Consider the following 440,811-nt stretch of genomic DNA (forward strand, 5'->3'; position numbering starts at 1 on the left):
TGCATGATCTATATTGAAACAAAACAACCTTTACTGCATTTGGATGATACTAAAAAGTGCAAATGAGATATAGTTCATTGAATGTTACTTTCAACAGTAACGATAGTTATCATTATTTCATGGAATTTTTTAGCATTAACTGCACTTCAGTATAATAAACTGTCTACCCTACTGTTCTCTACTTATTTTTGTTTTTTGTCTATAAGATAATTTGATATGACTATCAATTCTTTCTCTGCTCTGCTCTGTTCTGTTGTATTAGGATGACATCTAGAAATTAGTGAAATCTTACTTTTTTTTGTGTTTTACAATATACACTGGTGTTCAAAGAAAGTGCATCACCCCTTAAAATTGTAATTGTCATCCGAATAACGTAAGTATATGGCAATATTTCTTGCAGATTGCAAAATAAGATTGACACGCATAGGTGATGACGTAATATTGCATCAGCTGTTACTTTCAGCTATATAAGCACACTCTGCAAGAGTTGCAGTCATTCCTTGATCGTGTCAGGGCGAGTTATGTGCAGTAGATGCCACGAAGAAAGAGTGCTATTGTTGCTTTACGTGAGGAAGGATGTTCTTCCCGTCATACTGCTTATAGAATGTCTTGTAATCAGTCAACAGTGAGTAGATTTCTTTCCAAACTCAAGAATACTGGTTCTGCTGATAGGAAAAAAGGAATTGGACACAAACGAGTCTCTATGCCAAAACAGGACTGCGTTTTGAAGCGCTTATGCCTTAAAAACGGCACAGATTCTTTGTCTGAACTGAAAAGAGAATTGGAAGAACGTAGAGGGGTTGGTAGCAAGTGCAATAAGTCAGCAGATGCCTCTTCAAAAATGGACTTGTAGCCCGTCGCCCTAAGAAGCCTCTACTCACACAAAAAATGAAAAAGGCCTGATTAATTTGGTGTAAGGAGCATGTCAAATGGACCCCTGAGTAGTGGAAGTCGGTTATTTTCTCGAATGAGAAGAAATTCAACCTGCATGGCTCTGATGGGAGACAAACGATTTGCCATAGACGTGATGAATACTATCCAGACTATGGTGTCTACAGTGAAATTCCCTAACAGCTGAATGATATGGGGGTGCATTTTGTATCACCTGCAGTTTATAAAAGGTTCCGTAAATGCCAATGGATACCTGGCTATATTGGAAGGCAAATTGCTGCCGACCATTAAGAGACCATTTCAACCTGCCAAGTAACTGCATCTCTCAGGATGACTGCTCCATGTCACCTGGCAAAAAGTCTAAGTAGGCACTTCTGTAGTTACTTTAGCTTCATTTCTGAATTAGAGGTTTGACAGTAATGTAGTTACAGATGAAAAAAAGGAAAGCAAAAAAGTTTTTGTTTTCCTTTGTATTGTAAAAATGTGAGAATTTGATATGCTGTTAATTGTTAGTAATCTCTATCTATAACCTTTAGATTTTTCTTCCCCAATTCAGGTGCCCTTAATATAAAATACTGTTTAAAAAGGATATAGATAAAACACTTGTCAGTGGCTTTTATCTGCTAGTCAATTAAATAACCAAAAACGAAAAGATAACAGTACCACATGCCTTAATTATGTCACAAGGAGGTGGTAGCATACATGCACAGTCAGACTATATGTACCGACAACAGTTCCCGGATAAATTATACAAGGAAGTTTTTAGGAAAGGGGCTCAATGCAAGACAACCCATGGTTTGAGGCAAGTGCAGTGTAAGAATGCACCAACTGCCAATTTACACCTCTCGCATTAGTGATATTACCTATATTTGTACAAATCCCATGGAAAAAGCTTGGGGAACCTGAAGCATATCTTGACAGCTCTGAGCTTGATTTGGCATTAAGGCCTTAGCAAGATTCTATAATATTGTGAGCTGGCTCCAGATTTTTGCAGTTGAGAAGACAGAGTCCTCTGAGTGCATTGGTAACTTCCCTGTAAACTCTGAGACTCCTAGTCTTGTTATTAAATGCATAAAGTATCAAAATTGTTGTGTGATTGGTAACTTCCCTGTAAACCCTATGAGACTCCTAGTCTTGTTATTAAATGCATAAAGTATCAAAATTGTTGATAACAGCTCTCCCTTAAAATCACTAAAGGGCTAAAAAGCAGTCTAGATACTTGTTTATATCAAAATGTTCAAAAATTCTCCAAGAACTGAAGGTATGTTATATGACTGACATATACTATGTAAATGGCTGAAGTATAAACTCCTCATCAACAATTAACAAAATTGTAAGGTTTAAAATAAATGTATTAAAATCAGTTGTTTACACATTTTTTTTTTTTTTTCATTTTTGTATATTCACAACAATATACAAAAATTAACCACTTGATTCTTTAAACAGCAATACAGATTGTACTTAAAATGAAAATTATCAGGTTCAAATAGGGTTTATAGAGAAACAAATTTATAGAATAGCATATAAGCAGGCTGCAAGAACCACAAAGCTACTTTTCAAACCTCACACATGTACTATTCTTGAAAAAATATAAAAAAAAGTCATGTGGTTTTACAGTGCCATTACTGCTAATTTAATATTGTGCTAGTCCCTTTTGGTCATTGGTATGCTTCACCTTCTTGGATAGGCTTTCCATCAACAAATGATAGACCACAAAATTGGGGAAAAACTCATTCCTGCAGACGAGTGATCAGTTGAGCTATCAGTGTGGTTCGTGTTGGTCTGGCCATCGCCCAACATTCCAATTAAACACTGTCAGTTATTTGTTCTTATTGCATCTGTGTTAAAATGTCACACACAGCCTGTTAAAACATGCCAATAGAGTAATCATGAACACTTTTCAGTGTTCATGGTACTCTATTGGCATGTCATTTATCACTTTCATCATTCATACTCATGGGTGCCATTATTGTAGGCACCACAAACACTAGTGCCAGCCTTGTGTGTATTCTCTTGATTTGCTAGATGAAAAATCCTTGTTTCGTGGGAGGGGACCTTTCTATCTACGCACAAGACCAACTATCTCTGTCACAGCTTGAAAAAAAAAAAAAAAAAAATCTAACCCGGGCCTTTTCTACCCAGTGTGGGGTGGATAGTGATATTACTGTAATACTGTGCAGAGAGCAAAGTCAAGTTTGCCTGACAATACTAGCAGTGTTGCAAGCAGACTATGGACTCAGTATCAAAACACTACCTCTGAGAGATCCATTCGAGGCTGCTGCTGTGTGATCCCAACACAAGATGACCGTTATCTGGCCGTAGAGTAGGGCTTGCATTCTCAAATACCATCTATTGAAAGCTTGTATTGAAATGAAATTCTCAGATGAAAATTAAATAACTTTTAATGCATATTCAAAGTTAGATAATCATTTAGACCTTCAAATACTGTATAAATTCCATTACTTCATATAATTGAAGTAATGGAATCGTACAGTGCTGGTGGGTAGTTTAAGGCATGTGAACCTGCAAATAACCAGAAGAAAGCTTATAATATATATACCTGCACTCATGCATAAATAATAGACAGATAATGCTGTAAGAAAAAAAAAACCCTGCATATTTTAACAACCATCCATTCTTTCTGGTTTTTAACTGGTTAGTTTAGCCACTTTGTTCAACTTTTCCCATGTGAGGGGTATTTTGTACCCTAGGCATTACCATTTCCTCAAATAATGTGAGAACTTGCATAATTTTTTCTGCACTTTCCAGTTGTGTTGTGTGTAGCAGGTGCATCGGTTACAGCACCCTTGTCCTAGCTTTCTTGAAATTAAAGCAATCTTCTTTTTTAAAAATGTCCAAATGTACAATACAAAAACAGCATTCAAGTTAATTTGCATCTCCATTCAGAAATCAAATTTTAGGGGACAGCAGAAGTCTGTCTAATACTCATCAGGAATTATATGATGCTATGTAAGTGGAAGGAAGCTAGAACAGAAATTGTTGCAGCTTAGAGAGCATGACACTGGATTGATTGAATCTATTCAATTATGTTAAAAGCACCAGCAAAGAGGTAATTAAACCTTTGACAATAATAGTAGTAAAATTTGGATTTATTGGAAGTCCCAACAAATTGGATATGTGTATGTGCAAACTAGAAGTGCTGAATTCTGTCTGCAAACAAGTGAGTGAAATGAACAATTAAAAAAAAAATTGACTTCATGTAAGAGCAAAATAAATTAGAAATCAGGCCTTGCTACTGGTGTGGGATGGCAGGGATTATAATCATTGCTGCATTCTGGAGACTGACTAACAGCCACAGAATGAATAAAGCCCATCGAGGTTCCTCACATCATTGACGGGATTCGAACAGTCCAGTATGTGGAACGGTCGAAGTAAAGAATTTGCCATGACAGCTGGCCTTGGAGGATAAGGACAGGATTGGTGGACACTAGAAGCACGCACGTATGGTATTGAAGAGTAGAGGAAAAGCTTGCTTTTAATGAGCAAACAGACCATGGAGTTGAACAGGTCTCTTTTTCCGGGCTCCATAGATAAAGAATACAGGTGTAGAGTTTAGGTCCATGAGTGACTTTGCCCATATTGCTCCATATTTATTATGTCTGTAAATTGTGTGTTTTCTGTGATTGATATGCTGGGTGCAGAACACAAAAACTGTGATTCTGCGAGAAAAAAAAAAAAACAATACTACCTGAGACTAACTCAGCCACATTGTGAAAAAAAGGCCCATAAAAATTCCTCGCATCATTGACAGGATTGGAATTCAGGTCTTTTCCATTAGTGCGAAGAGGATGGTGATTATACCAATTGTACTACCCACGAGGGCCAGTGAGAACATCAATTGTAGTAAATGCTATGCTAGTTATGAGGGGTTATAACAACCTGTTCAGCTGGAAGGTTATTGCATTTTATGAACAAATACAATATATGAACATTTGCAAGTTTTGTTTGAAGGTGCTGTTTGTTTGTTTGGTTTTTAGGAGCATTAGCAACTGAGGCCATATTGCTCCGGGATATGCGGTGGTCATTCCCTGACCTTGCTGCATCCTCCGTATTTGGTGGTGACGGGCTCGAACCCCGGTCTAATCAAGAAGCGTGTGCTACGCACTGCTGCTCCTTCCCACCTGGCTACAGAGGCGCCTCTTTGAAGGTGCACAAGTAGTGGAAGAGACAAGGTAGTCTCAGCAAGTATAGATTGGTGTTTTCTGTAATTCATTTAAAAAGTTGAGGTTTTGGGGGGGGGTCCCCCCCTAATACTTCAATTTCCTGAACAGGACCCCCTTCTGTTCAGGTGTGTAAGAGGAGAGTAGATTCAAGCCTGTATGCTGCACACTGTAAAATACTTGTTACACTAAATTCCGTGTGTATATGCAATAGCTAAGAATATGTAAACTTTTCTGTAACACCAGAAAAATCCTGATAGTGCTAGATGTACACTGTGCTACAAACAATGTCTGAACCTTTCTCATAGCTTTTGCCTTTATGTGGAACACTCCACCAGTTTTCTACCATCCAGCCTTCCAAGAAGTGACCAGTTCATCTGATTTTTGGGCAATCGTTCATCCCAAAGGCTCTCATAGGATTGAAGCCGAGGCTCACCAGTCCAACTTTTCTATATTTATATCCTTGAACTAGCCCGTTGCAACACAAGGAGTATGACATGAAGCATTGTCCTGCTTACCTTGATGTGCTTCTACAATGCAGGTAACACGTTGTCCAGAAATTCTAGATTATGGTTTTGTCCAAAATAACCAGTGGTCTCAGCTGAAACCATGAAAAACGCCCCCAGACACATTACCTCCACCTACCGTGGATGTGGTAGCATCTACTACATCCACGCACACCCATCTGACTAGTAGACTGTATACCACGACTCTTCACTCCAAAGAACACCTTACCATTAGTTTACAAAAAAAAATGGCAGACCTTATAGTAAACGATTTTGTTCAATGCTTAATATGCATATTTGAATCTTGGTTTGTTACATTTGCGTGTTTAACATATGAGAAAGTGGCTATTACATACTTTTTATTTCTTTACCTTCTGTTTCTCTGACCATGTGGTCATCCTGGAGTATACACAGAAAATTTATTTTTATTTGTTATGGTGCTTTACAATTTGTAAATGAAATCGAATTCTCCTGGGTACCTTTACGCAACAATATTCTCTAACTGGTTATAATGAATTACGACATTAACTCTGTGTGGCATTTAACAGATGCCAGGTTAGCAAAATCATCTTGCTTCTAGGCAACTCCCATTCCCATGTGGCCTCTGCGAGGCAACAAGTGTCTAATCTTGCCACAGAGCTTTGGTTTCATCAGTTATACTAAATTCCATAATTAATAAACCATTTAATACAGTAAAGAAAAGCTAAACATTTTTTTATAATTAAAATAGATACCATGCAAGTATCTTTGTTAAATTAAAGGCACGCATGGCAGCAGGTTAAGTTTGAGCTCTACTATTTGCTTTGGCTTGCATAGTGACATCCATTGGCACTTTGCAAAATCCCTACTAATTGAATTATTTGGTCTTAGTGAATTGTTCCCTGGAGGACTCAACTGGACTTTCAGGGTAAGTCCACAGATTGATGTTACTTTGTTTCTACTCTTAAGGTGTGGTTATTACATAAAAAGACCATGCACAGTTGCTATACACCAAGCACTACCTGTGAAACAGAGGCACAGTAGTTGACTGTTTCCGTAGTTGTCTGCCAAGTTACATTCCAACATACACTTTGCAGTCAGACAGTATACATTACCTTGTATTCCTGCAGTTTTCTTGAAAAATGACAGACGAAAGAATCAAACAATGAACCAACAAAATTTTAAACAAAACTAAAGAAAAATAACCTGAAGGTTATAAGTTGCTGCACTGAGCATACTATGTCAAAAGCTCATGTGTTTGAATGGCATGCTTTTCAGAAGGATGAGAGAAATGTGGGAGACAATGAATGACCAGGCTGTCCAGTATCACTGAAAACTGATAAAATGCTGACTGGGTAAGGACATTGATTAGAAATGATCATCGTTCAAGCATTAGAATAGTTGCACCAGAACTCAATATGGACATAGAAAGTTTGACAAATTTTAATTTAGACACATACAAATAGTGTATGTGCCAAGATGGTGCCAAAAATTTTGAATGAAGATCAGAGAATGATTTCAAGTTTGTGAAGATGTTTTGAAAAAAACTGAAGATCCACACTTTGAGTATTGTAATTACTTGTGATGAAAGTTGGCTGTTCCGATACAACCCAGAAACTAAAAAACAGTCAATGCAATGGAAAGCAAAATGAAAACCATGCTTGTTTTTTTTGAAACTAAAGGAATTACTATGGCTGAATATCAGATTGTCAATCAAACATACTGCATTGACATTCTGAGAAGGCTGTGAAAAAATTCAAAGGATGGCTGGATGCTCCATCAAGACTCTGTGTTCATCAGTTTCTGGCCAAAAAACAAATTCCTGTGCATCATATACTCATCAGACCCCTTTGTGACTTTTTTCTCTACCCTAAACTGAAAAGTGTACTTAAAGGAAACTATTTTCAATCCATTGAAAGCATTCAGAAAAAAGTGACCGAAATGTTGAAAGCGCTCACAGAAAAGTTTTTGTGCTTGGAAGAAATGTATATGGAACAGTGTGTGTGAGGCTCAAAACAATTATTTTGAAGGGGGATAACTTGTAAGGTATGAAATATTTCAATTTATTTTACTGCAAGTCCATTTCATCTTCTTTTGATCAAGTTATAAAATTCATGTTTAGGAACTGGATGAGCTACTGATCTCTATATGCAACTTGAGACTACTGCCGAAGCTGCATTTATTTTTTTTTTCTTCTCTGCTAGTAACATCAGTTTGGGCTCTGACAGTACATTATTATCACTATTCTTTTATTTATTATTTGACTGTAACCTGCCATGCTATTTTTATTGCTTTAATCTGACTGTCATACCTTTTATCCCCCCCCTAATGTTGCAGGACTTTCTTGATTCCCAGTCTTCACTTTGTTTCTCATGGGAATGAGTATGTGCACTTCTTACTTGCCACCTGTGGACAGTATATGCATAATTGTGGCCTGCCATCTCAGGGCAAGGATGGGTACTGGGCAGCAGTGCTCACCTCTGATTTCTGCTTCCTAGTAGCAAAGTGGCTAGAAACTAAAACAGCACTATAGTCATTCCTGATAATTTTACCAAGTTCAATATCAACACAGAGTAACAAAGTGGAGCTGACCTGGGATTTGGATTTTATCCTACAGAAGCTACACGACCATGCCTATTTTCTTGGACAGCAGTAAATGATTGAAATACAACCCTTTTCAGAGTTTGCAAGCAATAACCATTTCCATTAAAGAGGTAGTTTTTGTGGGTAATTAATTTAAAAGAGAAACTTTCAGCAGTATTTTTTTGTGAAAGGAGTCCTTTTCAAAAGATGCTTCAGCCTAAATTGTATACACCGATGAGCCAAAACATTATGACCACCTACCTAATGTGATGTTGTTCCTCCACGTGCAGCCAAAACAGCTTGTACCTGGTGAGGCATGGACGCTGCAAGATTTCTAAATCTGTCTTGTGGTATCTGGTACCAACACATAACCAGCAGATCCTTTAACTCCTGTAAGGTCGGTGGTTGAGACAGCACATTCAAGTTGCTGTTCCAACACAAACCACAGATGATTGATGTCTGGGGAATTTGGAGGCTAGGGCAATACCTGGAAGTGTTCCGTGAACCAGTCTCGAACAATCCGGGCGGTGTGGCATGGCGCATTATCCTGCTGAAAGACAGCACCGCGAGAGGGGAAGACCAGGTACACCCTTTCATGGCAATGAAAGGGTGTACCTGGTCAGCAATGTTTAGGTGGGTGGCAGACGTCAGAGTGCCTGGCTCATGCATGACTGGACCCAGAGTATCCCAGCAGAACATCACCCAAAGCATGACACCGCTGCCACTGGTTGTTTTCATCCAGAGGTACATTCAGGCGCCATCACTTCCTCAGGTAAACGACGCATATGTACCAGACTGCCCACATGGCGCAACAGGAAACATGATTCATTGGACCAGACCACCTTCCAATCACTCAAGGTACAATTTCGATGCTTGCATGTCGCCGGTGAACTGTGGTTAGCATGGGCACATGGAACACCTGCAGCTACGCAGCTCCATTTTCAGCAGGGTTTGATGTACTGTGCGTTTTGTCACATTACTCCCGTCACCAGCTAGTTGCACCACAGCTGCCCTTCTGCTGTCACGTACCATCTGGGAGAGCCTTCGCGCACCTCGAGCTGTGGTCGTCCAACACCTCGCCAGTGGTTCATGGGTTTTCTCTCCTTGGACCACTTTCGGTAGGTACTAACCATGGCTGACCGTGAGCATCCCACCAGCCGTGCAGTTTCGGATATGTTCTGACCCAATCATGTGGCCATTAAAGTTTGGCCTTTGTCAAACTCGCTTAAGTCCACTGCCTGTCCCATCTGAAGAACAAGAGTAACACTGATTAACAGAGCTCAGTATCAGGTGTATTTTATACCGGTTGATCCGTGCCGTAGTTTACCTGCAGTTGCTTCGATTTGCTGGTCATGTTTTGGCTCATTGGTGTATATGAATTGAGGAAAAATTAAAGACAAGGTAAGTATAAATGAATATCACATTATTACTGACTGCAGTGAAAGGTATGTTCACTGCACATCTGTATGACTTTCCCATAACTATGATTACTGGGAAATTCCGTGTGCAGTGTGGTGGTTTTTATTGATATCTGCAAACCAGTCTATGGCATGTAAAATATCTTAATCTGTTTCCAAAATGCCAACAATCAAGAGATTCTTTCATTCAAGGGAACAGGATGAAGTTGCAGAACCTGAGGGAGTAGTAAATGTCCAATTGAATCCTGAGTGATTACTGGTTCCAGCAATTCAAAAGTTATTTAAAAGGTGTCATTTCAAGGTACCCATTGTCTTGCATGGCACTTCAATTGCCATGCAAGACACAATGGGTAAAATAAAAGTGATGTATCACCTTCACGTTGCTTGGCACTAAGTTTTTTAGTTGGAGATTCTTGTTGGTGCTACCTGCTGCAGGCTCAAGCCTGTATAATATAATGTCACATAAAATGTAAGAATGCATGCCATCACTGTGATAAGTCTAAGTGTGCCTGAACAGTGCCACTTTTGTTCTTTAAGTGGCAAAGAAACCAGCATGCTGTGATCCTGCAGATGTGCAGAATATCCTTTAAAATATGCAATAGTGAGTTCTCATCTAACAGAACTTCCAGACAAGCTGATTACTTTCCCATTATTCGTGAGCTTCCAGTATGGAGGCAATTATATTATGGGGTCAAATACATTGTAGCTTCAATGATGGGCTAACCCAGTGGTTTTCAATTTTTTTTAATAATGGCACCCCTAAGTAATTTATTTTATATTGCAGCACCCCTACTCAATTTTCTGCCTGTTAGATCTGATTCTCTGTGTGTGTGTGTGTATATATATATATATATATATATATATATATACACATAATATTAAAAAATATGTTATATATTTATTATAATAATATAATTATAAAAATTAAATTTCATAATACAAATTATATATATATATATATATACAGTATATAATTTTATTCTTTATATAGAGGCACTAAGTAAACATCAATTATAGATCACCACAAAATATAAAAAGATACTGTACACAGTTTTATAATGAAATAAACATATAAATTAAAAAATAATAAGTTTAAGTAACTTAAACCCAAATTACGTGGCACCCCGGTTGAAAACCACTGGACTAACCCTATGACTCATCATGACAGGATCAGAAGTTTTAAAAATTTCACCATCTAATATGACTGCTGCATATTTTCCAACACTTGCACCATCCTGTCAGCATCACTGGAGATACACAGCTATGCTGCCACTACCTACTTTCCCCTTAACTATTGTATTTTCAATATCACATGCATCACTGTTTTGTATTGAAATCGGGCAGTCTTCAGAGAACATGCTGTCTCAGTACTAGGCAAGATGCATACTGAAGACATGCATATGTTCTTAGTGAAATGATTTTGCCAAATTGTTAATATTCAAGTTCAGCATGAATTTCAAGTGTAGGAAAGCCCCAAGCAGATTTATAACATGCGGACTACTCAAGTTTGAAATGAATGGGATATGGTAAATAATAAAAAGGGTATTATTGCTATAATGAGGGCAGTCGCAATAGTAGAAACACTGCATGTACTCAGCAAACACTGCTGTGAGATACCACAAAATTTGTGAAACTGCTTTCTCAAACCTGAACTAGGAGAATCATCAATGTATAGGATTGTTTTAAAAGTTGAGAAGCTGCTTGCAGATAAAGCTCAAGTGCAGTATTCTCTGTTTGGCAGGTTTAAAAATGGGAGAACTGACGTATATGGTCCATTTCTACATTTTTGGAGAACAGTCCTGCTCTGCTAACAAGCTTATGGTTTACGGACAAAATCTGTTTTCACCTGAAAAATAATGAACCCTCAAGCACTCTCACATAAGGAACATTGTGTGTAAATTTTTTTCATTTTACCTTAAAGTACCATTATTTTTGTCCTTTCGCTCTAATAATCTCTCTAATCATTAAGTAACAATTATTTTGCTTAATTAATTAAAATACTCAAATTCAGCTCTTAGAGATCACTTCCTTGGGACTGTTAAGAAGAAATAGTTGCAATTAAAATATTAATATTGACAACCAAACCATAAAGAAAACTGTTTTACAAAATATAGAGCAGTAAATCATCACTGCCATACACTTTCTCATGGGTAGTAGTGTGTTATAAAAATAGTGTTGGCTGTTTGAGAAAGTAGCCTTCAAAATGCAGTCAGGAACTGGAACAATTAAACAAGAATTAATGATAATGAAATGTAGTGTTAAATAGTGCTTGCTGTCCTTTACATGAATTTGGGTTTCAAAACTAAGCAATAAAATAATAGACAAACCTTATATGCAACTTAATACATTTTCCTTTTAAGAAATGCACCTGTTAGAAAGGATTCAACAGATGTTACAGGCTTTCTGACTAACACTGTGTGTGAGTGAGCAAGCACGCAAATGGGAAATTAATGAGATCATAATGTATTTACACTTCACATGTTTAAGAAGAAAATAGCAATCTAGTTAAAAATTTATAAAATTACAGTAAACTCTCGCTAATCTGGTTACAGTTAATCCGGCTCGAAACACAAATTCCCTTCACACTGAGTACTGTACTTTGAAAGATAGGATTTAGGAAGGCAGATGAGTCACTCTGCATACATCTCATTGTTGACTCTGAGTCAGACAGGTGTGATTGCTTATATCACTTCATTTGCATACTTTATACATATATATGTACACAAGTTAACATATTTTGTATATTATGAGTTTATGTAATTGTTGGCTAAACCAACAATTATATAAAACTTGTATGCAGACAGTTTCATCATTTTTCTGATAGTCATGCCTTTAATGCTATTAGATGTGTCTGCAAAATCTAATAGCCTCCCTTTATTTTTTACGATGTCACATATGGTTTGGTTACCAATGTTATAGTGGTTCATTAAAGATTTAACGGATGCACCGTTTTTAAACATTTGAATAATTTCATGTTTTTGTTCAATTGAAAGCACAACTCTTGCATTTACCCACCATTTTTGTGATTTCTAAAAAAAAAAAATAAAAAAAAATAAATAAAAAAAATTGACTCCTGACAAATAACAAAACAAGTTGTCTTTTTTGCAGTGTGATGCACTGAAACAAGCCCAACATTTGTTCTTTCCATTGTTTTTTTTTGCAGGATAATAGGTACATTCATCTGTTATCACAACTTATAATGCTACTTCTTGTTTACGACTTGCAAAACATCTGTTTATATTTATTACTTGATTTTATGATTTCCGGTGGATTTTTTTTAAACTTTGGAGTCTTGAAGTGTCCCGGTTAATCAAGAGTCTGCTGTACAGCTTCTGAGTCTTCTACCGATGGATAAATGCATTGTATTTTTATAGTTTTTAAATAAAGGCTCTACAATGATATTTCTTTAAATTTATCTTCATCGACACTACCTGTATCATTAAATTTTCTATTTACAGTAGACCCCGTTAATCGGGACTGGAGTTTCAGTCTGGGGAAAAATTCTATCAAAAAAAAAAATATATATATATATGGAAGGAATTATAAAAATAACTGACTTATGAGTGGTTTTATGCTCTGCAAATTGTATGATATATTTACAAGTGTAAGCTCACCTAGCTAAATTTATATTAATATTATAAACAAGAAGAGCAGCAATAAAAGGACTACAACTAGTCCATGCATGTCACTGCCCACTGGATAACAGCGAATATGGTGTGCCATGGCACGTGCTCAGTGATGGGGAGATGAATCGTGCATTCTTGGAAATGACTCAAATCAGTTGCTCAGCTATTGTATTCAGTTGACAGCTGCTGCTAGCATTGTCCATGCATACACCTTACCTCAGTTCTTTACCTGCTGTATTGCTTTGTTTTTACTGTTTTTTTTTTTTATTTATTTATTTATTATTTTTTTTTGTGGTTTTGGGTTAACAGAAGACGGCAACAAAAATTGGTACCATGTCGATGGAGCAAAAATAACATCACCCTCTATATAGGGGTGGCAAAACAAACTGTTTCTGATTGGAAAAAAAATAGGAAAGCAATTGAAAACTCTTGTGTAAAAATGGTGGCCAAAGGCAGCTTAGGAAATAGAGTTACCACCAAGCAGGCAAAAAATGAAAATTTGGACAAGGTCTTTATACATTTGGTTTCGTCAAGAACGAGAGAAAGGGGTTCCTCTTTCACAGACCCAATCCTTCAATCAAGGGCTCTTAGCCTTAACAAAAAGTTAGGAGGTGACCCATCTTTTACTGAGTTTGGGGTGGTTATCAAGGTGGAAGGAGTGTCATAGAACCCAACAGCTTTGAAAGCCTTTCCAGTGATTGTGTTGCAAGAGAAGGATTTAAAGTACAGTTTATTAGTGAAGAAAGTTTAGTTCTATACCAAATTTTTAATGCTGACAAAGACTGGTTTACATCACAAAATCAGCTTGGATAACCTCAGATCTTTTTAAAGGTTGGTTTTTCATCTCATTCGTTCCATTAGTCAAAAAATATTTAAGGGATCAAGGACTGGAAGAAAAAGCAGTTTTATTCATTGATAATATTCCAACCCACCCAGCCGAATAACAACTGAGATCTGGCAACATCTTTAAAAGTTTTGCTATCTAATGTTACTGCACTGTTACAGCCTATGGATCAAGGAGTTATAGAGGCAGTGAAGCGATGGTACAGAAAGAAGTTGATAATCTCACTGTTAGAACAACAAGAGGCACTTAAAGAAAAATCAAACTTTATGAACCTTGCTACTGATTTATTTCAAGACAGGGTGACATCAGCTGGTGAGCTTGTGACCTTGAAGCATCTGAGATCATGTGGCCCAAAAACAAGTTTCAAAATTAAAAGGGGGGGGGGGGAACCCTCATTGAGGATTATTTCAAGAAATTTCTCGAAAATAGTTAATTTTGTAATATATATCTATATTAAAACTTTATTGCTTTGTACAGTATTTTGTTTACTTACCATTTTCTTTTACTTTTTATAATTTTTACTTTAAAATATTGTTTTATTAATTTAATATAAAAACCAGTTTAGTTAAAATTTTGTTATTAACTTGAAAAAATAAAAACTGGTGCGTTAAAGATAGCTTCCGGTTAATCTGGACTGAGTGCGGCCCTGTCAAGTCTGGATTGTACTGTATTTGTGTTCTAAGTTCTTTTTGTCTTTTAGAGCAATCTTTTGTTTACTAATCCAGATTATTGCTTAATCTGGATGACCTCTCCCCCAATTAATACAGATTAACAAGGGTCTACTGTATGTGTATATGATTTGAAAAGGTGAGAAGCAAGTTGAGTTGGCCTGTGGACCCTTAAGATAGGTCAACTGAAACTGAATCCAAATTTTGGATTCCATCACTGGAAAATTCTCTGTTTGTATAAACTGTGAGATTGTTAAACAGCTAAAATACAGGAACCTTCATAAAAGATACTCCAGTTTTAATTATATTTACAAAAATACATGGTATATCTCTGAAACTCAAAACATTCGATATATGCACAGTTGGCATCTAAAATATTCTGCTAATCATTTTTTGGAAATATTTTTTTTCATTACTCCCTTCAGCATTTCTTTATTAATTATGTGTACTTAATTATGTATACAGCTGTAAAATTTTTTGTGTTGGTTGTTTGTTTTTATTTATAGACTTTCTGTAAACGGGAGCCTTAAGAAAATGACTATCACATAACCAAGACCTCCAGAAAAGCAATCAGGAAAAATTCTCACATTCACTTTGAGAATTCACCACAAGATTTTCTGTATGCAACAAAAAGCCCTAACCTGTTGAAAAAAATGTTTGCTCAAAATTGACTCCCATACTTTGTTAGGAATGAGATAAACTGTTCTTCAGAGAGATGTAGATAACAGTCAGCAGTTGCAATATCATCAAGAATAATTTGTGATATAGCAACCGCTGACAATGTTTCCAATGATACCATGAGCCAAAGCAGCACACCACAGTGCACTGTTTTGGTAAGTGGCACTTCTGGTACCACCAATCAGGCACTGTTCCAAATTTGGTCAAATAATAAAAGTTAAATCAGACACATAAGAATAAAATCAAACATGTAAAGGAATCTAAATGTTTTTACATCATGTATGTAGCATATTCTCTTCGATTATTGTCATGAATTTCCAGCAGTGAAGCTGCATTTTCTATTGCTGAGAATAGTTGTATTGTCACCTACAGATTTAGATTTAGATTTTTGACACAAAAAATAATTCCAATATCAGATAGTACTTTTTTTTGGCAATTTTCACATTCACTGCTAGTGATATTCATTAATAGAATTTTACATCATAAAAGGAAATAACATTATGATTTGAACTGATTAATTACAAGTGAGCTTACCAACCAATAAAATCATTTAGGAAAATGATAGTCATGGGCAGTTCTAGGTCAATTAAAGCATGCCTACTGCAAAGTTTTCTGTGGGCACATGCCTAAACTTACGTGGAACTGACTATTTCCCCATGTAAGTTTAGATTTTCTAAAAGATTGAGCACTAGACCCGTGATGGGAGAAATATAATCAAAGCAGACCCATGAGTAGGCAAAGCAACTGCCCATAATTAGGGATGTTTCACAAGTATTTCTTAAGATAAATTTTCTAAAGGAATGTCATAAATGAATTTTAACATATATAACTATACCATATGCTAATTAAATCTCAGATTTTTAAATGCAACAAGATATATTTTCTTAATAACACTGTTTATTACTGATGTTCACTGAGTATTAAATTAATATTTCATCAACACTATGTAACAAAATTTCAGAAAGGATCTATTTATCTGCATTTCTTGGTGTTTATTTATGAATTTGGGTATGCCGAATCCGAATATGACCTTAATTTTTGCATAGCATCAATAGTTTGCCCAGAAATGAAAGAAAAGTAAATATATAATTAAATTTTCCTCAGGTTAATAAAAAAATGTCCTTAAAAATGTTTGAATGTGTATTTTGTGGTCAGTGTGAACATCCCAAACCAACAATTCCCATCCTTATACCTCTTCTCCATTGATCATATGTCCTGGAGGAAATTCACTAACATCACTCAGATGATTTGGTATAATAAAAATCTAGATGAGAGTGCAAGTAATGGAGTTTGATTGACATTCTGCATTCCATTTTTCCACAATTTTCGATCAGCGTGTAAACAAGTTCCTTTTATAATTCTCACTCTTAATAATGTTACCATGAAAGCCATTTACTGCAAGGGGGAGCAACCAGGAATTTTGCTCAGCATCAGTCATTTTGTCTTCCAGTTCTAGAGAAGCCCACATCTGTTTAGCTTGTGGACATACATATACTACCTTTCACTTTTGAATCAGATAATTTTTTAAAAAATAGACTGTATATGCTTGCAGGTGTCACCTTGAAGATCCAATATTTTAACATATTTCTTTACCAGTCTCAGCTTGATAGGGAGTGGTGGAAGCAAGATTGTTCCTTAAAGACTGGAAATGTGAATAGAGTTTGCAACAGGAATTGACTGGTTATGTATTTCCACTGTGAAGTAACATGGTTTTGAAAGTTTTAACTTTTATTTGTTACTGTTTGCAAGATTCCTCATCCAATTCTGAAGACTTCTATTGGCTTGAGAATTGGCAAGTCTTCTTCATGTGGCACTGGAGTAATACAGGATCACATGCTGAGATACACCATAGCTTTTCAATCTGCAACCTTTAAACACTGATATAACCACCATAAAAAGGTAGCAGTTGTTCGTAATGGTTTTTGGGCTCTCTTCATATTCGAAGTAACCACTCAAAACCAAGCTATTCCTCTAATGTCAACCTACATAGCAAACATAAGGTGGCAACAACACTTGCCTTGATCAATCATACGCATTCCAAAAACTGATATATCATGTGCACTGAAGAACTTGGTACCACTAGCATCTACTTCATATCTATATATCTACAAGCATAACAGAATGAGACATCTTCATTTCATTTGGCAGCCATAATGCAAAAAAAAAAAACATTATTACAAGGATATTACAGGCTCATATATCAAAGAACTGATATTCATTTGTGTAATATACATAAATGTTGAAAAACATAAAATTCAGTTGCCACCAAAATATTGACATTATTAGAGAAAAACTGACACCATCGGATTCAGCACACAAAATACATATAGAAAACAGTTCAGTATAAATAAACATTTTTTGTTACATAGTGCAGTGCAATAAATAAAAACATAAAGCCAACAATTGCATGATTACTCTACGAACAACATAAACCAGAAAAATATTTTAAATGATTTACATAAAAAGTTTGCACAAATTAAACACCTTCACAAACTATTCAAAAGAATAGTTTAAAAGGCATATTTTCATTTGCCTAAGCAATCCACACCTATAATCTGATTTCGAGCAAGACTGAAAGATAATGAATATTAGAATTATTTTAGTGTTTTGTGTGACAGCAGAAAATAATCCTGCACTGTGCTTCCTTAAACTTCTGATATAATCAACTTTAAGCATGCTATTCATGTTTTGTATATGTTAACAATATGGTAATGTTAAATTATGAGAGCTTAAAAAATAATTTAGTCACAGAAATTTCAAAGTTGTATACAAAACAATCCATGAGCTATACAAGGTAAGAATAAATATAAAGACTGGTAGACTTTATTTCACACAACAGTAGTCAGGTGACATTAGACAACAACAAAAATTCGTGTATGTGTTCAGCTAAACAGTGATACGAGAAAACTACCTTTGTATATCTCTAGCAAATTCCCACATCTTCCGGCACTTGTATTACCACTTTCTATACTGAGTCAAAAATATAATCTGAAAAAAGGATTCATTTAAAAATGATGAGAATTTATAACTCATATTTTGCTTCATTTACTTCAACCTCTTTGTCATTAACAAAAAAAAAAAGTATGAAAGGAAAATACTTTTGTAAACTGCACTGAGTAGCTGATGCTGATGGGAAAAAATGCATATGGATGTTTCTCAGAGTCAAGTAAAAATATCCTCTTATGGTCATGTTTTGTTTACAGTACACATATGATAATCTGTTGTAATAAACAAACAGTTTCAAGAAGAGGAGCGTGAGCTGCGTGATCGTGAAACAGACCTTTTTGAGCTAACACTGCTGGAAGATGAACTACTCCTATTAGGCAAAATTTTTTTATCCTTTTTATTGGTATTTCGACCACGGTTACTGCTACTGCTAGTGCCACTGCTACTACTGTCAGAACTAGAGCTACTTCTGCTACTGCTTTTCCTGGTTCTTTTTCTTCTAACTGATCGAGATCTGGATCTGGAATGTGAATGACGATAACCACCACGCCAAGCACGACCAATTCTACCACGACTACCTCTGCTCTGACTTCTCCGTGAAAGTCTTGAGGGAGGCGGAACTCTTTCTCGGCTTCTACTATGAGGCCTTGAATAATGGCGAGATCTAATGGACCTACTACGACTACGAGTTCGTGAGTGAGAACGGCGCCTTTTCTCTGGAGATCTATTACTCCACTTTCGAACATGGTCACGGCTCCTGCTATGTGAACGAGATCGTGTCCTATGCCGTGCAGGGGACCTAGTATGACGATAGGCTGGTGATCGCTTTCGATAATTTCTTGTAGTACTTCGCTTCCTGCTTCTACTCCGGCTTCTGGATTTCCGTGGCTCTGAACAAGATCGTGATCTTGATGGATTCCTCTCATGTTTATAAACTTTGGAGGTTTTCTCTGCACTTCTGCTTCTTGAATGGCTTCTATATTTTATGTCACTTCCAATATTCTGCAATTTGTTTTCACTGTTATTCATTTCTTGAGGAGTGCAGGTTCCTTTTCTGCTAGGAAAAATAAGAATAACAAAGATTATTATATAAAAATAACAAAAATATTTGTAAAAACAAATTAAATTCTCTCTTAAGAACTTTCAGATAAATAAATCAATAAATAACTTGATAGTTCACAGACTAACAGTTACTTAGATATACTATATTTTGATTGGACCTAAACTATATTTGTTAGGATAATAACGACAAAACAATGATAAAACAGCTCTGCAATTAATTTGTGGCATCCGTGAGTATGAATAAAAGTAAATAGCCTGACAGAGCTATGGAGAAAAAGGGGAGGGTCAATTCTTTCCATAACCCATGGAATTCTGCGAGAAGTTTTTACAACAAAAATATCAAACTGCCTGAATTTTATAAATGACAACTTAATTAGGATATACCAGATTTTCAACAATTGTTAGGCTGGTAGGTTTTGATTTGTACAAAAGGACACAATTATTATTTTTTAAAATTTATTAAAACCTATATTTACAACAGAGAATATAATTACCATGAAACAATTATTGTTCATAATTAGAAACACAAATACAAACATTGGCCAAAAAATATGAACCTTTATTCAGTTCTGAATCAGGCAGCCTTTGTTTCAAATAACAGTAAGTGTGCAGTGCAGCATTTAAGATGTTTTAGTGCGTTTTGGTCTAATTTTCCCAGGAAAATATCGCACAGCTGCAACAAAGTTGAAGGAAGAGGACTTCACTGCTGAATAGCTCTCTCCAGCATATCCCACACATTCTCAACAGGATTGGGATCAGGTGAATGTGGGGGCCAGGGAAGATGATGGAAATCAGTGTCATGTTCTCCCAACTATTCTTACATCATGCACTGTTGTACTATCATCCATAAAGTGGCCATCACCTTCGGGATAAAAGTGTAACACTGCAGGGTGCAGTAGATCTGACACAAAATTCAGGTACTCCCTGGATGACATTCATGTTTCCACAGGTATCAACCGACTCAGTCCATGCCAACAAAACATTCTCCAGATCATATCATCTCCAGATTCTGGTTTTGTCCTGGCAAGGCAAGCAGGGTCCATCACTTTGTAAGGTTCTCACCACACTCTGCCTGCTATCAGTGCAAAACAAAGTGTATCATGATTTGGCTGACCACATGACCTTCTTCCATCATTCCACTATCTAATGATGACATTCTCTGCACCATTGCAAGTGGATTTTTCTGCTTTTCTCTGAAACAAGTTGCCTCCAAATAGGCAGGCAACTGCCAATACACAATTCAATTCCCTGTGCACAGTACAGGTTGAAATAGGGCAATTCTGGGCTTGGTTGAATTCAGATGTTATTTGGTGCACATTGGATGTTCTATTTTCCAGTCCTCCTCAGAGTATGACAGTCTCACTCTTGAAGTAGTTTTTCTGCCATATTTACACCCTTGAGATGTGGAAGAACCATGCTTCCCAGTCATTAAAAACCTTTGAGGTGGATGCTTTTGAGAAACCAGTCATGTCTTTTGTTTCTTGAACTGGGGCTCCTGCTAAATTTCTTGTCGTGCATCCATGACAAGACCTTTGTCAAAGTCTGATAGATCATGCATTTTCCCCATTCTGGCCGCAGATTACTGCAGTTGAACAGCCTGTGCAAATTTTATACTCAACATGTCATCAACCCATGTAAGTTTTCTTTGCATTTATTTGCATTTATTCACATTTAGTTGTATTTATTCTGTCTGCGACTGTCTTAACACAGAGGTTTTCATTTTTTGGCTAGTATATGTGTATAAATAATAAAAGAAACAATTACAATAAAAATATTACAAGAAATATAATTACAGCAAAATGCATTTTGAAAAAACTAAATTAGCAGTCTACACATGGCATTTTATTAGAGGAAACAAATGAAATATAATAAACAATAACTGGTTGCAATTAAACAACAAACAGTATAGTATTTTATTTATTTTTTTATACTGCATTGATTTTGAAAGAATATTTCGAAAATAACCAGTGAAAACATGTTTGACGAGTCTTATCATCTCTCTCTCTCTCTCTCTCTCTCTCACCAGTTACTTAAAAAAAACCCAAACAAACATATACAGTAAACTCCCATTACACAGCTATCTAACTTTTAGCATTCTTTTTAGTTATGAATTAAAAAATCCAATCAATTTTTAATGTCTATGGTGCTTCTACTTTGTCACTTGTGTGTGTGTGTGTGTGTGTGTGTGTGTGTGTGTGTGTGTGTGTGTGTGTGTGTGTGTGTGTGTGTGTGTGTGTGTATTTTTTTTTTTTAGGGAGAAATAAACCCAGATATAACTCTCTTTTTTCCTCTCGATATTTCAGGTTTTGGGAAAGGGATGACAGACTAAATTCTAGGAATCATTAATCATGGATGGGGTTTTTTTTTTTTTTTTTTTTTCACTTCACAGAATTCATTCCTGGGACAGGTGATACTTAATTCATATTTAACTCAAACTGCTAAAAGTAGATAGACCACTCTTTACAACTCAGCATCTACTGCTATTTATCATTGCATTCGCACATGGTCTTCAACTCTTTTTTTAAATTCAATATTATTTGTCCACTTCCCTTGCTGGTACAGTAATTAGCATATTTTGTATGCACATGCAACATCTTCTCCCAGTCTCAGTTCCCTGAGGAGCTGTTGTGGCCATCAACAAATTCCCCCAACTGCATCGATTATGTGCTATACGAGTGGCATCGCAAAAATGTCACACCCAAAAGTTCACTGATCCCATCCTTTCACCTAGTTGCAGGTCTTCCTTTAACAGCAGTTTTTGGAGTTGGTTTTGTTATGGTTTCTGTGGCATCGGATAATGTGGTGGTATGCCATTGCCTACCACATGGCATAAATAAATTTCATTACTGACATCATGTGAAGATTATGCAAATAAACCAACTTTTCTAAGTATAAATGTATACAAAGTTAAAAGGGATGGGGAATTTATATAAAAGTGCAAATGTCTCCCAAACAAATTATAAACAGTATGTGACTGTGCTTTCGATGGCAAATAACAATAGAACAATAAATTTATGAATTTGAAATTAACCTCACTCTAAAATAAACAAGAACTAAAACTAAATAAAATATACCAAGCAAGATTAATTAACATAACAATGTTTTTAACTTATAAACAAACTATATGTATTATTTGCTGACCAATGGAACAATATTGCTGGGGACACTTAAGTTTTTTATTATTATTTATTTTTTTTTTTTTTCTTTTAAACTTTGTCCATTTTATTAGTTATCCCAACAGTTTATATTTATGTGCCCTGGTTTTTATGCCCTATTTCAATGCAAAAATTCCAGTCAATTGATTTGTTCTCCCCCAATCAAGATGCTGCATTTCCAAGCTTTAATCCAGATCTTTGTAATTTCTTTTTATACGGAGGGATGCCTATTACTAGATGGGTTGCCCACATTTGAAACCTTTCAAGAAGTTCAAAGATCTATGATCTTCTCCATAAATGCAAGCATATAGTATGTTATTGATAACACACCATGAACCTTCCTGGCTACCTGCTTACACTGTATGCTAACATTCATGTCTGACTGTCAAAACACTGAAGTCTCTTTCCTCATTTACTTTCCTGAGCTGTACCCTACTTAGTATATCAGCTATCCTTGAATTAGCTGAAATCAAATAAAATTTGTATACTATATATACTGAGTCTGCTTTTCAATTATGAAGATCATTCTGCTCCCCTAAAGGCTCATACCTAGTACTTAGCATTAGGGCTTACATTCCAACTTAAAAATAAATAGTTATTCGTGATTCTGCCAAAGTTTCTAATGTCTTTTTAAACTGAATGGCATCACTCAAACAGGTGAATCCTTCATACGTTTAAAAAACAGGGATATTATCCAGATATTTGTTTCAAGCAATTAATCACAGAAGCTACTAGGCTTTTCATTATAACAAAAAAATATTCTTCAAAGTAAAGGCCAAAATGGATGTCAGATGAACTGATGAAACCCATGGCAGAGAAGAAAAAAACAGGAATTGAACTAGTCCAAAAATTTAAAGTGAATCAAACCCTTGTAATGCCTCATTGGTACAATTATGTAGAGCAGTGATTCCTTCAGGGAGGCTCTGCCGAGAGGTGCAGCCAGATAATATATGTGAAGCATCTTCTACAGTTCCACAAGCACAGAGGGGAGAATCTCTGATGTTTGTTTGTTTGGTTTGGTTTTATTGGCGCATTAGCTGCTAAGGCTATAATGCGCCAAGACCATGTCATTAATAAAAATTTAAACTTTCAGTGACCTAACTAGTTAGGTCACCATGTCAAAATAAATAATAACAAAAGTATAAAAGATAAATCAATGGAAAAGAACAATAAAATGTAAATATTATATGGCAGTAAAAATGTTTATTGATTTTAAAAAGCTAAAAACAGCAGACACATGGTCATTGTCAGATAAAATCTGACTGAGTGTATAAGGCTCAGCCAGATGACTAAAAACGGTAAAGTATAAATCACGTTCGTGTCTAAAACGTGGACATACGGTTAAAATGTGATTAATAGATAAAATGGTGTCGCATTGCTCGCACATAGGACAGTCATCTGCCCTCAGCAGAAAAGAATGTGTAAGATGACTGTGTCCGATGCGGAGACGAGCTAGAACAACTTCCTCCTTACGGTTCCTGCACAGACAAGACTGCCACGGTTCAATTACAGGCTTTATACAATATAATTTATTCGCAGTCTGTCTATTCCACGAGTCCTGCCATTGGGAATGTATGTTTTGATGTATTATTTGCCTGTAGTCTGTATAAGGGACTAACAGGCATCGGTTATTATTGGGAATTGCTGATTTGGCTGCGGCGTCAGCCAAATCATTTCCCCTAATCCCAATGTGGCTCGGAATCCAGCAGAAGCGGATGTCATATTCACGATCATGGAGAATGTGAATCTTCTGCTGAATGCTAGACAGAACTGGATGGGGATTATACCTCACAGATATTACAGCCTGTAACATGCTAAGAGAGTCGGAATATAAAATGAACCGTTGGTATTGGCATTTACTAATATGATCCAAGGCTAACTCTACAGCGTGCAGCTCTGCAGTAAATATGCTGCATTCAGAGGGAATCTGCTCTGAGATAGTGCTGTCTGTGAAGACAGCAGCAGATCCCACATATGATTCTGACTTCGAACCGTCTGTGTAGACTGGCGCGAAGTCGGAATATTCAGTTTGGTGTGCTGAATGGAGCTGCAGGTAGACGCATGATGGAGTGTCCGATTTTCCCCAGTTTCTAAACAACAAGTCGCATGCCGGGAAACGAGCATGCCAGGGTGGAAAGGGTTGCTTGGATGTTTGGGCAACCTTGTCTACCTTGATATTGAGTTCGTTGAGTAGCTCTTGGACACGAATACCAAAAGGACGATTGGCAGTCTTACGGGTATTGTACAAGTTTTCCCATCGTGGCTCAAAAACGAAGGGCCACGTAGGATGGTCTGGCAGGGATTTCAGTTTTAAAGCGTACTTTAAAGACAACTGCTTACGTCGAAACGATAACGGTGGTTCGTTTGCTTCGACGTATAAACTCTGGACAGGAGATGTTCGAAATGCTCCAGTAGCAATATGTATAGCCTGATGATGGACAGGATCCAGCCATCGAAGTACACTGTCCCTGGCTGAAGAATATACTTGGGACCCATAATCTAATTTGGATCGCACAAGTGCACGGTAAAGCCGTAAAAGGGTGCATCGGTCTGCACCCCAGGATAAGGAGGACAGCGAGCGTAGCATATTAAGGGCTCTTGTGCACTTTGTGCGGAGTTGGCGAATGTGATCCAAAAAGGTCAATTTTTTATCGAATATGAGTCCCAAGAATTTTGTGTTCGCTGCTACTGGAATAGCATTTTGTCCGAGCCTTAATTCAGGTTCAGGATGATTACGCTTGCGACAAAAGTGTACGCAAACGGTCTTCTCCGGCGAGAACCTGAAGACATTAGCAAGTGCCCAGGAATTCAGACTATTGATGGCTTTCTGCAGTTGTCTTTCAATAACCCTCATGTTGCATGACTGGCAAAAAATGCTAAAGTCATCAACATAGAGGGCACTGTTTACAGTTGGAGGAAGTTGTTCTGTGATGGAATTTATTTTGATGGCAAAAAGCGTGACACTTAATACTGATCCTTGTGGTACTCCCTCCTCTTGGTTAAAGGAGCGAGAGAGTGAGGATCCCACACGAACTTGGAACGATCGTTTGGCGAGAAAGTTTTGAATAAAAAAGGGGAGATGCCCTCTAAGGCCTAGGTTATGTAAATCTTTTAAAATGCCAAATCTCCAAGTTGTGTCATACGCTTTTTCCAAGTCAAAGAACACCGACACCAAGTGTTCGCGTTTTAGGAAAGCATCCCGGATGGATGCTTCCATTCTAATAAGATGGTCCAAAGTGGACCGGTTCCTTCGGAAGCCGCACTGGATGTTGGAGAGAAGGTTGTTTGATTCAAGATACCAAATTAAACGAGAATTAACCATTCTCTCCAGGATTTTGCACAGACAGCTAGTCAGAGCAATAGGACGATAATTGGTGGTGACGTTTGGATCCTTTCCTGGCTTAGGAAAGGCAAGAACGATAGCCTTTCGCCAGGAGTCCGGAAACTGCCCTTCAGTAAAGATTCTGTTATACAGAAGGAGCAGACAATCCATAGATTTTGATGAAAGATGTTTAATCATTTCATAATGGATGCCATCTGGTCCAACGGCACTTGCTTTGGAAAGAGCGAGGGCCCTTTTCAGTTCCAAAATAGTGAAATCCCCGTTGTAGGGATAAATACTCTTAGATTTAAAGCTAAGTGCCTGTTTTTCGATTTTATATTTCAGGACCAGAAACTCTGGGGAATACGAAGATGTTGCAGAGATCTTGGAGAATGTTTCCCCAAGAGAATTAGCTATTGCAGTTGGATCTGCAATAGCGCATCCATTTTAATCTAGGATTGAAGAAGGGTGGGATGTATATTTTCCCTTCATTTTCCGGATTTTATCCCAGACTACCTTAGAGTTGGTAGACTGGTTAACAGATGATGTAAAACGGATCCACGATTCCTTTTGACTCTGACGACGGATGTAACGTGCTTTGGCTCGTGCACGTTTGAAGGCTATAAGGTTGTTCGTGGTAGGATATCGGCGAAATATCCCCCACGCTTTGTTTTGAGCCTTTTTTGCTGCTGTGCATTGTGAATTCCACCAAGGTTTAGGAAATGGTGGAAACCGGGCTGATGTTTTTGGGACAGCATTAGCAGCTGCTTGGACAATATTTTCTGTGATGTACTTAACTGCATCATTGATAGGCTCTTGACTGACTGTACTAAGATCAAAATTTGCCTGGTGTTGGAAGGCAGTCCAGTCAGCCTGATCAATCTTCCACCGTGGTAACCTAAAAGGAAGACATGGTCTCCCACTGTGTAACAAGGCTATCACAGGGAAGTGATCACTACCGTATGGATTCTCCTCCACTTCCCACGTGAGTGAAGGGAGTAGAGTAGGGGAGCAGATAGAGAGATCAATGGCAGAAAAAGTACGGGTAGGCATGTGGAAAAAGGTGTTTGTTCCAGTATTTAGAAGGGAAAGGTCATTGTCATTGAGCATATGCTCTATGACTCGTCCCCTTCGATTGATGTTAGCACTACCCCACAGGGTGTTATGTCCATTAAAATCCCCAAGAAGTAAGAAAGGGGGAGGCAGCTGCGTTAGAAGATCATCAAGGTCTGCCTGGGAGATGTCAGTCCCAGGTGGCAAATATATAGAGCATACAGTTAATAAGAATCCCACTGAAAGGCGAATTGCTACAGCCTCTATGCTGGTTGTAATTAGCAAGGGCTGCACTGGGGTATGGTTACCCACAAGGATAGCCACTCCCCCATGTACAGAGCCATCCGCAATTCTATCCTTTCGGAAAACTGTGATGTTGTGCATGGTGGGATCATCATTTGCCTTTAGATATGTCTCCTGCAAGCAAAAGCAAACTGGCTCGTGCTTTTGCAGGAGGGCCTTGATGTCATCTATATTTCGCCTGAATCCACGACAATTCCATTGTAGGAATTTAGCCATTATTTTGGCTTGGTGGGTCCATCAGGCGGCTTCCGAGGTGCTGAGGGCTTACTTTTATCAGTCTTGGATTTGTCTTTTTTGGGGAAGAATGGACGCTGTCCCGTGTCCATTTCTTCCTCCGCAAAGAGTTCCAAGACTGATTCTTCGGGTACCTCCTTTTGCTCGACATCCATTTTTTCTTGGGTACTAGGGGGGACTTCCCCTTTCTTATTCTTTTCTTTCGTAATTACCTTTGTTAATTGTGGAGCATTAGGAGGTACCGATATAGGAGTGGCAGCTGATTGGTCCTTCTGTGTAGGTTTTTGCGAACTTAAGAGATACCGCGCGATAGGAGTGAAAGACTCCTTGGGAGGAATGGTCATGTCCGTCTGAGTTCCGACGGAACATCTCCCTGCTACCTTCTGGGCGTAGGTAGGTCTGTTGATATTCAGGGGTTTGACCGATTTCCTTGCCTCCTGGTATGATATATTTAGCTCTGCCTTCAGCCGTTGAATTTCTTTTTCTTCTTTCCACCTCTGGCATGCTCGTGAGTAGGCCGGATGTTCGCCCTCACAGTTAATACAGGTGGGTTTTGCGGCTGAACATGCTGTTGTTTCGTGGTCCTTTGCACCGCATCGTGCGCATGCAAGGACTCCACGGCAGGCCATTTGAGAGTGTCCATACTTCTGGCATTTAAAACACCGTAAAGGGTTCGGAACGTATGGACGCACTGAACAGTTGATATATCCAGCTTTGATCTCATCAGGAGGTTTAGGAGAGTTAAAAGTCAGGATAACGCTCCTGGTTTTAACTATTTTTCCATCCCTTCGCGCAGTGATTCTCTTGACGGCAATGACTCCCTGTGGTTTTAATTCGGAGCAGATTTCCTCCTCGGTGACGTCGAGAAGGTCCCACTCCGAAATGACACCTCTCGATGAATTGAGTGTTCTGTGTGGTGTCACCGTTATAGGGATTCCTCCGATTGATGTTACTCGGAGTAGATGTTCGGATTGCCTGTCATTTTTAGTTTCAATTAAGAGGTCACCAGAGCGGAGCCTCTTAACTGATTTGGGTGAACCTACTAACCCATCTAACCCTTTTTGGATAAAAAAGGGCGACATTTTACCAATCGGTTTTTCACCGGTTGAGTGCATAATCAGGAACCTTGGAACAGGCCCTGATGTTACTTCTGTTCGCTGCCTCTTTGTACTAATAGTACTATCTGGATCGTCGTCGATGTTTGCAGATAGGGACCGGGTTGGGGCCCCTGAAGAAATGAGTTTATCAGGATTCATAGAGTTTATTTAATTGTTCAGTGCCCGGGCTCCCCACCCACCACGGAGCCCAAAGGGACGCCCACTACCCGGCATGCAATAAATGCGCTCGGGAGTGGGACGCCAGGGCTACCCAGACACTATACCCGCACCGCCGCCAGCCTGAATCCTGTCCCTCGGACCATGAGGGTAGGGGCGTGGCATTGACACGGTTGACCCTCGCAGGCGAACCTACTAGCCGATTGATCCTAGCCGGGCCTTCCAGGACCACCCGTCTTGTCGAAGCAGGGGCCAAAGTGGTGTATTGAAGCTGGGCCCCTCAACCACCAGGATCCCCCTTTCCGAATTTCCACGGGTCGCAGCGCACGGCAAACACGCCGGATTCCATTGATGTAAGCCCGGAACCTAGGCTGTGGGCGTTGGATCCCAGTGATGCTAGTCTGGAAGTCCAGCAGCGTCACTGGGAGGTCCCCTCACCACGTACAGGTGCCCACGTCGAGGGGGAGAATCTCTGAAGCCCCATCTATGTTCTGATTTGGCACACGTAACACAATCACTCCTAAAGCGGTTTATTTTCTTTCATAAATCTCCGGGAAGGTCAAATCCTGCTACAGGTTTGTCCACTCTGTCAATAAGATGGGAGTTGGGGATCTGATTAGAATTAAGATCCCATTCTTCCTGCCGAGCAACACGGGTTGGGGTATCCTGTTCAAATAATGAAGGATCACCCAATTCGGGTGCCTGCTGTTCAGTCGTTGTGGAGGTGCATGCAGAGGTAGCTCTGTCCTGGTTTGGATATGCCGCAGCTGTTTTAACTGTCTTCAGAGATGGGGAGGGGCGATGTTTGCAAGGACTGGCAACCACTCAATTTTGGTAGGCATCATTGTGCCAGTGATGTTTCTGATAGTTTGATTTAGTTGGGTGTCAATGAGATTTGTGTGGGCAGAATTTTGTGTGGACAAATGTAGCCAGTTATAGGAGTTTAAACCCCTATAACTGGCTACAATTGTCTTTAAGGTTTTTTTTTTGTTGTTGTTTTGTGTTTTTGCCAGTAGTAATAGTTTCAGAAAAACGATGATATGTGCAGGACATTTAATATCGGTGATTTTCTATCCAACTAGATGAAAAACACCCGACTATGAATCATTTTATTCTGATTTTCTGTAAAAAAACAAACTGGATATTTGTGTCAAGCAACCTTTTCCAGAGACTGACTAATTCAGCCATAGTGAGAAGAAAGCTCAAAAATATCTCTGCCCAACCAATCCAGAGCAACTCAAACGCACGTTTGTTGAATTCGGTGCTGTTAAGATCAAAGTTCATGGGTGGCTGCAAATGTGTTGACCTGAAAAAACAGGTTAAACTGGAACAAATCACCAACAATTATAAACATTACAGCAGTCATCAATATAACCTGGATTTTTTTTTTTTTTTTTTTAAACATTAAAGTATTCAAAATGTTTTCAAGAGGCAAAATGTCATATGTAGGTAATGGATTGCAACACTCATTTTTAATAACTATATATAACAAAAATTAACCACAATATTGATAACCACTTACTTTTCTGAATCTACATGCTTTTGTTTAACTCCAGGCAACATTTCTTTCTGTAAAACATATTATTAGTTATGAAAAACCTTTTTTTTCTCCTGCTTCAAACTTGCATCAATATTAAATAAATTAAATTCCAATGGTTAAAGGGATAATGTGAACTATCTCCTACTACTGTCCTTCATACTGAAGGTTTGGTTGAGATTCACATTAACTGAATTTAAAATTAATAGAATATGTATTCAATTACTCCTCTGTCACACCTCTTTAGAAAGGAATGTGTAGCTGTCTATGAGCTCTTCCTTATTTTAAGTTCAGAATGAATTTATGTAGGTTGCTATATCTAACTCGCTTGCTCACAATACACTGAGTGATCATTGAATTATGACCATCTACCTAATACTTCATAGGTCCTCCTTTTGCCCTCAGTACAGCAGCTATCCGACGTGGCATTAATTCAACAAGATGTTGGAAGCGTTCGGGACGTATGGCCAACCAAGCTGTGTGTAATGCAGCTAGCAATGCAGGTATGGAGGCGATTGGAGTATCCAGATGCCTGATATGCCTTTCCGTAGTGTCCCACAAGTGCTCTATGGGATTGATATCGGGGGAGTACGGAGGCCAATCGATATGCTGGAAGTCAGAACTGTGTTCCTCAAACCATTCCTGCACATCAAGTGCCTGATGGCTTGGAGCATTGTCATCTTGGGAGACACCATCACCATTTGGAAAAAAGTGTAACATAGCGGGGTGTACACAGTCAGCAAGCGGTTGACAATAGCAGAGACCAGTGAAACATGTCCCACACTATACAACCGCCTCCACCGGCCTGCAACTTTGATACCATGCATGATGGATCAAGAGCCTCATGTTGTTGACGCCAAATCCATACACGACCATCCATGGCGTGGAGTAAATAACATGACTCATATGACCAGCACACCTTCTTCCAGTCTTCTAATGTCCAACGTGCATGCTCTTTGCACCAGGCGAGTCTTTTACGCCGATGAATCTTGGTTAGGAAAGGATGCCGTAGGGGTCGTCTGCTGATATAGCCCATGCATGCGATGCATGGTCATGCCAGATATTGTTACGGGTTGGCCCATGTTGTATTGGGTAGTCAACTCTTCAACAGTGCTGTGCCTGTTCACCTGTACGAGTCGGACCCGGTGCTCATCTCTAACAGGTCGCATTCAGTTTTCATAGGGGTGGTCATAATTCAGTGATCACTCAGTGTATAATGTAGGTATAAGAAAATTTCTTTCAGTGTGCTAAACATCACATTTAATAAAAATAATAATTAACATGAACAAAAATAATCTCTAACAAATTAAAACATACTACTGCATGAACTAAGGCATTGTTTTAAACCCAGTTTATTATTAATCTGCTACATTTCTAAAAGCTGGAATGGCAACTGTAAGCGGGAAGAAAGTAAGAGTTTTTAAAAGCTTGTTTTTCACTTGGCTGGATATAATCTCACACTTAAAATTTCTATGAAGAACTGTTAAAATGCCAAGTTCTTTACCTTGAGGGGTACATTTATTTGTCTTTTTTTTTTTCCTTTTTTTTTTTTGAAACTTCTTTTGGATCGTGAACTGGATTTGGACATCAGTCAGTGCTGTTCACTGGTGACTGCTTGTATTTTTCCCTAGTACTCCAAAATGATGTCAATAGCATTGATGTTAAAGTTCTTCCAAAATTCAAGAACACTTTCCTTATTGTCTGTCCCTCTCAGTAGCTGCAATCAACTTCTTAAATGTGCACCTTTAGTAACACCGAACAACAAATTTTGGGTCATATCTTGTTACAGGCATGAAAGATAAGTTTACTTTATAGATTTTGGGGTGCTAAACACAGAAATCATACTTAAAATGACAGATTGGCTCTTGTTTTTGAAAAAAAAGTAGTTTTTTACAATAATTGGCTAACATGGCACCACTCCATTTGCTTTTGTATCTTTGTTCCATCACTGCGATGTCTTGATGGAAGCACTCACCATGTTTATCCTTGAGGCTACAACAGTAGCCTTGATGCCAAAAGCTCTGCCTTATTTTTTGACAGTTCAAGATCCCTGATGAAGTCACACTTTCTGTGATCTTATGTGGTTCAGAAGGATAAAGGTCTGGACAAAATGGTGGATTCCTTGATGTAGACGGCTGCTGTACTTCTTCATGTATATCAAGTTGATGTTCGTCAGTGTATTCATCCTCAGCAGAGTGTACAGAAAAACAGTTGGGTGGTTCAAGAAGAGGTAGTACCTCACCGTGAGGAATGGGATGAATTGCAGATGGTATATTTGGGTACATCACTATCTATTTTTCCTTCACTGTCATCCCTTTTCTGATAGGAGGCACCATACAGAAGTAACAGTCTGTGATGTGATTTGTTGGCTCCCTCCACATCATGGACACTGCAAAAGGCATAAAACATCCCTTTCGATTCACCCACACATTAAGTTTTGATGAACAGGTAGGGCAGCATATGTGTGGAGCCCAGTTCTTGTCCTGGTCGCCTACTTTACACCCAAAGTAGGCCTTTTTATGGCTCAAGTTAAGGGACGCTTTCTTGAAACTAACGCAACTTCTCCACATACGTAACAGAAGCCATCCAGACTATTCACACAATTATCGGGCAATTAATCTCACATGACACAAATAGTAGGAATCACACGGAGAACAACAACCGCTAACTGAGAACAAATCACCCGGTACCTAGCCATATTCGAGGATTACTGCATTAGGGTTGAAGAAGCATTTGGGGCGACAACTTATCATGTGATGCAGAGCGGGGCGATAGTTGCCAATCACATGATAAGAGTGTGGTGGTACTGAAACTGCATTGCTGCTATGCGTTTTGCCGAGAGTCGTAGTTGATAACATAGAGTAACTCGCTAATATGAGATCCCAACTGTAATTCAAAAACAAGCACCAATTGACAGATTTTAATGTGATTTTCATATTCAGCAGCATAAAATTAGTCAAGATTTTTTCATTTTCGTAACATTTTATGTGTTGACCAGTGTTATAACAGTAAGCTTTACGTGAAATGGTGTAAGGAGTTTGGGTTAAATACACTTCAGTTTAGAAGGACCAAACTAGATCTTATATTTCTAAATGAACCAGTAAATGATGCTGTCACTAATAGTATACTTTTAATTTTAATGCCCCAATCAGAAGTGTGAGAAAGCCTAAACTAGTAATACCTAAATATGTTAGAACTAATTTTGGCAATTTCAAATATTTTACCAAAAACACTAGATCAAACAATAGCCTGGATATTTATGTATCTGAGGAATCTTAAAAAGAAAGTGAAATCACTGAAATCATAATAACAATGATAAAAAAAAATCATATCCAGCTTATTCCAAAAAAAAAAGCTTTCAAGTAAGAAATATTTCAACACTTGCAGATTGTTATATTGCCTATTAGATGGGACGGACAGATATGTGGATAATTTTTTTTGTCTGATGCTGTTTAAGTTTTCTTCTTTGTATCATCTACTACTACTAATACTATAACAAAAAATATTTATCTGTTGCTTATCTAGTAAAACTAATATTTGTAATGGGTTATTTTCCATTTAATAACAAATTATCAGTGATAATTCATTATTAAATGGAAAATCTTAAAAAATATTAAATCATCTGTTTTAGTGTTTGTAGTGTTCATTTACAGTTGAGAAGACTCACCTCTAAGATGATTTCATATTATTACCTATCATATTTTATTATATTTAAACATAAACTATGACATTTAACTCTTTACTTACTTATACAGGTATATGGAATAGCATATACATTCAGTGATCAATGAATTGTGACTACCCCATTCATAAAGGACTTTGCCACATAGCTTGCAGTATAAAAAGCCAAACAGCTTTGTATGTTAGAGCAGTGGCAACCTGCATCTGGTTGTGCAAGTCAAAATGATAAGTAGCAGTTATGAGATGTAGTAAAGATACCAGAATTTCAAAAGGATGATTGTGAGAGCTCTTGCGATGGGTACTTCCATATTGGAAATTTATGCACATCTTGTCAGTTGCCCACTGTAGTTAAGATGTACAAAGAATGATATTATTATTATTATTAGCTATGTGGTGTAAGGAAGCCTGAGGCTTATGCTGCAACAAAAAAAAAAATAAAATTCCCTAGTGAGAGAGAGAAGAATGATGATATCCAGCTTAGGACCCTGGGTGTGCCAAGCCCATACTCATCAGATGTGAGACCCCAGGGTTTGAATGGGTCAAACCACCTCCTGCCAACAGAACTGTAACAGATTGCACAAGGTGAATATTTGTGGTGAGCCAAGGGTGCATTACATTATAGAAGCTCAATGGCAGGTTACTATGCAACAGCTGACATTGCAATACAATATGGGGAATGCAAGAATAATATCCAAAATGACGATGAGCTCACACTCTGACATATGGGGTTCCACAACAGATGATTCAAGAGGCACTCTCCCCTCACTGCTGAATATTGATGATGACATATGCCATTGATGATATTTAGCAGTGAGGAGTGGGTGTCAACACAAGCTGGTTGGACATTGGAGGAAATGAGTGTGCTAGTCAGAGGAGTCCAAATACCTGGTGCAACACACCAGGTATTTGGTGCAATGGATCCATCATGCACGGTGCCCACTATCCAAGGCAGGTGGCGGTGGTTGCTTAATGTGGGGCATGTTTTGCTGGCAAGAGCTAGTTCCCCTGGTGAGGTTTACTGGCAGCTCTTGGGCGTGCATCCTGCCATGTTGCATTTTTTCCTGGACAGAAATGGGACCTTCCAAAATGATAATGCACCTTGTCATCAGGCCCGCACTGCACAAGTTCAAGGAACACAGTGAAAATATAACCATCTTGATTAGTCTCCAAATTCACCAGACTTCAATCCAATTGAACACCTCTGAGGATGTTTTGGAACGGGAAGTGATGCATATGGGCATGCAGCCATCATCTGTCCCAACACTGTGGAAAGCTTTACAGGCAGCATGGCTGCAGATCCCTACAGCAATCTTCAGATGTCTAGTGAAATCAATAAGCGAATAGCAGCTGTTATCCGTGTGAACAGTAGCCCAACATGGTATTAGGTAAGTGGTCACAATTCAGTGATCACTGAGTGTATATGAATATATACTATTTCCATGTTTCCTTTGGATAATTGGATGCTGGTTTGTGATACATCAATAATTATCTAAAAAACCAAATCTAGAGATTTATAATATAACTGTTACCAGGGGCACATTAACATGAAATTTGAAATGGACACACAAAAGGCACTACTGTCAAATTTTTTGACAGAAGGACACAAAACAGCCTGAAATACAGGCTGTTCCTGTTGTATCATCACTCACAGGTTTTGCAATGTTTGTCATACCCTTTATCTTTTAGGTCTTCCGCACAAAAAAGTATAGTAACGATTGGAGACCTTATAAGATATTCAAAAGCATCCCCCACAACACTCCCAGATCTATCTATTGTTCAGGAAATTCACTATTCAGATAGGAATAGACAGTGAAATTTTGGAGGTGTATTATCCTGCTTCTCAGCACACCACTGTATCGAGAAATGTTTATTTTTGAGGGGAAATGCATTACTCATTAATAAATCAAAACAATTCTTTAATCAAAACAAACATTAATATTTCAAAACAAAACAAAACAATAAATCAAAACGAGAGAGAGAGAGAGAGAGAGGTGAGAATTTTTGCCAGCCCAGTAAACACAGTTTTAATGATTCAAATGAACATTTGATTTTAGCATCATTTTTCAGGTTATGCATTTCACAAAAGTGAATGGCAAGAATTTTTTTGGCTAGCTAATTGACAGCCATTGAGAGTAGGAATCTGTATTGCTTATTGACTGCAATCTGGAGTTTTCCTTCAGGTGGTAATGTATTAAGGTCATTTACAGAGACAGATCTCAACAGCATTTGGTATGATTTGCATTAATTGTTAATTCTGACTTCAAAAGCATGTTATCGAGAACTAACTCTTTTCCACTTCATTGCATCATTTGGACATAATACTATGAATATGTGACCGATACATTTTGTAGCAAACACAATTTTCTTCTGGTTGTATACAGTCACTCCCCGACGTATGTAAGGGTTGCGTTCTGTGGAACTTTATATGGAAGTCGAATTTTATAAGTTGGAATTTCCCTAAATGCTCATGCAGCACTCGCAACTATGCGTGCTGAATTTCAATGAAGCAAAAAAGAAATGTTCGACGAACATGTAAATAGAATTATTTATTCAATTTTTTTATCTCATGTGCAGGAAAAATTACAAAAAAAGAGGGGCCAAACATAGTGTCAGCAAGTTTTACCTATTGAGCATTGTTGCCAGAATCAATGTCTCCAGCTGATAAGTAGGCTGTTGCAGAGGTTAAGGGCTGGGGCCCCCTCAGCCTCACGAAAGAATATATTTATGGATAACTGGACGGTGGCTTTTTTCTTTTCTTTGTAGCAAGCAATCGTATTATTATAGCCCCTCTGTTAACTTATATTATGTTATATTATTATAACCCCTCTTAACTTTTAAGAATTGTTCACTGTCAGGATTCATCTTCTCAAACCTCGCCGATGCAATTTCACAAAATGCCATTGCCATCTCTCTGGTGATGAAGCGTCACATCTCATTTGGTTCATCTTGAGTCTCTTCAGCATTTTCTTCTCTCACTATTGCTACTTGCAAGTTAATAAGTTCTTCGCTAGATAATTCCTTCTCTTCTTCCTCTATTAACTCCTCCACATCGTTGGCATCAACCTCCAACTGAAGTAGCTCTGCAAGATTTACAATCTTATCTGTAACCTCTTCACATGATTCGTCTTTTTCAAATCCTTCGAAGCCTTTCACATGCCATGGGCATATTTTCTTCCATACGCCATTTAAACAACTTTTAATAATGTCTACACAGGCTTTATTAATGTTTAAGGTTGGTAAATATTGTATGGTTTCCAAAAGTCTCTTAACATAAAATTTTTCTCACCATCTACTGCAGACAATGCCTGAGCAAATGTTGTGTGTAAATAGTATGCTTTTAAATTCAAAATAACACCCTGATCCATAGGTTGGATGAGTGAGGTCATGTTTGGTGGTGGAAATATGACTCTCACGTTCGAATTGAAATCATCTAGATGTGTAGGATGTCCAGGAGCATTATCTAATAGAAGCAAAAAATTTTAAAAGGAATGTCGTTGTCTTTACAATATTTTTCAACCTCGGGAATGAAGCAGCATTTAAACCAATCCTCGAAGAGAGATATTGTTATCCATCCTCTCTGGTTCAATCAGAAATGCACAGGTAGGGTGACTTTATTGATGCCCTTAAATGCAAGAGGGTTTACAGAATGATACAGAAGCAGTGGTTTCAATCTGTAATCTCCCGCTGCATTAGCCCCAAGCAAGAGCAATGTCCTATCTTTTGAAACCTGGAATCGTCTTTTCCTCTTTGGCAATGTATGTGCGATCTGGCATTTTTTTCCAATACAGAGCAGTCAAAGTTAAAAATTTGCTGAATTGAATAGCCATCTTCATCAATAATTTTTTCGAATACATCATAAAATTTCTCTGCAGCTGTAGAATTGGAACTGGCTACTACACTGCATACTTTAACGTCGTTGAAACCAGTGCGATGCTTGAACCTATTAAACCACCCATTGCTTGCCACAAATTTGGCTTGGGGTTTGCTTTACTTATTTTTAATATCTTCGTAAATACTTCTTACTTTTGCTTGAATGGCCATTAGAATCAGGGGCACTCGCTTCTGAATCTGATTTTCTGAATCCATGTTATTAATAGCGTTTCCATCTCTGATATAGCACATGGATGTTGTTTTGTGATCACTATTGAAGCAGCAAAACCTAATTCCCATGCAATAGATGACAAACTCTGTCCTGCTTCATACTTCTTAATCATTTTCATCTTCATTTCTAAAACAATTTTGTTTTGCTTCCTAACACTGCCACCACTTGCACTTTCCTCTGGTCATTTTCCCTTCATCATTGTAATAACATGCGATAAAAAGAACACTGACGATGACTGACATGGAGTTAAAAAAAGAAAAGGACACTGATGGCACAACTGCAGGTCTTCAATTCAAAACAGTAGTAAAGTAAGCATTCATTCAACTACAGTGGACCACCGCTTTATGATCAAATCACTTTGTGATGGACTTTCCATAAAAAATACCGTTCACTATATGATACGTAGTAAGTGCCGGTCATTGAGGGTGCTCTAGTCACGGAACAGGGTGGATTTTTGGCTGCTGTAAAGGGATAAGTATTTTTCATTTTAACCATTTTTTTTGTTAATTAACATACTACATTGTGTTTTACAGAGATATTAAATAGGTTTAGTAGCATTTGTTAGCTTCTTATTTTGAATTTAACTAGTAATTTCTGGAAGTTACGACTCCCGGTGTTGGCGCCAATATTGTAGTCGATAAGAAATAGCGTAATGTACAAAGGGTACTAGGAAAGTTTTGCAATACAGCTTTGTTTATTTAATTTTTTCAAAGTAATTTCCTCTACATTCAATACACCTCTCCATCCTCCGAAACCAATCTTTAAACCAGTTCTGCCAAGTTTCACTAGGGAGTAAAGCACACTCGTTGTCCGAAGCCCGTAGAAGGTCCTCATCACTGGAAAACCGCCTCCCTTTTAGCTTCATTTTCACATGCGGGAACAGTGCAAAGTCGCAGGGAGCAAGGTCTGGCCTGTAGGGAGGGTGCTCGAGAAGTTTCAGTCCTGTCGTGGTCAAATATTCGGTGCAGGCTTTGGCGCGGTGAGCTGGAGCATTTTCGTGATGGAGGTACCAGGTGTCCATTCTTGACTTTGGCCGCAGGTTCTTCATAGATCCAATAACTTTAGGCAGGCATTGTTCAGTATACCACTTAGCTGTGACTGTCTTCTGCGTGTCCAAAACAACACGTTCCACAATTCCACTCGATTTGAAAAATACAGCTATCATTTTCTTCTTTACAGATCGGGATTTTCTGACAATTACGGGTGTGTCGTCATCATCAAAGACCCAAACTTTGTTTTGAGCCTTGGTCGGCAGATCGTAATAGTACAGCCAAGTCTCGTCACCTGTCACGATGTTGTTCACATACCGAGATTGTCCCTTATCAAACTTTTTTAACATCTCCCGGCACCAAGTCACACGTCGTGTCATCTGCTCTTCATTCAGTTGATGCGGCACCCAGAGAGAACAAAGTTTCTTCACGTGCAAATGATCTTGCAGAATCGAACGAATTGCTGGTGCATTTAGGCCCAAAGTATCCTCTATCTGTTGGTAGGTCACTCGCCTGTTTTCGTCAAGCATTTTCCTCACAGCAGTAACGTTTTCCTCCGTAACTGACGTTCGTGGCCTTCCCGGCCTCTCAGAATCCTCCAGAGTGAAATTTCTCCCTTGGAATTCTCTATACCACCTGAATATCGTTGTACGATGTGGACAATCATTATCTAGTGCAAGAGTAATTTCTTCTAAGCACTGGTCTATGGTTAAACCACGCACGAAATTATACCGCAAAACTGTCCTTATCTCATTTCGTGACCACGATGCCATCGCAAGCACTTTACACTCTCACTACTAATGAATAACTGAGCCCATCGACTTGGCGCGGCGGCTACTATGCACGTATGAACGTGTCTCAACATGCAGCAACAAGCAGCTTCCTGTGATTCATTGTTGCGTCATATTGCAAAACTTTCCTAGTACCCTTTGTATATATATCTCGAACTGATAGCACAAAGTAACAAGTAAAAACTAGATAGCGTAATACGAAGTACTCAATTAGTAATCTTTTAGCTTATTATAGTATCATCAATTAGGTTAATCAAAAAATATTATTAATATTATTAAATTTCATTGTTAATTATATTGTATTTAAATGGAAATCACGACTCAGACTAGAGATGAAAAGCAAAGATCACAGACTAGAGAGAGTGCTGTGACTCGGGGAAGAAATCAAGGGGGCGATTCTCCAACGCATCACGGTCTCAAAAAATGTGCGAAATGTGAAATGTTTTCCGACCTTTCTAAAACAGGACATGATCTAGCCACGGAGGATGCCTTTGTGTGTGCTACGTGTCTACAGTGTCAAGAAATTAGGCACCAACTCAGTGTTCTGATGGGCATTTATGAGAGCTTGAGGTATAGGGTACATGCCCTTGAAGAAATTAATATGAGGGGCCCATCAAGCTCTCAGCTGCCCAGCTCAATGGCAAAGCTCACTCCTGTGCATCAGGCATCACAGAGGCGATCTTCAAGGCAGGATGTGCTGGTCCCAAAGGAACTAGTTATTGTTGGTGACTCTGTTGTCAGGGAGATGGGGAATATACTATGCAAGAAGGATAGGTGGAAGAGGACCAGGGTATGTCTGTCAGAGGGAAACAGTTGATGAATGTTGTAGAGCAGATATCATCTTTTAAGGGCACGTTGGAACTAATGACATTAAGTAAGAGATCTGCAGATTTACTCAACAAGTACAGGCCAATATTGAAAAAATGTCACGAGTTGGGGTTGAATGTGAAAGTGTCTGCAATCCTGCTCAGACACAATAGAAAGGAATATATGATGAGAGCCTTGTCGATCAATTCGGCCCTGGAGAGATTGTGCAAGGCTCAAGGGGTAGAATTTTTATCCACCTGGTCTGTGCTTGTTGACAGGAGAGACTGCTTCTACAGGGATGGGGTACACTTAAATAGAAAGGGTGCAAGAATATTTGCTGATGCTATCGAGGCAGTGTTAGATGGGTCGGAAAACTGCTAGCTTAGGGGGGGGGGGGTACACAGACTAAAAGTTAACAGTGGCCACAGGCAGAGTCAAAAGTGATTCTTGCACTGCTTCTATTAGAATGAGCAGCAGTTGGAAAAGCAAGACAATGGAGATTTCCAGGACTGCTGAGAGTCATAGTGGAACAAATAAATACTTGGGTTGTGTTAGGGTTACTAAGAGTAGAAACAGGTGCATGTATACTTGCTTGTACACCAATGCTAGGAGTATAGTTTGTCTTATAATGGGGGATTTTAACTTTCCAGGTATTGACTGGAACTTGTGGATTGGTCACTCACACACTAGCAAGACTTTTGTGGATTTATTGTATGACTGTTTTCTACAACAACATGTTTGAGAGGCAAACAGAGGGAGCAATACTCTTGATCAGATTATCAGCAGTGATTATTAATGCATTAAGATTTTCCAGATAAAGGAACCACTGGGTGACAGTGATCACAATGTACTGATGTGGGAATTACTTAAAGATGTAACTACCATCCAGGCTAAAGAGAAGGGCTTTTCTAAAGGTAACTACAGGGGTCTCAGAGAGTTTTTAAATTCTGTACAGTGGGAAGCCTTCAGGGACAATTTTGGAGGGTAGTATGATTTTCATTCCAACAAAGAAATACTATTCAAGGTTTAGGTCTAAATGGATGTCAGATGAATTAACGAGGCTCGTGGCAGAGAAGAAAAAATGTATGGGATGCATATAAAGCATCAGGTGACACAGAAGCCTATGGCAGATATTAGCATTAGTAGAGGCATATTATGCAAGAAAGCAAGCTTATGCAGCCAAAAAAAAAAAAACCACTCCCATTTCACCCTTCCGTTCGTTTGAAATACCTGTCTAGCTGAGCCAAAAATTTATTTAGGCTATCAACTTCCACAACAAAGGATGGAAGTCTATTCCACCAACCAACCACCCGCTGGCTAACGGCAAACTTCTGCACATCTATCCTACATCTGTCTTTCCTCAATTTGAATTTATGCCCTCTCAAATGATTATTCTGAACAAGAGGAAGAATTTCATCAGCATTGAGCATGCTCAAACCATTCAAGGCTTTATACACCTCAATCAGATCACCTCGCAGGTGTCTAAGTCTCCAGACACTGTAATTTGCAAAATTTAAGCCTTTCTTCATAAGAGCAACCCTTTGTTCCATTCACTAATCTTGTTGCCCTTCTCTATACTCATTCCAACAGCTCTACATCCTTCTTAAAATGAGGCCTCCAGACCTGTATACAGTACTGAAGGTGTGGTGTGACCATTGCCTTATATAAGGGGATAATCACCTCCTTATCCCTGCTAGAAAAATTCCTGTATATCACTGACAAGACACTATGAGCCACTCTTGCAGACCATCTCTGCACTGCTCAGAAAACTTCATATCTGCCTGCACAATTACCCCCAGGTCCTTTTCGTTCTCTACCACTGTCTGTATAGTACCACACACAGTTGATATGTCACTCTGGGGTTGCTGCTTCCCATATGTAGTACTTTACATTTGTCAATGTTAAACTTCATTTGCCACCTCTCAGCCCATCTGATCAACTTTTCTAGATCCTGGTGCAGCAACGTACTTTCATTAGTGTCCTTAACAATCCTGCCAACCTTCATATCGTCTGCAAACTTGGACATTAAGCTTGATATACCATCATCAATATCATTTTTAAATACAGACAACAATGGACCCAATACTGAAGCCTAAGGGACTCCACTAATAACATTAGTCCATGATGAGCAGTGTCCACTGATTACCACTCTGTCTTCTCCCACTCAACCATCCCTTTATCCATAGCAGCAATTTGCCTCCAATGCCACACTGCTCCAATTTATGCAGCAATCTTCCATGTGCAACAGTATCAAAATCCTTTCTAAGATCCAAATATATGATAAAGTTATTCCCTGCATCCAGTTCCTTTGTGACCACATCATAGTATCCAATCAAATTGGTCAGACCAGACTTTCCCTTAACAAAACCTTGCTGTGTTCGAGCTATAACTGAAATCTTGTCTAGATGATCCTGCAGTGCTTCTTTAACCAGTGCCTCCATTACATTTCCTGGAACAGAAGCTAAACTAACAGGTCTATGATTACTTGTGTTGCCCTTTGATCCTCCTTTGTGAATTGGGGTCACATTTGCACATCTGCAGTCCATGGGTACCTCCCCTGAGTCCAAAGAAGCTCTCATAATTATGGCCAAGGGTTTGCTTACTTCCTTTGCTGCCTCCTTTAATATAACTAGATAGATCCCGTCCACCCCGGGTGCCTTTTTTATGTTTATCTTCAACAATTTCTCCTCCACTTTCCTCTCAGTTATTATAAAATCATCCAACTCACTGCCAGAGTTTAACTCACCTCTGGCATTCCCCTTCCTGAATAACTCCTCACGGGGTGAATGTAGATGCAAAATACTCATTTAGTTTGTTAGGCACCTGAGCAGGATCATCAACAGTTGAACCATCAATGTCCAGTGGACCAATCTGATTCATCCCTTTCCTTCTAGAGTTTACATAGGTAAAGAACTCTTTGTTGTTTTTCTTTGCATCCTTTGTCAAGGACTTCTCATAATCTGCCTTTGCCTGCCTAATCTTCTTTGTGACTTGGTTACAGACCAGCTTATATCTATCATAGGCTTCCATGTCACTCATTAATTTATATGTATCCCATGCATTTTTCTTCTCTGCCACATGTCTCATTAGTTCATCTGACATCCATTTAGGCCTAAACCTTGAACAATATTTCTTAGTTGGTATCTAGAGCCTAGTAGCTTCCAAGATAAATTCTTTGAATGCTTCCCATTTTGAATTTGCTGTTGGTAGCATCATCAGTTGGTCCCACCTTATAGAATTTAAATACTGTCTCAGACCACCGTAGTCACCTTTATGAAAGCAAAAACCCTTCCCTTTACCCGTGATGGCAGTTACCTCTTTGAGCAAATCCCGCTTCAGCACACTGTGATCACTGTCACCTAGTGGTTCCTTTATCTGCAGATTCTTAATGCATGAAGAATCACTACTGATAATCAGATCAAGAGTATTACTCCCGAACATGCTGATGTAGAAAACAATCATCCAATAAATCCACAAAAGCCTTGCTAGTGTGTGAGTGACCAACCCACAAATTCCAGTCAATATCTGGGAAATCAAAATCCCCCATTATAAGACTCTCTGATTTACTGGCCCACTCTATTTCCCTGTACAGTTCCTTATTATACTCGTCAGAGTCATTAGGCCTATAACACATTCTCAATTTTGATCTCCCAATACTTATGTCACACCAAACTGACTCGACATTGCACTGTCCAGCGATGTCGACTGGCTTCACTTCCTTGGATTTTATGTGTTTCTTAACTAATAGTATAACCCCTCCTCCCTTCCTATCTTGTCTATCCTTCCTGTACACATTGTACTCCCCAAATTCCAGTGCTGCATTCCTTATATCTGTGTGACACCACGTCTCTGATATCCCAACAATATCTGCCTTTGATGTTCTGAGCAATACCTCAAATTCATCAAATTTATTTACTAAACTCCTAGCATTGGGGTACTTACAAGTATACATGCACCAGTTCCTATTCTTAGCTATCCTAACAGAACCCATGTGTTTACATGTACCACAATGACTCCCAGCAGTCTCTGAAATACCCTGCATCTTGTTTTCCAGGCTGCTGCTCATTCCAATAGAAGCAGTGCAAGAATCACTTTCACCACTGCCAGTGGCTACTGTTAATCTATTAGTCCTTGTATCCCCCCAAGCTAGCAGTTTTCCGACCCACCTAACACTGCCTTGATAGCATCAGCAAATATTCTTGCACCCTTTTCTATTTAAGTGTATCCCATCCCTGTAGAAGCAGTCTCTCCTGTTAACAAGTACAGACCAGGCTGAAAAAAATTCTACCCCTTGAGCCTTGCACAATCTTTCCAGGCCGAAATTGATCGACAAGGCTCTCATCATATACTCCCTCCTATCGTGTCTGGACAGGATTGCAGACACTCTCAAATTCAACCCTAATTCACGGCTTTTTTTCAACAGTGACCTGTACTTGTCAAGTAATTCTGCTGGTCTCCTACCCTTAATATCATTAGTGCCAAAGTGTACAACAACACCCTTTGTGCCCTTAAAAGATGACATCTGCTCTACAACGTCATCAACCTTTGCCCCCTGGCAGACATACCCTGTTCCTGTTCCACCTATCCTTTTTACATAGCATGTTCCCCGTTTCCCTGACAATAGAGTCACCAACAACTACTAGTTCCTGTTGGACCAATGCATTCTGCCTTGGGGTTGCTGCTGTGTTGCGTGATGAAGTGCAAGCTCTGGCGTTGCTGTGGGCAGCTGAGAGCTTGATGGGCCCCTCAATTTAGATCCTTCGAGGGCATCCACACTGTCCTTCAAGCTCTCATATAGGCCCATAACAACGCTGAGTTGTCGCCTCATTTCCTTACACTCCTTACATCGCGCACACACACAAAGATATCCCTCCTTGGCAATATCATGTCCCATACCTGATTGCTCCACAAACATCAAGCAAGCAGTGCATTTTAAAAGGCTGTGATTTAGAGGGCAACTGCACCCCCCCTCAGTTCTCCCCTGAGCCACAGCACTCCATTTAGATTGAACCTTTTGCTTTGCTGCTCTGGTCTGAGTCATGATTCCGATTCAATTTCAATAAAATTTCAATTTCAGTACAAAATTTTAACCCTAAACTTATATTCCAATGCAGTTGTAATACTATATACCTATATATATTTTTTAAGTGTCAAGTATTATCTTCGAGTTTCTTTATACAGGTTCCCTATCAAGCTATGTATTAATTAATTATGTTATGTTCGTAAAATCGAAATCGTTATATGTATTTAATTAAAAGTACAATTTAATTGACAATGAAGATTAATAAATTTACTGATTAATTGATAATATTATATAATATACTATACTATGCTATCTAGTTCAGGATATAACCTTGTATCGTATAACAATGGCGGCAAGTTACGAACAGTAAATCTACGGACACTTAAATATTAATTAACTTCCAAAATCTCGCTGTCTCAATTCAGGATAAATCAAGGATCTTGCCTAGGTCTATAAGCTATTTACAGAATGAATTTAATACAACAATTGGTCAATAAAGCAGCTAACTATAGCTAAAAACCTCCGGTTTGCCAGCTCTGCAAAATTTGTAAAACACGTGGATTGGATACCCTTACCGATACTAAGTAATAACTTACAAAATCTCTATCTACGTTAAAATTTAAACTAAGTATCGTAACTAGGAATATAGAGCTACTCTAGAAAATAAGTTAATATGCCAATCCAAGCCAATTTAAGTTAATAATAAAACAGAAAAAACTTCTCTATGTTCCTCAGCCGTAAAAACTTCGCCTGCACAAGGCTGCTCTCGGCTACATATAAACTAGTCCAAAACCAAGTCACAAAGGAGGTTAGGCAGATCATGAGAAATCTTTGGCAAAGGATGCAAAGAAACGCAGCAAAAAGAGTTCTTTACTTATTTAAAATCTAGAAGGAAAAGGATAAATCAGATTGGACCACTTAACATAGATGGGTTAACTACTGATGATCATGCTCAGGTAGCTGATAAACTGAATGAGTATTTTGCATCTACATTCACACATGAGGATGAAGGTATTCAATGAGGGGAGTGCCAGAAGTTTATCAAACTCTAATAGGGAGCTAAGTGATTTTGTAATAACTGAGAGCAAAGTGGAGAAGAAATTGTTGAAGTTAAACATAAAAAAGGCACCTGGTGTAGATGGGATCTATCCAGTTATATTAAAGGAGGCAGCAAAGGAAGTAAGTAAACCCTTAGCCATAATTATGAGAGCTTCTTTGGACTCAGAGGAGGTCTCCATGCACTGGAGGTGTGCAAATGTATCACCTATTCACAAAGGGAGTTCAAAAGGTGACACAAGTAACTATACACCTGTTAGTTTAACTTGTGTTCTGGGGAAAATAATGGAATTACTTGTATAAGTCTAGTGCGAAAGCATCAATAATACATAGCCAAATCTGAATGAACAGAATATTAGCAAAGCGGCATCATTTTAAGTTATATCTCATATTGTGAATACCTTCACGAGTTGCCATGATATTGCACTACTTCGAATAAGTAAAGCTTTACCTGAGGAGAAGACTAATGTTACTTATTCTCAGATGGATACCACCACCCAGACGGCACCGTTTCAGGGCTATTTGGCCCTTCTTCGGTGGGTGGGTAGGTACCCGAGTGATGCAATGATGGCAAAACAGTTATAGAGTATAACTCCACAATATGAGAGATGCCTGATGGTGTATGATGTAGGTACTTGGGTACCTACCCACCCACCGAAGAAGGGCCAAATAGCCCAGAAACAGTGCCGTCTGGGTTGTAGTATCTATCTGAGAATAAGTAACATTAGTCTTCTCCTCAGGTGAAGCGTTACTTATTCGAAGTAGTGCAATATCATGGCAACTCATTGTGAAGGTATTCACAATATGAGATATAACTTAAAACGATGCCGCTTTGCTAATATATTCCGTTCATTCAGATTTGGCTATGTATTATTGATGCTTTTGCACTATACTTATACATAGTCTAGATTTTTCCATAGCTTGAGGCTTACGCCCTAAATGCTTTATATATTATATGGAATCTGGTTAAAGAAGCATTGAGGATCATCTAGACCAGTGTTTCTCAATCTTTTTACTCTCGTGGCACATTTTCCAAAGAAGAAAAATTTCGCGGCACACCTACGTAGTCATAGAAGAAGAAATTTCTAAATTAAATAAATAGAACGAAAAATAATATTAACAATTTTTTTCTTTATACTTATATTATATCTGTGTTATGCAAACAATTCTTACAACCAAAATAAAATATTCGGACAATGATATTAAAATAAAAACGACGCTAGTTTTTTTTTTAAGATTTCGCGGCACACTTCGAAAATTTTGCGGCACACTAATGTGACGCGGCACACCCTTTGAGAAACACTGATCTAGACAAGACTGCAGTAATAGATAAGACACAGCATGGGTTTGTTAAAGGGGGGGTCTTGTCTGACCAATTTGATTGGATATATGATGTGGTCACAATGGAACTGAATGCCAAAAATAATTTTGATATCATATACTTGGATTTCAGGAAAGCTTTTGATACTGTTGCATGGAAGACTGCTGTACAAATCGGAGAGGTATGGCATTAAGCGTAAGTTGCTGCAATGGATAAAGACATGGTTGAGTGGGAGACGACAGAGCGGTAATCAATGGACACCGCTCTTCGTGAACAAATGTTATTAGTGGATTCCACAGGGTTCAGTGTTGGGCCCGTTGTTGTTTTGTATATTTATCAATGATATTGATGAAGGTATATCAGGTTTAATGTCCAAGTTTGCAGATGATACAAAGGTTGACAGGATTGTTAAGTACAGTAAAGACAGTATGCTACTCCAATTGGATCTAGATAAGTTGGGCAAATGGGCTGAGATGTTGCAACTGAAGTTTAACATTGGCAAATGTTAAGTACTACACTCAGGGAAGTGGAAAGTGAAAAAGACCTGGGGTAATTGTGCAGTCAAATATGAAGTTCGCTGAGCAGTGTAGATGGGCTGCCAGGGTCATGGAGTCTTGTCAATGATATATAGGAATTTTGCTAGCAGGGACAGGGGGGTGATTATCCCCTTATACAAGGCAATGGTCAGGCCACACCTAGAGTACTGTGTACAGGTCTGGAGGCCTCATTTCAGGAAGGATGTACAGTTGTTAGAATGAGTACAAAGAAGGGCAACAAGATTGGTGAGGGGAACAAAGGGGTGCTCTTACCAAGAAAGGCTTAAGTTCTGCAAATTGCAGCACCCGTAGAGTAGGCACCTGTGAGGTGATCTGATTGAGGTGTATAAGGCCTTGAATGGGCTGGGAAAGCTGATGCTGATGGGATTCTTCCTCTTGTTCATATTAAGAACCCGAGGGGGCACAGATTCAAATTGAGGAAAGACAGTTGTAGAATAGATGTGCGGAAATTTGCCTTTAGCTGGCAGGTAGTTGATTGGTGAAACAGATTTCCATCCTTTGTTGTGGAAGTTGATAGCCTACATAAATTTAAGGCTGCGCTGGACAGGAATTTGGAATGAATGGAGGGGGTGAAATGGGAGGGTGTTTTTTTTTTGCTGCATAAGATTACTTTCTTGCATTATATGCCTTTACTAATTCTAATTGTGATCATGTTTGTGAATTGAATTTTAATTCTATTAAACAGCAATTCTAATAAGCGAAAATAGGAAGAATATTGTCCATAGATGATAAAACTAAAGGTAAAAAAGCACAAATTTACATTTTATTAAATTACCAATTAACAACATTAAATGATAAAGTGAAAATCGGAAGAATATGTTCCTTGAGTTCCTTTATGCTTACACGCACAGCCTAATTAATACTAATTGATATTTCTGTTCACTTATTTTTTTTTCCTGTAAAATTTAAAACAGTAAACTAAGCAATCAGTAACAAAGAACACAGCATGCACAAATTGCAACCAACATGATACGCACAAGTGAAATGCAGAGTAAGTTTACGAAGCTTAAAAAACAGGAATGAAGAGAAGATTCTGAAATTTTAATTATTTTTGTTTTTTATACGACTGAAAGTTTCAGTGAAGGGGAAACACATTTCACCACAATAACATAAAAACTCACACAATCCCGGCTATCTGTATTATTGCAAATACAATAAGATCGAGTTTACGAACCGTTTATAATAGATTGCATTAACAGAAAAGCTCAGTAAAACAGAAACTGCCAATTATTTTGCCAATTATTGACCTCCAGAAATGCACATTAGAAAAATATCACAAAGGCATTCAAAATTAATTCCTATAGCTGAACATATGATAGCAATGAAAGAGAAGTGCATTAAGCTTGCACCAGTTAGAAAAATTTACGTAAAGTCGAATTTACATAAGTCGGGGAGTGGTTGTATATAGGTGAGATTTTTGCTGATTCATGCAGATTAATGATAAAGAAGGCCAACTTAAAGGCTGTTTTAAATTACTTAAATGTTATCATTAACAATTATCCAGATAGTATTTGTAAAACAGGATTGCCTTCCCACCTCCCACAAATGTGGCTATTGTTGCTAATGGGATTAACAATACAAGGGCTACTGAAGCCAAATTGTGTCTCTTCAGAATTTATTAGCATAACCATATCATTATAGTTGTAAAATTATATGCTCCTGTATAGACCAATACATTTTATATAGATTAAAAGTTGTTCTATATTTGCTTTATTTCCTAAGTAATGAGATAAATCATGTGAGATGTTTAATATGAAAGTGACCGAAAAATGTTTGACTGTATGGTTGGATGTAAAGGACAGTCAACCATTAAATGACAGACTAAGTCTACTGTGATAGGATGAACACTGAGTTGGGTTTTCTCCCAATAATAGGAAGAGATGAATAAGTTGAGTGTGTCCAATTCTATCTTGCCAATACTACTACTTCTCATCTGTTTCATTGAAAAGCCAGAGAGCCACAGCTTTGAATCTTCTTCTATATGGTAAAGTTAATTGTTGGTGTTACTTTTCCAGATCTGTGACCATTTATTATAGCATGCATTGTGAATGATAGACTTACAGTCAGCATAAGGGACCTTAGGATGTTGTAAGAGAGCGGGGAGGATGTTTAGCGGCAAGGTCAGCACTTTCATTTTCCGGAATGCCAGAATGGCCAGGGATCCAGCAAAATCTGATTGGACATGCCAATAATAAATTTTTCAAGATAGGACAAGAAGATGAGATATTCTTCCTTATGGCAGAGACATCATGGAGGAGTTGGTGTAAATTATAGCAGGTGAAATGGAACGCTCAATAATCTTATTAAGTGCTAAATTAATGGCATATAATCAGCTGTGAAGATGCTGCATGCTAGCAGTAGTGTGTCTGAAATTGTACATGAAGGAAAAACTGCCACAGCACCTATCATACTGTCAGTTTTGGAACCATCGGTATATATTTTACAGGCATGGGAGTTCATAGTAGCATGAGCTGAGTGTAACTGTCTGATATTACAGGGAGGTACAGTATTCTTACCCCACTGGAGAAAGTGTGTATTGAGAGAGGCAGAAACATAGGTCCGAGGCGCAACAGGTGCAGTTGTGGCCTGAAAAATATCGCTCAAATTGACATTCCAAGTCTGAGCAAACTCTTTCATCCTTTCAGTGAGACAGATCGATCTTCATTTGGCTTACACTCATAGAAGGAATCCCACCGAGTGTTATAAAGATTCTCCCAACTGGGGTGTGATGGAAGACTGAATCTTAGCAGCATAGTGGAGCAGTAGTGTTTTTCTACGAAGATGTAATGGAGGATCATGCGCTTCAATATAAATACTTTGGATCAGAGAAGTCCTGAAAGCTACCAGCACAGTCTTCAGAGCACTGTGTTGGATCACACTTAGCCATTTTAAAGTAGTTCTCCTGGAGAGACATATTTTTTGGTAGTTGTTGGCGCATCGGATTCTGTGGCCATAATGCACCTCCCAAGGTTTTTTCAGTACTTTGATCCAAGCCCGAGGTGGGATTCGAACCCGCGACCTTTGGGTTGCCAGGCAGGCACTTTACCCACCCGGCTAGCCTGATCGGCAAGAGACATATACTGGACAACCATAATCTAGGCGTGAATGGATTAAAGTTCTATAAAGATGCAGTAAAAAATACCTATCAGCTCCCCATGACACGAACGAGACAAATCAAAGTATATTCAATGCTTTTGACAAGTAGTTCTTAAACGAGTGATGTGAGCTTGGAAATTTAGTTTGCTGTCTAATATCAGTCCAAGAAATCTAACAGTATTAACAAGCGGGATTGGAGTATTATTTATTTATAGTTCAGGATTCGGATGGAGAGCTCATTGCTTGCAAATGAGTGGCAGTGCATTTCTTTTTTGATAGTCAGTAACCATTCCGTGAAGTCCAGATTATATTTTGGTTATGACAAGCTGGAGCTGCCATTTGATGGTATTCATACTTTGAGACTGAAAGGAAATGGTAAGGTCATCTGCATACTTATAGGTTTCAACGGTTTTTGGGATATCTCATGTCGTGCTGCTAACTCAGATTGCAAATAGTGTTGGACTAAGCATCGATCTCTGCTGGACTCTTTGAATGTGAGGGGCAAAGAGTGTTTTTATAACGGACCTGAAAAGAATGCAATTGCAGGAAATTTTTGTTTCCAGCAAATAGCCCTTAAACCCCAGATGGCAAAGGTCCATAATAATACCATGATGCCATGTAGTATCAAATGCCTTTTCAAGATCTAGGTTGACCACAACTAGACGTTGTTTCATGACAAAGGCATTACGAATATGAGATTCGTGCTTTGATAAGACATCTAGCATTTATCTATTCTTCCGAAAGATATACTGATGATCAGGAAGGAAATTCTGTGATTCCAGGATGTAAGTGAGCCTTATGTGAACCATCCTTTCGAAAATTTTACCCATGCAGCTCATAAGAGATATTGGCTTGTAATCTTTTCCTGGTTTTGGTAAGGTGATAATAAAAAAAATGGTGCCAGGTAGAAGGATAGGCATTTTCAGAGAAGATCTGATTATAAAAAAATTAACAGGCTACTCATCAAGTAAATGCTTCAGCATAACGTAATGAACACCATCTGGGCCTGCAGCACTATTGGAAGATCTGTTTAATGATTCTTGAAGTTCTATTAATGTAAAGGGTTCGTTGTACAGGAATGAGCGGTGTGTGAAGAAGTTGATTTTATACCATTCTGCACTTGCTTTGATGTTCTGGAAGGTGAATGCATAGGAAGCAGAAGCAGAGATAGTAGCAAATGATTATGCTAAATGCATTAGCAACTTCTTCAGCTGTAGACAAGTCTTTCCCTTTCCAATGCAGTATTGGAGAGGGCAGTTGAATGAACTCTCCATTTAGTGCCTGTATTCTTCCAGATGATCTGTGTGTCGGTGTCTTTGGTGACAGTTGAGGCAAAAGCAATTCATGAATCTCGTTTTGCTTTCCGCCTAACTTGTCTTGCTTTTACTTTAAGTCTTTTATAAGCAATTAGGTTACTAGTGGTGGGATACTTCCAGAAATTATTCCAAGCACAGTTTTTTTTCCTGTTTTGCATTACAGCAATCTATCTGTATTCTGCCAGTGATTTCAGTGATTGTGATGTAAGTAGTTATATCATCAATAGGTTTCTGTTGAACAAAGTCTGTCTAAAAGTATTTGGGCAGAATAGTCATCCCAGTTCGCCTTTTTAAAATTCCAAGTGAATCATTGATTAAAATTTGGAGTTATTCCTGTTTGTCGTAAGCAACAAATAATTGGGAATTGATCACTTCCCAATTATTTGCTTACTACAAAATCAAAAGGATTGGTTAATACTGACCACATCATGATTGGAAAGATGGATGATGAACAAATTGACAAGTCAACTGCAGAAGCAGATCCTTTGGGTAGGTGGATGTAGGTAGTAGATCCAGAGTTTAATAAATTAATATCATTATTCATAAATTCCTCAATCAATTTGCATCTTCTATCCATTGTAGCAGACGCACACAATGGATGTGTCCATCAAAGTCACCAAAAGGACAAATTGAAGTTGGGAGTTGTGTAATCAGGTTGTTAAGTTTTGAATGCAGAAGTGGTGTAATATAAATGGAAACAATGGTAACTGAAATACCAACTGCAATACAAGTTGTCACAGCTTCTAGAGTGGTCCTCAATTGGATCGGCTTGGATGGAACATTAGAGTTAACAAGAATAGCTACTCTGCAACAGGCAAGAGTCTGAACTCCTATCTCGTCTGTACATCACATAATTTGAGAATTTTTGGCGATCTCGTAGTGACAAGAATGTTTCCTGCATGCATACACCTATGGGACTGAAGTGAGCTAGTAAATCCCTTAAGTTATCAGAATGACTGCTTAGTCCTCTGCAGTTCCATTGTATGTTATGCATTATTTAGACTTAGCTGAGGATGATTCATCCGACTGTTTTTTGTATGCAGAGCAATTTTTCCGGGAATGTGGGGGTGTCCAGTATCCATAGTGTCATTGTCATGGAGTTCTAGGATGGGTTACTCATAATCTGAGTGTACATCCACTTCCATACTGTTTGTGGATGATTTGGTTTTCTTAGTCTCTAATGGTTTTCAAATTTTCAGTGACATTCGAGACTGTTAGAGTATCAGTTGGGATATTAATGGAGTGTTGGTGGTGTCGCTGATTTTAGTTTTAGAAGTATCTTTTCCGGTTGATAAAGTTGCTTTAACCCAGTTAGCTAGTGAGGTATTGGGCAGTATTGATACATCTGTTTGGACTGCAGTTGAAAGAAAGCTTTGGGTGTGAGACACATACGATCAACTGGGCAAGGTAAACATAATGTCTGTATGAATCAGGATATGAGACTTTATGGTTCAATTTTGTACTGTTAGATTTTTTTCCAGTTTTCCACATTTCACAAGATTCAGAGAAGACAGGGTGGCTTTCTTTACAGTTGGGGCATGTGGGAGTTGAGGCTGAACAATATAGTGTATGATGTTTTGATCCACAAATAGGACAGATGGCATCAGCTCTGCATGCTTGTTGAGAATGGCCATATTTCTGGCATTTAAAACAATGAAGAGGATTTGGAATGTAGGGTCAGATTCGGCAGTTTAAATAGCCAGCTTTTACAGCGGACGGAAAATCAGGAGTGTTGAAAGTTAAAATGATGGGTCGAGTTGGTATGAGATTTCCATCTTTTTAGTCATTATCCATCTCGCACTGATTACCTTTTGTTTCCTAAGTTCCTGAACTAATTCATCCTCAGAAACTGTAAGAAGGTCCCATTCTGTGATGGATCGAGTTGCCTTTCGATGAATTTAATGTATTGTGGGGTGTAACAGATACTGGCAATCCACCAAATGTCATTGTCTTTAATAGCCAATCAGAATATTTGGGGGTGGCTGTTTGGCTCTGGATTGTAGTCTGTTTGCCATTTTTGGTGAACCAGCAATAGATTCCAGATATTTTTGGTTCATAAATGGCAATAATTTGTCCACAGGCTGAGTGAACAGAGAGTGTATAACCAGAAAGTTAGGCATGTCAGGACACTGCTTCTCTTTGAAGCCTTTTAGGTTGACTGAAGTCGTTATCATGAGGGGATTTTGGTCTTGAGCTTGAAGGCTCTAAAGTGTAGAAAATTATTTGGATCCATGATGGTTCCTTTTAGCCCTGGGGGTTTATCTTTACCACCCAGGTTACCGGACCCGCCATGGGGAGGCAGGAGCAGTGCCACAAGGTGACCAAGCGGCTGTTAGTTGTTAGTGATACTAGAAAAAGAAACAGAAAGGTGTCTTTCCTTTCTGGGCATTTGCCTACTTCCTGTAGAGCAAAAGAGCTACTGCAATAGGAAATGAGGAAAATGGTATTCACAACAAAACCGTATCTGTAATGGCAAAAGCTCTTTGGAAAGTTTGCTTTGTTAAACTCACTCAGTTCGCTTGGCAACCGGGGCCCCACAAGTGTGGAGTAACTGGTGCAAAAAGTACAAAATGCTAAACTTAAAAGGGCCCCACCCTTAAAATCATAATCACAATTTTAAAGTGAAGATATATAGGGATACCTAAGAGTTTCAGCAGGTGCATTAGGAGAAAAAGGATAGCAATCCCTGTGCTAGAAATAATTCTACTACATTCTACTCTATTTATTGCTAATGCTGCATGATTATACATACAGGGTGATTCAAGTCTCCATACATAGGTAATAATGTTTCTTTTTTTCTGTTTTTAGGTACCCATCCTTCTAAAATGCCTTTGTCTAAAGAAGAGTGTATAAACATTATTCTCGTGGCCAAATCAGGAAGCTGTCACAAGGTTGCGATGGAATTTAGCAGGAGATATGGCAAGCACTTCACACATGACACTATTACCAAACTTATTGAGAAGTGGTCACCTATGAACATCCATCAATGAAGGCACAATCGACATGGTGCTGGCAGCATTTGCAGAGTCCCCAAAAAAGCACATGATGGTTGTCTGCAGAAAGCAGTGAGCCAATCGAGTATCATCCCCATCATGAAAAAAGCACAAATGGCATCCATGCAAAATGCAAATGTTGCAGCATCTTAGTGAAGGTGGCCCGGATAGGCGGATGGTGTGAATGGGCAGTAAACAAATTGGACGGTGACGCAAATTTCTCACCAGGGAGCTTGTTTACTGATGAAACCAATTTTCACGTTAATGGAGAAGTTAATTGCCAAAACCTATGTTACTAGAGTGATACCAACCCACACTGGATGAATCCCTCAAAGATGCAAGGTGCGGGAAAACTGATAGTGTGGTGCGGGATATGGGGAAAAAAAATTGTTGGACCTGTTTTCTTTGACACAAATCTGAATGCTGAAATGTACCTAAACATGCTGCAAGACACAATCATGCCGTCCCTGCTAGAGGATGGAGAATTTCCAGCAAGACTGGGCACCACCCCATTATCGTATCTGAGTGCGCCAATGGTTGGATCAGCAGTTTCTGGGTTCCTGGATTGATCGCCATGGTCCCGTGGAGTGGCCTCCAAGGTCCCCAGACCTCAACTCACTCGATTTTTACTTGTGGGGGCACTTGAAGGCCATGGTGTACCAGGAAAAGATATGAAACATAAATCACCTAGAGGAACTCATTCAAAATTCAATTAAGAGCATAACACCAGATGTGTTAACACAAGTTCAAAATGAGTGGGAAAGATACATCTGTATGTGTTTTCAAAGGAATGGCAACCATTTTCCCTATGTATGGAGACTTTTGAATCACCCCATAGATTAAAAAAAAAAAAAAAAAGTGGGTTCTTTAAAAAATTAGGTTATTATTGTTCAACACTTCAATTCTATTCATTTCCATGATGTAATTTTTGAATTTTCTCAGTGAAAAAGAAGAGTATATGGAAAAGTAGCACTGCACAGCATGTAACTTAAGCTGTTTGGCTTGCTAGATCTGTTTCGATTTTTACTTTATGTAATAAGTACTGTATCCTTATTTTTATTTATTAAAAAAATAAATCCCGTTCAACTTTCTAGTGAAACCTAATGCTACTGTGTAGCTGGCTACACAATTTATCACATTTTGATAATATACTATCAAAATGTGTTTGGACAAAGTGCAGATAGGCCTGACGTAGCCAAGTGGTCAGGAGTATGAGTGCAATAGCACACTCTTTGAGTGGACCGAGGTTCAAGCCTGTGACTGCTAAATACAATTAGCATTTGTATTGACTGATTTATTGTAAACTCTACTGACGTGGTGGTTGTGCTGTAGTATAAACAAGAACATGTTATGTGCACAGATAGCTGGATAGACCAGAGCAAATAGTTAAGTCAATGCTATGAACTACATCTAAAAATATTATTTCAGATATGAATAAATATGGTGATACACTAGTTCACATTACTGTTATCTTAGTTTTTAAGACTTACTTCTTTATCTTCACCTTTATCTTTTGGAGATTTTTTAGAAACAGGAGAAGAGGGACCATCAGTTGCATTATTTTCTTTGCCAGTATTAATTTCTGGAGATTGAATCTTATTAGTATCAGCTGACAATGTCATTACATCTTTATCATCAACCACATTTGAAGAATTTGATATCTGTTTATCAACTGTTAATACAGTATTATTTTTTATATCACTTACATTAGTTTTAGGTTCTTCAGGTAAAGGAATTCCTTCAGGTGAAGAAAAGTGAATTAATGATGCCTGTTGCTCTTCCACATAATCTTTGGATTCTATAATGTGTAATTTGTTGAAATTATTCTGAGAAACAGGTGAATCCCTTGAACTTTCACTGATAACTACTGGAGAGGTCTCACATTTTCCATCATTTTCTGCCACTTTAGAGTCATCAACAGTGGTTTTAACATCTACACTTTTTTCTAATGGCAATGAGGATTTGGAAGTTTTGTCAGATGGTATTCTGTTACAAGTATCTTCAGAATGTTTTGGTGAAGATGGAGAATATGGAGAATCTGTTTTTGTGGAATTTCCATTATTCATTGGGGATTGTTTAGTGTGTTCATTTTGGCTGGATTCATGTAATGGAGAAGCAGAATGAGAAATGTCTGTAGCTACTAATTCTGGATTTTGAGTATCTGTTTTAAGGCTCTTATCATTTTCTGATGATTCAGATTTCAACTTTGTAGATTCCTCTTCTAATGCACCATTACTGGGAAGTGGCACTACTTGTGCATTTTCACCTGTTCCATCAGGTTTTGGATCAGAATGAAGTGGTGAACTAACAGCAATTTTTACTTGTTCTTCTAATTTTTCAGGTTCTAATCTTTCATTAGTTTGGCTATCACTAGCACTTTCAGGACTATCTGAAGGTGAAGACCGGGTATAGCGAACCTTTGAAGATGTATTTTTTTCAGACACTTTCTTATCTTTTGATTTTTTAAGTGCATCAAGCTGTTCTTCATCTGAAACAGTCACTTTTTTATGTTCCTTATCTGAGCTGGTTAGAGTAACTGACTGGCTTAACGTCTCCAATTCATGCCTCCTTTTCTTGCTTGATTTTTGTTTAACTGTTTCACCTTTTGAATGTCGTTCAGATAATGATCCTGTTCTTTTGCTGGATGAAGATAAGTTTTCTCTATGGCGTTTATCTTTTACATCATCAGCAGTGCTTTTACTATAAGATTTTTTACTACTACTTCTGACAACTTTGCTGCGTAGGGGAGATGAGCGAGATTTCTCTCTTCTGTCTCTGGATCTACTGCGGCGTCTTCTGTCTTTTGACGAATGACTGTCTTTGTTTTCTTCTCCATGAGACCATTTCCGCGAAGAATATTCAGGTGATGTCTGAAATCTTCTGTGCTTCTCTTGCTGTCTTCTATCTTGCCTTGACACTTCTGGACTACTAAAGAAAAAGAGAGAGAAAGCATGAGAGATAATTATAGCAGATTACACACTTACCAATAAGTATACTTTAGGTGTCTTTTTTACATTAAAAAATATATAATTCTGCTTACTCAAAAGCAGCCTTTAAAGTAATGTTTTCTGCAAATGTTTAAAAAAAAAACCAAGAAATTCAGGGGATCCAATGACAATGGAAATATATATTACTGTAAATATGTGAACAGTAAACTTATAAAATAGGTAGGGGCAATAATTTGTTTAAGCTTAAGGGTTCTTAACCTAGCAATAAACATACTGTATTATTATTATTATATATATATTTTTTTTTTTCGTGTGAGTAGCTGCACAGCATGTCAGTGAGACACCAAAATAGTTTTATAATAAAGCCATTATAATACTATTACCCCAAAAGTAAAGAATATTGAACATGTATGAGCAGGTACGGCTAATGCCATATCGTTGACTGCTGAGTTGTCAGCTGTGTGTATGTGTGGGGGGCTACCCCTCTATGAGACCATCATTCTGCAAGTTTTCATTGTTGTGTAAACTATTTGTAAATTAAAAAGTTTCAAAAATAGAGCAAGAAGATTTGTCTGCTTGGATAACATGAGATCAGTGGTCATATCTGACCAAAACGTTTTAAGACTATTTATTACAAAAGAATTACAAAAGGTAGAGGTTTAAGATGATGATTAAGTATAGAGAAGGGATCACTGCATTAATAATATGAATCACTTCCCATTCCACTAAAACAGTAACAAACAGCATGTGATGAAATTTAGACATATTTTATGGCATGTCACAGTCATAATGGATACAAAATGGAACAACAGGTGTGTATCAAGTTTTGTGTGAAGAACAGGAAAAACAACAAAAATCCTCAAAAATGTTAAGTACATTTGGTGATGTTTTAAGTAAAGTCACCACCAGATGGTTCCAAAATAACCAGCATTCATTTTGATCTTCCCCAACTTCAAGCAGTGGTGAAATAGAGTGCGTGAAAAGTAGGTTCTGATCAACAATTAAATATGGAAATTGACCGAAACTCTTGACATGGGTTGGATACCAGAAAATTTCTTCCAAAAATGTTGAATTATAATCAGAAGGTTCACCATCAAGAACTATGCAAGGTACCAAAAAGAAAGTTGGAAATGGATTATAATTTCATCAACTGCATTGTAACTGGTAATGAAACATGGGTGTACAATTATGACTCCAAAACATAATTGCAGGTGTCCCCCAGTGAACAATACCAAACTCATCCCATCCAAGAAAAGTAGGACAGGTTCAGTCAAATTTAAAAACAATGTTATTCCTTATTTCGACATTTAGGATATACCTTCATTATGAATTTCTTCAGAATGGTCAGATAGTAAACCAAATGACAAGAAGTTCTGATTCTACTGAGGGAAAAAGTTAGGAGGAAATGGAATTGGCAGTTCCAACATTGTGGACAGTTTTTCCATTATGACAATGCTCCTTCACACACTGGAGTTATCATTCAAGAATTTTTGGCACAAAAACATTCCTAGTATCTCACCTTCTATGTTCACCTGATCTTTCCCTATGTAATTTTTTCCCTCTTCCCCAAATGATTCATCAGAAACTTCACTGAAAGGCAGACATAGCATAACAACCATCAAAGACTTAAGCATTGCTTCCAGAAGTGGCAGAAACATTGTAAAACTTGCATATCAAAGAGGAACTACTTTGGAAGGTTACTAAAATGTATAAAAAATGTTTATGAAATGTTATATGTACCCTAATTTTTTTGGAACTTTTTGATCAAACCTCGTACGGTAACACTGAAGTTATTATAATTCTAAAGAAATCAGTGTCTTGTAAGTGCATTTAATCTTTTTTTCTAAATGATTTTGCGGAAGATATTTTCAGAACTGAGGAGATGTCAAAGTGACCCAAGGCATTTCACATCTCAACAAGAGCTATTGGCTGGCCTACTAGAAAGAAGGGCTACTGAGTTGCCCAGAGGCAATTTTTGTGAAGGCAGGGCATTATATTAAAGGCAGAACTAACTGGTGCTGCCTGGGGGATTAGTTAGATTACATTGATTTTTATGGAGCCCAAATGCATAAAAGAAAGAAACCATCAGAGAAAGAGAAACTTCATTTTTTTAATTCAGGTTTATTTCACTTATTTTTAATTTCAGGTATAGAGCTATTTGAATAAACAATTTTTGGCTCAAAACAAATGCAAAACTTAGTCCCATAGTCATAAATATAAAAATTCTTTCTTTTTATACTTTTATACATGCAACATAAAATTGAAGTAAGGGAGGTTTGCACTGTAATTTACAATCAAAAATATCATGGCAACCCAGAGGCAGATCACACCAATGAATGTTTATAGTAGTAGTGGCATGTGATGCAAGAAAGCAAATGTATGAGCTTATGCAGCATCAGCAAAAAAAAACCACACCATTCCCTCCAAATGCCTGTCCAGTTCCTCCTTAAATTTCTTTAACCTATCAACTTCCACAACGACAGACGGAAGTTTGTTCCAGCAATTAACCACCCGCTGGCTACAGGCAAATTTCCGCACATCTATTCTACATCTGTCTTTTCTTAATTTGAATTTATGCCCCCTTAGGTTCGTAATCTGAATAAGTGGAAGGATCCCATCAGAATTCAGCGTGCTCAACCCATTCAAGGCCTTATACACCTCAATCAGATCACCACGCAGGTGCCTAGTCTCCAGCCACTGCAATTTGCAGAACTTAAGCCTCTCTTGGTAAGAGGTTCCCTTCATTCCCCTCACCAATCTTGTTGCCCTTCTCTGTACACGCTCAAGCAAATCTACATCCTTCCTAAAATGAGGCCTCCAGACCTGTATGCAGTACTCAAGGCGTGGCCTGACCATTGCCTTATACAGAGGGACAATCACCTCCTTTTCCCTGATAGCAAAACCCCATGACCTGCCCTGGCAGCCTGTCTGCATTGCTCAGAAAACTTCATATCTGACTGCACAATTACTCCCAGGTCTTTTTCATTTTCTACCACCTTAAGTGTAGTACACACAGTTGGTATGTTTCTCTGGGGTTACTTTTACACATATGCAGTACTTTGCATTTGTCAAATTTAAACTTTAGTTGCCACTTCTTAGCCCATCTGCCCAAATTATCTAGATCCTGTTGCAGTAGCACACTGCCATTACTGTCATTAACAACCCTGCCAACCTTTGTATCATCTGCAAACTTTGACACTAAGCCTGATATACCTTCATCAATATCATTGATAAATATACAAAACAACAGAGGACCCAACACTGAACCCTAATAACATTAGTCCACAAAGAGCAGCACCCATTAATTACCGCCCTCTGTCTTCTCCCACTCAACCATCCTTTTATCCATTGTAGCAACTTACCCATAATACCATTCTGCTCCAATTTGTACAATAGTCTTCCATGCGCAACAGTGTCAAAAGCTTTCCTGAAATCCAAATATATGATATCAAACTTATTTTTTGAATCCAGTTCCTTTGTAACCACATCATAATATCCTATCAAATTTGTCAGACAAGACTTTCCCTTAACAAACCCATGCTGTGTCTGAATTATTGCTGCAGTCTTGTTTAGATGATCCTGCAATGCATCTTTATGAACTGCTTTCTAAAAAAACTTCATGAAATGAACCTCGCCTATATTTAAGACTACTAAAAATGTAAATACAAATATTTAGAAAATGAATCAACTAACAGCATCAACTACTAATAATCCAGCATCAACTACTGATAATCCAGCAATGGGATGATCAAATAAAGTACCCAAGGGGCTCAAAAACTCTGATATTGTACTGAAGTGATTACATAGTACTCATAATTATGTAATAAGTAGCCATGAAGTGATGTCTGGCAGTACTTTTTTTTTTAATGAAAACCCCAAACACGAGAGGTATTAGAACCTATAGTACTTAGTACCATGCTTGGGTTCGAGGTTGAGAAGACGAAAGAAGATATTTGTTGGCATTAGACTTGAACTTCTGTAGACCGTAATTTTCAGGAAATTTGTTCCAGGAAATGGCAGTTGAATGAATAAACGAGGAAGATGAAAAGTTGGTTCTGTGAGTTTTGAGTTGGACAGTAAATGGATGTTGGCTTGTGGTGGCATGTGTTCGGACTGTTTTGAAAGAAAGAGCAGGAATTATAGAAGCCAATTCAGAAAAACAGTGCCCATAGAAGTATCTGTAGAAAAGGCATGTAGCAGAAACAGTACGTCTAAGAGACAGCGAGTGGAGGGACTCTGTTAGAGATAAATCATTAATTATCCCAACTGCCCTCTTCTGAATGGAATCAAGAAGCCTGATAGAGGTTTTGGGGGCACCACTTTACTCTGTGAAAACAGATTAACCTAACAACATAAAATTTGGTACAAAGGTTCCTAATAATATTTTAAACAAGTTATGGAATTCTGAAAAGGACTGGAGCTGTCATTCCAAATTTAAAACAATATTGGGAAATGGGGAAAAGCTGCTGTGAAATTGGGTGTAAATCACTCCAAAGATCCAAACAAGATACACTGAAAAATTTGATCTGAACTTCCTTCTTGATTGATGCTTGAACACATGAAGCATACATTCTCTCTCCCCTCTTTCTTCCATTTATTTATTTATTTTTTTTTTTTATATGAAAACTCCAACACAAAGGTATTAGAACCTTAGTACCAAAATAAGCATCACTGAACCCATCAATTGAGAACCACTGATATAGCTGAGCAGCTAAATGTACCCAGGCTTCCAAGATTAATTGACATCAGGCATTTAATGACTATGGTAAAAATTTTCACAGGAGTGATAAACGCCCCAAACATCTGGGATTTCTGTCAGTGGCACAACCCTCCACCATCCTTGAAGTCTTACCCCACCACACTAATCCTCAAATACAACTGTCTGAAACTTTGTAATCATTTCCTCCCTGCCCAGGCACTCCCTAAAATTCAGGCACTGCTATGTCTTGGAATTAACCTCCAGAAAATGGATACCGATTACAAATACCATTGCATTCTCCTAATGTATCACATCTGTTCAATCGGAATAACTCCTTCCGAGCTTGTGGCTTAAACTGTGCCAGATTACTAAACATTGACACAAGCCATTCACCTCTCCAAGGTTTGATTTTGATTCAACTTCCCTACCATTGTTTTTAATTGTTCTAGATTTGTTTGTGCTACAATATACAGGAATTCCCTGACTTACGTAATACTCGACTTGAACAAATTTGACTTTAAAAGTTTTTACCGGCCAGTGCAAAGTGAAAAAAAATATGGAAATGTATTTTGCATCTGTAGGGATAAATGGAGATATTGTGAAAATATCGTAATGTAAACCCAATAACACAGTTTTTTTTGTAATTCATTCCAAGGACTTGGAAGTTGAAAATTTTGCTTTATTACTAAGTATTTATCTCTCTAAAAGGCCACATTTATAATGGAAATTGCAATATGCTTTCATTGTTATCACATGTTCCCATTTTTTATTTTTTTATTTTTTTTTATTATTTGGTTTTTAGGAGCATTAGCAACTAAAGCCATATTGCTTTGGGGATATGTGGTGGTCATTCCCTGACCTTTTCGCATCCTCCGTATTTGGTGGTCATAGGCTCGAACCCCGGTCTAATCAAGAAGCATGTGCAACACACTGCTGCTCCTGCCCACCTGGCTACGGAGGCGCAGAGAGAGAGAGAGAGAGAGAGAGAGAGAGAGAGAGAGAGAGAGAGAGAGAGAGAGAGAACATGAACAGACTTTGTACAAGATTGAGGATAACATGCCTAGAATTATCAGCTTGCTTGGCCTGTTTAAGATTGCTTTCACCAGAAGTTCTTTTTGATCATGCAGTGGGTGAGAACACATGTAAGTGCCACTCACTAGAGATCAATTGTTGTACGTTTCAATTTAATAACTGAAAAGTGCTCATGTACACTTTCTCACCACTTCTAACCTTTTCTTTGAATAGACTTATCAAAAGTTGCCACTGTTCTATCAATCTAGTTACATAGTTAACCAAAAACAATCAAAGTGCACATAAATATGCTTCAAAACGTTTTTTACTTCAACAGTATACATCAGTTAAAACTGTTTAAATCTATCTTTACTTTTAGAACTTCTTTCTATATAGCAGTAAATTTCTGCAAGGTATTCATCCACTTTCACAGGAGATCCCTTTTCAGTAGATATTAATATAATAAGAATATGATAAGACATAAGATTAGAATATGACAATACAGAAATTACACACTATACTGAACAATTGCAAAAGTCCTTTCCTCATTCGCAACACAAATAAATGACCTAATAGTATACAACATTTCTTGCAGTGATTGTGACTCATCTTATCAGGGTTTTACGTGGTTTCCTCTGAATTTTTGTGTTAATGAACATTCGGCCTCAGTTTCGTGTTTGTCATTCAGCAGCGTCAGAATTATCCTTTCATGCCGTTAATGAAAAACACATTTTTTTTATTTAATAAGGCCAGAATACTTAGTGTCCAATGTAATTATACAAGACTATTAATTGCAGAAACCGTAGAAATTAAATTACATGACAATTCTGTTAATGTTCGCCGGCCATATCTAATCTCCGATTCATGGTCTTTTATGTGCATGTGCAAAGACAAACAATCCTTATTTAAGTTCCATGCTCGCCCCTATTTGGCAATTTTCATTCCTGTGATCACGATATACAATTGAAAAGTATTGTCAGCTTCAGGAAGGAAAATCGCTTTGCGATTTTTTCGTTAAAAAATTTTTTACTTAATTTTTAATTGTGTTCATTTGATTTTTAATTTTTTCTTCTTTTTTTCTTACTGTAATGTAAGATTCTCGAATTTTAAATTGTTTTCATCTTAATTTGTGGAGAGTATCATATTGAGGTAAACTTCCCTTACTCTTTTACAATTATAGATTGTAAAAATCGCGTCTTTTCTGACGTGAAATTTTGAATAAAGTCTCTCTCTATCAGGACATGATATTAAACTCATTACTGTTTTATTTACATTTCTCTTTGTATTATACAACATTCCTGCCAGGAAGTGGATGGGAATCCTTCGATATAATCTGCAAGGCCTCAGAGGAGTCTTTTCGACACCCTTGTTATTCCTTAACAAAGCAAATCTTTAAGCCTGCATTAAATATTTTTGTATCACAACTTTCTCCACTCGATGTTACCAAGCTCCAGAAGCGTAAGTGACTATGGGCACAAATAAACATTCATACATTAGACTTACTGCTCTACCTTTAATACCGCAATCATTCCTTACTATCCTCTGGAGCTTGGAGTACAGAGTTCTAATTTTATTCTTCAAAAATCTCACATGCTCTGTAAAAAAGAGCCGTTCTTCCAAAAGTACCCCTAAATATTTTGTAGTCTTAACATATCGGACAGTATCACCCTCAAGCCCGGTTCATACTTAACTTTTTTTTGTTGGTTCTGCGAGTTTGAAGTTGGACAGTAAATGAATGTTGGCTGCACATGTTCGGACTGTTTTGAAAGAGAGAGCGGGAATTATAGAAGACAATTCAGAAGAACTGTGCCCATGGAAGTATCTGTAGAAGAGGCATGCAGCAGAAACAGTATGTCTATGAGACAGTGAGTGGAGAGACTCTGTTCGAGATGAATCATTAATTAACCTAACTACCCTCTTCTGAATGGAATCAAGAAGCCTGAGAGAGGTTTTGGGGGCACCACCCCAGATGTGGGAACAATATTCCATGGTAGGGCAGATTTGCAATTTATACAGAGTGAGCAGCTGTTTGGAAGAAAAGTAAAGGCAAGAGCAAAAGAGAAAACCAAGTTTTTTAGATGCAGAGGAAGCAATATTTGTAATGTGCTTGTGCCAAGAGAGATTAGAAGTCAGGGTAATCCCCAAAAGAGATATATCATTTTGCCTAGAAATCAGAGTGTCACCAAAGATAAGCATAGGAGCAGAAGAATTCTCTTTGCGAGATATAAGACAAGAACGAGTTTTAGAAGGATTGAAATCAACTAAGTTGTCTTTGCCCCACTGGAGAATTACCTGGAATCGGCATTTAAAGGACTGGTAGCAGATTTTCGAGAAGTTGAAGCTGATTGAGCAGGGCAAGGTTTGTCAAAATGGAAAGTGGAATGCAATGTACTATCATTGGCAAAACTATGGATAAGATTTCCAGTCAATGGAAGAAGGTCATTAATATACAAGAGGAAAAGAGTGGAGAAAGAACTGAACCTTGGGGAACACCAGCATTAGTGGAGAAATTAGAAGACAGAGGGCCATCTACCATCAACCCTCAGTGAGCGATCAGAGAGAAAACGGGATAACCAATTACAAAAAACAGTTGGCAAACCATAAGATGGAAGCTTGTTTAGAAGACCTTTATGCCAAACACGATCGAAAGCCTTTGAGATGTCAAGATCAACTACATGTGTTTCACCAAACCTTTCCATTGAATTAGTCCATAAATGGGTAACATAAGCCAGAATATCACCAGTGGATCGATACTGACGAAATCCATACTGGTGATCATTGATCAGACGGAAGGTTTCTAGGTAGTTTAAAAGTTGGCGGTTAATTGATTTCTCCATTACTTTAGAAAGAGTACAAGTATTTGCAATGGGTCAATAATTAGATGGGAGGGATTTGTCAACCTTTTTAGGAAACTGGCTGGATATGAGCAAATTTCCAAGCAGAAGGAAAAACACCTTTGGAATAAGAAAGTGAAAAAAGGCGGCAAAGAATAGGAGTAAGTTCAAGAGCACAGGTTTTGAGAACAAGTGGAGAAATACCATCGGGACCTGGAGCTTTCTTAGCATCAAGATTTTTCAAAATCTTTCCGACATCCTTTTGACCACAGGAGGCATTGAATGGAGCGTGTTGGGAATGGTGGGAGGTGTTTTACCAAGATCATTCATACATGAGTTGGAAGAAAAATGGGATGCTAGCAGGTTAGCTTTATTCTTGGCTGAAGTGACAACAGAACCATCTGGTTTGGACAGATGTGGGAGCAGAGAGACAGCCAATAGCTTTGGCAAGAGACCAGAATGCTTGGCTACCATTAGGGCAAGAAGCAAGTTTTCTACTCTTAGCCTGTTCAAACTCTAGTTTGGACTGATTAATAACTGCTTTACAATTGTTGCGAGCTTTGGTGTAGGCAGAAAATGAAACTGAAGAATTAGAAACAAGCCAATTACGATATACAACATTCTTCTCTTGAACAGCCTTAGCATATTTATTGGAAAACCAAGGTTTAGATAAAGGACGAGATTTTAAAGTGGAGTGTGGGACAAAGGATTCCATTCCTGCAAGAATAATTTCGCTGACACGATCTGAGCAAACATTGACATCAGAAGTTTTGAAACAGTAATCCGACCAAGGAAAAGAAATCTCGCAGGTCATCCCATTTTGCATTCTTGTATGGCCAAACAACACGAGGTTGGGAATAGCCATGAGATAAAGGCTCCATTGGAGAAGAGACAACCACCAAGTTGTAATCTGAAGTGCCTAAAGGACCTCTCACTTTGACCGTGTATCTAGAAGGGTTGTTTGTGAGAAAATGATCAAGCATGTTGGCTGTATGGTTAGGATTGTCTGGTATTCCTCTAGTGAGGAGAGATCTCAGTTACCAATCTCCTACTTTTCTTCTTCTTCTTCAAGAGGAGTGTTTCCATTTACAATGGGTTTCCTCAGCCTACAAGTTATTTTTTGGTAGGAATTTTTTAACACTTTGTGCAAGGTCATTAGTAATTGCAAAAGCCTCAGCATCTCAATCAGCTGGAGTTGTGAACATTAAAATCACCAAGGAAAATTACCTCACTGTTAGGAAAGTTGGACTGGAGAAAGTCAAGTTGCAAGGAGAGGAAGTCAAAGAGCTCCAAGTGATTAGTGGAGTTGGGAGAACGGTAGAGGCAACAGATGAATTTGACACAATGAGGTAGAGAGATTTTAAGAAAGAGAAGATCAAAGAAAGGAGATTCCAAACTGCCAACTCTCTGACAGGGAATATCAGAACGGACATATGCACAAGTACCACCTTTGGGGCGAAAGGAATCATACAGCGAATAATTTGGACATCTGAGATGAGCAGTAGCTGAAACTGATAACTGAGATTCTGTCAGAAAAAAGTACATGGGGTTTGGCAGACTGCAAGTGGAAATGGACATCATTGAGATTAGAATTGAGACCACGTATATTTGTGAAATGAATTAGGAAGTGTTTTGGAGGTTTTGATCTTTTCGCAGATAAGCTTGCTCTATTAGTTTGACAATTCATGGTGTATTCAATAGTAAGAAAAAGTGTGTGGGACATGTTGTATGAAGTAATGAAATTTTTGGATATGGCGTACACATGGTAAGAATATACCCAGATTCTTGACTCAACGTGGCCTCGACAATGCTCCCCGCATACACAGTTTCGGACTCCCTCCAGTCACTATCTGGCAGAGTAGAGGTAGCACGATTATACACTAGCTGATCCGAAAGCCTCCTAGAGAGTTACCAATAGGTTCGGTGTACTAAGTAGCGGCCGGCCTGCGAACACCATTTTAGAGCTGTAACCTCGAAATGTAAGGAATATTGGATCTCGCCACGATGTTCATCATAACCTCAAAAGTCATCAATCATACTACATGATGGAAGAGATAGGGAAGGGTTGACCGGAACTTAGCTCTAGAGACTAAACATGGGTTCCACCACTCCAAGCCTCCAATAAGCAAAGTGGTGGTATTACACCGGTTGATGAGAGTCATTTACCACCTAGTACTGCCTGGAACATAGAGGGGCAGCATTCCTCCATGTGGTGTGGGTGCCACACCTCAACCCCTGCTTACGTTGGTTCACACCTGGGTGGTCACCCACCATGTACTTGTGCATGGAGGTTATACCCAGGATTACTAACAGTCCCACCATTGTGAAGGTGCAAGCAGAGGATTTGGCTGTCACAGACCGTCCGGACTTTGCCAAAATTGGGTCCACTTGACTTGAATGTCACCTGAATATCAGTTCCATCAGCATTTTAGACTCCCAGGTAGCAAGTACAGCTTGTCCGGCATATCTGAGAGAATGTCTCTGACAACCTCAAGGACCCAAGGACTTACCACTGAGTAACAAGTCTTATCCTTAGAAATTTCTAATTTATATATTTTTAGCCATTCCTCCAAAACTTTTAATGTCTCCTCAGCTTTTTTTCTCAATCTAAGGTCTAGCATTTCCTTTTAAAACCAATGCTAAATCATCAGTATACGCTATAATTTCGACTTCAGGTATAGAGAGATTTAAAACCCATCAAATACCATATTCCGTGCGAAGGGACCAATTACCGAGCCTTGCGGACATCCACAATATACTTTCTTAGTTATCTTAGTATATTTAGTTTAAACCATTACTTCTCTATCAGAGAAATAATTCTTATATACACTAAACAACTTATTTGAATATCCAGTTCTAATTCTGGCAAGGATACCTTCCCACCATAAATGATCACATGCTCCTTTGAAATCTACAAATATCCCTAAAGCATATCAATAACCACTCTGTTCCACTGTTTGAACCAACTTATATATCGCATCCTCAGCTGAATAACCTTACTTAAACCCGTATTGGTTTACTGAGGACATCTGTTTGTTTTCATACAAAATCATCAATTGGTTTACACATAACCGTTCATATACCGTTTCTAAGACTGGGTGCAGAGCAATTGGCCGATATGCTCCAGTTTCATTTATCAATCGATCTAAACTTTTAATTTGAGCTTCTTTCCAGCAAGACGAGAAGACACCTTCCTCCATACATTTAGTGTACAATTCCACACATAATTCAGGTTTTAACTTAAAAGACTTTTTCATAACAATAACTTCTACTTTGTCAAGGCCCGGTGACTTATCCCCATTCGCATGGTCCATGGCTTCTTTTACCTCATTTAAGGTAAATTTTTCTTCCAGTCTTCTTAATCATACTGGGCCTTCTCCCATACCATCTGCATCTGTTGCTCTGTACGTGGATCTATTCCAACCAGAAAGAGATCATCTAAGATTTTACTCACAGACTCGGTCGAAGTAAGTGCCTGGCTACTAGCAGCACCAATAGTGCAAGTTATATCCATTAAACTATGCTTGTTAGTTATAATTTTAAAAAGAATTCCATGGATCTCGGGTATGTCCTATCCTTAACCTGGAAAGGGTTACCACTTCTTTTCGGACCTGTTTTTCACTAGTTTTCCACTGTTTTAAAACTGGTTTAATTTGAAAAAGTTTATTATAGGCTTGTTCATTCCATATTTTTTGCCACTGTTCCTTGCTATTCACTTTGATGCAACGTCTATAGTCTGTAAATGGTACTTTGGTGGTTGATGGTATGATGCCTGGTGCCGTTTCTGCTGCATGGTTAGCTTGTTCATTTCCTTTAATTCCTGTATGTCCAGGAATCCAACAAAAGGTAATGTTTTGTTTTATTTTAATCAGTTTGCTTAGGGTGACTTGAATTTGTCTCAAAATCGGATGGAAATTCTTTGAGTCACACTGTATTGCTTGCATTACACTAAGGGAGTCCGTAAAGATCGGACTATGGAATAATCTTTGGTGCCATATTCGGTCCATTGCTAACTTCACAGCTTGTAATTCAGCTGTAAAGATGCTACATTCTGTTGGGAGAACTTGGGTTATTGTAGTATCAGAGAAAACTGCTACCATGCCTACTTTTACATCAGTTTTCGTTCCATCCGTATATATTTGTGTATAGTGTGGATATTTCTCTAGATAGGCAGCATGTAGTTGTTGAAAGCTGTTTCCTGGTAGGGAAAGTCTTCCCCAGTTATGGAAGTAGGTATCACAGACTGGTGATATTGTATCCCAAGGAGGTCTTGGTGCGTTTTGTATGACAGCTAATTTGTTGAAATCAAGAGAACAAATTGGAAGTAGCTCCTTGATGCGTATGCTTGCTGTATCCTGTACATATTTTCCCATATTGGCGCATATAATGTTTTGTACACAGGATGATTTGGAATACACTTTATTTTAGCTGCATAAGATAAAAGTAGTACTTGTCTTCTGAGGTGGAGTGGTGGTTCATAGGCTTCAGCATAGAGACTTTGGACCAGAGAAGTATGATACACTCCTAGGGCTATATGTAGTGCATTATGGTGCACTGCGTATGCACCATAATGCACTGGGTCTTGCAGAGATGTAAACTGATGCTGCATAATCGAGTGTGGACCTTATCAAAGTTCTATACAGATGTAACAAAGTGCACCTGTCTGCCCCCCACGTCCTTGCAGATATGACTCAGGATATTCAATTTCTTTAGACAGTTTGCCTCCATTCCAGTAATAGTGAGCAAATCTTCAAGCATCATACCTCTATCATCAGAAGTCTTGCTACCTCACAATGGGGAATTAGCATTAGAATCCATTGCCACCACTACTCCAAAGGAGCCCAATGTCCATAGACTTCTTCCAAGTATTCCACATAAGGTTCTATACTTCCTGATGGCTGACAATAAATTGTTACGAAATATACTCTACCAAAGCCACCCATTAATCTACAACAAATTCACATCGTGTTTTCTCCACATAAAGATAAACCTTTAGTGGCAACTAACTCTAATTACAATGGCAGTAATTGGTATTGCTCCTACTGATATAATTTTATACCTCTGCGGTTAATCATGTACCTGGCCTTGAGCCACATAAGGCTCCTGAAGGAGAGTGACAGCAATATCATCCTGCTCCGTTACATAAACTTATTTGTGATGCTACCACTTTTGCTTTATTGGCATTTAACTGCAAGATTTTAATTCTCCTATCCATAATTTACCTTTTTTTTATATGCCTCCAGAGCCTTAGCATATTCTGGACATTTCTTATCAATGGCAACATGGGCAGCCTCACCATCCCTTTTCTTGCAATTTCAGCAAACTGGTTGTTTACTACGTTTCTGGCAATCCTTAAAAGAGTGACCTTCTTTTGAACAATGTCCACAGAGCATCTCCCACTTACAAAACTTTGCGACATGTCCATACATTAGGCATTTATAACGTTGAGTAACTGGGAAGACTTCTTAAACTTACAGGCAGTCCATCTTATATAAAGTCTTGTTTTATCACTAACAATTTGCCAAAATTTTGGTGACAACTGCAACAGCCAATTATTCATTTCAGTGGACTTATTCCTATTCTTAAACAGTACCTCAATACCATCCAAGAACTTTTTCTCACTAATTGAAAAATCCTTAAAATTCTTTTGCCATATCTGCTTAAGTAATTCCTCCTCCTCTATATCCTGGTCAACATCAAAGAGCACTAATTTAGGATACACAGGTCTAGATATGGTGTATTTCAGACCAATGCCTTGTATCCTAGAAAAAGCCTTCAATTTAGCAATGTTGTCATCAGTCTCCACCTCCACAATGACACCTCTGTCCCTTATGGGTCTTATTTTTACAGTAGAAAGCATTGGTCTTATTTCTTTTAAAATAAACCTTCACTTCTTCACTAGTACGATGTTTATCAGTAAGTGATTATCATCACTTTTGGAGCACTTTCCACAGTTTTTATATTCTTCTTAACCACTGTTGCATAACTCTTGGAACCATGCTTTTCATCTTTTATTTGTAATCTGTCCTTTAATAAAACATTTTCCATATGAACATCATACATTTTGTTCTCCAATTGGTCCCACAAGTCTTGTACTGTTCTTATCACAGCCACTGGTACTTTATGTTAATTTCCTACAAAAAACCTTTTAACACTTTCCGCAACTCTTGTATATGTTGAAAGCCTTCATATTCACTTTTCTCAACTTGTGAGAAGAAAACTTTTCTTTATTTAGAATCTTAATTCTAAATAAAGAAAAGTTTAAAATCTGAATTTACTTCAGCACCTGTTCCTTTTGATCTTGCTTTATTTTCCTTTGAGTCTTCCAGCTGTGTCCCTTGCAAAGGAATGGACAGTGGCAATGACCTGCCTTTAACAGGTGTTCTATGGCTACTTCTGCCCCAAAACACCTCTATTTCTGTCAGTTCCTGGACTTGCAATAATATCTGCTCATCTATCTCCTCACGTTGGTCTTCAGTAATTTTGCCAGTAGCAGACAGCAGCTCCTCTTCATTTATTTCTACCACACTAGAGGAAGACAGTTAGTTATGCATAACATAAAAAGTCAAATATTTACAACTTAAAAACCGAATATCAAACACAACAATTGGTCAACTATTTACAAAATATACAACTCAATGTGGAGGAACAAGGTACCTTCGATCACTCCAAACCTTAACTTAAATGGAATTTTAAAACACCAAAGAACTGTTTTCAGTGATCTAAAAACTTCCACCACCCAATTAAATGGGTGGTGGTCCCAGGGGGCTAATGCCACAAGGGGACAGAAATGCAGACCACCGAGATCAACCCCTTCTCACTGTGTTAGTTTGCCCTTTCACCAAGCAGGGATCTCCCTGCCTGCCCACCCCAGACTGAGTGGAAGTAAGGCTGGCAATGTACAGGCAATAAATGAAATATAATTAGCAATATATATATATAGTCAAATAGCAAGTGGCAGTCAGCTCAAGTAATTGCTTATCTCAACACAGATTTTGCCCCAAAAAGCTCCTGGGGTAGTATTAGTGGACAAGTAGAATACAGCACCATCTACTACCACCTGTGATGAGCATTCAGAGAGCAAACTGGATAACCAATTGAAAAAAATATTCAGTAGGCCACAAGATGGAAGCTTGTTTAAAAATCTTTTAGCCAAGCATGATCAAAAGTCTTAGAAATTTTAAGAACAACTGTTTTACTTTCAACAACTTTTTCCATCGAATTTGCCAAATATGAGTAACATAATCCAATATATCAATGGTAGATCAACTGATCCATACTGGCAGCCATTAATCAGATGAAGGTTTCAAGATAGTCAGATTGACGGATTTCTCCACCAATTTGGAAAGGGTGGACGTAAATGCAATAGGGTGATAATTTGATGGGAGGGATTTATATCAGTAAACTACCAAGCAAGAGGGAAAAATCAATAAAACAGGGACAAGCTCATTAGCACAGATTTTGAAAACAAGTGGAAAAATGGCACAAGCATCTGGAGATTTCCTGGCATCAAAGATGTTCAGAATTCTTCTATCATCCTTCTGTCAGAAGACCATTGATGTGCTGGGTGGAGAGTATTGGGAATGGTAGGAGAGGTAGTTTACCAAGGTCTTCAACACAAAAGTTAGAAGAAAAGTCAGCTGGTAGTAAATTGGCTATATCTTTAGCTGAGTAGGCAATAGCACCATTAGTTTTTAAGAGAGGTGGGAGTATAGATGGAGAATAGTTGCAAACTACTAATGGCAAGAAAACACAAGAAATACACTGCTTGGAAAATTAACAGAACAAGATGTTTTTCATGAATATTTTATTGTGAACAGTGTTGCTGAAGGTGAATATTTCATGTAATAGGCATCCTGACCTGCAAATTCCGAGTATCCAATAGAAATCAATCTACCACCTTACAGAGCAGCACACAAATTTACACACACCGCAGAAAGCAGTCAGAGAAAACTAGATACTCAATTGCAAAAAAACATATGGCAATCCATAAGACAAGAGCAATAGTAAAACCAAGAACTTGAGTTTCACTAAACTTTTCCATTGAATTTGTCCATAGATGGGTAATACACTGCTCGACAAAATTAACAGAACAAAATGTTCTTTGTGAACAATGTCGCGTTGCCGAAGGTGATATTTGATATACCAAGCATCCCGGCATGCAAATTCCAAGTATCCAATAGAAACAGGTATCAGGTATATCAGGTTTAATGTCTAGGTTTGCAGGGTTGTTAACAACAGTAATGACAGTATGCTACTCCAACTGGATCTAGATAAGTTGGGAAAATGGTCTGAGAAGTGGCAACTAGAGTTTAACATTGACAAATGCAAAGTACTGCATATGGGTAGCAATAACCAAAGAGAAATGTACCAACTGGGTGGTAATACACTCGGGGAAGTGGAAAGTGAAAAAGACTTGGGGATAATGGTGCAGCCAAATATGAAGTTCGCTGACCAGTGCAGATGGGCTTCCAGGGCAGGTCATGGAGTCTTGTCAATGATAATCCTGTTATACAAAGCAATGGTCAGGTAACACCTACAGTACTGTGTACAGGTCTGGAGGCCTCATTTTAGGAAAGATGTAGAGTTGCTAGAACGAGCACAAAGAAGAGCAACAAGATTGGTGAGGGGAACAAAGGGGTACTCTTACCAAGAAAGGCTTAAGTTCTGCAAATTGCAGTGCCCGGAGAGTAGGCATCTGCGAGGTGATCTGAATTTAGGTTTATAAGGCCTTGAATGGGTTGAGAAAGCTGAATGCTGATGGGATTCTTCGTCTTGCTCAGACTAAGAACCTGAGAGTGCACAGTTTCAAATTGAGGAAAGATAGTTATAGAATAGATGTGCGGAAATTTGCCTTTAGCTAGCGGGTAGTTGATTGGTGGAACAGGCTTCCATCCTTTGTTGTGGAAGCAAAAAGCCTAAATAAATTTAAGGCTGAGCTGAACAACAGGCATTTGGAACGAATGGAGGGATGAAATGGGAGGGTTTTTTTTTTTTTTTTTTTGCCTGATGCTGCATAAGCTTGCTTTCTTGCATCGTATGCCTCTACTAATGCTAATGCTAAAGTTCCAGCCTTAGGGTGCTGGAACAAGTAGGCACTGCTTTTTAGTAAATGGATTTCATTTGTCATAAATCATCACTCCAAGTAACACCAACTTTTGTTGTTTGCAGCATTCTAACATCAAAAGATTCATTTGAACGAGATTCAGCATCTGCATCACTTGAATAGAATTGTATTTCAGTATCAGATGATGTATTATATAGAACTGATTCAATGTCATCAGCTTCAACATACTGTCCATCCCTGATGTCCCTGGCTGTGGATCCCTTATAACAACTCTTTAGGGTAAAATTTTATAGGAAAACAATTTTTGCACAAAATTTTATCAGTAGGCACATACTAAGGATAATGTTTTGTTTTTCACAAACTAAAGAATTAAAATTCACCAAGCATAATATTAAAAAAATTTTTACCTTTTCTTCTTGTAGAAAATACAAAACTAGATAATATAACTCCAACATAAGCAAAGAACATATGAAAGTGTGAACTCAGTATACAGCTTTTTATAGTGCTCTCTAGAGCAGCATTTCCCAAAACTTTTTAAGTCACGGAACACTGATGAAACACAAGTTTAGCGGAAGCCAAAGAACTGTTCACTAATATTACATACAATGTACTGTGCATCAGGAGCATCTTTATTTACAACACATGTAAAGCCGAAATTCAAATAACTGTCATTATACTTTCATTTTGGTTGTTGTTTGTTTATTATTTAGGAGCATTAGAAACTAAGGCCATATTGCTCCGGGGATATGCGGTGTTCATTCCCTGACCTTTCCGCATCCTCCATATTTGATGGTCATGGGCTCGAACCCCGATCTAATCAAGAAGCATGTGCTATGCAATGCTGCTCCTGCCCACCTGGCTACAGAGGCACCTTCATTTTGGTCTTTTATTAGATCGTTCTTGTTTTTTCACTTCAGATTTTTGGGGAACAAAAGGCTGTGATTGTACATCCTCACTTTGAAGTGTGACAATACTGTGTTCGTTTTCATCGACCACAGTTGCACTAATAGAAGTACTTTGCTTCTCGTTTTAAAGTTCCTTTTTTCAACCACAAATCCATGGTCACATATTTTAATAATAATAATATTTCAAAATACAGTCGATTCCAGTTATTTGGGACACATGGGGAGTAGTGCATTTTGGCCCAATTATCCGAAGTTTCACATAAATAGTTAAAATAGTAATCCCCCCTTTACAATTAGTTCATTGTACAATCAAATCACGTTACGACGAACTCACCATAGTAAAGTACCCTTCACTATACGATGTGTGGTAAGCGCCGGTCATTGTGATCACGTTTGTGAATTGAATTTTAATTCTATTAAACAGCGATTCTAATTAGAGAAAATAGGAGGAATATTATCCACAGCCTATAAAAGTAAAGATATATTAAGCACAAATTTACCCTTTATTACCTTACCAATTAAAAAATTAAATGATACGTGAAAATCGGAAGAATATGCGTGATAATCAGAATAATTAATACATACTGTAATATGTATATACTAACTAGTTGACATTTCTGTTCACTGACATTTGTGGGTGTGGGTTAAAATTTAAAACAGTAAAAAGATAAGCAATCAATAACAAAGAACATGGCACACACAAATTGCAAGTAACATGATATGCGCAAGTGAGAACGGAGTAACAAGTTACGAAGCTTTAAAAATTTGGAATGAAGAGAAGATTCTGAAAATTAATTTTTTATATGATTGAAGATTTTGTGGAAGTGTAAACACATTTCACCATAATAACCCGCAGAATTCCAGCTGTCTGTATTATCGCAAATTCAATAATATCGACTTTACTATCCATTTATGATAGATTGCACTAACAGAAAAGCCCAATAAACAGGTAACTGCTAATTGTTTTTATTATTTTATGGTTGTGACCTCCAGAAATCTGACTAAGCCACGTGGTACAGTCGGAGACAATTGTAAGGGTGATCTCCAGTGCTGCGGTCTCCTGGCCCGATTAAACAGCATGTTGTCCCAATTAAGCAAAGTAAACCCTGGCTATTTTCTCGACTGGGTTTTGTTTTTTATGATTTGTCCCAAATAAACAGCTTCCCCGATTAACCGGTTGCCAAAGTAACCAGAATCAACTGTACTAATAATCATAAAAAAAAAATAAATAAAATTATACAAGGAAGTGAGTTTAGTTATGATATTGGTTCACTTCCTCCCCCCCCCCTTCAACCCATGTGTACTTCAGGCTAAATTGCATACAAATGGCATTTAAGATCACTACATTGCTATTTTTTTGTAGATGTTATTACCTCTAAGCATACTTCTCTATGCAAAGGCCGGCCAAAATAAAGTGTTCCACAGTCTATTTCATTATTAGTCTATGCCAATATATTAATAACCGGAAAAAAAAAATGTTAAAAATTATAATGATACAAAGTGGTGTACGCTACAAATATGAAAAATTTATTTATTTTATTTTTTAAATTATTAATTACGATTTTTCACAGAACACAGAAATTTTTCACAAAGATTTTTCACAGAAAGGTCAGAGAATGACCACCGCATACCCCCGGAGCAATATGGCCTTAGTTGCTAATGCTCCTAAAAACCAAATAACAACATCTAGAGAGTGCAATTGATGCTAAGCAAAATCCTGGCCATAATGCAACAGCCAATACTTCAATCAGTGTGGTGATATCACAAAGTTGTTCATTTCATGTGCCTTTCCTTTTACAGTGCTCATTTAATTATTGCAATTGAATGGACACATATTTGTGTTATGGCATAAAAATTGCAGTTCGTTTTAATGCAAGTTTGCATTCCAGCATGTATGTTAAATAAATATGTTAAGCAAAGTGTACACAGATCTTTAAAATCTTTTTTTACTTCATTGGAATACAGTTAAAATTATTTAAACCTATCATTTATTTTAGCACTTCTTTCTAGATAGCAGTAAATTTCCACCAAGTATTCATCCATTTCACAGGAAAGCATTAAGATGGCATCCACATTCTATTATTACGAAATGCTCAATCTCCTCTTTTAATACTCTTGCTACTGAAGTTTTTAGGCTGGCTAAGAAATTATTAACATTAAATGATAGACAGACGTTTTGAAAAATTCTACATGCTTTCATGCTGTTCAGAAGAAGATGCCTAATGTTACACCCTGTAGAATCACCTTTTAGTGCTGGTTCACATTGATTATTGGCAACTCTAGATTTTTAAGAGGAACATTTTTCAGAGCCATCACTACCTCTTTACTGTTAATGAAATTTCACTAACAATGACAGTTGTTTTTGCTCTTCCACAACCTCCCCCCCCATTTCACTATTATGAAATATATTTCTCAACAACATATCTGCATTATCAGAACAACTGAAAGGACAATTACGTTCTATGACAAAATATCCATTATAACAACTCTAACATTCAGTATGTACGTATGAGACATGGCAATAAAGTTCCTGGTCTGGTGCAACCAAAAGAACACAAAATGAAGGAGTTCAAAAACGGTTTTATTTTTATTCAAAGAAATTACACTTGAATGAATGCACTTATTACGTTCTAAAAGTTTTTGAAAAGAGCCAGTGAAGGTGTTCAAGGAGATCATGTTTTTCTTTATGTCCTCAACAACCTGAAATCTCTTTCCTTTGAGGGCAGTTTTCACTTTAGGAAAGAGGTCAAAGTCCACTGTTAACAGATCGGGAGGGCAGGGGGATGGTGGATCTGTACAATGCCGTGTTTCGTCAAAAATGACTTCACAACAAGTGTTGAATAGGCAGGGGCATTGTTATGCAATAAGGACCAGCTACTTTTTTCTCATAATTGAGGCCTCACCTGGGAAATGTGCTTCAATAGTCTTCAAAGCACCTGTACACAGAATGCAGCATTGACTCTTCCCCTTCAGGTAAAACTTCTTTGTGAATCACATGTTTTTCAATAAGCACAATCAGTATCATCTTGATCCTGGACTTCTGTAAACAAAATGTTCTGTGCCTTGGTGATGATTTTGAAGTGCACTGCATACCCTGATTCTTTGTCTCTGGGTTATACTAAAAATTCCAACGCAATCAAGGAAAATAGGATTGTCTTGACAAGTCTGAATGAAATCCTTACATGAAAACACTCATCGTTGCTTCTGCTCACCCATGAGACTATTTGTCACAAATTTTGCACAGACTTTGTTCTTCCCTAAAATTTCATGCAGAATTTGACAAATTATCTCCTTATTCATATCCAACTCATCAGCCATCATACTGAGGATCAAACAATAATTTCTTGTCACAATTTCTAGATCTTTTGCAACTCTGTCCTCATTTCAAGAAGTCAATGAATGCCCAATTCTTGGGTGAGCAAACATTTTCATGTCTGTCTTTGAACTGCTTATAACTTTCAAATACACCGGTTTCACTTTAGTTGGCACACATATCGTGGGTATAGATATCATCTAAATTCTAGGATCAAAAAAATATGGATGGAAGCATCTTAACCTTATCAAACAGTGTACTCTTAACCTTATTACTTGGTGTACTTTGGTGTTCCAAAGTACACCAAGCTATAAATGGTAACTAAATTATTTTTTTATAACAGAGAAGACAGTGGAAGAGATATTGCTGAAGCTAAGTAAATAAAGCACGTGATGGGATCTATCCAGTTATATTAAATATTAAAAAAATTAAATAAAGCACATGATGGGATTTATCCAGTTATATTAAGAGCAGCAGTAAGAGATGTAAGCCATAATTATGAGAGCATCCTTGGATTTAGGGGAGGTGTGCAAATGACTCTGTAAGCTTGACTTCTGTTCCAGAGAAAATAATGGAGTCATTGGTTATTGAGGTATTGCAGGATCATCTTAATAGGAATGGGTCTGATTCGGTATTATTGGCATATTAACAAATAAGGCTATGTTTTGGTTTTGGTACAACTATGCACCAAAACCAGGTCACATAAAACAAAACAGTTAAGCTTTTAGTGACCAACAAATTTGGTTGCTATGTCAGGATATATAACGATACAGGAATGAAAAGGTATAAAATATACAACTATAAAGAAATACCAATAAAAAGTAAACATTAAATGCAAGTAAAAAGGTTTATTGATTTTAAATAGCTAAAAACAGCAGATACATTGCTGTTGTCAGATATTTGACTGAGTGTATAAGGCTTAACCAGATGACTAAAAGTGGTAAAGTATAAAACACGTTCCTGTCTAAAACGAAAGTGAAGTTGATGTACATCAACCCCCTAAAAACTAAACCGCCCAGCAATAATGGACAAGAAATTGAAGACCATTGTCAAATTTACTAAAATATTTTTAGACTAAACTTCTTAATAAGGGACAATTATTTTGGGATGGTCCATGCTCACGAGAAGTAAAGTGAAACTTAACAATCTCCACTCTCTTTTATACTAATAATAAGGTTCAATTTAGTGTACCGTGAACGAGATTATTTTTATTAACCAATGTAAATGATGTTATTTACACATGCACATAAAGGTCCACTAGTCCGAAATTGTGTATGGTCTACATACATTTATAGCATTAAGGTTTAACTTCATTTCAGCTATCAAGTGTTTCGGCTATCAAGAGTTTTGTATATTCATATTGTGTATTAATTATTCTTGCCTCATTAAAAAGAAACATATGGTTCTCATGGATGGCATAAAAGGAAAGTTCAAATGCACCTGCCCCTTTTGCCTTTACAGATGCCTGGTGTTGTTATATTTGCATTGAAGATAATTTTGGCCAGAACCAATATAAAAAGAGTTACACTCCCCACACGGAATGTTGCAGACTATGTTGGTACGTTCCATATTAACAACTGTAGTATTCTTCCTCATCTTCGGTACTATCTGGATTTTACTTATGGGTTGCGCAACAATTTTAAGTTCCGTGTTTTTCAAAATAGTAATGAATTGTTTATACCATTGTTGTACATTGGGAACTTTAATAAAATATTTTTATGTGATGCTTTTATTATTAAGTGAAATCGTTTCTGATTTTTGTTTTGCCTGTTGTTGAATATTCTCTATTGTACCTAATGTATATCCCCTGTTCAAAAATCTTGTAGAGAGTTCTTTAAGTTCATTATTAAGAGATTCCTGTGTAGAACTATATTTGTAAACATAGAATTGGTTAAAAATGATACTTCTTTTATAAGTAAAAGGGTGATAACTTGAATTATGTAAAAATTTTCCTGTGTTTGTTGGTTTGCAGTATATTTTAAAATGTATGCTATCATTGACCCTAGTTAACATAAAATTAAGAAAATTTATAGATTTCTCTCCCGGTTTTTCACCTTCTAAAGTGAACCTAAGTCTCGTATGAATCTTGTTAAATGAATCCATGACATTAATTACAATATCTTTATGAGAAATGACCAGGATATCGTCACGGTACTTGTTCAATATTGTTAAGGTAAATTTCCGTGACAAGGCCAGTAAGGCTTAATCCCATCGGGAGTCCAAAAATTTGTCTATAGATATTCGATTGAAATTCAATGTAATTGGCTTGAATGAGAAATCCGATTAAATAAAATATTTCAATTTTTGGTAATTTGGTTTTATTCAATATTATGGAATTGCTGTTAATCAAATCCCATAATGTATCAAGCAAATAATTAACATTTACATTAGTGTATAATGAGACAATGTCTAGGGAAAACAATTTATCATCTTTATCTAACTTTTTGTCTTTTAATTTATTGAAAAGTGAATCTGAATTTTTTATACTGAATTTTAAAATAAGACATAAAAGTTTTATAATATCATAATTACCTATAAATGTACGTAGACCATACACAATTTCAGACTAGTGGACCTTTATGTGCATGTGTAAATAACATCATTTACATTGGTTAATAAAAATAATCTCGTTCACGGTACACTAAACTGAACCTTATTATTAGTATAAAAGAAGAGTGGAGACTGTTAAGTGTCACTTTACTTCTCGTGAGCACGGACCATCCTGAAATAACTTTGTCCCTTATTAAGAAGTTTAGTCTAAAAATATTTTAGTAAATTTGACAATGGTCCTCAATTTCCTGTCCATTATTGCTGGATGGTTTAGTTTTTAGTGGGCTGATGTACATCGACCTCGCTTTGCTCTTCCTTTTGGCATTGAGTAGATTATGGAAATTGAATACAGGATTATTTTTAAGAAACCCGTATATATTAACAATTTTAAACCATAATATTGTGTCATAAACTTAGTTTGATATAATGTATTAATTGGATTAATTTGATGTGAGTGTCAGGCTGAAGAACTTCCTATAAAAAGGCATGAATTAAATCTCTTATATTTTTAAATATTATCAAAGTAGGAATGATTGAGTTAAATTGCTCTTATATATTTTGAAATTTAAAGAGTCAGTATACATCATACTTTGGTACTTGTGGGTTTTAATGTAGTCCAAGGCTAGTTCACTACAGCATACAAGTCAGCTGTATATATGCTGCACTCATGAGAAAGCTTCCCAGATATAGTTTTATCTGAGAAGATAGCAGCAGATCCAATAGATGACTCTGATTTTGAGCCATCGGTCAAGACAGGCAAGAAGTCATAGTATTTGGCTTGGTGTGCAGCATAGAGTTGTTCGTAGACAGAAGATGGGTGATGGCCTTACCCCAATTTTTAATGGAGTAATCGCACGATGGTGCGTGAATATACCAGGGTGGAAGTATTTGCCTTGGTGAATGGACAACATTGTCTAGCATGATACAGTAATCCCTCGATTAGTGCACTTAATGCGTCTCACAAAAGTGTCACACTAATCGAACTTAATAACCTATGGAAAATAATGTAATTGGTTCCGTGACTTTATTTTTTAATTTATTCTCGAAAATATACAGCACTGTATTTTTTAAATTTTTTTTCAACAAATTATAATTACAAAGCACAATAAAAATTAAACAAAATTAAAAGTTAAATAAAGCAAAATTATTCTACTTTTTTTAAAAAAAAAAATTTAGTAAGTGTAGTTTGATGTGTATTCTCCTTCTTCCTCTTATAGTACATCTGTTGATAAGGAATTAAAGCTTCCACTTTTCAATAAATTTGACTGCTGCATTTTACATCATGATCAGCAGCTAATCCAGAGTTTCCCAAACTGTGTTCTGCAGAACACTAGTGTTCCATGAAAAATTGAAATTAATAATTAAAAAAAAAAATAATAATAAAATAAATAAATTTTGCATATTTGTAGGGTTCACCACTTTTGAATCATTATAATTTTTAACATTATTTTTTTTAATCAAATAGACCGCGGAACACTTCACTTTATGCGTAGAGGTAATGACATCTGCGAAAAAGTAGTGATCTAATATGCCATTCATATGCGATTTAGCCTGGAGTACAAGTGGTTGAAGGAGAGGAAGAAGCAAATCAACATCATAACTAAATCACTTCCTTGTATAAAAAAATAATTATCAGTATTTCGAAATATTATTATTAAAATAAATGACCATAGATTTGTGGTTGAACAATCCCCAAAAAATCCGAAGTGAAAAAAACAGGAACTAACTAATAAAAGACCAAAACAAAAGTATGATGACAGTTATTTGAATTTTGGCTTTACATGTGTTGTAAATAATGATGCTCCTGATGCACAGTGCATCGTATGTAATAAAATATTAGCAAACAGTTCTTCGGCTCCCGCTAAATTGTGTTTTGCAAGTGTTCTATAAATACATTGAGATGAAAGTGTTCCATGACTAAAAAGTTTGGGAAACGCTGATCTAAGCATTGCTGCTTAAAAACTTCGATAGTGCGAAAAATCTCAAACTCCTTTCGAGTGATCTCTTTCTTGTGGGTAGGAGTTGCATCACCTTGACAATCATCGGCAGCTTCATATGCTCGTTGGTTATCTACATTTAGAAGAATACCACTGCTAAGTTCTTCAGAATGGGATTCAATTAATTCTTTAACATTTTGGTTGTCTAACTCATTAAAACCAAGGTCCTTTGCAATGTGAGTTATTTCTTCATCAATGCCTTTCATTTCTTTTGGAAACCCTTTAAATTCATTTGCACAGTGAGGAAGAAGATGCTTCCACACGGCTCTCATATTGCTTGATGTAAGTTCAAGCCATGACTGATGAATGTTTTCAATGACATCTTTGATGCTATACTTTTTCCAAAATTCTATCAATGAAATTGCATTCTCTCCAAACGTTGAATTGCCTGTTTAAAGTCCTTCTCAGGTAATAAGCTTTAAAAGTTGCGATAGGCTTTTGATCCATCGACTGCAGCAAGGAAGTTGTATTAGGTGGTAAAAATATCACTTTGATATTTTGACAATAGGAATCAAGAGCAATGGGATGACCAGAAGCACTGACCAACATTAATAAAGCTTTAAAGTCAAGATTATTTTTTCTGCAATAATTTCAACTGTTGGACAAAAATAACCTGTGAACCATTCTTTGAATAGAGCTTTAATTATCCATGCTTTCTTGTTAGATTGCCAAATTACGGGGAGTGATCCTTGATTTAACCTTTTAAGAGCTCTAGGATTCTGTGTGCAATAAACGAGCATGGGCTTTAATTTTAAATCTCCCTCAGCATTCCTCCCTAATAAAAGTGTAACCCAATCTTTGCCGACTTTATAACTAGGTTGTGATTTTTCTGTTTTAGCCAAGAAAGTCTTAGAAAGCATTCACTTCCAGAACAATCTGGTTTCATCAATGTTAAATATTTGTTGATCACTATAACTTCCTTCTTTCACAATTTCCTTCAAAGTGTCTGGATATTTTTAAGCTGCCTCTTTATCTGCGCTTGCAGCTTCACCTGTGATTCAAACATTATGCAGGCTGGTTCTTTTTATAAACCTCTCAAACCATCCAGAATAAACACCGAATTCTTCACTGTACCCTTTTTCATCTTCTGTGCCTTTTCTTTCAAAGACGAGAAGAGACGATGCATTTAAGTCCCTCTAAGTTACTTAGAGGGATTCGTTTTTGTTACAATCTTCAATCCAAATAGACAACAGTCACTCCATTTCAATCATTGCAAGGCTTCTATTTCGAGTTGTGTGCATACATTTGGAACTTGGTGCAACCATACCCTTTTCTTTGTACTCATCCATTTTGCTCAAAATTGTTCGTATTGTTGATTCACCCATCCCATGGTCCTGTCTCATTTTTACTCTACTATCACAGCGTTCATGCTTTTTTCTCTTATTTCTAGTTTTTTTTTTCTAAGGAAATAACTTTGACTCTTCTTTATACAATTGCTTTTCACTTCACTATTTCTTTTGCTCATAGCTGAGGGTAAATTACGTATTAGTAAAACTTTTAAGAAAAAAAACAAAAAAAAAAAAAATATGTACATGTACTGTTAACAGTTGATATGGTTGTCTGGAATTTGCTAAATTAATTCAGCAGACAACCATACATAAGAAAACTCGCAGTTTACAAAGAAAATATTATCTTTCAGATTTCAGTTATATGAAATTAAAGCAGTGACTAAATTAACACTTTAAAAAAACAGACAGAAATTAAAGCGGTGACTAAATTAACGCTTTAAAAAAACAGACAGAAACTAAAGCGGTGACTAAATAAACACTCGAAAAATATGGACTTGCATTATAGCTACCGCATTAATTGAATTTTTGTACCACACTAACTGATTTTTGGTATAAAAAAAATTTAGTGCATCAATCGAGGGATTACCGTATTAAGCTCTCTGAACAGTCTGATGGGTGTTATAAAGAGTTTCCCCATAGTGGCTCAAAACCTTGTCCAAGTAGGGTTGTCTGGCAGGGATTTCAGTTAAAAAGTATATTTTAATGACAATTGCAATAGTGGTGGTTCGCTTGCTTCAATGTATAAACTCTGGTGTTTGAAATGCTCCAGTAATGATGCGGACGGCTTGATGGTGAACTGGGTCTAGTCATCATAATATGATGACTCTTGCTGATGCGTACACTTGGAACCCAACACATAGCCTATTAAATTGGACAGGTGCACGATAGAGGTGGAGTAAAGTGCAGCAGTCTGCTCCCCACTTATTTGACACAATAGCATGTAGGTGATTCAGTCCCCTGGTGGGCCTTTTCCAGAGTTGATGGATACATGGAAGGAATGTCAACTTATTATCAAATATAAGATCTAAGAATTTTCTCAGGAGTGCTACTGGAATGATGTTTAGTCGTTTTGTCCAAGTTTGAGTTAAGGGTGAAGGTTCGGTTTGCGACAAAGTGTATGCAGACAGTATTCTGAGGAGAGAACCTGAAACCATTAGCCACTGCACAAGAGCTGACATGGTCAATGGCATGTTGCAATTGCCTTTCAATGACCCCCACATTACATGACTGTGAGAAGATGGTAAAGTCATCAATGAAGAGGGCACTGTTTATAGTTAGAGGAAGTTGTTCAGTAACAGAATTAACTTTGATAGCAAAAGCATAATACTCAAAATGCATCCTTGTGGAATTCCCTCTTCTTGGCAAAAAGGGTGAGAGAGAATGGCTCCAACATGAACTTGGAAGGAGCAGTTTAATAAAGAGGGCTAGATGACCCCTAAGGACAAGATTACAGATATCTTTTAATTCCAAATCTTCAAGCCATGTCATATGCTTTTTCCACATCAAAGAAAACTGACATCTGGTGCTTGTGTTTCAGGAAAGCATCTCAAATAGATGTTTCCAATCTTATTAGATGGTCGAGTGTTGACCTGTTCCTTTGGAAGCCACATTGTACTTTGGAAAGGAGGTTATTTTCTTCTAAATACCATGAACCACGCATTGACCATCCTCTACAGGATCTTGTACAAGCAGCTTGTCAGAGCAATGGAACGGCAGTTGTTCAGAATGTTAGGATCCTATCCTGGCTTACAGAAGGAAAGAACGATTGCCTTATGCCAGGAGTACAGAAACTGATCTTCAAGATATATTCTGTTGTACAGACAGAGCAACCAATCCAGTTGCAAGATATTTAACCATTTCATAATGGATGTTATCTGGCCCAATGCAGACACTTTGGCAAATGTCTCTCCTAGAGTGTTCGCAATTGCACATCCATTATGTTCTAGGATCGATGTATTGTACGTGTATGTGCCCTTTATTTTCCGGACTTTATCTTGGACAAGCCTAGGTGACGTTTGGGAGATAGAAGAAATGAAGCGGATCCAAGATTCCTTCTGACTCTGACGTCTAACATAATGTGCTTTGACACGTGGACGTTTGAGTGGGGTAACAATGAAATATTCCCCATGCTTTGTTTTGAGCCCTTCTTGCTGCTGTGCAATCTCCATTTCACTATGGTTTTGGAAATCGCAGAAACCGAGTTGAAGTCTTCGGAATTGCAATTGCCACTGCTTTGATGTACACAACTGCATCATTAATTGGCTCTTGGCTAACTGTGATCGTATAAAATGTTGCTAGATGTCTGAAGGCAATCCAGTCAGTATTATTGAGCTTTGACCATGGTATCCTAGACGGGTGAAATAATCTCCCATTGGAAAGCATAGATAATACAGGGAAGTGATCACTATCGTAAAGGTTATCATCCACCTCACATATCCAAAGAGGAATGAGAGATGGGAGCATATAGAGAGATCTATCGCAGTAAATGTATGGGTAGACATATGGAAGGTGTTTGAACCCATATTTAGGAGCCCCAGATCATTGTCTTCAAGCTTATGCTTGATAATCTGACCCCCCTTCTTGGTGTCAGCACGACCCCCACAGAGTATTACATCCACTGAAATTCCCTAATAATAGAAAAGGGGGTGGCAATTGCTTAACGAGATCATCAACGCGGCCTATATGTCATTCTCAGGTGGCAAATATATGGAACAAACAGTTAGGAGAAATCCAACTGTAAGGCAAACTTCTACGGCCTCTAAGGTGATGGTTACCTTAGAGGCATAGACTGGAAGGGGGTTATGGTTATTTGATCCATCTGGTGACTTCCCAAGGCTTGAGGGCTTTGTTTTCTTAGTACTGGATTTATATCTCTTTAGGAAGAATGGGTGTTGGTGTGTGTGTCCATTTCTTCTTTGTCTTCTGCAAAGAGTTCTAGGACAGATTTGTCCTGTACCTCCTTAACTTACATTATTTCTTGCATTACAAGTGGCTTAACAGGATTTTTTTATATTTTTTTTTATTTCTTTGCCACTTTGTTTTGGAGGTAGTGGAGTACTAGGAGGTACAGATATTGGAGCGGCAGCTGATTGATCCTTCTGTGCAGGTTTTTGCTAGCTTAACAGGATGACCGTGCAATGGGAGTGAATGACTCTTTTTGTGGTATAGTCATTTCTGTTTGGGTTCCAATGGAACATCTCCATGCTACCTTCTGGGCATAGATGGGTTTGTTTATACAACAGACTCTCGATTTACCAGGACTGGTTTAACCAAGAAGTGGATTAACCAGGACAGTTAAAGACTCCAAATTAAAAAAAAAAAAAAAACACCCAGAAATCATAAAATTCAAGTAATAAACTAGAACAGGTATAAACAGATGTTTTGCAAGTCATAAATAAGCGACAAGAAGTGGCATTATAAGTCACCACTGGAAGATTAGTGTACCTATTATCTTGCTACCCCCCCCACTGTCTTCACACCTGTCGCTACTGCTGCTGTTTGGTTTTCAGGAGCATTAGCAACTAAGGCCATATTGCTCCGGGAATATGTGGTGGTCATTCCCTGACCTTTCCGCATCCTCTGTATTTGGTGGTGACGGGCTCGAACCCCGGTCTAATCAAGAAGCGTGTGCTATGCACTGCAAGACCTGTCGCTATTAAAAATTTAAAAAAAATAAAAAAGAGAGAGAGAGAGAGAGAGAAAACAAATGTTTAGTTTGTTTTAGTGCATTGCATTGATTGTTGCGTTCCGTTGCACCGCAAAAAGACAAATTTTGTTTTGTTATTTATGTCAGGGATGTCAAGATTTTTTTTTAATAGTAAATATATATTTTTTTGTTTCGAAATTGCAAAAATGATGGGTGAACGCAAAAGAATTGCACTTTCAGTTAAATAAAAACTTGAAATTATTCAAAAGTTTGAAAATGGTTCATCCGTTAAATCTATAAAGAACCATTATAATGTTGGTGACCAAACCCTACGCAACATCGTAAAAAATAAAGGGAAGCTATTAGATTTAAAATGGACATCATAAAAAAATAAAGGGAAGCATTGTATTGGAGATGTGAGTAGTGCATGGTAAGTTTTTTTTCTTTTTTTATTTATCGGCATATTTTTTACATAGATTTCTGAACATTTTTCTATACAGTAAGTCCCCAACTTATGCAACTTTGGACTTACATAAATTTTTTTTCAGTCAAATATATATATATATATATATATATTTTTTTTTTTAGGATTGTAAAATTTAAAACAAACAAACAAACAAAAAAAATAATAATAAGCAATCAATAACAATGATCACAGCACACACAAATTGCACAAGTAAGATACGGAGTAACAAGGGAAAAAAATAGGAAAGAAGAGAAGATTCTTAAAATTTATTTATGCTTTTTTTGAAGGTTTCAGTGAAGGGGAACACATTTCACCACAATAACGTAAAAACCCACAGAATTCCAGTATCAGTATTATCACAAATGCAATAAGATCGAGTTTACTATCTGTTTATAACTGCTTGCACTAACAGAAAAGCCCAACAAACCGAAAAGTGCAAATTGTTTTTATGATAGTGACCTCCAGAAATGTGCTTTAGTAAAACGTGAGCTCGTGTGGAGTGATAACAGTGAGTTTTCACTTCAACTCTGTGAAGTTCTTTTCAGAAAATTTCATTTTGACCATTATCATGGTGCCGACTAAGAGAATAAGTGACAGTGGTACTAGTAAATGTACCAAGAAAAGGAAAGCACTCGATTTGGATCAGAAAATTAAAATAATAAGGATGTCGTCATCGTCATTGTTTGGTTTTTAGGAGCATTAGCAACTAAAGCCACATTGCTCCGGGGATATGTGGTGGTCATTCCCTGACCTTTCCACATCCTCCGTATTTGGTGGTCACGGGCTCGAACCCTGGTCTAATCAAGAAGCGTGTGCTACGCACTGTTGCTCCTGCCCACCTGGCTACGGAGGCGCAGAGAGAGAGAGAGAGAGAGAGAGAGAGAGAGAGAGAACATGAACAGACTTTGTACAAGATTGAGGATAACATGCCTAGAATTATATCAGCTTGCTTGGCCTGTTTAAGATTGCTTTCACCAGAAGTTCTTTTTGATCATGCAGTGGGTGAGAACACATGTAAGTGCCACTCACTAGCGATCAATTGTTGATACTTATTTATTAAGCTTATACACTAATAATCAAGTATATAGTATCGGTGTAAATACACCATAATTAACCCATAAATTTGAACTACATAAGTAGTGTAGAAGGCATCGTTTTAATTGTATCTCATATTGTGGTTGCCTTCACAACGAGACAGCGGTATTGCACTACTTCAAATAAACAACGCTTCTCTAGCAGAGAAGACTACTGTTATTTATTTTCAGGGGATACCACCACCCAGACGATCGTTTCGAAGCTATCAGGCTTCATCATCAGTGGGCGGGCAGGTACCCTGGTAATACAACATGCCATCACGGTTGCGAAGTTATATCCACAATATGAGAGATGCCAAAGGGTGTTGGTAAAATGAAATGCACAAGGCATAATTCTTATGGGGTTTGGTAATTAACTATATAATATCAGTGTAAATACACCATAGTTAACCCATAAATTTGAACTACATAAGTAGTGTAGAAGGCATCGTTTTAATTGTATCTCATATTGTGGTTGCCTTGGTGTATTTACACCGATACTATATAGTTACAACTATGGTGTATTTACACCGATACTATATAGTTACAACTATGGTGTATTTACACCGATACTATATAGTTAATTACCAAAACCCATAAGAATTATGTCTTGTGCATTTCATTTTCAAATTACTAATACTCAAGATATGTTTAGTTTAATAAAACCTTTAAAAAAAATTTTTTTTTTTCCTTTTTAAGAGGAGACAAAAAAAAATTGAAGGCGCCAAAAAAGCATGTGTAATTAAGTATATGAGCAGGTTTGCAAAGTACATATAAACCATTGCAGGAAAGCTAACTCACAATGCTATCTGCCAAATACTGATGAAAAGTAGCCTCCAGATGGAATGGGAGAGGTCCTAATTATAATGCTTTCCTGCTTATACTGCTCTTTGGAGCTGGTCCCTTCAAAAGTACTATAACAGGAATTTACTATATTTATAGAAAAACATTAAGTACCTGGAATCTCTTCTTCGTGAATTTTCTTTCCAGGAAAATTTTCCATTTGTTTTAGCAGAATCTTCATTCTGTTCTTCTGTATAGCTAGAACCAAATTTGGTGGGTTACTAATATGTCATCATATAAAAGGATTGGTGGTGGGGGGGGGGGGGGGAGAAACATGAAGAGTACCACATTTTTAGTTTAGAAATTACTCTTAAGACCTGCGCTTCGAGTGCTAATGCTTTAGCTCTTATATGAGCTAATTATATGACTATAGGAAACCACATTGTAGTTCCTGATGGATGTCTTATATTTGCTTTTAATTGACTAATGGCTACTGTAATTCAAACTGAATGTCACATAAGCCTGGAAAGTGAGCCCCCCCCCACCCATGATAATGGAGATGTCAATATCAACTCAATGCTTATTGCTCAACTCGGGAAACTTTCTTCATTATTGCCAAAGCAGCAACTAAAGAAGTTCCCTGCTGTCATAATGTTAGGATATAACAGGAATTCTGCATTGAGCCATGTAATGTTCCTGCCTTCAATGTAATTAAACATGATGAGGAATAATAGGAGGATTTCAAATTGTTAAGGGCGTACTTTTAGCTATTGTGAAGCAGCTAAACTCTGAATTTTCTTACTGATTAATTTCAGGAATTCAGCACAATCAAACTAAAAATATCTATTATTTTAAAAAATGTGTGACCATAACATATTCATATAATTATAATATAGCATAACTAGGCTATTCTTCTGTAAATGGGCAAGTTCAGTTAATATAATTACTATAATATGAAGGCAGACTGAAAAAAATGCCTGTACTGTTATTTAAAGGTTAGAGGTTTTCCTAGCCTTGAAATTAGTTTCATTTTCAAAACAGCATCCTCAACAATCTATAATAGCAGTTGAAGCATTTTTTTTCCTTCCATAAAAAACAAATTTTCAAGTTTGGAAAAGTTCAAAAATCACAGAAGTGAGGTCTGGGCTAGGGGTGGAGCCATGTCAATCAATTCAGACCTGGAGAGACTGTGCAAAGCTCATGGGTAGTATTTTCAAAGCACGGTCTGTGCTTACTAAAGGGATGGAATACATCTAAATACAAGAGGTGGAAGAATACTTGTTAATGCTATTGAGAAAGTATCAGCTGGATCAAAACTGCTAGTTTGTGTGTGTGGTGGGGGACACACAGACAAATAGTTTAATGGCAGCTGCATGCAAAGGTGAAAGTGATTCTTGTACTGCTAAAGGGACTGTTTTTATAGGAATGGGATACACTTAAACTGAACAGGCACAAAAGTACTTGCTGATGCTGTCAAGGCAGTATTAGGTGGGTCTAAAAAGTGATAGTTTGGGGAGGGATACACAGACTAATAGTTTAACAGTAGCTGTAAGCATAGGTGAAACTAATTCTTGTGTTGCTTCTACTGGGACATAAAACTGCCTGAAAAACAAGGTGTGGGGGTATTACAGGGCTTGCTGGGAGATCCTCATGGAACAAGCAAATACATCAGCTGTGTTATGGTTACTAAGAGCAAAAATAAGCAACTTATATTTTGCCAGAAGTATAGTTTGTTTGTTTGTTATTTGGTTTTTAGGAGCATTAGCAACTAAGGCCATATTGCTCCGGGATATGCGGTGGTCATTCCCTGACCTTTCCGTATCCTCCATATTTGGTGGTGACGGGCTCGAACCCCGGTCTAATCAAGAAGCATGTGCTATGCACTGCTGCTCCTTCCCACCTGGCTACGGAGGCGCCGCAGAAGTATAGTAAATGAACTTGAGGAATTTGACATATTGGTTAAGTCATGAAATGCGGATATTGTAGAGAACGACAGGATAGCAGGGGTGGAGAGGAGTTATACTCTTAGTTAAGAAGTCCACAGAATCTAAGGAAGTGTACCCAATTCAAGTGGGAGGCCAGTGTAATGTTGAGTCAGTTTGGTGTGACGAGCACTAGGAAAACAAAAATGAGAACAGGCCAATAAATAAGTGTCTTATTATAATGGGGGATTCTAACTTTACAACTATTGAATAGAATTTGTGGGCTGTTCACTCAGAGAGTAATAGACATTTTCTGGATTTATTGTTGGATGACTGTTTTCTTTTCAGCATGTTAGAGAGACAACAAGAGAAAGCAATAATTTTTATCTGATTATACTAGTGAAAGATTTAAACATTTTTTAAAACCACTTTTGCCCACTCATTTCAAATACATTTTCTCTCTCTCTTTCTTTTTTTTAAATTGTAGTTTTCGCAATATGACACAATTAACTTGTACTGATAATATCAGTACAATTTAATTATGACAATTTCACTAAAAAAGATGAGACTGGTTACAATTACCTTATCACTTTTACATTTTAAACTCCAATAAACTTTATAAATATAGTTAAAATAATAAAGTACATTATTGTAAAAAAAAAGGTATGTACAATTTAAAAATGTAATACAACATCCGGCATTAGTCTGCCAATATATTCATTCCAAAAACCTTGGTGGTAATTTTCCACTGACTTAATATCTCGATGGAATCTTCCCTCTGCTTGTCACTCACTGTGCCAAAGTTTTCAAAAAAAAAGTTTAAACATGAATGCAAGAAATAAAGTTTTGATGACATGATATCCCATTTCTTTGTATAAATTAAGCAGTTTCTGAACATCATCTTTGTATGTGGGAGACCTATGGTTACCCAAAAAGTTTCCACAAAGTCATTTGAAAAGTGACTGACATTGTGGTATTTTTTCAAAGCTTTCATGCTGCAGAAGCTCTCTGATTTGAGGATCTGACCTGAAAGATCACCTCTTTCACATTCACTGCACTGATCTTTGGAAATTTTTCATTTAAGTAAGGAAATTCTCTGAAGTTCATCTCAATGTAACTTTGTTGAGGTCTATATCTTTAATGAGGTCATCAAACTCATCCTGGGTAAACATTTCCGGCTCCCACACCTCTTTGTTAGGCATGTACTTGGGACTGGCTGAAGTTCTCAGGTTATCAATCACACCACTTAATTTCACGTGGTCTTGTAAAGAATCTAGTCCATGCTGTAGTGGTACCAAAACTGGCATACCATCATCATGAAGGATTGGTCTCATTATTCACATTAAAAAAGTAAATCACCATCACAGTCTTTTGGGTCCCTCTGTATCATAAGTACGACAAATGGCATTGGTTTTTTTCCTTTTGTTCAACAATGTGATCCATTCAAACAAGAAATAGAAGTAGCATGTGGTGCCTACACTTTATTCTGGCTAACTAGATTATCTGGATAACTGGTTATAACTGATTATCTGGTAAATTCTGCCATGTGTGTGCAGAATTTCAAGGTAGCCAGAATCAAGAGGGTCACTTGTCTGGCATGCATGATCATTGCTCAAGTCACCTTCAACTTTAAAAAATCAATGATTTGCATTCTTCATCTGATCAGGAGTGATTGACATTCAACTATCTGCAAAATGTCTAGTGAAACTGGCATTTGTTGTGGGACATGTCAATCAGTTTTAACACAAGATTTGGGAATGCAATGTATTTCAGCCAAGTCCGTGTGCCCTACATTCTCACTGATCACTGAGTTCCCAAGTAAATGTGCTGCAGCTGATCAACACTGTTTTTCATCATTACTAGTGATGATGTAGTACGAATCATGGGTGTATGACTATTACTTGGATATGAAGGCCCAGTGTTCTCTATTGAAAATTATGTTTATTTATTATATTTTTTGACTCATCGGGCATTGTTCATTATAAATTTCTCCTGCATGATCTAGAAATACTAAAAAATAGTTGGACAGCGACTGTGCAATGCTGTTTGCAGAAAATACCCAGGAAAGATTTCAGGGAATTGGCACTTGCATCATGACAATGGCCTGCAAAATTTGTGCTTTCTATTCAAGAATTACTTGCAAAACACTCCATCACCGTGGTCCCCCATTTACCCTATTCACTGGACCTGTGTATGTGTGCATTTTTTTTAATACTTCCCAAGCTTAAAGGCCTACTTGAAAGGTCACAAGCTTACAAAGACTAAGGATATAATTCAGAACACAACACAGGAACTATTAAAAATTCTGAAAGAAGCCTATTAGGAATAGTTCCATAAGTTGCAAGAAACGCTAGAATCAGTATATATACAATGGATCTCCTTTGAAGATTACTTCAAAGGAGACCCATTTGAATAGCTAATAAATTTCATCATATAATTTATAGGTCTCTTCTGTAGTTGCTTGTACAGCCACTGACTGCTGTAGATGGTAGCCAATGTTACATTCAATGTATTCAGTTAGGTGGAACATTTATTCTGTGACTGCAGTTATTTCACTGTTATAATTACACATTTGGAACTATCTGTTCATGCCTGCCTAATGTTTCTCGGAACAAAACTTTCATACTAGATAACGGTACCAGAGTACATACAGCAGCTGGCAACTCCAGTACACAAAACTGCCATCATGCATAATTTTGATACATCCATTCCAGTATTTCTTAATGATTCATTTTTTTGCCAATTTCAATTAACTTTCGTTATCATTATCTCTTATCGCTGGTTTTCTAAAATGGTAAATATCCATTCAAAAAATTTTCAGTGAGAGAGTTGAATAGAGGAGCCATTTATTACTGTGAAATGCTTTGCCATAGCTTCTCGAAACAGCCAGTATGTCAAAGTCAGTCGAGCTCAAGTTACAATATCACTGGACGGTCCATTAACAAACTCAGTATTGTATGTATCACACTGGTCTCATGAAAAGTGTCCGTTACATCACATAATCTTTCAAAGTGAGCAATTTTTAACTTGAGGGTTAGAATGTGATACTAGTAATCTTTTTAGTAACTTCTGTGTGGGCATTTCTTGACTAGGGCCTTTCTGTTTCCAACTTTTGATGAACTGCCGAAGACAGACCCAAATACAGGCACAGACATTAATCATGTAAACAAATTTAAAGGCCTTTTGATTTCTGCTCCTAAATGCAGTCGTCCCCTTAGACCACTGTTCGCATTTGCATTCTCTTACATCATGGCATGAGTTTGAAATCAGGAAATATACTGAACTATAGAAGTTATAGCACACTTTACTGTAAGAATAAGTGGCACCTTTTAGACAACTCTTGAATAACTTTAATAATACTGTGGAGATGAACGGTGTGATATCACATTAGTCCCATCTTCTCTATCATCAAGTATAGGTTATTATGTTCTTTGAGATTATGATAGGCATCACAATGAGGTCCAATACTATGATGCAATAATAAAGGAAATGGATGTGCACTGTTGTGCAACAAGAACCGGCTGCCTTTCTCTCAAAATTGTGGCCTCACCCAGGAAATGTGCTTCAATAGTCTTTGAAGTACTTGTATGTGGAACACAGCATTAACTTTCTCCCCTTCAGGTATGAATTCCTTGTGAATCATGCTCTGTTTGTCAAAAAACATGACCGGCATTGTCCTGATTCTGGACTTCTGTAAACAAAATGTTCTGGGACTTGGTGATGATTTTAAGTTCACAGCATGCCCTCATTCTTTGGGGAGTACAAAAACTTCCAACACTCAATTCCAGAGACAATACAGTCAAGGACAACAGGATTGCTTGAAAAGTCTGGATGAAGTCCTTCTATGATGACACTAGTCATTGCTTCTACTCACACGAGGCAACGGGGCACAAATTTTGCACAGACCTTGCTTTTCCCTAAATCTTCATGCAAAATTTTACAATCACCTTATTCATATCTGAGGATCAAACAACAATCCCTTGCCACGATTTCCCAAACTTTTGCAACTTTGTCGAGAGATTGATGGATGCCCACTTCTCAGGGCGCCTCCGTAGCCAGGTGGGCAGGAGCAGCAGTGCGTAGCACATGCTTCTTGATTAGACCGGGGTTCGAGCCCATGACCACTGAATATCCCAGGAGCAATATGGCTTTAGTTGTTAATGCTCCTAAAAACCAAATAACAAACCACTTCTCAGGTCATCGCAAACATCTTAATGTCTGTCTTTGAACTGCTTATACCATTCAAGAACACTGGCATGGCTTAAATTTTCATCACCACACACAGTTTTTAACGCTTCATATGTTTCTGTTGCAGATTTTTCCAAGTTAAACAAAATATGATATTTGTTCATCGCTCTATTGCAAAATTATGACAAGAAATGTTAATGCTATTAATGAAACTGGTTGTTACTTGCAACCTATTAGCCTACTTGCCAATCTCTGTACCACCATCTGTTGCAGGCAGTTTGAACTACAACATACCACCACTTCTGCTTATTTTCACACTCACTGCAAAAAACTGCACCAGTCCAGGAACTTTATTGACACACCTCGTGTAGTGCAGCATTAGAGTCAAGTTATGACTAGGGATAAAGAGATGAGTCAGTGGGGGAGATAGGGAGTGGTTATCAACGGGGACCATTGTTCTTGGACTAAATTTATTAGTGGATCCTCCAGAATTAGCATCAGCCAAAACAATAAAAAACCGCTCCCATTTCACCCCTCCGTTCATTCCAAGTACATGTCCAGCTCAGCCTTAAATTTATTTAGGCTATCAACTTCCACAACAAAGGATGGAAGTCTGTTCCACCAACCTACCACCCGCTGGTTAAAGGCAAACTTCCACACATCTATCCTACATCTCTCTTTCCTCAATTTGAATTTATGCCCTCTCAAATGATTATTCTGAGCAAGAGGAAAAATTCCATCAGCACTGAGCATGCTTAAACCATTCAAGGCTTTATACACCTCAATCAGATCACCTCACAGTTGCCTAGTCTCCAGACAATGTAATTTGCAAAATTTAAGCCTTTCTTTGTAACAACAACCCTTTGTTCCATTCACTAATCTCGTCCTTCTCTGTACTCATTCCAACAGCTCTACATCCTTCTTAAAATGAGGCCTCCAGACCTGTATACAGTACTCAAGGTGTGGCCTGACCCATTGCCTTATATAAGGGGATAATCACCTCCTTCCTGCTAGAAAAATTCCTGTATATCATTGACAAGACACTATGAGCTACTCTTGCAGACCATCTGCACTGCTCAGAAAATTTCATATCTGCCTGCACAATTACCCCCAGGTCCTTTTCGTTTTCTAACACTGTCAGTGTAGTACCACAGAGTTTATACGTCACTCTGGGGTTGCTGCTTCCCATATGTAGTACTTTACATTTGTCAATGTTAAACTTCATTTGCCACCTCTCAGCCCATCTGCTCAACTTTTCTGGTTCCTGTTGCATCAGCGTACTGTCATTAGTGTCCTTAACAGCCCTGCCAACCTTCGTATCATCTGCAAACTTGGACATTAAGCTTGATATGCCATCATCAATATCATCTATAAATACAGAAAACAACAATGGACCCAATACTGAATCCTGAGGGACTCCACTAATAACATTAGTCCACGATGAGCAGTGTCCATTGATTACCACTCTCTGTCTTCTCCCCCTCACCCACCCCTTTATCCATAGCAGCAATTTTCCTTCAATGCCTTACTGCCCCAATTTGTGCAGCAGTCTTCCATGTGCAACAGTATCAAAAGCCTTTCTAAGATCCAAGTATATAATATCAAAGTTATTCCCTGCATCCAGTTCATATGTGACTGCATCATAGTATCCAATCAAATTGGTCAGGCAAGACTTCCCCTTAACAAAACCATGCTGTGTCCGAGCTATAACTGAAGTCTTGTCTAGATGATCCTGCAGTGCTTCTTTAACCAGTGCCCCCATTAATTTTCCTGGAATAGAAGTTAAACTAAAAGGTCTATAATTACTTGTGTTGCCCTTTGATCCTCCTTTGTGAATTGGTGTCACATTTGCACATCTCCAGTCCATGGGTACCTCCACTGAGTCCAAAGAAGCTCTCATAATTATGGCTAAGGGTTTGCTTACTTCCTTGCTGCCTCCTTTAATATAACTGAATAGATCCTATCCACCCCAGGTGCCTTTTTTATGTTTATCTTCAACAATTTCTCCTCCACTTTCCTCTCAGTTATTACAAAATCATCCAGCTCACTTCCAGAGTTTAACTCACCTCTGGCATTCCCCTCCCTGAATAACTCCTCATGGGTGAATGTAGATGCAAAATACTCATTTAGTTTGTTAGCCATCTGAGCAGGATCATCAACAGTTGAACCATCAATATCCAGTGGACCAATCTAATTCATCCCTTTCCTTCTAGTGTTTACATAGGTAAAGAACTCTGTTGTTTTTCTTTGCATCATTTGCCAAGAATTTCTCATAATCTGCCTTTGCCAGCCTAATCTCCTTTGTGACTTGGTTACAGACCAGCTTATATCTATCATAGGCTTCCATGTCACTCATTAATTTATATGTATCCCATGCATTTTTCATCTCTGCCACATGTCTCATTAGTTCATCTGACATCCATTTAGGCCTAAACCTTGAACAATATTTCTTAGTTGGTATGTAAAGCCTAGTAGCTTCCAAGATAAATCCTTTGAATGCTTCCCATTTTGAATTTGCTGTTGGTAACATCATCAGTTGGTCCCACCGTATAGAATTTAAATACTGTCTCAGACCACCATAGTCACCTTTCTGAAAGCAAAAACCCTTCCCTTTACTCCTGGTGGTAGTTAACTCTTTGAGTAAATCTCACTTCAGCATACTGTGATCACTGCCACCTAGTGGTTCCTCTATCTGCAAATTCTTAATGTATGAAGAATCACTGCTGATAATCAAATCAAGAGTATTACTCCCTCTAGTTGCCTCCCGAACATGCTGATGTAGAAAACAATCATCCAATAAATCCACAAAAGCTTTGCTAGTGTGTGAGTGACCAACCCACAAATTCCAGTCAATATCTGGGAAATTAAAATCCCCCATTATAAGACTCTCTGATTTACTGGCCCACTCTATTTCCCTGTACAGTTCCTTATTATACTCATCAGAGTCATTAGGCCTATAACACACTCCTACTCTCAATTTTGATCTCCCAATGCTTATGTCACACCAAACTGACTCGACACTGCACTGTCCAGCAATGCCAACTGGCTTCACTCCCTTGGATTTTATGTGTTTCCTAACTAGTAGTATAACCCCTCCTCCCTTCCTATCTTGTGTATTGTACACATTGTACTCCCCAAATTTCAGTTCTGCATTCCTTATTTCTGTGTGACACCACGTCTCTGATATCCCAACAATATCTGCCTTTGATGTTCTAAGCAATACCTCAAATTCATCAAATTTATTTACTAAACTCCTAGCATTGGTGTACTTGCAAGTATACATGCACCTGTTCCTATTCTTAGCTACCCTAACACAACCCATGTGTTTAATTGTACCACAATGACTCCCAGCAGTCTCTGAAATACCCTGCATCTTGTTTTCCAGGCTGCTGCTCATTCCAATAGAAGCAGTGCAAGAATCACTTTCACCTCTGCCAGTGACTACTTTTAATCTATTAGTCCTTGTATCCCCCCAAGCTAGCAGTTTTCCGACCCACCTAACACTGCCTCGATAGCATCAGCAAATATTCTTGCACCCTTTCTATTTAAATGTATCCCATCCCTGTAGAAGCAGTCTCTCCTGTTAACAAGTAGAGACCAGGCTGAAAAAAATTCTACCCCTTGAGGCTTGCACAATCTTTCCAGGGCCGAATTGATCGACAAGGCTCTCATCATATACTTCCTCCTATCGTGTCTGGGCAGAACTGCAGACACTTTCAAATTCAACCCTAATTCACGACTTTTTTCAATATTTATTATTTATTAATGATACTGATGACGGCATATCAAGATTAATGTCTAAGTTTGCAGATAAGTCAAAGGTTGGCATAGTGGCTAATGACAGTAATCAAGATATGCTACTGCAACAAATCTAGAAAATTTAGGAACAAGGGCTGGTAAGTGGCAACTGATGTTTAAAATTGACAAATGTAATATACTTCCCTTTGGTAGTAATTACAACTACTACCCAAAGGAAGTACCTTACATCCCAGAGTAACACACCAACTGTGTGGTACAATGAGGGTAGTGAAGAACAAAAAAATGAGGTAATTGTGTAGTCAGGCTGCTTGGACAGTTTATGGCATTTTGTACCTGATATACAGGAATTTGTCAGTAGGGATAGGATGATTATCTTGTCTCTATTGGATAAGGCAATGGTTAGGACGCATCTTGAGTTCTGAATACTGGTTTGGAAGAATCACTTAAAGATGCAAATCTCTTAAAATAGGAGCAAAGAAGAGCAACCAGATTAGTCAAGAAGAGAATGGGATACTCTTACCATGAAAGACTTTTTAATTCTGCACATTTCAACTTCTGGAAACTAGGCACTTGTGAGGAGATCAGATGGCATCCTTCCTCTTGTTCAAGCAACATACAAAGGGGCATAAATTTAAATTGAGGAGAGATGGTTGCAGAATAGCTGTGTGGAAATTTGTCACTGGCCAGTAAGTAGTTGACTCAGAACAAACTTCCATCTGGTGTTGTGCAAGTGGATAGTTTGAATAAATTTAAGGAAGAACTAGAAAAATTATTAGAGGTTGGACAAATGATGTGGCGGGAAGTGTTTATTTATTTTTTTTTTTTTTTTTGCTAAGACTGTATTAGCTTGATTTCTCCTATCATTTGCCATTATTAATATTCCTCTTACAATTTGAGGGCACAGCTTTAAAAGTTTTCAAAAGCCAACTGTGCTACATATTCCATTTATATTTGTAGTGTTTTAGAAAGCATCCAAATTCATATAGGGTATAATCTTGCTGTCTCCACTCTGCCAACTGTGACTGGATGGAGTCTAGCCATATGTATGGAGGGGGGGGGGGACCCTGACAAGGCCATGCTAGGTTGTCTTGTGTATAAATATATACAAAAATTTCATTAATCCCTTCAGCCTGTTTACTTCCCAACTTTCATCTCATATACTTTAATGCACCATATCAAGTCTACCAGAGTGAACCTATTAGTAACTCTCCAGAAGGATTGCAGATAACCCCAGGAACTCACATCTGGTGAGTATGGGCTTGGCACACCCAGGATCCTGAGCTGGATACTGGATATCATCATTCTTCTCTTTCTTGGTGATTACCTTCTACTCCTGACTCTGTCTCTCTCTCTCTCAGGGTAACTCAAATTTTTTTGGCTGGTGTAGCATAAGCCTCAGGCTTCCTTCCACCATATAATCTTGCTGCCTAGGCTTCCTTCCAGCTAGTATATAATCTTGCTGCCTCTACCCTGCCAGATAGTGACTGGAGGGAGTCGGAGTAGTGTGTATGGGGGTGGGCACATTGTCGAGGCCACGTTATGTCAACGAGCTGGGTATATTCTTACCATGTGTACACCATCCAAAAATTTTATTACTTCATATAGCATGCCTTTGCCACCCTTTCTTACTTCTGAATACACATGAATTGTCAAACTAGTAGAACTTAACCGCAAAAAGATCTAAACTTCCCACACACTTCCTCATTCATTTCACAAAATACTAGTCTCAGTTCTAATGACGACCATTTCCAAATTAGTCTACAAAACCCCATGTACTTTTTCTGACAGAATCTCAGTTATCGGTTGATTCAACCACTACTCATCTCAGTTGTCTGAATTACCTACTGTATGATTCCTTTCACTTCAAAGGTGGTACACTTGCATATGTTAATTCAGATATTTGCTTTCAGACACAGTAATTTGGAATCTCCACTTTTCGATCTTATCTGGCTTAAAATCTCTCTCTCTAGCACATTCTGTCAAATTCATCTGTTGCCACTATTGTTCTCCCAATGCCACTAATCACTTGGAACTCTTTCACTTCCTCTCTTTGAAACTTGACTTCTCCAGTCCAACTTTCCTAACAGTGAAGTAAGTTTCCTTGGTGATTTTAATGTTCACAACTCCAGCTGGCTTCCGTTTTCTAGTCACAAGGACCCAGCTGGTCCAGATGCTGAGGCTTTTGCAATTACTAATGATCTTGCACAGATTGATCATTTACGTACCAGAATACCAGACAATCCTAACAATGCAGCTAACATGCTTGATCTTTTTTTCACAAACAACCTTTCTAAGTACACAGTCAAGGTGAGTGGTCCTCTAGACACCTCAGATCACAACTTGGTGATGGCCTCTTCTCTAATGGAGCCTTTCTCTCGTGTCCATGTTGTTTGGAAAAATGCCAAATAGGATGATTGCAAGCCTTCTAATCTTCTTTTCCTTGGTTGTATTACTGTTCTAAATCTTCTGGTGTCAATGTTTGCTCAGATCATGTCAGTGAAATTATTCTTGTAGATATGGAATCCTTTGTTCCACACTCCACCTTAAAATCTTGTCCTTTATCTAAACCTTGGTTTTTCAATAAATGTTCTAAGGCTGTTCAAGAGAAGAACGTTGCATATCGTAATTGGCTTGTTTCTAATTCTTCAGTTTCATTTTCTGCCTACACCAAAGCCTGCAACAATTGTAAAGCAGTTATTAATCAGTCCAAACTAGAGTTTGAACAAGCTAAGAGTAGAAAACTTGCTTCTTGCCCTAATGGTAGCCAAGCATTCTGGTCTCTTGCCAAAGCTATTGGCTGCAACTTTTGTCAATCTCTGTTAAAACCAGATGGTTCTATTGCCACTTCAGCCAAAAAAATAAGCCAGCATCCTATTTTTATTTCAGCTTGTGTATTGATGATCTTGATAAACCACCTCCCACCATTTCTAGTGGGAGGTGGTTTATTAAGATCATCAATATCCATTCAATGCTTCCTGCTGTCTTCCGTAAAAAGGATGTCAGAAGGATTTTGATGAATCTTGATGCTAAGAAAGCTCCAGGTCCTGATGGTATTTCTCCACTTGTTCTTAAAACCTGTGCTACTGAGCTTACCGCCATTCTATGTCGTTTTATTCAATCATATCCAGCCAGTTCCTAAAAAAACGACAAATTCCTTCCATCCAATTATCATCCCATTGCACTTACTTCTACTCATTCTAAAGTAATGGAGAAATTTATTAACCACCAACTCAAACTATCTAGAAACTTTCAAACTGATCATTAATCGCCATTACGGATTCCTTCAGTGTTAATCCACTGGCTCAACACTGACAGAAAACTGTCTTATGTTACCCATCTATTGACAAATTTAGTGGAAAAGTTTAGCAAAACTCCAGCAGTTGCTCTTGACATTTCAAAGGCTTTTGATTGTGTTTGGCACAAAGGTCATCTAAATAAGCTTTTATCTTATGGATTGTCAACTGTTTTTTGTTATTGTTTATCCAGTTTTCTCTCTGACTGCTCACTTCACCACTAATTCAGGTGTTCCCAAGGTTCATTTCTTTCTCCCACTCTCTTCCTCTTGTTTATTAATGATCTTCTCTGAATGACCATTCAGAGAAGATCATTAATAAACAAGAGGAAGATCATTAATAAACTGGAATTCCTATCCATAGTTTTGCTGATTGCATCTATCTTCCAGTTTGAGAAATCATATCCTGTACAAAGAGCTTCACCATCTTGAATATCCACTACGTCTCCCCTAAATTTTTATCTCCAGGTAATTCTCCTATGGGGCAAAGCTAACATTAGTTGATTTCAATCCTTTTAAAACTTCCTGTCTTATATCTCGCAAAAAAGTTTCTTCTGCTCCTATGCTTATCTTCATTGATGCTCAGATTTCTAGGCAACATCACGTTTCTTTATTAAAGATCATCTGGTATAAGCACAAATATTCCTTCCTCTGCATCTAAAACACTGAGTTTTCTCTTTCACTCTTGGTGTTACTTTTCTTCCAAACATCTGATCACTCTGTACAATTGCAAATCCATCCCACCATGAAATACTGTTCCAACATCTGGGGGCGGTGTCCCTAAAACCTCTTTCAGGCTTCTAGATTCCATCTCTAATGACCCATCTCTAACAAAGTCTCCTCACTCTCTGTCTCACTGATGTTCTGTTGCATGCCTTTTCTGTAGATACTTCCATGGACACTTTTCTTCTGAATTGGCTTTTATAATTTCTACACTCTCTCTCTCTCTCTTCCAAACCAGTCCAAACACTTTCCGTAACCAGTAAGCATCCTTTTACTGCCCAACTTAAAACTCACAGAACAAACTTTCTTTCTTCCACTTCCATTTTTCAGAAAAACCTCCCTTTATATATATTTTCTGAAAATTACAATCTATAGAAATTCAAGGCTACAGTCAACTACGTGTCTTCTTTCATCTTCTTTACCTTCAACTCACGCACAATATTAAGTACTATATATCTTCATTGACACTCAGATTTCTAGGCAAGTTCACCTTTCTCTATTAAGGATCATTTGGCATAAGCACAACACAAATATTTCTTCCTCTGCATATATATCCTATCAAGTTCTCAGCCACCTAGCTCAATGGCAGAGCTCACTCCTGTGCATCAGGCAACACAGAGGCAATCTCCAAGGCAGGATGTGCTGGTCCCAAAGGAACTAGTTATTGTTGGTGACTCTATTGTCAGGGAGACGGGGAATATACTATGCAATGCAAGAAGGATAGGTGGAACAGCACCAGGGTATGTCAGCCAGGGGCAAAAGTTGATGACATTGTAGAGCAGATATATTTTAAGGGCACAAAAAGGTGATATTGTTATACACGTTGGAATTAATGACATTAAGCGTAAGAGATCTGCAGATTTACTCAACAAGTACAGTTCAATGTTGAAAAAACGTTCGCTAGTTAGGTTTGAATGTGAAAGTGTCTGCAATTCTGCCCAGACACGATAGGAGGGAGTATATGGTGAGAGCCTTGTCGATCAATTCAGCCCTGGAGGGATTATGCAAGGCTCAAGGGGTAGAATTTTTTTCAGCCTGGTCTGTGTTGCCGACAGGAGAGTTGTTTGTTTGTTTGTTATTTGGTTTTTAGGAGCATTACCAACTAAGGCCATATTGCTCTGACCGACGGGAGAGACTGCTTCTACAGGGATAAGGTACACTTAAATAGAAAGGGCACAAGAATATTTACTGATGCTATCGAAGCAGTGTTAGGTGGGTCGGAAAACTGCTAGCTTGGGGGGGATACACAGACTAAAAGGTTAACAGTGGTCGCAGGCAGAGGCAAAAGTGATTCTTGCACTGCTATCAGAATGAGCAGCAGTTGGGAAAGCAAGACAATGGAGATTTCCAGGACTGCTGAGAGTCATAGTGGAGCAAATAAATACATGGGCTGTGTTAGTGTAATTAAGAGTAGAAACAGATGCTTGTATACAGGTAGTCGTCGACTTACGACCTATGCGCTTTACAACTGATCGACTTACGACTGCATCTTGCACCACGTTTCAGTCTGAACTGAGCATACATACAAGATTGTATGTATACAACTCCACTCATTCAGCCTATGGACCAGGGGGCGATTGCCGCATTTAAGGCACACTATCTTCGAACCACTTTTGCCCAAGCTATAGCCGCAACAGATGCCGACTCAGGACTTTCTTTGTGAGAGTTTTGGAAACAGTACGATTTTTATAAATGCATCAAAAATATTGCGGCCACGTGGGAGGCTGTGACAAAGAAATGCATGAATGGAATCTGGAAAAACTGTGTCCAGCATTTTGTTAATACTATTGATGAATTTGATAGTGAACATGAACTTGAAATGGTTAAGGAAAATATTGTAACACTGGCAAATGGACTTCCTTTAGAGATTGAAGTGGAAGATGTTGAGGAGCTGCTAGAGCAAGAATCTGGAGAACTTACGAATGAAGAACTTATCACTTTGGAAGAAGAAGAAAGGATGAAGAAGAGAAAAATGAAGATGAGGAAGAACCAGAAAGAAAATTCACCACTAGAGGGTTATCTGAAGGTTTTTCTCTACTAAATAAACTTCTTACACATTTTGAGGAAATGGACCCAAACATCGAACGATTTGCAGGGATTGAACGAATGGTACAAGATGCTTTTCAGCAATACCGTGAAATTTACGAGCAGAAAAGGAAACAAACAATACAAACAAAAATCAACATGTTAATGAGAAAAACAACTCCCACTACATCAAGTGGCGGCACTGATGACCTGCAGCCAAGCACGAGTGGTCAGTAAAATATTTCTTATCTATTTTCTACATATGTTTTGTTTAGTTCTTTAAGATAAAATATTTTTTATATTTTATACAGTATATGATATCCTTTTCATAATATTTTTTATTTTTGTAAATAATAAACCAATTGTGTTGTACACAGTGTCTGATTTACCTAAACTGGTATGATTTACATCCAGATCGCTTTACGAACGCTAAGTCGGAACCTAACATGATCGCAAGTTGACGACTACCCGTACTTGCATGTACAACAATGCTAGGAGTATAGTTAATAAATTTGATGAGCTTTAAGTGCTAGACAAGACATCAAAGGCAGATATTGTTGGAATATCAGAGACATGGTGTCACACAGACATAAGCAGTGCAGAATAGGAATTTGGAGAGTACAATGTGTACAGAAAGGATAGAGAGGACAGGAAGGGGGGAAGGAGGAGGAGTAGTAGTAGTAGTAGTGGCATGTGATGAAAGAAAGCAAGTGTATGCAGCATCAGCCAAAAAAAAAAAAAAATCACACAACCATTCCCTCTAAATCTTTGTCCAGTTCCTCCTTAAATTTATTTAACCTATCAACTTCCACAACGAAAGATGGAAGTTTGTTCCACCAATTAACCACCCACTGGCTAAAGGTAAATTTCAGCACATCTATTCTACATCTGTCTTTACTTAATTTGAATCTATGCCCCCTTAGGTTCGTAATCTGAACAAGTGGAAGAATCCCATCAGAATTCAGCGTGCTCAACCCATTCAAGGCCTTATACACCTCAATCAGATCACCGTGCAGGTGACTAGTCTCCAATCACTGCAATTTGCAGAACTTAAGCCTCTCTTGGTAAGAGAATCCCTTCATTCCCCTCACCAATCTTGTTGCCCTTCTCTGTACACGCTCAAGCAAATCTAAAATAAGGCCTCCAGACCTGTACGCAGTACTTAAGGCATAGCCTGACCATTGCCTTATACAGAGAGACAATCACCTCCTTTTCCCTGCTAGCAAAATTCCTATATATCATTGACAAAACCTCATGACCTGCCCTGGCAGCTTGTCTGCATTTCTCGGAAAATTTCATATCTGACTGCACTATTACTCCCAGGTCTTTTTCATTTTCTACCACCTTAAGTGTAGTACCTCACAGTTGGTACGTTTCTCTGGGGTTACTTCTGCCCATATGCAGTACTTTGCATTTGTCAAGGTTAAACTTCAGTTGCCATTTCTCAGCCCATCTGCCTAAATTTTCTAGATCCTGTTGCAGTAGCACACTGCCATTAACAACCATGCCAACCTTTGTATCATCTGCAAACTTCGACACTAAGCCTGATATACCTTCATCAATATCATTGATAAATATACAAAACAACAGTGGACCCAACACCGAACCCTGTGGAACTCCACTAATAACATTAGTCCACGAAGAGCAGCACCCATTGATTACCACCCCTGTCTTCTCCCACTCAACCATCCTTTTATCCATTGTAGCAACTTACCCTTAATACCATTCTGCTCCAATTTGTACAGTAGTCTTCCATGTGCAACAGTGTCAAAAGCTTTCCTGAAATCCAAGTATATGATATTAAAATTACTTTTTTGCATCCAGTTCCTTTGTAACCACATCCAATATCCAATCAAATTTGTCAGAAAACACTTTCCATTAACAAACCCATGCTGTGTCTGAATTATTGCTGCAGCCTTATCTAGATGATCCTGCAAGGCATCTTTAACCAGTGGCTTATTATTTTACCCGGAACAGAAGTTAAACTAACTGGTCTGTAATTACTCGTGTCACCCTTCGATCCTCCTTTGTGAAATGGGAATACATTTGCATATCTCCAGTTCGTGGGGACTTCCTCTGAGTCCAAGGATGCTCTCATAATTATGGCTAAATGTTTGCTGACTTCCTTTGCCGCCTCTTTAATATAACTGAATAGATCCCATCTGCCCCAGGTGCCTTTCTTATGTGTAACTTCAACAATTTCTCCTCCACTTTGCTCTCAGTTATTACAAAATCATTAAGCACCCTGCTACAATTTGATAACCTTCTGCCATTTTCAAAGCTTAATAACTCCTCATGTGCGAATGTAGATGCAAAATACTCATTCAGTTTGTTTGCTATCTGAGCAGGATCATCAACAGTCGAACCATCGATATCAAGTGAACCAATCAGATTTATCCCCTTCCTTTCAGAGTTTATATAATATAAGTAAAGAAATCCTTGCTGTTTTTCTTAGCATCCTTTGCCAAAGATTTCTCGTAATCTGCCTTCGCCTGCCTAACCTCCTTTGTGACTTGATTACAGACTAGCTTATATCTGCCATAGGCTTCTGTGTTGCCTGATAATTTATATGCATCCCATGCATTTTTCTTCTCTGTCACGAGTCTCATTAGTTCATTCGATAATCATTTAGACCTAAACCTTGAACAATATTTCTTAATAGGTATGAAACTTTTAGTAGCTTCCACGATTAATTCATTGAATGCTTCTCACTTAGAATTTGCTGTTGGTAACGTCATCAGTTGATCCCACTGTATAGAATTTAAAAACTGTCTGAGACCATTGTACTCACCTTTATGAAAGCAAAAACCCTGTCCTTTACCCCTGATGGTAATTATATCTTTGAGTAAATCCCACATCAGTACACTGTGATCACTGCCACCTAGTGGTTCCTTTATCTGAAAATTCTTAATACACGAATGATCATTGCTGATAACCAGATCAAGAGTATTATTCTCTCTGGTTGCCTCTCGACCATGCTGCTGCAGAAAACAATCATCCAATAAATCCACTAAAGTCTTACTAGTGTGCGAGTGACCAATCCACAAGTTCCAGTCAACATCTGGCAAGTTAAAATCCCCCATTATAAGACATTCTGATTTACTAGCCCACTCTATTTCTCTGTACAATTGTTCATTGTACTCAATGATCAATTCAGAAGGAATAAAACATATTCCTCCTATCTTTTAAAGTGGGAAGGTTAAAAATTTTACACTAATCTTTATATTTATGCATAAAAAAGTCTAAATCTGATTTGTAAACTAAAAACCTGATGAGAGATTTTTGTACCCTTTCTAACATATTAATATTGTTTTTTTCCCAAAAGGGTTCCACACTTGCATGGCATATTTGAGAATTGGACAAACAAATGATGTTTAAGCCAGTTTTGGGATATCAGGGCCAACAAAATCAAAACAAGCTCTATTGATAAAACCAAGTATTTTAGATGATCTTACAGTTATTTTAATAATATGAGATGTATAAGAGCCATTACCTGTTCTTAAAATCCCTAAATCCTGAATTTCACGTATTATTTTAATATGCACTGATTCTAAAGTGTAATTATAACAGATAACTAATTGTTCATAGGGATCAGTTATGGAAATGGCATTACATTTATTAATTTAGATTTAGTCCATGGCCTTTAATCCAGTTGTAAATCAATTGAATACCTTTTTGTAGCTCCTCACAATCCAAAGACTGGTTAATTTCTTTTGTACCCTTTCTAACTTTTGTACCCTTTCTTTTTAAGGGCACAAAAGGTGATATAGTTGTACACGTTGGCACTAATGATATTAAGAGTAGGAGACCAGTGGAATTACTTAACAAGTACAGGTCACTGTTGAAAAAAAGCCGTGAATTAGGGTTGAATTTGAAAGTGTCTGCAATTCTGCCCAGACACGATAGGAGGGAGTATATGATGAGAGCCTTGTCGATCAATTCGGCCCTGGAGGGATTGTGCAAGGCTCAAGGGGTAGAATTTTTTTCACCCTGGACTGTACTTGTTAACAGGAGAGATTGCTTCTACAGGGATGGGATGCACTTAAATAGAAAGGGTGCAAGAATTTTTGCTGATGCTGTCGAGGCAGTGTTAGGTGGGTCGGAAAACTGCTAGTTGGGGGGATACAAGGACTAATAGATTAACAGTAGCCACTGGCAGAGGTGGAAGTGATTCTTGCACTGCTTCTATTGAAATGAGCAGAAGCCTGAAAAACAAGATGCAGGATATTTCAGAGACTGCTGGGAGTCATTGCGGTACAAGTAAACACATGGGTTGTGTTAGGGTAGCCAAGAATAGAAACAGGTGCATGTATACCTGCGTGTACAGCAATGCTAGGAGTTTGGTAAATAAATTTGATGAATTTGAGGTATTGCTCAAAACATCAAAGGCAGATATTGTTGGGATATCAGAGACGTGGTGTCACACAGATATAAGGAATGCGGAACTGGAATTTGGGGAATACAATGTGTATAGAAAGGATAGACAGGACAGGAGGGGAGGAGGGGTTATGCTATTAGTTAAGAAACACATAAAGTCCAAGGAAGTGAAGCCAGTCGACATCGATGGACAGGGCAGTGTCGAGTCAGTTTGGTGTGACATAAGCATAGGGAAATCAAAATTGAGAGTAGAAGTGTGCTATAGGCCTAATGACTCTGATGAGTATAAGAAGATATTGTACAGGGAAACAGAGTGGGCCAGTAAATCAGAGAGTCTTATAATGGGGGATTTTAATTTCCCAGATATTGACTGGAATTTGTGAGTTGGTCACTCGCACACTAGCAAGGCTTTTGTGGATTTATTGGATGATTGTTTTCTACATCAGCATGTTCGTGAGGCAACAAGAGGGAGCAATACTCTTGATCTGATTATCAGTAGTGATTCTTCATGCATTAAGAATCTGCAGATAAATGAACCACTAGGTGGCAGTGATCACAGTGTGTTGAAGTGGGATTTACTCAAGGAGGTAACTACCATCAGAGGTAAAGGGAAGGGTTTTTGTTTTCGTAAAGGCGACTATGATGGTCTGAGACAGTATTTAAATTCTGTACAGTGGGACCAACTGATGATGTTACCAACAGCAAACTCAAAATGGGAAGCATTCAAGGAACTAATCTTGGAGGCTACCAGGCTTTACATACCAACTAAGAAATATTGTTCAAGGTTTAGGCCTAAATGGTTGTCAGATGAACTAATGAGACATGTGGCAGAGAAGAAAAATGCATGGGATACATACAAGCCTATGATAGATATAAGTTGGTCTGTAACCAAGTCACAAAGGAGATTAGGCAGGCAAAGGCAGATTATGAGAAATCCTTGGCAAAGGATGCAAAGAAAAACAGAAAAGAGTTCTTTACCTATTTAAACTCAAGAAGGAAAGGGATGAATCGGATTGGTCCACTGGATATTGATGGTTCAACAGTTGAGGATCCTGCTCAGGTGGCTAAAAATCTAAACGAGTATTTTGCATCTACATTCACGCATGAGGAGTTATTCAGGAAGGAGAATGATGTAGGTAAAGTAAACATTGGCAGTGAGCTGGATGATTTTGTAATAACTGAGAGGAAAGTGGAGGAGAGATTGTTGAGGATAAACATAAAAAAGGCACCTGGGGTGGATGGGATCTATCCAGTTATATTAAAGGAGGCAGCAAAGGAAGTAAGCAAACCTCTAGCCATAATTATAAGAGCTTCTTTGGACTCAGGGGAGGTACCCATAGACTGGAGATGTGCAAATGTAACCCCAATTCACAAAGGAGGATCAAAGGCTGACACAAGTAATTATAGACCTGTTAGTTTAACTTCTGTTCCAGGTAAATTAATGGAGGCACTGGTTAAAGAAGCACTGCAGGATCATCTAGACAAGAATTCAGTTACAGCTCAGATGCAGCATGGTTTTGTTAAGGGCAGGTCTTGCCTGACCAATTTGATTGGATACTATGATGTGGTCACAGAGGAACTGGATGCAGGGAATAACTTTGATATCGTATATTTGGGTCTTAGAAATGCTTTTGATACTGTTGCACATGGAAGACTTTTGCACAAATTGGAGGCGTGTGGCATTGGAGGCAAATTACTGCTATGGATAAGGGGATGGTTGAGTGGCAGAAGACAGAGAGTGGTAATCAATGGACACTGCTCAACGTGGACTAATGTTATTAGTGGAGTTCCTCAGGGTTCAGTGTTGGGTCCGTTGTTGTTTTCGGTGTTTATGAATGATATTGATGATGGGATATCAAGTTTAATGTCCAAGTTTGCAGATGATACAAAGGTTGGCAGGGTTGTTAAGGACACTACTGACGCTATGCTGCTGCAACAGGATCTGGAAAGGTTGAACAGATGGGCTGAGAGGTGGCAAATGAAGTTTAACATTGACAAATGTAAAGTACTACATATGGGAAACAGCAACCCCAGAGCAACGTATCAACTCTGTGGTACTACACTGACAGTGGTAGAGAATGAAAAGGACCTGGGGGTAATTGTGCAGGCAGATATGAAGTTCTCTGAGCAGTGCAGACGAGCTGCAAGAGTAGCTCATGGTGTCTTGTCAATGATACACAGGAATTTTTCTAGCAGGGATAAGGAGGTGATTATTCCCTTGTATAAGGCAATGGTTAGGCCACATCTTGAGTGCTGTATACAGGTCTGGAGGCCTCATTTCAAGAAGGATGTAGAGCTGCTGGAACGGGTACAGAGAAGGGCAACAAGATTAGTGAATGGAACAAAGGGTTGCTCTTACGAAGAAAGGCTTAAGTTTTGCAAATTACAGAGTTACAGAGTCTGGAGACTAGGCACCGGCGAGGTGATCTGATAGAGGTGTATAAGGCTTTGAATGGTTTGAGCATGCTCAATGCCAATGGGATTCTTCATCTTGCTCAAAATAATCACCTCAGAGGGCATAAATTCAAATTGAGGAAGGACGGATGTCGGATAGATGTGCGGAAATTTGCCTTTGGCCAGCGGGTGGTTGGTTGGTGGAACCGACTTCCATCACTTGTTGTTGAAGTTGATAGCCTAAACAAATTTAAGGCTCAACTGGACAGGTATTTCGAACGAACGGAGGGGTGAAATGGGAGTGGTGTGTTTTTTTTTTTTTTTTTTTTGGCTGATGCTGAATAAGCTTGCTTTCTTGCATCATATGCCTCTACTAATGCTAATGCTAACATCATTATAGCAAATTATACTTTTTCTATTATGAAAACAGTCCTGAAACCATGTTAGAGCTAGTCCTATTACACCCAGTTCAGCAAGTTTATTACATTATATTTTATTTAAAAATAACTAAATGCACAAGGCATAATACTTTAAGAGTTAAGAGTTTAATATCTATATAATATCGTTGTGTGGGAGGCATTATTTGCTCTGTGTCTCATATTGTGCTCTTCCTTCACAACTAGTTGCCATGGTATTGCACTACCTCGAATAAGTAACGCTTCACCAATAGAGAAGACTAATGTTACTTATTCTCAGGTACCACCACCCAGACGGCACCATTTCAAAGCTATTGGCCTATCATCGGTGGGTGGGCAGGTACCCTGGTATTGCAGACATGACAACCCAGTTATGAAGATAATCACACAATATGAGAGATGCACAAGGCATAATACTTTGAGAGTTAAGAGTTTAATATCTAAATAATATCGGTGTAGATATACCATAGATAACTCTTAAGAAACTACGATGGTAGTTAGTGTGGGGGGCATTATTTACTCTGTATCTCGTATTGTGCCCTTCCTTCACAACAAGTTGCCACGGTATTGTACTACCTCGAATAATTAATGCTTATTCAAGGTAGTGGAAACTGACCGATGATAGGCCAATAGCTTTGAAACGGTGCCGTCTGGGTGGTGGTACTCACCGAGAATAAGTAACAATAGTCTTCTCTATTAGTGAAGCGTTACTAATTCACAGTAGTGCAATACCGTGGAAACTCGTTGTGAAGGAAGAGTACAATATGAGATACAGAGCAAATAATGCCTCCCAAACTAACTACCATCGTAGTTTCTTAAGAGTTATCTATGGTATACCTACACTGATATTATATAGATATTATATTTTATGGGAAACTGAATCAAAAGCTTTTTGAAGATCTATATAAATTATGTCCAGCTGTCTGTTGTTGGCAAGTGCTTTCCTAATGTCGTCTTCCATTGTCAGTAAATTTGTAACCATCAACCTTCCTTCAATAAAACCATGATGAGAGTGATGTAATTTATTATGGAAAAAGGCAGTTATTTGTCTATAAAATGTATGTTCCACAATTTTAGTCAATGAGCTAGATTTGTGGATTGGTCTAAAAGAGGCAGGATTATTCTTATCACCTTTCTTATATAATGGACTAATAGTAGTGACCTTGAGATTAATGGGTAAATACCCAGTTTTGAAAATAATGATTATAAAGTGTAACAGTTGTCTACTTAACACAATATAACAATTTTTCCAAAAGCCCATTGGCATACTATCCAATGTTCATAGAAAATTTACTAATAGTTGCAACTAATAAATAGAAAATTACTGATATGATCATGTGAAACAGGATGACCTGCATGATTTTTATTCTTTTGTTTGGTTGGACTATTCATTTAAATCTTCTAATCTTGATCATGTCAGTGAAATTACTATAGGGATGAAATCCTTTAATTCCTCATTCCAGCCTAAAATTTAGCACTTTAACTAAACATCAGCTTTCAAAATAAATATGTTAATTTTGTTCAAGACAAGGACACAGTTTATTACAATTTGCTAGTATCTAAATCTCCAGCTTCATTTATGTCTACAATTAAGCATGAAATAGTTGTATGTAAGTGATAATGAAATTACAGATGTTTAACAGAAAAAAAATCTGTCCCAAAGGCAATAAAGACCCCTAGGGTTGATGGTATATACTCAATAATTCTGAGGGAGGGGGCAGAAAGACAGTGTACTAAACCATTAATATAAATTATGAGGGCATCATTGAGGAAAGATTCCTTTGGATTAGGAGGTGCCAGTGTATAGCCAATTCATAAAGGTGGTTACAGGAGCAAACTGACTGGTAAGTCTGATTTCAGTGGTATGAAAAATCATGGAAGCAATGATAAGAATGCAATACAGGGGCACCTAGATTGAATGGTATACTGAAACACAGCACAGTCTTGAAAAAGGAAAAATCCTGTTTAACTAACTTGGTTAGCTATTTTTAATTATTTATTTGGATTTTGGCAAACCATTTGACTGTCCTGCACAAGAGGTCACTATATAAGCTAGAACAAGTTTGTATGGCAGTAAGAACTTTAGACAGTCCACGGCATGGGCAGAGAGTTACGATTACTATGAAGATTGTACTAGAGTCAAAAGTGAGATCCCTCAAGAAATGACAAGGACCAGTGTTGTTTCTGATTTTCTTAAATGACACTAACAAAGGAATATAAGGTATGATGTAAAAATTTACAGATGATAACAAGATTTGCAGAGTAGTTAATGGAAAGTTCTAAACAGCACTCTTCAAAATGACTTGGATAATATTCAGAGATGGTGAGAAAAGTGGTAGCTATGTTTTATTGCTGCAAAATTCAAGGTGTTACACTTGGGAAATAAGACCCCAAAAATAACTTATATAACAGGAGAATCTGAATTAAAGACAACAGATGCTCAGAAAAGCTAAGCATGTTATTAATTATCCAATCCACTACATTTACAAATTATTGTTCTATGTTATTTTTAAAATCAAAACAATGTTTGTCAATAATGAATGAATGAAGATGGAAGAGATTTAGTATCAGTAGTGACAAATGATGCAAAAAAAAAAAAAAAGCGTATATAGCACACACAAAAAAGAGGAAACACTTCCTATCTCTGCTAAGAATTTGTCTATTTCTTCCTTAAAATTATTTCACACTAACTACTTTCACAATAACACATGGAAGTCTGTTCCACAATCAACTACCAACTAGCCGAAGGCAAATTTCTGTGCATCTTCTTGCAACCATCCTTCCTCAATTTAAATTTATGTCACCCCATGTGTTCTGTGAGCAAGAGGAAAAAGGATATCATCAGCATTTAGGTGCCAGGTTTTCGAAATGTTTGCAGAAATTTGCATAATTTAAGTCTTCCTTGGTAGCAATAACTTTCTTTTTCCCTCATCTCAGTGACCTTCTCTGCATTGATTCCAACAGATCCATATCCATCCAAAATGAGGCTTCCCAACCTGTATTTAGCAGTCAAGATGTGACCTAACCTTTGCCTTATGCAATGATATAATCACTTCCTTATCCCTGCTGGCAAAATTACTGTAAATCAGTGACAAAACCCAATGCGCTATCAGCCTGTCTGCAGAATTAACCACAGGTCTTCACCCCCCCCCCAAGTGTGGTACTATACAGTTGGTATTTCGTGGTTAAACCCTGCTGAATGTATAGTTTAATTTTATTATTTATGTAAATGATGTGTCATGTTTTGAATAATAAACACGATATACACCATTAAAAAAACCTTTAAAAGAAAAACTAACATAACAAAAGATTCATGAAACAAAAAAAAAAAATAAAATAAATAAATAAATAAACAGTACAGCCAAAAATAGCCTGAAGCTGCACTGAAATGAAACTACAGGTGGGCCCCAATTTACGCAGGAGTTACATTCCACCTCCTCAGGGTTGTTAGCTGAAATGGTGTAAATTGAGAAAGTATTATAATGTATTTAAACGAGATAGGTTCCTTCACTACAAAAATTGAGCCATAAGAGTTAATATAAGTGTTTTTATATTAAATATTTGTAGTTATTTTATAAATATGAGATATAAATAATATTTATAGATAAAATATAAGTAATTAAATAAAAATTTAACCTAGTACTTCGTTCCTGTAGAGCCATCTTCGGAGTATGTAGTTATGCCCCCCCCCCCCACTGATGTTCTTTGACAGCGGTGTTAATGGGATGGGCCTGATGGAAGGTCAACAGGTTCTGCAGGTTCTTTGGCCTTAGAAAAGAACTCAGCAATGACATCTGGTGAATCTTTCTCTCTTCTACATATTGTAGTAGGACTTCAATATGTTAGTAACAGCTCTTTGGATGGAAAAGCTGCATTCTCAGTCTGGATCATTATCACATAGAGTTTCACAGCCTGTTTGTATTTGTGCCAAATCTGATCAAAGTGTCTTTGTGGTGAGGGTCCTAATTGGCACAATCTCCTGCTCTTCCTCTTCAGAATTCTGTTTAGCCAGTTCCTCTAAGCCTATGAAAGAGGCTCACCATGGCATTGCAGCAACTCACTGACACCATCAATGTCAACCTTGTCAAGGCCAACGTTCTCAGCCATCCGAGTGGCATCTTCAGCCACTGCTGAAACTGGCTCAAACTCAAGAAAATCAGACACTGCATCAGGCCACAATTTACTCCAAACACCATTCATCCATGATTGTGACACTTTTTTCCAGGCTGCAGCAATGTTACTTATGGCCTTAAGGATGTTGTAGGACCTCCAGTAGTCCCTCACAGTCACTAAGTTAGATGCTTGCACTGCCTCAACAATTCCTTTGAAGGTCATACATAAATAGTATGACCTTGAAGGTCGCAATAACACCCTGATCGATTGGCTGCAACAGTGAGGTAGTGTTGGGTGACAAATAAACAACCTTCATATTCAGAACATCGTTAGGGATATCTTCAAGGTTGGCCAGATGTCCTGAAGCACTGTCGAGGATAAACACATTTTTGGGCAATTTGTTTACTGCACAAAACTGGGCCACCTCTGGACAAAAGTGTGATGTATCTGGGTCACTCAAACCTTCTTATTAGAGCACCAGAAAACAGGACGTCGAGTCTTCACAATGCCCATCAAAACACACAGATTCTCTGAATGGTACACCAATATCAGCTTTAACTTAAAAGTGCCTGATGTAATACCACCCAGAGGTAATCTAAGCCAATCTTTTTCAGCCTTAAAACCAGGGGCAGACCTCTCTTTACAATGTACATCCTACCAGGCATTTTCTTCCAGTACAGTCCCGTTTCATCATCATTAAAGATCAAGTCTGGGGTGTAGCAGCCTTCATCCATTAACTTTTGGAATATGGGAGAATATTCCTTGACACCTGCAGTGTCGGTGCTAGTCGCCTCACCAGTAAGTTTTACATTGTGAATTCTGATCCAGTTTTTGAACCAGGAAAACCAGCCACTGTTAGCCGAAAATGATTCAGTCCCTTCCAATTCCTCATTAATTTCACAGAACAAGCTCCTAGTCTTGTCCATAACCACTGCATGTGTTACAGGAATGTTATTTTGGTTCTTATCGTCTATCCACAACACTAATAACTTCTCCGTTATCTCACTCCTTGAATAAGTTGTTCTAGGAATGCATACATTAACAATTCCTGTATGTGATTGCTTGATCTTCTCAGCATTTATTTATAATGGTTGTAACAGTAGAAGGTGCTAAGTTTAAGGTCTTGCACACCTCCGAAAGGCACTCACCAGATTTCATACAACAAATAATGTCCATTTTCACTTCAATTGTTAGAGATTTGGAGTTTTTTTAACATCTGCAGGCAGATTCACTACTATGCTTAGAAGACATGATTGCACGATTTATTTAAAATAATACGGCACTAATGAACACAGGAAATTATTAAAGTTGAAGACACAGCTCACAACACATGCACACTGGCCGACGAGGAGAAAGCAACTGACAATGACACTAGTGCCATCTAGGTACCCACTGCCTGTGCTGTGTTTACGCTTGAATTTTCAAATTTTCTTTATATCTATATATATATATATTATTTTAAAAGAGTGTTAATGTGAAATGCCGTAAACTGAAACACCGTAAAATGTAGCCTACCTGTACTTCAATTGTAGCACAGTTATCAATAGACCAAACATTTTGTTGATGGCTTATTGAGATTAGTAGTATTTTGATACTACTTACTTTTGCTTTTTATGAGCAGCTTTCTTTTCCTCATCTGTCTGGCCTTTTTCTATCTGATTCCATTCACCATCAGATGGTGACCTGAATAAAAAAAGCAAGAGGGGAAAAAGAAAAAAAAACATTACTAATAAACAGAAATTTATATGCTCTAAAAAAACTGCAGTATCCCTGATATCCAATTTAAGTTTGGACAAACATTCTCTAGTTTGAAATTAATGGTAAACAGTACAGTAAAGTACTTCCAAAAAATAATTCTGAAATGATGTAACATTACTTATATACTGTATATAAATATAAATGTTATGGAGAATTGAAGCATTGAGAAAGGTACACTTTCCTCTTTGCAATTTAAATTTTAACTAGTTTTAATGTCTAAACCCCTTTAATCGATCTCATCCATTAATACAATACATAAGCAGTTGGGAGGTAAGTTTTGGTATTTTAGGTTTCCAATCTTTTTAGATCGAAAACCTAATATATAAATTTATATACAGTATATAATGCATTATTATTTGATATAAATCAACATATTGATTCTCAGATATGTTTTGTTTGGAATCATTCTAAGACAGATAGGGGGCAAATATCTGTATTATATATGGTTGTCGATTTTTACTAGCAATTTATCCATTCTAAAACATGATCATAAGAACATTAACACAATTTTATATTCACAATGTCAAGAGTTGACATTTTCTGTAAAACAAAAAAAAAAATTATTATTATTTATTTATTTTTTTTTTTAATTTTAAAAAGATTTAAAAATTTTATGAAAAATAACTACTATAGGTGTCCCAAGATTCAACAGAGATGCATTCCTGCAAATACATTTCATTTGAATCTTGTACAGCTGAATGTCAAATGATCTTTTCCCACTAACTTACATGTTATAACTGTAGATACGTTCAAGTGGCTCAGAAAATATATTAAATTCCCTCTCATGTTATTAGAAAAATAATAAAGCATTTATTTTAATTGAACAAATGTGATATGTCTACAAGACTATCACTACCTGTACTCTAAGACACCTGAATATTCAAATAAAATAAAAAATAAATAAACCAGAGCAGCATGTACTCTCAATACTGCAAATGTACAACTCCCCATCCAAGGAAAAACATCCCTACAGCCACCAAAGCATGAAAGCCACTTACCTAAAAAATAAAAACCAAAGACAGGGAATACACAATCACCACCTTTTCAAGGGACATCAGCATTTGTGAACCTCAAAGAGGATTGAATTTCACTCTCATTGACAGCTATCCAGCCAAATGTTAACGGATGTTCCCATACAGTCCTTCATCTTTCATAAAATGCCTTAAAATTAAGTTCATAATTGAGTTATTATACCCTTTTATCTTGTGCTGTCACATCACTACTGTACTGTACAATTCATACATTCAGGAAGACCAAAAGTAGAACATAGTGATGATAATGCGTCGAAGTGACGTGACTGGAAAAGCATTTTGGATGCGCCAAAACCACGTGATGTAAAAGATAAAAGTTTAAAGATATCCATTAGTTCACGAAGAGCAGTACCCATTGATTACCACCCTCTGTCTTCTCCCACTCAACCATCCTTTTATCCATTGTAGCAACTTACCCTTAATACCATTCTGCTCCAATTTGTACAGTAGTCTTCCATGCGCAACAGTGTCTAAAGCTTTCCTGAAATCCAAGTATATGATATCAAAATTACTTTTTTGCATCCAGTTCCTTTGTAACCACATCATAATAGCCAATCAAATATGTCAGACAAGACTTTCCCTTAACAAACCCAAGCTGTGTCTGAATTATTGCTGCAGCCTTATCTAGATGATCCTGCTGGGCATCTTTAACCAGTGGCTCCATTATTTTACCCGGAACAGAAGTTAAACTAACTGGTCTGTAATTACTCGTGTCACTCTTCGATCCCCCTTTGTGAATTGGGGATATATTTGCACATCTCCAGTCCATGGGGAACTCCCCTGAGTCCAAGGATGCTCTCATAATTATGGCTAAGGGTTTGCTTACTTCCTTTGCCGCCTCCTTTAATATAACTGGATAGAACCCATCCACCCCAGGTGCCTTTCTTATGTTTAACTTCAACAATTTCTCCTCCACTTTGCTCTGTTATTACAAAATCATTAAGCACCCTGCTACAATTTGATTACCTTCTGGCATTTTCAAACCTTAATAACTCCTCGTGTGTGAATATAGATGCAAAATACTCATTCAGATTGTTTGCTATCTGAGCAGGATCATCAACAGTCGAACCATCGATATCAAGTGGACCAATCAAATTCATCCCCTTCCTTTTAAAGTTTATTTAAGTAAAGAAATCCTTGCTGTTTTTCTTAGCATCTTTTACCAAAGATTTCTCGTAATCTGCCTAACCTCCTTTGTGACTTGATTACAGATTAGCTTATATCTGCCATAGGCTTCTGTGTTGCCTGATAATTTATATGCATCCCATGCATTTTTCTTCTCTGTCACGAATCTCATTAGTTCATTTGATAACCATTTAGGCCTAAACCTTGAACAATATTTCTTAATAGGTATGAAACTTTTAGTAGCCTCCATGATTAATTCCTTGAATGCTTCCCACTTAGAATTTGCTGTTGGTAACGTCATCAGTTGATCCCACTGTATAGAATTTAAAAACTGTCTGAGACCATTGTACTCACCTTTATGAAAGCAAAAACCCTTTCCTTTACCCCTGATGGTAATTATATCTTTAAGTAAATCCCACATCAGTACATTGTGATCACTGCCACCTAGTGGTTCCTTTATCTGCAAATTCTTAATACACGAATGATCACTGCTGATAACCAGATCAAGAGTATTACCCTCTCTGGTTGCCTCTCGAACATGCTGCTGCAGAAAACAATCATCCAAAAAATCCACAAAAGTGTGCGAGTGACCAACCCACAAGTTCCAGTCAATATATGGGAAGTTAAAATCCCCCATTATAAGACATTCTGATTTACTAGCCCACTCTATTTCTCTGTACAATTGTTCATTGTACTCATTCGAGTCATTAGGCCTATAACACACTCCTACTCCTATTATTTGCTTTCACAGTGCTTATGTCACACCAAACTGACTCAACAGTGCAGTGTTCATCTATATCAACTAGATGCACTTCTTTTGATTTCATGTTTTTCTTAATTAACAGAATAACACCACCTCCCTTCCTATCCTGTCTATCCTTTCTGTATACATTGTACTCCCCAAATTCCAATTCTGCATTCCTAATATCTGTGTTACACCATGTCTCTGATATCCCAACAATATCCACCTTTGATGTCTTGACCAACACTTGAAATTCCTCAAATTTATTTACTATACTTCTAGAATTGGTATACATGCACCTATTCTTATTCTTAGTTACAAGATGACTGCCATCAGTCCCTGAAACCCCCAGCACCCCTCGCTCAAGGCCACTGCTTATTCTAATAGAAGTAATGCAAGAATCACCTTCACCTCTGCCTGCGGCTACTTTTAACCTTTTATTCTGTGAATCCCCACCAATCTAACAGTTTTCTGACCCACCTAACACTGCCTCGATAGCATCAGCAAATATTCTTGCACCCTTTTTATTTAAGTGTATTCCATCCCTGTAGAAGCAGTCTCTCCTGTTAACAAGCACAGACTACACTGGAAAAAATTCTACCCCTTGAGCCCTGCACATTCCCTCCAGGGCTGAATTGATTGAATGTCTGAACTATAGATAGGGGATGTTCTAAATGCTCCAGTAGCAATGCAGATGGCTTGATAGTGAACTGGGTCTAGCCATCAGAGTACTGTTTCCAGCAGATGCATACACTTGGGATCCATGATCTAATTTAGTTTGGACAAGTGCACAATAGAAACAGAGTAAATTGTAGAGGTGTGCTTCCCAATTGTTAGATGAGATGGCACTTAGGACATTGTCTCTTTGTGTACTTCATCTGCAGTTTACGGATATATGGTAGGAATGTCAACTTATCAAAAACAAGCCTCAAGAATTTTGTCCCAGATGCTATAGGAATGATGTATTACCCACACTTTAGTTCTGATTAACTTTGATAGTAAAGATAGAAATCCCTTCGAACTGACCCTTGGTGAACTCCCTCCTCTTGATAAAGAGGTTGTGTGTGTGTGTGTGTGTGTGTGTGTGTGTGTGTGTGTGTGTGTGTGTGTGTGTGTGTGTGTGTGTGTGAGAGAGAGAGAGAGAGAGAGAGAGAGAGAGTGGAACTCTCATTAACTTGGAATGAGTGTTTGACAAAACATTTTTAATAAAAAATGCAAGATGACCCCAAGACCAAGATTATGCATATCCTTTAAAATTACAAATCTCCAAGTTGTCTCTTATACTTTTTCCATATCAAAGAAAATCGTTGATATGGAAAAAAACACTTTTCTCAAACACAGTTGCTTGTGTTTGAGGAAAGCATCTCAAATAGATGTTTACAGTCTTGTTAAATAGTCAAGTGGTAACCTGTGACTTCAAAATCCACATTATATTCTGTAAAAGAGACCATTTTCTTTTAAATACTATATGAGGCGGGCAGTGACCATCCTTTCCAGGTTTAGGGAAGACAAGCACAATTGTTTTTATGCCATAAGTCTGGAAATTGGTCTTCAATATAGATTCTGTTGTACAGACAGAATAGCTAATCCTTAGATTCAAATGAAAGATGTTTTATCATCTCATAATGGATGTCATCTTGCTGAACAGCACTTGCCTGGGATAGAGATAGTGTTGTTTTCATTTTCCATTCTGTGAAAGGGTAGTTATATGGCTCGCAATTATTTGAAGACAATTTCAAATGCTGCTTTTCAGCTTTTTGTGTGAGGGCCAAAAAATGTGGGGGGGGGGAAGTTCTGGAAGATACTTTAGCAAATGTCTTCCCTACAGCATTTGAGTCTGCAATTGATTTAATTTTTGATATGTAAAAAATTATCAAAAAGGCTCTATTTATCTACATTTCCTTGCATTTCTTTATGAATTTGGGCATGCTGATTCTGAATATGATCTTAGTGTTTGCTTAATATCAATAGTTTGCCCAGAAATGAAAGAACAGTAAATATGCAGTACTACTACATAGATTTATTAGCAGTGTTTAAGTTCTGCACAGAATAGAGTATTAATCTAAATACTATTGTATTTAGATTAGTTATTGTAGTCACAAGTAAACAAGCTAAAAAAAATTACAAAATTAAAAAATAGAAACCCTCTTTGGGTTAATCAGAAAATTTCCTTAAAACTTATTTGAAGGGTTTCTTTTGTAGTGAGTGTGATCATTCTGAACCAAAAACCAGATACAGTTGGCCACCATAAGTTCATTCCACCGTTCTGCTAATTCCAGCTGTATTGGTTTTATTGGCTGGCTGAATTCTATTTGTATTGGCAGTTCAGGGAGCTGCCAATTCAGGGCAGCTCCCTGAACTGCAAAATAGAGAGGGCGCTGACTCTATTTAAAAGTTACAGCTGACAGTTACAGGCTCCGCAAAAACGATAAGTGTTTGCCTTTTATTTACATGATTGTTGTTTTATATTGTACTTAATATGTAGTCATATAGTTATAGTTACGCTGGTTATTTTTTATTTTAATTTAGATAAAGAGTTTTTGTGGATTTTACTTACGATAGGTAAAACCGTTATTTTTGTTCGATTTTTGTAGCCATTGTTTTTGTATATAGGGAATTCAAAGTTTTTGTAGGGAATTCAAATTTTTTAATTGCGGTAGCTCTAACGCATAATTATATAGTAATACGCTTCACTGTTTCTATTTCATAGTTTCTATTCAAATACTACTGACATTTAATTTATTGATTTTATTAATTTAAACTACCATGCCCCGAACTAGAGCAGCAAAGCAACGGGCACAAAGTGGCAGGAGTGTTGTGACTCGGGGGAGAACTGAGGGGGGCAATTCTCCAACGCGTCACAGCCTAAAAAAATGTGCAATTTGTGAAATGTTTGCCGAACTCTCTGGAACGGAACATGATATTGCCATGGGGGATGTCTTTGTGTGTGCGCGATGTAAGGAGTGTAAGGAAATCAGGCGACAACTCAGCGTTGTTATGGGCCTATATGAGAGTTTGAAGGACAGGGTGGATGCCCTCGAAGGAAATAAATTGAGGGGCCCATCAAGCTCTCAGCTGCCCACATCAACGCCAGAGCTTGCACTTGGTCATCACGCAACACAGCGGCAACCCCCAAGGCAGAATGCGCTGGTCCCACAGGAACTATTAGTTGTTGGTGACTCTATTGTCAGGGAAACGGGGAACATGCTATGTAAAAAGGATAGGTGGAACAGGATCAGGGTATGTCTGCCAGGGGCAAAGGTTGATGACGTTGTAGAGCGGATATCATCTTTCAAGGGCACAAAAGGTGATATAGTTGTACACGTTGGCACTAATGATATTAAGAGTAGGAGACCGGCAGAATTACTCAACAAGTACAGGTCACTGTTGAAAAAAAGCCGAGAATTAGGGTTGAATTTAAAAGTGTCTGCAATTCTGCCCAGACACGATAGGAGGGAGTATATGATGAGAGCCTTGTCGATCAATTCGGCCCTGGAAAGATTGTGCAAGGCTCAAGGGGTAGAATTTTTTTCAGCCTGGGATACACTTAATTGGGATACACTTAAATAGAAAGGGTGCAAGAATATTTGCTGATGCTATCGAGGCAGTGTTAGGTGGGTCGGAAAACTGCTAGCTTGGGGGGATACAAAGACTAATAGTTTAACAGTAACCGCAGGCAGAGGTGAAGGTGATTCTTGCACAACTTCTATTAGAATAAGAAGCGACCTGGAGCGAGGGGTGTTGGGGGTTTCAGGGACGGATGGCAGTCATCCTGGAATAGTTGGGTATATGGGATGTGTTAGGGTAATAAGGAATAGGCATAGGAGCATGTATGCTTGCATGTATACCAATGCTAGAAGTATAGTAAATAAATTTGATGAATTTGAAGTGTTGGTCAAGACATCAAAGGCGGATATTGTTGGGATAGCAGAGACGTGGTGTCACAAAGATATAAGGAATGCAGAACTGGAATTTGGGGAGTACAATGTGTACAGAAAGGATAGACAGGACAGAAAGGGAGGAGGTGTTATGCTGTTAATTAAGAAAAACATAAAATCAAAAGAAGTGCATCCAGTTGATATAGATGGACAGTGCACTGTTGAGTCAGTTTGGTGTGACATAAGCACTGCAAAAGCAAAAATAAGAGTAGGAGTGTGTTGTAGGCCTAATGACTCGAATGAGTACAATGAACAATTGTACAGAGAAATAGAGTGGGCCAGTAAATCAGAATGTCTTATAATGGGGGATTTTAACTTCCCAGATATTGACTGGAACTTGTGGGTTGGTCACTCACACACTAGTCAGACTTTTGTGGATTTATTGGATGATTGTTTTCTGCAGCAGCATGTTCGAGAGGCAACCAGAGAAAGTAATACTCTTGATCTGGTTATCAGCAGTGATCATTCGTGTATTAAGAATTTGCAGATAAAGGAACCACTAGGTGGCAGTGATCACAGTGTGCTGAAGTGGGATTTACTCAAAGAGGTAACTACCGTCAGGGGTAAAGGAAAGGGTTTTTGCTTCCGTAAAGGGGAGTACAGTGGTCTCAGACAGTTTTTAAATTCTGTACAGTGGGATCGACTGACGATGTTACAAACAGTAAATTCTAAGTGGGAAGCATTCAAGGAATTAATCGTGGAAGCTACTAGACTTTTCATACCGATGAAGAAATATTGTTCAAGGTTTAGGCCTAAATGGTTATCAAATGAACTAATGAGACTCGTGACAGAGAAGAAAAATGCATGGGATGCATATAAATTATCAGGCGACGCAGAAACCTGTAGCAGATATAAGCTAGTCTGTAATCAGGTCACAAAGGAGGTTCGGCAGACAAAGGCGGATTACGAGAAATCTTTGGCAAAAGATGCTAAGAAAAACAGCAAGGATTTCTTTACTTATATAAACTCTAAAAGGAAGGGGCTGAATATGATTGGTCCACTTGACATCGATGGTTCGACTGTCGATGATCCTGCTCAGATAGCAAACAAACTGAATGAGTATTTTGCATCTACATTCACACGTGAGGAATCATTACAGTTTGAAAATGGAAGAAGGTTATCAAATTGTAGCAGTGTGCTTAATGATTTTGTAATAACTGAGAGCAAAGTGGAGGAGAAATTGTTGAAGTTAAACATAAGAAAGGCACCTGGGGCGGATGGGATCTATCCAGTTATATTAAAGGAGGCGGCAAAGCAACTAAGCAAACCCTTAGCCATAATTATGAGAGCATCCTTGGATTCAGGGGAGGTTCCCACGGACTGGAGATGTGCAAATGTATCCCCAATTCACAAAGGAGGTTCGAAGGGTGACACGAATAATTACAGACCAGTTAGTTTAACTTCTGTTCCGGGTAAAATAATGGAGTCACTGGTTAAAGATGCATTGCAGGATCATCTAGACAAGACTGCAGCAATAATTCAGACACAGCATGGGTTTGTTAAGGGAAAGTCTTGTCTGACAAATTTGATTGGTTATTATGATGTGGTCACAAAGGAACTGGATGCAAAAAATAATTTTGATATCATATACTTGGATTTCAGGAAAGCTTTTGACACTGTTGCGCATGGAAGACTACTGTACAAATTGGAGCAGAATGGTATTAAGGGTAAGTTGCTACAATGGATAAAAGGATGGTTAAGTGGGAGAAGACAGAGGGTGGTAATCAATGGGTGCTGCTCTTCGTGGACTAATGTTCATTAGTGGAGTCCCACAGGGTTCGGTGTTGGGGCCACTGTTGTTTTGTATATTTATCAATGATATTGATGAAGGTATATCAGGCTTAATGTCGAAGTTTGCAGATGACACGAAGGTTGGCGGGGTTGTTAATGACAGTAATGGCAGTGTGCTACTGCAACAGGATCTAGATAATTTGGGCAGATGGGCTAAGAAGTGGCAACTGAAGTTTAACCTTGACAAATGCAAAGTACTGCATATGGGTAGAAGTAACCCCAGAGAAACGTACCAACTGTGTGGTACTACACTTAAGGTGGTAGAAAATGAAAAAGACCTGGGAGTAATTGTGCAGTCAGATATGAAGTTTTCTGAGCAATGTAGACAGGCTGCTAGGGCAGGTCATGGGGTTTTGTCAATGATATATAGGAATTTTGCTAGCAGGGAAAAGGAGGTGATTGTCCCTCTGTATAAGGCAATGGTCAGGCCACGCCTTGAGTACTGCGTACAGGTCTGGAGGCCTCATTTTAGGAAGGATGTAGATTTGCTTGAGCGTGTACAGAGAAGAGCAACACGATTGGTGAGGGGAATGAAGGGATCCTCTTACCAAGAGAGGCTTAAGTTCTGCAAATTGCAGTGGCTGGAGACTAGGCACCTGCGCGGTGATCTGATTGAGGTCTATAAGGCCTTGAATGGGTTGAGCACGCTGAATTCTGATGGGATCCTCCCACTTGTTCAGAATACGAACCTACAGGGACATAAGTTCAAATTAAGAAAGGATAGATGTAGAATAGATGTGCGGAAATTTGCCTTTAGCCAGCGGGTGGTTAATTGCTGGAACAAACTTCCATCTGTCGTTGTGGAAGTTGATAGGTTAAATAAATTTAAGGAGGAACTGGACAGGCAATTGGAGGGTATGGTGTGATTTTTTTTTTTTTTTTTTTTTTTTGGCTGATGCTGCATAAGCTCCTACACTGCTTTCTTGCATCAAGTGCCACTACTACTACTACTACTACTACTACTATAGAATTCAGGGAGCTGCCAATACAGAGATTTAAGATTCCAGGTTGGTGGTTCCAATTTGCTGTTTGGTTCCTGGTGCTATGGTGATATTTGGAAAACTAGAAGAATGATTACTACAGCATGCCACAACTATTCTAAATAATTGCAATCGACAGGGATTTTCTGATCAAAATACTATCGTTATGGATTTTCCAATCAAAATTATAATTATATGTTCAGGATGTACTAGTTTGAATTGATTGGTAGGAGGCCTCCCCTGGCAACCACATGGTGAACATAACAGCAGGTTGCTCAGTGCCCAAACATAGGAAGCCACAAAGACTCCACTTTGCATTTCAGTTTGTGGTTGGATGATCAACTGTTGGTTCCTGCTTCAAGGAGCTTCTGCCTAGTTAGGAGAATAATTGGGGATCCAGTGTGAGGAGTAGACCACCATGCAGGCTTGCCTGCCTGCCAAATGCTTGTGGCTGGATCCCATTGCTTATGTCCCTTGTGACTGTTTGTGAATATGTGCCTGTTAATATCTAGGGTGGAACGTGGACTAAATTTTGCATGTATTGATAATGACTATTACATTTTTATTGGCTTGGATACTGAAATTGACACTTGACAATTCAGCACACATTAATAATACATTTGAATTAAGACTTATTGCCATCACAGCAGCAAAAGAACTTCGAAGTTCATTTGGAATGCTAGATATTAGATCCCTGGTCCGGCTCCATGCGCCACAGATGATGTATTTGTATGGTATTGTAAATAGGTGGTGTGATTTGCCAGAATATTAGCTGAAACTGCCTAGTTAAAAAAAAAGCAGCAACTGCTAATCAATAAATTATTTGTAATTCATACTAATGTAATTCATTAAAGACAATGTTCTGTCTTTCATACTTAGCAAGTCCGATCAAATAAAAACAGTTAACAAAGGAATTCAGCAATAGTGTACAAACAAGCATAAATGACATGTCATCATGTGAGTCTTACAGCTGCAATCCAGTAGATTCCACTCTTTAAAATAATGTCAGGAGATCTACATTGGATTTGGTTAGACCTAAATCCTTCACTAAGTCATCAAATTCTTGCTGATTAGGAAAATGTGGTGCTTGCCTGAACAGGCTTCTGAAGAGTAATCCCAATTATCCTGTTCACTAGGTCCATCATTCAATTCTGAAGACTGTTCTTTAAAAGGATTTGGAATTCACAGATTTTTCACTGACACCAGAGAAATTGAGAATGATATGTTTAGACACACTATAGCTTTTGAATCTGCAGACTTTTTAAATGTTGTTATATCTACCAGATAAAAGCTGTCATTATCATGAAAAATTTTGACTACTATTTTAATGGTAGTCAGACCATCCCTCTAATGTTCACCTGCAACTCTTGATCAACCACAGCCATTCCAAAATAAGTTTCATACACATTGCAATACTTGATGCTATCAACAATGTCATGCATCACACTTACATAATATCCACAAACATAGCAGAATGGGTCCGGAGATAACTTACAACTTCACCTAATAGCCATAAAGGTAAAAAGGTAAACTGCAGCCATTATCAACCCACTGCAGGATGGAAGCATCCTCGACAATTCATGTCGAGGGAAATGGACCGTAATCTGCCATGCTGGTCCAGGGCGGATTGGCAGATCAACAGTATTCAGCAGTCAGGGGCTTGAACCCCGGTCCACTTAAAGTGGGTGTAGTACAGCATTCCCACTCCTGACCACTTGGCTATCCAAATAAAAAAAAAAAAATAAAACAACAACCTTATTATACAAATAACAATAGGCTCTTATATAGCACAGAATTATTATACACTTAACGTAATACACAAAAATGCTACAAGAACACATAAAACCTTCAATTGCTAACAAAATACCCACATTAGAGAAAAACAACATCATTGAATTCAACACAAAAAATGCATATTTAATTTGCTAAAAATTACAATCTATAGAAATTCAAATCTAATGTGAACAAGTATCTTCTGCCTTGTTTGAATATAAAGTACTTAAAACATACACTGGTATTATTATGTTTATTTCCGAATTAGAAATATGTACATAATGGATAAAATGTACTGCAGTATTTCCTTACCATTATTTCAGTGACAGTTGTCTTTGCAATATCACCATCACAAAGGATCACTTCAGTGGGTGACAAGAACTTGCATGTAATTAAGAATCTTAATTGTACTGTGGCCTGGTGATTTTACCTACATATCATGCTGCTCAAGGAATACCACAAATAATCCTATAGAAAGAGCATCATCCAACTTCTTAATAGGCATGAAAAAATCATCAGACAACTCAGCAAGGCCACGGAATAGTTAAGATTCTTAATTACCTGCAAAAATAAAAGTTCTTGTATTTCTGAAATGATCTTTTGTGACACTGATATTGCAAAGACAGATGTCACTGAAGAAGTGGTAAGAAAATACCAAGAACCATTTGACCCCATCAAGTACATATTTCCAATTTGGAAATAAACATTAGCATTAGATGCAAGAAAGAAAGCTTATACAGCATCAACCAAAAAAAAACCCCCCTTCTCATTTCACCCATCCGGTCACTCCAAATGTTTCTCTAGATCAGCCTTAAATTTATTTAAGCTATCAACTTCCACAACAACAGACAGAAGTCTATTCTCGCAATCAACTACCCACTGACTAAAGGAAAACGTCCGCACATCTATTCTACAACTGTCTTTCCTCAATTTGAATCTATGCCCCATTCAGTGCATAATCTGAACAAGAGGAAGAATTCCATCAGCATTCAGCTTGCTCAAACCATTCAAGGCCTTATACACCTCACAGGTGCGTCTCCAAATGCTGCAATTTGCAGAACTTAAGCCTTTCTTGTTAAGAGCACCCCTTTCTTCTCCTTGCTGAACTTATTGCCCCTCTCTGTACTTGTTCCAGCAGCTCTAGATCCTTCCTAAAATGAGGCTTCCAGACTTGTATGCAGTACTCAAGGTGTGGCATAACCATTGCCGTATACAAAGGGATAATCACCTCCTAATCCCTGCCAGCAAAGTTCCTCTATATCAATGACAGGACCCCATGAGTTGCTTTGGCAGCATGTCTGCACTGCTCTGAAAACTTCATATCTGACTGGACAATTATCCCCAGGTCTTTTTCATTCTCCACTACTCTTAGTGTAGTACCAAACAGTTGGTATGTTTCTCTGGGGTTACTTCTACCTGTACGCAGTACTTTGCATTTGTTGATGTTAAAACTCCAACTGCCATTTCTCAGCCCATCTGCCTAACTTTTCTAGATCCTGTTGCAGTAGCATACTGTCTTTACTGTTATTAACAACCCTGCTAACCTTTGTATCATCTGCAAACTTGGACATATGCCAAGCAAACTTGGACACAAACTTGGAAACAACAATTGGCCCAGCACCGAACTCTTGGGGATTCGGTACTCGGCCAACATTAGTTCACGAAGAGCAGTGTCCATTTATTACCACTTTCTGTCGACTCCCACTCAACCATCCCTTTATCCATTGTAGCAACTTACCCTTAATGCCATACCACTCCAATTTGTACAGCAGTCTTCCATGTGCAACACTATCAAAAGCTTTACTGAAATACAAGTATATCATATCAAAATTATTTTTTGCATCCAGTTCCTTTGTGACCACATCATAGTATCCAATCGAATTGGTCAGACAAGGCCTCCCCTTAACAAACCCATGCTGTTAAAATTGAAATAGGCCTCTGTTCTCAGGATTATTCATTATAATAATAAATTTAGCTTGCTGAGAAAAAGTGGATAACATAGGTTTTAGGTCAAAAGCATAGGTTAAAATAACATAAAAATAAAGTAAACAAATCTCCAAAGCTTTCAGATAGAGGTTGTCCTTCCTCAGTGGGAAAAGCATTATTACAGAAAGGTTTAATACAAAAAATATAAAGAATGCCCAGCCGTAATGGTCATAAACCCATGCTGTGTCTTAACTATTACTGCAGTCTTGTCTAGATGATCCTGCAACACTTCTTCAACCAGTGACTCCATTATTTTCAACAGAATAGAAGTTAAACTAAAAGGTCTATAATTATTTGTGTCACCCTTTGAACCCCCTTTGTGAATTGGGGATAAATTTGCACATCTCCAGTCCATGGGGGACCTCCCCCGAATCTAAGGATGCTCTCATAATTATGGCTAAGGGTTTGCTTACATCCCTTGCTGCCTCCTTCAACATAACTGGATAGATTCCATCCACCTCAGGTGCCTTTTATATGTTTAACTTCAAAATTTCTCCTCCACTTTGCCTCTTTGTTATTACAAAATCATTTAGCTCCCTGTTAGAGTTTAGTATACTTCTGTCCCCCCCTTCCTTACAGAATTCCTCATGTGCAAATGAAGAAGCAAAATACTCATTCAGTTTGTCAACTATCTGAGCAGGATCATCAACAGTCGAACCATCAGCATCAAGTGGATCAATCTGATTCATCCCCTTCCTTCTAGAGTTTACATAAGTAAAGAAGTCTGTTGTTTTTCTTTGCATTCTTTGCCAAGGATTTCTCATAATCAGCCTTCACTTGCCTAACCTCCTTTGTGACTTGTTTACAGACTAGCTTATATCTGCCATAGTCTTCTGTGTCACCTGATAATTTATATGTATCCCATGCATTTTTCTTCTCTGCCACATAATACCAATGTAGGTTTTTGAGTGCTTTATTATCTTCAAACAATATAGTTTACGTATGCATCATGCCGCTCTAGGAATACTTTAGATCATCTGCCTTTTCAGTCTTCAGTGCATACATGGTGCAGGTTCTAATACCTTTCGTGTTTGGGGTTTTCACAAAAAAAATAAAATAAATAAAATAATAATAATAAAAAGAAAATAAAAATAACACATTTTTGTTACTTAGTGTTTTGATTATTTTGTTTAAATACGGCAGCATCACTCAGACACTTACAATATTGAACAGTAACGTGCATACTGCATCTGTACCAACAGCTTTTGAAAATAAGTTTTGGTCATAACTTTCTTATACATTGGCAATGACTTGTACTAACCTAGATTTCCTTTGTTTTTGATAATCCTCCTTTTCTTTAGCAGACATAACTTCTTTCAGTAATCGCACCCGTGACTGAGCTTGTCTCCAATGAGGTGGTGTTTCACTCCCTGATCGACTTCCAGAGGGTGATGGTGTGCGATAACGCTAAAATTATTCAGAGTTAAACTTATGATATTATACTCACTAATAAATATCTTTGGATAAGTCAACTAAAAGTAAAACTTACTACTCAATTTAAATAAAGTTTTCAAAAAATTTAAAACTGATCACTTAATAATTATTGGTAATATTAACAGTTAATAACCTCCATATGGAATATGACAAAAGAGCAAAGTTAATCATGATTTAACAAGGTTTTTGTAAAATATAACACATACATATATGTAGTACATTCATATAGTTCCTGGAATCACACACTGGTATTTAAGTGGTTTGTACTACGGCTGCAAGGTTTTGTGAGGTGTTGATGTCGACCTTGGTGCATACACATGCTAAGTGAGAACTGGCTTAATCACTTCACTCTTGAATTACAGCTGGTTGATTGTGGAATGTCACAGTTTGAACAGAATGCTAACATCAAGTTCTTCTTTAAACTTGTGAAAAGTGCTACAGAGATGCAGCAAGCATTACACAAAGTTTATGGAGATGATGCTTTGAAGAAGAAAGCAATTTATGAGTGGTTTAATTGGTTTAAAAATGGACAAGAAACAATGGAAGATGTAGATGCCCTTCGATATCACGAAACAATGAAACTGTCACGAAAGTGTAGGAACTTGTGCAAAACGTGAGGAGAATGACTGTTGTTGAGATTACTCATAAAATTGGACCAACTGTAGGCTCAGTACAGTAAGTCAGTTTGTACAGTACAATAACATGCGTTTTTTATGATGGGTTTCAGAATGGTCCAATTCTGAAACCCAGAATCCTGAGGGTTCAGATTTTATTTGAAGGAGCTTGTTCTGCAGTTGAGTATGCCATAGAAGTGTCCACTGTTCCTTACATACATATCTTATATAGGATCTGTAGTCAATATATGGAACATAGCAATCTGACGATGCTATGTTGGATGATTGTTTTGCTGCGTAATCCGCTTTTTCATTCCCTGATATCCCAGTGTGGCCTGGGATCCAACAAAAGATGACTACTTGCTGGTGTCCGTGAATATGCATCAGTTGAGTTTTTATTACAGGATGTGTTGGTGAGGAGGAATTTTACAAGGCTAAAAGTGCACTCTGTGAGTCTGTATATATTACACTTTTTTGGATGGACAGAGGGAGAATATGTTCTAAGGCAAGCTTGATGGCACATAATTCTGTTGTATAACTGCTGCATTCGGTGGGCAGGGAAACCGAGATGGTGTTATAGGGCAAGACAGCTGCAGCTCAGACTCCACTTTCAGACTTTGATCCATCAGTGTATACTTTTGTGAAATGTGGATAATTTTGTGTGTGAGCAGTATGGAGTTGTTGTATATTGATATTTTTAAGCGAATGTTTTCCCCAGTTTAGAAAATAGCTGTCACAGGATGGTTTAATAAAAGACCATGGAGGATCTGCACTGTTTGAATCTTGGAGGACTTTGTCAAGATGCATATTCCAGGTTTGTGATAATGCCTGCAATCTGATGCCAGTAGGTTGAACTGCTCTAGGTTTATTTCTGTAGTGCCTTGAGAACTGTGGATCATTACGTTTTGGGCTAATGGGGTAAGCAGTTAGACTTTGAATTTTGGCCCCATAATTCAAGAGTAACATCTTTCTCCTGAGGCTGAGCAGAGGTTCATGCGCTTCGATATAAAGTCTTTGTACTGGCGTGTTCTATAAGCACCTACAGCAATCCCGAGGGCAGAATGTTGAATAGGGGCAAGCTATGCTAGCACACTTTCTCTAGCAGAATCATATACCGGGGCACCATAATCAAGGTGAGATCTGATCAGGGCTCTATTACAAGTGAAGTAAGGTGTAACGATCTGCACCCTGTTCTCATAAAAATTAGCCCTGAAATGGTGCCATCTGGGTGGTGGTAACTGCTGAGAATAAGTAACAACAGTCTTCTTCTTTGGTGAAGCGTTACTTATTCGAAGTAGTGCAATATCATGGCAACTCGTTGTGAAGGTATTCACAATATGAGATATAACTTAAAGGATGCTGCCTTTGCATATTCTTGCTAATTCAGAGTTTAGCTGTGTACTAATATGATGCATTTGAACTAACCTGTACGTTGTCTTATGTCTGAAGTTACTTAACTTGGGCTTACGTAAGTTGGGGACTTATTGTACACACAATCCTGATACAAGATTTAGGGATGTGTTTCATGTGTGCAAAGTTTTTTTCCACACTTGCTGTCAGACAATCAAATAGACTGCAGGAAAGTCATGCACACAGGTGATGAGTTCAAAAAATGTACACAGGATCTGAGATTCTAAGAAAACTGGTCACTAGGAGCGATCAGAGTTAGGTGTGTTCTTACAAGTCTAAGACCAAGGTGGAATCATCAGAATGGCACACAAAAATGTCCTCCAATCCAAGAAGTCTTATGCAAAAAATTCAATGTCAAAGGGCACTACAAATTTGTGATTTGGGGGAATGGGGAGCATTACTGCTGCTTATTATGTTGAGGTTTTGACATGTTTGCATGAGAATGTGAGGCAAAGGCAACCTCAAAAATGGAAGGATGGCTGGATTTTGTACCATGACAATGTGCCCAGTTACATGGTGACTGAAGTTCAACAGTTCTTGGCTGAAAAAAATAATTACAGTCGTGCAGCAGCCTCCCTACTCTCCTGACCATGTATTACCTGTTTCTTGAACTTAAAATGCGAAACAGCTAAAAAACACAACTTTAAAGCCCGGAGAGACCGACGAAGCAAATGTGTGCGTGCACGCATGCACACGCATGCGTGCACACACACACACACACACACACACACACACACACACACACACACACACACACACACACACACACACACACACACACACACACAGGTGCTTTGAAGGTGATTAGGTGAGTAAGCTCAACTGTTCAGTCAATAAACTTTTATAATAAAATTAAATTTCAGGAACTTTTTGAATGTACATAGTATATTTTCATGGTATCAGCAAAACATCTAATTTATAAACAAGCTGAATAAGTAACTACACAAATTATTGATTCTATTCAAATTCTCTAAAATAATCGAAAGAGGTGAGTATTCTTGGTAATAATAGTCACTTCTCCAATACTAAGTCTATTTTGAACTTGGAATATTGGATTTCGATGCGATTGTATGGCAAACTGAGTCTACTGGTTGTTCTTTCAAGATCCATAATGCTCCATAATTTGGGCATTCCCACGGGAAGAGGCTTATAGGACTTGCTGGGTGTGAAAGTGGTACTTAAACTTCCAGCCTTGTTGATGATTATATGAATCTCTGGAATTATGTTCAATGGAAATTCTTGGTAAATTTCTGCATAAGAATCCTGTGCTTTGCTCATTGTTATCTAAGAACAAGAAACATTTTCAGATAAGGTTAATAGTGTACTTGGGCTGTTCACTGATTGAGATTCTGATATATATGGTCTAGATCAGGTCTGGAAAGTGCTGCTCATGCAACAAGCATCTCAAGAAGAAAATGGCTTAACTTCACGATGTGTGGATCTGATGAGAATGTGCGGGCCAGATGAAGTGTTGAAGCATGCCTAGGTGAATACAAAATACTGTCCCCCCCACCAACAATCTTCTGTTTCTTACATTTGTCATATGCTTGTGTGATATGCAATTTTATTTGTAAACCCCTCTATTCAACGCTGGGATAGCATGTAGTTTAATTTAATTCTATATTCTTTTCTTTTCTTTTTTTTGTGCAATAAAATGAATTTATATGCAATTAAGCCTTCTTTTTTTCATTATTCTATATATCCTGAAATATAGAACAACAAAGAAATTTCTGATTTAAAAAAAAAATCACTCAGTTTACCCTTATTTTATCACATACCCAATCTCTAAAATCATCTATCTTAGAATTTGAAAATTATCGTCTTTTGTACTTTTTCTGATTTTCAAACAATATATCATAGTCCAATCAAGCATAAATTTAGCATATATAAAAAATTCATACAGCCTGATAAAAGAAGCACAAATACATTCTTTGTAAGTAATGACATAAGTAGAAAATATCTGTGATTGTTAAATATACTTTTGCTACATTATAGAAGACTGATAAGGAAACCAAGATATTCAATAAGGTCTGATTATCCAATGGTCTGCTTTCTGACTATTTGTACATTTGACCTAGTGATCCAATTACTCGACACTTTATATATTAAAAAGTACTCTTAATTGTATTGGAATTTGAAATAAGTTATCTAACATAATTTCAACATGACATCACACTAATGAATTACTATATGGTACCATGAAATCCAAATTTAGGTGGCTAGCACATGTAGAATGTGGTACAGTACTTTATAAACAGGGTGACTCAAAAATATTGGTACAAACTTTTAAGGGAGGTAGGTAGGTAACATCTAAAGGAATGTGATTCGCACAGGAACCCATAACCGGAAACGTCATGGGAAAGTAGCAGCAGAGGCACAAGAAGCAAAAATGACACAAGACAGTAATTAGTGGCAAACATTTATTTGACATAATATTAACGATGGAGTACGAGATGGATGCATTTCATGATGTTACAACAGATGCTCGAAGGTTCAACCATGAGACGTGATGCATACGTGACACCGACGCAGCATGGATTGGCGGACACGGTCGAACACACCTGAAGTTTCTTTGACAGTAGCAGCAGCGCAGACGAGTCTCGCCACGAGATCCATTTCCATCTCCACAGGCGATTCATACATGATAGATTTCAGGGGCCCCCACAGAAAGAAATCAAGGCTCGATAAATCAGGTGAGCGTGGGGGCCGGGCCAGGCAACTGGTCCACCACGGCCAATCCACCAACGCCCAAAACGCCTGTTCAAATGATCACAAACACACCTTCCATGATGGGCAGGCGCCCCGGCATGTTGAAACCAAATGTTGCATCTCACATTTGCTGGAACATCGTCAAGTAACCCTGGTAGAACCTGTTCAAGAAAGATCTGATATTTAGTGGAGTTCATGCGGGATGGTAACAGGTATGGGCCGACTAAGCAGTCACCGACCATACCTCCCTGCACATTTATTGCGAAGCGATGTTGTGCCGCATGGGGGCGCACACCGTGTGGGTTGTCGTGAGCCCACACATGAGCATTGTGCTGATTGAATAAGCCTTCCCAAGTGAAATAAGCCTCATCCGTGAGCAAAACATAGGCTGGAAAATTCAAGTCTTGAACACTTTCTTGGAGAAACCACTGCACAAAAGCCACACGTGCAGGATGATCTTGGGGGAGCAGTAACTGAACTCTTTGGAGATGAAAGGGGTGTAAGGAATCGTTGTGCCAGACACGCTGTACACTGCAACGAGACACTCTTAAGGCAGAGGTAACGGCACATGTGCTGGTAGTAGGATTATTCTGGACAGCACTCAGCACAATTTCTTCCATGGTGGGAGTTCGCGTCGAAGGTGATCTGCCCTCACTACTCCTGTTACCTCTAAATGACCCATAATCGCACAAATTTTGATGCACACTCGCAAACAAACGGTGGTCTGGTACATGTCCGTCTGGGAAGCGTTCTCCATAAATTCGTTGAGCGGCTCGTCCATTGCCCTCTGCTAATCCATACACTAGGTGCATGTCTGCCAGCTCACAGTTCGTATATCGATGCATGCTCTTCATGCGGCAACTACTGCTTGAATGAGTAAACCAGAAATTTTCCCTCTCGCGAACTGATGAACAGCGCCGTGTACCGACTTACGGTGACGTTTCCGGTTATGGGTTCCTATGCAATTCACATTCCTTTAGATGTTACCTACCTCCCCTAAACGTTTGTACCAATATTTTTGAGACACCCTGTATATATATATATATGGTCTAGATGAGCATTTTCCAAACTTTTTTAGTCACGGAACATTTTTTATCTCGCAATATATTTATGGAACATAAGTTTAATGGGAGGCAAAGAACTGTTTGCTAATATTTTATTACATACGACTCACTGTGCATCAGGAGCATCTTTATTTCCAACACATGTAAAGCCGAAATTAAAATAACTGTCATCAACCTTTCATTTTGGTCTTTTATTAGTTGGTTCCTATTTTTTTACTTCCGATTTTTGGGGAAAAAAAGGCTGCAACTGTTCATCCTGACTTTGAAGTATGACAATATTGTGTGCGTTTTCATCGACCACAGTTGCACTACAAGTACTTGCTTCTCGTTTTAAAGTTCCTTTTTTCAAACACAAATCCATGGTCATTTATTTTGATAATAAGATTTCAAAATACTGATTATTATCAAAAAAATATTTATACAAGGAAGAGAGTTTAGTTATGCTTACTAGTTTTCCACACTACTACAGACCTAATCCCGTACTTGTGAAGACAGTCTGCACTGCACCACCAGCACTGTGTAAACATGCAAGAATGTGTCAGCAAAAGGCTATTTTGTTTACTCCACCCAAATGATGCATGATATCGGCTCACTTCTCCCTCAATCCATCTACTCCAAGCTAAATTGCATATTAGGTCACTACACTGCTACTTTTCGTAGCTGTCATTACATCTACACATACTTTTCTATGCAAAGCCTACCAAAATAAAGTGTTCTGCGGTCTATTTGATTAGTTGATGCCAGTACAGTATATTAATAACTGGGGGAGGGGGAGGGGAAGGTTAAAATTAGAATGATACAAAAGTGGTGTATGCTACAAATATGCAAAATTTTATTTTATTTTTTAAATTATTAATTAGGATTTTTCACGGAACACAGTTTGGGAAACACTGGTCTAGATCCATAAGTAACAATTCTCAATTTCAGTATAGTACATTAGCATATTTTCTGCATGAACTGAAATTCTACTTCTATTTTAAATACACATAACAGATTCTAGAAACTGCTTTAGAACAGAGGCAGGCAATCTTTTCAATACATGAGCTACTTTAAAAATAAATAAGGCCTTAAGAATGACCTAGCAAAAATTTTTTACAAATATATCTTAAGTGAAATAAACTAGGTTTGCCACAGACCATTTCTCAAGTATGACCTGCTAGAGCTTGCTACCATTAGCAAGCTCTAGCAGGTCATACATGGGAGTCTAAAATCTCATGGAACCAATATTCAGGTGACACCTCAGTGAAGCAGACTGGATTTAAAATCCTCTGCTTGCATCTTAGAGTGGGGCTGGTGGGACTGTTGGTAGCCCTGGGTATAACCCCTGTGTGCAAGTTCTGAAATGTTGTTGTTATTTGGTTTTTAGGAGCATTAGCAACTAAGGCCATATTGCTCAGGGGATATGCGGTGGTCATTCTCTGACCTTTCCACATCCTGCGTATTTGGTGGTCACGGTCTCGAACCCCAGTCTAATCAAGAAGCATGTGCTACGCACTGATGCTCCTGCCCACCTGGCTACGGAGGCGCCGTGTTCTGAAATATGGCACCCAGTATACTGGAGGTGGCCACCCCTCTGTTACCAGGTAATACTAGGTAATAGATGAATCTCATCAACAATTACAATACATGGACTTTGCGTATTGGAGGCTTGAAGTGGTGAAACCATTGTTGTCTCCAGAGCAAGCAAAGGTCTGGTAACCCCCACCTCATCTCTTCCTTACATTTCGAGGGTACAGCTCTATGGAAGGCATCCAGAGTAGCTAGTGTATAATCGTGCTTCCTTTACTCTGCCAGACAGTGACCGGAGGGAGTTCGAGTGGTGTGCATGCAGAGGGCATTACTGTGGCCATTATGTCAAGGAGCTCGCTATATTCATGATGTGTGTGTATAGCCATATCCAAAAAATTTTATTACTTCATACAACATGTCCACCCCCTCACATTTTCTTTACTACCGAATACACCGTAAATAGTCAAACTTATCAGTAAAAGATCTAAACCTCCCAAAGATTTCCTCCTACATTTCACAAATATAAGCGGTCTCAGTTCCAATCTCAATGACACCCATTTTGACTTACAGTTGGCCGAGTCCCACTTACTTCTGACAAAATCCCAATTATCAGTTGCTTTAACCACTATTCCTCTCAGTTGTTATAATTATTCACTGCACCATCTGTTCACTTCAAAGGCAGTACTTGTATACATGTCTGCTCTGATTTTATTTTTTTTTTTTTTAAGGAGCATTAGCAACTAGGGCCATATTACTCCGGGGATATGCGGTGGTCATTCCCTGATCTTTCTGCATCCTCCGTATTTGGTGGCTCACGGGCTCGAACCCCAGTCTAACCAGGAAGCATGTGCTACGCACTGCTGCTCTTGCCCAACTGGCTATGGAGGCGCCATCTGCTCTGATATTTCCTGTCAGAGATTTACTAATTTGGAACTCCTCTTTTTCATCTTCTCTGACTTAAAATCTCTATACCCCATTCTGTCAAATTCATCTGTTGCCTCTATTGATCTCCCAATTAAACTAATCACTTGGAACTCTTTGATCTCCTTTCTTTGAAGATCAACTTTCTCCAGTCCAACTTTCATAACAGTGAGGTATTTGTTGGGGATTTTAATGTTCACAACTCCAGCTGATTTCAGTTTTTGAGATGCTGAGGCTTTTGCACAGATTGTTCATTTACATCCTTACAAACCAGACTGTCAATAAAATGTACCACACTCAAATTCTGAAAAGGCTGCATGAAAAAATATTAAGTGACCTGAATTGTGGAAGGATGGAGCACTGTCGAAGAACCTTATTTTCATTCCATTGGCTATATTCATGCTGTGTGTATAGCCATATCCAAAAAATTTTATTACTTCATTACTTTAACACTGCCCCCTGGGGGGGAGGCAGTGTTAAAGTAATGATTGCTTTCTCTGTTGTATCAAAGGAAGTAATGATTGCTTCCTTTGTTGCCTCCTTTAATATAACTGGATAGATCCCATCTATCCAGTTATATTAAAGAATTCAATGTTTACTTACTGGTAAATAAAACATTGAAAATAAACATTCAATGTTTACTTACTGATAAAAGAAGTAATGCAGGATCATCTAGACAAGGCTGCAACTGATCGGTTACTAAGATATGGTCACAAACCAGAATAGTATTATTTTCTCAAACTATTTAAATATGGTCCTCCACAATATAATAAAATCCTGGGTTCAAAAGATCTACCTGCCAGCAAATGCTTTTCACATCAGATGAAAGATAAGAAATTTTGGCAATTTCTCTTTCTGCAAATGCTAAAGCAAATTTATGGGAAATGAAACACACAAGTTGTTGCTATATGTTGCATGTTTCTGTAGTAGTAATATACTTTTAACTTAGATAAGCTCTACCACTTCTTCCAAGACCTTTGGTAAATTAAAATGTTCCAAGGTATCTTGTCTTTTTTTCACATCTAATGTTTTCAGGTGGTGTTTGTCACTTTTGTTTTTGGTTTTTCCAATATCAAAATTGTTTTACAATAGGACTGACTTTAATTTTTTAATATCATTATAAATACTGACTAGTTGTATATTTATTCCAGGTCTGTTGAACTACTGACAAATGTTTTGTTTGGCACCACCACAGTTAAAAAGTTTATCCCCCGCTGGTGTGAAGTGTAACTTTTTTTTTCTCTATAAGGATTGAGCTGAAACTTTTTTTTTGTTGTTGTTATTGTTGTTTACAAACTTAACCTTACAATTTTTTTTTACTAATAGTTTGCCATTTATCAAACATAGTAGTAAAAAAAAAACCAAAAAAACAGGGAGTTGTAAATATATCTAGTGGCTCAAAGTAAAATCAAAATAAAATAAGATTGCAATTCTAAAAAAAAAAATAAAATAAATAAATAAATAAAAAATAATAAAGAATTCCTACCATAAACCCACGACCTTTTATCTTTCTTCCAGACCTGGACATTGTGGGCCTTCTCTGATAAGTAAAAGATTCTGTCCTAAAATTAAAAAAAAAAAGTTATAAGAATAACAGAGAGGCTAAAAATTTAATAATATTATTTATATTCCCCATTATTCATATTTACAATTTAAAATTTCCTGGTACAATTGAAACCTGCTTAAAATGTTTCCGATGGATCACATATTTCTGAATTTCTTTTGAAAAAATCTCTTAAAACAGTACACTGCCTTTTCTCTTAAACAAGGAAGCCCCTTTTTTTTATTATCAAACTCTTCAATGATCTTTCGATCAACAGGAAACGGAGCAAATTTCAACAACCTATATTTCAACATTTTCAAAACAACAACAATAGAAAAGGAAACAAAGAAATGGTTTCGTTCCATAATAAATGCCATGTAAATACCACCAACACTTCAAGAAGAACAAGTAAGCAGAACAGAAGACAGGGGCAGGATCATCAGGGATCATCCAAGTATCTGGAACTCCAACAGAAATCTTCGCTCAAGAGTTTAGCCTGGAATCAGCTTACCGGTAATCTGATCTTCGCCATAAGGCTTCCATTTAACCCAGGAAAATTTTTGTAGTTTCGTATTGCAGTGCATGTAGTTAGAAGATTGGTTCTGCCAGAGTGTATGTACATATTATTGCCATGTTTATGTTTAATATTCATAGAGTTTCAACTTCATTATCAGTTTAATAAAACCTATTTGTTAAGGGTTTTCACATGGTATAATAGTGTTTTTTTACTATATATAATAATATATATATACAGGGTACCCCAAAAGTCACTGCATATTTTGGTGAAACTGTAATTTTCAAATTAATTTCATTACAACAAGTATACGTATTCTTTTTTACATAAAACATAAGTATTTGTAATGTGTTAGAGATATTATTATAATTTTTATTAATTTTTTAATGATTTATTTTCAGACGCATAGTTCATGATGAATGTTCAAGAGCGAATTTTTGTTGTAGCATCCCGCATCAAAGGAATGAAGTTTCGTGAAATTGGGGAAACATTTAAGGAGATTTCATAGTCTTGGACCTACTGACAATGCGATTTGTACACTGGTGAATAATTTTAAAAGAACTGATGAGGAGAGGTGTGGATGCCCAAGGACAGCATGTGAAAGCATTGAATAAATTTGAGAAATGGTAGAAGAGGACCCATAATTATCAGTTAGGGAGAGGATCTCGAAAACTGAACATACCCAAGACATCAGTTCACAGAGTTTTGTGTTCAACACTGATGAGAAAGCCCTACCACATCCAACTGCTGCATGACCTGCACGAAGAAGATTTTCCACATCTAGCAGCAACATGTGCAGAACTTGTCGATCAAATCCAAAATAATAGCTTAATGGATCACACTATGAAATCTCCTTGAAAATCTTTCCCTAATCTCAGAAAACTTCATTCCTTTGATGCAGGATGTAACAACAAAAATTCACTCTTGAACATCCATCATGAATTATGGGTCTGAAAAAAAAACATTAAAAAATTAATAAAAATTACGTTTTTTACAGTGTTAGAGATGTTATAACTAACATCTCTAACACATTACAAATACAGTCGATTCTGGTTATTTGGGACACATCGGGACTAGTGCATTTTGGCCCGATTAAGCTTTGTTTGTTTGCATTGAGGTTTAATGGTGCATGGACTACGTGGGTCATAATGCGCCAGTTCGTATGGTGTGATGTGTTTCAGGGGGTGTTTACTTTGGATTTAAATTGTTCCTTTTAACCTGATTTATACGTCCTTGTGTTAGTCTGTTGCTTATATTCATTTCCTTAGAGGAGGTGGTATAAATTAATAGCTTTAAGTAAGTTGAAAACATCTGTGAAGTTATGTTTATTTTTCAAGAGGTCTGTTAGTGTAATGGCGTCATGTGTCCCATAAATATCTTTGAAGGCTTGTTTGCATTCATTTCCATATGTAGGACAGTCTATTAATATGTGTTGAACTGATTGGGCCCGATTAAGCAGCTGCCCCAATTATCCAAAGTTTCATGTAAATAGTTAAAAATACAATGGACCACCGCTTTACAATTGGTTCACTGTACAATCAAATCACGTTACGATGGACTCACCATAGTAAAGTACCGTTCACTATATGATGTGTAGTAAGCGCTGGTCATTGTGATCATGTTTGTGAATTGAATTTTAATTCTATTAAACAGCGCTTCTAATTAGCGAAAATAGGAAAAATATTATCCACAGGCTATAAAAGTAAAGATATATTAAGCACAAGTTTACCCTTTGTTACCTAACCAATTAAAAAATTAAATGATACATGAAAATCGGAAGAATATACGTGATAATCGGAATAATTAATACGCACTGTAATATGTACAAACTTAACTAGTTGACATTTCTGTTCGCTGACATTTGTGGGTGGGGGTTAAAATTTAAAACAGTAAAAAGATAAGCAATCAATAACAAAGAACACAGCACACACAAATTGCAAGTAACATGATAGGCGCAAGTGAGAATGGAGTAACAAGTTACGAAGCTTTAAAAATAGGAATGAAGAGAAGATTCTGAAAATAAATTTTTTTATATGATAGAAGATTTCACGGAAGTGTAAACACATTTCGCCATAATAACCCACAGAATTCCAGCTGTCGGTATTATCGCAAATTCAATAAGATCGAGTTTACTATCCATTTTTGATAGATTGCACTAACAGAAAAGCCCAATAAACAGGTGACTGCTAATTGTTTTATTGTTTTATGGTTGTGACCTCCAGAAATCCAACCGAACCACGTGGTACAGTCGGAGACGATCGTAGGGTAATCTCCAGTGCTGCGGTCTCTTGCCCCAATTAAACGGCATGTTGTCCCAATTAAGTGAAGTAAACCGTGGGTATTTTCTCAATTGGATTCTGTTTTTAAGATTTGCCCCAAATAAACGGCTGCCCCGATTAACCGGTTGCCCAAATAACCGGAATCCACTGTACTTATGTTTTATGTAAAAAAGAATAAATATACTTGTCATAATGAAATTTATTTGAAAATCACACTGTTTCACCAAAATATGCAGTGACTTTTGGGGACACCCAATAGTATACACTTTACTTTATAGTAAAGTTTATACTACAGATGCAAGTGTTTTGAAAATTGAAACTGTGTTTGAGTGAACTACCCATTATTGTGAGAGACACTTTAAAATAGAAAGGTATTGAAAATAACTGATAATAATTAATTTGTTTTGCCTCAAAGATGAAAAAAAATGTTACTTCTCTAAAGTGAGAAAAGAGATAGTTATTTTTTTTTTACATAGTGAGAAGTTGCTTTGGAAATCAAGTATCAGGACTTGCAAAGAGTCCTGTATTTTAAATACTAACAAAGGATTTTCAAATGTTTCTACAGTTTAAGGTACAAACATAGGAATAAACAGAAATTCATATTCTTTTGAACAAATGGATTCAGAAACCCAGCACACTGGATTCAGGATTGCTAGCACACTCAAATTCTCAGTTAGGAAACTTTTCATTAATCTTACAAAGCATCTGAGTAATCCAAAGTTCTGAAGAACAAACTTACAACACAGAAACTGAAAGTTCAAGAATGTCGTGTAGAGGTGGTTATTGATTGATGGATTTTCGATCTGACAATCAACAGATGTAAGGGCACCAGAAAGTTTAATGCTTGACATTACCAAACAGAAGTTTTGTAGTTATTTATTTTATTACACTTTTATGTATGTATATATCCTGTTTTGCAAGATACTCTAGAACAGTGTTTCCCAAACTTTTATGCTTGCAGACCCATTTTGGCTTCGAAAAATAACCACGGATCCTCGCATTCTTGCTCATGTAAATATAGGGTGTCCGTATGACAGGTATCCAAAATTAAAAATTTATATCTCAGAACAGATTTATTATGTGTTTGAAATCTACCTTTTTCAGCTTGATGCAAAAAATAACTGAATAATAAACTGTTTGAGTATACATTCAATCATACCTCATAGGCTATGGAGTCTGAAGAATGGTGTTTCTTCACCTCACAAAGTCCTTTAAAGTTGGGAGTGATTGTAGACAACTGAATTCTCATGTTGGGTGGGTGCAACATCCAGTCTGTAACAATATTTAGATTTTGTTGCCGCATACCTTGAAAATACAGCTTTGCACAGATAAGTTGTGAAAAAAAGAAAAGTTTGAGCACTGCATATTTAGATACTTGCTGATATTCTTGAAGACTGCACCAGAATTTAACCAGAGGAAGCTCACTGAATTTCTGTTTCAAGCTAGTATCAGATGTAATATCTATCAAACACTCAAAATTTTGCACACACACATGCCATCCAATTTCTCTGAAACACAAAATGGATTTCAGATCCAGGTAGAATCACTGATAAAAGATGGGAGGTATTTCTGAAATGCCTGTTGCAAACCATTTAAATGTTGGATGATTCTACCATAAATAGTTTCTTCCAGGCTAGATTCTGTCTCTATCAAAGTCATTCAGAGATGGAAAGCATTTATACTGCCTTTATACAGGTGTGTATATACTGCATTAATACACACCTCTTCCAAAATTCAAGTTTACGTTGAAAAGACTTAATTCTGCCCCATGTTGTGACATGCCCTTTTCTTAACATGAGAGATTTAGTTCATTAATTCTTTTAAAAATGTCTGCTAAGTATGCTAATTTCTGCAGCCAAGATGTATTTACAAAACAATTGGAAAGGTAAAAGGGTGATCAATAAAAAAAAAAAAAAAGAAAAAAAAAAAAGAAAGAAAAAATTTCCGAACAAAGTTCAAAAACTTTAACAATAACTTTTTCCCAAAAAGCCAACTTATTTCTGATGAAGCAGCAGTGTTGTGTCTCTACTGCTCATTTATTTGCTAAGTAACTTAAACACTCTGCTCAACCTTTTTGATAAGGAAGTGGAAGAAATGAAAAACCAGTAAAAGAAAATAATCGAGACATCTGGAAGAGTGGCCCATATACAATCCCCTACACACCCCCCAGAACCAGCCTGCACACTGATATACAGAGTATGAGAACAAAGGTCACCCCAGATTTCCACCACGCAAGAACCACTGGACCCAGGATAGAAAACTTGGCACCATTCAATTGGCTAATGGACTTAATCCCTCACCTATAAATTAACTGCTGGCAGCATCAGCAAGTAGGAGTCTGTAAGAATTTTAATCTTTGTGTATTTGGATTTACTTAAATTAATGTTTTGTATTGTAATGATAATTCACATTTAATACTTTAGACTTAAAACTCACAATTAATTAATAACTTTGTATTTGCAATAATTGTAATTGTTATTGTAATACAGACAGATTTGTAACTTTACTGTTCTGTCTCCCAACAGCATGGTCTGATGTTCTGTCTCCCAACAGCAAGGTGCCTGAAATATCACATTAATGTACAGCGATTTAGGCAATTGCTTAATACACTATATTATCAATTTCACGTGGTATATGAGTGATATTGAATATAGTAATAATCTTAATGGAAAACAACCACGTAACGTCCATCCCTAAATATATTAAATGTCTAATTCATCATTTCCTACTGCTTGCAATTGAAAAATACCATCTACATATGGTACCCAAGGCAAATGTGTTACCATGTTCAGGTGTTACTGTACATGTGCCCCTGGCAGGTAGCACAGCATATATATAATCACCATTCTTTTCACACTGGGTGGAAAAGGCCTATAGACAAGGAATTTTTATGGGCTTTTTTTCACAGTTGGCCTTAAAATGCATGCAATTTACAGACATGATATAGAGGGTGTTTATAAATTATTCACCTGATTACGAATGGATGTTTTTTATATTTTTCTGGCGCATTAGCAGCAGTGGCTATTATGCACCCCTGATTATGAAGTCCGATTAAACCTTTATTGTAATAGGTAGCTTAAAATGGTTTTCTGCAGTAATCAAAGCAACTCAGTAAGTTTTTCTCATGAGGTTGGCAGCCTTGATCCCAGCAAGCATTGTGACAGTACAGCATTAAGATGGTAACAATGCAGGAGAAAGAAGTGTGCACGTTGTGGCTGTGGGATAACAAATCACCAGTGACTGGAGATTTGTTAATACAAATCTCCAGTGAACAGGAATTCCAGAAAGATCCACTTGTGGAACAATAAATGAGGCAATGGTTGAAACAGTTTCAAGAAATAGCATGCTGCAGATAAAGTTTCAGAAATTCTGAAAGTGTTTACCCGAAGTCCTACAAAATCCATCTGCCCGGGCAAGCCTGCAGCTGCATATATTGTGAGCATGTTGCACAGGGTGGTTCACAAGAGAAAAACTTTATGCTTATGCAAAGTGCAAATGATCCAGGAAATTAAGCTCCACAACAAACCACAATGAGAGGAATTGCTGTTCACATTCTTGATCATATAGACAAAGATGAGAACTTTCTGGAAAATGTCAGTTTCAGTGATGAAGCAACATTCCACCTGTCAGGTAAAATTAACAGACAAACTGTCGCATATGTGGATCTGAAAATCACCACTCAGTCTGTGAAAACTGAGTATGATAGTCACATGTTTACCTTGGGACTAGCATGAACACGAGAGTCCCAAGATAAAACGTGTGGTGTGCACTGTCTTTCAGCCAAGTGATTGGACCATTTTTTCCTTCCATGAAAACGCAATTAATCTCTAATTTACCTAGATATGCAGCCACATATTCTATCAGCAAGAATAGACACCACCAACATTTCCTCAATTGAAAATTTCCTAACTGATGGATCAGCTGGGATATATCCATTCCATAGCCTCCTCATTCCCTGGATATCAACACCTATGGATTTCTTGGTATGGGGCTATGTAAAGAACAAGGCATAAGTAAAAAAAGTTAGCAATATCACAGAGTTAAGAGATCAAGGGATGCTTCAAAATACTTGGAATGAAAACGGCCACTGCCTTGAAATTCTATGTGCTACCAAAAGTGCCCGTGTGGAGGTTTACTGAAGTGCAGTTGTGTGGTAAGAAATTGCAAGAAATTCTTTGATTTGCTTTATTAGGTGCAGCAAACCATTTTACAATACTTACAATAAAATTTTAACTGAGCTTCATAATCAGATGAATAATTTATAGACACCCTGTACTAATGCCTCAATGCCTTAGTTGCTTTGCCATTTGATTAATCATGGTCAATGGTCTGAAATACTCCCTCACAGCCTCTTTTAATGACTGGGTAAATAAATACCATCAGCACCTGTGGCATAACCTACTTTCAAGCTAGTCATGTTTACTTTACCTAGCAGGATGAATGTCCTCAGTCACATGTTGATTAATTCCACTAAGCATAAAATCTAACTAAAAGTACAGTCAAATTTTTATGATAAAAGTAAGTGTTACTTCTGATAAAAACACATTTTACTCATAATAGGTCATTAATAATTTCTAACTAGTTTAAAACCTAAATCTGAAAATAACAAGCCAGAATTTTATTCTTGCCTCCGATTTGATTCTCCTACCGGTGGTGGTGGTGGTGTTCTTCTTAAAAGAAAGCTGTTTGTGGGTATTTCAGGAATTTCTTCTGGCCTAATACTGCATTCTGCATCTATGCTGTTTTTGTGATGAGATTCCACGCTAAAGTCAAAAGAAGTCAAACATGCAATGTAAATACAAAACATATTACAAAGGAACTTTTAAAATTATTTTTTTTTTTTTTTTACTATTTAAAAAGTAAAATGAATTTACTTTTGAAATCAGGAATGAAAGGAATTTCCAACTAGATTTTCCATATAACTAATAGTTTCTGGATAGTACCTGCTCAGTCACAATTCTGGGTGGTTGTTTATTTATAAGTTACACTGTTTTAAATGGAATCATCTTTGAACACACAGTTCAAGATACTTTCATAAATCACACCCATAATGTATTGTATACTATCTCTAATTTTGGTTTCTTTAAAGTGGAGCAAAAACTAAACTACTGCTGTGATACAAACTAAGTGAAAAATCTTTCTAGTTCCCCCCACCTAATCTTTTACAGGCGTCTCAACCACATCTAACTCGACAGCAATTTTTTTAGACTCACCTTTATCGTGATTTTCTAAGGCATCCAACTTAGATTTCCATGGAAACAACAACTCTTTCTTTTTTCACCTATACTTCATTAATTTAAATAATATTTAAATTACTGTAATTACAATAGCAAATACTTTTACTGATGAAAACATGGTTTGGAACAAACACACAACTGACCATACAACCGGTGGGCACAGTAGGCTACACTCTGCTTATTAGCTGCAAGCATACTGGAGTAGTGCCCACAGCACACGGCCTTGAGCATAAGTTAATCCAGTGAGTTAGTTTATGTGGATGTCAGTTAAAAAGGCTTCTACTATACAATGAAAGTCTTGGATATTGAATATAAAGCATGAGCCAACATATGCAAGGATCAAGATGTGATGTCCATTGATACACAAAGGACAGCCAAGCTTCTATGACACTATACAATACTGTGTAGTAGAAAATTTGTACATAAATGGGTAACATAAGCCAGAATATCACCAGTGGATCGACAACTGATGGAATCAATACTGGCGATCGTTAATCAGACGGAAGATTTCTAGGTATAAGTGTTGGAGGTTAATTGATTTCTCCATTACTTTAGAAAGAGTAGAAGTAACTGTAATGGGACGATAATTAAATGGCAGGGATTTGTCACCCTTTTTAGGAACTGGCTGGATATGAGAAAATTTCCAAGCAGAAGGAAAAACACCTTTGGAATAAGAAAGTGAAAAAAGGTGGCAAAGAACAGGAGAAGTTGGCAAAATAGTTTGCTTTTTTTTTTTTTTTTTAGGAGCATTAGCAACTAAGGCCATATTTCTCCGGGGATATGCGGTGGTCATTCCCTGATCTTTCCGCATCCTCCGTATTTGGTGGTCATGGGCCCAAACCATGGTCTAATCAAGAAGCGTGTGCTACGCACTGCTGCTCCTGCCCACCTGGCTATGGAGGCGCTGGCAAAATAGTTTGCAGTGGCATATTTAAAATCTTAATTTCATATTACATGCCACCCCAACTTTCATCTCATCTACTTGAATGCACCATTACTAGCCATATGAATGGAAATTACTAGCCATACTTCATATGGCTAGTAATATTCATATTACTAGCCATATGAAGAGATCTAAACCTCCAATAAATTTCTTAATTCGTTTCACAAATATGCATGATCTTCTAAGTACAATATGTCTATTTCCATGTACAAGCTAGTAATATCCTTCTTACTTTGTGCATATCTCCACTGTGTATTTTCAGAGACTTCCTTACCTTGAATTTTCTCAGTTTTAACTCCTTTGGCTCAAAATCTCCTTACGTCATGTGGTCAAATTCATTTCCAGTTTCTTTCATTCTCCCAACTAAAAAAAAAAATCTGTAGATATCTGACTTTCTTCAATCTAGCTTTCCTAAGACTAAAATAATTTTATTTGGAGATCTTAACATTCATAATTCAAACTGGCTCCAATTTTCTAGTTGTACAGGCCCTTCTTGTAATAGATAATTTTGACTTTGTAATGAACACAACTTGTTCATTTTCCTACTACATGTTTGATAGTCTCTTCATTGCTATTAACATAGCTAATTACTCAGTTACAATAAATTCTATGCCGATTCCTAGAATGAAGGCAGCAAGTTTCACGGTACTATTCCCAGCAGAGCATTTACTACTAAAAAAAAATTGAAAACTGGAAGCTGGGGCTTTTATTGCCTTGACTTTTCTTTCAACAATGAACCTTGATAAACTAATTTAAGAAATTATGCTCCTTTTAGCAGGAAATGCAAAATCTACAACTGCACCTGAGCACTATCCTGTTATTCACTGTTTGTTGTTTGTTTGGTTTTTAGGAGCATTAGCAACTAAGGCCATATTGCTCCGGGATATGCGGTGATCATTCCCTGATCTTTCCGCATTCTCCGTATTTGGTGGTGACGCCAATTTTCTAGTTGTACAGGCCCTTCTTGTAATAGATAATTTTGACTTTGTAATGAACACAACTTGTTCATTTTCCTACTACATGTTTGATAGTCTCTTCATTGCTATTAACATAGCTAATTACTCAGTTACAATAAATTCTATGCTGATTCCTAGAATGAAGGCAGCAAGTTTCACGGTACTATTCCCAGCAGAGCATTTACTACTAAAAAAAAATTGAAAACTGGAAGCTGGGGCTTTTATTGCCTTGACTTTTCTTTCAACAATGAACCTTGATAAACTAATTTAAGAAATTATGCTCCTTTTAGCAGGAAATGCAAAATCTACAACTGCACCTGAGCACTATCCTGTTATTCACTGTTTGTTGTTTGTTTGGTTTTTAGGAGCATTAGCAACTAAGGCCATATTGCTCCGGGATATGCGGTGATCATTCCCTGATCTTTCCGCATTCTCCGTATTTGGTGGTGACGGGCTCGAACCCCGGTCTAATCAAGAAGCGTGTGCTACGCACTGCTGCTCCTTCCCACCTGGCCACGGAGGCGCCTTGTTATTCACTGAAAGGTTTCACATCTTTCCATCATAAATTTTGCTTTTGAATTTTCATCCCGACTCTATATGTCACTTAATTTCGCTACATGCTTTATTTCATATCCCTTTAATAAAATTATTTAAGACCAGTTACTTTATCATTATAATGATGCAAAAGGCAATGTGAGTGCATAATTTTCATCAGCAACTTACAACTTTTTTCTTCTTGACTTTAGTCACAGTATATTTGTACTACTAAACTTAAGGAATGAAGGGGTATGTATAATTCTTGGGTAAAATACATTAGCATTAGTAGAGGCATATGACGAAAGAAAGCAAGCTTATGCAGCATCAGCCAGGAAAAAAAACAAAAAAAAAACCTTCCACTTCAACCCTCTGTTCGTTCGAAATACCTGTCCAGCTGAGCCTTCAATTTATTTAGGCTATCAACTTCCACAACAAGGGATGGAAGTCTGTTCCACAAACCAACTACCCGCAGGCTAAAGGCAAATTTCCGCACATCTATTCTACATCTGTCTTTCCTCAATTTGAATTTATGCCTTCTCAGGCGATTCTTCTGAGCAAGAGGAAGAATCCCATCATCTCATCAGCATTCAGCATGCTCAAACCATTCAAGGCTTTATACACCTCTATCAGATCACCTCGCCGGAGCCTAGTCTCCAGACACTGTAATTTGCAAAACTTAAGCCTTTCTTCATAAGAGCAACCCTTTGTTCCATTCACTTTGTTCCAACACTTTGTTGCCATTCTCTGTACTCATTCCAGCATCTCTACATCCTTCTTGAAATGAGGCCTCCAGACCTGTATACAGTACTCAAGGTGTGGCCTGACCATTGCCTTATACAAGGGAATAATTACCTCCTTATCCCTGCTATAAAAATTCCTGTATATCATTGATAAGGCACCACGAGCTACTCTTGCAGCCTGTCTGCACTGTCAGAGAACTTCATATCTGCCTGCACAATTACCGCCAGGTCCTTTTCATTCTCTACCACTGTCAGTGTAGTACCACAGAGTTGGTACGCTGCTCTGGGGTTGCAGTTTCCCATATGTAGTACTTTACATTTGTCAATGTTAAACTTCATTTGCCACCTTTCAGCCCATCTGCTCAACCTTTCCAGATCCTGTTGCAGCAGCATAGCATCAGTAGTGTCCTTAACAACCCTGCCAACCTTTGTATCGTCTGCAAACTTGGACATTAAGCTTGATATACCATCATCAATATTATTTATAAATAAAGAAAACAATAATGGACCCAGCACTGAACCCTGAGGGGCTCCACTAATAACATTAGTCCACGATGAGCAGTGTCCACTGATTACCACTCTCTGCCTTCTCCCCCTCAACCACCCCTTTATCCATAGCAGCAATTTGCCTCCAATGCCACACTGCTCCAATTTGTGCAGCAGTCTTCCATGTACAACAGTATCAAAAGCCTTTCTAAGATCCAAGTATATAATATCAAAGTTATTCCCTGCATCCAGTTCTTTTGTGACTGGATCATAGTATCCAATCAAATTGGTCAGGCAAGACTTCCCCTTAACAAAACCATGCTGTGTCCGAGCTATAACTGGTCTTGTCTAGATGATCTGCAGTGCTTCTTTAACCAGTGCCTCCATTAATTTTCCTGGAGCAGAAGTTAAACTCACAGGTCTATAATTACTTGTGTCAGACTTTGGTCCTGCTTTGTGAATTGGGGTCACATCTCCAGTCTATGGGTACCTCCCCTGAGTCCAAGGAACCTCTCATAATCATGGCTAAGGGTTTGCTTCCTTCCTTTGCTGCCTCCTTTAATATAACTGGATAGATCCCATCCACCCCAGGTGCCTTTCTTGTGTTTATCTTCAACAATTTCTCCTCCACTTTACTCTCAGTTATTACAAGATTATCTAGCTTACTGCCAGAGTTGAATACACCTCTGGCATTCCCTCGCTGAATAACTCCTCATGTGTGAATGTTGATGGAAAATATTCATTTAGTTTGTTAGCTACCTGAGCGGGATCATCAACAGCTGAACCATCGATATCGAGTGGACCAATCTGATTCATCCCCTTCCTTCTAGAGTTTACATAAGTAAAGAACTCTTTGCTGTTTTTCTTTGCATCCTTTGCCAAAGATTTCTCATAATCTGCCTTCGCCTGCCTAACCTCTTTTGTAACTTGGTTACAGATCAACTTATATCTATCATAGGCTTCAGTGTCATGTGTTAATTTATACGTATTCCATGCATTTTTCTTCTCTGCCATGTGTCTCATTAGTTCATCTGACATCCATTTAGGCCTAAACCTTGAACAATATTTCTTAGTTGGTATGTAAAGCCTAGTAGCTTCCAAGATAAGTTTTTTGAATTTGCTGTTGGTAACATCATGAGTTTGTCCCACTGTATAGAATTTAAATACTGTCTCAGATCATCGTAGTCGCCTTTACGAAAGCAATAACCCTTTCCTTTACCCCTGATGGTAGTTACCTCTTTGAGTAAATTCCACTTCAGCACACTGTGATCACTGCCACCTAGTGGTTCCTCTATCTGCAGATTCTTAATGTATGAAGAATCACTACTGATAATCAAATCAAGAGTATTACTCCCTCTAGTTGCCTCCCGAACATGCTGATGTAGAAAACAATCATCCAATAAATCCACAAAAGCCTTGCTAGTGTGTGAGTGACCAACATACAAATTCCAGTCAATATCTGGGAAATTAAAATCCCCCATTATAAGAGTCTCTGATTTACTGGCCCACTCGATTTCCCTGTACAGTTTCTTATTATACTCATCAGAGTCATTAGGCCCATAGCACACTCCTACTCTCAATTTTGATCTCCCAATGCTTATGTCACACCAAACTGACTCGACACTGCACTGTCCAGCGATGTCGACTGGCTTCACTTCCTTGGATTTTATGTGTTTCTTAACTAATAGCATAACCCCTCTTCCCTTCCTATCCTTTCTGTAGACGTACTCCCCAAATTCCAGTTCTGCATTCCTTATATCTGTGTGAAACCACATCTCTGATATCCCAACAATATCCGCCTTTGATGCTTTGAGCAATACCTCAAATTCATCAAATTTATTTACCAAACTCCTAGCATTGGTGTACACGCAAGTATACATGCACCTGTTCTTTTTCTTAGCTACCCTAACACATGGGCAAGTAATGTGCATATTTCAAGATTGAGTCCATATGCAGCTACAAAAAATGCACAGGCCTTTGTTTACTGCCTACTGGTATACTGGCTGCAAGTGTACCTTCCCCAACTGTTTCATCACTGTCCATGTATGTTAAACAAGAACCACTGTGATCTGCCATTGAATTACACATATGGACAACAATGCACACCCTGCAAGATCAAGCCCATATGATGCTACAAAAAGTGCATGGTCTTTTGTTAACTGTTAACTGGAATACTGGCTGCAATAGGGATCATCTCTTATTTTCCATCTCTATCAATGGCTTTGATTAATTTCTTAAAGATCTTTGAATTCAAGTAGTCATCTGGGCAGATGAAGTAAAAGAATGCTATCTCTTTGGTTGAATAGTCGATATCTAACAGATTGAGCATTAATGTTCAAAAACATAAGACATCACGTTTGCTGATCCCAGAAAGGGGTGGGGGAGAATTGAATTTTGTTATCTAATCAATCAAACACTGATTGTGAAAGTAAAATAAAAGTCAGACAAAAGATCTGAACAGTATGTGCTCTGGTTCGTGCAACTTTAATAAGCACACTAAAAATCTGATTATCCTAATTTATAGAAAGTCCAGATTTCTTAAAAGAAATGCTTACAGGTGCTGGGACCCTAAATTTGAAGTTCTGTTGTTTTTAGCCCTTTTTCGAGCATGTATGTATGTAATAGTAGTAATAATAATACAGGCATGTGATGCAAGAAAGCAAGCATTATGAGCTTATGTAGCATCAGCCAAAAAAAAACAATTTCACAGAGCCATTCCCTCTAAATGTTTGTCCAGTTCCTCTTTGAATTTATTTAAGCTATCAAGTCAGATAAGTTCTTTGAATGCTTCCCATTTTGAAGGATGGAAGTCTGTTCCAGCAATCAACTACCTGCTGTCTAAAGGCAAATTTCCTCATCTATTCTATAATTGCCTTTCTTCAATTTGAATTTATACCCCCACAGGTTTGCAATCTTAAGCAAGCGGAAGAATTCCATCAGAATTCAGCGAGCTCAACCCATTCAAGGCCTTATACACCTCAATCAGATCACCTCGCAGGTACCTAGTCTCCAGCTGCTGCAATTTACAGAACTTAAGCCTTTCTTGGTAAGAGAACCCCTTCATTCCCCTCACCAATATTGTTGCCCTTCTCTGTACACGCACAAGCAACTTTGCATCCTTCCTAAAATGAAACCTCCAGACCTGTATGCAGTACTGAAGTAGTGGCCTAGCCATTGCCTTATACAGAGAGACAATCACCTCCTTTTTCCGGCTACCAAAATTCCTGAATATCAGTGACAATATCCCATGATCTGCTCTGGCAGCCTGTCTGCACTACTAAGAAAACTTCATATCTCACTGCACAATCACTCCCAGGTTTTTTCATTTTCTACCACTCTAAGTGTAGTACCACACGGTTGGTACATTGCTCTGGGGATTACTTCTACCAATATGCCGTACTTTGCATTTGTCAATATTAAACTTCAGTTGCCACTTACCAGCCCATCTACCCAACTTTTTTAGATCCTGTTGTAGTAGCACACTGCCATTAACAACTCTGGCAACCTTTGTATCATCTGCAAACTTGGACATTAAGCCTGATATACCTTTATCAATATCACTGATAAATATACAAAACAACAGTCGGCGCAACACTGAACCTTGTGAGACTCCACTAATAACATTAGTCCACGAAGAGCAACATCCATTGATTACCACTCTCTGACGTCTCCCATTCAACCACCCTTTTATCCACTGTAGAAACTTACCCTTAATACCACACTGATCCAATTTGCACAGTAATCTTCCATGCATAACAGTGTCAAAAGTTTTCCTGAAATCCAAGTATATGATATCAAAATTATTTTTTGCATTCAGTTCCTTTGTGACCACATCGTAATATGCAATCAAATTGGTCAGACAAGACTCCCCTTAACAAACCCATGCATTGTCTGATCTATTACTGCTGCCTTGTCTAGGTGATCCTTAATCACCTCTTTAGCCAGTGACTCCATTATTTTCCCTGGAACAGAAGTTAAACTAACAGGTCTACAATTATTTGAGTCACCCTTTAAACCCCCTTTTTGAATTGGGGACACATTTGCACATCTCCAGTCCATGGGGAATTCCTCTGCCACCTCCCTTAATATAATTGGATCGATTCCATCAACCTCAGGTGCCTTTCTTATGTTTAACTTCAACAAATTTTCCTCCACTTTGCTCTCAGTTATTACAAAATCATTAAGCACCCTGTTAGAGTTCGATAAACTTCTGGTATTTTCCTCCCTTAATAACTCATTGTGAATGTAGATGCAAAATACTCATTCAGATTATCAGCTAGCTGAGCAGGGGCATCAACAGTTGAACCTTAGATATCAACTAGACCATTCTGATTCATCTCCTTTCTTTTAGTTTATATAAGTAAAGAAGTTGTTGCTGTTTTTCTTAGCATCCTTTACCAAAGATTTCTCGTAATCTGCTTTCGCTTGCCTAATCTCCTTTGTGACTTGATTATAGACTGGCTTATATCTGCCAGAGGCTTCTCTGTCGCCTGATAATTTATATGCATCCCATGCATTTTTCTCCTCTGCCTCGATCTCATTAGTTAATCTGACATCCATTTTGGCCTAAATCATGAACAGTATTTCTTAGTTGGTATGAAAAGCCTAGTAGCTTCCAAGATTAATTCCTTGAAGGCTTCCCTTTAGAATTTGCTCATGGTAACATCATCATTTGATCCCACAGTATAAAATTTAAAAACTGCCTGAGACCACTGTAGTTACTTTTATGAAAGGAAAAACCCTTCCCTTTACCCCTGATGGTAGTTAGATCTTTAAGTAAATCCCACATCAATACACTGTGATCAGTGCCACCTAGTGGTTCCTTTATCTGGTTTCTTAAATTCTTAATGCACAAATAATCACTGCTCATAACCAGATCAAGAGTATTACCTTCTCTGGTTGCATCTCAAACATGCTGCTGCTGCTGCAGAAAACAATCATCCAATAAATCCACAAAAGTCTTGCTAGCGTGCGAGTTACCAACCCACAAGTTCCAGTCAATATGTGATTTATTGGCACATTCTATACAGGTTAGAACGAGTTTATACACACACACACACACATATATAGAGTCCATTCCGGTTATTTGGGACACATCGGGACTAGTGCATTTTGGCCCGATTAAGCAGCTACCCCAATTATCCAAAGTTTCATGTAAATAGTTAAAATAGTAACCCCCCCTTTACAATTAGTTCACTGTACAATCAAATCACGTCACGACGAACTCACCAGAGTTAAGTATTGTTCACTATACGATGTGTAGTAAGCGCCGGTCATTGTGATCACATTTGTGAATTGAATTTTAATTCTATTAAACAGCGATTCTAATTAGACAAAATATGAGGAATATTATCCACAGGCTATAAAAATAAAGATATATTAAGCACAAATTTACCCTTTATTACCTTACCAATTAAAAAATTAAATGATACGTGAAAATCGGAAGAATATACATGATAATCGGAATAATTAATACGTACTGTAATATGTATATACGAACTAGTTGACATTTCTGTTCACTGACATTTGTGGGTGGGGGTTAAAATTTAAAACAGTAAAAAGACAAGCAATCAATAACAAAGAACACAGCACACACAAATTGAAAGTAACGCGATACGTGCAAGTGAGAACGGAGTAATGAGTTACAAAGCTTTAAAAATAGGAATGAAGAGAAGATCTGAAAATTAATTTTTTTATATGATTGAAGATTCCATGGAAGTGTAAACACGTTTCACCATAATAACCCACAGAATTCCAGCTGTCGGTATTATCGCAAATTCAGTAAGATCGAGTTTACTGTCCGTTTATGATAGATTTCACTAACAGAAAAGTCCAATAAACAGATGACTGCTAATTGTTTTTATTGTTTTATGGTTGTGACCTCCAGAATTTCGACTGAACAACATGGTACTGTCGGAGACAATCATAGGGTAATCTCCAGTGCTGCGGTCTCCTGCCCCGATTAAACGGCATGCTGTCCCAATTAAGAGAAGTAAACCCTGCCTATTTTCTTGATTGGTTTCTGTTTTTTAAGATTTGCCTCAAATAAATGGCTACCCCGATTAACTGGTGGCCCAAATAACCAGAATCCACTGTATATATTTTTTATGTGGGTCCTGAGGAGTACACACATAAGAGATTTTTCAAAGTACAATAAATTCATCCAGTAAGTATGTTAAGCTCTCGTCTATGTTTCTAAGTGATTGTAAACAGAGTTTATAATAGATTTCAGCACAAAAAATAGATTTTAAAATCAAGAGGTGATTGTGCCTGTCAGCTATCGTTATCTGATATTGGCTAACAAAAGCTGAAATTCTCTTGAATAAGATCCAGAAGCTGATGAAATAGGAAAAGCGATATTTTATGTATCATTTTAGACATTGAAAAGAGTATTACATGAAAAAATAAAATAATGTTTTTTTTACAATTCTTCAATGATTATTTTTCAGTTTTGTGATGATTTTTATGATTATTTTTAAAAATGTTTTTATTATTTTTTTGAATTTTCCTGATACTTTTGTTTAAATTCTGATTTTGATTATTTTTATAATAATTTCACTCTAATATTATCAAAGAACACATTAATATTTAAGAGCATTTATACACAAAATTGTTATACAAAATAACAAAGAATTAAAGCCTTGGTGCTACCTTTAAGAGAATTTGCCTCCCCCTATTTCCTCTTGATAAAAATCAAGTATGTCACCTGTGTTTTACAAATTCACATTTTAACCTCTAATTAACATTAGCAATAGTTGAGACATATGCTGCAAGAAAGCAAGCTTATACAACATCAGCAAAAAAAAAAAAAACCCTTCCCATTTCACCCATCCGGTCATTCCAATTTTTTTTTGTCTAATTTAGTCTTAAATTTATTTAAGCTATTAACTTGCACAACAACAGATGGATGTCTATTCCAGCAAACAATTACCAGTTGGCTAAAGGCAAACTTCCGCACATATATTCTACAACTGTCTTTCCTCAATTTGAACATAAACCCCTCAGGTTCTTACTCTGAACAAGTGGAAGAATGCCATCAGCATTGAGCCTGCTCAAACCATTCAACACCTTACACACCAAAATCAGATGACCCCGCAAGTGCCTAATCTCCAAACACTGCAATTTGCAGAACTTAAGCCTTTTTTCATAAGATTGCCCCTTTGTTCACTTCACCTGTCTTGTTGCCCTTCTCTGTACTCATTCTAGCATCTCTAAATCCTTCCTAAAATGAGGCCTCCAGACCTGTATGCAGTACTCAAGGTGTGGCCTGACCATTGCCTTATGCAAGGGGATAATCACCTTTTCCCTGCTAGCAAAATTCCTATATATCACTGAAAAGACTCCATGACCTGCTCTGACAGCCTGTCTGCACTGCTCAGAGAACTTCATATCTTAGTGCACAATTACCCCCAGGTCTTTTTCATTCTCCACTTCCCTGAGTGTAGCACCACACAGTTGGTATGTTTCTCTTAGGTTACTGTTACCCATATGCAGTACTTTGCACTTGTCAATGTTAAACTTCAGTTGCCGCTTTTCAACCCATCTGCCTAACTTTTCTAGATCCTGTTGCAGTAACATACTGTCTTTACTGTCATTAACAACCCTGCCAACCTTTGTATATTCTGCAAAACTTGGACATTAAGCTTGATATACCTTCATCGATATCATTGATAAATACACAAAACAACAATGGGCCCAGCACCGAACCCTGGGGGACTCCACCAATAACATTAGTCCACGTAGAGCAGTGTCCATTTATTACCATTCTCTGTGCCTCCCACCCAACCATCCCTTTATCCATTGAAGCAACTTGCCCTTAACACCATACTGCTACAATTTGTACAGCAGCCTTCCTTGTACAACAGTATCAAAAGCTTTCCTGAAATCCATGTATATCAAAATAATTTTTTGCATCCAATTCCTTTGTGACCACATCGTAGTATCCAATTAAATTGGTCAGACAAGACCTCCATGTAACAAACCCATGCTGTGTCTGAAATATTACTGCAGTCTTGTCTAGATGATCCTGCAATGCTTCTTTAACCGGTCACGCCATTATCCATTATTTTCACTGGAATAAAGTTAAAATAACAGGTTTATAATTTTTGTATCACTCTTTGAATGCCCTTTGTGAATTGGGGATACATTTGCACATCTCTGCCTGCAGCTACTGTTAATCTTTTAGTCTGTGAATCCCCCAAGCTAGCAGTTTTCCGACCCACCTAACACTACCACAATATCATCAGCAAATATTCTTGCATCCTTTCTATATAAGTGTATCTCATCCCTGTAGAAGCAGTCTCTCCTATTAGCAAGCACAGACCATGCTAAAAAAAATTCTACCCCATGAGCCTTGCACAATCTCCCCAGGGCCAAATTGATTTACAAGGCTCTCATCATATACCCTCTCCTATCATGTCTGGGCAGAATTGCATGTAGACACTTTCAAATTTAACCCTAACTCGTAATTGACCTGTATTTGATTAGGAAATCTGTTGATCTCTTACTCTTAAGATCATTAGTGCCAACATGTAGAACAATATCACCTTTTGTGCCCTTAAAAGATGGTATCTACTCTACGATGATATCAACTTTTGTCACTGGCAGACATACCCTGGTCCACCTATCTTTTTGCACAATATATTTCCTGTCTCCTTGACAATAGTCACCGACAATAACTAGCTCCTGTGAGACAAGTACATTCTGCCTCAGAGATTGCTGCAGTGTTGCCTGATGCACAGAAGTGAGATCTGGCGCTGAGTTGGGCATCTGAGAGCTTCATGGGCCCCCATTTTAATTCCTTCGAAGGCATCTAACTTACTCTTCAAGCTCTCATAGATACCCAACAGAGAGCTCAGATGGCACCTAATTTCTTGACACTACATCTAGTACACATTGGGCCATTTTAACACATGGGCACACCTGGCGGACACCAGGGGCCTCAGCCTACAGGAGGCCTCACTCATTGATCTTAAATAATTTTTTAAAAGCCCCTCTTTTTCGGCTTTCTTTAAATAGTTTAAAGTTCCAAAAATATTAATATTTAGAAAAATAATTCAATTTAATTCTCGCTTATGATTATAAGTTAATAATAATATAATATAATTATAATTTTTAAGTGTCCACTACGCTCTGTGAAAAGCTTCTCGCATGGTGATGGAGCATAGTTTCCATTAGCTCTTTTAATACATAGGGTTAGGAATGTAACTAAGAGAGACCCAGAAAAAAATTAAAATAAAATTTAAACTGAATAGGAACCACGTTTGGAAATTTGTCGGGGAGCCTAAGAGTTCTTAAAACAGCCCTGAGTATACACAAAGTTATCATCCTTGGCTAGATCATGTCCTGTTCCAGAAAGGTTCCTCGAACATTCCTCAAGTTGCACATTGTTTTAGACTGTGATGTGTTAGAGAATCACCCCTTTCGGTTTTCCCCAAAGCCGCAGCACTCCTGCTAATTTGTGCCCATTCTCTTGCTGCTCTAGTCATGATTCCGGTTAAGTACAATTTACTGATTAATTGATATATTTTACTAAATATTAAAATAAATTTAACTGATTAATTGATAATACTATACTAAGCTAACAGATTTCTGAGACAGTGCTACGTATTATGCTATTTAGTTTTACTTTAAACCTTAAGCTATCAAATTCAGGATATACGTTACGCTATTTCGCATCGCTCTAATATTCTATAACAATGGCGGCAAGTTATGAATTGTAAAATCTACGGACACTAAGTATTAAAATGCAAAATCATTATCTAAATTCAAAATAAATCAAGGAGTGTGACTAGAACTATAAAGCTACTTCTAGAAATTAAATTAATGTGACAATTAAGTTAATAAAAGGGCTAAATATTTATAAAAAAAAAAAACATTTGCCGGAGCTGCAAAATCTTCTGATATCAAACTCTAAAAGATTATCTTGGGCTATATCTTAGTGCCAAAACTAAGACATGGCCTGAGTAGAGAGTACAGTAGTCAGAGATTATAAAAGGAATAATACTGAGGATCCTTATAATACATAATCCCAACAATTTCATTCTTGATCTGTTCTCTTTCACATCCTGTTGTCACTCAAAAGACAAAAGCTTACATTTCACATTCCTTAATGGGTGGTGTCAAGAAATTTTCTTTCATTATCCAACATCTGTCTTCTCTTTCATTATCCAACATCTGCCTTCTCTTTCAATATTCAATATCATTTTTCATCAACTAAGCTCTCTCTGTCGCTGAGAATGGACCAGCAAAGGGGAGAAATCAAGAAAGTTTAGAGTCTATTCAATGCTACTTTGTTAGTTCTTGATTTCTCCCCTTTGCTAGTCCATTTGTCTCATTTGTTTAATTGCCATCTTCCCCATCACAAGGGTAAGGTTTACTTTGACCAATTCACACCTTCTCTCCCCATACTCAGGGTTAGTTTAAATTTTTTTCATTCAATTTTTCTTTAACTGGAATTACTTGTTTTTTAATTTTAGTGCAATTTTGCATTTCAATTTTTCTTTAACTGGAATCAATTGGTTTTAATTATAACATTATTTTGCATTTTTATTTATTTTAGTATTATACTGGTTTTGTTCTTTATTCCTCTTCTTTTTGGTATCTGTCGGGTCGGCTATGATGTATACGTACGCCAGCTTTGTTGTCTGCTGCGTATGCATCATAACAGAAACAGAGGACTTGCTTATTGCTGTGTTTCTTTGGTTTTGGCTGCTGGCCCTTGATGACAGTTAAAATCTTAGGACCTACAACATTAAGTGCCATTTATATATTTCTTTTAATTTTATTTAAATTTTAAAAAATTTATGTAATATGCTTTTACTTTTCAGGCACTTTTTTAGTTTTTTCAACTGTAGCTACACCTGACAGGTTAGCACTGCTACCTATAAATGTATAGGTAGCGGTGATTAGATAAGTGTATGAGTAGGAGTACTGACCTGTCAGATGTAATTACAATGGAAAAATTATTAAAAGGTGCTTGAGAAATGAAAGCAGATTACATAAAATTAAATTAAATTAATGAAAATATACTATAGCATATTTTTCACTATAGCATACTATAGCAAAAAAATTATGGCATTAAGTACTATTTGTATATTTTTATTTATTTAATTTACTTTTATATAATCTGCTTTTATTTTTCAGGCACATTGTAATAATTCTTTCCATTGTAACTACACCTGACAGGTCAGCACCCCTACTCATACACTTATCTAATATATTTGTCTATATTTCATGATGGTTGCTGGGTATTTCTGCTGTTACTAGCAATGTTCTGGATCCATAAACTAGCACAATATATTACTAGTTTTTTCGGTCTTTATTAGATGTTCCGATTTTTTCACTACAACTTATCATTATTATTAATTATATATATATATATATATATATATATATATATGTGTTTTGTTAGGCAAGTTAGTTATGTACAATGAAATTAGTAGCACAAAATAATATTCTCGACTGAGTGCCAAAACCAAGCATGATTTAATATCAATGTTTGTTATCAGCAATGCTTACAAGATAAGTGATGATAAAACAGAGGAGAGTTATATTAGCTAACTCTTATGGATATGGAATAGGAACATACAGCTGTTCTCATTAAAAACTAACCCAATCCCTTCAAGGAAGAAGACACAATGCACAATAAAAGGAGTTAGCATGGGTTTCCTCCACCTGTTGATGTTTCTGTGGCATAATTGGAAAACACAGCTATTGTCTCTATCCCCATGCCCTCAAATTCTGACTCTGGTATGTATATAATATTCTATAGTCGGGGTGATTGTGGATGGTGGGGCAAGTAAATCAGTTTTACAAAAATTAAATAATATACAAAATGTTAAATTCTCCTTCAAGAAAGGCATAAATAGGAAGTTACCAGTCCAAGAAAATTCAATAATGATTGCACAAACAATTGATGAATTATCTGTCTACAGAAATCCTACCAACACACTATTTTCAATTATCACTTGAGTCATCCATTCTCAGTAAAGTCAGAGATTATAAAAGGAATAACAGTGAGAATCCTTTATAATGCGTAATCCCAACTTATCATTATTATTAATTATATTATTATTATTAAGTGTTAACAATATTCCATGGGGGTATTTTATATTTTGTACAGTATCAGTATCTATTTAGAAGAAAATTAATGCTATGAGAGATTAGAAGTCATGGTAATCTTAAACAGAGGTGTGTGATCTTGTCTAGAAATTCATCACTGAAGATGAGAATAGCACAGCAGTCTTTTTTTGCAAGAAATAAGACAGGACTGAATTTTAGAAGGCTGATTCTAAGTTTTCTTTACTCCACTGGAAAATTACATGGAGATTACTATTTAAGAAATTGTTGATGGATAGTTGAAAAATGGAACGTAGTTGTGCTGTCATCAGCAAAACTTTGTATAAGATTTTCATCTAGTGGAAGAAATTCACTAATATAAATGAGTAACTGAGTAGAGAAAAGAGTAAAATCTTATGGAAAGCAAGCACTGGTTGAGAAGCCAGATGATGCTGAACCAATGGTGAGCACTTGTGGGGAGGAAACTGCTAACAAATTGTGAAAAAATCTATTTCTCCATCACTTTAGAAAGAGTAAAAGAAAGTGCAGTAGAATTCTATCTGCAAAGGAGAGATTTCTCACCCTTTTAGGAACTAGCTGGATATAAGCAAATTCAATGCAGAAGGAAAAACATCAGTGAAATAAGAAAGTTAAAAAGGTGAAACAAAATTCCTCCTAAACGTTTGTCCAGTTACTCCTTGAATTTACTTAACGTTGGCGTTCAATCAAAACCTCGCATATTGAATTCGTAAAAAAATTTATTTTGTTTGTAATGAGTTTCATTTTTGGTCCCACATTGCCCTGCAAATCCTCGAAAGTAATAAACCAATAAAAATAAGTGTTTGATGATGATGTTCATGAGTTTTTGATGGTTACAATATGCAGCCAATGACATATTGGCTGCATATTGTGACCACTAAAAGCTCGTATGTTATGGTTCTCCTGAAAACTAGTCATTTTCAATACGAGGACTTGATAGAATGCCAACGTTCAGCTATTAACTTCCACAATAACAGATAGAAGTTTGTTCCAGCAATCAACTACCCACTGGCTAAAGGCAAATTTCTGGATCTATTCTACAACTGTCTTTCCTCATTTTGAATTTATGCCACCTCAAGTTCATAATTTGAGCAGGAATCCCATCAGAATTGAGCCTGCTTAAACCATTCAAGGCCTTATACACTTCAATCAGATGAGAACTGTGTCAATCAATTCGGCCCTGGAGGGATTGTGCAAGGCTCATGTAATAGAATTTTTTTCACCATGGTCTCTGCTTGTTAACAAGAGAGACTGCCTCTACAGAGATGGGATACACTTAAATAGAAAGGGTGCAAGAGTGTTTGCTAATGCTATAGAGGCAGTGATAGGTGGGTCAGAAAACTGCTAGCTTGGGGGGATTCACAGACTAAAAAGTTAAAAGTAGCCGCAGGCAGAGGTGAAGGTGATTCTTGCACTACTTCTATTAGAATAAGCAGAGGCCTGGAGCGAGGGGTACTGGGAATTTCAGGGACTGGTGGCAGTCATCATGAAACATATAAATACATGGGATGTGTTAGGGTAACTAAGAATAAAAATAGGTGCATGTATACTTGTATGTACAACAATGTTAGAAGTATAGTAAATAAACTTGATGAATTTCAAGTGTTGGTCAAGGCATCAAAGGCGGATATTGTTGGGATATCAGAGACGTGGTGTCACACAGATACCATGAATGCAGAATTGGAATTTGTGGAGTTCACATTGTACTCCCCAAATTCCAATTCAGAAAGGACAGACGGGATAGGAAGGGAGGAGGGGTTATGATGTTAATTAAGAAAAACATAAAATCAAAGGAAGTGTATTCAGTTGACATAGATGGACACTGCAATGTTGAGTCAGTCTGGTGTGACGTAAGCACTGGGAAAGCAAAAATAAGAGTAGGAGTGTGTTATAGGCCTAACGACTCGAATCAGTACAATGAACAATTGTACAGAGAAATACAGTGGGCTAGTAAATCAGAATGTCTTATAATGGGGGATTTTAACTTCCCAGATATTGAATGGAACTTGTGGGTTAGTCACTCACACACTAGCAAGACTTTTGTGGATTTATTGGATGACTGTTTTCTGCAGCAGCATGCTCGAGATGCAACCAGAGAAGGTAATACTCTTGATCTGGTTATCAGAAGTGATCATTCGTGTATTAAGAATTTGCAGATAAAGGAACCACAAGGCTGTCTTTTTTTATTATTATTTTTTTTTTTATTATTATTATTAGCTATAATGGTGCAAGGAAGCCTGAGGATTATGTTGCACCAGCCAAAAAACAAACAAATTCCCGAGTTACCCTAAAAGAGAGAGAGAGTCACAGTCAAAAGTTGAAGGGAATCACCAAGAAACAACTGGTTACAACTGTAACCACTGTCTGCTATTGTTTTTTCGATATAAACTGTAGTTCTTTACTAAAGGAGAGTCTGAAGGATTCAGATAGGTTTTTAATGTTTCCTGTATTGGATTAGACGCTTCTGTAATTCCATTGATTTAAATTATTCATTATTTAGTTTTAGCTTTGGGTTTTTCCTTCTTTTTATTGGAAAATATGGTTTCCCTGTATCCATTTCTTCATCATTAAATATGTCAAGTATAAATTCATCAATTTCATTTTTTTCTTCTATTTCCATTCAGGTTTTGTTCTGCACTACTTTGTTTTTCTTTACCCTTTCCGTCAGCATTGGGTGAAATAGACTGGTGCGTTGACCATCTGTTCTAGTTGTTTTTGTGTCAAGTAAGTGTCTTGTTTTTGTAGTTTGTTCATATGAAGGTTGACTCATATTTGTTGGTATTATGGTCCTTTTTGCTTCTTGGTAGGTGATGCCATGTACTGTTTTATATTTATGCATCTGTTTTTCTCCTCTTCAAGAGCTGTGCAATGTTGATTGGTATGGTCATGAGACACAGTTTGCACATATTGCTGTACCAGGACACGCTGCTTGTGAATAACCTAATTTCTGACAAATTGAAACAGTGGAGATGATTTGGGATGTATGGTCTAATTTTGTAGTTTAAACAACCAGATTTTGCTTCTATTGGAATGAGCAGCAGCCTGGAAAACAAGATGCAGGGTATTTCAGAGACTGCTGGGAGTCATTGCGGTAAAAGTAAACACATGGGTTGTGTTAGGGTAGCTAAGAATAGAAACAGGTGCATGTATACTTACGTGTACACCAATGCTAAGAGTTTATCAACTTAAAAATCTTCTCACAACAACAATAAAAATAAATTATGTTTCAGACCATGATGTTTCAAAAAAAAAAAAAAAAAACCAGAAGTAACTTACTATATAACGGCAAGTGAAAAGAATAGTCCAACTATGTTCACCTTTTGCGTTTCCTTCTAAATATTATAATTTTGAATTTTAAGACAAAAGAAAATAAATATTTAAGCCAAAAACTACTAGTGAATTCACCTTTTGCGTTTCCTACTAAATATTATAATTCTGAATTTTAAGACAAAAGAAAATAAATATTTAAGCAAAAAACTACTAATGAAATTACAACAGCATATAAAAGAGAAACTATTAATATTAAACATGTGTGCAATACAAAATATAAAGCCCACAGGAGGAAGACTAAACAGTGCATACTGACTCCAGTTATTATTAATAGTTTCACTGACCTGGAATCTCGTTTTGGTCTCTTTCGTTCCTTTTTATGTTTTTTTGAATGCTTCCTGTGCTTCTTCCGTTTTCTTTTCTTTTTCTTATCTCTATCCTGTTCTCCACTAGACTCTTCGCTATCTGAATCTGAGGACTCAGATGCAGATTCTTTAGTTTGTTTGCGAGTTTTATCTATATCAATAACACAAACACCTTTTAATAACATCCTCAAAAAGACATCATTAACATGTTAACCACAATAAGACAGCACTTTTATTTTTTATTTTATTATTTTTTTTTTTTTTGGCAATTAGGCCACATTACAACATTTATGTTAGAGTTCACTTTACTGTTTAAGTTGCATGACTCTATGTAACATAAAAAAACAGCATATTCTTTAATGTTAAATAAATCTAGATGATTCTGGTTTTTATTTGCTTTTGGATATGTCATGGTATATTTTCCATGATATACTGACTATGGTATAATTATAATTCTGAACAATAAAAAAAAAAATGGCACCCCCCCACAAGTATATTATTAGCATTATGGCAGTTAACATGTTAAAAAGCAACATATTTTAGCATTTAAGAAACAGGAAAATACAGTATAAATTATTTACAAACCTCTCACTACTTTTGTTTCTTTACATAACAAAAAAGTAAACCGTACTATTATATTCTATTCAGGACTAACTAAAAAATCATGCATACTTAACATAAAATCATTATAGCAACTAAAGAACTATTATACAGTTTTATCAGTTGTAGAAATGAATGATTACTTTAAATCTTACTACCATAAAATTAAAATTCCAAATTAAACAATTAAGTCATGCTGGGGGAAACTATACTTGATTTAGTTGTATCTTTATAGAAAAATAACGAAAATGCATAATCCCTAATTGCAAGAAATGTTCTAAGTATTATTTTAATCATCTAACAGACATTCGAATATCCAGATGACGAAAAATAAAAAAACCTTTAAATATCTATTAAAATTACACAAATGAGAATTTTAGTATTCTTCAAAAGTATGGCTTTCTGTTTAGATCTGCATCATTTCTGATGCAAGTGTTGATGCAAAAAGTGAACTGCACGTCTGCTCCTGTGTTAATTTTTCCCAAGACTTTTCATTTTGGTTTTATTGTGCCATGAAGTAGCACACACTTCTTGATTAGACCGGGGTTCGAGCCTGTGCCCACCAAAATACGGAGGATGCAGAAAAGTCAGGGAATGACCGCATATCCCCGGAGCAATATGGCCTTAGTTGCTAATGCTCCTAAAAACCAAATAACAAACAAACAAACACAAACAAGCCATGAAGTAGTTGGGATATTTTTTTTTTTTTTTTTTTGCTAACAAGACTGCTGTTGCTAAAAGTTATTTGTTCTTATTATCCAACAGTGTAAAAATTATGAATACATTTTTAAAAATTAATGAATTAATTTATTAAATAAATAAATTTAAATAAAATATTAATAAATTAATATTTTAATGACTAGTTTAGGTCACTGCATAATCTGAAGACAAAATAAATTTATTAAATAATTGAATGTTTGGGATCAGATTACCTCATCACGAGAGGAACCCATCCCCCTTCCTCTGTTTTTCCGAATAACTATTTTTCCTGCTAAAAACAAAACTGCATGATTTATGCACCATTATGAATCCAAATCAATGAATTAGAAATTTACATATCACTAGTTTCCTATATATATTAATCAAACACACCAATCTGCATTCAAAATGTCAAGACAGAAATAACGAGAATTTTTTTTCATAATCTTTCTTATTTATTAAGTTTCCAAGGTTCTTGTGAAGTGTTTGCTAATCTAATTAACAAACATTAAGGATAAAAAAAATCCTATTTCAAATCTATAAAATAACCTGCCATTTAAATTTAATCAAAGTTTTGATAAACTGTTAATAACATTTACAGAAATAAACTTCCATTTATGACTTTCAATGTCTTTACAAACCTTGAACGACATGAGTAAAAAACAAAAAATTGTAGGATTCCTAATGTTTGAAGGTCTCTCTTTCTCCGCTTTTTTTTTTTTTTTCATGACTTGTGACATCCAAATGGTAAGTCACTGGCCATATATTTTCCATCCTGGAAAACAAGGATGTATGAATACCTGAGTGATGAGAGAGAGAGAACTAGAATAGAAACAACGAACGTAAAAAATACTTTAGGCAGGTAGGCTCTCCCTTCAGCTCTCAGAACAGCTTGAATTTATTGTGGTATTAGTCAATGAGATGTCGAAAGCATGCCAGAGACCATAGACAAATGCAGGCCAGACACATCCATTTGACTCAAATGCTTCCCATAGTATATATTTACAGATCTATACTTTGAAGAGCTTGATCCACCTTATACCACCAGTGCTCATATTGATGGAGATCTCGTGACTGCAGGTTCCACAACACCAGATGGAAGTTTATCCTGCACCATCCTTCTTCAATTTAAGATTGTTTCCTTATGCACATCGTCTGAGAAACAATAAGGATGCCATCAAAATTTAGTTTATATCATTGACAGAAGACACATGTGCTGTCGTGGAAATGTCTTCACTGCTTCACTGCTCAGAGAACTTCATGTCAGACTGCAATTACCTCTGGGTCTCTTTTGTTCTCCACCACCTTGAGCGTACTGCCAAATTGGTGTGTTATTCTAGGATTACTGCTGACCATGTGCAGTACCCTGGATTTATTAATGTTATAAACCTTAATTGCCACTTCTCAGCCCATCTGCCTAATTTTTCTAGGCCTTGTTATTTTAATTCCTATCATTATTACTGTGCTAATCTATCATCTGCAAACATAGAAAATAAGCTTGATATTTCTTCATCAATATCATTAATAAACTAATATTTATTTATATATGATTTATTACTGATTATTGATAATAATATGGACACCATTAATACCATTAATTCAAGAAGCACAGTACCTGGTAATAACCACCCTGTGTCGCCTACCACTCAACCATCCCTTTATCCACAACATCTTGCTCCTAATGCCATACTGCCCCATATGGAACAAAATAAAAAGCTTTACTGAAATCTAAGTATACAATGTCAACATTATGTTTTACATCCATTCCTTCTTTTACTGCCATAATAGCTAATAACTATTATGCATCATAATAGCCATGCCATGATTTCTGGATAACTGCATTCCTGTCAAGATGATCTTGCAATACTTCATTAACTACTGACCCCATTATTTTCCCAAGAACAAAAGTCAAGCTTACAAGTCATAATTACACACTTCTCCCTTTTACCATCCTTTGTAAAAAAAAAAAAAAAAGGAGACACTTTTGCCCATCTCCAATTTATAGATACAGTCATTTCTGCTATAACACAATTGATGTCACATGGGAGACTAAAATGCTGATGGAACTAATATTCGGGTGACACTCAGTTCAAGTGGACCCAATTTCGGCGAAGTCCGGACGGCCTGTGACAGCCAAATCCTCTGCTTCACCTTCACGATGTTGGGACTGTTAGTAATCCTGGGTATAACCTCCATGCTCAAGCACATGGTGGGTGACCACCCAGGTGTGAACCACATAAGCAGGGGTCGAGGTGTGGCGCCCACACACCACATGGAAGAATGCCACCCCTCTATGTTCTAGGCAGTACTAGGTGGTAGATAACTCTCATCAACCGGTGCAATACCACCACTTTGCTTATTGGAGGCTTGAAGTGGTGGAACCCATGTTTAGTCACCAGAGCTAAGTTCTGGTCAACCCTTCCCCATCTCTTTCATCATGCAGCATGATTGATGACTTTTGAGGTTATGATGAACATCGTGGCGAGATCCAATCTTCCTTACATTTTGAGGGTACAGCTCTAGAACGGTGTTTGCAGGCCGACCGCTAGTTACTACACCAGACCGAACCTATTAGTAACTCTCTAGGAGGCTTCCGGATCAGCTAGTGTATAACCTTCCTACCTCTACTCTGCCAGATAGTGACTGGAGGATATCCGAGTAGTGTGTGTGTGCGGAGGACAATGTCGAGGATCTGAGTATATTCTCACCACGTGTACGCAATATCCAAAAATTTCATTACTTCATACAGCATGTCCCGCCCACTTTTTCTTGCTATTGAATACACCATGAATTATCAAACTAATGGAGTAAGCTTATCTGCGAAAAAATCTAAACCTCCCAAACACTTCCTAATTCATTTCACAAATATATGTGGTCTGAATTCTAATCTCAACGATCTCCATTTCCACTTGCAGTCAGCCAAACCCCATGTACTTTTTCTGACAGAATCTCAGTTGATTCAACTACTGATCATCTCAGTTGCCCAAATTATCCGCTGAACGATTCTTTTCACCTCAAAGGTGGTACATGTGCATATGTCCGTTCCGATATTCCCTGTCAGAGACTAGGTAATTTGGAATCTCCTCTTTTCGATCTTCTCTGGCGTAAAATCTCTCTACCTCATTGTGTAAAATTCATCTGTTGTCTCTACGGTTCTCCCAACTCCACTAATCGATTGGAGCTCTTTGACTTCCTATCTTCGCAACTTGACTTTCTCCAGTCCAACTTTCCTAACAGTGAGGCGATTTTCCTTGGTGATTTTAATGTTCAAAACTCCAGCTGGCTTCCGTTTTCTAGTCACACTGACCCAGCTGGTCAAGATGCTGAGGCTTTTGCAATTACTAATGACCTTGCACAGATTGTTCATTTACCTACAAGAATACCGGTCAATCCTAATCATACAGCCAACATGCTTGATCTTTTTCTCACAAACAACCCTTCTAAGTACACGGTCAAAGTGAGTGGTCCTTTAGGTACCTCAGATCACAACTTGATGAATGTCTCTTCTCCAATGGAGCTTTTATCTCATGGCTATTCCCAAATTTGTATCGTTTGGCATTGCAAGAATGCAAAATGGAATGACCTGCTTAATTTCTTTTCTTCTCTTCCTTGGTCGGATTACTGTTTCAAAACTTCTGATGTCAACATTTGCTCAGATTGTGTCAGTGAAATTATTCTTGCAGGAATGGAATCCTTTATCCCACACTCCACTTTAAAATCTCGTCCTTTATCTAAACCTTGGTTTTCCAATAAATGTGCTAAGGCTGTTCAAAAGAAGAACGTTGCATATCGTAATTGGCTTGTTTCTAATTCTTCAGTTTCATTTTCTGCCTACCCCAAAGCCTGCAACAACTGTAAAGCAGTTATTAATCAGTCCAAACTAGAGTTTGGACAAGCTAAGAGTAGAAAACTTGCTTCTTGCCCTAATGGTAGCCAAGCATTTTGGTCTCTTGCCAAAGCTATTGGCTGCAACGTTTGCTCATCTCTGCACCCACCTCTGTCCAAACCAGATGGTTCTGTTGTCACTTCAGCCAAGGATAAAGCTGACCTGCTAGCATCCCATTTTCGCTCCAACTCATGTATCAATGATCTTGGTAAAACACCTCCCATCATTCCCAACATGCTCCATTCAATGCCTCCTGTGGTCTTCCGTCAAAAGGATATCAGAAAGATTTTGACGAATCTTGATGCTAAGAAAGCTCCAGATCCCGATGGTATTTCTCCACTTGTTCTCAAAACCTGTGCTCCTGAACTTACTCCTGTTCTTTGCCGCCTTTTTTTTTCACTTTTATTCCAAAGGTGTTTTTCCTTCTGCTTGGAAATTTGCTTATATCTAGCCAGTTCCTAAAAAGGGTGACAAATCCCTCCCATCCATCCAATTATCGTCCCATTGCAATTACTTCTACTCTTTCTAAAGTAATGGAGTGAGCAACTAACCCCCCAACCCTTAAATTACCTAGAAACCTTCCGTCTGATCAATGATCGCCAGTATGGATTCTGTCAGTGTCAATCCACTGGTGATATTCTGGATTATGTTACTCATTTATGGACAAATTAAATGGAAAAATTTGGTGAAACACAAGCAGTTGCTCTTGACATCTCAAAGGCTTTTGATCATGTTTGGCATAAAGGGCTTCTAAACAAGCTTCCATCTTATGGTTTGCCAACTGTTTTAAGTAATTGGTTATCCAGTTTTCTCTCTGACCGCTCACTGAGGGTGATGGTAGATGGCTCTCTGTCTTCTAACTTCTCCACTAATGCTGGTGTTCCCCAAGGTTCAGTTCTTTCCCCCACTCTTTTCCTCTTGTATATTAATGACCTTCTTCCATTGACTGGAAATCCTATCCATAGTTTTGCCGATGATAGTACATTGCATTCCACTTTCCATTTTGAGAAACCTTGCCCTGCTCAATCAGCTTCAACTTCTCGAAAATCTGCTACCAGTTCCTTAAATGCCGATTCCAGGTAATTCTCCAGTGGGGCAAAGACAACTTAGTTGATTTCAATCCTTCTAAAACTCGTTCTTGTCTTATATCTCACAAAGAGAATTCTTCTGCTCCCATACTTATCTTTGGTGACACTCTGATTTCTAGGCAAAATGATATATCTCTTTTGGGGATTACCCTGACTTCTAATCTCTCTTGGCACAAGCACATTACAAATATTGCTTCCTCTGCATCTAAAAGACTTGGGTTTTCTCTTTCGCTCTCGGCGTTACTTTTCTTCCAAACAACTGCTCACTCTGCATAAATCGTAAATCCGCTCTGCTATGGAATATTGTTCCCACATCTGGGGTGGTGCCCCCAAAACCTCTCTCAGGCTTCTTGATTCCATTCAGAAGAGGGCAGTTAGGTTAATTAATGATTCATCTCTAACAGAGTGTCTCCACTAGCTGTCTCATAGACGTACTGTTTCTGCTGCATGCCTCTTTGCTTCACTGTTCTTCTGAATTGGCTTCTATAATTCCCAGTCTCTCTTTCAAAACAGTCCGAACACGTGCCGCCACCAGCCAACATCCATTTACTGTCCAACTTCAAACTCACAGAACCAACTTTTCATCTTCCTCGTTTATTCATTCAACTGCCGTTTTCTGCAACAACCTTCCTTCATACGTATTTCCTGAAAATTACAGTCTACAGAAGTTTAGGTCCAATGTCAACAAATATCTTCTTTCGTCTTCTCAACCTACAACCCAAGCACGTTACTAAGTACTATAGGTTCTAATACCTCTCGTGTTTGAGGTTTACATAAAAAAAAAAAAGAAAAAGAAAGTTGCATTCTTGTGAGATCTCACACATTAGAAAATCGTGTAATAAAAATAACATGACATATGGAAAAATAGGGTTAGGGGCAGATCACAAACATTATTACTCAAAATGAAGAAACACCTTTAGTAGTTAGATTAACACAAAGGATAGTACAATTTAAATACATGTTAAATTCACATTTAATAATGAAATAAGACAGTAAATTTAACACATATTGAAAAATTTAAAGGTAAAACTTGATGAAGGAGGAGAGAGGTTGTAAGGTTTCTGAGTTATGAAGACAGGGGCAGAGTGCTGTCATCATCATCATCATCATCACTTCATGATAATCATGATTTGTACTCCCCAAATTCAAGGAATTTGGGGAGTACAATGTGTACAGAAAGGACAGACAGGATAGAAAGGGAGGAGGTGTTATGCTGTTAATTAAGAAAAACATAAAATCAAAGGAAGTGCACCCAGTTGATATAGATGAACAGTGCACTGTTGAGTCAGTTTGGTGTGACATAAGAGTAGGTCTGCGAAAGCAAAAATAAGAGTACGAGTGTGTTATAGGCCTAATGACTCGAATGAGTACAATGAACAATTGTACAGAGAAATAGAGTGGGCCAGTAAATCAGAATGTCTTATAATGGGGGATTTTAACTTCTCAGATATTGACTGGAACTTGTGGGTTGGTCACTCACACACTAGTCAGACTTTTGTGGATTTATTGGATGATTGTTTTCTGCAGCAGCATGTTCAAGAGACAACCAGAGAGAGTAATACTCTTGATCTGGTTATCAACAGTGATCATTCGTGTATTAAGAATTTGCAGATAAAGGAACCACTAGGTGGCAGTGATCACAGTGTACTGATGTGGGATTTACTTAAAGATTTAATTACCATCAGGGGTAAAGGAAAGGGTTTTTGCTTCCGTAAAGGGGAGTACAGTGGTCTCAGACAGTTTTTAAATTCTGTACAGTGGGATCAACTGACGATGTTACCAACGGTACATTCTAAGTGGGAAGCATTCAAGGAATTAATCGTGGATGCTACTAAAAGTTTCATACCTATTAAGAAATATTGTTCAAGGTTTAGGCCTAAATGGTTATCAAATGAACTAATGAGACTCGTGACAGAGAAGAAAAATGCATGGGATGCATATAAATTATCAGGCGACAAAGAAGCCTATGGCAGATATAAGCTAGTCTGTAATCAGGTCACAAAGGAGGTTCGGCAGGCGAAGGCGGATCATGAGAAATCTTTGGCAAAAGATGCTAAGAAAAACAGCAAGGATTTCTTTACTTATATAAACTCTAAAAGGAAGGGGATGAATCTGATTGGTCCACTTGACATCGATGGTTCGACTGTTGATGATCCTACTCAGATAGCAAACAAACTGAAAGAGTATTTTGCATCTACATTCACAAATGAAGAGTTATTAAGGTTTGAAACTGTCAGAAGGTTATCAAATTGTAGCAGGGTGCTTAATGATTTTGTAATTACTGAGAGCAAAGTGGAGGAGAAATTGTTGAAGTTAAACATAAGAAAGGCACCTGGGGTGGATGGGTTCTATCCAGTTATATTAAAGGAGGCGGCAAAGCAACTAAGCAAACCCTTAGCCATAATTATGAGAGCATCCTTGGACTCAGGGGAGGTTCCCACGGACTGGAGATGTGCAAATGTATCCCCAATTCACAAAGGGGGATCGAAGGGTGACACGAGTAATTACAGACCAGTTAGTTTAACTTCTGTTGCCGGGAAAATAATGGAGTCACTGGTTAAAGATGCATTGCAGGATCATCTAGACAAGACTGCAGCAATAATTCAGACACAGCATGGGTTTGTTAAGGGAAAGTCTTGTCTGACAAATGTGATTGGCTATTATGATGTGGTGACAAAGGAACTGGGTGCAAAAAATAATTTTGATATTATATATTTGGATTTCAGGAAAGCTTTTGACACTGTTGCGCATGGAAGATAACTGTACAAATTGGAGCAGAATGGTATTAAGGGTAAGTTGCTACAATGGATAAAAGGATGGTTAAGTGGGAGAAGACAGAGGGTGGTAATCAATGGGTGCTGCTCTTCATGGACTAATGTTATTAGTGGAGTCCTACAGGGTTCGGTGTTGGGTCCACTATTGTTTTGTATATTTATCAATGATATTGATGAAGGTGTATCAGGCTTAATGTCGAAGTTTGCAGATGATACAAAGGTTGGCAGGGTGGTACTGCAACAGGATCTAGATAATTTGGGCAGATGGGCTAAGAAGTGGCAACTGAAGTTTAACCTTGACAAATGCAAAGTACTGCTAATGGGTAGAAGTAACCCACGAGAAACGTACCAACTGTGTGGTACTACACTTAAGGTGGTAGAAAATAAAAAAGACCTGGGAGTAATTGTGCAGTCAGATATGAAGTTTTCTGAGCAATGCAGACAGGCTGCCAGGGCAGGTCATGGGGTTTTGTCAATGATATATAGGAATTCTGCTAGCAGGGAAAAGGAGGTGATTGTCCCTCTGTATAAGGCAATGGTCAGGCCACGCCTTGAGTACTGCGTACAGGTCTGGAGGCCTCATTTTAGGAAGGATGTAGATTTGCTTGAATGTGTACAGAGAAGAGCAACAAGATTGGTGAGGGGAATGAAGGGATCCTCTTATCAAGAGAGGCCTAAGTTCTGCAAATTGCAGTGGCTGGAGACTAGGTACCTGCGCGGTGATCTGATTGAGGTGTATAAGGCCTTGAATGGGTTGAGCACGCTGAATTCTGATGGGATCCTTCCACTTGTTCAGATTACGAACCTACGGGGGCATAAATTCAAATTAAGAAAGGACAGATGTAGAATAGATATGCAGAAATTTGCCTTTAGCAGCGGGTGGTTAATTGCTGGAACAAACTTCCATCTGTCGTTGTGGAAGTTGATAGGTTAAATAAATTTAAGGAGGAACTGGACAGGCATTTGGAGGGAATGGTGTGATTTTTTTTTTTTTTTTTTTTTTGGCTGATGCTGCATAAGCTCATACACTTGCTTTCTTGTATCACATGCTACTGCTTCTGCTACTACTACTACTTTCAGGTGCAGTTTTATTGAAGGGTTAAAACAAAAATTAATTAATGAAGAAGTGGATGGCTGTGGTTCATTGTCTTTTGACTTTTTTTTTTCCCCCTTTCTATAGCATAAAAGAAATATCTAGGTTTTGCTGCTTTGTCATTTTTCTTGTTTCTTTTGAAGCTATTCACAGAGTGCCAAATAAGACCTTATTCCATGAACATCTCTCCTGCTGCATACTGCATTGTAATCATTGTCTTCTAAGAGCTGCAACTGCTTCTAAACTTCCCTTGGGATAGAAGACAAAAGAGAAGTGGAAAGTTCTAGTGGTGCTGTGTCCTGGACTTCTTCATCTCCAGCTTTCATTTCCCCCTCTCAGTAACAAATTGTTGAAGATCAGCAGTAGAGAGGTTTTCAAAATGGGACTTAAACAGCTCTTCAACATCCTCACTCTCCACTTCTTCAAATCCAACATGCTTTGCAAGAGCAACACAACGTTCTTTGCATCTTGGAAGTTCCTCTGATGGTTTTAAGCTTTTAAAATTATGAATAAAATCTGGGAGAAGCTTCAGCCAAACTGCATGCAAGCAATCCTTACTGACATCACCCCAGTCCTCCAAAATGATGCCAATAGCATTCTTGATGATAAAGTTCTTCCAAAATTCAAGAATAGTTTCCTTATTATCCTCCTCATTAGCTGCAATAAACTTCTTAAATATGCATCCTAAATAATACTGAAAAACAAATTTTGGGTCATATCTTGTTATGGGCTTTATAAAAGTAAGTCTACTTTATAGATTTTGGTATGCTAAACCGAAATAGTGCTTAAAATGGAAGATTGTCTCTTGTATTTTAAAAAAGTAAGTTTTATATATTTATACCAGGTATTTTTTATTTATATGGCAGTAAGATGTAGTTACAAACATACCTGTATCAAACATGGCACCTTTTAACCATTTGCTTGTATTCAGCTTCAGGAGCATCCTTTTTCACGATCCAACAATAATCAGCTAACAGGGTGGCACTCCATTTGCATTTGTATCTTTGTTCCATTGCTGAAATGTCTTGATGGAAGTGCTCAACATGTTTGTCATTGACAGCACCAAAATTCGGCAGGGAAGAAATTCAGGTGTTACTGCAAGAAATGTATCTTCAATGGTATGTTGACCCCCAGTTATTTGGATCTACGAGAGATTCAAATGCTAGGCTCTTCATTCCATTTGTTAATGATTTTCGTTGAGGCCAACTCCTCTCTTGTCGTAGTGCATATCTTTGGCACAACTATCTTACTTGCAGAGAAAGCAACAATACTTAGTGTAACCCTTTTGTAGTCCTAATAAAATGTGATTACCTTTAAATCACCACATATCTGCCACTCATACTTCTGATAGTGTACACCTAAGAGGATGTTCTACATGTTTCTGTACGTTTCTTTTCTGTGGACGATATACAGAAGAGGTATTGAAGGCAGCATATGCCAATAGTGTAATAACACAGCCTTAAAACTAACCTTAGAAGCATCTATAAATAGTCGCCATTCTTTGGGAATGTTGTCACTTTCACAGAATGATCTAGAAGATTCCATTGTTGTAGCCTTGAGGCCAAAAGCTCTGCCTTATTCTTTGACAGTTTGAGATCCCCGATGAGGTCATTAAGCTCACTTTCTTTGATTTTATGTGGCTCAGCAAGATAAAGGTTTGGACAAAATGGTGGATTCCTTAACATAGACGGCTGCTGTACTTCTTCGTGTATATCAAGCTGATGTTCATCACAGTGTCTTCATCTTCATCAGAGTGCACAGAAAAACGGTCGGGTGGTTCAGGAATAGGTAGTACCTCACCATGAGGGATGGGACTAATTGCAGATGGCATATTTGGGAACGTCACTGTCCACTTTTTCTTCATTGTCCCCTTTTCTAACGGAGGCACCATACAGAAGTAACTGTCTGTGACGTGATTTGTTGGCTCCCTCCATATCATGGACACTGTGAAAGGCATTAAAACGACCCTTTCGATTCACCCACGTATTTATTTTGATGAACAGGTAGTGCAGCATATAAAAGAACTGGAGCCCAGTTCTTATCCTGGTTGCCTACTTTACACGCAAAGTACAAGAAGTGGGCTGTTTTTGTGGCTCGAGTTAAGGGACACTTTCTTGAAGCTAACGTGACTTTTCCACATATGTAACAGAAGTCATCCGGACTATTCACACAATTACGGGGAATATTAATCTTACACGACACAAATACCATGAAAAAAGTAGGAATCGTACAGAGAACAACTGTTAACTGAGAACAAATGACCCAGTACCTAGCCGTATTCAAGGATTAGTGCAACAGAGTTGAAGACGAATTTGAGGCGAAACAACTTATCACGTGATGCAGAGCAAGGCACATTTGCCGATCAAATGATAAGAGCATGCTGGTACTGAAACTGAGATGTTGCCATGCATTTTGCTGAGAGCTGTAGTTGATAATGTAGAGTGACTTGTTAATATGAAAACCCAACTGTAATCCGAAAACAAGAGCAAATCAACAATTTTTAATGTAATTTTCATGTTCAGCAGCATAAAATTAGTCAAGATTGGGTATTTTAGATTTCGTAACGTTTTACATGTTGACTAATGTAATAAGCTTTAAAACCTGCTATCACAATTTGATCCATGGGCTGAAGGAGAGAGAGAGAGAGAGAGAGAGAGAGAGAGAGAGAGAGAGAGAGAGAGAGAGAGAGAGAGAGAGAGAGAGAGAGAGAGAGAGGGAGGGAGGGAGGGAGGGAGGGAGGGAGGGAGGGAGAGAGAGAGGATGTGTTCAGAAAGCTCAACAATGATGCAAGAATGGTTTAGCACATTACCGAAAATGAGAAGAACCTTGAAATAAGATTTCTTTTTCTTGAATTATTTTTAAAAATACTTGCAAAAACATCAACAATTAGGTCAGAAAAAATTTGCTCCAACATCCAACTTCTTTTAATTGACCAAAATTAGACACCTAGGAGAGACTTAAGGTATCCTTTCAAGGTTTGGCAGAGTGGTACACCACCACAGACTTAAGCTTTATGTCTCCACTAGCACTGGCATCAAACATCACAGTCATATGATCCTTTTCAGCCTTAGAGCTTGGAGTTGTATGCCATCCTTAGAAATGTAGGTTCTTGATGGCATTTGGTTCCAGTACAAAAATTTTTCATCAAAATAGAAAATTTGATTTAAGGTGCAGCCTTCTTCCTCACCTTTTTTTTTTCACTATGCAAGAAATGACTTTGCTGCTTCCTAGTCTGCACTGGCAACTTTGCCACATAACTTTACATCAAAAAAACCATAGCAGTTCTTAAAAACAGTCACTATAAGCACTAAAGTAAGGCAAATCTGCAGGCTTTTCATCTTTTTTTCTTAAGATCTTCATAAATTGACTTTTTTTAATTTGATCATTTATCCATGCATTTTGAAGCTGCTCCATCTCATCAAATTCCTTTGGCCATGATCTCAAAGATTTACTAGCACTCATGCTTGTTCTAGCAATGAAGTTATTCTAATTGTTTTGGCATTATCTCTAATGGTGCGTAATGTAGACTCCTTTATTCCTGTTGCATGAACAATGTCACATGTCCTTTCATTACATTTAAAATGTATTAGCATTAGTAGAGGCATCTGATGCAAGAAAGGAAGCTTATACAGCACCAGCCAAAAAAAAAAGAAAAAGAAGAAAAAAAGAAACACTTCCCATTTCATCCATCCATTTACACTAAAAGTCTATCCAGTCTTTCCTTGAATTTATTTAAGTTATCAACTTCCACAATGACAGAAGTTTGTTCCAGCAATCAAATACCCACTGTCTAAAGGCAGATTTCCGCATATCTATTCTACAACGGTCTTTCCTCAATTTGAATTTATACCCACTCAGGTTTCATAATCTGAGCAAGATGACGAATCCCATCAGCATTGAGTGGCAACTCAAAACTATTCAACCTTAACACACCTCAATCAGATCACCTCGCAGGTACCTAGTCTCCAGATGCTGCAATTTGCAGAACTTAAACTTTTCTTGGTATGAGGACCCCTCCGTTCCCCACCAAAAATCTTGTTGCCTTACTCTGTACTTGTTCCAGCAACTCTACATTCTTTCTAAAATGAGTCCTCCAGACCTACATGCAGTACTCAAGGTGTGGTCTGACCACTGCCTTATACAAAGGAATCACCTCCTTATCCGTACTAGCAAACTTCCTGTATATCATTGACGAGATTGCTCTGGCAGCTGTCTGCACAGCTCAGAAAACTTCATATCTGACTACACAATTACTCCAAGGTCTTATTCATTCACTAATGTGTGTAGTACCACACAGGGTACGTTTCTCTGGAGTTAATACTACCCATGTGCAGCACTTTATATTTGTCAATGCTAAACTTCAGTTTCCACTTCTCAGCCCATCTGCCCAACTTTTCTAGATCCAGTTGCAGTAGAATACTGTCATTACAGTCATTAACAACCCTGCTAACCTTTGTATAATCTGCAAATTTGGACATTAAGCCTGATATAACTTCATCAATAATATTGATAAATATAGAAAACAACAATGGTCCCAACATCGAACCCTGGGGACTCCTCTAATAACATTCATCCACAACAAGCAGTGTCCATTGATTACCGCTCTCTGCCATCTCCCACTTAACCACGCTTTTATCAATTGTAGCAACTTACCCTTAATGCCATACCGCTCCAGTTTTTACAGCAACAGTATCAAAAGCTTTCCTGAAATCCAAGTACAGGTAGTTCCTGACTTTACGAGTTAACTTGTTCCTAGCGCGTGCTCATAAAGCGGGAATGTATTTCACATAAGACACAGTGTTAAAAACAGGGGTTACGTTCTCAACGATGAAATTAATTAGTTAGCTGGTTAGTTTTTGTATAAACAATGATTTCACTTATCCAAAGAAATGAAAACATGGCCTGTAAAATCAAGCAAATTATAATTTAAAGAAATTATTTATGACTTACAAATGTTAATGTTTATTATTCATCTTCTTCAGAAATGCTTCTAGAGGCATGTTTCCAAGATATCTTTTCTTTATAAATTTCACAATAGTATGTATAAGCATTTTTTTTAATGGCACGCACAAATTGCAACTAACAAGCTTAAAAAAAAAAAAAAAAAAAAAAAAAGGAGTGAAGAAAAGATTCTGAAAATTTATATATATAGTAGTAATGGTAATGAAGGCGTGTGATGCAAGAAAGCAAGCGCATGAGCTTATATCGCATCAGACAAAAAAAAAAAAAAAAAAAAAAAAAAATTCACACATTCATTCCCTCTAAACGTTTGTCGGTTCTTCCTTAAATTTATTTAACCTATCAACTTCCAGAACGATAGATGGAAGTTTGTTCCAGCAATTAACCATCTGTTGGCTAAAAGCAAATTTCCGCACATCTACTCTACATCTGTCTTTTCTTAATTTGAATTTATGCCCCCCTAGGTTCGTAATCTGAACAAGTGGAAGAATCCCATCAGAATTCAGCATGCTCAACACATTCAAGGCCTTATACACCTCAATCAGATCACCCCGCAGGTGCCTAGTCTCCAGCCACAGCAATTTGCAGTAATTAAGCCTTTCTTGGCAAGACGACTCCATTTCTCTCAACTAATCTTGCTGCCCTTCTCTGTACATGCACAACATTCCCCTCAACAAACCTTGTTGCCCTTCTCTGTACATATTCAAGCAACTCTGTATCCTTCCTAAAATGAAGGTTGCAGACCTGTACGCAGTAGTCAAGGCATGGCCCGACCACTGCCTTATAAAAAGGGATAATCACCTCTTTTTCCCTACTACCAATATTCCTGAATATCATTGATAATACCCCATGATCTCCTCTGGCAGCCAGTCTGCATTGCTCAGTAAACTTCATATCTGACTGCACAATTACTCCCAGATCTTTCTAATTTATTACCAGCCTAAGTGTAGTTCCACACAGTTGGTATGTTTCTCTGGGGTTACTTCTACCCATATGCAGTACTTTACATTTGTCAATGTTAAACTTCAGTTGCCACTTCTCACCTCATCTGCCCAAATTTTCTAGATCCTGTAGCAGCAGCAGACTTCTATTACTGTCATTAACAACCTTGCCAACCTTTGTATGATCTGCAAAGTTCAGCGTTAAGCCCGATATACCTATATCAATATCATTGATAAATATACAAAACAACAGTGGGCCCAACACCGAACCCTGGGGAACTTAAATAACATTAGTCCACAAAGGGCAGTATCCAGTGATTACCACTATCTTCTCCCACTCATCCACCCTTTTATCCATTATAGCAACTTAACCTTAATACCATACTGCTCCAATTTTCATAGTAGTCTTCCATGCACAACAGTGTCAAGAGCTTTCCAAGTATATCAGATCAAATTTATTTTTTGCCTCCAGGTCCTTTGTGATCACATCATAGTATCCAATCAAATTGGTCAGACAAGACTTCCCCTTAACAAACCCATGCTGTGTCCAAGCTATAACTGAAGTCTTGTCTAGATGATCCTGCAGTGCTTCTTTAACCAGTGACTCCATTACTTTCCCCGGAGCAGAAGTTAAATTATTCGTGTGACACGTGTAATTACTCGTGTCACACGAGTGATTACACCATTCTAAGGGTGACACGTGTAATTACTCGTGTCACCCTTAGATCCTCCTTTGTGAATTTGGGGATACAGTTGCACATCTCCAGTCAATAGGGACTTCTGGGTCCCGGGATGGGTCCTCATAATTATGGCTAAGAGTTTGCTTATGTCCTTTGCTGCCTCTTTTAATATAAGTGAATAGATCCCATCCACCCCAGGTGCCTTTCTTACGTTTAACTTCAACAATTTCTCCTCCACTTTGCTCTCAATTATTACAAAATCATTAAGCACCCTATTACTGTTTGATAAACTTCTGGCATTTTCCTTGCTTAATAACTCCTCATGTGTGAATGTAGGATGAAAAATACAGGATTGTTAAAATTAAAGTATCCCTATGTAGAGGGCTCTGAAACAAGTTCTAAGGCTCGTACTGAAGAGAAATTTGAACAGGTACAATAAAGAATGTGCTCGCCATTTATTGGAAAAATAAAATCAGTTACAAAATTTGTCACCATATGGCGCTGTGGCAATACAAATCACTTGAACAGCGCTACAATTGTTCAATGTGTCCTCCATTTTGGTCAACAACAGCACTTTCTACAGCAGAATGTAACATGTCAACTGGAATAGCCAGCATATGACGTCTAATGCTGTCCTTCAGATCTGCCAGAGTTTGACATCCTTCCCGATACACCTGGTTCTTCAAAAAACCCCACAACCAGAAGTCGCATGGGGTGAAGTCCGGTGATCAGGGTGGCGAGTGCATTCTTTATTGTACCTGTTGTCCAAATTATCTCATTCAGATTATCAGCTATCTGATAATCTGAATGAGTATTTTGCATCTACATTGATGTTTATTTTATATGATTGAAGATTTCAGCGAAGGAGAAATACATTTCACCATAATAACGTAAAAAATCACACAATTCAAGCTATTGGTATTTTCGCAAATGCAATAACATCGAGTTTACTAACCATTTAAATTGATTCCACTAACAGAAAATCCTAATAATTCGGAAACTGCAAATGGTTTTTATTGTTTTTTGGTGGTGACCTCTAGAAACGTGCTTTAGAAAAATATCACAAAGGCATTCAAAATTGATTCTTATAATAGAACATATAATAATGATTAAAGTGTAGTATGTTTTATTAGAGGGGGCTTAGAGGGGAACAGGTATCCTGTGTGTTATCAGACACTCAGCCTAAAACACTGATGGATCCAATATCTCTCTATTACAGAAGATTTAGGAGAAGTCCGGTTGGCCTGCCTCCCTAAAATCCACTCATGCACACCTTCTCGATGGTAAGCCCTGTTACGTCACTTAGGTGGCAACGAACGTGTAGAGTGGTTCTCTTCAAGACGCCTGGTCAGCGTGAAGAGGAAAAGACCAAACCCTCCAGCATATGACAGCACATCAAAACGAACGGCCCTCAGTCCCCAGCAGCTTTCACTCTCCCTCTTGCGGCAGCAAGAGGATCAGAGTGGAAGCAGAGGGTGCTAAGAATCTCTAGGTATGACCAGGCTGCCCATGCACGGAAACTAAACTTGGCCTGTTATAACGTTAGATCACTCATCGGTGAAGACAGAATATTAGAGCCGGAAATGGAATTAGAAAATGTGAATTGGGATATCATCGGTTTGGCTGAAACAAGAAGAAGAAATGAATCACTTATAAGTTTATCAAGTGGAAATCTTCTGTACACCAATGGAAACAGTGAAAGGAGTGAAGGTGGAGTTGGGTTTCTGGTCCATAAAGACTTTAAAAACAACATTTTGGAATTCAGAAGTACATCACCAAGGGTGTCAAGACTAATACTCAAGATTTCTAAGAGGTACAAGCTAAAGATTATAATGATTTATGCACCAACATCGAGCCATGATGATGAAGAGGTTGAAGAAATGTACACCGAAATTGAGTCTTCTAGATGAGCAGAAAACCCACTACACTATTATTATGGGGGACTTCAATGCTAAGGTTGGAAAAAGACAAAACAGTGCAGAAAGGGGAACTAGAGGAAATTTTGGAATTGGTGAAAGAAATGAAAGAGGTGAAAGACTTGTGGAATTTGCAGAATCTCAAGGACTGTCAGTAATGAACACTTTTTTCAAGAAAAGGGTGAACAGAAAGTGGACATGGAAGAGTCCAAATGGATTAACTACTAATGAAATCGACTTCATCCTCACTAACAGAAGATATATTGTGAATGATGTTACTGTCCTGAATAAGGTAAATGTTGGAAGTGATCAGAGAATGGTAAGATGTACACTTGATATAGATGTAGGAAAGGAAAGGAAAAAACTGACTCGAGTAAATAATACAAAGGTCTTTGAGATAACAGAAGAGGAGAAAAAGCAGTATGTACTGGAACTTAAGAACAAGTTTGAGCTTCTGCAGATTGCTCAGGACCAAGATATCGACGAGGAATATTACAACTATCTGAAAGTGATAAAGCCCAAGAAACCTATAGGGAAAAAGAAATCCAAAGAAGAAAAAAATTAGTCAAGAAACACTTGTCATGATGAACCGAAGACGACAAATGAAAAGCAAGAAAAACACTGACAGGGAGAAAATTGAGTATACTGAGTTATGCAAAGCCATTAGAAAGAGACTCAGAGAGGACATAAGAAGATTTAACACAAGAAAAGTAGAACAAGCATTAAGGGAAAACAAAGGATTTAAATCAGCAGCCATGAGCAGTAATACAGAAAGACAAATGATACTGAAACTGAAGAATAGCGATGGTGTACTTATAAACAGCAGAGAAGGCATAATTCAAATAGCAGAAGACTACTATAGAGAATTATACAAGGAGCAGGGGAATGATGCCAGCAGTGGGGAAGATGGATTTCAAAGTAGCAACACATATGACATACCTGATATTCTTCCAGATGAGGTAGAACATGCATTGATGAAAATGAAGAATCAGAAAGCCCCGGGCGAAGATGAAGTTACTGTAGAGTTGTTAAAATTGGGAGGAAAAGACATAACACAAAAACTGGCAAGGCTCTTCACAAAGTGCATTAGAAAAGGTGTGACGCCTAAGCAGTGGAATAATGCAATCATAGTTTTGCTGCATAAGAAAGGAGATAAATCAGAAATTGGAAATTATAGACCAATTAGTTTGTTATCCCACATCTACAAGTTGTTCACAAGGGTCATTACTAACAGATTAGAAAGAATACTTGATGAGAATCAACCGAAAGAGCAAGCTGGCTTTAGGACAGGATTCTCAACTATGGATCACCTTCACGTAATATCACAGCTAATGGAGAAAGCAAATGAATATAAAACACCATTATGCCTGGCATTTGTGGATTATGAAAAGGCATTTGACTCCATACAGCATAAGGCAATGTTTCGGGCACTGGAAAGACAAGGCATAGATACCCCATATATTATGATTTTGAAGGAAATATATGAGAACGCTACCTCCTTTATTAGACTAGACAAAGACAGTAGGAAATTTAAAATTGTCTAGCTACAATCATGGTTTGAAATGCGAGATTTATGAATGTTTAATATTCGTTTTTTTATCGCAATTAACGTTCATATTTTCGATATGAACCTGTTGATACTTGGAAAAAAAAAAAAAAAAAACCTTGTAAACCCGGGAACTCGTAAAGCAGGAACTGCCTGTACATGGTATAAAAATTATGTTTTGCATCTAGTTCCTTTTGACCACATCATAGTATCCAATGAAATTGGTCAGACAAGACTTGCCCTTAACAAACGCATGCAGTGTCTGAATTATTACTGCAGTCTTGTCTAGATGATTCTGCAGTGCTTCTTTAACCAATGACTCCATTATTTTCCCTGGAACAGAAGTTAAATCAAGAGGTCTGTATATCTCGTATCACCATTTCATCCTCCTTTGTAAATTGGGGATACATCTGCACATCTCCAGTCCACGGGGACTTCCCTGAATTCAACGATACTCTCATAATTATGACAAAGGGTTTGCTTACTTCCTTTATCCACCTCCTTTAATATAACTGGATAAATCTCATCCACCCTAGATGCCTTTCTTATGTTTAACTTTAACAATTTCTCCTCCAGTTTGCTCTTAGTTATCACAAAATCATTTAGCTTCCTGTTAAAGTTTAATAAGCTTCTGTCATTCACTTCCCAAAGGATTCCTCATGTGTGAATTTAGATGCAAAATAATCATTCAGTTTGTCAGCTTTCTGACCAGGATAATCAATGGTCGAACCACCAACATCAAGTGGACCAATCTGATTCATTCCCTTCCTTCTAAAGTTTACATAAGTAAAGAAGTTTTTCTTTGCATACTTTGTCAACAGTTTCTTGAAATCTGCCTTCACCAGCCCAACCTCCTTTGTGACTTGATTACAGACTAGCTTATATCGACCACAGGCATCTATGGTATATATATAAGCCACCTTCACCAGCCCAACCTCCTTTGTGACTTGATTACAGACTAGCTTATATGTACCACAGGCATCTATGTCTCCTGATAATTTATATGCATCCCATGCATTTTTCTTCTCTGCCATTACTCTCATTAGTTCATCTGACATCCATTTAGGTCTAAACATTGAACAGTATTTCTTAGTTGGTATGAAAAGCCTAGTAGCTGCTATGATTAATTCCTTGAATGCTTCTCATTTAGAATTTGCTGTTGGTACCATCATAAGTTCGTCTCACTGCATAGAATTTAAAAATTGTCTGAGACCACTGTAGTTGCCTTTATGAAAGCAAGAACCCTTCCCTTTACTGCTGATGATAGTTATATCTTTAAGTAAATCCCACATCAGTACACTGTGATCACTGCCACCAAGTGATTTATTTTTCCTGGGAAGTGCCAAGTTGTAGACTTTTTGAGATCCTGCAAATGGATAAGTTTTTTGAACATTTTTACGATATTCTTGATTAATTATCATATTAAATTGGTTTTACAAATAGAATAAATAGTCTTGATCAAGCTTGTTGGCTTATTTTTTAAATTAGGTAGTGATTTTGTATTGTTCGAATCTTGCCACTATTGTTATAGTTGTTATGCTGAGTTGTGGATAGGGCAAGTTTAGTTAAGTTACAGCTCACTACTTGTACTGCTATTGTATCAGTGTTTTGGTGTGAATAGTAAGGTTATAACTGTGATAACTAAGTAGCTCATTGGGCATATATCTTTTTGTGTTTAGCTAAGGATATAACTACTTTAACATTGTGATCGTTATGATACTGTATAACATAATATGTATCACTGCATTTAAATGTAGTATTCTCAATTAATCAATTAAATTTATTAATCTTATTAGTTTTCATTATAATCAATTAAATTAAATTAAATTAAATGAAAATCATGTCTGAGACTAGAGCAGCAAAGCAACCAGCACTAAGTAGCAGGTGTGCTGTGGCTTGGGGAAGAACCGAAGGGGCAATTCTCCAATGGATAAAAAGATGTGCAACTTGTGGAATGTTCAAGGAACCTTTCTGGAACAGGACATGATCTAGCCAAGGAGGATATCTGTGTGTACCAGGTGCAGAGAGTGTCAAGAAATTAGGTGCCAACTCAGCGCTCTGTTGGGTATCTATGAGAGCTTGACAAATAGGGTAGATGCCCTTGAAAGGATTAAAATGGGGGGCCCATGAAGCTCTCAGATGCCCAACTCAGTGCCAGAGCTTATTCCTGTGCATCAGGCAACACTGCAGCAATCTCTGAGGCAGAATGCACTTGTCCTACAGGAGCTAGTTATTGTCGGTGACTATTGTCAGAGAGATGGAAAATATATTGTCCAAAAAGGTAGGTGGAATAGGACCAGGAGACTAGCTTATATCTGCCATAAGCTTCTGTGTCGCAAGTTGATGTCATCGTAGAGCAGATACCATCTTTCAAGGGCACAAAAGGTGTTGCTGTTGTACATGTTGGCAATATTGACATTACAAGTAGGAGATCTGTGGATTTACTTTACAAGTACAGGTTGAAAAAAAGTCAAGTTAGGATTGAATTTGGAAGTGCCTGCAATTCTGGTGAGACATGATAAAACGGAGTATAGGATGAGAGCCTTGTCAAGCAATTTGGCCCTGGAGAGATTATACAAGACTTATGGGGTAGAATTTTTCTCAGTGTGGTCTGTGCTTGTTAACAGGAGAGAGTGCTTCTACAGGGATGGGATACACTTATACAGAAAGGGTGCAAGAATATTTGCTGATGCTATTGAGGCAGTGTTAGGTGGGTCAGAAAACTGCCCAGCTTGGGGTGCTTTACAGACTTATAAATTAACAGTAGCTGCAGGCAGAGGTGAAAGTAATTCCTGCACTGCTTCTATTGGAATGAGCCGCAGCCTGGAAAGCAAGGTGCTGGAGATTTAAAGAACTGCTGAGAGTCAACGTGGAAGAAATAAATACATGGGATGTGTTAGGGAAACTAAGAGTAAGGACAGGTGAATATATATACTTGCATGTACGCCATCAATGCTTGGAGTTAGTAAATAAATTGGATGAATTTGAGGTGCTGGTGAAGGTTGTTATTGTTGGCATATCAGAGGTGTGGTGTCACACAGAGATAAGGAATGCAGAATTGGAATTTGGGGAGTACAATGTGTACAGAAAGGACAGAGGAGGAGGAGGGGTGATGCTGTTAGTTAAGAAACACAAAATCAAAGGAAGTGCATCCAGTTGACATGGGTGGACAGTGCCACGTTGAGTCAGTTTGGTGTGCGTTATAGACCTAATGACTCTGAAGCATACAATGAACAACTGTACAGAGATACAGAGTGGGCCAGAATCAGAATGTCTTATAATGGGGGATTTTAACATTCTAGATATTGACTAGAACTTGTGGGTTGGTCATTCGCACAGTAGGAAGACTTTTGTGGATTTATTGGATGACTGTTTTCTACAGCAACATGTTCGAGGGGCAACCAGAGATGGTAATATTCTTGATATGATTATCGGCAGTGATTATTCGTGCATTACGAATCTGCAGATAAAGGAACCACTAGGTGACAGTGATTAGTGTACTGATGTGGGATTTACTTAAAGATGTTTCTCTATGACTGCTCTATGATGATAGATGGATTTCTGATTTTTAACTTCCCCACTAATGCTGGTGTTCCCAAAGATCAGTTGTTTCTCCACTTCTTTCCTTTTCATACTGTCTGGAAATTCTAACCACAGTTTTGCTGTTGACAGCACAATGCATTCCACCTTTCATTCTGAGACACCTTCCCCACACACAAACAGATTGAACTTCACAAATATTCACCCCCAAAATGGTGATATCCAGGTAATTCTCCAATGGCAAAGATAACTTAGTTAATTTCAATCTTTATAAAACTAATCCTAAGTCTAATGTCAACAAGTACCTTCTATCATTTTAATCTTCAATCCATGCATGGTACTAAGAACTGCTGAAATCAACGTGGAAGAAGTAAATATATGGGATGTGTTAGGGAAACTAAGAGTTTTATATAAATGTATTATAGGTTCTAATACATTTCATGTTTGGGATTTTCATTAAAAAAAAAAAAGTCTAATGATACGTACCACAGCTAAAATAATTTCACAATAAAGCAGAGCGCCAAGATTTTCCTAGCCATCATCTTTCATCATTATGATGAACATACGTTAGATGTCTGACCCTTCAGCATGGGTACTTGACAGCTTTTCAGAATCTCAATATACTTTAGTCAGGTTCCACTGTTATTATAAAACAAACTCCTCTACACTACACAATAAGGGTAGTGATTCCCTGTATTACATTTAACTTTTTTTTTATTTAACATAACAGTATATTTATTAGTAAGACCTTTCTCATAACATTTTAGCTACTTCAGTCATTATATACTGTATATTTCTTTTAAGTTTAATGGAAAATCAGATTTAATGGTCAGACCTTGCCTCCCCACCCCGCAAAGTCTGGTAAAGCAAAATTTCACCGTACACTTTGAGACTACACAAACTGACAAATCTCCATATGTTGGCCATGAACAAGCTAGGGCAATGCAAGAGTAAGCTTTCAGTTTTATTGAAATCACAGACATATTGGACAGTTTGGCGCCTCTGCAGCCAGGTGCAGTAGTGCGTAGCACACGCTTCTTGATTAGACTGGGGTTCGAGCCCATAACCACCAAATACGGAGGATGCGGAAGGTCAGAAATGACCACTATATATCCCCAGCCCGGATAAAGGGTGAAGGTTGGCGTCAGGAAGAGCATCCAGCTGTAAAAATTGCATGCCAAAACAATAAAAAACGCTGACCCCCATATATAATGGGAAAAGGCGAGAACAAAAAAAAAAAAAACAGACATATTGGACAGTTTATCATATGTGTTTTTGTGCATCATGTAGTATTATTTTTCAATTTTCTTTCTTTTCTTCTCCATATTACTAAAAGATGAGAACTATGAAATCTCTGGTTATCATATATTTGTGTGTACATTTTCTGATTTCATTTTTGTAGAACTGGTAAATGACCTGACAGTAGTATTAAAAGCTGTGTTAACTGTGGCACAAATGTGAACTGCTTCTTCTTTTTTTTTTTTTTTTAAATTTTCTTTATTCCTATTTTAAATTTGGATCTAGAAATCCAATATAATTTCTGAGTACATGCACTGTGACGTTATTCCCCAGGGAGGTGTCAAAACATACAGTTGTTTTGCTTTCACCACAAATGCTTTGATCTACACAATGCAGTGTCACATTTTAAATATAAGTTCCTTTTATAATGATTGAGAAAATGTAGAGAATACTAATTATAATTCAAAATTCAAACTGGATTTCTAAAGAATGCCCAAATTAACTTGAGGTGAGAGGGACCAGGATATCACACTATTAAAAGAAAAATAATTAAATAGTTAAAAATGAAATATAAAAACAAAACACAAATATTTCCAAACATATTAAATAAATTATAATAAATTTACCTTTTAATTTAACTTTTAAAACCAGCTCTCCACAATTAGCAATTTTAACATCTACATTTGGACGACTGTTATGATCTGTTTTCTGATTCTCAATCTCTTTTACAACTTCATGCCCAGATAATATTTCTCCAAATACAACATGCACCCTTAAAAAACAAACAAACAAACAAAATAAATAAATAAATAAAAAAAAAATATATATATATATATAAACATATACATATATGCAAATGACATTTTTTCTCTTTACATGTATTGTGTGCACACACAATACACATAAAGGGAAAACAGCAATTTGAATTACTGCAGTACTTTAGCAAATTTTCAAAGGTAAAAAAGTATATTGTAATTGAAATAACTGCACTAATTGGGCAAAACAATGCATGCTCGAATAGTGCATGTATGCCAATGACTGCATGTACATGCACACAACACTAAAGAATGCAATTGTAACTGCTCTGACAAATAGTAGCAGGGGAAAACCAGCAATGGTAATACTTTTTGAAGGCAATAAAAAGTTGTATGAGAATATTATTTGTAACGTACATTACTGCTAACAAACTTCCTAATCATTTAAATAGGCAAAACAATGGCAATACAAAGTATACAATCACTCAGGATGATGGTAGAAAACAACACTATTATACCACATACTAATAAAACAATTAAGATATAATTGGAAAGTTGACATCTGCTTGGTTTCGCATGTTTGTACTCAAATGTACAAAACCAAGATACCTTAATTAAAATCATATAAGTTTAGGGCTATAAAGCCTCATGTTACAACAACTTATTAGTATTCTAGTATTATTTCAATATGTAGCTAAATAAGGCAGAACAAAGTCAGCATAAAAAGATGCATTGCATTCTTGTAATACATCTCATAGTGTAAAAACCTCACGAGATAGAGATGCCTACCCTTACACTAGAAATAAGTAACACTACATAAATAGAGAAATATATTGTTACTTATTCTTAGTTATTGGTCAAACATTAACAAGTATTGTGCAAAATTTAGATTTGTCAGGGTCAACAGTCAACACAATAATAAAGGACAAAGACAGAGTACGTAAAGAGATCAGCACCAATGAAGTTAACTATAATAACCAAGGCTAGAACGGGGCTAATAAGCGAGATGGAAAAGTTACTTATTGTGTGGATGGAAGACCAGATCCAAAAAGACATCCCCTTAAACTTCTACTTCATCAAAACAAAGGCTCATGGCATTTTTGAGGAACTTAAAAAGAGTGATGATACTGAAACCACTTTTGTTGAGTCATGGTTAGTTTGATAGATTCTGTAAGGGAGGAGGATATCATAACATTGCCATAAGTGGTGAAGCAGCAAGCACAGATGGTGAGGCTGCTAAAAAATTCAAGGGCAAATTGAATGAGATTATAAGAAATGGTGATTATTTGCTGCAACAAATATTTAATGTGGACGAGACTAGTCTTTCATGGAAAAAAATGCCTAGTAAGACATATTTGTATCGAAGAAAAGTCAATGTCTGGGTTTAAAACTGCCAAAGACAAGGTAACACTCGTAGTGGGGAGTAACATAGCTGGTTATAAACTTAAACCTTTAGTGGTTTATCACTCAGAAAACCCAAGGACTATTAAGGGCATTGACAAGAAAGGCTTTGGTGACAATAACCATGTTTGAAGAATAGTTTCTAAATGTGTTTGTCTCTGAAGTTGAAAAATATTGCTTACAAATGTCCGTGCCTTTAAGGATATTAATGCTCCTTGACAATGCTTCCAGTCAACAGAACATCTAGATGATCTGCAAGACAATGTCAAGGTAGTAATGGCTTTGATTCAACCAATGGATCAGGGAGTTATCTGGGCATTCAAAGCTTATTACATAAGTACAACATTTTCTGAGGCTGTAAATGCAACAGAACAAGAGAAGATGGATCAACGGCAATTTTGGAAGATGTTTAACATCCTTGATGGAATACACATTTCGAGAGGCTGGGAGGGTTTGACAACAACTTGTATGAGCAGAGTTTGGGAAAAACTTTTAAAACATTCTGAGCTTAACAACGAAGGCTTCGACAAAGATGAGCTGATGTCTTCTGTTACCAAAGAAGTTGTAAACTTAGCCCAGCAGTTGCAGCTGGTCTTGGAGGATGAAGATATATACGAGCTTGTGGATGAATGAGGTGAAGAGATAACAACAGAAGACCTAGCCCAGTTGAATGTGCAGAGTTGAGGAGCAAAGGAAAGCCAAATCCGTTGAGGAATCGGAGCAACCCAAGAAGCAGTTTAAATTAAAGGAAATGGCACAAGAGTTTCGAAAAATTCGGGTAGGTTTCTCTATGTTTGATGGAATGGATGAAAACACCAAACATTTCTTGAAAATAAAAAGAAAAGTTCACGATTGCTTATTGACTTATCGCAAAATTTATAAAGAGGGGAAAAAACATACGAAACAGATGAAATTCAAAAAGTTCGTGTCACATACTACCTCCCTGACCTCTACTCAGCCTACAACACCCTATGATTAATGATCTTATTAATGCTTTAGGTACATTTTAAGTTACCTTCAGTTCATCAGCTGACTTTGATTTATTGTGTGGTTTAGACCAATTTTCTTAAATATGTACATTTTGGTTTTGATTCCATCAGTAGCCCTTATAATGCCTACACGGTGTGTGAAATACATATCAGTTTTCAGAGTACAATAACATGCATTTTTTCTTCCTTTTATGTTTTCTTTTCTTATATGACATTCCAGCTACTTGATAGTAGCCAGAGAAGAAAATATGTCCCCAGATAACATTTTTAATTGTTATGATATATAACTATTTTTCTTCTTTCTTCTGAGGATATGTGGTTTTTGTAATTTTGACATATCAGGCATATAGTAGCAATATTTTTTTAGTCATTCCCGAGTTACGTAAGAAGTCCTGGAACATATCTCTCATGTACGTCGGGGACTTATTGTATATAAGAAAATAGACAAATTATGCACTTCTCTCCTCACAGTAATTATTCAGTTGACCTTAGAATTTCTTCAAACTGACAGTCTCAACCACCTGTGGGGGCAATTTGTTCCAGTAATCAACAACTCGCTGGCTAAAATAAAACTTTTTACAATCTAGTTTAAACTTTGTCCCCTGTAATTCAAATTTATGGTCTGGAATTCTCTATAACAGTAAAAATTTCACCTTCATTCATTTTACTAACTCCTCTCAGAGCTTTATTAGCCTCAATCAGATCCCCTCTGAGGTGCCTGGTTGCCAAGCCCTGTAAGCCCATATAACTGAATTCTTTCCTCATGCAGTTGATCTTTTGCCAATATTACCATGCAATTTGCCCAAGAAGCTGTCCTTTTTTTAGATGAGGTCTCCACACTTGGACACAGTATTCCACGTTCGACCTTACAATATCCTCAGACAGTGAGATTGTGACCTCCCTCGCCATTATTGAACAACAGCCTATCACTACAGGCTATTGTTCAATAAAGGTCACACAGGACTTTCCTGGCCACCTGTTTACACTGCTCAGAAAACTTCATACCTGCCCATGTCGTAACTCCCAGATTGCTTTCTTCCTCTATTGTTTTCAATTCAACCCAACAAAATGCATAAGTTAATTTGAGGTTGTATTCCCCAAGTGTAAGACCCTGCATTTTACTGTTTTAAAACACAGCTAGCACTTTGCTGACCATAATATCATTAACAATAATAAGTATTGTAAATCCCTGGCACCACCATGCCATGACGGGACTAATTGCATGTATATTATGCTGCAATTAAAGATTCTATTCTAATATCAATAACAATAATTATGTTAGTTAAATCTGTCATAACTTGAGGTTTTACAGCCCTAAAACATATATTTCTCAGCATTTTACATTTGACATTTTAAAGGATTTTGATCGTGTTTGGCATAACGGTCTTCTAAATAATCTTCCAACTTATGGTTTGCCAACTGTTTTTTGTAACTAGGTATCCAGTTTTATCTCTGACCGCTCACTGCAGGTGATGGTAGATGGTTTTCTATCTTCTAACTTCTCCACTACTGCTATGTTCCCCCAAGGTTCAGTTCTTTCTCCCCTATTGTATATCAATTACTTTTTCCACTGACTGGAAATCCTATGCATAAATTTCTGATCATAGCATGCTGCATTCCACCATCCAGTTTGAGAGACCTTAGCCTGCACAAACAGCTTAAACTTCTCAAATATCCACTCCAGTTCCTTAAATGCTGATCTCCAGGTAATTCACCAGTGAGGCAAAGATAACTTAATTAATTTCAATCCTAAAACTCAGTCCTCTCTTATATCTTGCAAAATGGATTCTTCTACTGCTATGCTTATCCTTGACAACACTCAGATTTCTATACTAGATCACATATCTCTATAAGGATAACCCTGATTTCTAATCCCTCTTGACATAATTTCTAAAAAGATTTCTAACCTTGATTTCTAAAAAGCTGGGTTTTCTCCTTCACTCTCAGCATTACTTTTCTTCTAAGCAGCTGTTCACTCTATACAAATCTCAAATGTGCCCTATCATGGAATATTGTTCCCACATCTGGGGCAGTATCCCCATAACTTCACTCTCAGCATTACTTTTCTTCTAAGCAGCTGTTAACTCTATACAAATCTCAAATGTGCCCTATCATGGAATATTGTTCCCACATCTGGGGCAGTATCCCCATAACATCTCTCAGGCTTCCAGACTCCATTCAAATAAGGGCAGCTAGGTTAATTAATGACACATCTCTTACAAAGTTTCTCACTCTCTGTCTCATAGATGTTATGCATTTCCTACAGACACTTCCATAGGCACTGTTATTCTGAATAATTGAAGCCAATTATTCAGAAGTCCAAAATATTGCCCCAACCAGTCAGTATCCTTTTACAGTCCAACTTCAAAATCACTGAACCAACTTTCCTTCTTATCCATTTTTTTCAAGAAATTTACAGTTACCAAATTCAGAAATGCAAGAAGTATTGAAATGCAGTTGTGCAATATCATGACAGAAAGTTGCCAAGTTAATTTCAGGAACAAAAATAAAAGAATAAACTATCATTAAAAAAAAAAGAGCTTAAGAATAACAACCACATTCAGAAATACACTGAGAAAAGTGATGTTGCTAAATCTGCTGTTCAAGATTCAATGACTGCTGTTGAATTGCTGTTCAAGATTCAATGACTTGAATCTTGAACAGCAATTCCAAGTCATTTGGAGTACAAACTCACTTCCCAGTGAACCTTTCTACAAATTGGTGAAAAGAAAACTGTAGCAGTAATGCAGCCACTTCTAATTTACAACTTTTTTTTTTTTAAATAAATCCCACACAAAACATCCTAACAAGCAATACAGATGCCTATTTGAGACAATACTGGAGGAAACTATCAGGGAGGTGACTGACAGTGTTCTTGTGGTGGAAAATGTAACAGTAATTGAGAAGAGAAAGGTTATCAGTGTTGGTTTTTATGTTGAGATGTGAATATGTGTAAAGTAAATGGCATAAAACTGTCTAAGAAATAGTGATTAATTGAATCTTTTATATCTCACAGTACTCCAATAATTATTGGTAAGAAATATTGCCTTACAGTTATGGATGCGAAACCTGGGAAGAAGTTATACATTTGCTTTCAGGAATCTAGCAGGAAATTGGAAAACATGTTGAGGAAGGTTTCAGTGATAAATGTCTACCAGCTTTGTTATTTTTCAGATGCAAAATGTTCTGTAACCAGAACTGCAGGGAAGGTGTTTCCTCTCTGTTGCCATGGCCTGGGCAGATAGATGCAGGTTACCATTTAGAGCCTTTTCTGAGGAAGATGTACACAAAATTACACTATCTAAAACATGACACTGGCAACCACTCAATGTATATTTCTTACATCAACATAAATTACTATTATTGTTATTATTATTTATTTTTTAAAGAAACCCTTAAACATGAAAGGTATTAGAACCTACAGTACCGTGCATGGGTTAAAGGCAGCGAAGACAGAAGACACTTCTAGGTAAACTTAAATTTCTGTAGATTGTAGGTTTGGAGAAATACATAGGAAGGAAGGAAGGTTTGCAAAATGCCTTGAGGAATACATTGAATTTACAATCAAACTAACTTGGCAAACACACCAGCAGCAGTTGCCACGATGGGCCACTACTACTGGTGTTTATAAGTATTTAAAAAAGCAAACTACTAGAGGAATGCTAAATACAGCCTCATTATATAATAAGTAAACTTAAGGCAGTAATTTTCAAGCTGAATCATTTTAAATACTTATAAACAGTAGCAAATTTCTGTTATTATGTTCCCATCTGTAAGAAGTTGAGAGTGAATAAGCCTCATGTGCAGAAGGACCCTCTCAGTAAAACATAATTGCTTATGATCTTCAGTGGGGGAGAGGGTTTTTTTAATTAGGTAGCAATAATCCATTTAGAGTCTTGATAGGATGATCTCTCCTTTTTTTGTCATATATGTAAGTTAGTTCTAGTTTAATATAATAAACATTAACAGTATTTTGCTCATGCCACATTTGCTAATAGAGATGAAAGTTACTTGATTGCATATTACAGAGAAGCATTCAGTTCAATTTTTTTTTTTTTTTTTTTTGGTGTTTCATCTGCTAGTGCTTTGATCCCCATGTGGCTAGCCGGGGGCCATTATAAGATGAGCAGCTTTATATTAAACTTTAAAGAATCAGCATATGTCATGCACTTTTGATATTATCTAAGTTGAAGATGTTGGATCAAGGCAAGTTCTACTGAAAAATATTCTGTCATTACATATTACATATGAAGCAAATCTGTTATGTTATGGTTGCATTTAGAATGTGATCAAATGAAGGAACCAGAACCAGAGCAGTGCATGTAAATCAGCACATAATATGAAAACAGATGGAGAGGGGTGCATGTAAATCATGGTAGACTTTTTTGTAGTTCATTTTATTCTTAAGGTTTATTGTTCATTTGATGGGTGCTATATAAATTATCTCTGTGAATGTTGTGAAAACTGATCAGTGGGATATCCTAAAAGCTCCTGCAGCTATGCGAATGACACTATGATATAACCAGATCCCCTTTGCACTTTTTTCAACAAAAAAAAAATTTGGAGCAAATAAAGGATCTAGATATGTAACAGGGTATTTTAGTCAGTTCCCCAAGAAGACAGAGAGGGCGAAAAAGATATTAAGGCTTCTCTTATTTGTTGCCTTGTGTAAAGGTAATGAATAGTCTTAATTGGTGCAGTTGTCTGCGAAAGTACTGATTATGATTGAAAATGTGAAACCCAAAACTAATCCTTGCGGAATTCCTCCTCCTTGATGAAACATTTAAGACAAACAAGATTTAGCATATAAATTCTGTCATGGAAAAATTACAAAAATTTTAATGAAAAATAATATTTATAGATCTTATTGCATTTTAAATCCGATGGATAGAATTTACAATTAAAAGTTGGATACAATTTAAAGTCTGGTGTGCTAAGAGTAATGCAATGAGAATGACAAGGAAGGAGTGGAATATCTTTATTGAGGGAAAGAAGTGGATAGTACAGTAGATAAAGAGGGGAGAATTGATAAGGAGATACGTAGAATAGCAGACCAAAGAAGAATGTTTTATAATTGCGTAAAAGACCTAGTTTGGAGAATGGAGGTGCCTGAGAAGTTCAAGATAGTAACTCTATAAAGTTACTATCTTGAACCAATATTATGTACCAATAATAACCTATGGATCGAAGTCATGGGTAATTTGAGAGCAGGATATTATCAGAATGCAAGCAGTGGAAATGTAGTTTCTGAGAGGTGTGTGTGGAAAGACAAGGAGAGATATAGAGTAGGAAATGCAGTCATTTGGGAGAAAATCGAGAAGAATGATTGAGAGGAACAGACTTATATGGTTTAATCAAGTAAAGGAGGATAACAGATTGCCAAAGAGGATGTTAGAACTGGAAAAAGTAAAAGACCAAGAGGAAGGCTGAGAAAGAGATGGCAAGAAGAGGTGAAGAGCAATGGGGAGAGAAGAAACATTAGTTGGGGAAGAGAGCGAGTGAGCGCTAAATGGAGAAGACTGGTTTCCTTATTGAATAGCTGCAATGACAATGGGTAAGTATGGTCTATGGACATTCTGATTGTCAAAACTAAGTGAGCTAGTGTGGTTTCCATCCCACTGGAATCTGCATATATTAATAAGGAGTTCATTTTATGTTGAAAACCACACTAACAATGTGTTTTTTATTCTTTCAAATACATAACATAACATAAGAAGTTAAAGTGATTGGGCAATAATTATTCTCAGCTGTTGGATCTTTTTCCCAATTTCTTTAAAGATAAATCAATTGCTAATAGCCATGTACTAGGGGAACGTTCCTCTATGAATATGTATAGGCATCCCCAGTGGTGAGCTGTGAATATTTTAACAATGGGTCCGCAGTTTTGTTGACTTTTTGTTGGGGATTCCTTTTTGACATCCTTGGGGATTCCTGCCGAGTAAATCTGATCGGTCACGGAAATTATGTCATTCGCGGCATCCGCCAGAGGTGCTCCCCACGTTCACACTAATAGTCCACGCAGAGCGCTCATTAGTAATGTGATTAGAGTGCATTTTTTGTGACCGGTATGATATCTCGAGTCAGCCAGGTCATCATATCCCTCCCCCTTTACGATGATACCTGGATACGATAGTGTCTCGGGTTCTAACTTTTTAGAGAATTTTTGAATAGTATGATGTCACAATCATACTTCCTGAAGTAAGTATAATTGCAACAATACAAATATTTGTCAACAATTTAGTTTTTCCTAACATTCCATTGTTAGGTGACCCTAACAGCTGCATATCTCATTTCAACTACAAGATTGGTACTTCAATCAATGCTGTTTTCTAGAGACATTTAAATACGTTGCAATCGCAAGTACACATCTCTTACTTCAGCTTTATCATAAATCCATTGTATCTTGTCTTCCAGAAATTATGAATTTGCGAATGTTAAATAAAATATTTACAATACAAAAACTCTTTTATTTCGTAAGAATTATATACAAATCAAAATACCTAAAAAGAAACGCGAAGGATTCACATAAAACCATCTACCGCACATGCTCGGCACACGTGCCACTTGTTTACTCCTCTTTCTTTTTTTTTTTTTTTTTAACAACTAGAGAAATATAATAGATACATATTTTTTTTCATGATAAAATTTTAATATTTCAAATAAAAAATACCATGAAATATTTCCCATATCACAAAAAAACTATCACAAAACATTCTACAATATTAAAACAAATATTACATAAAAAAAACACTTCTAGAAAAGGTACACAAAAATCACAAATTACATGAAAAAAATTGCCATATGCAATTTACTTCTTTATTAAAATTTGTTGTCAATCTTCTGCTTTGCTCAATACCAGCGATGATTACAGAAGAAAGATTCTGACGTGTAACAATCTGGACCAAATTGAAGCAATGGTTTTCCATTTAGATGTATGGTCATCATCTGCAATGTGCTTAATTGTCACAATATTATTCATTATGCTGAAAGCTCACTCAGCTCCAGCACTACTAATTGCAATGGCTTCAAAGATATTTCTGGCATTCTTAATTGAAAAGGGAATTTCACTTGACTTTAAAGATAAACTGTCTTCAACAAAATCTCTAAAATCCTTAATTTTTATTTCATGTTTTATCAGAAAACTTAAATTTCTTATTCATTTTTCACTGACTTACCATGGAGATGAAAGTTCTTTCATATTCCACGATTCCAGGTAGCATATGTTTAAATTCTGGGTAGCATATGTTTAAAATTTCTTTCAATTCCTCATCGTCAATAGTATCATTATTCTTTATTTAATTTAAAATTACTCTGTTGCATTAATAACTTATCCTTAATAACTTTTCACGAGGTAATTTTTTAAATGTGTTCTTACTTTCGATTTTGATTCCTTCAAATTCTCTCAACTTCAACATGCTGTCAACTTTAGCCTCATAATTTTCTTCACAATTTTTCAAATTATCAATAGCATTAATTTATGATTAATTAATTTATCAAATAATACAAATAATTAATTTATCTGCTTTTACTATAGTGATGCTGCAACTTTGTAAAGCTTCTGAAAGGTAAGAGAGCTCCTCAGGATGTCGATCATTAGTGCTAAATCGTTAAGAAATTACAGATTGAAAAGGCGGTTTAATAATCCAGAATATTTAACTTTATGATTCAAAGTGTTTGCACAAAGCGGGATGATTCCTCCCGCTTTTACCGTCCGCAAGTTACAAGCTGCCCATCGTGACTCGAACACACAACCAATCTTTATAGTTTACACATCAAGTTCTTTAGTAATACTCCTTAATTTATGCTGGTTTTATGGAGATTGGTGATATAATGCATACAGTTTGTTTGTTTTGTTAATTATTGCCTGTATGCCATTATATTTTGGAACATTTTCTTCGCAGTGAAAGCCTCGACCCGGTTTCCAAATCTGCCATTTCATCTTCGGAAAGTTTACTTAATATGTTAGCTGCATGATACCCCACCCCTTCGACATCGTCACTAGTTCTTTGAATACTGTGCAAAATATCGGAACCACTTGGATATTCAACTACTGTGACCACATAAACAGAGATGGAGAAATTTACTGAAAAGTGCGGATCAATCACTTCTCCGAAAAACATGTGCCTGTTTGTCAGAGTAAAGGGGAACCACAACACAGGTTGACCAGAGACTATTATCCATGTCAGGAATCTTCTTAATCCTCTGACTGGCTACGGAAAAGATACTGATTACAGCGATTTCTCGGTATGTAACTGCATAGGTTTTACAGGACACCACTAACATTGTGGAACAGTAATCCCTTTCACCCTTAATTTGCACTTTCTAATTACCAAAACTGCCTAAAGGCCAGAGGTGAGAACAATATACACAAAGTTCTCTCGTAATCCGTTCTTTCTAAGGAAACTAATTTTAAATGTAATTACCAAGGGGAATTCAAAAAAATGTGCTATAAAGAGGTCGAGGTCCAACCTCTTTATAGCACATTAATTAAACAGAGGTCCGACTGTAATTAACTCAAAAATATAGAAATTTTAATACATAACTGGTTGACTGTGCCATTAAAATGCTGGGGATGGGGCCCCACTCGCTCCACCGTAGTTCCGGCTCTGGATACTCAATAATTGAATTCATGATTTCATTTGTAAAATAAATGATCGTTTCAACAATGGGCTCGCAAATTTTCAAAAAAAATAACAATGGGCTCTCGCAAGCCCACTATAGCTCACCACTGGGCATCCCCCAATTAGCACTCTTAATTAGGGCTGTAAAAACAGAAGGTAAATGAATTCACACATTAGGTGATTTATCCATGGATTACAATGTAAGTGATTTGAAGTGGTTGGCAACCCACGTTTATGGTTGATTTTAAGGAACCATTTTTATATAACAATATTAAATGCAGAAATATTTCAAGGTTTTAAATATAAAATTTAAATATGTAAATTATGCAATAAATCATAAATACAGTAATTTTCAATAAAAGGCAAGGATGCTTACCTTAAAATTATGCAACTTTATATGCATTTACATTATTTGTAAAATAATAATGATCTTGATATAGTACGTAGACCACTTCTCTATGATACTCTCCAGAAAATTAAAACAAAAAAAATCGAAAATCTTACATTAGAGTAACAAATAATTAAAAATCAGAAAAGAATTTAATGAAAAAATTGCAAAACGATTTTCCTTCCTGAAGCTGACAATGCTTTTTGACCGTATGTCGCGATCACAGGAATGAAAATTACCGAATAGGGGTGAGCATGAAACTTAAAATAGGGATTATTTGTCTTCTCACATGCGTATCGGAAATCAGATATGACCGGCGAATATTAACAGAATTCTTGTGTAATTTGATTTCTACGATTTCTGCAATTAATAGTCATGTATAATTACGTTGGACACTAAGTATTTTGGCCTCGTTAAATAAAAAAGTATGTTTTTCGTTAATGGCATGAAAGGCTAATTCTGACACTGAACGAGAAGCATGAACTGAGATCGCATGTTGATTAACACGAGTCACAATCACCGCAAGAAATGTTTTATACAAGGTCATTAATTTGTGTTGCGAATGAGGAAAGGACTGGTTGTTATTATTTTTTTTTTTTTTGGAGCATTAGCAACTAAGGCCATATTGCTCTGGGGATATGCGGTGGTTATTCCCTGACCTTTCCGCATCCTCCGTATTTGGTGGTCACGGGCTCGAACCCCAGTCTAATCAAGAAGCATGTGCTACGCACTGCTGCTCTTGCTCACCTTGCTCGCCGAGGAAAGGACTGAGCGATTGTTCAGTATAGTATGTAATTTCCATATTGGCCTGGCCACAATTTTAAATTTGGTATCTTTAAAGAATTTGTTAAGCTGTTTGTGCCACTGTTCGACATATGGGACAGAAATAAAGTATTTTTTGATATTACTATGGTTGGTTGGTGTAGTATTTTGTATCCCATCCTTAGCTTGTACCCTAATTCAGTTTATTGTAGCAGGGGGATAACTGCTGTTTAAGAATCTGCTGGCTAATATCTGTATTTCTGAATCCAAAGCAGATTCCGTTGTTGAATATTTATAAGCATTTAGAAATTTATTAAAGATAATCAATCTTTTGTAGGTGAACGGGCGATAGCTGTTATAATGTAGAAGCATACCAGTGTTTGTCGGTTTTCGATAGGTGTTAAATTGGATTTTATTCGAGTAAGCATGAAATTTAGAAAACTTAAAATGACTTTGTATCCGTATCCTCCCTTTCCAATGTAAATTTGAGTCTAGAATGAATATTATTAAATGAATGTAAAATGTCTTGGATAGTACTACTATCAGTGATAACTATAACATCGTCTAAATACTTCCAATAGTATGTGATACAGAGTCGAAAAGGCGTCAAATGTATATGCTCAATCGTTGAGAGATAGATGTCCGATATTAAGCCACTCAGGCTCAATCCCATTGGTAAACCAAAAATTTGTTTGCACTTTGTCTTGAAAGGTGATATAGTTGGCCTCAACTAACAGTTTAATTAAGTGAAAAATTTCCTTAATAGGAAGCTTCGTATAATTAATCGGTATCGAGTTATTATTTAACATATCCCAAATAATATCTAATGTGTATTCAACGTTTACATTCGTATATAATGAGGTAACATCTAGTGAGAACAAATTGTCATTGTCGCAAGTCTAGTCCTTAAGGTTATTAAATAATGTATCGTAGTTCTTAATCCCAAATTGTATCGCCTGTCTAAAGGGTTTTATAATGCTATATACATGTGTAGCCAAGGATGAAAATGCCGAGTTTCTGTAGGAAACAATATGCCAAATAGGAAATCCAGTCTTGTGTAATTTTACCTGACTGAAAAGTGCAGGAATATTGTATGTTCTGGCCTTCAATTCCTTTAGCTGAGCCATAGTAATGTAGTCGTTTTTTCGATATGTGGTTAACATTTTATTGTATTGATTGACCAAATTGGTAAATAGTGCCGATACTTCAAGATAAGTGGAGGTATCTGAAACAATTGAATCTAATTTATTAATATAATCAGGTTCATCAAGTATTACCACTGCATCTCCTTTATCTGCCCTCTGTATAATAATGTCTTTATTTTCCTGAAGTTCGCGTAAAGCTGAACTGTCATGTGTATTCAATTTAGGAAGTCACATATGGGAGGTATTTAGACGATGTTCTAGTTATTACTGATAGTAGTACTATCCAAGACATTTTACATTAATTTAATATTCATTCTATACTCAAATTTACATTGGAAAGGGAGGATACAGATACAAAATCATTAAATTTTCTAAATTTCACGCTTACTCGGGACTCGAATAAAATCCAATTTAACATCTATCGAAAATACAAACACCTGTAAGCTTTTACATTATAACAGCTATCACACGTTCACCTACAAAGAATCAATTATCTTGTAATCAATTTCTAAATGCCTATAAATATTCAACACCGGAATCTTCTTTGGGTTCAGAAATACAAATATTAACCAGCAGATTCTTAAACAGCAGTTATCCCCTTGCTACAATAAACTGAATTAGGGTTCAAGCTAAGGATAGGATACAAAATACTACACCAACCAACAATAGTAATATCAAAAAATTTCTGTCCCATAGGTTGAACAGTGGCACAAACAGCTTAACAGATTCTTTAAAGATACCGAATTTAAAATTATGGATAGGCCAATTACAGAAATTACACACTATACTGAACAACTGCTCAGTTGTTTTCTTGTTCACAACACAAATTAATGACCTGGTACACAACATTTCTTGCAGTGATTGTGACTCGTCTTACCAAGGTTCAACACATTTTCCTCTGAATATTCGTGTTAATCAACATGAGGCCTCAGTTCGTGCTTCTCGTTCAGCAGCATCAGAATTAGCCTTTCATGCTGTTAACAAAAAAAGCATACTTTTTTATTTAACGAGGCCAAAATACTTAGTGTCCAACGTAATTATATGTGACTATTAATTGCAGAAACCGTAGAAATTAAATTACACTAGAATTCTGTTAATGTTCACCGGCCACATCTGATCTCCGATAGGCATGCATGAAGACAAATAATCCCTACTGAAGTTTCATGCACATCCCTATTCGGCAATTTTCATTCCTGTGATCATGACACGGTCAAAAAGCGTTGTCAGCTTCAGGAAGGAAAATCATTTTGCAATTTTTTCGTTAAATTTTTTAATTAATTTTCTTATTTTTAATTATTTGTTACTCTAATGTAAGATTTTCGATTTTTTTCGTTTTAATTTCTGGAGAGTATCATACGGAAGTGTTCTACGTACTATATTGAGAATTAATTGAAAATTAATAATTATAGTATGTAATTAATAATTAATAATTATAGTAATAATTATAGTAAGTAATAAATCCATATTGGCCTGGCCACAATTTTAAATTTGGTATCTTTAAAGAATTTGTTAAGCTGTTCCTATATTATTAATTAAAAATAATAACTTCTCTTATTATTTTACAAATATTGATATCAACATAGAATGTATTGAGCATTACAGCTGTGATTCATACTATTTACATTATTTACAATAACTTATGATACTGTTGATTTTTAAATTGCTCAAAACCACTAAATGTTGTGTAAATCTAGTGTTAAATATATGACACATGAACTGATGCGAGTATAGTAGAGAAGAAAAATGCATGGGATGACGATGATAAATTTTAAGGGGAAAAAAAAATCTAAAAAAAGTATAAAATAGGAATGCATTTACATGGAAACCATAGCATTTATTTGTTAATGGGAGAGCTTGTCTGACAAACCTGATTAGCTACTATCATGCAGTAAAAAATAAGAAACAATACAAAAAATAATTTTGAATACTATATTTAGAATTTTAGATAAAGCTTCTTTTGAGCTTATTTCACACAAAAGACTGCTGTAGAAACTGGGGTAGGGTGCCATTAGGAACAAGATACTGCCATGGATAAAGGAATGGTTGAGTGAAGAAGACAGTGGATGGTTATTAATGGTGCCTGCCTAGATTTAATGCTAGGCTCTTAATGTTGTCAATATTTATTAACATTATTGATAGTATGAATCAGAGCTGTAATGCTCAATACGTTCTACGTTGATATCAATATTTGTAAAATAATAAGAGAAGTTTATCTCAATATAGTACATAGAACACTTCCGTATGATACTCTCCAGAAATTAAAATGAAAAACTTACATTAGAGTAACAAATAATTTAAAAAATAATTAAAAATCAATTTAACACAGTAAAACTCAATTTATCACAATTAAAAATCAATTCAACACAGTAAAACTCAATTTAACGCAATTAAAAAATAAGAAAATTAACAAAAAGAATTTAACAAAAAAAATTTGCAAAATGATTTTTGTTTTAATTTCTGGAGAGTATCATATGGAAGTGTTCTATGTACTATATTGAGGTAAATTTCTCTTATTATTTTACAAATACTAACATTATTGATGAAGGAATATCAAGATTATTTTCTAAGACTGCAGATGGTAAGTTAGGAGGATGATTAATTACAGGAATCAAAGCATACTACTGCAATAAGACCTAGAAAAATTAGCAAAATGGGCTGAGAAGTGGCTATTAAAGTTTAACATTGATAATATAAATATAAAGTTCTTTGAGTAATGCAGACAGCCTGCTAGGAGAGTGCATGGGGGTTTTGTTAATGATATACAGAAATTCTGAAATATATCACTATATCCTGCAGTATAATTAGCTAACAGAGCTTATCGTAGAAAATCAAGAAAATTAAACCATCAGCTTTGAAATTTAAGTGCATATAGAAACTTTTTTACATAATGTAAAAAAAAAAAAAATATGCCCATTCTCATTAGCTATTTCAATATTAAATCGTTCTGTTATTTTCACCCTTACAGGAATTTAGGTTCACGAGTACTTAAGGTCATATTTGAGCTGTGTATATTATATCTGTAAAAGTGCACGTTCACAAGCCAATCTGTATGTTGTCCAGGCTGAAGTCAAGTCAAGGGGGAGCCTGCTCCCTCCACTTGAGATCAGATCAGCTAACAAGAGCCTCAACTGAAGAAAACCTAAGAAATTCTTCCACAGTCACTGATGAGAATCGGACCCAGATATATCCAAACAAGGAAAAATTGGTGAAATCACCATACTGTCACAGAAGATTTATCTTTATGTCATTAATGTTTCATGTTTATCGTGATTACTGTTACTAAAGTATTTGTTTCTTCAAATTAAACTAGTCAAACAACATTCCATTTAAGAATTTGCTTGCAATATGCAAATATGGAACACAATAAGACAGCTTCAGTATAGGTCAGTGTTTGTCAACTTTTTTTTTTTTTTTTATAATACAACCCACTTAAAGAACACTAAAAGTTTATTTTTACCTATATATTTTAACAAAAATACATTTTAACCGACTTTGAAAGCTCCTGGTGTAAACATTTTTCCATATCCCACTAAATGAGAAACCAGTCTATGGTATTATAAAATTATTTTCTGATTCCCAGTTTGCATAATGGATACATTATGCAAGGATCTTAGGCTAGTAATAATGTTTTAGAATTATCTTATCTAATACACTAATAACGTTACCCTCTACTTGATTATATCAAAGAAAATGCAAGCGTTAAATCACTTCTATAGAGCTCCTGATCGTCATAACTGGCAAAATGTAATCTTACTTTGAATAATATAATTAGATTAATGTTCAGTTCAGACAGAGTTTATATAAGTACAGACTTTAATTAATTGATAATGGCCCTATGCTTTTTCTTCGGTTGATGGTAGTGTTGTAAAACATAATATTCTCTTAGGGAGAGGTATAATTGGTCAAATTTTTTCAAAAAATGAGGATGTATTCACTGATACATACCTTTATCAGTGACAATAATCCATTCTTTGGAAATATCTTCAGTAAGGTGAAGAATACATGTCCAACATATACACAGTGATATAAAAGCAAGATTAAACAGCCAAATAAAAGTATATATTGTATCATTAAATAATACATCTACTCATGTTTTGAAAAATTTGAATGACTTCATAACAGTGATAAAAGCAATTTCAAAAAATTTTAGTAACACTTTTACAATAATTGCTATTTTTAAAATATAAATTAATTCATTTTGAAATTATTCAGCTAGTAATTTATTAATATGAAAATCAATTACCCAAATTAAAGAAATAGCTGAAAGCAGAATGTAACACATGACTGCTGATAAGAGTTTGAAAAGATTTTTTTTTTTTAATCAACATCCTAGCTGGAACCAAAACAACAATCTGTGTACTTAGTCTTCTGATCAGCAAATAACTGGAATTTAATACTTCTTAGCCATTAACATTAAATAGAGATTACCAAAGTCTTGCTATTGTGTACAGCGATAACTACATATTATAGGATAAATATAATAACAATAATATGCTATATATTTATATCCTGAATATAAATAATCTCTGAGTAGATTTTAAACTGCTAAGGACACATTATGTTCTAAATTATGTTCAGGGGGGAAAAATATTTAACATATTAAAGTCCAATCTAACAAATATAAAAAAGGGAAGTTACCTGGAGATGAATGAAAAATATAAATTTATGCACTGAGTGGCCAATTTTTTTTTTACGTACATTGACCTATTGGTGATTAGTACCTGCTTAATCCCTTAGAACAGGCTCAACTTGTCAGGGTGTGAACTCCACAAGATGATAAAAACATTCCACAGTGATGCTTACTCATGAAAACTCAATCACATCCCACATTTGCCTTGACCAGGTGGTGGCAGATCTCTGCCTTGAGAAACAATACTACCTCATCTCAATCAAGATGAGATCTTGAATGAAATGAGGTGCTCAATCAAGTTGAGATCTGGAAAATGAGCAGGAAAAGGAATATAACAAATAAACCCACATGCTACTGTAACCAATTTTGAATGATCCATGCCTTGGGACTTGTAGTATCCTGCTGGAAATAATTGTTACCAGGTGTATACACTGTGAGCACGAAAAAATTCACCCGGTATGTAACAACATTCAAGTTGACTATGACATTCAGACATTGATCCACCAGTATCAGAAGACTTCACCCCCCCCTCCCCCCATCACAATTCCACTAGCAGCTTGCAGTATTAACAGTGGGCACAATGGGGCCACTGTCAGCATGGAACAATTGGAACTAGGATCACTGCACCAAGTAACCAACCAATTTTTCAAATGTCAGTACCTATAACTACATGCTTTTAGCTGAAAATAATGACACGCAGTGGGGGACACTGCCTCCACTACGTTCCATTTTTGTCATCTAAAAACAAGCAGCATGTGTCAAACTTTGCAACTGTGTGACAGAGTTCAACAGTTGTACCATGTATATCATTTGATTGATTTTTCCTGCTCATATTGACAAACTGTATTTGGCAAACAGAACTACTGCTGGCTGGATGTCTTCTGTTTGTTGCTGTTTGTTATTTGGTTTTTAGGAGCATTAGCAACTAAGGCCATATTGCTTCGGGGATATGCGGTGGTCATTCCCTGACCATTCCGCATCCTCCGCATTTGGTGGTCACGGGCTCGAACCCCAGTCTAATCAAGAAACGTGTGCTACGCACTGCTGCTTCTGCCCACCTGGCTACAGAGGCACCGGATGTCTTCTGGTTGTTGGACCATTCTAAGTACACTCTAGATACTGCTGTGCATGAATACCCTAACGGCATGGTAGTGTTAGTGACATGCACTGGAATGTCTTGTACAACCTATCATACCTAACTCAGAGTAACTTAGGTCATGCTGTTGGCTAATTCTCTTGCTGAACTGCACTTTAAAACACAATCCCACCATATCTGACTATCTTCTTTAACAGCCTGGTACAAACGTGACACTTACATCTAATGGAGTATCCTCCATGGCAGCTTATTTGGCACATTAATGTTTGATTCCTATTATATATATATATATATATATATATAGAGTCATATAAATTAGAATAAGGTTTAGAATAAAAAATAAAATAATGCCAGCAGTACGGCAAGACAAGAGCGAAAAAACAAAAATTAAACCTAAATTCAAATCAAACAGGGAGGGAAGAGAAAGGTAACAAGAGTAAAAATATTGCAGCAGAAACTCTAAATTAATTTAGAAAATCTAAATATACGAATAATAATTCTTTGAAATTTAAAAGCCAATTAAATAGAAATTTAGCGGTGCCCCCTCTGATGGGCACCAGGTCCAAATTTATGTGAAATATCACCAGGCAGAGATTTAAACCACTACAATAAAACAAAACAAAAATAGACTGACCATTATGCCCCATCTCAACAGAGGACCACAAGGCCAATAATGGTCAGGGAATCGCTGCATTTCGAACGCTAAACAAATCGCCGCAAAAGAGAAACGATCGTAAGATCAGTCCACCACACCGATCCCCAGATCGAACCGCCAATGCAGGGAATTGAACAGCGGTGGTCCTGATGCAGCAAAAATCAAAAATAGAACAGACATAAGCACTCCAGTGCACAGCCACACTACTGACAAAAGTAAACTTAACTCGTTTATATAAACGAATTATTCTAATTCGTTTATATGACTATATTTCAAGCATCATGTAGAGGAATATGCTTTTTGCTGCCCCTGATGTGTGCTGTACCCTCCTTTTTATTTTATTTTTTACGTAATACTTCTTTTTCCAACATTATTCAAATATAATTATATATATATAATTGAAACTAACACAGTGTGATTCCTATCAATAACTAGAAGAATTTCTGAAGTTCTCTTCACTGAGACTGCAGTTAGTTGTTCTCAAGCAGAGGAAATAAGACTCTTCTCCCCACTCCCAAGAGCTATTCTGGGTTTTTCAGCATGACATCAGAGTGCATGAATAAGCCCCCTGTAATATGTGTTTGGGAGCTGAATGGCCAATGCACAATATAGGTACAAGAGGCAAGCTCTGAGCTCTGGTGTTGCTAAAATAATAATTTGAACTAGTCTGTGATGCAGCAGTTCACTCTTTGAATGATGAAGGTATACCTAATAAATTTGCAAACTGGTGTACAGCAGGGGTAGCCAAACATAGTAACCAGGAGGGCCACACAAGATAAACTTTAAAAGCTTGAGAGCTGCAAGGTTTTTGAAGTGCTTAAGTGACTTTTATTAAATAAAATTCACATACACAGTTTGTTTGTTTGTTTGTTATTTAGGTTTTTAGGAGCATTAGCAACTAAGGCCATATTGCTCTGGGGATATGCGGTGGTCATTCCCTGACCTTTCCGCATCCTCCGTATTTGGTGGTCACGGGCTCGAACCCCAGTCTAATCGAGAAGCGTGTGCTACACACTCCTGCTCCTGCCCACCTGGCTACGGAGGCACCCCTCACACACATACACAGCAAAAATTTACTTTTCAGATTGGATTATTCAAAATCGCAATTAATAAACAAAATAATGTACCATATATACTGTACTTGGGTATAAATCGAAAAATTTTGGAATGTTTTCAAAATCAAAAAGCATGGGGATTGCCTTACATACAGGCCATGTCAGGTTTCTACACATATAGAGAAAAATTCATATTAATAACTTTAAATAATTTTTAATATTACCATAAAATTTTATTCTGTTCTCAGTTCTTTATAGAGTGAGTGAGATGATATTTCACTGCATATCTATTCACTACTAATTTTTGTTACCAGTTTTTCAAACAACTACTTAATTGCTTAATATTAAGGTAACATATTTGAACTATACAAACTATCTTTGATTTTATAAAATCAATCAATGTAAATATTCCATTCATTTCCTATCAAAAAAGGTTTTGGTTCAAACTGTTTGGCACATTTCACCGATTTCATTATGCCAAAATACACAAAATTGGACAGCCATGGCTATGTCCTGAAAGAATATTTTCCGATATTGAATTATATATAGGTTAATATTTTTCTGACTTCCTGAGGCTCAAAACTAGTTGACATATTCAAAGCTGACTTGTACTCAAGTGTCTACAGTATTATGAAAATACTATTGTATAACTCATTACAAAATGACAGGAAAGATACTATTATGCAGGAAAAGTTGAATTTTTGTAGGCATTTCATATATACTGCTCATTAAAGTTGTTTAAACTACAAGGTCTGTTTAAAATGTAGGGTAACATATTCTGAAGACAAAATTATGCCTTTCCCAATTTGGTTTTCAAAATGGGAAATTCCTGTATTTTCCTTAGAAAAATCATAGCTCTCTATATTAGCTATTCTTGCAGCCTGTCTGACGCTGCTCAGAAAACTTTATATCTGACTGCACAATTACCCCCAGTTCTTTTTCATTCTCCACCACACTGAGTGTAGTACCACACAGTTGATATATTACTCTGGGGTTACTGCTACCCACACGCAGTACTTTACAATTGTCAGCGTTAAACATCAGTTGCCACCTCTCAGCCCATCTGCTCAACTTTTCCAGATCCTGTTGCAGTAATGTACTACCATTACTGTTATTAACAACCTTTGTATCATCTGCAAACTTAGATTAACTTTGATATACCTTCATCAAATCATTGATAAATACAGAAAACAACAATGGGCTCAACACCAAACCCTGAGGGACTCCACTAATAACATTAATCCACAAAGAGCAGTGTCCATTAATTACCAGTGTCTTCTCCCACTCAACCATCCTTTTATCCATTGTAGCAACTTGCCCTTAATGCCATTCCGCTCCAATTTGTACAGTAGTCTTCCATGTGCAATGGTGTCAAAAGCTATCATAAACTGAAATCAAGTATATGATATCAAATTTATTTTTTGCATCCAGTTCCTTTGTGACCACATCGTAGTATCCAATAAAATTTGTCAGACAGGACTTCCCCTAAACAAACCCATGCTGTGTCTGAACTATAAATTCAGTCTTGTCTAGATGATCCTTCATTGCTTCTTTAATCTGTGATGCCATTATTTTCCCTGGATTGGAAGTTAAATTAACATGTTTGTAATTATCCATGTCACCCTTGATCCCCCTTTATGAATTGGGGACCTCCTCTGAGTCCAGGGAAGCTTTCATAATTATGGCTAAGGGTTTGCTTACTTCCTTTGATGCTTTCTTTAATATAACTGGATAGATACCATCCACGCCAGGTACCTTTCTTATGTTCAGTTTCAAAAATTCCTCCTCCACTTTGCTTTCAGTTATTACAAAATCATTTAGCTCCCTGCCAGAGGTTGATAAACCTCTGGCCTCCACTTCCCTACGGACTTCCTGATGTGTGAATGTACATGCAAAATACTTATTCAGTTTGTCAGCTACTTCAGCAGCTTCATCAACAATCGATCCATCGATGTCAAGTGGACCAATCTGATTCATCTTCTTCCTTCTTTTTAGAGTTTACATAAGTAAAGAAATCCTTACTGTTTTTCTCTGCATCCTTTGCCAAGGATTTCTCATAATCAGCCTTTGCTTACCTAACCTTTGTGACTTGATTACAGACTAGCTTATACCTGGCATAGGCTTCTGTGTCGCTTGATAATTTTTTTGCACCCCATGCATTTATTTTCTCTGCCATGAGCCTCATTAGTTCTTCTGACATCCATGTAGGATGTTACAGTGACTACAGACCAATGTAGTGACCTTTATGAAAGCAAAAATCCTCCCCTTTACCACTGATGGTAGATACATCTTTGAGTAAATCCCAGATCAGAACACTGTGATCACTGCCACCTAGTAGTTCCTTTAATCAGCAGATTCTTAATGCAAGAAGAATCACTGCTGATAATCAGATCAAGAGTATTACTCCCTCTGGTTGCCTCTTGAACATGCTGCTGTAGAAAACAATCCCCCAATAAATCCACAAAAGTCCTGCTAGTGTGTGAGTGACCAACCCACAGGTTCCATTCTATATCTTGGAAGTTAAATCCCCCATTATAAGACAATTTAATTTACTGGCCCACTCAATTTATCTGTACAGTTGTTCATTGTACTCATCAGAGTCATTAGGCCTATAAAGCACTCCTACACTCAATTTTGCTTTCCCAGTGCTTATGTCACACCAAACTGACTCAACACTGCTCTGTCCACCTATGTCAACTGGATCATTTCCTTAGATTTTATGTGTTTCTTAACTATCAGCATCACCCCTCCTCCCCTTCTATCCTGTCTATCCTTCCTGTACACATTGTACTCCCCAAATTCCAATTCTGCACTGCTTATATCTGTGTTACACCATGTCTCTGATATCCCAACAATATCCGCCTGTGATGTCTTGACCAGCACTTCAAATTCACCAAATTTATTTACTAACTCCTAACATTGGTGTACATGCATCCTTACTCTAGTTACAATTGTAACTACTGTCTGCTATTGTTTTTTTGATATAAACTGTAGTTCTTTACTAAAGGAGAGTCTGAAGGTTTCAGATACGTTTTAAATGTTTCCTGTATTGAAGCGGAATTCCAAATTCCAATTCTGCATTCCTTATCTCTGTGTAACACCATCTCTCTCTGATATCCCAACGACATCAGCCTTTGATGTCTTCACTAGCACCTCAAATTTATCAAATTTATTTACTATACCCCTAGCATTGGTGTACATGTAAGTTACTTTGATACTAGAGAGCTATTAGGTGCTCGATAATTCCTATATTCTATTATATTATGAATCAACAGGGCTTACCTTTATTTTTGATATAGGAAGCTTCTTTTCCAACTCTCCTTGTCCAACTCGCTAATAATTCATGGGGAAGGCAATATCAATTTTGCAAACACCACAAACATCAGCCTTCAAACACCACATTCCAATAACAGCATGACCTCGTATACAGTATACCATGCAAAAATTGTGACGCTGTCTACGTAGGATCCACCATGGGAGTGGCACAGCTTCGGTGCGGGCGGGTCGTTCAAATGCATCGGAACTTTCGTTCCACGCAATAAATGAACGACATACATTCGGCTTTACTGAAACAAAAATTATAAATATTCAACACAACTACTACAAACTACTTATTGCAGAAACCTTAGAGATGAAACTACATGAAACTTCAATCAATATCCGTAGGCCATTCCTATTGTCCGACGATTGGTCACTTATATGCATGCGTGAAGAACAAATACTACAACATAAGAAAAGAAAAAAAGTTTCGGATTAATTGTGAGTAACTCTCTTCCTGTGAACATGATGCCCCGAAAAGTTCTAGTCCGACTTAAGGAATGTAGAGAATAACCCCCCCACCCCCGCCCCATATCCAATTATTAGACCTCTAAATTTAACTCAAAATTCCAGCCACAGGACCAAAAAGAAAAAAATCGATCCTTAATTATTAGCCTGTTTAGACCTCCAAAATCTAACTTTATGACAATGTTTTGCAAAATTGATATTGCCTTCCCCATGAATTATTAGCGAGTTGGACAAGGAGTTGGAAAAGAAGCTTCCTATATCAAAAATAAAGGTAAGCCCTATTGATTCATAATACATGTAAGTTACATACACCTGTTCTTACTCTTAGTTACCCTAACACAACCCATGTATTTACTTGTTCCATGACAACTCCCAGCAGTCTTGAAATTCCCAGTACCTCAACTTTCCAGGCTGCTGCTCATTCCAAAGCAGTGCAATAATCACTTTCACCTCTGCCTGTGGCTACTGTTAATCTATTAGTCTGTAAATCACTCCAAGCTAAGCAGTTTTCCGATCCACCTAAAGCTGCCTCGATAACATCAGTAAATATTCTTGCACCCTTTCTATTTAAGTGTATCCCACCCCTGTAGAAACAATCTCTCCTGTTAACAAGCACAGACCATGGTGCGAAAAATTCTACCCCCATGAGCCTTGCACAATCTCTCCAGGGCCGAACTGATTGACATAGCTCTCATCATATACTCCCTCCTGTTATGTCTGGGCAGAATTGTAGGCACTTTAAAATTCAACATTACTTGTTCCCTTAAAAGGTGGTATCTGCTCTACAATGACATCAACTTTGGGCATGCTGAGTATGACCCTGGATTTTGCATAGCATCAATGATTTGCCCAGAAAGTGAAGAAAAGTAAATATGCAATAACACTATATTAAATATATTAATAATATTTAACTTTTATACAAACAGAACAGAGTATCAATCATAGCTACAAGTAAATAAAAGCTATTAAAAAAAAAAAAAAAAAAAACACGAATTAAAAAGTAGCATTTGTCTTTTGTGATCAGTGAGATCACCCCCAAACCTTCATTCCACTTTTCTTGGTACCTTTAGTTCATTAATTTTATGTCCAGTTGAATAACTTCCAATGCTTTTCACTAACAGGTTGAGTTTAAAATCACTGAGATGTTAAGTTTTGACATTACTGAAATTTGTGTCTGAAAAAAAATCCAGGTAAGAGTGCAAGTAATAGACTTTGGCTAACATTCTGCATTGCATTTATCCATAATTTTCAATGAACTTGTCAGCTAGTTACTTTCAATTTTCAATCTTAATGTTACAATTTTTTATTATGAATGCCAATTCACTACAAGGCAAAATGACTGCCAATCATTTTGTCCAGCAATCAGTCATTTTATATTCCAGTTGTAAAGTAATATCTGCTTAACTTGAGGCCCAACAAATAAGACACCTTTCAGTTTTGCATCAGACAGTTTTGGAAATGAGTATGCTTGAAGGTGTCACCTTAAGGATCCAACGTTTTAACAAATTGGCTGACTAGTCCCAGTTTGATACAGAAATGGGGCTCACAAGGCTGTGTCTTGAGGCCAAGAAATCGAAATTGTTTACTACGCTGTATATATACCAGGTTGAAACTCAAATCAGTTTTGCTCTGCACCATATTTAAAGTTTACAATTACAAGTTACAATTCTGGCAGACCATTCTCTTTTTCTATGTTGCTCTACTGCCCTGCCATCCCAGGGGCAGAAAAATTAAGGGACCTTATGAGAACACCCTGGAAACTGATAACAAATCTTAACATCCTGAAGTCCCCACAGACATCCCACTTATACAGGTCATACTTCTTAAAAAAAAAAAAAGTTATTATACAAATAATAAGTAGGTTCTTAATCACAGTATCAACATACACTTATGTAATACATGTCACGAAAACAAATCCTTCAACTGCTGCCAAAAAACTGATAGAAAACAGTTAAATATAAACAAACTTTTTTTGTTACAGTGTTATGTGCAACCTTATGTATGTCACTGGCCAACTTGAAGGACAAAGAGACAAGAGACAAGCTTGCATTTTTTCAACAGAATGCTCATTAAGATCCTAAAAGATAAATAAAATACATCAGGATATGCTCATTTGAAAGCAGAATAAATTTTTCAATTATCATGCATTAATTTCATCCAGAATAGCTGAAACCACTGGCAGCATTCACTTAACATATAGATTACGATCTTAAATTCCAGTGCATTAAGCAGATGTCTGATATCATCAGAAACCCAGGATAAGTTAGTTAATGTTCACACTGTGAACGTTAACTAATAATAAATAAAAGTAATTGTTTTCACTTCACCACACAAGCCTCAACACAATACAACTTATCCTGCTATAACACGACATATTCTGAAAAAAAGGGCACACGGTTGAAATGACAGTTATTATAATAATATAATTATAAACAAAATTACAATTCATAATACAAATTATATGTACTTATATAATAATTTTATTCTTTATATAGATAGAGGTACTAAATAAACATCAATTACAGATCACCACAAAATTAAAAAGATATGGTAGAATGGATACCATACACCTTTTTATAATGAAATAAATATCTACCTATACATTAAAAAAGTTTTCCCTCCTAGCGATATTTATTCAGCCAATGGGAGAAGAGGGCAAGGCAATTACGTCACTACAAATGCAATTTATTATTGACAACTGCCTCCATAACTTCAACAACCTCATGCACGTGATTCACTGTCTAACATTTGATGTTTCATTGGAACATTTTTTGTATATTAATGAATATTCTATATTTGTAAATACTGTAGTTTAGTATTTTGTAAATATTTTAAATATTTGTATAGTTTGTAAATATTTCAGTTAAATATTTTAGTCCTGCTTTTTCTGATGCAACAATATTCCTCAAGTGTAATGGAATCAGAAGCAAAAGGCGTTTTCCTAAGTGACCTATGTAAACACAGGTAAATAATTACACTGTGATATTGGCCGAAGTCCAGTACAGTGGCAGGTACTTCAATGAAAGCAAGGAAGACGGCGATAATTGACAGGTGAAGGCACCTCCCTTTTCTGATTGTTTTGTGTCATCGAGGAGTGGGGCTTAGCTTAGGTAAGATGTTTATCCCTCCATCCCGCTGTTTTAAAATAGGAAAACTGAGTTCCCAATTTAAAAACAGCTGCAAATGTGGGGGGAAAACACCCTAGGCCAGGGGTCGGCAACCTTTTTTGAGTGAAGAGCCATTTTTGATCTAATTTTTAAAAAAAAGAGAGAGAAAGAGAATCTGAAGAGCAACAACTCAGTTCAAGGGAGGGAGGGGGTTTAGGAAATGGAATAGTGGGAAGGTGTTTTATTAAAAATATATATCACATAATTTGTAATATATATTTTGTATATATATATTATAAAAATATATATTTTCAAATATTTATTAATACTGAAAAAATGTAACAAACATCCAATTAGGTACAAATTAATGTGACTTTTACTGCTGAACTTCATGAGCGAGTCTCTCAACATCGGTATGCTGAGAGGCTCGCACTGTTCAGACAGTTTCTTGATTTATTTTTAAAATAGTACATGTTTAAAAATATTTGCCTGAGAGAATATATATACTTGTAGAATTTATATACTTGTCTGGTAAGCTACTCCACGCGTCGAACACAATTTGGTCTTGCATTTTCAACTCATCTATCGCTATCCATTTGTGTAGAATTGCAAGGGCAGCCTTCTGCCTCTCCAAATCCTAAATTTCAGTTTTTAAGGCATTTTAGTCTTGCACTCCACATGTCCTTGATTTTTAAGTCCTCTAACTACATTTCAAATTGTGCTTCATGTGAGCTAAAAATTAAAGAGCCACAGTTACATGTCCAAAGAGATGGATGTTGCCGACCCCTGCCCTAGGCATATCAACTAAGGAGGATAGGGGGGCAGGGAAAGCAGTGGCATTTGCCAATGGATGCTTTGTTCCGGTCCGTTTGTCGAAATATGGGAGTCACAACTTGTCAATCACTGCTTCCCCGCTTTCCCACTGTTTTTCTTACCGCCATGTTGAGGGGTGTACACCGTTCTGGAGATTTACCGTGATATTTATTTGACCTTGATAATGCCACACACTACAAATGCACAGGTAAATAATTACATAGGTCATTTCCTGATTAGATATCAACCATGTGTTTTGACAGGTGTGTCTTTTACGTACAAAGGATTTGATTTACTCTGTATACCTCTACATTTTATATAGAAAAGTGTGCACGGTGGTGGCGAGCAAAATGAGAAGGGGGGGAAAGCCCCTTCGTATAAATTAAACCCAAATTACATGGCACCCCAGTTGAAAACCACTGGTTTACAGTAGGGTTAATTAGAATATATGCATATATGGGAATTGTAAAATTTGATACATAAAATACATAGCAAATAAAAATATGCAACACATGCTCACAGACAACCATAAAATGAAATAAGCTAGTGTAAAAAAGTAAAATGGAGGTGTGTGAGTTTCATGAACATTATGGCAGTCAAGGTCTCAAATCAGTATGCATGCAACTTGAAATGTAGTACTGTAAGATGCCACATTATGTTAATAGTACTTTAATAAAGTATGTACTTTGCTTATTTCTTCCTAGATTTATTTTAATAACAATCATGTTATTAAAATTCAGGAAGAATCATGTTATATTTCATGAAATACATGAAACATAACATGTATTTCATGCTTTTTTCTGTGGTGATTAACATAATAAGCTAATAATAATACTTCATGATTTATATATTTAGTAAGCCGATAACAAAAAAAAAAAAAAAGAAAGTTCTTGAAAAGCAATGACTTTTATGGGCAAACCAATAATAATTCACATTTCTGCATTCACCATCTTTTCCATTCATTCCTTCAATCAGAATAGAATAATAAACAAACATCATATCTTGTTCTTCACCAATCATATATATATATATATATATATATATATAGAGTAGTAATATATAACAGTTGAGAAGCAAAATAAGTAGAAAACGGAAAATAACAAAAGTTATATTATATCTAATGCTCCAAAATGCGCAGAGCAGCAGTAGTGGAAGCAAAAGGTTATAATTAATGCGCAGTTTGCAGAATTAATAAGGTGTCTGTGAAAACAGAGGCCTCCATAGCCAAGTGGTCAGGAGCGGGAGTGCAGTAGCACACGCTCTTTGAGTAGACCGGGGTTCAAGCCCCTGACTGCTGAATACAGTCGATCTGCCAACCCGCACTGGACCAGCGTGGCAGATTATGGTCCATTTCCCTCAGCATGAATTGTTGAGGAGGCTTCCATCCTGCAGTGGGTTTATAATGACTGCACTTTACTTTTTTTTTTTTTTTTACTGTGAAAACAGAAATGAAAAGTACACAAGGTGCCAGAACTAAGAGAAGTTTGAGGGATAGTGGAAAGTGGAAGTGAAGTAGTGGTTAAACAGGCAAAAGAATTAGAAAAACCTAGTGCAAAAATGAACTGGGACTGAGGGGAAAGAAAAAAAAAAAGTAAATAAAAAAATAACACAATATTCAGATATGGGAGGGCAATTTAAGTAAGAGGTCGAATCAGGGGATGGCAAATATGCATAATTTGAATAAAGTAGATGATACATAGCCAGGAAATTCATCAGGGGACTACTCCTGACCATGTATCAAGCACTGCGTTTCCAAACTTGTCTGTAGTATTAGAAAGGGGGGGGGGCAAATGTGCAACATTTTATCGTAATACTAGTAGACAAGGTAGTCCCTACACAGTGTAAAAAATATAAATTAAAATACAAATTTACAAAAGTGTAATGTACAAAAAAAAATGTATGTGAAGTGTATAAAAAGTATAGACAAGCAAATGGTATAGGGAATGATAAATTCTAATATATGAGGGTGATACGAATGCTCCGTCTATCCTAATTCCTATCGCTATATTTGCCTTCTTTTGAACATCTTTTCTCCCCTTCCCCTCCCTTAGAATTTACCATTTGCTTGTCTATACTTTTTATAGCCACCAAGCCATAGGAACCTTTCCCAAAACCAAGGATGCTCTCATCATTATGGCGAAAGGTTTTCTCACTCTTTTGTTGCCCCTCCTTAATATAAGTGGATAGATAGCACCTACCTCAGGTGCCTTTTTTACATTTATCTTCAACAATTGCTCTTCTACTTTCCTCTCAGTTATCATAAAATCATTTAGATTCCTGTTAGAATTTGATACACTTCTGGCAAAACCCATCTCTAAAAAATTCCTCATGTGAGAATATTGATGCAAAATATCTATTTGGATTGTTAGCACCATGAGCAAAGATTATCAATAGTTAAACCATTTGTATTTAGCAGACCAATGTGACTCATCCTGTTCCACCTACTGTTTACATAAGTAAAGTCATCTTTGCAGCTAGTCTAAATTTTTTGCCAGAAACTTAATCTGCCTTAGCTTGCTTAACCTCCTTTGTGATTTGATTGGAGACTAAATTATATCGATTGCAAGCCCCTGTATCACGATACTTTATATGCATCCCACATTTTTCATCTTTGCCACAAGCTCATCACCTCATTAGACCTAAATCTGTTTAGGTCTAAGCCTTGAACAGTATCCCTTAGTTGGTATAAAAAGCCTAGTGGCTTCTATGATTGCATCTCAGAATGCTTTGCATTTAGAATTTGCTGTTGGTAACATCATCGGTTGGCATCCCTACATAAAATTTAAAAACAATCTATGACAGCTGTAGTCACCTTTACGTAAACCCCATATCAATACAATATGTTCACTGCCACCTAGCAGTTCTTTTATTTGCAGGTTCTTAATGCACGATGAGTCACTGTGATAGAGTATTACTTTTTCTTGTTATCTCTCTAACATGCTAGGTAGAAAACAATCCAATAAACCCACAAAAGTCTTACTAGTATGTCAGTGCCAACCCACAACTTCCAATCAATATCTGGAAATATAAAATTCCCCATAAGATATTCTGATTTACTGGCCCACTCTTTTTTGTCTGTATAGCTGTTCATTATACTCATCACAGTCATTTCACCAACAGCACACTTGCAGTGTAATTTTCATTTCCCAGTGCATGAGTCACACCAGATTGGATCATTATTTAACTGATCACCCATGTGAATTGAATGCATTACTTTTGATTTTATGTGCTCCTTAATAAAAAGCCTCAATCCTTCTCACTTCCTCCTGTGCAGCCAGTGCTTCTGTACACATTCTACTCCCTATATTCAATTTCTGCATCCCTCACATCTGAGTGACATGGTGTTTACAGGGTCCCTTCAATGGCTGCATTTGATAACTTAAGCAGTACTTCAAATTCATTAAATTTATTCACTCTACTCCTAGTATTAATGTACACGCAAGTATGTTGAGAACCTTGTCAGCAATCTGGCCCTAGAGAGAACGTGCAAGCCTCATGGGGTAAAATTTTTTTCTCGACTGTTAATAAGAGAGACTGCTTTTACACAGATGGGTAACACGTAAATGAAAGGGGAGCAAAAATATTTGCTGATGCCATTAGGGGGGTTGGAAAATGGGATACATATTAATAGATTAATTGGAGCCGCTGGTAGAGGCTCCAGTTAATTTGAAAGTCATATATCAAGCATTTCAAGACCTGAAAACCCTTACCAGTAGGGTTTTTTTTTTTTTTTTTTTTTGATTTGGTAGTTGTTGGCGCATCGGCTTCTGTGGCCATATTGCACCTCCCAAGGTTTTTGCAGTACTTTGATCCAAGCCCGAGGCGGGAATCGAACCCGCGACCTTTGGGTTGCCGGGCAGGTACTTCACCCACTCGGCTAGCCCGGCCAGCTTACCAGTAGGGTTCTTCTTGGAACTGCAAAGCAAATACATTGACTGTGTTTCAGTTACTACAGGTAAAAATAGGTGAATGTATACTGGCATGCACACTAATGCCAGGTGCATAGTACACAAATTTGATGTACTGATTAAGCATCAAATGCAGACAATGTAGGGATATTGGAAATGGTATCACTCAGACACAAGGAATGCAGAATTGGAATATGGAGAGTTAAATGAGTACAGAAAGCAGAGACAAGAGAGTTGGAGGAGTCATGTTCTTAATTTAGAAGCATATAAAATATAAGGCAGTGCATCTAGCTGACATGGATGGCCAGTGCAATGTTCATTCAGTCTAAGCAGTGGAAAGAAAATGAGAGTAGGACTTTGTTAGCATTAGCATTAGTAGTGGCATTTGATGCAAGAAAGCAAACTTATGCAGCATCAACCAAAAAAAAAAAAAAAAAAAAACACCACATCCACTTCACCCCTCTGTTCGTTGGAAATACCTGTCCAGCTGAGCCTTAAACTTATTTAGGCTATCAACTTCCACGACAAGGGATGGAAGTCTGTTCCACCAACCAACCACCCGCTGGCTAAAGGCAAATTTCCGCACGTCTACCCTACATCTGTCTTTCCTCAATTTGAATTTATGCCCTCTCAGGTGATTATTCTGAGCGAGAGGAAGAATCCCATCAGCATTGAGCATGCTCAAACCATTCAAGGCTTTATACACCTCTATCAGATCACTTCGCTGGTGCCTAGTCTCCAGACACTGTAATTTGCAAAACTTAAGCCTTTCTTCGTAAGAGCACCCCTTTGTTCCATTCATTAATCTTGTTGCTTTTCTCTATATTCGTTCCAGCAGCTCTACATCCTTCTTGAAATGAGGGCTCCAGACCTGTATACAGTACTCTAGGTGTGGCCTGACCATTGCCTTATACAAGGGAATAATCACCTCCTTATCCCTGCTAGAAAAATTCCTATATATCATTGACAATACACCATGAGCTACTCTTGCAGCCCGTCTGCACTGCTCAGAGAACTTCATATCTGCCTGCACAACCACCCCCAGGTCCCTTTCATTCTCTACCACTGTCAGTGTAGTACCACAGAGTTGATACGTTGCTCTGGGGTTGCTGCTTCCCATGTGTAGTACTTTACATTTGTCAATGTTAAACTTCATTTGCCACCTCTCAGCCCATCTGCTCAACCTTTCCAGATACTGTTGCAGCAGAATAGTGTCAGTAGTGTCCTTGACAACCCTGCCAACCTTTGTATCGTCTGCAAACTTGGACATTAAGCTTGATATACCATCATCAATATCATTTATAAATACAGAAAACAATAATGGACCCAACACTGAGCCCTGAGGGACTCCACTAATAACATTAGTCCATGATGACCAGTGTCCATTGATTACTACTCTCTGTCTTCTCCCCCTCAACCACCCCTTTATCCATAGCAGCAATTTGCCTCCAATGTCACACTGCTCCAATTTGTGCAGCAGTCTTCCATGTGCAACAGTATTAAAAGCCTTTCTAAGATCCAAGTATATAATATAAAATATTCATTTAGTTTGTTAGCTACCTGAGCAGGATCATCAACAGTTGACCCATCGATATCAAGTGGACCAATCTGATTCATCCCCTTCCTTCTAGAGTTTACATAAGTAAAGAAGTCTTTGCTGTTTTTCTTTGCATCCCTTGCCAAGGATATCTCGTAATCTGCCTTCGCCTGCCTAACCTCCTTTGTAACTTGGTTACAGCTAAACTTGTATCTATCATAGGCTTCTGTGTCATGTGTTAATTTGTATGTATCCCATGCATTTTTCTTCTCTGCCATATGTCTCATTAGTTCATCTGACATCCATTTAGGCCTAAACCTTGAACAATATTTCTCAGTTGGTATGTAAAGCCTAGTAGCTTCCAAGATAAGTTCTTTGAATGCTTCCCATTTTGAATTTGCTGTTGGTAACATCATCAGTTGGTCCCACTGTATAGAATTTAAATACTGTCTCAGTCCATCGTAGTCGCCTTTACGAAAGCAATAACCCTTCCCTTTACCCCAAATAGTAGTTACCTCTTTGAGTAAATCCCACTTCAGCACACTGTGATCACTGCCACCTAGTGGTTCATTTATCTGCAGATTCTTAATGCATGAAGAATCACTGCTGATAATCACATCAAGAGTATTACTCCCTCCAGTTGCCTCCCGAACATGCTGATGTAGAAAACAATCATCCAATAAATCCACAAAAGCCTTGCTAGCGTGTGAGTGACCAGCCCCCAAATTCCAGTCAATATCTGGGAAATTAAAATCCCCCATTATAAGACTCTCCGATTTACTGGCCCACTCTATTTCCCTGTACAGTTTCTTATTATACTCATCAGAGTCATTAGGCCTATAGCACACTCCTACTCTCAATTTTGATCTCCCAATGCTTATGTCACACCATACTGACTCGACATTGCACTGTCCAGCGATGTCGACTGGCTTCACTTCCTTGGATTTTATGTGTTTCTTAACTAATAGCATAACCCCTCCTCCCTTCCTATCCTGTCTATCCTTTCTGTAGACGTTGTACTCCCCAAATTCCAGTTCTGCATTCCTTATATCTCTGTGACACCACGTCTCTGATATCCCAACAATATCTGCCTTTGATGTTTTGAGCAATACCTCAAATTCATCAAATTTATTTACTAAACTCCTAACATTGGTGTACACGCAAGTATACATGCACCTGATTCTATTCTTAGCTACCCTAACACAACACATGTGTTTACTTGTACCGCAATGACTCCCAGCAGTCTCTGAAATATCCTGCATCTTGTTTTTCAGGCTTCTGCTCATTCCAATAGAAGCAGTGCAAGAATCTCTTTCACCTCTGCCAGTGGCTACTGTTAATCTATTAGTCTTTGTCTCCACCTAAGCTAGCAGTTTTCCGACCCACCTAACACTGCCTCGATAGCATCAGCAAATATTCTTGCACCCTTTCTATTTAAGTGTATCGCATCCCTGTAGAAGCAATCTCTCCTGTTTACAAGTACAGTCCAGGCTGAAAAAAATTCTACCCCTTGAGCCTTGCACAATCTTTCCAGGGCCGAATGGATCGACATGGCTCTCATCATATACTCGCTCCTATCGTGTCTGGGCAGAATTGCAGATACTTTCAAATTCAACCCTATTTCACGGCTTTTTTTCAACAGTGACTTGTACTTGTTAAGTAATTCTGCCGGTCCCCTACTCTTGATATCATTAGTGCCAACATGTACAACTATATCACCTTTTGTGCCCTTAAAAGATGATATCCGTTCTACAACGTCATCAACCTTTGCCCCTGGCAGACATACCCTGGTCCTGTTCCACCTATCCTTTTTACAAAGCATGTTCCCCGTTTCCCTGACAATAGAGTCACCAACAACTACTAGTTCCTTTAGGACCAACGCATTCTGCCTTGGGGGTTGCCGTTGTGCTGCGTGATGACCAAGTGCAAGCTCCTGCGTTGATGTGGGCAGCTGAGAGCTTGATGGGCCCCTCAATTTAGTTCCTTCGAGGGCATCCACCCTGTCCTTCAAGCTCCCATATAGGCCCATAAGAACGCTGAGTTGTTGCCTGATTTCGATACACTCCTTGCATCGCGCACACACAAAGACATCCACCATGCCAATATCATATCCCATACCTGAATGCTCCACAAACATCATGCAAGCAGTGCATTTTAAAAAAGCTACTAGGCTTTTCATACCAACTAAAAAATACTGTTCCGGGCTTAGGCCTAAATGGATCTCAGGTGAACACCTGAGATCCATGGACTTGTGGCAAAGAAGAAAAATGCATGGGATGCATATAAATTATCAGGCAGGCTAAGGCAGATTACAAGAAGTCCCTGGCAAAGAATGCCAAGAAAAGCAGCAAAGACTTCTATAGTTATATTACCAGCAGAAGGAAGGGAATGAATCACATTGGTCCACATGATGTTAGTGGTTTAATTGTTGATGATTCTGCTCAGGTTTTTGACAACCTGAATAAGTATTCTGCATGTCCATTCAACAGGAGGAATTCTATAGGGAAGGGGAATGCCAGAGATGTCGAACTCCAATGGGGACCTAAATGACTTTGTGATAACTGTGAAAGGAAGTAAGAGAAATTGTTGAAGCTGAACATAAGAAAGGCATTTATGGTGGATGGGATCTATCTAATTATATCAGGGTGGCACCAGAGGAGGTAAGGAAACCCTTACCCATAATTATGAGAGCACCTTTGGATTTTGCAGATACCTATGGATTGGACATGCGCAAATGATCTCTAATTCATAAAGGAAAAACAAAAGGTGACGTGGATAATTACAGAACAGTTAGCTTGACTTCTGTTTCAAGGAAAATAAAGGAGTCACTGGTTAAAGATGTAATGCATGACCATCTAGACAGGAATGGAATTGATACTGCAGTCACAGCATGTATTTGTTAGGGGACAATCTTGTGTAACCAATTTGACTGGATACTATGATGTAGTAACAAGTGCATGCAAAAAAATAATTTTGATATCATATACAGCCACTCCCCGATTAACGCAAGGGTTGCGTTCTGTAGAATGCTATGTATAGGGAATTTCCCTATATAAGCATTTAGGGAAATCCGCACTCGCAACTATGCACGGTGAATTTGATAGAAGCAAAAAAGGAATGTTCAATGAACGTGTAAATAGAATTATTCAATTTTTTTATTTCATGGGCAGGAAAAATCACAAAAGTATACAAAATTACAAAAATTTCAAAATTATAAAATTACAAAAAGAGAAAGGAGACATGCATAAGTCAGCAAGTTTTACCTTTCGAGCATCATTGTCAGAATTAACTCTCCAGCTGATAAGCACGCAGCTGTGGAGATTTAGAAGGGGTTTTTTCCAACTCATCATAAAATTTCTCTGCAGCTGCAGAATTGGCACTGGCGACTTCAATGCATACTTTAATGTTTTGGAAACCAGCATGATGATTGAACCTATTAAACCACCTGTTACTTGCCGAAAACTTGGCTTGGGGTTTGCCATACTTATCATTATCAACATAAATACGTCTTGCTTGAATGACCATTAGATTCAGGGGCACTTGCTTCTGAATCTGATTTTCCATCCATGTTATTAATAGCTTTTCCATCTTCGATATAGCACCTGAACGCTGTTTTGTGATTACTGTTGGGGCGGACTGGCCCCAGTGTGAAATAAGTTGATCCTTTAACATGTTCTTTTATACCCGCACTGTCCCTTAAAATAGTATTCACTGTTGAAGTAGTGAGACCTAATTCCATGCAATAGTCTTCTTAATTAATCATCTTCATTTCTAAATCAATCTGTTTCATTTCGTTTCCTAGCACAACCAGCACTTCCACTTTCTGTTGGTTGTGTTCCCTTCATCATTGTAATAAGTAAATAGGAATGAAGAGAAGATCCTGAAAATTTATTTATGTTTTTTAAATGATTGAAGATTTCAGTGAAGGGGAAATACATTTCACCATAATAACGTAAAAACCCAAACAATTCCAGTTATCGGAATTATTGCAAATGCAATAAGATCCGAGTTTACTACCCGTTTATAATTAGATGCACTAACAGAAAAGCCCAATAAACCCAGAAAGTGCAAATTGTTTTTATTGTTTTATGGTAGTGACCCCCAGAAATGTGGTTTAGAAAAATATCACAGAGGCATTCAAAATTGATTCTTATAACGGAACATATGATAACGATGAAGTGTAGTGCAATTTCGATTATAAAAGTGACCTTTTAGAGAGATAAATAGCTTAGTTATATAGCAAAAATTTCAACTTCCGAGGTCTTGGAACAAATTACCAAAAGAGGGGAAAAAAAAAAATTGTGTTATTGGGTTCACATTACAATATTTTCACGATACCTCCATTTATTCCTACAGGATGCAAAATGCGTTTCCACAATTTTTTTAATTTTGCACCGGCCAGCCAAAACTTATGTAAAGTTGAATTTACATAAGTTGAGTATTACATAAGTTGGGAAGTGGCTGTACTTGGATTTCAGGAAAGCTTTAGATACTGTTGAACAAAATTATCACTGTACAAATTGGAGCAGTGTGGCATTAAGGGCACGTTACTGCTATGGATAAAAGGATGGTTGAGTGGGAGAAGACAGAGCTGTTATTAATGGACACTGATCTTTGTGGACTAATGTTATTAGTGGAGTCCCTCAGGTTTCAGTGTTGGGACCATTGTTGTTTTCAATATTTATTAATGACATTGATGAAGGTATACACAGGTTTGCAGGGTGGTTAATAGCAGTAATCAGGGAAAGCTACTGCAACAAGATCTAGAAAAGTTAGGCTGATAAGCTGAGAAATGGCAGTTGCTTTGGCTGTGACACTGGCAGAAATAGCAGTAACACTGATAAATGCAAGGTACTATATATGGGTAGCAGTAATTCCAGATTAATGTATCATCTGTGTAGAAGCAGAAAATGAAAAATACCTGGGACTCAGCTTAGTGGAAAATGGAAAAGGGCTGGGACTTGGCATAGAAGAAATTGAAAAGACCTAGGAGCAATTGTCCAGTCAAATATGAAATTCTCTGAGCAGTACAAACAGGCTGCGAGGACAGCTCATGGGTATTTTTCAATGATAGACCAGAATTTTGCTTACAGGGATAAGGAGGTGATTAGCCCATTGTACAAGGTAATGATTAAGCTGCACCTTGAGTACTTACTGCATACAGGTCTGGAGGCCTCATTTTAGGAAGGATGTAGATCTGCTGAAATGGGTGCAGAGAAAGGCAACAACGATTGGTGAATGGAATGTCTTCCCAAGAAAGGCCTCAGTTCTACAAATTTCAGCATCTGGCAAATAGGTACCTGTGAGGAGATCAGATTGAATAAGCTAAATGCTGATGACATTCTTCCTCTTGCTGAGACTATACACATAGGAGGGGGGCATAAATTAAAACTCAGGAAAGATGGTTGCAGGACAGATGTGTGAAAGTTTGCCTTCAGCCAGTGGGTGGTTGATTGTTGGGACAAACCTCCATCTGTTGTTGCAGAAGTGGATAGTTTGAATAACTTCAAGGATGAACTACACAATTTATTGGATGGGATGGGCAAGTGATGCATGAGTTTATCTCCCCCTCTGGTTGATGCTTTATAAACTTCCTTTCTTGCAACATTTTCAACTTCCAATATTAATACTACGTGTACATGCACTTGTTTTTACTCTTAGTAAACCTAAGTAACACCCCATGTTACTTAGGTTTACTGGGCTGCATTAGTAACCCTAACACAGACCAGGTATTTGCTTGTTCCAAGAGGATCCCCAGCAAGTCTTGAAATCCCGGAGAACATTCTTTCCAGGCTGCTGCACATTCAAATAAAAGCAATGCAAGACTACTTAAACCTCTGCATGTGACTGCTTTTTATCTATTAGTCTGTGTATCTTGCAGAGATAGTAGTCTTCCAACCCACCTAACACTATTTCGATAGCATCAACAAATATACATCTACCACTTTTATTTCAGTGTATTACATTCCTGTACAGTCTCTACTGTTAACAACCACAGACCATGCTGAGAAAAATCCTACCTCATGAGCCTTACACAGTTTCTTCGGAGCCAAAATGACTGAGAAGGCACTTATCATATATTCCCTCCTATCATGTGTGGGCAGAATTGCAAGCACTTTCAATTTCGATTGTAACTTGCAACTTTTTCTAAACATTACCTTGTATCTGTTAAATAAATCCATAGATCTACTGCTCTTAATATCATTAGTAACAACGTGTGCAACAATATCACATTCTTGTGCCTTTAAAAGATGATGGCTGCTCAATATCATCAACTTATGGCCCAGACAGACAAATCCTAGTCCTAGTCTACCTACTCTATTTACAAAACATATTTTCCACTTCCATGACAATAGTCACTGATAACAGTTACCCCCTGTGGCACAACAAGATCCTCGACAGTCTGCAAAGGACCTTGTTGTATCCTGTGCTTCATGACTATAATTTTCACCATTGTGCTGGGTGGCTGAATGTCTGAAGTGTCCCTCTTTTTAATTTATTCGAGGTAATCAACCCTGTTCCTCAAGCCCTCAAATAGGACTATCAGAATGCTGGCTACACCTTAAGATCCTCACATTCTCTACAAAAGAGAGCCCTCCCTCTAGCTGTATCCCATTCCACTACAGAGGACTCAACAAAAAGAGCACAGTGTACAGTTGGAACAATGAATGTAGCTATAATTAGCAAGAACTTCTGTCAACAGTTCTCTCTTGAGCCAAAGCATTACAGCTAATTTGAGCTTTTTGACTAGTTGCTCTTGTTTGAGGCATGATTCTATTCTAAATTTATTTTAAAATTACTGCACAAACTAAGAGGTAAGAGCATAACAATGCATGCTTTTAAAAGATTTCAGTACACAGTATGTGTTAATGCTATTACATTTTAAATAACACTACTTTAAACAGAAAATTATGCTAACCTATATGATTAGAATCTTCGAACTACTTATTTACTACAATTACCACTATGATGCACTACACTACGTTATTAATCACAAGATATGATATCTGTGCTTAAATGAACAATACAAAGGTTCTATGAACATAAATTCTTTCCTAATTACTTAAATTCTGAAGCCAAATCCAAAGCACTATGGAAAACCAACCATGAGTGGCCATACTTTTATATGCAAACACGTGAATTTTTTTATGGCTATAGTTTTGAAAAATTAAAAATTAATCATGTAGATCAAAAGAGAATACCACACTTCATATTAATGAAATTCTGAGAGACTTAAAGTTTGAAGTTTTTCTGCTTTTGTTATACCAACTTCAAGGGTTGACTAAAGGGTTAACTATGAAAGAACTTGATTTTTGTGACATTAACCACAAATGCTAAAGTGAAAATCATATATATAGCTTTGAACCATTAGGCACAAAATCTGTGTTATTAAAAAGCTAGTTATTAAAATCTGTGGTATTAAAAGCTAGTGTCGCAACTAGAGGACAAAACAATGTTTTGTCCTCTAGTTGCAACAGATTCACACTTTTGTGCCTTAATTATAATGAAAGTTTCTACCTCATAAGTTACAGTTCACCATTTTTGTTTGGTTTTCTTCTTCACATATTTCATTTCTGGTTTTTACCATTAGAATGTAAAATTCAAAATATGTATACAGTACTGTACCAATTATTTAATTCTGAATGGTGTGGAAATTACAAAAGCTGACACAAAAAAAAAACACTTTCAGATAGATGTAAAAATCAACTGAAATTCATAATGAAACATGCATACTAATATTGTTGTACAGTGGCAAGTACAATACTGATTAAGCACTAGTCCCATTCTTATAGCAAAGTAATGTACATATATCAGTGGACAGCAATGTGCAGATGGATGTGAAGTGGACACTGTACATAAATCAACAGTTGCAGGAAATATGACTCTCAGCAACTTATATTGGCAATCCTTATCAGCAATTCTATATGATATTTGAAAAGATGCAAAGAGAGCTTTCGACGGATGCATAGCAATTATCATCTTTTATCCCTTGGTAACTGCTTAACTTCCAAACAAAAGAGTCAGGGGGATTATTAACAAGTTAAGCATGTTTTGTTTCCAGATGACGTCTTAGTTTTATCTTATCCAAAGCTAGAACACAAAGAAATAATTCACACATGAGGAATTATTAAGGTTTGAAAATGGCAGAAGGTTATCAAATTGTAGCAGGATACTTAATGATTTTGTAATAAATGAGAGCAAAGTGGAGGAGAAATTGTTGAAGATAAACATAAGAAAAGCACCTGGGGTTGATGGGATCTATCCAATTATATTAAACGAGGCAGCAAAGCAACTAAGCAAACCCTTAGCCATAATTATGAGAGCATCCTTGGACTCAGGGGAGGTTCCCACGGACTGGAGATGTGCAAACGTATCCCCAATTCACAAAGGGGGATCGAAGGGTGACATGAGTAATTACAGACCAGTTAGTTTAACTTCTGTTGCCGGTAAAATAATGGAGTCACTGGTTAAAGATGCATTGCAGGATCATCTAGACAAGACTGCAGTAATAATTCAGACACAGCATGGGTTTGTTAAGGGAAAGTCTTGTCTGACAAATGTGATTGGCTATTATGATGTGGTGACAAAGGAACTGGATGCAAAAAATAATTTTGATATCATATATTTGGATTTCAGGAAAGCTTTTGACACTGTTGCGCATGGAAGATTACTGCACAAATTGGAGCAGAATGGTATTAAGGGTAAGTTGCTACAATGGATAAAAGGATGGTTAAGTGGGAGAAGACAGAGGGTGGTAATCAATGGGTGCTCCTCTTCATGGACTAATGTTATTAGTGGAGTCCCACAGGGTTCGGTGTTGGGTCCACTATTGTTTTGTATATTTATCAATGATATTGATGAAGGTGTATCAGGCTTAATGTCGAAGTTTGCAGATGATACAAAGGTTGGCAGGGTTGTTAATGACAGTAATGGCAGTGTGCTACTGCAACAGGATCTAGATAATTTGGACAGATGGGCTAAGAAGTGGCAACTGAAGTTTAACCTTGACAAATGCAAAGTACTGCATATGGGTAGAAGTAACCCCAGAGAAACGTACCAACTGTGTGGTACTACACTTAAGGTGGTAGAAAATGAAAAGGACCTGGGAGTAATTGTGCAGTCAGATATGAAGTTTTCTGAGCAATGCAGACAGGCTGCCAGGGCAGGTCATGGGGTTTTGTCAATGATATATAGGAATTTTGCTAGCAGGGAGAAGGAGGTGATTGTCCCTCTGTATAAGGCAATGGTCAGGCCATGCCTTGAGTACTGTGTACAGGTCTGGAGGCCTCATTTAGGAAGGATGTAGATTTACTTGAGCGTGTACAGAGAAGGGCAACAAGATTGGCGAGGGGAATGAAGGGATCCTCTTACCAGAGAGACTTAAGTTCTGCAAATTGCAGTGGCTGGAGACTAGGCACCTGCAGGGTGATCTGATTGAGGTGTATAAGGCCTTGAATGGGTTGAGCACGCTAAATTCTGATGGGATTCTTCCACTTGTTCAGATTACGAACCTAAGGGGGCATAAATTCAAATTAAGAAAGGACAGATGTAGAATAGATGTGCAGAAATTTGCCTTTAGCCAGAGGGTGGTTAACAGGTGGAACAAACTTCCATCTGTCGTTGTGGAAGTTGATAGGTTAAAGAAATTTAAGGAGGAACTGGACAGGCATTTGGAGGGAATGGTGTTATTTTTTTTATTTTTTTTTTTTTTTGGCTGATGCTGCATAAGCTCATACACTTGCTTTCTTGCATCACATGCCACTACTACTACTACTACTACTACTAAAGATGTTCCTTCTGATTTATAATTGTACTAATAAAGAAAATATGGATTTTCATCACATTTTTATTACAGATTTTTACGAATTTTTTCATGGAACATATTTGTCTTAATCATACTATTTGTCTCCCTCAATGATATCTTCACCTTGTCACAGTGATGGGGCTTGCATCCTCTGCCAATCTCGATTGCCATGCTGGCAGTAGAATAGCTACTAGTATGGTCATGCAAGCTGGATGGGTCTTCATGAGGTAAGAGCCAGATTAAGAGAGACACCTAGGAGAAGGAAACTCCAATGCACACCAGGATAGGTCTGACTCTTTTAGCCCAGCAAGGCAATATACCTAAGAGAAGGTGCTCTAAATAACACTTCTGTAATAGGGCAGAAGTTCCTACAATATAGGTAATGAGTGGGGATAGAAGCTATCTGAACAGTAGGCTGTTGTAGCAGCTTAGTGATAGATTTTGCCATTACAACATTGTAATGCAAAAAGCCAATGGGAAAACTACTGCATTATTCTATACCTAGAACAATCACCATGGCAAGAAAATTACAACAACCAGCCCCTGAGTTCCCGGCGTCCATTTAATGGGATCGGGGTGCTAAGAATCCATGGGCTCAAAATGGTGACCCTTTTGCGAATTGGAACATGGAAAGTCAGAACGCTGTTTGCTGCGGGAAAACTTAAGAATGCGACCCAGGAGATGAAAAGACTTAATGTACAAGTGATGGGGCTATGAAACTAGATGGCCTTGTTCAGGCACATGTGTTTCTGAAGGCACAACCCTTGTACAACTCTGGAAATGACAACAACATACACCAGCATGGAGTAGGGATCCTAGCCACCAAGGATGTCTCCAAAAGTGTCCACAACTTCGTGCCACATTCCAAGCGAATATTGTTACTCCAGCTGAAGAGACAACCTTCAAAAGTCAACAAATTCAAGTATATGTTCTGATTGTTAATAAGGAAGATGTGAAAATTGAGCATTTTAATACAGAGCTGACAGAAGTAGTCAAATTATCAAAGAAACAAGACCTAACTATTATCATGGGAGATCTGAATGCTAATGTTGGAAAAGGCAGAGCTGGGTGAAACTGTAGGAAAATTTGGTCTGGAGCAAGGAATGAAAAAGGAATCGGCTCACACAATTTTGCCAAGAGAAGAACTTTATGATTGCGAACAGCTGGAGAAGACTCTGTACGTGGAAATCGCCCCTAGACAGCAAACAAAACATGGTCAGAAACCAAACTGACTATATCACGGGTCCAGAGCAGTATTAAAAGCACCAAGACGTACCCCAGTACAGATATTGATTCCAACCACAATCCAATCATAACTGAGGTCAAGCTGACCTAGAGAAATTAAAAAATCCAGCTAATGAAGATATGCCTTAATGAAAGAATGCAACACAACCAAAGGCAGGAGGAGAGGGGAGTGGAAGATCTTTGGAAAAGTTTTAAATCTGCTCTGACTGAAAAAAGCTCAGAAGTTCTAGGTTATAAGAAACATCTGAAGGAGGACTGGACAACAGATGATATTTTGACACTAAAAAAGCAGTGTAGATCATTTAAGAACTGCAATGCACTAAGGTACAAGGAGGTGAACAGACTGATTAAAAATAAAATTAAAGGAGCCGAAGAGAGCTGGATCACAGAAAAATGCAGAGAAATAGAAACACTGCAAGAAAAGCAGTGCTTCTATTTCTAATGATTTCAATCTTCACAAAAAGATTAACGAGATTTCTGGAATTAATAGAAGGAAACAACCAACTTCAATCCAAAATGACAAAGGTGAGATTATCATGGAAGAATTAGAAGAATTAGATCTCATATTGGCCACTTATATGAGATCTAAAACCATGTACAAAGGCATCTTTTTTATATGCTTGGGATAACAAAATACAGTGTAACTTCTCTATTATGAACTTCTATTTAACGAATTTCTCTATATTATGAATTTTTTCGCAAAACATTGCACCTTGAAACGAAAATACATGTAAAATTAACCCCATATAACTAAGTGTTAGTCTCTCTATAACGAATTTTTAAAAAAATTAGTAAAAGCATTTTTGAAGATTTTCAAGCATTTACTGCTAAACAGCCGTTCAAATATACTGCCTCCTTCCTTCCGAAATTGCGCATTAGCATCTGGAATTAAATAATCATCCTTTTAGTGAACACTTGTGGCCATTGACGGTAGGAGGGTCTTTGTTTTTCATTTTTGTTACAGTTATTAAACCAAATGGGTTTTCTTAAAAGTGGTCGTAAACTTTACAATAAATAGGGTAGATTTGTAAATTGATGTTGGCTAGGGGAAAAACGAAATTCGCTGCAGTAATCCTTTAGCATGCTGCGGCGGCAATACATATAATGCTACCATAGTCGGTTTTTAGTAACGCCTACTGAGTGACGTTCGCTTCTCACCTCAACTGTACCACGTGACCTTCATGTCAATCATTATATGATATGTCCGTTCTCGTCTAACTGGACCCCCCCCCCCTGTAGATGGTTTCATGAATTTTTTTTTTTTTTTCGTTCGTCATCAATCACTCTTTTTTTTTTTTTTTTTTTTTCTGAAAAGTAACATACAGTTAATCATAAATTTTCTTTCGTGTATAAATGAATGAAAGCAGAATAAAAGAAATTCACAAAATTGTATATTTCTTCAAAGCGATACTGTTGAATTGGCAAGCGAACGTCATTGAGTAGGCGGTACCTGTACTAATAATTCACTATATGGCCAGGGCAGTGAAGTTTGCGGTGTATGTATCAGCAAGAGCTGCAGTCCAGTAATTTTTACAATTGCGAAAACAATGTCAAAGAGAAAGTGTTTAAGTATTAATGATAAAGTAAATATTGTTATGATATTGACTAGGGTTTTAAGAAAAAAGATGTTGCGGAGAAATATGGCATATCTGAAAGCAGTTTATCCACGATTTTAAAAAAAATCGAGAATCAATTTTAAATGCAATTGAAGGAGGAGCAGACAAGAAGCAAATTAAGTTGTGTATATACGAAGATGTTGATAAAGCTGTTCTAAAATGGGTGCAAATGATACGTGAAAAGAATATCCCAATATCGGGCCTAATAAGTAAACAACAAGCTCTGAAATTTGCAGTCCCTTGGACATACAGAATTTAATGCGAGCACTGGGTGGCTAGATAAATTTAAGAAGCGCCACAGAATTGTGCAAAAGGTTATTTGTGGAGAAAGTGTTAATGTAAGTGAAGAAGATTGCAACAGTTGGAGGAACAATACCTTAAAGAAGATTTTGGAAGAATATGAGCATAAGGATGTTTTTAATGCTGACGAAATGGGTTTATTCTTTAAATGTTTACCGAATAGAACACTTGCTTTTAAGGATGATAAATGTTTTGGCGGAAAACAAAGCAAAGAAAGAATCACTGTGCTAGTTGGAGCGAATATAACAGGAAGTGAAAAATTAAGACTTTTAGTCATCGGAATATCAAAAAACCCAAGATGTTTTAGAGGCACAAAATCTTTGAAAGTTGACTACACCTTTTAATAAAAAAGCATGGATGACAAGTGATATCTTTGAAGAATGGATATTAAAACTAGCCAAGCGTATAACAAAAGAAAATCGTGTTGGTAACTGACAACTGTCCAGCACATCCTGCCAAACTTAAAAGTGCCAAGTTGTTTTTACCACCAAACGTAATGTCAAAACTCCAGCCAATGGACCAAGGCATTATTAAAAATTTTAAATTTCATTATCGAAAGAGAATAATAATGAAGATTGTCAATGCGTTATCAGAAAATAGAAACTTGGAGGTTAGAATTAACCTTAGAGATTGCATCTCTGAACTGGCAAAAGTTTGGACAAACGATGTCACCGAATACACTATTCAAAATTGTTTTTCGAAAGCGGGATTTGCATTGAATACAGAGGTCGAACAACGACTGCACGAACAAGATGAACTGCCCCTTTCACAACTGAAAAACTTTTGGACATTATTAGAATCGTCTGGAAACATTGAAAATGAAATAACACTGGATAGTTATGTTTATGTAGATCACAGCAGAACATCCAAATGAAGATGAAATACTGCTGAACAGTGTTAGATGCGACCATGATCACGAAGAAATTAACAATGACACTGAAGACGCATCAGAACAACCAGGAAGAAAAGCCAACTCGCGAATAAATGATTAACGCTTTTAAAACGGTTCGTATGGGTGTACAGTTTTGTGAAAATGTTCCTGATAATGTTTTTAATGCTCTGAATAAATGTGAGGTTTTCTTTGAGAATCGGGCATTTTTTTAATTGTACTGTGCAAACGAAAATTAGAGATTTTTTTAATTTGTGATACTTACTGGCGAAAATTGTGTAAACGTAATTTAAATAAGTATGTTTTTGAAATAAAATACATTAAAAATAAATGTAGATTCATTTTCATTTTCTAATTAGATAACAATTTCTAATAAAAAAGATATTCTCTGTATAACGAAATTTTCGCCGGATTTATCGAATTCATTATAGGGAAGTTCGACTGTATATATATATATATACAGTGAAACTTCTCCTAACGGACACCTCTCTTTAACAGACATCTCTCTATAACGGACATTTTCAAATTCCCGAACTCACCTCTATTGGGTTTAACGTGTTTTCAGCTTCTGTCTAGCGGACATTCTCTGTAACGGACGCGGACATGCAATCTGCACTGTTTCGTTTAGATTAGCACTTAATTTGATCTCCACATAACGAACAGCGGGCGAGCTCACGGCCCTTTTTCTATGAACCTTTCTTCCACGTATTGCCTCAATCGTGTGTTTATTTTCTATTTCCAATTCTCTGAATTTTATCAAGGTTTACGTCGCGGTTCTAAACCCTTTTTCGAGAATTTTAAGGCACGTGTAAAACTTCTGATGCATTGGTGTGTGTGTGTGTGGGGGGGATTTTGGGGGGGAATTTGGTTGGCCTTTCGTCTTTTCAGTTTCAGTTTTCAGTTTTGTTCAGTGCCGTGGGAAGTGCACAATGTCTTCTCGTAAACATTTAACTTTAAAAGATAAAGTCGAACTCATTAATGCGTATGATCGGCAAAAAAATAGTGTTCGCAATCTCACTGCAAAATTCAAAATCGGGAAGATGGAGGTAAGCGACATCCTAAAGGAAAAAAATGAACTGCTCAAACAATTTTGGAAACACGGAAATGATCAGGTTCAAAAATCATTCCCGAAAACTGTTGGACTTCAAATTGACAATGTTACGTATGAGTGGTTTTGTCGGCGCACGTGCTAAAAAAATTCCCATTAATGGGCCTATTATTAGGGAAAAGGCTTTGGAGGTTACGAAATCTATGGGAGTAAATGAGTTCAAAGCTTCTGTGGGATGGCTAGACAAGTTCAAAACTCGGCATAAAATATCTTGGAAAACCGTGAGTGGTGAAGGTGGATCTGTTGATACTGGGGGTGTAACAGAGTGGATCGTCAAATTGGAAGATTTATGTTGTGATTTTGAAGCTAAGGATATTTACAACTGTGACGAAACAGGGTTGTTTTTTAAAGCTCTTCCTGAAAAAACAATGAGTCTAAAAAACGAAAAGTGACAGGGCGGAAAAATTTCTAAGGAACGCTTGACTGTACAATTGTGTACAAATATGCTGGGAGACTTTGAACAACCTCTTGTTACAGGAAAACCACAAAATCCTCATTGTTTCAAGGGCATAAAGTTGAATCTTTTGAATGTTGACTGGAAGTCTAATAAAAAATCGTGGATGACACGACATATCACAAGCGAATGGATAAGTCGATTTAACCAAAACATGATTCGTGAAAACAGAAAAATTATTCTTTTCATGGATAATTCTGCATCTCACTTGCACATTGAATTGTCCAACATTCAAATCGTTCTTCTGCCACCAAACACATCTGCAGAGTGTCAGCCCTTGGATCAAGGGATGATAAAAATTTTAAACTTCACTACAGAAAACGTGTTTTAAGACATCTCATTGCAAACATGAACGATGTAACATGTGCGAGTGACCTTGCAAAGAAAATCAGCATCCTAGATGCAATTCAATGGATTTCCTCTTCAGTAAATGCAATTAGAAAACAAACTGTCGTGAACTGTTTTGTAAAGTCTGGCTTCTCAAACACAAAAATTGAAGTTGTGAACAGCAATGTGGAGCACCAAGAAGAACCAGAACTTCAACATCTATTGATAATGTACGATACTTCAGCTACAAGTGACCCTGGCTACAAAGATATAGACTCGAACCTCACTACAGAAGATGGTGCTCTAGATATCAACGACATTATCATCGTTATTTTTCAAGAAGTTCCTCATGAGGATGAAGAAATGGAAGGAGGTCATTCTGTCTAAGAACATATTAACGACGAACCACCGATGAAAATAGAAGAAGCGCTCATACAAATCAATCGTTTAAAAATGTTTTTCGCCGCTGAAGGAGATACTGAAGGACTTTCGATGGTTTCATCACTCCAAACAAATGTTGAAAACAAAATTATCAGCCAGAAGAAGGTGCAGAAGAAAATAAGTGATTACTGTATGTATTTTTCTTAAGATAAAGTCATATGCATAGCACAATTGTATGTATATTATTTACAAAAATATTGTGCAAAATCTGTATATAATTTAATTTAATTTTACATTAAACGTTTAACGATTTTTCTTTCTTTCTTTTTTTTTTTTCTCCCTCAGACTTCTTGTTAGCGGACACTTCTCTCTAACGGACAAATTTTCGTTCCCCATGGCTGTCCGTTAAAGGGAAGGTTCACTGTGTGTGTGTATATATATATATATATATATATATATATATATATATATATATATATAGATACTGGTGATTCACTACCAGTGCGACAAACTTGCAGGAGGTGTAGGGGGCACAAAGACAAATCGGAAACACATAGCATTGCAGGGTCCGAAATGCCTTCGTCATGCGGTAGAGGACGTTGAACGGGAGGTCGCGTGAACAGCGATCCCGCTGGAAGTCAGCATTTGCGAACCAGTTCCCGAGGCAGTAGGATGGACGAGTATTCAAATGTTGAACTGGCCGACATGCACCTCGCATATGGAGCTGCGGACTGTAACGGGCACACCGCTCTGTGCTTGTACCAGGAATGTTTCCTGCACAGGCGTGCTCCTCATCATACGATTTTCGCACATGTGCACAGAAGGTTATGTGAGACTGGTTGTTTCACGAGAGGTACCATGAATCGAGAGCGAACGACGAGGATGCCAGACAATGAGGAGAATGTCCTACGTCTTGCAGAAGGCAATCCGAGTAAGAGTGCTCGAGCGATAGGCCAACGATTGGGTATTTCCCAATCCACTGTATGGAGGATACTGTAAATGAGTTCATACCATCTGCAATGCGTCCAATCATTGGAGCCTGCGGATTATCCACTCCGGAGGACTTTTGCTACTTGGTTCCTTCAACAGAAACGGTTCGCAAATGCTGACTTCCAGCAGGATCGCTGTTCACGCGACCTCCCGTTCAACGTCCTCTACTGCATGACGAAGGCATTTCGGACCCTGCAATGCTATGTAATTCTGATTCGTCTTTGTGCCCCCTACACCTCCTGCAAGTTTGTCACACTGGTAGCGAATCACCCTGTATATATATATTAAATTCATATACTGATGAATTAATATTTACTAGCAGGTCATTCCAAAGAACTAAATTTCATACACTTTACTTAGAAAATTATTAGTTTCTTTAAATGAATGTTTATTCAGGAAATTAAAGGCATGTATTCATCATTTTTGTTAATAATAACAGTGATCTTTTGGGTTGGTTCATTTGCTCGTTTTTTGAAGCTACCTTGATGCATTGACTACTTTGGTCATAGAGTGTCAGTTCATGTGATCTTTAATTAAGTCTATACAATATAATATAATAATGTAATCATGTAATAAGTCTACACAAGTGTGTGTTCATGGACTGGACCAGATTGGATAATTTTCAGTCTGAAAAGCCTAGTGAAGTTCACGAGGGAGAACCAAATCCTTCCACTTGAGATCAGCAAACTACAGTCCTGATGGAAGAAACCTTTAAGAATCTTATGGTAGTGATAATATGCATGGCAACCTGTAAAATCCTATTGAATTAATATAAGTGAACAGCAGATGGAGTTGAAGCCCTATTAATTTAATACTAGCAAACGTATCCCATTACAATACTGTAACACTCATTTTTAATCATGGTACAAATGGAAATGTACATATACATGCAAAACAATGATTAACATATCTCCAAACCATTACAATCATACACACAGATTAATTTATTTAAATATAATTTAAATAAAGTTACTTATTTAATTTTGCAAGGATACATCATAAAAAAGAACTTAATCAGGAAAAGAGGTTATGATTTTAATCAGAATTAAACAAATTATTTTTTTATTATGAAATTATGTATCTGAATAATCACTTTTGTAACCAAGTTGCATAACTGGCTGCTTCACTCTTGGTGTGGCAGCAGAATTCAATAAGGATGCCATAAGCAACTTAACAATGAGCAGTAGAGGGAAATGAGTAAATATTTTTGTGCATTTCTAATTTCTTGGCACAAATGATCAAATTCAGATGAGGCCAATGAGTGATATATCCCCTTTTGATTCTTTTAAAGAAAAGATAAACTGAGAAAGTTTATCAGTGCAAATACTGTTTATATATCAAATAAATTATATATACAGCTGTTTGTTTGTTTGCTATTTGGTTTTTAGGAGCATTAGAAACTAAGGCCATATTACTCCGGGATATGCGGTGGTCATTCCCTGACCTTTTCGCATTCTCCGTATTTGGTGGTGACGGGCTCGAACCCTGGTCTAATCAAGAAGCGTGTGCTACGCACTGCTGCTCCTTCCCACCTGGCTACGGAGGCGCCATATATACAGCAAGAAATACACAATGGACACTGTATATTGTTTGAAGTCTAATAACTAACTTCTCCGGAAGAATAGCAGAAATTATGTTATCTGCTTGAATTTATTTAATCCTTTGAGTCCTTCACCATATATCATATGGAGTACAAGTGTGAGTGTGGGTGTCAATATGAAAGCGGGTGAGTAGCACTAACTTGTTAGTTGAATGTTTAATCCAAATTTAAAGAGGAGTTTGAAAAAAGAGAAAACTAGCCTGGAAGAGCACATTAGAAATAATACTGATATATATATATATCAGAATTGATAAGTCTGATAGTTTGCACAGATGGCAGTTATGATGGTGCATCTGTCATACCTTGCTTATTTATCTTTATCCATCAACCAAAACTACATGTTTAATACTAATGATTCTATATTACATTTACATTATATATATATATATAATAAAATAAATATGAAATAAAAATATATAATTAACTACCAGCATTTGTCTTGAACTTAAATGTCTTATATAGTACAGTACAGCCAACTGCCAGTAATATACAGCAGTTGTTAAAAAAAAAAAAATTCTACGCCACTAAATATGTTAAAATACAATTATGAAAACAGAACAGTATTGCTGTTTGCATCCACTTTTAACATAAGAATACTCCTCACTTTACAAATGACTACTGTGGTGAGAGAAATTTTTTAAACTAAAACATGTATAAGATGAATCATGGTTAAAGAATATCAAATGGCCTACAATGAATCTGACATTAATTCTTTGGTTACAAAATGAATTGTAGATTTTTCCAGATCGGTTAAGCAAATTAAATATTCAATGTGTGGTGAAAATACAGTTCTGTTTTGGTTATAAAATGACTGCTTTTGTACCTCCTATACCACCAATACTATATGGGTAATATGGATGACAGTATAGAGCAGGCACATCAAACAGGCAGGCAGTCAGGCTGCATGCAGCCCAACAAGCATTGTCAACATTCAGATTTACCAGGGCTAAAACTATATGTGTAAATAATTATCAATGGTGATACTTAAAGGAGTTACACTAAACATAATATTTAAATAAAATTCATAACTTATACAAGCATTCATAAATGTCGTGAGATTACAAATTTTGTACAAGGGAAATATGTGAAAAATAAATAATATATTTCTCTCAGTAGTGTCACTGGTGTTCTGTGTACACACCAGTGTGACCCATGAACCCCCACCTCTGAACTACTTGTGCAGCCCACAAACATCGTAGTATGGGCAAGCATAATAGATTTGAAGATATCTTATTAATGCCTTTGGAATGGCTCACTAATAACTTAAAAATAAAAATTATTTACTTTCAAAAGCATATAACATGGAAGAACACATTCATTCATTTAAATGTACCTGTAATAATTAAAAAAATAATAATAAATAAAAATTGTTACAGCAAAAACAGATCAAGAAACAATGAAAATCGATCATAAATCAGACCCTGCCAAATTCATCCTCATCAATGAAAACAGCTTGCAATAACTTTTTGTTTGAAATTGGTGGATGGAGGTTCCAATAAAAGTAAATAATAAAAATACATACATTAATTAACCATTTTACATTATTTGAAGATTAAATGCACAAGGCATAATATGATATGGGTTTAGATTTCAGTGTAACTGCCCGCCCACCAATGATGAAGCCAACTAGCTTCGAAACGGTGCTGTCTTGGGTGGTAGTGCCCACTGAGAATAAAGAACAGTAGTCTCCTCTACTAGAGGAGCATTATTTATTTGAAGTAGTGCAATACCTGGTGGCGACTCCGTAGCCAGGTGGGCAGGAGCAGCAGTGCGTAGCACACGCTTCTTGATTAGACCGAGGTTCGAGTCCGTGCCCACCAAATACGGAGGATGCAGAAAGGTCAGGGAATGACCACCGCATATCCCTAGAGCAATATGGCCTTAGTTGCTAATGCTCCTAAAAACCAAATAACAAACAAACAAACAAACGACAAGCAATATCTGGTATCTCGTTGTGAAGGCAGCCACAATATGAGATAAAATTAAATGATGCCTTTTCATTACATATGCAGTTTAATTTATGGGTAAACTACGGTGTATCTACACCGATATTATATAGTTAATTTATACCCATATGATATTATACCTTCTGCATTTAATCTTCAAATACTGTATCATTCTGTTCACCATTTGGCTCTCTCATATTGTAGAACTACTTCGCAACTGTGATGGCATATTTGCATTATCAGGGTACCTGCCCACCCAACAATGATGAAGCCAACTCAGAATAAATAACAGTAGTTTCCTCTACTAGAGGAACGTTATTTATTCGAAATAGTGCAATACCTGGTATCTTGTTGTGAAGGCAGCCACAATATGAGATAAAATTAAATAACTCCTTTACACTACGTAAGGGCGCCTCCGTAGCCAGGTGGGTAGGAGCGGTAGTGCGTAGCACACACTTCTTGATTAGACCGGGGTTCGAGCCCGTGACCACCAAATACGGAGGATGCGGGAAGGTCAGGGAATGACCACCGCATATCCCCGGAACAATATGGCCTTAGTTGCTAATGCTCCTAAAAAAAACCAAATAACAACAATAATAACACTACGTAAGTAGTTAAATTTATGAGTAAACTATGGTATTATATAATTAATTAACCACAGTGATATTATAATTAATTAACCATAAATATACGCAAATGAAAAATACTTCAAACCCTCACATACAATTTATATCCAAAGCCTATCAAACACAAAATATGCCATTAAAATCACGAGTATTTTTGAAAGAATGATAAAAACCAACAACCTCATTTATTAATAGCACTTACATAATGATTTCATCCAATAATGTAACAAAATTTATATAAAAATAATTACCTTATTTATTCAGGTATAACGTTCCTTCGATTATAAGGCTCACCCATATTTCATGTACTACATTTTCAGAAAATTAAAAACATGCAATTATAAAGCACAACAGTTAAAAAAAATATTGATTATATTTTTCTAAATACAGTCAACTCTTGATTACCTGTAAGCAGCTTAACCATGTTCATAAAAAAAAAAAAAAAAAAAAAAAAATTGCAGTTCAGTTACCATTCCAGCAAATGTAAACAGATTGTTTCAGACTGCAATCTTTGAAACTTCATCTTGCTGTGAGTGAAAAGCATATCAGTCAAGTCATTCTAGCCATGCTCCTGTTAATGTGATCAAAAGATGTGTCCCCTGCATTTTTATACTGAGTTTAAATCATTTTCAGTTAGAATCTAAATGGTGAATCAAGTATCTTCATTTAGATTAACAAATACTGTTATATGCATATTTGCAACAAAAAGATCTGTTCACGAGATAAAACATTATGTTGCATGAGTGTGAAGCTGTAATCTGCCTTTAACTAGATGTAAACCATGTCTGGGTCAGATCAAAGGATGACTACTGTATCCTAATGAAAATGGAATTTAAGGAATTAAAGTAAAAATGAACTGATTGGTCTCAAAATATAAAATCATGCTGGAAAAATTCTATGGCACAAATCAGAATCTTATTATGTCTGCAGTATTGCCATTACATGACAGGAGGGATTCTGCAAGGCTTAGTGGCAGAAAATTTTTCCAACAAGGTCTTGCTTAGTTGATAGAAGGAATTTGCTTAATAAAGATGGAATTCATGTGAAAAGAGGAGGTGCAAGGGCCATTGCATAAAGTCAAAGGATGCGTTGAGAATTCAGGAAAACTGCTAATTGGGAGTAGGAGGACTTGGGGAGTCAAGGTCGCATGCACGGACCAACAATCCTGCACTATCCTGTTTAGACAATAACTTTGAAAGTAATAGAGATAAAGAATTTTCAGCTCCAGGAAACAGATAAGTTTTTGAAAAATTTTGCTTTTGTTGACTAATTGTCATATTAAACCATATTCTATAAGTAACTTTATGGTCCTAGCCACACTCATTTGTTTATTTTTAAATTAGTTAGAAATTTTGTAGGTTTCTACTTAATATATGTATAGCCTTTGTATCATTCGAATCTTGCTGCCATTGTTATAGTATTACAGTCGGTCCTCGTATAACACGTGTTTGCATTACACGAATTCGATCATACACGATTTATAAATAGGGGAACGTTATCTTATATAACACGAACCGAATTCGCTTATACACGATTCGCCTTTGTGTTTACAAGAAATGGCAGTCGAACGCGGAATCACCCCAACTGAACGCAACACGATAGGAACGAAGAAGATTCTGAAAATGTATTTATGTGTTTTATATCAGTGAAGGGGAAACACATTTCACCCTAATAACGTAAAAACCAACAATTCCAGCTATCGATATAATCGCAAATGCAATTAGATGGAGTTTACTACCAGTTTATAACAGATTGCACTAGCAGAAACGCAAATGGAAATTGTTTTTATTGTTTTATGGTAGTAACCCCCAGAAATGTGCTTTAGTAAAATGTGAGGTGTTAATAGTGTATCTCGGCCTTTACGGTGTTGTTTATTCAGTTGCTACACGCGCGCAGCTTTGTTTATGTATATCAAGCGTGCCTCCTCATCTTGTAATTTTGCTTTATTCCCTAAAAATTAGTAAAACACTTAAAAGGTGTGAAAAGGAAGCGTCCTGGCTAAGACACTGCAGATTCAGAGAGAGAAAAAAAGAAGCAATATCGATAAACAGAGGCGGACTGGGTCAAAAATTTTTACCCGGGAAAATTTGTAGTGGCCTCATAATACGGTTTATGGCCAAAATCACACCGGCCTCTGGCCCACCGCGGTTTCCCCCGTAAGACTTATGGCCAGTCCGCTTCTGTCGATAGAGAAAAAATATGAAATTGTGAAACGCTTTGAGCGAAATGAAAGACCATGTGATATTGCACGTGCTACAGGCCCAAATGAGGCAATGCAGAGAAAAAAACTTTCATAGCAGGAACAACTCAAAGTGTAATTAAAATCCATTAGATTAAGACACAAAGAATTGGAAGAGATAGAACGGCTGTCATCTGTTTGGATAGAAAATCAAACAAAAAACAAGTTTGCTTACGATAGAAGCAAAAGCATTAGCAATATTTTATTACAACTTACGTATTATAAAATACATAAGTATTTTATTGCGACTATTTTATTTAATATAATAATTTTTTTACGAATAAAATACGTATTTTATCCGTAAAAAATACTTTTTTAGTATTAAAAAATACTAAAAATACTTTATTATAATATAATATTATTTTTATTACGTATTTTAATCGTTATGAAATACGTAAGTATTTTATAACGATTAAAATTACCCGATTATTTATTGTGTTTGGTAATGTTTTGGTTCCAAATGTGTGTTCAATCTTGGGTGGTCGGCACCTAACCCCACTTTTCCCATAGGGCCTGTTGTTTATATTGCACGATTTTGCATTGCACGAGGGTTTCTAGGAACGCAACTATCGTGCTATACGAGGACAGACTGTATTGAGTGAGTGATAGGGGAATTCAAATTTTTTTAATTGTGGTAAATAAGTAGCTCTCAAGTTTGAATCATGTAGATTGGTGTTAGTTGGATAATTCTGTTATATATTATAATAAACTTATAACATTCAAGCATAATGGTATAGCCTGATACATATAATGCAAACTTGGTAGAATAGTGGTATTATTTCTACATAACTGGTGAATTGGAGTAGGATTGTTATTGTATTTAACTATTCGTTTAGAATTAAAAGTGCAAAGTGTGTTAGTTGTCTGAAGGCACCAGGGGTTTCCCCGTCTCCGCTTGTATACTCTGTTTGTGTAGCACAGAAATCTGCGAAGGCCAGAGATTTAAAGTGTGTGGGGAGTGGAAGGATGTGTAGTGTTGTGTATCATTGTTCTTCTGACCATTTAGCCGCTGGGCCCCTGTTGGGACCCACCATTACCGCATTTGGCCCTGGAGAGGTAGGTCAGGTACCCAGTAGATTTTTTGTACTCTAGCAGGCCCTGCCACCTAATTTCCAAAGATTTCAGTCGCAAGGGCTTAGGTGAAAAAAAAAGGGGGGGGAGGGTTAATGCTAAAATATAAAAGGCTGAGAGAGGTTTATGTAAGTGCAGTTTAAATTTGGACATTATTAATTGATAAATTGTGTAGGGTGTACACTGCGAGTTAGACAGTAGGGTGAGGAAGACTGAAGGCTGGGAGGAAAGACAGAGGTATGGGTATGATAGAGAAAGCGACCCCAGAAAGTCAGTGAGGCAAGCCCATGCCTCACCAGGTGGAAGAAGGGGGTGGCAGGAGGAGGAGACAGGTACCCGTCTCCTCCCCCCGGAGGAGAGTAAAAGAAAACCATGCTAGAGTGCTCAATTTGATTGCCAATGTGGCTTGTGGCAGAGAAGTTGCTGGTGTCTCCAATATCTGGGTTTTGAGTCTTGCGTTTGGAGTCAGGTCCTGGATGATCTTGCATGCAGATTCAGTTGCAGATACAGTGGTACCTTGGATTACGAGTAACTTGGTCTGCGAGTGTTTTGCAAGACGAGCAAAAATTTTTAATAAATTTTAACTTGATAAACGAGCGAGGTCTTGCAATACGAGTACAGTCAGTCCTCGTATAACACGTGTTTACACTACATGAATTCGATCATACACGATTTATAAATAGGGGAACGATATACAGTGTATTATATAACACGAACCGAATTCGCTTATGCACGATTCGCCTTTGTGTTTACAAGAAATGGCAGTCGAATGCAGAATCACCCCAAATGAACGCAACACGGTGGGAATGAAGAGAAGATTCCGAAAATGTATTTATGTGTTTTATATCAGTGAAGGGGAAACACATTTCACCATAATAACGTAAAAACCAACACAATTCCAGCTATCGGTATACAGTAATCGCAAATGCAATTAGACCGAGTTTACTACCAGTTTATAACAGATTCCACTAGCAGAAACGCAACTGGAAATTGTTTTTATTGTTTTATGGTAGTAACCCCCAGAAATGTGCTTTAGTAAAATGTGAGGTGTTAATAGTGTATCTCTGCCTTTATGGTGTTGTTTATTCAGTTGCTACACGGGCGCAGCTTTGTTTATGTGTATCAAGGGTGCCTCCTCATTTTGTAATTGTGCTTTATTTCCTAAAAATTGCCTACCGAGCGTCACGTGATCACGTGCTGCTCGGGATTGTGGTTAATCGTCTCGCATGTTCGGTCTCAGTCGGCATACCTCATTCGTATACAGTCAACATTGTAGTGAACATTCGTGCTAGCGTTGTGACCACGTGTATGAGCGTAAAGCAATTTTTTTTTTTTTTTTTCAAATTTAGTGACTGTTATTTATTAACTGTACACTACGAAAATGGCCCCAATGAAGAAGAGGGTTGAAAAGGAAGGCGGTAAGAAGAAGGAGATGATTACGGTAGAAATTAAGAAGGAAATCATCGAGAAGCACGAACAAGGTATGAAAGTGGCCGCCATCGCAAGATTTTATAAGAAGTCTACGTCAACAATTTGCACAATATTAAAGAAGAAAGAAGAACTAAGGGGACTAGATGTAGCGAAAGGAGTCACGAGAATATCAAAGCAACGGCCACGTATTCTGGAAGATGTTGAAAAGTTGCTTTTGGTGTGGATAAATGAGAAGCAACTAGCAGGTGATACTGTGACCGAGAACTTGATCTGTGAGAAGGGAAAGGCCTTGTACGCCGACCTCGTCAGTAAACAACCAGGTACGTCTACAGAAAACGAAGAAGGCTTCAAGGCGAGCAGGGGATGGTTTGATAACTTTAAGAGGAGAAGTGGCATCCATAGTGTTGTGAGGCACGGAGAGACTGCGAGTTTGGACGCTAAGGCAGCTGAGGCGTTCGTTGCCGAGTTCCAGAAGCTCATGGTTTCCGAGTGTTACCTGCCGCAGCAAGTTTTTAATTGCGATGAAACGGGGCTTTTTTGGAAAAAGATGCCAAAGAGGACCTACATTACAGCAGAAGAGAATGCAATGCTCGGTCACAAGCCCATGAAAGACCGTCTCACCCTCTTGCTGTGCGCTAATGCAAGCGGTGATTTCAAAGTCAAGCCCCTGCTCGTGTATCATTCTGAGAATCCACGAGCCTTCAAGAAATGCAAGGTGCAGAAGAGCCAGTTAAATGTTATGTGGAGGTCCAACAGCAAGGCTTGGGTCACTCGTATCTTGTTCGTTGAGTGGATCAATGAGGTCTTCGGTCCTGCAGTGAAGAAATACCTTTTAGAAAAAAAACTGCCACTCAAAGTCTTGCTGGTTATGGATAATGCTCCTGCTCATCCTCCAGACCTTGAGAACGACTTACTGGAAGAATTCGAATTCATTAAGGTCCAGTTCCTTCCTCCCAACACCACTCCATTACTCCAGCCCATGGATCAGCAGGTCATTTCGAACTTTAAAAAGCTTTACATCAAGGCACTATTTCAGCGATGCTTCGAGGTGACCGAAGGAACTAACCTTACCCTCCGAGAGTTTTGGAAAAATCACTTCCACATCTTAAACTGCCTCAAAATCATCGATAAAGCCTGGGATGGGGTGACCAAGAGAACCCTCAATTCTGCTTGGAAAAAACTGTGGTCTGATTGCGTTGAGGGGTTTGCTCATGAACAGGAGCTGCCAGTTGTCAATGAAATTGTGTCCTTGGGGACGACCATGGGCCTGGAGGTGAATAAGGACGACATTCAAGAGCTGGTGGAGGAATATGACCAGGAGTTTACCACCGACGAACTGATGGATCTGCATCGCGAGCAACAGCAAGGGGTGATGGAGGAGATCTCGTCTGAGGAGGAGGAGAAAAAAATGGAGACATCCCTCTCTTCAAATGAGATTAGGGAGGTGTGTAAAATGTGGGAAACAGTGCAAAATTTTGTAGAAAAGCACCACCCGAATAAGGCTGTGGCAGTGCAAGCGATTAATCTGTTTAACGACAATGCAATGTCATATTTACGCGAAATCCTCAAAAGGAGGCAAAAGCAAGTGTCATTGGAGAGGTTCTTTGTTAAAGTCGCACAAAAAGAAAAAGTCAACAGATAGTAGTGATTCCGTTAGTGACAGTGAAAGTCGTTCTACCCAATAATTAATAAATTCGATTGCTTTTAAAAATATAAAAAGGTATGTATGTATTTTGTATTAATCATTTTTACAGTATGTGAATATTTTTGAGTTTTGGAACAAATCATCTGAGTTTCCATTATTTCTTATGGGGAAATTCGCTTTGATATACGAGTGCTTTGGATTACGAGCACGTTTCCGGAATGAATTATGCTCGCAAACCAAGGTACCACTGTATCAGCCTGATGGAACTTGGATGAAGGAATTTCGGTTCAATTGAGTTTCAATGAGGTTGGTGGTTGATGCAACAGGAGAGGGGTGCCCAGAATCTGTCTCAAGTTATTGGTCTTGGTGGTTTATAGGCTCCTTAATGTTCATTTGTTGAAGATATCCTGTGCAAAAGTGGTGAAGAATTTATAATTGTCATGGGTATGAATTAGTATATGTTCGTGGTCTTTGGCAAATTACTAATCTTTGTGATCAGAATAGATCTCAAGTCTTCATAGTCAGGAGAGTCATACATTATATGGTGCCAAGAATCATCAGTGCCATAGTGGCAGCATGGATCATCTGTGATGCCTAGAGACGTTAATTTTTCTTGTATCGACCCATGGCCTGTAAGGATGTCTGTTATGTACAGGCCAGGGGAAAATCAGCTTGGGGCTTTTGGGAAAGCTTCAGGGATGAATTTTGTTGTAATTGCTCCCTTAGTGGATGTCATCTATCTGCCCTGCCAAGCTTGCTGCGGGTGAACAAGAAGGCACCTTTTCTCCATCTTGGGATTGATTGCTGGGTTGGTGGTGAATCCAATGGCTATAGTGGAGATTGCTTTGGATAGATGATACAACATGCCACATCTAATTATTTCAAGGTCTAGAGGGAGGACTACAGCGAGGACTTGGAGAGCAAGAGTGCTCACCGTGCAACAGGCTCTGGTAATGGTAAGTAGTATTGCTCTTTGAATGGTGGTTAATTTCTTCTGATTTGTGGCAATAGCTGCCCGGTGATACCAGACCCCTGCAGCATGAGATGGCTGGAATAAATACTGCTTTGTAAAACAGGGAAGTGTAGTTACCAGTTGTGATTCTCTGATTACACTGGTGAATTTGTTAGTTATCATTTATAATTGCTTAATGAACCACAATCAACTTCTGCCACCTTTTTTTTATTTTTTTATTTTGTCTTTATAACATTTGAATTTTAATTATATATACACACTGAAAGGACAAAATTCATAGGATACCTGGTTCCTGGGCAACGCGATGCTGTCATCCCTCTGACTAGTGGGTGAACCCACCACTTGTCAGGTACACTGCATTTACGTAGACGGTAATTCGATGTCAGTGTGGATAAACGTCGTGAGTTAAATGACGTTTAAAGAGGGATGATAGTGGGTGCCTGACCTATGGGTCACTCAATCGTGGAGGTGGTACAGAAATTGCTGTTTGTTTGTTTGTTATTTGGTTTTTAGGAGCATTAGCAACTAAGGCCATATTGCTCCGGAATATGCGGTGGTCATTCCCTGACCTTTCCACATCCTCCGTATTTGATAGTGACGGGCTCGAACCCTGGTCGAATCAAGAAGCGCGTGGTACGCACTGCTGCTCCTTCCCACCTGGCTATGGAGGCGCCACAGAAATTGCATTATCCCCGTTCGAGACTAACAGGAATATGCCATTTCCGAAATAACATCTCATTGTGGACAGCGTTGTGGGGGGAGGGAAGAAAGGTGGTGGATGAACGTGGCCATCGACATCTATCTCACATTGTTTCAGCCAACTGGAGAGAGACAGTAGCACAAACCACCGCCAACTTCAATGAGGGAGGTGCCAGAAACGTCTCCACCAAGACCATCAGGCGATCATTAGCCACAATAGGTTATGGGAGCTGCCGACCCACCAGAGTGCCATTGCCAACCCAATGACATAGGACTATGTCTCAACTGGGTGAAAGTACATCGGCACTGGACTGTGGATGATTTGAGACAGGTCATCTGGTCATGAGTCCCATTTCCAGTTATTTTGAGTGGACAGTAGGGTGCATATCTGGCAGAAACTGGATGAAGCTATGCACCCGTCATGTCAACAAGGAACTGCTCAGGCAGGTAGACAGTCAGTAATGGCCTGGGGCGTGTTCAACTAGCACTCGTTGGGACCTCTAGTATGCCTAGACGCATCTCTGAACGCCCAAGTTGAGTCCATCTGCATCCATTCATGGTCATTGTGCACCCACAGGGCAATGGACTCTTCCAGCAGGACAATGCACCTCCCTGCAGAGCCATGGTGACTAGAACATGGTTCAAAGAGCATACTGCAGATTTTACCACCATGCAATGGCCTCCCCATTCACCAGACTTGAACCCTGTGAAGCATCTTTGTGATGCTGAGGAAAGGTCAGCTCAAACTTTTGACTCCATACAGGATTGCGACGGAATTATGGACAGCAGTGCAGCAAGCATGGATGGAAATGGCTGTGGAGGGCTTTCGTGAACTAGTGGACTCAATGCCTTGCCATATGACTGCCTTTATCTGGACGGAAGGTGGGCCTACCCGTTACTAGGTAGGTATCCCATGATTTCTGTCTACTCAGTATAATTAATAATGCAAACCATGCAAAACAAGTGCATATTTTTATTACTGCATTAGGTATAACTTTTTAATGGAGTATTTTTAATTACATTGAATTTGAACAAAAATCATGCTTCAGAGCAGCAAAGCCTCATGAAATGTACCATGGCCTCATGAAATGTACGGCTTCTTTGATGTTTGCAGATCTATCCAGAACAAGACATGATATTGCCAGGGAGGATGTCTGTGTGTGCTCAATGTAAGGAGTGTGAGGATATTAGGTAGAAACTTAATATCCTCACACATCAAAGCCCATGAAACTCTCAGCTGCCCACATCAATGACAGAGCTTGCAACTGATCATCAGGCAACACAGCAGCAATCCCCCAAGGCAGAATGCACTGGTTCCACAAGAGTTACCTGATGTCAGTGACTATTGTCAGGGAAATATATTGTGCAAATAGGACCAGGGTATGTCTATAGAGGGTAAAGGTTGATGGCACTGTAGATTAGATATCTTTTAAGGACACAAAAGATACTGTTGTACACGTTGGCACTAATAACATTAAAGCTAGATCTGAAAACTTAGCATTAGCATTAGAAGAGGCATTTGATGCAAGAAAGCAAGCTTATGCAGCATCAGCCAAAAAAAAAAAAAAAAAACCCACTTCCACTTCACACCTCTATTCGTTCAAAATACCTGTCCAGCTGAGCCTTAAACTTATTTAGGCTATCAACCTCCACTACAAGGGATGGAAGTCTGTTCCACCAACCAACCACCCGCTGGCTAAAGGCAAATTTCCGCACGTCTATCCTACATCTGTCCTTCCTCAATTTGAATTCATGCCCTCTCAGGTGATTATTCTGAGCGAGAGGAAGAATCCCATCAGCATTGAGCATGCTCAAACCATTCAAGGCTTTATACACCTCTATCAGATCACCTCGCTGGTGCCTAGTCTCCAGACACTGTAATTTGCAAAACTTAAGCCTTTCTTCGTAAGAGCACCCCTTTGTTCCGTTCACTAATCTTGTTGCCCTTCTCTGTACTCGTTCCAGCAGTTCTACATCTTTCTTGAAATGAGGCTTCCATGTGCAACAGTATTAAAAGCCTTTCTAAGATCCAAGTATATAATATAAAATATAAAATATTCATTTAGTTTGTTAGCTACCTGAGCAGGGTCATCAACAGTTGACCCATCAATATCAAGTGGACCAATCTGATTCGTCCCCTTCCTTCTAGAGTTTACATAAGTAAAGAACTCTTTGCTGTTTTTCTTTGCATCCCTTGCCAAGCATTTCTCGTAATCTGCCTTCGCCTGCCTAACCTCCTGTGTAACTTGGTTGCATATCAACTTGTATCTATCATAGGCTTCTGTGTCATGTGTTAATTTGTAAGTATCCCATGCATTTTTCTTCTCTGCCATATGCCTCATTAGTTCATCTGACATCCATTTGGCCTAAACCTTGAACAATATTTCTTAGTTGGTATGTAAAGCCTAGTAGCTTCCAAGATTAATTCTTTGAATGCTTCCATTTTGAATTTGCTGTTGGTAACATCATCAGTTGGTCCCACTGTATAGAATTTAAATACTGTCTCAGTCCATCGTAGTCGCCTTTACGGAAGCAATAACCTTTCCCTTTACCCCTAATGGTAGTTACCTCTTTGAGTAAATCCCACTTCAGCACACTGTGATCACTGCCACCTAGTGGTTCATTTATCTGCAGATTCTTAATGCATGAAGAATCACTGCTGATAATCAAATCAAGAGTATTACTGCCTCTAGTTGCCTCCCGAACATGCTGATGTAGAAAACAATCATCCAATAAATCCACAAAAGCCCTGCTAGTGTGTGAGTGACCAGCCCCCAAATTCCAGTCAATATCTGGGAAATTAAAATCTCCCATTATAAGACTCTCTGATTTACTGGCCCACTCTATTTCCCTGTACAGTTCCTTATTATAATCATCAGAGTCATTAGGCCTATAGCACACTCCTACTCTCAATTTTGATCTCCCAATGCTTATGTCACACCAAACTGACTCAACACTGCACTGTCCAGCGATGTCGACTGGCTTCACTTCCTTGGTTTTTATGTGTTTCTTAACTAATAGCATAACCCCTCCCCCCTTCCTATCCTGTCTATCCTTTCTGTAGACATTGTACTCCCCAAATTCCAGTTCTGCATCCCTTATATCTGTGTGACACCACGTATCTGATATCCCAACAATATCTGCCTTTGATGTTTTGAGCAATACCTCAAATTCGTCAAATTTATTTACTAAACTCCTAGCATTGGTGTACACGCAAGTATACCTGCACCTGTTTCTATTCTTAGCTACCCTAACACAACCCATGTGTTTACTTGTACCGCAATGGCTCCCAGCAGTCTCTGAAATATCATGCATCTTGTTTTTCAGGCTTCTGCTCATTCTAATAGAAGCAGTGCAAGAATCTCTTTCACCTCTGCCAGTGGCTACTGTCAATCTATTGGTCTTTGTCTCCCCCCAAGCTAGCAGTTTTCCGACCCACCTAACACTGCCTCGATAGCATCAGCAAATATTCTTGCACCCTTTCTATTTAAGTGTATCCCATCCCTGTAGAAGCAGTCTCTCCTGTTAACAAGTACAGTCCAGGCTGAAAAAAATTCTACCACTTGAGCCTTGCACAATCTTTCCAGGGCCGAATTGATCGACAAGGCTCTCATCATATACTCCCTCCTATCGTGTCTGGGCAGAATTGCAGACACTTTCAAATTCAACCCTAATTCTCGGCTTTTGTTCAACAGTGACCTGTACTTGTTAAGTAATTCTGCCGGTCTCCTACTCTTAATATCATTAGTGCCAACGTGTACAACTATATCACCTTTTGTGCCCTTAAAAGATGATATTCGCTCTACAACGTCATCAACCTTTGCCCCTGGCAGACATACCCTCGTCCTGCTCCACCTATCCCTTTTACAAAGCATGTTCCCCGTTTCCCTGACAATAGAGTCACCAACAACTACTAGTTCCTTCGGGACCAGCGCATTCTGCCTTGGGGGTTGCCTCTGTGTCACGCGATGCCCAAGTGCAAGCTCTGGCGTTGATGTGGGCAGCTGAGAGCTTGATGGGCCCCTCATTTTAGTTTCTTCGAGGGCATCCACCCTGTCCTTCAAGCTCTCATATAGGCCCACAAGAACGCTGAGTTGTTGCCTGATATCGATACACTCCTTGCATCGTGCACACACAAAGACATCCCCCATGGCAGTATCATGTCCCGTACCCGATTGCTCTGCAAACATCAAGCAAACAGTGCATTTTATAAGGCTGTGAGTCAGAGGACAACTGCCCCCCTCAGTTCTACTCTGAGCCACAGCACTTCCATTAGCTTGAGCCTTTTGCTTTGCTGCTCTTGTCTGAGTCATGATTCTATTAATTAATTAGTTAATTATAATTAATTATGTTATGTTATTAATTATGTTAAATATAATTAATTATATTACATTTGTATTCTAAGTAGTTATATGTATTTATTTAAAAGTACAATTTAACTGCTAACGAAGTTCAACTAACGCTATCTAGTACGGTATATAACTATCGTATCACAAAGGCGGGAAATTTACGAACGGTAATCTACGGACACTTAAGTATTAATTAATATATTTAGTTAAAGTGCAATTTAAATGCCAACGAAGTTCAACAAGTTTAATAGATTTTACCGATCGCTGAAAATATTATAACGTATACTATACTAACGCTATCTAGGTTCGATATATAACGATCGTATGACAAAGACAAAGGCGGGAATTTACGAACGGTAATCTATGGACACTTAAGTAGTAATTAACTTTCAAATCTCGCTGTCTCGATTCAGAACAACTAACGATCCTTACTAGGTCTATAAGCTACTTACAAAAAATAATTTGATGTAAAAAATATTCAATAAGCGGCTAAATATCGCTAAAAAAAACTTCTCGTTCAGCGGAGTTGTAACTTGTAACACGTGGATTTGATACCCTTACCGATACTTTTATGCAATTACAAGGCCGAGTAAAGAATAAATACACCAGATTAATCAGAAATATCACAAAATAATGCTATACTACTAAATTTAAATCAAAAGTTTTAGAAAAACAACAATTTCAAATCAATAAATAAGAAAAATCCACTTAGCGGCTTTGAACACGTCTGGCCCTACTAGCCTTGTCAGCAGATCATACTTCATAACTTCTATTAGATCATACTTCATAACTTCTATTAGATCATACTTCATAACTTCTATTAGATTAAGTACAATACATCATAGAAAAGAATCATCAGAAATATAAAAGCTGCCAAATCAAATAAGTCCCTAGCTTTGTGGTTGTGCCACTTCCTTGTCTCACCAGTTAGAATAGAGCTAAGTTTAAAGACAATTTTCTAAGGGCTAATCTTTCATTAACAAAATTACTTATTATACAATAAATGAAATCCATGCTTATTTATTATTTTTTATTATTATTATTATTGTCTTTGGTGGCCCCTAGACATTTGTCCAAATCCACCTAATATTCTTTATTTTATTATCCTTGTACAGGATACCTAGCCACCAGAGAGCAGTCATCACCTAGGATGACTGCTACCTGATGCTCGTCCTTATGAACGTGGAGAAAGCAACTTCAAAAGGCAAACTGTACCTGTCTGTGCTGACCGCACAAAATTCCCACACCCTCTGGTGGAAGTGCTAGACCAGAGGGTGCCAACAACCCATGTTTAGTTAAAAATCCATGCTTAGTAAAAAAAGGTAGGGATGTCAGGAGCATGCTAGAAAAAATTAACTGATTCCCTTATCACTCCCAATTACATGAAAGCAATATCAGCCAAGGAGAAATAATTCATACCGAAAGCAATTAGATAAAATCAGCTTTCAGTGAGATGGAACTGTACAATTTGAAACACATCTGGAATTAATTGTAATGAAACTTATGATCACTAAGTAAGCATTATGATTTAAATATGATTTAATTTCGTAATTTAAATAACACTATTTGCTACACCGTTTTTAATTTATTATTTATTTTTAATATCCCTCAACATATTCTCCCCTCCACCACCTCTCACAGAATCATTACCATGTAGATAATTCAGAATTGACTGTAGTTTGAATAAATATTTACATGTAGATCAAATTATACAAGCAGAGTGGTGAACACTACCGATAATATCCTTTGATAAAGCTGAACTTCTTCACTGAACTTGTTCACTGAAACTAAGAAGTATCTGACTGAAAATCCATAAGTACTTAAGTAATTCTCTGGAATTAGGTAAAAAGCTTCACATGACTATATACAATTTGGAGTACATATGTTCAACAAATTTAGAGTGCAAACAAGAAATTTACTTAAAAGGATGATGTGCAAACCACATTAATTCCATCTCAAAATGCACAATGAACATTTTAATGTCAGATAATGAAACTCACCTAAAACTGGATGGGAGAAATCAAGGACAGTTAAAATAAAACATTTTCAAACTATACAATGCTTTAATATACTATTGAAATCAAAGAAAATTTAGAAATACATACCCATCCAAATGAGGAGTAGGCTGAGTTGTGCTAAAAAAAGGTAAAAACAATTTAAATATCATGTCAATCAATCAATTTTAAAACATCATGTCAATAAATAAATTTTAAATATCATGTCAATATTGAAACACTTTTTATGAAATCATCAAATATGTGGTTAAAAAATATTAGTGTCTGAATTTCCTAAAAAATTACATGAGCATTAAACTGCACCTAAAAGCATTAAAATGATCATATTACAAAAAGAGAACATTATCATTTGAAATAATTAAAAGGTCAAAATATTCTTTTACTTTTTGATTAATTCAGCTGAAATTTAGATCCATGTATATCTGCTGATATGAGTCAAAGTAATGTTTACACTCAACTCATGAATTCTTGTTTGTTGCCACAATAGCCGATGTTGATAAGATGTTCTGAGAGTAGCAATGTTTGAAATGTAGCAATGAGGGAGAAGAAAAGGCTGGAATACAAACCTAAATAACTTCAAGGGTATGTCACGGTAATAAAATATAAAAGATTTAAAAGATTATAAAAGGTAATAAAATATTAAAGCAAACAGGCATGAATGTCTTATTATGGGCGAATTTAATCTGTCCCAGATTGATTGGAATAAGCGGGAGGGAAATTTACGATGGGCAAAAACTTCATTAAATAAACAAACAAGATGATTATTATTTGTACCAGCATGCTAGAGAAAGTACTAGGGGCAAAAATATTCTTGACCTTAACACTGCTAGGAGACATCATTGTCAGGGAAATGGGAAATATTTTTTGTAATAAGGATAGGTAGACTAGAACACCAGGGTATGTCTGCCAGGAGCAATAATTAATGATGTCACCAACAGATTTTAAGGGGGACAAAAAGAATATTATTATTCACGTGAGGACAAATGATATTAAGCAACCATAATCTCGATTTGTTAGACAAATATAGGACCATGTTGAAGAAATACTGCGAGTTAGGTCACAATGTCTATGTGTATGCAATTCTGCCCAGACCCGATATGAGGGATTATAAGCAGAAACCCTTGTGGATTAACTCAAGCCTTGAAGGACTCTGCAGGGGGGGGGGGATTTTTATTGTTTTGGCATGCTTTCATAGGTTGAAGGAATCTGCTTTATAGAGACAGGATATATTTAAACAAAGGTGGTGCAAGGGATTTTGCCAGTATCACTGAGGATATCTTAAAGGTTCAGGAAAACAGGTGGTTTGAGGAGACAAGGCTAATGTACATACACATTTATCTGATAATATTGGTCAAATTAACTCTTGCACATATCTCAAAGAGTTCTTGTTTATTACCACAACAGATCATATTAACAAGATGTTCTGAGGGCAGAAACATTTCAAATCAGCAGGTAGCTAATGCCAGAGAATGCGAGCTTAAATAACTTCAATGGGTGTGTCAGATAGTTAACTATACAAGAACACTGAGTCTTAATTGTTTATACAGTGATGTCAGAAGTGTCATCAATAAAATGAGTGAATTCGAACTGCTGGTTAGGACAAGTAAAGCCGACATAACACAGCTTAGGGAAACATGGTGCCACCCAGAAATAGGGGATGATGAGTTTCGTACAGTATGTACAATGTATTTAGGAAAGATAGGGCAGTTGGAAGGGGTGGAGGGGTAATGCTTCTCATCAAAAGCTGCCTGAGTGCAACGAAAGCCTTCCCGGATAGCTTCAAATGACAGTGTAGAATTTGCATGGTGTGAAATAGTTGTAAGCAAAGGTATAATAAGAGTGGGAGTAATCTACATGCCAGGTGATTGTGAAGATTATGATGACACTTTACTTGCAATTGGAATGGGCAAGTAAGCATCAATGTCATATTATGGGTGATTTTAATTTGCCTCTAATTGATTGGACCAAATGGGAAGGAAACTCCACATGGGGGACAAAATTTTGAAATCAACTAAATAATTTTTATTTGTACCAACATGTTAGGGAAAGTACAAGGGAAAAGAATATTCAAGACCTCATCATCACTAATGAACCAGATGACATAATAGTGCTGACAGTACAGGAACCAGTAGCAGGAAGTGATCAAGTTCTACAGTGGACAATGAAAAGAGTCTGCTGACGAGGCTAGTGGGAGCGAGACGTGTTCAAAGCTGCTAAGTGCATTCTTATTTATTGATTTGAAATTATTGTTTTTCTAAAACTTTTGATTTAAATTTAGTAGTATAGCATTATTTTGTGATTTTCTGATTAATCTGGTGTATTTATTCTTTACTCGGCATTGTAATTGCATAAAAGTATCGGCAAGGGTATCAAATCCACGTGTCACAAGTTGCAGCTCCGCTGAAAGAGAAGTTTTTTTAGCCATATTTAGCAGCTTTATTGACCAACTGTTACATCAAATTATTTTCTATAAGTAGCATAAGTATATAGTCTATATAAGTATATAGACCTAGTCAGGATCGTTAGTTTATTCTGAATTGAGACAGCCAGATTTGGAAGTTAATTAATACTTAAGTGTCCGTAGATTTACCGTTCGTAACTTGCCGCCTTTGTTATACAATACGTTATATCCAGAACTAGATAGCGTTAGTATAGTATAGAATAGTATATAATATAATATAGTCAATTAATCAGTAAAATCTATTATTTTTCTTAAACTTTGTTGTCAATTAAATTGTACTTTTAACTAAATACATATAATGACTCGGATTACAAATGTAACATAATTAATTAATACATAACTTGATACGGAAGTTATATAAAGGGAACTCGTAGATAATACTTGATACTGAAAAATATATATAGCGTTATAACTGTGATGGGATACAAGTTTAGGGTTATAATTTTGTACTGAAATTGAAATTAAATCGAAATCATGACTCAGACCAGAGGAGCAAAGCAAAAGGCTAAAGCTAATGGGAATGCTGTGGCTCAGAGAAGAACTGAGGGGGGCAGTTGCCCTCTAAATCACAGCCTTTTAAAATGCACTGCTTGCATGATGTTTCTGGAGCAATTGGGTACGGGACAAGATATTGCCATGGGGGATTTCTTTGTGTGTGCCGATGCAAGGAGTGTAACGAAACCAGGCGACAACTCAGCATTGTTATGGGCCTATATGAGAGCTTGAAGGACAGGGTGGATGCCCTCGAAGGATCTAAATTGAGGGGCCCATCAAGCTCTCAGCTGCCCACATCAACGCCAGAGCTGGCACTTGGTCATCATGCAAAACAGCGGCAATCCCGAAGGCAGAATGCGCTGGTCCCACAGGAACTATTAGTTGTTGGTGACTCTATTGTCAGGGAAATGGGGAACATGCTTTGTAAAAAGGATAGGTGGTACAGGACCAAGGTATGCCAGGGGCAAAGGTTGATGACGTTGTAGAACGGGTATCATCTTTTAAGGGCACAGAAGGTGATATAGTTGTACACGTTGGCACTAATGATATTAAGAGTAGGATACCGGCAGAATTACTTAATAAGTACAGATCACTGTTGAAAAAAAGCCGTGAATTAGGGTTGAATTTGAAAGTGTCTGCAATTCTGCCCAGACACAATAGGAGGTAGTATATGATGAGAGCCTTGTCGATCAATTCGGCCCTGGAAAGATTGTACAAGGCTCAAGGGATAGAATTTTTATCAGCCTGGTCTGTACTCATTAACAGGAGAGACTACTTCTACAGAGATGGGATACACTTAAATAGAAAGGGTGCAAGAATTTTTGCTGATGCTATCGAGGCAGTGTTAGGTGGGTCAGAAAACTGCTAGTTTGGGGGGATACAAAGACTAATAGATTAACAGTAGCCACTGGCAGAGGTGAAAGTGATTCTTGCACTGCTTCTATTGGAATGAGCAGCAGCCTGAAAAACAAGATGCAGGGTATTTCAGAGACTGCTGGGAGTCATGTGGTACAAGTAAACACATGGGTTGTGTTAGGGTAGCTAAGAATAGGAACAGGTGCATGTATACTTGTAAGTATACCAATGCTAGGAGTTTGGTAAATACATTTGATGAATTTGAGGTATTGCTCAAAGCATCAAAGGCAGATATTGTTGGGATATCAGAGACGTGGTGTCACACAGATCATAAGTAATGCAGAACTGGAATTTGGGGAGTACAACGTCTACAGAAAGGACAGACAGGATAGGAAGAGAGGAGGGGTTATGCTATTAGTTAAGAAACACATAAAACCCAAGGAAGTGAAGCCAGTCGACATCGATGGACAGTGCAGTGTCGAGTCAGTTTGGTGTGACATAAGCATTGGGAGATCAAAATTGAGAGTAGGAGTGTGCTACAGGCCTAATGACTCTGATGAGTATAATAACAAACTGTACAGGGAAATAGAGTGGGCCAGTAAATCAGAGAGTCTTATAATGGGGAATTTTAATTTCCCAGATATTGACTGGAATTTGTGGGTTGGTCACTCACACACTAGCAAGGCTTTTGTGGATTTATTGGATTATTGTTTTTTACATCAGCATGTTCGGGAGGCAACTAGAGGGAGTAATACTCTTGATTTGATTATCAGCAGTGATTCTTCATGCATTAAGAATCTGCAGATACAGGAGCCACTAGGTAGCAGTGATCACAATGTGCTGAAGTGAGATTTACTCAAAGAGGTAACTACCATCAGGGGTAAAGGGAAGGGTTATTGCTTTCGTAAAGGCGACTACGGTGGTCTGAGACACTATTTAAATTCTATCCAGTGGGACAAACTGATGATGTTACCAACAGCAAATTCAATATGGGAAGCATTCAAAGAACTTATCTTGGAAGCTACTAGGCTTTACAAACCAACTAAGAAATATTGTTTAAAGTTTAGGCCTAAATGGATGTCAGATGAACTAATGACACATGGCAGAGAAGAAAAATGCATGGGATACATATAAATTAACACGTGACACAGAAGCCTATGATAGATATAAGCTGGTCTGTAACCAAGTCACAAAGGAGATTAGGCAGGCAAAGGCAGATTATGAGAAATCTTTGGCAAAGGATGCAAAGAAAAACAGCAAGGAGTTCTTTACTTATGTAAACTCTAGAAGGAAGGGGATGAATCAGATTGGTCCACTTGATATCGATGGTTCAACTGTTGATGATCCTGCTCAGGTAGCTAACAAACTAAATGAATATTTTGCATCGACATTCACACGAGGATTTATTCAGCGAGGGGAATGCCAGATGTGTATTCAACTCTGGCAGCAAGCTAGATAATCTTGTAATAACTGAGAGTAAAGTGGAGGAGAAATTGTTGAAGATAAACACAAGAAAGGCACCTGGGATGGATGGGATCTATCCAGTTATATTAAAGGAGGCAGCAAAGGAAGTAAGCAAACCCTTAGCCATAATTATGAGAGGTTCCTTGGACTCAGTACCCAAAGACTGGAGATGTGGAAATGTGACCCCAATTCACAAAGGAGGATCAAAGGCTGACACAATGACACAAAGGTTGGCAGGGTTGTTAATGACAGTCATGGCAGTGTGCTATTGCAACAGGATCTAGATAATTTGGGCAGATGGGCTAAGAAGTGGCAACTGAAGTTTAACCTTGACAAATGCAAAGTACTGCATATGGGTAGAAATAACCCCAGAGGAACATACCAACTGTGTGGTACTACACTTAAGGTGGTATAAAATGAAAAAGACCTGGGAGTAATTGTGCAATCAAATATGAAGTTTTCTGAACAGTGCAGACAGGCTGACAAGGCAGGTCATGGGGTTTTGTCAATGATATACAGGAATTTTGCTAGCAGGGAAAAGGAGGTGATTGTTCCTCTGTATAAGGCAATGGTCAGGCCATGCCTTGAGTACTGCGTACAGATCTGGAGGCCTCATTTTAGGAAGGATGTAGATTTACTTGAGCATGTACAGAGAAGGGCAACAAGATTGATGAGGAGAATGAAGGGATCCTCTTACCAAGAGAGGCTTAAGTTCTGCAAATTGCAGTGGCTGGAGACTAGGCACCTGCGTGGTGATCTTATTGGAGAGTATAAGGCCTTGAATGGGTTGAGCACGCTGAATTCTGATGAGATTCTTCCACTTGTTCAGATTACGAACCTAAGGGGGCATAAATTCAAATTGAGGAAAGACAGATGTAGAATAGATGTGTGGAAATTTGCCTTTAGCCAGAGGGTGGTTAATTGCTGGAACAGACTTCCATCTGTCGCTGTGGAAGTTGATAGGTTAAATAAATTTAAGGAGGAACTGGACAAACATTTAGAGGGAATGGTTGTGTGAATTTTTTTTTTTTTTTTTTTCTTTTTTGGCGGATGCTGCATAAGCTCATACGCTTGCTTTCTTGCATCACATGCCACTATTATTACTACTATTACTAATGGCCTCAGGAGTTTCCCCATCTCTGCTATAGCGAGTAACAGTTATAACAAGGAAATTTTGTCGGTCCCTTGATGCTTGTTATAACCAAGTTCAACTGTGTTTATTATCTCACTTAAGTAAATGCTCTAAAGTTACTTCCATTTGATATACTTCATATATTAAGGTTGTTAGTTCTTATTAAGGAAGCAATAGACAAACTATAATTTGTCTAATGCTTCCTTAAATTTATTCAAACTATCCACTTCTACAATACCAGATGGAAGTCTGTTCCCACAATCAGTTACTCTCTCTGGCTGAAAAATCACTTAATCAGATTGAGAAAACCAAATGTTGATGGCATCCTAACTATTTCTCAGACATCACACATAAGAAGACAAAATGAAAAAGGTTGGCTGTGGAGTAGATGTGTGAAAATTTGCTTTCAACCATTTACATGCAATAAAATTTTCTTTGTAACAATTTGTGTGGTTTAATAAGTGTTATCCATACTTCACATTAATTTTTTATTGGTAAATTCTGAACTGACAAAATGCTTGTGATTGAGCAATATCTAGTAGTGGGTGGTACAGTTTATGATAAAATAAATATTGTAAAAGTAAATGAAGATATCAGTGTGGTGCGCTCCACTCCAAGGCCCTTGACAACTGTTTGCTCAACTTGGTTCAGATAAATTAAAATGAAAATAGTGTCATAGTACATTTAAATGTATTGAATGGTAGCTGTGCTACGTAACACAGGTGATGTTAACAGCTACTTTACCTAATCTACTACTGGGGAACTCCTGGTTCAAAAGAAAAATATCTGTGATTGATCAACAAGTTAAGCATATCTATACAAAGAATAATGAATAATATTAATGAATAAAAACCCAGAGTGCAGTTACTTACATAAAAAATTGAGAACCATTAGTATCCTTTCCTCTGTTAGCCATGGAGAGCAAATGAGGTTTATCATGTTTAACGTCAAAATTTTCATCTGAAAAATACAAAAAGAAAGAAAGAAATACTATTCTACTTAAATTGATATTAGCTAGAGGTTAATATTGTCCCTCAAAATATGTGTTAACAAACCCTGCACAAATATATAACTCCATTTTTAAAACAGAATCAGCGTGAGCACATGGATGGGTAGGTGCACCACAGCAGCAGTGTGTGTGTGTGTGTGTGTTCATGTATATACAGGGTTATTCAAAATGAAGTCCGGGGTTTCAGAATTTTTTTTTGGGAAAGCGCATGCATCATAATCATTTGTAGCCATCTTGAAAGAACGCATAATATCTCAAGTTTCGTTCCCACACTCACAATGTTCGGACTTCATTTTGAATAACCCTGTATAACCTAAAGATAGAAAAAAGTGTATAAATAATGGGATGGTACCTGCTGACTGTTCATGGGATATGCAATTTTATTATGCTTAACTAGAAGAAAGTAACATACCATTAAAACTTTTGTAATTTTCACTTGCTGCTTTACACTTGTAAAATTGTATTTGAAATAAGGATCTATAAATTTTTGTAATGCAATTTCAGATATCACTAATAGAGTGCCATTTTGGAGAGTTTTAAACCATGAGAAAAATCAAAATATATGGTGTTTAGAATGAAAAACAAACCACTAAATATTGATTTAGATGTAATATGCAAAAACAACTTGAAAGGGTGAATGAAACCAAGTTTCTCGGAACCTGGCTAGATGATAAGCTAAGTTGGGCAAAACATATAACCCTACAAAAGAAAATCTCGTCACTAGTAGGAATACTCGCCAGGGTGTCTGCCTGGGTGTCTCCTTCCCTTCTCAGACTAGTATTCTTTTCTTTAATTCAGCCACATCTCACCTTATCATCTCATGGGGTACCACCAGCCAAGAAAACCTTGCAAGAATCAACTTCATTCTCAGTCAATCAATGTGTTTGTTCAATTTTGGGCCTTCCCTGGAATGCATCAGTTAGTTCGAGATACAAGGAAGTGAGACTCCTCACTATCTACCAACTGCTACAGAAAGCCTAGGCGGTCTTTGATTATAATACATTGAAGACACCAGAGTTCCCCCCTCTCTTCAGATCCTTTTTCATAACCATAGATGAAGAAGAAAAATCATACAATCTAAGAAATGAAGCCAACCTGAAGATTCCGCTTTTCAGAAAAGCCATAGGTCAGAAAAGTATAAAATATAGAGGTGCTAAAACCTGGAACAAACTTCCTGCAAAAATCAAAAATGTCACTTCACTAAATCAATTCAAGAAACTACTAATTGAATACATCACCAGGGATGTCTGATTCAAATTACCTTCCACTCAACTCCTGGATTTTAAAAATACCAACGTGGAAATAATGTACAAATGCTAAAGGAAGCAGTTGGCAAATAATTTGTAAATTTCTGTGCAGACAACTCATCATTTAATTGTAAAAATGTTCACAATGATATTATAACTAGTGATGTTTTTCGAAGTATTCTGTAAAGAAATGTACAAAAAAACTCCAATGTATTTCTGTCTTTTCTGTTAAACATTACCTGCACAATTCCAGAACTGTATATTTTTCAATTGTATATTCATCGTTTTTAAGGGAACACACCTAAAAAGCCATTGGCTCATGTGTTCTCCCTCCCATTTTGCCGTTATCTCCCAAAAAGTGTAACATAAAATAGGGATAAATAAATTATTATTATTATTATTCTAGAAGGGATAAGGAGGTGATTATCCCATTGCATAAGGCAATGGTAATGTCACACCTTGAGTACTGTATACAGGTCTGGAGGCCTCATTTTAGGAAGGATGTAGAGCTGCTAGAAAGAGTACAGAGAAGGACAGCAAGATCAGTGAGAGGAACAAAGAAGTGCTCTCACCAAGGCCTTCAGTTCTGCAAACTGCAGCATCTGGAGGCTTGGCAACTGTGAGGATCTGATTTAGGTGTTTAAGGCTTTGAACGGCTTGAACAAACTCAGTACTGATGGGATTCTTCCTCTTACTCAGACTATGTACAAAAGGAGATATAAATGCAAATTTAGGTTGCAGAATAGAAGTGTGAAAGTTTCCTTCAGCCAATGGGTGACTGACTGCTGGAACAAGCTTCCTCTCGCTCTTGTGGAAGTGGATAGTTCGAATAAATCCAAGGAAAAACTAGACAAAGTACTGGAGGGGATGGATAGTTTAGAAAAAAATTTTTAAAGCTTTCTTGCATCATTTGCAACTATTAATATTAATACCAGGGATCAGATCATTGAAATGAAAGTCACCAGCATGTGACGAGAATTTATCAATGTGATTGCACTGAGTGCTGGAGATGGGGCCGATCATGCTGCATCCTAGAGGGAGATGCAACATAATCCAAGTGAGGATTTAGTGCTGGATGCTTTCGTGGGTGCAAGCAGGGCCTATTAATGTCTTCACTGAACATGGAAATCCACTCGAGTTTTATGTCATTAAGAGAAATGCTTCCTTATATAACCTTGAACAGTATATATAAGGTTATATAAAGGAAACATTTTTCATACAGTCCTCCCCACTTCCAATTGCAAAGGTGACCATAAGATGAACAAGCTCTGCTTGCTTGCATTCACAACAGCTTCAGCACTAACAACATACACCAGCAAATCCACAATCTAGGATGATCACTGTGAATGCCAATTCAGGAAGTACTGAACTCAGCCACAGCAATAGCTTGTCTTAATCTCATACTAAAAACTTCCATGTGTCCAGTCCTGAAGGCTTGCATTCCCCGGAGCCAAATTTCACCTCACCTATCACAAATCACACATACAAACAGGTATATTTACCTGTGCCATAGCAGCAACACTAACATTGAATTCATTGGGCTGAGATTCTTGGTAAATTCAGAGTGAACTATGATGAGAGATTTCTTTAATGGCCAACTTTATTGTTCTTCAGAATGTTTAAATCATCAGTGATCACGGCCACAACTGGCATATATAAACAGTTAAGGTTAGTTAGCTGTGTGGGCTGTAATATGGTCAGTTCTATCATTTATCAACCTTTGTAAAAGTATTTGTTTTATTATTTGTTGTTGCTGACAGCGAAGACAGCCTTTACTAATTTGTCAACAGCGATGAGCTGCATCATTTACACTGCACTGGAAGCAAACCCACAGATCAAAATTTGCTGGATAAGGCCAAGTGTTTGCTATGTTTATTATGGCTGTATTCATTACTTTTGCCTTTTTAGCACTGTATAACTTTTTCACTTACCAAATTAATCAGTAAATCAAAAAATTATTAAAGGTACTCATACACATCTACAGAGCAGTACATTCCTGATTTTCACCACCAATATTCAAGAGCCCAATTAGCCAATGATACAGTACAGCATATCATGTATTGTTCATAAAACCAAAAACTGATTTGTCTCACATGTCAAGCTTTCAGGATAAATTGTTTGACACCTGCATTATACCAAAATACTGTGATTCAGACTACGTTTTGAATAAAATGTATCAGTAATGTCAAATTACAATACCTGTATTAATGTGTTTCCTCTTGAATGGCTATTTTTAGGTGTGTCAGCATTTAAGCATTGTGCCTACTCTCATCACTATGTCTCTCCATCCGTTCATCTGCATGTAATAAACTGACTCCTAATGAATGGATTTTCATAAACTTTTATATTTGGCTCCTTTAGAAAAAATTGCCGATTCCAAATTTCCTTTAAACTGGACCAATGGAAATCTGACAATTATAATATTTTTGTCCATCCATCCATCTGCATGTAATAACTGAACTCTCAGCAGATACATTTTTATGAGATTTTATATTTGTCTCATTTGGAGTAATTACTGAGCTTTCTCAAATTTCATTAAAAACAGATAAATAGAAATCCAACAATTATTATTTCTTTTTTTTTTTTTTTTTTCATACATATCACATGGGCTATCCATATACTATATATTGTAGCTGAAGCTGGATATTGATAGTTTTTTTTTTTGCCATGTGCTGATTGGAAGAATGAAGCCAGCCACCGATGGAGGCAAGCCAGCCTCAGTAGGTGCCGGTCCCAAGCCCGGATAAATGGTGAGGGTTGGAGTCAGGAAGGGCATCCGGTCGTAAAATACTATGCCAAAACAAAAGAAAATGATAGAATGTCGTAAAATACTATGCCAAAACAAAAGAAAATGATAGAATGACGGAAAATAGATGCAATATGGCTAAGGCGTACCCCATAAGCGACGCGCAGTCACATCACCCGGAAACTGTGAGAAAAGGGTCAGGGCTACCGAACAAAGGACGGGTTCAGTTAAAGAAGTTAGTCCAGCTAGAGAAGAAGAAGATGATGAAAAGTGTTAGAATAGACTTTCTATCTGTAAAGAAGACAGAGGGAGAAAAGGATAAAATGGTAGAGATTGAAAGAGGAGGGTTTGAGGAAGTAGTTTAGGGAAAAGGTGCTAAAAGGAATAAAGTTACTGGAAGACGTGCAAGAGTGGTGGAAGTTAAATAGTTGTATCATAAGGAAAGTTGGAGAAGAGTTGTTGGGGAAAACATCAGGAAAGGGGATTCCGGAGGGAAAGGAGGCTTGGTGGCGGAATGAAGAAGTGCAATCGGTGATAAAACAAAAGAAGGAGATGAAGAAAAGATGGGATTTAACAGGTAGCCAGGAAGATAAAGAAGCATATAAATTAGCAAACAAGGAGGCAAAAAGGGCTGTGGCTACAGCAAAGGCGAGGGCAGTAGACGAGGCCTATGGGGAACTGGAAAGGAAAGATGGAAATAGGCAATTGATGAGAATAGCCAAAACGAGAGACAAGGCATCAAAGGACTTCTCATAAATAAACAGATAAAAGATGAGGGGAGTGGTTATACAGGACCAGGAGAAGGTTAAGGAAAGATAAAAAGACTATTTTAAGAAGTTATTAAATGAGGAAAACCCAAGAGCATTATGCGAGGACGGAGTGCCGAATGAAAGAGTAGTGGAAGGCATAAGCAGGAAAGAAGTGGAAAGCGCACTCAGTAAAATGAAGAGGAGGAAAGCAGTAGGTGGTGATCAGATACCAGTAGAGGTATGGAGAAGTCTGGGAGAAGAAGGGATCGATATCCTATGGGACTTTATGGAAAAACTGTGGCAGCAGGAGAGGATACCCGATGAGTGGAGGGAAAGTATACTTTTGCCAATCTATAAAGGAAAGGGTGATGTGCAGGAATGTGGGAACTACAGGGGAATAAAGTTAATGTCTCAGTCGATGAAGATCTGGGAAAGAATTGTGGAAGGAAGGATAAGGCAGGAGATGGAAATACGAGAGGAACAGTTTGGTTTCATGCCGGGAAGAGGAACAACAGATGCAGTCTTCGATTTAAGGCAGGTGATGGAAAGATACAGGGAGATGCAAGTAGAGTTGCACATGGTGTTCATAGACCTGGAAAAAGCATATGATAGAGTGCCCAGACAAGAGGTATGGAGATGCATGAGGGAGAAGGGTGCATCAGAAAAGTACGTAAGGCTTGTGAAAGAAATGTACGAGGGAGCGGTGACTCATGTTAAGAGTAGTGTAGGTATGACTGAGGGGTTCTCTGTAGAAGTTGGACTGCACCAGGGATCAGCTCTTAGCCCATATCTGTTTGACCTGATAATGGATGTGTTGGTGAGAGAAGTGAAGAGTAGAGCACCATGGAGTATGCTGTTCACGGATGATATCGTACTGTGCGAACCATCCCAAGGAAAGGTGGAGAAGAAATTGGAGGAATGGAGGAAAGCGTTAGAAGAGAGAGGCATGAGGATAAGTAGAACAAAGACAGAATATATGGTATTGAATGGAGAAGATGGGAGTTCTATAAAACTGCAAGAGGAAAAGCTACCATCAGTTTTGAAATTTAAGTATCTGGGATCAAACGTTGAGAGGGACGGAGGATTGAGTGCAGAAATACAGCATAGAGTGCAATGTGGATGGTTCAACTGGAGAAAGATTAGTGGGGTGCTGTGTGATAAGAAAGTAAATTGTAGAATGAAGGGAAGAATGTATAAAACCGTGGTTAGACTTGCATTGATGTACGGTGCGGAGACATGGGTGATTACAAGAGCTCAGGAAAAGAAGATGGAAGTGGCGGAGATGAGGATGCTAAGATGGATGTGTGGTGTGATAAGGAAGGACAGGATAAGAAACGACTACATTAGAGGTACAGTCAAGGTGGGGCCTCTGAGTAAAAAAATGCAAGATTCTACATTGAGGTGGCTTGGACATGTGGAACGAAGAAGTGAGGAGTATGTGGGGAAGAGGTGTGAAAAGTTGGAGGTGACAGGGAAGAGGAAGAGGGGGAGACCTAAGCTGAGATGGAAGGACAAGGTGGCAGATTTAAAAGAGAGAGGATGGAGGAGAGAGGAAGCCTAGGATAGGGAGGAATGGAAGAAAAGAATTAAGGACAGAAATGCCAACCTCACATAAATGTGGGAAGAAGGCGAAGATAAAGAAGAAGAAGCTGATTGGAAGAATGAATGGGAATATGGCAGATGCACAGAAATGAAATGTCTTCAGTTCATACATAAATATATAAAAATTATTGCATTTTAACTCTCTTTTTTTTCTTAAATCACAATTTTTTTTGCCAACGTAACTGAAATGTAATGTACTGCATATGTTAACTAACTTCTCTTTTTTACCCCCCTTTTTTTTTTGCATCGGCTCAAAAGGACAGTTTTATTGGGGAACTCCACTGTTGGGAAACAGGATAAATTGATAAATTGAAAATAGCTGAACTAGAACAAGAATAGGGTGGCTGAAGGTATTACACTACTATCGGAACACTTTTCCATGGCCACCAAATCAGTAGAAAAGTGTTCTGCACCAATCACAAGGAGGGGGGGATCTAAAAGACTTGCTTTTATTCCTATATGTAGGCAGTATTGTCTCCAGCTATTGATAAAAAAATTATATCGTGTGGTCCTTTGTTTACTCTTCTTTTTTTCCCTCTGTTATTATTCTTTTATTAGAATATTATCATCAAGGCAATTTGTAGCGATGATCACTTCCATAACTTCATGATGTTAAGGTTCTCATTTACCAGTTTTGATTAATGGCCCAAGGAATAAAGAATAATAAGAATAAAATAATATAGTTATTAAAAATAAGTTAATGGCATATAAAATCATCAAAAAAGTATGCAGCCACACTTCCAATGCATTCTCCTTTTGTCTGTTCTTGAATGCTGACATTTTGTGATTGCTTAAATTTATTGTCCAAAAACTAGAAAAATACAAAAATCAGAAATATTGCACCTGTACAACCAAAGATTCCTACATGAATCTTTTACTGGGAAAATGCATAATGACTATGGCCCTCTGGAGAATCAATGCTTGAATTTTAGATTAATTTGATTATTAGCAATACTTTTCATTATAATGCATTGACGGATCAATCCACATGAGACGAACATAATTTGACACGTGTCACCATGTTGTCACCCTTCTCCATGCTACTCTAAAATCAGACGAATGTTTCCTGCACAAAAGTGTCTTGCTAAACTTTGTCCCAGGCCTTTGTAGATATCTGAAACATTGTAAGGTGAATTAACTCACCTTATAATGTATACGTTAGTGTATCATGTCTATATATAGTCAACTACTAAGTAGTTCAAAAATGGCATCATTTAAATGTATCTCATATTATGAGATATACTTAATGCTTCACCAATGAAGAAGACTGTTTCTTATTCTCAGCAGATACCACCACCCAGACGGCACCGTTTCGGAGCTTATTGGCTCCTCATCAGTGGGCGGGCGGGTACCTCAGTGTTGCAATGATGACAACCTAATTGCAAAGTATACTTAGATGATGCCATTTTTCAACTACTTAGTAGTTGGCTAGGTATAGAAAGGCCTCCGTAGCTGAGTGGTTAGAAGATGGAGTGCAGTAGCACACGCTCCTTAAATAGATAGAGGTTCAAGCCCCTGACTGCTAAATATGGCTGATCTGCCAAACTGCACTGGACTGGCATGGCAGATTATGGTCCATTTCCCTCAACATGATCGTTGAGGAGGCTTACATCCTGCAGTGGGTTGATAATGGCTGCAGTTTACCTTTTTTTAAGACATGATGCTCTAGCACTAACTTATACATTAGTTAATAGCTACGTAACCTGAGACTATTGCCCTAAATGTATTATGTAATCTTCATTACTTGTACACCATCAGGCATCTCTCATATTGTAAAGTTATACTTCGCAACTAGGTTGTCATCATTGCAACACAAGGATATCTGCCCACCCACCAATGAGGAGCCAATAAGCTCGGAAACGGCGCCATCTGTATGGTGGTATCCGCTGAGAATAAGTAACAGTAGTCGTCTCCATAGGTGAAGCGTTACTTATTTGACCCAGTGCAATATCATGATAACTCATTGTGAGGGTATTCACAATATGAGAAATACTTAAATGATGACATTTTTCAACTACTTAGTAGTTGGCTATGTATAGACATGTTAACTTCTATGTAATATGAGGCTATTGCTCTAAATGTATTATGTAATCCTCACCTTATAACGTTAACTCCTAGCCTCCTCCTGCTGGTTGTTATTGTTATTTGGTTTTTTTTTTTTTTTTAGGAGTATTAGCAACTAAGGCCATATTGCTCCGAGAATATGCGGCGGTCATTCCCTGACCTTTAAGCATCCTCCGTATTTGGTGGTGACGAGCTCGAACCCAGGTCTAATCAAGAAGCATGTGCCACGCACTGCTGCTCCTTCCCACCTGGCTACGGAGGCACCCTGCTGGTTGTGAATGGCTTGTACAACAGTACTGTTAAATTTCTCTCACTGTATAATAAGGAGTATTTTGAACTGTTTCAAAAGGACATAGTTTTATTGGGCAACTCCATTGTCAGAGAAATGAGAAATATTTTTTGTAATAAAGTTAGGTGGACTAGAACAAGAGTATGTCATAAAGGATATAAAACTGATTATGTTACAAACAGGTCATCAGTTTTTAAGGGAAATTAAGAGAGCATCATTATTCATGAGGGAACAAACAACATTAATTGCACATGAGCCGATGATTTGTTAAAAAATATAGGACTATTGCCATGACTTAGGTCAGAATGTATATGTGGCTGAAATTCTGCCCAGGCATAGGAGGGACTATATCCTGAAAGTCTTGTGGATTAACAAAAGACTTACGTGATTCTGCAAGACTTTTCAGATGAAAATTTTTATCAGCATGGCCCACATTCAAACAAAGGTGTCAATGTCAATGAGAAGCTCCAAATATTATATCTTGGGGTCACTTCTGCTGAGGGTTCAAATAACAATATTATTCAGGTATATGAATTTATACCAGTTTCTTTTATTTGAACTATAGAAAACTCCACAAATTTAGCAGGCTCTGCCTTCCAGTGGTTGGATGGCTAGGGATGTTCTCTCCTCCCTAAGCCAGCTAAAACAAGCCATAGCAGGTGGGGCTGGAGAAAAAAAGAGGAAAATTTCAATTCCATGGCCTTACTCTTACTGGGAATGAACAGTCCATTTAACTTTTGCATTGGCAGTCACCTTTGTTGTACATTTCATAAATAGTTGGGGCCTGGCCCTTGGTTTTGGTCTTTCTCTTTTATTTTATAATTGTTATTTATGTTTTATTTATATACTAACTATGACTAGAAAAAGTGCTATGTAGAGTTCAAAAATTGCCAAAATAAGAGAGTTAGGATGACAGTCAAGAGTTGAGCAGTATCACTAATGATGTCTCAGATATGAACAGAGATAAAAATAATATGCATAATTTGAATTTTAAGTTTCCAATATTTTAAATATGGAAGATCCATTCAAGAAGCAAGGTATTCCCATGACTAGTAAAATGTGTGAGGGGGGGGGTCTGTCTCTAAAGGAGGAGGCATTCACTCTAAAATTGATGCAAGGCTTATAAAAACAAAAGTTAGAGGAAAATCCAGAAAGTTACCAATAAAATAATGAAAAGGTTTAACATGCCTGAGGGGATCACTCTTAGAAGCATTAAAAAGTATGACCATAACTGTATATTGGATTGACTTGGGGAGTTCAAAAATAAATCCAGTAATGAGCTAGGTAAGTATAAGTAGTAATGAGCAGGGTAAAGCTAAGTTGAAGTAAGTAGACCTATAGTTAGTGGGGATGGAGACAAAAGAAAATCATATCGCTGAGGTCAGAATCAAAAGGTATAAGGGCAGTGAAGAAGTTAATTGGCTGATAAAAGCTGTAATAAGTAATATAAATTCTTCAGGTGAATTCTGATAAGGTTGCTAAGGAGATATATGAAATTACGGAAACTGCCTTGAGAATAGAGAAAGTTAAAAGTATGAGACCAAAGTTGACATTTTATAACATGGATATGAACATACAGAAGGATGAACTGATGAATGAACTTCACATAAAGTATTTATTAGATAAAGGGTTTAACTGTAGTAAATTCAGAGATTATGTGCAAGTTAGATCAGTAAAAGACATTAGGGAACAGAAGAATAAATGGATTAGTGACTGCTTCAGTGAAAAAATTTCTACTAAAAAGTGAGTCTATAAATCTAGGAATTCTTATAAAATTAAAGATACATAAATATAAATCATATTTATAGTGATTCAGTGTTATCAGTGTATGGGATAGAGCCATCTGACTGAACAATGTAAAGGAAAAGAAGTATGTGAACATTAGCATTAGTAGAGGTACATGATGCAAGGAAGCAAGCTTATACACCATCAGCCCAAAAAAAAAAAAAAAAAAAAAAAACGGTTCCCATTTCACTAATCCATTTGTTCCAAATGTTTCTCTAGTTCTGCTAGCTAAAGGCAAACTTCCGCACATCTATTCTACAACTGTCTTTCCACAGTTTGAATCTATGCCGCCTCAGGTTCTTAATTGAGCCTGCTCAATCCATGGTCTTATACACCTCAATCAGATAACCTCGCAGGTGTATACTTGTATGAACGCCAATACTAACAGCATAACCCACTCTTCTCTTCCTACCCTGTCTATCCTTTCTGTACACATTGTACTGCTTATATCTGTGTGAAACCATGTCTCTGATATCCCAACAATATCTGCCTTTGATGTTTTGACCAAATTCAAATTCATCAAATTTATTTACTATACTTCTAGTATTGGTACATGCAAGTACATGCAAGTATACATGCACCTGTTCTTACTCTTAATTACCCTAACACAGCCCATGTAATTACTTGTTCCATGAACTCCCAGCAGCTCTTGAAATCCCCAGCAACTTGCTGTCTAGGCTGCTGCTCATTACAACAGAAGCAGTGCAAGACTCACTTTTGCCTCTGCCTGCGGCCACTGTTAATCTTTTAGTCTGCAAATGCCCTCCAAGCTAGCAGTTTTCCGACCCCCCTAACACTGCTTCGATAGCATCAGTAAAAATTCTTGCGCCTTTTCAATTTAAGTGTATCCCATCCCTATAGAAGCAGTCTCTCTTGTTAGCAAGCACAGACCATGCTGAAAAAAATTCTACTCCACGAGCCTTGCACAATCTCTCCAGGGCCAAATTGATTGACAAGGCTCTCATTGTATACTCCCTCCTATCTTGTCTAGGAGGAATTGCAGACACTGAAACACTTTCAATTGCCGCTGTGTTGCCTGATGCACAGGAGTGAACTCTGGTGTTGAGTTGGGCAGCTGAGAGCTTGATGGGCCCTCATATTAATTTCTTCGAGGGCATCTACCCTACGCCGCAAATTCTCATAGACACTCACTAGAATACCGAGTTAATTTCTTCACAGTCTCTGCACTTAGCACACAAAAAAACATCCTCCTTGGCTAGATCATGTCCTGTTCTACACAGGTCCAAACAATTCACATTTCGCACATTTTTTTAGACTGTGATGCGTTGGAGAATCGCCCCCTTCAGTTTTCCTGCAACCCACAGTACTACCGCTACTTTGTGCTCGTTGCTTTGCTGCTCTAGCCTGAGTCATGATTCTGTTTAAGTATAATTTAATTAAAAATTAATTTAATAAGATTAATAAATTTTACTGATTACTTGATAATACTATACGAATTTAACAGATTTCTAATACAGTGTTACATATTTCGCTATTTAGTTTTATGTTAAACCTTACGCTATGAAGTTCAGGATTTATGTTACACTATTCTGTGTCATATAACAATGGCAGCAAGTTACGAGTGGTAAGGTCTACGGACACTAAGTATTAACTTTCAGATTAGTTATCTAAATTCAAATAAACCAAGGAGCTTGACTAGGACTATAAAGCTACTTATAGAAAATAATTCAGTATAACAATTAAGTCAATAAAATGACTAAATACATATAAAAACTCAGCATTCACCAGAGTTGCAAAATTCTTATTAACAAAAACAATTTGATGTAGTTTGCCAAACACACAATATGAAGGGAACCAAAAGAATATGATGGTAATTGTTTCTGTGGCAATGTGAATGTAACTGGATTCACAGTGAAGAACAAGCACAAGACTGCTTATCAGAACCTGGATTCAGCAATGGGACCTCCACAACATCGACTAGATTCTTTAGAAGACAAGATGGAATGTGATGTACATGCATTTGGGGGAGACTCATGAACTCTAGCTAATATTGAGTATAGACTTGATGAAGACACATGTGAAGCACATATGAGCTAGGAATGAGTAGTGTGCATTACCTTCTATTAGTGGAACACTTGATGATAGGAATCATGGTATGCTAGTTCAACTGATTCAATAAATTATATGGATGGCAAAGAAATGGCAGCAATTCCTTAAGGTCTGACACCAGAAAATGGAAAGTTCTGCATCTGGATAACAGTAATAGACTGGTGTGCAAAACTTAAGGACCAACACTATTTCTAATGGTTACACAAAATCACAAAATCTTTACTTAAGGTACTCTTTACTGATGAGAGTAGATTCAGTCTCAGCAGCGATTCTGGACGTCAGCTAATCTGGCGAGAGGTTGGCACACGGTATCACCCCGCAAACATCACTGAAAAGGATCGATATGGCGGCCGAGGTGTTCTCGTCTGGGGAGGCATTATCTGGGATGGACGTACACAACTCCAGATACTGGAAGGCAGTACTGTAACCGGTGCATGCTACTGTACTGAGGTAATCCTTCCCCATGTGTGTGTCTGTTTCGAGGTGCCACTGGCATCCATGTTTATGGATGATAATGCCATACCCCATTGCCCTTCAGCTGTTGATATGCTTTTGGAAAGTGAGGACATTGTTCATATGGATTGGCCTGCCCATTCCGCCAATCTAAATCCCATCGAACACATATGGGATGCTCTGGGAAGATGCCCAGTGGCACATCCACATCCACCAGAAAATGTTCACCAGCTAAAGACGGTGCTGACAGAGGAATGGATGATGTCACCGCAAGAACTTATCAACAACATTGTTCTAAGTATGGAGAGGCAGTGCAAAGCCTGCATCGACATTAGGGATGGCCATATCTCCTACTGAGGACCACCTCTTCCCTTTGTTCCATCTTTGGCAGTGATGCATCTGTATCATGGCAGCCAGTGCTATGTTGCCATTTTTGAATCTGTACTGTTTTGTTTCCATTGTTGTGTCGGTGTTGTTTCCATCATTTCTGTACCTCACGAGGTTCCTTTGGTATGCTTTTCCCATATCCAGGCCACTCCTATGAGAAGCTGAAAACCTGACTGGTCCTTAAATTTTGCACATTCTGTATTACTAGGATACTACCAAACTCCAGATTATAGATAATGAAAAGGACTTGAGAGTAACTCTACACCCTGACATGTTTTTTGAACAAAAAGGATGGGCTGCAATGACAGTACAAGGGTTTTGTCAATGATATACATGAACCTTGTCACATCTTGAATATTGCATACAGGCTTATAAACCTCATTGTAGAAAATGTGGATGGACGGACCATCTTTAAAAATGCACAGAGGCCTGCTTTAGGATCCAAAGCAATATTCTTATCAAGAGAGATTTGAATGTTGTAAGCTAGTGTTTGGAAACCAGCTATCTACATGACCTGATTGAGGTTATTTGGTTTGGGTTTTTTTTTAAAGGAGCATTAGCAACTAAGGCCATATTGCTCCGGGGATATGCGGTGGTCATTCCCTGACCTTTCCGCATCCTCCGTATTTGGTGGTCACGGGCTCAAACCCCAGTCTAATCAAGACTGGGGTTTGAGCCCGTGTGCTATGCACTGCTGCTCCTGCCCACCTGGCTACAGAGGCACTGACTGAGGCATTTAAGGCCTTGAAAGGATTGAGTAAATGAAATGCTAATAATACATAATACATAATACATAATAATACACTTAAATAGAAAGGGTGCAAGAATATTTGCTGATGCTATCGAGGCAGTGTTAGGTGGGTCGGAAAACTGCTAGCTTGGGGGGAGACAAAGACCAATAGATTGACAGTAGCCACTGGCAGAGGTGAAAGAGATTCTTGCACTGCTTCTATTACAATGAGCAGAAGCCTGAAAAACAAGATGCATGGTATTTTAGAGACTGCTGGGAGCCATTGCGGTACAAGTAAACACATGGGTTGTGTTAGGGTAGCTAAGAATAGAAACAGGTGCAGGTATACTTGCGTGTGTACACCAATGCTAGGAGTTTAGTAAATAAATTTGATGAATTTGAGGTATTGCTCAAAACATCAAAGGCAGATATTGTTGGGATATCAGAGACGTGGTGTCACACAGATATAAGGGATGCAGAACTGCAATTTGGGGAGTACAACGTCTACAGAAAGGATAGACAGGATAGGAAGGGGGGAGGGGTTATGCTATTAGTTAAGAAACACATAAAAACCAAGGAAGTGAAGCCAGTCGACATCGCTGGACAGTGCAGTGTTGAGTCAGTTTGGTGTGACATAAGCATTGGGAGATCAAAATTGAGAGTAGGAGTGTGCTATAGGCCTAATGACTCTGATGAGTATAATAAGGAACTGTACAAGGAAATAGAGTGGGCCAGTAAATCAGAGAGTCTTATAATGGGAGATTTTAATTTCCCAGATATTGACTGGAATTTGGGGGCTGGTTACTCACGCACTAGCAGAGCTTTTGTGGATTTATTGGATGATTGTTTTCTACATCAGCATGTTCGGGAGGCAACTAGAGGGAGTAATACTCTTGATTTGATTATCAGCAGTGATTCTTCATGCATTAAGAATCTGCAGATAAATGAACCACTAGGTGGCAGTGATCACAGTGTGCTGAAGTGGGATTTACTCAAAGAGGTAACTACCATTAGGGGTAAAGGGAAGGGTTATTGCTTCCGTAAAGGCGACTACGATGGACTGAGACAGTATTTAAATTCTATACAGTGGGACCAACTGATGATGTTACCAACAGCAAATTCAAAATGGGAAGCATTCAAAGAACTTATCTTGGAAGCTACTAGGCTTTACATACCAACTAAGAAATATTGTTCAAGGTTTAGGCCAAAATGGATGTCAGATGAACTAATGAGGCATATGGCAGAGAAGAAAAATGCATGGGATACTTACAAATTAACACATGACACAGAAGCCTATGATAGATACAAGTTGATATGCAACCAAGTTACAAAGGAGGTTAGGCAGGCAAAGGCAGATTACGAGAAATCCTTGGCAAGGGATGCAAAGAAAAGCAGCAAAGAGTTCTTTACTTATGTAAACTCTAGAAGGAAGGGGATGAATCAGATTGGTCCACTTGATATTGATGGGTCAACTGTTGATGATCCTGCTCAGGTAGCTAACAAACTAAATGAATATTTTGCATCGACATTCACACATGAGGAGTTATTCAGCAAAGGGAATGCCAGAGGTGTATTCAACTCTAGCAGTAAGCTACAGAATCTTGAAATAACTGGGAGTAAAGTGGAGGAGAAACTGTTGAAGATAAACACAAGAAAGGCACCCGGGGTGGATGGGATCTATCCAGTTATATTAAAGGAGGCAGCAAAGGAAGTAAGCAAACCCTTAGCCATAATTATGAGAGCTTCCTTGGACTCAGGGAAGGTACCCATAGACTGGAAATGTGCAAATGTGACCCCAATTCACAAAGGAGGATCAAAGGCTGACACAAGTAATTATAGACCTGTGAGCTTAACTTCTGTTCCAGGAAAATTAATGGAGGCACTGGTTAAAGAAGCACTGCAGGATCATTTAGACAAGACTTCAGTTATAGCTCAGACACAGCATGGTTTTGTTAAGAGGAAGTCTTGCCTGACCAACTTGATTGGATACTATGATGCAGTCACAAAAGAACTGGATGCAGGGAATAACTTTGATATTATATACTTGGATCTTAGAAAGGCTTTTGATACTGTTGCACATGGAAGACTGCTACACAAATTGGAGCAGTGTGACAATTGGAGGCAAATTGCTGCTATGGATAAAGGGATGGTTGAGGGGGAGAAGACAGAGAGTGGTAATCAATGGACACTGCTCATCGTGGACTAATGTTATTAGTGGGGTCCCTCAGGGCTCAGTGTTGGGTCCATTGTTGTTTTCTGTATTTATAAATGATATTGATGATGGTATATCAAGCTTAATGTCCAAGTTTGCAGATGATACAAAGGTTGGCAGGGTTGTCAAGGACACTACTGACACTATGCTGCTGCAACAGGATCTGAAAAGGTTGAGCAGATGGGCTTCGAGGTGGCAAATGAAGTTTAACATTGACAAATGTAAAGTACTACACATGGGAAACAGCAACCCCAGAGCAACGTATCAACTCTGTGGTACTACACTGACAGTGTTAGAGAATGAAAGGGACTTGGGGGTGATTGTGCAGGCAGATATGAAGTTCTCTGAGCAGTGCAGACGGGCTGCAAGGGTAGCTCATGGAGTATTGTCAATGATATACAGGAATTTTTCCAGCAGGGATAAGGAGGTGATTATTCCATTGTATAAGGCAATGGTCAGGCCACACCTAGAGTACTGTATACAGGTCTGGAGGCCTCATTTCAAGAAGGATGTAGAGCTGCTGGAACGAGTACAGAGAAGGGCAACAAGATTAGTGAATGGAACAAAGGGGTGCTCTTACGAAGAAAGGCTTAAGTTTTGCAAATTACAGTGTCTGGAGACTAGGCACCAGCGAGGTGATCTGATAGAGGTGTATAAAGCCTTGAATGGTTTAAGCATGCTCAATGCTGATGGGATTCTTCCTCTAGCTCAGAATAATCACCTGAGAGGGCATAAATTCAAATTGAGGAAAGACAGATGTAGGATAGACGTGCGGAAATTTGCCTTTAGCCAGCGGGTGGTTGGTAGGTGGAACAGACTTCCATCCCTTGTCGTGGAAGTTGATAGCCTAAATAAGTTTAAGGCTCAGCTGGACAGGTATTTCGAACGAACAGAGGGGTGAAGAGGAAGTGGTTATTTTTATTTATTTATGTTACTTTTTTTTTTTTTTTTTTTTTTTGGCTGATGCTGCATAAGCTTGCTTTCTTGCATCGAATGCTAATGCTAATGCTAAGGAAATAACTGTACACTGAATGTTTGAAAATTTTCCTTTAGCTCCTATCTACTCTTGTCGAGGTTGGAAATTTATTTAAATTTATGGAGGAAGTTAATAACTACTTGAAATAAACAGATGAATGAAAGGAAAGAAGGCAACTCTTAATCTCTTAGAAAATTGTTTCATTAAAAATGCATTCAGAATATTATTATTATTATTAGCTATATGGTGCAAGGAAGCCAGAGGCTTATGCTGCACTGGCCAAAAAAAAAAAATTCCCTATTACCCTGGTAGAGAGAGAGAGAAGTAGAAGGGAATCACCAAGAAAGAGAAGAATGATGATATCCAGCTGAGGACCCTGGGTGCGCCAAGTCCATACTCACCAGATGTGAGCCCCTGGGGATTAGGAATCAGTGTTTTAAAAAATAATCATTTACAAATATTCCAGGCTTTACCATGTAGGTGGACCTCAATGAGAACTTACTAAAAACTTTTTTTTCTTTTTTTTTTTTTTTCATTCTTTTTTTGAACCTTTTTTCCCCTTTTGTTTTACTAAAAAAATACAGGCAATGATGAAAAAAAGATCTGAGGATTAAATTTGAAAATGTCTGCAATTCTGCCCAGACACTAGCAAGGAGCATATAGTATGAATTTTTCAATCAATGCAGCCCTAGAGAGATTGATGTAAGGCTTATAGACAGAAATTTTCACAGTATAATCTATGCTTGTTAACAGGGAAGGCTATTTTTACTATTTTAGCCTGGAAAGTATTGGGATTTCAAGGCCTGCTTTAGTGAGGCCTTTAGATCTATATACAATATTCTTGGTGCAGCATAACGATATCCTTGTACAAAGGTATAATCACCTCCTTATCCCTACTAATAAAGTTTCTGTACAGGTAGTCGTCGACTTACGACCACGTTAGGTTCCGACCGACCGGTCGTAAAGCGATCTGGATGTAAGTGAGACCAGTTTAGGTAAATCAGAGAATGAAAAGAAGATTCTGAAAATGTATTTCTGTTTTTTATATCAGTTAGGAGGGAAACACATTTCACCATAATAACATAAAAACCCACACAATTCGTGCTATCGGTATTATCGCAAATGCAATCATATCCAGTTTACTACCAGTTTATAACAGATTCCACTAGCAGGAACACAACTGGAAATTGTTTTTATTGTTTTATGGTAGTAACCCCCAGAAATGTGCTTTAGCAAAATGTGAGCTAGTGAGGTGTTAATGGTGTGTCTCTGCCTTTACGGTGTTGTTTATTCGGTTGCTACATGCGGGCAGCTTTGTTTATGTGTTTCAAGCGTGCCTCCTCATTTTGTAATTGTGCTTTATTCCCTAAAGATGAGTAAAATATTTAAAAGGTGTGAAAAGGAAGTGTCCTGGTGAAGACACTACAGATTCAGAGAGATAAAGAAAAGCAATATCGACAGACAGAGGCAGACTGGGTCAAAAATTCTTACCCGGGAAAATTTGTAGTGGCCTCATACTAGCATTTATGGCCAAAATCACACCGGCCTACGGCCCACCGGGGTTTCCCCGGTAAAGCTTATAGCCAGTCTGCCTCTGTCGATAGAGAAAAAAATATGAAATTGTGATACATTTTGAGCGAAATGAAAGACCATTGATATTGCATATGCTACAGGCCTAAATGAGGCAACGCCGAGAATTAGAAAGAATGCAGAGAAAATAAAAACAACTTTCATAGCAGGAACAACTCAAAGTATAACAAAATCCATTAGATCAAGACACAAAGAATTGGAAGAGATGGAACGGGTGTCATCTGTTTGGATAGAAGATCAAACAAAGAACAAGTTTGCTTAAGATAGAAGCAAAAGCATTATCAATATTTTATTACGTAATAGTCATAATGAAATATGCAACTATTTTATTACGATTATTTATTGTGTTTGGTAATGTTTTGGTTACAAATGTGTGTTCAATCTTGGGTGATTGGCACATAACCCTATTTTTCCCATAGGGCCTGTTATTTATATTGCACTATTTTGCATTGCACGAGGGTTTCTAGGAACACAACTATCGTACTATATGAGGACTGACTGTATAGACTCTTTAAAGATCTGGACAAGAGACTGTTCAATGCAGACTTCCTAATATTGTTCTTGGTACAATATAATAATGCGGATAGGATAATTTGTAGATCAGCTGGAAATCATCCGGCTAGTACCTGTAGGGCTTCGGTAGACACTGTTCGACAAGCACGGGTTGTGAATAGTAGAGCGAACCTTTGAGCCTGGAGCAAGTATTCCTTAATACCTGAGTTCGTAATTCTGTGCAATCTAACTAAAGAAGAGTAGGTTACAATAGGGACAAATAAGCACTCGTAGAAAAAATTTAAAGCTCTTCCCTTAATCCCCCAATCAGTTATAACCACTCTTCTCAGCTTAGAATAAAGAACTTGTATTGTATTTTTCAAATACCGCACATGCTCACCAAAACTCATCTGCTCCCCTACACACATCCCAAGATATTTGATGACGGTAACATATCGCACTAATATGTCCGATGCCCACACTACTCGACTTCTATTCGTGCTTAATCGACCCTTCAAAAGCAATTGCACAGTCTTTGTTTTAGAGATCAGTAATTTATATAAATTGGACCACTCTAGCAATTCTTCCGTCACTTCGGAAGCTCGAATCTCTAATTGAGATCTTGCATTCCCCTATACTATATATTAGCAGGTCATCGGCATATGCCACCATGTGCACACCAACGTGATTCCTGCAAAGGAAATCATCCAACACTATCGTCCAAGCGTGGGGGTCAGCCAACAAGCCTTGGGACAACCTCGAGTAACATACCATCTATCTCTGTATATCCAGTGCTTACTATTACACTTCTCTTGGAAAAATACTCTCTAAGTACGGAATGCAGACTATCTTAGCAACCAATAGCTCTAATTCTAGAGAGGATCTGCTCCCACCAAAGCATATCGAATGCACCATGAGAATCTACAAAGATTCCCAGGACATAATAACCCTCATAGCCCTGCACATAGGTAACCATCTGATAAATGGCATACTCTGTTGACTTTCCTTTTTAATAACCAAACTGGTTACTACAGAACATATGATTCTCATCATATTTAATCATTAATCAACTGATACACAGTTGTTCATACGTCTTAGCTATTACAGATAGCAAGGATATGGGATGATATGAACCTGGTTCACTCGGCAGCCTATCTGGGCTTTTTATTATTAATTTCAAAGCAGCCACTCTCCACACCTCAGGGAATGAACCCAACTCCAGACACTTATTAAACATTTTCAGTATTAAATCTGATCTTATTTGAAACACTCTTTTCATAATCGTTACTTCTATTAGATCAAGTCCAGGTGATTGGCCATCCACAACCTGCATGATGGCATTGTGTATCTCCTCCAAAGAGAAGATTGGCTTACATATGTTGGAACAATAGGCAGCATTGCCTTCAACCAGGCCACACTGTTGTTGATTTAGTTCTTGATTATCAATATCCAGAAACAATTCATCCAGGATCATGTTCATGGACTCACGCCAGCTAAAGAGTATCTACATTTCTATTTCTCACAGTAAAACTTATAGAATTAAAAATACATTTTTCTGTAACCAGTCTAAAAATAGAATTCCAGGGATCTCTTGAACCTTTTTCTGAAACACATGACTTCCATGAAATCTGTTTTGAGACATTTATGGCTCTTACACATATTCTCTGTGCAAGTTCTTATATGAGGACTTATACAACTCTACCATCTGAATATCAACCAAGCCCCCTATAACATTGAAATCTCTTCCTCGCTGTTCTTAGTTCTAATCTCTTTTGCTGTGGGTCCTCATTCCACCACATTACAACTCTAAAAACAGCATCTTGGAATTTACAAACATAATCTTCAACACTTAGTAAATCCCAGTTTATTACATTCACAATGGCATTGAAAGCCTGATCAAAGCAGACCCAATTCACAGTTCTTATAGAGAGTCTATTATATTTTCTTAATTTCCCATACACTCTCAATGCAGCTCAGCCCAAATAAAATGCCATTATGGTCACTTGTGGCAAGTTGATTCACAACCCTCTGATTATGTACTTTATCGAGCATACACACAGAACTTACTGTGTCTTTTACCTCTGCCCAGAAATCAGTCAATAGCCCATCTAGCCAGCCGAAGAATCTCAGCGACTGCCTACCCCAGACTATGAGGAAGTAGGGGTAGCTACACTGGTTCTGGCACAAAATAATAAATCAACACAGCAAGAAAACAATAAAGCAAATTTAACAAAACTCACAATCAAAATTTTATATATCACTCGGATAACTCGCTATGCAAAGCATCCCTAATCCCCGGAGCCACAGCATTCCCACTACTTTGTGCCCATTAGTCTGGAGATGATTTCAATTTAAAATACAATTTAATTGATCAACAATGAATATTAATAAAATAAATCACTTAATCGACAATGCTACACTAAACTAATAGATTCCTAAATGCAGTGATACATATTGCTATCAAGTTTTACATTACACCTTGTGCTATCAAGTTCAAGATATAGGTTACACTATACTGTTACGATAGCCATTTTAAATTAACTATATACTTATTAAAAACTAAAATTTCTTAGCTAAAAACAAAAAAAAAAATACATACGCCTAACAAGTGTAAACCTTCGAGCTACTTATTTATCATAATTAGACCCTACTATTCCACTGAACCACTAGTTACGTGCTATGAAATTTGCGTCAAAATATCAATACAATGGTGCAGTACGTAGTAACTAAAAATTAGCATTAGCATGGCACATGATGCAAGAAAGAAATCTTACATAACATCAGCTAAAAAAAAAAAAAAAAAATCATTAATTAAACACAGACCCTTCTCATTTCACCCATCCACTGGCTCCAAATGTTTCTCTAGTTTTGCCTTGAATCTGTTTAAGCTATCAACTTCTACAACGACAGACGGAAGTTTGTTCTAGCAATCAACCACCGCTGGCTAAAGGCAAACTTCCACACCTCTATCCTACAACTGTCTTTCCTCAATTTGAATTTATGCCCCTCAGACGATTATTCTGAGCAAGAGGAAGAATCCCATCAGCATTGAGCATGCTCAAACCATTCAAGGCTTTATACACCTCAATCAGATAACCTCCCAGATGCTTAGTCTCCAGACACCATAATTTGCAAAACTTAAGCCTTTCTTCGTAAGAGCAACCCTTTGTTCCATTCACTAATCTTGTTGCCCTTCTCTGTACTTGTTCCAACAGCTCTACATCCTTCTTAAAATGAGGACTCCAGACCTGTATACAGTACTCAAGGTGTGGCCTGACCATTGCCTTATACAAGGTGATAATCACCTCCTTATCCCTGCTAAAAAAATTCCTGTATATCATTGACAACACACCATGAGCTACTCTTGCAGACCGTCTGCACTGCTCAGAAAACTTCATATCTGCCTGCACAATTACCACCAGGTTCTTTTCACTCTCTACCACTGTCAGTGTGTACCACACAGTTGATACATTACTCTGGGGTTACTGCTTCCCATATGCAGTACAGTAAATCCCCGCTATTCGCGGGGGTTGCGTTCCTGAGAAATGCCGCGAATACCGAAAATGCAAATACTGAGTTATGGCTCCCATAGTAATAAGGGGGTTCCGTTCCAAAGTATGAAATATATAAGAAAAACTAGTCTAAAATTTTGTCTATGTATGTATTATATGTACCTTCATAATATGACTACGTACATAGACAGTAAATAGTAAAATGCAAGCATATGGCATCGAAACGAAAATAAGAAACAATTTAATATTAAATGTAATACAGTATTTATTAGAAATTTCGAACAAATCTTTCAAACCAGCGCCTTTGCTAGCTAAAAAAACTTATCCCGCCAGTGCTATCACCAGTTTTGCTAAAGTGTTGATAAAGGAGTTTTGCTTTTTCACGAATGATGAGTGAACTTAACGGAATTTTATTTTGAGTTCGGTCTTCTATCCAGAGATTTAAAGCTTCTTCCATTTTTTCTAATTTAACATCACAAGTTACAGAGCAAATTTTTGAAGCAATTATCACATTTTCACGGACACTACGGTGGATTTTTTCTTCCGATTTTTTGGTTGATCGTACCGTTGACTCATTGATTTTATAATGTTTTGCCACTGAGGAGACACTTTCACCATTAGAAATTGGGTCTAACAACTCAATTGTATTCGCTAATGTCATCACCTTCTTTGATCTTTTCACATTTCCCTTGTTATTAGTATTAGTAATGGTCGCATGGCGAAAGAAAGCCTATGGCTTATGCTGCACCAGCCAAAAAAAAAAAAAAAATTCCGAACAAAACAATGATAAAAACACAAAAAAAAAAAAAAAAAAATAGGATAAATAATAATAATTAATAAAAGAAAAGGATATTAACTATCATCCTATGCGCTTCCCTTACCCGAAAGTACTATCCAGATGACCTTTGAATTTCCCCAAACTGTCGGCCTCTACCACCCATGAAGGCAACTTATTCCAGTAATTTATAACTCGCAGGCTAAAATAAAACTTCCTGCAGTCCAATCTAAACATTTCCCTCTGTAACTTGAATTTATGTCCCCTAGTTCTAGCATCATTTATAATCTTGAAAATTTCGTCCTCATTCATTTTACTGATGCCTCTCAGAGCCTTAAACACCTCAATCAAATCTCCTCTAAGGTGTCTAGTTTCCAAACTCTGCAACCCACATATTCGAAGTCTTTCTTCATAAGGACGCCCTTTTGCCGATCTCACCAGGCGAGTTACCCGTCTTTGCACCCTTTCAAGAAGCTCGATGTCTTTCTTTAGGTGCGGTCTCCATACTTGAACACAGTATTCCAAGTGTGATCTAACATAAGCCTTATATAATGGGATTATCACGTCCCTATCTCTACTTGCAAAAGTTCGATAGATCATCAATAGGACACCATGGGCCTTCCTTGCAACCTGTTTACAATGCTCAGAGAATTTCATATCTGACCGTATCGTAACACCCAAGTCCCTTTCCTCCAGTACTGGATTTAGTTGAACTCCACCAAGTGAATAAGTTATTTTGGGATTACTGTTTCCCAGGTGTAATACCTTACACTTTGTTGGATTAAAGCATAGCTGCCATTTTTCTGACCATTCCTGAAGTCTATCTAGGTCTCTCTGAAGAAGTTCAGCTTGACAGTGATCATTAATTACTCTACCAATTTTAACATCATCTGCATATTTAGACATCACGCCCTCTATCCCTTCATCAATGTCGTTTATGAAAATTAAAAACAACAGTGGTCCTAATACTGATCCTTGGGGAACCCCACTTCTTACATCAACCCAATCTGAGGAATAGCCATTTATCACAACCCTCTGCCTCCTACTCTGAAGCCATCTTGCTATCCATCTAAGGATTTTCCCAGTGATTCCAACCTGTTCCAGCTTATAAAGCAACCGCTCATGTGGGACTGAGTCAAAAGCTTTACTGAAATCTAAATAAACAATGTCGAAATTATTCCCTAAATCCAGCTCGTGAGTGACCCTTTCGAAATAGCGAACCAGATTTGTTAAACATGATTTTCTCTTTACAAAACCATGCTGAGTATCCTTGAGAATTTCAATTCGATCCAAATGATCCTGAATTCCACCCTTGATCATTGCCTCCATGATTTTCCCTACTACTGAAGTCAGACTGACAGGTCGATAATTTCCAACTTCACTTTTAGAGCCACCCTTATGTATGGGAGATACATTTGCACTTTTCCAATCCAAGGGAATCTCCCCAGAGTCTAGTGATGCTCGCATAATTAGCCTCAATGGTTCAATGCACTCGCTTGCCGCCTCCCTTAAGATTATAGGGTATATTCCATCAACTCCAGGAGCCTTACTGGTCTGTAGGCTCGAAAGTTTTTTCATTAAATAATCTTGCGAAATTTCAATATCATTAATTACATATTTTTTAACTTCACTCCCACAATTTCCATTGCCACAAAAGGTTTTTCATTTGTAAATATCGATGCAAAATAACTGTTGAGTTCATTTGCAACGGCAGCTAGTGTATTTAATACTATCCCCTTTCCCTTACGTAAAGGTCCGATCTGGTTTGTCCTGTTCTTCTTGGCATTTATATATGTGAAGAATTCTTTATCCCCCCTCTTTGCTCTGTTTGCTAGTGATTTCTCATAAACTGCCTTTGCCTGTCGAACCTTTTCTGTGGCTCTATTACACATCACCTTGTAGTTGTTATAGGCTTCAATACTTTTTATTGCTCTGTAACCTTTCCATGCCACCTTTTTCTGCTCAAGTAATGTGGTAACTTCACTATTCATCCAACTTGGAACCCTCCTCGTGGAGTATTTCTTTAATGGTATATACACATTCAAGGCATCTGTGATTAATGTTTTAAAAGTGTACCACAGTTCAAATGTATTCATTCTCTGCGCGATATCCACCCAGTTAATAGAGGCCATGTAGTACCTTAAGGCATCGTAATTTCCTTTTCTGAAGTTAAAACCCATTCCTTTGCCTTTTACTTCTGCTACCTCTCTCGTCATCATCCACCGTAGAACTCCGTGATCACTTCCTGCTACTGGTTCCTCTACTGTCAGCCCTGTTATGTCATCTGATTCATGTGTGATGATGAGGTCTAGGATATTCTTTTCTCTAGTACTTTCCCTGACATGTTGATACAAATAACAGTCATCTAGTTGATTTAAAAATTTTGTTCCCCCATGTCGAGTTTCCTTCCCATTTATTCCAATCAATTAGTGGCAAGTTGAAATCACCCATAATAAGACATTGACGCTTACTTGCCCATTCCATTTGAATGTAGAGACCTTTGTCATAATCTTCACAATCACCTGGTCTGTAGATTACTCCTACTCGCATTATACCTTTGTTTCCAACTATCTCACACCATACAGACTCTATACTAGCATGTGAAATGTCTGAATCCGGGAAAGCTATCGTCGCACTCAGGCTGCTTCTGATAAGAAGCATTACCCCACCACCCCTTCTATCTACCCTATCCTTCCTAAATACATTATACAAGCCGTACTGAAACTCGTCATCCCCAATTTCCGGGTGGCACCACGTCTCTGTAAGCCCTATTATGTCCACGTTACTTGTTTTAACCAGCAGTTCGAATTCGCTCATTTTATTGACGACACTTCTAACGTTACTGTATAAACAATTAAGATTTACTGTTCTTGTATATTTAACAACCCTAACACAACCCTTGAAGTTTTTTAGGCTCTCTTCCCTAGCATTAGCTACGTGCCCACGTGAAACGTTTCTGCCCCCAGAACATCTAGATAATAGGTCCAGTTGGGGTAACAGATAAGAACTCTTAAGGTAAGTGCAAGAGTTACTTTGACCAATATTATCAGATAAACAGTTTCCCTGAACCTTTAAGGTATCCTCAATAATACTGGCAAAAACGTTTGCACCACCTTTGTTTAAGTGTATCCCGTCTCTACAAAACAAATTCCTTCTACCTACAAGTGTGGGCCATGCTGATAGAAATTTCCCCCCTAAAGCCTTGCAGATTCCTTCAAGTCTTGAGTTAATCCACAAGGCTCTTAACATATAATCCCTCCTATCATGTCTGGGCAGAATTGCAGACACATAGACATTGTGGCCTAGCTCGCGGGATTTCCTCAGCATGGCCCTATATTTTTCCAACAAATCGTCAGATCGTGTACGTTTAATATCATTAGTTCCCACATGAATTATAATATTCTCTTTACCCCCTTTAAAATCTGAAATCTGTTGGTGACATAATCAATAGTTGCTCCAGGCGGACATACCCTGGTTCTACTCCACCTATCCTTATTACAAAAAATATTCCCCGTTTCCCTGACAATGGAGTCTCCTAATAAAACAATGTCCTTTTTAACCAGAGTAGTTTGCACTTGGTTTTTCTGTTTTGAGGCTCGAATCGGGTGTGTGCATCACTTGGTAGATTGCTGGAGTCTTGAGTCCCTGACGAACTCCCATATGCATTATTCTCGAGGGCAAGCACCCGTTTTTTTCAGGGACTCAAATTGTTCCATCAATGCACCAAATTGTAATTTAAGATCGGTGCACTCCTTACATCGATCACAAAGAAAAGAATCCCCAGGTGAGCTAGGATTAGTCACCAGGTCGACCTTGGAAAACATTCCACAGGTTCCACAACGGATTAAATCATGACTCACTCGTAAATCGCCATCGACTCAGAGAAGTTTTGAGGGCTCCGCTCCAGACATTTAAGTTCATTTTCATTTTCTTCAATTCATTTTCATTTTCTTCATAAGTTAAATTTCATTTTCTTCAGCAAAGTCAATCAAAATCTTGAAATAAATGTTTAGAACTTTCTTCACTCTTTCTGGGCATTAACACAAACTAATGGTAGAATTTGGTAATTTCTAGAACCAACCATGCATATATTGTATAAAGTTGATAAAAAAAATTTGGGAACAGTTTTGAATGTACCATTCATAATCCAATATTGAGCTGAACCTGCAATAAACGTTGAAAATTTACTTTTGTTGTAAAAATCAAAATGCTTTTACAAAGCAATTGGAAAATTCAATTTAATCCAATGATTGTGGATCTGCCAGTGGTTCAGCTTTCTCACCCATTTTATTTTCTTGCAGAGAAAGTTTTTTTTGATGGCATATACACCGATAAGCCAAAACATTATGACCAGCATGTCATTATGCAAATCGAAGCAACTGCAGCTGAACTACGGCGCGTGCGCAGGTCAGGACATGGTATAAAAAACACCTGACACTGACCTCTGTAATCAGTGTTACTCTTGTTCTTCAGATGGGAAAGCCAGCAGACTTAAGCGAGTTTGACAAAGGCCAAATTGTAATGGCCAGACAACTGGGTCAGAGCATATCCGAAACGACACGGCTGGTGGGATGCTCACAGTCAGCCGTGGTTAGTACCTACTGAAAGTGGTCCGAGGAAGGAAAACCTATGAACCGCCAGCGAGGTGTTGGACAACCACGGCTCATTGATGCTCGAGATGAGCGAAGGCTCTCCCGGATGGTACGTGGTAACAGAAGGGCAACTGTGGCACAACTCGTCAGTAATTGGAATGCTGTTGACGGGAGTAATGTGTCACAACACACACAGTACATTGAATCCTGCGGAAAATGGGGATGCATAGCCACAGGCCGCTCCGAGTGCCTATGCTAACCACGGTTCACCGATGACAGCACCTACAATGGGCAAGTGAGCATCGAAACTGGACCTTGAGTGATTGGAAGAAAGTCATCTGGTCCGATGAATCACATTTCCTGTTGCACCATGTGGACGGCCGAGTATGGGTGCATCATTTACCTGGGGAAGCGATGGTGCCTGGATTCACTGTGGGATGAAAACAAGCTGGTGGCGGCAGTGTCGTGCTTTGGACGATGTTCTGCTGGGATATCCTGGGTCCAGATGTCAGAGTGCTTGGCACATGGACAATGTTCTTCCCCTCTGGCGGTGCCATCTTTCAGCAGGATAATGCGCCATGCCACACCGCCCCGACTGTTCAAGACTGGTTCACGGAACATGAGGAAGACTTCCGGGTATTGTACTGGCCTCTAAATTTCCCAAACATCAAACCCATCGAGCATCTGTGATTTGTGTTGGAACAGCAACTCTGACCTACAGTAAACCACGGACCGTACAGGAGGTAAAGGATCTGCTAGGTACGTGTTGGTATCAGATACCACAAGACACGTTTAGAAATCTTGTAGCATCCATGCCTTGCTGGGTACGAGCTGTTTTGGTGCACGTGGAGGACCAACATTATATTAGCTAGGTGGTCATAATGTTTTGGCTCATCGGTGTATATCTGAGTCTGTTGAGGGATGGCAATGTTTGATTTTTTTTTTTTTTTTTTTTTTTTTTATGAAATCCCCAAACACGAAAGGTATCAAAACCTATAGTACTTAGTACCATGCATGGGTTGAAGGAGAAGTATGGGGAGGGATGCCGGAAACTTTGCTCTAGAGACTAAACATGGGTTTCGCCTCTTCAAGCCTCCAATAAGCAAGGTGGTGGTATTGCACCGGCTGACAAGCGTCATCTACCACCTATCTGCCACACAAGATTTTTCATGCATTTTAATTTGCCCAATAATTTTTGCAACAGTAGCAGCACATACGAAACTTTTGAAAATGATATTTCCCATTCAAATATTTTTTCATTGTTCTATCTGCACAATTTTCTGATTTTCTTCTTTCACAACACCAATAATAAATATCCTCACAATGTTTGTCTTTTACTGTTAAATAACCACATATGTTAATTCTGTTGTTCTCTTTTTGTGATGGAACAATTTCACAAATTTTGTCCTTTCGACAAGAGGAAATATCCAAATAAATGAGAACAATGTTCTCCAAAAAAACACTATTAATTCCTAGAATTTTTAAATCTAGTATTACAGACAGCCCAATATTACTGTATTGTTAGTATTATAGCTTATCAAGATTTTTATTTCTTGGTATTAATAGGGTATTACATCTATCGGGAGTTTGGTTTGGCTAGTCAAGTTTGGTTTTGGATTATGGCTAGTTAAGATCATTGCTTGTCAGGATTATGGCCAGCACCCATCCTCCAGTGCCTAAATGTACATGGAGCTGATAGGCACTATGCTGATAAGTTCTTGGAGATTCAATATTATTATGAAGATGAGCTAAAATTTACAATGGAGATTAAAGAGGATCATATACCGTCTTTCTTCGTGTGATGGTGCAGCAAGCTGGCCTGTGTATATATACTTCTGTCTATTTTGTACACACTTTGAAGTAAACTAATGTGTGAAAATTAGTTAACTAATTTTGGCACTGTGCATAGCATGGATAGTATGCCCAAACTCTATTATACAGGATGCAAACTCAGAGATCTCTTAATCATAATGGTAGCATTATGATTAAGGAAAAAAATATATTATTAGTCAGGATATAATTAAAAAAGCAGGAACCCATGTTCACTCCTGGACATGAAATTATTTTGGAGTAAAGTTACCTATCAATTGTAGTGTCCATATTTGTAGGCAGATTAAATCAGACAAATGAAAAGGAGGTTGAAGGGCAGAATTTGTAAGCACAGATCCATACCCAACTAGGGTATAGCAAATGTGGTCCTAGGCCATTGGTGCCAATTCACCAGAGGCACCCAATGAAATAAATTCAGAATAAATGAATTTATAATACATTTTAAAAATGCAATTACAGTTATTATCTAAATCAATTATTATGAAAGTCTGTATCTTTTATATAAAAGCTAGACATTGAATAATAATTTAATAATATTATTTTATAATTTAATTATTATAATTAATTAATCAATTAAAACAATATTAATTAATATTGCAATGTGCAGTAGAAAGATTTCTTTTAGAAGAATAAATCTTTCCAATCCTTCTGCACTTTTATATCCATTGCATATCATAGTTCACTAGCAAGAAATCAAATAAATCTTCCAAGCTATAGATATTAAAGTTTTACTTCCAACCTGTTCAAAAAAATTGGTAAAAAATAGAGGGTTTTTTTAAAAAAAAATTCTAATAAATGCACTTACAACGTTCAATATCTTAACATTATAGCATATATATGACTAAGTGTCAAGAAAACTGTCCAGAAGATACATAAGTTCCACTTCTATTAGATATAACATTATATAATTAATTTTCGTATTTATATTTTCATAATTATAGTTTCCACAATATCAGCAGAAAAACTGAACTAGCATCATGTGTTGATCAATTTTTTCATGAACCATACTTGAATTATGCCAAAGTTTTAGTTAAACTACCAAGCAATTATAAGTCATGTATTACAGAGGCATTACTATCAAAAACTTTAAAGACAAACACTCAAAAATTTCTCAATGTACAGTTAACTGTTGAAATTTCTGATATATGGAATCTAATGTACAATTTCTTTAAACCAATCAGGTTAAGCCCTCTCCAAAATATATGTTTACTTCCAATATTTAATTTCTCTCTTCTTTCTCGCATAACATAATCAACGCCACCTAAGGACAGTGAAATTCTCATTTCTCAGTAGTGTTTTTTAATATTTATTTTCCAATGAACTTGAACTATGAAGAACTGAAGAAATTCAACAACAGAAACGTCACTGCGATTTAGCAGATAATCCACGCAAGAAATGCATTTCTGAACAAGTGATGTCGTTTTTTTTTATATCCTTTCCATTCATTCATTAAAATCAGCAGATATGGTAATAAGTCATACATAAAGAAAGTTGTATTTATCTTATTTATTAATTAAAAGCTTTGATATTAACATATATATATATAAATTCTTACACATTAGCTTCATCTGAAAGTCCCAGTGGATCATCTGGATGGAGCTGCGAAGGAGATGTTGGTAAATTTCTACCAAAAGTCAGACTAATCATATGAGCTTCATCTACCCATACTGCAGATTCTTTGTTAGGACCAATTGACTCTGACATTTTCGTAGCCATATTTTTGTATACGGGTTAGAAAGAATTTGTCCACAATAAAGTCACTTTTTTCCGTTAACACACTCAAAAAAGTCTGTTTTACACCGCAAAACGGTAGATTTATCACTTTTGTAAGCATATCAATTTATAAATTTATTCAATTTATAAGCATATAAATTAAAACCAAACGACGAAACCTTCCATTATAAGCGCATAACACATACTGAACAGGGATTAGCGAGAAACATCCACGCTCGCGATTTTGTCATCCCTCTCCCACCATCCACTGAGCGCTGTTTTGACAGGGAAAGATAATTTTAGCAATGCCCATGTTTTTTTATGGTGGAAAATGTTCATGGCACTTTAAAATTCACATTTTTTTAGGTTTCATTTTATATTAAATCAGCGACCACGAATACGCGAAACCGCAAATACAGATACTGCGAATAGCGGGGGTTTACTGTACTTTGCATTTGTCAATATTAAACTTTAGTTGCCACCTCTCAGCCCATCTGCTCAACTTTTCTAGATCCTGTTGCAGAAGCTTACTGCCCTTAACAACCCTGCCGACCTTCGTATCATCTGCAAACTTGGACATTAAGCCTGATATACAATCAATATCATTGATGAATACAGAAAACAACAATGGACCCAACACTGAAACCTGGGGGACTCCACTAATAACATTAGTGCACAAAGAGTGGTGTCTATGGATTACCACTCTGTCTTCTCCCACTCAACCATCCCTTTATTCATAGCAGCAATTTGCCTCCAATGCCACACTGCTCCAATTTGTGCAGCAGTCTTCCATGTGCACTGGTATCAAAGGCCTTTCAAAAGATTCAAATATATGATATTCAAATTATTATTTGCATCGAGTTCTTTTGTGCCTACATCTTAGTATCAAATCAAATTGGTCAGACAAGACTTCCCCTTAACAAACCCATGCTGTGTCCGAGTTATAACTGAAATCTTATCAAGATGACCTGCAATGCTTCTTTAACCAGTGCCTCCATTAATTTCCCTGGAACAGAAGTTAATCTAACAGGTCTGTAATTACCTGCCTCCCCTCGATCCTCCTTTGTGGATTGGGGACACATTTGCACATCTCCAGTACATGGGTATCTTCCCTGAGTCCAAGGAAGCTCTATCATAATTATGGCTACGGATTTGCTTACTTCCTTTGCTGCCTCCTTTAATATAACTGGATAGATTCCATCCACGCCAGGTGCCTTTGTTGTTTATCTTCAATTTCTCCTCCACTTTACTCTCAGTTATTACAAAATCATCCAGCTCATTGATAGAGTTTAACTCACCTCTGGCATTCCCCTCCCTGAATAACTCCTCATGGGTGAATGTAAATGCAAAATATTCATTCAATTTGATAGCTACCTGAGCAGGATCATCAACAGTTGAACCATCGATATCAAGTGGACCAATCTGATTCATCCCCTTCCTTCTAGAGTTTACATAAGTAAAGAACTCTTTGCTGTTTTTCTTTACATTTTTTGCCAAAGATTTCTTATAATCTGCCTTTGCCTGCCTAACCTCCTTGGTGACTTGGTTACAGACCAGTTTATATCTATCATAGGCTTCTGTGTCACCTGTTAATTTATATGTATCCCATGCATTTTTTTCTCTGCCACATGTCTAATTAGTTCATCTGACATCCATTTAGGCCTAAATCTTGAACAATATTTCTTAGTTGGTATGAAAAGCCTAGTAGCTTCCAAGATTAATTCTTTGAATGTTTCCCATTTTGAATTTGCTGTTGGTAATGTCATCAGTTGGTCCCACAGTATAGAATTTAAAAACTGTCTCAGACCACCATAGTCACCTGTACGAAAGCAAAAACCCTTCCCTTTACCCGTGATGGTAGTTACCTCTTTGAGTAAATCCCACTGAAGCACACTGTGATGACTGCCACCTAGTGGTTCCTTTATCTGCAGATTCTTAATGCATGAAGAATCACTACGGATAATCAGATCAAGAGTATTACTCCCTCTAGTTGCCTCCCGAACATGCTGCTGTAGAAAACAACCATCCAATAAATCCATAAAAGCCTTGCTAGTGTGAGAGTGACCAACCCACAAATTCCAGTCGATCTCTGGGAAATTAAAATCCCCCATTATAAGACACTCTGATTTACTGGCCCACTTTATTTCTATGCACAATTGCTCATTATACTCATCAGATTCATTAGGCCTATAACACACACCTACTCTCATTTTTCCTTTCCCAGTGCTTATGTCACATCAAACAGACTCAACATTGCATTGTCCACCAATATCAATTGAATGCACTTCCTTAGATTTTATGTTTCTTAACTAACAGGTAATAAATGGTAAATAAATTTGATGAATTTGAGGTATTGCTCAAAACATCAAAGGCAGATATTGTTGGGATATCAGAGATGTGGTGTCACACAGATATAAGGAATGCAAAACTGGAATTTGGGGAGTGTGTGTACAGAAAGGATAGACAGGATAGGAAGGGAGGAGGGGTTATGCTATTAGTTAAGAAACACAAAATCCAAGGAAGTGAAGCCAGTCGACATTGCTTGACAGTGCAGTGGCGAGTCAGTTTGGTGTGACATGAGCATTGGGAGATCAAAATTGAGAGTAGGAGTGTGCTATAGGCCTAATGACTCTAATGAGTATAATAAGAAACTGTACAGAGAAAGAGAGTGGACCAGTAAATGAGAGTCTTATAATGGGGAATTTTAATTTCCCAGATATTGACTGGAATTTGTGGGTTGGTCACTCACACACTAGCAAGGCTTTTGTGGATTTATTGGATGATTATTTTCTACATCAGCACATTCGGGAGGCAACTAGAGGGAGTAATACTCTTGATCTGATTATCAGTAGTGATTCTTCATGCATTAAGAATCTGCAGATAAGGGAACCACTAGGTGGCAGTGATCACAGTGTGCTGAAGTGGGATTTACTCAAAGAGGTATTTATCATGATGATGGTCTGAGACAGTATTTGATGATGATGGTCTGAGACAGTATTTAAATTCTATACAGTGGGACCAACTGATGATGTTACCAACAGCAAATTCAAAATGGGACGCATTCAAAGAACTTATCTTGGCAGCTAATAGGCTTTACATATAAACTAATCAATATTGTTCAGGTTTTAGACCTAAATGGATGTCAGATGAACTAATGAGACATATGGCAGAAAAGAAAAATGCATGGGATACATATAAATTAATGGGTGACATGGAAGCCTATGATAGATATAAGCTGGTCTGTAACCAAGTCACAAAGGAGATTAGGCAGGCAAAGGCAGATTATGAGAAATCCTTAGCAAAGGATGCAAAGAAAAACAGAAAAGTGTTCTTTACCTATGTAAACTCTAGAAGGAAAGGGATGAATCAGATTGGTACACTGGATACATATATAGATGGTTCAACAGTTGAGGATCCTGCTCAGATTGCTAACAAACTAAACGAGTATTTTGCATCTACATTCGCACATGAGGAGTTATTCAGGAAGAGGAATGCCAGAGGTGAAGTAAACTCTGGCAGTGAGCTAGATGATTTTGTAATAACTGAGAAGAAAGTGGAGGAGAAATTATTGAGGATAAACATAAAAAAGGCACCTGGGGTGGATGGGATCTATCCAGTTATATTAAAGGAGGCAGCAAGGGAAGTAAGCAAACCATTAGCCATAATTATGAGAGCTTCTTTGGACTCAGGGGAGGTACCCATAGACTGGAAATGTGCAAATGCGACCCCAATTCACAAAGGAGGATCAAAGGCTGACACAAGTAATTATAGACCTGTGAGTTTAACTTCTGTTCCAGGAAAATTAATGGAGGCACTGGTTAAAGAAGCACCGCAGGATCATCTAGACAAGACTTCAGTTATAGCTTGGACACAGCATGTTTATGGTAAGGGAAAATCTTGCCTGACCAATTTGATTGGATACTACGATGCAGTCACAAAAGAACTGGATGCAGGGAATAACTTTGATATTATACATTTGGATCTTAGAAAGGCTTCTGATACTGTTGCACATGGAAGACTGCTGCACAAATTGGAACAGTGTGGCATTGAAGGCAAATTGCTGCTAGGGATAAAAGGATGGTTGAGGGGGAGAAGACAGAGAATGGTAATCAATGGACACTGCTCATCGTGGACTAATGTTATTAGTGGAATCCCTCAGGGTTCAGCGTTGGGTCCATCATTGTTTTCTGTATTTATAAATGATATTGATGATGGTATATCAAGCTTAATGTCCAAGTTTGCAGACGATACAAAGGTTGGCAGGGTTGTTAAGGACACTACTGACGCTATGCTGCTGCAACAGGATCTGGAAAGGTTGAGCAGATGGGCTGAGAGGCGGCAAATGAAGTTTAACATTGACAAATGTAAAGTACTACATATGGGAAACAGCAACCCCAGAGCAACGTATCAACTCTGTGATACTACACTGACAGTGGCAGAGAATGAAAAGGACCTGGGGGTAATTGTGCAGACAGATATGAAGTTCTCTGAGCAGTGCAGTCGGGCTGCAAGAGTAGCTCATGGTGTCTTGTCAATGATATACAGGAAATTTTCTAGCAGGGATAAGGAGGTGATTATTCCCTTGTATAAGGCAATGGTCAGGCCACACCTTGAGTACTGTATACAGGTCTGGAGGCCTCATTTCAAGAAGGATGTAGAGCTGCTGGAACGAGTACAGAGAAGGGCAACAAGATTAGTGAATGGAACAAAGGGTTGCTCTTACGAAGAAAGGCTCAAGTTTTGCAAATTACAGTGTCTGGAGACTAGGCACTGGCGAGGTGATCTGATAGAGGTGTATAAAGCCTTGAATGGTTTTTTTAGCATGCTCAATGCTGATGGGATGCTTCCTCTTGCTTAGAATAATCACCTGAGAGGACATAAATTCAGATTGAGGAAAGACAGATGTAGGATAGATGTGCGGAAATTTGCCTTTAGCCAGCGGGTAGTTGGTTGGTGGAACAGACTTCCATCCCTTCATCCCTTGTTGTGGAATTTGATAGCCTAAATAAATTTAAGGCTGAACTGGACAGGTATTTCGTACGAACAGAGGAGTGAAATGGAAGTGGTTTTTTTTTTTTTTTCTTTTGGCTGATGCTGCATAAGCTTGCTTTCTTGCATCATGTGCCTCTAATAATGGTAATAGCATAACCCCTACTCCCTTTCTGTCCTGTCTATCCTTCCTGTACACATTGTACTCCTCAAATTCTAATTCTGCACTGCTTATGTCTGTGTGACACCACATCTCTGATATCCTAACAATATCTGCCTTTGATATCTTGACTAGCACTTCAAGCTCATAAAATTTATTAACTATAATTCCTAGCATTGGTGTACATGCAAGTATACCTGCACCTGTTTCTACTCTTAGTTACCCTAACACAGCCCATGTATTTACTTGTTCCATTATGACTCCCAGCAGTCCTGGAAATCCCCATTGCCTTGCTTTCCAGGCTGCTGCTCAATGGCATTTCAATAGAAGCAGTGCAAGAATCACTTTCAACTCTGCCAGCGGCTACTGTTAATTTATTAGTCCGTGTATCTCACCCTCCAAGCGAGCAATTTTCTGACCCATCTAACTCTGCCTCGATAGCATCAGCAAATATTCTTGCACCCTTTCTATTTAAGTGTATCCCATCCTTGTAGAAGCAGTCTCTCCTGTTAACAAGCACAGACCAGGCTGAGAAAAATTCTATCCCCCTCTCTCTCTCTCTCTCTCTCTCTCTCTCTCTCTCTCTCTCTCTCTCTCTCTCTCTCTCTCTCTCTCAGGGTAACTCGGGATTTTCTTTTTTTTTTTTTTTTTTGGCTGGTGCAGCATAAACCTCAGGCTTCCTTGCACCATATAGCTAATAATAATAATAAAATAATAATATACTTCCTCCTATTGTGTCTGGGCAGAATTGCAGACACTTTCAAATTTAACCCTAACTCATGGCTGTTTTTCAACACTGACCTGTACTTGTTAAGTAATTCCGCCAGTCTCCTACTCTTAATGTCATTAGTGCCAATGTGTACAACAATATCACCCTTTGTACCCTTAAAAGGTGATGAAGAAGAGATACTGTTAAAGGCATAGACCTAAATGGATGTCAGATGAGAGTCATGTCAGAGAAGAAAAATACATGGGATGCATATAAATTACTAGGTGAGACAGAAGCCTACAGTAGTTCACGGCATGCAATCATGTCACAAAAGAAGTTAGGCAAGCTAATGCAGATTAGAAGTTTCTGGCAAAGATTACAAATAAAAACAGCAAAAGCTTCTTTACTTAAATGACTAGCTAAATTTTAAATGGGAATAAAAATGACTAGCTAAATTTTAAATGGAAATAAAAATGACTAGCTAAATTTTTAAAAAAAGCTAATACTATTAAACTAGTTGTCAAACACAATTTAATATACTTTTTAACAAAAAATATGGCAAAAATTTCCAAATAACTATTTCCGTTCCTATAAGCTCAAAATTCTTCGACCTCGTGGTAGTACTCCTTTTTAAGGATATAAGGACATAAGAATTTAAGGATGCAACTACCGTAAAGAGTTAAGGGAAAGACTATTGCTTTCATAAAGGTGACTACAGTAGTCTCAGACAGTCTTTAAATTCTAATCAGTGGGACCAACTGATGTTACCAATAGTCATTTCTAAAATGGGAAGCATTGAGGATAGTGGTTGTTGAAGCTACTAAGCTTTTTATACCAACAAAGAGATACTGTTAAAGGCATAGACCTAAATGGATGTCAGATGAGAGTCATGTCAGAGAAGAAAAATACATGGGATGCATATAAATTATTAGGTGATACAGAAGCCTACAGTAGTTCACGGCGTGCAATCATGTCACAAAAGAAGTTAGGCAAGCTAATGCAGATTAGAAGTTTCTGGCAAAGATTACAAAGAAAAAAAGCAAAGGCTTCTTTACTTAAATACGCATTAGAAGGAATGGGGTGAATGATGTTGTTCCACTAGATATGAATGGTTTATCCTGCTCAAGATGCTGACAAACTGAATATATATTGTGCATCCACATTCATCTACACTGGGCATCTACATCAATTTGGCTAAAAAAAAAAAAAAAAAAAAGGAAAACAGATTAAATGGCATTCACCAAAGAACAGTTGACGAATCACTTATACAGAAGATGAAGAGAAGCATACTGATCTCGGTTTCACATGGGATGAAAACCTAATTTAATTTTTTTTATGTTGGTAGATGAAAGAAGACTGATATCCAGCAAGTCAGCATCATTCAGTAATCAAATTTTTTAACAATGAGGGCATGAAAGAATTGACTAAAGTGTCTGGGGAAATATCAGCAAGTTATGCTCCTGTTGAAAGATGATTGGCACAGTTCAACAGAGTACAGGAATAAGTTAAGGATAATCCAAGATCATATCAGCCATCTGAAGCAATCAATTCTGAAACAATTGCCATTGCTGAAAAAAAATTTTAAAAGAAGAATTAAGAATTTGAAAAAGCACTCGGTATTTCCCATGGAAGCATGTTGCATGATACATAATACACAAGCATTCGGAAATAAGTTTGTGCAAGATGGATTCCCAAAAACCTTTCCATTCCTGACAAACATCAGATAGTAGTCATCAAAAGAGAATTTAAAATTAATTCATTCATTTAAAAATCTATCTGAATTAAAATTTATTCAGGTAGATTTTTAACCCATTTGTTGACTGGTGTTGAAACTTGGCTACATTTTTATGATCCTGAATCCAAATTAGAAACCATGCAGTGGACGTATGAGGGATATACAACATTGAAAAAGTTTCAAATCCAACCATTAGATGGAAATTGTTGGCCTCATTTTTCTGGACACAAGGATTGCAATTAATTGACTATACTGCACCCAAAATCACAATTACAGGGCGATATTATGCCAGCTTCATACCAAACTTAAGTTGCAGTTTGGGAAAAAGATGAGGAAATTTGTGTAGACAGCTCATGGGGTTTTGCCAATGATTATAACACATGAACTTTGCTAACAGGAATAAGGAGGTGATTATCCCACTGTACAAGGAAATGCTTAGGTTGCATTTTGAGTACGGCACACAAGCCTGAAGGCCTCATTTTAGGAAGAATGTATACATGTGGAACTGGTACAGAGAAGGGAAATGAGATTGGTGAAGGGAACAAAAGAGCAGTCTTACCAAGAAAGGCTTCAGTTGTGCAAACTGTGGCTTCTGGAGAGTAGGCACCTGTGAGATCTGAGGTGTTTAAGGCCTTGAATGGATTGAGTTAATTTTTTTTAAGCCCACACTGCATAGAAATGAAATTTCTCTGAGAAAACATACATTTTAAATATACATTAAAATATAACCATAGGATTATTTACCAGTACAGTACTATACTTTCAAACATTATCTTACCTAGGACTTCTCCAACTGAGTATTTCTGTACGGATAAAATTATCATCATGGCTTCAAGAATAATACAGTTGCAGTCATTTCCCCCTTCAGAAATGTTCAACCAAGTTTTGTTTATAACAATCGTCCTGCTGCCTATAATCAACTGTCAAGGACATTTCTAAAGCACTGCCAGAAAGAGAAAATCTAAACTTTTTTTTGTTTTTCTTAGCTTGCTGAATATCCTAAAATGCTCAACAATGCAATCAGGAATTATTAAAATGCCAAGCATGATTTGGAATAATCTGTTATATTTCATGCTTTGTTGTGCATTTGTCAGTTTCCCCAACTAAGGACAACTGCTGCACACTGAATTTTTTTTCTTCTTTTTCCCCCACAATAGTATCTAGAGTGCACACCCCAAAACTGATGGAACTGATATGGAAAACATCTATTGCTTCATCTATTTCTTTATCTTCAACATTTAGAAGTACTGGAAACTTGTGCACAAAAAATTTCAAATTTAAAAGAAGTGCATTACCAATTGAGGAAATTTGTAATATACCTTGGCATTTATAAGAACATAACTTTTCAATAGTTACACCATGTAACTGTCAGGCCACACCTTGAGTACTGTATACAGGTCTGGAGGCCTCATTTCAAGAAGGATGTAGAGCTGCTGGAACGAGTACAGAGAAGGGCAACAAGATTAGTGAATGGAACAAAGGGTTGCTCTTACGAAGAAAGGCTCAAGTTTTGCAAATTACAGTGTCTGGAGACTAGGCACTGGCGAGGTGATCTGATAGAGGTGTATAAAGCCTTGAATGGTTTTTTTAGCATGCTCAATGCTGATGGGATGCTTCCTCTTGCTTAGAATAATCACCTGAGAGGACATAAATTCAGATTGAGGAAAGACAGATGTAGGATAGATGTGCGGAAATTTGCCTTTAGCCAGCGGGTAGTTGGTTGGTGGAACAGACTTCCATCCCTTCATCCCTTGTTGTGGAATTTGATAGCCTAAATAAATTTAAGGCTGAACTGGACAGGTATTTCGTACGAACAGAGGAGTGAAATGGAAGTGGTTTTTTTTTTTTTTTCTTTTGGCTGATGCTGCATAAGCTTGCTTTCTTGCATCATGTGCCTCTAATAATGGTAATAGCATAACCCCTACTCCCTTTCTGTCCTGTCTATCCTTCCTGTACACATTGTACTCCTCAAATTCTAATTCTGCACTGCTTATGTCTGTGTGACACCACATCTCTGATATCCTAACAATATCTGCCTTTGATATCTTGACTAGCACTTCAAGCTCATAAAATTTATTAACTATAATTCCTAGCATTGGTGTACATGCAAGTATACCTGCACCTGTTTCTACTCTTAGTTACCCTAACACAGCCCATGTATTTACTTGTTCCATTATGACTCCCAGCAGTCCTGGAAATCCCCATTGCCTTGCTTTCCAGGCTGCTGCTCAATGGCATTTCAATAGAAGCAGTGCAAGAATCACTTTCAACTCTGCCAGCGGCTACTGTTAATTTATTAGTCCGTGTATCTCACCCTCCAAGCGAGCAATTTTCTGACCCATCTAACTCTGCCTCGATAGCATCAGCAAATATTCTTGCACCCTTTCTATTTAAGTGTATCCCATCCTTGTAGAAGCAGTCTCTCCTGTTAACAAGCACAGACCAGGCTGAGAAAAATTCTATCCCCCTCTCTCTCTCTCTCTCTCTCTCTCTCTCTCTCTCTCTCTCAGGGTAACTCGGGATTTTCTTTTTTTTTTTTTTTTTTGGCTGGTGCAGCATAAGCCTCAGGCTTCCTTGCACCATATAGCTAATAATAATAATAAAATAATAATATACTTCCTCCTATTGTGTCTGGGCAGAATTGCAGACACTTTCAAATTTAACCCTAACTCATGGCTGTTTTTCAACACTGACCTGTACTTGTTAAGTAATTCCGCCAGTCTCCTACTCTTAATGTCATTAGTGCCAATGTGTACAACAATATCACCCTTTGTACCCTTAAAAGGTGATGAAGAAGAGATACTGTTAAAGGCATAGACCTAAATGGATGTCAGATGAGAGTCATGTCAGAGAAGAAAAATACATGGGATGCATATAAATTACTAGGTGAGACAGAAGCCTACAGTAGTTCACGGCATGCAATCATGTCACAAAAGAAGTTAGGCAAGCTAATGCAGATTAGAAGTTTCTGGCAAAGATTACAAATAAAAACAGCAAAAGCTTCTTTACTTAAATGACTAGCTAAATTTTAAATGGGAATAAAAATGACTAGCTAAATTTTAAATGGAAATAAAAATGACTAGCTAAATTTTTAAAAAAAGCTAATACTATTAAACTAGTTGTCAAACACAATTTAATATACTTTTTAACAAAAAATATGGCAAAAATTTCCAAATAACTATTTCCGTTCCTATAAGCTCAAAATTCTTCGACCTCGTGGTAGTACTCCTTTTTAAGGATATAAGGACATAAGAATTTAAGGATGCAACTACCGTAAAGAGTTAAGGGAAAGACTATTGCTTTCATAAAGGTGACTACAGTAGTCTCAGACAGTCTTTAAATTCTAATCAGTGGGACCAACTGATGTTACCAATAGTCATTTCTAAAATGGGAAGCATTGAGGATAGTGGTTGTTGAAGCTACTAAGCTTTTTATACCAACAAAGAGATACTGTTAAAGGCATAGACCTAAATGGATGTCAGATGAGAGTCATGTCAGAGAAGAAAAATACATGGGATGCATATAAATTATTAGGTGATACAGAAGCCTACAGTAGTTCACGGCGTGCAATCATGTCACAAAAGAAGTTAGGCAAGCTAATGCAGATTAGAAGTTTCTGGCAAAGATTACAAAGAAAAAAAGCAAAGGCTTCTTTACTTAAATACGCATTAGAAGGAATGGGGTGAATGATGTTGTTCCACTAGATATGAATGGTTTATCCTGCTCAAGATGCTGACAAACTGAATATATATTGTGCATCCACATTCATCTACACTGGGCATCTACATCAATTTGGCTAAAAAAAAAAAAAAAAAAAAAAGGAAAACAGATTAAATGGCATTCACCAAAGAACAGTTGACGAATCACTTATACAGAAGATGAAGAGAAGCATACTGATCTCGGTTTCACATGGGATGAAAACCTAATTTAATTTTTTTTATGTTGGTAGATGAAAGAAGACTGATATCCAGCAAGTCAGCATCATTCAGTAATCAAATTTTTTAACAATGAGGGCATGAAAGAATTGACTAAAGTGTCTGGGGAAATATCAGCAAGTTATGCTCCTGTTGAAAGATGATTGGCACAGTTCAACAGAGTACAGGAATAAGTTAAGGATAATCCAAGATCATATCAGCCATCTGAAGCAATCAATTCTGAAACAATTGCCATTGCTGAAAAAAAATTTTAAAAGAAGAATTAAGAATTTGAAAAAGCACTCGGTATTTCCCATGGAAGCATGTTGCATGATACATAATACACAAGCATTCGGAAATAAGTTTGTGCAAGATGGATTCCCAAAAACCTTTCCATTCCTGACAAACATCAGATAGTAGTCATCAAAAGAGAATTTAAAATTAATTCATTCATTTAAAAATCTATCTGAATTAAAATTTATTCAGGTAGATTTTTAACCCATTTGTTGACTGGTGTTGAAACTTGGCTACATTTTTATGATCCTGAATCCAAATTAGAAACCATGCAGTGGACGTATGAGGGATATACAACATTGAAAAAGTTTCAAATCCAACCATTAGATGGAAATTGTTGGCCTCATTTTTCTGGACACAAGGATTGCAATTAATTGACTATACTGCACCCAAAATCACAATTACAGGGCGATATTATGCCAGCTTCATACCAAACTTAAGTTGCAGTTTGGGAAAAAGATGAGGAAATTTGTGTAGACAGCTCATGGGGTTTTGCCAATGATTATAACACATGAACTTTGCTAACAGGAATAAGGAGGTGATTATCCCACTGTACAAGGAAATGCTTAGGTTGCATTTTGAGTACGGCACACAAGCCTGAAGGCCTCATTTTAGGAAGAATGTATACATGTGGAACTGGTACAGAGAAGGGAAATGAGATTGGTGAAGGGAACAAAAGAGCAGTCTTACCAAGAAAGGCTTCAGTTGTGCAAACTGTGGCTTCTGGAGAGTAGGCACCTGTGAGATCTGAGGTGTTTAAGGCCTTGAATGGATTGAGTTAATTTTTTTTAAGCCCACACTGCATAGAAATGAAATTTCTCTGAGAAAACATACATTTTAAATATACATTAAAATATAACCATAGGATTATTTACCAGTACAGTACTATACTTTCAAACATTATCTTACCTAGGACTTCTCCAACTGAGTATTTCTGTACGGATAAAATTATCATCATGGCTTCAAGAATAATACAGTTGCAGTCATTTCCCCCTTCAGAAATGTTCAACCAAGTTTTGTTTATAACAATCGTCCTGCTGCCTATAATCAACTGTCAAGGACATTTCTAAAGCACTGCCAGAAAGAGAAAATCTAAACTTTTTTTTGTTTTTCTTAGCTTGCTGAATATCCTAAAATGCTCAACAATGCAATCAGGAATTATTAAAATGCCAAGCATGATTTGGAATAATCTGTTATATTTCATGCTTTGTTGTGCATTTGTCAGTTTCCCCAACTAAGGACAACTGCTGCACACTGAATTTTTTTTCTTCTTTTTCCCCCACAATAGTATCTAGAGTGCACACCCCAAAACTGATGGAACTGATATGGAAAACATCTATTGCTTCATCTATTTCTTTATCTTCAACATTTAGAAGTACTGGAAACTTGTGCACAAAAAATTTCAAATTTAAAAGAAGTGCATTACCAATTGAGGAAATTTGTAATATACCTTGGCATTTATAAGAACATAACTTTTCAATAGTTACACCATGTAGTCACATGCAACAATAAACTAATTCCTCAGTGAATAAAAGAACAGACTCTTCTCATCTTGTTTTAAGCTCTCCTCGACCATGGCAGTAGAAATGCCTAGGGCTGTCAGAATCATTTAGTAATCTACTTCCAAAACAGACCTGGAAGATTTAAAAATTGTTAGTATAGGAAATTGAACACGTCACATTCTTCAACATATCTAGGAGTAATGATCTCAGTAAATGGAAGTGAGGCACACTGGATTGAAGAACTATGTTTGGAGTTTAAAATGTTGTCATGATATTTAAAAAAAAAAGCAAATTAATTTATTCATGCCAGAAGAGAGAAATATGAACAGACTTTGCACAGAAGTGAGAATAACATGCCTAGAGTTATCAGCTTACTTGGCCTGCTCAGGATTGCTTTTACAAGAAGTTTTGGAGAATTCAGAAGTACTTTTTCTTGAGGAGTTAGTTAATTTGTCTTCTTTCAAAACTTTTAAATCATGAAGAGGATTTGCTTGTGAGTCAGTATCACTGACTGGTGATCACACATTGTACTTTTTCAATTTGGTAAATTTAACTCTGGAAATGCCCATATGGCTTTTCTTATTACCTCCTCTATTTACAGAGGTTAGAGGTGTTAAGAAAACCCATATGAGCAGACTTGTCAGATGTTGCTGTTCTACCAGTCTAGTTAAACATTTACCCAAAGACGGCCAACATAAACTCTTTAAAAAGAGTTGCTTTGGAGAAGTTTAGTATTGGGCTCACCATATTAAGCAAAAACATTCTATACAGATAGTCCGATGTTAAAATTACCCAAAGTAACTCCTTAAAAGTGTTTACCATGGAAAATGTTAAACATATTTAAAATGCTTACCTCTAAATGTTCCACCATATATGGACTCACCACCACTTCCATTGCCTACAAGAAAAAATATTTTAAGTTATAATAAACTGCTATACATTTTATAAAGCAAAATTTTAATTCATGACAAAAAATATAACAGAAATTTTACATTTTCTATTCCAATTATTTTAAATAATACAATACTGCTTGCCAACACTGTGTTTACAAAAAAAAAAAAAAGTTTCTCTCCCCCCTCCTTTTAAATTCTCAGTGCCAACACCCTTGACTTCTTCCCTAACATCATAAACGAATATATAATCTCAGGATATACCTGTTGCTAGGAAAACAACACCCATAATACTACTGAAAAATTCTCTAATCCTAAATCAAAGAGATGCATAACCAATTTCAATAAGTGATTCCACACACAATATTACAAAAAAAAGCTTTTCTTAGAAGACATTTCCACTTACATCAAACAATACATGTTCCTAATAAAACCATATTATATATGCAATTGTATATGCTGAGTATGCATGACTAAAACAAAACTCAGATGATAGGATTGATTTTGGTTTTCACTTGTTTAAACCAGAGGTTGCATGTCTTAAAAATAACGTCTATTCATTCATGTTAAATTGCAATTTTCAACATCTTTTTAAGTTTCCTTCAAAGCTCTTTGTTGCTGAAAAAGATATCAGGAGAGATATCAATGTGTTGCTGGCTTTTGAATTTATTTATTTTACTGCAAGTATTGTCACAGTTAATATATACATTAATAATGGCTTCAGTATTTAGTAAGTCTGTAAAACATAAAAAAATAAATTTCTGTACATTTGAAGAGCATAATACAAACTTGACTAAAATCATCAAAAAAAAAAGTCCAGTGATGCTTTCATAATTAGCCTCAATGGTTCAATGAAGTCACTTGCCACTTCCCTTAAAATTATCGGGTATATGTCATCACCCCCAGAAGCCTTACTCCCCTGTAGGCTCAAAAGTTTTTCATTAAATAATCACGTGAAATTTCAATATCATTAATTACATATTTTTAAACTTCACTCCCATAATTTCTCTTTAACATAAAGAGTTTTTCTTCTGTAAATATCGATGCAAAGTAACTGTTGAGGTCATATGAAACATCAGCTGGGGTATCTAATACTATCCCACTACATTACATAAGGATCCGATCTGGTTCTCTTCTTTGCATTTATATATGCGAAAATTCCTTATCCCCACTCTTCGCTCTCTTTGACAGCGATTTCTCATAATCTGCCTTTACCAGCCTAACCTTTTCTGTGGCATTACAGATCAATTTGTAGCTGTTATAGACTTCAGTACTTTTTATTGCTCTGTAACTTTTCCATGCCGTCTTTTTCTGCTTAAGAAATCTGGCAACTTCATTATTCATCCAACTTGGAATCCTCATCATGGAGTATTTTTTTTAAAGGTACATATGCATTCAAGGCTTCTGTCATTAATGTTTTAAAGGTATACCATAATTCAATTGTATTTGCTCTCTGTGAGATTACCCAGTTAACAGAGGCCATGAAGCACCTTAAGCCATCATAATTTCCTTTCCTGAAATTAAAACCCATTCCTTTGCCTTTAACTACTGCTACCTCTTTCTTCATCATCCAGTATAGAACTCTGTGATAACTTCCTGCTACTGGTTCCTGTACCGTCAGCCTTATCATCTGGTTCATGGGTGATAATCAGGTCTAGAATATTCTTTTCACTAGTACTTTCCCCCAATGTGTTGGTACATATAAAATTCACCTAGTTCAGGGTTTCCCAAAGTGTGGTCCGCGGCTCGGTACCAGTCCGTGAAAAGAAAATATCGGTCCGAGAACAACTTATTTTAAATATACCTATATAAAAGTATAAGAAAATTAACTTTCCTAAAATATGTCAAATTTATGTAAACTTTTGATAATAAACAAAGAAATGAATTGCCTATCTTTTATTTATATTTACTGATGTTAATGAATATGCTAATTCATTAACATCAGTAAATATGAATGATTCTAATTGCTTTATTACTGGTATGTTAAATGTCCTAATAGTAGTGTCATTATTTCCTGAACCTACGAGTATAATTATTGAAAATACATTAATTTATAACTATAGGTGGACCACGAAAAAAAAAAAAAAAAAAAAATCTGTAAACACCAGTCTGTGCTTGAAAAAGTTTGGAAAATCCTGATCTAGTTGATTTAAAAAAATTTGTCCCCCATGTGGAATTTCCTTCCCATTTGCTCCAATCAATTACAGCCAAATTAAAATCACCCATAATAAGACATTCACGCTTACTTGCCCATTCCATTTGCATGTAGAGGCTCTCAACATAAATAACCTTCACAATCATCTGGCCTGTAGATTATACCCCTTCTCATTATACCTTTGCTTACAACTATCTCACACCAGATAGATTCTATACTATCATTTGAAACGTTTGCATCCAGGAAAGCTTTCATTGCACTCAGGCTGCTTTTAATAAGAAGCATGACCCCATCACCCCTTCTATCTGCCCTATCCTTCCTAAATACATTGTACATACCATACTGAAACTCATCATCCCCTATTTCCAGGTGGCACCACATTTCTGTAAGTCCTATTATGTTAGCTTTACTTGTCCTAACCAACAGTTTGAATTCACTCATATTACTTATGACACTTCTGACATCACTGTATGAACAATTAAGACTTAGTATTCTTGTATAGTTAACTACCTTGACACACCCATTAAAGTTCTTTAAGTTTGCTTTCCTGTCATATTGCTTACCTGCTCATTTGAAATGTTTCTGCCCTCAGAACATCTTGCTAATATGTTCTGTTGTGATAACAAACAAGAACTCTTGAGGTATGTGCAAGCATTACTTTGACCAATATTATCAAATAAATGCATATTTATATGACCCTTGTTCCCCAAACTAGCAGTTTCTCTGAACCTTTAAGGTATCCTCATACTGTTAAAAACTCTTGCGCCACCTTTGTTTAAATGTATCCTATCTCTGCAAAACAGATTCTTTCTACCTACGAGTGCAGGTCAAGCTGATAAAACATTTCCCCCCAAAAGCCTTGCAGTGTCTTTCAAGTCTTGAGTTAATTCACAAGGCTTTCAGCATATAATCCGTCCTATCGTACCTGGGCAGAATTGCAGACAAATAGACATTCTGACCTAACTCGTAGAATTTCTTCAGCATGGTCCCATATTGGTCTAACAAATCGCCAGATCGTGTCTGCTTAATATCATTAGTCCCCAAAGTTCCGCAGTCATGTTAATAAGTAATGCATCAAAAAAAAAAAAAAAAAAATACTGTTAATATGTATTTTTTCTTCAGAGTAAATATATAATGTTATACGTTACTAAAAAATACAATTCATGCAGATTTCAATGCTTCATATATTATAAACATCAATAATGTTTAATGTCCAGAAATGAAAATCCTAATGATATCATGGAATATAATATTTAATAAATTCTTCAAAATATAGTTTCATCACTTGCCTGATGAGGCAACCACTTCTCATCTCAGTTGCCCCAACTATTCTTCCTATGATTCCCTTTGCCTCAAAGTGGTATTTGTGATTAAGTCTGCACTAATATTCCTTGTCAGAGGTTACCTAATTTGAAATTTCCTCTTTTTGAGCTCCTCTGAATTAAAATCTCTCTATCACATTTTGCAAATTACTCTGTTGCCGCTATCATTCTCTAAACTCCACTAATCATTTTGAATTCTGACTTCCTTTCTTTGAAACTTGGCTTTCTTCTAGCTAACTTTCCCAACAGTGAAGTAATTTTCCTTGGTGATTTTAATGTTCACAACTCCAGCTGATCAAGTTGCTAAGGCTTTTGCAATTACTAATGACCACACACAACTTACTGGTTTAACTACCAGAATATTATAGAATCCAAAAGATACCAGAATATTATAGAATCCAAAAGACATCCAACACACTTATCTTTTTCACACCAGTAACCCTTCAGAGTACATGATCAATGTCAGTGGTCCTCTAAACTTCAGATCACAACTTCTCAATGTCTCTTCTCCAATGGAGCCTCTCTCTCTCTCTCTCTCTCTCTCTCTCTCTCTCTCTCTCTCTCTCTCTCTCTCTCATGGTTATATTATTATTTATCTATTCAGTGTTCTCTCCAGAACCTATCGAATGGGCACACCTCCCAGTGAATTTTACTGACCGCGTGGCTAAAATTTAAGCAATTCTTGCGGTACCGTATGGTACTGCTCACCGATATCGATCAATATGCGAAGTATTACACTTCCTCGCCAGGCTACTTCATACTGTCACCCGGCTGGAAAAATTTTCTGGGGAGAACACTGCTATTTATTTAACTGACAAAACATATTTTTGCACATACAAGCATTAGTTCAAAATTTTCAATGCTTAACAGTTTTATTAAGAATTTTACTTAATAACTCTGCATAAACAACGCACATCACTTCCAAAAAAAGTAAAGCTCTCTGAATATTTCGGAAGATAAGTAGAAGAGCCCATAATCTCAAGCTAGTGAATAATGTACTGTGTGGACATGTGTATATGTAAAGGGCGGCTCCTAGAACGTTTGTTCAACTCCGCCTCATATCTCTGTGAAGAAGAGTATCACTACAAATGGGCCAAATATGTGTGTGACGTCGGTTTGTGTGTATTATGTGTGTGTTTTGTTGTTCTGTTCTGGCCACTTGGCTACCCAGAAGCATCAGTCACCTGGACAGATGATTCTGGGTACTCGTCCACACCATGGGAAGGTGGGCCAGTCCATGTAAAGCACGTACCGTCTCAAGAGAGACTCTGACCCACCTAATGTTGTCAGAAGGTAGGCCAGGATCCTCTGGGGGCCCATTCCAGAGGGAGAAAAAAAAAAAAAAAAAAGGATCACCCGTGGTGCTGGATTTGGAACCAAAATTATTAAAATAAAACATTTATGTAACTAAATAATAAAATAAATAAAATTAAAAAAAAAAAAAAAAAAAAAAGAAAAGGAAGAAAGCACTTAATTTTTTCTGCAGGCCGAGGAAAGTTTCATTTCTTGAGGATTTGAGTTTATGTATTATAAGGAGATCTAACCAGCTATTCATCAGCAGGACCGTTGTGCTGCATTCTGTTGAGATCTGTCGACACTGAACGCCTTCGAAGAAATACGCCTTGAGCGAAAGCCTGAAGAATCTGAAATGACTCCGAGCTTTGAAGCAGAGACGACTCCTGTCCTGATTGAAAATTAGTAAGTGCTTGAAGAGGAAGTCTGAGATCGTCATACAGGGAGCAATGAAACAAGATGTGATCCCAACTCTCTGGTGATCCACACGAACAGAGGTCTGTTTGTGATAAATTGAACCTAAGAAGACTCTGGTTCATCGATCCATGTCCTGTCAACAGGTACGACGTGAATATGTCCATGCAGAACCACAATCGAACACGTTTATCAAGGAGAAATGAAACTTGTGGTATAAATTTTCTCGTTGTTGCACCAACGGGAGCTGTATCCCATCGAGACTGCCAAATGTTTACTAACTCGTTCCACAGTCTCCTTCTTTCTCTTTTAGCATCTTCTTGAAGGTTGATGGTTATTCCAAGAAATTTGGTCTCAATCTGCCTTTTCAGTCTGTATAAAAAGCCTCTATAAGTAACTTGCAAGTCTAAAGGTAATGTTCCGGCTAGTACTTGCAGAGCTTGCGTCGAGACTGTCCTGCATGCCTTAACTAAACACCGCAAAATGGTTCTCTGCAATGAGGCGAGTTTTGTAATGAAGTGTTTGAGCCGTGCCCTGTGAATGTACTATAGATATTTCACAGGTGGGCCTGTTAGGCCACAGCTGAAAACTTTTTTTCAGTCATTATTTAGAATAATGACCTAGATTCTCTGGCATAGCTATATAGGTTCACAAAAATTTCATTCAGAGGTGAGTTTCGCACACATTATGCACAGCCACTGCTTCCCATATAAATTTTGCAAAATCTGTATCTGCTCACTCATTTAAACTATTATTAAAAGCACAATAAATAACCTCACAAAAATGTGTACCTTAAAATACAAAGTTCCTTACCTGCAGAAAAATCTCCTCCTTGAATCATAAAATTCTTTACAATTCGATGAAATACAACTCCTTTATAATGCAATAACTTTCCAGTTAATTTTCCTATGCCCTTTTCACCTAAGCAAACAAATATAGAAATATATACAACTGTTAGAATAACTGTCAGTCAGTTAGAAATCACACTTACTAGGCATTCTGTAATTACTGTATATGCTGTCTTCAAAAAAAAAGTTAATTTTTTTTAAATTTATATTAATTAATTATGCATTCTAGCAAGATTACTGTTCTAGACATAAATAAAAACCTGAGAAATAAATTACTTGTACTACAAATTTCTTAAATTTGGTTGTCCCCTACATTTTTTTTATAAAAACCACAAACACAACAAAGTATCAGAACTGTTAATACTAAGGTACAGTGCATGGATTGAAGGTTGAGAATACAGAAGATACTTGTTTACGTTAGACTTCAATTCTGTAGATTTTGTAGTTTTCGGAAGGAAGGTTGTTCCAGAAAGCTGAAGTTGAAAAGTTAGCATTAGCATTAAAAAAGGCACATGATGCAAAAAGTAAGCCAAAAAAAAAAAAAACCCTTCTTTGTCTAGTTCTGCCTTTGAATCTATTTAAGCTATCAACTTCTACAACAGATGGAAGTTTGTACCACCAATCAACCACCTGCTGGCTAAAGGAAAACTTCCGCACACATCTATCCTACAACTGTCTTTCCTCAATTTGAATTTTTGCCCTCTCAGGTGATTATTCTGAGCAAGAAGAAGAATCCCATTAGAATTGAGCATGCACAAACCATTCAATGCTTTATACACTTCAATCAGATCAACACACAGGTGCCTAGTCTCCAGACACTGTAATATGCAAAACTCAAGCCTTTCTTCATAAGAGCAACCCTTTGTTCCATTCACTAATCTTGTTGCTCTTCTCTGTACTCGTTCCAGCAGCTCTACATTCTTCTTAAAACTTGCTATGCAAAGCACCCCAGAATCCCCCGAGCCACAGCATTCCCACTACTTTGTGCCGCTGCTTTAATGCTCTAGTCTGGAGCATGTTTTCAATTTAAAATACAATTTAACTGATCAACAATGAATATTAATAAAATTAATCACTTAATCGACAATGCTACGCTAAGCTAATAGATTCCTAAATGCAGTAATACATATTATGCTATCAAGTTCAAGATATATGTTACATTATACTGTTACAATAACTGTTTTAAATTAGCTTACTAAAAATTAAAATTTCTTAGCTAAAAACAAAAAAACACATGCCTAACAAGTGTAAACCTTTGAGCTACTTATTTATCATAATCAGACCCTACTATTCCACTGAACCACTAGTTACATGCTATGAAATTTGCGTACTTTAACTACGAAATCTGTAGTTAAAGCACTTTTCTGTACACCAACCCTGTCACAAGAACTAACAGTCTATCTTGAGTTAACTGATCGAAGTTCATCTCTCCTTTTGCAGACGTGTAGCAAATGTATTAAGAGCATTAAATACAACCTGAGATCAAACAAGTAAAGGTTTATTTTCACTAGTGAAGTGTCCTGCAGTAAGTTGAAGTTCTTGTCTATAGTCCAAATAGTAGTGACAATCAAATAAGATATGATTCACGTTATCTTCAGGCCTCCAGACCTGTATACAGTACTCAAGGTGTGGCCTGACCACTGCCTTATACAAGAGGATAATCGCCTTCTTATCCCTGCTAAAAATATTCCTGTAAATCATTGACAAGACACCATGAGCTACTCTTGCAAACTGTCTGCACTGCTCAGAAAACTTCATATCTGCCTGCACAATTACCCCCAGGTCCTTTTCATTCTCTACCACTGTCACTGTAGTACTACACAACTGATACATTACTCTGGGGTTACTACTTCCCATATGCAGTACTTTACATTTGTCAATGTTAAACTTTAGTTGCCACCTCTCAGCCCATCTGCTCAACTTTTCTAGATCCTGTTGCAGGAGCATGCTGTCATTAACAACCCTGCCGATCTTCGTATCATCTGCAAACATGGACATTAAGCCTGACATACCATCATCAATATCATTAATAAATACAGAAAACAACAATGGACTCAATGCTGAACCCTGGGGGACTCCACTAATAACATTAGTCCACGAAGACTTTTAAGGGCACAAAAGGTTATATAGTTGTACACGTTGGCACTAATGATATTAAGAGTAGGAGACCGGCAGAATCTGCAGATACAGGAACCACTAGGTGGCAGTGATCACAATGTGCTGAAGTGGCATTTACTCAAGGAGGTAACTACCATTAGAGGTAAAGAGAAGGGTTATTGCTTTCGTAAAGGCGACTACGATGGTCTGAGACAGTATTTAAATTCTACAGTGGGACCAACTGACGATGTTACCAACAGCAAACTCAAAATGGGAAGCAATCAAAGAACTTATCTTGGAAGCTACTAGGCTTTACATACCAACTAAGAAATATTGTTCAAGGTTCAGGCCTAAATGGATGTCAGATGAACTAATGAGACATATAGCAGAGAAGACAAATGCATGGGATACATATAAATTAACATGTGACACAGAAGCCTATGATAGATATAAGTTGATCTGTAACCAAGTTACAAAGGAGGTTAGGCAGGCGAAGGCAGATTACGAGAAATCTTTTGCAAGGGATGCAAAGAAAAACAGCAAGGAGTTCTTTACTTATGTAAACTCTAGAAGGAAGGGGATGAATCAGATTGGTCCACTTGATATCGATGGTTCAACTGTTCATGATCCTGCTCAGGTAGCTAACAAACTAAATCAATATTTTGCATCTACATTCACACATGAGGAGTTGTTCAGAAAGGAGAGTGCCATAGAAGAAGTGAACACTGGCAGTGAGCTAGATGATCTTGTAATAACTGAGGGTAAAGTGGAGGAGAAATTGTTGGAGATAAATACAAGAAAGGCACCTGGGGTGGATGGGATCTATCCAGTTATATTAAAGGAGGCAGCAAAGGAAGTAAGTAATCTGTTAGCCATAATTATGAGAGCTTCCTTGGACTCAGGGGAGGTACCCACAGACTGGAGTTGTGCAAATGTAACCCCAATTCACAAAGGAGGATCAAAGGCTGACAAAAGTAATTATAGACCTGTGAGTTTAACTTTTTTTCCAGGAAAATTAATGGAAGCACTGCAGGATCATCTTGACAAGAATTCAGTTATAGCTCAGACACAGCATGGTTTTGTTAAGGGAAGGTCTTGCCTGACCAATTTGATTGGATACTATGATGTAGTCACAAAAGAATTGGATGCAAGGAATAACTTTGATATTATATATTTGGATCTTAGAAAGGCTTTTGATACTGTTGCACAGGGAAGACTGCTGCACAAATTGGAGCAGTGTGGCATTGGTGGCAAATTGTTGCTATGGATAAAGGGATGGTTGAGTGGCAGAAGACAGAGAGTGGTAATTAATGGACACTGCTCATCGTGGACTAATGTTATCAGTGGAGTCCCTCAGGGTTCACTGTTGGGTCCATTGTTGTTTTCTGTATTTATAAATAATATTGATGATGGTATATCAATCTTAATGTCCAAGTTTGCAGACGATACAAAGGTTGGCAGGGTTGTTAAGGACGCTACTGACGCTATGCTGCTGCAACAGGATCTGGAAAGGTTGAGCAGATGGGCTGAGAGGTGGCAAATGAAGTTTAACATTGACAAATGTAAAGTACTACATATGGGAAACAGCAACCCTAGAGCTATGTATCAACTCTGTGGTACTACACTGACAGTGGTAGAGAATGAAAAGGACCTGGGGGTAATTGTGCAGGCAGATATGAAGTTCTCTGAGCAGTGCAGACGGGCTGCAAGAGTAGCTCATTGTGTCTTATCAATGATATACAGGAATTTTTCTAGCAGGGATAAGGAGGTGATTATTCCCTTGTATAAGGCAATGGTCAGGCCGCACCTTGAGTACTGTATACAGGTTTGGAGGCCTCATTTCAAGAAGGATGTAGAGCTGCTGGAATGAGTACAGAGAAGGGCAACAAGGTTAGTGAACGGAACGAAGGGTTGCTCTTACGAAGAAAGGCTCAAGTTTTGCAAATTACAGTGTCTGGAGACTAGGCACCGGCGAGGTGATCTGATAGAGGTGTACAAAGCCTTGAATGGTTTGAGCATGCTCAATGCTGATGGCATACTGCCTCTTGCTCAGAATAATCACCTGAGAGGGCATAAATTCAAATTGAGGAAAGACAGATGTAGGATAGATGTGCGGAAATTTGCCTTTAGCCAGCGGGTAGTTGGTTGGTGGAACAGACTTCCATCCCTTGTTGTGGAAGTTGATAGCCTAAATAAATTTAAGGCTCAGCTGGACAGGTATTTCGAACGAACAGGGGGTGAAGTGGAAGGATTTGGGGGGTGAAGTGGAAGCTTGAGTTTTAGGATTAAAATTAACTAAGTCATGGACGAGAAGTATTCAAGAAGTTGAAGGTGTTTGTACAGGGCAAGGTTTCTCAAATCGTAATTCAGTAAACCCTCGATTTAACAGACTCCGATATAAAGGATTTCGGATTTAACAAACCGGACAAATAATAATACTGTAATGTTCATATGAATCTCAACCATATTATTTTTTTAGGTTATACAAAACTTCAGTGTTATTATTAATTTTTAATTAATAATAATTATCTATTTCCATTATTGTTTTGATAATTACCTACTTTTATTTTTATAATCAAATTCAAGAAATTGTAGTCAGGAACTAGTTTTTTATTCTTTCTGAAAACGTATTCAAATAGCTGTTTTCCCAGATAAGAGATATGTTGTTGTTATTTGGTTTTTAGGAGCATTAGCAACTAAGGCCATATTGCTCCGGGATATGCGGTGGTCATTCCCTGACCTTTCCGCATCCTCCGTATTTGGTGGTGACGGGCTCGAACCCCGGTCTAATCAAGAAGCGTGTGCTACGCACTGCTGCTCCTTCCCACCTGGCTACGGAGGCACCCAGATAACAGATAAGAGCAGGCGGTGACTTGCGAGTTGAACATGACTTGGAACACTAAACTGCAGGTCTACCGACTTGCTTTGTTTTAGTCTCAGTCTACCTCAAGCTATTGTGCGGTCAGGTTGTATACAAAGTGTTTCTGTGATTTCTGATTGAATTGCGACTTTATTTATTAAATAATTTTGCAATCCTTACAATTTAAAATGGCATCAAGTGATAGAGGAGTTAAAAGAAAGCATATGAACTTAAAATGTGGCACAGAACTTAGAGCTAACTGAGAAATTAGAACAAGGCGTCCCAGTAGCATGTGTTTTTGAAAGTTACAGCGTAAAAAAACAGTTTTTTTTTTATTTATCAGAAACAGTGTTTCTGATAAATCAAAGGCCAAATTGCAACATAATTTTATATTATACAGTAGTGTGTATTGTATTAAAGCATTTTTTTTTTTTTTTTTTACATTAAGAACAACAAAAAATGTCCTCCCCATTTACATTTGATTTAATAGACTTTCGGCATTAACAGACACCCCTTTCTTCCCTACTAGTTTGTTAAATCAAGGGTTTACTGTGTAATATGCTATCATCAGCAAAACTAGGATAGGATATCCAAACAGTAGAAGGTCATTAATATACAAGGGAAAAAGAGTGGGAGAAAGAACTGAACCTTGAGGAACACCAGCATTAGCAGAAAAGTTAGGAGAGAGTGAGCCATCTACAATCACCACACAGTGAGCAGCCAAAAAGAAAACTGGATACACAATGCAAAAAATTCAACAATCCATAAGATGCTTGTTTAGAAGACCTTTATGCCAAACACAATCAAAAGCCTCAGAAATATTAGGAGAAACTGCTTAAGTTTCACCAAACCTTTCATCAAATCTGTCCATAGACAGGTAACATAAGACAATATATCACTAGTGGATTGACACTGGTGGAATCCATACTAGCCATCATTAATCAGAGGGAAGGTTTCAAGATAGTTTAGATGTTGGCTGTTAATGAATTTCTCAATTACTTTGGAAAGGGCAGAGGTAAGTGCAATGGGGTGATAAAAAATACCTTCCGTCCAGTGATAACTGGACGGAAGGTATTTTTCCCCCTTTTTAGGAAATGGCTGGATATGAGCAAATTTCCAAACAGAAGGAAAAACGTCTGTAGAATCAGAAAGTATAAAAAGGGCGACACAGAACAGGAGTAAGCTCAGGAGCACAGATTTGAGAATAAGTGGAGAAATACCAGCAGGACCTGAAGCTTTCTTAGAATCAAGAATGATCAAAATTGATCTGATGTCTTTTGACAAAAGACCACAGGAAGCACTAAGTGGAGTGTACTAAAATGATACGAGGTGGTTTACCAAGACTTGTATCTTTAGCTAAAGAACATCAGGTTTTAACAGAGATGGGAGTAGGTGGGCAAAGGTTGCCCATCTACTCCCATCTCTGTTAAAACCTGATCCCAAACCTGATCTATACTCCCAAATAGCTTTTGCAAGTTGCATAGTGCAGAGGTTTATCAAGAAATGGAAATTGGCAAAATAATGAGTGTAATCTTGGAGTGTAATCTGCCTTTAATTTCTGAAAGAATTAGAGATTATTCTCACACATTTCTTGGTATTTCCTGTACCACTTCTTCAGTAGTATACAAGAGGAAATCTATGATCTATATTTCTCAGTAACAGTGATTTTTTTTTTTTTTTTTTTGCAAAAATTAACTGATTCATTTTATGCTAATAATCTTACACCCATCACAGAAAAATCTAATACTACAAATCTAATACTTATGTAAGAAGTGAGTAATGAAGTAGTAGAATTGACAGACAGATGAGGTGTGGAAGGAAGTTATGTAGTGGAGGGATACCACAAGGCAGAGTAGAGGAATAGTATTTAATCAGGCTGTATTACTTTAAAGATGCTACTGAAGAAGGCCACTTGGGTGGTTGTAAAGATAGAGCATTCAGTATTTTTATGCTAGTGCATTATGTTGTATTTTATTTGGGTTGCTTCAGTACAATGCAGTTTGTGAAAGATCACTTCAGTAAACTTTTTTAGGTTTAAAATTTATTTCATTTTATTTCAGTTGCAGTAATCTAACCAGATTGCAGGAAAATGAATCCATACAAACCTGGGGAGATAACTAAAAGCAGGGGACATACCTCCTCTCTAGAGTACACTCAGGGGGGGAAGGCATGTTGAAGATGCACCTGTCACATCAGTCATCGGTCATCAAGTTTAGTCTGGTTTGCCAGGTATATTAACTGTTTATTTAGTGTGCAGAATTTTTAACATGGTTTTAGCTAGTTGTAGTATTAATTAGGCAAGTCAAAACTAACAGAAAAAACTTAACTGCAAAAAGATCTAAACCTCCCAAAAAACTTTCCCTTCCCCATTCATTTTACAAATACATGTGGTCTCTGTTCCAATCTCAATGATGTCCATTGCTACCTGCTCTGGAAAGCCCAACTTACTTTTTCTCACTAAATGCCAATTATTGAATGCCTCCACCAGTGCCGGACCAAAATATTTTTGAGCCCTGGGCTGAAAAATTTTTGGCACCCCCCCTTTTACTAAGGATATATATATATATCCCCCCCCTCCAGGATTTGTAAAATTTGGTGCCCCTTAAAAAATTGCATCCTGGACAAGGGCCCTGCTAGCCCGTGACTTAATCCAGCACTGGCCACAACCACTGCTTGTCTAATTTCAGTTGTTCTAATTATTTCTTGTATGATTCCTTTTGCTTCAAAGGGGATATTGGTGCATCTCTGACATTCCCTGTCAGAGACTCAGTAATCTGGAATCTCCACTTTTCAATCTGATGAAAGCCTTGTCAACCAATTCGTGACTGGAGAGATTGTGAAAGTCTCATGGGTAGGATTTTTCTCAAGTGATCTGTGCTTGTTAACAGGAGAGAACCGACCAGGCTAGCAGGGTGGGTAAAGTACCTTCCTGGCAACCCAAAGGTCGTGGATTCGAATCCCACCTCAGGCTTGGATCAGAGTAGTGAAAAAACTTTGGGAGGTGCATTATGGCCACAGAAGCCAATGCGCCAACTAACAAAAAAAAAAAAAAAAAAAACAGGAGAGACTGCTTCTACAAGAATGGGATACACTTAAATAGAAAAGATCTAAAATTATTTGCTGATGCTATCGAGGCAGTGTTGGGGTTGGAAAACTGCTAGCTGGGGGAGATACACAGACTAATAGATTAACAACTAATGCAGGCCAAGGTGAAAGTGATTCTTGCACAGCATCTAAGTGTACTGGAAAGAGTAGCAGCCTGGAGAGCAAGGTGAAATCACTTTCAAGGACTGCTGGGAGTCATCATGGAACAAGCAAATACACAGGCTGTGTTAAGGTAACTAAGAGAAAAAACAGATGCACGTACACCAATGCTAGGATCATAGCAAATAAATTTGATGAATTTGAAGTACTGGTCAAGACATCAAATGCAAACATTGCTGGGATATCAGTAATGTAGTACTCAGACAAAAGGGATGCAGAATTTGAAAATGCAGAGTACTATGTATACAGGAAGGAGAGACAGCATAGGAGGGGGGGGTGAGGGGTTATGCTCTTAGTTAAGAAGCATATAAAATCTAAGGCGGTGCAACCAGTTAATATGGTAGTCAGTGCAATGCTGAGTCAATTTGGTGTGACATAAGCATTGTGAAAGAAAAATGACAGAAGGAGTGTGTTATGGGCCTAATGACGCTGATGAGTACAAGGAAGAACTGTACAAAAAAACAGAGCAGGCCAGTAAATTAGACATCTTATAATGTGGAAATTTTAACTTTCCAGATATCAACTAGAATTTGTGGGCTAGTCACTCACACACAAGCAAGACTTTTGTCAATTTGTTGTATGACTGTTTTCTACAGCAGCACGTTAGACAGACAACAAGAGGGAGTAATACTCTTGATCTGATTATCAGCAGTGATTATTCATACATTAAGAATCTGCATACAATTGTACATAAAAGAACCATGAGGTGGCAATGATCATAGTGTACTCATTTGGGATTCATTTAAACAAGTAACTAACATCCAAAAATCCTTTCCTTAAAGGGAAGGCTTTCTGTTTTCTTAAAGGTAACTACAGTAGTCTCGGACAGTTTTTAAATTCTATATAATGATACCAACAGATGATGTTACCAACAGCAAACTCTAAATGGGAAGGAATTCAAGGAATTAATCATAGCAGCTACTAGGCTTTTCATACCAACTAAGAAATACTGTTCAATGTTCAGGCTTAAATGGAGGTCAAATGAACTATTGAGACACATGGCAGAGAAAAAGATGCATAGGATGCATACAAATTACCAGACGACACAGAAGCCATTGGTAGATATAAACTAGTCTGAAATCAAATCACAAAAGAGATTAGGCAAGCAAAGGCAGATTAAGAGAAGTCTTTGGCAAAGGATTCAAAGAAAAATAGCAAAGGCTTCTTTACTTATGTAAACACTAAAAGGAAGGAAATGAATCAAATGGGTCCACTTGATATCGACAGTTGATGATCCTGCTGAAGTTGCTGGCAAACCGAATGAGTGTTTTGCATCTACATTCACACAAGAGGAATTCTTCAGAAGTGAATGCCATACGTTTATCAAACTCTAAGAGGGAGAAAAAATTTTTTTAATAACTGAGAGGAGAGTGGATGATAAATTGTTGAAGTTGAACATAAGAAAAGCACCTGAAGTAGATGGGATCTACTCCATGTGCTTCCTTTGCTTAAGGGAGGCAGAAAAGGAACTAAGCAAAATCTTAGCCATAATTATGAAAGCATCCTTGGATTCAGGGGAGGTTCCTGAAGACTGAAGTTGTGCAAATGTATCCACAATTCACAAAGGGGATCAAAGAGTGACACAAATAATTATGACCTGTTAGTTTAACTGCTGTTCAGGGAAATTAATGGAATCACTGGTTAAAGAAGTAATGAGGATCATCTAGACAAGACTGCAGTTATACTTCAAACAGAGCATGAGTTTGTTAAAACTTCTCTGACTAAATTGATTGGATACTAAGATGCGATCAGAAAGGAATTGGATGAAAAAATAATTCTCATATCATGTACTTGGATTTCGGGAGGGCATTTGATACTGAGGCACATAAAAGTCTGCTGTAAAAATTGGAACAGAGTGGCATTAAGGGTAAGTTGCTGCTATGGATAAAGGGATGGTTCAGTGGAAGAAGATGGAGTGGTTATTAGTGGACACTGCTCTTCTTGGACCAATGTTATTAGTTGAGTCCCTTAGAGTTTAGTGATGTGCCCATTGTTGTTTTCTATAATTGTAAATGATACTGATGAAGGTATATTAGGCTTAAAGTTTGCAGATAATATGAGGGTTGGCAGGGTTGTTAATGATAGTAATGGCAGTACACTATTGCAACAGGATCTAGAAAAGTTAGGCAGATGGACTGAGAAATGGCAATTGATTTTAACATTGACAAATGAAAAGTACTGCATATAGGTAGCAGTAATCCAAGAGTAATGCACCAACTGTGTGGTACTACACTCAGGGTAGTGGAAAATGTAAAAGTCCTGGGGTAATTGTGCAGTCAGATATTAAGTTCTCTGAGCAATGCAGATAGTCTGCTAGGACAGCACATGGCAGTTTGTCAATGATATGCAGGAATTTTGCTAGCAGGGATAAGGAGGGGATTGTGCTATTCTATAAGCAATGGTCAGGCCATATCTTGAGATGCTGTATATAGGTATGGAGGCCTAATTTTAGGAAGGATGCAGAGCTGCTGAAATGAGTACAATGAAGGGCAACAAGGTTGGTGATCTTACCAAGAAAGGCTTCAGTTCTGCAAATTGTAAAGTCTGGAGATTAGGCACCTGCAAGGTGATCTAATTGAGATGTTTAAGGCTTTGAATGGATTGAGCAAACTCAATGCTGATGGGATTCTTCCTCTTGCTCAGAAATGCATATGAGGGGACATAAATTGAAATCTAGGAAGGATGGTTGCAGAATAGATGTGTGGAAGTACTGCCTTTAGCCAGTGAGTAGTCAATTGGTGGAATAAAATTCCATCTGTTGTTCTGGAAGTTTAGAGTTTAAATAGATAAAATGGGAAGTGGTTTTTTTTTTTTTTTTTTTTGGCTGATGCTGTATACGCTTGCTTTCTTGTGTCATTTGCCACTACTAATGCTAACTATGAAATCTCTCTACCCCCATTGCATAAAATTCAGCTACTGCTTCTGTCATTCTCTCATCTCCACTAATCACTTGAAATTCCTTGAGATCCTACTTTGAAACTTGCCGAGGCTTTTGCAGTTGCTAATTCCCTCACATGGATTGTTCATTTACCAACCAGAATATCATTATCCTAACCACATACCCAATACTCTTGATCATTTTCTCATGAAAAACCCTTTAAAGTACACAGTAGAGGTGAGTGGTCCTCTAAGCACCTCGGATCACAACTTGGTAATGGTTTCTTCTCAAATGGAGCCTTTCTCTCATAGCATTCTCACTCTCATGTTTTTTGATATTACAAGAATGCAAAATGGGATGGTCTGCAAGATTTCTATTCTTCTTTTCCTTGGTTGGATTAATGTTTTAAGTATTCTGATATCAGTGCTTGCTCAGTCATGCCAGTGAAATTATTCTTGTAGAGATGAAATCCTTTATTCCAAATTCCACATTAAAATCTCATTATTAACCTAAACCTTGGTTTTTTAAAACATGTACTATGGCTTTTCAAGATAAAAATGTTACACATCACAACTGGCTTGTATCCAAATCTCCAGATTCATTTTCTGCCTACACTAAAGCTTGCAATAATTGTAAAGCAGTTATCAATCAATCCAACTAGATTTTGAACAGGTTAAGATAGAAAACTTACTTCTTGTCCAGTTATGATTTTAGCAAAGCATTTCACTCAGCACACGACATTTTTGTATAAGGGTGGAAAATGTTGGAACCACACAGTAAATCCATAGATAGACTGCAGTACGGATGAAGAGCAGGAGGAAAAGAGTTGTGATTAATGGTTATACTTCAGATTGATTCATAAGAGAGGGGGTGATCACCAAGGATCAGTACTGGGACACTGTTGCTTTTGCTTTTCTTAAATGACATTAGTAGCAGTAGTAGTAGTAGCAGTGGCATGTGATGCAAGAAAGCAAGTGTATGAGCTTATGCAGCATCAGCCAAAAAAAAAAAAAAATATCACACCATTCCCTCCAAATGCCTGTCCAGTTCCTCCTTAAATTTATTTAACCTATCAACTTCCACAACGACAGATGGAAGTTTGTTCCAGCAAATAACCACCCGCTGGCTAAAGGCAAATTTTTGCACATCTATTCTACATCTGTCCTTTCTTAATTTGAATTTATGCCCCCGTAGGTTCGTAATCTGAACAAGTGGAAGGATCCCATCAGAATTCAGCGTGCTCAACCCATTCAAGGCCTTATACACCTCAATCAGATCACCGCGCAGGTGCCTAGTCTCCAGCCACTGCAATTTGCAGAACTTAAGCCTCTCTTGGCAAGAGGATCCCTTCATTCCCCTCACCAATCTTGTTGCTCTTCTCTGTACACGTTCAAGCAAATCTACATCCTTCCTAAAATGAGGCCGCCAGACCTGTACACAGTACTCAAGGCGTGGCCTACCCATTGCCTTATACAGAGGGACAATCACCTCCTTTTCCCTGCTAGCAAAATTCCTATATATCATTGACAAAACCCCATGACCTGCCCTGGCAGCCTGTCTGCATTGCTCAGAAAACTTCATATCTGACTGTACAATTACTCCCAGGTCTTTTTCATTTTCTACCACCTTAAGTGTAGTACCACACAGTTGGTACGTTTTTCTCTGGGGTTACTTCTAGCAATATGCAGTACTTTGCATTTGTCAAGGTTAAACTTCAGTTGCCACTTCTTAGCCCATCTGCCCAAATTATCTAGATCCTGTTGCAGTAGCACACTGCCATGACTGCCATTAACAACCCTGCCAACCTTTGTATCATCTGCAAACTTCGACATTAAGCCTGATATACCTTCATCAATATCATTGATAAATATACAAAACAACAGTGGACCCAACACCGAACCCTGTGGGATTCCACTAAAAACATTAGTCCACGAAGAGCAGCACCCACTGATTACATTGACGAAGGGATAGAGAGCATCAAGGTCAACAGAGTAGGTAATGATCAGCATGAAGCAGAACTTCACAACAACAACTTACACAGACTTCAGGGATAATCAGAAAAGTGGCAGATATGCAAGGTCTTACACATGGAGAATAGAAACTCAAACAACTTATACACTTGGTGAGGTTGATCTAAAAACAATAGAAAAAGCAAGAGATTTGGGGTGCCTCCATAGCCAGGTGGGAAGGAGCAGCAGTGCGTAGCACACGCTTCTTGATTTGACCGGGGTTCGAGCCCATCACCACCAAATATGGAGGATGTGGAAAGGTCAGGAAATGACCACCACATATTCCCGGAGCAATATGGCCATAGTTGCTAATGCTCCTAAAAAACCAAATAACAAAACAACAACAACAAACAAGAGATTTGGGAGTTACAATACAATCAGACATGAAGTTCTCCAATCAGTATAGAAAGGCAGCAAGGAAGGTACGTAGTGTCCTACAATGATTCATTGAACATTTCCTTATATAATAAAGGGAGGTCATAATCCTACCGTATGAGGTGTGGCTATTAAATAAAGACTGTTGCAATAAAATAAATATAATGAAATATTCGGTACCTTACAAATTATCCCATTCAAAATAATTACCTTGGGCTTGCACACACTGTACCATGTTTCTTCCAAGGACAGAAACATTTCTGGAAGTCATCTTCTGTAAGCCCTTGTAACACTTTGGTTGGTTTTTTTATGAATGTCTTCAATGGACTGAAAATGGATTCCTCAACTACACTTTTCAGTTTAGATAAGAGAAAAATTCACAAGGGTCTAGGTCTGGTGAACAGTTAGTGAATTGTGTGCTGGGGAATTGTCCTCATGGAGCGTCCAACCATTCTTCCACAATTCAGGTCTCTTCCTTCGAATTTTTTTTCATGCAGCTTTGTTAGAACTTCAATGTAGTACGTTTGATTGCTTTTTTTGGTCTGGAGGATTTTTTTGCCTTCCATTGCATTGATTGTCTTTCAGTTCTGGGGTTCATCGCAAGTAATTACAGTACTCAGAAAGTCTGGACCTTCTTCACTTTCTTTCAAAACATCTTCACAAACTTGGTGTCTTCTCATTCTTTGACCTTCATTCAAAAATTTTGGTATAATCATGACACACACTTTTCTCCTGCCTAAATGTTTCTTTGTCCATATTAAGTTCTCATGTAACCATTCTAATGCTTAAATGATCATCATTTTTAATCAATGTTCTTACCTAATCCACATTTTCATCAGTTTTCATGGATACTGGATGGCCTGGTCATTCATTGTATTCCACATTCTCTCTTCCTTCTAAAAACCTTTTATGACATTCAACCATGCAAGCTCTTGACACCATATCTTCCCCATAAACTTGACATAACTCAGAACTTTCAGATGGGGTTTTCTTTATTTTTGTTAAAAATTTGAGGTTGATTTGTTTTTCAATTCTTTTGTTTGTTATATTTCCAGCAAACTGCAAAAACATGGTAATAAAAACCTGTCTCTGCAAAGTGAATGAGGGTGTTGGAACATGACTTGGCAGACAATGAGGGAAAGGTTCAAGGTCAACTGCTGTGTTTTTATTTCACAAATGGCACTTGGTACGTAGTGGCTGTGCGCACAGTCTTGTTAATTCACAGCCACATTTTGTATAAGGAAATTGTAATACCACACTGTAATACTGCATTCAAGTATAGAAACCACACCTAAAAAAAAAAAAGAAAAAAGCAGCATGTGTACCCTTTATGCACGAAAGATGTTTTATGGGAAAACATCTTTAGCTAAAATCTGAAAACAGAATTGATGGAAATTACGTCACTTCCTAAATGACTAATACAGTCACTAAAGTTGATTCGCTAGAGAAAGTAGTGGGCGTGAGCCCGCTACTTGCCAGTGGATGGCACTGCTGGTAGGTCGAATGCCATTAACTAATCCTACCCTTTATCCTGAAGGTGATGACAATGCCACAGCAGCAACAAAGTTCTTTGACTTCTTACTCCAACTTTGGAATAAGCAGTCCAACACCGGAAGAGTTGTTAGTAGTAATAACAGTTAATGATTACTATTACTACTAACTCTTCCAATAACAATAGTTAATATTTTAACTATTATTAACCGCTAGCTACTGTTAACTCCTCCTACCATCAAGGGTAAAGGGAAGAGTTTTTGCTTTCGTAAAGGTGACTACGATGGTCTGAGACAGTATTTAAATTCTATACGGTGGGACCAACTGATGATGTTACCAACAGCAAATTCAAAATGGGAAGCATTCAAGGAATTCATTTTGGAAGCTACTCACCAGATGTGAGCACTTGTACGCAGTACTCAAGGCATAGTCTGACCACTGCCTTAGACAAAGAAATAATCACCTCCTCCCTACTAGAAAAATTCCTGTATATAACTGATAAGGCCCCATGATGCATTTATTAAGGGATAGTTTTGTCTCAACAAACTAATTGTATGTTATAATGGAGTAAGAAAGGAATTGGATGCAAAAAAATAATTCTGATATCATACACTTGGATTTCAAGAAAGCTTTTGATACTGTTGCACATATAAGACTGCTGTACAAATTGGGGCATTGCAGAATTATAAAGGGATGGTTGAATGGGAGAAGGGATGGTTGAATGGGAGAAGACAGAGAGTGGGCATTAATGGACGCTGCTCTTCGTGGGTAAATGTTACTAGGGAAAACATCCCTAAGTTCAGTGCTGCATCCATTGTTGTTTTCAATATTAATTAATGATACTGATGAAGGTACATCAAGCTTAATGTATAAGTTTGCATATAATGCAAAGGTTGACAGGATAATTAATGGCAGTAATCAAGTAAGCTACTGCAACAAGATCTACAAAAATTACAGACGGGCTGAGATATGGCAGTTGAAGTTTAACACTGGCAAATGCAAGGTACCACATAAGGATAGTAGTAGTCCCAGATAAACATACCAACTGTGTGATACTACACTCAGGTTAGTGGAAAATGAAAATGACCTTGGAGTAACTGCACAGTCAGATGTGAAGGTCTCTGAGCAGTGCAGACAGCTAGCTCATGAAATTTTGTCAAATATATACAAGAATTTTGCTAGATGGGATAAGGAGGTGATTATCCCATTGTATAAGGCAATAGTTAGGCTGCTGAGCCCAACTACTGCCTTGAGTACTGCATATAGGTCTGGAGGCCTCATTTTAGGAAGGATGTAGATCTGCTGGAACAGAGTACTGCATATAGATCTGGAGACCTCATTTTAGGAAGGATGTAGATCTGCTGGAACAGGCGCGGAGGGGGAGAAACAAGATTGGTAAGGGAAACAAAAGGGTGGCCTTATCAAGAAAGGCTTCAGTCCTACAAATTGCAGCATCTGGAGACTAGACACCAGTAATGTGAGTTGATTAAATTGTTTAAGGCTTTGAATGGATTGAGTACACTCTATACTGATGGCATTCTTTCACTTGCTCAGACTAAAAACATCATCATGGGGCATAAATTCAAACTGAAGAAGGACAATTTCGGGATAGATGTGCAGAAGTTTACCTTCAGCCAGCAGGTGATCACTGTTGGAACAAAATTCCGTCTGTTTTTGTTGTGGAAGTGGGTAGTTTGAATAAATTCAAGAAAGAACTTGACAAACTATTGGAGGGGATGGACAGGTGAAGTGAGAATGTTTTTTTTTTTTTTTTTTTTTTGGCTCATGCTTCATAAGCTTGCTTTCTTGCATTATTTGCCACTAGTAATACTAAAACTATTATTATACTGAAATGTTGTCTGTGTTTCCAATAGTATAATTTCCTTTGTAATTAAGAGTGTGTGACTTGCAAAAATTTCTAATAGCCTCTTACATTTCAGAGAGAAAGGTAAACCTAACAATCACAGTCGTAAAATTTACCCTTTTCTTTGTGGGTTCCTAAAATATCACTGTAAATACAATATTTTAGGTAAATTTGGAGGGAGTTGAAAGAAAGCAATTGGCTTCTATTTCTCTTTCTAACTCATTATGAAACTATATTTCAAAAATTTTAAATCATTCAATGAGCTGTAAATACAGACTTCACCACCCAACTTTCCATCTTAAATTCTGCCCACATAATTCTACTGGATAATCACAGCCAGTTAAATTTTCTTTCAACCAACCAATTTCAAAATTCAATAGCACTATTGCTACATTTTCCTTGAACTTTGGTCTTACTTCCAGAACAAATTGGTTTATAATTATTATTTAAGTACACCTCCACTATATTCATCTGCTTGATAAATTTGGTTCCATTTAGCTTAACACATTCACTGGCACTTATATTTGCAAGGGTCCTTTATTTGTGCCTTGGGACATTTCTGTGGGACACTTCTCTGGGGCACTGGAACAAGTAGGCAGTGGTAAATGGAGTTCATCTGTGAAGAATCATCACTCCAAATAAAGCCAGCAACTGTTGTCTGTAGTGTCAACAGATGCATTTGAATGATATTCAGAATTTGCATCAACTGAATAGAATTATATTTCAGTATCAAATAACATATAAAGGGCTAATTCAATATCTTCAGCTTCAATATACTATCTATCCCTGTTCCTTTTCAGGCCTGATGTCCTAGGCTGTAAATCCACTGTAAAAACCCTTAAGTGTAAATTTTATAGGAAAACACTTTTTACACAAATTTTTATCAGTAATTGCACACTAAGGATAACATTTTGTTTTTCACAAGCTATAGAATTAAAATTCAGTAAGCATAATCTTTAAAAAATTTTATCTTTTCTTCTTAGGTAAAATACTAAACCAGATAAAATAACTTCAACATAAACATAAAAAATACTAAAATGGATAAAATAACTTCAACATAAACAAAAAGTATATGAAACTGTGAACCAAGTATACAGCTTTTACAGTGCTCTCTAGACAGTAAGATTGGCACTAAGTAAAATTCAAGCCAAAATGCAATAGCCCATGGTTCAATCAGTGTGCTGATATCATTCAGTTGGTCATTTCGTGTGCTTGTCCTTTTAAAGTGTGCATTTATTGACTGCAATTCAATGAATGCATATTTGCATTGAGGTAAATTTATTTTGAGTTTATTTTGATGCAAATTTGCATTCAGGCAGTGAATATTGTAAAGCAGTGGTTTTGTATTCTTGAAATAGTGTTAACTGTTTACTAATTTATTTATTTTGAGTTTATTTTGATGCAAATTTGCATTCAGGCAGTGAATATTGTAAAGCAGTGGTTTTGTATTCTTGAAATAGTGTTAACTGTTTACTAAGTCTCACGTGTGAACCCAATTCTATATTTTAACCACATTATATTACAATGCATTATATTACATTATGAAGCATATCTGTATTTGACCCCTAAACAGTTTATAGCGACCCCTTTCATGTGTAAACAATTAACTCCAGTCTTGTTCATAGTTAAGATACATGTTACTGTATTAATATTTCAGTAAAACTGCAAAATAAGGACAGCCTACAAAATATGTTTTTTTCAGGTTTTTTATGTTTTGGCAACTTTCATTTTTTATTATTGTTATTACTACTATAAATACAGCATATGCAGAAATAAGTTATATTAACATCAACTTTCTATATATAAGGAACTGATCCAATATAAGCTGTAATTTCAGCTTACAGTTATGCTTTTCTGTTAAACAATCCAAAGATGTGCTTGCCAATGCCATACCATAGTTACGTTATACAAGGCTAGGCTCACTTTGTGGTTTCATTATATTTCTAGCAAATTAAAATAAAAATTATAATCAATTAATACAAAATTCTGCTAACATTTACAACATAATCTACTGTAAGCAAAGCTGCTAAAATACACAATGCAGGTATTTTGACACCCATCCACTTTGGATCCTTTTTTTTTCATGAAAAATGCACCCCCACCAAAGTTGCACCAGAGACATTTGCCTCATATATTATCACCACTCAACATTTTACCTTGTTATATTATTAAATCTATCAATAAATAATCTCCTTGTGCTGATTTAACAATTTTTCCTTATAAGACCCAATCAGCTTACAAACCAAAGCCTGAGATCCCTCAAGGTTCATCACAATGAGAGTTTACCACACACACACACACACACACACACACACACACACACACACACACACACACACACACACACACACACACACACACACACACACACACACACACACATATGACATTTAAATAAATAACTACATACAATATAATTTTTCTAGACTCGGTTATTTTATTAAAAAATGAATGAAAAACAACTCACCAGTACATAGTGCTCTGAAATTTTCACATGTTAATGGACAGATATCTGCATAAAGTTCAAAGACTATACGACCAACTAAAGTAAAAATAAGATTAATTTGAGTAAGATTCAATTTTGCAGAAATGTCCATTTCAATGTCAAATTATAATTCAAATTCATAAAATAAAATCATGAATTCATTCACTACATAATTCTCTGAGATTGGAAATTTCAACATGTATCAGAAAACTGCAAACCAGCGACAGACATAATCCAACTGTGCTTCACATAATGCCCTTGTGTAATCAAGAAATGCATAATGAATGTAGTATCTTTTAACCACCATTTTAAAAACTAAGATTTTTTTTAAAAAACCTGGTAAAATTGATTATGTGAATAGCACACACTCCTTGCTATATATCAGATAAGAATATGGTATTAACAGTCATTTATAATCCTCATATCTTCTACTTATGAGTGTTCTACTCAAAAACTGTTCTTTAACTATAGAGGAATTATACAGCCTATTACTCAATTAATATGGTAGTTTCCTAGTACCTTCCATGCCATATATTATGGGCTTGGCAAACCCAGGGTCCTGAGCTGGATATCATCATTCTTCTTTCTTGCTTTCTTGGTGATTCCCTTTTACTACTGACTCTCTCTCTCTCTCTCTCTCTCTCTCTCTCTCTCTCTCTCTCTCTCTCTCTCTCTCTCTCTCTCTCTCTCTCTCAGGGTAACACGGGATTTTTTTTTGTTTTTTGGCTAGTGCAGCATAAGCCTCAGGCTTCCTTGCATCTTATGGCTAATAATAATAATAATATGTATAGGTCTGTAGTTATTTGTGTTAAAGGCTAATTTTCCCGTGTGTGTGTGTGTGTGTGTGTGTGTGTGTGTGATAATATGCATAATAGAGTAGGGCACAAAATCACTAATAACTCATAGGGAAAAATTCTACATCACTGCTCGTCGTCAATGGACTAACTCAAATTCAAGTGAAAAAGTAGTTAAAAATTCCTTTGGTCTATGACATGTATTGACCTAAAACCTTCCCAAGCAAGGACCAAGTAACTAAACCACTATACTGAACAGAAGTCTAAAGAAAAACTCAATTCCCTGTCTGGCAGAAGCTTGCAACCTACACCTTAACATATCACCACAACAAATTTTTTAGATTCTCAATGGGATTTGAACCCAAATCTTTGTACACAGTGTGGAAAGACAGTGATTATAACTACTGTGCTAACTATGAAGTCCTGGAAACAATTAAAAATATGCACAAATTAAAGTTATCTCCGACATGACAAGTAATTGAATGACAAGTATAAGCAAGAATACTGCATACCTGCCAACTTTTGGAAATTAATATTAACAAAACTTTTAACACAGATTCACCTTTGGGTGGAAACGCTAAAATGGCATTCCAGAATGTTTCTACCAAATTAATAATAATAATAATTTAATGAGTGTCATATGTGATATCCTGTTTCTTGGGATATCATCATGGCACTACAAGACATGATAAAAGCAGCTGTGTGACCTATCTTTCAAAATTTCAAACTGGATAACATTCTTATGTACTTAAATTCCAAACCGTAAGAGTATTATAAGAATAATAGCCTTTACTCAAACCTAAAAGCTGGATAAGGTAAAACCAAGGTCACTGCTTCCATATAGCTATAGAAGCAATGGCCTTGTAAGCACCTTCATTTTGGGAAAAGGAAAAAAATATTAGATGCAAGATCAGGTGAATAAGAGGGGAGGGGCAATTAGTAACATAACAGCATTGTGTTAATCATGCTTGTGCTACACAAGAAATGAGCAGTGTGGGTCAGAACCATTTTCGATCTTTTGCTGCCTACCATTCTGGACACTTTTGAAAAATTGTTTCTTGCAGCCAACACAACACCAGTATGTATCTTTCCTTGTGAAGAGTGAGACTATGAGGAATGCATTCATGCACAATACCATGATGGTTAAGAAAAGCTTCTTAACATCACTTTCTATTTCAACCCATCTTGGTAAAATTCTTTTATTCATAGCAAATATGATGATTTCCAAGTCAATGATTCATGCTATGTTTGTGAGCTGCAGAGAAAACACCATGTTTAATATATGATGCTTATTAACACAGTGAGCAGATGACATTTTGTTGTGATGTCATAAATACATCTGATGACACTCCTGTGCCTCTGTAACCAGGTGGGCAGGAGCAGCAGTGTGTAGCACATGCTTCTTGATTAGACCAGGGTTCAAGCCCGTGACCACCAAATACAGAGGATGCGGAAAGGTCAGGGAATGACCACTGCATATCCCCAGAGCAATATGGCCTTAGTTGCTAATGCTCCTAAAAACCAAATAACAACAACATATGATGACACTCCATTGTTCAACAGTTTCTGGGGAGTCTCCCATTGCTGTGATGTAAACATGGTGTTTACATCACAGCAATGTGTTCAAATCATAACTTAAAATTCCATGGCAACTTCCATATGAAGTGTTTAAAGCTTCTGGAAATTTATCATCAGTCACACAAAAGTTCTGATGCATGTGTTAATAACGTTCTTTTAAACTTTCTCTTTAACTCCTGCAAGTTAAACTTTCTCTTCACTTACAATACCATTCAAAACACAGTAATACAAGATATAGAAAACTCCATAAGCTGGAAGCACCTTCCAGTGTTTCAGAAACAAATTTCCATAAGCACTGGCAGAAAATTTGACAATGTCCCAGTCTGACACTTTTCAAACTCAGCAACTGCTCTCTGTGTGTTTGAATGCACACACACACACACACACACACAGTAATGAAACCTATACTGAATAATTAACAAAACTTCTATGCTGGCTGGAACTTTTACTGTGACGACAAATCAAACTGCATCCGCATTTATTAACAGCAGCACTGTACAGCCATTCTGGAAACTTTGTGGACGAGAAGAAAAATTTTAAACTGTATAGAATGAATGAAAATAAATTGTCAGTGGATACAGAATCTTATGGTAAGTGCAAATTAGTCTGCAATCAAGGGATTGGATTGTATACCACCCATGTTTAACTCATGGGGTTAGACATGAGTAGTATACAATTTATCCACTTTAGACATTCCACGGAAGGTTATAAGAAATCTTCATCAAATAGTGCAAAGAAAAGTAGCAAGGTATTATTTGCTTATTAGCATGAAGGGTTGAATCATGATGAATCACGAGTCCACCCACTTGAATAACATAACTACTGATGAGCCCGTGCAGGTGCTGGTAAACTGAAACTATACTTTGCATCTACATTCACACATAAACAAGTTTTTAAATAGGGGAATGGCAGATGTCTACTTAAAGCTGATTTCAATTTAAACAATTTTATGATACTTCAAACTAAGCCAGAAGAGAAACTGGTGCATCTAAAAGTAATCAATGTAGCTCAAGCTGACAGAATCAACCCAATTATATTAAAATAAACAGCTAAACAGGTGGTCACACCTTTAGCTATAATACTAGGACAATCTGTAGATTCAGGGGACATCTGAACAGATTGCAGATGTGCAAATATCTTTCCATCCACAAGGATAGTTCAAAGGGTGAGGTGACCTACAGACTTGTAAGACTGGAATCTAAGCCAGGGAAAACATGATGTTAACAGTTATAAGTAATGCAAGATCGTCTTGATCACAGTGGAAGTATAAGGCAATCACAATGCAGATTTCTAAAATGATCACTTTTGACCAATTTGATTACCTACCAGCAATACCCCGGATAGCACTGATAATTGGTACAAAAACTGTTCCGTGTAATGTGAAACCATGCCGATTGAGGTGTAATTATAATGGGTTTTAATTGAATGCATACCAGATAAATAGTCTATAAACAAATTATAATAAATCTATAAACAATTTGCACTTGATAGCCAATTAAAAGGATTTGAATTAAAAAATATTACAAAAATTGTATTAATGAAAAGGAAACATCGTGAGAGATGAGAAAAAAGTTTTATTGTTTATTTAGGTATTTCAATAAAAAAAAGTCTGAAGCTGTCTCTTCTTTTTCTCGGCGCACAAGACTTTGTAGCATTGAATCCCATCTTGTAAAATTTTCTGTATCTTGAAGCTGTGTTCAACATCTGGATCTCCATTCATAATCGCGTCACAGGCCATGTCAATCACCAAAAAAACTTTCTCCAATTCTTCTGTTGAAAATTCTTTTGGTGCCACTTCAGAATTGTTTTCCTTTTCTTCATATTCAGTTTACTTATCAATTTCAAGGAGAGTTGAATCATCTAGGTCATTTGCATGTGAGTCAATGCAGTTACGTAAATTGGCGGTGTCCAAAGTTTTGAATCCCAAGTCTTTACTGATCTTCACAGTGTCTTCGGTAATTGTCTGAATTTGCGATTCAAATCCAGTGAAATAGTGAAATCATTTGCCAAATGGGTTATTTTTGTTATTTGGTTTTTAGGAGCATTAGCAACTAAGGCCATATTGCTCCGGGATATGTGGTGGTCATTCCCTGACCTTTCCGCATCCTCCGTATTTGGTGGTGACGGGCTCGAACCCCGGTCTAATCAAGAAGCATGTGCTACGCACTGCTGCTCCTTCCCACCTGGCTACGGAGGCGCCTTTGCCAAATGGGGCAAAACATGCTGCCAAGCAGAATGCATGTTGTTAGCAGTGATTTCTAGCCAATATGCAAATATATTTTCGATCGTATTTAAAAGGGTAAAAATAAATATTGAAATGAAGTTATGAAAAGCTATCATATTGTCTCATCAGGATAGAATTAAGAATACTGAAAACTCTTGCATGCTGCGGCTGACTGCCTGATGGGAGCTATTGCCACATGTGCACGTGAGACAACAGAGTTGGCAACGCAGCATATATGTATGCATACCTGGGCTACAACAACGCAACATATATGTAAAGTGTCTAGGCTATTGAATGAGTTTTAATATGTACAGTAAATGTTTGAACTTAAACTTAATTTAAAACCGTGTTATAGTGAAACCCGTGCTGTTTGAAGCCATGATAAGCGAGGTATTGCTGTATAAGATCATCACAAAGGAACTGGATCAAAAAATAATTCTGACATTAGTATCAGTAGTAGCAAAATAATGCCAGGAAGCAAGTTTATAGAACATCAGCAAAAAAAAAGTACCCACTTATTATTATTGTTGCTCTTATATTATTTCTCCCTGATTGGGGGATTCCACTCCGTCACGGGTACTGCTACCAAGTACACAGGGTGGTTGTAATGTCTGGTGTTAATGTTGGTTGTGGAACTCTGACTATCCTACAGGTGTTCAGGATTGCAACTTTCTGGAGTTCCTTGTAGGTATTCTCTGGGAAACCTATTGCTGCTAAGTTGCTATGTAAGGTCTTTGGCACCATATAGGGGGTTGACATGATGTCTGCCAGGGGCAAAGGTTGATGACGTTGTAGAGCAGATATCATCTTTTAAGGGCACAAATTCTACCCCTTGAGCCTTGCACTTGACTGTGCAAGGCTCAAGGGGTAGAATTTTTTTTCAGCCTGGTCTATGCTCGTTAACAGGAGAGACTGCTTCTACAGGGATGGGATCACTTAAATAGAAAGGGTACAAGAATGTTTGCTGATGCCATCGAGGCAGTGTGAGTTGGGTCGGAAAACTGCTAGATTGGGAGGATACAAGGACTAATAGATTAACAGTAGCCACTGGCAGAGGTGAAAGTGATTCTTGCACTGCTTCTATTGGAATGAGCAGCAGCTTGGAAAATAAGATGCAGGATATTTCAAAGACTGCTGGGAGTCATTGCGGTACAAGTAAACACATAGGTTGTGTTAGGGTAGCTAAGAAAAAGAACAGGTGCATGTATACTTGCGTGTACACCAATGATAGGAGCATGGTAAATAAATTTGATGAATTTGAGGTATTGCTCAAAGCATCAAAGGCGGATATTGTTGGGATATCAGAGACGTGGTGTCACACAGATCATAAGTAATGCAGAACTGGAATTTGGGGAGTACAACGTCTACAGAAAGGATAGACAGGATAGGAAGGGAGGAGGGGTTATGCTATTAGTTAAGAAACACATCAAATCCAAGGAAGTGAAGCCAGTCGACATCGCTGGACAGTGCAGTGTCAAGTCAGTTTGGTGTGACATAAGCATTGGGAGATCAAAATTGAGAGTAGGAGTGTGCTATAGGCCTAATGACTCTGATGAGTATAATAAGAAACTGTACAGGGAAATAGAGTGGGCCAGTAAATCAGAGTCTTATAATGGGGGATTTTAATTTCCCAGATATTGACTGGAATTTGTGGGTTGGTCACTCACACACACTAGCAAGGCTTTTGTGGATTTATTGGATGATTGTTTTCTAAATCAGCATGTTCGGAAGGCAACTAGAGGGAGTAATACTCCTGATTTGATTATCAGTAGTGATTCTTCATGCATTAAGAATCTGCAGATACAGGACCCACTAGGTGGCAGTGATAACAGTGTGCTGAAGTGGGATTTACTCAAGGAGGTAACTACCATCAGGGGTAAAGGGAAGGGTTATTGCTTTCGTAAAGGCGACTAAGATGGTCTGAGACAGTATTTAAATTCTATACAGTGGGACCAAACTGATGATGTTACCAACAGCAAACTCAAAATGGGAAGCATTCAAAGAACTTATCTTGGAAGCTACTAGGCTTTACATACCAACTAAGAAATATTGTTCAAGGTTCAGGCCTAAATGGATGTCAGATGAACTAATGAGACATATGGCAGAGAAGAAAAATGCATGGGATACATATAAATTAACATGTGACACAGAAGCCTATGATAGATATAAGTTGATCTGTAACCAAGTTACAAAGGAGGTTAGGCAGGCGAAGGCAGATTACGAGAAATCCTTGGCAAGGGATGCAAAGAAAAACAGCAAGGAGTTCTTTACTTATGTAAACTCTAGAAGGAAGGGGATGAATCAGATTGGTCCACTTGATATCGATGGTACAACTGTTCATGATCCTGCTCAGGTAGCTAACAAACTAAATCAATATTTTGCATCTACATTCACACATGAGGGAAGAGGAATGCCATAGATGAAGGAAGGAATTCAGGAAGAGGAATGCCATAGATGAAGTAAACACTGGCAGTGAGCTAGATGATCTTGTAATAATTGAGAGTAAAGTGGAGGAGAAATTGTTGAAGATAAATACAAGAAAGGCACCTGGGATAGTGGTAGTAGCAGTAGTAGTGGCATGTGATGCAAGAAAGCAAGTGTATGAGCTTATGCAGCATCAGCCAAAAAAAAAAAAAAAAAATTTCACCATTCCCTCCAAATGCCTGTCCAGTTCCTCCTTAAATTTATTCACCCTATCAACTTCCACGACGACGGATGGAAGTTTGTTTCAGCTGTTAACCACCCGCTGGCTAAAGGCAAATTTCTCCACATCTATTCTACATCTGTCCTTTCTTAATTTGAATTTATGCCCCCTTAGGTTCGTAATCTGAACAAGTAGAAGGATCCCATCAAAATTCAGCGTGCTCAACCCATTCAAGGCCTTATACACCTCAATCAGATCACCGCGCAGGTGCCTAATCTCCAGCCACTGCAATTTGCAGAACTTAAGCCTAAGAGGATCCCTTCATTCCCCCTCACCAATCTTGTTGCCCTTCTCTGTACACGCTCAATTAAATCTACATCCTTCCTAAAATGAAGCCTCCAGACCTGTACGCAGTACTCAAGGCGTGGCCTGACCATTGCCTTATACAGAGGAACAATCACCTCCTTCTCCCTGCTAGCAAAATTCCTATATATCACTGACAAAATCCCATGACCTGCCCTGGCAGCCTGTCTGCATTGCTCAGAAAACTTCATATCTGACTGCACAATTACTCCGAGGTTTTTTTTCATTTTCTACCACCTTAAGTGTAGTACCACACAGTTGGTACGTATCTCTGGGGTTGCTTCTACCCATATGAAGTACTTTGCATTTGTCAAGGTGAAACTTCAGTTGCCGCTTCTTAGCCCATCTGCCCAAATTATCTAGGTCCTGTTGCAGTAGCACACTGCCATTACTGTCATTAACAACCCTGCCAACCTTTGTATCATCTGCAAACTTCGACATTAAGCCTGATATACCTTCATCAATATCATTGATAAATACACAAAACAACAGTGGACCTAACACTGAACCCTGTGGGACTCCCTAATAACATTAGTCCACGAAGAGCAGCACCCATTGATTACCACCCTCTGTCTTCTCCCACTTAACCATCCTTTTATCCATTGTAGCAACTTACCCTTAATACCATTCTGCTCCAATTTGTACAATAGTCTTCCCTGCGCAACAGTGTCAAAAGCTTTCCTGAAATCCAAATATATGATATCAAAATTATTTTTTGCATCCAGTTCCTTTGTAACCACATCATAATATCCTATCAAATTTGTAAGACAACTCTTTCCCTTAACAAACCCACGCTGTGTCTGAATTATTGCTGCAGTCTTGTGTAGATGATCCTGCAATGCATCTTTAATCAGTGACTCCATTATTTTACCCGGAACAGAAGTTAAACTAACTGGTCGGTCTGTAATTACTCGTGTCACTCTTCGATCCCCCTTTGTGAATTGGGGATACATTTGCACATCTCCAGTCCGTGGGAACCTCCCCTGAGTCCAAGGATGCTCTCATAATTATGGCTAAGGGTTTGCTTAGTTGCTTTGCCGCCTCCTTTAATATAAATGGATAGATCCCATCCACCCCAGGTGCTTTTCTTATGTTTAACTTCAACAATTTCTCCTCCACTTTGCTCTCTCAGTTATTACAAAATCATTAAGTATCCTGCTACAATTTAATAACCTTCTGCCATTTTCAAACCTTAATAATTCCTCATGTGTGAATGTAGATGCAAAATACTCATTCAGTTTGTTTGCTATCTGAGCAGGATCATCTACAGTCGAACCATCGATGTCAAGTGGACCAATCAGATTCATCCCCTTCCTTTTAGAGTTTAAATAAGTAAAGAAATCCTTGCTGTTTATCTTAGCATCTTTTGCCAAGGATTTCTTGTAATCTGCCTTCGCCTGCCTAACCTCCTTTGTGACCTGATTACAAACTAGCTTATATCTGCCATAGGCCACTGAGTCGCTTGATAATTTATATGCATCCCATGCATTTTTCTTCCCTGTTACGAGTCTCATTAGTTCATTGGATAACCATTTAGGCCTAATCCTTGAACAATATTTCTTAATAGGTATGAAACTTTTAGTAGCATCCACGATTAATTGAATGCTTCCCACTTAGAATTTACTGTTGGTAACATCGTCAGTTGATCCCACTATACAGAATTTAAAAACTGTCGGAGACCACTGTACTCACCTTTACGGAAGCAAAAACCCTTTCCTTTACCCCTGATGGTAATTAAACCTTTAAGTAAATCCCACATCAGTACCCTGTGATCACTGCCACCTAGTGGTTCCTTTATCTGCAAATTCTTAATACACGAATGATCACTGCTGATAACCAGATCAAGAGTATTACTTTCTCTGGTTGCCTCTCGAACATGCTGCTGCAGAAAACAATCATCCAATAAATCCACAAAAGTCTGACTAGTGTGTGAGTGACCCACCCACAAGTTCCAGTCAATATCTGAGAAGTTAAAATCCCCCATTATAAGACATTCTGATTTGCTAGCCCACTCTATTTCTCTGTACAATTGTTCATTGTACTCATTCGAGTCATTAGGCCTATAACAGACTCCTACTCTATTTTTGCTTTCGCAGTGCTTATATCACACCAAACTGACTCAACAGTGCACTGTTCATCTATATCAACTGGATGCACTTCTTTTGATTTTATGTTTTTCTTAATTAACAGCATAACACCTCCTCCCTTTCTATCCTTTCTGTACACATTGTACTCCACAAATTCCAGTTCAGCATTCCTTATATCTGTGTGACACCACGTCTCTGCTATCCCAACAATATCCGCCTTTGATGTCTTGACCAACACTTCAAATTCATCAAATTTATTTACTATACTTCTAGCATTGGTATACATGCAAGCATACATGCTCCTATTCCTATTCCTAGTTACCCTAACACATCCCATATACCCACCTATGTGCAAGAATCACCTCCACCTCTGCCTACAGCTACTGTTAAACTATTAGTCCTTGTATCCCCCCAAGCTATCAGTTTTCCAACCCACCTAACACTGCATCAGCAAATATTCTTGCACCCTTTCTATTTAAGTGTATCCCATCCCTGTAGAAGCAGTCTCTCCTGTTAACAAGTACAGTCCAGGCTGAAAAACATTCTATCCCTTGAGCCTTGCACAATCTTTCCAGGGCCGAATTGATCGGCAAGGCTCTCATCATATACTCCCTCCTATCGTGTCTGGGCAGAATTGCAGACACTTTCAAATTCAACCCTAATTCTCGGCTTTTGTTCAACAGTGACCTGTACTTGTTAAGTAATTCTGTCGGTCTCCTACTCTTAATATCATTAGTGCCAACGTGTACAACTATATCACCTTTTGTGCCCTTAAAAGATGATATCCGCTCTACAACCTCATCAACCTTTGCCCCTGGCAGACATACCCTTGTCCCGTTCCACCTATCCTTTTTACAAAGCATGTTCCCCGTTTCCCTGACAATAGAGTCACCAACAACTACTAGTTCCTGTGGGACCAGCGCATTCTGCCTTGGGGTTGCCACTGTGTTGCGTGATGACCAAGTGCAAGCTCTGGCGTTGATTTGGGCAGCTGAGAGCCTGATGGGCGCCTCAATTTAGATCTTTTGAGGGCATCCACCCTGTCCTTCAAACTCTCATATAGGCCCATAACAACGCTGAGTTGTCGCCTGATTTCCTTACACTCCTTACATCGCGCACACACAAAGACATTCCCCATGGCAATATCATGTTCCGTTCCAGAGAGTTCGGCAAACATTTCACAAGTTGCACATTTTTTTAGGCTGTGATGAATTGGAGAATCGGCACCCTCAGTTCTCCCCCGAGTTATAGCACTCCTGCCACTTTGTGCCCTTTGCTTTGCTGCTCTAGTTTGGGGCATGATACTTTAAATTAATAAAATCAATAAATTAAATTAATTAAATGTCAATACTACACTATCTAATAGAAACAGTGAAGCATATTACTCTATATAATTATACGTTAGAGCTACCTAGCTACCTCAATTAAAAATTTGAATTCCCTACCACTATATACAAAAACAATGCCTGCAAGATTCGAAGGAAATAACGGTTTTACGTATATTAAGTATATCTACAAAAAATCTTTATCTAAATTAAAATAAAAATAACCAGCGTAACTATATCTATAAGACTATGTATTAAGTACAACATAAAATAACAATTATGTGAATAAAAAGGCAAACACATCGTTTTTTCGGAGCCTGCAACTCACAGCTGTAATTTTTAAAGAGTCAGCGCCCCCCATGAATGGGATCTATCCAGTTATTTTAAAGGAGGCAGCAAAGGAAGTAAGCAATCTGTTAGCCATAATTATGAGAGCTTCCTTGGACTCAGGGGAGGTACCCATAGACTGGAAATGTGCAAATGTGACCCCAATTCACAAAGGAGGATCAAAGGCTGACACAAGTAATTATAGACCTGTGAGTTTAACTTCTGTTCCAGGAAAATTAATGGAGGCACTGGTTAAAGAAGCACTGCAGGATCATCTTGAAAAGAATTCAGTTATAGCCCAGACACAGCATGGTTTTGTTAAGAGAAGGTCTTGCCTGACCAATTTGATTGGATACTATGATGTAGTCACAAAAGAATTGGATGCAGGGAATAACTTTGATATTATATATTTGGATCTTAGAAAGGCTTTTGATACTGTTGCACATGGAAGACTGCTGCACAAATTGGAGCAGTGTGGCATTGGTGGCAAAATGTTGCTAGGGGTAAAGGGATGGTTGAGTGGCAGAAGACAGAGTGGTAATTAATGGACACTGCTCATCGTGGACTAATGTTATTAGTGGAGTCCCTCAGGGTTCAGTGTTGGGTCCATTATTGTTTTCTGTATTTATAAATAATATTGATGATGGCATATCAAGCTTAATGTCCAAGTTTGCAGATGATACAAAGGTTGGCAGGGTTGTTAAGGACACTACTGACGCTATGCTGCTGCAACAGGATCTGGAAAGGTTGAGCAGATGGGCTGAGAGGTGGCAAATGAAGTTTAACATTGACAAATGTAAAGTACTACATATGGGAAGCAGCAACCCCAGAGCAACGTATCAACTCTGTGGTACTACACTGACTGTGGTAGAGAATGAAAAGGATCTGGGGGTAATTGTGCAGGCAGATGTGAAGTTCTCTGAGCAGTGCAGACGGGTGCAAGAGTAGCTCATGGTGTCTTATCAATGATATATAGGAATTTTTCTAGCAGGGATAGGGAGGTGATTATTCCCTTGTATAAGGCAATGGTCAGGCCACACCTTGAGTACTGTATACAGGTCTGGAGGCCTCATTTCAAGAAGGATGTAGAGCTGCTGGAACGAGTACAGAGAAGGGCAACAAGGTTAGTGAATGGAACGAAGGGTTGCTCTTATGAAGAAAGGCTTAAGTTTTGCAAATTACAGTGTCTGGAGACTAGGCACCAGCGAGGTGATCTGATAGAGGTATATAAAGCCTTGAATGGTTTGAGCATGCTCAATGCTGATGGGATACTGCCTCTTGCTCAGAATAATCACCTGAGAGGGCATAAATTCAAATTGAGGAAAGACAGATGTAGGATAGATGTGCAGAAATTTGCCTTTAGCCAGCGGGTAGTTGGTTGGTGGAACAGACTTCCATCCCTTGTTGTGGAAGTTGATAGCCTAAATAAATTTAAGGCTCAGCTGGACAGGTATTTCGAACAAATGGAGGGGTGAAGTTTTTGTTTTTGGCTGATGCTGCATAAGCTTGCTCTCTTGCATCATATGCCTCTACTAATGCTAATGCTAACCCGTGCTGTTTGAAGCCGTGATAAGCGAGGTATTGCTGTATAAGATCATCACAAAGGAACTGGATCAAAAAATAATTCTGACATTAGTATCAGTAGCAGCAAAATAATGCCAGGAAGCAAGTTTATAGAACATCAGCAAAAAAAAGTACCCACTTATTATTATTGTTGCTCTTATATTATTTTTCCCTGATTGGGGGATTCCACTCCGTCACGGGTACTGCTTACAAGTACACAGAGTGATTGTAATGTCTGGTGTTACTGTTGGTTGTGGAACTCTGACTGTCCTACAGGTGTTCAGGATTGCAACACTCTGGAGTTCCTTGTAGGTATTCTCTGTGAAACCTATTGCTGCTAAGTTGCTATGTAGGGTCTTTGGCACCATGTGGGGGGTTGACATGATGATCGGGATGGTCGTTACTTCTTGCATATACCACATCTCCTTGACATCATGTCTCAGGTTCGTGTAGTTTCTAATTTTTTCCTCATGGGTTTTCTGGACATTGCTAGCATTGGGCACCGCTATGTCAATCAGGTAGGTAACATTTACCATCTTGTCCACAAGGGTTATGTCTTGTCTGTTGTGCGGGATGGTCTTATCCGTTATTATGGCGCAGTCCCAGCACAGCTTGTGGTCTGTAGTACTGCCTGGTTTTCTTACTTGTAGTATGGCACACTTTCTTTGGTCAACTGGTATTTCCTCGCTAGCTTCCAATGTATTATCCTGGCTACGTAGTTGGGTCTACGAGCGTACTCAGTCTGCGTGATCACCTTGCATCCCTCGGTGATGTGTTGGATCGTTTCTGAGGACAACATGTGTCACCTGACATTCCGGGCTCCTTTGCGATGTATTTTCTATAGTTTCTGGTGTTGATTACCTAGTCGTGGATGACCAGCATGAGTCCTTCTGTCTCGGGGAAGAGCATCCCACTTGTGAGCCATACATTGGAAGCAATGTTATCGATGTGATCTTGATGGAGGTCATTGTAGTGTCTGACATGGAGTGTCTTCTTTGCCCATCTTTCTAGCTTCATTTCTTGTGCCCTCTGGGCTGGAGGGGGCTCCTCACTTAGGTTGAGTGGGGGTATACCACTTATCTATCTTCCTTATGGCTTGCTGCAGTGGTGCGGTGTTGTTATCGAAGTAATCCTTCAGGTTAACTATCACTGTTTTCTGTTGCTCTATCAGGCACCTTCCTCCCTCTTTTCAAGCTATTGTTAGTCTCTTCATTGCTGATTTCAGGTGGTGTTGGTTGCTCTTGGTCATCATTATTGTTGTCTTTTGCATGATATCCTCTAGCTCAGTGTTAGTCCAATCTATGACCCCAAAGGAGTATGTTAGTACTGGAGCTGCACAGGTGTTTATGGCTTTAACTGTTTTCCCTCCATTCAATTTTGCTTTCAGCAGGCTTCTGAGTCTCTGATGATATTTTTCGGTCAGGCACTTCTTGATTTCCTTATGCTCTAACTGCTGAGCCTGCTTCATCCCTAGGTATTTGTAGGTCTCAACTTCTGTCACAGCTTCGATCTCTTTACCAGTCAGCAGCTGGTAGTTTTGACCGACTAATTTTCCCTGGGGCAGTGTGTGTGGGTCTTGCATTTGTCTAGACCAATTTCTGTCCTGATGTCATTGCTGAATTCTTCGGTGATCCGGAGTAGTTGCTTCTTGGTTACCGCATAGAGCATGATGTCATCCATGTACATCATGTGGGTACAGGTAATTTCTTCCTTCTTTGAGGTTATATCCATACTTGCTGCCATTGAGCATGGTGATAGTGGGTTGAATGATAGACAGAACCACAGTGGGATCAGAGCATCTCCCTGAAAGATTCCTCTTCTGATGGGGATTGGTCTGGTTGTGACATTCTCGACCTTGATTGTGGTACTCTGTTTCACCGTTGTTGCTCCTAGGAAGTTTGTCACTATCGGATTGACCTTGTAGATCTTCGGGGTCTCTATTAGCCAGCTATGAGATACGGAATCGAAGGCCTTGAGGTAATAGTGTAGGCCGTGCATAGGTTGCGGTGCTTCTTGTAGGCATGCTCCATAACTGCGGCATCTATGGTTAACTGCTCCTTGCATCCTTTGCTCCTCCGCTTGCATCATTTCTGCTGTTCGGCCATTATGTTCTGACTCTCCAAGTGGTCTGATATCTTCTTGGTTAAGCAGCTGGTCAAGATCTTGTACGTCGTTGGGAGGCAAGTGATTGGCCTGTATTTCACCGGGTTTCTTGTATCTTTGTCTTTACGCTTCAGATATGCGACTCCTTCAGTGAGAAACTTCGGGATTGTCTCCGGGTGCCTTATCATTTGAGTGAACTGCTCTGCTAGGTGCTTGTGTGTGCAAGTGAGCTTCTTGTACCAGTAGTTGTGGATGTTATCAATTCCTGGGGTTCGCCAGTTGTGGGTGTTCCCGATTGACTGTTTTACTACTTCTTCTCGAATCTCTCACTCTCTCATCTCTTGTACATCCTTGGTTTTCTTCCATTCTACTTCTATCCAGGGGGCTCGGCTGTTATGTCTCACTTCACTGCTCCAGATATTTCCCCAGAATTCCTCCATCATCTTCTTCTCGGGTGGTCCATTTCCTGTTTTCCCCATCTTCTTCCAGTTTCCTGTAGAAGGCTCTTTGGTCCTCATCGAAGATTCAGTTGTTATTTTCCTCTGGGAGCTCTCTTTGTATCGGCGTAGTCTCTTGCTGAGTGGGAGGGAGTTCTGCTTCAGTGTGTTCAAGTATTCTCCTATTCTCCGATTTCTGGTCTCATGTTTGCTGTCTCTCTCTTGAGGATGTTCTTCACCTTTCTAATCAATTTCTTACTTCTATTATCCTGTTGGTACTGGGTCAACTGACCTATCTTGACTCTTAATTCTTCAATCTTTTGCTGAAGTCTTCTTTCCCAAGCTGGCAGTTCCTTCTGTTTTTGGTTCTTCTGCTGCTGGTCTCTTGTTTCTTTTCCATTAATCCTAGTGGCTACTATGGCAGCACAGTATACAGCTGTGTGGATTGCACCATTGTTGTCAAGGTAATGTGGTATTATTTGCTGACTGAGGTGGTCTGGATTTTATTTGGCCTGTGCTTAGGTATCATGTGGGTTCTTGTGGGGTCCATTCCTTCGAATTCTGTTAGGGCCTTCTTCCACCCGTCTTCTCTTCTGGATATCATGACTTTCTCTTTCCACTTCAGCTACTCTGGGTTGTATTTCTTCTTGCTCTTCCTCCTCTGCTTCTTTGTTCTTTGTAGTTGATCGCTCACATCCTGATTGATTTTTTACAAGATGGCAGGAGCTATTAGGTTCTTCGTGACGATGGTCCTTCTTTGGTCCTCTGCTGTTCGATGACCTGAATATCCGAGAATCGTTCCAACCACTTGGTATGTAGTCATGACCTGTACATTGTCATATCAGTCTCTAGCCTGGTTATTTCATGGTATGCTCACACAATGTACATATTCATTTTGATGCTCCACTTCATGCGTTGGCGTCTTCTTCCTTCCTTCCTTCCTTCCTTCCTGGGTGGTCACTAGCACAGTTGTGCAGGAAGCACTTCCAGCTGGTGGGGCTGGATGGTCTTGCCCTTCTCTTATGGTAGCCATATGGGGGACAGCACCACCTGCTCCACTGTCTTGATCGGGAGACTGTCTCCAACTTTTCGAGCCGACCCCTCTGCCTAAGGCCTGAACACAAGTGAGTTTATCCTGCACCACACTCGATGCAGTATGATTAATTACTCACGAGAACTAAAAAAACCCACTGGACATAAGTCAAAGCTAAACAAGTCCACCTCCATAGATGGATGTTATCGCAGGAATTGGCTTATGTCCAGTTATTTGTTATTTGGTTTTTTTTTAGGAGCATTAGCAACTAAGGCCATATTGCTCCGGGATATGCGGTGGTCATTCCTTGACCTTTCCGCATACTCCGTATTTGGTGGTGATGGGCTCGAACCCCGGTCTAATCAAGAAGCATGTGCTACGCACTGCTGCTCCTTCCCACCTGGCTACGGAGGCGCCCCTTATGTCCAGTAGATTTTTTAGTTCTCATTAGTGACACCAGGTGGTGCCACTGTCTGCCTCAGCCATCACTCTGCCCTTGGGGAAGGTAAGTCCAATGGAGCAACTTTTGCAGTCTTTTTTTATTTATTATTATTATTATTATCATCCATATGGTGCAAGTAAGTCTGAGGCTTATGCTGCACCAGCCAAAAAAAATTTCTGAATTACTATGAGTGAGTGAGTGAGTGAGTGAGTGAGAGAGAGAGAGAGAGAGAGAGAGAGAGAGAGAGAGAGAGAGAGAGAGAGAGAGAGAGAGAGAGAGAGAGAGAGAGAAAGAGAGTCAGAAGTAGAAAGGAATCACCAAGGAAGAGAAGAATGATGATATTCAGCTCAGGATCCTGGGTGTGCCAAGCCCATACTCACCAGATGTGAACCCCTATTGTTTCTCCATCTCTTCTAATAAATTGTATAATCTTTATTTTAATACATTTTCTTCCACCCATATTTAAAAGAGTGCATTCAATGTGACATAATTTGTAGAATGTTGAAAAACGACATTTTGAAATCCTCAACATTCCAAAAATTTGTAAATAATGGCTGAAAAGCAAAAGTCTGTAATTCAAAGCCTAAAAGCAAATTTACTTTTGGCTAAGCTGTAAATCAGAACAAACCTGAAAATTTTATCAAAGATTTATTCCACATACATAAACTATCCTCAACACAAGCATAAACCAAGTAAAACTGCACACCAAGCTATATAAAAAATCAAGCATTGCTGCTAATTGCCCAGAGCCCATTCATTGTGACAAAAATCAAACAATTCTTAATTTCATGTTCTTTTACTTTTACAGCACTCATTTATTGACTTCTTAAGAATTGTCACCTATATACCAGGTGATTATAAAATAAGTTTCCCTATTCAGGAGACCCTAGTGTCAAGACACTTAGAGTTAACGCTGTGAAAATCGGTAGGTATATCATTTAGGATATGGGGAAGTGATTTGTAGAAGGAAAAAAATTAGTTAATTTATGCCACCAGGGGAAAAACAGCACTGTACATATGTAAACATTGTTGTTGTTGCTGTTTGGTTTTTAGGAGCATTAGCAACTAAGGCCATATGCGGTGGTCATTCCCTGACCTTTCCGCATCCTCCGTATTTGGTGGTGATGGGCTCGAACTCCGGTCTAATCAAGGAGCGTGTGCTACACACTGCTGCTCCTTCCCACCTGGCTATGGAGGCACCTGTAAACATTGTCATTTACTTCAAAACACGTTACTAATGCAAATGACTTCCTTAGATAAAAGCAGAAAGGCCAACACCACCGTCAATAACCATTATGGCTCTTACAAAAAAAGGAACATACTCTTTTAGTAAAACCGTTCTAACAAAATAATAGTAATACTAATGCAGCACTACGTGAATATTGGAAACTTAAAGGTTTACATAAAGGACCTTTGATATCAGTGAGGCTTCAAAAACTAATAAAGAAATTTGAAGCGACCGACCGGGGAGTTAGGTGTAATTCCGGGCAGGGGACGACCACATATCGGAACGGAGGTAGTGGATGAAGCAGCGGTTGCAATGGTCAGAATGCGAAACACTACCAGTCAGTAGTGCCAGAGGTGTGTCAAGAGACTTGAACCTTCCTTAGTCTACTGTACATAAAGTGCTTAGAATAATTTTACGCTAGGTTCCCACACAAGATGCACGTAGCGCAAGAACTAAGGTCTTGTGATCAGCAACAACAAACAGACTTTGCTCTACGATTTCTGGCTCATATGGAACTTGACAATACATGGGCTCGAATGATCTTGTGGTCTGATAAGGCACATATCACTCTTCATGGAGCTGTAAATGCACAAAACTCCCAAATATGGAGAACTTCTCGTCCATCTGCTGTGCATGAAAGATCACTACAAAGCCCATACATTACAGTATGGTGTGGATTCACAGCACAGACCACAAAATCACTTAAATTATTCACGAACTGTGGACACAAGTTTTTCCAACCACCACTTAAGTTTGTTTACTTCACATCCCCCCAAAAGGCACCAGCAATGTTTTGCAATGCATTATAAATGTTGTATACCTTAGTTTTATTTACCAAGAACAGTTCAGTATAATTATCATACAATAATTTTCTGATAATTATTGTAATAAATAAATTTTTTAAAAGGTTATTTATTTAAATCTTACAATTATGTTCACTATATGTTTGGCATTACGTTTTATAAGGAACTCTATCTATTGGCAACTTTAAGAAATTTTGAATGAATTGTGATGTTCGTTATGGCAAATGTTCATTTTTTTTTTTTTTTCCTTGTTAGTTGTTGGGTAATCAGCTTCTATGGCCATAATGCACCTCCCAAAGTTTTTTTACATTTTACTGTGATCCAAGCCCAAGGCGGAAATCGAACCCGCGACCTTTGGGTTGCCAGGCAGGCACTTTACCTACCTGGCTAGCCCGGTCGGCACAAATGTTCATAAATCGAACATTTGTAAATTGGAGAGTTACCTGTACATAACAAAAAAAACAAAGGCAATCCCAATTATAGAGGATTTGAATTAGTAAAGTCTGAATTTCTGAGGGTTTACTATATGGTAGTAATTATTCTGCTGCATTCAAGGTATTAGTATTAACCATAAGGTGCAAGGAAACTAGAGGTTTTTGCTGCACCAGCCAAAATAAAACACACACACTGTCCGGTCAGAACATTATGACCACCACTGTGTTTTAGCAATTGGTTATTCCGACCCCTCCACTGGTGGAACACATGTTGCAGTGAGAACCAGTAAATGTGATACTGCAGGTTCATGGCGTGCAGTCCACACAAAGTTTTTGATCAACATGGGCAGAGGACATTATCTGGCAGACTTCAAAAAGGGATGACTGTTGGTTATCTGCTGAAAGGTAGCAGCATTACAGAAACTGTGAATCTTGTGGGCTGTTTGCAGAGAGAACCAGTAAATGTGATACTGCAGGTTCATGGCGTGCAGTCCACACAAAGTTTTTGATCAACATGGGCAGAGGACATTATCTGGCAGACTTCAAAAAGGGATGACTGTTGGTTATCTGCTGAAAGGTAGCAGCATTACAGAAACTGTGAATCTTGTGGGCTGTTTGCAGAGTGCTGTAGTTAAGGCATTCCAGGGATGGAAGGATAGTGAACAGAGCAGCAGTTTCTGGAACAAAAGCAGGCAACTATGCCTCATCAATGCACATGGTGAAAATGGGTGGGCCTGCCTTGTGTGAGCCAACAGATGGACATTCATAGAATGGATGGCCATGGGCTTTAACCAGGAGATGACCAGCAGTATTTCCAAGACCACCATCCAACAAACCCTCCTCCATATGGGCTACCAGAATAGGTGACTCATGCTTACAGTCAATCAATGCCAATAACACCTCAAGTTTGCATCTGACTGGTGTCATTGAACACTGAAGAATGGAAAGAAAGTTGCCTTTTCTGATGAATCATGTTTCCTGCTATGCTGTGTGAATTGTAGATGAAGGGTATGGTGACAAACTGCAGAGAGGAATCACTCTGATGTCCTGATCCAACAGAAACAGCAGGTAGTGGCATAAAGAATATTTTCCTAGGAATCTCTCTGAGCCCTCATACTCCTAGACCATACTCTGATTGTTAAACGCTACCTATCCATTACAGCTGACAAGGAACACCCTTTCATGGTGACTGTCTACCCGGATGGCAGGTTTGTTCCAGCAGGATAATGTGCGGTGCCAGTTTGTTTGAGAGCAGTTTGCTGGACACAAAAGTGACTTCCAAGTGCTAACTTAGCTATTAAATTCACCAGATATGAATCCCATAGAAAATCTCTGGGATTACTTGGATTGACAGCTCCTGCACTTGGATCATCCACTATGAACTATTGCAGATCTACAGGACTCAATGATGGCAACATGGTACAACGTACCTCCTACAATGTTCAGAGGCCTTTAAGGCCTCTGAGGCATGTAGAACTGTCTCTACCTCTGCCCTACAAGTTCTATCTGGTTCACTACCTTTAGACTTATATTTAATTTAATATGGACTTTCTAAGGCACATTTAGGGCTAGAGCCTCAAGCTGCGAACAAATTTGGTGCTAATTTGTTGTGATGCTAAAGCACTTTATATATACATATGGACTTTCTTACTTCATTCATAACTGCATCCCTGCAGAATTCAATGGAATTCAAATTGACTTGTCCTCCAGTCCTAAATAAGAAAAACAACAAATTTTAAAAATTCTTCATGGTCACTGGCAACTTTTAGCATTAGTAGTTTTATGAAGCAAGAAAGGAAGCTTATATAGCTTCAGCCAAAAAAAACCCTTTCCCATTTCACTCATACATTCGCTCCAAAAGTCTGTCCACTTCTTCCTTGAATTTATTTAAGCTAACTTCCACAACGACAGATGGAAGTTTATTCCAGCAATCAATGACCCAGCTGGCTAAAAACAAATTTCCGCACATCCACTTGACAACTGTCTTTCTTCAATTTCAGTTTATGCCCCTCAGGTTTGTAATCTGAGCAAGCGGAAAAATCCCATCAGAATTCAGCATGCTCAATTCAATCAAGGCCTTATACACCTCAATCAGATCATCTCGCAGGTGCCTAGTCTCCAGACTCTGCAATTTGCCGAACTTCAGCCCTTCTTCATAAGAGCACCCCTTTGTTCCACTCACCAGTCTTATTGCTCCTCTGTATTTGTTCTAGCAACTCTACATCCTTCCTAAAATGATGCTTCCAGACCTGTACACAGTACTCAAGGTGTTGCCTAACAATTGCCTTATACAAAGGAATAATCACCTCCTTATCCCTGCTACCAAAATTCCTGTATATCACTGACAAGACCCCATGGCCTACTCTAGCATCCTGTCTGCACTTCTCAGAAACCTCCATATCTGACTGAACAATTACCCCGAGGTCTCTTTCATTCCCCACTACCCTGAGTGTAACACCACCCAGTTAGTACATTTATCTGGGGTTACTGCTACCCATATGTAGTACTTTGCATTTGTCAATGTTAAACTTCAGTTACCACTTCTCTGCCCATCTGCCCAACCTTTTCAGATTCTGTTGCATCAGCATACTATCATTACTGTTATTAACAACCCTGCCAAACTTTGTATCATCTGCAAACTTTGACACTAAGCTTGATATACCTTCATCAATATCATTGATAAATATACAAAAGAACAATGGGCCCAACACCAAACCCTGGGGGACACCACTAATAACATTAGTCCACGAAGTGCAGTGTCCATTGATTACCACTCTCTGTCTTCTCCCACTCAACTATCCTTTTATCCATTGTTGTTGTTGTTGTTGTTATTTGGTTTTTAGGAGCATTAGCAACTAAGGCCATATTGCTCCGGGATATGCGGTGGTCATTCCCTGACCTTTCCGCATCCTCCGTATTTGGTGGTGACGGGCTCGAACCCCTGTCTAATCAAGAAGCGTGTGCTACGCCACTGCTGCTCCTTCCCACCTGGCTACGGAGGCGCCGTTATCCATTATAGCAACTTACCTTAATGCCCTACTGATCCAATTTGTACAGTATTTATTTATTATTCAATTTATTACATATGCTTCACCCCTGAACAGCCTTCAGCTAGGAGGCTTCCAGTAGTCTTCCATCTGGAACAGTATCAAAAGCTTTCCTGAAATCCAAGTATATAATATCAAAATTATTTTTTGTATCCAGTTCCTTTGTAACCACGTCATAGTATATAATCAAATTGGATACTCAACACTTGACTTTAAGAAACCCGTGCTGTGTCTGAATTTTTACAGCAGTCGCCTCTAGATGATCCTGCAATGCTTCTTTAACCAGTGACTCCATCATTTTCCCTGGAACAGAAGTCAAACTAACAGGTCTGTAATTACCCATGTCACCTTTTGATCGCCCTTTGTGAACTGGCGATACATTTACACATCTCCAGTCCATGGGAACTTCCCCTGAGTCCAAGGACGCTCTCATAATTATGGCTAAGGGTTTGCTTACATCATTTGCCACCTCCTTTAATATAACTGGATAGATCCCATCCATCCCAGGTGCTTTTCTTATGTTTAACTTCAACAATTTCTCTCTCCACTTTGCTCTCAGTTATTACAAAATCATTTAACTCCCAGTTAGAGTTTGCTAAACATCTGGCCTTCTCCTCCTCGAATAACTCCTCATGTATGAATGTGGGGGCTTAGAGGGGAACAGGTATGCTGTGTGTTATCAGACACTCAGCCTAAAACACTGATGGATCCAATATCTCTCTATTACAGAAGATTTAGGAGAAGTCCGGTTGGCCTGCCTCCCTAAAATCTACTCATGCACACCTTCTCGATGGTAAGCCCTGTTACGTCACTTAGGTGGCAACGAACGTGTAGAGTGGTTCTCTTCAAGACGCCTGGTCAGTGTGAAGAGGAAAAGACGAAACCCTCCAGCATATGACAGCATGCCAAAACGAATGGCCCTCAGTCCCCAGCAGCTTTCACTCTCCCTCTTACGGCAGCGAGAGGATCAGAGTGGAAGCAGAGGGTGCTAAGAATCTCTGGGTACGACCAGGCTGCCATGCACGGAAACTGAACTTGGCCTGTTATAACGTTAGATCACTCATCGGTGAAGACAGGATATTAGAGCTGGAAAAGGAATTAGAAAATGTGAATTGGAATATCATCGGTTTGGCTGAAACAAGAAGAAGAAATGAATCACTTATAATTTTATCAAGTGGAAATCTGCTGTACACCAATGGAAACAGTGAAAGGAGTGAAGGTGGAGTTGGGTTTCTGGTCCATAAAGATTTTAAAAACAACATTTTGGAATTCAAAAGTACATCACCAAGGGTTTCAAGACTAATACTTAAGATTTCTAAGAGGTACAAGCTAAAGATTATAATGATTTATGCACCAACATCGAGCCACGATGATGAAGAGGTTGAAGAAATGTACACCGAAATTGAGTCTTCTAGATGAGCAGAAAACCCACAACACTATTATTATAGGGGACTTCAATGCTAAGGTTGGAAAAAGACAAAACAGTGCAGAAAGGGGAACTATAGGAAATTTTGGAATTGATGAAAGAAATGAAAGAGGTGAAAGACTTGTGGAATTTGCAGAAAATCAAGGGCTGTCAGTAATGAACACTTTTTTCAAAAAACAGGGTGAACAGAAAGTGGACATGGAAGAGTCCAAATGGATTAACTACTAATGAAATCGACTTCATCCTCACTAACAGAAGATACATTGTGAATGACGTTGCCATCCTGAATAAGGTAAATGTTGGAAGTGATCACAGAATGGTAAGATGTACACTTGATATAGATGTAGGAAAGGAAAAAACTGACTCAAGTAAATAATACAAATGTCTTTGAGATAACAGAAGAGGAAAAAAAGCAGTATGTACTGGAACTTAAGAACAAGTTTGAGCTTCTGCAGATTGCTCAGAACCAAGATATCGACGAGGAATATTACAACTTTCTGAAAGTAATAAAGCCCAAGAAACCTATAGGGAAAAAGAAATCCAAAGAAGAAAAAATTAGTCAAGAAACACTTGTCATGATGAACCGAAGACGACAAATGAAAAGCAAGAAAAAAACTGACAGGGAGAAAATTGAGTATACTGAGTTATGCAAAGCCATTAGAAAGAGACGCAGAGAGGACATAAGAAGATTTAACACAACAAAAGTAGAACAAGCAGTAAGGGAAAACAAATGATTTATGCACCTGGCACTGCTGGCATCATTCCCCTGCTCCTAGAGAATTATACAAGGAGCAGGGGAATGATGCCAGCAGTGGGGAAGATGGACTGCAAAGTTGCAACACATTTGACATACCCGATATTCTTCCTGATGAGGTAGAACATGCATTGAAGAAAATGAAGACTCAGAAAGCCCTGGGGGAAGATGAAGTTACTGTAGAGTTGTTAAAATTGGGAGGAAGAGACATAACACAAAAACTGGCAAGGCTCTTCACAAAGTGCATTAGAAAAGGTGTGATGCCTAAGCAGTGGAATAATGCAATCATAGTTTTGCTGCATAAGAAAGGAGATAAATCAGAAATTGGAAACTATAGACTAATTAGCTTGTTATCCCACATCTACAAGTTGTTCACAAGGGTCATTACTAACAGATTAGAAAGAATACTTGATGAGAATCAACCGAAAGAGCAAGCTGGCTTTAGGACAGGATTCTCAACTATGGATCACCTTCACGTAATATCACAGCTAATGGAGAAAGCAAATGAATATAAAACACCATTATGCCTGGCATTTGTGGATTATGAAAATGCATTTGACTCCATACAGCATGAGGCAATGTTTCGGGCACTGGAAAGACAAGGCATAGATACCCCATATATTATGATTTTGAAGGAAATATATGAGAGTGCTACCTCCTTTATTAGACTAGACAAAGACAGCAGGAAATTTAAAATTGAGAAAGGAGTTTGACAAGGAGACACAATATCTCCGAAGCTGTTTACTGCTGCCCTTGAGGAAGCTTTCAGAAGATTAGACTGGTCGCAGAAAGGAGTAATGTGAACAGAGAGTACCTAAACCATTTACGATTTGCAGATGACATTGTGGTCATAAGCCACGATCCCAAAGAATTAGAGGAAAATCTTATCAATTATGCACAGCTAGTAAGGATTTTGGACTAAAGATGAATACGGCTAAAACAAAAGTAATGATGAACAAGTATGCCACAGAAAGGGAAATAATGATTGAAGGAGCAGTAATTGAAAAGGTGGAGTCATATACTTATCTGGGACAAGTTATTAGCTGTAATAATGATAAATGGCTGGAAGTCAAGAGAAGAATAAATTTTGGATGGATAGCATTCAGGAAATATAGTCACATACTGAAGAGCAATATCCCAATTTGTCTGAAACATAAAATAATGAACCGATGTATACTCCCCACCATGACTTATGGAAGTGAAACTTGGGCACTCACCAAAAGAATGGAAGAGAAGCTGAGAACTACACAGCGAAGAATGGAACAAATTATAATGGGAATCAGACTGTTAGATAAGAAGAGAAACACATGGATTAGGCAGCAAACTCAAGTAAAGGACATTCTTATCAAAACTAAAGAACTAAAATGGTCTTGGGCAGGACACATAGCTCGAAGACCTGATGACAGATGGACTAAGAAAATAAGAATGGTATCCAAGAGGAGCTAGAAGAAAACCTGGAAGACAAAGGCAGAGGTGGATAGATGAAATTCATGAGTTTGTAGGTAGTAAATGGATGGCCAGTGCTCAAAACAGAAGGAACTGGAAAGTTGCTGGAGAGGCCTTCATCCTGCAGTGGATTGAAAATGGCTGCTGATGATGATGATGATGATGTATGAATGTGGATGCAAAGTACTCATTTAGTTTGGCAGCTATCTGAGAATGATCATCTAGAGTCAAACCATTGATATCAAGTGGACCAATCTGATTCATACCCTTCCTTTTAGAGTTTATATAAGTAAAGAAGACTTTGTTTTTCTTTGCTTCCTTTGCCAAAGAATTCTCATAATCTGCCTTTGCTTACCTAACCTCCTTTGTGACTTGATTACAGACTAGCTTATACCTACCATGGGCTTCTGCGTCGCCTGATAATTTATATGCATCCCGTGCATTTTACTTCTCTGCCACAAGTCTCATTAGTTCATCTGACATCCATTTGGGCCTAAACTTAGAACAGTATTTCTTATTTAGAACAAAAAGCCCAGTAGCTTCCACAATTACTTCCTTGAATGCTTCCCATTTAGAATTTGCTGTTGGTAATGTCATCAGTTAGTCCCACTGTATACAATTTAAAAAAATCTCTGAGACCACTTTAGTCACCTTTACGAAAGCAAAAACACTTCCCTTTACCGCTGAGGGTAGAACTTCGCTGGTCTGATTCCCGAAAAGGTTTAATTACATATTTATTCCAGAAGTTACATTTGTTAATAAAAACACTTGAAAATGGTTTCCTTCCAGCATATTTACTAGCTTTCTTTTAACAGGACACGGTTCCTTAAATTTTAAACTTTCCATTTCCACCTTTCCAACTCCGAACTTTGTCTTTGCGGTTCTTTCGAGGATTCTACCATTGTTATTTTCTTTTGCGCTATGAATTTCGCTGACAGTTACTGTCTGTCACTGTTTCTGTTACTCCTGCTTAGGAATCTGTCTTCATTTCCTCTCCTACTTTCTTTCAGTCCTTTCAGAAATTTCTCACACTCTTAAAAGATGACAGTTGTTTTCTGAATTATAAACCTATTTTGTGTTTATCAATCAATGCCTATACTTTAACTTTCTTAAATTCATTCATAATTCCCAAATTCTTTCAGATCTTCACCAAGCTTCTCCCCTAAATTTGTTAAATTCTTAAACTTTAAGGAATGTATCCAAAAACTTACTTGTGGCAATCAGTCTGGTAGCACAAATTGTATAAACTGTAACATTCAACTCAACTGTTTGCTCCATATATTTTTACCATAAAATTTAACAATTTGTAAATATGTTCATATTTTGTAAATAGTAGTTAAGTTTATATTTAAATAACAACTTTGTTTTCTTTAAATTTTGTGGTAAAGTATGCTCTTTATCACCTTCAAGGTTTATTTGATTCTAATCATAACTTGAATGTTATTAAATCTCATCAACAATAACATAATTTATGTCATTATCGTGTAAAATTTATTATGTTGAACACCTGTTCAACACAATAAATTTTAATGGTTAATGGTTAAAAATTTTAATGGTTAATTCCCTTCTTTTTTTTTTTCCTTCTTTAAATATGTAATAATTTCTTTCACATAATTATTTGTATATCTGCATAAATCTCTAAATTTTCTTTATAATTTCTTTTGTTGCAAACAGTTATATAATTATTTGTTTGAGGTTGTATAATTTTCTGTCTAATTCCTTTTCTTGCAAAGAGGTGAGTGGTTAACTATTTCAGGTTATCTATCTCTAAATGGTTCTCCTATTTTTAAAGAAAATATAACTCTAAACAAAATTGAATTCCAAATTTAACCTGAAATGGTTTCTTTCATGTTTACTTTTGTTTTTCTACCTACAGGCATGTCCTCTATCACCACAGCAAAACAGGGCGGAGTTGAATTAACGTTCCAGGTGCCACCATTCATCAGACACATACTACAGCAATACCCTGCATAGCACTGTTAATTGGTACTGAACTGTTCCGGGTTATGTGAAACCATGCTGATTAAGGTATAATTATAATGGGTTTTAAATGAATGTGTACCAGAGAAACAGTCTATAAACAAATTATAATAAATCTATAAACAATTTGAGTTTGATAGCCAATTAAAAGGATTTGAAATAAAAAATACTGCAAAAATTTTATTAATGGAAAGGTAACATCATGAGAAATGAGAAAAAAGGTTTATGGTTTATTTAGGTATTTCAATAATGAAGTCTTGTGAAGTTGCCTCTTCTTTTTCTCGGCATACAAGTCTGTAGCATCGAATCCCATCTTGTAAAATTTGCATACTTGATGCTATGTTCAACATTCAGATCTCCATTCCTAATTGCCTTGCAGGCCATGTCAATCCCTTCCCAAAAAACTTTCTCCAATTCTTCTGTTGCCACTTCAGTGTTATCCACTTCAGAATTGTTTTCCTCTTCTTCACATGCAGTTTGCTCATCAATTTCAATGAGAGTTGCATCATCTAAGTCATTTGCATGTGAGTCAACGCAGTCATGTACATTGGCAGTGTCCAAAGTTTCAAACCCCAAGTCTTTTCCGATCTTCACAATGTCTTTGGCAATTGTCTGAACTTGCGATTCAAAACCACTGAAATCATTTGCCAAATGGGACAAAACATGCTGCCAAACAGAATGCATGTTGTTGGCAATGATTTCTAGCCAAGATGCAGATATATTTTCGATCGCATTCCTGATGTTATAAAATTTCCAAAATATTTGTAAAGATGATGATCCCGCTCCTGTTGAAGCTTGAATCACTTGGGAAAAAGTTCGCCGCAAATAATATGCCTTGAATGTAGCAATTATGTCTTGATCTATGGGTTGTAAGAGAGATGTTGGATTAGGTGGAAGAAAGCATATTTTTATATTTTCACTGACATCAGAAATTTCAGGTGGATGGACTGGTGCATTGTCTAAAATCAACAAAATTTTGAACTCCATCCCTTCATCTTTGAGTAACGTTCTACTGTCGGACAAAAATAATTTGTGAACTATTCTGTAAACAATTCTCTTGTAATCCATGCTTTCTTAATGGATTGCCAAATTACGGGCAATATGCTTTTTATGCAACCCTTTAGAGCTCTTGAGTTTTCTGCTCTGAACACAAGTAGAGGCTTCAATTTAAAATCCCTAGATGAGTTTCCACCCAACAAAAGTGTTAAATGATCTTTTGATGCTTTTTATCCAGGTTGGGCCTTTTCATTTTCAACTAAAAAAAGTACATGTGGGCATTTTTTTCCAGAACAGTCCAATTTGGTCGACATTGAAAATTTATTCGTCCTCGAAGCCACCTTCTTCAATGATGTCTTTCAAATCACTGGGAAATCTTGCAGCAGCATCTTTGTTTGCACTTGCACTTTCACCTGAGATACAAACATTGTGAAGCCCAACATGGTTTTTAAATCGGAAAAACCAACCACGACTGGCTGTAAATATTTCTTTAGTCTCCTGCTCTTCATTTTCCTCTTTTTCCTTCAGTATGTTATAAAGGCTCATGGCTTTCGCTTGAATGATGTTTTCACTCAAAGGAATTCTCTTTTGATTACAATCTTCTATCCATATTAATAAAAGATGTTCCATTAGTGAACTTCTTTGCTTAGTTATCACTTTCGTCATATAAGATGCTGTGGAAATTCCCTGCTCTTTATACTGATCCTTCTTTTGAATAATCGTTCACACTGGTACTTCATTCATTCCATTTTCACACGGATCTTAGCATACAATGCACCATCTTCATGGTACTTGATAATATTAAGTTTTTTTTTAATGTAAGCCATTTACGTTTAGTAGCTCCACTGCTTTCATTGCTTTCCCTTTTTTGACTCATCATTTCATATTTAAAGGGGTAAAAAATAAATTGTGAAATGAAAGGTTTGAAAAGCTATCACCTTGTCTCTCAGGATGGAACACTGAACACTGTTGCCACTGAGTGCCTGAGGAGAGCTATTGGCACATGTGCATGTGAGACAATAGAGTTGGCACCTATGTACGCGTGCCTAGACTATGACAATGCAGCATATATGCAGAGCATGGGTCTAAGCTATTATTGTAAATTTTCGACTTAAACTTAGTCAAAGTTTATTGCTTCCTCTGAAAACTAATAAATTTATTATAAGTTAAGATACAAAAATATAAACAGGAGCTTTCGGGGCAATGGAACATTTATAGTTATAAAGCAATAAACTTTTTGACTATTACGGAACCCGATACCAAAGGCATTTTCACAGACAAACTTAATTGAAAACCGTGTTATAGTGAAACCCATGCTGTATGAAGCTGTGCTAAGCGAGGCATTGCTGTATATTATACTATTCGAGATGAGACCGAAATAAGAGAGCTTTTTACATCTCATCTATAATATCAAAAGATATAACAGAAAAACTCTGGAAGGGGCTTGAAAGTTCAACTACAACAATTGGAAATCAATAAAACATTTATATGATGTAGAAATATAAGCAGAAATTACAGCTATGCATATTAATGCTAAACTGCAACGAACTAGAAGAAAGCACTCAAACTTTTCTTGCAAGTTTGATTTGATGTTTCAAGGCTCCTTCCAATTCAATGTAATGTAGCATATATAACACAAAAATATATTGAAAAGGAAAATGCAAAAATCCTTCCACATATGCCTGCACAACAAAAGCAATGACAAAATTGTACTCATTCCTTTGTAAATTATGAAAGAAAAAAATCAAGATAAATAAATTTTTCCCACACATTGAAATCAATAATCATTTGAAAAGTCTGAACAAGGATTTAAGTCAAAGAAGCATACCAAATTTTCTTACCAGGTAAATGTAATGTTTCAATTCCAGTAATTCCTTTTATTCATATGCTACAACAACCTCCAACAAAAATAAAAACATAATAACTAAAGGAAATTAATAAAGATCATAAACAGTTAAAAAAATCAGACTTAATAATAATAATAATAAAAATTCCCATACCTGGCTGGTCACCAATTTCAACATCAAAAAAGCATCTTGGCCTGTACTTCTTTTCCACAGTCATATCTTAAAGAAATTTGATTTGTTAAAAATATATTTTTTAAATACATTTAAATAATTTTCACAATTCAAATATTAAAGTATATCAATTAATCTGGGTAAACCATAAGGCAAACTCAGTGTGAAATTTAATATTAAAATCTCTTATTCAAAAAATCAAAAAGTGCCATTTCAATATAATTTTTTTCTGCTAATATTACAGGTAGAGAGAAAAAGAAACTTACTGAAATTAGATTTCAATTTCAACATGAAGTTCAAATTGTTATTTTCAAGGAATTACATAGAAGAGAAGGCTGTTCTCAAGAATGGGTGCTTTTGGGTCTTTAGGGGGTGAATAGTGGTGGTGAACACTATTCAAAATAACAGAAAAGATGAAAAATAGAAAGCTAGTTCAATAAATATTTTTCAATTTAAGTTTATGGTCCCATTACATGTGTTATACCAGAAAGAATAATAATACAATGATCATTAATTTACTGAATCCATTTAAATCCTTAAACACTTAATTCAGGTGTCTTCACTTCTTAAAACAAGGCTTCCAAGACCTACAAGAAGGTCTGGCAGCCTCATTTTAAGAAGGATGTTGATCTGTTACAATGAATGCAGAGAGGGGCAACCAGACTAATCAAGGACAGACACAAAAGGATACACTAACCATAAAAGAGTTCAGTCCTGCAAATTGCAGAAATTGGAAATCAGACATAGGGAAACAAGGACACAAAACAGTACTCTAACCATTGCCTTATACAGTGAAGATAATCACTTCCTTGTCCCAAAATCCCAGTATCAAAAGATTTTCTGAAATAGTATATGATGTGAAAAATATTTTTTGCATCCAGTTTCTTTGTTACTGCATCATAGTATCCAAATCAGATTGGTCAGACAAGCTTGCCCCTTTTAACTAAAATTAACTAAAAAGCTTTTTTGCTTTTTAGTTAATTTTTGAATTGTGTTTCAATTCTATGGCCACTGAGGTTGTTGCAGACATTCTCAAGGATATGCCAGACAAGCTGTACTTGCTACCTGGGAGTCAAACTCTGATGGAACTGATATTCGGGTGACATTCAAGTCAAGTGGACCCAATTTTGGTGAAGTCCGGATGGTTTGTGACAGCCAAATCCTATGCTTGCACCTTCACGATGGTGGGACTGTTAGTAATCCTGGGTATAACCCCCATGTGCAAGCACACTGTGGGTAACCGCCCAGGTGTGAACCAACGTAAGCAGGGGTCAAGGTGTGGTGCCCACACCACATGGAGGAATGCCGCCCCTCTGTGTTAACAGGCAATACCAGGTGGTAGATGACTCTCATCAACCAGTGCAATACCACCACTTTGCTTATTGGAGGCTTGAAGTGGTGGAACCCATGATTAGTCTCCAGAGCTAAGTTCCTTCCCCATCTCTTCCATCATGCCTTAGGACTGATAACTTTTGAGGTTATGATTGACATCATGGCGAGATCCAATCTTCCTTACATTTCGAGGGTGCAGTTCTAAAACTGCATGCGCAGGCCGGCCGGTAGTTAGTACACCGGACCAAACCTATTGGTAACACTTTAGGAGGCTTCCAGATCAGCTAATCTTGCTACCTCTTCTCTGCCAGATAGTAATTGGAGGGAGTCCGAGTAGTGTGTATGTGAGGGGTATTGTCGAGGCCACATTATGTCAAGGATCTGGTATATTCTTACCATGTGAGTTAACTGGTTTTTGTCAACTGGTCTTACCAACTGGTTTTTGTAATTGGTTATCCAGTTTGCTCTCTGATCGCTCACTGAGGTTGATGGTAGATGGCTCTATGCCATATCCAAAAATTTCATTACTTCATACAGCACGTCCCCCACCCACTTTTTCTTACTATTGAATACACCATGAATTGTCAAACTAATAAAGTAAGCTTATCTGCTAAAAAATCTAACCCTCCCAAACACTCCCTAGTTCATTTCACTAATATACAGGGTTTCAGTTCTAATCTCAACGATGTCCATTTCCACTTCCAGTCTGCCAAATCCCATGTACTTTTTCTGGCAGAATCTCAATTATCGGTTGATTCAACTACTTTTCATCACAGTTGCCCAAATTATTCTCGCTGTATGATTCCTTTCGCCTCAAAGTTGGTACTTGTGCATACATCTGTTCCGATATTCCCTGTCAGAGACTTGGTAATTTGGAATCTCCTCTTTTCGATCTTCTCTGGCTTAAAAACTCTCTACCTCATTCTGTCAAATTCACCTACTGTCTTTACGTTCTCCCACCTCCACTAATCACTTGGAGCTCTTTGCAACTTCACTTTCTCCAGTCAAACTTTCTTAACAGGGAGGTAATTTTCCTTGGTGATTTTAATGTTCACAACTCCAGCTGGCTTCCATTTTCTAGTCACACCAACCCAGCTGGTCAAGATGCTGAGGCTTTTGCAATTACTAATGACCTAGAACAGATTGTTCATTTACCAACAAGAATACCGGACAATCCTAACCATACAGCCAACATGCTTGATCTTTTTCTCACAAACAACCCTTCTAAGTACACGGTCAAAGTGAGTTGTCCATTAGGCCCCTCAGATCACAACTTGGTGATTGTCTCTTCTCCAATGGAGCCTTTATCTCATGGCTATTCTCAACATTGTGTTGTTTGGCATTACAAGAATGCAAAATGGGATGACCTGCGAGACTTATTTTCTTCTTTTCCTTGGTCGGATTACTGTTTCAAAAGTTCTGATGTCAACGTTTGCTCAGATCGTGTCAGTAAAATTATTCTTGTAGGATTGGAATCCTTTATTCCACACTCCACTTTAAAATCGCGTCCTTTATCTAAATCCTGGTTTTCCAATAAATGTGCTAAGGTTGTTCAAGAGAAGAATGTTGCATATCGTAATTGGCTTGTTTCCAATTCTTCAGTTTCATTTTCTGCCTACACCAAAGCTCGCAACAATTGTAAAGCAGTTATTAATCAGTCCAAACTAGATTTTGAACAGGGTAAGAGTAGAAAACTTGCTTCTTGCCTTAATGGTAGCCAAGCATTCTGGTCTCTTGCCAAAGCTATTGGCCACAACTTCTGTCCATCTCTGCTCCCACCTCTGTCAAAACCAGATGGTTCTGTTGTCACTTCAGCCAAGACTAAGGCTGACCTGTTAGCATCTCATTTTTCTTTAAACTCATGTATTAATGATCTTGGTAAAACACCTCCCACCATTCCCAACACACTCCATTCAATGCCTCCTGTGGTCTTCCATCAAAAGGTTTTCAGAAGGATTTTGATGAAACGATGCTCAGAAAGTTCCAGGTCTTGATAATATTTCTCCACTTGTTCTCATCAAAACCTGTGCTTCTGAACTTACTCCCATTCTATGCCACTTTTTTTCACTTTCTTATTCCAAAGGCATTTTTCCTTCTGCTTGGAAAGTTGCTCATATCCAGCCAGATCCCAAAAAGGACAACAAATCCCTTCCATCCAATTATCGTCCCATTGCAATTACTTCTACTCTTTCTAAAGTAATGGAGAAATCAATTAACTGCCAACTCTTAAACTATCTAGAAACCTTCCGTTTCATCAACGATTGCCAGTATGGATTCCGTCAGTGTCAATCCACTGGTGATAATCTGGCTTATGTTACCCATTTATCGACAAATTCAATGGAAAAGTTTTGTGAAAAACAAGCAGTTGCTCTTGACATCTCAAAGGCTTTCGATCGTGTTTGACATAAAGGTCTACTACAAAAGCTTCCATCTTATGGTTTGCCAACTGGTTTTTGTAATTGGTTATCCAGTTTTCTCTCTGATCGCTCACTGAGGGTGATGGTAGATGGCTCTATGTCTTCTAATGCTGGTGTCCTCCAATGTTCAGTTCTTTCCCCACTCTTTTCCTCTTTTATTAAATGACCTTCTATTGACTGGAAATCTTATTATTAGTTTTGCCAATGATAGCACATTGCATTCCACTTTCCAGTTTGAGAAACCCCTGCCCTGCTCAATCAGCTTCAACTTCTCGAATATCCCCTGCCAATTCCTTAAATGCTAATCTCCAGATAATTCTCCAGTGGGGCAAGCAAAGACAACTTAGTTAATTTCAACCCTTCTAAAACTCAGTCTTGTCTTATATCTCGCAAAAAGGATTCTTCTACTCCTATGCTTACTTTGGTTACTCTGATTTCTAAGCAAAATGATATATCTCTTTTGGGGATTACCCTGACTTCTAATCTCTCTTGGCACAAGCACATTACAAATATTGCTTCTTCTGCATCTAAAAAACTTGGTTTCCTCTTTCGTTCTAGGTGCTACTTTTCATCCAAGCAGCTGTTCACTCTGTACAAATTGCAAATCCACCCTACCATGGAATATTGTTTCCGCATCTGGGGCGGTGCCCCCAAAAGCTCTCTCAGGCTGCTAGATTCCATTCAGAAGAGGGCAGTTAGGTTAATTAATGACTCATCTCTAACAGAGTCTCTTCACTCGCTGTCTCATAGATATCCTGTTTCTGCTGCATGTCTTTTCTACAGATACTTCCATGGGCACTGTTCTTCTGAATTGGCTTCTATAATTCCCGCTCTCTCTTTCAAAACAATCCGAACACATGCCACCACCAGCCAACATCCATTGACTGTCCAACTTCAAACTCTCAGAACCAACTTTTCATCTTCCTCATTTATGCATTCACCTGCTGTACTCTGGAAAAACCTTCCTTCATACGTATTTCCTGAAAATTATTCTACAGAAGTTCAAGTCTAATTTAAACAAATATCTTCTTTCATCTTCTCGACCTACAACCCAAGCATGGTACTAAGTACTATAGGTTCTAATACCTCTCGTGTTTGGGATTTACATTAAAAAAAAAAAAAAAAAAAGATTTTTTACCAAAATCATTTTGCATTAATCTTTTATTCATTTTAATTTCTGGAAAGTATCATATGGAAGTACATATCATATTGAGGTAAATTTCTCTTATTCTCCTAAAAGTAGTGGACCAATGTGATTCATCCTTGTCCTTGTGTTAACAAAAGCAAAGAATACTTTGCTACTTTTCTTTGCATTCTTAGCCAAAGAATTCTAATAATCCTTTTTTTGGCTAACTCCCTTAATGAGTTGACTACAGACTAGTTTGTATTTACTTTTAGCTTCTTTTTTTTTTTTTTAATAAATCATAATGATCATATGCCTTTTTTTCATTTCTGTCAGTCTCATCAGATCATCTTACATCTCTTTAGGTTCATATCTTGAACAATATCTGTTTGCTGGTATAAAAAGCTTAGTAGCTTCTATGATTACTTCCCTGAATGCTTCCTATTTCCAGTTGTTAACATCATCATTTGGTCCCAGTAAAAGGAACTTAAAAACTGTCTATGGCCACTGTAGTTGACTTTATGAACAAAATATCTTTCTCTTTACCTATGAGAGTAGCTCTATCTTTGAGTAGATTCCACATTATGTAATGATGCGACTGTACAACTTCGGTTGGTTTATTGCATATATAAATAATGCCATTGTTGCACTAACTTATATAACTCAACCTGCAGTCTGAGGCTTATTATTATTATTTTTATCATCATTATCTTATTTACACTCAGTCTACTGAATGTATTAACTGGATTTGGTTCTTTAGCTATCAGATTCTTCCCAAGGGTCCGAGATAATTAAAGATATCGTAAAATATGTGCTGTTCCAAGTAGTGCAACTTTTTGAAAATGGTGGATTGAAATTTTATCTGTACCTATGAGGTTCGAGGCCTTTTAGAATAGCTCCAAGGGTGCCAAGAACTATGGGCATTACTGTTGTTTTTCTTTCCCTGAGTCATTCCATTTTGATCTGCAGGTCTTTATATTTTGTTATCTTTTCCAGCTGTTTCTCTTCGACTCTGCTTGTCTCCTGGTATTGCATTATCGATTATCCATGCCTGCTTCTTTTCAATAACTGTCAAGTTGGGTGTATTATAGGGAAAGTGTTTGTCTATTTGTATTTGAAAATCCCATAGCACTTTGGCCTCATTATTCTCCACAACTTTTCTGGATTATGGTCCCACCAGTTTTTACTAGACGGTAAATTATAATTTTTGCAAATGTTCCAATGTATCATGGTGGCCACTCTGTTGAGCATCTCTCAACTGTTTCATTGAATTCCTTACAAAGCACTTGCTGTCCTTCTAGGTCTTGTCAATCTTAGCCTTTATTGCATTAGAATGTAAAAAAAAAAAATTATAATAATACAGTAAGTGCCGGTTATAGTGATCACTGGTTATTAGAATCAGCCACTTTATAGAATCAAATTTCAAAGAACTGATTCAAATCAATAAATTGCACTACACAAATGCAATCTATTATAAATTATATGGGTAGTAGAATCACACCTTCAGTTATAAGAATCAATTTTGAATGCCTCTGTGGTATTTTTCTAAAGCACATTTCTGGAGGTCACACATGTAAAAGTCACAACCATAGAACAATAAAATTTGCAGTTTCCGGTTTACTGGGCTTTTCTGTTAATGCAATCTATTACAAATTATACGGGTAGTAAACTCGATCTTATTGCATTTGCAATAATACCGACAGCTGGAATTCTGTGGGTTTTTCCATTATTATGGTGAAATGTGTTTCCCCGTCACTGAAATATTCAATTGTAAAAACACAGTATTGTAAATAAATTTTCAGAATCTGCTCTAAACTTCTTAAACTTTTTGCTCCCTATCTCACTTGCATATGTCGTGTTAGTTCCAATTTGTGTGTGTGCTGTGTTCTTGATTGACACATCTTTTTACAGTGTTTTAAATTTTATTACCCAAAAAAAAAAAGTCACTGAACAGAAAGAGAGTGAATTTGAGTGTAAAAGATAAGTTACGAATTATAAAAACAAGACAAATTAAACTTAAACAATATGTCTCAAAGGGAAGCAGCAGTAAAATTAGGAATGCCTCAGTTATCTTTAGCAAAATTATTAAAATCACATCACACATTAAGCACTAATGTGATTAGTGAAACCAGAAAAAGGAAGCATGAAGGAAAATTCCAAACAGTAGATGAAGCTCTGTTCGCTTGGTTCAAACAGGCCAGCTCATTTAACGTGCCAATCAATCGTAGCATTCTTCTTCAAAAAGCTAATGATTCTACCGAAAAACTATACAAAGAGGTTAAGGTAACGGACAGAGGGCTAACAAGATGGAAGGAGAGGCATGATATTGTTTACAAAAAACTTCAAAGAGAAAAACAGGATTCTGATGGTTCTGCAGCTGACAACTGGTTGAAACTCTCTTGGCAAACTGTGTTCAGCACTTATAATCCTGAAGACATTTTTAATACAGATGAAACAGGGTTGTACTACAGGGCTACCCCAGACCACTGCACGATTTTTATAAACTGCTCTGCATCTGCAGGAAAGAAGGTCAAAGACAGGATTACAGTTCTTTTAACATGAAACATGACGGGAACAATCAAAATGAAGCCATTAGTTATAAGCAAGAGTAAATTGCCTACATGTTTTAAAGGAGTGAAACAGCTGGTGTTGAATATGCCAGTAATGCCAACACTTGAATGACTGCTTCTTTATTTGAAGATTATCTTTATAAATGGGATTTGCAATTGGATAAGAAAAACCAAAAAATTGCATTGGTTTTGGACAACTGCCCAGCTCACTCAAACTTAACTTTCAGAAACATTGAATTAGTTTTTCTACCTTTGAATACCACATCACTGATTCAACCTCTCAACCAGAGAATAATAAAAACATACAAGACCTTTTATAGCTCAGATAAGAGGCAAAGAATCATCCAGTCTATAGATGAAGATTTGGGAACATTATCCAATATCACAAAGCAGATAACTGTTCTAGATGCACTTCATATGACAATGAGTGCCTGGAATGAAGTTTTCAAAACCTGCATTAGCAACTGTTTCAAAAAATGTAGATTAATTATTCAGGATGGTCAAATAAGTCATGATACTGATCACGCTGAAAGGCCTGAAGACATGGATGAACAGGAGTTTAATTGTTAGGTGGACACAGATGGTGATCTACAAGTTACTACAGCTTTAACAGATGAAGAAATTGCCCAGTCTGTTACTGATAACTTTGCCGAGGCGGAGGGGGAAAATGAAGATGAACCTGAATGAATTAGTTATAAAATGGCAAACTCGTGAAGATATAGCCATTCTGAGGAGAGTGTTGGAAGAAACTGGTGCAAGTGATCGTGAATACAGACTGTCATAAAATATTGAAAAATTTATAAGTAGACTTTGTAGTGATAATTTAAGGCAATCTAAAATAAGTGACTATTTTAAATTATAATCATTACAAAATGTTATGTTTAATTAATATTTTTATTAATTAAGCTATGTACATAAGTATATATAAGTGGATGAGAATGAGAACCTAATAATAAAGGATGAAGAGATAAGAGAAACATGGAAGTTTTTGAAAATCTGTTGAACGTGCAGGAGAACCAGCAAAAGAGACAAAGGCAGGTTGATCATAAAAGAGGGAATGAAAGAGAAGATATGAAGAGAGACCAGACAGACTTGACGTGGAATGATGTAGTGCAGGCATGGAAATACATCAAGGCAGGTAAGTCTGCTGGTATAGATGAGATAAACGGAGAGATGCTGAAGGCTACAGGCGAGGCAGGGATAGCGTGGACATACTGTTCCGCAAGATCTGGGATGAGGAAACAGGTGCCGAAGGACTGGAAAGAAGGTTTGATCATCCCGTTGTTCAAGAAGGAGAACAGGAAAAAGCATTCCAATTATAGAGGCATCACACTGACATCATATGTGAGTAAGCTGTATGAGAGAGTGTTAGAGCAGACGATAAGAGAAACAATTGAAAATTGGATGGCCAAGGAACAGTATAGCTTTAGGCATGGCAGATCGATGGTGGATCTAATTTTCTGCATCAGGCCACTGATGGAAAAGTGTTATGAACACAATACAGAATTATGGATGGCATTTTTGGACATAAAGTGTTTGATGCCATGAAGAGAGAGAAAGTGTGGAACGTTTTGGGAAACTTGAGGATAGAGGAACATCCTTGTGGAAAGAATTGAGAATACGTACACCAATACAGTGAGCTAAGTAAGAACAGTGATGGGGTTAATGGAGAGCTTTGACGTAACATCAGGTTTGAAGCAAGGAGGCATCCTGTCACCACTACCATTCATAGCTGTCATGAGTGATGTGCAATGTAGTGGTGGAACAACTTGGACAAGACCAGATGAAAGTCATGCTCTTCACAGATGACCACTGCATACAGGGAGAGAGCAGGGAACAAGTGCAGCAGCTATTTGATATATGGGCTAGTATGCCCAATGAATTTGGACTGGTTTTCAGCCAGGAGAAGAGTGAAGTAATGGTTCTAAAGAGGAGTGGCGAGCCTGACAGATACATTACAATGGTAGGGAAAGAGCTAAAAATGGTTAACAACTTCAAGTATCTAGGAAGCACCATTACAAAGACTGGAGTGGTAGATGAAGAAATAAGTAGAAGGATACAAGCAGGCGGGAATTTCTATAGGCAGACAAGAGATCTGATCTGGAACAGGAACATACCACTGAAGTGTAAGAAGGCTATATATCAGACCTATTATGTACCAATTCAGACGTGAAATGGTACGAAATTTGAAATTTGGACTATGAAGAAAAAGGATGAAAGCAGAATTCAGAGGGCAGAAATGAGACTTGTGAGGAGCATAGCTGGAAAGACAAGATGCGGCAAAATCAGGAATGATGTGATTAGGGAGAGAATTCAGGTTTAAAAACTCCAGAATAGGATTGAAAGGTCCTGTTTGAAATGGTTTGGACAAGTCAAGATGATGAACGAGAGACAATTACCAAGAAGAATGTTTAATTTACAATTAATTGCGACTTTCTGTTCTCTGGGAGGCCTATTGCTGCTGTTATGTATGGTCTTTGGCACCATACCAGTGATTGTACACGTTGGCACTAATGATATCAAGAGTAGGAGACCGGCAGAATTGCCTAACAAGTACAAGTCACTGTTGAAAAAAAGCCGTGAAATAGGGTTGAATTTGAAAGTGTCTGCAATTCTGCCCAGACACGATAGGAGGGAGTATATGATGAGAGCCTTGTCGATCAATTCGGCCCTGGAAAGATTGTGCAAGGCTCAAGGGGTAGAATTTTTTTCAGCCTGGACTGTACTTGTTAACAGGAGAGACTGCTAATACAGGGATGGGATACACTTAAATGGAAAGGGTGCAAGAATATTTGCTGATGCTATCGAGGCAGTGTTAGGTGGATCAGAAAACTGCTAGCTTGGGGGGAGACAAAGACGAATAGATTAACAGCAGCCACTGGCAGAGGAGAAAGAGATTCTTGCACTGCTTCTATTGGAATGAGCAGAAGCCTGAAAAACAAGATGCAGGATATTTCAGAGACTGCTGGGAGTCATTGCGGTACAAGTAAACACATGGGTTGTGTTAGGATAGCTAAGAATAGAAATAGGTGCATGTATACTTGCGTGTACACCAATGCTAGGAGTTTAGTAAATAAATTTGATGAATTTGAGGTATTGCTCAAAACATCAAAGGCAGATATTGTTGGGATATCAGAGACATGGTGTCACACAGATATAAGGAATGTAAAACTGGAATTTGGGGAGTACAACGTCTACAGAAAGGATAGACAGGATAGGAAGGGAGGAGGGGTTATGCTATTAGTTAAGAAATACATAAAATCCAAGGAAGCGAAGCCTGTGGACATCGCTGGACAGTGCAGTGTCGAGTCAGTTTGGTGTGACATAAGCACTGGGAGATCAAAATTGAGAGTAGGAGTGTGCTATAGGCCTAATGACTCTGATGAGTATAATAAGAAACTGTACAGGGAAATAGAGTGGGCCAGTAAATCAGAGAGTCTTATAATGGGAGATTTTAATTTCCCAGATATTGACTGGAATTTGGGGGCTGGTCACTCACACACTAGCAAGGCTTTTGTGGATTTATTGGATGATTGTTTTCTACATCAGCATGTTCGGGAGGCAACTAGAGGGAGGAATAGTCTTGATTTGATTATCAGCAGTGATTCTTCATGCATTAAGAATCTGCAGATAAACGAACCACTAGGTGGCAGTGATCACAGTGTGCTGAAGTGGGATTTACTCAAAGAGGTAACTACCATCACGGGTAAAGGGAAGGGTTATTGCTTTCATAAAGGCAAGTACAATGGACTGAGACAATATTTAAATTCTATATAGTGGGACCAACTGATGATGTTACCAACAGCAAATCCAAAATGGGAAGCATTCAAAGAACTTATCTTGGAAGCTACTAGGCTTTACATACCAACTAAGAAATATTGTTCAAGGTTTAGGCCTAAATGGATGTCAGATGAACTAATGAGGCATATGGCAGAGAAGAAACATGCATGGGATACATACAAATTAACACATGACACAGAAGCCTATGATAGATACAAGTTGATCTGTAACCAAGTTACAAAGGAGGTTAGGCAGGCGAAGGCAGATTACGAGAAATCTTTGGCAAGGGATGCAAAGAATAACAGCAAAGAGTTCTTTACTTATGTAAACTCTAGAAGGAAGGGGATGAATCAGATTGGTCCACTTGATATCGATGGGTCAACTGTTGATGATCCTGCTCAGGTAGCTAACAAACTAAATGAATATTTTGCATCAACATTCACACATGAGGAGTTATTCAGCGAGGGGACTGCCAGAGGTGTATTCAACTCTAGCAATAAGCTAGAGAATCTTGTAATAACTGAGAGTAAAGTGGAGAAGAAATTGTTGAAGATAAACACAAGAAAGGCACCCGGGGTGGATGGGATCTATCCAGTTATATTAAAGGAGGCAGCAGAGGAAGTAAGCAAACCCTTAGCCATAATTATGAGAGCTTCATTGGACTCAGGTGAGGTACCCACAGACTGGAGATGTGCAAATGTGACCCCAATTCACAAAGGAGGATCAAAGGCTGACACAAGTAATTATAGACCTGTGAGTTTAACTTCTGTTCCAGGAAAATTAATGGAGGCACTGGTTAAAGAAGCACTGCAGGATCATTTAGACAAGACTTCAGTTATAGCTCGGACACAGCATGGTTTTGTTAAGGGGAAGTCTTGCCTGACCAATTTGATTGGATACTATGATGCAGTCACAAAGGAACTGGATGCAGGGAATAACTTTGATATTATATACTTGGATCTTAGAAAGGCTTTTAATACTGTTGCACATGGAAGACTGCTGCACAAATTGGAGCAGTGTGACATTGGAGGCAAATTGCTGCTGTGGATAAAGGGGTGGCTGAGGGGGAGAAGACAGAGAGTTGTAATCAATGGACACTGCTCGTCGTGGACTAATGTTATTAGTGGAGTCCCTCAGGGCTCAGTGTTGGGTCCATTATTGTTTTCTGTATTTATAAATGATATTGATGATGGTATATCAAGCTTAATGTCGAAGTTTGCAGACGATACAAAGGTAGGCAGGGTTGTCAAGGACACTACTGACACTATGCTGCTGCAACAGGATCTGGAAAGGTTGAGCAGATGGGCTGAGAGGTGGCAAATGAAGTTTAACATTGACAAATGTAAAGTACTACACATGGGAAACAGCAACCCCAGAGCAACGTATCAACTCTGTGGTACTACACTGACAGTGGTAGAGAATGAAAGGGACCTGGGGGGTGGTTGTGCAGGCAGATATGAAGTTCTCTGAGCAGTGCAGACAGGCTGCAAGAGTAGCTCATGGTGTATTGTCAATGATACATAGGAATGTTTCTAACAGGGATAAGGAGGTGATTATTCCCTTGTATAAGGCAATGGTCAGGCCACACCTAGAGTACTGTATACAGGTCTGGAGGCCTCATTTCAAGAAGGATGTAGAGCTGCTGGAACGAGTACAGAGAAGGGCAACAAGATTAGTGAATGGAACAAAGGGGTGCTCTTACGAAGAAAGTCTTAAGTTTTGCAAATTACAGTGTCTGGAGACTAGGCACCAGCGAGGTGATCTGATCGAGGTGTATAAAGCCTTGAATGGTTTGAGCATGCTCAATGCTGATGGGATTCTTCCTCTTGCTCAGAATAATCACCTGAGAGGGCATAAATTCAAATTGAGGAAAGACAGATGTAGGATAGATGTGCGGAAATTTGCCTTTAGTCAGCGGGTGGTTGGTTGGTGGAACAGACTTCCATCCCTTGTCGTGGAAGTTGATAGCCTAAATAAGTTTAAGGCTCAGCTGGACAGGTATTTCGAACGAACAGAGGGGTGAAGTGGAAGTGGTTTTTTTTTTTTTTTTTTGGCTGATGCTGCATAAGCTTGCTTTCTTGCATCAAATGCCTCTACTAATGCTAATGCTAATTGGCACAATGATTGGAATGGTCATTACTATTTGCATATGCGACATCTCTTTGATCTCCTGTCTTAGGTCCATGTATTTCCTGATATTTTCCTTGTGGGTTTTCTGATGACTGCCAGTATTGGGCACCAATATGCTGACCAGATAGGTAGCCTTTTCCTTCTTGTCAAAGAGGGTTATGTCCAGTCTGTTGTGTGGGATCATCTTATCCGTTATTATGGCGTAGTCCCAGTACAGTTTGTGGGTTGAGGTCTCTTGTACTGCCTGGGGTTCACACTTGTAATACAGTACACTTTATTTGATTAGCTGGTATTTCCTCACTAGCTTCTGATGTATTATCCTGGCTACCTGATTGTATCTAGGAGAGTGCACCATCTGGGTGATCACCTTGCATTTTGCAGTGCTGTGGTGGATTGTTTCTGAGGCGAGGTGGCATCACTGACATCTGTCACACGACACTTTGGGATCCTTTCCGATGTATTTTCTATAGTTCCTGGTGTTGATTGCCCAGTCTTGGATGGTGAGCAGGAATCCTTCAATCTTAGGTAAGAGCATCCCGCTCATGAACTATGCATCGGAAGCCATTTTATCTATGTGGTATTGATGAAGGTAATTGTAGTGTCTACCATGGAGTGTCTTCTTTGCCCATTTTTTCTAGATTCACTTGTTCCATCTGCGTGAGAGGGACTCCTCGCTTAGGTTGAGTGGGTATATCATTTTTCAATGTTCCTTATGGCCTGGTAGAGTGTTGCTTTGTTTTTCTGGAAGTAATCCTTCAGGTTAGCTATCGCTGTCCTCTGTTGCTCAATGAGGTCTATCAGGCCCATTCCTCCTCCTTTCTGAGATTTTTTTTTTTTGGTAGTTGTTGGTGCATCGGCTTCTGTGGCCATAATGCACCTCCCAAGATTTTTTTTGCAGTACTTTGATCGAAGCCTGAGGCGGGATTCAAACCCGCGACCTTTGGGTTGCCAGGCAGGCACTTTACCCACCCGGCTAGCCCGGTCGGCTTCTGAGATATTGTCAGTCTCTCTACAGCTGACTCTGTCTGGTGTTCGCAGCTCTTGGTCATCATTATCCTTGTCTTTCTCATGATATTCTCCAGCCTGGTGTTTGTCCAATCTATGATCCCAAAGGAGTATATTAGCACAGGGCTACCTACATACGTGTTTATGGCTTTACCATGTTCTCTCCATTCTGCTTTCTTCTGAGCGCTTCTGAGTCTCTGATGGTATTTTTCAGTCAGGCAGGCCTTGATCTCCTTGTGCTCTAACTGCTGAACCTGCATCATCCCCAGGTATTTGTAAGTTTCCCCCATTTCGTGGCTTCGATCTCTTTACCAGTCTGCAGCTGGTAGTTTCAGCCAAATAATTTCCCCTAATGCAATCCACGGGTCTTGCATTTGTGTAGACCAAATTCTATCATGATATCATTGCTGAATTCTTCATCGATCTGGAATAGCTCCTGGAGTTGATTCTCAGTTGTGGAATAGTTTGCTGTCAACCATGTACATCAGGTGAGGGAAGGTGTAGAGATTATTCCTACCTTCTTTTAGGGTGTACACATATTTGCTATCATTAAGCATGGTGGACAGTACAGTGAGAACTAAACAGAACCATAGTGGGCTCGGGCATCTCCCTGGAAGATTCCTCTTCTTATGGGTATTGGTCTGGTTGTGATATTCTCGACCTTGATGGTGGTCCTCCATTTTGCCATGGTTACTTCTAGGAAGTGTGTCAGGGTGACTTTTTAGACCTTCAGTGTCTCTATCAGCCAGCTATAGGGCACTAAGTTGAAAGACTACATTGATACAATCCATGGGTCTTGCATTTGTCTAGACCAAATTCCATCCAGATATCATCTGAATTTTTTGGCAATCCCAAGTAGTTTCTGGAGTTGCTTCTCGGTTGCTGCGTAGAGCTTGATGTCATAAATGTACATCAGGTGGGAGAGGGTGTATAGGTTTTTCACTCCTTCTTTGAGGAGGTTATATCCATAGTTGCTGTTGTTCAGCATGGTGAATAGCAGGTTGAGTACTAGACAGAACCAAAGTGGACTCAGGGCATCTCTCTGAAAGATTCCTCTACTGATGGGGATCGGTGTGGTTAGAACATCACAACCATGACGAAATTGTGGTACTCCATTTCTTCGTGGTTGCTTCTCGGATGTTTGTCACTGTCAAATTGACTTTGTAGATCTTCAGCATCTCTATTAGCCAGCTATAAGACACAGAGTAGAAGGCATTGCGGTAATAGATGTAGGCCGTGTACAGGTTGCAGCACTTCTTGTAGGCTTGCTCTATAACTGTGGCATCAATGATTAATTGCTCCTTGCATCCTTTCTGCTGTGGCAATTTTAAAATAAAATTAGTTTTGTGTACATAAAAGCTAAAAAACCTGTTATTAAAATTACTTTCTCAATACTGCAGGTGTAGAGACCTTACTACTCGAACAAAGTCTGAATACGAATGAACCCTATCGCCACTCTATTTTTTTAGGGTGGTTGCATGTGTGATACAGGTGGAACTTTTACTTATTATCCATGTCGGGAATACACCTTAATTTGCTTGTGACACCAGAAAGCATCTGACTAGTGCTACTTCTCAGTATGCATTAATACTTGGCAGTACTACTTAATTGCTTAACAGTAATCCCTTTAGCCCTTAATTCATGCATCCTACAGCACAAATTCTCAAACTGTCTATATTGCCTAAAGGCCAGAGGTGTGAATATGCAGTGGCAGTAAATATGTTATATAGCAAGTCTGTTGCATACAGGCTGCGCCTCCGCAGCCAGGTGCAGCAGTGCGTAGCACATGCTTCTTGATTAGACCGGGGTTCGAGCCCGTGCCCACCAAATACGGAGGATGCGGAAAGGTCAGGGAATGACCACCGCATATCCCCGGAGCAATATGGCCTTAGTTGCTAATGCTCCAAATAACAAACAAACAAACAAGCATACAGGCTTTATCCTGCTTCGTAGGCGCCTCTGTAGCCAGGTGGGCAGGAGCAGCGGTGCGTAGCACACGCTTCTTGATTAGACCGGGGTTCGAGCCCGTGAGCCACCAAATACGGAGAATGCGGAAAGGTCAGGGAATGACCACCGCATATTCCCGGAGCAATATGGCCTTAGTTGTTAATGCTCCTAAAAACCAAAAAACAACAAAAAAAAAAAAAAAACAACAGCTCCAAAAAAACCAAACAACAACAACCTGCTTCGTAATTCGGTGCTTTCATGCCAACTTGGATGTGTTTTTCATTCTTCTGCTACTTTTTATATTATCGCTGTTTTTAAAAAGAAAAAATATATATTTTACAATGGACAATTGGGTAATAAGAACAAAATAGCAGAGTAGTGACGACAATAATGTTGCTATGGATACTTCAGAAACTAAAAGGGTAAGAAATATATCATGAGAAAATTTGGACTCTCTACCGGAAATTAGTGGTTGTGAAACCACCAATTTCCAGTAGAGTCCAAATCAAAAGGAATGAAAAAGATTCAAAAATATCAAGAGGAATTTATGAAGTACGGCTCACTTACAGTGTTGTCGATGATGAACAACATCCTATGTGCATAATATGTTATGAAAAACTGGATAACTAAAGCATGAAACCTATTAAATTAAAAAGACACTTACACACAAAACATCCAGAACTAATGAAAAAAAACTGAATCCTTTTTCAAAAGACACACTGATGCTATACAACGTCTGAAATCTTTTATGAAGAAACAAATGGCAGTTCCTTGTAAGGCTTTAAGAGTTAAACAAGGAACTGCCATTGTCTGAAGTTTCATATTTAATAGGAAGAAAAAAATCTGAAATCACATACTACTGCTGAATCTCTTGTTCCCTGCGCTGCAATAAAAATGATTTCAATTATCCATGGAGAAAACTACAGCAATGATTTAAATATCATTCCTCTATCCAGAGACACTGTCTCGCGACGTATTACAGTTACCCTGGATAATATCTACCAGCTTGGATAGAACTTGTAAGTAGAAGGAATTTGTTTTGTAGAGACTGGATACATTTAAACAAAGGCGGTGCAAGGGTTTTTGCCAGTATTACTGAGGATACCTTAAAGGTTCAGGGAAACTGTTAGTTTGGGCAAACAAGGGTAATACAGATACATATTTATCAGATAATATTGGTCAAAGTAAGACTTGCACATACCTCAAGAGTTTTTGTTTGTTACCACAACAGAACATATTAGCAAGATATTCTGAGGGCAGAAATGTTTCAAATGAGTGGGCAGCTAATGCCAGGGAAGCAAACTCAAATAACTTTCAAGGGTGTGTCAGAGTAGTTAACTATACGAGAACACCAAGTCTTAATTGTTTATACAGTAATATCAGAAGTGTGGTCAATAAAATGAGCCAATTCGAACTGCTGGTTAGGACAAGTAACGCTGACATAATAGGGCTTACGGAAACGTAGTGCCACCCGGAGATAGGTGATAAGTTTCAGTACAGTATGCATAATGTATTTAGGAAGGATAGGGAAAATAGACGGGATGGTGGAGGTCATGCTTCTTATCAAAAGCAGCCTGAGCACTACAAATGTTTTCCCGGATTCAGACGTTTCACATGCTAGTATAGAATCGGTATGGTGTGAGATAATTGGAAGCAAAGGTATAATGAGAGTGGGAGTAATCTACAGGCCAGGTGTAAGAATGGGTTATAATTTCAGGAAATATTTGTAAAATAATAAGAGGCGTTTACCTCAATATAGTACGTAGAACACTTCCGTATGATACTCTCCAGAAATTAAAACGAAAAAATCGAAAACTTACATTAAAGTAAAAAATAAATAATTAAAAACCAATTTAACACAATTAAAAATTAAAAAGAATCTAACGAAAATATTCAAAACGATTTTCCTTCATGAAGCTGACAATGCTTTTCGACCGTATGTCGTGATCACTGGAATGAAAATTACCGAATAGGGTTGAACCTGAAACTTAAATAGTGATTATTTGTCTTCACGCATGCACGTAAACATCCACGCATTGGAGATCAAATACGGCCGCCAAACATTAACAGAATTCTCGTGTAATTTAATTTCTACGGTTTCTGCAATTAATAGTCGCGTATAATTATGTTGAACATTAAGTATTTTGGCCTCGTTAAATAAAAAAGTATGTTTTTCGTTAATGGCATGAAAGGCTAATTCTGACGCTGCTGAACGAGACGCACAAACTGAGGCTTCATGTTGATTTACATGAATATTCAGAGAAAATCGCGTCAAACCTTGGTAAGACGAGTCGCAATCACCGCAAGAAATGTTGTATACCAGATCATTAATTTGTGTTGCGAACGTGGAAAGAACCGAGCAATTGTTCAGTATAGTGTGTAATTTCCGTATTGGCCTGGCCACAATTTTAAATTCGGTATCTTTAAAGAATCTATTAAGCTGTTTGTGCCACTGTTCAACATATGGGAAAGAAATAAAGTATTTTTTGATATTACTATTGTTGGTTGGTGTAGTATTTTGTATCCTATCCTTAAAATTCGGTTTATTGTGACAAGGGGATAACCCCTGTTTAAGAACCTGCTAGTTAATATTTGTATTTCTGAGCCCAAAGCAGATTCCATCGTTGAATATTTATGGGCATTTAGAAATTGATTAAAGATAATCGATCTTTTATAGTTGAACGGGTAATAGCTACTATAATGTAGAAGTATACTGGTGTTTGTAGGTTTTCAATAGATGCTAAATTGGATTTTATTCAAGTCCCAAGTAAGCATGAAATTTAGAAAGTTTAATGACTTTGTATCCGTATCCTCCCTTTCCAATGTAAATTTAAGTCTAGAATGAATATTATTAAATGAATGTAAAATGTTTCGGATAGTACTACTATCAGTGATAACTAGAACATCATCTAAATACTTCCCATAGTATGTGATACGGGGTCGAAAAGATGTCAAATGTATATGCTCAATCGTTGAGAGATAGATCTCTGACATTAAGCCTCTCAGGCTCAAACCCATTGGTAATCCAAAAATTTGTTTGTACACCTTGTCTCGAAAGGTGATATAGTTGGCCTCAACTAACAATTTAATTAAGTGAAAAATTTCCTTAATAGGTAGCTTCGTATAATTAATTGGTATCGAGTTTTTATTTAACATATCCCAAATAATATCTAATGTGTATTCAACGTTTACATTCGTATATAACGAGGTAACATCTAGTGAGAATAAACTGTCATTGTTGCCAAGTCTACAGTCTTTAAGATTATTAAATAATGTATCGTAGTTCTTAATCCCAAATTGTATTACCTGTCTAAAGGGTTTTATAATGCTATATACATGTGTGGCTAAGGATGAAAATGCCGAGTTCCTGTAGGAAACAATAGGTCAAATAGGAAATCCAGTCTTGTATAATTTTACCTGACCGAAAAGTGCAGGAATATTGTATGTTCTGGCCTTCAATTCCTTTAACTGGGCAATAGCAATGTAGTCGTTTTTTCGATACGTGGTTAACGTTTTACTGTATCGATTGACCAAATTGGTAAACAATGCCGGGTCTACTTCAAGATAAGTGGAGGTATCTGAAACAAATGAATCTAACTTATTAATATAATCAGGTTTATCTAGTATTACCACTGTATCTCCTTTGTCTGCCCTGTGTATAATACTGTCCTTATTTCCCCGTCTCGTAAAGCTGAACTGTCATGTGTATTCAATTTAGGAAGTTGCGTTTCTTTTATGTTATTCACTTGGTTAACTTGTTGAATAAATAAGCCTTTTTGTGGAACATTACGAAGTCCAAATTCAATATCAATTAAGCATTGTTTTTTAGGTAGTTTTTGAGGTGGTAAATTATAATTTAGTCCTTTGGATAAAAGTGAAATCTTTTATCATGAAGAAAAATTTTTTCCTAGTGTACGCGATAGCGTACACAAGGAAAGATTTGTAGCCTGTTGATATGTTGGTTCATTGAATACTGGGTGACGGGGTGTTCGTGACCTAGCTGACGTATTCTGTGGTAGTACGCTGTGTGCATGACCTATCCAATAATGTTTGCAATTTATTAACGTGTCTGTTTTTTATTTTTGAGGCCTGTGCTTCCCGTCACAAATCTATGGAGGTCTGCAATACAGACCAATCGTTCGGATGTAGATAATTTTTTAATTTATCGAAGCTTCCTAACCTGGGAAAGGTATTTTTGTTTATTCGAATATCGAGATTTTAAGGCAAGCTTAACAACATTACGCGATGTGGCCAGTGTCAGTTCTTTTATGCCTGCAATTTTTTGATTTAAATTAACCTTGGCAAACTTCGGAACAATGTCATTTTGAAGGCAATATTTTAGAAAAGAAATATGGTAACTTTGGGCCGAGTATCTTAGTGTTGATTAAGATCACATACTATGGGAGGTATTTAGACGATGTTCTACTTATCACTGATAGTAGTACTATCCAAGATATTTTACATTCGTTTAATAATATTCATTCTAGACTCAAATTTACATTGGAAAGGGAGGATACGGATACAAAGTCATTAAACTTTCTAAATTTCACGCTTACTCAGGAATCGAATAAAATCTAATTTAGCATCTATCGAAAACCTACAAACACCGGTATGCTTCTACATTATAATAGCTATCACCCGTTCACCTACAAAAGATCGATTATCTTTAATCAATTTCTAAATGCCTATAAATATTCAACGACGGAATCTGCTTTGGGCTCAGAAATACAAATATTAACTAGCAGGTTCTTAAACAGGGGTTATCCCCTTGCCACAATAAACGGAATTAGGGTACAGGCTAAGGATACACCAACCAACAATAGTAATATCAAAAAATACTTTATTTCTGTCCCATATGTTGAACAGTGGCACAAACAGCTTAATAGATTCTTTAAAGATACTGAATTTAAAATTGTGGCCAGGCCAATACGGAAATTACACACTATACTGAACAATCGCTCGGTTCTTTCCGCATTCGCAACACAAATTAATGATCTGGTATACAACATTTCTTGTGGTGATTGTGATTCATCTTACCAAGGTTCGACGCGATTTTCTCTGAATAGTCGTGTAAATCAACATGAAGCCTCAGTTCGTGCTTCTCGTTCAGCAGCGTCAGAATTAGCCTTTCATGCCATTAACGAAAAACATACTTTTTTATTTAACGAGGCCAAAATACTTAATGTTCAATGTAATTATACGCAACTATCAATTGCAGAAAATCCGTAGAAATTAAATTACACGAGAATTCTGTTAATGTTCGGCGGCCGTATTTGATCTCTTATGCGTGGACCTTTACGTGCATATGCTAAGACAAATAATCACTATTTAAGTTTCAGGTTCAACCCTATTCGGTAATTTTCATTCCTGTGATCACGACATACGGTCGAAAAGCGTTGTCAGCTTCAGGAAGGAAAATCGTTTTGAATATTTTTGTTAGATTCTTTTTAATTTTTAATTGCATTAAATTGATTTTTAATTGTGTTAAATTAGTTTTTAATTATTTATTTTTTACTCTAATGTAAGTTTTCGATTTTTTCGTTTTAATTTCTGGAGAGTATCATACGGAAGTGTTCTATGTACTATATTGAGGTAAACTCCTCTTATTATTTTACAAATATTAATATCAGCGTAGAACATATTGAGTATTACAGCTCTGATTCACACTATCTAATTTCAGGAAAGGAAATTACGACGGCTTAAGATGCTACATGGCCGCTATTAACTAGGTAGATATCATGGGGAGTGAATGCAATTGAATTATGGTATACCATTAAAACATTAATCACAGAAGCCTTGAATGCTTATATACCATTAAAAAAATACTCCACGTTAGAAGAATAAGGAAGTTGCCAGATTACTTGAGCAGAAAAAGATGGCATGGAAAAGTTACAAAAGTTACTGAAATCTGGCAAAGGCAGATTATGAAATTGCTGTCAAAGACAGCAAGGAAGGGGGATAAGGAATTCTTCACATATATAAATGCAAAGAAGAGGACAAATCAGATTGGACCCTTATGTAATGGGCATGGGACAGTATCAGATATCCCAGATGAAGTTGCATTTAAACTCAATGGTTACTTTGCATCGATATTTACAGAAGAAAAACCCTGTGTGTCAATGAGAAATTGTGGGAGTGAAGTTGAAAAAAATGTAATTAATGATGTTGAAATTTCATGTGTTTATTTAATGAAAAAACTTTGAAGCCTACTGGCCAGTAAGGCTCCTGGAATTTCTGACATCTACCCTATAATCTTAAGGTAGGAGCCAAGTGAGTGCATTGAACTATTGAGGCTAATTATGAGAGGATCACTAGACTCAGGAGTAATTCCGTTGGATTGGAAAAGTACCAATGTATCTCCAATACATAACGGCGGTTGATTCTAAGAGTGAAGTGGGAAATTACCGGCCAGTCATTTTAACTTCAGTAGTAGGGAAAATCATGGAGACAATGATCAGGGGTGGAATTCAGGATCATTTAGATAGAAATGGAATTCTGAAGGATAGTCAGCATGCTTCTGTAAAAGGAAAATCATGTTTAACTAATCTGGTTAACTATCTTGACAGGGTCACTCGGGAGCTGGACTTAGAGAATAATTTCAACATAGCTTATTTGGATTTCAGCAAAGCATTTGACTCAGTCTCACATGAGTGGTTACTTTATAAGCGGGAACAGGTTGGAATGACAGGGAAAATCCTTAGATGGATAGCTGGATGGCTTCATAGCAGAGGGTTGTGATCAATGGTTATTCCTCAGATTGGGTTGATGTAAGAAGTAAGGTTCCCCAAGGATCAGTATTAGGACCAATGTTGTTTTTGATTTTCATAAATGATATCGACAAAAGGATAGAGGGTGTGATGTCTAAATTTGCAGATGATGTAAAGATTGGTAGAGTAGTTAATGATCACCACCAAGCAGAGCTTCTTCAGAGTGACCTAGACAGACTTCAGGGATGGTCAGAAAAATAGCAGCTATGCTTTAATCCAGCAAAATGCAAAGGTCTTACACCTGGGGAACAGTAACCCAAAATAACTTATACACTTTGTGGAGTTGAACTATAGCCAGTGGTGGAAGAAAGGGACTTGGGAGTAACGATACAGTAGGACATGAATTGTAGACAGGTTGCAAGGAAGGCCCATGGCATCCTATCAATGATTTATCGAACAATTGCTAGTAGAGATAAGGAAGTATAATCCCATTATATAAGGCTATTGTTTGATCACACTTAGAATACTGTGTTCATGTATGGAGAATGCAACTAAAGAAAGACATCGTGCTTCTTGAAAGAGTCGAAAGATGGGTAACTTGCCTGGTGAGATCGGCAAAGGGGAGTCCATATGAGGAAAGACTTCGAATATGTGGGTTGCAGAGCTTGAAAACTAGGCTCCTTAGAGGAGACTTGATTGAGTTGTTGAAGGCTCTGGAGAGGCAATAATAAAATGAATGAGGACGAAATTTTCAAGGTTATAAATGATTCTAGAACTAGGGCCATAATTTAAAGTTATGGGGGGAAATGTTTAAACCGGATTGCAGTAAGTTTTATTTTAGTCGGCTTATTATAAATTACTGAAATAAGTTAGCTACAAGGGTGGTAGAGGCTGACAGTTTAGGGAAATTCAAAGGTCAGCTGGACAGTTACCTACAGGAGGAGGAAAACGCATAGGTTGTCTATTTCCTTTTGTCTTATTAATTATTTTTTTATTTTCTTATTATTATTATTTTATTTTTTTTTTTTTGGCTGGTGTAGCATAAGTCATAGGCTTCTTTACACGTGGCTAATAATCATATAAATATCAGTTTATTAAATCAATTGAGAGAAAGTACAATTTTTGCATTACAGTTAGATGAATCCACAGATATTTCAAACCTTGCTCAACTTATTGTATATATCAGATACTGCTCTGAAGGAGATATTTGAAGGATTTCTATTTTACAAAGCTTTGGAAAGAACAGTGACGGTGAGAAGATTTTTGATGTTTTATTTTCTTTTATTTTCTGATGGTGCGGCTGCATTAACAGAATAAAATAAACTTTTAAAGGGCAAAATAAAGGAAATTATTCCAAATATGGTTTTTAACCATTGCATTATAAGATGGACCCACTACTTTAGGTACCATCATTATTATCATTATTATTTTTATGTTAATCTAATTTAATTTCAGGTTATCTGCTTTTACCTTGCTGGCATTCTCGATTTTTTCTATGGTAATTACAATTGACAGGTCAGCACCCTACCCAATGCACAGAAAAGAAACATTTGTCTACATATATACATACATATATATAATTCTAATTATATATGTATGTATATATATCCAATATTTTAAATTAAATAAATAAAATAAAATAAAACGTAAGCCAGTAGTGCGAAAATTAACATAAAAATAACCCAAATAAACAAACGAACGAAAATAAGAGAATAGACATAAATAGTAGCCCATGTCTATTCTCTTATTTTCGTTCGTTTGTTTATTTGGGTTATTTTTATGTTAATTTTCCCATGCTGGGCTACTATTTATGTCTATTCTCTTATTTTCGTTCGTTTTTTTTTTGGGTTATTTTTATGTTAATTTTCGCACTACTGGCTTACGTTTTATTTTATTTTATTTATTTTATTTAAAATATTGGATGTATTTCAGCTTCATATGGAGGAATTGCATGTTGCTGCCTCCAATGAATGCTTAATTATTTATTCATTTATTCATTTTATTATAATTTAACTTATGTTAATAATATAATTCAATTGTAGTATATATATATATATATAAAATGCATCTAAAATTAGGCCACAGAAATAAGAGTAAAAATAAGTGAAAATAAAAAAGGATAGTATAGCAGACATCAGTGGTAGCAAAAATGCAAAAACCACAACATGTTGCTTGTATATAACTGTAATATTATGTTACAATAAAAAAGGATTAAAAGTGAGGGGCCCATCAAGCTCTCAGCTGCCCACACCAACGCCAGAGCTTGCACTTGGGCATCACGCAACACAGCGGCAACCCCCAAGGCAGAATGCACTGGTCCCAAAGTAACTAGTAGTTGTTGGTGACGCTATTGTCAGGGAAACAGGAAACATGCTTTGTAAAAAGGATAGGTGGAACAGGACAAGGGTATGTCTGCCAGGGGCAAAGGTTGATGACGTTGTAGAGCGGATATCATCTTTTAAGGGCACAAAAGGTGATATAGTTGTACATGTTGGCACTAATAATATTAAGAGTAGGAGACCGGCGGAATTGCATAACAAGTACAGGTCACTGTTGAAAAAAAGCCGTGAATTAGGGTTGAATTTGAAAGTGTCTGCAATTCTGCCCAGACACGATAGGAGGGAGTATATGATGAGAGCCCTGTCGATCAATTCGGCCCTGGAAAGATTGTGCAAGGCTCAAGGGGTAGAATTTTTTTCATCCTGGTCCGTACTTGTTAACAGGAGAGACTGCTTCTACAGGGATGGGATACACTTAAATAGAAAGGGTGCAAGAATGTTTGCTGATGCTATCGAGGCAGTGTTAGGTGGGTCGGAAAACTGATAGATTGGGGGAGATACAAAGACTAATAGATGAACAGTAGCCACTGGAAGAGGTGAAAGTGATTCTTGCACTGCTTCTATTGGAATGAGCAGCAGCCTGTAAAATAAGATGCAGGATATTTCAGAGACTGCTGAGAGTCATTGGGGTACAAGTAAACACATGGGTTGTGTTAGGGTAGCTAAGAAAAAGAACAGGTGCATGTATACTTGCGTGTACACCAATGCTAGGAGCTTGGTAAATAAATTTGATGAATTTGAGGTATTGCTCAAAGCATCAAAGGCGGATATTGTTGGGATATCAGAGACGTGGTGTCACACAGATCATAAGTAATGCAGAACTGGAATTTGGGGAGTACAACGTCTACAGACAGGATAGGAAGGGAGGAGGGGTTATGCTATTAGTTAAGAAACACACAAAATCCAAGGAAGTGAAGCCAGTCGACATCGCTGGACAGTGCAGTGTCGAGTCACTTTGGTGTGACATAAGCACTGGGAGATCAAAATTGAGAGTAGGAGTGTGCTATAGGCCTAGTAACTCTGATAAGTATAATAAGAAACTGTACAGGGAAATAGAGAAGGCCAGTAAATCAGAGAGTCTTATAATGGGCGATTTTAATTTCCCAGATATTGACTGGAATTTGTGGGTTGGTCACTCACACACTAGCAAGGCTTTTGTGGATTTATTGGATGATTGTTTTCTAAATCAGCATGTTCGGGAGGCAACTAGAGGGAGTAATACTCTTGATTTGATTATCAGTAGTGATTCTTCATGCATTAAGAATCTGCAGATACAGGAACCACTAGGTGGCAGTGATCACAGTGTGCTGAAGAGGGATTTACTCAAGGAAGTAACTACCATCAGGGGTAAAGGGAAGGGTTATTGCTTTCGTAAATGCAACTACGATGGTCTGAGACAGTATTCTATACAGTGGGACCAACTGATGATGTTACCAACAGCAAACTCAAAAAAGTCGAGCAGATGGGCTGAAGGGTGGCAACTGAAGTTTAACATTAACAAATATAAAGTACTGCATATGGGTAGCAGTAAACCCAGAGTAACGTATCAACTGTGTGGTGCTACAATGAGGGTGATAGAGAATGAAAAGGACCTGAGGGTAATTGTGCAGTCAGATATGAAGTTTTCTGAGCAGTGCAAGGGTAGCTCATGGTGTCTTGTCAATGATATACAAGAATTTTTCTAGCAGGGAAAAGGATGTGATTATCTCCTTGAATAAGGCAATGGTCAGGCCACACCTTGGGTAAGGTGTATACAGGTCTGGAGGCCACATTTTAGGAAGAATGTAGAGCTGCCGGAACGAGTAGAGAGAAGGACAACAAGATTAGTGAATGGAACAAAGGGTTGCTCTTATGAAGAAAGGCTTCTTAAGTTTTACAAATTACAGTCTGGAGACTAGGCACGTGCAAGATGATCTTATTGAAGTGTATAAGGTCTTGAATGGTTTGAGCATTCTCAATGCTGATGGGATTCTCCCTCTTGCTCAGATTAACCACCTGAAGGGACATCAATTCATATTGAGGAAACACAGTTGTAGAACAGATGTGTGGAAATTTGCCTTTAGCCGGTGGGTGGTTGATTGTTGGAACAAATTTCCATCTGTTGTTGTGGAAGTTTATAGTTTGAATAAATTAAAGGCAGAACTAGCCAAACATTTGGAATGAATGGATGGGTGAAATGGGAAGGGTTTTCTTTTTTGTTTGGCTGATGCTGTGTAAGCTTGCTTTCTTGCATCGTATGCCTCTACTAATGCTAATCACGACTCTAGTAAGCAGCAGCGTTGCCAAACGATAAGCAAGCATAGCTTCTGGCAACACTGGTAAGTAGGCATCGACTTGCACACAGTGAGTAGTGATTCCCGCAGTGCTGTACTTGTAAAATTAGCAGAAGGTATACTCTATGAATGTTATGAAAAGAAGAGAGCATACCGTGCATATCAGGCTTATTAGTCTGTGTAGGGCAGGTAGCACAGTGGAATTGTCACCACCCCCAAACCAGGTGGAAAAGGCCAGGGTTCGAATCCCATCGACGCAAGGAACTTTAATGGGCTGTTTTCACTCAGTCGCTGAGTTAGTCAGTCTCAAGCATAGATAGCAAGCTTTTTCCTCCTTGGGGTTTTTTGTCCAGCAAAACAGGCAAATCGACCAGAAAACCAATGCAATTTATAGCCTTAATAAACATGGGTAGTTGAATTAGTATTTTGGGTGACCCTAATAAATAGTTTTTTTTTTTATATATATCAGGCTTATTAATCGAATTCCAGAGGGTATATGGCATATACCTGTGTGTGTGTGTGTGTGTGTGTGTGTGTGTGTGTGTGTGTGTGTGTGTGTGTGTGTGTGTGTGTGTGTGTGTGTGTGTGTGTTCTGGCAACACTGGTAAGTAGGCATCGACTTACACACAGGGAATGGTGTGATCTTTTCAGTGTGTATACACACACTGAAAAGACAAAATTCATGGGATACCGGGTCCTGGGCAATACGATGCTGTCACCCCTCTCGCTAGCAAACGAACCCACCGCTTGGCAGGTATATAGGTAGAATGCATTCATGTAGACTGTAATTTGATGTTGGTATAGATAAACGTCATGAGTTAAACGACTTTGAAAGAGGGATGATAGTGGGTGCCAGATGCAATCGTCACTCTATCAAGGAGGTGGTACAGAAATCGCATTATCGCTATTCGACAGTATCACGAGTGCATTGGGAATATGCCATTTCCGGAATAACATCTCACGTGGACAACACTGTGGGCAGAGAAAGGTGGTGGATGATCGTGGCCATCGATGTCTGTCTCATATTGTTCCAGCCAACCGGAGAGCGACAGTGGAACAAGTCACCGCCAACTTCAATGAGGGAGGTGCCAGAAACATATCCACCAAGACCACAGGCAATCATTAGCCACAATAGGTTATGGGAGCCGCCGACCCACCAGAGTCCCATTGCTAACACCACAACACAGGACTCTAGGCCTCAACTGGGCAAAAGAACATCGGCACTGGACTTTGGCTGATTGGAGACGGGTCTCCTGGTCCAATGAGTCCAGTTATTTTAAGCAGAAGGGAGGGTGTGTATCTGTAGAAAATGCACGAAACTCCCATCATGTCAACAAGAAACTGATCAAGCAGGTGGACGGTTGGTAATAATCTGCAGAGTGTTCAACTAGAACTCGTTGGGACCTCTGGTACATCTAGATGCATCCCTGAACAGTCCAGGTTACGTGTCCATCCTTGCAGACCATCTTCATCGCTTCATGAATTTATGCCATTGCGGCATAAATTCAAATTAAGATAAGACAGATGTAGAATAGTTGTGCAGAAATTTGCCTTTAGCCAGCGGGTGGTTAATTGCTGGAACAAACTTCCATCTGTCATTGTGGAAGTTGATAGGTTAAATAAATTTAAGGAGGACAGGCATTTGGAGGGAAGGGTGTGATTTTTTTTTTTTTTTTTTGGCTGATGCTGCATAAGCTCATACACTTGCTTTCTTGCACTACATGCCATTACTACTACTACTATTGTGCACCCACAGGGCAATGGACTCTTCCAACAGGACACTGTGCCTACCCGCAGAGCCATGGTGACTAGAACATGGTTCAAAGAGCATTCTGCAGATTTTACCACCATGGAATGGCCTCCCCATTCACCAGACATGAACCCTGTGAAGCATCTTTGTGATTCTGAGGAAAGGTCTGTTCAAGCTTTTGACTCCACACAGGATTGCGACAGAATTATGGACAGTGGTGCAGCAAGCATGGATGGAAATATCTGTAGAACGCTTTCGTGAACTAGTGGACTCAATGCCTTGCCATGTAACTGCCCTTATCTGGGCGAAAGGTGAGCCTACAGGTTACTAGGTAGATATCCCATGATTTCTGTCCACTCAGTGTATATATATGGCATATTTACTTATATATATACAGGGTGTTTCAGTTAAACGTTTCAGAACTTCTAAGAGGGGTAGGGTACATCCTGACAACTCGAAATCATATAGCAATGTGGGGTCGGAAATGCTTTCCTGAAGCGGTGTTGTACACAGAAGCACCATAAAAAGAAAAGAGACCGTAAGTGAGAAATCGTTTTAATAATACATGAAAAGAAGTAAAAGGTACATGGATTAAAGTAAGTGTTCGAAGTTTCTTCAACCTCGTATTGCTTTCGCACAGTGGTACCTTGGAAAATGTGCTACAAATCCCCTTTTTCCTGCTGAAGTGTTGTTTTCCGATGAGGCATCCTTCACAAGGGAAGGAATTTTCAACACGCATAACGACCATATCTGGGCGGTCGAGAACCCGCATGCAATACGACATCGTGCAGCACAGATTCGATTTTCGGTCAATGTATGGGCCGGTATTATGGGAGATCACCTCATCGGACCTTACCTGTTACTGTGTCGTCTAACCGGACCTATCTACTTGATCTTTCTGCAGCAAGTATTGCCACAACTTTTGAGAGATGAACAGATTTCTGCATCGACGCAACACACAATGTGGTTCCAACACGATGGAGCCCCTGCCCATTATAGCGGAGATTTTCGTAACTACCTGGATGTCACATTTGGTCAACAGTGGATCGGACGTGGTGGTCCGGTGCGTTGGCCTGCTCGGTCACCCGACCTATCATGTCTTGATTTTTATTTCTGGGGTCATATGAAATCGCTAGTTTATGACACCCCTGTTGACAATGCTGAGGAGCTGGTTGCAAGAATCGCAGTAGCTGCCGAAGAAATTCGAAATTCGCCTGGAGTATTCCAGAATGTTCGGATGTCCATGCGTCGGAGATGTGAGGCGTGCATTGTAGCCCGTGGAAGAAACTTCGAACACTTACATTAATCCATGTACCTTTTGCTTCTTTTCATGTATTATTAAAACGATTTCTCACTTACGGTCTCTTTTCTTTATGGTGCTTCTGTGTACAACACCGCTTCAGGAAAGCATTTCCGACTCCACATTGCTATATGATTTCGAGTTGTCAGGATGTACCCTACCCCTCTTAGACGTTCTGAAACGTTTAACTGAAACACCCTGTATATGGCATATATATATAGGGGCATATACATTAAAAACAATAAAACTAAAAGTATTGACTAAGAATCAAACTGTAATTAATTTATTTCTTAATTTTCAGTAAATAATTTAATAATATTTGTTTTTTCAAGTCTTTCAAAAACCAGATGGTATATGTCAAAAATCAGATGGTATCAAGGCAGTGAGGGTGGGCCAGAAAACTGCTAGCTTGGGGGAATACAAGAACTAATAGATTAACAGTAGCCACTGGCAGAGGTGAAAGTGATTCTTCCACTGCTTCTATTGGAATGAGCAAAAGCCTGGAAAACAAGATGCAGGATATTTCAGCGACTACTGGGAGTCATTGCGGTACAAATAAACACACGTTGTGTTAGGGTAGCTAAGAAAAAGAACATGTGCACTTATACTTGCATGTACACCAATGCTAGGAGTTTGGTAAATAAATTTGATGAATTTGAGGAATTGCTCAAAGCATCAAAGGCAGATATTGTTGTGATATCAGAGATGTGGTGTCACACAGATATAAGGAATGCAGAACTGGAATTTGGGGAGTACGTCTCCAGAAAGGATAGACAGGGAGGAGGGGTTATGCTATTAGTTAAGAAACACATAAAATCCAAGGAAGTGAAGCCAGTCGACATCGCTGGACAGTGCAGTGTCGAGTCAGTTTGGTGTGACATAAGCACTGGAAGGTCAAAATTGAGAGTAGGAGTGTGCTATAGGCCTAATGACTCTGATGAGTATAATAAGAAACTGTACAGGGAAATAGAGTGGGCCAGTAAATCAGAGAGATATTGATTGGAATTTGTGGGTTGGTCACTCACACACTAGCAAGGCTTTTGTGGATTTATTGGATGATTGTTTTCTATATCAGCATATTCGGGAGGTAACTAGAGGGAGTAATACTCTTGATTTGATTATCAGTAGTGATTCTTCATGCATTAAGAATCTGCAGATAGAGTAACCACTAGGTGGCAGTGATCACAGTGTGCTGAAGTGGGATTTGCTCAAAGAGGTAACTACCATCAGGGGTAAATGGAAGGGTTATTGCTTTCGTAAAGGCGACTACCATGGTCTGAGACAGTATTTAAATTCTATACAGTGGGACCAACTGATGATGTTACCAACAGCAAATGCAAAATGGGAAGCATTCAAAGAACTTATCTTGGAAGCTACTAGACTTTACATACCAACTAAGAAATATTGTTCAAGGTATAGGCCTAAATGGATGTCAGATGAACTAATGTGACATGTCAGAGAAGAAAAATGCATGGGATACATATAAATTAACACGTGACACAGAAGCCTATGATAGATATAAGTTGATCTGTAACCAAGTTACAAAGGAGGTTAGGCAGGCGAAGGCAGATTACAAGAAATCTTTGGCAAGGGATGCAAAGAAAAACAGCAAAGAGTTCTTTACTTATGTAAACTCTGGGGATGAATCAGATTGGTCCACTTCATATCGATGGTTCAACTCTTGATGATCCTGCTCAGGTAGCTAACAAACTAAATGAATATTTTCCATTGACATTCACACATGAGAAGTTATTCAGCAAGGGGAATACCAGAGGTGTATTCAACTCTGGCAGTAAGCTAGATAATCTTGCAATAACTGAGAGTAAAGTGGAGGAGAAATTGTTGAAGATAAACACAAGAAAGGCACCTGAGGTGGATGGGATCTATCCAGTTATATTAAAGGAGGCAGCAAAGGAAGTAAGCAAACCCTTAGCCATAATTATGAGAGCTTCCTTGGACTCAGGGGAGGTACCCATAGACTGGAGTGGTGCAAATGTGACCCCAATTCACAAAAGAGGATCAAAGGCTGACACAATTATTTTTTGCATCCAGTTATTATGATGTGGTCACAAAGGAACTGGATGCAAAAAGTAATTTTGATATCATATTTGGATTTCAGGAAAGCTTTTGACACTGTTGTGCATGGAAGATTACTGTACAAATTGGAGCAGAATGGTATTAAGAGTAAGTTACTACAATGGATAAAAGGATGGTTAAGTGGGAGAAGACAGAGGGTGGTAATCAATGGGTGCTGCTCTTCGTGGACTAATGTTATTAGTGGAGTCCCACAGGGTTCGGTGTTGGGTCCACTGTTGTTTTGTATATTTATCAATGATATTGATGAAGGTATATCAGGCTTAATGTCAAAGTTTGCAGATGATACAAAGGTTGGCAGGGTTGTTAATGACAGTCATGGCAGTGTGCTACTGCAACAGGATCTAGATAATTTGGGTAGATGGGCTAAGAAGTGGCAAGTGAAGTTTAACCTTGACAAATGCAAAGTACTGCATATGGGTAGAAGTAACCCCAGAGAAACGTACCAACTGTGTGGTACTACACTTAAGGTAGTACCACACAGTTGGTACGTTTCTCTGGGGTTACTTCTACCCATATGCAGTAGAAAATGAAAAAGACCTGGGAGTAATTGTGCAGTCAGATATGAAGTTTTCTGAGCAATGCAGACAGGCTGCCAGGGCAGGTCATGGGGTTTTGTCAATGATATATAGGAATTTTGCTAGCAGGGAAAAGGAGGTGATTGCCCTCTGTATAAGGCAATGGTCAGGCCACGCCTTGAGTACTGCATACAGGTCTGGAGGCCTCGTTTTAGGAAGGATGTAGATTTGCTTGAGCGTGTACAGAGAAGAGCAACAAGATCGGTGAGGGGAATGAAGGGATCCTCTTACCAAGAGAGGCTTAAGTTCGGCAAATTGCAGTGGCTGGAGACTAGGCACCTGCGCAGTAATCTGATTGAGGTGTATAAGGCCTTCAATGGGTTGAGCACGCTGAATTCTGATGGAATCCTTCCACTTGTTCAGATTAGGAACCTACGGGGGCATAAATTCAAATTAAGAAAGGACAGAAGTAGAATAGATGTGCAGAAATTTGCCTTTAGCCAGCGGGTGGTTAATTGCTGGAACAAACTTCCATCTGTCATTGTGGAAGTTGATAGGTTAAATAAATTTAAGGAGGAACTGGACAGGCATTTGGAGGTAATGGTGTGATTTTTTTTTTTTTTTTTTTTGGCTGATGCTGCATAAGCTCATACACTTGCTTTCTTACATCACATGCCACTGCTACTACTACTACTACTACAAGTAATTATAGACCTGTGAGTTTAACTTCTGTTCCAGGAAAATTAATGGAGGCACTGGTTAAAGAAGCACTGCAGGATCATCTAAACAAGACTTCAGTTATAGCTCGGACACAGCATGGTTTTGTTAAGGGGAAGTCTTGCCTGACCAATTTGATTGGATACTATGATGCAGTCACAAAAGAACTGGATGCAGGGAATAACTTTGATATTATATACTTGGATCTTAGAAAGGCTTTTGATACTGTTGCACATGGAAGACTGCTGCACAAATTTGAGCAGTGTTGCATTGGAGGAAAATTGCTGCTAAGGATAAAGGGGTGGTTGAGAGGGAGAAGACAGAGAGTGGTAATCAATGGACACTGCTCATCGTGGCCTAATGTTATTAGTGGAGTCCCTCAGGGTTCAGTGTTGGGTCCATAATATGTATTTATAAATAATATTGATGATGGTATATCAAGCTTAATGTCCAAGATACAAAGGTTGACAGGGTTAAGGGCACTACTGATACTATGCTGCTGCAACAGGATCTGGAAAGGTTGAGCAGATGGGCTGAGAGGTGGCAAATGAAGTTTAACATTGAGAAATGTAAAGTACTACATATGGGAAACAGCAACCCCAGAGCAACGTATCAACTCTGTGGTACTACACTGACAGTGGTAGAGAATGAAAAGGACCTGGGGGTAATTGTGCAGGCAGATATGAAGTTCTCTGAGCAGTGCAGACGGGCTGCAAGAGTAGCTCATGCTGTCTTGTCAATGATATACAGGAATTTTTCTAGCAGGGATAAGGAGGTGATTACTCCCTTGTATAAGGCAATGGTCAGGCCACACCTTGAGTACTGTATACAGGTCTGGAGGCCTCATTTCAAGAAGGATGTAGAGCTGCTAGAACGAGTACAGAGAAGGGCAACAAGATTAGTGAATGGAACAAAGGGTTCCTCTTACGAAGAAAGGCTTAAGTTTTGCAAATTACAGTGTCTGGAGACTAGGCACCAGCGAGGTTGTTTTTGTTTGTTTGTTTGGTTTTTAGGAGCATTAGCAACTAAGGCCATATTGCTCCGGGATATGCGGTGGTCGTTCCACGACCTTTGCGCATCCTCCGTATTTTGTGGTGACGGGCTCAAACTCCGGTCTAATCAAGAAACGTGTGCTAAGCACTGCTGCTCCTTCCCACCTGGCTACGGAGGCGCCTACCGGCAAGGTGATCTGACAGAGGTGTATAAAGCCTTGAATGGTTTGAGCATGCTCAATGCTGATGGGATTCTGCCTCTTGCTCAGAATAATCACCTGAGAGGGCATAAATTCTAATTGAGGAAAAACAGATGTAGGATATGCGTGTGGAAATTTGCCTTTAGCCAGCGGGTAGTTGGTTGTTGGAACAGACTTCCATCCCTTGTTGTGGAAGTTGATAGCCTAAATAAATTTAAGGCTCAGCTGGACAGGTATTTCCAACGAACGGAGGGGTGAAGTGGAAGTTTTTTTTTTTTTTTTTGGCCGATGCTGCATAAGCTTGCTTTCTTGCATCTTATGCCTCTGCTAATGCTAATGCTATTCACCTAAAAAAATCCAGAGGGTATGCAGTGTATACCCTCCACTACAGTCCTTGGGTTCCCAGACTCTTGGCTCTGCAGAATGTGATTGCAAGATGGTGCATTTCAATAGCAAATATCATTGAATAATCAACAGATAAAAGTAAATAATTTGGAGAGGATTTACCATTTATTTTTATGAAGGTTATTAAAGTTTTATGAAATCTTTTGAAATTATAATAATTTTCAATTTAATTTTTTTATAATTGTATACTATAAATGTATTTTTGTAATTTTACCTTGAATTTTTATTTTATTTTTCTTATTAACAAAATTAATTATATGTACCAGTATGTATAAATGTTACAATAACATAAAAATATTAATAACAATTTTTCCATTTACACCATTTTAATAATCCTAAAAATTGTGGAAAGCTAAAAAAAATTTGGCCTGCAGACATTATTTTGCCTGTCATTTAAAAAGGTTGCCTACCCCTGATCTAGTTCTTCCTTGAATTTATTCAAACTGCCTACTTCCTCACCAGAATTGTCAACCATCTGCTGTTATTTCACATTTATGTAGTATACTGTAAATCTGATTCGCCGTAAAGGTGTCTCATTTAGAACCATGGACCATCGTTATAAGATACTGGCAGATTTGAAATTTTTCTTTTTTTTTAAATATACGCAGCTTTGCTGTTTAACATTTTTATTTAAACGTAATGCCAATGATGTCAAAATAGAAAATTAAAAGGAAAAAATATGTGCAAACTGACACTTATTAGGGCATTGATATTAGATAATTGGCAAAAACTGGACAAATTTTATTTTTGGCTATAATGTGCTTAATGTTTAATATATATATATATATATTAAAATAAATATAATAAAAGTTTAATATATATATATATTAAACTTTTTTCATCATTAAAACAATCAGACTAATTTTTCTTCTTTGTTTACATTGTAATTTAAGTGTGGATGACGTGCAGTACACATGCCAAAGTGGCATATATGCCACACTTGAGGGACAGACAAGTTCAGCTGACAAAAGTTTTGTTTTACTATTACTTTTTAAAATTTATTTATGCTATTATAATACACAATCCATATTATTACATAAAGATACATTTCATATTTATATCATGCTGAAAAATATGATCTTTAAACTTTTACAGGAAATTTTAAAAAATTGCTAATACTGTTTGTAAACTTGAGAGCATGGATAAATTACGATATGCAAGCTCAGTTTCAATTTTAAAGAAGCGGCAAAATATGGGAAAAATATGTCCACCATTTGTATTAGCATATGTATAACATTATCTATAGGGCTATAAAAGAAATTACTTCATATATAAATAATATAAATAAACAGAATCATATTACAAGCTTCCAATGTTAGTATGGGACTAAAAGCCCACAAACCATTTCCATAACACAACAGTGGTCAGCTACAGCAGGCTAATCAACTTAATATATTTCTATGCATGTGGCTTCAAACCAACAAAGCACTATTTTTCAAAAAGGAAATGCTGTTTTCTGATCACAAATTATTCTTGAACTGTTACATTTATTGAAAATGTTAGTTTAGTTACAACTGAAAAGATGATACTGATGGCCTGTATATAAAATAATGTAAAAAAACAGCTGTAAAAGCTTTAGTGTTACCAATGTACATGCTATTCTGAGGGAGGCACTCATAAAGATTATATATATATATTCATTGCATGAATATATATATATAATCTTTATATATATATATATATATATATATATATATATATATATATATATATATATATATATAAAGATTAAATATCCACTGATAAAGGAATAAGTTTTCATATCACAAATGAATCAGTGTCAAAATGTATATCTTTCATATCATAAACCTTATATAACTAGATGAAGATAACAAATAAAGGGAATTAAGAAAACACTCGATCAAATGTTTCATAACACTGAAAACATTTTTATATATATTAAATAAAAACATTATAAATATACCAAACAAAACAGTATTTCTAAATAGCATGTGAATAAGTTTACAATGGGGAAAAGAAATACTATAAAGACAAATGGAAAAATCTAGATTCTGGTGTTAGCTGGCATAGCCAAAATAAATATGAGTATATATGTCACGAAATTATCTTTAATTATATTTACTCACTTCTTAAAAAGATAAAAGATGAAAAATTCAACTCTGAAAAAAATTCTTCAAATCCCCGTTACGGTTGCCATCCTAAGCGTAGCATACTTAACATGAAGGATAGCGCCACCTAGAAATCTAAACCACAAAATAGCAGCTAAATAGCAACACAAAAAAAAAAAAAAGCAGATCACAAAATACAGCAATGTAGTGAATATTTTTATTATTATTACAGTATTATTAGTCATATGGTGCAAATAAGCCCGAGGCTCATGCTGCACCAGCCAAAAAAAAAATTCCTGAACTACCCAGAGAGAGAGAGAGAGAGAAATAAAAGGGAATCACCAAGGAAGAGAAGAATGGTGATATCCAGCTCAGGACCCTGGGTGTGTCAAGCCCATACTCAACAGATGTGAGCCCCTGGGTAGATATGAGAGATTGGGGGAAGGGTTTCAGTATATTCAAACCCCACAGTGGCACGTTATCCTGTAGGCAAAAAAAAAAAGGCATCTGCTTAGAGCGGCGATCGAAGGGGAGCCCCCAAAATCACGTTTCAAAAACTCATTGCTGTTTTTTAATTATATTTTTTGAGTGATTTTTTATCGGAAACTGAACTTTCTACCTAGTCTGCGCCGGTAGCACAGTGGTATCGTCACCGTCCTCCCTACACGGGTGAAAAAGGCCCGGGTTCGAATCCCGTCGATGACGCTGGGAACTTTGATGGGCTTTTTTCACTCCGTGGCTGAGTTAGTCGGTCTCAGGCGTAGATAGCAAAGTTTTTTCCTCAGAAAACTGGGGTTTTTCGTCCAGCAAACAGACAAATCGACCATAGAACACACGCAATTAACATACATAAGACACAGCACGACAGATGAATTTAATTATTCGCGTGGCCTAAATAAAATAGTTTAGTACTTCGTCATTGGTCGAACACTTATGAACTTTCTACCTAGCTATATAAAATAAAGCGAAAGCAGTATCACAAGGCAATATACAGGGTTGTTCAAAATGAAGTCCGGGGTTTCAAACAATAACTGTACACACATGTGTACAGTTATTGTTTGAAGTTTGAGTCGGAGACATGAGCAGACATAGGAAGAAAGAAATATTTCCAGAATGCAACTATAGTAATGAAGTTTTTTTACATACCTCATAAATGTTCAATATGAGAGCCTTTAGTGAAATCGCACATTCTGCTTATTCACTTTCCCCGACAAATGGAAGGTCGATTCATCAGAAAAAATCACTCTGTCAGCAAAGTGGCGTTGCACAACGGTAACAGATTTACTTACTTGAAACTCTCAACACAGTAAAAGCTTTCTCATCATATTCTGAAGCTACGTCGCAACAGAACAGAACCGGCGTCACAGGCAAACGAACGGCGGTATGCGTCCAACGCCATCTGGTGGATAGCCGTACAGCATACCGAATATCGCGAGCGTGTGAACGAAACTTGAGATATTATGCATTCTTTCGAGATGGCTACAAATGATTAGGACACATGCGCTTTCCCAAAAAAAATTCTGAAACCCGGGACTTCATTTTGAATAACACTGTATAACCATAAGATTAAGACCTGGCAGGAACTGGTTCATACTGTTGGGAATAGTGATCCTTGGCGTTTCCTATTTAAATTAACTAGAAATAAACCGAATATAAACAATTTAATAAGCACAATCATCTCTGATAATGGGGAATCGACAGATTGGCTTTCTACAATTATAACAATAACTGATAGACTATTTTTGACTGATAGAAGTTCAGAAGATTCGGAATAACAGAGAACTGATATATAGGAATTTTTCTAGCAGGGATAAGGAGATGATTATTCCCTTGTATAAGGCAATGGTCAGGCCACACCTTGAGTACTGTATACAGGTCTGGAGGCTTCATTTCAAGAAGGATGTAGAGCTGCTGGAACGAGTACAGAGAAGGGCAACAAGATTAGTAAATGGAACAAAGGGGTGCTCTTACGAAGAAAGGCTTAAGTTTTGCAAATTACAGTGTCTGGAGACTAGACCCCAGCGAGGTGATCTGATAGAGGTGTATAAAGCCTTGAATGGTTTGAGCATGCTCAATGCTGTTGGGATTCTTCCTCTTGCTCAGAATAATCGCCTGAGAGGGCACAAATTCAAATTGAGGAAACACGGTTGTAGGATAGACGTGCGGAAATTTGCCTTTAGCCAGCGGGTGATTGGTTGATGGAACAGACTTCCATCACTTGTCGTGGAAGTTGATGGCTTAAACAAGTTTAAGGCTCAGCTGGACAGGTATTTCGAACGAACAGAGGGGTGAAGTGGAAGTGGTTTTTTTTTTTTTTTTTTGGCTGATGCTGCATAAGCTTGCTTTCTTGCATCAAATGCCTCTACTAATGCTAACTGTAAGAGGAGAACTGCAGATATGTTGGAAGCAATGAGATTAATCTCTTTAATAGTACAGAGCTGCAGACTGTGTGTTCTAAACTAAATATCAATAAAACACCTGGCATTGATCAAATAGAAAATAATTGTATCATGAAAACTGTGGAATTATTCCACAACATTATACTTAATATGTATAACAAATGTTTTATTTAGGGGGTATTTCCAAGTATCTGGAAATTTACTCTCTTGAAGTTAATCCAAAAGCCGGGTAATCCAATAACAGATCCCAGAGGCAACAGGCCTATTTCTTTGTTGGGTAATTTAGGTAAGGTATTTGAAAGGTTGTTATTGAAAGGGTCAAACGGCACCAGGGGTTTCCCCCATCTATGCGTTGTTTTCATTGTGGGTGTACCAATTCACAGGAAATGCCAGAGATTTAAAAGAGTGCAGATATTATATTTGTGTAGCGTCATGAACCGTTGTTCTTTGGGTTGTTATTTGTGAGATTGGAAACTTCATTTCTAAATAGGAAGTAAGATTTTCCATTTCAGTTTGGATTTAAAAAGAAGTGCTCCACAGAAGACGCATTCATAATTTGATTGATTTCAGTTTGCAATCCAGTTGGAAGTATTTTTTGGACCTCTTTATTGATTTTGAGGGCGCCTTTGATACTGTTTGGCACGAAAGTGCTTCTATCGTTGGGGGGCTTTAAATTGCCCAGACCGGCTGTATAAGACCATCAAAAGTTATTTGAGTCAAAGAATGATAACGGTTAGGTCTCAGCACATAAAATATGAGAGGGAAGTTAATAGGGTGTGCGTTCAAGGATCAGTGCTAAGACAAATATTTTGGAACCTAGTTCTGAACATGTGGTTAGAAAAAGATTGTGTAGACTGCCATAAAATTGCTTATGCAGATGATTTAGTTTTGGGTGTTCAAGACAGATCCAGACAAGATATACAAAATAAAATTGGGGTGGCTGTTGAGAGTTTGGTAAAATGGACTTCTAATAATAAACATAGGATTTCTTCAAGTATAACTGTGATGATGCTGATTAAGGGAAAGTTAGATTACAACAGGCCTCCCAGATTGGTTGTCAATGGAAAGCAAATACCTCTGGTTCCTCAAGTCAAATACGCAGGGATCATTTTAGACGATAAATTGTCTTTTACCGCGTATTTAGATCATTTTTATATTTATATTAGGAAATTTAGGGCCTGAATTGTTAGGATTACAAGGAAAGACTGGGGGCGTGGTAAACGGGTCCTCAGTTTTTACTATAAGGCCATTTTTTACCGATAGTGGCCTATGCGGCATCCGTTTGGTTTAGGAGGTTAAGTGTGATTAGAATTAGAAATAAAGTTAATTCAGTACAAAGATCCATGCTGCTAACTATTTTAAGAGTATGCAAAACAGTATCCACAAATGCGTTGCAAGTCATTGCCGGTGCCTTACCTTTAGATTTGTTTCTCATATATAGGGCATTTAGTTATTTTTTTTTAAGAGGAAAACAGATCACATTTATGTGTATAACAAATAATATTTTGGTTGGTAGAAAAACTGAGGAAAAAATATATTGTTAAAATTACAAGAAATATGGCAACACCGATGATACTGGATCAGTCACCAAGTTGTTCATTCTAGATGTAGATACTGGAGTATACAAGTGATACTAGAGCAGTCACCAAGTTGTTCATTCTAGATGTAGATTTTAATGTGGGTAAAAGTAATAAATGGTTTTATCCAACGATGTAAACCTCGTACTTGCTTACTGGACACGGTTCATTAAAATCCAAATTGTGTGACTAAGGCTAGGAAACAGGTCCCCTGTGTTCTTGTAGGTCTCCAGAAACTTGGGTGCACGTCTTGTATGACTGCCCAATTTATGAGGAATACAGATGTATTTTGAGATATAATTTGTTTGAATTAAGCAGGGGTACTGAAACGGAATGGCTGTGTAGATTTCACAATGTTGCTTTGTTTCAGGATTATTGTAGGAGAGTATTCCATAAACGGAAACGATTGTCTGTAATAAGGGCGGAAACACACTATTATCACTTCACGAGACTTCACTGGTATACATATCTAACGTCAAATGTGGGGAAGCATTATTTTATTGCTCGGACACGCAGTGTTGTAATTGGCTCTATTCACAAATTAACACGTCGGGCTTCAAGGCCGAGAAGTAAATAATCTGTTCTGAGCGCACAAGTAAGAATATCCGAAAACATATAACAACAACATCAAGGACGTTGTTCCTGTGCCTATTCCGAAGCACCCTTCACTTCAACCAACTACTCAGCATACTCATCGCAAATGTCCAGTCACAGGGACGCTCAAAAATGGCAAAAGTAGGAAAATAGTCCAACAGAATTACAAATTGAGAGGACGAACAAGTCGATCATTTCAATTTGCACAACTAAAACAAATTTCTTAAAAGTTCAATGTTTAGGGTTGAGAAGTAGTTTTTTGTTGTTATTAAATTTCATTCAAACTTTTTGTTTCGTATTTTGACAGAATAAGTCGTTATTCAAAATCAAACTTGCAGTATTTTAACTTTCCTTCAACATATAATTAATTTTTCCTTAGCGCTGAATTTCGAAATTGCGTATTTTGGGCTTGAATCTCATCCTTAATTGGATTATATAGGAAATTAAATTCTTCTTTATTCATCCGTAAGTACATCGTGAAACGATTTCATCTTCTACTAATTCCTGCAGTAAATGATGGAATTCGCCTTTTTCTGTTCTCTTCCAGTTTCTTGACTCAGACCAGAGCAGCAAAGCAAAAGGCACAAGCTAATGGGAGTGCTGTGGCTCAGGGGAGAATTGAGGGGGGGGCAGTTGCCCTCTGAATCACAGCCTTTTAAAATGCACTGCTTGCATGATGTTTATGGAGCAATCAGGTACGCGACATGATATTGCCATGGGGGATGTCTGTGTGTGTGTGCGCGATGCAAGGAGTGTAACGAAATCAGGCGACAACTCAGCATAGTTATGGGCCTATATGAGAGCCTGAAGGACAGGGTGGATGCACTCGAAGAATCTAAATTGAGGGGGCCCATCAAGCTCTCAGCTGCCCACATCAACCCCAGAGCTTGCACTTGGTCATCACGCAACACAGCGGCAATCCCCATGGTAGAATGCGCTGGTCCCACAGGAACTAGTAGTTGTTGGTGACTCTATTGTCAGGGAAACGGGGAACATGCTTTGTAAAAGGATAGGTGGAACAGGACCAGGGTATGTCTGCCAGGGGCAAAGGTTGATGACGTTCTAGAGCGGATATCATTTTTAAGGGCACAAAAGGTGATATTATTATTATTATTTATTATTATTATTAGCTATATGGTGCAAGGCAGCCTGAGGCTTATACTGCACCAGCCAAAAAAAAAAAAAAAATCCTGAGCCAACCTGAGAGAGAGCAAAAGAAAACGGAATCACCAAGAAAGAGAAGAATAATGATGATATTCAGCTCAGGACCCTGGGTGTGCCATGCCCATACTCACCAGATGTGAGCCCCTAGAGATATACTTGTACACGTTGGCACTAATGATATTAAGAGTAGGAGACCGGCGCCGCCCAGACTAGCTGGGTGGGTAAAGTGCCTGCCTGGCAACCCAAAGGTCGCGGATTCGAATCCCGCCCAGGGCTTGGATCAGAGAACAAAATGCAAAGAGCTTGGGAGGTGCAATATGGCCACAGAAGCCCATACGCGAACAACTAACGAAAAAAAAAAAAAAAAAAAAAAGCAGACTAGCAGAATTACTTAACAAGTACAGGTCACTGTTGAAAAAAAGCCTTGAATTAGGGTTGAATTTGAAAGTGTCTGAAATTCTGCCCAGACCCGATAGGAGGGAGTATATGATGAGAGCCTTGTCGATCAATTCGGCCCTGGAAAGTTTGTGCAAGGCTCAAGGGGTAGAATTTTTTTCAGCCTGGCCAGTACTTGTTAACAGGAGAGACTGCTAATACAGGGATGGGATACACTTAAATAGAAAGGGTGCAAGAATATTTGCTAATGCTAGTGAGGCAGTGTTAACTGGGTCGGAAAACTGCTAGCTTGGGGGGATACAAGGAGGGTAGCCACTGGCAGAGGTGAAAGTGATTCTTGCACTGCTTCTATTGGAATCAGCAGAAGCCTGGAAAACAGGATGCAGAATATTTCAGAGACTGCAGGGAGCCATTGCGGTACAAGAAAACACATGGGTTGTGTTAGGGTAGATAAGAATAGGAACAGGTGCATGTATACTTGCGTGTTTTTTTTTTTATGTGAACCCCAAACACGAGAGGTATTAGAACCTATAGTACTTAGTACCGTGCTTGGGTTGGAGGCTGAGAAGAAGAAAGAAGATATTTGTTGACATTGGACTTGAACTTCTGTAGATTGTAATTTTCAGGAAATATGTATGAAGGAAGGTTGTTCCAGAAAACGGCAGTTGAATGAATAAATGACGAAGATGAAAAGTTCGTTCTGTCGGTTCGAAATTGGAGAGTAAATGGCTGTTGCCTGGTGGCGGCACGTGTTCGGACTGTTTTGAAACAGAGAGAAAGAATTATAGAAGCCAATTCAGAAGAACAGTGCCCATCGAAGTATCTGTAGAAGAGGCATGCAGCAGAAACAGTACGTCTATGAGAAAGAGTGTGGAGAGACTCTGTTAGAGATGAATCATTAATTAACCTAACTGCCCTCTTCTGAATGGAATCAAGAAGCCTGAGAGAGGTTTTGGGTTCACAACCCCAGATGTGGGAACAATATTCCATGGCAGGACGGATTTGCGATTTATCCAGAGTGGGCAGCTGTCTGGAAGAAAAGTAACTCCGAGAGCGAAAGAGAAAACCAAGTTTTTTTAGATGCAGTAAAAAAAAAAAGTAAAGTGCAGCCATTATCAACCCACTGCAGGATGGAAGCCTCCTCAACAATTCAATCTGAGGGAAATGGACCATAATCTGCCACGCTGGTCCAGTGCGGGTTGGCAGATCGACCGTATTCAGCAGTCAGGGGCTTGAACCCCAGTCTACTCAAAGAGCGTGTGCTACTGCACTCCCGCTCCTGCCCACTCGGCTACTTTAGATGCAGAGGAAGCAATATTTGTAATGTGTTTGTGTCAAGAGAGATTAGAAATCAGGATAATCCCCAAAACAGATATATCATTTTGCCTAGAAATCGGAGTGTCACTAAAGATAAGCATAGGAGCAGAAGAATCCTTTTTGAGAGATATAAGACAAGTGTGAGTTTTAGAAGGGTTGAAATCAACTAACTTGTCTTTGCCTCACTGGAGAATTAATTGAAGACCGCCATTTAAGGAATTGGTAGCAGATTTTCGAGAAGTTGAAGCTGATTGAGCAGCACAAGGTTTCTCAAAATGGAAAGTGGGGTGCAATGTGCTATCATCGGCAAAACTATGGATAGGATTTCCAGTCGATGGAAGAAGGTCATTAATATACAAAAGGAAAATAGTGGGGTAAAGAACTGAACCTTTGGGGGACACCGGCATTAGTGTAGAAGTTAGAAGACAGAGAGCTATCTACCATCACCCTCAGTGAGCGATCAGAGAGAAAACTGGATAACCAATTACTAAAAACAGTTGGCAAACCATAAGATGGAAGCTTGTTTAGAAGCTCTTTATGCCAAACGCGATTAAAAGCCTTTGAGATGTCAAGAACAACTACTTGTGTTTCACCGAACCTTTCCATTGAATTAGTCCATAAATGGGTAACATAAGCCAGAATATCACCGGTGGATCGACACTGATGGAATCTATACTGGCGATCGTTGATCAGACAGAAGGTTTCTAGGTAGTTTAAGAGTTGGCAATTAACTGATTTCTCAATTACTTTAGAAAGAGTAGAAGTACTTGCAAGGGAACGATAATTGGATGGGAGGGATTTGTCACCCTTTTTAGGAACTGGCTGGATATAAGCAAATTTCCAAGCAGAAGGAAAAACACCTTTGGAATAAGAAATTGAAAAAAGGCGGCAAAGAATAGAAGTAAGTTCAGGAGCACAGATTTTCAGAACAAGTGGACAAATACCATCAGGACCTGGAGCTTTCTTAGCATCAAGATTCATCAAAATCCTTCTGATATCCGTTTGACGGAAGGCCACAGGAGGCATTGAATGGAGCGTGTTGGGAATGGTGGGAGGTGTTATACCCAGATCTTTAATACATGAGCTGGAAGAAAAATGGAATGCTAGCAGGTCAGCTTTATCCTTGGCTGAAGTGACAACAGAACCATCTGGTTTGGACAGAGGTGGGAGCAGAGATGGGCAAAAGTTGCGGCCAATAGCTTTGGCAAGAGACCAGAATGCTCGGCTACCATTAGGGCAAGAAGCAAGTTTTCTACTCTTAGCCTGTTCAAACTCTAATTTGGAGTGATTAATAACTGCTTTACAATTGTTGCGAGCTTTGGTGTAGGCAGATAATGAAACTGAAGGATTACATACAAGCCAATTACGATATGCAACATTCTTCTCTTGAACAGCCTTAGCACATTTATTGGAAAACCAAGGTTTAGATAAAGGACGAGATTTTAAAGTGGAGTGTGGGATAAAGGATTCCATTCCTGCAAGAATAATTTTACTGACACGATCTGAGCAAACGTTGACATCAGAACTTTTGAAACAGTAATCCGACCAAGGAAAAGAAGAAAAGAAGTCTCGCAGGTCATCCCATTTTGCATTCTTGTAATGCCAAACAACACGAGGTTGGGAATAGCCATGAGTAAAGGTTCCATTGGAGAGGAGACAATCACCAATTTGTGATCGGAAGTGTATAAAGGACCTCTCACTTCGACTGTGTACTTAGAAGAGTTGTTTGAGAAAAAAAGATCAAGCGTATTGGCTGTATGATTAGGATTGTCCGGTATTCTTGTAGGTAAATGAACAATCTGTTCTAGGTCGTTAGTAATTGCAAAAGCCTCAGCATCTCGACCTGCTGTGTCGGTGTGAATAGAAAATAGAAGCCAGCTGGAGTTGTGAACATTTAAATCACCAAGGAAAATTACCTTACTGTTAGGAAAGTTGGACTGAGAAAGTCAAGTTGCAAAGAGAGGAAGTCAAAGAGCTCCAAGTGATTAGTGGAGTTGGGAGAACGCTAGAGACAACAGATGAATTTGACACAATGAGGTAGAGAGATTTTAAGCCAGAGAAGATCAAACAGAGGAGATTCCAAATTGTCAAGTCTCTGACAGGGAATGTCAGAACGGATATAAGCACAAGTACCACCTTTAAGGCGAAAGGAATCATACAGCGAATAATTTGGACATCTGAGATGAGCAGTAGTTGAATCAACCGATAACTGAGATTCTGTCAAAAAAAGTACATGGGGTTTAGCAGACTGCAAGTGGAAATGGACATCGTTGAGATTAGAATTGAGACCATGTATATTTGTGAAATGAATTACGAAGTGCTTGGGAGGTTTAGATCTTTTTGCAGATAAGCTTGTTCTATTAGTTTGACAATTCATGGTGTATTCAATAGTAAGAAAATGTGGGTGGGACATGCTGTATGAAGTAATGAAATTTTTGGATATGGCGTACACGTGGTAAGAATATACCCAGATCCTTGACATAACGTGGCCACGACAATGCTCCCGGCACTTTCTGGCAGAGTAGAGGTAGCAAGATTATACACTAGCCTCCTAGACAGTTACCAATAGGTTCGGTTCGGTGCACTAACTAACGGCCGCCCTGCGAACACCGTTTTAGAGCTGTACCCTCGAAATGTAAGGAATATTGGATCTTGCCACTACTTTCATAATAACCAATGTTAGGAGTTTGGTAAATAAATTTGATGAATTTCAGGTATTGCTCAAAACGTCAAAGGCAGATATTGTTGGGATATCAGAGAGATGGTGTCACACAGATATAATAAATGCAGAACTGGAATTTGGGGAGTACAATGTCTACAGAAATGATAAACACAATAGGAAGGGAGGAGGTGTTATGCTATTGGTTAAGAAACACATAAAATCCAAGGAAGTGAAGCCAGTCGACATCGCTGGACAGTGCAGTTTGGAGTCAGTTTGGTGTGACATAAACATTGGGAGATCAAAATTGAGAGTAGGAGTGTGCTATAGGCCTAATGACTCTGATGAGTATAATAAGGAACTGTACAGCCTAAATAGAGTGGGCCAGTAAATCAGAGAGTCTTATAATGGGGGATTTTAGTTTCCCAGATATTGACTGGAATTTGTGCGTTGGTCACTCACACACTAGCAAGGCTTTTGTGGATTTATTGGATGATTGTTTTCTACTTCAGCATGTTCGGGGGGCAACTAGAGGGAATAATACTCTTGATTTCATTATCAGTAGTGATTCTTCATACATTAAGAATCTGCAGATAAATGAACCACTAGTTGGCAGTGTTCATAGTGTGCTGAAGTGGGATTTACTCAAGGAGGTAACTACCATCAGGGGTAAAGGGAAGGAATATTGCTTTCGTAAAGGCGACTACGATGGTCTGAGACAGTATTTAAATTCTATACGGTGAGACCAACTGATGATGTTACCAACAGCAAATTCAAAATGGGAAGCATTCAAAGAACTTATCTTGGAAGCTATTAGGCTTTACATACCAACTAAGAAATATTTTTCAAGGTTTAGGCCTAAATGGATGTCAGATGAACTAATGAGACATATGGCAGAGAAGAAAAATGCATTGGATACATATAAATCAAACACGTGACACAGAAGCCTATGATAGATATAAGTTGATCTCTAACCAAGTTACAAAGGAGGTTATGCAGGTGAAGGCAGATTACGAAAAATCTTTGGCAAATGATGCAAAGAAAAACAGCAAAGAGTTCTTTACTTATGTAAATTCTAGAAGGAAGGGGAAGAATCAAATTGGTCCACTTGATATCGATGGTTCAACTCTTGATGATCCTGCTCAGGTTGCTAACAAACTAAATGAATATTTTGCCTCGACATTCACATATGAGCAGTTATTCAGTGAGAGGAATGCCAGAGGTGTATTCAATCTGGCAGCAAGCTAGATAATCTTGTAATAACTGAGAGTAAAATGGAGGAGAAATTGTTGACGATAAACACAAGAAAGGTACCTGGGGTGGATGGGATCTATCCAGTTATATTAAAGGAGGCAGCGATGGAAATAAGCAAACCCTTAGCCATAATTATAAGAGCTTTCTTGGACTCAGGGGAGATACCGATAGACTGGAGATGTGCAAATGTGACTCCAATTCACAAAGGAGGATCAAAGGCTGACACAAGTAATTATAGACTTGTGAGTTTAACTTCTGTTCCAGGAAAATTAATTGAGGTACTTGTTAAAGAAGCACTGCAGGATCATCTTGACAAGGATTCAGTTATAGCCCAGACACAGCCTGGTTTTGTTAAGGGAAGGTCTTGCCTGACCAATTTGATTGGATACTATGATGCAGTCACAAAAGAACTGGAAGCAAGGAATAACTTTGATATTATATACTTCGATCTTAGAAAGGCGTTTGATACTGTTGCACATGGAAGAGTGCTTTACATATTGGAGCAGTGTGGCATTGGAGGCAAATTGCTGCTAGGGATAAAGGGGTGGTTGAGGGGGAGAAGACAGAGAGTGGTAATCAATGGACACTGCTCATCGTTGACTAATGTTATTAGTGGAGTCCCTCAGGGTTCAGTGTTGGGTCCATTATTGTTTTCTGTATTTATAAATAATATTGATGATGTTATATCAAGCTTAATGTCCAAATTTGTAGACGGTACAAAGGTTGGTGGGGTTGTTATGGACACTACTGATGCTGTGCTGCTGCAACAGGTTCTGGAAGGTTGAGCAGATGGGCTGAGAGGTGGCAAATGAAGTTTAACATTGACAAATGTAATGTACTATATATGGGAAACAGCAACCCCAGAGCAACGTATCAACCCTGTGCTACTACACTGACAGTGGTAGAGAATGAAAAGGACCTGGGGGTAATTGTGCAGGCAGATATGAAATTCTCTGAGCAGTGCAGACGGGCTGCAAGGGTAGCTCATGGTGTCTTGTCAATGATATACCGGAATTTTTCTAGCAGGGATAAGGAGGTTTTTATTCCTTTGTATAAGGCAATGGTCAGGACACACCTTGAGTACTGTATACAGGTCTGGAAGCCTCATTTCAAGAAAGATGTAGAACTGCTGGAACGAGTACAGAGAAGGGCAACAAGGTTAGTGAACGGAACAAAGGGTTGCTCTTACGAAGAAAGGCTTAAGTTTTGCAAATTACTGTGTCTGTAGACTAGGCACCTGCGATGTGATCTGATTGAGGTGTATAAAGCCTTGAATGGTTTGAGCATGCTCAATGCTGATGGGAGTCTTCCTCTTGCTGAGAATAATCACCTGAGAGTACATAAATTCAAATTGATTAAAGACAGATGTAGGATAGATGTGCGGAAATTTGCCTTTAGCCAGCGGGTAGTTGGTTGGTGGAACAGACTTCCATCCCTTGTTGTGGAAGTTGATAGCCTAAATAAAATTAAGGCTCAGCTGGACAGGTATTTCGAACGAACGGAGGGGTGAAGTTGAGGTGTTTTTTTTTTTTTTTTTTTTTTTTGGCTGATGGCACATAAGCTTGCTTTCTTTCATCATATGCTTCTACTAATGCTAATGCTAAATTGATGTCGTGTATCCATTGCGTACTCTTTTGTTTTCTCGACTATAAGAAAAGTGCGCGCATTTTCTAAATCTTCTTCAAAATCTGAAGAGGAGGATGTACTGTGGCAATTCATTTCGCCTCAGCTTTCCTCAAAGAGAATGACACATATACAACGTTACAAGATGTCAGACGTACCACTTTTGGAAGTACAGTCGATTCCGGTTATTTGGGACACATCGGGACTAGTGCATTTTGGCCCGATTAAGCTGCTGCTGCCACAATTATCCGAAGTTTCATGTAAATAGTTAAAAATACAATGTACCCTCCCTTTACAATTAATTCACTGTACAATCATATGCATTTTATTTTATTTTATTTTTTATTTTATTATAATTATTATTATTATTATTTTATTATTTTTTTATTTATTTTTTTTTATTTATTTATTTTTTATTTATTTTTTTATTTATTTATTTTCTTTTATTTATTATTTATTTTTATTTTTTTTATTGATTTATTTATTTATTTTATTTTATTTATTTATTTTCTTTTATTTATTATTTATTTTTATTTTTTTTATTGATTTATTTATTTATTTTATTTTATTTATTTATTTGTTTTTTAGGCCCTTGCCCCTGAAATCTTAGGAAATTAGGTGGCAGGGCCTGCCAGAGTACTTACATCTAATGTGACCCCTCTATGCCTGACCTGCCTCCTCGGGGATAAGTGTGGGCAACGGGGGGTCCCACTAGGGGCCCAACGGCTAAAAGGTCAGAGGAACAACACAACATAAACGTGTACCTTACACTTCTTAAAATCTCTGGCCTTCACAGAGTTCTGTGTTTCACAAACAGAGTACACAACACGGAGATGGGAGAAACCCCTTGGGCCGTTAGACAATGAACACTTTACACTTTACACTTTGTACAATCAAATCACGTTACGACGAACTCACCATAGTAAAGTACCGTTCACTATACGATGTGTAGTCAGCTCCGGTCATTGTGATCACGTTTGTGAATTGAATTTTAATTCTATTAAACAGCGAAAATAGGAGGAATATTATCCACAAGCTATAAAAGTAAAGATATATTAAGCACAAATTTGCCCTTTATTACCTTACCAATTAAAAAATTAAATGATACGCGAAAATCAGAAGAATATACGTGATAATCGGAATAATTAATACGTACTGTAATATGTACATACTAACTAAACTAGTTGACATTTCTGTTCACTGATATTTGTGGGTGGGGGTTAAAATTTAAACAGTAAAAAGATAAGCAATCAATAACAAAGAACACGGCACACAAACTGCAAGTAACACGATACGCGCAAATGAAAACGGAGTAACGAGTTACAAAGCTTTAAAAATAGGAATGAAGAGAAGATTCTGAAAATTATTTTTTTTATATTATTGAAGATTCCATGGAAGTGTAAACACATTTCACCATAATAACCCCACAGAATTCCAGCTGTCGGTATTATCGCAAATTCAGTAAGATCGAGTTTACTATCCGTTTATGATAGATTGCACTAACATAAAAGCCCAATAAACGGGTGACTGCTAATTTTTTTATGGTTGTGACCTCCAGAAATCCGACCAAACTACGTGGTACGGTCGGAGACAATCGTAGGGTAATCTTCAGTGCTGCGGTCTCCTGCCCCGATTAAACGGCATTTTGTCCCAATTAAGCGAAGTAAACCCTGGCTATTTTCTCTATTGGGTTCTGTTTTTTTAAGATTTGTCCCAAATAAACGGCTGCCCCGATTAACCGGTGGCCCAAATAACCGTTTTCCCCTGTATAATAAAATTTCCAAGATACCCCTTTTTTAACATTTGAAAAAAGCAGAAATCATAAAACACCCTGTTGAGATGATTATTTAGGAAGAAAGAATTAACTGATGATAAAGTTGTTGTTGAAATGCACCCTTAATTAAAGACTCAAATACGACATTCTATCCTATTTACAAAGAGGGTTGTAGAATATTCATATTATGCTTATTTTGTAACCTTTTACATTCTGCTTGACTTCTTTTTTATTTCCTTGTAATGGTTTAAGGCTTAGGCAGCAAACTTTTTTTATTTAAAATTCCCAATATCAGTATCGATTTGCTGTATGAAGAATGTGTTCTGTTGAAATCATTCCGTAGACAAATTGCGACAAAACACCTCAAAAATACCACAGATGGTTGGATAAAAATTTTAAATGCGTACGAAGTATGTAATACAGAAAAAAATATTAATTTTGTTTTTGCTTTGCCTCAAATGCAATGAGTGAGCGAGTATTTAGCTCAATGTTTAACAGATTCGCACGAGTCTTTATATTCTTATATATCAGGAAGATAATACTAATTTGCACTATTGCGGGTATGTACGGTTTTTTTTTTTTTTTTTTCCCGCAGGTGTCGAGCAGATTTTGCTGATGCTGGATATCAATCTTGCAGGTTTGTTAAACACTTTTTTTTTTTCTTTTTTTTTTTTTTTTTTTTTGCTGGCTCCTTGGGTGTGCGCGGCCTGGGAGCGGGATTGTGGGCACCCATCAGCCTTGCACTACTACTCATTGGATGCGGGTTTGTGTGCTTACAGCATAGAAGGTTTAGTGGACCCGGTTTCGGCTTCGCATGCCAGATAGCGGATGCCCTGGTAGCTAAGTGGCCTGCCAAAAACACGAACATTACACTACACTACATTTACACTGACACATTTACAATGCAGGCCTATATGTGGAAGATCCACATGAATAAACAAGATACAAGGTGGAGATGGGCATTAGCCTGGGTGCCGCCGAAGACAAGTTCACATACGATACGATGATCTTTCTACCTTTTAAGATCAATGAAATTTACTTGAAGCTTAATTTCAAAATTACATTTTTTTTTCACGAATTGTTTTACAGATTTTTATGAAGTTTTATATTTACACCGATGAGCCAAAACATTATGACCAGCGAATCGTTATGCAAATCGAAGCAACTGCAGGTGAACTACGGCGCGGGTCGGGACACCGTATAAAAAACACCTGATACTGAGCTCTGTTAATCAGTGTTACTCTTATTCTTCGGATGGAAAAGGCAGCGCACTTAAGCGAGTTTAACAAAAGCCAAATTGTAATGGTCATACAAATGAGTCAGAGCATATTCGAAACGGCACGGCTTGTGGGATGCTCACGGTCAGCTGTGGTTAGTACCAACTGAAAGTGGTCAGTAGGTACTAACCACGAACCACCGGCTCATCGCTGCCCAAGGTGTGCGAAGGCTCTCCCGATTGGTACGTGGCAACAGAAGAGCGACTGTGGCGCAACTCGCCGGTAATTAGAATACTGGTGATGGGAGTAATATGTTACAAAACACAGTACATCGAACCCTCCTGAAAATGGGGCTACGTAGCCACAGGCTACGTAGCCCCATTTTCAGGAGGTGCCCATGCTAACCACGGTTCACCGGCAACAGCGCCTACAATGGGCACGGGAACATCGAAACTTGACCTTGAGTGATTGGAAGAAGGTCGTCTGGTCCGATGAATCACGTTTCTTGTTGCACCATGTAGATGGCCTGGGAAAGTGATGGCGCCTGGATGCATCGTGGGACAAAAACAAACAAATGGCGGTGGAGAGAGTCAGTGGAGACAAGCCCCACCAGGAGAAAAGAAGGGAGCAGGGAGGGGAGACGGAAAACCGTCCCCCCTGCCCAAGGGATGGGAATTAAAAGTGAACTGGGCAAGAGTGCCTCGTTCAGGTCGCTAATGTCAACAGTCACTGTCAGGTAATGGATCCATTAACCCAGACAAGAAGTACTTTCAGGAGGCTGGCATTTGGTGTTATTTGGCTTCCTCGGGTGTTTCTTGGATCTTCCTTGCCTTATCAATGGCCATTGTCTGGAGAGGTCAGGTCCAGTTTAGTTGCCTCTAATATGACAAAGTCACAGGTGTTGATCCCTCTGTGTCTCATTGAAAGAATCATTATTTTGTCAGTTCTTCCAAATGGTTTGTCAATTTCTGGTAAGTGTTCCATGGCATGCATTTAAAAGGTCCATGTTACTGTCCATGAGCTAACAGTTTCAAGTCCCGGGTTGTCAAGTTGGGTGATGTCATTTTTCAGTTGCCTTTCATTAGAAGTATTTATTTTGTTGGTTATTTATGTCATGTCAGTTGGTCTAGGTAGTTTGTCCATTTCCGTTCAGTTTAGTCATATAGTCAATTTCATGGCGTTCATCAGTAAGGTCCATGCTAGTGGTCTCTGTGGATGGCAATTAATGTCCTGTGTCGGGCAAAAATTTCCTGTGCATACTTAGTAAAAGCCTTGTACTCTTCTGGTGAGTCGAGGACATGTTGGAGATGTGATTCCAGATTCCGCGGGAAGTAAGTGATTGTTGTCATTAACCGGCAGCGAAGGTCCTCATAATGGGTACAGTCAAACACAATGTGGTGGCAGGTCTCTGCCTCCCGGCAGGTGCACTCGATGATCTCTAAGTTGATTAATTTTACGTTGAATGATCCGTGGCCGGTCAATAGGTAAGTTGTGAATAGTCCGGGATGGAACAAAGTTGGGAGTTTGGACACACCCTGTCAATACTGGGTAAGAACTTTTTTGTGATTTCGCGTTTTTTCGATGCAGTCCACCGATCCTGCCCTGCCTGCTGTAGATGCCTTTGGAGTCTAGTTTTCTCTGCCTTCTGATTCGCTGTTGGGTCTATGGCGAAATTCAAAAAGGTGCAGGGCAATCCCTTGGCAATTTAATAAGACATACCACAGCGGATTATCTCAAGGTCCAGAGGGAGGGCCCCAGCAAGGACCTGAAGGGCGTGTGTACTGGTTGTACGGCAGGCACAGGTGATGTAAGTCTTGAGGATTTTATTTTTTCTCATGATTTAGTAGTTATTAATGTAGATGGCGAATTGTACACCACTGATAACTTACATGGCCAGTCAAACATTGATGTTATGCTGGCCTCTTATAGGCTATTACAGAGATTGTGCAATTGGAGAGTTATTTCTGAATATACTACAAGTGATCATAGCTCAATAGTGTTTAAGTTGAAATTAGATTATGATAAGAGTGCTGTTAATCAATCTTTGTTAGAAAGACTGAGGTTTAGTTATAAGTCAATTAATTGGAATAAATTTTTTGATTCTCTTAATACAGACTTTTTTTTTTTTTTTTTTCTTTTGGGTAGTTGTTGGTACATCGGCTTCTGTGGCCATAATGCACCTCCTAAGGTTTTTGCAGTACTTTGATCCAAGCCCGAGGCGGGATTCGAACCCGCGACCTTTGGGTTGGCAGGCAGGCACTTTACCCACCCGGCTATCCCGGTCGGCTTAATACAGACATTAATTCTCAGGACTTTAGAAGTAGCAGTGGATTGAGTGCAGAGGAATATGCATTTTACATTCAAATATGCTGTTAAGAGAATCGTGTAATTCGGCTAGGAAGAGAAGAAAGATTCGAGAGGTGGAATGAGGAACGATTAAGAACAGAAATGTTCAGGCAAGGAGACAATTTCAGAGACATAGGTCTTGGGGAGTGGTAGAATCTTTTTTTTTTTTAATGAGGTTTACAGGAATAAAAGGAGGCAATACCAGAAAGCCATTATTGAAAGTAAACTAGATTCTGGGAAGAACTCAGTTCAGAGGTTGGAAATACTGACCCCTGGGGCCTCGTATATAAATTAGTGACTAACAAATTACATTTCACTTCTTTGATGTCCACAGTGAAACGGGGGGAATGTGAAACGAAGGATTGGTTGTCGACTGTTCAGTTAATATCTGACTATCTTTTTCCTGAGGATGTTCCGGCTAAAGACAATAAAAAGCAGCCAGAAATATGGTATTTGAACAGTAACTATAAAGGTCCTGCAGATCATTTGCTATTTACTGATGCAGATTTAAAACAGGTTTGTCAGTATATCAACATACACAAAACAACTGGTTTGGACTTAATAGAGATTATTGTTATTATTAAGTTTCTAGATGTTTACCCACATTTACTGTTCAATATCTTTAGGGGCTCACATCGGGTGAGTATGGGCTTGGAACACCCAGGGTCCTGAGCTGGATAACATCATTCTTTTTTTTTTTTTTTTGGTGATCCCCCCCCCCCCCGCCCTCTGTGTGTGTCTCTCTCTCTCTCTCTTTCTCTTGGGGTAATTTAGAAAAAAAAACATTTTTGACTAGTGCAGCATAAGCCTCAGACTTACTTGCACCATACGGCTAATAATAATAATAAATGTTATATTAGCATTAGCATTAGCATTAGTAGAGGCATTTGATGCAAGAAAGCAAGCTTATGCAACATCAGCCAAAAAAAAAAAAAAACCCACTTCCACTTCACCCCTCTGTTCGTTTAAAATACCTGTCCAGCTGAGCCTTAAACTTATTTAGGCTATCAACCTCCACCACAAGGCATGGAAGTCTGTTCCACCAACCAACCACCCGCTGGCTAAAGGCAAATTTCCGCACGTCTATCCTACATCTGTCTTTCCTCAATTTGAATTTATGCCCTCTCAGGTGATTTTTCTGAGCTAGAGGAAGAATCCCATCAGCATTGAGCATGCTTAAACCATTCAAGGCTTTATACACCTCTATCAGATCACCTCGCTGGTGCCTAGTCTCCAGACACTGTAATTTGCAAAATTTAAGCCTTTCTTCGTAAGAGCACCCCTTTGTTCCATTCACTAATCTTGTTGCCCTTCTCTGTACTCGTTCCAGCAGCTCTACATCCTTCTTGAAATGAGGCCTCCAGACCTGTATACAGTACTCTAGGTGTGGCCTGACCATTGCCTTATACAATGGAATAATCACCTCCTTATCCCTGCTGGAAAAATTCCTGTATATCATTGACAATACTCCATGAGCTACTCTTGCAGCCCGTCTGCACTGCTCAGAGAACTTCATATCTGCCTGCACAACCACCCCCAAGTCCCTTTCATTCTCTACCACTGTCAGGGTAGTACCACAGAGTTGATACGTTGCTCTGGGGTTGCTGTTTCCCATGTGTAGTACTTTACATTTGTCAATGTTAAACTTCATTTGCCACCTCTCAGCCCATCTGCTCAACCTTTCCAGATCCTGTTGCAGCAGCATAGTGTCAGTAGTGTCCTTGACAACCCTGCCAACCTTTGTATCGTCTGCACACTTGGACATTAAGCCCGATATACCATCATCAATATCATTTATAAATACAGAAAACAATAATGGACCCAACATTGAGCCCTGAGGGACTCCACTAATAACATCAGTCCACGATGAGCAGTGTCCATTGATTACCACTCTCTGTCTTCTCCCCCTCAACCACCCCTTTATCCATAGCAGCAATTTGCCTCCAATGTCACACTGCTCCAATTTGTGTAGCAGTCTTCCATGTGCAACAGTATCAAAAGCCTTTCTAAGATCCAAGGATATAATATCAAAGTTATTCCCTGCATCCAGTTCTTTTGTGACTCCATCATAGTATCCAATCAAGTTGGTCAGGCAAGACTTCCCCTTAACAAAACCATGCTGTGTCTGAGCTATAACTGAAGTCTTGTCTAAATGATCCTGCAGTGCTTCTTTAACCAGTGCCTCCATTAATTTTCCTTATGTTATTTTCCTGATGTTATTAGTTGAGTCCCTCAGGGCTCAGTGTTGGGTCCATTATTGTTTTCTGTATTTATAAATGAAGTTAAGCTCACAGGTCTATAATTACTTGTGTCAGCCTTTGATCCTCCTTTGTGAATTGGGGTCACATTTGCACATTTCCAGTCTATGGGTACCTCCCCTGAGTCTAAGGAAGCTCTCATAATTATGGCTAAGGGTTTGCTTACTTCCTTTGCTGCCTCCTTTAATATAACTGGATAGATCCCATCCACCCCGGGTGCCTTTCTTGTGTTTATCTTCAACAGTTTCTCCTCCACTTTACTCCCAGTTATTTCAAGATTCTGTAGCTTACTGCTAGAGTTGAATACACCTCTGGCATTCCCCTCGCTGAATAACTCCTCATGTGTGAATGTCGATGCAAAATATTCATTTAGTTTGTTAGCTACCTGAGCAGGATCATCAACACTTGACCCATCAATATCAAGTGGACCAATCTGATTCATCCCCTTCCTTCTAGAGTTTACATAAGTAAAGAACTCTTTGCTGTTTTTCTTTGCATCCCTTGCCAAGGATTTCTCGTAATCTGCCTTCGCCTGCCTAACCTCCTTTGTAACTTGGTTGCATATCAACTTGTATCTATCATAGGCTTCTGTGTCATGTGTTAATTTGTATGTATCCCATGCATTTTTCTTCTCTGCCATATGCCTCATTAGTTCATCTGACATCCATTTTGGCCTAAACCTTGAACAATATTTCTTAGTTGGTATGTAAAGCCTAGTAGCTTCCAAGATAAGTTCTTTGAATGCTTCCCATTTTGAATTTGCTGTTGGTCACATCATCAGTTGGTCCCACTGTATAGAATTTAAATACTGTCTCAGTCCATCGTAGTCGCCTTTACGAAAGCAATAACCCTTCCCTTTACCCCTAATGGTAGTTACCTCTTTGAGTAAATCCCACTTCAGCACGCTGTGATCACTGCCACCTAGTGGTTCATTTATCTGCAGATTCTTAATGCATGAAGAATCACTGCTGATAATCAAATCAAGAGTATTACTCCCTCTAGTTGCCTCCCGAACATGCTGATGTAGAAAACAATCATCCAATAAATCCACAAAAGCCCTGCTAGTGTGTGAGTAACCAGCCCCCAAATTCCAGTCAATATCTGGGAAATTAAAATCTCCCATTATAAGACACTCTGATTTACTGGCCCACTCTATTTCCCTGTACAGTTCCTTATTATACTCATCAGAGTCATTAGGCCTATAGCACACTCCTACTCTCAATTTTGATCTCCCAATGTTTATGTCACACCAAACTGACTCCACACTGCACTGTCCAGCGATGTCGACTGGCTTCACTTCCTCGGTTTTTATGTGTTTCTTAACTAATAGCATAACCCCTCCCTCCTTCCTATCCTGTCTATCCCCTCTGTAGACGTTGTACTCCCCAAATTCCAGTTCTGCATCCCTTATATCTGTGTGACACCACGTCTCTGATATCCCAACAATATCTGCCTTTGATGTTTTGAGCAATACCTCAAATTCATCAAATTTATTTACTAAACTCCTAGCATTGGTGTACACGCAAGTATACCTGCACCTGTTTCTATTCTTAGCTACCCTAACACAACCCATGTGTTTACTTGTACCGCAATGGCTCCCAGCAGTCTCTGAAATACCATGCATCTTGTTTTTCAGGCTTCTGCTCATTCTAATAGAAGCAGTGCAAGAATCTCTTTCACCTCTGCCAGTGGCTACTGTCAATCTATTGGTCTTTGTCTCCCCCGAAGCTAGCAGTTTTCCGACCCACCTAACACTGCCTCGATAGCATCAGCAAATATTCTTGCACCCTTTCTATTTAAGTGTATCCCATCCCTGTAGAAGCAATCTCTCCTGTTAACAAGTACAGTCCAGGCTGAAAAAAATTCTACCCCTTGAGCCTTGCACAATCTTTCCAGGGCCGAATTGATCGACAAGGCTCTCATCATATACTCCCTCCTATCGTGTCTGGGCAGAATTGCAGACACTTTCAAATTCAACCCTAATTCTCGGCTTTTGTTCAACAGTGACCTGTACTTGTTAAGTAATTCTGCCGGTCTCCTACTCTTAATATTATTAGTGCCAACGTTTACAACTATATCACCTATTGTGCCCTTAAAAGATAGTATTCGCTCTACAACGTCATCAACCTTTGCCCCTGGCAGACATACCCTGGTCCTGTTCCACCTATCTTTTTTACAAAGCATATTCCCCGTTTCCCTGACAATAGAGCCATCAACAACTACTAGTTCCTTCGGGACCAGCGCATTCTGCCTTAGGGGTTGTCTCTGTGTCACGCGATGCCCAAGTGCAAGCTCTGGCGTTGATGTGGGCAGCTGAGAGCTTGATGGGCCCCTCAATTTAGTTTCTTCGAGGGCATCCACCCTGTCCTTCAAGCTCTCATATAGGCCCCCAAGAACGCCGAGTTGTTGTCTGATATCGATACACTCCTTGCATCGCGCACACACAAAGACATCCCCCTTGGCAGTATCATGTCCCGTACCCGATTGCTCTGCAAACATCAAGCAAACAGTGCATTTTATAAGGCTGTCAGTCAGAGGACAACTGCCCCCCTCAGTTCTGCTCTGAGCCACAGCACTTCCATTAGCTTGAGCCTTTTGCTTTGCTGCTCTGGTCTGAAAATATTGCTTATGTTTTTACAGGATTTTGGAAAGCTGCCTTGGTGAAATTGTTATCAAAGTCGTGCAGAGAGGCTACTGAACCTAGGGGTTATTGGCCAATTTCTTTATTGTCTAATATGGCAAAAATTTATGAAATATTATTATTACACAGGTTGACTGATTGGTTATTTCAAAAAGAAGTTCAGCAGCAATTTCAGTATGGTTTAAAAAAAAAGTGTTCGGCTGATGATGCTATAAAGGATTTTAGTAGATTATGTTAATCAGTCATCTATCAAGTACGTTCTTGTGCTATACATCGATTTCGAAGGCTCCTTCGATAGTGTGTGGCATGACAGCATACTTTGTTCCTTTAGACAAGTAAAATTCCCAGATCTTTTGTATATCTCACTGGTAAAAAAATAGTAATCAGTTCTCAGCATATGGTTTATTCTAAATTCGTTAGTCGTGGGTGTCCCCACGGCTCTGTCCTGGGTCTCATGTTCTGGAACCTTATGCTGAATTTATGGTTACAGAAGACAATTATTAACTGTCATAGAATTGCATATGCTAATAATCTGGTGGTCTGCGTTCCTGGTAGATCCAAGCGAGAATTAGAAGAGACTGCTTCGCAAGTCATGAACAGTTTATTTAAGATGTCTGAAGAACATAAACTTAAGATTTCAAATAAGAAAACAGTCATAAGGTTCGTTAAAGGCAAACTAGATATTGAAAGACCTGCTGTAGTAAAATTGGATGGTAAACGTATCCCTATGATTACTTGTACTAAACATTTGGGTTTAGTTAGTGATAATCAGTTGACTTTTATGTCGCACTTACAATATATAAGTGAAAAGATTAAAAAATATTCCTCTGCCATTGTTCGAATTGCAAGAAGTGATTGGGGTTTAGGAAAGAGAGCCGTGGTACTTTATTATAAGGCTGTCTTTGTACCCACAGTGGTATATGGCGCTAATGTTTGGTCCACAAAAATCTTGAATGTAAAATTCAAACAGAAAATTTTGTCCATACAGAGACAAATGATACTTTCATTATTTAGGTTTTGTAGAACAGTGTCCACTAATGCGATTTAAGTTCTGTCGGGCTTCCAGCCTTCTGATTTGTATGTGGCATATAGGACCTTTTGTTATTATTTAAGTAAGGGTGTTTCTTTAGATTTTATGGGATTAAAAAATGATGTTACAATTGAATATGATAATGCTAAAAAGAAACTTATGAATTATTTGGCAGAAATCTGGCAGAGAAGATGGAAATAAGTGATAAAG

The 440,811-nt window shown here is 37.8% G+C and overlaps 1 protein-coding gene across 1 annotated transcript; it reads right to left on the bottom strand.

Annotated features, from left to right (window-relative positions):
* Positions 1 to 18,175: 18,175 nt before the first annotated feature.
* LOC150080515 (uncharacterized) lies at positions 18,176 to 416,473 on the bottom strand. The gene is made up of 17 exons (XM_090381933.1): positions 416,371 to 416,473; positions 378,667 to 378,732; positions 347,615 to 347,689; positions 328,275 to 328,382; positions 322,241 to 322,285; positions 276,134 to 276,221; positions 268,945 to 268,974; positions 199,124 to 199,269; positions 173,516 to 173,687; positions 153,532 to 153,666; positions 146,054 to 146,129; positions 136,168 to 136,313; positions 121,385 to 121,465; positions 92,748 to 92,831; positions 57,483 to 58,920; positions 30,246 to 30,292; positions 18,176 to 19,374 (listed from the first exon to the last, which is right to left on the bottom strand). Exons 2-17 carry the CDS (start codon positions 378,728 to 378,730, stop codon positions 18,615 to 18,617), a joined length of 3,495 nt encoding a protein of 1,164 aa, XP_090238059.1. The 5' UTR covers positions 378,731 to 378,732; positions 416,371 to 416,473; the 3' UTR covers positions 18,176 to 18,614.
* Positions 416,474 to 440,811: the final 24,338 nt, after the last annotated feature.

The sequence above is a fragment of the Mastigoproctus giganteus genome, chromosome 9 (assembly GCF_048544385.1).
Source record: "Mastigoproctus giganteus isolate SK-2022 chromosome 9, ASM4854438v1, whole genome shotgun sequence".
NCBI classification, from domain to species: domain Eukaryota; kingdom Metazoa; phylum Arthropoda; class Arachnida; order Uropygi; family Thelyphonidae; genus Mastigoproctus; species Mastigoproctus giganteus.

Coding starts and splice junctions, on each gene's coding strand:
- LOC150080515 (XM_090381933.1), bottom strand. CDS start 378,730: ATGACTGTGGAAAAGAAGTACAGGCCAAGATGCTTTTTTGATGTTGAA. Junction 173,688..199,123: donor TTTAAAAGTTAAATTAAAAG/GTAAATTTATTA, acceptor TTATTGATATAG/ATAAAACTCGCAAACAAACT. Junction 153,667..173,515: donor AGACCAAAACGAGATTCCAG/GTCAGTGAAACT, acceptor TTTTGACTTTAG/CGTGGAATCTCATCACAAAA.